This window comes from Arabidopsis lyrata (genome assembly GCF_000004255.2).
Source record: "Arabidopsis lyrata subsp. lyrata unplaced genomic scaffold ARALYscaffold_7, whole genome shotgun sequence".
Lineage (NCBI taxonomy): Eukaryota > Viridiplantae > Streptophyta > Magnoliopsida > Brassicales > Brassicaceae > Arabidopsis > Arabidopsis lyrata.
The window spans coordinates 21,543,123-22,085,493 of NW_003302549.1; the positions used below are offsets into that span (position 1 = coordinate 21,543,123).

Below are 542,371 nucleotides of genomic sequence, written 5' to 3' on the forward strand. Positions count from 1 at the left end.
CTGCTCGGATTGAAATTCCACAAGAACATAGAAAAGCAGACGATACACGCGAGTCTAGAACACGCCTGAAGCGTGGTAGACCAGTTGGTTCTAAGGATAAAAATCCTAGAAAGCGAAAGGAAGCTGAAAAGATCGATATTCCCAAAATAGCAGAAAGCATTTTGGAAGAAACGAATCATGAGTCTAATGACAATGATGAGCATCATGAGCCTGAAGGAAATCATGAGATTTCTATCAACTATATCCATAATGGAAAGATCTGGGATCGAAATAAAATGGATGAAGTCGATGACGTTTTCTCATACCTCGTAGCAAAAGAAATAAATGAGGAAAACGAAGATCCAGAACCACAGTCTGTATATGAATGTCAAAAGAGACACGACTGGATAAAATGGAAGGATGCCATCCAAGTCAAACTTGATTCACTTAATAAGCGAAATGTATTCGGACCTATTATACTCACACCTGAAGATGTGAGACCGGTTGGATACAAGTGGGTTTTCGTTAGAAAACGAAATGAGAAAAATGAAATTACGAGATACAAGGCTCGTCTCGTAGCTCAAGGATTTTCTCAAAGACCCGGGATTGATTATGAGGAAACATATTCCCCCATTATGGATGTAATAACGTTTAGATTCTTGATGAGTCTAGCGGCTGATAAAAATTTAGAAATGCGTCTCATGGATGTTGTTACAGCATATTTGTATGGATCATTAGATACAGATATCTATATGAGAGTTCCCGACGGGTTTAAGATGCCAGAAGCATTGAAATCTAAACCCAAAGAGTTATGTGCAATAAAGTTACAAAGATCATTATATGGGTTAAAGCAATCTGGGCGAATGTGGTATAATCGTCTCAGTGAACATTTAACGAAAGAAGGATACGTAAACGATCCTATATGCCCATGTGTTTTCATCCAGAAAACAAAATCCGGATTTTTGATAATCGCGGTATATGTTGATGATCTAAATATAATTGGGACTCAAGATGAAATACAGAAAGCAACAAACTATTTAAAAGGGGAATTCGAGATGAAAGATCTCGGACAAACAAAGTTTTGTCTTGGCCTACAAATTGAACATTCCCAAAATGGTATATTTGTGCACCAATCCACGTATACTAAAAGAGTGCTAAAACGATTCAACATGGATAAGGCAACTCCTCTGAGTACTCCTATGGTCGTTAGATCACTTAACGTTGAGAGTGATCCATTTCGACCGCATGAGGAGAATGAAGAGATACTCGGTCCTGAAGTACCGTATCTAAGTGCAATTGGAGCCCTTATGTATCTTGCAAATTGCACTCGACCTGATATATCATTTTCAGTCAATCTTTTGGCTAGATTTAGTTCATCTCCTACACGAAGACATTGGAACGGAATTAAACATGTCTTTCGTTATCTTCAAGGGACTATTGATTTAGGGTTATTTTATCCTAAAAATATAAATGGTCAAATGATTGGTTTTGCAGATGCAGGATATTTATCAGATCCACACAAAGCTCGATCCCAAACAGGATACGTATTCACGATTGGAGGTACTGCTATATCATGGCGTTCTCAAAAGCAGACACTTGTAGCTACTTCTTCAAATCATGCTGAGATCATCGCACTCCATGAAGCGAGTAGAGAATGCGTGTGGCTAAGATCAATAAGTCGACATATTCAAACCAGTAGTGGAATTAGTCTGAATACAGAGCCAACTATCTTGTATGAAGACAATGCTGCATGTGTTGCTCAGACAAAGGAAGGATATATCAAAAGCGATAGAACCAAACATATCCCTCCAAAGTTCTTTTCATACACCCAAGAACTCGTGAAGAATAAAGACATTGAAGTAAAATATGTCCGATCATCCGAGAATTCTGCGGATCTCTTCACGAAATCATTACCCACCTCTATATTCAGGAAACATGTTCATAACATTGGAATGCGTCGTCAACAAGACTGTAAGTTATGATCCTGATCATTCGAGGGGGAGCTTGCGCGGTTGCACTCTTTTTACCTACTATGGTTTTTCCACCGGGTTTTCCTAGAAAGGTTTTTAACGAGGTAACATAAAATATTACGCAAGAGACATAGTGACACTGGTCTCCAAGGGGGAGTGTTGTAAAAGTCAAGGAAAGCTGCAACATCAAATACACATGCGTAAACGATCGTAAAATAATATTTTGTGTGGAGCCCACCGTCACTATGCATGCATAGTAACTTACTTTTTCCTGCCTATATAAACGAACGAATTCGTTCGTTGTAAATCACATTTCATACTTCAACAATAAGAAGTTATAAGAACTCTCTCTCCTCCTCTCATCTCTTTATTTTTAATATCCCGATCTTTCTGCGGATATAATTGTTTCTCCATTATTTATATTTATATACACCATATAATAAAGTAATTATTATAACAGTTACTAATTAATTATGTAAGCATGTAATAACATATATATATCACTGACCCACGTGTATATATATCCCACTCTTCTCTACCTTTTTTCTCTCCTTACCAATTCTAAACGCCTCTCTGTCTATTTCTTAAGCTTTCTCTCTCTAACGGCGGAGCCATGGGTTATCCGGTGGGCTACACTGAGCTCCTCCTCCCAAGAATCTTCCTTCACTTACTCTCTCTCTTAGGCTTAATCCGAACACTCATAGACACTGGTTTTCGAATATTGGGTCTACCCGACTTCCTCGAATCCGACCCAGTTTCATCGTCATCATCATGGCCGGAACCACCGTCTATGTCCACGGCGGCACATCATCACCAAGAAAGCTCATTTCTCTTTCCAGTAGCGGCGAGGCTAGCAGGAGAAATCTTACCCGTTATCAGATTCTCGGAGCTAAACCGACCCGGATTCGGATCCGGATCAGATTGCTGCGCGGTGTGCCTCCACGAGTTCGAGAACGAAGACGAGATCCGACGGCTGACGAATTGCCAACACATATTTCATCGGAGCTGTTTGGACCGTTGGATGATGGGTTATAATCAGATGACGTGTCCACTTTGTAGAATGCCGTTTATTCCTGATGAGTTACAAGTTGCTTTTAACCAACGAGTTTGGTCTGAATCTGACATTCTCGCAGAATCAACTTAGATTCTTCTTTCTTCTTTTTTCTTTTTTAGTGGAATTAGTTTCTGCAAATGGGAAAATAATTTCTTTCTTATTTTTTGTGTTTTTTTTTTGTTTAATCTTTAGTTGAGTGGTTGTTATATGTAAATATAGCATTATAGGTGGTGGTTCTTGGTAAATTAGAAGAAGGAAATTTGTATTATCCGTTGAGGAAAAAGAAAAGGAAATGAAATGGAAATCTTAATCCATTTTACTACTTATAGGCTTTTTTTTTTTACTCCAACTTGGAGGGGAGTGAAATAAGAATTTATTACAAATTGACAAGATAGTCATACTTTTAGTCTGACCATTCTTGGAACCTTAGTCGACCTGATATTAATATTTTACTTGAACCCCTTACTTACCAAAAATGGTTCTTGCAGTTTATTGATAAAAAGATCAATTCACTGAACGACCAAAGTATGTGGAAAGCACGGTCTAACGGACTAACAAATTGGTAATAATAACTATTTCAATTTCTTAAACATGAATTAGGCTAAAACTAAAAAGCCTTAAAATCATGTTAAAGTTCTTCAACTTTCATATTTTACGTTTTACATAAAGTAACAAATTATCTAATTAAACAATTTAAATAACGCAGCTGCTAAAAAAACAATATAAACAACTCTCTGTATTAAATGCCCTAATAAAATCTGAATTTTAAAATATATTTCTTTTATTAAACTCCATTATACTATCCTCAAATACGACAAGTTATGAAAAATATCAAATATTGTAACTAAGTTTACTAATTTTAAACAAATAACTTTTGCAAATAATGTCTTCCAAGAGAGGAAGGCTGACCAAATTCACATATGAGGATTTTCTTTTCGTTGAGGTCTGTGCGTTTGACCGTTGAAGTTACTCGTAGATCGATACAAATTTATTTTTACTTCATATCGTAGTTTCCTAATTATGATCCAAATTAGGTATGATTAGATATGATTTGAAGATCATCATATTATTTAAATTTTCAAGACCACATAGTCTTCAACGATTTAGAATTGTTGTAGGAAAAAGAAATTAGAAATGGAGAGTTCACGGTCCACCACAGAGAGAGCACAGAGAGGTCCAAACGTTAAGCAAAGAAGACTTCTCCTTAAGTGGAATATGCTCAGCTGTTGCCACGTGGCCTTCGTAGGATTGTCTGCGTTTGTGCCTATTTTTCTAACCCCCCAATTAGGAAAAGCCCCACACGCTTCTAATCATATTAAGCTTTCGGTTACCATTACACCATCAAAGTAACAAAGACCCTTTTTCCAAAAAAATATTATAATTGCTTCTATTGATAAATGATACTAGCTAGTAATATTGTAGAGTTATAGATTAGAATACTAGAGTTATAAAAATTGAAAGGACAAAAAAAGTTGAAACCAAACGGTGAATTATATTATGCAAACCAAAAAATAGTTACTAGTTTTACAACTAAGTAATGTAATGACGACTTTTTGTTTGTTTTCTTCTTCATAAAGTAACACTAACTAATACAATTTTATTAATATATAATAAAACGTTCTTTAGATATATCATATATGTAAAAATCTTATACCGAAACATACTAATTTTTGAAGCTTTTAGAAAGTCGGCCGGGTATGGTAAACCATGAATTTATTATATATTCACATCACATGGAACATAATTTTAGTTGTATGAAGATGATTACCACAAGTAAGCATGGACAAAAAAGCCAGACCCAATATCCGAACCGATACCTGGATCGAAAAAATCGGGTTGGGGCGGGTTAGGGTATTAGGAAATTATCTTATTGGGTAGAGTTTTGGTCTACCCGTGAGTATCGGTTCGGATCGGAGAATACCCGTTACCTATTTTGGGTACCCATAAACCCGAGGCTTTTAAACATGTGTTTATATATGTACTAGATTAGGACCCGTCCGATGTGCGGGTTTTAAATTTTTAAAATAAAATAAAATTTAACAAAAAAACATGTTCAACTTTTTATTGTGAATAGAAACTATTTTAAGAGATAAGAAGATAAAATTTTAACTAGATAGAAGATTTGTTTATATATTCATCTTTTGCCTTAATACACTTATTTGCATTTCTATATTTTATAATTGTTGGTACATTTATTATAATAGTAAAGTAAATTTAAATTACCATTCACCAAAATTTTTCCCAAGATATTCATCACTATTATTTAAGTTAAATCTAAAAAGATGTTGTTTGAAGTTTCGCCTAGAATATGATTCTAAAACTTTTTTTGAAAATATAAACCACTGGTCAAACTGTCATCTTATTTACATCTATTTACAATTTAATAGTTTTAACTCAATTTTTTTTTTACACTCAATCATATTATATTGTTGAAATCTGCTATTTACTACCACTGTAAAATATCTCTATGACCATATAAGGCAAAGTATATGTTTTTTTCTCGTGTTTCTTTACATTCACTTTTAAATAGTTTTTTTAACAATTAAAATTGATTAACAAAAATATAATATTTTGAATGAAAAAAATATAGGAGAATCCAAAAAAAAATAACACACTTAAGTTTTGGTTTTCCAAAACTATCATTATTAGTTTAATATTCCAAACTCCACTTAATTTCTGGTTTTTCCAAAATTAAACCAAAACTAAAATTAATCTTTGAACATTCATAACTAAACCCTAAATACTAAACCCTTCCTCTTAAAAATATACATTTGATCTAAAATAATTAACCCAAACATTTAATTTTTAAACCTTTGAAAATCAATTTTTAGTAGCTTTAAATTAGGATTAGTAAATGATTTTTTTAATTTCTATTTTTATTTAATAAGATACATATAGTTTCCTTAAAATTTTTACTTTTTAAAAAAAAATTTATATAAGATATATACGTATAGTTACCTTATAATTATTTTCTTAGATTTCTATTTTTAATTAATAAGACACATCTAGTTTCTTATAATTATATTCTTTAGATTTTTAGAATTGTTTTATATAAGATATATACGTATAGTTTTCTTTTAATTTTTTTCTAAATAAATAAAATTTGAGATCGATAAATTTAACATGTATGTATAGTTTCTTATTTTTAAAAATAAATAAAAGGAATTTTGTTTAATACATGTCAAAATCTGAGATCGATAAATTTGACACGTGGCACGATCGTATGAGTTATTAACTTTGAAAACCATACTTTATATAATAAGATATAGATATATAGTTATATAATCATATAGCCCTAGCTTTTGAGTTTTGACGATTGAGTTTCCTAATTTCCTTCTAGAATCCATATTCCTTCAATATTCTCTGCTTAAAATCTCTTTTTGAGTCTCATTATCGAAACTGGAAACTCTCGTCGTGACACTCTCGACGACTTTACCGTCACCGAACAATCCGATGTCATGTGATTTTGGATTGGATTTACTCTTAACACTTAAGACTTAAGTAGTTATTTGTGATTTTGGATTGGATTTAGTCTTTAGATGTCATGTTTGATGTTCAGTTCTCTTTATTTGATCATTTGAGCATGTACAGTGATTTGTCATGTTTGATGTTAAGTTCTCTTTATTTGATCATTTGAGCATGTCCAGTGATTTAAAACTTCGGGTATTGGAGTCATATTTCGGGTTTGTGGGTAATTTTAACCATTTAGACCCGAACTCAATGAGGATCCAAAATTTTCAGGTTTTTTCGGTTCTCATGCTTATTACCCAAACCGATCCGAACCTGACGATACTCGAACCGGACCAGAACTGAATATTTAGAAATACCCGAATGGACCATAAATTCATTACCCATTCAACCCGAATCCGAACGGGTTACCCATATGCCCAGACCTAACCACAAGTAGTGTTTTGAAGAAATTGTAGAAAAAAGAGTAGTGTTTGGTAGATATGTTACTATTTAGACAGTCTAATAAGAATATTATTTAACTTTGAAGATTAATTTACAATAACTTGAGTCTTTAACATTGGCAAAAAGAATGTATTTTCAAACAAAAATGGGAAATCTCTCTTTTAAGTAATTACTATCCGGCAAAATTAACTAATATATGGTGGGATTTGACCCTCTTTGACTAGAAAGGCTAAAGGCAAAAAAAAGGATGCTCGAATTATTAGCACTAACTATATATTTTAGTGTTACGAATTGTCATTATTTATTTTGATTACTCAAGAGCTCATCCTCCAATGGATCGGATCCACGGTGGAACGTACCATTGTTCATTTGTTTGCACAAGTTGACAATCGGTAATACCTTAACCGGTTCGGTAGACCGACAAATCTTTGGAATTAGAGAAAAATATTACTGGAACGTATAAATTTAAACATATAGATATCATAAACCAAGTCCACAACTAATATATATGGTTTTCTAGAGTTAATGGTTCAATAGATCTAAGAGAAAGAAAAAAAAAACAGAAAATCGATGAGACAACAAATCGGATAATATACTTGCAAAGTAATCACAACTTTGATCGGAAGATTGAGATATCGGTTAAAGTTCTTACTTTGAGTGATATCCAGGTGCTGGTGGGTATCCCGGAGCTGGCGGATATCCCGGTGCAGGAGGGTAACCGTAACCGGGAGGTGGATAGCCTGGAGCAGGAGGGTAACCATGGCCAGTCTGTGGATAGTAATGCTGGGGATAGCCAGTAGCTGGAGGGTAACCGGCATAGGGAGGGACTGGTTGATCAATGCGAGACATTTGCTGAGCCGGTGGCACTGACATTGGCTGAGGACTAATCACACCATCTCTTTTGTCCATCTCAATCTTGTGTTGTGTCTGCAAGCAAAGAGAGGAGATTGGTTTTTGGTCATACCAAAAATAGAAGATGTTTAAAAATTAGATTTGCATACCTGCATACACGCACAAACCCTGAAAATCAAGACCAGAGTACAGAATCAGCAATAATAAACATTTGGTATGAGCCATTTGGCTATATTTAATGTAGCGAAAGCATGTCAGCGACATATAAATCGAGGAAGGGATTATACATACGTGCAATAGACCATATCCGCCAAACAAGAAAGAAGCTGAGAAGCTTCAGAGAGTTCATCACTTCCTACAATGCAAGCGACAAGAGAGAAAATGCAAGCGATTTGGTTGAGGCAGAACATAAATCCCTGCAAAACAACGAAAGAAGATGGGAAAGATGTTAACACACACAAACATGTATTCGTCGGAAAGTGAGAACAAAGAGGGAAAACTAGGAAGTACAATTATGCAATTGTCGCATTTTGTTGTATGGATGTTGAATTCATCTTGCAGCATAAAACGAGTAGATGCCACAGAATTCCCGAAACAGAGACACACCTAAAGAAATGTCAAAAATCACAAGATCATAAAAGGAGTGAAATCTTAACAAAATCAAATAAAGTTTTTAGGAGAAAGATTCTATCACAAGACATTAAAGATTGTATCACAAGTCATCTCATTTTGTTCACCAAAATGTATATCAAAGGCTTCATTTTGTACCTCAGTGGCAAGACAAAATTGCGGGCATTTGCTTTCTCCACACTTACCACTACAAGGCATGTAACCACCACAACAAGTGTACCTTCACAAAACAAAAACAACACAATAACATTATTTATGAGAAACAAATCTCATTGTTCAACTCTACAGATAGTAGAATTCAATACCTTGACATGTCATTGTAAAGTGCTCTTTTCCGAAGTAAGTATGAAACGCAAGGTCCACTACAATCATCATGAATAGCAGATTTAGATGTGAACCAAAATCATTCAGTGACAAAAACATGTTCATCATTTGGTTCAATATATAACTCCAATATGATAACAAAAGTTGTTAAAATGCAAAGAGAAATTAGATATTGAATAGCATCGGATTTAACTGTTATATAGAAATCATTAAAAGTTGAAAACAAGATTTTGACAAAATTTTAAAATCAATGATCCTATAATAACACAAGATTTTGATTAGATTTGTTAAAACTCTATTTCTTGATCTATAATCAACAAGATAACATAACAAAAGTTTTATTGAAATCGATAGTGATGAACAGAAACCACTTACCACAAACACGAGAAGAAACAATCTGCAGAAACCAAATTAAGAAGAAAAATAACCAAGAATTATTCGATCGATTCTCTAACCAAATAAATATAAACGTTCAAATACATATAGCCAGAGATAATTACAAGGAGTATCGGCCGAGACGGTGCTCATGAGATCGGAGTGCCATAAATTCCGGTAACTTTGCCGGAGTTGCATCTTATCAAGCTTATCCTGCGAACCCGCCATAATTTTGATAATTTACCACGATCAAAAACACAAATCTCTTCACCAGAAATTAGCTAAATACCCCCACAAAACAAACTATGAAATTTATTCCCCAATAAAAATCGAAATTGGTAACAAATCAACTAAACATTCAATGTTTTTTCTTTGCTTAATTTGGTAACAAACGAACTTTAGAAACTTATTTTTCTCTCTTTCTCTTTCTTTCCTTTTTTTTTTTTGGGGTATTTCCCTTTTATGTTTTTTTTTCTAAATTTAACTACTTGACTTAAATTTCGCTCTTCTCGAGTTTTCATTGGTTGAATGAAAAGTCTTTGTTTGACCCATTGGAATGCCGAAATTTCAGAATAATAAATATTCATTTGACAATTTAACCCTTTTTAAATTTGAAATTCCATTTAATACTACTTTTAAGAAAAATAGTGAACAAGAAAAAGAAAAGGACCAAATTGAGAGTGTGTTGCCGTTAATTATGCTTAAGGGGTTTGTCTGACTTTTTTATGATCACTTTCAGGTTGCAGCTAGTCTCATGAATCTAGGCTCTTTTGGCATTTAAGATAGGGTGCGTGTCTGGTCCTGCTCATGCTAACTCATACAATATGTACAGGCACTTAACCGATCAGAACTTTTTTTCCTGGCCTAAGGTGGATGCTTAGATGCTGACGAAATATGAGCTATCAAAACGTAAAGCGTGATGTCCGTATCGAATATAAAGAATAACCAGAGTTTGATGAACGCATGATGGCAGCGGGATTTGGTATTTTTTTTTTTATAAGTTGATGGTATATTTCTGATGATTGAACCTATAATACATTGTATGTTGGTGGTTCAGTTTAAAGTCACTTTTCATTGTGTAGCATGGTGTACCCCAAACATCATATAAAGGAATTGTAGTGTTACGAATCCAGACTAGAACACATGTGTGATCCTAGTTGGACCAAATTCTGTAATGCAGCTTCGAATTTGAAATTCCTGATGCAAAACTAAACAAAGATTCTTTTCGATTGTAGGCAGCCTAGTTGTCTCATAGGTTTTAAAGCTTTGAAGGGTCAGGGTTTAATTAAACACATTTTAGCTTCTATATTGCTAATGTACCATCTACATATACTAATGATCTATATTACCGCAAAATTCTCATATTCGACGATGGAGAGAATATTGACCTTTGTGACCAAATTAATGAAAAGAGGATGCTTTTGTGAGCATCTTTGTTGTGCAACAGTCTAATTCGAAATACACAACTTCTTCTTCTTTCTCGTGAAAGACTCTTAATAAGGCGAAGGGTCCATGTGTAGGATTAAATATATCATTTATTTTCTAAATAGTAGCTGCAAATAAACAAAATGTTGATTGAAAAATGAAATTCTCTCGAATATTTTCAACAACAATTTATTTATATACTCTAAAAGTACATTTTCAAAAACAATGCAAATGGCGGAATTGATTCTAAAACGTAAAATTTTAATAGTAATATAACAACAACCAAAAAGGAGCTTTTGCTCACATCATACATCAAAAAGACAGAGAGACCAAGTAGATTCTAAATTAAACTATTTGGACGTGAGCATTTTGGGTTAAAAATGTAAGAATGCAAAACATAATAAATAAATCCATAAAATGAACAAAGTATAAGGACATATTAATAAAATTCAAAACTTTCCGCCGTTATAAATACACATCGCCCACCAGACAAAAGAAACTTCACCTGTCATGTCTTGGTTCTGAAACAGAGAAACTCTCACAAACCAAAGAAGAAAAAATCTTTTTTTGGAACATTTTCGAAAGTTATACTTTTTGCCATTTTTGGTAAAACAAAAACACATCACTAGAACATAAACCGGGAATTTTTATTTTTTTTTACTTGTTTGTGTTTGTTAATCACTTCAAAAAAAATGGCTTCTGCTTCAGATCTTTATATCTTTGATGGTTCTTCTTCATCTTCTTCTTCAATATTCCGAAATTCTAGTCCAGAAATGTTTTCTTCAGACACAACAACAACTACTGATTTGTTCTGTAACAATGAACTTTACTCTGTTGATGAATCACTCAACATTTTTGACCATTTTACCCCTCAAAACATTCTCTCTTCATCTCCTCCAAGTGATCTTCTTGGAACCCTAACTCTCTCTCAGCATATTCCCACCGGATTGTATCCAAATTTCTCAGATTTCCAAATCTCCGACGCCGTCAAAACAGAGAAGTTCTTCGACGGTCATAATCAGACGGCATCAATGGCACGAAGCTACAGTGCCATAGAGAATGCTGGGAGATATATGCAGAGAAGCTTTAGCAGCAATTCGGTCCAGGGGAAACCAAACCAGGTTCCGTTCAACATTCCGATGATGGATTCTTCAAATCTTAATTACAATAACTTGAGCTCGCCGGAAAATGCTTTCTTGTCCGGTCAGATGCGACGCGTCTACAGCACCGGAGATTTGCAGGTCTCTCTGTTTTATGTTTTGCTCTGTTTTTCTTTTACTCTGCACTGTAAATTGTTTTTTTGACTGCACTGTAATTTTACTAAAAGTTTTGATTTTTATTTTGGTTTTCAGAACAATTTCCAAATGCAGCGATCGTCGGAGAACTCAACGGTGCCGTTTTCCGAGGAACAAAACTTCAAGGTTGGACGTTACAGTGCAGAAGAACGTAAAGAGAAAATCTCAAAGTACAGAGCTAAACGAAACCAGAGAAACTTTACTAAAACTATCAAGGTAAAAATATTTCAACAAAAAAAAAACTATAAAGGTAACAATGTTTACTACGTTGTCGCTGTTGAATCTAGCGACAAGCAAACGAACATGGCTTATATTTTCAAAATTTGGAACGCTTTGATTATAAACTCTTTTTTTTGTTGTTGTATGGAAATAAAGTATGCATGCCGGAAAACATTGGCCGACAGTAGACCTCGAATACGCGGTAGATTCGCACGCAATGATGAAGTTGTAGAAATCCCCAACATTGAAGATGACGACTCCGAGCTTTGGGTAAATCATATTCAAAAGACTAGGTTTCTTCTACAATATTTTTTAATCAAACTTCCTAACGTAAAGGAAAAGGATGAACTTGTATCGTCGTATCATAACTCGGGTTTAAATTTGATAATGTGTGTAAATTGTAGACGATATAAAATTTCATACGATTGCTAAAACTTCGGAGTTCAATATCAAACAAAATCACGTAGAGCTTCACTAATTAACGGCTAAAGAAAAAGTATTTTCATAAAAATCTAATGTCATAAATAAATTTGATTGCAATGAAAAACACTACTAGTATATTATAGTGGTCAAATATGTTGTCGCTAATAAAAATTAATCTCTTATGTATTAAAATATTGGTGGCAGAAATTGGATGAGCTGCATGAGAAAGAGGAAGCTTTTGTGAGCAGCTTTGTGGTGCAACAGCCTCTTTTGCAATACTCAACAACTTCTTCTTCCTTTTTCTGGTGAAGGAAGGACTCTTACGACGAAGGGTTCTATAGTTTTAATTTTCTTTAAAAGAAATTATAATTCTAGTTGATCATTAATTGTATTGTATATTGCATCAAAACAATAACAATAAAAGTATAAAACAGATATATTTTAGAAGAATGTAAATTTTAATAAATTACTGTATTTATTTTTGGTTATTTGTTCTGTATTGAAAATGACTTGTCAGTTGTCTTTACCTGTTTTATGTGAGTGTTCAAATTTAATAATTTAATTTCAAATGCTTGACCTGGATAGAAGATTCTTTTATATGATGTCAATTTTATAGGAATTTTAATTATAATTAGTGGACTGAAAATTCGATTTTTGATGCACTTTATCATGAAAATATATTATTATTTAATTCTCCCAACCATAGAGGATCGAGATCCTCTTTGGTCATGTTAGTGTACGAAAAGCTGAGGGAATTATTACATTTTACCTAAAGTCAAATGACCCACTGAATATACAACTCGACATCAAATTTCTTCTGGAGAAAAAAGTTTGCACAAACCCTAGCTGATTTATTTTTTCATGAAAAATATATATCTAGTTCTTGAAACAGTTTGATCGTCTGCCATAGGTAGTTTAGAAAACCATTTTTGTTTTTTTTTCCTTTCGTTTTAAGCAAAAACATACTGTATTAGTTTTATTAAGAATATGCACTTTTATTAAGTATCTATAACGTAAGAATAAAAAAACGGATAAACGAGTTTGACTTATGATAATATAAGGATGAGCGACATATTGATAAATGATTAGTGATTACGTTCATAAATGATGCCAAAAAAAAAACTCATTGTTATTATTTGCATGCATAGTGTTTCCAAAGCTTAGTTTTCTCAAAGTATAGTACCCTCAAATACCACCAAATATGAGGAATACCCTCGAATACCATAAAAACACTATGTTTTTCCAAGTCAAGATTTAATAATTAAGCCACTGCTGAGGATCTCACACCTAGGTGATAATTCAGTCCCATGTGTTGGTATTCGATGTGCTCGAATTCGACTTTCATCTCTGTGAAAATGGAGAAAAATTAATGACCGGTAAACTTTGTTGACAAAACTTAATATAAATGTAATACATCCCTTTAATTTCTCCAATCACAATTCAGTACTTTCCCCCGGAATTTGAATAATACTATTCTAGTGATACAACTCTTATCAGTAATTAAGAACACTTCAGGAAATACGCCTTTAACATAATTAGTAATTTGACTGAATAAAACTCTCTAATCGGAAAAGAGAAAGAAAACAAAAGAAGGAACGGAGAAGCTCACATGTGTTTTTCTTGTTTTTAAAATTGTTTCTTTTTCCATTGTGGAGGAAAAAATTCAAAAAGGACTGAAAACATAGCACTTCCAAGGAAGATTCATTTACTCATAATGTAATTTTGGTAACAAGAAAGGTATTGTAAAGTGATGTCAAATCCAACCGACATTAGTAGCTCATGATAATAAATTATAAAAACAACAATAATACATATAAATAAATTTTACTAATCATGACTTACCACACAAAGCAACTTCAAGTTTCAAAAAGATTCAAGTATTGGGCACCATGTTCCCCCTAAATCTATGCCAATAGCTTAGTACTAATAATCAATTTGTTATATCATTCCTACTTATAAAAAGTATTTGAGTTAAAATAAATCAAGTTGCTTCTTTGTAAAAACCCAGTGGTTTTTTTTTGTCAAACAAGACTTGTATTCATTTTTTGTAAAAACCCAGTGGTTTGGCTCGATTAATTGAGATAAAAATTGAATTTAGTTGAAGTACACGTTTAGCTGTCACATTATTCATATGAAAAATGTAAAATTTTGAATTAGTCTACAGTAGTCTTTTTTTGTTGGTTAAAGGTCTTGAGCTAGCTTCTCCATATAGTTTTTTTTTTCTTTTTCTTTCTAATGTATTAATGTTGGATCTTCATTTTTAAGTTATTGCTTTTTCTCCGAAAGCTATAAAATAAAAGACTTATACACTTGCTGTCAAAAAAAAAAAAAAAAAGACTTATACACTTATACTAATTATTTCTGTTTTTTTTTTTTTCCTTAAGATAAGGGAAATTATTCCCAGTACCCTTTCTTGTCTTCTATATTCGTTTGATGCTTCGAAAAGGCAGTTTTCTCGATAATTCCAGTCAGATATATTTCTACAAATCATGTTGTGGAAGATCGAGGAAACAAGATAAAACAAAGGTTTAAAGCTTACAAGAATATTTGAGATGTCATGATAAGAGGAAATTACACTTGTACAATCCATCTCATATTCTCATCAATCGAAGCAATATACAGAAAACTGAGTAAAAAGAAACTGAAGAATATGAAGCATTAATTATTCTTCGAATATTGTAACATTTTAATATACATAAATCCATTACATTATGGGATTCGTGTCATTTATATACATTTCTGGATCTTAAATCTGACAAACTTTAATACAATCAATAAATATTTTCAAATAAATGCTCCCAACCTTTTTTTTTTTTTTTTTTGCTAAAATTTCTATTTCTGTTACAAGGAAAAAGATTAAAGGCGCCTTAAGCGACAACGACTAGAAGGGATGAACAAGTCCGATACAAAAACCGATTTTAACTAAATGCTCTATCCAAGTGTGGTTCGGAGGCTCTCCCATTCCATTTTGATTTATAGTATACATCGCTTAAAGAAATTATTAAGAGCCTAAGAGGGATTAATATAAACAACGAAAAAGTCGAACGGATGTGTGTTCCATACCTCTTTGGCTATTAGCTATGCTTTCTTTCTTCGAATGCCCTATAGTGTTATTATCAGACATTTTATCATTACCATGTGCTTTCCCAAAACCATCGGTTTACACAAATTTTGTTTTATTTGAAAACAACCTGATGATATAGATTCAGATGTGGAGGCATGCCTAATTCGTTTACGTGGGTTTCTTGATTTTTATGGTTTAGATTGGATCCCACCACATATATTAACCCTATATTAAAACATGCAAAGAGTAAGGTTGTAACATGGACGTAGTCCCAAGAAAGCTCAACCATCCCTTTTTTTCTTAATCGTCATTGGTTTAAGAAACGGCTTGCCTAATGACAAGGTTTTTAACTTTTTATGGAAATGCAAATAATGATAAAGTTAGTAATGGTTTAGATCTTTAACAAAAAAGGTAACGGTTTAGATCATCAGATCCCATTAAGTAAATTAAACATGCAAGAAACGACTTGCCTAATAGATAAATAGATTGTTCATGGAAGAACGATGGTAAAACATACCTAAGATGATCGTTTAAAAGTGTTTGGCAAAAATGATAGTAATTAAATAAAAAAAATAAAAGACTATAATTGTGAACTTGACACATAAACACCAATGACTCTCTTTTAATGTATAGAAGATGCAGACTACTTTTTTTTTTTTTTGATAAACCTTATCGGCTGATCCGGTCATCCCCGGTAGAAACGCACCGAAGTGTTTCAGAGTGAACTTTTCCCAGAAGGGCCACCACAATGTCTGTCCCGAGTTTGTAATGCTTTCCGACGAAACATCTGTGGTCTAGTGGCAGAGGAAGCTTTGGTGAAGGGTGAAACTCCCAGATCTGAGTTCGATTCTCCCTGGAAACAAAAAATACATTTGTTTGGGAAGTATGTCAGTTAAGCTTTGGCCTAATTGGTTTACATGTTAATCAGAAATGTAGGGGGCATGACTACCCCTGACATTAGTCAGAAAGATGCAGACTACTTGATATGTAGTGATAAAGCTTGATCTTATGTTTTTCTTTTTTGGTAAGTTTTGTTTTCCGGGTTGAGTTAAACAAACCATATATATGTTGAAATGTTAAATTGATTTTTAAAAAAGTAAAATAATTACAAACTATGAGATGGTAAGATAGAAACAAACTATGAGATGGTAAGACCAGAGCTCGTCAATACGGAGCAAAGCCACTGTTAACAAACCATACATTAATATGAAGCAGGTTGAAAAAAAGAAAAGAAAAAGGAAAATAATTAAATTTTACTTAAATTGGTGGTATAAGGGAATTTAATGTTGATTCTTCTTCGTGTACCAAATAGTTAATGGGGAAAAATAGTAATACTTTTATATATTGGGTAATGATATAATATAATCAACTAACCAAAGCATTATTCCAAAGTTTTATCTTTTTGACCAACCGCATTATATTTCATTAATTATTTTTTCTCCTGTCTAACCGTACGTGCTAATAGATAAAAAATATTACATGTAATTTAAAAAATTATTTAGCGTGATCAATTACATTTCGTAACAGAGTAGATTTGAACGATCAAAGGTTTTCGGTGAACGTTTGTTATTTTTACGAACGTGAACATTACGAAACCCATAAAATTTTGTATGTCTTTTTCTTATTCAATCTAGAAGTTCCCTACTTTGGGCCTTAATCTCTTTAGATTTGAAACCTTCAGTTCATAATATTTGTGGAAGGTCTACGTACAAATTACTAATAATCGCTCTTTAAAATGTATTCGGAATTTGTTTGCATGTCATATGTTGTTGTTGACAAAAAGGGAATGCCTCATGTGTGATGTGTCAAAACATAACTTTCTGTGAATTGTGTGATCTTAAAGGAAGCAATGATGATTTGAGCTCAAATCTGGTCCTTCTTTACGGAAAATTGTTATTTCTTATTCTCTTTGTTATGCTCCACTTGACAAGAGATATAATTAGGAAACACAAACAAACAAATTGAAAATTACATCCACTCTTTTTAAATCAGAGAAATTCTTAAAATTTCCTAACTCTATATACTATTATATTATATAGACCTTTTTCTATTTTAGATGCAACGTTTATTTATAATTTCATTTACAACACATTTGAAAAATATTCAACATATACATGCATATGATGATTCACATTTATTACAATCTTAATATTAGTTTTGGATTTAAAATATTTTGAATCTCTAATATTTATTATTTTTATAGAAAATAGTTTTAGCATTATATATATACCAAAATATAAACCGCATATCCGTATATTTGGTTAAGAAAAATTATTATTCCGTGCACAACAAAAAATAGTACTATTTAGTTAATTAAATTTTAAGATGCTTCAATTAGTAATTTAGAGTATTTTATAATTGCAACCAATGGGAGTTGGCATTTGAAGATTTGTGATCATGAAGCTTGTCAAAGAAATAGATAAAGAATATCAAACAATTAGGACTTAATGTAGACACAAATTTAATAAATGTAATTGAAAAAGTGGTCAAAATGCTACCTACACAGAACTTTATAGGTCTAGATTATAAAAATACAAAAGGTCTACATATATAAATGGAAAAAATGAATTATTAACAAATAATATTAGATCATAAAAATGCAAAAGGTATACATATAGAAATGAAAAAAAAATGAATTATTAACAAATAATATTCCTCTTACGTGTGACGAACCTTGATATTCATTTTATCTCATTTATCTTTATACATTTTTGTTGTTGTGCATGTTTGTGGGGGTATTCTCCTACCAATTTCCTCCACAATTGCAAACTAGCCCCGAAATAGAAATATACACTTACATATTTAAACAATGTCAACGTACAGCTTAAATACTTCCAACAAAAACTGTGGGAAAATGTTGATATTTTATGAAGTCTCACTTTTCAAACAAATTTGAAGTTACAACAAAACAAATTGCCGTAATGAGTGAAATAAACTCTTGAAAGCTTCTCTCGTCTCACACGTAACGTTTTTTGAAGAGATTGTGTCGTTTGGTTGGGTCTTTAGGTTTCTTGAATTGTTGACCGGATTTGTGACGGCCTGAGTTGTATTCCATGTAGACCATTCCTTTTGCACCAGACATTAAGCTCATCGAACCCATGCTTCGTCTCGCCTTTTGCAGAGCCATTCCGTCTGTATCTTCTTCGAGTTGCTCTAAACCGACCAAATCGTCTCCAGCATTCAACACCTTTCCGAGAAGAGATAATTGTTCTTCTTGACTGTGGTAGCTCAAGCTTGAACCCGCGTCAGGAGGTGGGAGGCTTGTTATAACCTTAAAGCTGTAACCTTGGTCGATCAAAAACTGCTGTCTTTTCGTTGAATAATACATTTCCTGCATTTTCAACATTAACAATCCTTAAATCAGCCATTCACTGGAGATACGAGTATGGGTGTTTGTTTTATCAGTTCAAGTTTCATGTTTCGGGTTCTGGAAAACGAGTCCTGGCAAGAACTGTATTATATTTTGGTTCTGATTCGGGTTCGGTCTAATGAATTTCAGTTTTATGTCTACTTCACTCAATTTAGTGATTTACCTGTGTATCTGTCGAAACAAGTGAGTAGAAGAATGCATTGTACTCTTCTTTTCCACCGGCCATTCTGTCTTCAAGTTTACCCTGTTTTTTGATCATATGGAGAAATATAAACAAATTTGATCCAACCAACAAGAGAAACTAGGAGAGACACTTAAATGATGAGTGATGATATTAAAATTCAAACCTTAGCCCTAAGAATACGACCCAAACGCTGAGCCTCTTGACGTCTAGAACCAGCATGTGACGAAATCTGGATAATCACATTCGCTTCAGGGATATCTATAGAGTTATCACCAACCTGTAAGTCATAGAAACCAAACCGAAATTAAGTTCCCTAACAAACATGGAATGGACAAATTTCTAAAATGAAGGAAACAATGTAATACCTTTGACAGGAAGACAGTGTTCACGTCTTTACTGGTTTTAAATGCCTCGAGAATTTTGGTTCGTTCGATATGGCTACATATTGAACAAAGAGAATTATCAGATTGGAAACTAAGTGAAACACAAACTGTGCTCTCAATAGGTGTTCTTTAACGAACCTGGTTGCACCATAAATCATCGGTTTCCGGAGTTTCATTGCATACTCTGTAAGTGCAAAAAGATTGTCTGCAAAGACAATGATTTTATCCCCACGTTGTTGTTCATGGAAACGAATCAGAAACTCACAGGCTCTGAACTTGTTAGGGTTCATGACATAAAGTGCCTGCAGATACCAGAAGACTCTCATGTCAGAACAACTGTCGAGGTTTACTAGCTCCAATTCCATAGATAATTCCCAGGTGATTCTATTAGAGCATTTCCAAATTAGATAAACACACTAAAAGAATCTATATTGATGCTTACTTTATTTCAAGGTTCCAGACTACATAAAATTCATGGACTCTAGTGCATCAGATGAACCTAACATAAAGATCCAATATCTAACAATCTCAGATATTCTTTTCAGAAAATTGCTGAGAACAATGGAAACAAGCTTATTCATGAACCTGTTTTTTCTTGGAGTTTTCTTTCTTCAGATATTCTGCAAAAAACTCTTTAGTCATAGGACACCATACTTCAGCACACTGAACATTTGCAATAAAGCCTCCTTTAACTAAATCTAGCCAATTGGCTTCATATAGTTTCGGGCCAATGAGGAAGTTCAAATCTGTAATCCTTTCGTCTTCTCTCACAAGGGTGGCTGAACAAAAGACCAAAAAGGAAACTTAGCTTCTGCAACAGAGGTATACATAAAAAGGTATGTGAAAATGAACCCTTACCTGTAAGTCCTAGCTTGCAGTGAGATTTTGTGATACTGATAACTTTCCTAAACATATGGGCCGGAACCACATGCACCTAAAACAAAACATAAATCTTGAAAAGTCACACATAGAATGGAAACTTGTTGTTTGTAGATTGCATTCATGGGCTTAACACTGGATACACCTTCTCAACGAACAACATATGACTTTTCCGCAAAATAACTACCAGCAAACACTAACTTCAATTTAAGGACACACATCACATTAAAACTATTTGATTACCTCGTCCATGAGCAGCAACCCCCACTCTCTGTTTCTCATTTCTTCTATAATCTTCTCTGATTCCTCAGATCGTTTACCACTAAAGGCAACCATATTATAGGTCGTCACAACAACACCAGCATTTCCACGGAATCGTTCTTTGCTATCAGAAGTGAAACGACATATTTGGTCATCTCTTATAGTAGACCACAACTTGAACTGGAAGGCCCACTGATCCACCGAGACAGCATTCGTCGCCAAACAAAGACAACTCTTCTTTATACGAGCCGCTGCCGAAACACCAACTAGAGATTTACCAGCACCACAAGGCAACACTATAATCCCAGATCTTGCTCGTCCTGCAGATTCAACATTCGAGATCAGTCACAATATTTCTCAAGAAATTACAAAGATAATTATCTATTAGGAGTTCACTAAGCTAGATCAGTCACGGCTTCACGGGGAAGTACAAGTATATATATCTAAGAGAAGTTCACCATCAATTTAAGCAGTTTCCGTAAAACAAATTTACTAAGGAAAAAAAATGTGGATGCAGAGAGCTATACCGTTCCCAAACATTTTGCTCAAACTTTTTTCCTGGTATGGCCTCGGTTGTGCATGGGGCTTCAGTTCCATGTCAAGATCAGGATTAACCTGACAGACACCATCAAGTTATTAACAATCACAAACCTGCAGTACATATCATCTGGTAAGCAAGATTGACCTGAAGTGTAATATTTGTTACTCACATTGTCGTTCCTGAAGTCATATTCCTCTAACATAGGGTAATTCAAGGCATTTGGTAAGCAACGCTGCTTCACATTCTCCACCTACACACCAAGAGCAAAAGAACATGATACTGCGAGTTAAGTAAAGATCATACAACATTACCAGACTCATCATTTCGATTACTTTTAATAACCATTTGGAGAAACTTACCTGTGCAGGGTCTATCTCAAATGAGTGAGTTTCTTTCTCTTCTGCTGCTGCTGCCAATTCTGCTTCATTCAACAGCTCCCCGGGTCCTGCTTCAAGTTCACCGCTTGTTTTGCCGATCGTGAATCCATCACCGCCATAATATGGCTACCAAAAAAGTTAATCTAAGTTGGTTCGACATACTGACACTGTGGAGAATACAATGGTATATGATTAAAGAATTCCACATTCAATGAATCAATGAGTTTAAGAAGAAGGATTAGAGATTATCTACCAACTGAAACCAAGAACCTGAGAGAACCAGGATATATATATATATATATCTCTGCCACATTAGTGACAAAAGATGCAAAAACCCGTTGAGAACAACCAATCATGGTATTGATTTCCATCCAGGATAAAATCTTGAAAGTAAACATAAAGCACTAAATGGAGGAGTTCAACATACCTCAGAAGAAAATCTAGCTCGGTTAATAACATCGTCACTGAGAAGCCTTTTCAAAACCTGAGATTGTTTTGTGTCTACAACTGAGCAAAAGCAATGGAAAAACGAAAACCAATATCCAAATACACAAGAGCAGAGACAGAGGATAAGCATATTTGGCGAAATTACCTCTGGGAATGGGGACTCAATAAAATACCGATTCTTCTTCAAAACGAGCTTCACTTTCCCATAATTAGCAGTAGAAGCATGGATGAACTCAATCATCTCCTTTGGTAGCTTAGTCTTAGACAGTTTATTCAAAACAGAAATGATAGTTTCTGTCTCAAGACCAACGGAAACAGCAGCATACAACGAGTGTGGGGTTAAATTATACTCGTGCATTGACTCAGGCCTGCAAACGGGTTCAGCAATGGCGATAAGAAAATCATAAGCTTGTTTATAGAGAGGAGAAAAAGTCTCCAAGAAAATCCTTCCATCAGCACAAGCCCACAAAGGCCTGTTTACATGATCTGGCTTCAACTCCAGCTTAGTAAAATCCCTCTTCTTCTCTTCTCCTTCACCTTCAAAAACCATTACAATTTCTAATCCAATTTAGTTCCAATTTTGATATATTATGCTAACCATACAGCGAGAGAGTAAGTTCACCATCACGAGAATCTTCATCATCTTCGTCATAGTAATCTTCAGCGTTTTGAATGTTCTTCATCTTTTGATCATCCTGAGATTTTTACACACTAACTAGGCATTGAAGAGCCCTAATTGATAAAAAAAAAAAAATCATCTGAAGAAGAATCAACACGAACCTTGTCACCATACTTGATCTTCTTGTTGGGTCTTCCTCTTTCACCTAAACAACAAAATTTCCCCGCAGTGTTTTTTTTTTTGGCCGGATAATTCGATAAACTAAGCAAAAAAAAATCAGTAAGATCGAGCTTAATACCGTTTCCCATTTTGATCTTCTTTTTTTTTCCAATTGATGTTATCAATTCGCGATTTCTCAGAAGACCAAAGAGGGAAGACAACCGGCGCCGTGAAAATTTACCGTTGAAAGCTATTTGGCGAAGCCGGCGGGTTTTGAATCGGGTTCGGTGTCGGGTTCGGGTATGGCTGAGTCTGTTACTGGTTTAACGTCAATGAAGAGAATGTAAAGCAGAAGATGCAAAAACTATGGGCTTTCTTATTCTCAAAATGAGCCATATCCAAAAAACAAAAAAACACATCACTCTTTGCTAAGCATGGCAAAGTAACTATCATAACAATTGGGCCATAACGGATGACTAATTGATCCAGGTCTTCTTCATCAGTACGGCACTTAAAAATAAACACACAAACAGTCATTCGCTGATCAAACAAAGAATAGCGAAAGCGAAGTAGAACAAGGTTGCTGATCGCCAGTATGCATGAGGAAAAATAGACGTACCGCCTCCACATCAACGCGAGAGTCATGATCATTTTTTGGCTTGTAGTATTTAGAATTTCTATAAGTGCCCTGCAAGGAAACAAGAAGATTTGGCAACAATGTACTTTCTTGTACAAGAAGAAACATGTGTAGCTAATTGAGGCCAGCGTAGATACCTCGGTTTTGAAGTTAAGAAGAGTAAAGTCCAAGCGAGAAGTCATCTTCCGATCGAGCGTAACAGCAATCATTGTTCAAAACCACGGCGTAATTTACTCCATAAAACTAGTTGAAATTCAATCATCGAAATGGACTATAAACCAATCATTATAGCACGACTGAACGAGATCGAAAACCCTAAGATAATCACCTCTCAATCCTCCTAGACTTTGTGCCGATAATAAGGAACTATATCAAACTGGTTAGGCTTGTAGCCCACGTATCTGGCCACAGATTTACAATACGCATTTGACTAATTTTTTTTTTTTTGCTAAACTGTAACATATTGAAAAAAACCTAAAACACTTTTGATCCTTGGCGAAAAAGATAAAAACAAGGATTCAAAGAAAATTGTGGGATCAAAGAAAATTAAGGTCAGCTTTAATTGAATTATATACCTTGTGTGATGATGCTATAACAAAGAGTGAAACTGGAAGTTTGGTTGATGCACTTGAAATGGTTATTTGGCATGACATTTTGTTTGCTATTAACTTGGTGAGTAAGAACTTACAAGCTAAATCTATGTGTATTGATAATGCAATGAAGCAAGTAGAAGGTGTGATGTCTTTTTTTGAGAATTATAGAAATAATGGATTTAGTTCAAGTATGAATATAGCTAAAAATCTTCCAACTAAGCGTCGAAGGTTTAGGAAAAAACAGTTTGATAAAAACAGTCATGATGAAGTCATTCAAACACCTCAGGATACTTTTAATTTTTTTTAATTTTTTGGTTGTTGTGGATATGACAATTGCTTCTTTGAGAAGTAGATTTGAGCAAATGAGAACATTTGAGATTGTTTTTGGATTCTTCTACAATCCGGTGAAGCTAAAGTCACTTGATGCTATTGAATTAAGAGAAAGTTGCACTACTTTTCATATTACATTTTCTCATAGTGGTTCATTGGATATTGATTTGGATGAGTTTTTTTTTCTGAGTTAAGAATATTGCAGGTGACTTTACCCGATGAAGCGATGACACCTATCGAGGGTTTAGAGTTTGTAAAAACCATTAATTGTTATTCAAATACTACAATTGCTTATCGAATTTTTCTATCCACTCCAGTGAGAGTAGCATTAGCGAAAGGAGTTTCTCTAAGCTAAAATTGCTGAAAAATTATTTGAAATCATCAATGTCTCAAGAAAGATTTAACGGTTTAACAATTTTATGCATTGAAAAAGACGTTTTGGAGAGTATGGATTTGGAAACAATTATCAATGATTTTGCATCAACAAAAGGTAGAGTGAAACGTTTCGTATGATCAAACCCTTATAACACTACAAGAATATTGGCTTTTAATAGCACAATACTATAGCATTTTGTTCACAAATGCTATTATAAGTTATAGGACGAGTTTAAGATAGCGTTTGTAGTTTTGGAAACGCTATTAATACTCTTAACAGATAAAAATATAAACATGTGCCTAATAATTTGGGTTTCTAAGTATTTATAGCATAGTTTTTAATAGCAGAATTATCAGGAAACGCTATTAGAAGTGAACCGGGAAAACCTAAAAATAATTGGCCTTGAACCGAAACTAAATTTCCTTTTCCCTCTGAAAGTCTCGATATTTTCTTAAGTATAGCATAGAGAACTCAAAACAAGCTCTCTTACATTGTCTCGCTCGATTCACTCTCTCACTCTCTCACTCTCTCACTCGATTCAATCTCTCACTCGATTCAAGCTCTCTTACAATCTCTCATATCATTCGATTCAAGCTCTTTGTGTTTACGGGATCTACTCGATTGGTGTTGCATCTCTCTAACTATAAACGGTACTTGTGTGAAATTTCGTCTCGATTTAGGGTTTTTAAAAGTTGTAATTGATTCTAGTCGATTATTACCTTTGTTTGCAGGAAGATTTCGGCTTATTTTGTCACGGTCAAAGGTATGTTAGATTGTTAGGGTTTCAATTTGGGTTTCAAATTAGGATTTCGATTTGGGGATAATCGATCTGGGGATAATTGGGGTTTTCAATTTGGTTCTTATTCTGTTCCTTTCTATTTGCAGAGAGCTTACTATACAATCTCCTGTTTTCAGGACTCTCATCGATGAAGTTCTTCTCCGATCAAAACCTCTCTTACGCTGATATTCTTCTCCCTCACGAAGTAAGTTTCGCTCCCAATTTTCTTCACTGATCTTCTTCACCGTCTAATCTCGTAGTTCTGACTAAAATCGCTGATCTTCTTCACCGTCTAATCTCGTAGTTCTGACTGAAATCGAAGCTCGTTGTTTCAGGCTCGTGCTAGAATCGAAGTCTCTGTTCTCAATCTCCTTAGAATTTTAAATTCCCCTGATCCAGCTATCTCTGATCTCTCCCTGGTACTACTTAATCTCATACCTAATTCGAGATGTGCTGGGTTTTTGAAAATTTGGGGAATAAAATTGAAAATTCTCGTTTGAACAGATCAATAGGAAGAGAAGCAATAGCTGTATAAACCAAGGGATACTCACAGATGTTTCATATATCTTCCTCTCTACTTCATTTACTAAGAGTTTCTGAAAATTCTTGAAGGTAGTTTCTGCTCCATTTCTTACTCATATGATTGTTATATTAATCTGAGAAGTTGAGAATGTCCTGTATTCTAACCATTATATTTTTCTCTTAAATGTGTCTGCCTAGATCCCTGCAGGAAAGTTTCAGGTGAGATATTGGCGAAATTATACAACTTTCTTTAACCGAGATACTGTTTTGCATGTTTTTAACAGTATGCTCTCCAACAGGTTGAGGAGATTTACAACTTTTCGCAAGATGACCTCTTAACTGAGGATATATATATATATATACTAGACACCCATGCTGAAGTTTTTGTCTGGGTTGGTCAATGTTTGGATCCCAAGGAAAAGCAAACTGTATTTGAGATTGGCCGAGTAACTATTTCCTTATCAACTTTGCTTCTCGTTTTGATTCTCTCTCATTATTGTACAGTTTGTTCATCAAGACAGTTTATGGGCAGGAATACATAGATCTTGCTGGATCCTTGGAAGGCTTGTCTCCTAATGTTCCACTCTACAAAATGAATGAAGGGAACGAGCCATGCTTCTTCACCACTTACTTTTGTTGGGATCCCACTAAAGCAATCGTAAGTTTTCTTGTCCTTGATATATGTTTTGTTTCTCCTTCTTCGGTGAGTGCCATGAAAATGTGTCTGCTTTCCATGAAGGTGCTAGTCATGGACTTAGTGTTGAAGAGGGATTTAGATAGTATAACTCTCTGCGTGTACCTCGCGGATTTTCCTTTGCATTTACCTTTCTTCAATGTTTTAAAACTGTGATATAGGCACAAGGAAACTCATTCCAGAAAAAGGCAGCGTTGTTATTTGGCACTCACCACGTTGTGGAAGTACTACACCTCTGCATTTTCAGTTTTGTTAATTAGGACAATGGAACAAACCCCCTTATTACTTTCCGGCTACTTTGGTTCATGATACTTGTCCTTTCGCTGCTGCAGGATAAGTCTAACGGTGGAAACCAAGGACCAAGGCAAAGGGCTTCAACAACTTACCACGTGCGAAAGAGTGGAAACCAAGTTCAGAAATTCAGACCATTGATGATGCATTAGGTAGTCTTGTGGCTTGGCCTAGTGATAAACTTCTTTTTATGTGATGATGTTTGAAAAAACTTGTTGTGGTAGTAGAGAACCTTAGTGTGTGGATGTTGCCTTAGTAGAGAAACTTGTTGTGTTGACTTTTATGTTATGTTTGGATTAATGTTATGTTTGGATTTTATGGAGTATTCATATTCTAAAATGGGGTATTCAAAAACAGGTTATCAAATTGTGTACCAATAATAACGAAAAATCGTTTATATCTAACGCTATTATTATTGAAAACAATAACATTTATAAAACGCTGTCATTACATATATTAACAGCGTAAATAAAACGCTATGAAAGAGTAATTCATAACTTTTCAGAAACGCTATTAAAGATAATACAATAATAGCAGGACATAAAACCGCTATAAAAAGTGGCGGAACTATTATAGCGTGCGATGATATAGCGTTTGGTAAAACGCTATGGTATCTATCAATAGCGTTTTTCGGCCGCTACAAAAAGCCAATATTCTTGTAGACTTTTGAATTCAATTTTGGTTCAGCTGACATTGACGATAACAAAATGATTTTCAAAAATTAAAGACCTTTCTAAGATCAATTAGTCAATTCACATAATAATACAAATATCAAATGTTAACGGTCTTTTAAGATCGGGTGTCTTCGTTTAGGTTTCTTCATTTGCTGAAACAAATTTGCACAAAAGTTAGAACTCAAAACAAATAGCCGAAAATGAGTTAAAAAAAAACTCTTGAAAGCTTCTCTTGTCTCACCCATAACGTTTTCTGAACATTTGGTGTCGTTGGGTTGGGTCTTTAGGTTTCTTTACCTGTTGACCGGATTTGTGACGGCCTGAGTTGTATTCCATGTAGACCCTTCCCTTTGCACCGGACATTGCACTCATCGATCCCATGCTTCGTCGCGCCTTTTGTAGAGCCATTCCGTCTGTGTCTTCTTCGAGTTGCTCTAAACCAACCAAATCGTCTCCAGCATTCAACACCTTTCCGAGAAGAGACAACTGTTCTTCTTGACTGTGGTAGCCCAAGCTTGACCCCGCGTCCGGAGGTGGGAGGCTTGTTATTACCTTGAAGCTATAACCTTGGTCGATCAAAAACTGCTGTCTTTTCGTTGAATAATACATTTCCTGCATTTTCAAAATTCACAATCCTTACATCAGCCATTCGCCACGAGCATGGCCGTTCGATTTAAAGCAGATTTTTTTGTGTTTTGGAAACGAGTCCGGACTAGAACTGAATTACATAATTTGGTTCTGATTGGGTCTGATGAATATTCGTTTTTATGGCTACTTCACCCAATTTAGTGATTTACCTGTGTATCAGTAGAAACAAGTGAGTAGAAGAATGCATTGTACTCTTCTTTTCCACCGGCCATTCTGTCTTCAAGTTTACCCTGTTTTTGATCACGGAGAAATATAACACATATTGGAGCTAACTAACAAGAGGAACTAGGAGAGACACAAAATGTGATGAGTTATTATAACGAAAATCATACCTTAGCCCTAAGGATACGACCCAAACGTTGAGCCTCTTGACGTCTAGAACCAGCATGTGACGAAATCTGGATAATCACATTCGCTTCAGGGATATCTATAGAGTTATCACCAACCTGTAGTCATAGAAACCAAACCGAAATTAAGTTCCCTAACAAACATGGAATGGACAAATTTCTAAAATGAAGGAAACAATGTAATACCTTTGACAAGAAGACAGTGTTCACGTCTTTACTGGTTTTAAATGCCTCGAGAATTTTGGTTCGTTCGATATGGCTACATATTGCGCAGAGAGGATTATCAGATTGGATATTGAGTGAAAAATGAAAAAAAAAGAAGTGTGTTTATAATAGAACTTCTTTAACGAACCTGGTTGCACCATAAATCATCGGTTTCCGGAGTTTCATTGCATACTCTGTAAGTGCAAAAAGATTGTCTGCAAAGACGATGATTTTATCCCCACGTTGTTGTTCATGGAAACGTATCAAAAATTCACAGGCTCTGAACTTGTTAGGGTTCATGACATAAAGCGCCTGCAGATACCAGAAGACAAGATATGTAAATGTCAGAACAATTGAAGAGGTTTCCTAGTTCCTATTACAGGGTGATCTATTAGAGCATTTGCCAAATTACTAGACACACACAAAGAACCTATTATATTGATGTTTACCATACTTTAAGGTTCTAGACTAATTCATGGACTCTAGTGTATCAAAAGAAACAAACATAAAATCAGATAGTAAATTCTCTTAAGATTTTTTTTCCAGCAAATTGCCGAGGAAAACAAGAACAATGCTAAAAAAGCTTATATTCATGAACCTGTTTTTTCTTGGAGTTCTCTTTCTTCAGATATTCTGCAAAAAACTCTTTGGTCATAGGACACCATACTTCAGCACACTGAACATTTGCAATAAAGCCTCCTTTAACTAAATCTAGCCAATTGGCTTCATATAGTTTCGGGCCAATGAGGAAGTTCAAATCTGTAATCTTTTCGTCTTCTCTCACAAGGGTGGCTGAACAAAAGACCAAAAAGGAGACTTAGCTACTGCAACTAAAATATAACACATAAAAAGGTATGTGAAAATGAACTTTTCAATTACCTGTAAGTCCCAGCTTGCAGTGAGATTTTGTGATACTGATAACTTTCCTAAACATATGAGCTGGAACCACATGCACCTATGAAAAACATAACTCTTAAAATGTCACACATTGAGTGGAAACTTCTTATTTGTATATCGCATTAACACTGGATACACCTTCTAAATGAACCACAATGTAATCTACCACCACACACTAACTTCAATTCAAAGGCACATCACACTAAGAACAATGTGATTACCTCGTCCATAAGCAGCAACCCCCACTCTCTGTTTCTCATTTCTTCTATAATCTTCTCTGCTTCTTCAGATCGTTTACCACCAAAGGCAATCATATTATAGGTTGTCACAACAACACCAGCATTTCCACGGAATCGTTCTTTACTATCAGAAGTGAAACGGCATATTTGGTCATCTCTTATAGTAGACCACAACTTAAATTGGTAGGCCCATTGATCCACCGAGACAGCATTCGTTGCCAAACAAAGACAACTCTTCTTTATACGAGCCGCTGCAGAAACACCAACTAGAGATTTACCAGCACCACAAGGCAACACTATAATCCCAGATCTTGCTCGTCCTGCAGAATCAATATTCTAGATCAGTCACAATCTTTGAGGAGAAATTAAAAAAGATACTTATCTATTAGGAGTTCACAATGAAGCTAGATCAGAACACTGTATGAAAGTACAAATCTAAATATCTAAGAGAAGTTCACTATCAATTTAGCAGTCGATGTAAACAAATAACTAAGGTAAAAAAATGTGGGCGTAGACATTTATATCATATTACCGTTTCCAAACATTTTGCTCAAACTTTTTTCCTGGTATGGCCTTGGTTGTGCATGGGGCTTCAGTTCCATGTCAAGATCAGGATTAACCTGACAGAAACCATCAAGTTATTAACAATCACAAACCTGCAGTGCATATCATCTGGTAAGCAAAAATTGGCCTGAAGTGTAATATTTGTTACTCACATTGTCGTTCCTGAAGTCATATTCCTCTAACATAGGGTAATTCAAGGCATTTGGTAAGCAACGCTGCTTCACATTCTCCACCTACACACCAAGAGCAAAGAACATGACACCGCAAGTTAAGTAAAGATCATACAACGTTACCAAACTCAGCAATACGATTACTTTTAAGAATCATTCCGAGAAACTTACCTGTGCAGGGTCTACCTCAAATGAATGAGTTTCTTTCTCTTCCGAAGCTGCTGCCAATTCTGCTTCATTCAACAGCTCCCCAGGTCCTGCTTCAAGTTCACCACTTGTTTTGCCGATCGTAAATCCATCACCACCATAATATGGCTAGCAAAAAAAATTAATAAGTTGGTTCAACATACTGTGGAGAATACAATGGTATAAGTCTATAAGAGATATGAATTCTACATTCAATGAATCAAGGAGTTTAAGGAGAAGAATAATTAATGACTTCATCTATCTATTAAATAGTTCAAGAGAGCTTAATAATTTAAACAGGAAACCAAAAGCTTTGAAGAATCAGGATATATATCTCTGCCACATTGTCAACAAAAGATGCAAAAACCGTTGAGAACAACAGATCATGGAATGTATTTCCATCCAAGAATAGCAAATATAATGCAATAAATGGCAAAGTTCAACATACCTCAGAAGAAAGTCTAGCTCGATTTATAGTATCATCACTGAGAAGCCTTTTCAACACCTAAGATTGTTTATCCTTAACGAGTGAGCAAAGCCAACAGAGAAACTTAACAAATATCCAATACACAGCCTGGTGAACTTACCTCCGTGAATGGGGATTCAATAAAATACCGATTCTTCTTCAATACCAGCTTCACTTTCCCATAATTAGCAGTAGAAGCATGGATAAAATCAATGATCTCATTGGGTAGCTTAGTCTTAGACAGCTTATTTAAAACAGAGATGATAGTTTCTGTCTCAAGACCAACGGAAACAGCAGCATACAACGAGTGTGGGGTTAAACTATACTCGTGCATTGACTCAGGCCTGAAATAGTAACCAATGAATGAAAATCAATCCAAAATCATAACTTGTACATTGACATCCCTACACAAAATCGAAATCTCTTAAAAAAGTGAAAGATGAGCACCTGCAAACGGGTTCAGCAATGGCGATAAGAAAATCATAAGCTTGTTTATAGAGAGGAGAAAACGTCTCCAAGAAAATCCTTCCATCAGCACAAGCCCACAAGGGCCTATTTCCATGATCTGGCTTCAACTCCAATTCAGTAAAATCTCTCTTCTTCTCCTCTCCTTCACCTTTAAAAACCATTATACTTTCAATTCAATTTTTTTATCTATGTAATTATGCGAGATTAATCAATATACCATCACGAGAATCCTCATCAGCTTCGTCATAGTAATCTTCAACGTTTTGGATGTTCTTCATCTTTTGATGATCCTGAGATTTTTACAGTACAATTACACACTAACTAGGTATTGAAGAGCCCTAATAAAAAAAACTAATCTGGAGAAGAATCAACACGAACCTTCCCACCGTACTTCATCTTCTTCGTCGCTCGTCCTCTTTCACCTAAACATCAAAAATTTCCCAGGTATTGGCATACTCTTTTCGCCGTATAATTCGATAAACTAATAAAAACTTAGTAAGATCTAGATTCGAGACCATTACCGTTTCCCATATTGATCTTCTTCTTTTTCGCTCCTCTTAATCGAATCGATTTTAGAGATTGTCTCTTGTATTTTCAATTCTTGACTACGCAGATGACCTAAATTGTACGACGGAGGGAAGACAACCGGCGTCGTGAAAATTACCCGTTGTAAGATATTCGCTGCGTCTCCGGCGAATTCGGATTTCTGTATCGAGTCGGTGACTCGTTTAAAGCGGAGGAAGAAGATTATTAAGCAGAAATATACGAACACAATTCATATATAAAGGCTGCAGTCACAGACAAATATGGGCTTTTTAATAGGCTTCTTTAAAATGGGCTTTCTTATTCTTAAGTTAAGCCCATTCCTTTTTTCTAAAACATCAAGAAAATTATTTGCCTGAAAAAAAAACAGTAATATAAATATGTTTGTTTTTACGAAAAATGGTAGTTTCCAATTCATAATCTTTTGGTCCACATCAAACTATGTTTCAGTCGATTTCAGTTACGTAATTTCGTTTTTCAATAATTTTTTTTTTTGGTGATTAGATAGTTAAATTTGTTATTTTTCTAGACGCATATACGATATTTTTCACGGTGTTTGTGGATTCAAATGACTAAAACGACATTGTTTCGTTAAACTAAAATGACAAATCAAAACTGTTGATTAAATCTTTTTAATTCAATGTAGCTTTACGCTCAAATCGAATAGTTTAAATAGTTTATTTGAATTATTTTAGCGTTGAAATTGAAAAAACATTGTATCTTTATTGATGTATAAAAATGCACATTACGATTTATTCATGTTGAAATACACTATTTTCTCATGATATTTTGGAATGAAATATTTCCATCAATATAACGGGTTTAGTTAGTAATTTTTTACAGGAGCGGTAAAAAGTATTACCGTTTTTATTCTTACAGAAAAGTTAAGTAATTTAGTCAGCTACTTAATAATAAGAAATATCTGAAAGTTTCCAAAAATAACATTAGCTAATATACTATTAAGTTTTCTTTCCTAAAAATACTAGCACTAGTTTTTTTTTTTTTCGTCTAGATTTATTATTTATTGCAAATTATGAGAACTGTTACATAGACGATTCTATAACGGACAATTCCTTCCGACTCTTATTAGATCCACGACAGACGACACTTCCTTCTCCATGTTCTTGACGGACACCTTCAATGATCCACGACCTGACGACACTTCTCTCTTTGCGTAGAATCCTGGCGAACGGCTATAATTGTACTTCGCTGGAGATCTCCTGTACACTTGCCTCCTTTAATCTGCAAATTTATTAATAAATCGTAATCTCTGGGACTCGAACCCCAGACCTCTTGGTGTAGAAGCATTAATTAACCCTTGATCAACCAATGGGCCAAGGGGGCTTCCACAACACTAGTTTATTTTCTCAATAATATCACAAATATATAAAAATATTTATTTAACCTAAATAAATAGAAATAAAATTAAAATTTATATTTAGATTCTCTATTTCCAAATTAAAATATATATTTATACCATTTAAAGGTAATTTTAGAGAGTTGCCAGTAATTGTAATAATAATGAATTTATAAATCAGGTAAGTAAATATAATATATCAGCAAAAAGAGTCTTCTAATTTCTAAGGAAAGTCATTTTGATAGAGCGCACGATAAACAGCACCGCAAAAGCACACAAGCAGAGAAGGACGAAGACAAAACAAAAACAAAAAGCTTCTCCGGAGAAAAAAAGAAAGTAAAATTCTCTCTTTGATTTTGAGATTTTTCAATTCCTCTTCTCTGATTCAATCTCGAGAAGATGATCGGTTCTTGTTTGGTGTTTGTTTGATCTTGCTAGTGATCGTTTTCTTTAGGTTTTTTTTTTTTTTTGCTTTATGAGCTTGATTTTGTGTGAAATTCTGTGGGGTTTTTTTTTTTTACTGTTTTGATCCGTTTTTCTGCTATGTGTTTATGCTAGATTCTGAGAATTCTGATGTTGATAAGTTTCGGTTTAGGGTTTTACGGATTAGCTTGCTCTTAATGGAGTTTCTGTTGGAGTTGAATTCTGAGTAGAATTGTTTAAGTTTTTGGGGTTTAGTGTAAAATTGATTTGAATTCACTGCAAGTGTGTCTAGATGATAATTGTAGGAGATTCACATAGGCTTTTAGTCTCAATACTCTTGTCCCGATTTTAATCGGCTTTGAGAAGAGGTTTTTGGTGTGTGTCAATTGATGTTTGTTGTATCTTGATTAGTGAGAGTAGATTTGGACTGTTTGTAGCTGAAATTTTGGACTGTTATTGTTGGTAGCATATGATGAATCTGATCAGACTTTTGTAGACAGCTGAAACTGTTATCGAGAAAACGACAAAGCTTGTTTGAGTTTCTTGCATTATATGTGATGAATATTCACATACCGATATCGAAATGTAATTTGTTTCTTGTTTCTTTGCATTTCTTGTAGGTTAGCATAGATGAAGAGTCTTCGGTTTTTGTAGTTGTTGTGATAAAAACAGAAAAAAAAAAAGAAGAGATGGGAGGTTGCTGTTGTTGTTCTTCTTCACGAAGAGCTGATGTAGATAACGGACCTGCGTACTACTACGTTAGTGTGATACTTCTCCCATTTCCTGGCTTTTTTTTTGTGTGTGTGTGTGTTCTTGCTTAGATAGGCTGCAAATAACTCAATCTTGATGTGCTTCAGGACAAAAAATGAGTTAAAAGCCATAACGGGCTTTCGAGATTCATATGGGAATGAGTTTTCCATTGTAAGATCAAATTTGTTAAACCTTGTTTTCTGACTTGTATTTTGCAGTACCCAAGGGCAACAGAAGAACGTGTGCCTTTGTCTTCCGCTCATAACAGGACTTCCTCTGCAATCTCTACTGGTGTTGTAGTAGTAGACACAAATTTAGAGACATCATCTCCTGATGCTTATATACCACCGCCACTGCCTATCCCTTTCGATGTGGCTATAGGGGTTCCTCAAACACCAGCCAGTGCTGAAGAGGCTACTTGTGTTGATATTAGAGAGGTTTCAGTGGACTCTGCTAATACCGAGTCTGCTCAAGAAACAGTTGATGGTATTACTATCGGGGTTCCAACTACATGCTCACATAAAGAGACAGATTGCAAAATCCAAACAGAGATTGATCTTGAATCTACTGAAGAAATAGACCCAAAGCTATCAAAAGCCGTCTTTATACCAATAGAGGAAGAGGAGGATTGCCCCATATGTTTGGAAGGTAAAAGTTTTTTTGCCTTACCCACACCTCAAGACATAAACAAAACCGTACCTTATATGACTGCGAGAATGGGTTATGTATTATGTTGTCTTTGCTTTTGATTCAGAATATGATATCGAGAACCCAAAACTTGTAGCCAAATGTGATCACCATTTTCACCTTGCATGCATTCTAGAATGGATGGAGAGAAGTGAAACCTGCCCCGTCTGCAACAAGGTACATTCTTTTTATCCAGTTCTCTTTGGCGTATGTCGACAGCTCTAAGTAAACCGTAATGAGTAGTTCCAGTTCAGCTTGTTTACATATTACGTTGTACTTCCCGGGATATGTCTGAGAGAATCCGTTTGTTCTGCAGGAAATGGTATTTGACTCTCCTCTCGACTAGCAACCCGCAGGTACTGCATCGTAGAAGGCTCCATTCTCTCTGTATCCGAACAAAGAAATTAGAGAGAAGGAGAAGAAACTTAAAAGAAAAAGAAAATGGTAAGAATACACTAATAGCTGATTCACAAAGCTGAATTTACGAAACATATCAGTGTTGATATACATATGTTTGTGTACAGACGTTTCAAGTCGTCTACAAAAAATGGAGTTTAAGAATTAGAGTTTGTGCTTTAGATTCACTTCTGTGAATAAAAAAAAAAAAAAAAAGACAATTGAAATTTTTTTCTTCTAGATGTTTTATTTTGGTTTTGTTAATTCTTGTTTATAGGTTCTTTTAGGAGTGTTTTTAAGCTGGGGTTTCAATTTGGGTTTGATTCAGTTTTTTCTTGGGTTTAAGAAAAATGGTAATCAAACCGAAATTGAGTTTATTATGTATGCATTGGGTTTATTACGGTTCGGATTTAGTTTTGTTTAGTGTTTATTTATTTTCTTTTTATTGTTATGTGATGTAATATGAAAATTGTTTCTAGTGTGTATGTTTTAGATTTCTTATTTTCTTAACATTTTCGAAAGCTTGTTTGTTTTATTGTCTCATTTAGGCCTAGGCGTTCGGTTATCGGTTCTGATTCGGTTCGGTTTTTTCGGAATTCGTTTTTTTTTTATATAGATTCTAATATCCATACGGATAATTATAGAATTCGGATCGGTTTCGGTTTGGATATTTCGGATTTCGGATCGGTATGGATATGATATTCAATATCCGATTTAGCTATATTGCTAGGGAGAGAAATCGAGATAAGGAAAATGGATCCCGTAATGCAAGGGACGACTTAGGTTCTAGAACTTCTAGAGGAGAGTTCGGATACCCATCAGATATCGGATCGGAACGGGTATTATCCGATATCCATGGATATAGAAATCAATAACCGATCAGTTAATCTGTCGGATTTGGTTCGGATTTTAATCCTATTTTTTCGGTTTGGTTCCGGTTCGGATATGTAATGTCGTACATCTTATTTACATGAGTAAGTCAAATTAAATGAGACTTATTTAGTAAATGAATAAATGATACCGACATACCGTTATCTGTAGATACACAATAATAGTCTTTTTTTTCTTTCTATCAACTAGACATTAATTAAAAGAAAAAAAAAACACTTTATGAAGAAAAGAGTTTACAAATTCTATTATTTTGTTTAATAAAAATATTTTGTAATAAATATTGTCACAGTGACAGATCAATAGTTGCTGATTTTACAGATCCACGCTTTTAATCGGTTTTTTTTTTTGTTTTTGTTTTGTTACCCTACTAGAAAGATATTTGTTGTGAATCTCTTCTCTCTCTCTCTTCTCTCTCTAAACTTTTGAGAGAGAGAGAGATTTCGATTGTTCTCTTCGCTGTTCGGTATGTGTTACCTGTTTATGGATCCGGACGTGATCCGGTTTTGCTGTCCCACCTTGCCGTCCTATCTCGCCGTCCGGTGTAACCGGCTTTAGTCCGACAGCCTCCGACTACTATAGCGGCGGTTGGTTGGCTTTTCTTTGGCGATGTTGGCTCTCTTAGCAACGTCGGCCACTTATCTCCGGCATAGGTTGGAACAAGTATCTCAACATGTCCAAAAAAGGGTCTATTTTAAGTTAAGTTGTGTCACCGTTTTAATGTAATTATTACTGTTAGATAATAATGAACATAATTCTTACAAATAATAATTAAACAAAATTTTGATTTAACTTCGGGAAAAAAAATTAATTTTGAAAAGCCAAAAAAACTTTCACAAAAATTACTGAGAGACAATTACTGTTTAAAAACAATATACATCAAAAATTCGGTATTCACTTTGATCCATCATGGATGTACGTGCAAAACAGAAATTTCTCTCCAACATATTTTTCATCTCCACTAGAATCCAAAAAAAAATAACCAAATTAATTACTTTTGAGGAAAAAAATTAAATATAAATATCATGTTCTGTTATGAATCTCGTGTATTCTCTTATTAATGAATGAGGTTACAACTTATATATATACACAATAAGGGAGACAAATCCCAATTGGATTAGGAAACCCTAAAGCCCAAAGCCCAATAAGACTAACATAAACCGTCATTGGGCGAATCTTCTAGAAGATAGACATGGGCCTTCTAGAACATGGACATGGGCCTTCTAGAACATGGACATGGGCCACGGTTATGGAGTCCATCCGTAATGTGGTTTACAACACTCCCCCTTGGATGACATAACCGTGTAGATGCCAAAGGATCTTTGTAATGCGCTTGGGGATGCTGCCTCATTAAAACCTTACCAGGAAAACCCATTGGGACAAAACCACGGTGAAGGAAAAAGAGTACTGCACGCATTACTCCCCCTGTTTTGGTCATCCCTGCAAGTCCTTAAGTCTCCGCATTCCAATTTGATGCGTGAGCTTCCTTAATTGTTGTTGTCGGTAGTGCTTTAGTGAAGAGATCGGCTGAGTTGTTGCTTGAACGAACTTGCACCACTTGAACTTCACCATCCTTTTGTAGGTCATGTGTGAAGAAGAACTTAGGTAGAATGTGCTTTGTCCGATCTCCCTTGATGTAGCCGTCCTTGAGCTGAGCGATACATGGCTACGTTGTCTTCACATATGATGGTCTTTGATGTTGTAGTAGCTGCGCCTTGAAGAAGGCTGCCTACGTACCCTTGGAAGGGATCAAACCACACGTAGTTCCTATTTATTGACCATGCCATAATCCGATCTTACCTGCATCAGCAAAACAAACTAAACCAAGGCAAACTAGACCTTCTTTGGTTAGATCAGTATAGAATAAACCCAAATAAAAAAAGTAGGAAGAATAAACTTTAAAATTTAACCAAACCTTCCTTCAAACCTTTCCAGTGCCTTTGGGTTGATCATGAACTAAATTTATACAAAGGAGGTTCATGGCAAAACATATGTCTGGTCTAGTGTGGCTAGCCAAGTACATTAACGTTCCTATGGCACTGAGGTATGGCAGTTCAGGACCGAGAACTTCTTCCTCGTCCTTCTTTGGACCAAATGGATCACTATCCAATCCAAGGCTTCTCACCACCATTGGGCCTGGTCAATGGGCGGGCCTGGTCCTTATTAAATATCCTTGAGTACTTTTCAGTATATGCCTTTTGATGCACAAGGATTCCATTATTCATGTACTCAGGTTGTAATCTCAAACAGAACTTAATTATTGCCTAGGTCTTTCTTTTAGATATACTCAACTGTTTGGTCGATTATCCAGAGGTTTAAATTATTCATATTCACTGCTATGATTACAAATCCTTTGTTTGCAAACCTCTTTATGAAAATATATGGACTAATGGGATTATTTATAACATTTCATACCCCCATTTGGTCTAAGTCCATGAAAGGATTTGTCCAGCCTTATGCAGTGATATTCTCGAGAATCTTTCTTATCTTTGAGCTCAATACCTTCTGGTAATCTCATATATATTATCCAGTGGACTTATATAAATATGCAGGCATTACATCCATTAGCCGCAAATCAAATCTTTTCCTTTATATAGCCAGACTTAGCATCCACCATAGGGGAGTATGTTTCTTCATAATCTATCCCCGGTCTTTGTGAGAATCCTTGTGCTATAAGCCGTGCCTTATATCTCACGATTTCATTATTCTCATTTCTCTTCTGTCCTACTGGTTTTTACATCGAATGGTGTCCTTAAGGTCGGATCAAACTCATTCCTTTTCTTAATGATGCTTAGCTCCACGTTTTATGGTCTTGTACCATTTAATCAATCAAGTCTTTGAGTGCACTCTAGTATAGACGTGGGCTCCTAATCCTCATTTATATTCATAAATTCAAGTGCTACCTTGCATGCAAAATCATCTTATGTCGACATTTCTTATATGTTCCATTATGTTCCAGACATGATATAATCGATTTGAGATTTATTATGGCCAGGACCTTTAATACTTTGCAGCTTGGCGTCCCAAGCTACATTATATGGTACCTGTACCTTAGAGCCGGCCGGCCTTATCTCCATGTCTGGGATGGTTTCCTTAGTAACCTCGGATTCCTATTGCACCTTTCTTTAATTTTCGAGGGTTTTTATCATTTGGAACTTATTGGTCTACCACGTTTCTTACGCTGTCTAGACTCTGTAGCAACTTGATTGTGTTCCTTGTGAACATCAATACGTACTGGTGCATTACAAGCTGGTATGTACGTTTTTATAACTCTCTTTGGGTCATCAAAGAAATCTGGCAATTCATTAGCTAGCTTTTGCAAATTTATTATCTTATGGACCTCTGAATCACACATCAGAGTCCGGGGATCTTGCCAATTTAAGGATGTTTGATTCCATGATATTTCTTTGACCAACTTGTTCGTCTCTCCACCTATAGTAGGAAATTCGGATTCATTAAAATGACAATCTGCGTATTTATCCTTAAATAGATCACCCATGGTTGGCTTTAGATACTTAATAATGGTGGGAGAATCAAATCCAACATATATTCCCATCCTCCGTTTAGGTCCCATCTTTGTTCTATGTGGTGGAGCAATCGGTACATATACGGCACACCCGAATGTCTTTAGATGGGATATGTCTGGCTCATGACCCGTTAATAATTGGGATGGCGAATATTTATGTTCACTGGATGGCCTTATGCGTATAAGCTCTGATGCATGTAAAACAGCGTGTCCCCAAGCGGCTACTGGAAGCTTCGACCTCATGAGTAATTGTCGAACTATCAATTGAATTCGTTTAATGAAGGATTCCGCTAATCCATTATGTGTATGTACATGTGACACGGGATGTTCCACACTTACCCCCATGGACATACAGTAGTCATTAAACGCTTGGGACATGAATTCACCGGCATTATCTAGACGTATAGTCTTAAGCGGAAAATCTGGAAAATGGGCTCTCAGTCTTATGATATGGGCCAACAACCTAGCAAACGCTTAGTTTCTAGAGGATAATAAACAAACATGCGACCATCTTGTCGATGCATCAATGAGGACCATGTAATATCTAAATGTCCCGCATGGTGGGTGTATTGGTCCACATATATCCCCTTGTATCCTTTCCAGAAAGTTTAAGGTTTCTGTTGGGATTGGATTCCACCCGCATTAAGTCCGAGCTAAGACACGGCACCTCGTGACCCATGACCGAGGTGGCTCGGGGAACGCTGACTTAATCAGCTAGGGATCACCGAACCGGTGCGGGTTCGATCACCAACCAGCTCGGGATCGATCATCAAACCAGCTCGGGATCACCGAACCGGCTCGAGATCAATCACCAGATCGGCTCGGCAAAATCATGGCTGAACCGGCTCGGGACATCTTGTATCGCCTCGGGAGCGGGACCCGATACACCACCTTACCCGAGCTGAACTCTCCCTTCGTCCCGAGCTGACTTCACAAGACACCCCAGCCAAAGAACCAATGCACCCGAGGCGAAAGGAACGTTGTTCCTGAGCATGAATGCAGAAGACGTCCCGAGGCAAGGACTTAGTAAATATTCGCCTTCAGAGTATCATTTCTAAGCAAGGCATCATTTCCGATATACCCGGAAATGATAAGGGAGAATATTGAAGGATCAACTCAAATCAGGAAATCTTCCAAGAAACCCCGAAGAATAAGGAAACTATCCTAAACCCGCGATATTCTAGGCCGACTTCAAGATAAATGGAAATCTTCCGAGAATATCGCTGGAGAGGCGGCTTACCATCCCTATATAAGAAGACTCAAGGTTCTCACAGAAGGGCAGGCAATATCGCTCTAGAATTTACACTACGCAAAGCTCTCACAGCACAAACATCTTTTTTTTTACGATCAAACTCTTGTACGATCAAAGACATCTTTTCCTTAATAATATCAAGAACACCATCTTTGGTATCAATCGATTCTGTCGTTCTTTGAGAATTCTCGCAAATCGTATCCCTAAATTAAAACCCTAGACAAATCTCGATTGTGTTAGTTTTGACTTCCACAGTTTGGCGCCGTCTGTGGGGATACTTTAGAATTCTCTTACCCTAAGACGCAGAACTCGATTACCGAAAAGGACGATGAACGAAGACGGTCGTCAGACACCACCAGCCGGAGGAGGGAACCCTAACCCTCCGAACCCTCAGAATCCTCAAGCCGATCCGACGATCATAGCGACTCTAGCCGAACTGAAAGATCTGATGGTTAAATTCCAGAAGAAAGCTGACGACCAAGAGAAAGCTAACAAAACCTTGGCGCAGCGAGTCGACGAAATCGCAACACGTGGGCAACAAAAAACCACACGTTTCCAGACTCGGCCGCCACGAGCTCGGAGGGACTTTCCTGGCATCAACCCAACAAGACTCACGTTCGCGACGCCAACCAACAACACCAGAGTCGCAACCCGAGCCGACCCTGCCAGACGCGAGAACCAAGATGATCCCACCGAGCCAGACGCAGTGGACTTGACGGACGAGCCAGATGATCTGCAAGATGAGCGTACCCGAGCCGGAGCTAACTCCGCCGAGCGAACAGATCTCACTGACGATGAAGAAACTGAGGAGAATATAAGCTGGGCCGAAGAATCCGAGAGGGAGGACGAGCTCAGCAAGATCCGAGCCTCCCTAGCCAAGGCGGAAGCTGATATGAAGCTCGTCAAAACCCAGATACATAGCGTTTCATCCTCTGCACCAAACATCGACCGAAATTTAGAAGAATCTCGGAATACGCACTTCACCAAAAGAATTTCCGAAACAGCGATGTCCAATCTGGGGAAGTTCAAAATCGACTCCTACAACGGATCAACCGACCCGAAGTGTCACATTAAATCTTTCGTGATATCCGTAGCCCGAGCCAGGTTCAAGCCCGGGGAGAAGGATGCAGGTCTATGCTTGTTGTTCGTGGAACACCTCAAAGGACCCGCATTAGAGTGGTTTTCTAAATTGGAACGAAACTCGATTGACAGTTTCAACGAGCTGTCGACACTATTCCTCAAACAATACTCCGTCCTCATCGACCCCGCAACCTCCGACGCGGACCTGTGGTCCCTATCTCAACAGCCCACCGAACCGTTGAGAGATTTCCTCACAACCTTCAAATCGACGCTAGCCAAGGTCGAAGGAATTACAGATGTAGCCGCTCTTTCGGCTTTGAAGAAAGCTCTTTGGTATAAGTCATAATTCAGGAAAGAGTTGAATCTGTCTAAACCGACAACAATTCGCGACGCGCTGCATCGAGCCTCGGATTTCGTCGCCCACGAAGAAGAGATGGCGCTTCTAGCAAAGAGGCATGAGCCAACGAAACAGGCGCCCCGAGCCGAGAAAACCGAGAAAGCCCAAGCGACACCTCCGGTCCAGAAGAAGACGCGTGAGAGCGGTACGTATACGCACCACGAAGGGCGCAATTTCTCAGGATATCATAACTACCAGATTGACACGCCCCAAGGCCATGGCCGCGGTAGAGGCCGAGGCCGTGGGCGAGGAAGAGAGTCCTTCACCTGGACAAGGGATCAGCCACCGAGCAATGATCAAGAATATTGCGAACACCACAAAATTTTCGGCCACCATACCTCGAGATGCCGAAGCCTCAGAGTCAAGTTAGCAACCAAATTCCTAGTTGGAGAGCTCGGGACGAACGTCACTCTTAAGGATCTCGAGCCAGAGCCAGAGCCCGAGCAGACCAACCCGGGAAGAGACCCCGAACCAAGGAACCAGGAGTCTCAGAAAAGAACCCGGGGGTCGGAAGACGAAGACCGAGATGGTAAGCGGCAGAAGGTTCTTACCATAATGGGTGGATCGCCATACTGTCCTGACACCGTAGCGGCAATCAAAGCTTATCAACGCCGAGCCGAGACGCCTAGCAACTGGACAAGACGCTTCGATCGACCTAATGACGTGATCACATTTGAAGAAAGCGAGACAAACGGGCTCGACATGCCTCATAACGATCCAATTGTCGTCACATTAGCGATAGGAGACCATGATATCTACCGAGTATTAATTGACATCGGCAACACCATCGACGTGATCTTTCGCGAAACGCTCCGACAAATGAACATTGATATGTCACAGGTAACTCCGACCCCGAGGCCTGTCCTCGGATTTTCAGGAGAAACTTTAATGACGCTTGGAACCATCTAATTACCAGTCCGAGCCGGCGGGGTGACAAAGATAGTCAACTTCTCTGTCACCGATCAACCGACCATCTACAACGTCATAATGGGAACGCCGTGGCTAAACCTAATGCGAGCTGTCGCCTCAACATATCACCTCTGTGTCAAATTCCCGACCCCCAATGGCGTGAAAACGATTTGGGGAAGTCAGAAAAATTCACGGATGTGCTTCATGGCAGCACACAAGCTCCGAAACCCGGTCGTTGAAGCTAAGGCCGAAGCTGACCACAAAAAATCAAAACTCGGCCGGAGCGAAGAGAAGGCTATATCTAAACAGTTATAGCAATTACAGATCGAGGAGGCAAGCGAGGAGAAGAAGCCTACCTCGGAGCCTGTAATCTCCATTAGCCTCGACGAGGAACGGCCTGAACGGTGAGTGGAAATCGGCAGCGACTTAATCGAGGCGATCAAAACCGAACTCATCAACATGAACGGCAAAGCGGTACCTAGATCCTGGAACGCAATGCATCTAAGGAAATATTACCGCTAAAAACCTAAGGTACGCATGTACTTGAACTACGGGGTGGCTTGATCCCTGAAAAGGGTACGTAGGCAGCTCGTCCTCGGACGAGTTCAGCTACCCCCCCTAATTAAAAAGGGGGGAGTGGGTCCGTATACATATATACTCCCACTAAATTTTTCAAATTTTCTAAGTTTTTACCCTTCGGATTATCAATTTTATCCACCTCGACATCTATCCTAAAAATCACCTCGGAAACTTTTACGGTCATCTTATCGACCTATAAAGCTAAAAGTTCGTTCGGACGATGGCCACGTCCTCGGACAGAAAAAGCTCATTTCACCGCTTCGGTTACAGCGCGCTATATAAGTATACGAGACAATTCGGTCGGAGATATCTGGCCACAAAGACTGTCTTCAGAAAACCCAGTTGACTGAACACTGGTACCCCAGTTCGCTTCTAAGCACTGGAAATCGACTATATCAGCTCGGGTCGCAACCGATAAAGATTAGTCCCACGTGACCAAAACCCAGTTATCTTAACACTGGTGAACGATCCATTTTCACTTTCAGCTCGGAAGATGAAACAGTTCAGGAGAATTAACTTAACGCCACATTTGCAAAAACCCAGTTACCTTAACACTGGTACTCTATTCTTCGTCACGGTTCGGAAAGATTAACTTCTCAATAAATAATCCGGATTTGGTTCAGAAACATCTCAATACAAACAACAAGTCAAACCTTTAAAAAGAACATTCAAGCGGATAAAGCCATCCAGGCATAAGTTTTTACAAGAGGAAACTTGAAACAAAAAACATGAGAGAATGCCTCGGGCTCATTCGTCTCTCTCCTCATCTGAAACTTGTGCGGCCTCGGAGTTCAAATTTGTGCCCGCCTGATCGATCACTCCAACATCGACCGCATCGCTATCTATCGACCTATTCCCCAGGCTATCATGAGCAGAGTCAGGAGATACTAGAGGAACCTTCAGGCTTCCAAGGAGCTCGGCCCCCAGTCTGGCGTACTCAGCCTCGGCCTCCCCATACTCCTCCTTCCATTTGGCGACCTCGAGCTTTTCATCTTCAATCCTTCCCCCGGATTCAAGCGTTTCAATCAGCTCGGCGTTGGCTTTCGCTTGAGAGAAGTATATGTATCGCTCGGAGACTTTGTCGAATTCAGCCAATTTCGCCTCGGTCATCTTGACCTTCTCGACGAACTCCCCGGCGATCTTTCGCTCACCAGCCTTCTTCGCCCGGGCCACCTCGGTCTCGCGAAGAGCCAAGTAGGCGCCTGAGCCTCTCAATTTCCGCCTCGGCCTTTCGACGGACACGAACACTCTCTTCGGCCTCTTTTCGCCTTGCCTCCTGTTCGGCAACAATCAACGCCTCGGCGGTCCGTGTCGCTTCAACCGCCTCGACAATCTTCCTCTCGGCTTCAGTCCGAGCAGCCTCAAATCGCTCCTGAGCCGCAGCATGCTCACGATCTGCGGAATCGTAGGAATGAACCATAGTGTTCATCAAGGAGAAGGCCTGGAAAGCAAAGTGATAAAGACGTTAAAACATGAAAAAAGGCTACCTTATACTAAAAAGGGACTCGAACGCGTACCTTCAAAAAATTGGCCGCGGCCTCACCGTACTGCTCCGCCTCGACCAAGCCCTCTGGAGCGGGAAGCAGCGGCCAGGCGCAGGAAGCGATAAGGTTGGCAGATGCAACCTTGTCTTGGTATATTGGCCGAGAGGAGCTGTGAGCCTGTTTCGACCTTTTACGCTTATCTCCGGAGTGTTCTCCTCGGGGATGCTTTCTCTTGGACCTGGTCTGCCCACCAGCAGGCAAACCAACCACCAATGTGTTTCCCGCCTCGGAAACCTGGCTAGCAACATCCCCAATCGGGATACCATCCGGCACCCCGGACAGAGCCATGGTGACAGCTAATTCAGCACCCGATTCTACGGGATCAACAATTACCTCGGGGACGGTAGTTGCCTCGGTCCCCGCTATAGCCTCGGGCGGAGCCACCGGTCCGAAAGCCGCCTCTATCGTTCTCTGCTCTTCGCGCGCCTTCTTCTCGATGGCCTTCTTTTCCCTTAAAGACATCTTCACCCCTTGCATCTCCGTCAAAAAACTTAGCCTTTGGTCTGAAGAAGATGAGGAAGTGGAACAGGACGCGCCGTGAAGAATCCTTAACGCCTTTTTAACCCTTCCTTGGGAAAGATGCTTAATCCAGTGACACTTCCGAGCAGCCAATTTCTCACGAACGCTGAACAGGTCCTCGGGAATACGATCCAGGAAGCTCGGGCCTCGATCTGCAAAAGAAAATCGAAACATCAATTAAAGCCAAGTTATAACAGGAAACAAACAAGAATCACGGATGAACTACCAATCTTTCTCCATTTTCCAATCATCTTTTCAAGGCAGCCCTCGGGGACACAATCTTCGTCAAGGGCGACGAAGAAAAAATGATCGGTGTACTTCTCATCTTTGCTTGGGAAGCCGCCAATAACTCGTCGCCTCGGACGAGGAGAAATATAATACCTTTGCATCTCGCAGCTCGGCACACGACGAATCTCCAGCAAATTCCTCAGATGATCGAGACCAATGTTATTATACGTCTCGAACCCACGTACTAAGATCCCAAACAGATGTCGAAGGCCTCGGGTCGTGATCTGGGCCAGAGCAAGCTTGTAAGACCATAAGTACTCAATGATCGGCCTCGGGATTGGAAACCAGAGGAAGCAGAAATAAAAGAATCCTTCATACAAAGTAAAAAACCCCTCGGGAGGAGCATCGGCTCTCTCATTGGGGGTCGGCAACCGTAAAACTACCGCCTCGCTGAAGTTAAAACGTGCCTTTAAATCCCGAAGTGAGTCTAAGGTCGACAGAGTAGAACCGGGAGGATCAGGTTTTCGAACTTTTCTGGCTCGGGTTTTCTTCTTCTGAGCCATGGCACCTTGAATCGCCAGCTGAAGTAGCCTGGCTCCCTCCTCGGGATCGTAGGTAACCATCTCACCCTTCACCTCGGGCAAAACCGGCAGCTCGGGTTCGTCCTGCCAATGAGAAACCCCAGCCTCATCTAAAGCCGGAGGACGTGTCCTCCTCCTGTTCAAAATCGCTTCGGGATCATCGGGTAGATCCTCGTCCTGAGCCATGTCAGCAATTGTATCTTCCCGAGCCACAAATTGGCTCGGAACCCCTTTACTTCCAGACGATGATTCTGCATCACCACTTGACTCAGATCGATCTGACAAACTAGCCTCGGGCCCATCCGAGCTACTCCAAACCATTTTTCGTTTATGGATAGGAATATCTTTGCCTCGGGAAGAATCGCTCGAATCAAAAAGGGACACCATCTTTGCTCGGGTAAATCGAAAAAATAACCGGAGAAACAGAATTCAGGACGCCGGCAAAATCAACCTAACTCTAGCAACGGCGGCACAACGACGGAAATAAATCGGAAAAGAAGAAATGTAACGGAAATCAAGATCAGAGCAAAAGAAACAAACCTTTAGATTTTTGCTCAAGAATTGCAGAACTGGAGAAATGAGTCGCGAGAGGAGTATTTATAAAACGCTTCGGCGCGTCGGGCGCGCGTGGACTCTGAGATAGTTTCACGTCCGCCGAAATTCTCGGGAATAAGCGAAAACTTTTCCACTTCTCGAGAGGGAAATTCAACCGTCACACGCTAGAAGAAGATGAAGTGTCAAAGGGATTCGAATCGTCAGGAGATTTCAGACCACCAAAGGATTCAAACTCTCTGATAGCCTCGGCGTACAAGGATAAGCTCGGGACAATGTTTAACTGCTCGAACTAATAATCGTGAAGCTCGTCACTTTCTCCTCAAGACAACGAGCTGGGGGGCTAACTGTTGGGGTCGGATTCCACCCGCATTAAGTCCGAGCTAAGACACGGCACCTCGGGACCCATGACCGAGGTGGCTCGAGGAACGCTGACTTAATCAGCTAGGGATCACCGAACCGGTGCGGGTTCGATCACCAACCAGCTTGGGATCGATCATCAAACCAGCTCGGGATCACCGAGCCGGCTCGAGATCAATCACCAGATCGGCTCGGCAAAATCATGGCTGAACCGGCTCGGGACATCTTGTATCGCCTCGGGAGCGGGACCCGATACACCACCTTACCCGAGCTGAACTCTCCCTTCGTCCCGAGCCGACTTCACAAGACACCCCAGCCAAAGAACCAATGCACCCGAGGCGAAAGGAACGTTGTTCCTGAGCATGAATGCAGAAGACGTCCCGAGGCAAGGACTTAGTAAATATTCGCCTTCAGAGTATCATTTCTAAGCAAGGCATCATTTCCGATATACCCGGAAATGATAAGGGAGAATATTGAAGGATCAACTCAAATCAGGAAATCTTCCAAGAAACCCCGAAGAATAAGGAAACTATCCTAAACCCGCGATATTCTAGGCCGACTTCAAGATAAATGGAAATCTTCCGAGAATATCGCTGGAGAGGCGGCTTACCATCCCTATATAAGAAGACTCAAGGTTCTCACAGAAGGGCAGGCAATATCGCTCTAGAATTTACACTACGCAAAGCTCTCACAGCACAAACATCTTTTTCTTTACGATCAAACTCTTGTACGATCAAAGTCATCTTTTCCTTAATAATATCAAGAACACCATCTTTGGTATCAATCGATTCTGTCGTTCTTTGAGAATTCTCGCAAATCATATCCCTAAATTAAAACCCTAGACAAATCTCGATTGTGTTAGTTTCGACTTCCACAGTTTCTATATTTACCTTAGCCGGTGATGGCCTTATAATGAGTTTCCCTTGTGAACATGCTTCACACGTGAGATTCTTAGGGATAACTCTTTTCTCTTTTAGGGTGTGCCCCTTTGAATTAGTTATTAGTTTACGCATCATACTATGACCCGGATGGCCAAGCCGGTCATGCCATAAAGTGAATTTCTCGATGAACTCTTTGTTCATTGCCATATTAGCTTCGATCATATCGATTTTAGCATAGTAGAGACCAGTGGATAATGCGGGTATAGTCTCTAGGACTTTCTTATGTCCTTTGGTGATCTCAATTATATTTAGGAATTCTTTGTTCCCTTCACCCTTTGTTTCAATATGGAAACCATTCAATCTTATTTCTTTGAAACTGGGTGAATATAAGGCATCGCTTAGTTCAAGATGCGTGCCATTTGGTAATAGAATATGGGCTTGGCCGTAGCCCTCAATAAGATTTGCTATACCCGCTATAGTGCTAATATTGGCATTTTTTCATTATGAGATTTAGGAAAATATCTCTTATCTTTTGTGTGGCTCCACTATCCACCACAAATATGTTCTTGTCCTCGGCCATTTCTTATATGGACAAGAATCATGTTTTAAACATAAAATAATATAAAATAAATTCAAGGAAATAACAATCAATGAAAACATAAAATGCAAAGAAAACATAGAGGTTTTGATGTCGAACTCAGATTTATCAACTTGATTCTTTTAGGCAATCAGAAGTCTCATACTCTATTAGATCATCTTGATCATGTTCACCATTTTTATATACCAAATGGGCTTTAGGATTCTTCCTTTTCACACTCTCTTGATAGAGGTCACAACGATGTTTGGAAGTCCTACATATCTTAGCCCAATGGTTCCCCATTCCACATCTATGGCATACTCATTTGGTCGAGTGTTGTGGTTTGGAAATACCACATCGTCCTCGCCCTCGACCACGGCCGGAATTGGGTCTACATCCACGGTTATAGTGGTTCCCACGGCCGGATGAGTTATAGTGGCCACAACCACGTCCTTTCCATCTACTACGGCTACAGCCGTGTGGTCTATTACTTTAGACGTGGTTAGATTCTTTGGATTCTTTCTTATCCTCTGCGGCCTTATTGGCATCAGGTAATGGGGTTAATCTATGAGGTCGTAATTCACTGTTTTTATCAGTAAGTCATTATTTTGCTCATCTAGCAATAGACTCATCCACGGACTTATAGTCCTGGATTATGAGACTCTCAATAAGATGGTGGCTAATATTGCCTTGTATCTATCTTTCTCTCTTGGCATTATTGCCTTATTAGATACATTCACCAAGTCCTTTTGACTTTAGGATAATCTTAGTATCCATTGCCCATTTTAAATAATTATCTCCTAAGAGATTTAGGGCAGTAAAATACAAGTTGTAATTCAACATCTACAAGGAAAAGTTTTGAGTCAAAATCATGTAATCGTTAGTGTCATGCGGTATTTGAGACCGAACCATGAATCGATTTACTTAGGGATTTGACTTTCCTCTTTTGCTTAAATTTAGATTTCCTCTTTTACTTAGGATTAGATTTCCTCTTTTAATTAGGGTTAACTATTCCTTTTCCTTTTAGGATTTACTTTCCTCTTTACTCTAGGATTAATTTTCCTATTTCACTTATGATTTTAGATTTTTAAGATTTCCTATTTTATTTAGGATTTGGAAATTTTCTATTTCTTAAGGTTTTTCTATCTTGAATAGGATTTATGAATTTCCTAATTTAATTAGGGTTTAGAGATTTTCTATTTTGAATAGAATTAAGGATTTTCCTATTTACAATAGGATTTTAGGGTTTTTAAGATTTCCTATTTTAATTAGGATTTTAGGGTTTTTAAGATTTCCTATTTTAATTAGGATTTTTGGGTTTTTAGGGTTTTGCTTATTTACAATAGGATTATATTTTCTAAGGTTTCTAGGGTTCATGCGATTTTAGTTTTAGGATTTCTAACAACTTATGCATGTAATCAATCAAAGAAACAATCAATCTAACAACCTAAACAACCTCAATCAATCGATTATATTTTAGGGTTTTAGGTTTCCAATTCGATTTAGGGTTTTAAGGTTTCAGCCATGGCTAAGTGTTTTCGAGTTTGAGAGTTAGGTTTAAGCAATAACTTTCTAACAACTTAAACGAGTCAAGCAATCGAATCATACAAGCAAAAGCAATCACTTAATCAATCATTATCCGTTTTTAAGATTTCGCTTTGCATTAGGTTCAAGTTCGATTTTTGGTCTTTAAGTTTTTAAGGTTTCGTTTTTACCTTTCACCAATTGGGGTTGAACGGATTGAACCGGGAGCTTAAGACCTCGGTAACTCACGCTAGGACGAACAGTACCGATGAACAGTGTCGATGAACAGTGTCGGCGTGAACAGTGTTTTGCGATTTTTAGGGTTAGGGTTGTTAAGAGCAAACTCGTGCTGATAACGTGTTATGAATCTCGTGTATTCTCTTATTAATGAATGAGGTTACAACTTATATATATACACAATAAGGGAGACAAATCCCAATTGGACTAGGAAACCCTAAAGCCCAATAAGACTAACATAAACCGTCATTAGGCGAATCTTCTAGAAGATAGACATGGGCCTTCTAGAACATGGACATGGGCCTTCTAGAACATGTACATGGGCCACGGTTATAGAGTCCATCCGTAATGTGGTTTACAACATGTTCCTCTTTGTTTATCGACATTTTTTTTTACTATTTTCTACAATTTTTAAACTAATAGATCCTACACTTTTTCTCTCCATTCCTAAAAGAAAAATGATTGAATAAAATTGTAGAAGAACAAAGAGGAGCAAAAATGTTTTTTCCTGATAATATTTACATTTCTATATAAAATAATTTTTGTATCTTTATTATATATTTATATAAAAAACTTTCACTTAAAAAGAATGTACCATGACTTTATTTTAAATTGGTATTGTTGATTAAATAAATAAATAATGCTTTCAAATGAAATTTATATTATGTTAAATAACATATTCAAATTTATAGTATACTTTTATTTTAAATTAAATTAATAATTCTAAATGAAATTTAAAAACTCTATCCAATAAATCAAAATTTTAAATTAATCTTAATTTAAATATATTTTTTAATATTTATTCAACTTTTTGGTTATCATTTACTTTAACCGTTTGTTCAATTCTACATATGTTTCTATTTGTTTCTCATTTTGACCATTTTCTTTTTATTTTGTTTCTTTTCACTTTCTTTTAATTTCTATTATTCTTTATATGGTTAGAGCCTAAAAAAGCACAAGTAATCAAAAAGAAACATATAGTGCGGATTAGAGAGATTGTTATTATATTAGAGATATTGTAATATTATATCTATATATAATAATATTTGAGAAGTGTTTTTGCTGACGTGTCGGACTCTCGGCTCTTGTTGAGTCATTGATTTTACGTAATTACTTAATTACCCTTAATGAAATCTAATTAATTTTGGAAAAATTAAATTGAATTTCGGAATTAACCAGGAAAAATAATTTTGGAAACAATAAACATGATAATTAACCAAAAAAAAAAAGGAACAACGAAGTACCAGTTAGGAAGCTTTAATTGAATTCATCGTGTTCTTCGTCGTGTGAATATAATTCTTCTAAACGAAGGCAAAACTTGAAATCCTAACATAAAGCATATATTCATAGCAATAACAGAGATCTAATAATTTAGTGATAGAATTTCACCTGTTGATCTGTCGAAGCAGAATAGTCAAGCTTCTCATAGTATCTTGCCCATGTTATGTCTTTAAGACGTCAATACTATCCTGCACCCTATAATTCTAACCAATGAAAAGAACAAATATTTATTACCTTGGATACAGAGTTGACGAAGAAACCTTGGATAAAAACTCGACGAAGAAACTTGTAAGTGTTAATGTATGATGAAGCTTCCATGAACGTGAATTCGTGATCATAATGAAGAAACGTGTGAATGGAGACGGTTGATGGTTTTTTTTTTTTTTTTTTTTTTTCTTTTTTACCTTTTGTGTAAACAGATCTGTTTCATAATTTATCGGAAAAGGAATTATACCAAAAAAAAAAATCGGAAAAGGAAAATATTTATTATAATATTGATATATTTAAGATGATAATGTCAAATATCCGAAAATTATTAATCGGAGCATTAATATAAACATAAAAGAATACTATTCTAACCTTACTCAAATTAATAAGATTTAGATAACCGAAATTAATCGTAAACGGTAATTAATTGTTAAACTAATTAAAATAAAGATCAAACGTACCGGAATAGATGAAATTTTTGGTATGATCGTCGTGTTCGTCGTCAAAAAAAATAATATGTAGATCAATGAAAGAGAACCCACCAATTTAGAAACGGTTATCACGCCATCGTATTGTTCGTCGGATGATTATAAGTCTCTAATCTGGAGATTGACTTGAACCCTGACAAAAACATATATTCATAGCATAAAATCGTAAATAGAAGGTAGAAGACCACCTATTAATCGGTTGTAATCTTGTGCAAACTCGATTTAATTTTGACGAATGAAATGTTGGTGTGGTATCAAAACTTTCTTGGGGAGACTCGAAGATGAGAGAGCTGAAGTCAGAGATAGGCAGAGAGGTTTACATGTGAATTAGGTATGGAGTGCTAACGTGAACATGAACGTGAACGGCGGTGATTTTTGCACATAATAGCAATTAGATCGAGTTTTGGAAAAAAATATGGATCAGCGTGACATGACGCATATGGATACCATGCATGTCTATCTATTGTAAATCAAAAATTATATTATTGTTTCGCCTTATTTTTGAAACAGAAAGGAATTTTCCCTTAAATTTTAATATATTTTATAAGATAGTATCAGATATAGTAGTAAATCTAAAATAGTTGTTATTATTTCATATTTTTACCGAAAAAAGTAAATATTATTTTAAATAAACATGGATAACAATGAATAAATGGCAGTTTTACAAATATTTATTATTATGATAGTGATTTGCTTATTAAAATATGTAAATTTTCTTTTCTTTTTTTGTATTTATCGTCGAAAAATTTAGAAACTCTAAATCATGCACCGCCTCCTATTCAATATAAATACCTTGCTCATGGTATTCAATTTCAGATCATAACTAACCCTTTTTTTGTTCTTTTTTTTTCAAACTTTTTTTTGCTTCTACCTAATTTTTCTTTTTCTTTTTATTGTAGGGTGGATGTATGGAGGGGACGATGTGAACTGGTGTATGGAAAATTTGGACCTAATTCAATGAATAAACAGGTGATCTTATAATTTATATGTACAAATTTGATTTTTTTTTTTTTTGTATTTATGGTTTCACTATTTTCACCACTAATCAATTTTTATAATCAAAAAGTTTGGTTTCAACTTTTGAGAAGGTAATCATCGATGGTTTGGTATGTTTCTTTTTGTTGTAAAAAGATGAGGTACCTCCCGATTTTGTTGAGGTACATGTTCTTATTATTTTCAAATATGTCTTTTCTCAGAAGAAACACTCAACTTTTGATAACACAGTTGCCACAAAGTCAGAAAGATGACTTATTTCAGGGATGAATCTTCAGAGGAGGCTAATTTTTGTCGTTAATACAATTTAAGTATTCCTCTCTTTAGATTAGGGATAACAAACTTGGCTGTTAAATTCAGGAATTACTCTTCGTTGCCAATCTCTCTCCCCAAACTAAAATATTACATATATGGAAGTAGTAACTTAAAGTTTTTGGTATCGAGGTCATTCTAAGGCACTGAGATTCGGACTTTGGTATGTATAGGATTTGTTTTCCATGCACTAAGATTTAATTATTGTTTAATTTATTGGTTTTTAGGTTTCTTTCCATGCTCTGATGCGTTTTCGGGTGTGCCAATGGAAGCTTGCATCACTCTTTACTCCAAGCGTAAGTATGCTCTGCATTAGCTTCTTCTGTTCCATTGGTTATTATGGGTTTTGACTTTTGAGAAATATACAACAATTTAAAACCAGGTTTTGTTGTTGATTAGTTCGGTTTGTATACCATATTTTGCTAAATACATATGACCATAAATAAGACCAAAGGAGCTGGGTTAGCTCCTTTGCCAGCTATATATATCCCAGAATTTTTTTTTGTTTGTTAATAGAGAGAACCCACCAATTTTGTAGCGTTGATTGTGACATCGAATTGTTTGTCGGATGAATATAAGTCTCTAATCCGGAGACTGAAGTTGAACCCTAACAAAAACATATATTCATAGCATAAAATTCATAAATAAAAGGTAGAACATCACATAGCTTTTTCTTCAAAGCTAACACATCTCTCTTTGTAGCCGAATTACTCTCCAGTTTGGTATATACTCAAATTTTCCAATGACTTCCTTCTCGAACCTGGAGCGTTTTTGCTTTGCCGGATATTTTTAGGATATGGCTCTTATGTATCTCTTGTGAGTCACTTGATATGTTGTTTAGGTAAAACTTTTGGTTTGAAAGAGAATGATCTACGACAAGCATAATCGGTTATTTGTTATATATGTGGCCATGTTCATATTGCTTTCTCCACAAGCAATTTTCCAGTTTTGTAGCATTCGATATTTAAATTTAAAAGCTTCAATACGTTGTATACATGTGTATGTATGTACATATATGAATTATTCTCAGTTGCACATAGTGGTTTCTAAGGGATAGATACTTGCTCTCTGTAATCCTCTCATTTTTAGTACCTATCTTCAGTGTTTACTTTGCTAAGAGCTTCTTGATAGGCATACATCTTTGCAATCTCAGATCAATATACTACAAATACATATACGATACAGTTAAGAAAATGATATTTCTCTTACAACTTTTTATATGGGTTTTATAAACAAGAGATCAACTGAAGGGTTACGCAGCGACCAATGGCGAAGGTAGAGACAAAGATACTACAATAGGGACGATAAATATGACACGATATATACAAAAGAGATGCCTGTTTCTATACCATTGAAATTTTACGTACATAACTACTTCAAAGAGCAAGATGACTTACTTGATAGGTAAGAGATATGGTAAGAGATTATATTTTTCAATTATTTGTTTCCAACTACGAAAAACTCCAGTGACATACAATCTAAAAGCATGAATATGTCATAAAATCAAGAATACAACAAAAACCAGGAAGATGGGCCCAAATTAAAGTCCGAAACTGGACGTGGGGAACCCACAAACAGTGGCGGTCGGAGCGTTACAAATATGAAAGAAACGAGGAAGCGTGAATATGTCATAAAACCAAGAGTACTACAAAACCAAGAAGATGTGCTCAAAGAACGAAACTGGACGTGGGAACCCACAGACAGTGGCGGTCGTGGCATTACAAATATGAAACAAACGAGTAAGCATGAATATGTCATAAAATCAAGAGTACGACAAAACAAAGAAGATGGGCCTAAAGACCGAAACTGGACGTGGGGAGCCCGCGGACAGTGGCGGTCGGGGCGTTGCTAATATGAAAGAAACGAGTAAGCATGAATATGTCATAAAATCAAGAGTACGACAAAACAAAGAAGATGGGCCTAAAGACCGAGACTGGACGTGGGAACCCATGGACAGTGGCGGTCGGGGCGTTGCTAATATATTGTTGGTTTAAATATATAGATTTTTTATATTTAATTCTATTATATATATCAAGATATAAACACTAATAATTGTTTGTGATTCAAAAACACTATTAATTGTTGATTACTAATAATATATATCAAAAGTTATAGCGTTTTACCATAATTCTATATTAATGTCGTTATAAAAATTAGACTCTTGACAAAATTAATTCAATAAATATCCCTAACTTGATAACCCTAAATATTAATTATTAATTCTGGTCTTAATCAACATACAACTCCGCGCTGGGCGCGGGGACCTCCCCTAGTTATTTATTAAACAAAGAAGATGGTATGTTCTGCACTTTATACATTTAATTATTTTACATTTTCTTGCAAGTATAGATTGATCGTATTGTATATATGTAATTAAGAAATGTGGATGTTCTTCTCCTTCAACCTCACGCCTCCATGTGACCAAAAGGATTCTTACATCCTAGGCATCTGCAGCGCGAGGAGCATCCATAGCCCACCTCATAAAAATCATTGTAACATCCCTTGGTTAAGAAAAGTAACATACATTATTCTTTTTATTTTGTTTCTTTTCACTTTCTTTTTATTTCTATATATAATTTTAATATGGTTAGATCCTAAAAACATAAGTAATCAACGAATAAAATGTACAAAAAGGGTACGTATATCGATTAATATTCTTAGGACTATAAAGAGTAATTACTTAAAGACTAATTAACATATTCTTAAGAACTATAAACACTACTACTTACTTATTAGGCCCTGTGAGGTGGGGTGCGTCATTAGTTCTCGTTTAAGCCCAAATTACTTAGCATTCTCTCCTTGTATTTAGTATCTCTCTCTCTCTCGTTGAAAAATTATCGAAAAGATCATCAAACAATGAATTATTCTATGTCTTCGTCTTCTTTTTTTCTTCTCTTCTCATCTCTATTTTTTCACCTAAATCTCTAATTTCTTTTGATTCTCATCTTATTTATGTTACTTTCTTGATAGACCAATTGATGGTTCTATCATGCTATTATGTTGTTTGGATTTACAAGCTACAACCCATGTATTAAAGAACCGTTTTCTTTTCCCTTTTCTTTGTCCGCAAAAAAGAATTACCGTCGCTTCACAAATAATATGCAGAAGCTTATAGAGGATGATGAGAGGGAATATGGTATTCTAGTAGTGTGGGATCTTGATAACGACCAGCTACCACACATTTTCTTAAAATATCTACATGAAAATGTAACAAGAGCTATGAATAAATTGCGGCTAGATTTCTAAATCAGAAAGTTTTTCGGATACGACAATGAAAACCTTTTCTCGGCTTCTGAAAGATTTCTACTTCATAAATCTAAGATCGAAATCACGAGACTCTCTTACAAATCTCTTTTGAATTGTAAGTCTGTAATTACCTTAATTTTTTAATTCCTTATTTATTTATTTACTAGATGTTGAACTTGTTGAAATGTAATTACCTTAATTCTCCTTTTTATTCTTTATTTATTTTTTTATTTTTACTGGATGTTGAACTTGTTGAAAACTTTTCAAAACAACAATTAGTAAACATAGTGTTGCATCTAAGGAATCTCCTCTCGAGTTTTCGGGGTCTCTCTATGATCCATACTACTTCCTCGATGAGCATGTGAAGCGGCATTTTCGAATGTATGCTCCGACTCACAAAGTGATTTGTTGGAGTTTTTGGTACAAAATATCGTAGAGGTAAACAATTAACCACTTTAATAAAAACATTTTTTAAAATATAATTATTAACATAAAAAAATATTCTTAAAAACATTTTACAAACAAAAATGTTTTTAACTTTGGGAAAAAGTAATTAAAAAAAAAAACTTAGGGAGAAAGTAATTTGAAAAGCAAAAAAGAAAATCACAAAAAATTTATTATTAGAGAAGTGAGAGAGATTCTTATTTCCAAATTCCAACAACGATATATATGTAGAGATACGGTATTCGGTTCACTCCATCATCGGTGTACGTGAAGAAATAAAATATCAAAAAAAAAAAAACTTTCTTTTCTTTTCTTTTTTTCTCTCACACATTTTTCTTCATCTCTCTACTCGAATCCGGAAGAAGAAGAAAAAAAAAAAAACCCAGAAATTAAGAAACATCAGAGAAACACAAGCGAACCCAGGCAGAGAAAAAAAAAATGTCTTCGCCAAGCAAACGCAGAGAAATGGATATGATGAAGCTGTAATTAAAAAAAAAAACTTTCTAATTTTTCTGTCGGTTTCATCCTAATTTTGTTACTATTGATTTGAGTTTTTTTTTGTTTGTTTGGTTTATTTGATTTGATTTGATCTTATTTTTTCAGGATGATGAGCGATTATAAAGTGGAAACGATCAACGATGGCATGCAAGAATTCTATGTTGAATTCAATGGACCCAAAGACAGTAAGATTGAATTTTGATTTACTCTTGTCTGAGATTAATCACCAGTTTCGTTGATTCTTGTCTTAATCAGTCACTAGTTTGTGCTTTTGAATCTCTTACTTATGAAAATGATGATAAGGGTTTTTGCAATTATTGATGGTTTTCTTAGATTTTTTGTTCATATTTCTGCATAACTATGAATCCATTATTTGTGGTGGCACGGTGGATTCGGATCTACGGCGGTTCGATTCCACCGTGTTTTACACACTGTGTGTGGTTTACTTACTTGGTCACTTTTGGCTATGGTATGAGTACTTTACTTGTGGTGGGCTTGCGAGTTTGCTCACCCCGGGATTCGTTAGGCACTTCGGCAAAGTTCGGTTCGGATACTCGGTGTTAGTTGTGAAGAAATGTTGCAAAACTATTATTTTTTATTTGTGGGTTTAATGTTGTGTTGGTGATAGGTCTCTATCAAGGAGGTGTGTGGAAGATAAGAGTTGAGCTTCCAGATGCTTATCCTTACAAATCTCCATCTGTTGGTTTCATTACTAAAATTTATCATCCTAATGTTGATGAACTGTGAGTTTTTAAATTCAATCACTAGATGTTTTGGATCAATTTATTGGAATCTTCTTGATCTTAACCTTTGGTCTCTTTTGTTTACGCAGGTCGGGTTCTGTTTGTTTAGATGTGATTAACCAAACTTGGAGTCCTATGTTCGGTAAGGGCCAAATCAAATGTGTTTGATTTTGAAAATTTGGGATCAAATGATTGTTCTTGTGTTGAAGATTTGATTTAATATGTTTTTTTTTTTCAGACCTTGTGAATGTGTTTGAGACATTTCTTCCTCAGCTTCTTCTGTATCCAAACCCATCAGATCCATTGAATGGAGAAGCTGCTGCGTTAATGATGCGTGATCGTCCTGCCTATGAGCAACGAGTTAAAGGTAAGTCGAATCAGATTCTCATGTTAAGAGATATGTCAAGATTCTGAAAAATCTGTTAGTTGCTTGAAGTTTTCTTTTCATTTGCTTCTGAGGTATAGAGATTTTAGAATAATGAGAATAGTTTGTGTCTTGAATCTGTTCTTAACGTATGCGTTCTTGAAATTACCATTCTTAACGTAGAATGTTCCTCTCACTCTTTTGTGTTTTTTTTTGGTTCTAATGAATTCTAGCTTTTGTTTGGTTTATGTGTGAACTGGATTTTCGTAAATCTTGGAACTAATGTAATGATCTGCAAGTGATTGTACGTTATAAAGTTGATTTACTCATTAGAATCTCATGATGAAGATAAAGTTTCTGATCATTTTAAAGTTTAGAAACATTTAACAAAAGAGGTGGATAACGATATCATTGTAAAGACTTAACCATAGGTTTAGCCGTTAGGCGTTTACAGGGTCTTGATAATGTTGTGATTAGGGGTTTTTGGGGACATTTTGAGGAAGTTTGATGGTTATTTTGCTCGTCTTTGTTGGGTTTGCGGTTTCAGAATACTGTGAGAAGTATGCAAAGCCAGGGGAAGGTTCAGAAGATAAGTCTAGCGATGAAGAACTAAGTGAAGAAGAATACGGCTCAGATGATGAAGATGATGATGATGATGATGATGATGTTGCAATTGCAGGCAAACCAGATCCTTGAACCAGCTTTGGTAGGGGACTTGTTTTATGTATATGATCATGAATGAATTATTTATGCTTATAACTGAACTGTGAAATCTATTTCTCCCTTTGTGCTCTGTTCACCTGTTTGATTTATCGGACCGGACGTTTGTGTACATTATTAGACCGAACCGAATTGGTAGTCTTTTCGATTTCAAATAAGTGGGTCTTACCGGTTTAAACCGGTTATTGATTCGGTAATTTCAAAATTTTCAAAATTATTTGATTTATGGTTCATGTTTACATTTACGAAACTCCTCTTTGCAATATGGCTTTTGTTTTTAATTCTCAAAGATAACCTTGAACATTCACCCTAAAACGATAATATACCAAAATCATGTTTCATTGGATATAGTTTTTGGCAAAGTTATATATTTGTCCAATCTTTCTAAAAGTTTTACCCAAAAAAAAAAAAAAAAAATCTTCGGTAAGATTTGAAAGCATCCAAATAAATCAAGATCATAGTTCCCTATATTGCTGAAATTAAATTCGGAAACTAAAACAGTTGTGAAACAAATAGAACTAATGGGATTAAATCATATAAAAATAAACCCTACTCAAAAACATCGACAATTCGGGCAGGTTCGTTTCTGTTTCAGCCAAGAAACAATACAAAAACGATGAAAAACATGTCTACACTTGTTTATACGGACAATGGCATGGCCATCTTCAAACTCTTCAAGACAAATTGAACAACAAATCTCATCACCAAATCCTTCTTCTTTGATGATATCTTTAAACTCCATTTCCTCGATCCGACTCATATATCCGGTTTTGATGTCTTGTTGAGACTGAGGTGGCGTTAGATGTCCAGACTCAATGTCTTGTTGAGGCAGAGAAGGAAGTGGGTTTTGGTGAGTATCAAGAGCTGATTCCGTAGGAGGTTGAATACACTTGAATAAATCGTTGCAGATTTGTATGATGAAACTTAAGATGAAGGCGAGTACAAAAATGACCAATGGAAAGGCCCCTACATACTCTTCCGGCCAGGACGGATTCACCATCGTCTAAATTAATAATACTCCAGAAAGATCAAAATTTGGAGTTAATAGGTAAGGTGAAGCAATTTGCTTCATATATATCCATAACAGAATTAATCATTATCAATTTTCATTTATATTTTCTTCTCCTTTTTTTTCGTTGTCCAAAAAAAATAAAAAAAATTAGATTTATATTTCATCATTAAATATCTACATATACATTTTTACAGTACTTTTTTGCTTTAATTCTTTTGGATCCGGGTTTGACCCGATTTTAGTCTATTCGGATCTTGGATAAGCAATTTTAGGGATGTTGTCTTAATTTCAAACTAATAAATGAAGCCTTTATTAATTTCAAACTGAAAAAATGTATGGCAATATTAAAACGAAATTAATTCCTTTATTAATTCATATTTGTTAATTTCCTTAACTTCTCCCCACACCTAATTATTAATTTTCTTTAAGAGAATATGCGTATAACAAAACAAATAAGTTACCTATTTTAATGGTAAATAATCTTATTTGTTATATATATATATGATATCTCTAAACTAACCATATTTGTTATTTACCTTAACTACTTCTAACCATAATTATCTAACTACTTATTTTTATATAGAAAGAATATGTGATTAAAATAAATATTTTGTAAATATTAATTTGGGGACAAATTTCTTACGAAAATAATTTGTTTGGTTATAAATTTAATGGTTGTTATTTTTCTAAATTATTTTTGAAACTAAATTACACGAATACTAATAATAATTTGTCTACACCATAAAATGAAAATAGTTATTTATTTTAAATTTTTATATAATATTACGTAATTTGTTTTAGTTATATTTTCTGATATAGATGAACAAATTATTTTCGTATTTATGAAAATTATAAAATCTAAATTAGTTTAAAATTTGAAATAACTATAATCCTAAATTTTAATCTTTATGGGTAGGTTTTTTTTTGTGACCAAAAATATTCAATTGGATCTTTCTTTAAATTTTGGCAATATCCAAAACGAAATTAATTTATAAACTCTAAAAATATCTATATTTTTAACTATTTCTATATCTAAACTCTTTATTTATGACATATATTCTTCACGATTTTTACAGAAAAATATATAAAATATGATGAGTTAATGCTAATTAACAAATTTGAGCTAATTTTTTACAATCTCTCGACCTAATTTAAACAGAATTATATAATTCTCATTTCACTTTTATTTGATGTTATATTTATATTATTTTGAATTATTATAAAATAAATGTAGTTAATAAATTGGGTATTTTTGATAGAAATAATGATAATCGGATATATGAGTATTTTTGACAGCAAAAATAAGAAACCTTACCGGACTTGTATGGTAACTTCTATGTAAATTATTCAATTTAAAATCGAATATTAAATCAACAAATACAATTCCGAAGTATATGGTAACTTCTTCGTTATTTAGGGAAAAAATTTCGCTAAAATATATAGAATCTTCTAATTATCAGATTAACCATCAAATATTCTCTACGATCTTGAACTATGGAAAGTCATAAAGTTGGTTTACTGCAAAATTATAAAAATCGCGAAAGCGCAAATCAAATATGTTAAGATCTTTAACGATAGAAACTAAAATTAATTTCGTTTAGATATTCTGATGCGATTAACTATAGCATATCTACGCTAATTACTTATAGAATATTTTGCAGAATATGCTTTTCTTAAAACCCTAATAAAGCAACCTAATTCTAAACATTATAAATATAGGCTCTGCTATTCGGCAAATCATTTTTCATTCATCCACACAAACTTCTCTCAGCATCTATGCTTCAGTTTTTGAGCAATCTAATTTTTATTTTTCATTGTGTATTCTCTATTTTCTATTAATGATGTTATGTTTCTACGATTTTAATTCTTTTTTTTTGTTTTGATATCTCAACATCTATGCTTCAGTTTTTGAGCAATCTAATTTTTATTTTCATTGTGTATTCTCTATTTTCTATTAATGATGTAATGTTTCTACGATTTTAATTCTTTTTTTTTGTTTTGATATCTGTTTAATACAAACGCGTGCGGCGTGTCTAAGTATATGTTTTCCTAAAAACATAGTATTTTCCTTACCCCTAAAACATTCATTACCAAGATTTCAAAATTCCATTTTACCGCTAAATCATAATTAATATGACAGATTTTTATTGTAAACAATTTATCATTTTTTCATACACTACACAATTTTCTCTACTAAAAATATACAATATTAAAATCAATGTCACAACATGTAAAATTAATATTTCCAGCGGTATACCGCGGACTCTCAACCTGAAAAAGAAAAATTAATTTTATTATTTAGTAAAATTATAGGCCCGCGGTGTACCGCGGGTTAATTTCTAGTTCTTATATAAATATATATATATATATATATATATTGATAAGTTTATATAATTATTAATTTATGATATTGTTAGGACCATATGTTTACATAAGATTTGCAGAAACAAATATTATTTTATTATTTTATCTAATTGTGTCATATTTTTCAGTGGTCAAATTTGGGACCGAAGAATTTATTATTTTAAAGAGATTATTAATTTATCTGACTATTAATATATAGAAGTTTTACTGTATTTTTACTTTTTCATATTGTACTTATAATTGTAATTTTTCTATAAAAATAAATTTCAGTTTCAAGGGTCCTAAAATTTTGAAATGAGAGTAGAGAAAATGCTTGCGGTAGTATGAAAGTATTAAATTCGATTTTGAGTTTTAAGAGCTGTTAGGTGGGCACAAGGCGAGTACTTACTCTTCTAGGGATACTTGTTACTTGGCTTAGTTTGTTGAAAACTAGTACTTGTAATTTCAAATACTTGCTAAAAATTAAGTGACTTGCGAGTTACTTGTCTTGCCTTATTATTTCTACTTGCGAGTTACTTGCAAGTATTTACGAATTATTTGCAAGTTATTTACAAGTTACTTGCAAGTAACACTTTCAAAATTTTTACATGTTTAAATTAACTTTACTTTTGACGTAACATTTAAATATATTCTTAAAACTAATATAATATAAAATACATATATATATATATATATATAATGGTAAAAGAATAACGAGTAACGGGTCAAACAAGCCGAGTATTAGTTTTTTTTAACTACTTGTTACTTGATTTGTACTTGCAAGTATCTAAATTATTTTACTTGGTACTTGTCTTGACAACAACGGGTACTTATTTTTTCAAGGCGTGTACAAAGCAAGTAACGAGTACGCAACGAGTAATCATGCCCAGCCGTACTATTTATAATGAGAATCCCTAAGCAAGTACCATTACGGCATTACCTAAGTCATTATGATAAGTATGAAAGAGTATCAGGCTAATTAATAAGATTCTCTTCACTCCTTATGTAAGCTAGCATTTGGAATAGCTCTATCCATGGATCCTTTAAGAGTGGTTTTGGCTTATTAGGAGTAGATAACAATCTAGTAAAAGATGAAAGCTATGAGGTTGAGCATGACGGTAAACTCATTATTGTCTTCTATGTATCAAATTACTGTGATCAGGTGGGTAATAAAGGAGCTTTCATTTGATTTAAAGCTCGAGATATGCAGTCTAAGATTCATTTGATTCCAAGTTTATGTTGTAGTCCATACACCAAACTTTTGTGTGATTTTAGTTTTAGAAATTCATATTTCAAAGCAAAAGCTCACGTGGCACCAAATATCCTACCAAGGGAGAGAGCTAACGGTTAAAATATTATTATCTTGGTCGTATTAAAATCTTCTCTGAAGTTTCTCTGTTTTTTCATCTTCAAAAAAAAAAAAAAAAATACAAAGCGAAGAAGGTCTTCTGATTTGCTCGTATGAATTTTCCGACGATCCCTCATGAATCGAACGTTGTTTCCATCAACGTCGGAGGCCGAATCTTTCAAACAACGAAACAAACCTTAACCCTAGCCGGAACCGATTCTCTTCTATCTCGGCTCGTCGTCACTGAGTCAACTCGTTTCGTCGATCGAGATCCCGATTTGTTCTCCGTTCTTCTCTATATCCTCCGCACCGGAAACTTACCTGCGAGATCACGCGCCTTCGATGTTCGAGATCTGATCGATGAATCTAGATACTACGGAATCGAGTCTTTCTTAATCGATTCTCTCTCGAATTCGTCGCAGTTCGAGCCGTTCGATCTCCGTAGATCTAGGATTCTTCAATTAAACGGTCGAGATTCTCCGTCGACTATCTCACCGACGTTAATCGGCGGAGGTCTCCACGTGGCGCACGGTAGCAAAATCACTTCGTTTGATTGGTCGTTGAGGCAAAAATCGACTGTGTTGACGAATTTCTCCGCCGTGGATTCTCTTCTAGAGATCTCTCCGGGAGTTTTAGCTGCCGGAGCTACCGATTTCCCAGGTTTGCAAATCATTGATATCGAAAACGGCGGATTCGTTCGTACGACTCTGAATTGGGAAAAAGTAGTTAGGTCTAGTTCAACGGTACAAGCTATAGGTTCTTCTCCTGAGTTTCTATTCGCTAGCTTTGAATCTAGTAGAAGGAACTCGAATTCGATTATGGTGTATGATCTATCTAGCTTGTTACCTGTGTCTGAGATTGATCATTGTGAGATCTATGGTGCTAATATTGATTCTGCGATTCCATCGACTAAGTTGAGATGGATTCAGAGTTGTAATTTGCTGATGGTTTCTGGTTCTCATACTAGTCCTTCTGGTGTCAATGGTCACATAAGGTTTTGGGATGTTAGGTCAAGGAATATGGTTTGGGAGATTAAGGAGACACAAGATTGTTTCTCTGATGTTACTGTCTCAGATAATCTCTCGGCGGTGTTTAAGGTCGGTGTGACTTCGGGGGAAGTTTCCTATGCCGATTTGAGGAGATTAGGAACTAAGGATCCATGGGTTTGTCTTGGGGAAGAGAAGAAGAGAAGCTTGAATGAGAGAAGAGGAGTTGGGTGTAAGATAGAGAGCTATGGGAATCATGTGTTTTGCAGTAGTAAAGGAAGTGGGATAGAGCTTTGGTCTGAAGTGATCACGGGTTTGCTAGGAAACGCAAGCCGGGATGTATCGGAAGAGAGGGTTTTTAGGAAGAATTCGTTCGGCAAATTAGCGGATTCAGGAGAAAACAAGATAACCGGTTTGGCGTTTGGAGGAAATAGAATGTTTGTGACCCGAAAGGATCAGCAGTCTTTTGAGGTTTGGCAAAGTCCTAGTCGTGGAATATCGATCTAATGAGCAAGTAGTAAACGTTGGTTCGAGGTGATCACGAGTTGGGTAAAATTGAATCCAACTAAACTAGTTAGCGACTTACATTGTCTTATAGAAAAATGAATGAATGAATCTTTATCCCATTACTTGATGAAGCTGCCCCAACCATGAATTTCTTATTTCTGATAATCTTATAAAAAGGACTTACATGGGTCGTTACACAGAGGCTGTGTAGGATATTTGCATTCTAGCGACATGACCTTATACAGTAACCTGCAGAGAGAAGCAAATGACCATGCTTGGGGAAATGTCAAATTGCAGAAACACCTTTTGGATTCAAACGGTGAGTTACAAAAGACACATCTATGATTCCACTAAAATTAGCGAGGATAAAGACATTTGTATTTTATTGGAAGAAAAATCCGGTCAAATATTTCGATTTCACTGTTGCTGTTGTCTCTGGAACAGGCCTTTATCTACCAGAGCTAGTTCTGTAATCGGAGAGGCCGTTATTACAGTTGCTGACTTCAACTTCGGGAAATCTGTTACCAGAAAATCTTATGGCTCCACCTGCCATCATCAGACCTCCGAACATATTGTTGTCGTCTCTCTGCTGTGAAGAAGTTGCAGAATTCAGTTGTGCTGGAAAATTATAACCACCTGCCATCAGATTAGGCTGAAAAGCTGCCGAAAAACCAGAAAAGTAACCATTGTTGTGAAACATAGAATTCTCAAATCCTTGTCCTCCTGTGACTCCTGTCTGAAATTCAGAAAGATCAGGAGTCTGAGCTACTGGTTGTCTCATTTGAAAGTTGGTGTTACTTGCTAATGGAGTAATCACTTGGCTTGAAGAAGCAAACAACGAAGGAGGTTCCGGAAAACTCTGCAACAGCGATGGTGAAGACATTTTTGGAAACAACGAAGAAGGTACCGGAAAACTCTGCAACGATGATGATGAAGACAGTTGTGACGCAAAGGGTGTCACAAAATTATGATCTTTCTGCATTTCAGGTCCTGCTCTCTCCACCATTGATGATCTGTTCTTGTTGGTATTAGCTTCGCTTGTCTTCTTTAGTTTCTTACTCACATTTGGAGCTTGAATGGCCAAAACAATACTTTTCTGGCTCTTCACAGTCTCGTTCTTCGAATAATCCATCTCAGTTTGCGCAACAAGCGCTCCTTGACCCTCCTGCTGTTGCTGAAAGTAGTTTCTGCCTAAACCACCTTGACCGCTCTGAAGAAACCTATCCAACGGTCTACCATTACAATCAAAACCTCCACCGCTTTGTGCAATCTCTGGACTTTTCTCTTTAGGTGTATTCATCTCTTGACCGCTCTCTAGAAACCTATCCAACGGTCCAGCAGTACAATCAAGATCTCGACCGTTGTGAGCAATCTCTGAACTTTTCTCTTCAGGTATATACATCTCTAGACCACTCTCACCTGGTTTGCTCTGTTTTTCACTCTCCTTCTTCTCCTCTTCTTCCTTCTTCTTCATCTTCTCAACCTCTTCCTTCTTCTTCTTTGTCATCCTCTTCTTCACTGATTTCGGCGTTGCTACCGCAGCAACCCCTCTCTTCTTCAGAGGTGGACGAGACGCAACATTTTCATCGGGTGCTCCACACAGTTCAGTCTTCATCCAATCCATTAAACGCTCTCTAGAAGCCGTAAGATCATCAAGCAACGTCTCCATAAACATTCCAACACCGTCCATCCCCATTACCGTTTTTTCCTCTTTCTTCTTATTGTCCTCTACACAAACAGTTTTCGGTTTCCTTCTCCTTACTTGCTTAACTTTCTCAGGCTTAATCTCATCTTTCTTGCTCCTCCTCTTCCGTGTTTTTGCAGGTTGTTCTCTAGTCACAGTTTTTGTTCCCGTATCCATCTGTTTCGGCTCAAGATTTGGGTTATGAATGATAGGATCCTGGGTCGAGTTTGAATCTGGATCATCGCTTGAAGAATCTTCAAAGTCGTTCTCTTTCCTTCTGAAATCCCATTTCTCACTGAATCTTGGCTCATCTCCCATTCTTAAAAAGATTCACTTTTTTTTTTTTCACTCTGTTCTTACAGATTGCAGCTTTCTTTCAAAGATTTTTCAGACAGCTGCAATAAAACACAACAGGGATAATTATAAACAACACAAGTCTGTTGTGATGGACCGAAATAGATTACGGATCATATTTATTAAGCTTTAGAGACCTGATTAAAACGAAGAAAGACACTTAATCCACATAATGAAAAGCTATAAACACATCATCTATATTTTAAACATTCATCTTTGTAACACAGGTAAATAGAGAATGCATCTAGTAAAACCCGACTAGTATTGCGATTAGATCGACTTAATTCAAAAGAGATACTATTGTAAACTACATTTTCAGGAACTAAGAAGTGTAGACATTGATGGGAAAACATCCGACTATTTTCCATAGGGTCGGCTTGAGATTTTCAGATTATCCAAGAGAAAAATATAGATATAGATCTATGAGTAAGATGTCAAAAAATGTATATATAAAAACATGTAAATGCAAGTCTTACCGGAGAGAAGATTTTTCAGGCCATCTTCACTATTCTCTATCTCTCTCCCTCTCTCTTGAGTCTTGTCTGATCTCACACTTTTTGTATCATTGTATGTATACTCTACACAGACATATATCTTTCAAATTTATGTTTTCGGTTTTGCAGTTAAAAAGGAAAGAAGTTATGTTTTTGTCTGAAAAAATATTTTCCATATGATGTATATTTATTCAATGAAAAAATATTTTTAGTCATTAATTTTGGTTCTACCTTCTAAATAATAATATTTTAACTTTCCAATTGGAGTTTTTTTTCTTGATAATCAAGTTTACCCATTTTTCTAAATTTAATATTATTACACAAATTATAAAGTAAAATAGATTAGAATTCACCTTAGAATTTAAGGGAATAAGATTCAAGTTTTTATATACTATGGTTTTAATATTTTTGTTAATAAAAATATTTTAAATGCTAAGAGTGCTCGGATTTTCTATTAATTTATGAAGATTATTTTGAGGTTGGGTTTGAAATATCCTTGATATACAACAAAAAGAATAACATGAGCTGGTAACTAAAACATAATAAGATCATGACTAGATAGGTAAAATTAAATAAAACAAATTAGAAAGTAATTTGGTCAACACCTCTAAATTTGTAAAAATAAGATATTACAGCATTTATTTTTGTTGATTTTCACCATGTTATTCAATGAAATCATTTATGAGCCAGTTAGGAAATTAATCTGGATTTCTTATCATAAATTTTCTTGAAAATTTTAAAATGTAGAATCTTCTTCGTGTGAAGCCTTTTGACCACTATTTTCATTTTCACATTCATGTTTTTTTTCTTCATAATTTCACATTCATGTTTTTTTTCTTCATAATTTCACATTAATCTTTTTTTTTTGTTAAAAATTTCACATTAATCTTGTGCTTAAAAAAAACAAAAGAATATTAAAAAAATGATTAGAAGCACAAAATCATCTAAATTAGCTATTGCTATTACCCTTAAAATAATCTACCTCAAACAAAATACTCGTAGTTTTTGTTCCTCTTCACCTACGTTAACCAACTAAAAAACCAAGACACAAAAATATAAGGTTTTGATTTTACATGAATACCTAAAACCCGGTTAGAAGAATACCAAAGAATAGGAACCAAACCGGGATTTTTTTTCCTTTCCTGTCAATTTTAACTAAGTGGTCTTCAACAGATCCATGCAACCCTTTGAAGTGCCTCTTTGATCATTCCTGGTGTCGCTATCTTTGACCCCTTGTGCTGAAACCAACACATTTCATGTCAATCCAGGTTAACCAAATCCCGGTTAAGCAAAAATTAGGTTAGAGAGTATACCTTGCAATTGACGGTTAAGCAGAGCAAACCGTCTCCGGTAGAGGATTGAACCGAATGAGAATCCAAGTTGAGATCACTAATCACATCCATTATCTCAAGCAATACTCCTTCTCTCCAAGCACATCTAAGCTCAATAACCACCTCATTACCAAACGAACCGATCCTTAAATTATCGGTTAAACCGGTAAAACCGGTATCTGCTGGCTCGGCTTCACCAACATTGTTAACCGAAACTTTCTTCCCATTTCCGGTTTCATTGTTTGTGCAATTAGCTGATGTTCTTTCTCCTGCATCGCATGGTTTCTTCCTCTTCATCGTCATCGTTCCACGGGTTTCTGTATCGGTTGATTCTCTGCAAGATTCCAGTTCTTGAACTCGTCTCTCGAGTTCTTGAAGATACTCTATCGTATCGTCAAGAATCGATACTTTGTCGATCTATTGAAAATGTTAAACCTAAGATTAGTTTCCTCGCAATATATATGGATTTCAAATTTTGAAGATTCGATTATATATACCTTGTTGATTGACGGAATGATTGATCTCAAGATCATGAACCGTTCGTTCAATTTCTCCCGCCGTTTCTTCTCTAAAACTGCGTGGTTCCCGGTTTCATCTCTGGCCTCTGGTGAGTCCAACATTAACTTCTCTTTCTGGTGCACTCGCGGAACCTCGAAAATAATTTTCTTTAACATTCCTTGTGATGGTGCAGAGACCGTGGCGGTTCCTGATGATGATGGAGATGATTTCTTCCACCTCGTGAAGCTTGACTGCTTATCGCAGTTTCGAAACTGCGGTCCGAGAATTAACTGATGGTTGGTCTTAAAAATCGTGGAGATCACACTTTGGTAATGAACGTCGTCGTTTTTTGGATCAAATGAAAACGTCTTCACATTTCTTTGCTGCTCTCGAATTTGCCCTAGTCTTTGAACCCTACTCTTTCTTGCACCGTAAGAAACTCGTCCAGCCGCCCCTTCAACAAACGTTTGAGAGACGCAATCGCTGGAATTAAGCGACTGGTGAACGCAGTTACTAAGCTCGTCGTCCATGAACTGCCAGCTTTGCACCTGAGAAGCTCCTCCAGTGATTCTTTCGGTCATGAACGAATCGTGATCTTCTGCTACTTGTTCATGTTCCGGATCAAAACCGTTGGTAGTCCTGCTCGGAGAAGCTGTTGGAAAAGGCTCCGAACTGAACATAGGCGCGTAAATCTCGTCGCCTAGAATCTGTTGAGGATCGAGAACGTTGTCCATGTGATAGTCGGATCTTGTTGGTAATATTGTAGCGTAAGGATCAGGGGCTTCGAGGAATGATGTCTTCACGCATTGTATTACGTTCATGTCTTCTGTAATCTACGAGATGAAACACACCAAAACAAGCCTTAATATATAATTCAGTTTAATAAAACTACATCGTGGTAATTTAAACATTCGAGGCAGAAAACATAAATATTGGCTTACATGTTCGGTGGTACCAATCTCAACGACTCCTCCAAGAAACGGGAAGCAAACCACTGTCTTAACCGAAGCACTCTAAACCACCACAAAACGCAAATGATTTTAGCGTTTCCAATTGCAAAAAAAAATGTTGAATATATAGCAACTACATTAATATATACTCCAACTTACTTTTGCCAGAAGAGAACGGCTAAAGACTTTACTATCCGCCGTATGAGCGTTGCACAACCATATCGGTTCACCGTTCGCAAACGTCCGTCCAGGCATTCTGCCAAAAAAATAGGTTAATTTAGAAAGCACCAATGCATTCTAAGCTTTTCCCACATTTTTCTGCCTAACATTTCATAATTGTCGAAAGTTATGTGTGTGCATAAAAACCTAAATGAAACCAAGTTTATATTATTAATCCAGACAGGAACAAACTTTTTGTATGATGATAAACCTAACTAAACTCGAATAAAACACAAATTTCTGCAACCAAACCGAATAAATAAAAAATTTACTAGATGTAGAATAGAGTTAAACATACACATTAATGAAACTATATATATACACATTAATATCTTAAACTAAATGACGTTTTAATTTTTTCTATTTAATCGGAAACCGACCAAATCCGAACATTAAATTTTAAAACCAAACTGAAACTAAAAAATTGGTTCTAGCTCACCCTTTTTTTTCTGCCAAACCCTGAAATCTAACAAACCTAAACTGAACCATAAAAGTCGAAATCCTTGGACCTACTAGAATTAAAAGTATATTTTGTCATTTTGTTTAAAACTGGCAAAGATCAATACGATCAGACACATAATAAATGTCAATGCTGAAATAGGAAAAGACGAATTTACCCTTCACCAATGTTGAAGACGAAAGACATACAAACCAAGTAGTACCACTCGGTGTCGGCTAGATCTTCCGGTGAAAGTGCGGCGGCGGAAGCTCGTCTTGTTACTTGAGATCCGGCGGCTGCGCCGGAGGAAGAAGATTCAGCGACGGAGAGAGACTCGTAAAGCTCGCTAAGTTGCTCGCTCCTCCGTAGACCAAGCTGATCAGCTTTGATCTCCGAAGCTTGAATCGTCTTCCTCGTTTTGATATCTCCATTATAATATCCATCTCCCCATTCTAATACTCTTTTAATTTTTTAACAAAAACAAAAATCAAATCGGATCAAGAAAACAAACAGAACATTTTCTTGAACTAATCAAGAACTTCAAGAAGAAGAGAATTTTTTTTTTTTAACTTTTAAAGAAGACCAAGAAACCTTGTATGATGAGTTTAAGTCCGCTCAAAAGAAAAAAATCAATCGAATCAAGAAAAACCTAGAGAACCTTGTCTTGAGGTGAAGAACTTCACTAGTGGAACTTAGAAGAAGAAGAAGAAGAAGAAAGAAAAAAAATATAGTTTTGAAGTGAACCCATAAGTTATATCTGAATTTCCAATTAAAATCAATAATTTATTTCATCAATATAACTTTCAAAATCTTCAACATCTAGTTTCCAAGGAGTATGATTATGAAACTTACCCAGACTGAGAAGCAGAGATAGACCAAAAGATACCATAACTCCATTGAATGTTTCGAACTGAAACTGCGAGGTGTTTCTTCAGATTCTCTGGCAAAGTTGTTCTGTTTTGTCCGGTAGCCATTGTTTCTTCATCCCTAGATCCCATGAAACCACACACAAAAGGGGAAAAAAAAATCAGACTTTTTTGTCCTGATTTAGAAAGAAATAAGATACTATGTTAAATTTATAGCCCAAAAAAGAAAAAATGTGAAACCTGTAACTCTTTACATTTTTTTTTTGAAGTATCAGAGAGGAAACAAATTAGATGTTAAGGTTTTGTGTGTTCGTCATTTGATGAAACGGTTTTCGTTTTCGCCGGAACAAACAGAGAAATGTTGAGGTTTTTTTTTTTTACTTTGGTCACTCCATACTTTTTTTTTTTTATTAATGTTGTTTGGAATAATAATTTTGTTGTCGTTTGAGCTTGAACTCGAAAGACAAGAAGAACTGTCTACGAATCGTTTTTTTTTCTTTTAATATCGGTATGACGATATCATCTTAGTTGTGTACAGAACAAAACACAAGACATTTATGACGAATATAAAATGTAGTATAATTTTTTAATGATTTAAGAGAAAAAAAAAACAAGAAACAAAAGTAGAGGAAAAAAGCAAAACGGTGAGTATCTGAAGTTGATTGATTGTTCCTCTTTTTATCTTCAAGTTGATTGATTAGTTCCTCATTTGTGTTTGTGAAGAACAACTTTTTATTAAGACATTAAACTACAATATCCATTGTTGGGGTTTTTTTTATAGCTTTCGAGTAAACTACAATGTCCAATGTTGTGGACTTGTTGTGGTGATGTCTTCAATAGTGTCATTACTCATTATCCAAGTCCAATTCTAACCAGCATCGTATGATTTATTTCTTCCCGTATATTCTAGTCAGTTTTTTTTACTATATGAGTGATCGAAATATACTCTTTTTTTTTTTTTTTTTTTTTTTTTTTTTCTTAGTTACTAAATGCATATGTAGTTTGTTATTGTCGGTGAGTAACATCGTGTTATGAATTTTCCAAGAGTAGAAAAAACGACCGCAAGTATCATGTCTCAAATCTGAGCATATGATTAGCAAATAAAACAATACTAGTCAAATCAACAGCTTTTCACTCGGTGTCAAAAACAAAAGCTAATTGCTAGTACGAATCTACATTTTAGTCACAATGATAGAAAATTTGAGGAGGAAAATTAAAATAAAAGGACAGTCTTTACTAAAATTGGGAAACACAAAGAAAGACACGAAATTAATGTTTGGCCTCGAGGAGTTCCCCCGATACGTGTAGACAAACAATCTTAATTTTTTAATCACATCTTTATAATAATAAAGAAATGTAAGGACATTTTCGACGTTGATTCTCCCTAAGTCCTATACTTTTTTTTAAAACTTCTCTTATATTAAAACCAAAATTTACGAAATATTTATGCAACTATTTTAAATAAAACCCTGCTAAATGGACCATTAGTACTTATTAGTTTCTTTTTCTGAAATCTAGAAAAGAGAGAGACGTTGACGTCAAAAAACATTAAAAATAATACGTACACGTTGGTCCCCTACAAGATCAAAGTCTTTAAACATTCGTAGTTTGGTGTTGATCGGAGGTTTAGGTAAATTAATCGGATGTGATGATGTTTGAGGGTAATTTTTAGGAATATATGCTTCAGTTCATAATTATATATATAAAAGATAGTTCCGCTAAAGTCAATGGAAGTCAACAATGTAAATAAAGGGTTTTTTGATTTGATTCAAAGATCATGGTGGACATTAAGAGGTAGAGAATCACATGAATTTGGATGGGAATTCAAAAAAAAAATATTACTTAATTATAATCTATATTAACTTAATGAGACAATTAATAAAGAAGAACCAAGAGTCATTATTGTCACTGGCTATGTTAATTAAGCCATCAACTATATAAAATTTTTTTTTATCATTTCCCAAAATTGTCATTATTGCTTGTTGCGTCTCCATGAGAATCATAATGAACATTAGACCTTGTTTATTTAATTATAGTATCAGTAAGCCCGTATCCTCTTTTGTTTTATCCTGCTTTTTATATCATTATTTTACTTAGACTCTTAAGTATTAAACTAAATTTTAGATACCTATTTTTATCTACCATTTGAACCTATTTAAATATTACATTGTAAGTTTATACAACCTTCGTATAAGGATCTTCTCTCTGTATCATTTTTTTTTCTTAGCAATCATGTAAGATCATCTTTTTAAATATAGGCAACATATGGGGGAAAATTGATCCGCGCCATTTTTGGCAGATAATACTTCAGCTCTACTTTTCTTTTTTTTTTTTTTTTCAGATAACAAATTTCTATATGCATTGAATTCGTTTTTTATTAACTGTATTATTGCAGATAAAACCTTGTGAACATTATTAGTTAACCATATATATATATATATATATATATATATATATATATATATATATATATATATATATATGCTGCTACAATTCAAAACAAACAAATCAGTGGTTAATTAACTGAACATCTTAAACGTTCTGATTATTTTTTTTGGCCAATTTTGGCTTGTGCTATGTAACTTTCCCTTGAAGCTCTTTGAATCAATTCAGTTTTTGACAAAAAGAAAAAAATTAAATTAAATAATTTTTTAGTTTGTGTGGAAAAATATTAGAGAAATTCCTAAAAATGGCCCTAAAACAAGTTTTATTGACAATAATAGCACACACTCCATAAACTTCCAAAAATAGCACTAGTTAACTTATTATTAGTGTTTTTGTTCTAAAAATTTTATCACTAGCTTTTTTTTTTCAATAATACCACAACTTTTATATAAAAGCTATTCAACAAAATAAATTAGAAATAAATTTAAAATATTATTTTTGGGTTCTCTATTTCCAATTTAGGGTATATATTTCTACCATTTAAAAGAGATTTTGATTCATTTTAATATTAGTTTATGGTATTATATTTGGGTTCCCTATTTCCAACTTAGGGTATATATTTTCACCATTTAAAAGAGATTTTTATTTTAATATTAGTTTGTGGTATTATATTTGGGTTCCCTATTTCCAAATTAGGATATATATTTCCACTATTTAAAAACAATTTTGATTCAACTTAATATTAGATTAGTGTTTGCTCTCTTTTTTATTTTCTATCTTATATTTTCATTAAGTTTAATTGAAGTTTATAGTGCTATTTGTGGAACTTTACAAATGAGGTGCTATTTTTGGAAAAAATAACTTTTTGGGGCTATTTGTGTCAATCTCCCATATTATTAAACATGTTTTATTTTGATACAAATTAAAGAAGCTATAGTTATAAACAATCTGAACCTAACAAATAACCATTTGTCATTTTTCTATTTTTCTAAGAGAAGGGTAAGTTGGACCCAAAAGAAACTCTATGTTCCTCAAAATTTTAGTACGCAATGACATGCATTTGTCTAAATTTCATGGTTTCTATTGCTATCAAACCAATTAACTCAATTTGATATGATAGAGAAGTATAAAAAGGGACTAATATCGAGAGCTGAACATATTAACTAGACTCTTACTCATAGAGACTCGCCAATCAATAAATTGAATGGAACAGTCCACTGTTTTCATGGTCCACTAATTTAATTAGCATTAACAACTGTGTCAGGTCGAGCAAATCTCAATTATTTTGTTCATCAAATAGCATTAGTTATTACAATAAAAACGTACATTCGATGTATAAAGTGTAAACCTATAAAGAAATGCAAAAACATAATGTCCTTACAAGGTTAGATTAAACATAACTCTATTCTTTTTAGTTTCTTTTTGGCATATGTTTTATTTTCATCGAAAAATTAAAATGTTTATATTAATGAGAAGAAATATCCTTGTATAATTGTTGATTCAACCATATTAGAAGATTGGAAACAGTAGAATAATAATCTGAGTTACAACCATTTTTGCTAAAAGATGTGCAACCATATTATTCTGACGTCTAGTAAAAACAAAATATACGTCTCGAAACCGGGCAGTCTATGAGAGTATATATCTTTGCAAATTCCTTCGATTGAAACATCAAAAGATTGTCCATTGATGATATGTACAAGTACTTCGTGTATAAGGTGCTGTATGTGGAAAATGTTTAAAAAATTTGTATCATGATTTTATTATGGATAATAGTGGTACGAATCAGATAAAGATATTTAGAATATTAAAAATTACTAGATTTTAACCCGCGGTACACTGCAGAACGATTTATTAACTAAAAATAGTAATTTAAAATTTATAGATTTTGTATCATATATAAAAATTTGCAAATACTATCATTTTATAAGAAATTTATATTTTTATAGTTTACAATTATTATTAAATAGTGGTATACCATGAGATAATTTTTGCTTTATACAATCTATTTAAATCAGGCTGATTCGATATATCTAATAATCATGGTGTTAAAAATAATAAAATAAGAGTTTAATCCATATTGAAACGGCGAGTTAGTGATATTTAAAATTTTTATTAATGTTAATTCAAATTCGTCTCGCCATATTACCCGTCCCGCAATATAATCCGTCCCATGCTATTTTTCAAATATGTTCAAATGTTCATAATATTATAATATTTTTATTTTAATCTATCCCGTATTGAAGCGGCAAATTAATGATATTTTTAATTTTTATTAATGTTGATTCCAAACCCGTCCCGCCAAGCCATTATAAAACTTCGTCCCACAATATAATCCATCTCGTGTTACATCTTATTTTTATATATTCAAATGTTCATAATATTGTTAACTTTCTATTGCTTTCAAATATATCAAATATAATATTTTCGGTAAAATGAAACAGTTTAACTTAAAACCGAATTAACCCGTATACAAACTTTTAAATTTGAATGCTTGTTAAGTTAAGGTTTCGCTCATTCGGATTTGGATTCATTTTGATCTTATTTATAACACTAGATTTTAACCCGCGGTACACCGCGGGGCTATATTTTCTTAAAAAAATCAAAATGTAATTTGTTTGATAGATTATTTTGATTGTTAATTTTAGGATTTCACCTGTGGTATACGATCTTTTATAAATATCAACCCAAACCCGTCCCATCATATTACCCGTCCCGTGAAATTAAACATTATTTAGTTATTTTTCTTTTTAATAATACTTTTATTTAAAAGCTATATAATTCAAGTCAATTTAAAAATTTATTTTAAATGGTTCCCATAAGATATATATACATATATATTAAATTTGTATAGAGTTGAAATAATATTAATATTACAAATTTTTTATATAATTTAAATATTATAAATATTTTTAAAAATATGTAATATATATTTTTTGTTATTGAATAAGAGGATATTATGTGTAAGAAATGTAGAAAATAAGAGTTTAATATTTTTATTATGGAGTCGCAAAAAAAATCTTTTATTTCTATACATGTTATTCATTTATTAATAATAAAAGAAAACAAATCCTTTAAATTAGATATTAACTAAAATAAACGCACCATAATTACTTATTAAGTAACAACCAATAAATTTCACCAAAAAATAGGTAACAACCAATAAATTCTAAACGCAGTAATTAAAGAATGAGATATTAAAAAAAAAATATCAAATAAGATATAAGAATCTTAAAATAATTGAACATCTAAATAATTTAATTGTTAGTGTCGATTTTAATGCCTTCATTAATGTGGATTTTTTTTTTTACAGAGAAATATTTCCTAAAGATTATCACATTAATGACTCAGAAAATTAAGGAAGATATGAATTTATGATTCTCGAAATCGTATTGGTAATATCTTTAAGTAATATTTTTCAAATTTAAATAATTAATGCCAATGGCATTCATCCGTAAATAAGGTCCAACTCCAGGATTTATTTGCTAAAAGTCATTCAAAAATGTATATATAGATAATTCCGAATCTTTGTTCATATATTTTGGCCGATGTGGGACGTTGAACACACACTTTTCATTAATTGGGTAATATATGTCTGTTGTTTAAATTTTTAGTTACAATATATGCAGAAAAAAGTGAGATTTTTTTTTAAACTTTATGTATTATATGATGATTCAAAACTGTTAAAAAAATAATTAAATAAAGATGAAAGGGGAATCATAAATTTAAATTAGAACCAATTCTTTTAAATATCTTTATTATTAAATATAGAAACATAATTAGTGGACACGATCCAATTTTGGTAATATTTGTATCAGATTTTTAGGAAAATGTCCGGTGGAAGAGTTGGGTTACATATAATCCGATCCAAACAAATTTTTATGAAGTAAATTTTGTATCAGGTCGGGTACCAAAAATCTCGGATAAATTTTTAATCCATCCGATACAAAATATACTTAAAAATACTAGTATAGATTTGTGATATGTAACTATAAATAATGGGTAAGATAATATGGATATGGTACAGATAATTTGGATATATAAAATCACTACATGAATGGATAAAGACCATGTTCGTGTTTGGGTATTTCATGTAACTATGAACAATTTTGGACAATTATAGAAATTCTTATTTAAAAATATTTCAATAATTTAGGTAATTTTATTCTTCAAAAACATATGTCAAATTAGTGTTCAGATATTTGAATAATTTGTCAAATATAATAACTTTAAATGGGGAAAAAAAATATTAACTTTATATTTCATTAAAATTCACCCTTGATTTCTTACAAGTTATAATTTTGACGGAAACTTTTTTTGGCAGGAAAATATTAACAGTTTTTTTTGGCGATGAATTTGTGTATTTTTGTATTTTCTTCATTATTAATTTTAAAATTTTAAAATAAGGCTTTAAAGTTGCTATATGTGGAAGTTTGAGTTTTGGATGCTATTTGTGTCTATAAAACTTGATTAGGGGTTATTAGAATTTTCGTTATATTCATTTAAACTTTATTTCTATAACTCTAAATTAATTGTCTCTTTTAATGGAAAAAATAGTTGTTTCTTGTAACCTCGTGTGGTTATCAAAAAACACAAAACCTCGTGCATTATGTATATACGTATTTCACACGTATATATGTGTGCATGGAGATAATTGCATGTCATTGTCTCATTTAATTTGCCTTGTCCCTCATGTATACGTACTCGAGCACTCTTAGAGCACCCACAGTGGTGCATGTGGGTGGGTGTGTATTAGTGGAAATTTAATAATAAAATAATGTAAGAAGTTATGTTTAGAACCTGTTTCTAAAGTAGTTGATTATTGGTAGAACCTGTTTCTAAGTAATATTATAATAATATAATGAAGTAATTGAAAAAATATTTAAAAAATTAAAAACTATATTTAAATTGAAAACATAAAAAAAATTAAACTAAATTTTATTTAAAAATACAAAGACACCCAAAATACAATTAGAAATTAAACAAGACATTAAAGATAGGAATGAAAAACAAAACAAAGAAACATATTTCTTTAAACACACAAACATTTTATTTAATTAATACAAAGTTTAAAATGTTTAATCATCATTTGGAAGATGTCCAAATTTAGCCCATATATGCTCAATCAAATCTTCTTTTAATTTGTGATGTGCTTGTCGATCACGAATTCTTGTGTGACCATCACCTAAACCGTCGAGATTGGTAGGCATATTGACTGAACCTTTAAAAACGGGGATGGTTTCCGTTTCTTCTCCTTCTTCACGTAATTCTTCTTCGAGAGTGTATGAATTTCGTTCATTTTCGACAATCATATTATGGAGTATGAGACATGCTCTCATAATGTATGCTAACTTACCTTTCTTCCATAAAAGAGCTGGATATTTAATCATAGCGAATCTAGCTTGCAGGACTCCAAATGCACGTTCAACATCTTTCCGTGCACCTTCTTGACGTTTTGCAAACAACCTATGTTTCAGGTGTTGTGGTCCTGGGATGGATTTAACAAATGTCGCCCACTCCGGATAAATCCCATCCGTAAGATAATAAGCTAAATTATAGTCCCTTCCGTTGACATAGTAGCTTACTTCAGGAGCTCAACCGTGAATAATGTCATTAAATACTGGAGATTGATCAAGAACATTTAAATCGTTACAAGTACCTGGCGCTCCAAAAAATGCGTGCCATATCCAGAGATCTTGTGAAGCTACCGCCTCCAAAACAATTGTTGGTTTTCCGGTTCCTCTTGAATACATTCCTTTCAAAGCGGTTGGGCAATTCTTCCACCTCCAATGCATACAGTCGATGCTTCCAACCATCCCTGGAAACCCTCGGTACTCCAACAAAGAGTAGTCTCTGAAGATCCTCTTGTGTGGGTCGTCGTAGGTATTCCGTGCCAAACAAGTCAACAATTCCCACAACAAAATGTAACAAACATTCTCGAGCGGTCGTTTCACCAAGACGCACATATTCGTCAATCGCGTCCGCCCCATACCCATATGCTAATAGTCGAATTGCTGCAGTACATTTTTGTAGCGGTGATAGCCCATCCCGGAATGTACAATCTTTTTGTGGTTTAAAATATGGAACTTCTTCAGTGAGACGATTCACAATACGCAAAAACAAAGGTTTGTTCATTCGAAAGCGTCTGCGAAACATCTTATCCGTGTACGTCAGATTTTCAGAGAAATAATCGGCCATCAACCCTTTGTGCCCTTCTTCCCGATTTCTATCGATATAGGTACGTGTCTTCCTTTCGACCAACAGAAACTCTTCAGTAGCATCGCATAGATTATCGAATTGCTCTTGAACATATTGGTCAAATTCATCATTATTGGAGTCATAATGATAGTGAAAAGTATTGGAAGAAGACGATGCCATAAAACCCGAAAAAAATACAAGGTAGAACAATGTGTTTATAAGAGAAGGTTGAATTTTTTGAAGAGAAACCAAAACCTTTGTGTGTTTTGGAAGTGTTTTATGAAAGAATGGATGTGTTTTCTGAGAGAATTATATGTGTGTTTAGATAGGAAAGAAGAAGCGAATATTGTGGTTTTAGTTTGATAGGCAAAACGTTGGCATATATATAGGACTTGGTGAAGCATGGTGAACCCGTGACTCCTCATATTTCTGGTCCAAAAAAGAGACAAGTGACTTCTTTACTTGTGGTCCAAAAAAGAGACAAGTGACTTCTTTACTTGTGGTTCCAACTTTGGATCATTGTCTTCTTGTGTACAAAATAACCCGTGACTGCATCAAATTATTGAGATAGTGACTTCTTGTGTACAAAATAAGTAAAGTGAACCTGTCACGTTCATCCACTAAACTTCAAAGAGAAAGTCTCAGTTGAATCCAAAGGGCTGTTGATTCCATAGTCGTAGCTATCAACAAGTCCCATGTCTTCTTCTTCAGAACTGTAGTCCAAAGGGCTGTTGATTCCATAGTCGTAGCTATCACCAAGTCCCATGTCTTCTTCAACCTACAACCAAAAACAAGAACACATGGTCTGCAAATTATATGACCAGAAAATAAAAACCAAGAACACAAGGGAAAACAAGGTACATGCTTCTCAAGCAAACATTAAACCAACACATAGAAATTAAATCATACATCATAAAAACAGGAGATAGTTCTTCATCAATAACTCACTAATCATAACAAAAGCAACAACTCTTCGGATTCAACAACCAAAAACGAGTTCTAACACAAAGATTATGACGATTTACCTACTGTATCTCGCCGGAGACAGAGGATGCGATGAGACCCAGAGGAGATGAGACCCAGAGAAGACAGACGAGGCGATTTTGGAACGGATTCTAACTAATTGAAAGCAGATAATGATTAAATGGTCGAGATGAGATCGATTTTCGGGTTGTTTGGTCGGAAAACGGCTTCAAATCGGAGAGAAATCGGAAGTCGAACTCTCGGACCAAGCTTCGTGTCGAGAGAGATAAGGAAAGAAACCGTAGATTCCCAAATTTTTTTCTCCCCCAAATGATTTTAATTTTCCAATTACAAAAAATAAAAGACCAACCAGACGCTGCCACGTCAATCCCACATCCGGATGTAACCTTACATCCGACTTCCGACTCCAATCTCACTTTTCTCTTATTTTCAATTATTTTAATGCTCACACCCGAGGAGAAAATGTACCACTGCGTGTGCTCTTACGCGTAGATCAAATTGCGTCTATATACACATGTGTGAGTTAGGTGATCATGAGTCTCGTGACTCGCCTTTCAGTTTATTTTTCTCATTAGAAATAAATTAAAATCCATGGTACAAATATTTTTGGTTATTCTTTCTTGTAGTTGAATACATTTTTAATTCTTATGATATAATTTATCACACATTTTAATTATGTTATATCTCACTGACAGTTGATAATAAATTTTAAACTTTGATTTCTTATTCTATTTTATTTTCTGGTAAATTATTGTTAAATTTTGTTATGTAAATTTACATAACCATAGGAGATATGTATGTAGTCAAGTGGTTAAATCTATTTAACTCTATATTTTTCACTTGAGGTCGATTCTATTAAGTGACGTTACCATGTGTAGTCAGGGCCGGCTCAAAAATTTATTGGGCCGTATGCTATGTTACAATTTTTTGTTACATAATGGTCTAAATTAGCATTTAAAAAATTAGACTCTATTTTATAATTATTTGAATATTTTGGATCCTAAAATACAAAGAAACAAAAATTGGGACTCTGTACTCTTGCACAGTCAGCACACTCCAAAAACCGGAGCTGTGTTGTAAGGATTGAATATGGATTGAGCCTTGTCGTAAAGATGTAAAAAAAAAAACATAACGATGAGATGTAGCCCTAATATATTAACGTTTAAGGAATAAAGATACTGCTCTAACTCCTGTTTGAAAAATCGCTAGGCGCTAGTCGGACGCTCGGTATGGGCCTAGCGATTAATCGAAAAATCGGATTAAAATCAGAGATTAATCGGAGATTAGTTTTAGGGTTATTTTAATATTTTTAAAACATATTAGTCCAATATTGTTTTTAAAATTATAGTAAACACATAAAACTATATTTTTGAGATAAATTTTTATGATTTTATTACAAATTTATGATTTTTTATTAAAATTTGAACATAAGTCATTGTAAAACATCACAAAATCCTAATTTAAATGATTGAATAACAAAAATAAAAAAAAATTTATACTTGTAATCTGAAAATAATCGGGATATGTAAGATTAGGCGGGAAGTAATCTCATTAGACGGAAAATAATCGGTAACTGATTTCTTTAAAGACTTAGTCATTAATCGTGGTGGATAGGGTGTGTCTAACGATATAGCGGAGAGTAATTGGGGTAGGCGATAATTTTTAGAACAGGGGCTCTAACTCGTAATTATCAGTGATTACCTTCTTTAGTTTGAGGGATTATCTTCCATAAAAATACCATCAGTTTAGTTCAGATGAATAAGACAACTTTTTGTTTTTGACAAATTGATCATTTGTCTTTTACCAAAAAAAAAAAAAATTGATCATTTGCGTTACAGTATACGCCACGTGCTTGGTAATAAAAGAATTCTGAATTATGTCTTCTTATTATAAAATGTAATTAATGCGAAAGCACATTCTCTTACTTTTTCATCATTTAATATTAATCATATTTATACAACTATTTTACTCCACCACTCTTTTCCACGATCTATGGATGATCTGCAAGGCGCCACGCATGAACAAACAAAACTAATTAAAAATAAATAAATCTTTACATATTAATAATATCTCTGAATTTAGATCAAATATTAAATGACATCACTGTAATACCAACAGTTTCTGAACGTAATATGTAAACATTTTATTTCTGTTTACCTACATGATAAAAGTTAAATATTCTTTAGCTATTCAGTCAATAACCAAGGAATAATTAACGTAAATTTTTTTAAAGCTGTTGGTTGTGTCATAATGATAATACAATTGCAGTTTTCTATATAAACTTAATCTTGATTTGAATCAACTACACTGGGTGGTATCCACTGCAAATAGATTCCAGATTCCAGGTTCTGCTCAATATAACAATTCTTGTTTTTGTTGTGTGTATAAAGTGCTGATAATTCATTTTGTTGATAAAAGATTATATTGAAAATGATATTTTACATATTTTCAAGTATTGCCAAAAAGTCATTATCTAAGAAAAAAAGTTAGTCCATTAATTAACTTTTATTTTTCGTCTGAATAATTCAATATAAAAGTATCAATTGTGTTACAAAAAATACAAAAGAGATCAAACAGAATCACTAACAGAGAGAAAAATAGTACTCCTTCTGTTTTAATATATAAGATGTTTTAGAGTTTTTATTTTGTTTCAAAATATAAGATGTTTTGTAACTTTCTATGTAACTTTAAATATATTTGATATTTTATGATTGTTTGTATTCTATAGTCTATTTTCTAATTGGTTGAATTTTTTTAAATCAACTCTGAAATAATAGTTTTAAAAGAGGAAATAAATTTTCTTAAAATATATGTTTTTACCCCAAACATCGTATATTTTGAAACAGAGGGAGTATTACCGAACCGTAATAAAACTCTGGAAAGCCGGTCTATAACTCTTGGAAGACAGAAGCCAATTAGTCAAAATAGAAAAAAAGAAGTCAATGGAACTTGGGCCTTTAGCCCGTAAACTTGTGTATTTTATTTGCCGTCCAATAATATTTTGGCCCATTTATTCTACATGATACTCCTTTCGTTTTTACTTTTTTTGCTTCAATTATTTTTATTAACGACACTCGAATCAAATGCCACAAAAACATAGCGGGAATGTCTTTGTAGAATTTGCGTAAATTTCCATATATTTTTTTAGTTCCCAGTAAACTTTTGTTTTTACTAAATATAAAAAAATAAAAAAAAAGGATCCTAAAACTTTCCCCGTAATTAGCCATATTTTTCATCTCCTTTTTCTTGTATTTTTTGTGGACAACCAATAGAGAGGAAAAAAAAAAACTGGAAATTTTGATTCCTTTTCCGGCTAAGGATCAACCGTCGTAATTTGTCTGTTGAATTTCTGCGAGACCATTCAACATCCTTGGCCTTTCAAGAAATCTCTCTCGAGGTTTCTCATCGCGTTTCATACAAAATTTCGGTATCATATTTGTGAATTTGAGCTGATTTTTTCCTGTTGATTTGTTCAGCAGTATTTTATATGTTACCTGTAAATTAGATTCATTTTAAAACTTATTGCTTCCGTTTTCACCAAAATAAACAATGTTTTAGGCTTTGCTTTCTTATTTAAATTGATGTTTTTGGATTTCTAGGCAAGTTTCTTTATATTTTCAAACAAACCTGTATAAAATAATGATCCTTTCGTTAGTGTAATTTTCAAAAATAAATAAATGAATTTAAAATATATCATGTGAATGAATGAGCTTAACAAAAAAAACAAAACAAAAAAAATCATGTGAATGAATGAATGAATGATCCCTCGATAAGAATAAGAAAACTTACTTCGGTGCGAAATATATATAGAATCTGTAAATTCATAATTCTTCAATTATATATTTCCACTTAACATTGACAAATGTCAAGTTCGTAAATAATAAAAAAATGAATCTAAAAAACTTTTGGTCATTTTGGATGTTTTTAATATGTATAAAAAACTCTAAAACCCAATAATATTATCTATAGCGTTTGGGTTTTTCCCCAGCAAGGTTTATAAATTTAACATTTGAATCGAAACAGTTAGCTTATAACAGCTCAATTTGGTATGGTTTTCGTCATGCAGCAACTATTTTTGAAAATTTATCGTAGGAAAGTTGATAACTAATGCTCATGAAAATGAGTACGTACTTGCTTTTACATGCCCAGAAATGAAAAATCGAATCAAAGAAGGATCCAGCATGATTGGTGTTTATGGAAGATCAGATGGATCAAGCAGCATTCTGAGTTTTAATGGATCCGAAAGTCGTGAAAGTATAGATGACACTAAGCAAGGTAAATGTTCTTTTACTGTCTTCTTTGATGTTCTATCTTTTCTTTTGCAACATAATGAGATATATGTTTTATTCATCTTCTCTTTGTTCTTAACCATTACTTGGCTTCCAGGTCATCAAAGTTTAGTAGAATGGTTAAATGAGACACTTCCTTATTTGAATTTACCATGGGAGGCTTCAGAGGAAGAATTGAGAGCATGTTTGCTGGATGGAACTGTCTTGTGCAATCTCTTGAATCAGCTTAGTCCCGGTTCGATGCGAATGGTACTTGATTTTGTGTAAACCTTTTGGTTTTTCTTTACGTAATTTTTTTTTCTTTTGTTTTCTATATATATGTGAATCTTCTAGTTCTGTGATTTTTACTTTGATTTACTCTCTTTGGACTAAACATGTAGGGAGGTAGCTTTGAGCCTGGTTGCGTAAATAATGAGCGGTTTTTGGCAGCTATGGATGAAATGGCATTGCCGAGATTTGAGGTTTCAGAGTTAGAACAGGTTTGTCTATTTATTAATATATATTTTTTCTCTGTTTAAAAATATAATGTATCAAAAGAAAATAATTGCTAGAGTGGTTTTGGATTGCCACATTTAATTTAGTTTGATTGAATTCAATCTCATGGATAAGTTCAATATAGTTTAGCATTATAGTAAAATCTTCTATACATTAATAAACACTATACTAATCCAAATTCGGATATCGATGCAGGGGGATATGATTCCAGTTATACAGTCTCTTAAGGCACTTAAAGCTAGTTTCTCTGATGATGGATATGATAAGAATACACTTTGTGCAAGAAGAAGATGGAGTTTTCCTGAGAACCATTGAAAGGTAGTTGATAGCAACTTTAATGATGGAGGATCACAGTTTAAGGAAGCATCTGAGATCAATACGTCTCATGCTCAAATTTTGGACTTACTAAAATCAAATAGTTTACAAGTAAAACTTTCTAACATCATCTTAGTCAATTTGTTTCAACTTTGATGATTGTGGTTTGATATTCTTAAACCATAAACCTTTAACTTCTAATTCAAAAACTTGTTTTCCTTTCTTGATTGGTAGAATACTTCTACACGATCGTTATTTGACATGCTCGATAGGCTTCTTGATGAGAGCCCACAGAAGATGAATGTGTCCCATGTAAGGAAAGGATTTTGCAATGTTAGTTCATGAAAATTATTTCTCATGTCTTCATTTTTCTTTCCTTGCTCTTTTATTCAGGTTTTTGTATCTATCTTAAGAGGCATTGCGCAAGTTGTGGAGCAACGGATCTCAAATCAAGCTGAGAACCTAAAAAACGTATGATTTACTCAAAAAAATTTCTATTTTTCCATGGACAAATCATACTTCTTTAGAAAACAAAAAAATATATTAAATAACAAATATGATTTTGTGCAGCAAAATATACTCTTTAGGGTTCGTGAAGAAAAATATAGATCAAGAATAAATGTATTAGAAACTTTGGCATCTGGAACAACAGATGAGAATGAGGTACTAATTCTCAATTTATGTCTCTAATTGCAGATGTCTTTTCATTTAGTTACCACTTTTGTTTCAATTTTTTTACTATATATGTTGTGCTCTGTAGCTAAGGTCAAAAGAAAAAGATGTCCTCCAAATAGAAAAGGAAAAAGAGCGTAGTGATGCTGAACTTTCTAAGTTGAAGCAAGAACTTGAAATTGTGAAAGAGACACATGAAAAACAGTTTTTGGAACTAGAATCAAATGCTCAAAAAGCTAAAGTTGAGTTGGAGAAGCAATTAAAGGAATCAGAGTTACGTGTGGTAGAAGCAAAAGAACTTGAGAAGTTATGTGAAACAAAAACTAAAAGATGGGAGAAGAAAGAGCAAACATATAAGAGCTTTATAAACCACCAGACAGAGGCTTTGCAGGTTATTTGACTTTATTGATAGTTTTGTAAATATGATCATAAGCTATGGTAATTCTTTAACTATCATCGAGTTGTGTGAATTCTGCAGGAGTTGAAAGCTACTTCTATGTCTTTAAAACATGAAGTCCTAAAGACAGGAGAGAACTACTTCAAGGATCTAAATTACTATGGTAAGATTGATTGTTGTAAACCCTTTTTTTTTGGCTTTATGCTTTTGTATATTACTATTTGTCAATTGAATTTTGCTTTCATGTTTTTGATTTGTAATTTTAATTCACCTCTTAGGTATAAGGCTCAGAGGAGTGGCTCATGCAGCAAAAAATTATCAGATAATCATTGAAGAGAATCGAAGACTTTACAATGAAGTGCAAGAATTAAAAGGTATAAATTGTGAAATGTGTTTTGGCGCCAGGATATCGAAATAAAGTTTTGGTGCCAAGATATCGAAACTTGGATTGGCGCAAAAATTGTTGAATCTTAAAATCACAACTTCCTCACGTTGAAAATATATTAGCAAACAAAACCAGTTTAAAATACAGCCCTAACTCTACTTCGTTTGTTTGAGCCTTTTTGGATGGGAAGGTTTGCTTCTTGCCATTTTTAACTTTTGTATGTTCTGTTGCTTGTAAAAAGGAAATATTAGAGTGTATTGCCGGATAAGACCATTCCTTCAAGGACAAAACAAGAAACAAACATCAATAGAGTACACAGGTGAGAATGGTGAACTGGTGGTTGCAAATCCCTTAAAGCAAGGCAAAGATACGTATCGGTTATTCAAATTCAACAAAGTCTTTGGCCCTGCATCAACTCAAGGTTTAAGCCTCTTCCATTTATTTGACATTTTTGTGATATCATTTAGGACCATTCTTTATTAGATTAGAGAAGGATATCACAAAAATGTCAAATACTTCATATATAAAAAAGTATAGTTTAGGACTTGTCTGAATTTGTCTTATATGCAGAGGAAGTTTTCTTAGATACTAGACCGTTGATTCGATCCATTCTTGATGGCTACAATGTATGTATATTTGCTTACGGCCAGACAGGTTCTGGAAAGACTTATACAATGGTAAGCAACATGTCTAGTTTCGTTCTTTATATGTTTTTTTTTTTTGGTAAAAACGTTCTTTATATGTTTATACATCATGATTTTCCAATTTCAATTCTAACCATTTTATCAACCAACTATCTAGGTTGAAAGTTTTTCAGCAAAGGTTTTGACCATTTTTGTTGGTCAAAACATTGTTAGAAATTTGACATGGATAAGTTGACAATTAGTGAATTGATTCATATCTATTTTATACTACTTTAGGTCACATCTTATTTAAGATGTGGAATTCCTAATATTTGATATGAAATATTATAGTATTTTCAATTTGTTAACACAGAGTGGACCAAGCATAACTTCAGAAGAAGATTGGGGTGTTAACTATCGAGCTTTGAATGACTTGTTCCACTTAACTCAAAGTAGACAAAACTCAGTTATATATGAAGTTGATGTTCAAATGGTTGAGATTTACAATGAGCAAGTTCGTGATCTACTATCTGAGGATGGTCCTAATAAAAGATATCCTTCTTTAATCTAATAAAATTTGAAAATTTTGTGATATTATTTATTTTCTGTTACAAATATTAAATTTCCTTAACTTGCATACACTTGGGATTTGGAATACTGCTTTACCAAATGGCCTCGCAGTTCCTGATGCAAGCATGCATTCTGTAAAATCAACTGAAGATGTTCTCGAATTGATGAATATTGGGTTGATGAATAGAACTGTTGGTGCCACAACCCTTAATGAAAAGAGCAGTAGATCACACAGGTCTGAATAAAGTTGTTGCGGTTTAACATGTTTCTTCTAAATTGAGCTATAAGACATTTGCTTTGTCCTTTTCTTTTTTTGCAGTGTTCTTTCTGTTCATGTACGCGGTGTTGATGTCAAAACCGAATCCGTCTTGCGTGGTAGTTTGCATTTGGTTGATCTTGCTGGAAGTGAGAGAGTTGGTCGCTCTGAAGTAACCGGAGAGAGACTCAAAGAAGCTCAATATATAAAAAAATCATTGTCTGCTCTCGGAGATGTTATATTCGCTCTCGCACATAAGAATCCTCATGTACCGTATAGAAACAGCAAGCTAACACAAGTCCTCCAGAATTCTTTAGGTACTATATATATGTGATACACTTTCATAAATGTTTTATTATTTGACATTGTTGTTTGCTTCAATTCTCTGATGATTTAATTTTTTAGGAGGACAAGCAAAAACTCTTATGTTTGTTCAAATTAATCCTGATGAAGATTCATATGCTGAGACTGTAAGTACTTTGAAATTAGCGGAAAGAGTTTCTGGTGTCGAGTTAGGTGCAGCTAGAAGCTATAAGGAAGGACGAGATGTTAGACAACTCATGGAACAGGTGCTTACATTATTCTTCATGTCAAAGTTTTATAACTTATGGATATGTACTTGTATTTTGATAATCCTTGAAAATCTTGATATTGCATGCAGGTATCGAACTTGAGAGATATGATTGCCAAGAAAGATGAAGAACTTCAAAAGTTTCAGAACGTAAACGTTATCCAAAAACGTGGATTAAGCAAACTAAGAATTGTCTCTCCTACTAGAAGACATTCTTTAGGAGGAGCTTTAACAAATTCTCCAAGAAGAAGACAAGGGTCTGGTTTACTTGGAAGAACAACTTCAGATTCAGCAGATGAACGTCGCAATCAAAATGAATCTCGATCATCGTCTAAGTTTTCTGGTGGGGCTAAAGACAATGATATATTTGAGGATATTGAACTTTTAGGCCTTGAAGATTCAGATAATGAGGAAAGATTGAGTGATATCTCTGATAGTTGTCTTTCAATGGGAACAGAAACTGATGGCTCGATTAGTAGCGGTGCGATGGGGTTGACACTCTTCCCTGAAACCTCAAATCCTCCTGAAATGTTTGAACAAAATGATAAGTGAGTATAGTTCCTAATTACTTTCATTTTTAAATCCTATTTTGAAAGAAGAGTTACATTGTGTTTAGAGTTCATTGTTTATCTACTAATTGCAGAGCTAATCAGTGGCGGAGGTAGAAATTTATGTTATGGGGGTCAAAATTTTTTTTTTTAATATAAGATAATACACTAAAAACTTTAATATTTTTTTTGGTGTTTTGTAAAAACTGAAATAATATTAGGTGAGTATTTCTTTTATTTAAAGTTAATTATGGGTCTAAAATTTTAGTGAAAATCAAACTTTCAAATATTTAAACTATAAGTTGCAATATTAATTTTGTATTGGGGTCAAAATTTATTATAAGTTGGGGTCGTTAGAATTATTGCTAATGACATATAATGGATTTTTAAAAATTCATGGGGGTCAACTGACCCCCCTATCAAACCTCTGCCTCCGCCACTGGAGCTAATGTTGGAACATCAAAGCCAGTGAAGCATACACCAAGAGCAGACAAAACCAGACCTTCTCGTCTGTCGATTTCTAACACTTCAGCTAAGGCTTTAACAAGTAACCCCACTTTCATCAACTCTTTGAGTATTTTTCCTTAAAACCAAAGCTTCTTGTCTATTTGTAAAGTAAACATAGATTAGATAGAATTTTGTCAAATATTATTAGGAGCTTGATTCTTACAAGATCATAATGTGTTTCTCTGTTGATCTCAGGTTCTAAAAGACCAATCACTGGATTTTCATCTTCAGTAAAACCTCTTAACATTAAGAGATAAAAAATATTTTTTTCCGATAACGTTATTCATTGTAGATTAAAATCGATGCACAAAAGCTTTTTTCTTCTACACATTAACTAACCTTGTTTTGTTTACGCGAAAATGGAAAGTAAGTAAGTCCAGTTTGATCAATTTATCATTGGAAAATGCTTATGATCAATTCTGGACCAGATATCCCATTGTGTATGTTCCCAGAAGCTTTTGACTTTTTATTTTATTAGGGCATTTTCTTATAAATAGATTATATGAAGAGTACTAAATTATGTAAATAATTGAAATTGTTCAATACGAACTATTTATAGATTCCAATGATATTATTATCTAATGCAATTAACGGTCTTATCCTGTTTATCTAATGAATTTTTATTTTGCCCTTAAACCCGCAGTCTTATCATAGACCTAAAATGTAAACACCAAAGCTGCCAGAGTCATTCCCCAAAATATTTCATTATTTCCTGAAAAATAAAATAATCCAAATATTACACAACAGATATAATACTGATAATAAATAAAAAATAACGCATAGAACAATTGTTACACAAAAAAGTAGATATGCTCACCTCTGATGGAGAAAGAACCGCTATGGTGATACGGTGATGGAAGCGGCGGCAGTGGTGGAGTTGTGATATAATAATTCACAAAACAGTTAGGAGTGAAGATCATAGCCCAAAATTTGTCACTACAACAGTCGATAATTTCTTGCAACGCATATTCCAGACATATGGTACAGTTTTCAGGATTCAAATGTGGACTACACTGAACAAGAGAGTCGAGATCGTAGGAGCCATCAAATCGAGTCACATCCAAGTAATAATACGGCGTGAGAGCTGAAGACAACATAGATGATCTTACGATAACCTCTCCCATTTTCTTCAACAATCTCTTTCTGAATGGACCTAGTGTTTTCGGTATTGGATCATCGGCGCTCCAAATGCTATAAGGCTTGGTCTCTAAAGTCGATAGGAAGAACTTATCTGAGTAATGAACCATACAATCCAAGTAGTAAATGATTGCTTCTCAATGGTTAGTACAGTTTTTGACAATCTCGATTGTTGCGTTCTTGACGCAGGCGTTGCAAGTTGTTATGTTGACGTCTCCTGTGCATAAAAACATTCCATAGACTGTGTCGGAAGCTAGACCAGTTGTGAGATTGTAATAGTTAACGATGGATGATTTGTTGCGAAAAGTAGAGAGCATGGTGTTGAGGTTTGTGTTGTAAGTTGTGTTGTGAGTGATGTTTCTGGATGATTTGATGCAGAAAGTGTCCATGTGGTCGGATTCGGACATGGTCTGGTTATTGGTGAAGTAGAGACAGAAGAGAGAAGCGAAGCAAAAGAGAGCAGAGAGTTTCTTTGTTGTTTCCATGTTTTTTTTTTCTGAGATTATATGAGATAAAAGAGGAGACTAATCTCAATTCCTCCTTAGAGTCAAAGAATTAATCTATATACTCTCCTCTAATCTACATACTCTCCTCCTTTTAATGAAAGGAGAAAACTACCCCTTTACTAGGTATACGTGGTACAATTGGTATCCTAGTTGTACCCTCCTAGTTGTACCAGACCTTAGTTGTACCAGACCTTAGTTGTACCCGAATATTCCCGAATATTCCCTAGTTGTACCAGTTACAACCCGAATAAAAGGATTCGAACCCTGGGGGCGCGCGCGTGCGCATGGAGCTCGCAACCACTGAGCTATTGTGTTTTTCGTTGAACATTTACCGATTTAATTGTATTTAACCTTTATCACCCGAAATCAACCCTCATTAAGGGTAATTTTGTCTTTCTACCATTGAGGAGTATTTGAGACAAAATTTGGAGCTTGAGGAGCCCCTGAGAATTTGTTCCGATAAAAGAGAAGAAGAAGGTCGTTGATTTAAACAGTTCATTGGTCTTTATTATTTTTCCAGATTGGTCTTTATTTTTTTGTTTTTCGGTTTGGTAATGCAGCGAGATATGTATTTATATTATCTTTTAATTTATTAATTATAATTATTCTAGAATATTCTATGTTTTAGGGTTTTTATGTTTTATTATAAATAGCCTTCTTAGGTCTCCTATTGTATTCAGTTATTGATGAATTAATTAATCGAAAGATTTAAAGAGGTTTTGGATAAACCACTGTGAAAAGTATTCACAACCCCAAGAGCTTTTGCGAGAGCCCTAAGAGAAGCCCTAGTTTCCGGGTATTCTCAGAATCAACGGATCTAGTTCTATCCCTAAAAGCTTCCGCTTCATCATTTGGTCTTTGTTTTTTACTTGGATTCTCCCAAAAAGAGTTGACAAAGGGTGAATATATATTTCAAGTGGGAGTTAATCAAAGGGATAAATTAATCAATTAATGCGAAGAGAAGGAGAAGAGAGCAGAGAGCTTCATTGATGTTAACATGTCTAAATTTCTTGTATGGTTTATGAGATAAGGTCGTTGATTTAGCAAGTTCGTAAATTGGTCTTTGTTAAGTTTTAGTTTTTGATATTTCTCTAAGATATATATTTCTTCTTTTCCTTGGATTCTCCCAAAATGACTTGACTAATGGTGTGATAATATATATTTCAAGTGGGGATTAATTAAGGGTACAAATTAACTATGAGATGTGAAACCGATAGTGAAAAATAATGTATGAAATGTAACTAGTGACACTTTTTGGATTTTTAAACTAGTGAGATCAATCATTTTTTTTTTTACTTTATTTGGGAATTTTTTACAACCTCTATTTGACGTATAAATTAAAAGAGTTATACATGGTCATTGATATACAAGTAATTACAAATAAATAGATATTAAAGAACGATAAAACGAAAGAATTGTAATAAATAAAAACGAAACAATCGGAAAAAGTTAATTTCTTGGTTACAATTCCGTGTATTTGATCTTAAATTGAGGATATCTTCATACTAAGCTATTATCAACTTGATAAAACTCTAATATTTTTGTCACTTTAATTTTTGTTTATGCATGTGAAATCAGGATCACCCTTGGTTATTAAAAAAAAGAGATGAAGTCAATTTTTCTGTACAATCAGTTGCATGTTCAGTTGTTGTTCCTAATAGGAATTTCACAATATTTTTCATCCCCACATGTATATATGTATCAAAATCAAATGAATTAAAAACACAAAATCATTATAAAAAGAGGATCCTTACAACAACTGAATTGTATCACCACATCAAAAGAGGAAAATAAATTGAAGCATAATTAACGGAAACAATGTTTTTTTGTTTTGCTCTTAGCAAAAAATTCCAAATCGAAACTCAAACAAACGTTTTTTCTAATATATGTATCGATCATAAACCCAAAAATGCAAACACCCAAACGGCCACAGCAAGAGCCATTCCCCCAAGTATTTTGTTATTTCCTGTGAAACAAAACAAAAAAATCCAAACATTACAAGATTGATGACCATAATGCTAAAAGAAAAATACAAGAGAGAATTAATGTTGCAGTAATTTTGTTTTTTTTGTTTTTTTTTATATACCCGATCGGCTGATTTGGTCAGCTTCGGGGATAACACACCGAAGTGCTACCATGTGGATTTGTCGCCAATACCTAGATGTCAGACTACTAGAGGTATCCAGATAGCCTAATCCCGAATACCATGTGAATTGTTTGGGGTAAAGCCCAAACCCAGACTTCCCACACAAATGTAATTTTTGTTTCTAGTAGGGGTGTCAAAATGGGTAACCCGACCCGACCCGACCCAAACCCATATGGGTTCGAGTGTTTAATGGACGGGTTTGATCCGACCCATATATTTATATGGGTTGAATTTACATACCCAAACTCATTATTGTAGAAATCCATTGGCTTAATGGGTTATATGGGTACCAATATATATGTATAATAAAATATATAAATAATAAAAATCCAAAAAAAATAACATAAAATTGTAAACCAATAAAAGTTTTTAAATAATAAATTTAAAAAATCTAGTTATTTTACTTTTTACTTTTATTTTACATATATTTTACATATATTTACTTTTTACTTTTAATAATAAATAAATTAAAATAATATTATACATATATTTTACTTTTTACTTTTATTTTTAGGTAAAATGTAAACTTTAATAGTTATTTTAGATATTTTACATATATAGTTGTAAAGAAAAGAAGATATTTTACATATATTTATATAAATTTTACATAATATATCAATATAAATATATATAAATTTTACTTTTTAGTTTTGGTTATGAAACTCATGGGTAACCCATGACCCTAATGGGTTTTACCCATTAAACCCATAACCCTAATAAGGTAATCCATTAAAACCCATTTATATATATGGGTAAAAAAATTCTACCCAAACCCACTAAAATCATGGGCGGGTTTGGGTAACCCATGGGTATTAACCCATTTTGACACCCCTAGTTTCTAGGATGGATCGAACCTGGGTTAGTTCTTTCCAACCTTTCGCCAATTCTCCCTTACCATTACACCACGGCCGTGTGGGCAGTAGTTTTGTTCTTTATTGTCTTAAATGGAATACATCGAAACATGTTTTATATAATCGAAAATTTACTATAATAGTCTAATAGGTTTTAAATTTTTTAAGTATACATAACTTGTCAAATGTACGAACCATCTACTCTGTATAAATAAAAGTATATATAACAACCCATCATTATTTCATATGTATGCTTACCTCTAATGGAGAAGGAACCGCTGCGACTTGGCGGTGGAAGCGGTGGCAATGATGAAGTTGAGGTATCAAAACTCACTAAACATTTGGGAGTGAAGATGAAAGCCCAAACCTGATCACCACAGCAGTCAGTGAGTTCTTGCAACGCAAGTTTCAGGCATGTGGTGCAGTTTGTTGGATCCAAATGAGGACTACACTGAACAATAGACTCAAGATCATACAAGTTATCGAATCTAGTTGTATCCATAAGATAATATGGCGAAAACGATGAAGACAACAAAGATGATCTAACGATAACTTCTCCCATTTTCTCAGACAGTCTCTGTCCAAATTTACCATATGATTTGGGTACTAAATCGTGAGATGACCACCAAATGCTAGGCTTGGTCTCTAGGGTCGTGAGGAAGAACTTATCTGAGTATCGAACCATACAATCAAAGTAGTAAATGATTGCTTCTCGATGGTTAGTGCAGTTTTTGGTAATCTCGATTGTTGCCTTCTTGACGCAGGCGTTGCATGTTGTTCTGTTGACGTCTCCTGTGCATAAGAACATTCCATGGACTGTGTCTGAAGCTAGACCGGTCGTGAGATTATAGTAGTTAGCGAATGATGATTGGTTGCTAAGAGTAGAGAGAAGAGTGTTGAGATTTTTGTTGTAAGTTGTGTTGCTAGTGAAGTTTCCGGATGATTCGTTGCAGAAAGTCGCCATGTGCTCGGATTCAGAGATAGCTTGGTTAATGGTGAGAAAGAGGCAGAGGAGAACAAAGAGTTTCTTTGTTGCTTCCATGTTATTTTAGTCTTTTTAGAGGTTATGAAATAAAAGAGAAGAAGAAGAAGAAAAGATTATATATAGAGAGATTAGAGAGAGGTCGTTGATTTAACATGGGTCTTTGTTATCTTTTAGATTGGTCTTTGTTTTTTACTTGGATTGTCCCAAAAAGAGTTGACTAATGGTAATGGATGAGAATATATATTTCAAGTGGGGATTAATATAGGGGACAAATTAATTAAGAGATGTGAAACCGATAACAATGTGAAAAAATGTAAGATAATGTTATCAGTGAAACCTATGAATCTATAAATGTCACCATATATTAATTGGAACGAGGTGACTTGGTTGTGCCGACATGTGAAAATTTAGAATTTTAAATTTTTTAATAATATGATTTGTTGATTATTTTGAAAATTATTGCGCACGATGAACACTTGTGTTAGATGATTTTTGAAATTGTTGAGCATTAGATTATAGATTAAATTTAAATAATATTCATGTAACTTTCTTATGAGTTTTCAGTTTAAGATTTACTATGTACATATGCTATACATAATACATCATACAGTACAACAAATACTAATTTAATATGTATTGGAAATATATATAATAATTGGCAATATATGATTTATGTTACATGATATATCAAAAAATATTTAGGATTTAGGAGTGATAGACAAGTTTAGGTTGCAAAAGAAGAGAGTGGTAGAGGCTTTGCTCAAAAATCATCCAATGCCACATAATTTAGGAGTTAGGATTGATAAACAAGCCTTTTTAATTTTTCCTCGATCATTCTCTTCTTTCGTCCATATGGGTCTCCTCTTGTGGAGTGAAGTCAAGAGTTCCTTGAAACAAAGCAAGCTCATCCTCGTGGCTGAGTATCCTCGGACACAATGTTGGCTTCTTAACCTTTTCCTCTGTTGCCTTCATACGAGCCGTTGAATCGGGTTACATCCATAGAGTGTCTGAAGCTAGACCAGTTACGGGGATTGTAATAGTTAACAATGGATGATTGGTAGAGAGCATGGTTTGACATTTGTGTTGTAAGTTGTGTTGCAACTGAACTTATCAGAGTACCAAACCATACAACCGAAGTAGTAAACGATTGCTTCTCGACGGCAGTTTTTGATGATCTCTTTTGTGTTGCCATCTCAATCCAAGCGTTACAGTTTGTTTATATAGGATAATGTCATGGACTGTTATTCAAAGCTACACCAGTAGCAACTCGTGATATTGCATTAGTTAACCATGGAAGATCAGTTGGAAACTATGACTTTTCATTTCTCAGAGATCATCAAAACATCTCAAAAGTTAAAAAGGAACAAGAATATCAAGAAGCATCATTGTACTAAAACTTCAACAAAGAGATATATGTACTCTGCTTTTCACCCAAAACTACTTGAGATTACAAGAGAAAAGGTATCTTTAAGGTATCTTCATACTTGTCCATGATTTTCTCTTCCTCTTATTTGATCCACCAACTGTTTTCTCAGGAACACTGCTTCCGGGATCGATCGGTTTCTTACTTTTGGGTTTCCGTATTCTCCTATGCCTCTCCAAAGTAAGCATCATTGGCTTTGGTGTATCCCCAACACTATTCTCCTCCACCTGATCTTTCACACTTCTCTCCGGTGAAGAAAGCATGCTACTTTGGATTTCTTGAGGCACCGTCATCTCTTTCTTGATCTTAGGACGCAAAGAACGAGCAGTCTTCGGCTTGAACGGGTAAATCTCTTTCATCTGACCTTTCGCAGTACCTCTCTTCAAGTTCCGGTGAGAACAGAAATTACAATGGTAAACTACATTGTTCTGAGGCAAACAGATGTTAGAATTCTTGCACCTGTTGCGTTTCTTCTTATTAGCAGAAACCTTCTCGATTCTAACATTGCAATTGAATCCAGGCTTAAGAATTGTCTCACACCTACAGATTAAACTTTGACTCATTACATAATCCTATTTATTTAAGATAAACCCTAACAACATTAGGAATGAAAACACAGAGCAAGATTCAAAATCCCAATCATAATCAGAAACCCTAAAAATAAGTGTAGGAAGAGGCAAAATACCTCTGACAAGAGACGTGATCGGGATCAGTAGCGATTCCCGTGGTTTCAGTGTCGGCAGCGAGACGTCGACCGAATAATGAAGCAAGAGACGGTATCGGAGTATCTCCGGTGGAAGACCATAGAGCGAGATTCTTCAAGTGCTCATGTCTTAGTACAGACTTGAGATTAGGTCCTCCTTGAGTGTTTGTAAGCTTCTTAGGCCCTCGTTTCCCCATCTCTTTGAGGAAATCTTCTGACCGGGAAGATTCAACGTTGCGGCGGCGGAGATAGGAAGAGCAGTGTGATTATTTTTTAAGAAGTCGGTGACGGAGAGACACAATAACCAATCAGGTTTTATATTATTATATATATAATATAAATATTAAAGAATTGTCAATTGGGCCCATAGCTCAGTGGTAGAGCATTCGACTGCAGATCGAGAGGTCACCGGTTCGAACCCGGTTGAGCCCTTTTTTTATCTTTTTTTTGTTGAATGATTTATATGTTTCTCTTAAAATTTAACATCTTTAAGCGTTTCAACATTTGCAAGATCCAATAAAAAAAAAAAGGAGGGGAATGGAATAACATAGAGGTTTCTACTTCCTTCTATACAAAACATTTGAATTACATTAAAGCAAATAATACACAATCACACATTTTGAAGTTTTGTTATCTCATATATCTCCATGGACACTTCTTTTCTTCTCTATGATACCAAACACGTCTGTACCATTCAACCAAAACAACAACAACAACAACAACAACAGAATAAACACAGTCCACTCGCTGTAATCGAAGAATCGCAGTGGCTTGAAACGAGGATCTTGCAAAACGGGCACTAAACTGAAATAAAAACCAGACTAACCAGTGATGTGATGATCAAGGCTTTGGAAAGGAACAATTGATGTAGATTTGTAATGCTTTGATCTTAAATCTGCAGGCATTTCATACATACAAGGTTGAGACAGTGGTTCTTCGGGTGTATGGGTTAGCGTAAAGGATTATGTTTATCTCCTACTCCAGTTTCTCCTCTTCGTTTTACTTATAATCACAAAGTGTTTCTTTTGCTTTCAAGCATTGCACCGTCTTTTAGAGCAGCGTGTGCTTCGTTCTCTTGTCCTAGAGCTGACAAAGCTACAGCTTGGAGATAGGATGCGATATGCCACGCAGGAGATATGACTTGGGCTTGCATTGCATCATATAGTGCTTCTTTAGGCATCTCATTCATTAGGTAACATAGACTACGTCTTGCATAAACAGTTGGGGAAACCATTGTACCTACCTCGATGAACTGCAAACAAATCTTTCGGTCAGAAGCATAAAGTGAATATGAGAGGCTAATTGAAAATCTTGATCACTACCCTTTACGTGAAAACCACCAGCACTCAACTATAGATTGTTGTCAGGAACTAAAACTTACTACAGCATAAAAGGTTTAACCTGAGAAAAGCATTCGATGGCCTTTGCAATGTCTTTATGTCGGAATGCAGAATCCCCCTTTTTCTTGAAGACCAATGTGTCCTGCATCTGGTCGGTCCACATCTGGAAAGAAAGCTGTCGCAAAAACGAAGAAACAGGCAAAAATGTATTAGATGTGAATATAATCAACAAGATAGCCAGAGTCAAAGATACCACAGATGCACTATTGCCAAGGAATTACAAATATCAAAATTAGAATCAAACATTAGAAGACCACAATAGTAGAATGGCTAGGTTGAAACTACGAAAATAACCTCTGTGGTTGCACCCTCGTCATCCTTGTATCCAAGCTTTTCAATGATCTCATGTATAGCAGTTAGATCTGGTCTTAGGCATGCTTCGCCAAGTGGTGAAAGAGCGGTGGTTGTGGCACTGTTAGGTATGCCCAACAATTGATGAGAAGCAATCTACATGATTAACAATTGATGAGAAGCAATCTACATGATTAACAATTGATGAGAAGCAATCTAATTAATACTAAAAGCTTGCTAAGTATAAGCAACTCGGAACTAGTTAATGATAGTGAAAAGCACCTCAAGATCTTTCTGAAGAGGAATCATTGCAGAGACTAAAGATTTTGGGTTAGGCCGCTCTCGGGGTTCATATTGCAAGCATCTTGAAGCTAACCTTATTAATTCAGTCCCATCGTCACTTGAAAATTGACCCTCCAAACCTGAATCCATCAGCATCTGAATGTTCCTGTCCCGTATGAGGTCCAACGCCTAGAATACACACCATACAAGGTACTGGATTAGCAAAAAACTATTATTCAAGGATACTAAGTTATAACATGCTTCTCTCAAGCTCAGGGAGAATCCTTCCTAGTCAGATTCAGTAACAGACACTAAGAAACATCACCAATTCAAAAGGATATTTGGAAACCTTACATGGCTTGGAGGTATGTGCTTTCCACTCAGAAGGTCAAGTAATAGAGTTCCAAAGCTGTATATCACACTTTCGGGTGTTACGCGACCTGTAGAAATAAACACAAAACCCGATAAAAAAAAGCAGCCACAATCCAAATAAAGCATTCATGATTTCCTGAAACCTTAGCAGTCAGCTGGAAAAATATAAACTGCCAGAAAATTTTGAGAATCCCAGGAAACAATTTAGGTAGTGTCAGACTCAATGAGGTATTTGCAGTGTTTTGTCAAAAATATACCGGTCCTCAGATACTCGGGAGGAGTGAATGCCAGGTTAGTGCTGTAACTCTTTCCATCTCTACTGTTTTTCATCAAACCAAAGCATGAAAGTCTTGGATTTGCATCCTAAGAAACAAAAACATAAATTATTTTCATATGCACTAGACGGGAACCAAAGGTAAACAAAAATTGTATCAAACTTACATCATCAAAGAGAACTCTATAAGCATTTAGGTCATGGTAAAGTGCACGTCCTTTGCTGGTACAATACTCTAGCGCCTGAGCAATATGTAAAGCTACTCTCAGTCGCATCGCCCACTTCATTGGTTGTGACTCCCCTGAAACACATAAATAATCATTTTTTTTTGTTAAGCCTCCACTCAAACTTTCAAGAACTACTTGTTAGAAGCATAACCAAATAGGAGAAAATACTGTCTCGAGTATCAATATATATGAAGAAACATTATGTTAGGAACTTACAGTGGAAAAGATGTTTTGCCAAAGTTTCATTAGGCATAAACTCTGCAATAAGTAGTCTCTCTTCACCTTCATAGCAACATCCAAGTAAATTTGCCATCCTATGATTCCGTAATTGACCAACAGCTTTGGCTTCTTCCTAATCTCACAGATTAAAAACAATTGTTTAGCTTTGGGCAAACACAAATAGGCATGAAAGAAAATAAAATAATCCCGAATATAATCTACTCGCATCTAGATAACAACCTATGAACAAGAAAAAAAATATAGAAAAAAAAAAGAAAATATATAGGAGGGAGAATCATACTAGTTAAACCTTTTTCACTACTTAGACTTGAATATAGTCTAAAAACTACAATGTCCCATTATTACTAGCTAAAAAGTCAGTAGCAATGAGCATAACCCCTTATCCAACACACTAGACCAACACAGAAGCTAGAGTATCAGGCCAAATGGAAAGCACAGAATTAGCTCTAACTATGGAACCAAAAGAGAAATAATGGGTTACCAAGAATTGACGAGAATCAGGCCAAGATTTCCTGTTAAACCTTTTGACAGCAATACGTCTTTGATTCTCAAGCTTCCCTTTATAAACAACATTAGGAGCTCTCTCACCATGCTCTGAAACTATATTCTCTGCTGCAAATCCTGAAGTAGCGTTCCTTATAGTCTCTATAGAGAATTCACGAAACTGAGGCAAATCATTCGATTCACCTCTCCCTTCTTCATCTGAATAAACCCAACAACATAAGAATCTCAATCATCAAAAACCCTAAAATCATCAATGGCTATTACTCACCTAAGCCTGTAACATCAGGATTCGATCTTCCAGATTCTGAAACGCAACAAAGTGCAGATAGCTTTGAAACCTCACAACCCATTCCAGATAAAAAAAAATTCAATTACAAACCATAAACCCTAAACAACTATCTTCTTAATCGAAACTTCAACAGATCAAATCCTTAAAAAAACTTCATCAGTATTCCAGAAGTAAAAGATTGGAATCGATCTTTAAACACTAAACAAAACACAAATCGAGATCGAATCGAGAAATGAATCGTCAAAAGAGGAAACGAAAATTGACAAACACAAAGGTTAAACGAGGAATCGAGTGTTCGTGTGTGTGAGCTTTGAGCTAAAAGAGAAAAGAGAATTCTGAAACTTTCTGCTTCTCTGCTTCTCTGCTTCAACTTTCTCGGAAACTAAAGCAGAAGAAGAAAAAAAAAAAACTTTGCCAGATAATTCTTTTTTTTTTGTTCCTAAAAAAAATTAAAAGTATGATTTTTAATATCCAAAATGAAAACAGCAAAGCAGAGTATCCAAGTCAACTCAACAGTGTGTCAAAAATTTCTAAAGAAACAACTCATACTCTCTCCGTTTTCGAATAGTTGTCGTTTTAGAGCTTTTTTTGTTTTAAATTAGTTATCGTTTTAAGGTAATAATGTAATTTATGCCAATAACTACCCAAATTACCCTCATTTTATTGAACACAAATTATTTGTAAATGTTGTGAAACTTATTGTTGTTTTATTCCATTCCATGAATAACGATACATATATATAGGCATATAAACCTAGGGTTTTAGAGTACGTAATGAATAACCCTGATGGGCTTATTGGGCCCGGTTATAAGTCCAATATGATGTATTATAACACTCCCCCTTAGACGGAGTAACCGGACCTGATGGTCAATCGGGATCTCGATAATACGCTGGGGAATGTTGCCTCATTAAAACCTTACCAGGAAAACCCAGTGGGAAAAACCATGGTGAAGGAAAAAGAGTACAACACGCATTACTCCCCTTGATTAGAGCATCACCGTAGATCTCTAAGTCTACGCATTCCTATTTGTTGGATGAGCTTCCGGAGTGTTGAAGCGGGCAATGATTTGGTGAAAAGGTCGGCGGAGTTATCGCATGATCGGACCTGTTGAACGCTGATCGTACCATCCTTCTGCCAATCCGAGGTTGAGAAGAATTTCGGTAGGATGTGCTTCGTCCGATCTCCTTTGATATAACCTTCCTTGAGTTGAGCAATGCAAGCCGCGTTGTCTTCAAACATAACCGTGGGCTCCTTATCTTCTTTCATACCACAATCTGATCTGATGTGCTGAGTCATGGATCGTAGCCAAACACATTCTCTGCTGGCTTCGTGAATGGCCAAAAGTTCTGCATGGTTTGATGAAGTGGTAGTGATTATCTGCTTTATCGATCTCCAAGAGATAGTTGTTCCTCCATGCGTGAACACATAACCAGTTTGAGACTTGGCATTGTGCGGATCTGATTGATAACCTGCATCAGCAAAACCAACATTCCAGTGCCTCTGAGTTGGACATGAGCTGAAGCGAGCTAGGAGGTTCACGGCAAAACAAATGTCTGGTCTAGTGTGACTAGCCAAGTACATTAACGCTCCTACAGCACTGAGGTATGGCTTTTCTGGACCGAGAATTTCTTCATCGTCCTTCTTGGGACCAAATGGATCACTGTCCAATCCTAGGCTCCGGACAACCATTGGGCTGTTCAATGGGTGGGCCTGGTCCATATTGAATCGATTGAGTACTTTTTCAATGTAAGCCGCTTGATGCACAAGGATTCCTCCTTTAACGTACTCAAGTTGTAAACCCAAACAGAATTTAGTTTTACCTAGGTCTTTCATTTCGAATTCTGCTTTCAAGCAGTCGACTGTTTGGGAGATTTCACCAGATGTTCCGAGGATGTTTAGATCATCCACGTAAACTGCTATGATTACAAATCCTTTGTTTGAGTATTTCTTGATGAAAATGCATGGACTGATGGGATCGTTTTTGTAGCCTTCTCTGATGAGATATTCGCTTAACCGGTTATACCACATACGTCCACTTTGTTTCAGTCCATACAAGGATTTGTTCAGCCTGATGCAGTATTGATCTCAAGATGCATGCTTATCTTTAAGCTCTATGCCATCTGGTAATCTCATGTATATTTCATTGTCGAGGGGCCCATAGAGATATGCGGTGACAACATCCATTAACCGCAAATCTAGATTTTCTCTTATGGCCAGACTTATGAGGAATCGAAAAGTAGTTGCATCCACCACCGGAGAATAAGTCTCCTCATAATCGATTCCGGGTCTCTGTGAGAATCCTTGTGCTACAAGCCGTGCTTTATAACGAACGACTTCACCGAGTTCGTTTCTTTTACGCACAAAGACCCATTTATGGCCCACTGGTTTGACATTGAATGGTGTCCGGATGATCGGACCAAACACATTCCTGAGTTTGAGACTCTTTAACTCCACGTTTATGGCTTCTTTCCATTTTAGCCAGTCTGTTCTATGAGTGCACTCTGTGATAGACGTGGGTTCTAGATCCTCTTGCGTGTTCGCAATATCAAGTGCTACTTTGTATGCAAAGAGTGCATTTAAGTCGACTTCTTTTCTGTTCCATTGGGTTCCAGACATGTTGTAATTGATAGAGATCTCATCGTTATCGATCTCGTCAGAACCTAGAGATTCGGCGTCCCGAACCTCTTCTGGTGGTTCATTAGAGTGAGTCTCAGCGCGCGCTATGTCTGTTATATTGGGAATCCCGGTTTCAACTATTGCACCTTTCTTTGATTTCCGTGGATTCTTGTCTTTGGAACCTAGAGGTCTGCCACGTTTATTTCGTGATGCAGACTCTGTAGCAACTTGAACTTGTCCCGTTGGAACAGTGATTCGTACTGGTGCATTACAAGCTGGTATGTATGATTTGGTTACTTTGTTCGGGTCAGCAAAGGAATCTGGCAATTGATTAGCTAGCTTTTGATAGTGTATAATCTTTTGGATCTCCGAATCACATTCTAGAGTCCGAGGATCTTGCCAATTTAAGGATGTTTGATTCCATGATAGCTCTTTGACCAGCTTGTGTTTCTCTCCACCCAATGTTGGATATACCGATTCATCAAATTGGCAATCCGCATATCTGGCCTTAAATAGGTCTCCAGTGGTCGGCTCGAGATATTTGATGATGGTGGGAGAATCAAAACCAACATATATTCCCATCCTCCTTTGAGGTCCCATTTTGGTTCTATGTGGTGGAGCAATGGGTACATAGACTGAGCACCCAAATGTTTTGAGATGGGAGATGTCTGGCTCATGACCCTGTAATAATTGGGATGGGGAATATCTATGCTCACTAGATGGTCGGATGCGTATTAGTTCAGCAGCATGTAATACTGCATGTCCCCAAGCTGAGACCGGGAGTTTCGACCTCATGAGTAATGGTCGAGCAATCCATTGGATTCGTTTAATGAATGATTCAGCAAGTCCATTCTGAGTATGGACATGTGCCACATGATGTTCAACGGTCACCCCCATGGCCATACAGTAATCATTAAACGCTTGGGAAGTGAATTCACTAGCATTATCAAGACGTATAGTCTTTAGTGGGAAGTCTGGAAAGTGGGCTCGTAATCTGATGATTTGAGCCAACAACCTAGCAAAAGCTTGGTTCCGAGAAGACAACAGGCATACATACGACCAATGGGTCGAAGCATCTATTAGTACCATGAAGTACCGGAATGTCCCAGAAGGTGGGTGAATGGGACCACAGATGTCTCCTTGGATTCTTTCCAGAAAATGTAATGTCTCTTTGGACACTTTTACTGGTGAAGGCCGAGTGATCAACTTCCCTTGGGAACAAGCTATGCACATGAGGTACTGAGGGAAGACTCGGTTTTCTCGAAGGGTGTGTCCTTGAGAATTTTGGATTAATTTACGCATCATGGTCGTACCGGGATGACCAAGCCGGTCGTGCCAAATAGTGTAGTCTTGGAATCAGGCTTTGAGAGCATTATTAGCCTCAATCATACTGACCTTAGCATAGTAAAGGCCAGTAGATAATGCGGGTATAGTCTCGAGGACTTGTTTATGGCCAAGTGTGAACTTAGTGATCAGTAGGGATTCTTTGTTCCCTTCACCCTGGGTTTCTATGTGTTCAGATGATAGAATCAATCGAGGAGATCTGAGATCTCGTAGTCCATGGGATCGGTCGGCTCGGTGGTGGTGTCGTCAGCATCAACTTGCTGGGCCATGTTAGCTTCAGCAGGTGCTTTCCCATGTTTCTGATACAAATCACAATGAAACTTGGGAGTACGACAGTTCTTTGTCCAGTGATTGAACATTCCGCATCTGGTGCAGGCAGACTGATTGGTTGGGTGGGCAGGGCGGTTTGGTTTAGAGATACCACGGCCCTTACCGGAACCATAACTGATGTTATGTCGGTTGCCACGTCCGTTTCCGCGTCCACGCTTTCCACGTCCATTCCCACGTCCATTCCCATGTCCATGGCCACGATCTGAGGATCTGTCTCGCTGGACATTGTAGGATTCTTTGCGGGAATCTGGTACTGGAGCCGATCCCGGGGGCCTCTGGGCACTGTTCCTCATTAATAACTTGTTGTTTTTCTCGGCCAAGAGCAAACAAGATAACAAATCTTTGTACAATGTATGTCTCATTGCACGATATTACTGCTGAAGCATACTGTTTTGGGTATGGAAGGTGGATAATGTTTTCTCGAGGAGATCATTATCAGACACCTCTTCACCACATAGTTTCATGATTGAAACTATCCGAAAGAGTTCGGAGTTGTAGTCATCCACAGATTTGTAATCTTGGAACCGGAGTTCCTTCCAGTCAAACTTGGCTTGTGGCAAGAGCACCGTTTTCTGGTGATCATACCATTTTTTCAGGACCACCCAAAGTTCGAGTGGTTCTCAAGAGTGAGATACTGTTTGAGGCTCGCGGCCAAATGATGGCGGATATGAAATATCGCCTGGGACCGGTCTTTATCAGATGCGGTGTTATCCGCTTTGATACACTCACCCAGTCCCTTTGAATTGAGGAAAATCCGGGTGTCCAGGGTCCATTCGAGATAGTTTCCACCGGAGACCTTGAGGGCCTCGAACTCGACTTTCTGAATGTTTGACATCTAAAAACATGAAATTGATTTCATTAGGGGTTTGTTTAGGCAAGTTTCTATTTGAGGAAACTTTATATTTGAGGAAAATTTCTAATTTGGGAAACTTTCTAAATGAGGAAAGTTTTCATTCCGAGTCATTTGCTATTTGAGGAAAGTTTCTATTTTAGGAAACCTTCTAAATGAGGAAAGTTTCTATTTTAAGAAACCTTCTAAATGAGGAAAGTTTCTATTTGAGGAAAACTTTCTAAATGAGGAAAGTTTCTATTTGAGGAAACCTTCTAAATGAGGAAAGTTTCTAATTTGGGAAACTTTCTAAATGAGGAAAGTTTTCATTCCGGGTCATTTGCTATTTGAGGAAAGTTTCTATTTTAGGAAACTTTCTCGGGAATCGTAAATTTTAAGGATACGGAACATAAGTTCGGTTTAATGGTTTAAAGTTGGACCGGAATATTAGATTCCGGTTTGGGCCGAATTGATTTCCGGTTTAGAATAACCAGTTTGAACCGGTTTACCCAGATTGAGATCCGGTTATTATTTTTGGAACCGGTTTGATAATCGGTTTAACCGATGAACCGAATTGATTTAGGTTTTAAGATTTCGGCCATGGCTTAGTGTTTTCGATTTTGAGTGTTAGGTTTAAGTAATACAAGGTTTTTGATCTTTAAGCTTTTAAGGTTTTGTTTTTACCTTTCACCAATTGGAGTTGAACGGATTGAACCGGGAGCTTAAGACCTCGGTAACTCACGCTGTCGATGAACAGTACCGATGAACAGTGTCGATGAACAGTATCGATGAACAGTATCGGCGTGAACAGTATCGATGAACAGTATCGGCGTGAACAGTATCGGCGAACAGTGTCGATGAACAGTATCGATGAACAGTGTCGGCGTGAACAGTGTTTTGCGATTTTTAGGGTTAGGGTTGTTAAGAGCAAACTCGTGCTGATAACGTGTTGTGAAACTTATTGTTGTTTTACTCCATTCCATGAATAACGATACATATATATAGGCATATAAACCTAGGGTTTTAGAGTACGTAATGAATAACCCTGATGGGCTTATTGGGCCCGGTTATAAGTCCAATATGATGTATTATAACAGTAAATAATTACTTATCATTTTTATGAGGTTAATATAGTCATTGTATACCTTTTCTTAATTTGTCCAAATACAGTTAAAACGACAACTTTTAAAAAACAGAGGGAGTATTTGCTAATAGCAAATTAATTATTTTTGGAATTACCCACAATTATATAAATTTTAATATGAATACCTGATAAGATATTTATTTTAAGTAGCACATTAGTTATGTGAATTTCGAAAAATGTAGCTAGACTAAAAGTATATATATTTATGGGCATACATATCATAAATATCATTGTATTTTGCGTTTTAAAAGTATAGCCCCTTAGTTTTTGTACAATATATTTATATGTTTAAAAGTACAATACGTATTAACAAAAAAATGGCCAGTTTTAACATAATTTTAATATATAAGTTTGAAAATAAAGCATGTGTTAGAGGAAAAAAATTTTAAAATTCATATAGAGTTGTGGGTTGTAAATAATTAATCATTGATATATTTTTAGTATAAATTCCGAGTTTGAAAATTTTTTATAATATTTTTTGGTTATTATTTTTTATCATATTTTTTATTATTAATTTTTCTTATCGCTATATTGCAAAAATTATGACGAGAAACTTATAGTCTTGAGAAGAATGAAGATGCAGATTCTGACAACAACGACCTGATGGATATCAGGGAGCTGTTGGACAACAGGAAGCTGCATCAAATCTACATCAAACGTCTGAGTTGCTGACATGGACGCGTAAGCTGACGTGGCGGAGCTAGAGTGGTTGATGTGACGTGTCAAGGAGCTTTGGTGACTTGGCGTGGTGATCAAGACGAAAGTCTGTTGAGAAGATTTGGTGAATATTCTTCTCAACGAATAAGGAAAGGGATAGGCTTGTTGATCAAGGAAGATCCCGCTCATTGATTCTCGGAGATCCTAGGGTTTAGGGTTCTGGAGAATAGTATCTACATATACATTTTTACAGGGGATTTTTGCAAAAAGTCTTTTGGATCCGGGTTTTACCCGGTTTAATCATATTCGGATCTAGGATAAGAGATTTAAGGAATGTTGTCTTAAAACCACATTGAAATATTCACTCTAATTACTTCTATAATTCCATATTTAATCTACCAATCCGCACTTCACATATTCCTAAACTATTTCGCTAATCAAATATCTCCGGAATCTAATCATACCTAATTTATTCCACTCATATTTACACAATCAAAACAAATTACTTCTCACATACCTTATCATCTCTTTTGTTCCTCCATTTTCGTCAATGCAATCTTTAACAAATCTTGCTTCTGCTACTATCAATTTAAATGACTTCGAAATATATTTTCCCTCTACTAATTGAATTTATTTTCCCGCCTACGCTCAGTTCTTATCATTTAAGAGAATCTTATAGTTATCCTCTCCTTCCCACAGATTTCCGGAAACCTCAACCAATTCATTGATAACCATTAATCTATATTCCATAATCTTAACAATGCATATATTTTATGCCGATTTGGAAGAGATTGCGATACCAATATGCTTTGTCATCAAGTTTTCTTTAACCTATTCTATCACCCTATATATAGTTCCATATCAAAACCTCTCATCATCATCAGCACTCACCCCCTCTAATCATATTATTTTCTCTAAACATAATCGAGCATATAATGGCTGCTGCAACATTTGCTTACCTCAAAGATGTCAGGCCATACACCACACAGTGGAGAGTCCAAGTGAAGGTACTTCACTCCTGGCGTCAGTACACATCCAACATTGGTGAAACTCTAGAGTTGGTGTTATCTAACATTGAGGTAAATCTGTTACATAATAATTGTTAATTAGTTTGCATTAAACCATTTTAAAGCTACTATTTTTATCTGACTCCACTGTTTCTATAAACTATAACAGGGCAAAAAGATTCATGCTACTGTGAAGAAGGAACTGGTGAGCAGATATGTCTCAAGCTTACCTGTTGGTCATTGGGTGTTCATTGAGATCTTTGCTCTCAATTATGCCAGTGGCCAATTTCGTCCAACCTCTCATCTATATAAGATGACTTTCACAAATGGAACTCATGTCTTTCCATGTGATCCTGTCTCTGACTCAAGTTACCTGTCACTAGCCAGTTTCAAAAGAATTCAAAATGGAGATCTTAATCCATACATATTGGTTGGTAAGTATCTTTTTTATTTAAAGATATTAAATAAATCAATCTACACTTTAGAAACAGAACATGATATATTTTTATCTCTATTTTTATTTTATAGATGTAATTGGCCAGATTGTTATGATTGGAGAGTTGTTAACTCTTGAAGCCAATAACAAACCAACTAGCAAGATTGAGTTTGAAATGAGAAATGAAACGTAAGAATTTTCAATTTTTTGGTTAGTATCTTTACTTATCCTACTGAACATGTTCTGTTTTGAACATAAAAGTGATGAAAGGATCGGTGTTACCTTGTGGGGATCATTTGCTGAGACTGTTTACAGAGGAAGCCAGGATGCTGGTGGACGTCCTGTTGTCTGTTTGTTGAGGTTTGTGAAGATCAAATCCTTCAAAGGTACATAAAACATAATCTTAGCAACCATATCAATATACTGGGACCGTTTATATAGAAGTTATGCCTCATAAATCTTATTTGTAATCTACAGGTGTAAAGACTATGTCTAACTCATTTGATGCTTCACAAGTTTTTGTTAATCCAGCAATCCCTGAAATTGCTGTGTTTGTTCAAAGGTACATTTTGTATGTGATTTAATAGTTTATCCAATTGTGCTTACTTCTGTACTATGGAACTAACATATATATACATGTTTTTGACATATAGTCTCCCAAGTGATGGTGCAATGTGTATCTTCCGTGAGAGAGTCCCGAAGTTTGAGATTGTTGTTGCCAATCAGGATGATACTTCTTTAGATCATCCCAGGAAAACCATTGTGGATCTCCTCAACTCTGTCGAGGTAATTAGTTATGTTTACTATCATTAGAAAACGTTTTAATGTCTATAAATATCCATATTAAAATCTACTTTTTTTCTAGATTGGCAAGGCAAGGTTGATGTGTACAATCTATGCAATTGATACCGACTGGGCTTGGTATTACATTAGCTGTCGTGCTTGCAATAAGAAAGTCACACATATCCACCATGGAGTGAATGGTGTGAATAACAAAGGGAAAAAGCCAAGGTTCTGGTGTGACACTTGCAAATCTGTGGTCACTAATGTCGTGGCTAGGTAAAAAATTCTGAAATAGCTATGTTATTAGTCTATAGACGAAAATTATATCTACATATACATTATTGTTTACATTTTATACAGGTTTATGCTCTATGCTAAGGTGATGGACAACACTGGTGAAGCTAAATTGTTGCTGTTTGATTCAGTTTGCTCTGAAATCATTGGAGAGTCTGCTACATCTGTGCTTAATGGTTCCGTTGATGAGGTTTGATGCACTACTATATATGTTAATATCTTTTTTACATTGTTCTAGACACACAAATTCCTGAATAGTTTTTAATTTCAGATTGATGATCCGGAGAACATACCAGATGCAGTTAAAAATCTATTTGGAAGGACATTTCTTTTCCTGGTGTCTATTGATAAAGAGAATATTTGGGATGGGAAGGAGATATACAAGGTATCTAAAGTGTTGCAGAAAGATGGCCTTCTGCTTGAGGAACAATTGCTGGAGGATTCTCATGAGTTGGTCAATCCTGCATCTATTGTATCTGGTGATCAGGTGATTGTTTTGTCAGAACATATTTAGCATAGAACAATTGTTAGTACATGGATCTTAAAACAAGCTAAGTTATAGTATTAATTTCATCGTTTGTTTTATTACAGGTGCCACTAATGCTGGAGATGAGTCAAGAGACTTCTGACTCTGTCACTCCATCATCAAAACGTGTTTATGCTGACAATCCCGGTTCTTCTGATCATTCTTCTTCTTCTAAGAAGTTGTGCATTGAACCTATTGACTTTGGTGATGAAGATTCTATTACTAAGGATCAAGAGGCAAATGTGAAGGACATAGCTGCCAAGGTTGCTGTGGTGATTAATGATGATGCTTACAAATCTGAGCCTAAGACTAACAATGTTGTATCCAATGGTGGAGTGGGTACACATGAGGTGAAGAAGGAGGGGAAATGTGTTAAAGGTGTTGTGAAGGTCAAGGTTGAAAAGAAGTGAAGAATGGTTGCTATGATTTGATTTATTACCTGCTTTGTTTTCTTATTGCTTTCAGATTTCTAAGACTTTGATTTCTATTATTGCTTGCTATTTTGTTTGGTGATTTCTTTCTATTGTTAGTCTTCGTTGGATGCTATTTTATTTCAATTTATCATTTCTTAAAATTATAGTCTTAATCTATATTAATTAACCTTGCAAATATAGTCTTTCGTGCTTACCCTATAATTCATCTATAAACCTAATTAATTAGAGAGCATAATATAGATACATCTACATATATGTGAAGTGCTAAGATTCCGTATAACTTGATATATTTAGGATATTAAAATTCTTAGATGTATATATAGTGTCTATATATACTGTATACTCAATCTTTCATATTTGACATGCAATCTTCAAAAGTAATCATTTTGGTAACTGACAACTTTTCAATCATTATCAATGATTCCCTATAATCTAAAAAATATAGAGTATATTAATAAAACAATTAATAACGTTTCGATTTCCCTTATTTTCTTTAACAATTTATTATGCCTCTTCATCAATATCTCTATATAACCAAGTAGACCTATCGTTTAGAATTGAAAAAGAAACACTGTTACTTCCCTTCTCAAAGCAGAGCAGAATCGTTAAAAAACATGGTTGATATGCATCTTTTTTCCCAAATTCGTGTTAACTCTACAGAGTGGAGGGTTTATGTTAAGATAATGCGTATCTGGCATCACAATCCACCATTGAATGGTGATGTAACCACCATGATTCTCGCAGATGAAAAGGTTTGTTTGTAATTCTTATCTTCTGTTTTAAAACATAGTGAAGATCATCCACTTACTTTCTTCTCTTACTTAATATCTCTTGACTTTTTTGTTTTTGTTTGTATAGGGTAATTTCTGCGATGCAACAATTGCTAGAAACAACTACATTTTTAACTTTCAACCTGGACTCAAAGAAGGTTTGTGGTATTACATGTCTGACTTCCAACCAGTCGTACCCTCAGAATACCAAGCCAGATTTGCACCATTTCCACTTCAGATTAGGTGTATCAGACAAACAACAATGTGGCCTGTTAGATCTAGGGGTTATAGCAATTTCTTTGACTTTATGACTCATGATTCTATCAGCAACCCTCATCCAGATGATGGAACCTATGTGACTGGTAATAAAAGAGCCTAGGTTCAAGTTATATAGTTACCTATTTATATGTCTTTCCAACCATTTTGTGTTTTGTTTTTTTAGATGCTATGGGTGTGATCTCTGCTGTGTCCACCATTGGAAGGTTTCCCTTTGTTTGTCGTCCTGGTGAGACAGATTATGAAGCTCGCTATGTCTGTTTCAAGATTGCTAACAATGTGTAAGTTTACTATATTTCTGTCTAATTTTGTACAAGATTCAAAATTTTGTTATCATGTTATATCTGTTAAAAACAATATGCTTTGATGGCTACATGAAATCTAGGGGTGAGACTATCAAATGCGTTGCTATTGGTAAGTGGTGTGAGTTCTTTATCAACGCTTGGTCCAGAAGAATTAGCTCTGTAGATTACAACTATGATAAGATAGTTGCATTCTTGCGTTTCTGGAGGATCTCATCGTACTGTGGTAGGTTTTAATGAGATTTTGCTATTGCTGAACTTATTTTTGCAGTGTTATATTGACTGTGTTTATTATTGTACTATAGGAAAAAATGTCTTAATGAGTGAATCTTGCTGTTCACGTCTCTACATTGATCCCATTTTCTATGAGCTAGACTTACCAAGCTACCTGTAAGTATCGTTTATATTTTACACTTCTTTTATGTTTTTCATTTTTCAGTGTTAACATAAATGCAACTATATTTCTGTTAGGCGCTCTTTCGAAGATACTTCAAGTGATGAGGAAGATGTCATGATGGAGATGGTTGAGGAGAACTAATTATTGTGAGGGATATCTGTGCATGTTCTACGGTGGCTAGCTCTTTTGAAGAACTCTGAATGTTTTGGTGTTATGTTTTAAGTTTATGTTTTGAACTCTTAATGTTTTTAATTTTCTTTTTGTTTATTATCAACTACTACGGCAACTCTGCACAAGAGTTTGCAAACTTTCTTTCTATTTAATATTTTATCTGTATTGAATCTGTTTGACAATTTATGTGGTTTTTTGGTATTTTGATGTCTACAAGTTTAAGATAGGTCTGTTAAAAGAAAAAAGGTTATAAATTAATTATGAATTTAATTCTAACTAAATCTCAAACAGTAACTATTTAGGTTAATTCGTTTACTTTAGTAAATTAAATGATTTGGTTTAAGAAAATGTTTAGAAAACATACCTAGATATTAAAGGTATTGGTTAGCTTTAGACAAGCATCAATCAAGATAAGCATCTATCAAGATCCTCATTGCTTGCTGTATTTCCTTAATCTGTGTAATTATAAACATATCAGTTAGTATATGAATCACTAACGATAATATTGGACAGATTTTCTAAATATTATCATTGAACCATCTAACTTGATCTCAATGCCTAGAATATAGTAACTGTCTATATTTTATCAACAGATCAATATTACTTGATCAATGGCGTATCTGCCATTTAATTTTTAAAAGGCTATTTCAGTATGAAGTTCATTGTTTATCAGAAGAACCATTTTGCTTAAACTCGCTGTTTTTCTTTTGTTTGCAAATATGAAAAAAAAGCCAGACTACCCTCTTTTAGACTTGAACTCTTCACCTACACCAGCTAAAAGATCCCGTGTTACTCAAACTCCAACATCGCAGAGCCAAATTACTCAAACTACTAGCTCTAAGCCTAACTACCCTCTTATAGATTTGAATTTCTCACCTAAAACAGCTAAAACAGTCCAGTTTGGTCAAACTCCAACATCGCAGAACCAAATTACTCAAGCTACTGGCTCTAAGCAATACTATCCTCTTATAGACTTGAACTCTTCTCCTAAACCAGCTAAAAGATCACGTGTTATTCAGACTCCAACACCGCAGAGCCAAATTACTCAAGCTACTGTCTTTAACACAAATGGTGTTGTCCCTCTAAAATCAGCCTTTAGCAGAGTGTTTAGAGATATTACCAATCTTCCTTGCAGAAATGATGAAACAAGTAAGACCCCAAGGAGTCCGCAGCAATCATTATCTTCAAAACATACACAACAACCACTTGGTCCTGCTCTTCCTACTTCATGCTTAGGCAAACCGTCAGACTGTACACCTGTTCCACAAGAAAATAACTGCCATATCAGAAATTTACAAGACGCCTTTGCTAATGCATCATTTTCTCCTTCAGACAAAGGTAACAGACATTTCTTAAGTTACTGTCTTAGTTTTCAGAGTTTTACCAATCTACTATCTAAATACATTACTTAATTATATATGTTTTTGTACTATCTAGGGAAAGGAAAAGAACCAGTACTGCCAACCTTAACAGATTGTAGCACTGATGATGAAAGTATGGAGCATATTAATTATATTGGAATGAATGACAGTGAATCTGATGGAACACAAGACTACTCTGTTAGCAGCACAGAAGATGAAGTTGAAGAAGGTTACTCGGCTCCTGTTCAGGAACCTTCTACTGAACATATATTTAATTCTCCACAACAAGTTATTGACTTGAGTAGTTCAGCGGATGAATCAAGAGAAGAATTAACTACTCCTACTGTAAGTGTTACTAGGAAAAGTGTAGAAAGGAAAGCAGTGACTCAAAATAAAAATCTACCTAAGAAAATAGGTAGGCCAAGATTGGCTTTCCCCTCGAAAAGGGCAGCAGCAAAAGCAAAAAAAACAGGTTAGAACTTAAGAATATAATACATAATAGACATTTATTTGCAAACCTCAACATATAGCATCCTTTGTTGCGTACATATTACTAACACTCTATTTTTCCTTTAGGATATCTTGATCATGGTGATCCTACATACACGTGTAAGTATTGTGGTGCTTTGATGTGGTTTGATGAGCGCATAAACAAAAGAAACAGTAGTAAGGATCCAACATTTACTCTATGTTGTGGGCAAGGCAGTGTGAAATTGCCATTTCTCAAGGAATCACCAGAGCTTATTAAAAAGCTTTTTAAAGGAAAAGATGCAATTAGTAGAAATTTCAGAGAGAATTTAAGGATTTATAATATGCTCTTCGCAATGACCTCCCTTGGTGGGAAGGTAGATAAATCTATGCCTAAAGGTAAAGGACCTGCAATGTTTCGATTGCAAGGTGGAAACTATCATCAAATTGGGGGATTAAAACCTGCTGCTGGTGATTATGCTAAGTATTCACAACTTTATATAGTTGATACTGAATCTGAAGTTGATCAGAGAGCTACTGTCATCGGGTAAGAGTTATAATAGTATTCAAAAACATTGCAGATTTACTGTTATATTAACTTCGACACTATATTCAGCTGTAGTTATCTAACTCTGTGTCTTCTTATGGTCATTACAGGAAGGGTAAAAATCTAAAGTCTACCTCTTGGAAAAAAAAACTGAACAAGGAACTGATTGAAGCAATAATAAAAATGCTGAATGAATCAAACCCTTATGTCAAGAAATTCAGGTCTGCAAGAGAGTGGTTTCAATCTAATGATGATGAACCATTTCATATGCGGATTGTTGCTGATCGTCAAGGTGTTGATGGGAGGCAATACAGTATGCCTACAGCTGGAGAGGTTGCAGCTTTGATCCCTAGTGATTTCATTCCTGACATGCCAGTTCGTGATATAATTCTAGAAAAATCCTCAAATGGACGCCTAAAGAGGATAAGCCAGATTCATATTTCCTATTTGGCTCTACAATACCCTCTAATATTTTGCTATGGTGAAGATGGTTACAGGCCTGGTATTGAGAAGTGTTACAAATCAAGCAACAACAAGAAGAAAAAGTGTATAAGTATGAGACAGTGGTTTGCTTTCCGCATTCAAGAGAGGGAAAATGAGTGTCATACTCTGCTTGAATCAAAGAGGTTGTTCCAACAGTTTCTGTGTGATGCATATACAACTATTGAATCAAACCGCCTTTCTTATATCAAGTTTAATCAGTCTAAGCTACGATGTGAGAATTTCAACTCCATTAAAGCAGCTGCTAACTCTGGAACCAAAGATATGGCTGAAGAAGGAAATCAGATTCTTATTCCAGGATCTTTCACTGGTGGACCTAGATATATGATCCAAAGCTATTACGATGCTATGGCTATCTGTAAGCGTTATGGTTTCCCAGATCTTTTCATCACCTTTACATGTAATCCTAAGTGGCCTGAGATTACAAGATATTGTGAAGCAAGAGGGTTAACTGCTGATGATAGACCGGACATCGTGGCGAGGATATTCAAAATGAAATTGGATTCTCTGATGAAAGACTTAACAGAAAGAAAAATGCTTGGAAAGACAGCTGCATGTAAGTTTTTCATTTTACAGTGTCGGTTTTATAGTTTAAGAATACAGAAAATGCTATTTGTTTTTCCTAACTATTGCTTTTTTTTCCTCTTCCAGCTATGTACACTGTTGAATTCCAGAAAAGAGGATTGCCTCATGCTCACATCCTCTTATTTATGGATGTTAATAGTAAACTGCCAACAGCTGACGACATTGACAAGATCATATCTGCAGAAATTCCAGACAAAGAAAAAGAACCAGAGCTATATGAAGTTATCAAAAACTCTATGATTCATGGACCATGTGGCTCAGCGAATCCAAATTCTCCGTGTATGGTTGATGGCCAGTGTTCTAAGCTATACCCAAAAAAACATCAAGAGATCACTAAGGTTGGTAGTGATGGTTATCCTGTCTATAGGAGGAGGCTCACAGAAGCTTATATTGAGAAAGGTGATATTAAATGTGACAATAGGTACGTTGTCCCTTATAATAAGAAGCTCTCTCTTCGATATAATGCTCATATCAACGTGGAATGGTGCAATCAAAATGGTTCTATCAAATACTTATTTAAGTATATAAACAAAGGACCAGATATGGTTACAGTGATCGTTGAGCCTATAAATCAGCCAACAACAGGTGAAACAGCAACTGGTTCTACAGCAACTGGTGATACAACAACTACAGCTCAAGAACCAGATTCAAATGAGAAAAAGAAGGATGAAATAAAAGATTGGTTTGACTGCAGGTATGTTATTAACTTAGTATTATGTAAATTAGAAAGTTTTTATCCTGTTACAATTTTCTGGAATTCAGTTTTTGTATGTCTATAGATATGTATCAGCTTCAGAGGCGGTTTGGAGAATTTTCAAATTTCCTATTCAACACAGATCAACCCCAGTCTTGAAATTATCTTTTCATGTGGAAGGAAAGCAACCAATATATTTCGATCCAAAGTCACAAATAGCAGATGTTCTAGATCGTGTATCCAATGAAGATTCTCAGTTTATGGCTTGGTTGACATTGAATAGAAAAAATGCAGTCGGAAAGAATGGAAAGCGTGCAAGAGAGTGTCTATATGCGGAAATACCAGCCTATTTTACTTGGGATGGAAAGAATAAGCAGTATAAGAAGAGATCTAGAGGCTGGGCTTTGGGTCGTATTAATTATGTCCCTAGGAAAATGGAAGATGAATACTATCTTCGAGTACTGCTCAACATAGTCAGAGGTCCACGATGACATAAAAACATATCAAGGTGTGGTTTATCCAACTTACAAGGAAGCATGTTTCGCACGTGGCATATTAGATGATGATCAAGTCTACATTGATGGTCTGATTGAATTAGGTCAGCATAGTTTTGCTCCTGTTTTGAGGAATTTTTTTTCAATGATGCTTCTATCTATGTCTCTAGCAAGACCAGAACATGTTTGGTCAGAAACATGGGATCTATTAGCTGAAGATATCCTGGCTAAGAAGAAATTAGAGTACAAGAATCCAGGTTTTAGAATACGCTTCTCTAATTTTTAAATGTTGTTTTCAGTACAATTTTTAAATCGCCTGTTTTAACTTCCACACTACTATTTGCAGAACTTACACTCACAGAAGCTCAAATAAAGAACTACACGCTTCAGGAGATAGAGAAAATTATGTTGTTCAATGGAGGAACTCTAGAAGATTTTGAACATTTCCCTAAGCCTACAAGAGAGGGAATTGATAATTCAAACCGTCTTATTGTTGATGAGTTGAGATATAACATTGAATCCAACTTGGAAGAACAGCATGCAGAGTGGAGAGATAAGCTAACTCCTGAACAGAGAGGTGTATACAATGAGATAACCGGGGCAGTTTTCAATGGTTTAGGTGGAGTTTTCTTTGTTTACGGCTCTGGAGGAACAGGGAAAACATTTATTTGGAAGACACTAGCTGCGGCTATTAGGTCTAAAGGTCTAATATGTCTTAATGTCGCCTCAAGTGGCATTGCTTCTTTGTTGTTGGAAGGAGGAAGAACAGCACATTCAAGGTTTTCTATTCCATTGAATCCTGATGAGTTTTCTGTTTGCAAGATCAAAGCTAAATCAGATTTAGCAGATTTGATTAAAGAAACATCTCTCATAATCTGGGATGAAGCGCCAATGATGAGCAAGTTTTGTTTCGAAGCTTTAGATAAAAGCTTCTGTGATATTATCAAACACGCAGAGAACAAGGTATTTGGTGGAAAGGTTGTTGTATTTGGAGGTGATTTTAGATAAGTACTTCCAGTTATTACTAATGCTGGTAGAGCAGAAATTGTTATGTCATCTCTAAATTCTTCATACCTTTGGGATCACTGCAAAGTTTTAAAGTTGACCAAGAACATGCGACTTCTAAACAACAGTTTAAGTGCTCAGGAAGCTAAAGAAATATAAGAATTCTCAGATTGGTTGTTGGCTGTTGGTGATGGTAGGATCAATGAGCCTAATGATGGTGAGGTTGTGATAGATATTCCTGAAGATTTGCTGATTACAGAAGCAGACAATCCAATAGAAGCAATTACTAGGGAAATTTATGGAGATCCAACTAAGCTTCATGAAATCCGTGATCCTAAATTCTTTCAAATGAGAGCTATTTTAGCACTAAAGAATGATGATGTCAACACAATCAATCAGTATATGCTTGAGCATTTGGATAGTGAGTATACTTTAACTCTTACCTATTTACTTTCTTATTATATAGCTTTGTTGCTAAGTTGCTACTGTTGTAACTAATCATATCCCATTTATTCTACAGGTCCAGAAAGAATTTATCTATCTGCTGATAGTATAGATCCTTCAGATTCTGATGCTCTTAACAATCCTGTTATTACTCCAGATTTCTTAAACAGTATCAAGGTTTCAGGTTTGCCTAATCATGCTTTGCGTTTAAAGATTGGTGCTCCTGTTATGTTGTTTAGGAATATAGATCCTAAAGGAGGCCTTTGCAACGGGACTAGACTTCAGATTACGCAGCTATTAAATCAGATTGTGGAAGCAAGAGTTATAACAGGAGACAGGATTGGTGATATCGTTTTTATTCCTCTCATAAACATTACACCTTCAGACACCAAACTGCCATTCAAGATGCGTAGAAGACAGTTTCCACTCTCTGTTGCATTTGCTATGACTATCAATAAGAGTCAGGGGCAATCTCTTGAGCGAGTTGGACTTTACTTGCCTAAACCAGTTTTCTCTCATGGCCAACTATATGTTGCGTTGTCTAGAGTGACTTCTAAGAAAGGTTTGAGAATACTAATACTCAACAAAGAAGGGAAGATTGAGAAGAAAACAACGAATGTTGTTTTCAAGGAAGTTTTCCAAAACATTAACTGAACAATGTTATCTACAGGGAAATTCTGCAATGAGGTAAGTTTAATTACCTTTTACTTTTTATGATTTCAGTAAGTTTAGTTACCATTTCCTTTTTAAGATTTCAGTTATGGTATGAAAAACCACCACACACCATTTTAATGCATCAGTCTTTGTTTTCCTATTGTAGGAACGTGATTTCTAATAAACAAGACAGTTTCAAACTCAAAGATGCAAGGAGATCGGCAATCAAATGTCTATCTTCATACTGAACTAATCTGAAGTCATTTTCATACTCTTAAGTTCTGCAATTTCCGTTTAAAATAAAACACTGAAACTAAGAAACTATTCTTCATACATGATTGGTTTCTGGAGACTAACCTTGCTTTCTTATGGAGTTGATGCATTCTTCTCTTTCTATTTTTTTTACTTCTCTGTCCATCTTCGTCAGACTTTGTGCTGGAGTTAGGCTTAGTAAACTAGCATATTTCAAAGTGAATTTAAGATCAATAGTTGAACAAGCGTTTATGCTTCTCTTAGAATTTCAGTTAACACTATAATATATTCGTTTACCTGAGTTATAGTAGATTGATTCATTTCTATAAACTACTACCAATTCTACCTATTATTCACCAGCAATTACTACATTTTTAACATACCTTAACAAACAATTGTAGTTTCAATCATCGAGTTGAACAATCACTAACCTTTAGAATGATCCGATTATGAAATGAACAATTGATTGATTTGTCTTCTGTACTCCATTGCTTGATTACGCACTCGGTTTATAGCACCAACCTTTACATGCATATACTGAAGTAGCCAGATTAGATTCAATGCTTCATGGAGATTTGAATCGCCGGAGGTTTTGATCTGCTACAATCCCATCCGAATTTGAGAGAACTTATTTGCAATCCGAAACATTAATCGAAATCTTGATAGTATGAGAAGCTTAATTCAGAGCTTGAAGATTGCAGAGGATCGTGAATTGAAGATCTAAGCCTGTCGGAATTGAAAATTCCGTTAAGGCACCGACCGGTTTGGTATCATCTAACCAAGCCATTTCTTCGGTTTTGCTTTTTGTTTTTGGTTTTGGTTTGTTTTTTTTTTTTTTCTGACCAAATACAGTAATATTAATTTAAGTATTCTATACAAACTTTTTTATCTAACTAACTATTACTAATGACATAAATTAAATCCAAAACACTTTATCTTCTAAATTTACACACTTTTAAAACTGTTATATCTTTTCCACCAAAAATATGTTCATATATACCATAAATTTTATTTTTATTAAACTCAATAGATTCAAATGAAATCAAATACAATATCTTATTTCTCTAACTTTATAAAATTGGAAATGGCATAATTTGAATACAAGTAACTGATCTATTGGAAATTTTTAAAATCTATTTTAGTAAAATGAAATTGATATATACAACTATATTGAGTTTTATACATTTAAATATATACAAGTATATTGAGTTTTATACATCTAAATTAATAAAAAATTGTATTATGTCAAATAAAATATTACAATTAATAATTAATAAAATAATCAAATAATATTTATGCCCGCGGTGTACCGCGGGTTAACATCTAGTAAATATTCTAGGAGTAGGCATTGAGCAGCCTAAGCACTCTAGAATATTGTCATATGTGTGTTGTCTTCGAAGCCTAGCAAAAGCTTAGAAGGTGAGTGTTTGTGATTCTCTTTGTCTTCACTAGCGAGTGATAAGAAACATAAGAGAGAATTGAGCTTAGATTTGTTCTTAGTCGGGGTTGATTATTCGGGTAGAATATATTAGGATAATACATTGGAAATGACAAGGGATCTTGACTAATATATAAGATATATGGGCCTCTCCACTCATTGCCAATTGGTTTTGAGTTGGAAGCCCATATTCTAATATGGTATCAGAGCCCGATCCACACATGTCCAACCCGATCCGACCCAAAGATGGTCCAATCATCGACAAGGCCCAAAATTGATGCCGTCGATCTAAGCCCGAACATTTCGAGATTAATGGCCAAAGAGCCATCATCTCGAGGGGGCGTATTAGGGATAATATTATCCCACATTGGAAATGACAAGGGATCTTGACTAATATATAAGATATATGGGCCTCTCCACTCATTGCCAATTGATTTTGAGTTGGAAGCCCATATTCTAATAGAATAGATCAAGTAATTAATTGCCGAGATAATAGAATTCTTGTAAAAGATTTATTATCAATAAGAATAAATAGAAAAGCGTTTGCTTGGCGCGTTCCAAGCGAAATCACTGTGTTGTGTACCCTCTACACCTCTACAAAGAAGTTATGTACATAAACAAGAAATGTATGTAACCATATATGTGTTCTTGATGGAAAATGAGCTTATCAGATGTTGATGTCTTGGTCGAGAACTTTGTAGTCATATATTTGATATACAAATATATATATATAGGGCATGGTATTGTTATTGCTGATATATACAAAATAAAAAGATTTATTATTCCAAATCAAAGAAACAAAGAGACCAACAGTTTGAAAAAAAAAATAGACAAACACAATTATAAAATAATAATAAAAAGAACGATTTTAAAGCTCCATAAACAAACAAATAAACAGTTTAAAAATAAATGCATACCGAACTTAGAACATAAACCAAATCAAGAATTTAGAAAATATGATTATTAAAATCCAGCCAAACCATGTTGGTATTAAACGTCAGTGCATCAACATTATTTTCTCCAGCAGTTGTTTCATTAGGAGCTATTTCTTGGCGAAGACCTTCATTAGTCATTGTAGTATTGTTGCTCCTGTAAAATTGTGAGTTGTTAGTGTTGTCTTCCTCTTGTTTATTTCTAACTCATGACTCATGGAATCAAAAGGATATTGCCTTGGTTGATTCATAGCCATCATTGGATTAGTAATCATGTTATGATGTTGTAATGGTCGAGAGACTGGCTCAACCAAACCATGGGAAGTCATCATTTGGAAACGAATTGAATCCATTTCCAAATGAGGATTTCTGTTGCTATTGATTCTTTGGTATAGACAATAGCTTCTATGGTTTGGATTTTCGTTCCCCATTTGTTGGTGTATTTCAGGTTTAGACGGTTTGGGTGGAAAAACCCAATGATCAAATAAATAATAACTTTTACTCACCTTGAAAATATCCACGTTGATTCTTCTTGTTACTTCATCTGTCCTTCCAGCTCTCTCATTATCTTGACCAACAAAAATATCATTTGTGTTGGTCTTAAACTCTTTGATTTGTCTTTCAAATGGAAACACTGGTGGATCGCGAAGAGGAGGAAACTGCATGAAATCTAATTTCTTCCTACAAAGTAGGATAGTATCCCTTGAGAAAGATAACAAGTCATAGATCTCACTTAAGTTAAGATCAGCAAGTCTACGATTGTTTTGTAGTTGCATCATCAGCTCATCAATGATATAATCCTTTTTCTTCTTATTACTCTTCATCAATTGTTCATGAATATTCTCTGTCTTCTCCTTTAGGTAAGATTCGACACTTGACTCTTTTTTCTTCTGCACCAACTTTGGTAAAGCAAAAAATTTGCCTAGGAGACCATGAGTTGTCTCAACAGATGGCCAAACCATTGGTTCAGCCTTATTTGGGCTGAAAATGATTGCAAGAGCCCTTACATCACACAATATGGTTAGTTCTTTCACCTTTTTAAGTAATCCTACCCTCATTTTTTGCAAACTTGTTGCTCTTGACTTGGCGTTCTTAACCCATGCAAGTTTTACTTTTTTTCTTGTCATGGTCACACTTTGATTTTAGTTTTTTTCTTTTAAAATTTTAAATGTTGTTGAGTATATGAAGAAAGATTAATGCGCAAATTCATTTAAATAGAATTGAAATAAAGAGATAAGATTTTAGACATTGATACTAGTCAAAAGAAAGAGATAAGATAGATGATTTGTAAAGATGTAAAATTAATTACTAGTTACTAAAAAGTATTGAATGTATATTAGATGTAAAATTAATTACTACTTACTAAAGATGTATAATTTTCTTAAGAACTGAATTCAAAGCTAAATTAAAATTCTACCAAAGTATATTAGATTTGGTTTGGTTTTACATTGATTATTCTTTTTAAACCTTACTAGTAAACCAAAACTAAAATCCGAGTTAAACCATTAAAATGTTAAAATCTTTATGTGGCTGTGTTATTACAAGAATTGAACTTATTGAATTTCTGTCCAAATTTATAGTCCTAGTCAATATATTAAATTAATGATTTAATTAATTGTTCTGTCCTTTTTAATGCTAATAATTATATTGGCTACATTATTTTCATTATTGTGCAGCATATTAATTAATAGTTTTTGACAATTATGTTGGAAACTAAATGTTGACTATACATTTTCTTCAATAGAAGTATCATTTTAATCTTTACATACAAATTAGATATATATATATATATATATATATATTACCATATATATATACATAAAAGTTGACTCTTGAATTCTTTATTTATTATTTTCTATTATTTTAAATGTTTTCTTATTAAATGTTACATTACGATTCTAAATTGATAATTCTTTATTTTGTTAAAATCTGAAAGAAAAATAATTTTAAAATAAAAAGAGCATAATATATTTTTAAATAATGGACATCTCGTATCTTTTTTTTTTGGTTTAACGATCCTTTTTTTCCTTGTTGTTGTGTTGTTGTGTGTATTAATTCTCTTTGTTTCTTGATTTTGTTTTTTTGGATTCGGTTTGGTTTACATTCTACTTCTACCAGATTTCAATAATACTACTATATTGAAAAAAATAAAATAAACCTAAGCTTTATTCCTTACTAGATTAAGACATGCCCGATGTGTGGGTTTTGAAGTTTTTAAATTAAATTAAATTTAACAAAAAATAATTTAAAATTATGTTATAAGTAGAAACAATCTTTATGAATAATTAGGGTTAGATAACTTTTTAGTTAGAGAAAATAGTTTATTTATATACTCGTTTTTGTCTTAATACACTAATTTGAATTTCCATATTTTAAATTTATTGTAAGATTTATTACAATAATCTAGTAAAGTTAAATTATCAATCACCAAGACTTTTGTCAAATATTCATTAATTATTATTGTTATTATTGTCAAATTTCAAAAAAAGTAGTTTCGCAATCTTGCCTAAATTATGATTCCACAATCTTTTCAAAACACATTTTATATGAAAATCATTGGTCATGCCGTCATCTAATTTACATCGATTTATAAATCTATTATTTACTTTAGAACTAAAAATGTGTTTTTGGGTTTCTATGAATACATTAAGCCGACTATATGTTTTTCTTTACGTCCAACTATATTTCTCTTTACTTTCATTTTTGTATAGTTTCTTTTACCACTAAAATTATTGACTCAAAACAAATATTTCAAATAAAAAATATATCACATAGCAATAATTTATGGTGTATATATAAGAAAACTAAAGAAATAAAAAACTAATTGATTGAAATGAGTCTATGACCAATTGAGAGATTAAAAGAAAATTAATTTGACATAACTAAAGAAAAAATAAAAAAATATAAACACAATGATATATGAGTTTTAGATAATTCAAAGATGGAAATAAAAGTTAAAATAACCGATCTAAAAATATTATCATTAAATTAAAAATATTAGAAGAAAAAAAGAAGAAGCACATATTGATCTTACATAATTCTAATTGAAAAATAAAATTCAAAAATAATATAATTTTAAGTCATCACATTTTCTAATTACAAAATGAATATATAATAGAAAATTTTAAATGAAATCCTGAAACATGTCGCAATCTAAAGCTATTTGCAAGATGATAAATCTTATATAACTTTGAACTGAAGTAGAAATTAAAATAAATAAGGGAAATGCCCCTTTTTCTATGGATTTTTTCGAAAATACCTCTTTATGTTGTCCATTTTCAAAAATACATTTTTTATATACAAAATGACTAAATTATCCTTATTTTCGTGAGAGCAGATAATGAGAAAATGAAAATTTCCTGCAATTCCTTATAAACCCTTTGTAAATCTTTTAAAACTCTTGTAAATCATTTTAAAACCTTTTATATAATTAATTGTAATATTTTCACTTATAGGATTTGTAATTTATTGTATAATTTTGTTTTTTACATGTTTCAAATATGATCGATAGATTTGACACGTGTCGCGGTCGTATGAGTTACTAACTATAAAAACCAAACTTTTATTTAATATATTTGTTGCTGATATATTTTATTAGTTGAAGATATAAGAATGATTTGAGGCTAATTGTTCTTCTTAAATTATCTGTAATACGTTCTTGATGAAAGACTGATTGCTAAAAACCGGTATACGAGACTAGTTGGAGTGAAAAGATATATGTATTCTTCTTTATGTTTTTGTTCATAAATTCATAGGCTTATCTATTATGCATACATTTTGTCCAAAAAAAAAAAAAATCTATTATGCATACATATAAGAGCCTAAAGGAACATGAGTTTGGGCATTACGAAAATGATTAGGAAAAAAGTTAAAGGGTTAAATGTTAGCTGTTATACCAAAAAGAAAAAAAAATAGGTGAATTAACCATAAAACCAATTATGAGAACAACAATCTAACCATATAATAAATATGATTATATACATAATATGGTAATTACCATATTATGTATATAAACTACAATATGTTCTTTATGTGAGATGTTGAGCTAAAAACAAAAACAGAAAAACTTCAACTAATTATGCTTTGACTATATATAATCGAAATAGATTGGTTCGTATTAGATTGGATCACTCCAAATCCTTAAATGAAATTCAGATTCAGGGCTCTTAACATATGACTATTTTCCCAAAGTAGTTCATTATCTAGATGTATCATCTACGTAAGTATGATGTTACAGATCGACTTACATGCATTGAACAAAACAAAATTGTGATGTTTGAACAAATCGACTACACAAATAAATAGTAATGTTGTAAAATAATACGGGTTGTCTATATATATAAACAAGACATTCATAATTTTATGATTACTGTTTAATCTTAATTACCCATGATTTACTTATGTACAATAATAATACGAGCAGTTAATTAGAGTACGAACCAACTATCAATTAAGAACCAAACATAAATTGTATTTTGGTTATTTTAATTTGTATGAGCTTAAGCCAAAACAATTCTAGTAAAAGCTAAGTCTAAAATCAAATTTAATAACGAATTTTATGACTCAAAAGCAAACTGAAATTGTTTTAGACATCTTACGATTAATTCTCTAACTAAGTTCCAAGAGAATGATCAAGTGCTACAACCTACAAGTGATATAGAAATGACCTGAAGCCTAACGTTAGTGATTAGTTATTATTTTTTCCATTTTCATTCTAACTCTTCTGATTAGACCACATAAATTATATTCATCATTTAACATAAAGAGTAAATGATAGGAAAAGTTATTTTACAAAAAAATAAAATAAAAATTAAAAACAGTAATTTTGTCCCTTATTAAAAGAATAATAAAATTATATAGATAATAATATATTTTCAGCTACTTTCTTAGAAAATTTAATGTTAAAAATTATCTATTCATTAATTTTCTATGCTATGTTTAGTATAAAGTGTTATTTTTTGGTTAAAATAAACTAATATAAATCCCATATACGAACCCAAAAGGAAATATCCCAAAGTCAGAAAAATGGTCTCAAAGAGAAAGTTAAGAACTTCAAAGTTAGATTCTTGTATCCATCTATGTTCTGTTTTCTTCAGATCCTTTTTCTATACTCTTTCTGCATTTCTCTTCTTCTTTCTTCTTTACCTTTGGTTATCTTTCAACAGCGTAATTTCCCACAACAACTTCCACATATGTATCTTCTCTCGGAAGTTCAACGATCCTTATTGTAACACGGCTGGTTCTAAACCCGGTTTTCAAATAAGCTCTGAAGAAAATGAAACTTTCACCGGAGAGACCGCAGGAGATAGAGTTTCCGGTGATCCCACGAAGATTTTTCGCAATGAAGATAAAAAAGGGTATGACGATGTTCTAAAACAAGTAGACAAACACAAGAATCTTGATTCCGTTCTTGGTGATAAAGACGGGTTTCTAAAGAATGATACTTTCACCGGAGAGACCGCCAGAGATAGAGTTTCTAAGGATCCCAACAAGATTCTACGAAGTGAAGAAAAAATGGAGTATGATGTTCTTGAACAAGAAGAGAAACCCAAGAATCTTGATTCAGTTCCTGATCAAGAACACAAACCCAAGAACAAGGTGGATCTCAGTTCACTCATTGACCTAAAAGCCGAGGAAGAATACAGAAAATACATCAAACCGAAGAGTGAAGAAGAGGGATATGCGCTAAGGGCAGTCATCAAGTATCTTTACCTACAGAGATCATGGCTATCTCCGGGAGATGAAAACCTTGATAAACCGCGATCGTGTGAAGGTAAAGGGGTTTATGTTTATGATTTACCGTCAAAATTCAACAGAGATTTGTTGGTTGGATGCAACGATATACTTCCAGGGGTTGACTTGTGTAGTTACTTCAAGAATGAAGGCTTTGGAGAAGCTATTAAGAATCTTGGTAAAGGTTGGTTTGCAACACACATGTATTCTCTTGAGCCTATCTTACACTCTAGGGTTTTGAAGCATCCTTGTAGGGTTTACAACGAAAGCCAAGCTAAGCTTTTCTATGTCCCATACTATGGCGGTTATGATGTTTTGAGATGGCACTATAGGAATGTTTCTGAAGATGTGAAGGACCGGTTGGGGATAGAGGTTTTAAAATGGCTTGAATCAAAGGAATCATGGAGGAGAAATGCCGGGAAAGATCATGTGTTTGTTCTAGGAAAAATTACTTGGGATTTCAGGAGAGATAAGGTCCCTTGGGGCTCAAGGTTCCTTGAGCTACAAGAAATGCAAAACCCTACCAAGCTACTCATTGAAAGACAGCCGTGGCAGGTCAACGATATCGCCATTCCTCACCCAACTTATTTCCATCCGAGAACAGATGACGATATCACCAGCTGGCAGATCAAGATCATGAGTAAACCTCGCCCGCATCTAGTAAGCTTCGCCGGGGGTGCAAGACCCGAGAACCCTGATAACATCCGATCAACGCTAATCGAGCAATGCGTATCTTCATCTTCCAACCAATGTCGGTTCTTGGATTGTACAAACGGAGGCTGCAAGAATCCAAAGAATGTTCTTGATTTGTTTCAAGATTCGGAGTTTTGTCTGCAGCCGCCTGGAGATAGTGCAACAAGGAGATCGGTATTCGATTCACTAATCTCCGGTTGTATTCCTGTGATCTTTACTCCGTACACGGCTTATTACCAGTACGCGTGGCATCTTCCTGAGGATCATCGGAGGTACTCAGTGTATATAAGCGAACAAGATGTGAAGGAAAAGAGAGTAAATGTGGTGGAGATATTGAAGGCAAAGACTCTAAGGGAGAAAAAGGATATGAGAAGTTACATCATTCATCAGTTGTTGCCTGGTTTGGTCTATGGAGACTCTAATGCTAAGTTTGAGAAGTTTCGAGATGCTTTTGATATTACTTTTGATAGTTTGCTTGAGAAAATTAACAAATCGGAATGAAATATGGATGAGCGATCTTGAATTGTAATCTATAATATATAGTTTCATCATATGGATGAGCGATCTTAAATTATAATCTATCTTACACATTTTCCATATATACTTTTCATCAATAAATTAAATTATAACTTTTTTTGGTCAACCTAGCTAGTTATTGATGTTTACAACTTCTTTTTATTGATGTTTTTTTGTCACACTTTTTTTCAATGTTTGCTTTTATTTCTTTTTTTTTTTTTTTTTTAGAGTCTCAATTTTTGAGAAAGATACCTGGATTTTATTGTATCAAAATATATTAATACTACTTACATAAATTTCCCCTAAAGGAAAAAAATCTAAAGGTAAAAGGAAAAACATATTCCCAAACCACAAAATCAAAGAATAAATATCAACTATTCGTCTATTCCTAAGTATTTTCAATAAATATCAAAAACTAGGATATGACCCGTGGTATACCGCGGGTTAATTATTTGATTTTTTAAATCATTTTGTAAACTGATGAATTTGTTGTTTATAATATTATTTGTTGTATACCGCGGATCACATGCGTTGTAACTAAAAAATAAAAATTTTAAGTTGTATTTGTTTAGTTTAGTGTTTAAGATTGTATAATTGTATTTTGATTTGTTAATTATAGGATTTTACCCGTAGTATATTGTCCGTATTAATATCGATCCAAACCCGTCTCACTATATATTCCCGTTTTGTGAAATTAAACATCATTTTGTTATTTTTTTAATAACACTTTTATTTAAAAGACATATAATTCGAGTCAATTTAAAAGTTTGTTTTCAAATGGTTTCCATGATATATATATATTTTTAAATTAGTGTGTGTTTTTGGACCAACCCGTAAAAACAATTTATAATTTTATCTTAAAATACTAAATAATTGTATTTTGATTTGTTAATTTTAGGATTTCACCCGTAGTATACGGTCCCGCTTTGGATAATTGTAGAAATTAAGGAAAGATCTAAATGATTCAATTCCGGGTCAGAAAAAAAAAACGACCTAATTAAATGCGCAAATTTGTTCTTCAAAAATGTTAATATATATTACACACATACTTTTTTTTCTTCATTGATTAAGTAATATATGTCCGTTTCAAAAAATTTGAATCATAGCATATGCAGAAAAAAATCTAAGGTTTTATTAACTACATATATTCTATAATAATTCAAATAATATAAATATAAGATCAAATAAAAGTGAAATGAGAATCATATATTTATGTATAAATTAGGTAGAGAGGTTTTAGGAAATTACCTCAAATTTGTTATATTAGCATTAAATCATCATATTTGATTTCCTTATCCATAAAAATCGTAAATAATATACCATAAATAAAGAGTTTAGATATAGTAATTAATTAAGAAAATATTTTATATATTTTAGATTTTATTAATTAATTCCGTTTTTAAATTTTGCCAAAAATTAAGGAAAGATCCGATTGAGATTTCCGGGTCAAAATTGAATCAAAATCTGACCCGATTAGGATCCCTTAAAAGTGTTGCAAAAATGTATAGTAGATATTTAAGTATTTGTCCATATATGAATTCTATGAACAAATATCAACTATTCCTAAACTACCCCTTGCATAAGATTGAACCAATTGTTTCAAAAATAATTAAGAAAAATATGTATTAAAATGATAAAGAAGACATGAAGATATATAAAATGTCAAAAATATATTATTTTGTTTTCGTTTTAGATGGATAAAATTTGATCTATAAAGTTTAGAATATGTCTTCTGAAATTAGAATGTATATTCTATACACTCTACATGTTCTACAAAATTTAGATTATGTATTCTACACACTCTACATGTTATACAAAATTTAGAAGTCATTTATGTTCTACGATATTTAGAATACTAGTTTCTACGACTTTTAGAATACATATTTTTTACTTTGTTCTTTGTTCTACAAAAATTAGAATATGTTTTCTAACATTTACTCATGTTATAAGAATGTTAGAAAACATATTCTTAAGATTTTTTTTTATTCTATAAAAATTAGAAAGTACATTCTATCTAATTTAGATTTTTTTAAAAAAAATCTTAAAATATGCAAATTGAATATAGTGAATTTGATTACATCTGCAAATTACAGAAGTTGAATTCTGAATACTTTAAAATTCTTTATACCTAAGTGAATAAATTATAACACAAATTAGAATTTTTCTTTATACTTCACACTTTTTCCTATAGATTACGCTTAATTTCTTGTTTCAAAACCCGGAAAATTATAGTTGCGCTCCATAAAGAAATTGAAATCAAAGGAGTGAGATAGAGAGAGAGATTGAAGAAGAAGAAGAAAAAAAAAGTTATTTAATATGGCGTTATTAGAGAGGAGAGAACAATTACGAAAACTTAATTTTGATGAGCAAGAGAATCAAAGAAGAAGAAGATATGAAATTATCTACGGCAAAACAAATAATGGAATGTAAATAAATATTGATTTTGTCCTATATTTTTTCCAAATTGTTTTTAGAAAGAAATCAATTTAATTTTAAATTTTTTTAATAGTTTAGTAAGATTTTAAAAGACTGGGGGCATATTGAGATTTTAATTATATGAAATCATATATGACCAATATTAAAGTATATATGACCAATCATGAATATAGAATGCATAGATGGACAATAGTTTAATTATTTGTCCTTTATTTCCAATTTTTCCTTAACTATATTTATTCTTTACAAAACGATCTGAACTTTTTTTTTTCGGTCCAAATATCTACACCTCCAATCGAAATAGATAATTCCGATTCTAAACCCGATTAAACCATTAAATCGCGATTAATTATTGTTTCGTATTTAACTAGATCCAACTGTTTTTTCTTTGACCCGATAAACCTAGCTTAGAAAACGAAGTCGTTTGCTAAATATGAAAATCACTCAAAATCTGTTTCCCCAAATTTCCCAGAATCCTAGCACCCAAATTTACTCGTCTATCGATTTTTCTCTAAACATGAAGAACCGTAGATACAATTTAATTCTGTTTCCACAACACACGACTTCGTTTTTTAAAATGTGATATCAACTGGTTCTGGTTAAGGACCGATTTTTATTATTTGCTATTGTATTGGTTATTTGGTTTGATGGTGAAGAAGAAGCAATTAGCCAAACCAACCGGTTAAGACTTAAGAGAAGTCTTTGGTTCTTTGGTTAGAACGGAGAGACAAAAACGGCAGGGTGTTTTACTCTCTACTGTAGAAACAGCAAGCTATTATAGAGGCACTTGTCTTCTTCTCCAGATTATCACCGGTCAGTGTACGGATCCACAAAATCAGAAGAAGAAGATGATGAAGCTCAAAGTGTATGCAGATCGGATGTCACAGCCGTCTCGTGCTGTTATCATATTCTGCAAGTAATTTCGTTGAACTTCCTTCGTTAATTCCGGATTCAGCCATTTTTTTTTCTCATATACATGAGAATTTATTTTTAGGGTTAATGGAATCCAATTCGAGGAGGTTTTGATCTCCTTGGGGAAGAGTCAGCAATTATCACCTGAATTCAAAGGTTCGTAAAATAATCAACGAAAAGGTTTCGTTTTTTTTTTTTTTTGAATTTGGTGTTTAGAGTGAGATTTGTGATCTTAAAGTGTGTCTTCATTGTTTCTCAGAAATTAACCCAATGGGGAAAGTTCCAGCTATTGTTGATGGCAAACTTAAGCTCTTTGAGAGGTTTTTATTTGGATTCTTGCTTCCTTTGTATCGAAACCATTGTTTATGAACCCTAATTTTAACCCTTTGTTTGTTCTTTTGCGCAGTCACGCTATCTTGATATATCTTTCCTCAGCATTCCCAAGTGTAGTTGATCATTGGTAAGTTTCTACTTCGTTTGAGATGTTCTTGATGCAAAGAGTGTAATCATTTTACTTTCAGGTACCCGAATGATCTTTCCAAAAGAGCCAAGATTCACTCAGTCTTGGATTGGCATCACACCAATTTACGCCCTGGTGCAGGTATTCATAACAATATCGATGTTGTATATTCAGATAAGGAATGATCAGCTTCGTGTTTCTGATTACGGTTATTTTACTATCTCAGCTGGATATGTTCTGAATAGCGTTCTAGCTCCAGCTCTTGGTCTTCCTCTGAATCCGAAAGCAGCTGCTGAAGCTGAGAATATACTAACAAAGTCTCTATCCACTCTAGAGAGTTTTTGGCTTAAGGGAAATGCCAAGTTCTTGCTCGGAAGCAACCAACCATCTATAGCTGATTTGAGCCTTGTATGTGAACTGACACAACTGCAGGTACACAAAAAGCATGTTCTTTTATGAACTTTTAGTTGTTTTCTGAGTTTTTTAAGTCATCGAAATACCAATGTAACTAACCATATCAAACATTGTGGAGCAAAAACGTTGCTTCCTTAATCGGTTATGGCTTTTGATTGTAAAATTTGTGCAATTTTATAGGTTTTGGATGACAAAGATCGTCTTAGATTGCTCAGCCCTCATAAGAAAGTTGAACAATGGATTGAGAATACGAGAGAGGCGACAATGCCTCACTTTGATGAGGTCCATGAGGTCCTTTTCAGAGCCAAAGATAGATTTCAGAAGCATCGAGAGATGGAAACCGCATCTAAATCGGGTCCTCAATCTAAGATGTAAGAACAAAAAACTTGAGCACTTTCATCGGGTCTCTATATGAGAGACTCCTCCTAAAAATTATATTGTGATTTTTTTATTTTTTGTGTGAAGAGCTTGGTTATTTTCTTATAATATGAATTCTAACACTCCGTTTAATTTCTCATCCAATTTCATGGATTCCATAATAGTATCCAATTTAGTAGTATTGGTGGGAAGAGTGATGATCCAAACCTCGTTCAAAACACAACCGATCGTAGAAAAACAAGACGCAAATGGAGACCACCTGAAGATGTCATTCTCATTAGTGCTTGGTTAAATACTGATAAGGGTCCAACTGTCGTTGATGATCAAAAAGGATGTGCTTTTTGGAAGAGAATTGGTGCATATTTTTCAAATAGCGCTTCACTTGCAAATCTACCAAAGCGAGAGGGGAGTCACTGCAAGCAAAGATGGGCTAAAATTAACGACCGCGTCTGCCAATTTGTTGTATGTTATGATCAAGCTTTGAATCAAAGAACTAGTGGTCAATCTGAAGATGAAGTTTTCAAAGTTGCATACCAAATCTACTACAACAATTACAAGAGTAATTTCACACTTGAGCATGCATGGAGGGAGCTGCGACACAATAAAAAATGGATTAGTTCAAACACCTCTGAAAATCCTAAGGGTGGTGGAAGCTCAAAGAGAACAAAGTTGAATGGAGGTGGTGTATATTCTTCAAGCTCTAATCCGGAGAGTCAGCCTATAGCTCTAGATGGAGAGGAGGAAGTTATGGATCGTCCTCTTGGTGTGAAGTCATCAAAGCAAAAAGGGAAGAAAGTTGCAACTAAAACAACGATTGAAGAAGAAAGGGAGGCCAATTCTCGATCAAGACTTGAGAACTTGTGGGCACTGAAGGAGAAAGACGTAGAAGAGCAAAAGAAACTAACAAGGATGGAAGTCCTTAAAAGTCTTCTTGGAAGAACAACAGATCAACTTTCTGAAAAAGAAGAAACTTTGAAGAACAGGCTCATTGATGAGATGCTCTAATCTCTATGTTCTCCTTGTGTTTATCTCTGTATTTTGTCTATGTTATTAGTATCAAGAGTCTGTCTGTTTCTTATCAAAGATAAAAGTAAAATTCTAGGGTTATGCTTTTATTAAAACAGAAAATTTCAAGTAATCAAAATCACGAAAATCATGAATTTTGATTTTTGGTCAAGACTTTGGCTCTCGCCTCTCGGACAATTGAATCTCTCTGTTTCTGTATATCAACTAGTCATTCTAGTTAAGGACCGGTTTTTATTTGCTATTGGATTGGTATGATGGTGAAGAAGAAGCAATTAGCCTAATCAATCGGTTTAGAGAGTCTTTGGTCAAAACAGAGAGACAACAAACGGCACGGTGTTTTATTCTCTACTGTAGAAACAGCAAGCTACTGTAGAGACACTTCTCTTCTTCTTTAGATTATCACAGTTCCGTGATCCACAAAATCAGAAGAAGACGAAGAAGAAGATGATGAAGCTCAAAGTGTATGCAGATCGGATGTCACAGCCATCTCGTGCTGTTATCATATTCTGCAAGTAATTTCGTTGAACTTACTTTTGTTAATTCCAGATTCAGGCTTTTTTTTTTTCTCTTATACATGAGAATTTGTTTTTTTGGACTTTATCTTTTGAAGGGTTAATGGAATCCAATTCGATGAGGTTTTGATTTCCTTGGCGAAGCGTCAACAATTATCTCCTGAATTCAAAGGTTCGTAAAATAATCAACAAAGTTTATTAGTTTTTTTGAAATCTGAGTATTGGTAGATTTATGTTTAGTAGATCTGATTTTTATGTATGTGAGATAATTGGTGTAGAATAAGGCTATATACTTAGTAAAAAGCTCGAAAAAATCTTCGAAAAATGGTGAATCAATCTGTTTTCTGTTCTTGACAATAACCAATGTTGAAGGTGAAGTTAGGGAAGAAGCTTCATTTTTAATCCACAAGAACTGAAGAATTTTCTCTTTTTGAAACTGTATCGAAAATGGAAATAATGATAAGAAATGTGTCTTGTTTCTCAGATATTAACCCAATGGGGAAAGTTCCAGCTATAGTTGATGGCAGACTTAAGCTCTTCGAGAGGTTACACAAAAGTTCTTTCTCTTTTGGGTTCTTGCTTTGGTTTATTGACCATTGTTTATGAATCTTAACCGTTAATTCTTTTCGCAGTCACGCTATCTTGATATATCTTTCCTCTGCATTCCCAAGTGTAGCTGATCATTGGTAAGTTTCTACTTCGTTTGACACAAAGTGTAGTCATTTTACTTCAATGTTCATTCGTTTACTTTTAGGTACCCGAATGATCTTTCCAAAAGAGCCAAGATCCACTCAGTTATGGATTGGCATCACACTAATTTACGTCCTGGTGCAGGTATTACACATTATATTCATCAATATTGACAAGTTATATAGTCAAATAGAATGATCAGCTTCCTTTTTCTGATCACGGTTATTTTACTGTTGCAGCTGGATATGTTCTGAATAGTGTACTAGCTCCAGCTCTCGGTCTTCCTCTGAATCCAAAAGCAGCTGTTGAAGCTGAGAAGTTACTAACAAAGTCTCTGTCCACTCTAGAGACTTTTTGGCTTAAGGGAAATGCCAAGTTCTTGCTCGGTAGCAACCAACCATCTATAGCTGATCTGAGCCTTGTATGCGAACTTATGCAGCTCCAGGTACACACTAAATTTCACTGTTTTGTGAGTTTCAATTCATCGAAATACCAATCCCAACTAATCATATCAAACATTTGGAGCGAAAGCAGGCGTTCTTTGCTATCTTTTGGCATTTGATTGTAAAATTTATGCAATTTTGTAGGTTTTGGATGACAAAGATCGTCTTAGATTGCTCAGCCCTCATAAGAAAGTAGAACAATGGATTGAGAATACGAGAAAGGCAACAATGCCACACTTTGATGAGACCCATGAGATCCTTTTCAAAGCCAAACAAGGATTCCAGAAGCAGCGAGAGATGGGAACCGTATCTAAACCGGGTCTTCAATCTAAGATGTAACAACTTAGAACAAAACCGGTTTCAGGGGTCACCGGTTCGTTGAATAAACTCGGTTATCTCCATTGTAAGAAAAATAAGGACTGTAATATTAACTTTTTTGAACTAAATGTAATAATCACTTTATCACCAAAAACCGAGCATTTATAGTTGAGATATCATGATATATTGGGCCTAGAGAGGCCCATTTTTGGTTAATATTTTTTCCGCTAGTCTTCAAATTCTAGCTATAATCAAAAACTAGATCTACCCAATATTTGGGCTTAATGAGGCCCATTTAAATTAATTGAAGAAAAACGACGTCGTCTCGGATCTGACCTAGGTTTTTGTTTCCTCTCTTCGTCTCCCTTGTGTATCTCAGTCTCTCGCTAAAACCCCCATTGAAGCGGCAAATAACGATAACTCCAACGCGAGAACCATGGATCCGAAACCAACCTCAATGTGGAGTTCTATTGTGAAGAAAGATCCACCTTCAAAGCCTCCGGTTAACGACGGAGCTCCGGCAGCGATTCTCGGTATGGTCGGAAACTGCAAATCCACAAAGGGAATATCTATGGCTGTTGTTGATGCCAACGCCGTCATCGAAGGAGGCCAGAGCTTAACAAACTTCGCCGACAGATTCGTAACCGTCCCTGAAGTACTCTCTGAGATTCGTGACCCTGCTTCTCGCCGTCGTCTCTCTTTCATCCCTTTCACTATTGATACCATGGAACCTTCTCCTGAATCTCTCAGTAAAGGTACGTAGAGGAGATTTCAGTTCTGGTAACTGAGGTTTTTGAGCTCAATATTGTTGAATTCGATTGTGAAATGTTTTTCTGTATTGTATTGTAACTCTGACGTTGATTGATTTTTTCTGCAGTTATCAAATTTGCAAGAGCTACTGGTGATTTGCAAACTCTGTCTGATGTTGATCTCAAATTGATTGCTTTGTCATACACGCTTGAGGCTCAGGTTCATGGCACCAAAAATCTTAGAGATGTTCCTCCACCGATTCAAACTGTTAGAGTAAAGAGGTTACCTGAGAAGGATTTACCTGGTTGGGGCTCCAATGTGTCTAACTTGGACGAGTGGGAGGCACTTGAAAACGAGACTGAGGAACAATCCAACGCTAACTCCAAAATCCTTCCGTTGAAAGACCTTAACATGAATATTATCGCTTCGGACAATGTTTCTGAGATTGGTTCTGTTGTCTCTCATACTGAGAATCATGAAGTGGATGAGCAGGAAGGTGAGAAGAAGCATAGGCGATACCCGCCCAAGAAAACAGAGATTAAGCTTGAGGGTAAGATGGTAGTGAAGGGAATAGATGCATCCCAGGGGCAATATGATGATGATGATGATGATGCCAGTGATTGGAGACCCGCAGTTAGTAGAAGTACTCACAGAAGGTTTCTTAGAAGGAAGGCGACGTGGGAACATCACAATGCCTTGGCTGAACAAGAAATTCAGCAAGATCAAGAAGCTGACAAAGCTCGACACATGATCGAGGACACAGCTGATCTGCATCAGCAGTCAAATCAGATGTCTAAAGACCCCAATGAAAACCATGCAAAGGATAGCGGAAAGGGTGGTGAGGATCTATCGTCCATCCTAAAAGATATGAGGTTGGAGGAAGATTCATTAAGGGCTCTCCACGAAGGGACCGAAGAGACGAATGCTGAAGCAACTTTGATCAATGGTGAGGATGATATTGAAGTCGAAGCTGAGGGTATCGATGGTACAAATCAAGCGCTAGAGAACTCGGAGATTGCTAGTGAGGCTGGGGATACCTTTGAGGCATCATCGATTGCAGATGATGGTAGCAGCGAGCAGAGTTGGTCGTTGAGAGCCTTATCTGAGTCCAGTGTAGCTTGTATAACTGGTGACTATGCAATGCAGAATGTTATTCTTCAAATGGGTTTGCGTTTGCTTGCACCCGGCGGAATGCAAATTCGCCAATTGCACAGGTACACTTTATGGAGGAGATCTTCCTTCTCTTTGGTTCAAATATTGAAACTTTTCTTTATTAAGGATAATTAGCTGAGAAAGATACAAGTCTTACACTTTATTGCATCTGCATCTTCAGGTGGATCTTGAAATGCCATGCTTGCTACACAGTAACTCCTGAAATTGGAAGAATTTTCTGTCCCAAGTGCGGTAATGGTGGCACTCTACGCAAGGTAGCGGTTACAATAGGCGAGAATGGCGCCATCATAGCTGCATGTAAACCACGAATTATACTTCGAGGGACCCAAGTAAGTACTCTTATAAGCAGAAGCTAACCAAAACACCAAAAATTCCTTGTATTAGTAAAGAATCTTTTCTTCTTTATTTGAATTAGCATTTGAACAGAACCACCTTTGCGGCATCTATATGATCAATTCGTTATATTTAGGTCATTTGTTACTGCTTTTAAACAGAAACCCTTGTTTCCTTTAAAATCTGTAACCCTAATACACAGATAAAAACTTCTCCTGATACACAGATAATCCGAAACCCTTGTTTTTTTTTACTGTCCAGTATTCGATACCAATGCCTAAAGGAGGAAGAGAGGCAATCACCAAGAATTTGATTCTACGGGAAGATCAACTCCCTCAAAAGTTTCTCCACCCTAGGACCAAGAAGAAAGCAAGCAAACCGGTTAGTCTCTTTCGTGTCTTCTATCTCAAACTTAAACCTTTAACTTTGATTGAAAGAATTCTTAAGGTAATTTATGATGTTGTTTCCAGGGTGATGAGTACTTTGTATCAGACGATGTGTTCTTGAACCATCATAGTGATAGAAAGGCACCATTGCAGCCTCCGGTGAGAAAAGCTATGTCGGTTTTCAGCCAGAAAAGAAACCCTAATGACAACCATTACTCTCGTTCTATGCACTGATCTTTGTTTCTCCAACACAACAATCATCTCCTTTACTTTAAGAAGATGCCAATGATTTTGTCTCTTCTTTTTACTTTTTCTTTTTGATTGTTGTCTTAAAGTCCAAAACTTTTTTGAAAAGGTGAGAGAGTTTATAACTTTTATTCGGTTCATAGATATATCCCTCTAATTTTGAGCTACCTGTCATTTTTTTTTGGCTCAACACAATTTCATTTCTTCAAGAACTTGGTATACAAGATTACACCTCCAGTTTATTGGTCTTAACAATAGACCGACCGTATACCTGATAACTTATCCAAGGCAAGGTCGGTACTATCAAAACCGAAGGCAAAATTGAAGCAAAATGTTGGAACAAGTTAATGTCAATGTCATAACTACATTGCCAATTTATTTAGTCCTTTCATCTTCGTCTTCATTAGAAGGCGAGGCCAGCGCGAGCTCGGCCCATGCCAGAGAAGACGAATTGAGTTCTGCAGAAATGGACACCGTGATTCTACTCTCTAGTGTCTCACAAAGCGCTTGAATCGAACAAGAAAGCTTATTCTTGTCTTTTTCATTCTGGTCCAAGTCCAGACATTGGCTTGCCACTTCACATACTGCCTCAAGTTCTTTTTGGTTGAAATGCTTGAGCTCAGGATCCACCAAGCTAGCCATCACATCTGGTGCACCAAGGTTTTTCTCCCTTACCTACAAAATTTAGGAGTTAGAATCAGATCTGAGCATCCACAAGTATTCTCATTTGTGTTTACGGATTAAAGGTCAACACTTTGCAACACGGAACCAATACTTCACCATCGTCGACCACCACCTTGTACCCATTTGGTTTGAAGAGTATAATTTTCGCCGGTTTTGAAAATGGGGTCGAAAAGGTAATGCAAGTATAAGAGAAGGGTTCTTGGCTTCCAAACGCATGAAAACGCATAAACCGCTAAGAGAGAGAGACTTATTATAACTACTCAGCTTTAAGCTTATAGAGAGTAGCTATTCTTACCCATTCAACCAAGCAACCTCTGTCTTGGCAATAAGAAGATCTTCCGCTTACAATTTCCAGCAAAAGTATGCCAAATGAGTAGATATTCCCTTGTAAGTCTAGATCTCGGTGTTCCATTGCATTGGGAAGTACACATATAGCTCCTTCATTACAGATATTCTTCAGGTTCTTCTCTGATCTCACCTGAATCGTCTTCCAGCATTCGAAATCAACCAGCTGCATAGAAAAAAGAGGATCAAAATAAGAGTATAAAGATAGTAGCAAAGCTTAGCTAACCGCATAGAAAAAAAGAGGATCAAATTTACTTTGGGAGTAAAATCTTCAGTGAGATACACTGCAGTTGAGCTCAGCTCGGAGACTGTAAATGGAGGATTGAGTTCAGTATGAAGGTACTTGAGACCACGTCCGATGCCTAAAACGATTTTCATGCGTTTTGCCCACGATGCTAAACTCCCGTCCCCATCTGCATCAAATTTTTATTATCATTTGGTATCAGTTATCTTTACTCTTGTGAAAGCTACCAAAGACAGAGCTCTAAAGAAGTTTGATTATATATTACAGTGGAGATGATCGTATAGAGTCCCGTTTGATGCATACTCAAACACAAGCATTCTTGTGAACGGTGTACTCTCTTTACAGTATCCCAGTAATTTCCCCGCATTCTCATGGTTTAATCTAGCCAAATCCGCAACCTGAAACAATGAAGGGTTCAAAAAAAGTCAGGCTTAGTACTGATGTTTTCTTTCAAGTGACTTGGTGATAAACAAACATCAGAAGAACCTCTCTCTGAAAATTAAGCTCGAGATATCCGGTCCAATCTTCTTCTTTAACGCAGAGAGAGATCACCGCGATCTCAGTCCCACCTTTGATCGTTCCTTTGTAAATCTGACTATCTGCACAAGAATCAATGATGTTGCTGAAGTCTTCACACGCCACTTCTAGCTCTTGTCTTGTATATCTTGAAACATCCTTCAGCATTTCAGAATCTGTAAAAAAAAAACAGTTCTCAGTAATTTTTTCATCTCTGGAAGCTCTTTCAATTTTTTGTATTGAAATCTTAGAACTTCCAAAAGTTTCTAACCAACGTAGACCGTGAACTTCTCCTTTTCATTTGCAGATTTCTTCCAGGGAACGATGAGAGAGCGCTTTATGTTGCACAAGCTACATGCAGAGAAAATTATAACTAGAAAGAGCAAACCAACTGATGATCCCGTGACTATCTCAAAATTCCGAAGCCATATAGGTGATGCGCGATGCTTCTTCTTGGCCACAGTTGCATCTAAGTGAGCTAACCAATTGAAATAATTCAAAAATGAAAAATAAGTTAAAGAAACGATTATCAGCATCAAGAAAGTGAAACTCATATTCTACAAACCACATTCTGAAAGAGGTCTCTGCTTAACATCCTCAGTTTTCATGCAGTTTCCTTGAAAGCTCGTTCTACAATGGTTTTCAATGACACAGAGAGATATTATCAAATGAGAAAGATAAAGGAAAGTTAGAAAAAGGGTCTTATAAGAAATACCTTGGAAGGTAATCCAAGCAATGCGGAACTCTTCCCTCGAAAAAGTTGTAAGAGAAATCTGCCACTTTCAATAGAGAAGACTTGCACAAACCACTGATGTTTGCACTTAGATTTGAAGCATACCTGATGATTCAGACAACCCAAAAAGAAGATAGATTAGCATTGACTGTCCATCTTATGCCACCTTGGACTATTGGCTAAACTCACTTTTTTGATGTTTTCGCGGCAATAGGAATACTTCCTCGAAGCCTATTCCTGTCAATAAGAAGTTCTTTAAGGTGCTTCAAGTTTCCAATCTCTGGTGGTAACTTTCCTATTAAACCATTGGACTGAAGGTTTCTGTGGTGTAAAAAAATGGTTAGTTTCAGCACATTATCGGATAAATGACATTGCAAGCGTCAATGGATCGCGAAAAAAATCTTAAAGATTTTCTCACATTGTCCTAATGCTTGACAATTTCCCGATCTCAGCAGGAATCGGTCCTGTCAAATGATTGTTTCCCAGGTCTAAGATCTTGAGTTTCTCTAATTTTCCTATCTCCTTTGGTATTGTCCCCATTAGCAAGTTCCCACGCAAGATCCTAAAGAAGCATTCAACACAAAAGAAAAAGTCATCTAAACATTTCCAAAAAGTACCCATCATCAAACTTATATTTCAGGTATTGTCAATAGGAATAAAAACCATACAGTTCTTGCAAGTAGGTTATCTGACCAATTTCTGCCACAAGAAACCCTCTCATCGATGTCGCCGATATATTTCTGCAAGTGATCCACATCATGAAACAGATATCAAATCATCATAATACTAGAGTCTTTATATCCATGATAGAAAGAGATCAAAGTTTCTTACATCTTGATAACATGATCCTTAGATGGAGAACATTTAATGCCATTCCAATCACAAGGACTTAAATTGGGGACATTCCAATTAGACATAACTAGCAATGGGTCCTTATAGATAGCTTCCTTGAATCTACTAAGTGCTTCAACTGAATACAAGAAGAACAAAACATCAAAATACTTCTTATGATCAGTCACAAAACTAAAGTTTCTAACTTCCTAGATTAACTCAATGAGCAAGTGAGGCTTAAAAAACTAAACTTTCTCAGCATCCAAAAATTGGCGATAGAAACACATTACATCGAAGAAAATGGAGAAATCAACATACCTTCTTTAGAGGCAAAAGCGTCACAGGAAACAAAGAGGAACCCTAAAACAAGACTCACAAGAGTAAGCTGCATAGCTGAAGATAAGTAAAGTCTCATTCTTTTTTCTCCTAGCTCAAAGATTTCTACAAATTCTAGCTCAGCAAAGGAAGCAAAACCCAGAATTTCTCACTGAGTAGTCATCACAAAGACCAAATAATTTCCAGGAGAAAAAAAAAAAATCTGGAGAGGACAATTAAGAACAATGACAAGAGCTTAAAGAGCAAAGCAAGATTTAGCAGATAAGGAAAATGCTTTAATTAATATTCCGGGCATTGAGCAAAAACCCATTAAAGAAAAAAGAAGTTTCTTAGTAAGTAACAGAGATGGTGACAAAAGAGAGAGACTTGGATTCAAAGACAGTTCTTTTTTTTTTTTGTTCTTTTCTAAAATGGAGAGGAGAAGAAATTTTGCTTTTCAACTTTTTCTTTAGAAAATAAGGATATTACTTTTACTTAAATATTTGTCCCTATAACTTTGACTAAAATCAAGCTTATTATACATTTAATTAGTAATAGATCCCAATTTTATGTAATGAAATTGTTTTATATTTCTTTCCCGTCTAATGCATGTTCTTAGTAATATATGTATTTTGTGTACATGGACAAATGTATGAACATGCATTATCTCTTTGTAACATTTAAAGTCAATATATTACCTGCTTAAAATTTGAAAAGAAGACAAAAATATTACATGAAAACTGATATATGTTTCCAATTAAATTTATAAGTGTTAGGGAATTTTTTTATATGTTAGTGGTAACTATTAGGCTTGTTGCTATGTCGTAATTTAGATTTCAATTTTATTTGTGTTCAAAAAATAAAAAGGATTTCAATTCTATTTACGTCTATATTATGAATTATAGACGACATAAATAATAATTAAAATGTCATTTTAGATCATTAAACTTTTTTTAAAAGTTTCTATATCACATTAACTCAACTGATAAAAGATTTAACGTTTTGTTTCATTTTTTTGTCGGCGATCTCGAACTTTATTTAATAAAAATATAACTCACCATTATAGGAGAAAAAAAGATTTTCAAAAATGGTTAATTTCCTCATAGCCTCTCTTTTTTTCAAAATCAATTAGCATTTACAATAATTGTTGGCAAACAAAAATAAGAAAGGTTCACACGAATTACAAGCAGTATATCATTACCAAAAAAAAAAATTACAAGCAGTATATTTTCTTCTAATTTTCTTCTTTATTTCCTTTTTTATCATTTAATTACTATTTTGGCACCTTTTCTTAAACTTTATCATTTAGTGTTATAAAGTAAATTAGGATCAGAATATAAAAAGGCCCTACTATAACTACTCTAGATTTCTTTCTTATTTTTAAATATCACTATCTATTAAAAATATATTGTTATTTTTGATAACATGTAATATGCGTTTGAACCCAAATTATGATACAACGATAATACTAACACAAATCAATCGACTATATGTTACCGATTTGTCACAAAATATAGTTGTTACTTTTTACTGTTTTAGATTTACGTAGTAATTATGGAAAGTTGGAAACCATTTAATTTAGTGGTTGATCAAATGTTTAATGTTTTTACATCGAGACTGGGATTCAATATTTTTATTTTTAAGTATGTATTATTACTATTTATAAGTGCTGTATACAATTATATTTATTCGTAATGATTGATAACATCATTTATATAGAAAAAATTAAAGTGTTAACATACATTTTAAAAAAAAAAAAACTAACTGTAAATTTGGTGAAAGTCATGTAAATATATGACTGCAAATCAATTTCCTAACAGAGAATTACAAATTCATATTTTGGATAGTGCAGCAGCTCTTGAGAATGATGACTGTATAATGGGAAAAATCCAAAAATAGATTTTATAAACAATTGGGCTTTTTTGAGGGAAAAAAAAAACAATTGGGCTTTTTAACCATTAGATCCGACTCACAGAATGGTTTTTTTACCCATTTGATCCATTTACGTGAAGTCAACGATCTTACAAAAAGTCAAAACAGTACACGTGTACAAATATTAGCCTTCTTCTTCCTCCGCCGTTTCTTTTCTCAAATCTCAAATGTCCTCTTCTTCGTATCTTCCAAGTAAACGAAAATTAGGGTTCATATACACAAAGACCTTCGATCTTATCCACACTGTTTTTTTTTATCTTTCGAAATAAATCGATTAAAGGCATATTCAATTTCGTCTGGGATTGCGTTAATGGCGATGAGATTTCTTCATCTTCACCGAGATCTTGTAAAAGGTAATTCTGGGAAAGCTCTCTCCTTTAGCCGCCTTTTAGGTCTTAGTTTCTGGGTTCGAGCTTTTTGTAATTACCGAGAGATTTTGAGAAATGGACTTCACTCTCTTCAGTTTAATGAAGCTCTTGATTTGTTCAGTCACATGGTTGAGTCTCGTCCTCTTCCTTCAATTATCGATTTCACTAGATTATTGAATGTTATTGCCAAAATGAAGAAGTTTGATGTTGTGATCAATCTGTGCAAGCATTTGCAAATAATGGGAGTTTCGAATGATCTCTATACTTGTAATCTTTTGATGAATTGTTTCTGCCAATCTTCTCAGCCTTGTCTTGCTTCTTCTTTTCTTGGGAAGCTGATGAAACTTGGTTTTGAGCCTGATATTTTCACGTTTACTTCTCTGATCAATGGGTTCTGTCTCGGGAATAGAATCGAGGAGGCCATGTCTATGGTGAATCAGATGGTGGAGATGGGGATTAAACCCGATGTTGTAATCTATACAACAATCATTGATAGTCTTTGTAAAAACGGACATGTAGATAACGCATTGAGCCTTTTCAATCAAATGGAAAACTATGGGATTAGACCGGATGTTGTTATGTACACCTCTCTCGTCAACGGTCTTTGTAACTCTGGTAGATGGAGAGATGCTGATCTATTGCTCAGGGGAATGATGAAGAGGAAAATCAAACCTGATGTAATCACTTTCAATGCATTGATCGATGCGTTTGTGAAAGAAGGAAAGCTTTTGGATGCTAAAGAATTGTACAATGAGATGATTCAAATGTCTATAGCTCCTAATATTTTCACTTATACTTCATTGATCAATGGGCTTTGCATGGAGGGTCGCTTAGATGAGGCTAGACAAATGTTTTATTTGATGGAAACCAAGGGTTGTTTTCCAGACGTAGTGGCTTATACCTCTCTCATAAATGGGTTTTGCAAGTGTAAGAAGGTAGAGGATGCGATGAAAATCTTCTACGAGATGTCCCAAAAAGGATTGACTGGGAACACAATCACTTACACTACTCTTATCCAAGGTTTTGGTCTAGTGGGCAAACCTAATGTCGCCCAAGAAGTTTTTGGTCATATGGTTTCTCGTGGCGTGCCTCCTAATATTAGGACCTACAATGTTTTGTTACATTGTCTATGTTATAACGGGAAGGTAAACAAAGCGTTGATGATATTTGAGGATATGCAAAAGAGAGAAATAGATGGTGTGCCTCCCAATATTAGGACTTACAACGTTTTGTTACACGGTCTCTGTTATAATGGGAAGCTAGAGAAAGCGTTGATGGTATTCGGGGATATGCAAAAGAGAGATATGGATATTGGTATTATTACATATACAATCATCATTCAAGGGATGTGCAAGGCCGGTAAAGTGAAAGATGCTCTTAATTTATTTTGTAGCCTCCCTTCCAAAGGAGTGAAGCCAAATGTTGTAACATACACTACAATGATATCAGGATTGTTTAGGGAAGGGTTAATGCTTGAAGCTCATGTGTTGTTTAGGAAAATGAAAGAAGATGGGGTTTCATAATTAGGTGACACTATAGCATAACTGATCATAATGTTGAGGGTTCTTTGATGATGCTTCTTCAACTTACAGAAAATGATGGTGCAGTAGCAGTTTACACGGTCTTTGTGAAGCGAGGATTATTTGATGAAGCTGTGAGGTTGTTTCGTTTGTGGAAATGAAGGATGACTAGTGTTTATTTCAGACATTGTATTGATCAAAAGTTCTTTGTAAAGAATGTGCAGAAAGCAAATGTGACTTGTTAATGAGTTGGTAGACCACAATTTGTAAGTTACAGATTCATAAATTCAAACAGTATAGGGTCCCTTTGGATAGTGCACATGAATTGAGTTAATTTAATTGAAAATCAAAGTCAATAATGCTACAAGATGCTTAAGTATTCGTTATAAATCAAGGTTACCTAAATATCACAAGTTTTAAAACATCAAAAAGCTTCATCTTCTTCTATCAGTCGTCGTAAGAGAAGGTAATCTTCTTACCGCAGAATCTGCTCATCATAGTAGGTGCCTTCTGTTTCTTCTTATTCGGTTTGGTCTCCAAATTATCTTCTATTAGAAGGTATTGTCGTCGAAGGTACTCTTCGAACCTGGAATAACAAAAATCTTAGTGATCTTTTTCATGTATACCAAAAATTTCACCAAATGTGCTATTGTTAAAAAAAAAAAAAAAAAATACTCAAAAGGCAAATAGTTAAATCCCTTACCAAAGCTTCTCTACAAGGTTGTACCTAATTAACAAAAATACTAACGTTAATCTTCTGTAATGACATTAAAACTATAGATATAAGTTAGAGAAGCAAGTCTCCATATTGAAAATCAATTTACTTGGGTCGGATTGGGTATGGAGCTAACTTAACCACGTCAAGAAAAATAAAACGACCAAGGAAATTTTCACCATTCTTCATTTGCAGCGCCTAGAGTATAAAAGATTTAATCAGCAATTTTACTTTCATAAGTATACTTTCAAATTAGTTTTATACTTTTTTCATCATTACTGTAAATTACCCTCACCTTCTTTGCTTCATTAGCAGAAGAAAACTCAACAAAGCCACAGCACACATGCTCACCCCTATGGTTTACAATAAGTCGAACACCAACAACTTCTCCAACATCTTTGAAGAAATTGATGCTGTGAAAATGGAAGATAAACTATGTCATGAAAAACATGCTCCCAGAACGAAAGAGGAAATTAAAGGTGCTACTTACATATTTGATATTCTAATTCTGTAAAAGAGATTTGCAAAAAAGAGCGTCTTTTTTCTTACCGCAACTTCCTGAAACAGCCATGTGTTAGCAGACTCTAAGGAGAAAAAGACATAAATAAATTGCATAACAGAAAAGTAGATTCATCCCTAGAATAGATCATCTTTCGACTTTGTGGCAACAATTCTGTTAGTAAACGCTAAGTGTTTCTTCTGAGCCTGACATATTTTGAAGATAATAAGAACATGTACCTCAACAAAATCAGGAGTTTCATCATGTCCTTCCACTGCCTCATCTTCTTCTATCAGAAGGCTTTCTCGTCGAATGTAGTCTTCATACCTGGAATATCAAATAACCTTTGTGATCTTTCCATGTATACCAAAAAATTCACCCAATGTGCTTTTGATAACAAAACTTAAAAGGGTTAATAGTTAAATCCCTTACCACACCTTGTGATCTATGCAATACCTATGATTAACAAAAATAATAGCATTAGTCTTTTGTAATGACATCAAAACTCTAGTAATAAGTAACAACCAGTGGTACGTAAACAAATCTCCATAACATGGAAAGTCAATTTACTTGGGTCGTGGAGGGTATGGAGCTGTCTTAGCCACATCAAGTAAAATCTTGCGATCGTGCAAATATTCACCGTTCTTCTTTTCCAACGCCTACAGTAATCGTACTTTCAAATAATTACTTGTATAACTTTTCATCGTAAGTACACACTAATTTTCATGATTACTATAAACTAGTCTCACCTTCTCTGCTTCGTTAGCAGAAGCAAACTCAACAAAGCCATCGCCCAAATGCTTGCCCGCATAGTCTACAATAAGTCTAACATGAACAACTTCTCCAACATCTTTGAAGAAACTGATGCTGTAAAAATGGAGGATAAAATATCAGTCATGAAAAACTTCTCCAAGAACAAAAGAGGAAATTAAAGGTGCTACTTACATATGTGATATTTCAGTTTGGTGAGAGAGATGGGCAACAAAGAGCGTCTTTTTTCTTACAGCAACTGCCTGAATTTAACATCCAAGTGTGTTAGCACCATTCTAAGGAGAAAAGGACTTAAATTGCATAACAGCAAAAAGTAGCCTCATCTAAAGATTCATCCCTAGAATAAGTCATCTTTCAACTTTGTGGCAACAGTTTTCTTCCGAGCCTGACAAATTTTGAAGATTATAAGAACTCGTACCTCAACAAAATCGGGAGTTTCATCAAGTCCTTTCATCAACAAAATCTTATGATCGTGTAAATATTCACCATTCTTCTTTTCCAGCGCCTACAGTATAAAAGATTTAATCAGCTATCATACTTTCAAATAACTACTTGTATATTTTTCATCATAACTTTGTATACACTACTTTTCAAATTACTTTAATACTTTTTTCATCATTACTACAAAACTACTCTCACCTTCTTCGCTGCGTTAGCAGAAGCAAACTCAACAAAGCCATAGCCAACATGCTTACACTCGTGGTTTACAATAAGTCGAACACTAACAACTTCTCCAACATCTTTGCAGAAATCTTTGCTGTAAAAGTGGAGGATAAAATATCAGTGATGGAAAACTTGTTCCGGGAAGAAAAGTGGAAATTTAAGGGGCTACTTAGCTTACATATCTGATATTTTAGTTTGGGGAGAGAGATTGGCAACAAAGAGTACTTTCTGAATTTAAGAGCCAAGTGTGTTAGCACGAATGTAAAGAGAAAATGACTTAAATTGCATAACAACAAAAAGTAGCCTCATCTGAAAATTCATCCCCAAAATAAGTCGTCTTTTGAATTTGTGGCTACAGTTCTGTTATTAAGAACTATGTGTTTTTTCTGAGTTTGACATATTTTGAAGAAACTAAGAACAGGTACCTCAACAAAACCAGGAGGTGTCTCATCTTCTTCTATCGGAAGGCTTTCTCGTCGAAGGTAATCTTCGTAACTGGAATATCAAAAACCCTAATGATCTCTCCATGTATACCAAAAACTTAACCCAAGGTTCTCTAGATAACAAACTCAAGAGGCAAATAATTAAATCCCTTACCAAACCTTGTGATCTATGCAATACCTAATAACAAAAAAAATAAAAGCGTTAGTCTTCTGTAATGGCATCAAAACTCTAGTAGTAAAATACAACCAATGTTAGAGAACCAAATCTCCATAACATAAATCAATTTACTTGGGTGGAAGGTATTTAGCTCCCTTATTAGCCACATCAAGAACAATCTTATGACCGCACAAATATTCACCGTTCTTCTTTTGCAGCGCCTACGGTATAAGAGATTTAATCAGCAATCGTACTTTCAAATAACTAGTTGTATATTTTTCATACTTTTCAAATGACTACTTCAATACTTTTTTCATCATTACTATAAACAACTCTCACCTCCTCTGCTTCGTTAGAGGAAGCAAACTCAACAAAGCCACAGCCCACAAGCGTACCCTTGAGGTTTAGAATAAGTCGAACACGAACAACTTCTCCAACCTTTTTGAAGAAATCGATGCTGTAAAAGTAGAGGATAAAATATGAGTCATGAAAAACTTGCTCGAAAGTAGAAATTAAAGGTGATACTTACATATTTGGTATTTCAGTATCGTAAGGGAGAGTTTCAATAAAGAGCGTCTTTTTTCTTACGGCAGCTTCCTAAATTTTTAACAGCCAAGTGTGTTAGCAAGACTCTAATGAGAAGAGGACTTAAATTGCAAAACAACAACAACAACAAAAAAGTAGTTTAATTGAACATAAAACTTAGGCCTGGGCATAAAACCCGAAATCCGAAAACCGATCCGAAACCGATCCGAAAAATCCGGAACCGAACCCGAACCGAATAGTCACAAAATCCGAACGGATAATGAATTCTCCTATCCGAATTACCCGAACCGAATCCGATCCGAACCGAAAACCGAAAGGATATCCGAAAACCGGAAATAAAAATTATATATCCAAAAATATTAGTTCTATTTAGTTGTAATTTTATAGCAAATAACAAAAATATACTAAATATCCTAGATTTCGAAAAAATTTTAGTTATATTTGTTAAAATTATACATATTTTTGCAAAATTTAATTAAATTTTAGTGAGATTAAACCAATTTTTATTAACATTGAACTATTTTTAAGTTTTTTTTTCCCAAAAACCGATCCGAATCCGACACCTATCCGAACCGAAACCGAACCGATGACTCATAAAATCCGAACGGATAATAAATTCTCCTACCCAAATTATCCGAATCCGAATATATCCGAACCGAAACCGAACCGAAAATTCATAAAATCCGAACGGATAATAAACTCTCATACCCGAATTATCCGAATCCGAATATATCCGATCCGAATCCGATTTGAAATCCGAATGCCCATGCCTAATAAAACTAGTACAATATTCAAAAATTAAACCTTCACTGAGATTAAATTAGGCTGATCAGATTTTGTCTCCAACAACTCGACCTGGTGGAGACTATCAGCAAATCCTTCGGTTATCTCCTGTTACATACATGAGTAGGCATTAGAAGACAGAGTAAAGAAAATTGATCTCAAAGAAGAAGAGGAATCCGCAGAATCTTAGGTTACCTTCTCCTTCTCGGATATTTCCTTATGTTTCTTGAGAATGGGTTTGGTTTCCAAATCATCTTCCGGTTTTCGCTTAGCTAAAAGAAGAGAAGCAAACAAAAAAACTCTTGAGCCAAGTAAGTGGGGGTATAAAACATTAGATAAACGAGCTCAGAGCCAACCAAAAACAAACCCAATAAATTGCTAGAACTGGCCATGGAGAAGATGAAAACAGACGGTTTATGTATTTGTTCAGGGAAGAGTCCGTTGAGAGCAAGCAATAACCCTAAACTACATATATTTATAGAAACAATAAGGAAATTATCTGGTTTGGGCTGCGCTTTTATTGGTACCTTGATAAAGAAGCATATCGTGATCCTCCTCCTTTCTCTCTTCATCTTCTTCTTCCTCCAAATCATCCCACTGTTTGCTCTTGCCAAAGCTCGCTCCAACTGGAATTGGACGATTACATGTTCATTAGCCATTGTGGAACTTGGAAGAATTAGTAAGATACATGTAATCGGGGTTAGAATCTGTGTATCTGATTATTCATGAATTCTGATTAAAACCAAGAGACAGGATTCGATCTCTCATGGTCAAAATAAGGGGCAATTTGGGGATTTTGAAGAAAGACAAGAACTAACCGTGACGGAGGAAGATGAGAGACTCTTTCGATTACTGCCCTCATTGCTCTCATCTGAGAATTCCGATCGACGCCAAATTTAGAGAATTTTGTAGAAAAGGTGAGAGCTTGTTGACGAGTGGAGTGGTGTGAGAAGAAGAAGCAAGAGAACACTTTTTTTTTTCTATTGTCAATTTTTTTTAAAATGGAATCAATCTATAAACCGAACTATACCGAACTTAACCGAGCCAAATTGGGATTAATAGTGGAAATTATTTCTAACTGAATAAAAACGACACCGTATGGAACTTTGAACGTTTTTTTTTTTGACGCAAACAAGCTTTTTTATCGTCGTCATTAGTCAGTTTCTCCGATTTGCGCCGTGTTCTTCAATGGCGCTAAAATTTCACCAACAGATCATATCAGACCTTCTCGAGGACTCTAATGGCGGATTAGTAATCCTCTCCTCCGGTCTCTCCCTCGCTAAATTAATCGCTTCTCTCCTCATCCTTCACTCTCCGTCCCAAGGAACTCTACTTCTCCTCCTCTCCCCCGCCGCTCAATCTCTCAAATCCAGAATCATCCATTGCATCTCCTCTCTTGATTCTCCTACTCCGACGGAAATCACCGCAGATCTTCCGGCGAATCAGCGTTACTCGCTTTACACCTCCGGTTCTCCTTTCTTCATCACGCCGCGGATTCTCATCGTCGATCTATTGACTCAACGGATTCCAGTTTCTTCACTCGCCGGAATCTTCATCCTCAATGCTCATTCACTTTCCGAAACCTCCACTGAAGCATTCATTGTACGAATCGTTAAATCCCTAAATGGCTCCGCCTATATACGCGCCTTTTCCGATAGACCGCAAGCTATGGTCTCCGGTTTCGCCAAGACTGAACGCACCATGCGTGCTCTCTTCCTCCGTAGGCTCCATCTTTGGCCAAGGTTTCAGTTGGATGTGTCTCAGGAATTGGAGCGAGAACCACCTGAGGTTGTGGATATTAGGGTTTCGATGTCGAATTACATGGTGGGGATACAGAAAGCCATAATTGAAGTTATGGACGCTTGTCTCAAGGAGATGAAGAAGACCAACAAGGTTGATGTTGATGATTTGACTGTAGAGAGTGGCTTGTTTAAGTCCTTTGATGAGATTGTGAGGAGGCAGCTTGACCCTATTTGGCATACTCTCGGGAAGAGAACCAAACAGCTTGTTTCTGATTTGAAGACTTTAAGGAAGCTGCTTGACTATCTTGTTAGGTAATAGCTCTCTCTCTCGTCTCTACTACATCAGTATTGTTCTTATGCAAAGCCTTCAAGTTGAGTGGTTCTTCAGTTTCTAACAGCAATTTGTTGTTATATTTATGGATTTTGTGGATAGGTATGATGCTGTGAGTTTTCTGAAGTTCTTGGATACACTAAGGGTATCAGAGAGCTATCGGTCTGTTTGGTTATTTGCAGAGTCCAGTTATAAAATATTTGATTTTGCAAAGAAACGAGTGTATCGTCTCGTGAAGGCAAGTGATGTCAAGTCAAAGGAACTTGTTAAGAATAAGAGTGGTAAAAAGAGAAAGTCGAAGGGCGAAAATGACTCTGTAGAAGCAGGTAACAAAGTGTTGCTCTACATGGTTGTATCTTGCATCTAGTGACTTGCGTGTTATAGATGTTTTAATTTTTTTCCTGATAATTGGACCTGAATCAGTTGGTGGTGAAACGGAAACGAATGTGGTTACTGGCGTTGTTATTGAAGAAGTTCTCGAAGAGGCACCAAAATGGAAAGTCTTACGTGTGAGTGACTGAGTGAGTTTCAGTTTCAATGCCGTTTCCCTGTTACTGTTGATTTAATGGTGGAAGTTGGTTCAGCTAATGACCACATTTGTTCTTTGTTTTTTGACCTCTTTGATTTGGCCGCCACACTCTATGATTGACAAACACGTTTTCCTGGATTTGCCGTATGAAATCGCTTTTATACCTAATGGTGTGCGCGTGATTAATACAGGAGATTTTAGAAGAGACACAAGAAGAAAGACAAAATCAGACTCTTTCTGAGGAAGAAAGCAGTGACAACAATGGAATAGTTCTTGTGGCTTGCAAAGATGAGCGGTCCTGCATGCAGCTTGAGGATTGCATCACAAACAATCCACAGAAGGTCCAGTTAGATAACTATGTTTTGCAAGATTTTACGTCATGCATTAACAACAGACAAGAACCATTCTCTTAAAAGCCAACAACCAATTCCATAATTTGTCTGGCCCACACAAATCATCTCATTTTACCTACACTTGTGCAGGTCATGCGGGAAGAATGGGAAATGTACCTGCTGAGCAAAATTGAGCTCCGTAGTGTGCAGACACCACAAAAGAAGAAACAAAAGACTCCCAAGGGTTTTGGGATTCTTGATGGAGTAGTTCCGGTTACTACGATACAGAACTCGGAGGGTAGCAGTGTTGGTAGACAAGAGCATGAGGCTCTTATGGCTGCTGCATCTTCTATTCGCAAGCTAGAAAAGACAATAGATATGGCATCTGGGAATAACAACCCAGAGCCTCATGTTGATAAGGCTTCATGTACCAAAGGAAAAGCTAAAAAGGATTCACCAAGTCTTCGGAGATCCATAAGAAGTTGCAATAAGAAAACGGCAAACAGTAAAGCTGAAATCATAAAAGACCCAGAGAATGAAGAAAGAGCTAGTGAAGCTAGTACATCAGCCCCCCGAGAAGCCAATGCTGTTCACTCCAGCGGTGCTAGAAAGCTACCGCCTGTGCATTTTTATGCCTTAGAAAGCGATCAACCTATACTAGATATCTTGAAACCCTCTGTGATCATTGTCTACCATCCTGACATGGGTTTTGTCAGGGAAATTGAGGTGTACAAGGCAGAGAACCCTCTGAAAAAGCTGAAAGTTTATTTTCTTTTCTATGATGAGTCTACAGAAGTGCAGAAGTTTGAAGCAAGCATACGTCGAGAAAATGGAGCGTTTGAATCATTGATCAGGCAGAAGTCTTCAATGATGATTCCCGTTGATCAGGTTTGAAACTCAAATCCCTACATTTTGAAACAAAGCCTGTGTGAGTTTCTTTTCGTGCTTCAAAATTTACAATTTGACATGAACGTACATTAGAACAACTCTGATTAATGGAAAGGTTGCTCAAACAAGTTTATAATAATTTGGATCAGACCAAGTGGATGAAACTTTCAACTGAAATTTTACGTTATCCTCTTGTTTTTCCACCCTGGATTCCAGTTTTTTCCCCTGCTTTCATCTCATCCATCCTGTGCTATAAACTTGGAATTAGGATGGGCTCTGCATGGGGTCAAATTCATCTACAGAGTTTCCAGCTTCAAGTACTCAAAACTCAATAACCCGAAAAGCAGGCGGAAGAAAGGAAATGGAGAAAGAGACACAGGTTCGTATCTCAGTACTGATCTGATCTCCAAGATTAACTCGATTTGGGAAAGCTTTTACTTGAAAACTTCAATGGTTTTCTCACCAGGTAATAGTTGACATGAGGGAATTCATGAGCAGCCTACCAAATGTTCTTCACCAGAAAGGCATGAAGATAATACCAGTTACACTAGAGGTCGGTGACTATATCCTATCTCCTTCAATATGCGTGGAGAGAAAGAGCATTCAAGATCTTTTCCAGAGCTTCACATCAGGTCGTTTATTCCACCAAGTTGAAATGATGTCCCGTTATTACAGAATACCCGTTCTTCTCATCGAGTTCTCTCAAGACAAAAGTTTCTCCTTTCAGGTGCCCTCTCAAATTTCAAGCTTCACAGTCAAAATATTTTCATGTTCTTCATTGAGTTTGGATCAGTTATTTTTTTCTTTTGCAGTCTGCGAGTGATATATCAGATGATGTGACTCCATATAACATCATATCAAAACTATCATTGCTCGTTCTGCACTTTCCTCGGTTAAGGATATTATGGTCTCGAAGTCTACATGCAACCGCAGAAATCTTCACTACCTTAAAATCCAACCAAGATGAGCCCGATGAGACCCGAGCAGTGAGAGTTGGTGTGCCTTCAGAAGAAGGTATCATAGAAAATGACATCAGGTAAAAGAAAACTCTCTTTCTTAAACTGCAAAATCAGTTTTGTTTATTTGCGTTGGTAAAATATCGAAATTGACTCATTATGTGAAACAGAGCCGAGAACTATAACACATCAGCAGTAGAGTTTCTGAGAAGGCTTCCTGGAGTTTCAGACGCAAACTATAGAACGATAATGGAGAAATGTAAGAGTTTGGCTGAGCTCGCGTCTTTGCCTGTGGAGACATTAGCAGAACTCATGGGTGGTCACAAAGTTGCTAAAAGTCTCAGAGAGTTTCTTGACGCTAAGTATCCGACTTTGCTATAAAGAGAGAGGTAACACTTATTTAATTTAGAAGCTCAATCACAAAGCTGCTTAGTTATTTCTTGTTCATCTGTGACATTTGATATAGATTAGTTTTAATATTCTCCATTTCTCCATTTGATCATTTATGAGTTGATTGATCTGTTTTAACAGTTATACTAGTGAGCATACTTTGATTGTATTTAAATCTTCGTTTTCAATGAGTAGAGTGCCCTCCTTGGTAGTGTGGTAAAAACAGTAAAAGTATTGAATTGGTGATTTCAGATAGAATCTATTTTTGGTCAAGATTTGGATATTATCTAAATGATGATAATATGCAAACTAACATAAATAATTATATATCCATGATATATATTACAAATAATAAATACACCCAAAAAGAAAGGCCAAAACTCAAAACTCACTTTTTCTCTCAGAAAAAAATATATATAAAAGGGAGAAACTATATATATGTAAAACAATAATTGAAAAAAAAACTATATATTGAACATAAGAGAAATTTGTACAATACTGCACCATTTGATTCTTCTGAGAATATCGGTTTTACCTCTTCTTGGCATTTTTAAGATAACGTACAGTCATAACAAGTTGTTGTCTCTCACCTTCAACTTCTGCAAATCTTAGACTTATCTCTGAATATCTCTCTTGCATCTCCTTCAATTCCATCTCCATCAATCCATTTTGCTCTCTTAGTGACGCTACTTCTTTTACCAAATCTTGAAGATCATTACTGTATAAACAAAACAAACAATGAGAAATCATTGTATTTTCTTCAGTTTATGTTGGTTCATGAACATACATACCTCTTATTCAATGGCAAGGCTTCTCTGGACCTTCACCAGCCTGTTCATAAAACCAGAGTTATGTTGTAATGTTTGAGGTCGTAGGAATTTAGATGATTTGATTATCTAAACTACAAAAAAGGTTAATTCTTTTTACCTCTTGGCTATTTTGACTTCGCTCGTAGAGTTTAATCTGCAATTCTTCGATTCTGTCCTTCAATTCCTTTTCCTTTTCGATGAACATCTTCGAAGAGGCTTCCAAAGCATTTTCCTTTAGTTTGATTTGTTCCTAGATTACAAAAGTTTGGCATCAACATCAAAATAATTAGCCAAATAGTGAATGTTCTAGTGTTAGACTGCTTCTTTATCATCTTTGATTCGGTGTAACTCTTTCGCCAAAGATGCCTTAGTCTCCATACTTGATTTGCTCATCTCTTCCAACTCAAGTCTCAAGATTTCAATCTCATCCTTCAGCCTTTTGATCTGCTGTGTTAGATCTGCATTAATATCTTCTTCTTACTTCTTTTGATTCTCTAGATCCTTGGATTTTTCCACAAGATCCACTAACTTTCTCTCCATCTCTTTCGTCTTAAGATCCGTCTTTCCCGAGAGCTCGTTGAGCTTTGCTTCATACTCTACCCTATTTGCTCCGAGTTCATCGTTAACGCTTATGAGAAGTTCTTCTAGCTGACGCTTCTGCATGCGCAGTTCGCGGGTTTCGGTCATTGCTTTCATAGTCACCTTCTCTTTTGCTGCTAACGTAGAAGACATCTGCTCAGAGATTCTCTTGAACTCGTCCTGTATTTTGCCTGCTACACTAGCATTTTTCCACCTCGTCTTCCTCAGGGCTTCTTCGGCTTCGATAGCTTTGTGCTCTTGCTCCACTTTAGCACGTGTGACAGCTTCAAGATCTGCATCAAATATCTGAGCCTGTTTCTCTAATTCTTCTTCCATGCCCTCGATCTGCGTTTCAAGTTCTTTAATGCGGCATAAGGACTCAGAGAAATCCTCGGACTGCTTCTTGAGCTTAGCTTCTAGGCTCTCGACATGATCCTTCGCTCCAGTACGTGTGCTTCTTTTGCATCCATGTGTCCCTTCACAAGCTCATCCAGTGCCTTTTGATCCTCATCGTCATCTGTCTCACTTGTGCAGGGCCTTCTCCTTGATTCTTCGGTGTTCCTCTCGCAGGTTCTTGGTCTGGGAAGACCAACTGTTTTCTTACTTCTTTGCCCCACCATAGCTTCTAGATCTTGCACAGCAAGGATCAACTCGGTGTTTGACTCTTGTGTCTTTTGAAGCTGTAATCGTAGATTAGAATTCAGATCCTTCTCATAATCCAGTTCTTCTCGGGTTTCTTCTAAAAGAACGTGTGGATCCCTTCCTTCAAGCTGCAACTTGTTCCTAATTTTTGCCTCTTCCTTTCGCTTGTCAGATGCTTTAATACTCTCATAATCTACCTTCAGCGAATCCCTCTCCTGTTTCAGGCTAGTGACCTCTCTCAGGAGATCCTGACTTCTTTTGGTCTCTTTAACAATTTGTTTCCGCAGGCTCTGTAGCTCTAGTTCTGAAAGATCTGCTCGCCTTGCCAAAGCTACGAGCTCGGCTTTAAGCTTGTCTACCTCGTCCTATGATGCACGGGGACGTTAATTTTCAGCCGTCTCACGTCCCAGTTTCGTTTCGGGGACGGGTACTTGATGGGGACAGCCTAAAAACGTTTCCCCCACGTTTCAGAGTAGTTAGGGACGTCAAGCAAAAAATGGAAACGTGAGGGAACATATACGGGGACGTTTCCAATGAGTTTTTGGAAATAAATTAAGTGTCCTCCTTTTAGAATAGGCAACTTAACTATTTTTCCTACAAAAAACTCAAACGTAAAAGGAATTAAAAGGCATGTTCTAGGGGTTTAACATAAGATTCCATGGAAGATATGAGGTTCTTTGAGTTTTCCAACCTTTAGATGATCCAGATCTTTGAAAATCAATTCCTCAATATTAAGCTTTTTTATGTTATTTAGAATATTAAATCAAAAAAAAAAATAATGTTGAGACTTATATTTATATTTAAGGGTATTATATATATATATATATATGTATATGTTTTATTGAAGTACCCATGCCGTACCCGTATCTATGAATTTTTATTTTGCCGTTTTCCGTCCCCGTTTCCGTACCCGTTTCTAGTTCCCGTACCCGTTTTGGTGCTACTTAGACCTCGTCATCCGAAGAACTTTTTGTTGTGTCTCTCAGGCTGGCATCGTTTGAACTATTCATGGAGTCATCAGTACTGATTCCCTGCTCAGAACTTCCTGACCACTCGGATTCTGATATATGAGGCTCTTCATATACATACATTTGTAACCGAATGGTGATGCATAGTTGAGTGATTTTGCTGAATGTTATCTCCTCTGTTTTCAACTTCTCCCAGTGTATCCAGTTCAGAGACACTGTCAAAGCTTGACAACGTACTATCAGATTCAATCGATGCTCGACGCCTCAATTCAGCAATCCGGGAAGCTTTACCAAATGGACCTTCCTATAAGAACATACACAAATAGAATTTTGAACTTCTGGATACACCAATTGCTTCAATAATCAAGAATATGGAAAGAAAAAAAGTCATTATAGAACATAATTACTGTACCTCTTGTGAATCACTTTTATGACTTTGATCTGTTTCAATACTTAAATGGGATTTCAAATCTTGACCCCATGACCTTTTCACCAAGCTATCGTTTTCTTTCACCACTCTGTAGAGCACACAGACAAAACAAACAAAGACTCCCATTAATAAATCCTAAATGAATAAAGAGATTTGCAAGAAAGAAAGAAACTTCTTGTCACCTTTGCGGATCCGCATTTTCTAGCTGCCTTTGTATTGATACCTGATAATGAACCAGTTCGAAGCTCAGTACAGAAAGAAAAAAATATCATTCAAAAGACAAAGAAGGAAGAATCATGTGAGCTTTTTCCTTAGGATGCAAACACTGTAATGTCTCATGACAAACATTAATGCAAAGAAAGAAAGAGAGAAAGAGAGCTAACGTGCAACATTGCATTTGAATTTGAATTCTGGAGAGGAAGAGAAACATTGCAAGTTTTAATTGCATCACAATATTCAGCAAAATCAATCGAAGTCTCTCCCACAACACCAGATTTTGCAAAAAAAAAAAAAAAAAAAAAAAAAGGCTAAGAACATCTTTTGGAGGAGTATATATCTGCAGTATATTAATGAATGATGAAGAGTCTCTGCAAATGTCTCCGTCGTCGATGCAGATGACCACAATCAGTACCTTGGACAAAAGCTCACACAAGATTCTTATATATGTTGCTTGACAGACCAAGTAATGGTTACTGCTGCTCATTCATATGTTCAAATCATTTGCGCAGAGGATGTTATCTGCAAGCTTACAGGTACGAGAGATATATATCGTATGGTTTTTCTACTTTCTTGTATCGGAGGCTAAATATGCTCACATATACTTGCAAAACCAGACAAAATCTTCAGCAAGAAGCCTTTCTTCTGGAAAACCGAAAAGTATTTGCTCATATGTTCAAATCATTCATATGATATTCAGTCATATAATCAGTCATTCATATGTTCAAATCATTTGCGCAGAGGATGTTATCTGCAAGCTTACAGGTTAGGATATGTTTATAATGCTTGCTTTTTTTCGCTTCCAGCCTGCCTTTGCACAACAAGAGAGACGTCAGGTATTTGTGCACCCAGTTGCTCAGCAAGAAGCCTTTCTTCTGGAAAACCGAAAAGTATTTGCTCGTAAATCTTTACTATTGGTGGCTTTTTGGTTCTGGCACTTTGTATTTGTGGCACATGTTACTTTTCATCAGAAAGCCAGAAAATTACACAACATGTCTCTTTGAGCACCTTGCTGGATTATATCCTTTTCATTTCAGATGAGGTTATCAGAAGTTGTATTTCTATTTTCAATCTTCTCTGCACCTGCTACTAAAGCATTTCTGAATTCGTGGACAGTGCAATGTAGCCTGAGTCGATCGGATATTAAGATTCTATAAGATGAATACAAACCTTTCTTGTCAGATGAGGCAGCGTATATACATTCACTGCAGGGTCAGGCGGAGTATCTGTAGTGACGTTGATTTGTGCTTAACCACCTCCGCATGCTTGCTGCAGGGAATTTCTTATATTGCTAGATGCCATTGTGGAGTGTTGGTCTAGCTTCTATATACGATGCTCTTTTTGATGAGATATCTTATGTTGAACCATTTTTGTTGTGTGTATGTTAGAACTGTCACAAGGAAAAACTTTGGGAATTGGCTCGGGGGAGAAGCAAGTCCTGCTTCCTTGCTTCAGTTGTATGTTCTGACTATGGAAGTCTAACAGAGGCCGCTATTGGAGTACATGACATCATCGGTGAGTTAATGTCAGCTGTAGAGACTCATTGTTGGATTATAAGCATCTTTGCAATAGGTCACCTTTTTTTGCTCCATATTAATTAGAATGGAATCATTCGTTTTATCAGTGAGTTACGTTGGGATCTATAAAGAGATTCATGTTGGATTTTAAGCTTCTTCATATAGAGGTTAAAACAGCAACCAGCAGAGGAATTGAAGAGGAGAAAGGTGCTAATATGTGTGAATATATCAGTAGGTCGGTCTTTACAAGTTATCTTTGTAATTTTCCAGAGACTTGTTCCTTGATGTGCTGTTTACAGTACTGGGTCAACTTTCATCCTCCCTTGCTTTGAAACGGTAATTCAAAGAACATCTAGCGGTAATTGAAATATACGGTCACCTTACAGTCTTTACTGGTGTCAAACTTATTGTTTCTAACTGCAGTTCCTATTATAATAAAGATGGCACCAAACTAGAGGAGCAAAAGGTGTGTAACCTGCATCCTCTTCATGTGATCTCTCATTGGCATTTACCAACACAGTTATCTTTCCATTTGTTCTATCTTGTTTCTTTCCCATATGAACAGTGAAACTGGTCAAGAAGGACAGTCTTCTTGATTCTCAACTTGTCAACAAATCTTCTGATGATAGAGCAAAAGATGTGGGTTTGTTTTTGAGGAATGAATCTACCACGTCATCTTGTTTTGATCAATCCTCTGTTTCATCATCATCTGAGGACAGAGATGATCAGACCTCGTTGGCCAGGAATGACTCCTGTAGTTGCACTAGTACTATATGCTATTTAGTCCCCAGATGTAAGTGTTCTTTGAAATTTTTACGGAATCTACTATGTCATCTTGCAAAGTTGTAAATGTTGTTAAGGCATTATATTGCAAAGACGAGGTCATCTGGTAGGGTAAATATTTCATAGTCTTTTTGTAACCAAACTTGAAAGAGACATAAGACTCGTGAGAAAAAACCAAAAAACACAAAACAAAGAAGTCAAGTAAAGAGAACAACCGAGAAAAGCAAGATGGACTTGAACTCTTAAAATTCATTTCTTCTTCTTGCCTTGCTTAAGCTTCTTCTTCTTCTCTTGCTCAAGCTTTTCCTTGTCTTGCTCAAGCTTTTTCTTGTCTTGCTCAAGCTTCTTCTCAGCCTTTTTAATCTCATTCTTGAAATTAAAGATTAAGTTCTCTATCTCCAACCTCCCGTTCTTCACCAAATCCACGTGTTTCTTCATAGCTTCTTCGTATTTAGAAGACACCAAACCTCTTTCATAATCGGCCACATCAAGCGACCGTTCCATCAACTTGAACCGAGAACTTCCAGCAGCTACAAGCCCTAAACTGATGAGACGAGTCCATAAAAACTCAAACTCTTCTTTTCTGCGTCCGTAAGCAGACAACTCCTTCTCAAGTTGCTGCTTCACATTGAGCTCACGTACTTCAACAGGTCTAAATTCTGTAGAGAGAATCAAAGCTCATTACAGTAGTTCTAAAACGTAATTCCCTGAAACATAAAAGAGACAGTTGAATCACCTCTCTTTGTTCCAGCTGTTGAAGCTCCAACGTCAAAACAACCTCTCTTAGCCTCTACAGATGTTTCAACAGGTCCAACTTCAGGTTTACACGATGAAACAGAGGACGCGAAATCTCCTGAAACAATAATTTTTAGAGCTTTTGAGGTCCAAGATCCCATCATATATAGGTAATCGCTAAAGCTTATATACCTTCACTCTTCTCATCAGACAGATCTTGTAATTGGATCCCAGAAACAACAGCTTGGTACGGGTCCATCGATCTCCTTCAAAGCAAGATGAGATTATGATGTGAATTGTGAACTAGAAGAGTTAAAGTGGTTAATAAAGACGAAAGGGAAAGAAAAAAAAAACCCTAATTCTGGTGTAGGGAAGAAGAAATCTTATCTTATTATATAAAGTTGGATTTTCGAAGTTAGCAACTCACGAGATCTTGACACATGTCATATTCATTGATTCGAGATTTTGACACATGTCAAAAAAATTTGTTTTTAAAATTTTTAAATATATAGAAAGATAATTATGAGAAAATACTAAAATTTAAATAAATTTAAAAATGTAAAAAGATAATGTTAAGAAACTTAAATAATTTTAAATATAAAAAGATAATGTTAATAAAAATTAAATTTAAATATTTTAAAAAGTGTAAAAACATAACTATGATATAGACACGTGTCATATTTATCGATTCGAGATTTTGACACGTGTCAAAAATATTTGTTTTTAAAAAATTTTAAATATATAAAAAGATAATTATGAGAAAATACTAAAATTTAAAAATATAATATTAAGAAAATTATAACTTAAATTATTTTAAAATATAAAAAGATAATGTTAAGAAAAATTTAAATTTAAATATTTTAAATAATGTAAAAAGATAAATATAATTACTTATTATAGTTTTAAGTTATGATCGCATAGAGATGAATTTTTATATTTTCTAATAAGATAGCTTAATAGGATTTCGTATCAGCTCATATAGGTTTATTGCGTTTTATAATTGTTACTATAATTTAATATAATTTTTTTATCTCTACAATAATTATTTGAGAAGTAGAAACGCACTATATTCAAAGTTAGGGCATTGGAGGCCTGTGGTTAAAAGTTGGAATGATTTGTCCTAAACACCCTTAATGAATTGTTCTTCTCGAAATTTCTTCTTCTTCGTAATTAGGGGTATATAAGTCTAATCGTGTGTTGATCTCTATACTAATGTCCTAAACACCCTCGATACGAAATTTTTTGTTCTTAATTATTAGGGGTATATAAGTCTAATCGTGTTTTGAGATGATTAGTCTTAATCACCCTTAATGAATACACTATCAAATCCAGTTTTCTATTTTTTGGTGAGGGTAAAACAATAAAATCGTGTGAATTTTATTAAAATATGGAATATTCCGTTTTTTAATATTAAAATATAGAATATTTCGTTTTTAAATATTAAAATATAGAATATTTCGTTTTTTAATTTTTATAAAAATTTAAGATAGATACTAAAATATATTACGAATATTTTTATCAAGAAATTTTCCAATTTTAAAAAATAAATTTTTAGAGATAATTATGACGGTGTGCCCTAGATATTAAACTATAAATATAGAGCCGCAACCACACCATTAGAACTCAGATTCGTTAGCCTAAACATATCGTTTTGATATTATAGCTTTTTTTTTTGTTGCTTTGGTTCTTTTATGGATCGATTTATTTTGCGTTATTATTTTTTACCTTTTCTTGAGGTTATATTTGTATTGTTATTATCTTGGTCTATGAATTATCAAGATTGTTATTGTTTTGCTGATTTGTATCGTGTGAATTATGTTTTAGGTAACCGCTCATGGGAGTTTCTATCAAGAGATTGAATGAACGAGTTGATGAAGACATGCCTCTTCATTAAATTCATTAACAAACTTTTTACATCAATCGTGAGTCCTCTTTAATTTTAGTTAGCGCTTCTCTTATGTCTCTTTGTAAATTACTTACAATTTTATAATTTGTGTTGGTTTAATTATTGATAGTTGTCTCTCATCGGATCTGATGTAAAATAATTTTTTACCATGCACTACATAACGAAATAATTTTTTTTTTGTCAATGTTACTCATAATTTTTGTGTTTTTGAAGGCGGAGCATTGCGCTGATGCGAAAGTGATTTACAAGTTTTTGGAGGTCAATGAGATTGATAAGACACATGCTGTCTACTACATAGCTTATGCTTTGCACATGGGAGTTTAAGAATAAGGTGAAAACTGCTAAGGAGATCTTCAATCTCGGAATCTCTAGGTAATATTTATTACGAATGAATAGACATGTAATCATATATACTTTCATGTTTCTGCTCCTTACATTATAGACCCTTATAAATTTACTGATTTTCTTTGCTTCCATCTACACAGCTTACCAGAGAGACTCATAATTTTCTCAGATTTTGTTTTGCTTCTTCTTTCTCTAATTAGCATATTTCTCTCGATCGATATTTTATGACGGAAGATGATTTGAAGCAATAATCTTCCAATTCTCTTGATTTCTAGGGTTTTTAGATTTCACTATTATAAGTTTTTTCTTTGTTTCGCATATTTCTCTCGATTGTAATCATTCAAGATTGAGGAAGATTTGTAGCGATTATTACTGTAAGAATTCTTCAAATCCTCTTGATTTCTAGGATTTCTAAATTTCACTATTATAATGTTTTCGTTTTTTCTTTTGGTTTTTTTTTTTTTCGTTTTGAAGAGGCTTTTGATATTTGCACAACCGAAAAATTCGTGTTTCAAAGTTTTTTTTCTTCTGTGAATTACAAGTTCTTTCTTCTTCTTTTTTTTTTTGGTTTTAATTGATTTTGTTTTTGGTTCGTGTTTTTTTTTTTTTCTGTAGCGCTTTGCATAATTTGATAAGCATGAAATTGTTGCGATCAGTTGTGGTTTATTGCTTGTGTTTTTCTGTTTTGTTTGATTTCTTTCTTATTTTGTTTTTCATTCGAACCCAAGAGAGATCATAGGCAGACACTCAATTATTAGTGTTTTGTTAGAATCTTTCTTTGGCACATTGTCCCGTCGAGTTTGGACCCATGGCTTATGGGAAATTTTGACCTGAGACTGAAAACCGATCCTTTATCCACGGCTTATTATTTCGACATATATACTTGGGATTGGTTTCAGTTTACTGGTCAAAGATCAAGTTACCCACGGCTTAAAACATCATCAGTCTTTAGACAGAGACTGAGATTCGGAAAACGAATTATTTAGACAAAATATTGGATTGGGTTATGTTTGGTGGAAGGAAAATGGTACCCACGGCTTCAAACATTAGTCTTTAGACTGAGGCTGATTCGACCATTGATCCTTCATGGTACCCACGGCTTGAAAATCTCTAGACATGGATCATGTTCGTTTTGTTCTTTCAGTTTTTAGACAAAGAGACAGTACCCATGGCTTAAACATCATCAGTCTTTAGACCAGAGACTGAGATTGGCTTATGTTTGGTAGAAGGAAAATGGTACCCACGGCTTAGAACATTAGTCTTTAGACAAAGACTGAGATTGGCTTATGTTTGGTAGAAGGAAAATGGTACCCACAGCTTAAAACATTAGTCTTTAGACAGAGAATGAGATTTACTTATGTTTGGTGGAAGGAAAATGGTACCCACGGCTCAAAACATTAGTCTTTAGACAGAGACTGAGATAGACTTATGTTTGGTGGAAGGAAAATGGTACCTACGGCTTCAAACATTAGTCTTTAAACTGAGACTGATTCGAACATTGATCCCTTATGTTACCCACGACTTGAAAATCTCTAGACATGGATCATGTTCGATTTGGTCTTTCAGTTTTTAGACAAAGAAACAGTTACCCACGGCTTTTAACACCATAAGTCTTTAGACAAAGACTTGAGATTCGAAAAAACAATCCTTAAGACAAAAGATTGGATTGGCTTATGTTTTGGTGGAAGGAAAACGGCTTAAAACATCATAAGTCTTTAGATAGAGACTTGAGATTCCATTTTTTATATTTGATGAGATTTTGTTTGTTGTTCTACGGATTTTCTATCAATATTGTTTTACTAAATTTGGGTTGCTTGGTTGGTGTTTTAGGTTTACGGATCATGTAATCCTCAATCAAAACCATGTTCGGACGGACGAGTTGATGAAGAAACAAAAAAAAACTGTTAAGGTATTATTAGTTGTTGTGTTTAGTTTTTTTTGGGTTTGTTCTTAGTTTTGTAATTTAATGATCAGTTGATTACGTTTCAAGATAGCATGCTGGTTTCATAGCAAAATAAGTAATAGTTTTCTTATAGAAATAATTAATGGTTTTACGTTCAGTGGATTTGAGATGTCAAGTCCGAGAAGACAAGCAAAGGTCTCAAATTTGAGATGTTTAGTGAAGATATTCCTTCCATACTCGACGGTGATTCCTTGATTCTGGGGGAGCTTTATTACTTAACTAAGGACAAAACAGATTATGCTTGGTATACCACAAGGTAACTAACTTCCTTCACAAGCAACATTTCCTTTTTTGGTCTTTTAAGCTTTATAGAGAGACTTAATTTTTGAGTTGATTCCATGGCTACAGCATAAAGATTGAAGATGATGACATACCAGACCAGAAAGGTCAGAAGACGATACTGAGAGTAGCGGGTCTTGGTCACGCATTAATCGTTTACGTTAATGGAGAATACGCAAGTACTTAAACAGTCATTTAAGGGGATATAAGACACACAGAGAGAGTTTTATGTAACTTTCTGTTTGCTATATTTTTGTTGTAGGTAATGCGCATGGAAGCCATGAAATGAAAGTTTCGTGTTTGCAAATCCAGTTAACTTAAGAACCAGAGATAATTGTATTTCAATTTTGGGTGTACTAACCGGATTACCAGTGAGTTAGAAACAGTCAAGATCGAGATTATATATGTCACACCAAACAAAGTATAAATTAGTTCTAATCTTTCAGGACAGTGGATCATACATGGAACACACGTATGCCGATCCACGTGGTGTTTCAATCATCGGTTTAAAGTCAGGAACACGAGATTTGATAGAGAACAATGAATGGGGACATTTGGTATTTATGTGCATCTGACCAATATAATAGACCAATTTTATTCTTGGTTTGGGATATAATGAAGATTAATCCGGTTAATGCAGGCCGGTTTGGAAGGTAAAAAGAAATAGGTGTACACAGAGGAAGGATCTAAGAAGGTGAAATGGGAGAAATATGGTGAACATAAGCCTCTTACGTGGTACAAGGTAAACATATAACTCAATAAAACGTTTCTTGTGATGTTTACAGATTTGTCGTAATAAATGGATTCGCAGACCTACTTTGAGACACCAGAAGGAGAGAACGCGGTCGCCATTAGGATGAAAGGAATGGGAAAGGGATTGATTTGGGTTAATGGAATTGGCGTAGGGAGATACTGGATGTCATTCGTTTCTCCACTCGGAGAGCCAATTCAAACGGAGTAGGTTTTTAGAAATATGACTTGCAGGACAAGAAACTGATTTGAGACTAAACCCATCTATATATGGTGGACAGGTACCATATACCAAGATCTTTCATGAAGGAGGAGAAGAAGAAGAGCATGTTGGTGATTCTCGAGGAAGAGCCAGTTGCTAAAATGGTGCCTACAAGCTCTCCCACCAAGATGATCAACGACCTGCTGAATTAGAAGGACGGGATGGTTGCTCTCAGAGAGACGCAAAAGCCTTGAAATGATCAAGGCAGATATAGAGTAAACGTCCTTGAAGAATAGATGAACGCCTTGCGTAAGGAGAATGAGGAGGCGAGGAAGAAGAACAGTAACAAGGGACAATGCTCTTAAAGGGACAGAAAAAGCATAATTATTTCTCACGAGACTGACTTAATCCTGTGATTGTGAGCTATGTGGTTGGATTGGGAACGATGTGAAATTCTCTCTATTGTACAACTAGGATTAAATACAATTAGGCTATGAGACATTTGTAGTTCTCTTTCCTTTGGCCTATGTTGTACGGTTTGTATTCTATCATATGGTAACAAATTAAAAAAAAATTGCCAAGATAGATATGTATATTTGATGCTTTGTAGATTTACATTATTATGATTTGTTCCACTGTTGTGTAGCAAATATACTTTGATATATTGTATTTTTTGATTTGTTAAGTACACGATTACAAGAAGATATTGTATTACTTTGATTTGTTAGGTTTTATATCTAAAACAATAATATTGAGTGTTGCCATCTCTACGATAATTATTTGACAAGTAATTTTACACCATATTCAAAGTGATTAAACGTCGGAATGATTTGTCCTAAACACCCTTAATGAATTGTTCTTCTCGAAATTTCTTCTTCTTCGTAATTAGGGGTATATAAGTCTAATCGTATGTTGATCTCTATAATAATGTCCTAAACACCCTCGATGTCGAGATTTTTTGTTCTTAATTGTTAGGGGTATATAAGTCTAATCGTGTTTTGAGATGATTAGTCTTAATTACCCTTAATTTTTTTTTAATATAGTGTAATCGTTTGGGATACGAATGTCATAATGTCTCGACTTTAAGTATTATGGAATATTAGCTTAAATTTATTTGTTAATTTTTTGGATAATTCTATATCTTAGTAGTTAATATTAGTTTTTGTTAGTTTTCTGATTTAGTTTCTAATTAAAAAGTTAAATTTCTTAAGATAATGATTGATGTTTGCCCTAATCTTAAAGCTATATATATTGTTGATCGGCCAGAGAATTATGTATTATTTTTTCTGTGTCCATTAGATAGTTTTCACCGTTATGGTTTTGTTATACAACTACGATTCTGATGAATCAAATTGTTTGTCATGCAAATATTGTTTTCATTTACCTTTAGAGGTCTTGTGCATATTGTTTGTGTTGTTTGTTTTATTTTTTGCATTAGTTCGTTGATTTATTGTTTTGCTGATATGATTCTTTTGGTATGTGTTTCAGTTTTGTAGAACGTGAGAGGTTCCATCGACAAAGCTTTCGGACGAAGGTGGTGTTGACGAGAAGAAAACGAGGTTTGGAAAGGTACTTCTATAGTTTTGGTTTGTATATTTTAGTTTTCCTTGCGATGGTCCGGGACGAGGTGGTACTTGTGATATTTCGGTTTGGGACACATTTTATTTGGCAGTTTTCTGGATGTTTGTTTTCGTAATTTTTTTTTTTGGTCGTTTAGGTTTCTCTAAATCAAAATTTTTATCATGTTGTTATGATTTTTGCTTTCCTTGATAATTTAAACCGTTTTATAGCAATATTAATATTTTTTACCTGTGTAATTATCGCAGATTGGGTATGTGGAAGCAAGTGAATCTATAGATGCAAAGTTCAGATCCGTGTGCAACCGATTGACAGGTGATCTTCTATCTTTCATGCACTAACAATCTCTTTCTTTTTTTTTAATTATGAATTTATAATTCATATTAGGGTTACAATATTTTCGTTACAAATCAGATGCTAGCTGGAACACCAACTTGGATGTCATCTTTAAGCAGGTATTGTAGATACTTATATATCTTCATGAACAAAACAGGTTAGCCTCTCTCTCTTTTTAGTCGAACATATTTGTTTAATGAATAAAAGTTTTTTAGAAAATATTGTGGTTTGTTTCATCCTATATAAAAGTATTCTCTAATCTAACTATATTTTGTATTTGGTAATTTTTTCGTTTGCATATTTTGTTTACTGTCCTGTAACTCAATTATATTGTCTCCTAAATCTTTAGTATAATTTTTTTTATTAAATTAATTATATTTTTGTTTGGTGCAGTGTTTAGAGATCCCTTTAATACCATATTATAAAGGAGGAATCATCGTGTAGAACGCTGGAGACTATTCGGAAACCCAAAAGTCAATTTCAGAGTAATTTGAAACCGTAATTTAGTTATTGCACGAGAGAGGAAACAAGTTTACGACATTGTCTCATAGAAGACTTATTTGAAAAAAATGGTATTGCTTTTTTTTTTTAATCTTCGACAAGAGAAGGCCAGAGAAGCAAAACAAAAGTCAAATTTCATAAATAAAAACAAGAGATTTGCTTCTTTTTTATTTGCATGTATCAGGAAGACCAAACCCTCGAGAATAATTCCACTACGGAAATATCACTCCAACAAAATTGATTGTTTTCTCGACTCAGCTCTTTGATTAATGGAGCACAAAGGTATGTGGTCAATGGAGTCTTTTATTTGACATGTTCGAATATCAGTCCAACCACTCGATCTCATATTATCTCCTGTCATTTGATTCCTCGAATGAACACCATTAACAACAGTTCCCACCTGCCAAAGTTGGTTGGCCGTGCTCAAATTCAATGGCAACTCAAGAGTTGCGTAGATGGTAGCTTCGACATTGATCAGAGTCTCGGAGACGCGATTCACAAGGAAGCTAAGATTACCACATGAGTTGCGTGTCGTAGCAACTCACGGAAGATGTATAGGCCTGGCATTGGCCACTTGAGTTGGTGAATACGACGAGCTCTTGCATCCCAACCATATGAGTACTACTTGGGTTAAGTCCACTAGCAATCCAAGAAGAAGAAGGGGTTCCATGGTGGCGAAGGGAGATGGAAACGATACTGTTTGATTTGTTGTATGTCCAGTGTTTAGAATTTCATAAGCCTGGTCACTTTTATAGTACTCTATGTTTGTTTTGTTTTACGTTATTGTGCTTTATAATATATATATATATATATATTTTTATATATGTATATATGTATATTGTTGACTTATAATATATATGTTGTTCTTGTGGATGTATAATTTATATTGGTGTTGCAATGTTTTCGTAACATACCACGAACTATAAGCGCCATATACGATTTAATTTCATCGTCTAAGACGGTAAGCTCGCAACAAACTATATTGTGTTTCAAATGGTTTGGTAGCTTTCTTGCATAGTTATCAATTCTGTTGTTCCAAAATCAGTAATTAAAAAATTGAGAGTTTTTATCAAAAAAAAACCTAGAGAGTCAGATTCAACAAACTAATATTTATATTAAAATATTTGTTGTTGTAAAGGATGAAGGCATGTCCGATCTTATTTGTATAAGTAATCTCCCTTTAGTTCTATTTTTTTAAAAAAATGTTTAATGATATGTTATTAACAAAATTGGGTCTCCATTTATGTTCTCAACTTGGAGAACCGTATTGAAAGATGTTGGGATACAGATTTTGTTGGTACCAGTCACCATTCAGAAGATGGAGTCCATCGGCACAAATACATTCGTTACATGGATAGGTTCTTTACTTCTTTATTATGTATAACTGTATTTTGTTTAAGAGATTTATTGGTATTTTTGTTTAATGTTTTAAGATGTACTAATAATAACGTATAATATCTTGTGATAATATATGCTACTTTTCTTTTCGTCCTTCTCCATATTCAAGAAATTATCACATCTTTTTAAAAAATTTAACATCAATCTCAATCTAATTCTTAATTGTTTTTGTAACATAAGATATGTTAAACAAGGTGTAGTGATTATCAATTCCTTTTTTTAATATTTTATCTATTTTATAAATAAAAATAAAATTATATTATTTTTTATAGGGAATATGATAGTCCTAAATATAATTTTTCGTCTGTCTAAAAAAAACATATAAAGTTATTTCGATTTTATTTTTATTATTAAAAATGTGGTTTAAATTGGAAAAGAAATAACAAGGTGTAAATATTGATTGTTTTTTAGGTTATTCCTTCGAGAACAAAAAAAATTTATATGGCTAGATTCATATTTATATTATTTATTTATTAAAAAGATAATGGTTTAACTTGCCTTTATGATATTAAAATATGGAAATATCACATGTTTTGTGAAAAAATGCCGAGTTTGTGTAGTAAAAGTATAGTTTAAATTAAATGAATACATATGATATAAAAGTACCCGGATTGGTATCTATCTCGATCGAAAGTACTCGGATTGATATGTGTCTCAATCGGATATTTTGAGATAAGTAAGTTTTTTTTGTTATGATTATTTACTCGTGTTTAGTTGTATCTAAAATAATAAGATTAATATAAAAAAATTTATTGTTGAAAAGGAGATCGAATAATTTCAAAATTTATAATTGTTTTTTATATGTATCCATCCACATTTGACCTCTTAAATCTTTTTGGTATGTGAGATTTATCTTTATTTGTAACAAAAAGAGTTTTGAGTTTTATATTTTATCGCAACTAAAGCCAATTCATATTTTTATAGTGATTTTGGCAAAACAAAATTTAAGTAAGGAATCAAACAAAATGTTAAACTTTACCACTATGATCTTCATCAGCTCTTGAAGCTTACAGAGGATGAATCAACCTAAAAACTCATCTAAAAGATGATAAAATATTTTTATCTAATAGTCTCATTTTAAATATGAACAGAAAAATGATGTTTTTATTTCTTATAGAAAATACGAAATTTTTTGGTTATCTTATTATAACATCGTCTAACATGAAGCATACTTTTTACATATCATATACTAGATTTTTTAAAACCATATCCTAAGTGTATATCTAAGTCAAAATTATATGTTAAAGTGTTTTTAATGACTTCATCAACCATCTCACCAAAAAAAAAATGGCTTCACTAACCTAAACAAATTTCGGTATAAAAGAATAACATAGTCGCATATAGTTCATACTTTTTTTCTCGGTCATCGTTATCCATAATTTTTCAAGATTTTTAGTATAATTTAGTAGATATATATTTGACAAGTAAAAACGCACAATATTCAAAGTTGGGGCAAGGAGGCAATAATTTGTCTTAATCACCCATAATAAATTACTCTTAAAAATCTAATTCGATTTTTGTATAGTGTAATCGTTAGGGATATATAAGTCAATATTGTGTCGATCTCTATATATTGTACAAGTAGAAACGCACCATATTCAAATTTGGGGCAAAGGATAATGTGATTAAAAGTTGAGATAAACGTATAAATTATTTGCTCATTAATGAGTTTGGCTATAACAATAATAACTGAACAACATAGACAAAATGGACGGTTTTTTGTAGTCCGATGAAAGAGATCTTGATTAACATAGAAATTATTTGCTGATTGATGAGTTGGGCTATAACAATGATAACGAAAAGAATGAGCAAGATTGATGGTTTTCTGTAGGCTCACGAAAAAGCTCTTGATAAACGTAGAAATCTTTTGCTGATGATGAGTTTGGCTATAACCATGATAAATACAAAGAAGGAGCAAAATTGACGGCTTTCTATAGTCTTATGAAAGAGATCTTGATAAACGTAAAAATCAGTAATTAGCTGATTGGAGAGTTTTGCAATAACCATTATAACGGAAAATGAGCAAAATTGAAGGTTTTCTGCAGCCTGATGAAAGAGCTCTTGATTAACTTAGAAATTATTTGCTGATTGATGAGTTTGGTTATAACAATGATAAAAAAAAATAGGAGCAAAATTGACAGTTTTCTACTGTCTAATGAAAGAGCTCTTGATAAACGTATAAATCATTTGCTGATTGATGAGTTTGGCTATAATAATGATAACAATAAAAGAGAGCAAAATAGACACTTTTCTACAGCCTGATGAAAGAGCTCTTGATAATTGTAGAAATCATTTGCCGATTGATGAGTTGGCTATAACCTTGATTACAAAAAAAAGGAGCAAAATTGACGGTTTCTTTTAGCCTCGAGAAAAAAATATTGATAAACGTAGAAATTATTTTCTGATTTATGCGTTTGGCTATAACCATGATAAAAAAAAAAACAAGAGGAGCAAAGTTGACTGTTTTCTGCAACTTCATGAAAAAACTCTTGATAAATGTAGAAATCATTCGCTGATTGATGAGTTTGGCTATAACCATGGTAAGACAACAAGAGAGACAAAATTGATGGCTTTCTGTAATTCGATGAAAGAGACCTTGATAAACGTAGATATCATTTGCTGATTGATGAGTTTAGCTATAACAATGATAAAAAAAAAAAAGAGCAAAATCGGAAGTTTTCTAGAGGTTCATGAAAAATCTTCTGATAAAAGTAGAAATTTTTTGCAGATGATGTAATACCATGATAACAAAAAAAACGAACAAAATTGACGGTTTTTTACAGTCTGATGAAAGAGCTCTCGATAAACGTAAAAATCATTTGTTGATTGAAGATTTTTGTTATAACCTTTATAACGGAAAAAGAGCAAAATTGAAGATTTTTTGCAGCCTAATGAAAGAGCTCTTTATTAATATAGAAATCATTTGATGATTGATGAGTTTGGTAATAGCCATGATAACAAAAAAAGAAGAGTAAAATTGACAGTTTTCTGCTGTGTAATAAAATAGCTCTTGATAAACGAATAAATCATTTGCTGATTGATGAGTTTGGTAAAAACATTGATAAAAAAAAAAAGAGAGCAAAATAGACAATTTTCTGCAGCCTGATGAAAGAGGTTTTGAGAAACGTAGAAATCATTTGCTGATTGATGAGTTGGTTATAAACAATGATAACCGTAAATATCATTTGCTGATTGATGAGTTTGGTTATAACCATGATAAAAATAAATATGTTTATGGGTTTCTTTAACGTAATGAAAGAGCCCTTGATAAACGTAAATATTATCTGCTCACTGATGAGTGTGGCTATAACCATGATAACAAAACAAGAGAGAAAACAATTGACGGCTTTCTGCAATCCGATGAAAGAGAATTTGATAAACTTAGAAATCATTTGCAGATTGATGAGTTTGACTATAACTATAATAACGAAAACAATGAACAAAATTGACGATTTTCTGCAAGTTCATAAAAAAGAACTTGATAAACGTAGAAATTATTTGCTCATTGATGTGTTTGACTATAAACATGATAACAAAACAAGAGAACCAGAATTGACGGCTTTCTATTGTCTAATGAAAGAGATCTGGATAAACCTAGAAATCGTTTGCTGATTGAGCAGTTTGGCTATATCAATGATAACGAAAAAGGAGCAAAATTGACAGTTTTCTGCAGGCTCACGAAAAAACTATTGACAAATGTAGAAATCATTTACTGATGATGAGTTTAGCTATAACCATGATAACAAAAAAAGAGGAGAAGATTTGACGGTTTTCTGTAGTCTCATGCAAGAGCTCTTGATAAACGTAGAAATCGTTTGCTGATTGAAAAGTTTTGCTATAACCATTATAACGGGAAATGAGCAAAATTGATAAGTTTTTACAGAATGATGTAAGAGCTCTTGATAAACGTAGAAATCATTTGCTGCTTGATGAGATAGGCTATAACCATGATAACAAAAAAATGAGCGAAACTAACGGTTTTTTAACAGCCTAATGAACACCTATTGATAAACGTAGAAATTATTTTCTGATTTGTGAGTTTATATCCATCATAAAAAAATAAGAAGAACAAAGATAAAGGTTTTATGCAGCCTCATGAAAAAGCTCTTGATAAACGTAGAAAACATTTGTTGATGGTGAGTTTGGCTACAACTAGGATAACAAAAAACAAGAAAGAAAAATTCACGGTTTTCTCCTATTGATGAGAGCTCTTGATAAATGTATAAATTATTTGCTAATTGAAGAGTTTTGCTATAACAATTATAACGGAAATTTTGTAGAATTGACTGTTTTCTTCAACTTCATAAAAATGTCCTTGATAACCATAAATATCATTTGCTGATTGATGAGTTTGGCTATAACCATGATTAAAAAAAAAAGTTGATGGGTTTCTGCAACGTAATGAAAGAGCCCTTGATAAACGTAAAAATTATTTGCTCATTGATGAGTGTGGCTATAACAATGATAACAAAACAAGAGAGACAAAATTGACGGCATTCTGTAATCCGATGAAAGAGAACTTGATAAACATAGAAATCATTTGAAGATTGATGAGTTTGACTATAACTATAATAACTAAAAATATTGAATAAAATTGATGGTTTTCTGCAAGCTCATGAAAAGAACTTGATAAACGTAGAAATTATTTGCTCATTGATGTGTTTGGATATAACCACGATAACAAAACAAGAGAATCAGAATTGACGGCTTTCTATAGTCTAATGAAAGTGATCTTTATAAACCTAGAAATCGTTCGATGATTGATGAGTTTGGCTATAACAATGATAACGAAAAAGGAGCAAAATGGACGGTTTTCTACAGGCTCACGAAAAAACTATTGACAAACGTAGAAATCATTTACTGATGATGAGTTTGGCTATAACCATGATAACAAAAAAAGAGGAGAAGATTTGACGGTTTTATGTAGTCTCATGAAAGAGCTCTTTATAAACGTAGAAATCGTTTGCTGATTGAAAAGTTTTGCTATAACCATTATAACGGAAAATGAGCAAAATTGATAAGTTTTTACAGAATGATGTAAGAGCTCTTGATAAACGTAGAAATCATTTGCTGCTTGATAAGATAGGCTATAACCATGATAACAAAAAAATGAGCGAAACTAACGGTTTTTTTACAGCCTAATGAACACCTATTGATAAACGTAGAAATTATTTTATGATTTGTGAGTTTATAACCATGATAAAAAAATAAGAAGAACAAAGATAAAGGTTTTATGCAGCCTCATGAAAAAGCTCTTGATAAACGTAGAAAACATTTGTTGATGGTGAGTTTGGCTATAACTAGGATAACAAAAAACAAGAAAGAAAAATTCACGGTTTTCTCCTATTGATGAGAGCTCTTGATTAATGTATAAATCATTTGCTAATTGAAGAGTTTTGCTATAACAATTATAACGGAAATTTTGTAGAATTGACAGTTTTCTTCAACTTCATAAAAATGTCCTTGATAACCATAAATATCATTTGCTGATTGATGAGTTTGGCTATAACCATGATTAAAAAAAAAAGTTGATGGGTTTCCGCAACGTAATGAAAGAGCCCTTGATAAACGTAAAAATTATATGCTCATTGATGAGTGTGGCTATAACAATGATAACAAAACAAGAGAGACAAAATTGACGGCTTTCTGTAATCCGATGAAAGAGAACTTGATAAACATAGAAATCATTTGAAGATTGATGAGTTTGACTATAACTATAAGAACTAAAAATATTGAATAAAATTGATGGTTTTCTGCAAGCTCATGAAAAGAACTTGATAAACGTATAAATTATTTGCTCATTGATGTGTTTGGATATAACCATGATAACAAAACAAGAGAATCAGAATTGACGGCTTTCTAAAGTCTAATGAAAGTGATCTTTATAAACCTAGAAATCGTTCGATGATTGATGAGTTTGGCTATAACAATGATAACGAAAAAGGAGCAAAATGGACGGTTTTCTACAGGCTCACGAAAAAACTATTGACAAACGTAGAAATCATTTACTGATGATGAGTTTGGCTATAACCATGATAACAAAAAAAGAGGAGAAGATTTGACGGTTTTATGTAGTCTCATGATATAGCTCTTTATAAACGTAGAAATCGTTTGCTAATTGAAAAGTTTTGCTATAACCATTATAACGGAAAATGAGCAAAATTAATAAGTTTTTACAGTATGATGAAAGAGCTCTTGATAAACATAGAAATCATTTGCTGCTTGATGAGATAGGCTATAACCATGATAACAAAAAAATGAGCGAAACTAACGGTTTTTTTACAGCCTAATGAAGCACCTATTGATAAACGTAGAAATTATTTTCTGATTTATGAGTTCATAACCATGATAAAAAAAATAAGAAGAGCAAAAATGAAGGTTTTATGCAGCCTCATGAAAAAGCTCTTGATAAACGTAGATATCATTTGTTGATGGTGAGTTTGGCTATAACCTGGATAACAAAAAACAAGAGAGCAAAATTGACGGTTTTCTCCTATTTGATGAAAGAGCTCTTGATAAATGTATAAATTTTTTGCTAATTGAAGAGTTTTGCTATAACCATTATAACGGAAAATGGTTAAAATTGACAGTTTTCTGCAACTTTATAAAAATGCCCTTGATAACCGTAAATATCATTTGCTGATTGATGAGTTTGGCTATAACCATGATAAAAAAAAAGTTTATGGGTTTCTTTAACGTAATGAAAGAGCCCTTGATAAACGTAAATATTATTTGCTCATTGATGAATGTGGCTATAACTATGATAACAAAACAAGAGAGGCAAAATTGACGGCTTTCCGTAATCTGATGAAAGAGAACTTGATAAACATAGAAATCATTTGCAGATTGATGAGTTTTACTATAACTATAATAACGAAAAACAATGACCAAAATTGACGGTTTTCTGCAAGCTCATGAAAAAGAACTTGATAAACGTAGAAATTATTTGCTCATTGATGTGTTTGGCTATAACCATGATAACAAAACAAGAGAACCAGAATTGACGGCTTTCTATAGTCTAATGGAAGAGATCTTGATAAACCTAGAAATCGTTTGCTGATTGATGAGTTTGGCTATAACAACTATAACGAAAAAGGAGCAAAATTGACGGTTTTCTACAGGATCACGAAAAAACTATTGACAAACGTATAAATCATTTACTGATGATGAGTTTGGCTATAACCATGATAACAAAAAAATGAGCGAAACTAACGGTTTTTTTACAATATAATGAAATAACTATTGTTAAACGTATAAATTATTTTCTGATTTATGAGTTTATAACCATGATAAAAAAAAACAAGAAGAGCAAAAATGATGGTTTTATGCAGCCTCATGAAAAGCTCTTGATAAACGTCGAAATTGTTTGTTGATGATGAGTTTGGCTATAACCAGGATACCAAAAAAAAGAGAGCAAAATTGACGGTTTTCTCCTATTTGATGAAAGAGCTCTTGATAAATGTATAAATCATTTGCTACTTGAAGAGTTTTGCTATAACAATTATAACGGAAAATGGGTAAAATTGACAGTTTCCTGCAACTTTATAAAAATGCCCTTGATAACCATATATATCATATGCTGATTGATGAGTTTGGCTATAACCATGATTAAAAAAAAAAAGTTGATGGGTTTCTGCACTGTAATGAAAGAGCCCTTGATAAACGTAAATATTATTTGCTCATTGATGAGTGTGGCTATAACCATGAAATCCGATGAAAGTGACGGTTTTCTCCTATTTGATGAAAGAGCTCTTGATAAATGTATAAATCATTTGCTACTTGAAGAGTTTTGCTATAACAATTATAACGAAAAATGGGTAAAGCCGTCAATTTTCTTCAACTTTATAATAATGCCCTTGATAACCATAAATATCATTTGCTGATTGATGAGTTTGGCTATAACCATGATTAAAAAAAAAAAGGGTGATGGGTTTCTGCAACGTAATGAAAGAGCCCTTAATAAACGTAAAAATTTTTGCTCATTGATGAGTGTGGCTATAACCATGATAACAAAACAAGAGAGACAAAATTGACCGCTTTCTTCAATCCGATGAAAGAGAACTTGACTATAATAGAAATCATTTGCAGTTTGATGAGTTTGACTATAAATATAATAACGAAAACAATGAACAAAATTGACGGTTTTCTACAAGTTCAAAAAAAGAACTTGATAAACGTAGAAATTATTTGCTCATTGATGTGTTTGGCTATAACCATGATAACAAAACAAGAGAACCAGAATTGACGGCTTTCTATAGTCTAATGAAAAAGACCTTTATAAATCTAGAAATCGTTTGATGATTGATGATTTTGGCTATAACAATGATAACGAAAAAGGAGCAAAATTGACGGTTTTCTACAGGCTCACGAAAAAACTATTGACAATCGTAGAAATCATTTACTGATGATGAGTTTGGCTATAACCATGATAAAAAAAATGGTTGATGGGTTTCTTCAACGTAATGAAAGAACCCTTGATAAACGTAAAAATTATTTGTTCATTGATGAGTGCTGCTATAACCATGATAACAAAACAAAAGAGACAAAATTGATGGCTTTCTGCAATCCGATGAAAGAGAACTTGATAAACATAGAAATCATTTGCAGATTGATGAGTTTGACTATAATTATAATAACGAAAAATAATGAACAAAATTGACGGTTTTCTACAAGCTCATGAAAAAGAACTTGATAAACGTAGAAATTATTTGCTCATTGATGTGGTTGACTATAACCATGATAACAAAACAAGAGAACCAGAATTGACTGCTTTCTATAGTCTAATGAAAGAGATCTTGATAAACCTATAAATCGTTTGCTGATTAATGAGTTTGGCTATAACAATGATAACGAAAAAGGAGCAAAATTGACGGTTTTCTGCAGGCTCAGGAAAAAACTATTGACAAACGTAGAAATCATTTACTGATGATGAGTTTGGCTATAACCATGATAACAAAAAGAGAGGAGAAGATTTGACGGTTTTATGTAGTCTCATGAAAGAGCTCTTGATAAACGTAGAAATTAGTTGCTGATTGAAAAGTTTTGCTATAACCATTATAACGGAAAATGAGCAAAATTGATAAGTTTTTACAGAATGATGAAAGAGCTCTTGATAAACGTAGAAATCATTTGCTGCTTGATGAGATAGGCTATCACCATGATAACAAAAAAAAGAGTGAAACTAACGGTTTTTTTACAACCTAATGAAGCACCTTTTGATAAACGTAGAAATTATTTTCTGATTTATGAGTTTATAACCATGATAAAAAAACAAGGAGCAAAAATGAAAGTTTTAAGCAGCCTCATGAAAAAGCTCTTGATAAACGTAGAAATCATTTGTTGATGGTGAGTTTGGCTATAACCTGGATAACAGAAAAAAAAGAGAGCAAAATTGAGGGTTTTCTCCTATTTGATGAAAGAGCTCTTGATAAATGTATAAATTATTTGCTAATTGAAAAGTTTTGCTATAACCATTATAACGGAAAATAGGTAAAATTGACAGTTTTCTGCAACTTTGTAAAAATGCCCTTGATAACCATAAATATCATTTGCTGATTGATGAGTTTGGCTATAACCATGATTAAAAAATAAAAAGTTGATGGGTTTCTGCAACTTAATGAAAGAGCCCTTGATAAACGTAAAAATTATTTGCTCATTGATGATGGTGGCTATAACCATGATAACAAAACAAGAGATACAAAATTGACGGCTTTCTGCAATCCAATGAAAGAGAACTTGATAAACATAGAAATCATTTGCAGATTGATGAGTTTGACTATAACTATAATAACGAAAAATAATGAACAAAATTGACGGTTTTCTGCAAGCTCATGAAAAAGAACTTGATAAACGTAGAAATTATTTGCTCATTGATGTGTTTGGCTATAATCATGAAAACAAAACAAGAGAACCAAAATTGACGGCTTTCTACAGTCTAATGAAAGAGATCTTTATAAACCTAGAAATCGTTTGATGATTGATGAGCTTGGCTATAACAATGATAACGAAAAAGGAGTAAAATTGACGGTTATCTACAAGCTCACGAAAAAACTATTGACAAACGTAGAAATCTTTTTATATGCGTTCTGCAATGATACCTTTTACCTCTGATCCATGTGATGGTGGTTATTTTCGTATTGCGTCTCTTAACCCTAACATGGGTGAGTGGTCTGTCTCGGTGAAGATTTTGAATTGTTGGTCTGTTTCGCGTGGCACGGGTAGAGAGCTCAATATGATTTTGGGTGACGAGCATGTTAGTTTTTTGATAACTTACCTTCTATACATGTTTTCGATATTAAATTGAATTGGTTTTGTCTTTAACGTTTTATTTGCAGTTCACCCAAATCCAAGCCGTTGTTCGTGATGAATTAATTGATAATTATCTTTCAAGATTGATAATCGATGAGTGGGTGAGCATTAAAATTTTTGATGTATCACGGGTTAACAGCATATTGAGACCAGTACCGCATAGATTCAAGATTGTGTTTCGTTCGGACACTTTAGTGCAAAGTATTAATATGTGCTCCAGTAGAACCTATTTCAATCTAACTGAGTTTGTGAGTATATTGAGTGGTACTGTTAATCCGAATATTTGCGTTGGTAAGCCTAATTTGTAAATTTATTTGTGCTTTTGGAGTTTATTTGCGGTTCATGTTCTGACTGTATTATTCATATGTGTGTTTCATAGATGTTGTTGGCAAAATTGTCAACGTGAGAGAGTTGGTTTTTGTTCCTTCCGTGGAACATTCTCAAGGAGGATATTTTGAGCTGTACTTTGATTTACGTGATACTGAGTAAGTCACTATTCTTTTAAAGATTTAAACCAGAATATAAAGTCTTATGACTTCTTCAAATCTTAAAATTAGGTGTATCCATCTAGAGTGTCGTTTAACGGGTGACCTTGCAGTCGAGTTCTATGACTTATGGAAGCATCGTTCACGTAACACAGTGATATGTATTATCAAGTTTGTGAAATTAGAGCTATCACAGGAACATTGGTGGAGATGTACCAATGTTACCGGAAGTACGAGGATTATGTTGAATCCGGATCTCAGTATTACCGACGAGATGCTTTGTTGGTAAGTATTTTTTTTTTCCGTTTACAATCAAAACTCTAAAGTTGGCGACTGGACATTCACTGTTTATGGTGTTCTAAATCGGATGTCAGGAATCCTGAAAATGACCAAGTACCGATCATCACACGGAAGGAGAATGCCATGGAGTGATGATGTTCGTTGATTTCTTATTTTGTTGGTGAATGATTTTAAAAGATGATTTATTATAATTTTTTTAGCATTTATAATATTATTGAATTTTTTAAATTTCATCATTTTCCATAATTTTACCACACTAAATCCTAAACAATTTACCATATTTTTCTTACACTACCAAGTAACACCTAAACAATCCCTTATTTCACATGATTTTACCATTCATACAACATTCTTCCCGCGCATGTGCGCGGGCAATCACCTAGTTTTATTTTATTATGGTGGTAGATTTTGAGGATGTGGAACAAACCATATGTATCAATGCATGAAGCTAGCTATCATCGTATGATAAGGTAAGTTTTGATCAAAACATAATTCTTTTGGTATTGATTTATATGTTTTAATAATTAGTTTTGAACTATTTTCTTAATTTTTAGTAGGTTGATACCCTATGATTTATTCATTAGATGAAGAAGTGAATTTTTTTGAACATATAATATGTTTAACTTTTGATATGATTATTTAGGGTTAGTGTATTAATGTTTTTGTGGATGCGAAGATTTAGAGACGTTTGATATGATATGACTATTGTGTGATAATAGAAATGTGACATTTCATATGGTTCTACACGTTTTGATAAGGTACAAATTCTTTTGTCAATGTTCAGGAGGTTGCTGCATAAAGATTGATTTCACCGGATGAATATATAAAATCTTGAAACATGATTGACTATAAAAAACTATATATTAAAAAATATATGAAAATAATTACTAAATAAATAGAAAACTTAAATGAAGTAATTTATAAATATTTACAGAATATCTTATTTTGTTTTTTTTACACGGGTTATTAAAGTTTTAGTTATAAAGCCGCATATACGCGGATCCTAAGTTTATTCTCTTACACGGGTTATAATTTATATGAAAATAATTACAATTTTAATACTTAAAATTTTTTTAAATTAAATTGGTTAATTTATAAAAAAAAAAATTACAAAACATTAGATTTTAATTTTATACGAATTATAAAATTTTTAATTTTAAACCCGCGTATACGCGGGTCCTAATCTAGTTATAATAAAAAAAAAGAAAATCTTATTGGGCTAGCAGTGAAACCTGACTCTCTTCAGGCACTACTATATCGTTGTTATCTCTGCTAGATGAGTTTAAATTATAAAGAGTAGACTGAATTTATAAAAAAAAATTATAAAAAAAAATTGTACGAATTTACAAAATGGTTAATTTATAAACCATTACAAAATCGTACGAACTTACAAAAATTGTACGAATTTAAAAAAAATTTATAAAAAAATGGTTAATTTATAAAAAAAATTTACAAAACATTAGATTTTAATTTTATACGAATTATAAAATTTTTAATTTTAAACCCGCGTACACGCGGGTCCTAATCTAATTATAATAAAAAAAAAAAAATCTTATTGGGCTAGCTGTATACAATTTTCCAGCCCATCACCATGAAGGACGCAAAAGCTGCAGTGAAACCTGACTCTCTTCAGGCACTACTAGATCGTTGTTATCTCTGCTAGATGAGTTTAAATTATAAAGAGTAGACTGAATTCCCTCATAAGCAATGAAGTATGATTTTTTTAACCGGGCCTTGTGGCCTAGTGGTAAAGGGGTCACAACTGTGACTTCCGCCACCAGGGTTCGAGGCACGGCCACTGGCAGGTTTACATAGGGGAATTGCCAGCCTCGTGGGATTAGTCCTTGGGCCTAGGAAGCCTTTGAGAGACCCGCGGTTATTCAAAAAAAAAAAAAGAAGTATGTTTTGCTTTTATGAATTCTTGTTAAGATAATTACTTTCATAGATCGATAGATGGTATATTTAGTATGTGGTTTGGTGTGTGCGTTGATAAATACATACCGAAAGACTTTGGTTTTATTTTGACATGCACATATGAAATCTGTTTCCTGCAAGTCAAACTAACTAGGCTGGAAGTGTTGGTTTAAAGGGATATGCAACGTTAATGCTTAGTTAGAGAAAATCCTATCCTAATTTGATACTAGCTAGGTTATGGAGAGACATATATAGTTAGGACATACATGCAGTATATAGTTAGGAGAGGTGGAACAGATGAGGCATTAATGTTTGAATGGGCCACTTAATTGGCACCCCGCCCCAAGTGTACAAACACAGAAATTGAGAGGTGATTCATTGAAAGCACAGGGAAGTTGTTGGCCCTTCAAAGAGACATTGCCCAACAAACAATCATGATCAAACTACAACAAACGTTAATTAGTTTCATCGAAGATGTGCGTCTTTTCTTTGAGAGAAGAGAGAGTTCAGATGAAGCTTATGGATGCAAGGCTTTTCTTGGAGGAGAAGCTATCTGAATTAGAGGAAGCTAATAGACAAGGAGAGACGGAGAGGAATAGGATGATGAAACCAAAGATACTGGAGAGACCGGGGAGGAGGATCGGAGCTCGGAGGGTTCAAAGCTGGAGTGCCAATTAAAAGGTTCAGCTCAAAATTCTGCTTAGACAAATTAAAGACCACCCCAAGATGTACCCCTCTTCTTGATACTGTAAGCTTTTCTTTTCTTTGTCCCTCTCGCTCAATCTCAATAATTCACATCTCAGAATACTAATAAGATTCTCTTTGTTTGTCCGTTAGATAATATTTTCTTAAATTTGATTTCGCATCTGACCAAATATATCGATCAAATGCCAAAAGGTCCCGTTGGCGTAAAATATTAGCCAAAGAACCCACGTCGAATTTATGTCACAGACAGAAATATATGGGACTTTCCAAGATATTTTAAAATGATTTGATTTTACATTAACACATTTGAAATTGTTAATTTCGAAACAATTCATCACGTACGCCTTCTTGAGATAATGTGCTTCTAGTTATATATTTTGATAGAATTGAAGCTTCCTTTAGATCAATTAGTTAGGGTGATCAGACTATTTTTGGACTAAAAATTAGTGGGGTAAAGTGTGTTCAAACTAATTATAAATGCGTAAAAATTTATTAAATAAAAAATATATTAACATTTTCATTAAGTAATAATTTTTTTTTTTAATTCTGTAACTAATTATTTTCTTCAATTGTTTTGTATTTTTACTTATGAATAAAGGACTGTACAGTACTACAATACAATGATAAATATAACTTTTAATCTAATTAAATTAATGTTAAATAGTTTATAATGTTATTTTAAAAGTTAACACTCATTGTTGATTGGTTAATATCCCTATTAAGTGAATAAAAAGATTTGATATACGTCAAAATCTAATTGACTAATAATTAAGTAATAACATACATATACATTGTTTCTTCTGTTTGTGTCAATAACAATATATATATTAATTGGATGACTCGGAAAGCCAAACCGAGGAATAGAGTTTAGATACAAAAATGGAGACTTGACTGAGGTGCATATTTGTAATTATGAAACAGAAAACGCACTAAGTTGCTGCCATTCACACAAATAAGTTAGAGCGGGACGTATTGTATGTAAAAACGCACTTGCCAAAAACAAAAACATTTTTTTTTTTTGTTCATCATTTCTTAAAAACGCACTTGGTACAATAACTCACTCTCCACGTAGCGGTCCACCAAATCCGCAGTGATAAAATAAAGACAAATCCGAATGGTAACCGCGGTTTTTATTGTGCGGGAAAAGCGTTATTATAGTGCGGTACGGTTCAACTGCGGTACGTGCGGGAGAAATATATTTGCGGGACAAGTGCGGTTTGTACAAAATAAGCGGTACAGAATAATGTTTGATTGGTGAAAAAAACTACTTACGGTACGGATTATAGATTATATATATATATTAATAATTAATTAATTTTTTGTGTTAATAAAGAAATAATAACAGATATTTATAAACCATTTATACAAAAATCGATCAAAATATAAATTTAATTTTGTAACATATATATTGTTACATGCGTTGACTAAGTTTATCATAAAAAATATTATCTATTACTTTGATTTTCCCATAACATATTTGCAATATTATCTCGTATTTGCGTCATATGTTCTCCATCTGTTATCTTTATTGATTTTATGTCATCTAAATCATGATCAAAATCTCTGTTGTTTATATTTGTCTCTGTCATTACATCTGCAAAATCTGTATCTGAGAAGTTTGAAATTCTGATGAAATTATGTAATCCCATTGTAGCCATTATCATTCTTTTATTTAACATGAACATTATATCTCAGAAAATCAGAAAGAATCCTCCATTTTTTTTTCCAAACTCAAAAGTTCTCTCGACAACAGAATTTAAAAGAAAGTATGATGATGTCGAAAAGAGAGATTAAAAAAAACAGGTTATAATAAAGTGAAAGAAAAGTTTAGATATGTTTATTTGGGGTAAAAAATATCATATATATTAATATATAAATACTTTTAATAATTAAAATATAAATAAAAAACATATATGTAAAACCCATTGCGGAATTTGTTGGACCGCATGGCTTTTGGGAGTTTGCTGTTTCAAAAGCGGTCTACAAGCTTTTACTCTGTTTTGAAAAACGTGAATTGTATTTTGGTAGAAAAGTAAAAAACGTAAATATGTATTAAATAATGTTGATTGGTAACGAAAGTGTGGTTTTCAAAATGAGTTGTTGAAATCCGCAATTTTTATGTCGTCAATCACGGCCAAATGTTTTTTGGGAAAATTGGAAATAAAGGATAAATATTTAAGTATTTGTCCATATATGAATTCTATGAACAAATATCAACTATTCCTAAACTACCTTTTGCATAAGATTGAACCAATTATTTCAAAAATAATTAAGAAAAATATGTATTAAAATGATAAAGAAGACATGAAGATATATAAAATGTCAAAAATATATTGTTTTGTTTTCGTTTTAGATAGATAAAATTTGATCTATAAAGTTTAGCATATGTCTTCTGAAATTAGAATGTATATTCTATACACTCTACATGTTCTACAAAATTTAGATTATGTATTCTACACACTCTACATGTTCTACAAAATTTAGAAGTCATTTCTTTTCTACGGTATTTAGAATACTAGTTTCTACGACTTTTAGAATACATATTCTATACTTTGTTCTTTGTTCTACAAAAATTAGAATATGTTTTCTAATATTTACTCATGTTCTAAGAATGTTAGAAAACATATTCTTAAGATTTTTTTTTATTCTATAAAAATTAGAAAGTACATTCTATCTAATTTAGATTTTTTTAAAAAAATTCTTAAAATATGGAAATTGAATATAGTGAATTTGATTACATCTGTAAATTACAAAAGTTGAATTCTGAATACTTTAAAATTCTTTATACCTAAGTGAATAAATTATAACACAAATTAGAATTTTTCTTTATACTTCACACTTTTTCCTATAGATTACGCTTAATTTTTTGTCTCAAAACCCGGAAAATTAGTTGAATTTTGAATACTTTAAAATTCTTTATACCTAAGTGAATAAATTATAACACAAATTAGAATTTTTCTTTATACTTAACACTTTTTCCTATAGATTACGTTTAATTTCTTGTTTCAAAACTCGGAAATTTATAATTGCGCTCCATAAAGAAATTGAAATCAAGGGAGTGAGATAGAGAGAGAGATTGAAGAAGAAGAAAAAAAAAATTATTTAGTATGGCGTTATTAGAGAGGAGAGAACAATTACGAAATCTTAACTTTGATGAGCAAGAGAATCAAAGAAGAAGAAGATATGAAATTATCTACGGCAAAATAAATAATGGAATGTAATTAAATGTTGATTTTGTCCTATATTTTTTCCAAATTGTTTTTAGAAAGAAATCAATTTAATTTTGAATTTTTTTAATAGTTTAGTAAAATTTTAAAAGACTGGGGGCATATTAGGATTTTAATTATATGAAATCATATATGACCAATATTAAAGTATATATAACCAATCATAAATATAGAATGCATAGATGGACAATAGTTTAATTATTTGTCCTTTATTTCCAATTTTCCCATGTTTTTTTTAGAACTAAATATAGATAAATGTTGTTATTAATGTTTATACTTGTGCATTATTTTTCGTTTAGAACAGAATATACTTTTGAAGTTTCGAACCACATTCAGAAGTCTTTACTTACTTTTACGTTATATATATTTAAACTGAACTATACCGAACTATACCGAAGTTAACCGAGCCAAATTGGGATTAATAGTGGAAATTATTTGCAACTGAATTTAAACGACACCGTTTTGGACTTTGAACGTTTTGTTTTTTGACGCAAACAAGCTTTTTTATCGTCGTCATTAGTCAGTTTCTCCGATTTGCGCCGTGTTCTTCAATGGCGCTAAAATTTCACCAACAGATCATATCAGACCTTCTCGAGGACTCTAATGGCGGATTAGTAATCCTCTCCTCCGGTCTCTCCCTCGCTAAATTAATCGCTTCTCTCCTCATCCTTCACTCTCCGTCCCAAGGAACTCTACTTCTCCTCCTCTCCCCCGCCGCTCAATCTCTCAAATCCAGAATCATCCATTGCATCTCCTCTCTTGATTCTCCTACTCCGACGGAAATCACCGCAGATCTTCCGGCGAATCAGCGTTACTCGCTTTACACCTCCGGTTCTCCTTTCTTCATCACGCCGCGGATTCTCATCGTCGATCTATTGACTCAACGGATTCCAGTTTCTTCACTCGCCGGAATCTTCATCCTCAATGCTCATTCACTTTCCGAAACCTCCACTGAAGCATTCATTGTACGAATCGTTAAATCCCTAAATGGCTCCGCCTATATACGCGCCTTTTCCGATAGACCGCAAGCTATGGTCTCCGGTTTCGCCAAGACTGAACGCACCATGCGTGCTCTCTTCCTCCGTAGGCTCCATCTTTGGCCAAGGTTTCAGTTGGATGTGTCTCAGGAATTGGAGCGAGAACCACCTGAGGTTGTGGATATTAGGGTTTCGATGTCGAATTACATGGTGGGGATACAGAAAGCCATAATTGAAGTTATGGACGCTTGTCTCAAGGAGATGAAGAAGACCAACAAGGTTGATGTTGATGATTTGACTGTAGAGAGTGGCTTGTTTAAGTCCTTTGATGAGATTGTGAGGAGGCAGCTTGACCCTATTTGGCATACTCTCGGGAAGAGAACCAAACAGCTTGTTTCTGATTTGAAGACTTTAAGGAAGCTGCTTGACTATCTTGTTAGGTAATAGCTCTCTCTCTCGTCTCTACTACATCAGTATTGTTCTTATGCAAAGCCTTCAAGTTGAGTGGTTCTTCAGTTTCTAACAGCAATTTGTTGTTATATTTATGGATTTTGTGGATAGGTATGATGCTGTGAGTTTTCTGAAGTTCTTGGATACACTAAGGGTATCAGAGAGCTATCGGTCTGTTTGGTTATTTGCAGAGTCCAGCTATAAAATATTTGATTTTGCAAAGAAACGAGTGTATCGTCTCGTGAAGGCAAAAGAACATGTTACAAATAAAAGTGGTAAAAAGAGAAAGTCCAAGAGCGAAAGTGACTCTGTAGAAGCAGGTAACAAAGTCTTGATCTACATTGGTTGTATCTTGCATCTAGTGACCCGTGTGTTATAAGCATTTCGAAAAAATTTCCTGATAATTGGACATGAATCAGTTGGTGGGGAAACGGCGACAAATGTGGCTACTGGCGTTGTTGTTGAAGAGGTTCTTGAAGAGGCGCCAAAATGGAAAGTCTTACGTGTGAGTGACTGAGTGAGTTTCAGTTTCAATGCCGTTTTTATGTTATTGTTGATTTAATGATGGAAGTTGGTTAAGCTAGTGACCGTATCTGTTCTTTATTTTTTGACCTCTTTGATTTGGCCGCCACATTCTATGATTGACAGACATGTTTTCTTGGATTCGCCGTACGAAAGCGCATTAAATCTAGTGGTATGCCTGTGATTAATACAGGAGATTTTAGAAGAGACACAAGAAGAAAGAAAAAAGCAGGCTTTTTCTGAGGAAGACAACAGTGACAACAATGGAATAGTTCTTGTGGCTTGCAAAGATGAACGGTCCTGCATGCAGCTTGAAGATTGCATCACAAACAATCCACAGAAGGTCCAGTCAGATAACTACTTTTTACTAGATTTTACATTATTCATTAACAACCAATATGAACCCTGTCACTACTTACCATAATTTTAGAAATCAACATCCAAGGTCTCATTTTGTCTACACTTGTGCAGGTAATGCGGGAAGAATGGGAAATGTACCTGCTGAGCAAAACCGAACTCCGCAGTATGCAGACACCGCAAAAGAAGAAACAAAAAACTCCCAAGGGTTTTGGGATTCTTGATGGAGTTGTTCCAGTAACTACAATACAGAACTCGGAAGGTAGCAGTGTTGGCAGACAAGAGCATGAGGCTCTTATGGCTGCTGCGTCTTCTATTCACAAGCTTGGAAAGACAACGGATATGGCTCTTGGAAATAACAACCCAGAGCCTCATGTTGAAAAGGCTTCATGTACCAAAGGAAAAGCTAAAAAGGATTCAACAAGTCTCCGGAGATCCATAAGAAGTTGCAATAAGAAAAAGGAAAACAGTAAACCTGAAATCTTAGCAGGCCCAGAGAATGAAGAAAAAGCCAGTGAAGCTAGCACATCAGGCCCCCGGGAAGCTAATGTCGTTCACTCCAGTAGTGCTAAAAAGCTACCGCATGTGCATTTTTATGCCTTAGAAAGTGATCAACCTATACTAGATATCTTGAAACCCTCTGTGATCATTGTCTACCATCCTGACATGGGTTTTGTTAGAGAAATTGAGGTGTACAAAGCAGAGAACCCTTTGAGAAAGCTGAAAGTGTATTTTCTTTTCTATGATGAGTCCACAGAAGTGCAGAAGTTTGAAGCAAGCATACGTCGAGAAAATGAAGCGTTTGAATCATTGATCAGGCAGAAGTCTTCGATGATGATTCCCGTTGATCAGGTTTGAAACTCAAATCCTAACATTTCAATTGAAACGAAGCCTGTGTGAGTTTTTTTTTCCTGCTTCAAAGTTTACAATTTGATTTGAAAGTACATTAGAACAACTCAATTAATGTTCGCGTTGCTAAAAGAAGTTTACATTATTAAATTGAATCAGACCAAGTAGATGAATTTCTCTATCGGAAATTTACGTTATCTTCTTGTTTGTCCGCACTGGATTCCAGTTTTTTTTTCCTGCTTTCTTCTCATCCATGTGCTATAAACTTGGAATTAGGATGGGCTCTGCATGGGGTCCAATTCTTCTACAGAGTTTCCAGCTTCAAGTACTCAAAACTCATTAACCCGAAAAGCAGGTGGGAGAAAGGAAATGGAGAAAGAGACACAGGTTCATATCTCAATACTGATATTTTCTCCAAGATTAACTAGATTTGGGAAAGACTTTACTTTATAAAATGTGTTTCTCACCAGGTTATAGTTGACATGAGGGAGTTCATGAGCAGCCTACCAAATGTTCTTCACCAGAAAGGCATGAAGATAATACCAGTTACACTAGAGGTCGGCGACTATATCCTATCTCCTTCAATATGCGTGGAGAGAAAGAGCATTCAAGATCTTTTCCAGAGCTTCACATCAGGTCGTTTATTTCACCAAGTCGAAATGATGTCCCGTTATTACAGAATACCCGTTCTTCTCATCGAGTTCTCTCAAGACAAAAGCTTCTCCTTTCAGGTACCCGCCAACATTCCAAGCTTCACAGTCAAAATAATTTTCGTTTTCTCTTATCTTTATCATATTTTGATCTGTTCTTCATTGAGTTTGGATCGGTTCTTTTTTTCTTTTGCAGTCTGCGAGTGATATATCAGATGATGTGACTCCATATAACATCATATCAAAACTATCATTGCTAGTTCTGCATTTTCCTCGGTTAAGGATATTATGGTCTCGAAGTCTACATGCAACCGCAGAAATCTTCACTACCTTAAAATCCAACCAAGATGAGCCCGATGAGACCCGAGCAGTGAGAGTTGGTGTGCCTTCAGAAGAAGGTATCATAGAAAATGACATCAGGTAAAAGAAAACTCTCTTTCTTAAACTGCAAAATCAGTTTTGTTTATTTGCGTTGGTAAAATATCGAAATTGACTCATTATGTGAAACAGAGCCGAGAACTATAACACATCAGCAGTAGAGTTTCTGAGAAGGCTTCCTGGAGTTTCAGACGCAAACTATAGAACGATAATGGAGAAATGTAAGAGTTTGGCTGAGCTCGCGTCTTTGCCTGTGGAGACATTAGCAGAACTCATGGGTGGTCACAAAGTTGCTAAAAGTCTCAGAGAGTTTCTTGACGCTAAGTATCCGACTTTGCTATAAAGAGAGAGGTAACACTTATTTAATTTAGAAGCTCAATCACAAAGCTGCTTAGTTATTTCTTGTTCATCTGTGACATTTGATATAGATTAGATTTAATATTCTCCATTTCTCCATTTGATCATTTATGAGTTGATTGATCTGTTGTAACAGTTATACTAGTGAGCATACTTTGATTGTATTTAAATCTTCGTTTTCAATGAGTAGAGTGCCCTCTTTGGTAGTGTGGTAAAAACAGTAAAAGTATTGAATTGGTGAATTCAGATAGAATCTATTTTTGGTCAAGATTTGGATATTATCTAAATCTAAATGATGATAATATGCAAACTAACATAAATAACTATATATCCATGATATATATTACAAATAGTAAATACACCCAAAAAAAAAAGGCCAAAACTCAAAACTCACTTTTTCTCTCAGAAAAAAATATATATAAAAGGGAGAAACTATATATATGTAAAAAAATAATTGAAAAAAAACTATATATTGAACATAAGAGAACTTTGTACAATATTGCACCATTTGGTTCTTGTGAGAAGATGATCGGTTTTACCTCTTCTTGGCATTTTTAAGATAACGTACAGTCATAACAAGTTGTTGTCTCTCACCTTCAACTTCTGCAAATCTTAGACTTATCTCCGAATACCTCTCTTGCATCTCCTTCAATTCCATCTCCATCAATCCATTTTGCTCTCTTAGCAACGCTACTTCATTTATTAAATCTCGAAGATTGTCACTGTAAAAGCAGAAAACTATCAGATATCATCGGTGTTTTCTTTGTTTACATTGCTTCATGAACATATATATACCTCTTGTTCAATGGCAATACTTCTCTGTTATGCATAGCAATCGCAACTGGACCTTGCAGAGTTTCACCAGTCTGTTCATAAAACCAGAGTTATGTTCTAATGTCTGAGGTTGTAGGAAAGTATATCGAAATTGTAAAAGGTTAATTCTTTTACCTCTTGGCTATTTTGACTTAGTTCATTGAGTTTAGTCTGCAACTCTTCGATTCTGTTCTTCAAATCCTTTTCCTTTTCGATGAACATCTTTAAAGAGGCTTCCAAAGCATTTTCCTTTAGTTTGATTTGTTCCTGGATTACCAAAATTTGGCATCAACATCAAAACAATTAGCCAAATAGTGAGTGTTATAGTGTTAGACGCACTACCTCAAGCTGTTTTATTCTATCTTCGTTGCTTCTTTGCTCGGTTTTTGTTATGTTGTCAGCTGCCGCTTCTCTGTTCGTTAGCTTTGTCATCTCTTCTTCTTTCTTCTTCAGCTCGCTTCTCACTTGTACAACTTGTTTTATGTGATTCTCGATCTCTGATTCATTGTTGGATAAAGAATGCTTTAGATTATCACATTGCGCTATTGCGGTCTCTAGTTGTGATTTTAAAATGGTAATGACTGCTTCTTTTTCATCTTTGATTCGCCGCATCTCCTCTGACAAAGATGCCTCGGTTTCCATACTTGATTTTCTCGTCTTTTCCAATTCAAGTCTCAAGATCTCAATCTCATCCTTCAGCGTTGTGATCTCCTGTGTTAAATCTGCATTAACATCTTCTTTATGCCTCTTTTGATTCTCTAGATCCGCTAACATTCTCTCCATCTCTTTCGTTTTAAGATCTGTCTTTGCCGAGAGCTCGTTGAGCTTTGCTTCGTACTCTACCCTATTTGCTCGGAGTTCATCGTTAGCGTTCATGAGAAGTTCTTCTAGCTGACGCTTCTGCATGCGCAGTTCGCGGGTTTCGGTAATTGCTTTCATAGTGACCTTCTCATTTGCTGCTAATGTAGAAGACATCTGCTCAGAGATTCTCTTGAACTCGTCCTGTATTTTGCTGGCTACACTCGCATTTTTCCACCTCGTCTTCCTCAGGGCTTCTTCGGCTTCGATAGCTCTCTGCTCTTGCTCCACTTTAGCACGTGTGACAGCTTCAATATATCCCTCAAAGATCTGAGCTTGTTTATCTAATTCTTCTTCCAGTTCCTCGATCTGTGTTTCAAGTTCTTTAATGCGGTACAGAGACTTAGAGAACTCCTCGTACTGCTTTTTGAGCTTAGCTTCTAGGTTCTCTACATGATTTTCAAGCTCATTCACGTTTACAAGAGAAGATGAACATTCATATTGCATCTTCAACTGTTCTTGGACTTGGCTTTGCTCTAGCTTATATGAGATATCGTGATTTTCCTGCTTAAGTATCTCATAATCCAGAGAAAGCTGCTCCACCTGTATCTCAAGATCCTCTTTGTCACGTTTATAGATCTCTATCTCATTGTAGAGGTCAGTGATCCTTCGCTCCAGGACATGTGCTTCTTTTGCATCCATGTGTCCCTTCACAAGCTCATCTAGTGCCTTTTGATCCTCATCATCATCTGTCTCACTTGGGCAAGACATTCTCCTTGATTCTTCGATGTTCCTCTCGCAAGTTCTTGGTCTAGGAAGATCAACTGTTTTCTTACTTCTTTGCCCCACCATTGCTTCTAGATCTTGCACAGCAAGGATCAACTCAGTGTTTGATTCTTGTGTCTTTTGAAGCTGTATCCGTAGATTAGAGTTCAGATTCTTCTCATAATCCAGTTCTTCTCGGGTTTCTTCTAAAAGAACGTGTGGATCTCTTCCTTCAAGCTGCAACTTGTTCCTAATTTTTGCCTCTTCCTTTCGCTTGTCAGATGCTTTAAGACTCTCATTATCTGCTTTCAGCAAATCCCTCTCCTGCTTCAGGCTAGTTACTTCCCTCAGGAGATCCTGACTTCTTTTGGTCTCTTTAACAATTTGTTTCCGCAGGCTTTGTAGCTCTAGTTCTGAAAGATCTGTTCGCCTTGCCAAAGCAACGAGCTCGGCTTTAAGCGTATCTACCTCGTCACCCGAGGAAGTCTTCGTTGTGTCTCTCGGGATGGTATCATTTGAACTATTCATGGAGTCATCAGTGCTGATTCCTTGATCAGAACTTCCTGACCACTCGGATTCTGATATATGAGGCTCTTCATATACATTTGTAACCGAATGGTGATGCATAGTTGAGTGGTTTTGCTGAATGTGATCTCCTCTGCTTCCAACTTCTCCCAGTGTATCCAATTCAGAAACACTGTCAAAACTTGACAATGTACTATCAGATTCAATCGATGCTCGACGCCTCAATTCAGCAATTCGGGAAACTTTACCAAATGGACCTTCCTATAAGAACAGACACAAATAAATTTTCTAACTTCTAAACACACCAATGGCTTCAGAAATCAAGAATCTGGAAGAAAAGCAATTATAGAACATAAGTGGTACCTCTTGTGAATCACTTTTATGGCTTTCATCAGCTTCAATACTCAAATGGGATTTCAAATCTTGACCCCGTGACCTTTTCACCAAGCTATCACTTTCTTTCACCACTCTGTAGAGCACACAGACAAAACAGAGACTCCCAATAAGAACACTAAAAGAATAAAGACGTACAAGAGCTTGACAATAAGAAAACTCATAAAAGAAGAGTCCAGTTTCCTATACCTTAGTGGATCTGCATTTTCTAACTGCCTTTGTATTGATACCTGATAATGATAAAACCACAGTTCAAATCTCAGTATCACAGTTCAAAAAGACCAAGAAGCAAGAATCATGTGAGCTTTGCTTTGGATGCAAACACTGTAATGTCTCATGACAAACATTAATGCAAAGAAAGAGAAAGAGAGAGAGAGAGCTAACGTGCAACATTGCTTTTGAATTTGAATTCTGGAGAGGAAGAGAAACATTGCAAGTCTTAATTGCATCAACATAATCAGCAAAATCAATCGAAGCCTCTCCCAGAACACCAGATTTTGCAGATCCCTGTAAAACAAAACTAAGAACATCTGAAAAGTAATCTCAAAATTCTCTTCAAAACTCTTCAAAAGTTTGATTTTCCTCACCGTAGTTGACATAATCAGATGATAAATTCTCTGATTAACTTTCCCTGTTTTCACATCTTGAAGAAACTTCACCGTCTCGTACACCGGAGATTCCCACCGACAATGTCCGTCGAGCACCATAGCCTTCTCTGCCTTCCCCGTCGATTTCCCAACATCTCCGGGAACTACAGAGATCGTTAATCCCTCCGCCTTCAACTGTGTCACCTGACAAACAAAAAAAAAAAAAAAATCAATCACATAATGATGAACTTGATCTCACATATTCAAGATCTAAAAATTCTTAAATCCGAATTTTGTAAACTAAAATCAAAATCGAAAATGAAAGTTACTGTTTATACTGGTCATATCAGATGTCAGATTTGAGTAATATTTTCCCCAATTTCTGGAAAATTCAAAATCTAAGCAACATTTTTCCAGAGAAAATCGCCAGAAAATAATTCGCCGGGAATCGGGAAAATCTCCGAGAGTGAAATTACCTGAGTCGCATGAAACTGCAACTTGAAAACGATTTTGATTTTGTTGCTCTTCTCGCTCCGCCATCTCGATGACTTAAACATCTTCACCGTCGAGTGTGCTTGATCGCGGTAGAAACAGAATTACTCACCGGAGCTCCGGGCATTGTCGCTGAGAACCAGTCATTTATCAAAACTACCTTCTTCTTCAGTCCAATGTAGAGCAATTGATCATCACAAACAGCTAGAACAACACATCACCAGTAGCAAACTACTACTACTACTACTACTACTCCGAGTCGGCTCAGTGAATCGGAACGAGTTCAATTCCCGATTACGTCAAGAGGAAGAAGACGCGAGCGTTAGCTCCCACCAGTTGATTTTTTTTATAAATGGGACAAAAAACGAAAAGTAGATCTAAAGAGAGAGCGAGAGACGATACGTTTTTTTTTTTTTGTTAATACTTCTTTATGACATTAATAATTAAACGAAAATCATAAGTATATATATAGTAATGTTGTATCACCAAACCGAAGAAATATTAATTAGTTGATCAAATAACATCACTAAATTGGTTTATCAATTCAAGGAAAACAAAATAATTTAGGTTATCAATTTATTAATTTTGTGATTTATTGAAACATAGACTCCTAGTTGGTGGTACCCGAATCTGTTTTTTCTAGTGCAAGCAATAGCATAGGTTTTAGGTTTTTAATGTAAAAGAGTCAAAAAGTCAAAACTAGTATTTATTTTGTAGAATATTGCTTATTTAAATTTTAACATGTTTTCAAGTATGTGACCATTTTATTGTGTTCTAAATTCAGCCATTTTCATTTTACAAGATCATATTTTTCTATTCGTTGAACTTAGTTTTTGTTTTTGCAATAAAACACACAAAACTAATGAAATTTTAGCTATAAAAGGAAATATGTATAACAAAATTGTACCGACAGATTTGGAAACAAGATCTTTTATATAATTGATTAAAATAATAAAGTTACGCTCTACTGAAACGGTACGCACCACAATTTTTTTTCATATAGTGGAAAAATAGCTTTATTTATGTATTTTAAATTTTTAATACTATGATTTTTTATTGAAAAAGATACATGTTTTGGGTGGAAGGGACAGTGACCAATCAGCATTGTAATGTCGGTTTTGCCCTCCAACTGCTGTGAAAGTATCATATTCGTAATTCGCGCTAGTAGGGGTAATTTGGTCAGTTACATAAATGTGTGCATGGTCGTTGGTCTCGATAATGGTACAATAAAATAGGCAACGGTCATTAATTTTCTTATAAGGAAATAGTCAACTTGAAGTCTTGAACGTTAATTTCAATGTAATTATTAGTATGTTTTACTTTAACAACTTTTGGATTAATCATCATCATTATTTATAAATTTACCAGAGAAATTTATGTTTAACCACGATTATAAATTTGATCATTGCGAAAATTATGTGGCATATTTTTGCCAGTCCGATTTTTACTTTACAAAAGCAATTAAATTTTAAAGTTATCATTGGTTGGATCGGACATGGAACATGCGAATTTTCATAAGATGTGTGACATCAAAACCTTATAGTTATTATTTTGTCTCTTCGTTATAAATTCCAAATACTTGTGGGGTATATAAGCAGCTCTATTTTTCTTGGTAGCTTCTACAACAAAATTAACTAAAATAACAACAAATAATTCAGAGACAGGCCTTTTAATTATTTTATTTTATGAAAATTAATTTGTCTGTTTGTTTGATTTTTTGAGGGCAGGTTTAAGTGTTTGTTAAATCGATTATAATTTTTTTAATGTCTTTTTTATTTGTTATGTTCTTTTTGTATTTATCCTTTTTTTGCTTCTATTTACAGAGATATCATTTGGAATTTACAAAAATAAAGAAATGAAAGCAAAAGTGAAAAATAGTTTTGAGTGTACATACACGTAGTAGACAAAAGGGAGATCAATCAAATCATATTAGAGAATGAGTATAGAGGAGTATTAGATGGAACAAAAACCATGCCAAAAGATAAAAATCATCATTTTGTGTTGGAGATGCCCAAGTAGAAGAGGGAGAGCTATCCAAGTTTGCTAGTTGCTACAGATTGTTTGATATACTGTATTTGACATATCTATTAGGCCATTGGTATAGAAATTGCTTAGTTCAATCTTAATTTGTTTTCTTTCATATATTCGTTTTCTATCCAGTTTTTTTCTCCAATTAGTGCATAAAATTCATGACTTCTGTGTAGAAAAACCAAAAGGATTCAACAGTATTATATCTTTAATTAGAATTATGTCACTACAAGAAAACATGGATTTAGTGACTACAAGAAACGTAACTAAAGAGTCGCTAAACACATAATAACCACTAATTAGCGACTAATAAACGTTGTCGCCGAACACTGCGTCGCTAAAATAAATTGTAGCCTAATAGTCGCTAAATAGCGACTATTCTGCGACAACTATTTGAAGTCGCCTGTACGTCGCGTACGAGTCGCTAATTGGCAACTGTTATGCTACTAATTAATATGTCACTATTTGGCGACTGGTTTGGCGACTAATAGGTGACTGCGGAATCGACAAAAAGACACTACAAGGCGACTGTTTTATGAATGTTTTAGTGACTGAATTGTTATCGTTTTGCGACTTATTGGAGGTTTATTTATCGATTTTGCCTGCTTATTTTGATTCCAATTACGTTTGCATTTACTAATTAAAACCAAACATACAAAACATACAAGTTCTTAATAAACATAAAAACATACAAGTTCACAAGACCAAAAGTACAAGTCCAAAATATCAAGTTCACAAGACATAAATACAAATATACTTGTACCATAAGTACAAGACCAAAAGATCAAGTTCAAGTTTTTGAGTTAAAAGGAGAGAAAGCTAAGTAGCAGGAGTAGTACCATCAGCATTAGCAGCAGGAGTTGGATTTGGTTGGACCTCTGAATGATCATCCGCAGCAGGAGTTGATTGGGAATTGAGGAAGGCCAGGAAATTAGGGTCAGTTTCACTCAGGTACTTCTTCACCATCGACAAATGCTTGATCTCAGCTGCTTGTGATGCTGCGACCCGCAATGCCTCTGCTTCACGTGCTGCTTGTAGAGCTGCTTGTTCCTCTATCTTGCGGTTAGCATCTTCAAGCTGTGACTGCAGGGTTGTGAAAGAAGAGCTGCTTCCTGCGTACTTGCGCTTCCCGTTGATGTAAACCCCTAAGCTGCCAATTCCAAAGTAATCCCCTCTATTATTTGTGACAGTAGACTGCAAAACAAAGTAAAAACATTAGTGCTTAACAGATAAACGTAGACTACAGAGCAAAAGACAAGACTACTACCTGAAGAAATATCTCATCATCCTCCTCATGAGACAGCTCAGACTGACGCGAATTACCATCAGACTGTTCATCATTCTCTTGCAGGGCAGCCAACTTAGCTGCCTTGTTCTTGAGATATGCCTGATGGATTTCCTGCGCCTTCCTATGCACAAATGTCCCATCCTTCTTGGTATGAGTTCTGATGAACACTTCTCCAATAGTAGGAGGTCTTCCCAATTCAACTTCCTGAAATATAGTAACAGAGATGTCAGCAAGTAATAAACAAAACAAGTATTTAAAACAGACATGTAACTTACCATAACTTACCATCTCTTGCTCCACTTGTAAAAAGGACTTTGGACCAGAAACATGCTTGTGAGGACCACGACCATTACGGTTAGACATCCTAGCTGCTGATGTGGTTGAACTCTTGGCTTGGGCTTCTTCAGTATCCCAATACTTACACATCTCTCTCCACAGAGTTCTCTCAATCCAATACGGCCTCACTCTTGGGCTTTTTGACCCTGCCTTACTAACCATGTCTTTCATACGCAGTGCAATGATCTTATAGAACTTGGCTTCAACCACACATGTCACTGAGGGATGCCAGGTGTGTGTTTTCTACCAAAACAAGAGGACAGTGAAGCAGATGTTAGTTATCAAAATACAATATGAAAATACAGTAGTAGAAGAGGGATAAAAGCTTACAGCGAATTCAAGAAAGTATCTTTCTCTTCTTCCAGTTGGCACACAGCTCCAATTGTAGTATGGTCCATCAAACTTGTTAGTAAAACACTTGGTGACCTTCCGGGTCAGCTTACCCTTATCCTTACCAAACCTACAATCATATAAACAAAACAAAACAGTTAGCTATACACAAGAATACAAACAGAAGAATACAACACAAGAATACAAACTATACCTAAACAAACTTACAATCTATACACAAGAATACAAACAGACCTAAACCTCTTCACAAACTATACCTAAACAGAACCATACCTAAACCCTAAACAAGAACCAGAACCATACCTAAACCCTAAATTCAGAACTAGAACCATACCTAAACCCTAAACAAGAACCAGAACCTATACACAAACAGACCTAAACCATACCTAAACCTATACACAAACCATACCTTAACACAAACAGACCTAAACCATACCTAATCCTATACACAATTCTAGATAATCCTATACACAATTCTATACAAACAATCCTATAAACATTTAGAATCCATACCATGTCGTCCCAGGCTCTAAAGTCGGAGAGATGAGAGTAGTATAGAGCTCACGGCCTGGGATGAGAAGCGTATCATGTAAAGTCGCGAGGACATCTTCTGGGAGTGTTGAATCCCTCAAACCTTCATCCTCCGATGCAGTTTCATCATCAGCTTCTTCATCCGATGCAGCTTCTTCTTCTTCAACGTTCTGAGCTTGAGAACTGTGACCAGACAGAGAGGCTCTTAGTGGTCGTTGTTGATTAACCACTGGAGAAGGAACCGGCGCTGGAGGCTGAACTGGAGCTGGAGACTGAGAGGCACAGGGAGATCCAGATGCTAAACGATGAACAGAGGAGACAGATGCTCGAAACGGAGTCGTTCCAGAGCCCCGAGGAGATCCACCAGCTGCATGCTGAGATCCTTCGCCCAACTGGAAAAGCTGCAGCGGAGGTGGATAGTCTCTTAGACTCAGTTGCGGTGAAGGCTGGCGATTCGGCGGATGCTCAATCCCATGATTTGGATCTTCAGGGTTCGCCGGCGTGAACTCATACTGCGACGGAAGGCTCCTTGGTCTTCGACTCGACACACCGGAAGATGTGGGTCGAGTAGGGACGACAGTGGGTCGCTTCACCGGAGACTTCGGTCCCCTCTTCCCTCTTCCTCTTCCTCTTCCACCGCGAACACGAGGAGCCATCGATTAGACCTAAAAGAAGTAGATTTGTAGAGAATCGGAAAGAAATTGCAGGGTTAGGGTTAGGGTTCGTCGAGAGAGAGAGAATTAGGGATCTAGGGTTAGAGAAATGCGGAATTAGGGTTTCCTCTGTTAGAAATAGAGAATTTATACTATGGGCCAACGCAGTAAATCTAATGGACCGAGACCAATTAAAAGGCCCAATTAGAAATTATAGTCGCTATAAAGTGGCTAATTAGTAGCCCAGTTTAGAGACTAAACATTCAGAAGCTACTTAGTCGCCTAATTTGACGACTATACAACGACTATTCTTATCCGTCGCCAAATGCAGACGGATTAGCACTACAAGAAAACGGTGGTATTGCAATATTGGAAATTGTTGCTATAGGCCAATATAACGTTACAAATTAAGATTTGCAATAAAAACGCGACCAAACTTATATCGTTGCTGATTGAGCGTTGCAAATTCGTATTTGTAGCATAAACATTGTAAAATTTGCAATAAATCGATTTCTCACTATAGATGTTGTATAAATGCAACAATATTTTTACAGCAAATTTGTCGTATAATTACGACGTATATTTGCAACACTAAATTTGTCGTAAATCATTGCTACATAAAACATATAGCGAATACCATTGCAAAACTGTGATAACTATTTTGCAAAATACCTTTGTAGCAAAATCTTTGTTACAATGACAAAAGCGTAATTTGTTGCAAGTATTGTCGTAACTAATATTTTGCATTGTTATAAAAATATATATAATCAAGATTCTATTTTTAATCGTTTGGTCGATATATAGTTTTTGTTGAAATATTATTTTGCTATATTTAAAATCCGATCCATGGGTTGTTAGAAAATTATAATGACTAATCAGTATTAAATTTTATAATTAAAATGTATAGTAACAAAATTCCAAGATTGAAATCAACAAGGATAAACATCCAACAAAATAAATATCAAAATATTTAAAAACATCAAATGATAAATAAAAACCACATAAAATAAGAAAAACTTATAATAGTCGATTTAAAAGAAATAATATTTTCTCCAATGCCTTAGCTTCATGGTTGTTCCTTGATTTTTGTAATTTTGTTAAGATCTGCTTTAACAAATCGGTCCTTAATGATTCATCTGAAAAAACTTCAAAAAGAAAACGTTAGTTAATACTAAAATAAATCATACAATAAAAATAAACAAAACAAAAAATTAAATCAAATGATTAAGTTAAAATGAATAAAAAAGATTTTTTTAAAAAAACTTAAAAGGTAGGTATTGGCTTTGCTACCTTCGTCCGAATGAAGAGCTACACAATTATGGACTTAGGATGAAGTAAGAAAAATTTAGATAAAGATGCTAACGCTGTGTGAGATAGTAGAAAATTTAGGACCATTTTTGAGGAATCTTCCTCTTGCGATCAAGATCGATGACGAATTCGGAAAACTTCGGAATGAAATTACAATCGCTCATTGTGATGTTGTACCTAACATAAACTCGGTTCTTCTACCTAAAAAGTCTGCAATATATACCGAAGAAAAGGAAACGAAATCACGGATCAAGTCTCAAAAGAAAGCATAATTTTCTTAAATCTTACTTTTTATGTTTTGTTGATAACGTGATGTTGGGATTGGTCATATAGAAAACTCAAGCTTTTAATCTAGTGTCGATGTGGTTGAGAAAGTTGTTCAGATACCATTTACTATTTATAAGATTATAAGATATATTTGTTGGTTCTAGTATTTTAAACAAAAAAACAACAAAAAGAAAATAAAATAATGGAATATATAATATTGTTGAGAGGATCATATCCCAAAATCTAGAACTATCCAAAGATTTGGAGTCAATTAAGAGAAAATCGGGAAAAGGAGGAAATGCTAAATAGCACAATTTGTCATTTTACGTGTACGTATAATTATTTGTTTGTTTGACGAATTTTGTTTTACCTTTGTTTGTTTAAACTTAAGTACACGATAGTAGCGTCAAAAACAAAAAATTAACATGTCAAAAAGCATGCACGATAGTAGTTTGGTTGAGTTGCCTAGAATTCGGGCTTGGTTTAAGTTCAATTTGGATTCAGTTTAGTTTGGTTTTTTATGATTCAGTATAAAATTTTACAGGACTTTTAAATTATAGTAAAATTTGACTAGTATTCATCAATATGGGTCTTTTTATTTTGGTTTTTATGCTTAGAACAAAAAATCACAATCCAAACTCTCACTAAATTATGATATGATAATATATGGGATCATGTCTCTATCGAATAACCCAAACAGTTCCACAAAATTTTATGCAATCAAACTAAATATACCAGACTTGTCAAAATGTTACTAAAAATGTTGCATATATAGCTACATAGGTGCTATGTATTTTTAATATAATTTTCTTGAGAAAAAATAACGACTTACTAACGTTGAATTTTTTCTTGCAAAATTTGCTTGAAATTTAACATGTCGTAAGAAAGTTGCAAATTAGTAACGAAAATTTACAACAAAAGCTTTTGTTGGAATATTGCAATGAATTTGTAATAAAATTGCGATGTGTATTTATTATTGCAAAAATATTGCAAAATGTATTGCAAGATTTCAACAAAAACGATCGTTGCAATAATTATGTTGCAATATCTCTATTTTCTTGTAGTGTAGCGACTAATGTTGTTTAGGCAACATTCAGTCGTCTAAATATCGCAATTCAGTCCTCAAATTCAGCGACTAATTTATCAGTCGATGAATAACGTCGCTAATGACGTGTTTTCTTGTAGTGTGTTCTAATATCTATTTGTCAATTTGTTTGTGTTTTAGAAAAACAATTTATGATATATTCTTATATAAGTTTTATATTTGGGTTTATAGTCCATAGTTCATAATCTAAATTTATATATAGTAAGAATTTTAAAGTTACCGTCATCATTTTAATATTTTTTTTGGTCATCCGCAAAGATTTATAGCGAAACCAGTATATCTCCAAAGTAAATATAGTCTCTTCTTTAAGGTATCAGACTATTCTAAAAATCGACTGTAATTCGATGTCATAGATCAGAGTTCAACAAACAAATCATAAATGAAGTCACGGAAGCTGCCCAAACGTCAGATACCTAACTGCTTCGTAAAGATTTATCTGTAATCTATTTGCTTTAATCTGACAGCTACCAACATAAGTTTACTTGACATGACACACCAACTGTTGCCATAAATGTTAAATTTGTCTTAAGATTCTATAAGCATTAATCCAAACAATCAAACACAGTATACCAAATTTGTGAAACACACAATCTGTCATACACTCTTAACATTTTTTTGGTGGGTTTCCGTATACTCCCTCTGTTTTTTTAAAGTTGTCGTTTCAACTGTATTTGAATAAATTAAAAAAATATATACAATGACTATATTAACCTCATAAAAATGACAAGTAATTATTTACAAATAATTTGTGTTCAATAAAATGAGGGTAATTTGGGTAGTTATTGGCATAAATTACATTATTACCTTAAAACGACAACTAATTTAAAACAAAAAAAAAGCTCTAAAACGACAACTATTCGAAAACAGAGGGAGTATTAGTTTTTAAACATTTTAATATATCAAAAGTACTGTAACATTTTCGGAAAATTAATGTAATTAGGATGTGCATGTTTGAGAATGTATAATCAGAAATGCAAGAACAACAAAAATTGGTCTTTAGCAGCTAAAAAGTTAGTAAGAATTAATTAGGTTACTAGAATCATTTAACATATTGATTGCACCATTCAAACCTAATAATCGAATTAATCATATTTATATTGATTGCATTGATCACACCAACCATAATTCTATATCTAAATACGCATCGACCACCACACCAACCATAATTCTATATCTAAATAAATATGTGTCACTCTAAATAGGTTGCATCTTAAAATTCTTAACATGATAGTACACCAATCCAATTTTTGGACTCATTAGTCTACATATATATATTTCACGATTTCGAATCTCTGTGCCAGAAGAAGCCAATGGAGTGGCTAAGAGGTCATCAGCATTGAACCACCAATATGAGATTTGATATTACTAGTCTTTATTTCTTATTAATTATTGGTTGATGGCTTGAGAAATAAGATACGTACAATTCAACAAAAAATTCTTTCTCAGTCATTTCTCACTTTCAGCATGTGACAATAAAAGTGATATTTTCCTTTGCTCTGTAAAGCTTTAATTAATCCTCTCATGTGAATATGTGATAATAAAATGAATAGATTTTTTTTTCATTCGTGTAAAACATATAATAACACGAATGTGTTACGTCATATAAATGTCACTCATCTACTCTATCGTGACATGCAGAATGTGACTGGTAAATAATTCACCAAGCACATTATAAAACAATATTTCATAGTTTTACAAAGTCACCGATCAAAACTTTCAATAGGTACAGAAGATTAGTTGGAAATGATTTTACTTCTTTTCCTTTTTTTTGTTAAAATTTTATTTCTTTTCCTTATTATAACAACGTAATCTTCTTTATCTTTTTTTTTTCCTGCAATTTCTCAAAACAGTAGTGACTTTTATTACTATGGAATTTACCACTTTAATATATATATAATCATCAATAACATAAATAATACTATATATATCGCTTAGAACACAAAATTTTAAAAACTAGTTTTTTTTTTTGTTTTTATGATTTTACATAAAGAACATAACTTTGTATTAAGTTAAAGATAATATGGGAAATCATAAAATTTACTTCACAATATATCACAAAATTTTATAAATTTAATTTTTGCATAAAATTTGATTATTTCCGCCAAAAATATTTATTCTATAAAACAAAATAAAATGTCTAAAAATACATCCTATAATATGAAACAGATGGAATAGCAAAAAGCGGTACTAGAAAAATATCTCATGTTCTTTACGTAATTTATGGTAGTATGTTTAAAATTGACTTAATTGCAATCACATATATATAAGATAAAAATAACAAAAAAAATATTTCATAAAAAATATATTCTCAACTAAAATATAAAATAAAATAAAAACTTATTAAATTTGATAATATTTCAATTCTACATCTATTTTTTGTAACATTTCAATTATTGTATTAATTTTAAAACAAATTTACGAAAATTTACACATAACTACTGGCATACAACACATTTGTTAGACATAGAATACAAAAAAAAAAATTAAAAAAAAAACGAAGAAGTTAATATTGGTGATTTTTTTTTCTTTAAAGAGAGTTTTTTAGTCGCTAATATGCTATTTTCATTATGTGCAATAATTTTTCTCTCGATGAGATTCTAAAATGGCAAGTATAAATAAACCAAACTGTTGTATTAGTGTCTCTGATGAAGAATCTAATGTATAATTCCTTTTGTCAAATGCTTTTTTACCAAGAAATCTAATGATGTAGTGAGAAAATAAATAAGAAAAAGGATGTGTAATGATTACGAGCATATCAAGTAGTGCTCACATGAGCGACAACCCAATGTGCCCACGTGAAGCACCTTTACCCCAATTTTTGAACGGTTCGGTTTTATTTTAACCGGTCGGTTCAAACACAAGGTTCAATCGCTGCGATTTTTCTTTAGAGAATAAATAAACCTCAGAAGTACAAACGGCCTCGTGAGCTATTACTACTACTGGGCCTATGAAATGGGCTAATATTAAACCCGTTTATAAATTGTAGGACTGGAATGATACGTAAAGTAATGGTAATATGTTAAACCATCCGACTAAATCAATTTCAATATCAAAACTCTAGTTTATTGTGAGTTTATTATGTGCCAAACTTATGATTACAAACTAATACAGTTCCAAAATTCTGAAGAAAGTTAATTATTTGGGTAATTATGTATGGTCGGGGATGTATAATTATGTCTATATTGTGCTATTGTTGTAACAGTTTAAGGTATCTTGGACGACATTAAAGGTGCCAAAAAAATAGATCAATGGGTTCTGCGGTGATCTGTCTTAACTACTCCAATTTTTATACATTCGTTTTTTTTTATATAATTATTATCAATCACACATTAATTAAACGATGACTCCATGATTGGTAACCTAAGATTTGCCTGTTAATTACTATATGTTTTTTAAGTTTTTTTTTTTTCCAACTAGAACCATTCATTAATATATAAAGTGGATCATCATTCAAATACATTACTTAAAAAAAACATCATTACTTAAGAATTTAATCTTGCCTTACAAGCAAAACAGTTTTGAGGCCTCATTAGATTCTCAAACTCTCTTTCGAATAGAATTTTGAGGAGAATGTATTTTAGGTTTAGTGACTCTATTCATATAGGTAAATCTAACCACTTCTCTTTAATTTGGATGGAGAAACATTATTATTTGTTTTAAACTAACAATCTACGAAATTGGGACGGTGAAATCATATATGGGTAATTAAGTCTAACCTCCGGTACATGATAGTTCTGTACATCATCAAATGGAGAACCGCCAACCATGGGAGCTGCCAACCTCCGTAGAAGTCTATCTCCCTTACATACAGAAGCCGACGCCCTTCTCTGGGCGATGAAGTGCATGATTGGTGCAGATAATCAAGAGGTAGCCTTCTTTACAGACTGTTCTGACCTGGTGAAGATGGTGTCTTCTCCAACCGAATGGCCGGCGTTTTCAGTGTATTTGGAGGAATTTCAGAGTGACAAGGAAGAATTCTCTACTTTTTCTTTATCTTTAATTTCTCGTAGCGCTAATGTAAAAGCGGATAATCTGGCACAAAAAGTTCGTACAGAACCGCAACATATCACATATATAAACAACATTCCTCAGGAATGGCTCTTTTAAATTTTAATTAATTTCGGATGACAAAAAAAAAAAAAAAGTCTAACCTCCTCAATTTTATTCAACGATATTAAAATTGTATTGTTTTTACTTTGATATGTTTCTACCGGACTGATCCATAAATTAAAAAAAAAAAACTTGTATAATGAAATTTTATTAATTTTTTTTTTTTCGCCTTTTTTTTTTTTTTTGACAGCTGAAATTTTATTATTTGAGTGGCATATGTTTTAAACTTTTACTCTCAATAATTACAATTTTCACGGAAAAACGGTCTATTTCTCCACGAAAAGTATCGCATCATAACAGATAGAGCCCATTCTTTGACCTCGGTCCATATCTCCATGAAATCAAAGTTGTATTCCTATTTCTCCCCGAATCGAAAGTTCTATAGCTAAATGTCCCCGAGTCAAAAGTTCGAGATCTAAAACCCCACATAGCTGGGTTTAATCGGTTTATTATATACAAAACTGATAAACAAACCAAGTAAACCTAATTATAACCGGAATAAACCCGATTTTACCCGGTTCGGTTCATAGAGCTGGTAAAAAAAAAAATTTAGCTTCATAGTGCCGAAACCCCAATGGTAAACCACAAACAGAGCCACATCATAGACACAAATTTGTCCGTAATTAACAAATCAAATCAACACAAAGGTGGATCTTGATGATTCAAATCAAAATGTAAAGCAAATTCACTACTTTTTAAAACAATCAAGACCACATTCAATCAAATTAAAAAAATGAGAGCATATCCCATCAACACCATCTCGACCTGTAATCAAATTCGATTCTTTTAGAATCATTGCTAAACTCATTTTTCTTTCCCGTGGCATAAGTTTCTCCAACGATCTGATCTTGTTTGAGATAATCTTACGTTTGTTGAGACCGCCGTCGTTTGTGTGGGAAGAAGACGCCGTCGGAGATCCGGAGGTTGTTTGTTGGAATTGTATCCTTGATTGAACCTACAAAAGAGAAAAGAAGAATCCATGAGAAAAAGAAGATGAAGAACAGAGGAAGAAGCATCGAAGGAAGAAGAAGAAGTTGTTAAACAAAACAACAAAATGGAAAAAGTAAAGTCAACAAAGGAAAGTGTTATGTTGTATTAGTCTAAGGTGTCGTGTAAGAGTGAATTAAGGAGTTGGAATTCAAACATAATAGAGTGGTTGTCATAAGTCTTAAAGTATGGTCTAGTGGAGAAAAACCACTCCACTATATGTATGTGTGTGTGTTTTGTAAGAAGAGTATCCAAGTTTAGTAAAATGTAGACCATTAAAGAAAATCTCTCTTTTTTCTTAAAGATCAAATCGTTTATGTATGTGAAGAGAAACAAAACAAGAACAAGAAATATAAAGAGAGAAAAGGGAGAGATCTAACCTTGATGGTTAGAGATGAGTGGATGTGAGAATGTCAACATTGTTGAAGAAGAAAACGAGTGAAGAAGCTGGAGATTGTGCTGTCACGGCGGAGATGCTAATTGAGGTTTTCTCAGTTTTACCGAATCTAGAGGAGCTGGTTCTTGACATAGTGAAGGATGTGATGTGAAGCATAGTGGTGTAGCTTTAGAGGCATAGAATTCTAAATGCAAGAAGCTAAGAACATTGACACTAGGACAGAATGGAGGTTCGACGGCGTAGCTTTATGTGGAGGATTGCAGTCGTTGTCGATTACGAATTCCGGCGATTTAACTGATATGATGTGGCTATAGGGAGAGGTGTTGTAAGTTTATTACCATCGAATTTGATTATTGGTTAATTACAATGAATTTCTCCAATGAGCTTTTGTAATTTTGATATCAAATTTTTCAAGATTGTTTTTGTTGTTTGAAGAATCCGGTGAAGAAGAAGATGATATCGGAGCATTTACGGCTGGGTCATGTTTAAATTCAGTTGAGAATCAAATATTAGTGGTTTGGTATACGGTTTACTTTGGGTTTAAAGCACAAACCGATATAACCCAGATTCAGGGACATTTAGCTATAGAACTTTCGATTCGGGGAGAAATAGGAATACAACTTTGATTTCATGGAGATATAGACCGAGGTCAAAGAATGGGCTCTATCTGTTATGATGCGATACTTCTCGTGGGGAAATAGACCGTTTTTCCCAATTTTCACATGTCTTTGGTTAAACTTTCAAGACTCTTCAATCATAAGTCATAAATAACACATACTGTATATTGGTTTGAACCAAACCGACCATCTGAATTGAATTAGATAAGTTTCTGCTAAACCGAGAAAAATCCAATTGATTTTGGTAAATTTTGAGTCTAAACCACAATTCAAACAGAAATGCGGACCTCGATAAAAGAATGGCGGAGCACTCATCGCTGTTTTCTCGTGTGCACGAGCTTCTTGTGTTCGTTCCACCTCTTGAAGATGAAGAAGTTGGACTACGAAATCGTTCTTCTCTCGATCTCGGATTTTTCTGATCGATGGCGGTTCCCACACTCTGTATCGCCGATGGAATCTACCCCAATGATTTTTTCTACCGGAATTCAATCCGACGACTGGCCTCCGTCGCGCATGATCGGTTTACGATCCCGAAATTCGGAATCGATGGACGTCTACGGAACGGAGGGAAGGTGACGGCGACGGTGAATCCGTATACGTACACGGAGGCGGCGCAGCCAGAAGAGCGGAAGAGTTTGACGGATTTTTTTGTGGAAGCTAGAGATTTCTTTAGATCCGACGGCGGAGATGGTGGTCCGCCTCGGTGGTTCTCTCCTTTGGAATGTGGTGCACGTGCTCCAGAATCTCCTCTTCTTCTCTACTTACCTGGTCTGTTCCTTTCAATTTAGGGCTGAAATCGATAGTTCTTTTGATTGATTTCGTTAATCTGATTGGGACAATGGAATTCTACAGAATTGTGGAAATGAAGTTAACAAAACTATGAATTCAAAATTTTAGGGATCGATGGTACTGGATTAGGGCTCATTCGTCAGCATAAAAAGCTTGGAGAGTAAGTCTTGTTTGATTCAAACTTCATTCAATCTTCTGTATTGCCTTAGAGCTTGAGATAAGCTCTTCATTGTGCACAGCTCCTGTTTCAATGTTTAAAAAACTTTGACTTATCGATAGGTAGTACAAAATGACTTCAAAAGAAGAAGTAGAAGTCTAGTGAATACTTTTTGTTTATGATCTCATTATCTTTTTGATTATAGGATATTTGACATATGGTGCCTTCATTTTCCAGTCACTGATCGTACCCCTGCTCGAGGTGCTTCTTTGTCAGCATTCTCTGTAGTTTCATTACGGTTCCAAACCAAATGGATTAATGTTATGTGGATGAAACTCTTACTGTTGTGTTCAGATCTTGTGAAGCTCATTGAGAGAACAGTTAGGTCAGAGTACTTCCGTTTACCAAATAGACCCATTTATATAGTTGGAGAATCTATTGGAGCTTCTCTTGCTCTAGATGTTGCAGCCAGTAACCCTGACATCGATCTTGTCTTGATTCTGGCTAATCCAGGTAAAAAGAGATTACTCGCTCTTATCTGGATCATTAGAATTTTTTATTGTCGTTCTCTATGTTTTTTAGGCTAAAGTTATGGAAGAACGTTGTTGTAAGCTCAGATATATGTCATGAGAATACTTTATGATTTAAGCGTTTGTCGGTAAAGCATAGCTCTCATGGATGATCTTGTGCTATAATAGACTTTGTTTGTTGCAGTCACACGTTTCAACAACTTCATGTTGCAACCTTTATCGGGTCTACTGGAAATTTTGCCAGACAGAGTTCCCAGCTTCCTTGAGGAAAATTTTCGGTTTGAACAAGGTGAAGTTTCAACTCCTCCTTGTATATCTCCCAATCGAAGACATATTAGATGCAAATTCTAGATCTGAATAGGTTATCTCAAAGATGGGTTTCAGTGTCAGGATTTGGTTCAAAATCAGGGCTAACTGTGTTTTCATTATATAGGTTATCCGTTTGCAGCAATGTTCGAGACTATGCTGAATGAAACTGATGCCGCACAGATGGGTGGAGGGCTATTCGGAGACATCTTTGCAACTTCAGTTAACCTGCCGGTAAGACTTTGTTTTAGGAAAGCAAATGATAGATGCATGTTGTTTTGTCTTGCTGATCATAATGTTTAACTAGTAATGTGCTCTTGTTTGATCTTGATTTTGTTGTTTTAAGTGTGATTAACTCACGTAAACAAATTTCTTACAGACTCTGGCTAGGATCTTTCCAAAGGACACACTGCTATGGAAGCTTCAACTGCTTAAGTCTGCTTCAGCATCTGCTAAGTCTCACATGTACACAGTCAAAGCCCAAACACTAATACTTTTGAGGTTCATAAACTTGTAAACTTCCCTGCTTCATTATTAATTATAAGTAGAAGTTCAGCGATCTTTTTGTTCGTAAAAAAATGTCTTAGCTGGCCGCCGAGTTGTAGCTTTAATAAGACTATGACTCTTGCAGTGGACGTGATCAATGGTTACTGAACAAGGAAGACATTGAAAGACTCCATAGTACATTGCCGAATTGTGAAGTCCGTAAGTTCGAGAATTACGGACAGCTTCTATTTTTGGTAAGGTGCTCTTTGTCCTGATGTAAGAGAGTTTTCCTTGTATCAGTTTATAACCAGTTGAAAAGCTCTTGCATAAAATTTGGCTTAGCAAACTTTCAGATTGATAATTTTATGTCATGTTAGGAGGATGGGATAGATCTGGTGACTATCATCAAGTGTACTTATTATTATCGCCGTGGAAAGTCGCTTGATTACGTGTCTGATTTCATTCTGCCTACCCCATTTGAGCTCAAAGAGTATGAAGAATCACAAAGGTGAAATGAATATCCGCTGTGTCAGAGATGTATCACGTCTCTGATTGCTCTGTAATACACTTTCTTGACTTAGATGTAGTGAAAATATTTTGTATATTACTACTTAGCTAGAATTGAATATTTGCTTCTGCTACTGTAAGCAAATACTGAAGTACTGTTATTATTTCTCTGGTCCAGATTGCTAACTGCTATTACCTCCCCAGTCTTTCTCTCAACTCTAGACAACGGTACAGTAGTAAGATCACTTGCGGGAATACCTTCAGAGGGACCGGTTCTCTATGTTGGCAATCACATGTTGCTTGGTACCGAATTGCGTCCAGCAGCAATTCATTTCTTGAAAGAGAGGAACATTCTTTTGCGAGGACTGGCACATCCAGTGATGTTTGCCAAAAAATTTGGCTCAAAACTCCCTGATATGCATATGTTCGACTCAGTTAGGATGATAGGCGCAGTTCCGGTCTCAAATATCAATTTCTATAAACTACTACGTTCAAAGGCTCATGTGGTTTTGTATCCTGGAGGTGTTCGTGAAGCTTTGCACAGAAAGGTAATAATTTGTATATCTCATATTTAGCCTTCGTATTAATTTTGAAGCTTTACATTGAAAGACACATTTATGCAGGGTGAAGTATACAAGTTGTTTTGGCCAGAACATTCAGAGTTTGTAAGGACCGCATCTAAATTTGGAGCAAAAATCATTCCTTTTGGTGTTGTTGGTGAAGATGATCTCTGTGAAGTAAGCAAAATCTCTTCTTCTTCGTTTTAGTTTCAGTATCTGCGATTCTTAAAAGCTCTTTTGCACAATAAAATGATTCTCAGGTGGTCTTCGATTACAATGATCAAATGAAGATCCCTTTCCTGAAGAATCTTATAAAAGAGTTAACACAAGACTCTACTTACTTGAGGTGTTTAGTTTTTTTTTGTTTGTTCTGTTTTCGACTCTCTGTTAGTGATAATCATCTGAAATGTTATATAACATTTGCTTGATGATAATATATGGTTAGGAACGGTGAAGAAGGAGAAGTAGGCAACCAAGCTTTGCATATGCCTGGAATAATTCCCAAGATCCCGGGACGGTTTTACGTATACTTTGGTAGACCAATAGAAACAGAAGGTAGAGAGAAAGAGCTAAATGATAAAGAGAAAGCTCATGAGGTTTACTTGCAGGTCAAGTCTGAGGTTGAAAGATGTATGAATTATTTGAAGATCAAAAGAGAAGGTGATCCTTATAGAAACATTTTAGCGAGGTCCCTCTATCACCTCTCACATGGTTTGTCTTCGCAAGTCCCAACGTTTGACCTCCGAAATCAATAATTTTTTTTTTTTTTTTTTGTTTTTAAAATCAATAAATTTAGATACTAAATTTGTGACTTAATTAACTTTGTGGAATTTGGATATGTTATTGTAACTTCTAAAAGTATATGGCTGTTAATATAGAAGTTGAGTAAGTTCGGGGTGTTATGTTAAAAATTCATGCAAGTTTATGGTCTTACAACACATTAAGAACGTTTACCTTTGAAGATATGTGTCTTTCTTTTATAGAAATTGAGTTACTTTGGGCGAATATTGCAATACCAAGAAACTGGTGTAATAATCTTTGAGGTTAATAAGATAGACATAGAGACACCCAGAGCCGGACCAATGAAATCCGGGCCCCATTTTTGTTCTGGTGATAGACATAGAGACACCCAGAGCAATACCAAGAAACTGGTGTAATAATCTTTGTGTCTTTCTTTTATAGAAATTGAGTCAGACACCATTTTCGTTCTGTTGTAAGAAATGTTACAAAAACTCAACGCATCTTAGTTAACCAATCAAGACCGGAACAACAACTTTTGACAACTTTTCCAGAATTATCCTCGGTGCATTTTGAAACCCAAATGTAATAGAAGGGTATTTTGGTCATTTACAGTATTGGACTCTTGACTCTTGAGATTCCAACGTCAATGCATTGTCTAGTCCAACAACACACTTTTCTTAGTTCTACTTATTACACTGTGTTTTCTAAAGAAAGTCTCCTCATTTCTCAATTTGGGAAAAAACTAGGGTTTTTCAAATCTCCCAAATTTCTTTACACATTTGCCCCAAGTTTGATCTTTTTCATCAATGAAGCGATCTCTTCATGAAAGTGATGATTTCAGCAACTACTCAAACGAGAAACATTGCTTTGAAATCTGACCCCGAGTCCCGACCAATGCTTTCGTCTCCTCTCAAAAGGAAGCATGACGATGATTACGAAATCTCCGGTCTCAGGAGGAGAAAGCTACCGAAGACGAGGGGAACATTTGTACCATCTTCTTCTGCTTCTTTGAAGATGACCTGGTCTAAAGAAGACGAGATCTCTATCCTCTCGGTTAGTTATTTCTCTGCTTATTATTGACTATCTTCTTTACTCTTCGTTTTCTTATAAAGTTTTTACCTTTTTTGTTGTTCTTGTGGAAAAGGGGATTTTGGACTACCAAGAGGAATCACAATCTAGCTACAATCAGAAATATGATGCTTTTTATGATTATATGAGAGAGTACATGGAATCAGATTTCTCTAAGAAACAGCTGATGGATAAGGTTAAGAAGTTGAAGAAGAGGTTTAGAGAGAATCAAGCGAGATCTAGAAGAGGTTTAGAGAGAATCAAGCGAGATCTAATGAGGGAAAAGAACTTTCTTTTTCTAATTCCCAAGAAGAAGAAGTGTTCAAATTGTCAAAGATCATATGGGCTAAAAAAGAAACAGAACATGCTTATGAGGAGAATAAGGACCAAACAAAGGTGAGTGTGTTTTTTCTACCAATCTCTGTCTCTAAACATTATGTGAAGTTTATAGTTACTGATATTTAGTGATCATTATAGTGTCTTGTGTTGAAGGAGGATGTGCCTTGTGCGGAGCGTGAACGGGCGAGTAATGCGAATACGGAGATTAATAATGGTGAGAAAAAGAAGATTGAGGAAGATGGTGTGGATGATTTGTGTGTTCTGCTTGGTGCACTTGAGGCGTCAACATCGTTTCAAAGTTTAAATGAAAATCTACAAAAGTTTCTGCTTCAAAACATGAAAAATGTTGGAGCTAATCAAAGAAAAGAGTTGACTGATGAATGGAAGACATTGCTTGCCGAGGACATGGAATTGGATGTCAAGAAACTAACTTTCTCTGCAAAGCTTGTAAATGTGGGATTTTCTGCTTAGTTCAAGAAAGGGATAAAAAGTTCTGCTTTTGGAATGTTTAGATGTTTTCGGTTGTTTCCTATCAATGTTTTTGTTGTGTAACTTGTGTTTAAGCCATTTTTTGAACATTTACTATTATCCTGGCTTCTTTTTGTTAAGTGTAATCGGTATTTTTTGGTTGTCTTGTGCACTCTGATATTTCTGAGGTTCATAAACTTGTAAACTTCTCTGCTTCATTATTATTTATAAGTAGAGTTTCAGCGATCTTTGTTAGTAAAGAATTGTTTTAGCTATATATGGCATTTTGCAGTGCACGTGATCAATGATTCCTGAACAAGTCACTGAAAGACTCCATTGTGCATCGCCGAGAGGTGAAGTCCGTAAGCTTCAGAATAATGGACAGTTACTCTGCTTGGTAAGGTGCTCTTTCTCAAGATGCAAATTTTTTCCTTGTATTAGTGAGTCACATTAGCTTTAAATTTTTAGATTCACAATATCTTCTGCATTGATAAGAAAATGTCTACAAGTTCATAGACACACATTTTTACTTTTGAGGCTTTACATTTAAAGTTAAGGACACACATTTCTACAGGGTGACTATTTAGATTTCAGAGTTTGTAAGGACTACATCTGCATGTAAATTTGGAGCCAAAATCATTCTTTGTTTTAGTTTCAGTATCCGCAATTCTTAAAACTCTTTTAATTTCAATCGGTTTTCGATTAACTCGTTTTAGAAATGGAATGATTGGTCTCTTTGATTACAATGATCAAATGAAGATCCCTTTCTTGAAGAATCTTATAAAAGAGATAACGCATGACGCTATTTACTCGAGGTATTCAGTATTTATTTTTGTAATCGACTCTCCATTAGAGACCATCACATGAAATGTTGTTATTTAAAATTTGATTGATGATGATGATAGTGTATGGTTAGAAACGATGAAGAAGAAGATCAAGATTTCATTTCCATATGCCTGGAATAAATCCCAAGATTCCAGGACGGTTATACGAATACTTTGGGAAACCGATAGAAAACACAAAGTTATGGGAGAAAGAGCTCATGAGGTTTACTTGCAGGTCAAGTCAGAGGTAGAAATATTTGAAGACCAAAAGAGAAAATGATTCTTAAACAGAAACATTTTGCCGATGTTGCTCTATTATTAAAACTCTCACAGGGTTTCTCTTCCTAAATCCCAATCTTTGCTCTCCCAAAAGTCACTAAATTTTTCCTTGTTGCATTTTGAACCCAAAATATGAGGAAAGGGTATTTTAGTCATTTTAGCGAAATTCCAACGTCAGTCCAAGTCCACAGTCTTCAACTTTCAACGCTTTGCTCTTTTCTTACTCTCTGGGTTTTTGGAAGGAAGGAAAAACTCTGTTTCTCTCTCGATCTAGGGTTTTTCAAAATGTCCCCAAATCTCTAAAAGTTTTGATCTTTGATCACTCACTGATGAAGCGACCTCTTCAAGGACGTGATTCCAGCGACGACGACATCTCCGGTACGGAAGCGATGCTCAGAACGAGGGAGCAACGGAAGAAGACATGGTTGGTATCTTCTTCTCCTTCTGCTGCGTCGAAGATAAACTGGACTAAAACCCAAGAGCTCCTCATTCTCCAGGTTTCTAGTTTCTAAGCTAAATTCGTTCTCTATTTTTTTAAAAAAGTTCTTCTTTTTAAAAAGTTTTCACCTTTTTTCATTGTTGTTGTTGTTGTGGATAAGGGTATTGTGAACTTTCAAAAAGAAACGAAGTTGAGCTACACATCTCATTGGGATGCCGTTTACGATCGTATCAGAGATTCCATGGAATTTGATTTCTCTAAGACATAGCTGATGAGTAAGGTTGACAGGTTGAAGAATAGAAGATTTAGAGCTAATCAGGCGAGAGCTACCGATGGAAATATACCTTATTTTACTAATACTCATGATGAACAAGTGTTCAAATTGTCAAAGATCTTATGGGGTACTGAAAAAGAAACAAATTTTGCTTATGAGGAGGATCAAATAAAGGTGTGAGTTTGTCTTCTTCTCCTACCCATCTCCTAAATTTTAATATTACTAGTAATACGTAATGATCTTTTGTGTCTCGTTTTGAAGGAGGATGTGTCTTGTGCGGTGCAGGAGGAAAGTTTGAAGATTGATGATGGTGAGAAAGACAAGTGTGAGGAAGATGGTATGGATGATTTGCGTCTTCTGCAGGAGGCACTTGTGTTGGCTGCATCATTTCAGAGTTTAGGTAACAATCAACGCAAGTCGCTGCTTCAAAATTTGAGAAACGTTGGAGCTACACAAAGGAAAGAGCTTAAGGACGATTGGAAGGCATTGCTTGCTGAGGAGATGCAATTGGATATCAAGAAACAAAGTTTCTATGCAAAGCTTGTAAATGCCGGATTTTCTGCCTAGTTCAACAAGTTCTGCTTTTGGAATGTTTTAGGCTATTTCCTATTAATGTTTTTCTTGTGTTTAAGCCGTCTTATTGAACAGTTGATTAGAAGGGCTTATGGCTTCTTTTTGTTAAGTGTAATGGTGTGAGTAAGTCTCATGGAAAATATGCATCTTTGTCTTGTGTTCATAATATACTCTGTTTGATGCAGTCTCACATTTCAACATGTTCCATTCTTTATCTGGTCTATTGATAATATTGCCTGGAGGAGAATTTTGGGTTAAAATAAAACAACACTTATCTTTCTATGATGGTGAAGATGTATCACATTTGGTTCAGTTGATATTCGATGAGCATCCCTTTGAACACAATAGCTGGAGTGCTTCCGCTGTTCTAGATGCATCGTACGAGTAGGCAACATGCAGAAGAAGATGCTGAGCAAAAGCTGCATGAGAAAACTAATGATGTTAGCAACAGTAGCATGACGAAGCTTATCAAGGAGCGTAATCAGGTATATGTAGGTCTGATGAAGTTGGATATATATCTTTATGTCAAGGCTCTGATAAGAGGGCTTCAGGAGGGTTACACATTGAGCATGAAGGATTACTTTGGCAAAACTTAAGAATGAGCTGGCTTTAAAGATAAGTGAAGGGAAGCATACATGGTGGATGGGCTCACAAGGAGGAGATTTTGAAGACGCGGTCAGGATTCTGCAAAGGATCATGGAACACAAACATAGTACAGCAATTCAAAATACAAGTGGCAAAGATCAACCTGTCAAGTGTTGGAGACAATGCTTAATGCAACTGATGATGCTGCTTAGACTTGTTTGCAACTTGAGTTAATCTGCCTGTAAAACTTTATTTTAGGAAAACAAATGATAGATTGTTTTGTCTAGCAGATCATCGTGCTTAACTAGTAATGTGATCTCTTTTGTTATTCATTTTGTTGTTTTGGTTATACTTTATCTTTTCATTCACTAAACTCATGAAATCAAATTATTTACAGACTCTGATTAGAACATCACAAGGACTACAATGATTAAGGTGAACTAGGATCCTTAGATTTCCGGACTGTTTTACGTATACTTTGGGAAACCAGTAGAAACAGAAGGTAGAGAGAAAGAGCTGAATGGTAAAGAGAGATCTCGTGAGGTTTACTTGCAGGTCAAGTCTGAGGTTGAAAGATGTATGACCACTTATATGAAGATCAAAAGAGAAACTGATCCTTGCAGAAACATATCACCGAGGTCGCTCTGTAACCTCTCTCATGGTTTCTCTTCCCAAATCCCAACCTTTGATCTCCAAAATCACTAAATTTCGTTAGCAACGAGTTGGATTCAAGTAATTTGAAGGAAACTAAAACTTGGATTTGTTATTGTAACTTCAAAAAGTATATAGGTGTTAATGTAGAAGTTGAGTAAGTTTAGGGTGTTATATAAGAAGACCTCAGACTTTTTCGTTGGTGCATTTTGAGCCCAAAATGTGAGAGAATGGGAGAAGGGTATTTTAGTCAATTACGGTTTTTTAGGACTTGAAATATTCCAACGTCAGTCAGTCCTGTCAAGTCCACTCCAAAGGCTTGCTGCTCTTACTCTTCTCAATCTGGGAGAGGAGAAACTAGGGTTTTAACAAAATTCCCCAAATTTGTAAAAAGTTTGATCTTTTATCACTCACCGATGAAGAGACAGCTTCAGGGAAGTGATTCCAGCGACTACTCAAACTCAGATTGCTTTAAAATCCGTTACACGAGGAAGCATGAAGATGACGACATCTCCGGGTCGGAGGCGATGCTCAGAAGCAGAAAGAAACTAACGACGACGACATTGTTGGAACCTTCTTCTTCTGGTCCTTGTAAGAACTGGACTAAAACCGAAGAGCTCCTCATTCTCGAGGTTTGCAATTTCTAAGCTTTTATTTATTCTCTCTGTTTTTTTTTCTTAATAAAGTTTTCACCTTTTTTCATTGTTGTTGTTGTTGTGAACAAGGGTCTTGTGGACTATCAAAATGAAACGAAGTTGAGCTACACATCTGACTGGAATGCGGTTTACGATCGTATCAGAGATTCAATGGGATCAGATTTCTCTAAGAAACAGCTGGCTAATAAGATTCTCAAGTTGAAGTTGAGATTTGGAGATAATCTGGCGAAATCTATTGCTGGTAAAAGACTTTCTTTTACTAACACCGATGATGAACAAGTCTTCAAATTGTCAAAGATCATATGGGGTAAAAACATAACCACCAACTCTGCTTCTAATGAGATTATGGACCAAACAAAGGTGAGTGTGCCGTGTGCGTGTTCTTCTATCAATCTCCTTAATATCTAGCATCTCAGTTTGATATTGTTTTGAAGGAACGGGTGAGTGATGATGGTGAGAAAGAAAAGTGTGAGGATTTGAATGTTCTGCAAGAGGCACTTGAGGTGGCAGCATCATTTCTGAGGTTAGGTAACTATCAACAGAAGTGGCTGCTTCGAAATTTGAAAAACCTTGGGGCTACACAAAGGAAAGAGCTAACCGATGAGTGGAATGCATTGGTTGCTGAGGACATGCAATTGTGTATCAAGAAACAAAGTTTCTATGCGAAGCTTGTTAAAGAAGGATTTTCTGTTTAACTTTACGAGGAAAATAGTTCTGCTTTTGGAATGTTACCATGATGTTTTAGGTTAATTTCTATGTTGTGTTTAAAGCCATCTTTTTGAACAGTTAATTAAATGGACTTATGGCTTCTTTTTGGTAAGTGTAATGGTGTTGGCTTTTGTACACATTATATTCCTTTTTGGGGGGATTTGTGCGAGTAAATCTCATGGAATATAGGCATCTTTTGTCTAGTGCTTATAATAGACTCTGTTTGATGCAGACACACATTTCAACAACTTCATGTTGCAACCTTTACTGGTCTACTGATAATATTGCCTGACAGAATTCCCAGGTTGCTAGAGGACTGATCAACTTCATGTCATGTTAGGAGGATGGGGTGAATCTGGTGACTATCATCAAGTGTACTTATTATTATGGTCGACGTCGTGGGAAGTCGATTGATTACGTTTCTGACTACATTCTGCCTACTCCATTTGAGCTCAAAGAATTTGAAGAATATCAAGGTAAAATGACTCGCTTATAACTTATCATATCAGCCATCAAGTTGTTTTGGCCAGAGTTTTTGAGAATCGCTTCTAAATTTGGAGCAAAAATTTCTTTCCTTTTGGCGTTGTTGGAGAAGATGACTTCTGTGAAGTAAGCAAAGATCTCTTTTCTGTTCTATAGTTTCAACACCTGCATTCTTAAGACTCTTTTTGTTTCAATCGTTTTTGAGTAACTCCTTTGAGCAATGGAATGATTCACAGATGGTCATGGATTACAAAATTTAGATTAATCCCGGGACGGTTTTATGTGTACTTTAGGAAACCGATAGAAATACATAGGAGGTAAGGAGCAAGCTCATGAGGTTTACTTGCAGGTCAAGTCTGAGGTAGGAAGACGTCCGCGACCTATTTGAAGATCAAAAGAGAAGCTGATCCTTACCGAAATATATTACCTCTCTCATGAATTCTCTTCACAGATTTCAACCTTTGATCTCCGAAACCACTTAACTTAGTTACTAGATTTGTGTGGGTTGGTTTTGTAACTTTTAAAAGTGTGGCTTTTTAAATGTGGAAGTTGGGTAAGTTCGAGGAGTATTTTATAACATTGGCAGAATCATGAACTTGCATATTTTTTTTAGTTTGGGGTGTTAAGTGAATATTCATGCAAGTTTGGGAAATATTTCCTGTTGGGTGAAATATTGCAATAACAAGAAAGAGACTGTGTGCTTGATTTGTAAATAAGAAAGACCTCAGACTTTTTCCTTGGTCATTTGGAGCCCAAAAATTGAGAAAAGGGTATTTTGGTCATTTAAAGTTTTTTTGGACTCTAGATATTCCAACGTTATCACTCATCAGCTAGGTTGCATGGAATCAGAAGCGGGTACGTGGAAGCGAAGCGTTTGGAAACGTGAAAACGATTTTTATAGAAATTATAGAAAGTGGATACGTGTTGGAAGCGTATATAAAAATTAAACATTAAACATTATATCATATAAAAAATTATAATTAACATACAAATCTAATACATAAATTCTAAATATCTCTCTATATTTAAAAATCAAATTGTGTACGTTTACAATAGAGAAAAGTCAAATAGTTCAAAGTCAAAAATTTAAGATCATTCTTCATTCTCATTTTACTAATTCCATCAAATAAAATTGTTTAAAATTTTTTTTACCAATAAAAACATCTTCAAACTCAAATTTCTCGAAATTAATTTAATTCAATTAATCATTTCAACATCTCCCTAATAAATGATCCATGCTGCTATTATTTTTGTAACTATGATATTTTAAAAAAAAAAAATACAAAATTAGTATGCAAAATTAGTTTTGGTTTCTCTTTTGTTGTATAAAAAACTATCAAAAATAATTTCTTATTTCTTATTTATTTTGTGACATCAAATTTTTTAAATGGAATCGCAACCTTCCAAAATAGAATCGTAAGCTTCCAAAATGAATTTTTTAGAAGCGTTATGGAAGCGAGATTCCGAACACTTCCGAGAGCTTCCAATTCCGATTAAAATTCCGAAGCGGGAAACGGACGTCCGACGAAGCTTCCGTGCTTCTTAGCTCATCAGTGCCATTGCCCTGTCACCTGTCAAGTCCACTCTAACGCTTGCTGGAGAGAAACTAGGGTTCTAACAAAATTCCCCAAATTTCTAAAAAATTTGATCTTTTATCACTCACCGATGAAGCGACAGCTTCAGAGAAGTGATTCCAGCGACTACTCAAACTCTGATTGCTTTGAAATCCGAAAACATGAAGATGACGACATCTCCGTTTCGGAGATGATGCTCAGAAAGAGAAAGAAACTGAAGACGGCAACGACATTGTTGGAACCTTCTTCTTCATCAGGTGCTTGGAAGAGGAACTGGACTAAAACCGAAGAGCTTCTCATTCTCGAGGTCTGCAATTTCTAAGCTTTATTCTCTCTGTTTTCTCTGTTCTTTTTCCTAATAAAGTTTTCACCTTTTTCCATTGTTGTTGTTGTTGTTGTTGTGGATTAAGGGTATTGAGAACTATGAAAAAGAAAACAAGTCTAGCTACACATCTGACTGGAATGCGATTTACGATCGAATCAGAGATTCAATGGGATCAGATTTCTCTAAGAAACAGCTAGTAGATAAGGTTTACAAGTTGAAGCTGAGATTTGGTGAGAATCAGGCCAGATCTAATGCTGGAAAAAGACTTTCTTTTACTAGTGCTCATGATAAACAAGTCTTCAAATTGTCTACGGTCATATGGGGTAATAACAAAACCAAATATGAGATTATGGACCAAACAAAAGTGAGAGTTTGTGTATGTGTGTGTGTTCTTCTACCAATCTTCTTTTTATCTACCATCTCAGTTTAATATATACTAATCTTGTTTTGAAGGAACGAGTGACTAATGCGATTGATGATGGTGAGAAAGACAAGTGTGAGGATTTGAATGTTCTGCAAGATGCACTTGAGGTGGCGGCTGCATTTCCGAGTTTAGGTATCTATCAACAGAAGTCTCTGCTTCGAAATTTGAAAAACCTTGGAGCTACACAAAGGAAAAAGCTAACCGATGAATGGAAGGCATTGCTTGGTGAGGACATGCAATTGGGTATCAAGAAACAAAGTTTCTATGCAAAGCTTGTTAAAGAAGGATTTTCTGCTTAACTCTACAAGGAAAATACTTCTGCTTTTGGAATGTTATCACTTATCATGATGTTTTAGGTTAAGCTATCTTTTTGAACAGTTTAATTTTAAGGGCTTATGGCTTCTTTTTGGTAAGTGTAATGGTGTGAGTAAATCTCATGGAATATATGCATCTTTTGTCTTGTGCTCATAATAGACTCTGTTTGATGCAGTCTCACATTTCAACAAATTCATGTTGCAACCTTTATCTAGTCTACTGATAATATTGCTTGCTAGAGGAGATTTTGAGTTAAAGCAAGTTTGAAGTTTCAATTTCTTAAGAAATCACATAGTTGGGGTATTACGCGGTTCATACATAGTTTAATTAACATATACTAAAACCAACCCGGTTTGAACCAAACCGAACCAGCTTAATTGAATTTAAGCAAGTTTCCATCTAAACCGAGCCAAAATTTGAAATTTTGAAAATATTCAAACTGAAAAAATCAACGTGGCATATTTTTATAATCGTTTTTCTCGTGTACACGAGCTTGTCGTGTTCGACCTATTAGAAGATGAAGAAGCTAAACAACAAGAACCTTCTTCCAACTTTTTCTGATCATCAATGGCGATTACTATCACTGATGGAATCTCTCCTACCTTCTCCTCAGCTTCGACAAGAGCTTCTAATCTCCATTGTTGCTTCTGGAATTCAACCCAACGACTGACCTCCGTCGCGTTTGATCGGCTTACGAGCCGGAAATTTGGAATCGATGTGAAGTTGAAGGCGACGGTGAATCCGTATTCTTATACGGATGAAGTACGGCCTGAGGAACGGAAGAGTTTGACGGATTTTTTAGTGGAAGCTGGAGATTTCGTCAGATCAGACGGCGGAGATAGTGGTCCGCCACGGTGGTTCTCACCGTTGGAATGTGGCGCACGTGCTCCTGGATCTCCTCTTCTTCTATACTTACCTGGTTTGTTTCTTTCAATCTAGGACTGAAATCGATAGTTCCTTTGATTGATTTCGTTATTCTGATTTGGTTGAAATCGAATTGTGAAAACTAGTTTTTCAAAATTGCAGGGATTGATGGTACTGGATTAGGGCTCATTCGTCAACATAAGAGGCTTGGAGAGTAAGTCTTGTTTGATTCAATCTTCTTTATTGCCTTAGAGCTTGAAGAGAAGTAGAGATCTAGTGAATACTCTTTGTTTCTGATCTCATTATCTTTGTGATCATAGGATATTTGACATATGGTGCCTTCACTTTCCAGTGAAAGATCGTACTCCTGCTCGAGGTGCTTCTTTGTCTGCATTATCTGAAGTCGCATATAGCGTTTCATAATCTTATGTGAGTGAAACTCTTACTGTTGTTTTCAGATCTTGTGAAGCTCATTGAGAAGACAGTTAGGTCAGAGCACTACCATTTCCCAAATAGACCAATATATATAGTTGGAGAATCTATTGGAGCTTCTCTTGCTCTAGATGTTGCAGCCAGTAACCCTGATATTGATCTTGTCTTGATTCTGGCTAATCCAGGTAAAACAAGACTACTCATTTTTTTCTGGATCATTGAGAATTGAGATCCTTTATTGTGTTCTTTTTCTTTGTTTCCTAAGATTTTTTCGGCCATTTATGAAACCACAATGTTGCAAGCTCAGAAAAAGTGTCATGAGCTAAGCACCCATTTTATGATATAAGCGTTGTTGGTAAAGCATTGTTCTAATCATGCAAAAAGTGTTTTATTTTTCGTTGGCTTGTGCACACATAATACTCTTTTATTTGCGCGGATTTGTGTAGGTAGATCTCATGGAGTGTATACATCTTATCTTGTGGTCATAATAGACTCTGTTTGATGCAGTCACACGTTTCAACAACTTCATGTTGCAACCTTTATTGGGCCTACTGGAAATTTTGCCTGACGAAGTTCCCAGCTTGATAACAGAGAATTTCGTGTTTAACCAAGGTGAAGTTTCAACCCTTTGTATATCTTCCACGTCTATCGATGTAAAGCAAAAACAAATTATATGCAAAGAATTCGGTCTCAAATATGGGTTTCAGTGTCAGTTCTTGCCTCAAAGTCAGGGCTAACTGTTTTATTACATAGCTTCTCCATTGACAGAGATGTTCGAGACTATGCTCAATGAAACTGATGCCGTGAAGATGGGTAGAGGGCTATTAGGAGACTTCTTTGCAACTTCATCTAATCTGCCTGTAAGACTCTCTTTTAGGAAAACAAATGATTGATGCATGTTGTTTGTCTTGCAGTTCATATTGTTCGTCATTTTATTGTTTCGATTTTACTTTCTCTAGTCATTCTATATATGTCATAAGATAAACTCACGAAAACAAATTATTTACAGACTCTGATTAGAATCTTTCCCAAGGACACACTTCTATGGAAGCTTCAATTGCTTAAGTCTGCTTCAGCGTCTGTTAATTCTCAGATGGACACAGTCAACGCCCAAACACTGATACTTCTGAGGTTCATACACTAGTAAACTTCTTTGTTTCGTTACTGAATATAAGTGGAAGTTCAGAGATCTATTTGTTTGTAATGAATTTAGTTAATTGGAAGCTGAGTTGTAGCTTTAATACGCCTGTGTTATTGCAGTGGACGTGATCAATGGTTAATGAACAAGGAAGACATTGAAAGACTCCGTGGTGCATTGCCAAGATGTGAAGTTCGTGAGCTTGAGAATAATGGACAGTTCCTCTTCTTGGTAAGGAGCTCTATGCAAGAAGTTTTCCTTGTGTCAGTGACTCCTATTTAATTGATTCACAAGGAAATCTAGTTTCTACGACTTATAGCCAATAGAAAACTTCTTGCATCAGAGTTGGCACAGAAAAATTTCAGATTATGTTTGGTTTAATAACATTCAGCTCGATTGATCTATTTGTGTCATGTCAGGAGGATGGAGTAGATCTGGTGACTATCATCAAGCGTGCCTATTATTATCGCCGTGGGAAGTCACTTGATTACATTTCGGATTACATTCTGCCTACCCCATTTGAGTTCAAAGAGTATGAAGAATCACAAAGGTAAAATGACTCACTTTTCACATCAATATCTGTGTGTCACAAAATGTTATCACTTCTCTAATTGCTGTGTCAAACAACTTCTTGACTTAGATCTAGTGAAAATATTCTGTATAGTACTACTTAGCTAGAATAGAAGATTTGCTTCTGCTACCATAAGCACATACTGAAGTAGTAATCTTTTTTAATTTCTCTGGTCCAGATTGCTAACTGCTGTTACCTCCCCAGTCTTTCTCTCAACTCTAAACAATGGTGCAGTAGTAAGATCGCTTGCAGGAATACCTTCAGAGGGACCGGTTCTGTATGTTGGCAATCACATGTTGCTTGGTATGGAGTTGCATGCAATAGCACTTCATTTCTTGAAAGAAAGGAACATTCTGTTGCGAGGACTGGCACATCCATTGATGTTTACCAAAAAATTTGGCTCAAAACTCCCTGATATGCAGTTGTACGACTTATTTAGGATAATAGGCGCAGTTCCTGTCTCGGGAATGAATTTTTACAAACTACTTCGTTCAAAGGCTCACGTGGCTTTGTACCCTGGAGGTGTTCGTGAAGCTTTGCACAGAAAGGTGATTATGTATTTTCCATATTTGCCTTCATTTTAATTTTTGAGGTTTTACATCTAAAGACACATTTTATTATAGGGTGAAGAATACAAGTTGTTTTGGCCAGAACACTCGGAGTTTGTAAGGATCGCATCTAAATTTGGAGCAAAAATCATTCCTTATGGAGCTGTTGGTGAAGATGATCTTTGTGAAGTAAGCAAAAAACCTCCTTTCCGTTCTAGTTTCAACATCTGCATTCTTAAAACTCTTTTTATTTTCATAGGTTTTTGAGTAACTCCTTTGAACAATGTAAGATTGATGGTCATGGACTACAATGATCAAATGCATTCTTAAAAATAGTTTAAGAATGCACAAACTCTTTTCCGTTCTAGTTTAATATATTCTTAAAACTCTTTTTTTTTTTGTTTCAATCGGGTTTCGGCTAACTCCTCTGTACAATGGAATGATTCTCAGATGGTTTTAGATTACAATGATCAAATGAAGATCCCTTTGTTGAAGAATCTTATTGAAGAGATAACACAAGACTCCGTTAACTTGAGGTATGTCTTTTATCGACTCTGTTAGAAATAATCACATGAACCTGATATAACATTTGATTCTGAATATAGTGATGAAAATATATGGTTAGGAACGATGAAGAAGGCGAATTGGGAAAACAAGATTTGCATGTGCCTGGAATAGTTCCCAAGATTCCGGGACGGTTTTACGTATACTTTGGGAAACCAATAGAAACAGAAGGTAGAGAGAAAGAGCTAAATAATAAAGAGAAAGCTCATGAGGTTTACTTGGAGGTCAAGTCTGAGGTTGAAAGATGTATGACCTATTTAAAGATGAAAAGAGAAACTGATCCTTACAGAAACATTTTGCCGAGGTCGCTCTATTACCTCTCTCACGGTTTCTCTTCCCAAATCCCAACCTTTGATCTCCGAAATCATTAAATTTAGTTACTAGATTTTGTGCTCCATTTACCGGATAATACCTTATTCTACTTACAGGATACCTTATTTAACTGTGTGATTAAACACGTAAATTTGGGTATGTTATTGTAAACAATCGTTGGTATATATAATATTTAACTTAAGGTTTCATATACTATGTATGTCTCTTACTCCTTCCAGCAGCATAAACTTCTCAGCATGGCATCTCTCTTCTTCACCCATTGTGGTTTGCTATAATATGTAAAGGCTTCTTTTGGAAACCTAAATCCGGTCAAATTGGTATGTAATCAGTATGAGTTTAGTTTATTTTCTTTGCTTGATTCTTCTGTAGTTTTAGGTGATTATTGGTTGCGTTAGACTGAATATCCAAATCAGGATAAATAAAGTTGGGATGCTAACAAACTGCCAAGTTCTGGTATAGTTTACTACATTTTCCTGGTCGTTACTGTGTTGATCTCTGTTTTGACTGTTGAGGTAAAACCCTACAAGGCACAGACATAAATTGTATGACATAACCAGACGATATAATAATTAACCAAATAATAAGGCACAAGTTTTGTTCAAAAACAAGTTCCAAATACAAATAAAAAACCTAATTGTTCTTCGATAACAAAACAAATACGAAACCCATAATACGACGATTCTTAGATCATTTTCAAGTTTCAATTGTGGAACATAAAATCATACGTGCACGACTGATGTAGATTTCAAGCAACGAGCATGTTTGAAGATAAAACTCAAGAAATCCCTGTCTTCTGCTTCCCCACTGTTGTACCCTTCAAACTTGAAAGTCTCAAGACTATTCAAGAAACATTTAGGAACTGAGCTCTGATTATTCACCTAACCGGTTCATAATTCGTATAATCTCCAATGAACTGAAAAAAAAGAAGAGTTAAAATTACACCAATACACCATGCTGACCTTTACCGCAAAGTAGTTGACGAAGAAACACTTACAGGATAATCGAGCAAGAGATTGAGGATTTGCAGGTTAGGAGAATGTTTGAGCAAGTGGACAAGTAACTTAGACCAATTGTCGCTGCGTATATATAGCTTCAAATCTTCAAGCTGACTGAAGACAATACCATCACGATGCACAGTCTGCAGACATATAACAAAGGATTCAAACTCAAGATTTTTAGTGTTCGAAGTGAGAAATTGTGGACAGATGGAAACATATTACCTCATTTCCACCGTTGAATGACATTTTTAATGATAGACGTTTGACAGTTGTGATTGATTTGAAAAGCATTTCAATATCTTTCGCAATATCCTCCATTAGACTGATATCTGCCTCTTCGAGCTCTGGCATATGCATGTGCTCAATAGAGCTTTCATTTCTGTTATCCACAAGTCTGAAATACTTCAAAGAAGGGGTAACTATCACATACCCATCAGCAGAACATCCTTGTTCTATAGTTAAAGTTAAACGCTGCAAGGACGGGACAACAACAACTAACGCTTTCACATTGTCATTACAGCCTCGTTCAATACTAAGATCTTCCAGAACAGCGCAACAGGATAGAAGCAGTCCAAGAGATTCTTCATTCAAATATATCACACATAGAAGTTGCAAGGTTTTCAAGGAAGGGAGACAAACCGTTGGAGGAACATCAACAAGAATCTCGCCATGGAGTTTCAAAGTCACGAGCGATTTCCATGAATACAAACTACATGACACATTTTGAGGAATATTAACTAACTTGAAGTAGTCTTGGTCAATAAACAGATCATCGAGAACAGGGCAACATGATAGAAGCAGACGAAGAGACTCGTCTTTTGAGTATGTCACACTATCAAGCCGCAAAGTTTTCAAGGAAGGGAGACAAACCGTTGGAGGAACGTCCACAAGAATCTTCTTGCCTATAAGTTTCAAAGTCACAAGCGATTTGCATCTATACAAACTACACGGCAATAATGCAACAGATCGGTCATAAGAGGAATAGTTAATACTTAGCTCACGCACGTAGCGAGAAACTGCAATTCCAACCCACGATTTCAAATCCTCAGGTTGAAGTAATCCACAAAAAGAGCTAAGGCACAGGCTTTCTATGATCGGAGCTTTGTGTAATGGCAGATTCTTGTCAATAAAATCCCTCAGGCATGCATACCTTGAACGAACTCTAAAGCCGAACTCGAGTTTAGGCAACCACATCCAAATAAACATCCATTGTTTCGACAAAACGCTAGTGGATACGGCAACTTGTGTTGGAAGAAACGACAATATTTTCACCAGCAATTCATCTGACAAGTCACTGATTTTCGCCATATCACTTTAACAAACCCCCAAAGATACTATTTCAGTCTACCAAACTTGGTAGGTTTTCTGACCCTGAAAACAAAAGTCACAAGAAAACACCATAAGACGAGAAGATTCGTCGGAAGCCAACCAAACAAATTAGTCCATTTTCAAAAAAAAAAAAAAAAAAAAAAAAAAATGATTGAGTTAGTGGAGGCGCCCGAAGAACTGTGTAGCCATTTCAACTCTGAAAGGAAAGAATGGAGAAAGGGTAAGGATCTATAAGATGAATCGACAAAGAGAGGAAAAAGGAAGAAGGAGATGGTTTGTTTATGAGACTGTTTGGCTTCCCTTTAGCACAATGGTTTAATACAAAACCTTTAACGACAAAAATATCTGATGGGCCTGTTACTCTGGGCCAGTCTTTTTGTGAAACTCTTTCTTTTCACTGAGTGTATTTGTTTGTATATTTAAAGAAGAACGAGAACCCGGAAAAGGCTTGTTTTCAAGTCATTTGGAAACCTAAATCCGGTCAAATTGGTTTGCTTGAGTACTCTTCTGTGGTTTCAGGTGATTCTTGGTTGCGTTTGTCGGAATCTTTTGTGTATGTAGGAACAAAGAATCTCAATTTTTCTTGATTTGAATGTTTTTTTGTAGTTTTTCTTTGGCTTTGTTGTGTGTAGGTTTGTAGTTGATGATGGTTCAGTATCCTCCCTTTATGATCACTAGATGAATACCCACGCTACGCGTGGATTTGTTTTGAAAATTGTGAAGAAAAAATTATTGATGTTCTTGCTAATTTATGTTTATTTTTTATTTGTTATTATGTAGTTAATAAAACTACTATCTTATGTAGTTACAATTTTTAAGATTAGATCTATTTTCTGATTTGAAATATAACTCAAAAAAAGACTTACTTGTCAGTTGAGACCTCTTGCTTGTTCCCGTAATATCCTTCATCGTCCTCATGGCTCTGCTAGTTGGTCAGAAGGTACTTTATCAGCTTTATCAATATCTATTATAGGTACATAGTTTTTTTATCCTTTTTGAATGGGATTCATTGAACTCTCTCATTTATATTTTCAAGGGATACAAAATTTCTAGCTGCAGAATACAGACCTAAAGCAGGAACAAAGAAGAACGAAAATGCTGAGAAGGCTTGTTTTGAAGTCATATGGAAGCCTTAAGCCGGATAGATTGGTAATCGTAAATGCGTTTCGTTGTTCAGAAGAAGGCTTGTTTTGTTGCTTGAGTATGTCGTACAGGTGATTCTTGTTTTTAGATCTGAATTACTTTTGCTTTGAATATTGATAGGAAAAGTTGAAAGGGAGTATAAAACGATACTCAAAAGGACGTTACAGAGTATTTGTGTTTTGAAAGTTGTTCCAAATAGCACCACCTCAGTGATAATTCAGGTGAGTAGCTATTCAATGTTGTGTATATCGATATTGTCAACTTGAGTTGTATCTGATGTTTTCATTTTGTAATTCCCGTGTAGGTTGTACATGATGGTGGTTCTGTATCGTTTTTATGTTCCTTGCACCTTGGTAAATATTTATTGATGCTGTCTGAAACACATATAATCCGGTATAAACAATGTCTGTTTGAGTATTTATAGAGTTTATAGTAGTGAAAGTTTGTAATCCCGTAAGCTGAGAGTGTGAATATGTTTTTGTGTAACTTCTATCGTGGCCTCCATTCTGACAGTTAGAAGGTAGAAAACGTTTGTTCTAAAGAAATATGATGTACAGAAAGGGAGACTATGAAGAATGGAATTTACGAAGTCGAGAAATTTGCCTTGAGATTCTTCTTCTTTCATATTGAACGATCGAGCAGAGAGTGAGAGAGATTTATTTTGTTAAAATCTTGTGGGGAATTAGAATATTTGTTGGGTTTAAAAGCATTAAGCCATCACTGAAATGGGCTCGACCCATTAATATTCCACTCTAATAGATTCTAAAACACATATGGCCCATCCGTCATGAGCTATTTGTTTACTCCATTTGACACTTATAATTAGAAGCTGATGTGTATTAATGAAATGTTTTTATTGGACGAATAAAAAGCTGATGTGTCATCTTCAGAAGAGCCAAAAATGCTGACGTGGCTGAAAGATGGAGAGAGATAGCCTCCTTTCATATATATGATTTTAGTAATTTTTGTCTCAATCTTCGTATTGGCAACACTGATCAATGTCTTCGTTGATTCAATTTTTTTGTGTAAGATTTTAACCATATTAACATAAAACTTCTCAGCATTGTGGTTTGCTATAATATGTAAGAGGCATAGACCTACGATCGGAAGTTGTGGGGCAAATTTCTATATACTAAAAGATCTTGGGCTGTTGTATAACTCATTCTGCAGCCCATTACAAAAACACTCAAGCCCAACATTGTTGACTTGTGCAGTTGTGCTTCTACTCTTGTGTCGTTGACTCTTCCACACGACAACATCTTCTTCTCTTCAATCACGAGCCGTTTGCTTCTTCTTTTGCTATGTTCTTCTTCTTCTTCTTCTTCTTCTTGTTCTCATTGAAGCATTCTATTTTGTAGATTTAATCAAAGGTTCAAATCCAACATGGGCAAACTGATAATTACCGAACGTTGTGGGGCAATTTCCCTATTACCGAAACGCTCTTTTATCTTATGTACAAAACATTCTTTTATTTTCTTCTAACAATAACTAAAACAGAAAAACGATTTAGGAAGCAGAGATTCCTCCATTGGTTACACGTCGAAGTATCTTGGATTTTCTGGGTAATGATACTCCACATTCAACTGCAATTTCAAAAGCAACATCAGCGTTTTGCGTTTGCGTTCAAGTAGCTCTATACCCCAAATGAATTTGAATAAAGTTTTCTAACATACCTTTCCTTCATCAGAATCTGTGTGGCGTTGCGGAAACACAACTCTCAAGTCATTATATAAATAGAATCTCCTCTCTCCATCATCTCCTGCATCCAAGCTTTTCTTCTGACCTAATTTTGAGGCTTTCTTGCGTAAAGGGCAAATAAATTTAAGATGAAGTGCGTAGCGTAAGACTCCAGACTTTGAACATCGTTGTCCTGTTTCTCTGTACGTCTCACGACAATTCTTGTTCTTACACTCATTCGGCGAATGCAATTCATCCACTGATTCAGATCCTTCACTACTTTTATTTGCAACACTTTTGTCTATTGTATCTACAGATTTTTTGGCTTTGGTCCGAACAGAGGAGGCCAGAGTAACCTTTTGGCGCAGGAAGGTCTGATCATGACACAAGAATTCGATCAAACATTGAATCATTACATCTTAAATAAAATTGATTTTGTTAACTGCAAAGGTAAGTTTTGGAAATCAAGTTAGCTCTAACAGTTGATTTGAAAAAATATACACTAAATGCTAATGTAAAAGCAACATAAACACAAACGCAAGCAACAATCGACACAATGGGAGGAAGGTTTGAAGTTACCTTTGTACCGTGTGGCATATCAGTTAAGTCATAGTTACAGAGGAAAGTGTGGAGAGGTGTCTTTTCAGGGTTACTCAGAACCTGCAAAACAGAGAAGCTCCTATCATAAATTTGTTATCCAGTGACCTTAATTTATTACATTATGAAGAGAATTTTGTTAAGAAAAAAGGCAATTGAGACAAGAGGGTACCAGTTGGATCCGACCCTTCATAGGAATCCGGAGACGTTTATTAATGATGGTCTGAGCATCAGACTTGTTTTGGTTGGTTTTCAGTTTCTGACCCCATAATTTGTTTGGCAATGATCCTTTAGAGAGATCTATGGAGGCATAGTATAGTAATAAGCAATCATCACCAACACTTGTTACTGAGAATGGAAGCTTCTGTGATTTTGGAGAGATGTTTCCGCCAGCAATACTAAGAATGGCAAGAAAACCGTCGATCTTCTGCAAAGAAGGAAACAAAAATAGAGTAAGTGAGTCAAATGTTAAATGTCTTTATGTTTTTGGATTTTTGAAAACAAAGAGTTTTGGCTTCGAGGTTATGTGAGTGTCATGGGTTTGGGTGTGAGTGAGACCTGATTAGCTTGCCCATAGGATAATCTTCCTGAAAAGAGGGATTCTTCAAACGAACCAACCAATGACCTTTGAATGGGACGTCCACTCAAGCTTCTACTAAATCTTTTACATGGAGATGTAGGAACTGATTCAATAGCTCTATCCATTGAAAAGGCTCTCTGAATACCATTAGTATCATCAAACAATCTATGACCAGTCCTGAGTTCTGCTTCTTCACCAGTATTCTTTAAACAAACGCCATCTTCGAAGATATTCCCATTTAGGCCCCCTTGAAGAGCTTTCATTCTCTCGGGGAATCTTGGCCCAAGAGGTGACAGAGAAAGTGGCGGAGAGACAGATATGTTTCTATGACATGGTGATGGCTTAGCAGGTACTTGAAATGTTTCATGTAATGGTAAGTATAAGCAATGTACATCTTTTGTGGGCTGCAGATCATTGGAGTCAAGCAATGGACCATCCGTGAAAACAGTAGATGAAAGTTTACCCGTGTGTGACGAGTCATTCCCCCATTCAGAGCAGGTAGAAGTGGTAAAGAGGCGTAATCTCCCAGAGATATTGGCCTTTTTATGATCTTGTGCAACAGGAATGTGAAATCCATTAGGAATACCAGCAGAAGTCAACTGTTGGTTGCTACGGCTGATATCAAGCAAGTCGCCTCTAAATTTCTCAGGGAAAAGCTTATTCAGAGGAGAGCTTACCCGTTTCCTGACTAACGATCCACCGATAATATTTACCTCATTAGATCCACCAGTGCGATTAACAGTGATACTCGTGTATTCATTACTCGGTGAGCTAGATTCATTTGATTCGAAACCAACTATCCTTCTAACTTCAGTTCGACTCAAATTTACCTTATCCATTGCATAAGGCGGTTCGTGAGCAGATAACGAGGTAACAGCCCGAGTGTCATGGAATCTCCATAAGTCATCTCTAAACTCCAAAGATTCCAATGCTGTTTGCCTATCAGATTCTCCAATAGAGAAGCAGAAACTTCCTTCATTCCCTCTGTTAATACCATCTGAATCACAAGAAGTGGCATTTACAGGCAGACTTTGAGAAAGACTGCAACTTGGAGCAGACAAAGCTTCATGGTCTTGCTCATTTGAAGCAGTGTGTGGCAGACCCATGCCAATGCTCAAAGGACCTTATCACTTACTGGATTATATAGCTGCCTGTGAGCTCTTGAAAGACCTTCTCTATCGACACTAATCCGAGATTCACTACTCCAGCCAATTACCTACCAAATCGTTGCAATTTGATCTAGATAATATAGAACTAAGCAAAAGTCACAGGCATCCACAAGTCATCCATTGGTGTCCACATTAAAGAGATGAGACATAAAATTTATGTGACAGATTTCTGGAGCAACATATATATGTTGAGGATAGAGAAGAAAGAGCTGATAGTCTCCTGAAATAAACAAAAAAAAGGAGAAGAAGAATCAACAACATATCCACCACAAATACGAATTTAATCCAATCAAACTTAGCTAGCAGATTCTTGGGCTGCATCACTACAACAAAATTTGTAGAAGTAAGAAAAATGATGATCATATAAACTAGAACCATTCTTAAGCTAAAGAATCAGTGAAGAACATAGTAGATAAATTTCAATAATGCACAAATGAACAAACAGATGATTGTGATTCAATAGAAGTAAAGAGACATATAAAAACCAAAATGATTCTCAGTGTATAAGAGATTCAAGCAAACATCACTAAGCACACAGTGAATTAAGTTTTTAAATCGTTTTAGAAATCATCGAACACAAAACTACCAATTCCGCCGACAATTGAAGATCAACCAAAAAGTTTCGAGCTGATCGCACAGGCAGGAGAACATTTGTGTGATCATATCAAGAGATTATCTCATCATCAAAGCAACACCAAAATCAAAGAAAAACAAAACGATTGGAGCAATAAATTACATAATCTGTGGATGAAACGTTTCATACGCAATCCAAAATTATTCACAGAAACCCCCAAATATCTGAATTCGTACGAATTGGAGAAGAAGATATATGAAGAAGAAGAAGAAAAGATTCGAAAGAGGAAATGAAAAAAGGAAGAATGTAGATGATCGAGAGACCTCTTCTTCTTCTTCGTCTCTTGGCTTATAAACAAATCCCAACATCGCATCACCATTTCTATAGCTCTCCTTTTTTTCTTTTTTTCTTTTTTTACCTTTAATTTTCTGGAAACTGTAGTGTTAGAAACATTTGGCATAATTATCGTTTTTTCCCCAACGGCATAATAAATTAAAAAATTTGTTACAAAAAAAAAAACAAATAATTCTTTTTGTTATTTACGTCTCTCTTTTAAAAAAAAAACCAACCCTTAATTCTTTACGGTTTTGTATGTATGTGGTCGACTATTATCATTTCAGAATTTTTTTCAGTTTCACGCCACTCACAAATCACGATCTCAAAACTTAAAATTACTAGTATATTTGATGCAAATTATACACAATCAAATAGAATAATGCTCTTTAAATACGAAAATTCAAATCAAATCAAATCAATCAAACGAAGCGAGAAGTTAGGTACTTATCCTCTAAGTGGGCCTACTAAACTAGGCCCATTTGCTAATCACGTGATATCCAGTTTGGGTCTGTCACGTGAGAGGGCAAACGTACATTTGTCTTCCTTCCCCACCCAAATTTTTGGTCATGTTACTGTCATTTTCACTTCCCTTGCATAAAGCAAAATACTATAATTAGAAGGAAAATATCCATCTACAATTTTCTTGACTTTAAAGTTATAATTATCATTTCCTTTAAATTCTCATTTTAAATGGTAGTTCTCAGAGATAAGTAAGAAAATAATCTGTCAAAGTTAAAGGATTTAAAAGAGCATAAAAATATCGGAGGCTTAAGAACAAATCAGGAGATTCATTCAACAACAAAGGAATTACAAAATACCAACTTCTATATTTACTTATGGGTCTATTTCTACAACTAACGTTTTGATCAAACGCGACCGTTACAAGGTCAGTGTTCAGTCAGTTTTACTCCTGCGTTAATATAAACAAACCATGTCTTAAAATCATTGATGATTAAGATAAGTTACAAAAACAGTAAGTTAGTTTTGTTTCCGTTACCTCTAATTACTCCGCTCTGAGCTACTTCCCCGACTTGAGACCGAGAAAGAGATCTGAGATTCATCAGAGACGCTGGAGTTAGCGGCAGAGGTGGTGGAGAGGCTACTCTGTTTTGGTTCCTCTCAGGCAAGGGTTGTTGAGCCATGGCTCTCTGATTTCTAGAAGGTATAGAGTAGCTTCTCGGTACAACAAGCGGTGGAACCGGAAGTGGTGATGCTACAATGTTTGTTGACACAACTACATTGCTTCTTTCTTGATTCCAAGCCGTTAATGGAGCCGAATGACCAACCAAACCAGGAGATTTCGAGCGTCGTGGCGGTGCAGATTGACCCGGTGGTCTTGGAAGCTCATGGAGTTCGTTGATCCGTGGAGAAGAAGCAAGCGGAGGTGAAGCGGTAGGAGAGATTCTTGGAGAAGATGACTGAGCCTGAACTGCAACTGGTACTGGAAGACGGGTTGAGGATGGCTTGAGTGGTCCAGAGAATGCGTGTTCTGAAGGACGGGGAAGACGGGAATATTGGTTACTTTCCACATCTTTATGAGCAGTTTTTATCGGTTCTAGTGGAGATGAATGCCATAAGTTTGCACTATGGTTTGTTTGGGTGACAGGTTTTGTGAAGATTGGTGAGGACTTTGAATCGACGGGAGTTGGTAATATGTAAGCATTTGCAGATGGAGTCATTTGCCTCATCAATCTATCTGCTAAATCAGATTTCTTATCCGGAAACAGAGGTGCTGAATGGCTGCTCGTTCTGCGATCACGGTTTGAAACTGGGTGCTCTTCTCTAGGATCTGCATTTACCTGCATCAGAGAATATAACTTCAACACATAATCACCAATGCAGTTCTCATACAGTTGACTAATTGAGAATCTCAAGTACATAAAATGTTATATCTGATATGAAAATCAAGACAAGAACATACTGTTGCTAATCCTGCAGGTGAAGGGCGTTGAAATGAGAGATCTGTATCATCCATCTATAGGGAAATGGCAGTACATGAGCTTACCTTTTAACGAATAAAGTTTTTCTTCACCAATTCAGGTTCATTTTGAAATTTATATTACCTTCATCAATCCATGTGGTGTAGATATAACTTCTACTCTCTGCTCACTTGTTATGTAGTCAAAACTGAGTTCTCCATCTCTGTTAACAAGTCGGTCATCATCATCATTATCCTCACTACAATCCATTTCGTTCCCATGATCAGAGAGCTCACAGTCGATGTGTTGTCTGCCTGCAGCAATTTTGACGTGTTGCTCTACTGCCTCAAGCGATTTCAGACCAGCAAAGAACATATGCATCTATGCAAATATAAGAAAGTATAAGCGACACTGATTGAGAAATTGCGGGAAGGTTTCTTACATAGAATAGTAATATTATTCAGAAGGTACCTGAGCAGTGTGGTGGCGGGCTGCTTGTGTGAGGAGACTTCGAGCTTGTCCTTCCTTGAGAGATTTCAATCTGAAAATGCACAAAGTAGCCTCATCTTGTAGCTCATCACGAGCAGTCTCTAACTGACGGCGAATAAGTCTCTCCCCTTTACTGCCTTTAACTTGTACCTTGTCTTTCACATGCTCCATTATCATGTGCTTAACAACGTCTCTGTAAGTAAGACTCTGAGCTTAAGGCAAGATTTTATCAAACCACAACCAAGAGAATAAAAAACTAGGTCGCAGAAAATCACTGACCTCTTTTCTTCACATTGTTGCTTCATATCCTGAGAGGGAAAGAAAGAAAATATGAGAAAATCAGGGTCTTTATTAAGGTTGTGCGTTAACTCTTGCTAGAACCGTGAATTTTTCTGGCTTTTACATAATCTCTGACCGTAAAAGACCAAAGCTAGGGCATACCTCAACAGTTCTAAGGTCACTGAGAAGTGACTCTGAAGGTCGTGTAATGGTCTTGAATATTTGAGAACGCTGAAGGAAAAAAAAAGTGAAACAAGAACTTCCTCAGTTTTGTTCATAATTATACATATTGCTTCATGAAAGGTACAAGGTTGCAACATACAACTTACATAAGTGTCGACGAGTTTCTTAAGCTCAAACTGAACTTTACCTAACATTAGAAGAATTCCACCTGCAGAAGAAACAATGTTACATCATGGAAACAGGGACAAACAAACTCCCATCCCATGATAGCTGAATCTTCAAAAGCTTACCACTTTCTTGATCATTATGAGGCGCGATTTGCTCCAAGCATGAACCCATTTCCCCCAATGATTCAGAGAACTCTGATAATACCGAACAAAAGAAATAAAAAAGATGAAGTCTGACAATATACTGATGTTCTTAAATGAAACAGATTGAACACAAAATTTAAAAGAACCCTAAACCATCAACAAAGTAACTCAACCCACTAAAGCTCACGGGTATAACAAAGTGCATCATATGAAGCAACCGTACACATCAATGTTTGACAACATCAAGCATCCAAATTTATGCAAGAAACTATAAAAATGGGAGATTCATAAAGGTTGAATGCTTATTTACCGTATGCGCTATTAGCCATCGCAGCAGCTACTTCGAGTAATCGATCATAACCCTCTCTCATGTCTTGCATATCCTGAAAAATTGAGTAATAACTTAGGGAAAGCTATCATTATCACCAAAAATCACTAAATTCATATCAAATTTCTTCCAGTTCTAGTTCAACCAATCAACTAGCATCAGTTACAATATCAATTTGTTACCATAACTGATATAAATGTCAATTCCAAATTTCTTCATAAAGAAAGTCTATAAAAGTAGAAATTAATGAACAAACTTCTATAAATGTAAAAGTCCTCAAATTTCCAATTCGAGTGATTTTTGATCGGAATATTTTGATCCAAGTTACAATCTAGAGATCAAAAATACCAAAATTCCTCAAAAACCTAAATCTCCGAAAACAAAATTTGTGAGGATCCAGAATTTAGAGTGAAAAGAGGTAATTTTACCTTGGCGGCTCGAGCAAGACCTTCAATTTGTGCAGTGGGAAAAAGCTCTCCTATATCAATCGCATCGGATTTGGGTAATGCGAATCTTCTTAACCTTCCAAACGAAGCTTTCATCATATTTCCGTAGAACAAAACAAAACCCTAATCACAACAAATTCCTCTAAGATAAGCGAGGCTTCGATGGTTTGCGAGTCGAAACAGAGAGACGAAAGAGTGAGAGATTTTGTTAAGTATCGTGGGATGTGTTCAACGACATTCAATGAAGAAGAAGAAGAAGCTAAAAAGTTTTTTTTTTTTTTCTCTGGTCAAAGAAACAGATCGAAGAAACATCAGAAAGACGGAGGAAGGAGAAAATGAGATAAATCTCACGCGTGTAAGATGAACGGTTCAGATTACAGGTTTGACACGTGGCGAGATCTTAAAAAGAGATGTTGAGAGGGAAAAGTCAAAAAGTCAAAGATTTATGACAAAGGCGGAAAAAAAGGTTTTGGTGTTTGACCGGAAGTTTTAAGCTGGTCAAACATCTCTTTATCTTTTTCATTAAGGATTTGGATATTTCAATATTTGGACAAATCATATTATAGAAATATCTTCCATCAATCCATATATATGACCTCCTAACAATTATTGAAATAGAGATCAACAATAGTTCGTAAGAGCGCAAGTTAGCAAGGTAGGCGGGAGATTGCTAACATGAGCCGTTTAGTGGAGGAAGGATTCTATGCACACTTATGTGTGTGTATCAGCGAGCAAGTGTTGTCTCTCTTTGAACCGAAATTGAAATGAAATAATCATCTTAAACAAAACTCTGCTTAGAGGTAATAAAGATTTGGACTTTGATAAATGATAGGTATTGAGAGAAATAGAGAATCAAATACTCTGTTGTTGATGATACCAAGACCTAGCTATTATTATCTCATAGATTTTGTCTGCATTCATTCTGATTCTAAAACTCTTTATATATTTTTTTCACTTTTTTAATTATTCGACATATAAAACCAAAACTCTGTCCTTAATTATTGAATCATCACATTAGTGTTTTCACATGAAGTAAAAAAGCCATGGGGAAAGATCATAAAACTCTAACAACAACGCTAAAACACAATTTCAAGAAGAAGCTAAGGTGAAGCAGGAGGTGGAGGAAGAACAGTTTCATCTTCTTCTTCATCTTCTACTTCGGATGGATCGGATTCGGATTCAGATTCGATTATAGCAGGCAGCAAATTAACACATTCAGGTTTAACCTTCTCGTTAAAGATATGACACAAAACCCAATCAGTATCTAGAACTGTCAATGGGAGGCTAATTTCATCCAAGAACCAATTGTATTGTGGAGGTTTTTCTTCTTCATCAGACAAACCGTTGTTATTATTATCGGATTCTTGTTCTTCTTCTTCTTCGTTCTCAATGAAAGCAAATGACCGTTTGATACCGACTAATTCGCCATTCTTTTTTGGATCTAACACATCAGTTTCTTCTCCTGTTGGTATCCAGAGATGATAAGATTTGGTAGTAGTAACTTGATTCTTGGTTTTTTGGCAATAGAAGTACCAATGCTCTTCGCTTCCATAGCCTGAAAGAACAAGAAAATCAGAAACAGATCAACAAATTCAATTAGCATATATATTCACAAAACAAAGCTTGTTACTCAAGAAAGAAGTATCCAACGTTAAATCAAGAAACACAAACATCAAAAGATTTGTTACAATTCAGAAACAAAACCCTAGACTGATTTGACATAAACATTATCTATTATATATAGGAGAAAGTAGTCTCTCACCAGGCAAGTCTCGAGGATGTATTGAGAAGATATCATGACACTCTTCAGGTATAGTACGAGCTTTTATGGTAAGTCCTAAAGCTTTGTTTCTCAAAAAATAAACAGCCATCTCCAAATCTGAAGGACGAAACCTCATACCTATTGGCAATGGCATATCTCTGTATGTTGGGCCCATTATTCTCACAGCAAAGAAATCAAAAAAGAAAAAAGAGAATTTTGTGATTGAGATAACACGGTTTTGTGAGAGAATATCTGAGACTGTTTTGAGGATCTGCCTTTTTTTGATCAACCAAAACGACGAAGCTGCCAAAATATTAAGTTGTTACGAAGAAGTAGGGATAAATTCAAGTCTTTATATATACTTTCGAAAGTAAGTAAACTCTGATTCCTAATCGAACTAGGAAAACCTTACAAGTTTATCAAAAAAAAAAAAAACATTTTTAAAAATTGAATAGATAATACCACGCCACGCATGCATGAGCTTTTAGTTTTGTAAATAAGGGACAGTTACATTTTAATGTTTTGATATTTGACATTTTTACATCAAAAATGGAATATTTATTTCATAACGTGATTTGTTTTTGATAGAATTAACATTACAATGATACTGACAATATGGAATATAACATCTAAAAAATATTTAAAGTTCAACAAATTTGTCAAAAACGATAAGTAATTTTGATATAATAGAAACTTCTAGACCATAATCTAATTTTTTTTGCAATTATCCTAAATTATTCCTAAATTTTTTGTATATCTATATTTATTTTGTTTTGTTAATTAAAAGCTTCCATATTAAAAATAAACTTAATTTTGTGGTTATAATTTTGAATTTCTATTCAAATTTGATTGTACTAGCAATCAATAGTTGATATAGATCGTTCTATAACTAAAACTAGATTCGGATTTTAGAGATGTAAATATAATTGAAGTAGAAAACGTTTAAATCAAGCATGTATAGTAACAAATCTGACCATATAAGAACATTTACTTGAATTAATCCGCTTTAGTTGATCATAAATTTTTATTTAGAGACGTGAATCTGTTTTTATTTTAGATTGTTATATTAAAGAGACTTTCTATTGTGGATATTGGAATTGGATTCTTGAATTTGATACTGAAGAGAAACAATAAAAACGAATGTCTTTTGTTTTCTTCATAGTTAAGGCAGAAGAGGGATCGGAGAGCATGAGTTGTAGTTTGATTGGAACTTCAAGCATCCTTTTAAAGGTTGGAACAAAGACAAATACTTCAAATTCTAATTGGGATATAATTGAGAATAATTTTGACTTAGAAATATTACAGCAAAACATGTGTTAAGGGTAATTCTTTAGTCGCTAATCAATCTGCCGCATCCACCTTCCAGTGTTCTTCGACCCCTTTTGATAAAATTATTATCACCCAGATTAGACTTCATATTTCTCGAGTCTTGACAAGTCCTAAAACTAAGCTTTCTCTCTCCAGCTAAGCATTATGCTGAGTGTCGAACATATTTAAAAACAAAACACTTTTGTCCTCATGGTATCCATCAAAACCATTTTTGTTGCCCTAAAATGATATTTTCAAGTTAGCTTTTTCAGGATATATGTTTTCTGAAATATCTGAATAATAAATCATTAGTTAATCCTTGTAAAAAGAAAGAACATTATATAATTATTTACAGTTCCAACTATTGGGTAATACACCCAGAATAATAAAAAAATCAACAAGAAAATTAAAAATTAAAAAGAAAATGAAACTCTAAAACGAAACTTGGGATAAAAGGAAAAGAAAACAGAGATGGTCATCATCAATGTTGTATCAACTGAGAGAGAAGTTTGAGAAGAAAAGATATCTCCTTCTGTGAAAACTCAGGTCTTGTAATGGCAACATCATCATACTTTGAAGGTGATGGTAATGGTGATGATGATGGTGGTGGTGGTCTTATCATCATGAGTGTCGTGGACTGTATAATTTCCTCAACAAAATCAACAATCACTCCATCAATCCCCATCACATATTGCATGTACACTGCCTCTCCGACATTGCTGCAACACATTTTAAATAAGAATCAGTGATCGGATCCAACAGCAATAAGGAAACAGACTTAAGGTCCTTAAACTTTGTTAAGAAAAGTGAAGAAGCTTTACTTTAGTTTGCCGTATGTGAGAAGAGAGAGGTTCGATTCTTTGATCATGCTAATGGCTGCTGGGTTTCTGAACACTCCTTTTACCTCTGAGACAATGCCTTGAAGACCTCCTTCCAAGCAAACTTGAATGGCTTCTTCGAGCGAGTTTCTTCTCTCGTCATTGTGAACCTCATTCCCCGCATCAGTCAGAAAGAAAACCTGGGTTCAGTTCAGAACATATTGTTAAATTAGGTCAACATTCCTTCTAGGCTAAGATCTTAGGTGATTTATCAATGAATAAGTTAAAAGTTTTGTCATTTATCAAAGAAAATAGCGAAAATGGAACATACAGGGTAAGTGCTCTGCAGTTCCCTAACAAGTTTTGCTGCATCTGGTTGGAAACTTGAGAAGATCACTGGTCTGTCTTTAGCATAATTAGAGACCACCTGTAGTTTTGTCACAGAATGGGAAAAAATAAACAGAATAAGCTTAAGAGCTTTACAAATACCAAACAAAGCGACTTCACTGTAATTATAACAGATCAACACAAAAAGAATTACTAAATTTTCTATAAGGATTATGATGTCCTAAAATGATAAGTTAACAGTTCTCAATCCATCCAGATCCAAAAAGGGATATGGACAAAACCCAATTTGGTGACACATTATCAAAAAGTGAGCATTTTTAACAAATGGTACTAGTGGACCCTAATAAATGTTCATACTCCAACAAGAAAAAGTAGGAAGAGTAAGGAACTAGTATTGGGCATACCTGCAAAACTGATCTCAGGACATGAACAAGAAACTCTCGTTCATAAACCGTCTGATCATCGAATTTCAACTCGATATTGAACCCCAGAGTTTGTTCAACTTGTTCAAAAGCTTCTTGCAACGTGCAAAGAGAATCATCCAAATCAACGTCCCATTTCAAAACCTTTCCTTCTTTAGATTTCCTCATCAGGGTCTTCCCTATTTTCTCAGTTTCCTTCTGAGGTCCATAAAGGAGAAACTCAGACAGACTCAGATCCGTCACTCTACTCTCATTAACAATACCCTAAACCATATAATACACAAAAACCAGATCAATCAAAGCCAAGATCCAGAGAAATAAATCCAAGATCTAAGAAAAAGCAATGTAGACTCACATTTTCTTCAGAGTAGATAAAATCATCATGGAAAATAACAGGGTAATCATCTTTTGTCACCTACAAAAGAAAAACCACACAAAAGCTCGTCGTTTCACTTTTCCTTGTGAATGCTTCATCTCTCTTTTCTTCAAATCTTCTTGTTCTTATTTTCATTTCAATTTCTAAGAATCTATAAATAGATATCTAAATCAGAATCTTCTTCCACAAAAAAAAAAAAAAAACATAAACCCCAGTCGAACAAAACAAAATCCCCTGTCTCATCAAATCCTAAAGTTGATTATAGATCGGAGTACCAACCTGAACATCGAACTCAATGAAATCAATCGGATACTTGGCGGCGGAATTGAATGAAAGAATTGAGTTTTCCTTAACACCTCTCGTTCTCCGATCAGACGATTGCAACACATTCATACCGATTCCTCTGTGTCCAATAACCGAAAAACCCGGTAACCTAAACGATGTCGGTTTGCTCAACTCTAAACCTGTCCGGAACAAGAACCAAACACAAAAGTATGAGAACAACGACGACATAGTTAAACCGCCGGCGAAGGCGAACAGAGAGAGAGAAACATACCTTCGGATAATCCGTAAACAGACTCCGGGAGGCTAGGGACGTCGGAGACGAGCACAGTTCTAAGAGCCATTTTCAAGAGTAGATTAGGGATTTCGAAAATGTTTTTGTGTGAGGATTTGTGGGTTTTTTTGGAGAGTATTTATATAAGAAAAAAAGGATTTGAGCAACAAAAAAAAAAAAAGGAGCTGGATCTGCGTGTTCGAATATTCGATTCCACGTCAGCAAGGTGCGTTTCTTGATGGTTTCTTCCCGCCTTTTATGGGATCTGGTACGACACAAAAGAGTACCGTTCTCATCTTACACGTGGCATTGAGTCATTGGACGGCTAAGTCATTGTCCCGTTTAATTATGAAATTTTGGTTTTTTTCCAAACTTAGTGAAAATATTCTTGGTTTTATTTAAAAGATTCCTGCCTAAATATAAAAAAATACAAAATTCAGACCGGAACAACAGAAAAATACGAGAAAAAAAAAATTAAAATATTGTGGAACGAAAATTTGTGAAAAATAGACGTATAGACGAGTATATTTTATGTAATTATTCATTAAATATCTTGAAAAGTTCGTTTGACATAAGGAAAAAATACAGTTACAATCTGAATACGTAAATACCATTTAAATCTATATATGTTTTACACGTTTTATTAATGGTTTGAAATAATGTAATGCAACACAACTGTATAATTGGTCAAATTTGAAGCAATTAGACTAGTAGCTTTTTTAATTAAAATAAGATATACCGAGTACTCATCCACGAAATCTGACGTGTGTAATTACGCAATATAGGAAGATAAATAATTTATTTATTCGATTCTCCAATATTTTTATGAACCGTGATTTGCAAGTCAAAAGATTTAAAACAAAATATTTGATTATGGTAAGTAACGATATTAAAGGTGGTTTTCAAGATCAATGTATAGCTGTTAATTTAATAAATTCCGAGTAAAAGAGATTATAATTTAATATCATTATCTTACTATTGTTATACAAGATTTGTTAAGCTTGGTTTGCAAGTTAAGAATACGTAAATAAATTGTTAACCATTTTTGGAAATAGTGGTTTCTGAAAAACCCCATTTTTGGAAATCAAATAAATATGGATTACATTTTAAAAATATGGTATCCACGAAAATCTGATGTATTAATAATGCAAGATATATCTGTCAAGATAATGAGAAAGTAGATTTATGGTAGGTCTAGGTTCGTGGATCAGATTCAGATCAGATCCAAAAACATGTTATTAGCTTTCTTTCTTGCTACTCGGATCCACGTCATAAATTGTCAAACGTATTAAGTTATTTTTTAAAACTGGAAATATATATAATTTTAAAAAAATTCCAAGTGGCTGGTTAACTCCTGTCCGGTTGGTAATATGGTTTAGGTAGGTCATTAGTTTTATGTCCCACGAGAAAGTTAGATGGCCCCAAATTAATGGACCGGCCCAAATGATTGAGACGCAATTCTCGTGGTCATATATTTCATCGAAGTCAAAATTACCAATTTGAATTTCTGAGCGAATTTCTAACAACATAAATTATACTACGGATCTAAATCAGATAATGATACAAACGTCATTCTCACAAACCATAATGTTTATATGGTTCAAAATCTTTTCTTTTCACTCAAACAAAGGGAAAATTCCCAAAAAAAACCCCAAGTAATTTTTATTTGGAAGTTTAATGCCCAATTCTTTTGCGTTGGTCTAAAAATACCTTAGTTAATTAATTGTTGTCAATTAAATCGTAAACTTATTACTGATGGTCGTTTAAGTCATTCGACTTAACAGACGTTTAATCGGCTGACGGAATCCCTAAACCCGGTTTACTGGTTAAGAAAACGTGGTTTATTAGCCTAATTAAAAGACTATAATGCCCTCGTTACTTTCCCCCAAATCGAAATCGACGAACCCTAAAAATCAGAAACCCTAATTCTCTAACTCTCTCGATTCTCTCCTTCGTTTCATCTCCTAAGAAATTCAGTGAGGCGATGATTTGAAGCGTTTGATCGGTTGCATATGTGTTGAGTCAGTGGATTGTATATCGAAGAGATGAGGTATGTTGATTCGCGTTTTTTCTCTGTCGATTAGAATTTCTAGGGTTATCCGATTTCAAAAAATTTCTGGGTTTGGGTTGGATCGATATTGTTTTACTTTGTTTACAACGATTAACAACTGAATTTCTTATTTTGTAGTGATTTCGAGTGTTTGAAACTCAACATTCACTACCGAGGAGATGTATCAATCAAGGAGCAGTCGTTCGATTACATTGGAGGGTTCGAGGATAAAGACATGTTGATGGATCCTGATCTGATGACATGGTCAATCTTCAAGGATTTTTGCAAAGAAAAGGGAGTGAGTGGTGAAGTCGAAGCGATTTGGTACAAGCTTCCGCATGAGGACATAAGTTCAGCAAGGGTTATCAAGACAGACAAAGATGGTGGAATTAGGGAGTTGTGTCGTGAGGCTGTGGTTGGTGGTGAAGTCGACATATACATTGACTCCGGCGTCTGTGAACCTATATTTCATCTTGATGTAGAAGATGAGGAAGAAATAGCAGGTGATGATGGTGCATATTCTGTAGACGGGAATGAAGAATGTGTTGACGAGGCTGCACAAGAAACAAATGCAGAGCCACAAGGTGTACCAGATGAAGGGGAAGATCCAGTAGAAGAACGTGTGCACGATGATCCTAGGTTTGAAGCTTTCTTTGCAGAAGTTCACAATGGTACAGAAGCAGCTGCTGAAGCTGGTGGTGAAGAGACTCACAAAGATCAAGAAAAAACAGTGGGTGAACAGTTAGAGGATGAAGAAGAATTTGAGAGACAGTGTTTTGATGCAGACCGTCCGGATCCTGCCATGGACACAGATGAAGAATGGGATGCGTATGACCAAGCAGAAAGAAGATCATCAAGAAAGAACTACTCCAAGGATAAACCTCCTTACCTCTGGATAGCTCAGAAATTCAACAGTGGGGAAGAGTTCAAGGATCAGCTCTTGAGGTATGTATTGAAGACTAATTATGATGTGAAGCTTTGTAGATGGGGTGCAACAAAACTGGCAGCTATATGTAGTCGTGAGAATTGCAATTGGAAGATCTATTGCTCTGCACATAAGCGTCCAGCAAAATGGGTAGTCATGACTTATGTTGATGAACACCACCATTCTATTAGCGGGAAAGCAAGGATGTTGAAGCAGGGAGTCATTGCTAGAATGTTCAGAGATGAAGCAAGAAGAAGGCCTGAATTGAGGTGGACTGACATCAAAGATGAGATAATGATGAGGTATACACTCTCTGTTTCTAAGTGGATATGCCAGAAAGCAAGACGAATGGCATTTGATTTGGTGATAGAAACACAAAGGCAACAATTTGCAAAGCTATGGGATTATGAGGCTGAACTTCAAAGGTCTAATAAGGATACCAAGACAGAGATTGTGACCATTCCTCAAGCGTCTGGTAAGCAACAATAAGGACAACATAGCACCTGTGAATGGAGAGATGTTGTGGAAGAGAACAAAAAAAGGACCAATAGAAGTGCCTGATAAAAGAAAGAAGAGAGGGCGTCCTAAGAAGTTTGCTAGGATACTGGAACCAGGTGAATCAGCAACTAATCCTACAAAGTCTACAAGAGAAGGAGGCACTGTGAGTTGTTCAAACTGTAAGCAGTCATGGCATAATAAAGGAACATGCAAAAATGCTAGTGTACAAGCAGCAGCTCCACGCAAAAGAGGCAGACCAAGGAAATGTTTTGTAAGAGTAATCTGACATTTTGAGTATTGCCTCTTTTGAGTTATGTCTTATTCAGATTTGATCAAAGTATGTCTTATTCATAGGATAATGATGATCCATGGAGCATTAACAATGCTCCAAAGAGGTGGCAACAAGCTCAAAGCCAGTCCACACCATCTGGTTCTCAAAGTCAGTCTACACAAGTACCTCAGCATTCAAGTGCTCCAGCAGCTAATCCAAGTGGTAGGGGACGTGCTCGTGGACGCCCTCTAGGAACTAAGAATGGTGAAGGCAAGGGTCGTGGCAAAGGTGCTGGCAAGGGTCGTGGCAAAGGTGCTGGCAAAAATGAAGCTCCTAGACCGCCTGTTTTCTTTATGTCCCCATGGACTGACAAAGTGTTTGATGTTTGGCAGCCTGGCAAGAAATAGGCTGATCTTATTGATGTCTTTTAGGATCTTTCTGATGTAGGATTAGGATTATGTAGGATGATATGATATGTAGGATGCTGCTTAAGTTGGATGATGATTGTTTTGGTGGGATCCTTGTATGTTTTTGGTGGGATCCTTATGACTAAACAGCTCTTTTTGGCTCTTATGTTGGATTAACTTTTTATGAAACTCCCATTAGTTCAAACAAGACTTACAAACTTGTCATACCACAACAACAACAAAACAGAAAACAACAACAACAACACAGAAAACAACAACAACAACAACAACAACAAACAAAACGAAAACTACTTCCCCATTGCAAGTATCATGGCAATAACAACAATGAAGCACCCCCAAGACAACACAATGAACTGCCGAAGCATTTTCTCCCTCTCATTAGCACCCATAACTTCACTTTCAAGCTTTGCCTTCTCTTGTTCGTATCTAATCCCTAAACCACTTTCCAAATTCGTCGAAGCACTGATACCTTGATCATTCTTCGTCTTCACAGTTTCTTTAAGCATCTTTATTTCCTCTTTAAGCTGACGAATCTCATCTCTTGCTTCTAATAAGCTCACCTTCTGCCAACCATATGGCTTCTCTTGATCAGCCCAATCGAAGAACCCATGAACACCACATCTGAAGAATCTTCTTCCCGGATTCTCGTTTGTCCATGCTTTAACAATCGTTGTCGCCCTACCACAGTTGCAAAGAGGACCCCAACTTCTGCTCACCGAATTGGCATCAGACCCAGAACATTGACTCAACATCTCTCTAATTGTTGTGAAAATGGAAGTTTTGATCTAGGGTTCTTGGTCTCATACTCATATATCGATTTGGGGGAAAGTAACGAGGGCATTATAGTCTTTTAATTAGGCTAATAAACCACGTTTTCTTAACCAGTAAACCGGGTTTAGGGATTCCGTCAGCCGATTAAACGTCTGTTAAGTCGAATGACTTAAACGACCATCAGTAATAAATTTACGATTTAATTGACAACAATTAATTAACTAAAATAATTTTAGACCAACGCAAAAGAATTGGGTATTAAACTTTCAATTAAAAATTACTTGGAGTTTTTTATAGGAATTTTCCCCTCAAACAAAATGTAACTTGTGGATGTGTGTAATTTATAATTCCGAATTATTAACTTTTTTTTATTTATTATTGGAACCGACGTTACAGAACAAAACCATTAATGATGAAGAGTGGGAAGCAGAACAGAGCATTCGGCGCATTAATGGAGGAAGACAAAACAAAACCCATTTATTGTTTTCTTGCAAACTCCCATTTCTCTTCTTCTTCTTCCTAATTTAATGCTATCTCTTTGTTTTCGTTCTCTGTGCAATTCGCAAGCATTCAAAGTTCATGTCGGACTTAGAAAATTCAAAAACTTCAAAACAACAAGAACACAATCAAGAAACGGAAACTTAACCTGGTCTATTATGATCTTCTATATGACAACACTTAACAAGGATTTAATTTGAGATTAACCCTTTTACCAAATTTAGCTAACTAATCATGGGTTTGATTCGAAATTCTCGATTCTAAACCAAGTTTGATTATTTCGCAGCTTTGACTCTTCTTCTTTTGGCCTCCCAATCCCGTCGTATTCAGAACAGAACATGAGTTTTTGGATGTGGTGGATTCATTGACTGACGATGATAATGATGATGGGTTAGGGTTAGGGTTTGGTTTCGATGGTGGAGCTGCGAAAACTGGAATCACTGATCTGATTTGAACTGCTGGAGCCAGACTTAAAGGGTTTACGCTACATCCTCCGACGAAGTTGTATCTGCCATTGTCGGAAAAGGGCATTTGCTTACTGAATCTGTTTGATGTTTCATTGACTTTGGCTTTGCTGCTGATCATCTCTGTCGGTGTCTCTGTCTTAGCTTCTTGTGATGATATGTCTTTGTATTGCTGGATAAATGGCAAAATTTTGGAGGATTTAGGTGGTGGTGGTGGGGGAATTAGAGGGATGAAACTTGTTTGTTTGTGTTGATTCTGTGTTGATGATGATGATGATGATGATGAAGAAGCTTGATTGGTCAATAGGTTGATCCATCTCAATCTCTCAATTAACAAATCCTTGTTTGAATCTTGTTGACTTGTTCTTCTTCTCCATTGGTTTGTTGTCTCTCTTCTTCTTACTTCTTTGGGTTTAAATCTTGAGAGTACTCTTGCTACTGCTTCTTGTTCCTTCTCTTCATCTTGAGAATCCAAGCTTGACACTGCACAGTAGAGAAAAGGATGGATTCAATTAGAAAAGTGAGAAGCTTTTTTGGGGTTTATGGAACAACTTGGAAGAGAGAGTTTTATGTACTTCTCTTCAAAGAGGACCAAGCTGCAATGGCTGCGTTTTTCTCAGCTTGTTTCTTTGTCTTTGCTGATTCTCCTGTAAAACTCATCCCAGCAAGTTCCACAGTACAAGAGAAACCTGGGAAGTGACAAGATCCTGATCTTACACTTGTGTACATTGGTAGATCAAGACCAGCTCTATGTGCTGTCTCTTGAAGCAGGTTCTTGTAAATCCCTGTCTCATCCTTAAATATAGAGTGAGATGTTACACTTTCTACAGTTTTTGTGTATGATCAAAACCAAGAAGAAAAGACAGAGAACTTACAAGAATCTTAGCAGTTAAGGATTTTGAAGGGACTCTAGAGGAAAGGACATTAAGAGAAACTTCTGCAGCTGCATGCTCAGCTTGTCTGAGAGTGGAACAGTAAGTGGGACTTTCAAATATCTCACCATTGAAGTTAACAGAAGCTTTGAATCTTGGAGCATGATCTGGTCCTTCTCTTATGCAAGTATATGATGGTAAATTGAAACAGCTTCTCTGTGCAAGCTCTTGAAGCTGATTCTTATACATTTTTTTTCCCTGTAAATACACCAAAATCAAACCCAAAGTCAACTCCAGAAACCACAAATCTCTTTTGGTAAGTCTAAGAGAATACAAAAGAGAAAAGCCTACCTTTAGAAATTTGGTATCTAAGGTTTTGGCTGTTTAATGTTTGAAAGTAAGTTTAAAGAGGAGAGAGATAAAAAAAAGATAGTTTTTGCAGAGGTTTTTGAACTCTTCACTCACATGGTAAGGTACTAAAGGTTCTAAATAAAGAGTAGAAGAGGATGCTAAAACAGTAATAGTGACATCTCAATTGAAGTATGGTTAGTCTTTTTATATAATTTATAACATGTGCATACAAATAACAATTATGAACAATGTTATTGACTCTCTTTGTTGTCTTTTGGTGTTTGACTGGTCAGTTACCTTCTTCCTCAGTTAAAAACATTTAACTTTTCATAAATGTTTGTGAAAATGATTTAGACTGCTACTGTAAGGCTATTAATGTTTTCTTTGACCAATTTGTTGATTCTGTTGTCTTTGTTCAATTTCAAAAAACCTTTATATATTGCTAATCTTCAAATTTCTTAAACCAAAAATGTTGGCTTGTAATGTAAATCCCTAACCTTTCTCTTATCAAACATTACAAGCCAATGATTTTGGTTGAAGATTTTTACAATGGTCCTTACTTCTTATCAAATCAAAAACCAGTGAAGAAATTAATTAAGAACTCAGAAGAAGCCTTTAGAGCTCTTTTGCATTTATTGCAGAGCCGTGCTTCAATGAACACTATAATAAGAGTTGTCTGGTCTTCTGGTCCACTTGTCTGAAAATTCAGTTTCTGCAATTTTATCATATGCCAAGTACATTATGAAAATCTTCTGTGTTCATTTTGTTTTCTCATTCTGTGAAAGATAACTACTGTTTAAGTCATAGATTACACTAACACACAATGATTAAAGATTTAACTGTCTGAATTATATCACAACTAAAAATACTCATAACATCTGAAAAATCACACCAATTCACAATTGCTTACCGTGTAAACACACAATACATCAATAAATCAAACATTTGAAAACACCTCTCAATTTTCTCTTAACTTGTTTCTAAGCTCTTCTTGCTGATAAGGCCATAACTTCTGGTGACATTTCCCAGTTTGCGTTCCTCGGGTGATTGCTTGGCCTATCGATTTGTTCATCACCATCAACTATGGTCCTCATGTCTGGTGATAACTCGTTTAACTCATTGTCGTTAACATGAAACCGTTCATTGTTATTGCCATTTTTGCCATCACCATGCTCAGCCATTGCCCAAACGCCCTTCCTCCCCATTTCAATATCATCATTGGCTTTTCCCATGTTTGGACTCATAAAACCGCCAACAACTGATCTCGGCGGCATTGGATTTTCCCTTGGTACCATAGCCCTGAAGTTGTTCTTTGAAGGAGGTATTGGAGAGAAAAAGATTTCTTTAAAGTTATCAACCACTCCTTTGTTATGTGGGTTGCTAAGCCTGTCATAACTGTATCTGAAATTCTCATATGTAGTCTACAGAATAAAGGATGATCAAACGATTAAACACGCATATCGAATGAGAGAGGTTTTTCAGAAAGAGGCAACGGATTAGGTACCTGATTTGTGCTGATGAGATAGAGATGAAAACATGTTAAGCCCCCAACGAAAAACGTCGATATGAATGTGTAGAGTATCAGAGCAATGGAAGCTGGAGTTTTAAGCATTGCTTTCAAGATGGTTATATCTTCAGATTCTTTGATCTTCCTTATATAGACACAACAAAAGGCGAACACATATATGCAGAGAAGAGTCGTGGAGAAGACAAACATGAAGAAAAATCGATAGTTCCTCTGCAAAACCCCAAGAAACATGAGATGAATTATAAACTGATGTCAGAAACTAAAGGACAGGAAAACGAAAAACTGAGTAACTTACTTGGGCAATACATTGACCAACCCAAGGACAGTGATGGTCAAACCTTTCTACACAGTTGTTGCAAATCGAACAATGTGAGCAGCGAGGCGGTCTATAGAGCATGCAGGTATCACAGTACTTGACCTTAAATATTTTGCCATTAACTTCTACTTCTTTAACGCGATGCAATCTTGGAGTTTGGCTTGTCCCCGAGCCCGTGATGCCATCAAGAACTTCAGGCTCTGGAGGATGAGAATTTCTTGGGATAATCCCTGGATCTCTTCCGGATGTAAGCATCAGCAGAATTAAATCCTGAGGGAAGCATTAATTGTTATGAATGAGGCACTCACAGAACGTTTTACAATGCAAAGTTAAAACTTTTGCACTCACATAAATGGTGAAGACAACAGCAACAAAGACTATTGATACTCCCCAACTATCAGAGAAGTCCTCCATTAGTTTGCTACCAACGAAGATGCAGAAAATCGTAACAGGAACCACGATAAGACTTATGGTCAGACCAAGTGATCTTACATCCGGCCCGAAAATAAACCTTCCTTGAAGACAAAATATCTGCAGAAATTGGGCAAAATTGGAAGATATGAGTAATAACTTCTAAATGTTTCATTCCACCAGGTTACTACTAATTACTAAACTAAATTTATCTTTATTTCGAATTTTCGACATTGAAAGCAAAGCAATAAACATACCGTATCAACTATATAACCTTTGTAACAAGAAGCATTTCTATAAATGCAACAGCATCTTCAGATAATGCCCCACGTTTTTGATTAAAAAGATTTCTTCATGAAACAAAAAGCTTCTTGATTTTTGCCAACAACTACAACAAAAGCTTGGACTGTAGACAAATTACCCTTACAGCAACATTTCTAACACAAACCCAGGTCCCCATTTCTGAGCTAGACAAGTCCCAAATCCTATGAATGTAGCAAGCATATTGAGATAATGTCCAAAGTTCTTGATTAAAGGTAAAGATTTCATGACCTGGAACTGAAACCTTCTTAATTTTTTGCCAACAACTACAACAAAAGCTTGGACCGTAGACAACTACCCAGAAAGCTACACTTCTAACACAAAACCAAGTCCCAAGTTTGAGCTAAGACAAGATTGGAAACAGACTAATCTAAGCCCATGGACAATAATAGGAACAATAAAAAACCTCAACCATAAACACAGAAGCAAGAAATTCGAAAACCTAAAGCTTTCAGATAAAACTCACATTGCTTCCTTTCCATGTTTGATAAACCCGTAAATCACAGTCGGATCCAAAACCGGATCTTTGAGGAGGCGTCACTACATACATCTCTTTCTCTTTCTCACTGTCTCTCTCTCTCTCTCTCTCTCTCTCTCTCTCTCTCTCTCTCTCTCTCTCTCTCTCTCTATCGCTTGCTCTCGATTTCTTCAAATGTAAGCAAAGGGGAAAACACTAAAACGAAGATAACGAAAGAAAAAAAGAGAAAGCTTTTCAGTCTCCGTTGAAGAAATTCTTTAAATTCCGGCAAGTCTCCGACATGAAAGTGAGAGTAGTCAGAGAATTAGATTTGCTCTTGGCTTCTACTACTTCTTCTTCTTCCTTCACTTTTTTTTTTATTTTTTTGGTTGCTTCTCTGTTTTTTTTTTGCAATAAATAAAATATATAAAAATCGACTGTTACCAGGTACTGTCAGTCTGTCACCGTCGTTTTAGTTCAGCCAAAACACTTTTTTTTTTTCTAGATTTATTATTAATTACATGATAACTGTTACATTGACGATTCTACAACTAACATTGGAGATTTCCTGCACACTTGCTTCAACTAATCTGCAAATTTTATAATAAATCGTATATCTAGGATTCGAACCCCAGACCTCTTAGTATAGAAATAGTAATCAATCTTTGGTCAACCAATGGTTTCCACATCTAAACACTTTTTAGTAGCTTAAAAGTGAAGAACCGAATTAGCTGACATGGCATTTTTTTAGTGGTCTGTTTCCTACCTTGACTACTTGACCTTGTCATTCATAAACGAAATTCGATAACGGAAAAGAATTTTAAACGTTTGTTTTACAGCGATTTTACATCTTAAAAAATTTGTTCACAATTTTTTTTTCTCAACTATAAAAATCGATTTATATGTACTGGCAAAAAATAAAACTACTGTATAATTTCGTATGTTGGAAAAATAATATTGAACTTAAAATAATTGATGAAAGGTAAACTAATGTTATTTTTTTTTCTTTTCTCTAGAGAAATAAAGTTGAAAGTAGAAATGATTGACAAACAACAGATGGTATCCATAAAGTAGGTGGAGTCACTTAGAAGCATTACAAGAGTTTTTTTAAAAGAAAAAAAAAAAAAAAAACAGAAAATCAAAGTAAAATCTACAATCCTTGAAGAACCAAAGGAGAACAACTTTATACTTAATGGGCCTTCTTTAAGCTCAAGCCCATATATTGTTTCCAACTGATAAACTTGTAATGTGAGCTTATCTTCTATAGTTAAACCTGAAATTGTTATGCAAAGTCTTATGCAGCTGTTCTATAATGTGAAGAACAAAAGTCTATAATGTGAGCTTATCTTGTATGGTTAAACCTGAGATTCTCTACCAGAATCCAGCCAAAACCGAGACTTAACCGGGAAAATATCATAGTTTTGGCTTCTTGTATTGATATCTAAAGAGCCATATCCTCTGACCACTTTCTTGGTGTTTATGCTGATGAATTGATGATGTTTACACTTCACTTTCAGTGGTCCATACATATATACACACTAGTGGTTTACCTTCTCCCCTCTATTATCCAGTTTTAGCTATTTTTTTTAGGGGGAGTCATACACAAAAGCCCTTAAAATAGAGTGCATGAGAGCTCAATAAATGTAAAACCCAACCTCTCAGTTTCTCTACTTTTCCTTTAATTGGCCTCATCTCTTTTTGCCTCTCTTTGCTCATCTCTTTCTCCACAAGAGTCTTGATTTTTATAAAAAAAGACAAGCTTGGAGCTTTGTTTGAATGAAGTTACTGTTTGATCTTTGTTTGTTCTTTTGTCTTTAACCTCTTGGCCCATTCTTTGTCTGTTTCTTTCATCAACCACATAAACAAAAAGGAAACCTCATCTGTAAACAAGTGTTTATTTATCCAAAGATAAAAAAGTTCTGAAGCTTGTGGACATGGAAAAGAAACTGATAATGTTTCTGTTCCTTCTGCAACTTCTGTCCTTAAACACTCTGTCTCTGAAACATTCTTCAGCTAAACCAAATGCAAAGATCACTGTAATGGGTCTTGTTTACTGCGACATCTGCTCCAACAACAGTTTCTCCAAACACAGCTACTTCATTCCCGGTAAAGAATCTTATCAACATTTTTTGAAATTGTTAGATCAAAGTTAAAATGTCTCTCACTTTTGTTTGACTGAACAAAAAAAAAAGCAGGTGTGGAAGTGAGAATAATCTGCAGATTCAATTCAGCTTCGTCGAGAACTAGAGAGATGATAACGTTCTCTGCAAATCGAACCACAAATGAGCTTGGACTCTACAAGCTAGACATAACATCTTTGGAAGGCGTTGCTTGCGCCGCAGCAGCAAAGAAAGATTCTCTAATGGCTTCTTGTCAGGCAAGCTTGATTGGTAGCTCCAAAGATTCTTGCAGCGTTCCTGGCTTTAAAACTACAACGGATCAGGTTGTGTTTAAGTCCAAGAGGTCGAATCTCTGTGTCTATGGGTTTACAGCTTTAAATTTTAGACCCTTACAGAAGAATCTTCACTTGTGTGGCAAGTAACAGAGAACAAACTGCAATAATCTTAGTCTTTGTTTGTTTCTACTCTAACAGGAACAAGATCACTCTGTTCTGTCTTCTTGTTTTATGTATCTTTATCTTTAGACTTTGTTTATTTTATTTATATATAAGTTTTAGTTTGTTAAAAAACATCAAGATTTCTGAAACAATTTAAGTAATAATATAAAAATATTATTACAATATAGTTGAAATAATATAAAATTTATGGTTGAAACTTGATGCAAGATACAGACAAGTTTAAGATGAAGATAATAATAATTCAGCAGAAAAAAGGAAGCAAGAGAAACAGAGTAAAACGAATAGGTTTTGACAATAATAGCCTGATATTTTTGTTTTTTGGTCCATTTTTGTTCAGATTTATATCTGTAAAAACTGTTCTTGAAACACATCCATGGCTGAAACAGGAAGTCCAAGAAGCACATTTATGCTTCTTCTCTGTTCTCCATGAGACAAAAACAGAGTCACTTCTTTCTCAGGCAAAGCTACTGGACCGGACAAAATCGGTTCTCCCCAACCGAAATCTGTGGTGTGGAAACCCAATCTTGACCATGTAGTGATCAGAAGAGTCGAGGAAAGAGAAGGTCTTGCTCTCGTGACTTCGAAGTAATCAATCGCAGATCTCATGTATCCATCAGTGACCATCTTAATTGCTTCTCTGACTAATCCCACCGCGAAACTCAACGGTTTCTCGATAAGCTCTCCAGTTTCACAGATGGAGTTTGTAAGAACAATTCCATTTCCGAAGTAACCTTTTGGCAATTGAGGCTCAAACTTGGCTCTACCATCAACGGCGAAGAGAAGCTTCGTTTTCTGATCACTCAACATCTTCAACGACTTGGTTCTTGCTCTCCACACAAAAGCAGATAAAGCCTCAAAACTTGTGCAGGAGTTACCGAGGAGAGACTCACTGTTCTCTGTTGCTTGGTGCTTAAGTTTCTTGATTTTCTCTGGGTCAAAGCAGAAGGATCTGTAGAGAGTTGGCTCTTTGGTATAGAGAGAGTTGATGTTGGATTTATCTTCGATCTCTTCGAATTCTTGGTGGAGATTCTCGATCTTTGGAGGGTTTCGAGCACTGAGAATGGTTCGGTCTGAAAATGGAGGAGTTGTTAATGGTAAGCCTCTAGCGACTTGACCCCATGAGTTAACAAACTCCATAGCTCCAATTCCATCAAACATACAGTGATTCATACAGAGTCCGAGAACAAACCCTCCACATTTGAATTTAGTCACCTGTTAACTCAAATCAATTTAAAACCCTAACAAATCAGACTTCAACTTCAAAAAACTTACAACCCTAAGAAAAAAAAAGATTGCTTGAGGAGGAAGAAAAGTTGACCTGAGCGGTAACAGGAGGGATCTCAAGAATATTCTTGGCGTCTACAACATCGTACACAAGTTTCCCTAGAGTTTCGGGATCGGGTTTGGTAATGTCACCAATCTCATCCATTTTACAGTTTGCTTCTGCTTCCACAAACACAACTCCTTCTTCAGTACAGTCAACTGTGAGTTTACCTGAATTCACACCATCAAAGACATTAAATGTTGTTGTTGTCTGACTATAAATAAGACAGAGACCAAACCCGAACTAATCATTAATCGATTTCAATCAGTTACCTTCAGGACTGATGGTGAGGCGTCCAGCAAGAGGGTAGTAATGAACAAGAACTTGACTCAGAGCTTTCTTGATCACTTGGACTGCTTCCTCGTTCCCTCTCTCCTCAGATTTGAAACAGTAGATTGTACGAACAATCACGGCGATGTTCTGATCAAGATTCGACAAGAAGTAAAGACCCTTTCGTGTCTCGGATTCAGGTTTGACCAAAGCTGGTTCCTTTTGATGAACCTCAAGATGAAAGTTAGTTCCTTTCATGTTGTTGTCCATTGATGCAGAGAGTGTACCTTCTTTGTTGTTGTTGTTCTCAGCAACCTGAAAAACAAAAGAAGAGTGAGCTTAATAAAACAGAATTTTGAACACTTTGTGAAACAAAAACAAGAACAATAACACAAACCATTTTGATCCAAATGGAGAAAACAGCACAATGGCTTTGTGGTGAAAAAGAATGGAACTTTTGGGATGAATGTTATGAAGTCGAGTTGGATTCTCATGTGATATATATGGAGAAATCAATGAGGATTGTTGTGGGAGCCACAAGCTCATAAAAATCTCGTCTTGTTTATTTAGTGTAAAACGTAAGAGTTATGTGAAAGGAGAATACTTGGACGGTCTTGATTGAAAGATGGATTTTTTTAACATTGAAACAAAAACAAGTTATATTGACTAACAGAGTAACAGTAGTCAGTATTTCTTTCTTTATTTTTATGTTGTTTAAAAAAAAAAATTATATTGACTAATATTATTTCTTTATTTTATAGATATGAATTTTAACGTATTTCATTTAGTTAGGGTTAGGTGACTGAATAAATGACCTAACACAACAAACACTTATGTGTTTTTTTGGTAGTTGAGAGTAGGCCTCCCAATTTTGGATGACTTCTTAGATTTCTTTCTCTTTGTCATTTATATTACTCTTTACGATTTTCTCCTGTTATGTTTTTATTTTCTCAAATTCAAATAGATGATATCATGCATATTCTCTTTCTCTAGGAAAATTTCAGTCGCAACACAAAATTACACATTTTTCAAAAATAGATTATGATTGGTTAAGAAACTTTTCAATTTTTAATATATTAAGTTATGCCAAATAACGGTTCTTACATAATAATTTGTACACTTTACGAATGCACTATATCTTGATTTGCCTAGACCACGAAACTAAATTACTCAGAAAAACTTTGGACCATAGAAAACCCAAACATCTAAACCATACAGTATTGACATTTTTTGTCTTCCTCTTGTACTTTTTCTAATTAGTATGCCATTACTTAAATTCAAAAAAGCATGCAAAATATATATAGAAGGTTCCACTTCCACATGTATTATCTTAGAGTTATTTTGAGGACTTTTTCTTTTTTTCGGTCATAAGAGAGAGAAGAGGAAAATAGATTTTCCATTTTTAATAGACAAATAGTTCAAATTATGTACGTAGGTAGGTTAATTTCTTCCTTGTTTGTGTCCTCTTGGATGGAGAAGGTTTAGGTTACCGAATCAAACGAGAAAGAGGGACCAAGAGAATCACATATCTCCCACCGCCAATTTAACACGCATCTCTATCTCTTCTCTTCTATGTTCATATTTATTGAAGTCAACGTATTACTAAATTTTTTTTTGTTATCCAGAAATTCTAAATTTTTGCATTTGTTATCTATCTTTTGTTTGTTTTGTTTTAATACGGATATTGGCTTTTAGGCCCTAACCAAATGTTAGTCATTTGGAAAGTTAAGTCTCGATGGCATCCGTAATTCTTTCCGCTTATACTGTCATTGACTCATTGCGGCCCATTTCATTGATTATGGGCTGTTGACACAATACAATAAGAACATCATACTGTTTCACTGTTCTCAGTGGAATGATGCGGATTGTTTTTCACCCAAAGAAACGTAGCGCGCGTAGTCCAAATTCTATCAACAAAGACAGCAAGCAAAGCCAAAATGTATGGCATTAGCCATCATCAGAGACCAAAAGAGATTAACTTTGCAGACTCTTTAGCTTCTGGGCAAAATCTTTGAAACAAGATGAATCTTTAACCAAACAAAAAAAAAACATTCCTTTGTACAACAAAACTCAATCATCAGAGTGCTTAATGATGCATAAAAGCCTTATTTCAGTGCAGTTTACAGAGCATAACATAAAAGCCTTATTTCAGTGAAGTTTACATAGCATAACTTACTTAGTAACTATATAGCCTAATTACATCAAAGCCATTGATCAAAGAGAGTTTGAGCAAAAGAAACTATGAATGAGCACATTAAGATTTCAGCAAAACCATATTTTATTCTCTCACTATATATCTGCACAATCTAAGTAAAAGCCATTAAAGGTTTGACCTTTGAGAACCAATGTTCTCTTGCTGATCTAAGTAAAATAAGCAATGAATAAGCACATTGTGCCACAAAACGCATTTCCTTAAAAGCTATCAACTTTGAGATTTCAGCAATCACATTCTCACTAAATATCTATATGCAAAATATAAGTAAAAGCCATTAAAGGTTTGAGCTTTAAGAACCATTTTTCTCTGCACTCTGTTGCTGATCTTCATAAGAATGATGATGATGAAGAACCCTAGACTGTTCTTGACCCATTTGTTGATAAACCTGTGGATTCAAAACCGCAACTTGAGACAACCCTAATTCAAGTCCAGGCGTTTGATTATTTCCAAAACCAATCTCTGAAACACCATTGAAACCAAACCCAATTCCGTAATTCAAATCAAACCCTCCAGTGGTTTGCTCTGTTTCATTTGCCGCCATTTGAGTCCTTGAAGCTCCTTCAAAGTTATGCCTAACCATCAAATCCGCCGTGAGAGAAGGTTGAGAAACAGAATCAGTGGTGGTGGTTCCAATGGGTTTGATTCCATTTCCAGTAGCAGAGATTATAGATGGCTCAGCTTGTTGAAGTAACCATTCAAGAGTCTCACCATCTGATTTGTGACCTAATTCTTTAGTCAATTGATAAATCCTCGCTGCACAAAGTGGAGGTAACCTAACTCTTCGACCTCTTCCTTCGACTTTACGGTGTCGATCTCTGTTTGGTTTCTTCTTCTTCTCATCAAGAAGCTGAATCTGTTCTTCCTCTTCTTTCTCCCTGACCACAATGTCGAAACCTTTAACCTCTGTTTGTTTCCTCTTCTTGTCGTTGTCCAGATTTTGTGGTGATGGGTTTAAGAAACTTGGTAGAGTTGGATTCTTCTTGGGATCCATGACCATGTCAAGGTGTGGGGAGTGGGGACTTTCAGGTCGGAAGTAAAAGTTACCAAACTTTTTTCTCTGACTTTACTCTCTCTCAGATTCAAGGTGGGGTGAGTGACCTTTTGACCTAAGTAGTAACAAGATTTTATTAATTTCAAAAAAAAAAAATATCTTAAACCGTCGAATCCAATCCAAAAGCTCAATCAAAAAAAAAAAAAAAATTTATTTCCTTTTAGATAATTTAGAATTTATATAATCACTAAATATTCTTAAATCAGATGAATTCCGATCAATCAAAATATTCTTAAACTCGGTTGTTAGGAGTCTTTCGCAGTTCGGCTTCTACCTCCTTGCAGTTGCCCTTCATTTTCGACAACAAATTCAGGAAGAACAACCGAAATCATCATCACTTCATCTAACTCTCATACTTTCACCGTTTTGGTCGAGTAGATTGACCGAATTCTAATTATAAATTATGTTTATATGTTTTTTTTTGTCATATGACCATTTTTGTAAGTCTATAATTATCGGTTGTAAACCTAAACCGTTTTCATTTAGATTGAGACGTCTAGTTTCTCGATAATGAAGCCATTTTCCCAAGCTAAGATGTCATCTGCATCTTCTACATGTAGGTCCTTCAATCTTTTTTTTTATTGTTAATCAAAAAGTTTCGAGCCGAACTTCATAAATAATCTCTTCGGACAGAAGACTAGAGAATACTAGAAATGTACTCTTTGTTACCTGTGTGACCAATGTTTGAATTTGGAACTTTGGATAGCTAGAACTTGACCGGTTGAGCTCTCTCATACGGATCCTTCAATTGATCAATCCCTTGCATGAAAACTAGCTTATCCCAAATGATCATGTAAGATCCAAACTCCACCACACATGACATTGAAGTTTAATCCAAGAAAATTTGATGCTACATTTTCATTACTTTTTCGAGGTTCTCTTCCATACCTTCTCATATAATTAATCGTAATTATTTGAGATCTAAAATGCTTAAAGAAAGAGAGCTTGTTGGGCCTGGTGATACTTGGGCCCTAAAAATAGAGAGTGGGTCAAATGTAAAATAGAATTGTTTTTTATAAGAAAAAATAGTTAAATTAATACCCTAATCTGAAATCTCTCTTCATGATTCATGAAGCCGCCATATCAAAAAGGCCCTTTCACAAACAAAATCAGCATCGCCAAAGTCTGAAAATTTCAGTTTAAAATCAATCAATCGAATTTGCGCGAACGTAGGGGCGATTTTTCTGATTAGGGTTTCGTAACCTAGATCTGAGATGGCTGAAGAGAAGAAGAAGAAAAAGAGTGACACTAGGGTCGATTCTGGGGAAATCGTTGAAGAAATCGTTTCCAAGCACACTTCTATGAAGAAGAAGGAGAAGAAGAAGAAAAACCGAGAGAGTAAGGATGGTTTTGCTGGAGAAGATGAGGAGATTGCTGGGCGTGGAAGTGAGAAATTGGGTGAGGATGTTGTTAAGAAGAAATCCAAGGACCAAATGGTTGTTTCTGAAGCTGATGATGCTCTGAAGAAGAAAATTAAGGAGACAAAGGTTGATTCTGAAGCTGAGGATGGTGTGAAAAAGAAGAAGAAGAAGAAGAAGAGCAAGAAAGAATCTGGGAGTGATGTGATAGGGAATAGTGAAAGCTCCAAAGTTTGTGAGACACCATTCGTGCATATTGATGATGCTGATAAGAGAAAGGGAAAGAGAAAGCGGGATGATTGTGATTTGGGAGCTGAAGAAAACACAGACAAGGAGGTTAAGAGAAAGAAGAGCAAGAAGAAGAAACAAAGTGTGGATTCAGAGTTTGAAGATAACAACTTGAACTCTACAGAGGATGGAGTTCAAGTTGAGGATTCAGAGGTTGAGGAAAACAACAAGGACTCTGTGAAAGAGGCAGAGAATAAACAAAGTGTGGATTCAGAGGCTGAGGAAATCGACTTGAGCTCTACAAAAGATGCAAAGAAGAAAAGGAAGAAGAAGCAAGAGTCTGTTCAGAGTGATAAAGATGTGACCACCCCATCAAGTAAAAGCACAAAAAGGGTGAAATTTTCTGCCGAAGTGGAATTTTTTCCTAGTGAAGATGAAGAAACGGAAGATGATGAAGAAGAAGTTACGGTGGTGAGGGGTAAACGGTATACAAAAGAAGAAGATGAGTTGGTAAAGAATGCTGTATTAGAATACATTGATAACCATGCTTTAGGAGAGGAGGGGATAAAGATGGTTATGGATTGCAAGTCACACCCACAACTTAAAGGCTGTTGGAAAGAAATTGCATCTGCTTTACCTTGGAGGGCAAATAATAGTGTGTATAATCGTGCACATACTATATTTGAAGCAGGATCCAAGGGGACGTGGGCGAAAGAGGATATTGAACTCGTTATGGAGTTTCAAAAGAAACACGGGAATGATTGGAGAACACTTGCAGATGCAATGGGTAAACATAGGAAGCATGTGAAAGACGCTTGGAGGAGAGGAAGATTGGCAGAGAAGAAGAAAGGACATTGGATGAGGGAGGAGTATCAAAAACTCTTTGACCTTGTTAACAAAGACCTTAGAATGAAAGCATTCCAAGAGAAGCACTCAAAACATGGTATGCTCAAAGATAACATCCCTTGGATGGCGATAAGCGACGTACTTGGAACACGGGACCACGTCACTTGCTGCAGTAAATGGTATGAGCAGTTGATGTCACCAATGGTAGCAAAGGGAATGTGGGCTAACGTAGATGACTATAGACTCTTGGAAGAGCTTTTGAAACTGGATGCTGCTTGTATCGACGATGTGGATTGGGATAATCTTTTGGAAAATCGAGATGGAGAAGCTTGTAGAAAACGGTGGAACCAGATGATCATTCATATCGGCGTACCGAAATCCAAAACATTTGCAGAACAAGTTGAGATTTTGTCTGAAAGATATTGCCCTGACATAGCTGAGGACAGAGAGGATTTTGACAACAGACCCTATGATCCTGAAGATTAAGTTTGGAACCATACATTAGATGTTTTCTGTTACTTTTTTTTTGTTTGTTAAAATGTATTGGTACTTTCTATGTTCGCAGATAGAAACTCTGAGAATGTATTTGATTTCAGTATGGTCATCAGAGAAACAACTTATTGATATGATAACCCAGACTATTACTTCAATGCTGTAGATGAGACGGGATCGATGTCGGTAAAGAAAGGTAGTTGGTTTTTGTTTGGAGCTTTTGTTAAATGCCAATAGCATTTGGTATTCGAGATAAATGTTTCACGAGATTGAAAACTCATAGCTTGTATTTGATGAATGCTAATAGTATTTGCCACGAGTACTCTCTTATTTCAACTCTTCTACTTGTAGCCATAGCACTTATCAAAGGTTTCATTAGATATTAACACTAATTCATTCATCTGTTTGCTTTTAGCGAAGCATTTTGTCAGTAACATTGTGGTGGTTTCTCTTCATGTCACTCTCTTTGATTTCTTCCTAACACTTAGAAAATTTGTAGCAAACAAGATTGATACACTACCTTTTCCACCACCAGAAGCAGAGAACACTAAAGAACAAAGGTAGCAACACAACTTAGAGATGTTTAGCCTGTCGAAATGGAGAATGAGGATGAGTAATTTAGAGGAGATTATAGCAATCAAGGATTCTAGCAATGTGAATTTAGTTATTCCAAGTGATTACAGAGTCACACTGGGATCAAATCCCCAAATCAAATCGAACTGGCAATTTAGCAAAAAGCATGTCGATATACATCCCCAACAGTGCCAAAACGTCTCAACCCATCTTAACAGACTATGAAACATCTTCAGGATTAACAACCACTACGGTTCTCAGCGAGCTTCGTATTGAACAACTGCAAGAGAATAAACGACCATATAAATTAGCCGGAAACAAGTTAACAACATCTACATTTGTACAATAAAACCAACAGATTAACAATCCAAACACAAAAAGGGGTACACCGGAACGTAGTTACAAAGGTGCAAAACTCAAGATAAATTCGAAAATCTAATCCTAATAACATTTGCTTTTATGAGACACATTTAAGAACAAGACCAAAAAAAAGATGAATCAAAGAAGCTATTACAAAACAAAAGGAGAATTAAGAATTATTCACCTCTACGGGTACGCTTCTTGTAGAGAATACGGTACCCACACTCTCTGCATTGGATCACATCCCCAGGCTTCAAAGTGTTCTCTTGTCCACAATCTGACACATAGAAGAAATTAAGCAAACCCATAAAACAAAGATAACCTTTTTACTTACAAAAACATCAGAAATCTTCCTACGAATTTTGATTTAAAGTGTATATGTCTGAGGCTGCTTGGGAGAAGATTGATTCTAAGCAGAAGCAAAGCTTCTCCTCAAAAAGACCTCAAGTCAAATAGATTAAAACAATACAGACAAGTATTGATGATCAAGATTGATTTACGCCTCCTAACTAAGCCTGATTATGAAATTTCCTAATAGATTAGGATTCATAAGGCTACTCAAAAGAGGCAAATTTAGCATTCAACATCACAAAGCTACAATCTTTTACAGAGACTAAGAGTAAAATTAGATGTTCGATGAAATCTTTCGAATCGAGCTTACCTCCGCAGACGTAAGTAACGGGTTCGGGCTGTGCTGGTTCCATGATTCAACAAAGAAAGAGTTCACAGAAACTGAATTTGCGTCTAAAAATTTAGACAAAATTTTCTCAATTGGGATTTAGGGTTTCTGAGGAATTAGAGGAATCATATATATATATATATATATATATATGATTTGATTGTGGTGGAAAAGACGAGGAAGGAGATTCGTATGGGCTTCTTAACAAAAGTATATGGGCTTACACAAGAAGCCCATTTAAAGTTTCGTAAGTCAATATGACTGTTTTACTTTATGCCACATACAGTACATGAAGATGTTTATTGGTGGTACATTTCTGTGTTCTACTTAAAAGATGGAAAAACTCTATTTTTTGGCTATAATGCAACAAACTTTTAATATGATAACAATGTCTAGGATGGTCCAAAGTACATACAGATGGGTGGATTGATTCTTAATATTGAAAGAACTGCGGATGGGATGGTCCAGATTCCATCGCCGCAGATCAGTCCTGAAGCTACTGCACCCGAGTAATCATCTGCGTCTTTCTTATTCATCCGTTCCCATACGAACATAATCACGGTTCCTATGAACATGTCGATGGTGAAGTATGCTCCTATGTAGAATGGACCAGCCATAGCCATTGGAAGTGGTATCAACTTAGAGATCTTTGGTGGTGTGATTTCTCTAATTAGATTTACAATCAGAGAAGCGATGAAGAATCCGCAACATAGAGCCAAACAGTGCTTGGGCAATTTTGTAAAGCCCTCGATCCCGAGGATAGCCATTTCGCGGTAGATAACTGCGTAAGGTGCTTTGTATAGACCATCAGGATCTCCAATGTCAAAAGCAGTCCAAAACAGCCAGAACGTGAGAGGAGCGATTATGCAACCCATTGCTGTACCCAAAAGCTGAGTTACAAACATGGATTTTGCAGATGATAGTGTGAGGTAACCTGTTTTAAAGTCCTGCATGAGATCTGCTGCAGTTGAGACGATTGACATCATAATGCCACAGGCTGCTAAACCGGCAATGACTCCACCGTTATTTCCTACAATTGAAGCAACGATGAAAAGACCAGTCTTTCCGTAGGTTGAAGGCATGCTCATATCCGTGAGCCCGGCTCCATAAGAATTGCAAAAAGCAAGACCCGGGGCAACTAAGTATGTACAGAGGACAAAGTACCATTTCAATGGTGGGAATATCAATGGGATTATAGCAGTTGAAATGGCTGCAAGACCCACATAACCAGAAACCGCAAACTCGAGGGGTATACGGTCCTTGAGAAATATGTCATCTCTTTTCTTCTTCTCCCGCATTAATTCTGAGGTCTTGCTTTTATCTGAATTAAGAATGCAGAAAGAAACTCTTAAGAATATATTTGGGACAGACGTTTTCAGTATGGTCATGATTCATGAGAGACACCTTATTAATAACTCTGACTATAACTAACAAATAATGCGATGGATGAAACAGAATCATATATATTTTTCGCACCTAAAATGTCGGTAAAGACAGGTAGGTGTTGTTGTTTGGAGCTTTTGTTGCAGATTTCCTTCACAGTGACAATAATGATCTTAATGAGGTTGTAAAGACCGTCACCAAGGATGATAGCAATGGCGATAAAGACCTATAGGTAATGATATGAAAAGGATCAGTAACCACTGCAAATAGAGGACCTATGAAACTAATCTGTGTTCTCCCCTTTTGATGTGAAGATAAGAACTTTCATTAAATTCGTTCTACTTGATATGTTTATTTTACCTTATATCCATAGAGACCTTTGAAATCATTGGCCTCAAGGTCAGCTGGATACCAATCCCCAGCATGCTGTGATATGGATGGCCAGAGGAAACCCCAAGAAATGATAGCACCGAGAAGAACCGAACAGTTCACCAAATGGGGACATATCATACCACATCCAATAAAAGTAGGACTGAAATCAAAGTAAAACCTGCGCAGCAGAAAACCATGACTCGTTACCACTTAGATCCACATGCTAAACCATTCTCATTTACAATAGATTATTGTTAAATTGTACTAAATTGTTTAATAGAGAAACTTACGTGTTCTTGAACAGCGTCAAACCAAGTGTGGGAAAGTGATCAAAGCCACATGCATCTCCAATACCACTGAAGAACCACTTGAAGCAACTCCAAAATAAGCTAAGGCTCAGGTATTTCCCAAGACATTTAACTTGGTTTCTGAAGTGAATAATATTGGAGATAAATATTTAATGAAACTCAGCTCAAGCTATCGTTTGCAGGGAGGTGAGATTGAAAAGATGAATCTCTGACAATTACCCTGCAAGCTCAGCTCCAGTGTTGTTGTGGAAACTGTTAATCAACATCGCTGTAGCGGTTCCACTGGGATATGTAAGCTTGTAGTCCAAAATCATCACCTGAAACACACTATTGAATAAGGGATCAAGAGATCAAACAATAGTGTTCTCTTGGATTATTGGTTTCTTAGACAGTTTTTGATTACAGTAGTGAGATGCTACCTTACGAAGTGGAACGAGACTGAAGAGACCGAGGAAGCTAACTACAAATAAAAACCCAGTCATCCACCACAATCCAGGATTTATAACATCTTCAGGATTGTTTCCAGGATAATCAGAACCAATGAGCTTATATGTCCTATCATCCATAGCTATCAAATATGAACCAAATCCTCCTGAAAAAAACAAGAATTCAAGAAACTATATCAGAAATCAAAATTACTATTCACTCATTTCTAAGCAAGTAACGATTCTAGAATCTGAGTCTTTAAATATGCAAATCATAGTTAGATTAGTGATTACAACATTGTAAAAACTATATGTGAATTTGACAGGCAATGGTGAGTGATGCTCAGCTAACACTAAGGTGCATGGCCAATGGAAAGTTGCGGATATTTCCTTTAACCAATATCTCACAAGCTAGGACACAAGACCTCTGCACACTCGTCTGCACTTAGGCATGACCAAGGTTTCAACTCCTTTATACATCTCTAATATACTTACCATAAACGCCGCTAACTATCAACAGAGTGACAATGACTCATAATGAATATAGAAACAGCTTCAAAATCAAACCCATTGTTCATCATCAAAACACAGGAAACTAAACGTAATCAAATCAAGAAGATTAGTATTTGCAAGCAAGTAACGATTCTTACCGCTATAAGCAAGGCCGTAACAGGAGACAACACAAGTCTGAATAACAGTGTTCTCTTGCTTAGTAAAGGGTTTAGATGAAAACCCTAATTTAGACAAGAACCCAGTCCACGACTTGATGAAGAAGAAGCCGAGAAGACCAGCAGCTACGTTTAGCGAAGGAATGATTCCGATTGTTAGATTGAGCTTATGGGTAATGATACAGAACAAAATCCCTAACAAGGCGCTAGAGATTAAGCCTCGGATCGTGATCTGGTCCTTCCACTCGGGTACATCTTCATCGGGATCGAGATTTGTCGCAGGTAACAACAATGTCTCTGATATCTCCGTTGACCTTGGAATCTCTGTCTCCATAACAACAAAAAGCTACTTCTTTTCCAAAAAATTGAGAATTCCCGGCAGATTTCACCGGAAAATTAACATCAGTTTTTATGGGAAATGGTCAGTCTGGTTTTTTCCAGTGAGAGAAGAACACTGTTGGCCAAGGAAATGGTAGTTGACGGGCGATTTGCGGTTAGAAACTTTGTCATCGATTAAGACGTATAATTGGTTTAACCAAACCAATGTTAAACCAAACGGTTTTAGTTTTGATGGACACGGTTTAATGTGAACCAAAAGAATCAATTTGGAAATTGGTTTTTGGTTTAATTGAAGAAGAAACACTCTTCAAAGTTCAAACGGTCGGTCAAAAACTCGAAATTGAAACGAGTGATATAACTCAGCGTAAGCCTTGGAGACCAAGAGTCTTTTAAATTCACAAAAGTATCAGTTTTGGACTTTGAATTCTGACCGTTGGGATCTCAGACGCTCTACCAAATTTTAACATCTCCATCTCTGGCGAAGTAATTGAGAAGCAGTAGAAAAGCGTTGAAGCAGAAAAGTTAGATCGTCGGCCACCGTTGTTGCCGATCTCGGCGAAAGGGAAAGAAACGAAGTCGTTGGAGAAAGATCTAGTGGAGTAGGAGGCGATGTTGAAGAAGATGAAGAACGAGAAGGAGAAGACGGAGGATTTTCTTAAGGAGAAAAGACGAGATCTTGCGGAAGAAGAGTCACGATCGTGTTCGCCAGAGAAACTTGGATCAACGGTAACAATACTCGTTATACCTTCAGGATTCTTCTCTATATATTCGGAGGCTAATTCCCCATCGTTACTGAGAATTGAGTTTTAGGTCAACTCAGGATTCAAAATCATCATCTTCAGAGGATGATAAGAGCTCTGCCTTTGGTGGTTAAGCCATTATGCAGAGAGTTACTCAGTTGAAACACTGAACCAAGTGACCAAGGATAATAGGTAACAAAACTAACAAAAAGTTAAAATTGGATCTCTTATTTGCCACAAAGCTTGATAATGATTATTTGTGTCTAGTTAATGCAAAACATGCAGTTTATGATTTTTTTCCATTCTTCAGCACCTGATTAGCGTATCTCACAGTAGTGAGAAAGATCCAAGTGTTTGAGTTTCCATGTTATGGTACCTTAAACGCAAACTCAAAGGATCAATCAGCCATGCCTAGTTTCAGGTGCGCTTTTTCTCTGTGTTTTACTGGCTGCATCCCGTATTGAATACCTTACCTTAAATTGGTATCAACTAGTTAGGTCCAATTTTATACAGTGGATGCAAAAATAGTTTCCCTTTTCAGTAGCTGATGATATGCCTAGCAATTGTTCGAAGCTAATCAGTTTGTTCTTCTTGAGTAAATTTCTATATTTCGGGTATTAATGTTATGAAATCATTGTATTACTTTGGAAGGTACCGTGAACGAGCTCACCGTGTTGATGAAGCACTCGGTTTCATGCACGTTGCTGGACTAATGCTGGATCATCCCATTATCCAACAACAAATTTCTGGAATTCCTTATGAGTGTTTGTCTTACAAACAATCATTAACACGGCTAGACTCGACCTCTGGTCTCTACAACGATTGTTCTTCTCATATGATTTGGGTTGGTAAGTGAACCATGCAGCTTGATGGTGCCCACGTCGAGTTCTTAAGGTTTGTTTTTCTCTCATCAGGTTTTAGTTTCTACTAGTCAGACGGACTGAGATCTTTGTGGGCATGTGGAGGTATAGGTTAGTCATAAGATTGATTGATGATGTTGAATGTTTGTGCTTAAGATATACATATGTGGATGATATAGACTTTATCTTGTTACATTTATGGATAAGATAGACTTTTCTTGTTAGATTTAATGGATGTGATAGAGTTTTCCTTGTTAGATTTAATCGATTTTGTCTCTGTATGTAACATTCTTTGCAGAGGGAGTTGGCCATACTGGAAAGTGAGTTGAGAAGTGCTGGTTAGGCTTTGGTCATTTCTGGCACAACTGGAAGGACCTCAAGGTTGTTAGGTAGCTCGATATAATCCAATCACCATGTTAAGATCTTAGGAAATAGGTTGTACCATGAACTCACTATTATGACCATCATCTTCTTTGGTACTGCAGTTACACATAATTTCTCCCTGCATTTTTTTGTCTTGTTCACAATCTAATTGATCTATTGTTTTTTGGAGGTTTGAGTTATGATCTATCTCATTTCTTACAGCTAAAGAAAGAGGTACTCCAACTACACGACAAGTAGAGCAAGCTCGCACCGAGATTGAGAATCTTTGGCGAATGGTTGGAGAAGAAAACAACCAGAAAAAGAGACACTATCAACATTCGCATAGAGTTCAATGTCTGTTATATTCACTTGTTAGTTATACATAAAGCGTAGATGTTATGTGACTACCAAATATTAGTATGTCTTTGTCCAGGTTCCGATGGAACATCAATACCTCAAGATGAGGGTGTGCCGTACAGGGGACTCTGAGAATACAACAAAAACTAAGTTCACTGCTCTAGTATATCTCCACTAAGACCTACATTAGAATGTGATATTTTTTTTTTTTTTGTCCAAAAGAATGTGAGACTATGCTAGGTTTTTAATTATTCTATCCAATTTCAAACTTTTTAATTATTCTATCCAATTTCAAACTACAAGATCATGTTTTAATCTGCCTCTTTCTTTTACATTTTAGGTGATTGATGATTTTTTGAAATATTTGAGACGGAAAGCTCTTTCCACATTTGGAACATGCTATAACGCGAGTTAACACTCCTTCTCTGAAATTTAGAGGAGATTTTACATATTTTCTTTTCACCTTTTTGTCTCTCTTTTCTACTCTTCTGGATCTTGTCCAGGTTCTAGATGCTACCAGCAATGAGTCCTGGGGTCCGAATGGATCACTTCTTGTGGACATTGCGTATGCTTGGAGATATCAGTAATTACAAATACCTTTACCATGTTCCTTTTCTATAATAGTTATCTTATGGGTGAATTATATGTTTTTCCTCATGCAGCCACGAATACGAGCTGACCATGGAAACGTCTTAGTTACACTGGAAAAAATTGGTGGCCTGTATATAAGGTAAAAGAAATATAAAGGCCTATAGCTTTTTTTTGGTATGCTATAAACTGTGGAGGTGAATGAAATCAATATCTTTTGGGTTATTATCTCTTCTCTACTCTCCAAGCATTGACAGTTTTTTTAAGTACATGATAAGGTCATGGATCAGAACGTGTGATTGACGAGACTGAAGAATGTCAATCATGGATCAGAACGTGTCATAGTAGTAATATATATTTTAGATGGATTCAACACAAGATTTTTATTTGATCTCATATATATGTTGATTTTCTTACAGATGGAGTTTATCCTTTTTCCATGTGTCAAACATTATCTGGTTTTCAGTATATTGATTCCTTATTGAAGGGATGGTGGAGGTTTGAGTTATGATCTTAGAGCTAAAGAAAGAGATCGTTCAACTAGTACGTCAATTAGAGCAAGCTCGTACCGAGATTGGGGATCTTTAAAAAATGGTTGGAGGAGAAAAACAACCAGATAAAGAGACGCCATCAACATAATCAGTAGAGTTCAATGTCTGTTATATTAATTCACTCATTAGTTTTATAGAAAGCATCGATATCCTGTCACTACCAATTATTAGTTCGTCTTTGTCCATGTTTTGCTAGAACATCAATACCCTAAGCTACGAGTGCCCATTACATGGGACTCTGATAATACAACACCACTAATCAGCTCACTGCTCTAGTATATCTCCAAAATCCACTGAATACAATTATGAAGAGAAATGCCTCCCTGCTTTCAGATTTCAGTATAGAATTTGCATCAAGTAGGATTGCTATGCAGGCCAGAGCATAGATGCCTTCATGGTATACTGCAATTGTCGCTGGAGCACTCTATGTAAGACCCTCATTCTTAGATATCTATTTGTCTTGAAAAGTTTCCTATCCTGTGACGAGATATTCTATTTCCTTAAAGAGCATCCATGACCAGTGTTTCTGTGGTTTTGGATTACCTTATATCTTGAGAAGGGGAAAATTCCTCCAAAGGTACTCTAATACCATCGCTCTCTTTTGTATTTCTCATATTGATCTTATAGCTTTACTTTTTCTCTCACTTATATTGCAGCATATATCTCTTGTGCGTTCTCAAGTGTCAAAGCACTAGAGATATAGGTGCACACTCTACGTGATGAAGGTTTGTTGATGCATGAAAGTTCTCTGCTTTTGTTCCATACTACAAAACCAAAAGATACATGTGTGTCACCAAAGTTAGGTGGTTTCAGAAGATCTTACCTCCTTGGTTGGTTTTTACTGTAATTTCAGTTGGATGGTAAATGTCATGCGATATATGCGGAGGACAGAGCGGCAGGAACCTTTCGTCTCTTTGACGGAAGAACTTGGTTACTATACATACAACAGCAGTGTTGATGAAGATGTGCATACCTCTTCTTTCACCTGCGTCAAGATTTATCCATTTAAAAACTTCTGAAGGACAAGCCATGCAGGTGACATCGCTCTGTTGCTAATTAAAATTGGTTTCCATGTAGAGATTGATTAACCCATCATTTCTTGACAGGCTGGTGAACTTAAGCCAAGCTTGATCTCGATGATCCTTCTGCTGTAAGAAAGGGAGCTTCCAAAGATAATTGCCGGCAATATTTGTTTTTCTAATTTTGATCAAACTTTTCGATTACAAAATTTGACTTTGAGACATATCTTCTAGGTTGTTTAAGACAGATTGTGTCGCCTTGATAGCCCTAAACTCCCATTGTTCAATGGCAAGAGTACTTTACAGTCCCGGCGACACGACTACCTAAAGATCTCAGGAACATGGCAAACACTCGTATATTGTTCATAATCCGTTTTCCTTTCTTGCGTTCTTTGTTTCGAGTTTCAAGTTTTTTAAAGCGGTTTTATAAAGTTCTTTATTAGCTATAATCAAAGTATATTGAATTTGAGATTATATCCAAAAACTCTCAGACCGGTGAGTTCTTGAGGCGACTACCTATCTTTCAAATTTCTTCTCTTCGGACCACCCTTGGCGACAGGCTCATTGATTTTCTTGCCATGAGAAAAGAGAACCTTGTGACATTTTATGTAGGTGGTAGAGAAAGTTCAAAGTTCTGCCCCTCTTTGAAGTATGTATTAGAAGTACTAAGGATGATGGTAGAGGAAGCTCATGAGCCAGACGAAAGCAGAAGAGGATCTTAAAACAATTTATTTGTGGATCTGACCAAGAAAGAGACTTTGCTCATTTTTCTTACAAGGTAACATACGATTCCTTGTGAAAGAAGTAGTATGCGCACACCATAATATATATGGTTTCGTTATCCAAGGAAAACATAATATATATATGAGCAAGAGTAACTTGATGATCAATTAAGATTCCAATAAAAATGAATGATTTTTTGTCTTTTCTAGATTCTTCAGTAAGGAGACAGAAAGGAGTATGACTTTGTGAAGTCAAGTCTTTCAGCAGAAGGCTCCAACGTTGTTTATGATATCAAAGGTAACAAATAGTCTCTTTACTCTGTCTTTTACCTTTGACATCTTCTCTTATTTTTTTCTCAAGGAGAAAGGCGGAAGAAGTTGAGACCATAACTTTTACAGAACATCTACTTAGGCCTAGCTTGTACATTTAGTTGATAGCTCTCATGAAACAGTCAAAATTGTAATCTTTCGTTAATGTTATAGGTACATCTACTGTATTTCAGCTGGTGTTTATCTGCAATCTGAAATCATGCCACACTGTGAGGTATGTAATACTTATTCTTATTCTTATTACTGGAAACTTTGAGATTGTAGAGACGTGAATGCAGTTCTAGTTAATGCCAAAGTCATACAAAAAAAGAAGCGGAAGCGATAAAAGTTTTTGAAATGATCGAAAGCAGAAAACTACATAATTAATATATCCACAACAAATTAAAGCTGAGTAATTAATATATTTCTAACCAATTAAAGGCAAAGATGACTACATTTTTTAATCAACAACTAATTTATAGGAATGTATTATGGGTTCAAGAAAACAGACTGCATTCACGTTTTGTAGTCAATTCAAGATCGTCTGAAGCCGGAACCTCTCATTTTTGCCTACCTGATATATGCCAAGGTTATTTCTCTCTCTCTATTTTTATTTTTTTACCATTCCCTTGGAGAAACTGAGAATATATATTTACGAATAACTAATTCTTATTGATCCTAGAAATCAAATATAAAACTTAAGATACGAATAACTAATTTTTATAAATTACCAAAGAGTAAATAAAACTATAAAAAATCTTGTGACAATTTCTAGGAACAATTACCAAAGAGTAATTTTTGTCTTTGTAAAACTATAAATACAAATAACTTCCCCTCACTTGACAAGGAAAATATTTAAGAAAACTGCAAGATTCTTGTGACAATTTAAATACACACAAAAGAATGAAAACCAGGCAAGATGAAACGAGATATATATTGAGCTTTAGTTAAGTTCAAACAGCGCTTTGAGATTATAGGGTCCAGTGATGTTGGTCGGTCCGCTCCAAATCAGCTCAGCGATCTGTTGATTAGCTTTTTCCGTCAAATGAAAAGGATCATAGAACAAATAGTCTGTAACGTTTTCACATAACTCGTAATTTTGCGACAGTCCCATTCGGCCTCCACACGTATTGATTCCTCTCAATGGTCCGCTTCCACAACATGCCTTCTTCCCCTCCTTGAACCCTTCAAAACGATCTAAAAGTTTATACTAAAGAATATGTTATATATATATTGCAATTATTAAAGGAATTTTGTTACCGTATTTTGAAGGATTATTCATTCTTTCCGAGAGGGAAGTGTGATAGTCGTGGAGGGCGTATTTGAATCCGGATAGTTCATGATTTAGCCGCCTCAAACCATTCAGAAGCTTCTTGTTGTGCAGATTGATCAGCTTAGTGACCGGCTGAAAACAAGATCCTATCTTTGTTTGGTCTATAACCAATGAGGCTGGTGCACAATCGTATGGTCCCGTGTTCAAGAATCCAAACTTCCTTCCTCAAGATTATACACTTCCTACGAACACAACATCATATCTCATATTTCAGACAATAGAATTAGAAACCCTACAAAAACCTTCAATTTCGATCTAAATTTACCTTGAAAACGTCTGTCATGTTACCAACAACATAATCGACGTATTTCTCGTTGGAAATGGATTGAAAAATGGAAGACTTTGTAGTGAACGGATACTGATAATCGTTGAGTCCAATATGAAATAGATAAACAGCTCTTGAGATAACCCTCTTCCCCTCAGCATCTCCTAACTTAGACCTCAACATTTTTTCAACCTTCTTGAAGTTGTTTAATTGTGTTCTCAAATTTATCACCTTGAGTGGTGAAAATGTTTTTTGAAAAAAAAAAAAAAGTAGACAAGACAAACAATTACCATCGATTCAACAAAAAAAAAATCAAACAAATGTTAAGTAAATAACTAATGAATACCAATCCGGAAAAGGTTCCGACCAAAGCTCCGGCGCCACCTGAAGCAAAATTTACCCCATAGGTAAATTGGTTGTTACCGTTGAATGGTTGTAAATTTGGCGGGATCAACGGTAACCATGCGTACTCCGCTGCCACGTTAGCGATCAGTTAAAAAAAAACTTACCGGGAAATAAAATAACGAAAGAGTAGTTTTGGTACCGATGAAATCAGGAATCAAACGTCCGTCGGAGACTCTTCCAGTAGGGGATTTGAATGTTGTTTGACCATACGGCCAGTAATTAGACCGGACACTAGAGAAAGTATCGATGTAGTTGTTGTTTCCAGCATCGAACACAGAATCTCCAAACACGAACAAAGCGGATTGGTTTGTTACCAGATTGTTGTTGTCTATGCAGTTGATGGAGCCGACTGATATGATTATTGTGTAAGCTAAGAAAGTGATCGAAACTAATTGAGAGTTTTCCATGTCTAATGTTTAATGATTTGTTTTCTAATATAGAGCTTTGGGTTAATATATATATATATATATATATATATATACACACACGTTTTTATATTAACAGTTTTTGTTTTTTTAGAAAAAATCTTCTTGTCAAGTTTGTTTTTTCTAATGCATAATTTTCCAACGTACGACTTTGAATCGAAATCATGGGATTATTTCTTGTTGATAAAAGTATGAAATTGACAAAGACAGCTTTAATACTTCTAAAGGAGCTATATAAAATTCAGAAGTAAATAATTAGGTTTGATCATCAATATAAAATGAGTACTTTAATTTATGTAAAATAAAATTTGAATACTAAGATAATAGAAGACCAAAAATTTATTAGTTGATGGTAAAATAATGGTCACTCTAACATACAAGAAATTGATAAAAGATAAGAATATTTATTAAATAACATATTAAACTAAATTTTATATAGGCAAAGTATGAATATATATTTTAGTTTACTATTGATTAGTAGTTTTAACAGTATTTTAGTACTCATGTTAAGTTATATTTTAATGCGCATAAGGTGAATCAAATTCTATTTCTAGTAGTAAAATGTAACTATAGCTACTAGATCAATTAGACCAATAAAATGGTATACTATATACTTTTTCTGCGTTATATACCCTTGGTACTTGGTTCTTCGAGTTTTAGAGTAAACTTCAATAAATAGTATATGCCTATATGATATCAAAGGATTCATCAATTTGTATTTCAAATCAATAACCAAGTGTTCTTCATAATTTAGCACAAGACAAATAATTAATGGTTAGTTTATAGTTTGGTGATAGTTTGTTTTTAATATAAGCCATGAAATTTATGAGAAATTTTGGTTGGCTAGTCAAAACTTCAAAACACAATACTTTTCAATTCGAAGCATGTAAGTCACTTTTGAGTCTCTTGTGGTGTGCTGGGTGCTAGTGCACCGGGTCCCACTTTTTTTTTGTTTTTTTGTATTTTAAGATCCAAATTTTTCAAATAATTGCAATTAAGGGTCTAGTTTTTAAAATGTTAAATATTTAGACAATTACATAAAAAAAATTGCAGCATAGCACATGGTCCAATAATTTGTTGAGCTAGCCCAGCTTTTGACTGAGACAGTAAATTTCATAGGTGTGGAAAATTAGCTTGGTCACCTCAATTGAATCTTCTTTGCTAAATCTATTTGTAAAAATTGACAAATACACTTATTTACAAACTGGGCCTAAATATATACTGCTTATTTTACGAACTGGGCCTAAATTGCAAATTTGGCCCATTTTTATCCTCTGCTCTTCCTCTTTAACACGAATCGTCCCAATATGAAAAACATTAGTTTCTTCAACCAGTGTATAATGTTTATCATCTAATGCACCACAACAATGATGACCAATTTCTGTAGTCACTGCTGTTGTCAAACCCGACGAGTAAAGGAAAACCAAAGATCAATGAAGTTGAAGTAACCTTGAATCTTGCGAACAAAAACCGAGACAACAAGGTCTCGTTATCTGACGCCGACCATGGAAATAGAGAAGTTAATCAAGATTCACACTGATGCAGAGCGTTTAAGTCAAGAAACCACTACCACTACAGAACATGAACACATCACATTTGAACTATACGGTCCCTCTCTGGTTCTTGATTTTCAACACCAGCAAGTAAAACGAGGAAAAAGAAATAAACTTTGGATAGGGCTAGAGAGTTGAAACATAGATCCAAACACACAAACTTATAATAAAGAAGAAAGTGAAGTGATGATCATCTTTTATTTGCATTCCCTCTCTTTAGCTATGCATTACAACAAAGTGTTCAGTGTTCATAATACCTATACACAAAATTTAATACCAAATTACCGAATTCAGTCCCGATCAGTTTGTTTACATCAGAAGAAAACAGAACACCGACTTTCACGTGTCCAACAGTTTACGCGAAACTGACCAAGAAAAGGCTAAATCCAAACCTATGAAGAAAACTATCAAAGTAGACCCTAACAAAGAAACAACAACTGGTAATATCATCTTTTTCCACAGTCGTCTACTTTTAAGCAATTCTTTAACAAAAGCAGAAAACACATACCGATAACGATCTGTAAAGCAGTTGTAGAAAATAGAAAACAGAAACTTTAAAGAAGCAATTGATTGAAGAATTAAGAATAAAGAAAGTTTATAGACCAAAAAAAAAGCAAATCCCACTTCAAGAATATAATACCTTTCTTTTGTAGTCTTCACAAAGCTTAGCATCTAAACCAATTCCTCTCCTTAGCCACCAAGAAACCCATAACTCTACATAAAACACTAACAAACTTCTCCATTCTCACTTTTATCTTTCATTTTCATCTGCAAAGGAAAAAACAAGAACCTGTTACACACAAACAAAAACACATTTCAGATTACAGATTTTGTTGAGATATGAGTGCAGATTGGGGACCCGTGATTGTAGCAGTGGCTCTGTTCATCCTACTCTCACCAGGATTGCTCTTTCAGCTACCGGCAAGGACAAGAGTGATGGAGTTTGGGAACATGAGCACAAGCGGGATTTCGATTTTGGTCCACGCCATTATTTACTTCTGTATACTCACTATCTTGATCATTGCCATACAAATTCACATCCATTTCTGATCTTGTAGTGTAACAAAGGCAGCTTCTTTTGATTCAAAGTTCGCCATAATCTATTTTTTCTTTTCTTTGTGTTGCTAATCTCTGATTCTGGGCTCATAGGGTCTCAAGCAGGGGTGATTAAAAAAGGTTGTATACAAATAAATAATCGGTAATTTTGTTTTCAACAATTCAATTTCTAAAAACTCTCTAAGTAGCTCCAAAGAGATAACAATATCCTGATCTCTCTCGTGGCTTCAACATGTAACAATGCATCATAAAGCATCTTCTTTTTGCTACAAATTTCTCTCTTTTTCACAATTTTTCACAAATCTCTGATTCTTTGCTAATATGGTTTAAAGGTAAGTATTGTATAGACAAATAAAAATCTGTAATTTTGTATTCCACAATTCAATAGCAGAGATGGAAGCAAACATCAAATTTTGCATTATAACTTAATCACAACAATACAAGCTTAATAATTATTACATTTTCAGTAAAAACTCAATGCACAACACAAACTAGAGAACAGAGTAAAGTATACAAATCCCTAAAAACAGAGTTCCAGATCTCAGAAGATTCCTGAAGAACTCAGCAGATTCAGCAAAAGGGTTACCTTTACTTCGCCCCATAAATTAGCCGGTTGTGATGTGGAGATTGACAGCGAGGATCAAGATCGTGTAAGCAGCGAAGAAGATGAGTGTGTGAACGGCGATAGCTTTGCCGTTGGTTTTCATGCCGCCGAATTGGAGAGTGTGGTGATGTCCGGGCAACGAGAAAAGGAGACCTGGAGAAAGGAGAACGAATAATACAACTCCGACGAGAACTGGAGCCCAATCCGCCATTGCTGTGAAGTAGAAAACGTAAAAAGCAGACGCCTTTTATTCGACAAAGCGGTGGCCATAGGCCTTGGCAAAATATTCCTTAGATCCGCTTCGACTCGGTATTCGTTTTGATTCGATTCAAAAAATCCGAATATCCATAATATTTTGGAGCACATCAAATAGGAAAATGTAGTATTCGTAAAAACCGAAGCAAATAACAAATATTGTTTTTTTAAAAGTCGGATATCCGCTTCGATCCGTATTTTTCTATATATATTAGAAATATATATATATGTATATCGTAATATATTTTTGGCTTGTATTTGTAAATTCAGTTTTTTATCCTTCGTATTTGTGACACAATTTAATAGTTTTATTAGTGAAGTGGAATTTATTATTAAAAAAATCAATATCCCTTAAAAATATGAAGTTGGAATCCTGTGATGACTTCTTTTTCCAAATTTTACATTTTTCTTCGTAGTTTTACACGAGAGCGCTTAGCTTTTTAGGGTTTTAATAAGTGCAGAAGTATCGAAGTGGATATCCGCAAATATCACAAAAAAATCCAGATATTTGATATTCTGAATATCCGGAAATTTTCGGATCAAAGCAAATCACAAAATCAAGTATTCGGTTAAATCGAATCGAATAACGAATATCCTAAATTTTCCGGATATCCGCTTCGTGCCCAAGCCTAGCGATGGGTGTTGTGAGAGAGAGTAAAAGAGTCAAAAACAGAGTTTCAAACAAAGAAGAAAAGCTGAGGTAAGGCCAATTATTTTTATTTTTCGTTTATTATTTTTATCTTTATTTTTTGGTCAAACAATTATCATTTCGTCTTTTTTTTTAGTTAATTATTTATAATTTTTGAAAAAATAACCATTTGTTAAGAAATTTTGAAATAATTTTTATATATGCCAAGTAGAAAGTTTATTTGTCAAACAAATTTATAATCATCTTGATTTTATAAGATTTATAATCGTCTTGTTAAGTATATTGTTTTCTTGTAGTTAGTTTGGCCGTAGCATATTAAAAACATGTATAATAGAAGTCTCTCACTCAAGTCTTTTATGTAAAAAAGAAATAATAAAATAATAAAAAGTATTATTTAATGATGAAGTCTCTAAAAAAGAGTGGTGAGAGTCTCTCACTTGAGAGACTTTCTCTACTTTCTTGAGAAATTCTTACAATTAAATATTATTTTTTATTATTTTATTATTTCTTTTTTATATGAGAAATTTTATTAAGAAATTCTCATTACACATGCTCTAACATATGTTTCTTAAAAAAATTCAGGTGAACGATTTGCGAGTCATAGCCAAAAACGGGTATGTTTTTGTCTTTCAGTTTCAATTGTTGTAAGTAAGTTTTGTGTATGTGCACTTGGTATAAGATCGTGGTCGTAGCAAGGTATTAACATACTGTATTAATTTATTTTTGGGAGTAGTCTCTTGTGGTAAATCTTTTCTTTATTTTTGTATGCGATCAATCAAATAATTATTTTGTTGAGTTGTCCACTCATAGAAAATAAACTTAAAGTTCATAGACAATTGTACATTTGCAACTCATTTTATGCTACGTACGAAAATTAAAACTCATGCCCCCATGTCTCACGACATTTCAGCCAACAACCTCAATATTACTATCCTCGCATACAACTTTTTTTTTTTTTTTGCTAAACTCTATCGGTTGATCCGATCAATCCCGGTAGAAATGCATCGAGGTGCTAGAGAGTGGACTACTCTCGTGGTTTAACGGTATAATTTTTCTTATTTTTCTTTTACTAAATATTTTAAAGGTATTTTAGTCATTCAACAACAATCTTTACCACTCAATTGTGGTAGAAACGGAAAGGGATTGACGAAAATGGTACTTACAAAAAGATTTTTCCGATAAGTGATAGTTTAAACAAAAATCCCTTAATTAATATACGAAACAATCCATTTTGCTCCACTTGCGGAGTTCAGGGGTTTATCGGTACAACTAAAAACCTATGTTGCATGGAAACCGGTGTACCGCGGGTTATTTTGGGTCCGATCCTAACACAGTTGCTAATATTGCCTCGGACAAATTTGTTTATTCGAGTAAATCAAAACCATCAAAAAAGTGGTAAAAACAAAAATTGTACCAAAATGTGATAGTTCCACAACAAAATGGCATACATAAAAAAACTCTATCGGTTGATCCGATCAATCCCGGTAGAAATGCATCGAGGTGCTAGAGAGTGGACTACTCTCGTGGTTTAACGGTATAATTTTTCTTATTTTTCTTTTACTAAATATTTTAAAGGTATTTTAGTCATTCAACAACAATCTTTACCACTCAATTGTGGTAGAAACGGAAAGGGATTGACGAAAATGGTACTTACAAAAAGATTTTTCCGATAAGTGATAGTTTAAACAAAAATCCCTTAATTAATATACGAAACAATCCATTTTGCTCCACTTGCGGAGTTCAGGGGTTTATCGGTACAACTAAAAACCTATGTTGCATGGAAACCGGTGTACCGCGGGTTATTTTGGGTCCGATCCTAACACAGTTGCTAATATTGCCTCGGACAAATTTGTTTATTCGAGTAAATCAAAACCATCAAAAAAGTGGTAAAAACAAAAATTGTACCAAAATGTGATAGTTCCACAACAAAATGGCATACATAACAAAACTCTAAGGTCCTTGTAGACCTTCTCCACTCGAATGCAGAAGTAATGAGTTGGTGGAGTTTCTTCATGACATTAGATCCCTCTGCTCCTCTTTCTCTGCAATTTCTTTTCAATTTATCCCTAGGACAAGCAAATGTTTCGGCTGTTTTTTACCCAAAAAAAAAAAAAAATGTTTCGGCTGATTCGTGGCTAAAATTGCACTATATGCGTTTGTCATTTCTTCCTCTTCTAGTGGAGTTGTGAACGTTTAAACTTGAATGGAAATTTAAAAGTTTGATTAAAAAAAAAACTCCCTATAAAATTTTACACGTCTCTTCTTATGCCAAAGGAATAATTTTAAATTGAATACACAAAAAGTTTGATTATTACCATATTAAAAAGAATATTTGTGTCAAATCGAAAAAGTAGACAAATATTGTTCTCTTTTTTACGGAATTTATTGATCGCTTAGCAAGTGGTGGACCCATTACTTGTAATCCAATTTAGTCTTCTCAAGTCAAATAAATTTCACTAACCAAAATTCCTCCAAACATATTTCGAAATCTGGCGTTTACATTTATTGGTCACCGAAAGATATGTCGCTATTCATGTGAATCACATAGGACTTTGAATGTGACATAGAACCGTTTCTCTACATTGTTTACAGGTGTTTTCTTGTCTTTTTACACTGCTAAATGGTCACAACTTTTTCTTTTACTAATGTGGATCTTTAGCTTATAAATATTATTAGTCCGTGGATGCTACAACTGCCATGTAAATTATACAATATTAAAAAAACGATCTCTAGCTCTCTACCAGAAAACTGGTTGTTTACAATGGTCATAATCATCGCAAAACTGGTTGTTTACAATGGTTATAATCGTCGCAATCCCATTATTGGTGGATTCGCGACGAAATTTATAACTTACCACATAAATAGGTTAAACCGCTCAAACCGCATAAATATACAGCTGCAACCGCTCAAACCTTCTATATTTATACTACTGAAAATTTGTTATGCTTAAGCTCTAATCGTTTCAACCGCCACCTTAGCTAAAGCAAAATTCCACAAACTCTCTCTCTTCCTTTAATTGTAAAGAACTAACTTTATCAGATTCTCATTCTCACAATTCCATCATCACTTTCTTCACCCATCCATATTTCCCACTCTCTTCTTTCTTTCTCCATTTCTCTTTCTTTTCCTTTTTGTTCTTGTTCTTGTTCTTATTCTTGTTCTTGTTCTTGTTCTTTTCCTTGTTCTTCTTCTTCTTGTTCTTGTTCTTGTTCTTGTTCTTGTTCTTGTAAGAAGATATGCATGATTGGGCTGCACCGTTGATAGCTTCGGCTTTGTTTGCGTTTCTGTCGCCAGGATTGATACTGCAGTTTCCGGGGAAAGAATCACCGGTGGGTTTCATGAACATGAAGACGACGGTAGCTTCTATTTTCGTTCACACTGTTCTCTATGGTCTCTTTCTTATCCTCTTCCTCGTCGTTCTCAACATCCATGTCTATGTATAGCTCATTTATTACACTCGTGTATGTGCCTCTGTTTGTGCCAGGGGATGTTTTAGTAGTCATGAGGCTTTGTTTTAGGACTTATCTCTGTTCTTCTTAATTAATCCTTCTCAATAACCGTTTTTGCTCTAGTGTTATATATATATATATATATAGCAATCTTACATATGTGTATGTATTTGTGAGGAAATTCCGGGAAAATTGATCTCAAGCTTGGGTAACAAAAAGGATTGTTATATACATATATGGTAAACGTTAGAGAAATCAGTGGATTAAAGATGAACAAGATATAGCTAAATACTTAAATGAAATTAAAAAAGCATAGAATAATATAATTTCATTCCACTATTTCTGCAATGATAGATGAAAATGAACATTTTTCAATTTCTTAATTTGACAAAAGAGAGGCTTGGATTTAGACACATACACCAACTCTTATACCTCTGAAACAAAGCTTTTCTTGTAAAGTTAGCAAAAGGATCATTTTCATGAACAAGACTAAACATAAAAGAGACAAGGAAAACTTCACATTCGATCTTCTAGCACTCCGGATTGGTTTCAGCATCATCGATTGATGCAGATGCAAGAACAAGTTCAGGTGTAGGAACTGTGTAAGTGTAATTCTCGCGTCTCGCCTTCTTCTTCTCCCTTTGCAATCTAAAATTCTCTCTCTTTCTTGCTCTGTAGCTGTTGGGATTCTCTGGCACAATTTCTCTTGGATACACACTTATCTGCAAAGAAGTATCGCATTTTCTTTAAAATCCAAGAAGATTAAGAAAGCTTAATCAGTATGATGGCAGATTTTACCTGCTTCCTGTCAGGGCCAAACTTCTCAAACTTGACTAATCCATCGATTAAAGAGAAGATGGTATGATCTTTACCAATCCCAACATTTTTCCCAGCATGGAACTACATAAAACATCATTCATGAATCATTCTTCTCAAACAATATAGTTTCTTCCTAGACACAAACATAACCTAACAGAGAATGTAATCTGTAATAAGAGCTTCTCAATTTCGACAATGAGAGTTTCGTGTTTCAAAACATCATTCATGAATCAATCTTCTCAAAACAAAACAGTTTCATCCTAAACACAAGCAAAACCATTAATTCCCAGAATTGAGCTAAAACTAGAAGAGACTGAAATTGAAACAAGAGGTTCTTAAATTCAACAGTTTAGTGTTCTTAAGTGTTACCTTAGTGCCACGTTGACGAACAATGATGGCGCCAGGTTTAGCGACTTGGTCACCGTAAATCTTGACGCCGAGTCGTTGCCCAGGAGAATCACGACCGTTCTTAGTGCTACCAGCTCCTTTCTTATGGGCAGACTCAATCGTCAACGGAATCGGAGCTTGAAGATTTTCCAAAGGAAGAGTAACAGTGAAAGTTGTTTTCGGGCTAAAATTCAAATCGCCTCTGAGAAAAGACGAGGTTGAAGAGAGAGACAAGCCTTTGAATGCCCCAACTAGATTCAAAGTCATCGATGTTGCCATCGCCATTGCTACAATCAACAAAAATCAGCAGAGAATTCGTTTGAATTTGGAAATGGAGAAATTAGGGTTTTTGTGAGGTTGAAGAAGAGGAAGAAGTTCTCTTTACCTTACCTCCTTATCGTTTCGTCTCACTCGATTAGTGACCATTAAAATTACACGTCATCATATTATAACGTAGGTCCCACCATGTTTAAAACTAGACGATAAGTACACGTCAGCAAGTGGAAAAAAAAAAGAGAATGTTGACAGTGGGATTTGAACCCACGCCCTTTCGGACCAGAACCTTAATCTGGCGCCTTAGACCAACTCGGCCATATCAACTTATTGTTTAAGTTAGTACATATTATTTATGTAACCAAAACAACAAAGGTATGTTCAGAATGATTGTGAGATCCGGTGAAAGTGATTTTTGTAGAAAAGTGTAAGAAGAAAACGATATTAAATATTCATATTCGTTTTATAATCACTGAATCAAACTGAAAAAAAAAACAAATTTTCACTGATTTGCAATGAGTATCGATTCGATCATTCGAATACAAGTGATGGAAATGAATGAAAAATGGATTTTTAGTAATGTCGTTCAAAGAGAATTCAAATGAATTGCGATACACAGATTTTTCATTTTTCTCCATGTAACGCTCTAGTGCGATGGACATCACGAGCAATGGCAACCATTGAGCTTTTCACTTTAATTGAGCTCCCCTTTACTCATTGTTTAAAGCGATAATGGAGTTTTCTAACGAAACTTAAGTGTAAAATCCAACACCTACACATTCATTTCAATATAAAAGAGAGATATTTTCTTCATTTTTTATTTGAAAAAAGGTAACACATTTCATTAAATTAAAAGATGATATCAGTACACTGAAAATTACGATACTAAACAACTCAATTACGCGAAATCTAAAAATCCTCGTCAAGCTTGAAGACATGATCATCATTAAACGCAGCGTTTCCATGAACACTAGACATAACAGAAGCTTTCTGATACTCACCAACTCTCTTCTCAAAAAAGTTAGTTTTACCTTGAAGCGAAATCAATTCCATCCAATCAAAAGGATTACTCACACCATACACCTTACCACACCCAAGCGCAGTCAATAACCTATCAGCAACAAACTCAATGTACTGACTCATCAACTCACGATTCATACCAACCAAGGCACAAGGAAGCGCATCGCAAACAAACTCTCTCTCAATCTCAACCGCATCACAAACTATCGATTTCAAACGTTCTTCATCAAGCTTAGTTCTAAGAAGACTATAGATCAAACAAGCGAAATCACAGTGAAGACCTTCGTCTCTCGAAATCAATTCGTTAGAGAATGTGAGTCCAGGCATTAAACCTCGTTTCTTCAACCAGAATATCGAACAAAAGCTACCAGAGAAGAATATACCTTCAACGCAAGCAAAAGCTACGATTCTCTCAGCGAAGCTTTGAGATCCGTTGATCCATTTCATAGCCCATTCTGCTTTTTTCGTCACACAAGGAATGGTTTCGATTGCGCGAAAGAGATGATCTCTCTCTTTGTTGTCTTTGATGTAAGTGTCGAGAAGGAGACTATACATCTCAGAATGAATATTCTCGATCGCGATTTGGAATCCGTAGAAGGCACGAGCTTCTGAGATCTGAACATCGGACATGAATCGGGTCGAGAGATTCTCCAGAACGATTCCGTCTGATGCGGCAAAGAAGGCGAGGACGTGTTTGATGAAGTGACGTTCGTCGTTGGATAGTGAGTTTTCCCAGTCGCGATTGTCTTGAGAGAGATCGACTTCTTCGGCGGTCCAGAAGGACGCTTCGGCTTTCTTGTACATCTCCCAGATCTGTGGGTATTGGATTGGGAACATACAGAATCGATCTGGTGTTGGTGTTAGGATTGGTTCCTCTGGCATCGAAGGCATTTTTTTCTATGAAGAAGATTTATGAGTTTTTTTTTTGTGTGAATTATTATGGATCTGTGATTGAGATATTTATCTTGAAAATTTGGGGATATAGGAGGGAAATGTGAAAATATTTTCCCGCTCCTAGAGAGGGAAATAAAAAGAAACAGGAGGGAAAATGTGAATACTTAAAAAGAAAAGACATATGGGCCTGTGGGCCTATGAATAAAAAGCCCAGTAAATATTTTCCCGCTCTTAAATAGGACGGACTAAACGCTGTAACTTCCCCTGCAACGGCTTTTCTCAACGGGAAACCAAAAGAAAACAGAAAAAAAAAAAGCTCGAAGAACGCATCAATGGCGTCGAAGATTCTAACGACCTTCTTCTTCCTATTTTTCGTTCTCGATCTCGTCGCACCTTCTCTGACATCTGTTTCATCCGCCGTAGAAGTGCTCTCCGATTCTGGCTACTTATCCATGGGACTCACTCTACAGCTCGCGAATCAAGATCTAAACCTCGAAGATTGGCAAGAACTCACCATCTTCGCACCTTCTGATCAAGATTTCTCCAGATTTGGTCAACCTTCGCTTCTTGATATCAAATACCAGCTCTCTCCGACGAGACTTCCCGGAGAAACCCTAAGAAACCTCCCAAATGGCGCCAAAATCCCTACTCTCAGATCTGATTCCTCTCTAACCGTCACGAATTCTTCGCGATTCGGACGTATAATTTCGATCAACAACGTCGTAGTCCAAGATTCTCCTGTTTTTGACGACGGCTACATCGTGATTTACGGATCCGGCGAGTTTTTCACATCCCCGACGAAGATCTCCGACGATTCATCATCGTCTTCTTCAATCCCAAACACTACCTCATCTACTGGTTCAATCCCTATCCCTAGTTCAGCGACTCACACACCTCCAAGTCCTAAATTCGCTTCCGATTCCACTCGAAATCTTCCAAATGGATCAAAACCAGTGAATTGCTTCAACAACTTTGAATCGGCATCAAGATTGTTAATGTCAAGAGGTTTCGTGATCATAGCTACGTTTCTCGCTCTGCAATTAGAAGATACTTCAGGAAACGACACGAAGATCACAGTCTTTGCTCCAATCGACGAAGCAATTCCAAATCCAAGTACCAAATTCTCCGATTACGTTACTATTTTCAGAGGACATGTAATCAATCGACTTCTTTTATGGAAAGATCTTCAGAAATTGGCTAAGGAAGGAGCGATTCTGCAAAGTGTTCTTAAAGGGTATGAAATTGAGGTTTCTTGGTCTGGTGATATACTTCTTCTTAATGGATTTCCACTCATATATCCAGATTTGTTTGTCAACGATTGGATTGCTGTTCATGGCTTTAATCAGATGATTGTTCCGAAAGAGAAACAGGTTAATTTGGGAGAGTCTATCACAGTGCTAAACAATGGAGAAGAAGAAGAAGAAGAAGGTGTTCATGAAGAGTACTCTTCTGAGTTGGGTGACTATGGTCTTCATTGATCTTTAGAAGACAATTTGATTCAACAGTAATGTAGAGAGATACTCATAATAGTTCTTCATACACATTTTCTGATTCTCTTATTTCATAATCTTGAATCTGTTCACAGAGTTGTTTACAATGAGAAACTCTTTAGTTTGAAAATGAATAAGAAGTTCTGATTTTAGACTCTCTTTTGGTGAGTGTTACTGCTTCGATACCGGTATCTGAGATTTGGCAAAACCGATCAACGTAATCCATTTGTTGTGGGGTTGATGATAGTACTTGGAATCAGTGTTCTTTCTTTTTCTTCATAGCTTTGTGAGGTTGTTGATAGTTGTGGACGTAAAAACCATGTTTGTGAACCTCTGTATGTAGTACTGGAGCCTGCCCTTTAGCACAAAGAGAAGAAGAATTGGTCTAAAGAACAGAAACCAAAGATTCATAACCATTGCTTCACTATATAATGTGTGTTTTTTTAACTCAAAACTTCATCTATAGGCGAAAGGACCATGATTCAGATGAACTATTCTCCTTCTATGAGTCGATAAATTCGAACCACCTAGCAGTTACTATCGCTAGGACAAGATGAACTGTTAATCTTCAAAGCTAGAACCTGACCATGGACAAAGGTAGTAGAAGGAAAAGCAAAAGTCACCTCATTGTTTTCCAGATTGGAGAACCGGTCCTACTACTCGCGGAACCGTACATGAACAGTAAAGAAAACTGATATTTTTGTTAACCAAATGATCGTACCCAAAGAGAAACATGTTACATTTGGAGTCTTTGTCAGAGCTAAATGATAGGGAAGAAGAAGGTGATCATGAAGAGTACTCTTCTGAGTTAGGTATAATGTCTTCACTGATTTGTATGTTAATTTCCAAAGGATAATATGAGTTCTTATACATTTTCTGAGTCTCTGATACATAACTTCAAATCTGTTCTAGGAGTTGTTACAATGATAAAACTCTTTTGATTCAAAATGCATAAGAAAAAGTCCTGGTCTTTAGACGCTCTTGGTGAGTGTTATTGCCTTGACTCCGGCATCTGAGATTTGGCAAAACTGATCCACGCAACAACGTAACCGGCTAAGATGACCCATCCGAACACATCATACTTGAACTCACTGTTCTTTTTCTGCTTCATAGTCTGTGAGAAAGAACAAACATGTTAGATTTTCATCAAAACCAATTTGTAGTTTTGGATAAAAGAAACAACCTTTGCACTGGTAGATGATGGTCCAGCGGTGCCGCCTAATGGTTGTGGGCCTAAACCGTGTCTGTGAACCTCTGTATGTAGTTCTGGACCCTGCAGTTTCGCAGAGAGAGAAGGAGAATTGGTCAAACAAACAAAAACCAAAGATTCATAACTGTTGCTTCACTGTACAATTGTGTTTTTTCTAAAACTTCATATCTAGGCATAAAAATATGATTCAGATACATTATTCTCCTTCTATGAGTCACTATATATCAAACCAAACCACCTCACAGTTCCTATTGCTAAGACAACTAGCTAAGCCTCGACAACAAGTAGATCTCAATTTCTTAAATCAGGAACTTTTAACAATAAAGATGTACCTTGGAAGCCAATTCCACTGATTTCCGATAGAGTTCGTTCTCCGGTTGCTGCAAAAACACATCTCAAATTACAAAACACCACACAGAAAAACATAAAACAATCACATTGATTAGGTCAGGATTACGAAAGAAAGAGACTTTACCTCCTCCACAGCTAGTTGAAAGAACTGAGAAGCTTTCTCAAAGTTCTCTCTAGCTTCTGTCTGATCAGGAGTCAAAAACCCAAATGAAATATGAGCATTCCCAATCAACCAAAGAGCATCATGCTTCTTTGGATCGATTAACAACGCCTCTCCCAGCCTCGAAATGGCATCTACGCAAAATTCCATCTTCTAAGTATTAAATTACGGATTTCAATAACAACATGTACATTTTAAGATACATAAAGACTCATCTAAGTCCATAAATGTTCAATTTCTAAGCAGATTCAATCAAAAGCTAATCTGAAGTCGATACAATACTAAAAAGAGAAGAAATAACAAAAGAACCTTGAATCATCTGCTTTGACTCTGAGGGTTTCTGAAACTGTGATAGTTCCAGTAAAGCTCCTGCCCATCTCGTCAAATTCTACAAAAAAATATCAAAGAAACCCAATTCGATTTCCGCCATGAGATCAAAAATTCTTCATCGAATTTCGCATAAATTCTTCAAAAAACGATAAATCAAAAGATATGAATGAACCCAGGAAAGAAAAAAAAGACTAACATCGACATCTAAAGGGTTTTTGACATAGGTTGCTTCTGATACTTGACGAGCATGTTCGAAGACCATCAATCTCTCGTTTTTATTCTGCATATCCATTGATTCTCAAGCCTCGCGATTGATTTTTTTATTCTTCCGTCACAAAACGAAAATTTAAGGAAGACGAGCTTAATCCTAATATAAGTCGGTTCACTCTTCTCGTCCGATTAGTACTAAGTGGGCTTAATAGGCCTTATGGGCTTCCGCTGAAGTCAGCCCAATGAACATTACAAAGAACACAACTCTTTTTTTGTTTCACATACACAACCACTTTTTTTTTTTCTACAAATGTTAATCTTATTATATAAAGTATGATTTTCAAAGTTAGTAACTCATAGGATCGTGACACGTGATAAATCTATCGATCTTAGATTTTGACATGTGTAAAATAAAAATTTCCTTTTTAAAATAAAAAAAAAAAGATAATTGAAAGTAATTATAAATTTAAATAATTTTAAAAATGTAAAAGATATTATAAGGATAATTGTAAATAACTAATATTTCTATAAACAATTTAAAAATTTTCAAAAGATAATAATAAAGAAATTATACGTTTTTTATAATTAAAAATATATATTTCAATTAAACAAGAAAAAAATCAGGCATATTTATTAAAAAGAAAACATATGTTATTATATAATTAATATGATATATTTTTGTTTCCCGAAGTTAGTAATTAATAGTACCATGAATCGTTATCAGCTATGTTGCATGGAAACTCTCCTCGAGGTCCGTTTTCCGTTTCCGAAACGTTTCGGAAACGGAAACTCTTCGAAAACACGAAAACGTCACGGAAACGCGTTTCCTAAAAATCTATGTTTGGAAACACGATGGAAACTCACGTTTCCAAAATAAAAACGCGACAAATCTTTTTTATTGACTTTGGAAACTTGATAAATAAAAATTGAAAATATTAAGATTTAAAATACATATAACTAATTTGAGAAGACTCTGAGTTTTAAGATCTTTCTATCACAAACTAGATTTGGAGGCACCTTTATATGATCTATGATGAAACTAATGAAAATGATGATAAAAATGTTGGTCAAAATTAAATATTTGAACTTGAACCTCTTCATTTTTATCTTTTATCTCAATTTTCTTTCCAATTTTTATTATTATTCTCAATTTTCTTTCCAATTAGAAATACGTGATGAATTTATCAATTTTTATTGATTGATTATAAATTCATTGCAATCAAGTATACATGAATCGAACCCGCAACGTTAGCTTGGAAGCGTAAGGGATTTAGTCGATTTATAATCTTTATATATTTAACGTGTCTAATTAAACACCACTTTGGTTTCATTCACAACTTTATGATGAATATTTTTAATTTTTGTTCTTCATATAAGTATACCATTAGTTATTGCTATGTGATATATCTTTCATTTGAAATAATTTTGAATTAATAATCCTACACTATTATTTGGGGAGTACAATTTATAATTACCCTTTAATAACCCTCTCATTTGTAAGTTATTACATTAGAATGTCATTAGAGATAAAAATATAAAGAGTAAATTAATTCATCTCATTAAGGATAAACAAGTCAAATACTAATTTATGAAATTTAATTAATTTAATTATTAAAAACGAAAATATATTATTAACTTCAAAAAAAGATTGACCAATCAAAATGAACATATAAGCTTTGATATCTAACTTACCATATTAATTTGTTATTAATCATTATACTTCACCTTTCATCTTTATATGATTCTATTTTTATGAAACAAACAAATCATCATATCATCCATATAACAAAAAAAGTAAATTTTTTCTGCATATGCCAAGATTTGAATTTTTAAAAACGAATATAAATTGTTAAATCTATGAAGAAAACAATTTAACGGGTCAAAAATTCACATTTGAGTAATATATTTCTTTTAACCAAAAATAAGTTCAACAAAAATTTTGACTGAGTAACGGGTCAGAATTTGAATATTTATATTCAATTTCATACATTTATTTTTTGAAATGTATTATTTTATATACTACAATAAGATTTTTAAATATTTTAATTTGCAACATATAAAATTAGTTTTACTTGATATTTTTCAAGAATATCATCAATATTTAAAGAATATCATCAATAAATACTCTAATTTGATTTTTTTAAACAAATATTTATAATAGGCAGTGGGTTAAATATAATATATTAACAAATGAGTTATGATCCTTACAACTGTTTTAATATTTCTATTTAATTTCATATAATTCTTTTTTGAAATTCATAATTTTATATACTACAAGAAATATTTTTAAAGATTTTAATTTGGAACATTTAAAAATAGTTTAATTTAATATTTTAATGAATATCATAAATATTTAATAGATTAAAAAGATAAAAAAAAATTATAAATTCTTTAATTTGATTTTCTAAAAAGATATATTTAAAATAGTTATAGTAGGCGAAGGGTTAAATGTAATATATTATATGATATAAAATTATGATCCTTATAATAGACGACATGTTAAGATTATATGATCAGATAGATTAAATAAGGTTGACACCACAAAATATTTGAAAATTTGATTGTGCAAGCAATTTTGGAAATAACGAATAATTAAATTGTGCACGCAATATTTTCATTAGGATTCTAAAATAAAAATATAGACTCCATGCACAGTTTGAATTTGGTATATTATATACTAAATATATGTTCATAACATATTCGATTACTCGAATAATTGGTAAATTCCGTAGTTACCTCAAACAAATCTCTATTTCAACAACCAAAGAATTAGAAATTGAAAAAGAATTTCCTAAATTAATTCAAAATAATAGCTAACTTTCTTAATTAATTAAAGATAATCTACGTTTTAGAAGCGATTCATTTATAATATTTTCATTTTTGATCTAATTGAATTATATGCAATCTCATTTTGTGGTTGTTAATATAAATTAACTCATTGTTCAGACCATATTAATTTATTAAAATAATTTTATTTTCCGTTTTCATATCTTAAAAAAATATATCCATAATTGAGTATAATTAAAAAAAGAAAATATATTCATTCTAACAAAAATCTGATTATATTTTTTCAATTACTATTATAATATATCACAACTTTATTCTAAAATATATAATATATATATCTTGTAATAAATAAAATTTAACTCATACTACAGTACGGGTGATGATCTAGTTTTAGTGGTTAAAGAAACAATGCAACAGTGAAAAAATAAATATTGTTTTTACTTTTGAAAGAAAATTTCTACTTAAAACATTTTTAATTAATATTTTATTAAATTTGATTTAAATTTTTAAAAAATTAAACCCGTCTGAAAAAATTAAACCCGTTCATCTGACGGATCTTTATCTAGTATTCAATGAAAGTTGAGGTGTTACAGAAAACTCTTTTTTTTTTTTTTCACACAATCAAACACTTTTATTAGTAACAACAAACTAACACCAAACAAACAGATACAACAAATTACGTCTAAACACAACAAGATGTGTGATGCATCAGGTCATTGCATTTGAAGAAACAAGCAATGGAAAATCAACAAAACAGAGAACACAAGGGAAACAATACATAGCAAACGCGAAAGATCTGTGGTGTTTTCTTCTTTAGAGAGTTGAACAGTTTCAGGGTGATGATACCTCATCAAGATTCCCTGTGTATCATCACTGGATCCTGAGACTGGTGTCAAACTAAGCTCTGTCTTATTCCTCTTCATCTTCTTCTTCCCTAGAAGAAGCTTCCTAAGCCAACTCCAGTCACCTGTATGTTTACTGTTTTTTATGTTATTTACTTGAGATACCTTCAAAGCTTTTGCTTCTCCATCTATGCGGTGGTTTCTGTTGCCTTCAGTTTCAGAGTAGCCAACTTCGATGCCACTACTACTCTGCCCATCTTCTGCCAAGATCTTTACACCACATGCCATAACATTGTCATCACTGGAGCTGAATTCAAACTGAATCTCGTTTGGAGTCACGTCCATAAGGCATCCGTTTTCTTCAGGAAATAAGTCGCCACAAAACATTAGCAGATGTTCTGATAGAGATCTTCCACACACAAATGTATATATGGATTGTGTAGTGCAGTTAATTTTGACACCTTCTCTGCTTCTTAGAATACAATTTATCTTATTAAATGCGAAATTCTTGATTGGCGAAAGCAGAAGGCAAGCCTTAAATCTTGAGAACACAGAAAAAACCTCCTTACCACCTGGAGCCAGAGAGATGGTTATCGAGTTCCCTCTAGTTTGGTGAGTGAATTCTGCAGGGATTTCTTTACCTGGCAAGCATATAGACTTGTACCCGGATAGTTGTACGATTCCTCTTTTTGATGCATTATCCAGTTTCAGACAGTTGTGGAACATCAAATTCGAGATTGGTCTATGGAAAGAGCAGCATACACTCTTGAGTGATATACAGTGCTCTGCAGATAGAGAGGCCAGCGAAGGAAAATGACCCTGAATCGACACGAGTTTTCTGCAGTTGTCAACGTTTAGATATCCTAGATGCGGGAGACCTATGACGTAATCTGGAATCATCTTTATATCACTGTTGCTTAGGTCTAAAGATTTTACACTCTGTGGGACATGTGTTAATCTCTTGAGGCTTCTGCTGCCTATCTGTAGAATGTCAAGACGAGACCAGTATCCAACAATGGACGCAGGAAATTCTTTAATCTTTGTGCCTGCTACAGAGAGATACTCGATGTTTCTAGAAATATCTGGAAAACTTCTCAGTCGTGAGCAATTATCCATTTTGACCTCCTCAAGAGATGCTAAGTCGATATTGGTGGGAATAACTTGTAGCTTAGAGCACCCTGACGCATCCAGCATTTCCAGTTTGTGTAGATTTCTAATAGACGAGGGAAGCACCACCAAACTCTCACAACCGATAAGTTTCAATGTCTCGAGATTAGTGGCTTTCGAAAGATTTGGGATTTCTTTCAAATTAAAGGAGTATCCCAAGTCTATTTTCTTGAGATTTGCAAGGGGCTGCATGTCAAACAAAAAACGATTAGGAATATCATACTTAGGTTAAATCAATCTTTAGTAACAAATTCACAAGTATCAAGTACCAACCTGGATTCCTCCCCATAGCATCTCCAACTTGCTGTATCGCATATGGAGTTCAACGAGACATTCTGGCTGAAATGTCAAAGGAAGACTTTTTCTCGGGTATGAATCCCAATGAAGTAACCTTAGACGAGGTAGATATTTCATGTCCTCTAACAAACTAACATTTCCATTGTAGAATTTTAAGAACTTGAGATTACACATTCTTTCAAAGGCTCGCTTACTTATAGAGAACTCGCCTATCTTAGACATATCAAATGATATACCTATGACAGACCCAGTACCCTAGTAACAATCATTCAAAAGAAGAAAGATGAATATTGCCATCATTCAAGATTTATTGAACGATATATCAAGATAATATATAAAGGTAAGAACTTACTGTTTTATTTGCTAGTACATCACGAATCTCTTTGGCCTCTACTAAAAACTGACGTTTCCCCTGCTCGCCAGACTGTTGAACAACTACGTGTCTACCCAATTGTTGTAGTAGACAATGCATCCTTATACGACCATGAGTAGATATATGCACAAGAGACTTAGCAGCTAAGTTCTTCAACCCATTTTCGACATCCAAAGTACTGTCAGCGAGCATGGTTGACACATAATCAACACTTTCATGGTTGAAAAAGCATGCAATATGAAGAAACAGAGATTGATGTTTCTCCAACAACTTGTCATACCCCACTCTCAAGACATCCTCAACTTTTCTATCAAGATTAATTTCTATCCCATATAACTGAAGCCTCCACTCATCCTCGCTCTCCCCATAAAATGAAGAACCCACAACACAAAGGGCCAATGGAAGGTTACCGCAAAGCTCTACTACTTTTCTTGCGAACTCTTCGAAACCATCTTGTGGAGAACTTTGTTTGAAAGCAGAAAGACAAAATATCTCAAGAGCTTCTTTTTTGGATGGATAATCCACATGGTAGATATCGTTGATCCCATGTGCCTTCAAAATTTTTTTATCTTTCAAGGTAACGATGATCCGACTTCGAGGACCGAACCAAAAACTTTCTTTAGCCAACACCTCTAGTTGCTCTAGATCATCCACATCATCAAGAACTATAAGCACTCTCTGATTATGTAGCCATTCTTTAATTGCACCTAAATGATGTATCTTCATATCCTTTTGGTTCAAAATCTTGGAAAGAAGCATGTTATGCAAACGCAGCTTTGAATCATAGTTATTAACATCAATGTTCCCCATAAAACAGCTATGCCGAAAACCGGTAGAGAGTTGGTTAAATAAAGCTCTAGCAATGGTAGTCTTACCAATTCCCGCTGGACCCCAAATGCCAATCATCTTCACATCATTACACTCGAGGCATAACAAAGAGTCCAGTTTAGTCAGGTGAGCTTCAAGTCCCACCATCCCCTCGAAATCCCTGGACGGAGTGACATTAAGTTTGTTTGAAACATCTGTAGCAATCTTTTGGATCATCTCTGCTTCATTAGCCCTAACAAAAGCAAATAAAAATATTGGTGGGTCTTAAATGATAGAAGCTCCTCCGCTAAAGCATTCAAATATATTGAGCCCAAAAGAAACAACAAACCAGTTTAGAGAGTGTTCTCCAGCTATGGTTGCAACATCAGTCAAAGCTTTGATCCATCTCTGCTTCACTTCCTCTGTTTTCCCTTCACAAGTTTTCTTGAAAGTATTTCCGAAATCTCCCCGCTGTTTCCGTACATCAGACGGATCAACTTTGTAAAAGATAGTCAACACAGCCTGCCCCGAAGCCTCTTTGCACTTCAAGATTTCCACCAACTCATCTAAGCACCAGCCGGAAGAAGCGTACTTCTCCGAGAGCACCACAATCGAGACTCTAGATTCTCTAATCGCTTGCACGAGCTCAGGTCCGATCGTATGGCCTCTCTCGATCTCCTGATCGTTGAACGTAGTGATCCCTTTGCTTTCGAAGTGATTGTGTAAATGACTGAGAAATCCATTACGGACGTCTGGGCCGTGAAAACTCGAAAAGACATGGTATCTTTTGAAGTCAAGCGATGAAGAAGAAGAAGGAGCCATGAGAGATAGAGTAAAAGTGAGATTGAAGGGAAAAATGAAGGAACACGCGTAAAGATATGAGAAATTACAAAGAAAATTTAGAAAAACCAAACATGTGTACCCAAAGTCATCGAGGACCCCATAAGAGTGAATATGTTTCCCACTTTCACTATAGTATAGTGGTCGAGGACGAATGACTTTTACGATTTTGTATTTCATTTTGTAAAGCTTGCATTTGCATATAACAAGAATAAGTTATATATTCCTCTCTGTTATTAAAATCTACAGATTAAGATAAAGACCAATTATCATAAGATTAAATAGACGTTCATTGTCCAATTATTTGACACCAGTGGGCAAAGAATGCAAAGCTAATTACCAACATTTGGTCTAACGAACAAAAGCCAAAGATTCATAACCATTGCTTCACTGTACTTCATCTCTAGGCATGAAGATATGATTCAGCTACATCATTCTCCTTCAATGAGTCACTATATATCAAACCAAACCACCTCGCAGTTCCTATTGCTAAGACAACTAGCTAAGCCTCGACAACAAGTAGATCTCAGTTTCTTATCTTAAATCAGAACCAAAAGATGAAACATGACCAATTTGAGGAAACTTTAACAATAAAGATGTACCTTGGAAGCCAAAAAAATATATCTCAAATTACAAAACACCACGCACATCTTAAGATACATAATTAAAGACTACTCTTAAGTCCATAAGAGTTCACATCTCCAGCTAATTCGATTTTGATGCAAACTAAAAAAAACAGAAGAAATAGTAAAAAAAGGAAGGCACCTAGAATCATTTGTTTTGACTCTGTGATTTTCTGAAAATGTGATATTTCCAGTAAAGCTCCTCCCCATCTCTGTCATATTCTACAAATAACCCAATTCGAATTACGCCATGAAATCACAAATTCAGCATCAAATTTTTTCCACAAAAAGATCTGTCTGTGATGCAGGTCATTGCAATTGAAGAAACAAGCAATAAAAAAGCAACAAAACAGAGACCACAAGGGGTTGCCCAAAATAAACAGAAAAGAAAACACAGACCGCAAGGGAACCAATACATAGCAAACGGAAAAGATCTGTGATGCTTTCATCTTTAGTGAGCTCAACAGCTTCATGCTCAAGATACCTCATGGAGATTCCCCGAGTATCATCACTGGATCCTGAGACTGCTCTCGAACTAAGCTCTGTCTTATTATTCTTCCCCAGACGAAGCTTCCTAAGCCAACTCCAGTGGCCTGTATGTTTACTGTTTTCAACTTGAGCCACCTTAAACGCTTCTGCTTCTCCATCTATGTGGTGGTTTCTGTTGCCTCCAGTTTCAGAGTAGCCCACTTCGATGCCACTACTCAAAAAGATCTTTACACCACATTCCATAATCTCGACATCACTGGAGCTGAAATCAAACAGAATCTCGTTCGGAGTCACGTCCATGAGGCCTCTGTTTTCTTCAGGAAATAAGTCGCCACAAAAGATAAACAGATGTTCTGATAGAGATCCACCAGACACAAATGGATATATGGACTCTGTAGTGCAGTTAATTTTGACACCTTCTCTGCTTCTTAGAATACAATTTATCTTATTAAATGCGAAATCCTTGATTGGCGAAAGCAGAAGGCAAGCCTTAAATCTTGAGAACGCAGAAAAAGCCTCCTCACAACCTGGAGCCAGAGAGATGGTTATCAAGTTCCCTGAAGTTTGGTGAGTGAACTCTGCAGGGATTTCTTTACCTGGCAAGCATATAGACTTGTTACCCGATTGTTGTATGATTCCTCTTTTTGATTCCTTATCCAGTTTCAGACAGTTGTAGAACATCGATTTCGAGATTGGTCCGTGGAAAGAGCAGCATACGCTCTGGAGTGATATACAGTGGTCTGCAAATAGGGTCACCAGCGAAGGGGAATGACCCTGAATTGACACCAGTTTTGTGCAGTTTTCGACGAGAAGAGATACTAGATGCGAGAGACCTATGATGCAATCTGGAATCATCTTTATATCACTGTTGCGTAGGTCTAGATGTGTTACACTCTCTGGGACATGTGTTAATCTCTTGAAGCTTCTGCTGCCTATCTGAAGAAAATCAAGACGACACCATTGTCCAACAATGGACGCAGGAAATTCTTTAATCATTGTGCCTGCTACATAGAGACGCTTGATGTTACTAGACATATCTGGAAAACTTCTCAGACGTGAGCAATTACTCATGTTGACTTCCTCAAGAGATGCTAAGTTGATGTTGGTGGGAATAACTTGTAGCTTAGAGCACCCTGACGCATACAGCATTTCCAGTTTCTGTAGATTCAAAATAGAGGATGGAATCTCCACCAAACTCTCACAACCGGTAAGTGTCAACGTCTTGAGGTTAGTGGCTTTCGAAAGATTTGGGATTTCTTTCAAATTAGAGGAATATCCCAAATTTATTTTCTTTAGATTTGTAAGGGGCTGCATGTCAAACACACAAAAAATGAGGAATATCATACTAAGGTTAAATCATTAGTAAACAAACGTATTCACAATCACAAGTATCAAATACCAACCTGGATTCCTCCCCATAGCTTCTCCAACTTGCTGGATCCCATATAGAGTTCGACGAGACATTCTGGCTTAAATGCCAGAGGAAGACTTTTTCTCGGGTATGAACCCCAATGAAGTAACCTTAGACGAGGTAGATATTCCATGTCCTCTAACAAGCTAATATTTCCATTATAGAAATTTAAGAATTTGAGATTACGCATTCTATTAAAGGCTCGCTTGCTTATAGATAACGCCTCGATCTTCGAAATATCAAATGATATACCTATGACGGATTCAGTACCCTACCAAATATTGCAAAAGAAGACTGGTGAAACTGTTATCACAAACAAAATTAGGCAATATCCTGGGTATATATATAGATAAGTACTACTTACTGTTTCATTTGCCAAGACATCGCGAATCTCTTTGGCCTCTACTAAAAACTGACGTTTCCCCGGGTCGCCCTGTTGAAGAACAACTTGTCTACCCAATTGTTGTAGTAGACAGTGCATCGTTATCCACCCATTAGTAGACACAAGAGATTTAGCGGCTAAGGTGTTCAACCCATTTTCGACATCCAAAACACTGTCAGCGAGCATGGTTGTCACATAATCAACACTTTTATGGTTGAAAAAGCATGCAATATGAAGAAACAAAGATTGATGTCGTTCTGACAATTTGTCATATCCCACTCTCAAGACATTCTCAATTTTTCTATCAAGATTAGTTTCAATCCCATATAATTGAATCCTCCATTCATCCTCGCTCTCCCCATAAAAAGAAGAACCCACAACACGAAGGGCCAATGGAAGATTACCGCAAAGCTCTACTACTTTTCTTGCAAGCTCTTCAAAACCATCTTGTGGAGAACTTTGTTTGAAAGCAGAAAGACAAAATATCTCAAAAGCTTCTTTTTCGGAAGGATAATCCACATGGTAGATATCGTTGATCCCATGTGCCTTCAAAATCTTTTTATCTTTCAAGGTAACGATGATCCGACTTCCAGGACCGAACCAAGAAGTTTCTTTAGCCAATACCTCTAGTTGCTCTAGATCATCCACATCATCAAGAACTATAAGCACTCTTTGGTCATGAAGCCATTCTTTTATTGCACCTAAATGATGTACCCTCATATCCTTTTGGTTCAAAATTTTGGACAGAAGCTTGTTTTGCAAACACAACTTCGAATCATAGTCATTAACATCAATGGTCCCCATAAAACAACTACGCCGAAAACGGGTAGAGAGTTGGTTAAATAAAGCTCTAGCAAGGGTAGTCTTACCAATTCCAGCAGGACCCCAAATGCCAATCATCTTCACATCATCACTCTCAAGGCATAAAAAAGAGTCTAGCTTTGTCAGGTGAGCTTCAAGTCCCACCATCCCCTCGAAATCCCTGGACGGAGTGACATTAAGTTTGTTTGAAACATCTGTAGCAATCTTTTGGATCATCTCTGCTTCATTAGCCCTAATAAAAGCAAACAAAATCAAAGTTGGTGGGTCTTATAAGACTTAGGAAACATAAAAGCATTCTAATATATTGAGCTCAAAAGAAACAACAAACCAGTTTAGAGAGTTTTCTCCAGCTATGGTTGCTGCATCATTCAAAGCTTTGATCCATCTCTGCTTCACTTCCTCTGTTTTCCCTTCACAAGTTTTCTTGAAAGTATATCCGAAATCTCCCCGCTGTTTCCGTACATCAGACGGATCAACTTTGTAAAAGATAGTCATCACAGCTTGCCCCGAAGCTTCTTTGCACTTCAAGATTTCCACCAACTCATCTAAGCACCAGCCCGAAGAAGCATACTTCTCCGAGAGCACCACAATCGAGACTCTAGATTCTCTAATCGCTTGCACGAGCTCAGGTCCGATCGTATGGCCTCTCTCGATCTCCTGATCGTTGAACGTAGTGATCCCTTTGCTTTCGAAGTGATTGTGTAAATGACTGAGAAATCCACTACGGACGTCTGGGCCGTGGAAACTCGAGAAGACATGGTATCTCTTGAAGTCAGACGGTGAAGAAGATGAAGAAGAAGCCATGAGAGATAGAGTAAAAGTAAGATTTGAAGAAGAAGGTATCACAATGGGCTATACATATATTAAGGGGAAAATGATAAGATAAGAGAAAAAAAACAAACATGTGCCCCCAAAGTCATCGAGGACCACCTAACACTGTGTTTCCCACTTTCACTATAGTAAGAAACACCAAAGAAATTTCTACAGAAAAATACAAAGTTACAAACATGTGTCCCCACAGTCGTTGAAGACCACTGACTTTTATGATTTTGTAATCAATTGTATAAAGCTTGCATACATAGGCATCAGCTTCCTTGTGCTAACAAGAATAAGTTATAAATTCCTCTGATTATGAAACTAATAAAAGATAGATAAAAGACAAGATTTTCAGAACATTCGTGAGACTGTTGAATAGCATTCTCACGTGGTTATTAGTGGCAAAGAATGCAAAGCTAATTACCAACATTTGTTACCTCAAAACACATCCCTCTTACTAAAACTGCAAAACGTGAACCTTGAGTGCAGTTTGAAGCAAGGTCAAAAGTGACTATATACATAAAAACTACCATAGGAGTTCACATTTCCATGTAGAATCAATGACAGTTATGTTCTTAAATTGAATTTGAAAATTGAAAATTATTTTTTCTACACTGTACAATATGTTTTTCTACACTAAAGATATGATATGATTCAGATACATTACTTTCCTTCTAAGAGTCACTATATATCCATTGATCCAAACGACCTCGCAGTTCCTATTGCTAAGACCGTATATTTCAATTCCTTGAAAGAGGACCAATTAGAGGAACCTTTTACAATAAAGAAGTACCTTGGAAGCCAATTCCAATGATCTCCGATAGACTTCGTTCTCCGGTTTCTGCAAGAAAACATCTCCCTCTGGAATTTACTGTATTCATCAACAACAAATCTCCCTCGGGAATTCAAGGCACATCTTCACAAAACTGAAAAGAATCTCATTTAGTAATGCCACTATGATGAGAAATGTCAAAGAATCAAAAGCTTTGAGGATTGAGTTGACATTTCTATTACCAATTAATAGTCTTCTTCCCAAGCAAAATCCAACAACCTGTGATGATTTCATCTTTAGAAAGCTGAACAGCTTCAGGCTCATAATACCTCATGAAGATTCTCAGGTATCATCACTGGATCTTGAGACTTGTCTCGAACTCAGCTCTGTCTTATTAATCTTCATCTTCTTCTTCCCCAGACGAAGCTTCCTAAGCCAACTCCAGTGACCTGCATGTTTACTGTTTTTGATGTTTTCATCTTGAGGGAACTTAAAAGCTTCTGCTTCTTCGTCTATGTGGTGGTTTCTGTTGCCTCCAGTTTCAGATTTGCCCACTTCGATTCCACTACTACTCTGTCCTTCTTCTGCCAAGATCATTACACCAGTGGGCAAAGAACGCAAAGCTAATTACCAACATTTGTTACCTCAAAACACATCCTTCTTACTAAAACTGCAAAACATGAATAAGTAGCACTACTACTGAATCTTGAGTGCCAGTTTGAAGCAAGGTCAAAAGTGATACTATATATATAAACACTATACTCTTTTTGTGTCAAGAGAATATTGAAATTCTACCATAAGAGTTCACATTTACGGGCAGAATCAATGCTAGTTATGTTCTTAAATTGAATTTGAAAAGTATCATCAAAGCTAACTAAAAAAAAACAGAAGAAAAAGCACCTAGAATCATTTGTTTTGACTTCAGAGACTTTCTGAAACTGTGAAATTTCCACTAGTGCTCCTTCCCATCTCGTCAACGAGGCATTGATATATCATAACGACACGTGGCTGTAGATGAGTGGAAACAATAGCTGTGAGACGTGGCAAGAGATGAGTGGTTGATGGCATTGTTAGAGGAAGAATCGAGAAGCAGAGATATATAGCAAATGATCTTCATTTGCAGGAAAATAACCAGAAATTTGTGTAATCTTCTTCTTCTTCTTCAATTCTCTCTGTAAACTCTTTAAGGTTTTGATATTTCATTGTTGCTAGAGCTGTTTCTACTTCTAAGCTCTACCACATGAGATTTGAATTCTCGTTTTATGAACGACGATTCAGTTTGGTGTTTGTGATTTGGATTCAATTGAGAAATTGTAGTTTATCTACATCAGGAACATCAATCTCCCGATTTCACTCTGCAAATCCATGGATTCTCAAGCTTCGCGATTTTTTTTTTCTTTTTAATCTTCTCTTCCGTAACGTATCAGGAAAATTTATGTCAGAATCATAATCATATTCATATCCTACAGAATAGCTTAATGGGCCGTATTGGCTTTTTGCTAAAGACAGCCCAATGAACAATAAAATTTTTATAAAGAAACACTAAAAATCTGAGTTTTAAAATTTTTAAATATATATTTTGATATTGTCAAAATAATATATTATAGAAAAAAATATAACTAGTTAATGAAATGAATATTTTTAAAATATAATTCGATATTAATTAAAAAAATATATAATTAAACACTTTTATGGTTGAAAAAGCATGAATTATGAAGAAACAGAGATTGATGTTCCTCCAACAATTTAGATTAATTTTGATTCCGGTATCTTATAACTGATGATTTATTATGGTTTTATGTAAGGACGTAGTGTATAAAGTATGGTTTTATTATGGAAATTTTTTAAAATAAAAAATAAATGATGGTTTTTTATTATTCAATCATATTACCTTGCCAAATAATATAAGTTTTTTTTTCAAATTAAATAAGTTAACATAAAACCCAATTTGAATTACGCTATGAAATCACAAATTCTACATCGAATTTCACATAAATCCTCCAGAAAAAACGATAATCAAAACAAACATGAATGAACTTAGAAAGAAAAAAAGAAGACTAACGTCAGCATGCATCTAAATAAAGGGTTTTTGACTTCGGGTAGCTTCTGATACTTTGCGAGCATGTTCGAAGAACACCAATCTCTCTCTTTCACTCTGCATATCCATGGATTCTCAAGCCTCAGTCGATTAAATTTTTATTTGTTAAATATGTTAAAATGTTTATAACGGATAAAATCCTCAGCATTGGCTTGGAATTATCCACTGCATTTTTACCCATCTAAATTGACTGCAAAAATACTAGTATAGATATGTTAAAATGTTTATAACGGATAAAATCCTCCGCATTGGCTTGGAATTGTCTATTGCGGGTTCATATTTTTCCGGTCTTGGAGAAGTAGCTTTAGGTAATGCACCTTACTCTTTGTATCATTACAACAACTTGCATGGACTGTAGTTATCTTGCTTTGATCTTGTGGATTTGGTTGACAAAACCTCCCAAAGTTAGCATCATCCAAATAGGTTACTTTCATATCAAGGGCGTTGATTACATCTTTGCGCTTGACAATGTCACACAAGGATTGATTTCCAGTTGCAGGATACAAAACCCTCTCCACGTTCAAGATCTTAAAAAAGTCTATGGTTATATCATTGGACTTGGCATAGAAGAAACCTCCTGTGTTTTCTGTTGTTAAATGATCATGTTGATGATCACTCGATGAGAGCCCGCAAGCCACTGAGATTGGATTTTGTGGGTGGCAGTGCATTAGAGGATTTCTTAGCCACATCACATCTGCTTCCTGCATCCAAATTCAGACAGATTGATATAAATCAGTGTTTGAAAAAACATTAAATTTCTTGAATACTAAGTCATACTTGTTCAATAAAAACTGGTTGTAGAAAGGGAAACTTTTGCATTAAGAGAACTTACGGTGAACATTATGTGGTAACCGAGTTCTAAAATTTCTTTAACCAAAGACTTCTTGCTCCAACCGGTAACAAGACCATCGGGTATTAAAGATTCTGACTTTTTTCTCGGACCTCTATGAAGATAACAATGCGGGTGGGCACGACGACAATATCGAAAAGCTTGATCATCTAAAGCCACAACGATCAAATGGTTTAGCAAGTGTTTGGTTCTTTCTCCAATACGTAAACTCTCCAGGAATAGATCAAGAATAGAGTCAGGTTTTGCCCATTCTCGATCCACCATGGTAATAATCACTATCCTGTCTTCTGTGGCTGCTTCTTTTAGTAGACTCGATAAGCCTGAAGATTCCTATGACCAGAGATACCAAATCTATCAATAATGTTATTGAATAAAAAGCATCATAAATCTTGATCTTACAGGTTGAAGATGCGAGAATTGTGTTCCTCTGATAGTATTCATGTATGGAGCACAATAGTGATGATGATTATGATGATGATGAGACAATAACCAGAGAATGATCAAGAGAAGGCAACATATGACAAGGTAAGGTGACTTCACTATCCTTACAATCTTCATTTTTGTTCTACTGAGTTTTGATTGCAAAATCTTAGAATATAAAAATCTTGAAAGTCCAAAATATATGTTTTGTTATATTCGCATTAATGGTGATTACTATGAATACATTGAATAGATAAGAAAGGGTTCATGCAGAATCTGGTTATAATCATTTCCTTTTACTTCCAAATCCATATTTGTTAAGTAAATAATGGTTAGATTATATATTAATTGTTGGGATTCTCTCTTTTACTGACAAATAACTGCATTTTGCACCTTTCAGAATTTATTACCCAAATAACTTTTGTTTTTGAATCAATTAGAGATTATTTTTTATTTTTTTTGGTAGAAACTCAATTAGAGATTGTTGTTATGAGAGATCGTTTCTCCAAGTTTACTTCCATTTTAATATTTGTTTTCTGATTTCAAATTTTTTTTCATAATCTCTAATTGCTTTTATTAGGTAATGCATTAAAAAAAAACAATCAGTCATATAAATAAAATGGAGAATTAGAGGTTGTATAGAATGATTCATATAAATCCCTAAACATTATACTAAAAGTGTAAATATTCATAGGTATTTATGTGATTATGTCTAAGAAAATTAACTCAAATTTATTATGATTATTCATATTAAACTGGTTAGTTTAGCCTTCATTGTTGAAATAAAAACAAAAAGAATATAATGGACACAGAGATATCTGACTTATTGTATATTAAATACTTATTTACCAATTAGGCCGGCAAGAGTAAAGTAAGTAATCTCAATTATACTCACCCTTTAGAATGTCTCTCTTATGTTTTTATAAATTACATCTTGTAATATAAAAAAGAGAAAGTGACTTATAGCAATCCACGTATAGTCAATAAGGGAATCAAAACCAATCATTTGTATACTTACACCGGAATATTTAAACCGGTGATGATGTCTTGATTACTAGATCATGACCCGTAATTGTAGCAAATGTTTTGATTACTTGTAATTAGTTGTAGACTTGTAGCAAATGTTTTGATTACTAGATCATGACCCGTGCTATACAGCACGGGATTAAATATTTTGTATGAATCAAATTATATAATTTGTTTGAAGATATAATATGATAAAATAGTATAATAATATAGTTTGCAAGTGATGCCAGATAATAGTATACGATTTTTATTACTATTTGGATATAATGTTGTATTAGATTGATTTGGTGTGGAAGCTCCATTGATCCATTGGTTTAATATCACCTGTATTATATCGTCTCATATTAATATCAACCCAAACACGTCCTACCATCTAACTCCGTCTCGTGAAGTTAAACATTATTTTGTTGTTTTTTGTTTTAATAATACTTTTATTTAAAAGACAATAATACTTTTATTTAAAAGAGAAATTCAAATCAATTTAAAAGTTTGCTTTCAAATAGTTTCTGTTGGTGTCGGATCCCGCACCAGAAGTACGAGACCAACCAAAGATTGCCACGTAATCAGGATAATGGCCCATAAAGGATGAAGCCCATTGGACCCGTGAGCCGAAGGGATGGTCGAAGTGGTTGTCACCATTTCGAGAATCTGAAGTGACTGCACTGTGACACGAGTTCGGTGTAGAAGACACGGGTAAGTCGGTTCAAGGACACTTGGGCCAAAAGAGGCGAGGCCCATGAAGATCAGAGTCAACTCAAATTCAAACGTTGAGCATTAAAGCCGAAGAATCAAAACGGACACATTTAAGAAGAAATAATTGTACTTAATTACTCATTTTAATGTCGTTTATCTATGTATAAATATAGAGGCCAATGGCCATGTAAAGGGGATCTTCCTCTCGAGAAAGAAATACTATAGCAATTTTCGTAACAATTCATAAGTTTTTTATACATTCATTTTTGTCCCTCAAGAATAATCTTTCCCACTTAATAAAATACTTGAGTGTGTGAATCCGACTTCCACATTTTGGCGCCGTCTGTGAGGAGGTTAGGTTCTTGAGTGGTCAGATTTTTTCTTTATCACACTTCCAAGATAAGCAACAATGTCCGGAGGAGACGCTGCTGAGACATCATTGGCCGAAACCCTCAAAGCTATGCAGCAAACCATGTCGGACATATCACAAAAGTTCTCGGATGTGGAAAAGGCCGTCGATACGTTGCAAACATCCCAGGTATCTCTTAGTCAAAACGTCAATAATATACAAACTCGTGTTCGCTCTTTAAGTGCAGGAAACCCGGTGGGAATCCGAAGAGGGATATTCAACTCGCCAAGTTCCGCTGCACGAAATGAAACCAGCGGACAAACAACTCCCGGTGCTACTAATAATGTAGCTCAGACGTCGGAAGAAGAGACGCAGCTCGGGGATGAAGAACAACTCGCAGCTCAGTACGAGCAGGAGAACCTCGACCAGTTCGAGACCATGAGGAAAGTTAGCCAGGAATTAAAAGAAATGAAATCAAAATTTCATCAAGCTACAAGTTCAGAGCCAGACATCAATCGAGTCATCGAAGAAGCTAGGCGAACACCTTTCGTCCCGCGAATCGCGAGTTTAAGGATCAAAGATTCCCGGAAACTCAAATTGGACCCTTACAGCGGATTGGAGGATCCAAAAAGCTATCTCGCAGCCTTTCTGATCGCTGCAGGAAGAGTCGAATTGGATGAGGCTGATGAGGATGCAGGCTATTGCAAGCTGTTTTCGGAGAATCTATGTGGCCAAGCTCTAATGTGGTTCACCCAACTAGAGCCGGGTTCGATCAGCAATTTCGACAAACTATCAGCCGTGTTCTTAAAACAATACTCTATCCTTATGGATAAAAGCGTTTCGGATGCCGATCTTTGGAACTTAACGCAAGGATCTAATGAGTCACTTCGAGTTTTCATCACCAAATTCAAAGGAGTGCTGTCAAAGCTCCCAAGAATCTCACAGCAATCAGCTTTATCTGCCCTACGAAAAGGATTGCCACATGATTCAAGGTTTAAAGAAGACTTAATACTTCATAAACCAGACACAATTCAGGATGCACTCTTCCGCGCAAACAACTGGATGGAGGTAGAAGACGAAAAAGAAAGTTTTGCCAAACGGAATAAACAAGAAAAGCCGGCAATCACCGTCCCTACCAAGAAGTTCGAGCCTAGGGAGAGCAAAGGACCAAGGAAGTTTGGGTCGCAACCCTTCAACAATACCGTCGGAAAGCAATTCCAAGGGAAAGGAAGATCAAACACTTGGATCCGTGATGAAAGTCTATATTGCGACATTCATAAAGTAACCGGACATTTAACCAAGGATTGCAGCGTTCTTAAAAAGCACCTCGCAGAGCTTTGGGCTAGTGGCGATCTTCCTAAATTCAATATAAAAGAGTTTGTGAAGGAATACCACGAAGCAAAGGAAAACTCCAAAGATCAAGATTCCAAAAGACCGAGGTTATCCAACGAGGAAGAACCAAGGAGTTCGAAGGGTAAGATCAATGTGATTCTAGGAGGCTCCAGATTTTGCGGAGACTCAATAAGTTCCATCAAAAAACATAGACGAAATGTCTTACTCAAAGCAAGCTTGAGCGAAGAAATTGATTTTCAAGGTGCTTCAATATCATTTAACGAAGAAGAAACGCGGCATCTCGAAAGACCGCATGACGATGCTCTAGTCATTACTCTTGATGTCGCAAACTTCGAAGTATCAAGGATCCTTATAGATACAGGCAGTTCGGTCGACTTGATCTTTTTAAGTACTCTAGAAAAAATGGGAATCAGCCGAGGAGACATAGTAGGACCTCCGTCTCCATTAGTTACATTCACAAGCGAATCAGCCATGTCTCTCGGGACAATCAAACTACCGGTCCTTGCCAAAAAAGTATCGAAGATTGTGGACTTCGTTGTCTTCGATAAGCCCGCAGCTTACAACATCATCCTTGGGACTCCCTGGATTTATCGAATGAAAGCAGTTCCCTCTACATACCATCAATGTATCAAATTTCCAACATCAAATGGGGTGGAAACAATTCGGGGAGATCAAGAAGCTTCGCGGACGTGCTACCTAGCTAGCCACCGTATGAAGATTCAATAGCAACTAACGAAGCCCGTAAAAGAAGGACTAAGAACAAAATTTCCTAGCGGGCAGAAGAAAGATGATGTAGTAATCGAAGTGGTATTGGAAGAAGACAAGCCGGACCAGAAAATTCGAATTGGAGCAACTTTGACTGGCCAAATAAAAGAAGCTTTGATCGAACTCTTAAGGAAAAACAAAGCATCATTTGCATGGTCAGCAGCGGACATGCCTGGTATAAATCCGAGTATAATTTGTCATGAACTAAACGTGGATCCAAGCTTCAAACCGGTGAAACAAAAAAGAAGAAAGCTTGGAGTGGAGCGGGCAAAAATAGTAAATGATGAAGTGGATAAACTTTTGAAAATAGGGTCCATACGAGAAGTGCAATATCCGGAATGGGTGGCAAACACTGTCGTTGTCAAGAAAAAGAATGGGAAAGATAGGGTTTGCATCGATTTTACAGACCTGAATAAAGCATGTCCCAAAGATAGTTTCCCGCTGCCGCATATAGATCGACTCGTGGAGTCCACCGCTGGAAATGAGCTGTTAACGTTCATGGATGCCTTCTCGGGTTATAATCAGATAATGATGAACCCCGAAGATCAAGAAAAGACGTCATTTATCACAGATAGAGGTATCTACTGTTACAAGGTAATGCCTTTTGGTTTGAAAAATGCAGGAGCAACTTACCAACGATTGGTGAACAAAATGTTTCACAATCACCTCGGGAAGACTATGGAAGTCTACATAGATGATATGTTGGTTAAATCATTGAAGAAAGAAGATCATGTTAAACATTTGGAGGAATGTTTTGGTATTCTCAATAAATATCAAATGAAGCTGAACCCGGCGAAGTGCACATTTGGAGTCCCATCCGGAGAATTTCTTGGCTATATCGTGACAGAAAGAGGGATTGAAGCTAATCCAAATCAAATTAACGCCTTTCTAAACATGCCATCTCCAAGAAACTTCAAAGAAGTACAACGGTTGACTGGGCGGATTGCGGCTTTGAATTGTTTTATCTCGAGGTCAACAGATAAGTCGTTGCCTTTCTACCAAATTCTAAAAGGGAACAAAGGATTCCTTTGGGATGAGAAGTGTGAAGAAGCTTTTGGGCAGCTTAAGACATACTTAACCACTCCGCCTATACTGTCCAAACCGGAAGTAGACGAAAAACTTTATTTGTACGTATCAGTTTCAAACCACGCGGTTAGTGGAGTCTTGGTTCGGGAAGATCGTGGAGAGCAGAAGCCAATTTACTACGTGAGCAAGTCAATGACGGATCCGGAAACCAGGTACACAATGATGGAAAAACTCGCACTCGCAGTGGTAACTTCGGCTCGGAAGCTGCGTCCATATTTTCAATCCCATCCGGTTGAAGTATTAACTAACCAACCACTCCGAACAATACTTCATAGTTTAAGTCAGTCCGGACGTTTGGCGAAATGGGCGGTGGAATTAAGCGAGTACGACATAGAGTTCAAAAGCCGGATCAGTATGAAGGCTCAGGTCTTAGCAGACTTCCTGACCGAACTACCAATACCTGGAACGATAGAGCAACCGGAGAACCAAACTTGGAAATTACACGTAGACGGGTCTTCAACAAAACAAGGATCCGGAGTGGGAATCAAGTTGGAATCTCCAACATCAGAAATTCTAGAACAATCATTCCGATTATTATTCGATGCTTCCAACAACGAGGCAGAGTACGAAGCCCTTATTGCCGGACTTCGACTAGCAAAAGGAGTTGGAGCTAAAGAAATATTGGCTTATTGCGATTCGCAATTAGTAGTTAACCAATTTAATGGAGATTATGAAGCCAAAGATTCAAGAATGGAAGCATACCTCGAAGTGGTAAAGGATTTATCTAAGAATTTTTCGAAATTTGAATTAATCCGCATACCTCGGGGAGAGAATACAACTGCGGATGCACTTGCCGCATTGGCGTCAACATCAGATCCCGGGTTAAAGAGAGTTATTCCAGTAGAATGCATTTCGGAGCGAAGCATTCAAGACAACAAAGAAACTCTCGTCATTACAAGATCTCGAGCAGCGGCACGCGACCGCGGCGAACCAGATATCGAACCGCCTTCCAACAAACGGAGGAAGTCAAGGGGATCAAATACATCTAATAAGGAACCCGTTGCCTCAGTTGAAGATGTAATTCCAGAAACAATATTAGAAACCGAACCGTTAATCGAGGAGGATGTTCTTGAACCAAACGAATATCCCGAGCCAGAGCCACGAGTATTTCACAAGGTTGACCAAATTCCGGCTAAAGACTGGGGGGCTGACTGGAGGGAGCCAATAAAGCACTACATCATGACAGGAGAGCTCCCAAAGAATAAATGGCAGGCCAGGAAAATGAAAGTCGTTAGCGCGAAATTTTGTCTGTCGAAGGATACGTTATATAGACGAGGTGTCAGTGACCCTTACCTATTATGCATTTTTGGGCCCGAAGTCGAAATCGTCATGAGCGAGGTGCATGAAGGATTATGCGGGAGTCATTCATCAGGAAGAGCTATGGCTTTTAAAGTTAAAAGAATGGGGTATTTTTGGCCCACTATGATCACAGATTGTGTTAAGTTCGCCCGAAGATGCAAGCGATGTCAACTCCATGCACCATTGATCCACCAACCGTCGGAATTATTCTCCTCCATTTTCGCCCCATACCCGTTTATGAGGTGGTCAATGGACATCATTGGACCATTGCACAAATCAACTCGAGGTGTACAGTACCTTTTAGTCCTTACGGACTACTTCTCGAAATGGATTGAAGCTGAGGCGTATGTTGGTATCAAGGATTCGGCGGTGAAGACTTTTATTTGGAAAAACATTATATGTCGACATGGAGTTCCGTACGAAATAGTCACTGATAATGGACTACAATTCATTTCACACGAGTTTGATGCCTTTTGCGCGGACTGGGGAATCAAAGTTAGTTATTCTACTCCACGATATCCGCAAGGAAACGGTCAAGCTGAAGCTGCGAACAAGATAATATTAAGCAATCTCAAGAAACGCTTAAGTCATCTAAAGGGAGGATGGTATGAAGAACTCCAACCCGTCCTGTGGGCCTATCGTACAACCCCTAGGCGACCTACAGGAGAAACTCCATTCTCTTTGGTTTATGGCATGGAGGCGGTAGTACCAGCTGAACTCAATGTGCCCGGACTTCGTCGAACAGAAGCACCGTTAAATGAGGAAGAAAATTCAGCAATGCTTAACGATTCACTAGATACCATAAATGAAAGGCGTGATCAAGCTCTAATTCGGATCCAGAATTACCAACAGGCAGCAGCCCGGTATTACAATTCAAAGGTTAAAAGTAGGCCGTTCTTCGTGGGAGATTACGTATTAAGGCGCGTCTTTGACAACAAAAAAGAAGAAGGTGCCGGAAAACTCGGTATTAATTGGGAAGGACCTTACATTATTACCGAAGTGGTTCGAAACGGTGTTTATAGGTTGAAAGACCTAGAAGACAATCCAGTGAAGCGACCTTGGAATGTGATCAACTTAAAGAAGTTTTATGTTTAAAGCTATATGCATTATTTTTGTACATGAACTACGGTGTGGCTTGATCCCGAGATGGGTACGTAGGCAGCTCGGAAATGAGTTCAGCTATTAATAAAAATTTGTTTTATTTCTTTATTAAAGGAAAAAGGTTCGATTGTGCGAACAAGTGAAGCAAATAAAGGTTCGGCTATGCGAACATACAAAAGATTGGAAATAGAGCATTATCTAAAAGACGGAATGTCCTTCATCGTACACTTCGGATTATGGAAATCTTGTTGATGAGCAGAACACTTCAACTCCTTGACCAGCAAGATCGAGGATCGGCATCATGCAGTCCGGAATTCGAGCAAAGTCAGAAATCCCAAGCTCAATCCACTCTCCGGGGTGAGATTCAAGGATGTGAAGACTTCTTGACACTGTAGTAAGCCTGCGTTGCATCCGGTTAATCCTCTTCCGAAGTCTCCTTTTTTCCGACGTAAGCTTCCGGTGTTGAAGCTCGAGCGCCTCTATGAACGCCGTCGCCGTTCCTTGATCTCTGATTGGGAGATCCCTGATCAATGCACAGGGGGCTCGGATCTGAGATCTCAAGAAGCTGCGAAGTGGTGGAAGCTGCCTGTTTGGCTCATTTGGAACATCTTCATTCATCATTCCGATTCTGGAGAAGTCGGGCATAGACTCCGAACAGCGAAGATTGAACTCCATACCTGCTAAAATGAAAAGAAGGGTGAGAAGTAAAGGGAAATTAAACCTATAATTTATAGGAATCCCATATCCTTAGCAAGCTGCGGATTCTATCCAAAGAAAGAAGTGATTCGCGGAGAGATTCATGCCCTCAAACAGATCCTGCATTAAAAGGCGCATCTCCGAGAATATTTTAAAAGAGAGGAAAGTTGCAAATATTTCCATAAATAAAATGGGCCGAAGCCCATTACGAGTTTTTTAAAAAAAAAAGAGAGAAGTGAGGAAGTTAAAGAACATTTATGGGAGAGGCTCAGGAACAGGCTCCTTCATCGCCGGTTTAGTTTCCGAAGTGGACGCCTTGTTCGTGGCATCCACTTCGGAACGATCCCGAACGCGTTTCCGGCAGTTGCTGGCCTCCTCCTCCAAGTCCTCTTCCTCTTCACTGTCGGACGGAACGGCGCAGACAGGGGTGTTCACGGGACCCGGGACTCCTCTAGCGCGGAGATACATCCGAAGCATCTTCGGGATCTCAGCAACGGAGTCGAAGTTCCGCCACTCCCATTGAAAGGGATCGCTCTCCAGGGCCCGTATCTTCCTTTCCACCCGGGCGATGCGAGCCTCGAGCGTCTGCCTTTTGAGTCCCAGCCGCTGCCTCTCTTCACACAAGCGACGATGCTTGTCGGCAACCTAACATAAAAATGAGTGAATAAGATGAAGCAAAAAGTTTTTAAGTCAAAAACTTTAAATATTTACCTTGTCGATGAAGTCGCAGGCCTCTTTCTTCTCCTTTGAAGGGAAGTGAAAGACGGCGTGAGGAAAGAGAACGCCGGCCGGTTCAAATCCGTCGCCGGACAAGAAAAGTGGGCTGCCGGGATCAACGGGGGCTACTGTTTCGTTTTCCATTCTTAAAATATTTCTCAAGCAAGATTCTAGAGTCATGTTTAAATAGAGCTTAAGAGGTAGGTGAGCCTTTATTTATAATGATTTAGGGTTTGTCTTGGAACCATAAATTCATTAATGGTAGCGTGCCCAAGTGGTGTAAACCATTTTTGGAAAATCGAGAAAAGGCAATTATTGCATTAAAAGACGAGCCGTTTTCCTTGAGAAGGGAAAGGGCAACCGTCGCATTAACTACAAAAGTTTCTAAGGCTCAAGCCCAACAAGTTTACCGAGTTGACTAAACCCGAAGTGGGGAACTCGCTTTAAGCCGAGCTCAGTTCTCGCATTCTAAAGAGAAAGGTCTGATCAGCCTAAAAATCTCGAAAGCATTGCCACAAGGCCACAAAAGGTTAAAAGCGGACTTTGCAAACCCGCATATAATTTTAACCAAACCCCCTTGGGCCACAACCTAGAAAGGTTTAAAAGCCTCCTCAGGCAAATATCTTGTTCAAAAGAAAATAATAAAGCCTCCTTAGGCAAAGATAAGTTTGAAATTAAGTCTTAAAAATAAAGGGACAATCCCCAATTTAAAGTGGACACAGCCACTACGGAGCAGCAGCCACCTCGGAATCCGGCTCAACAGTCGAAGCTTCATTCGCGTCCTTGGCAGCTGCTTGATCAGATGAAGCTCCTTGACCACCCTCCGCGGTACAACCAACCTCCGGAGTGACCTCCGATACCATAGGAGCTACGGGCGGGACAACGTCCTCCGCCTCACTTGAGCCTAGGAATAATAATTCCAGTCAATCAAAGGTGCAAGAAAAGGAAAGGTAATAAATATCAGGAGCCAAGCATTACATGCCCAGTCTAGACCTGATTCGCTTATAGGAGGCGATTCGGTGAAGAATTCCTCGAAGTCCTGAGGGTTGAAGGTCGAAGTAGGAAGAGCTGCCAAGCGACTCCGCTTTTCAGAAAGATTAGCCGATAGTTCGGTTCTCTCTTGATCCTCGGAGAAATCCGCATCGTGGATTTGATCCAGCTGGATCAGGTTGCTCTCGTGCTCCTTGATGTCTGATTCCAAGTCAGACCTAGCCTTCTCGGTCTGCATGAATCGGATGGCCACTTGGATCAACTCCATACCGCGTCCCTTGACCTCTTTTCTGGCTTTTGACGCCGACCTCGCCAACTCGGAGTCACGCAATTTGGCGATCGCCTTGTACTTCGCGTTGAGCTCGATGAGTTGGTTGTTCAGGGAATCAGCGTTTGATTCGGACTCTTGAAGCCTACCTTGAATACCAGAAAACTCTTCCTGGAGTTTGAAGTTCTGGTCGTACTGACCCTGCAGCTCCCCCTTTATCTGCGCGAGCTCGGATGTTAAATTGTCGACTTTGTCCTCCAGATCGTGCTTGGAGCCAGCAGAGGAATTGAGTTCAGTCTCAAGAGCTGAGAATTTCTTCTTCCACATATCAATCTCCTTCTCCCGTCCAATGACCAACCCTTCGTAATGTTCGATCATGTCGTTAAGTTCGCTATGAGCCTGGCATCATACATGAACCCGGGATGGCGAGTCAGTTCGCAGAATGGCAATACAATAAAAACAAAAAAAAAGGGGGAAGAAAACGGAACTAACCCGAGATGAATGATAAGCGTGAAGCAAATAGCGTTCACGAATTGCAAGGCGCCATTTGTTGAAATCTAACAAGATCGAACCCGAACGGGTCTTGAAGCATCGGAAGACGCTGCCTTCTGTCTCCATAGCTGCGAAGAAGGAAGAATTGTAAAAATTGGAATTTTAATAAAGACAAAAAGTTTAAGTGTGTGTAAATCACCAAACCTGAAAGCGATTTGACTTGAGGTACAAGAGCAGGCTTCAGCCTCGAGGGAGCATCTCGAGATTCAGAATCTCCCTTTTTCGGAGACGCGCTCCGGGCGGTCTTTCCACTATCAGGCTGGGAAGAGGAGGACATGTCAACCGGTCGTGGAGGACCCATTGGTTCAGAAGGAGGGGATGACCGAGGTGAGCGGTCAGTCCGGGCCCTTGACTTTTCCCTCTGCGGGGAAGGATCACTGCGAGAGGACTTGTCTCTCTTTCGGCGAACCAAGTTCTTAATTGGCTCGTTACTAAAATCATCTCGGGGAGGACGAGGTGAATCACGGCGAGGAGATTGATCTCTCCGAGGAGAACGTGAGTCGCGGCGGTCGCGACGAGGAGTTAGTCTGAAGGAAGCAACAGATCGGGCTCCCTCGGTACTGCCATCATCAACCAGCAAGGTCCTACTATAGTCCTTCTTGTCTATAGAAGTCGCGAGAAACTTTTTCTTCTCCTCGCAAGCCTCAGCCATCGGCTTGGAAAGCAACTTACGCTTGGCCGCAAGGGCCCGAGATGACATTCCCTGAGTTGAGGGAGGGGGAGGAATTTGGTGAAGATGACCAGGCGGACTCATCCTGAGTCTGTGGTTAGCCTCTAGGAATCGTTCAAGAGTGAAGGAATTCCAAAGGGTTTCCCCTTCAAGAATTATTTTGAAGAATTCGATGAACTCTTCAGATGGGAGATTGGAAGCGATAAAAGCTGCGAAATGAAACAACGGTGTTAGTCAATAAAGATAAAGAAACAACCAGGAAAGATACGGGCAACCTAATCACTACCGGGTTTCGCAGACCACTTCGAAGGGAGAAAATCTGCGAGATTTCCAATCGAAGCGGGAGTTTTCTTAATTAGAAACCAAGGATGATGCCAATTTTCATCCTTGTTCGGAAGATGTGAAATGATGTTCCTGTTGGCATTAGGATATGCTGAGAAGTACCCCGCTTTCTTCGATGAACTTCTCACACTCAGAAGCTCATTTAGTTCAGCAACTCCGATAACGTAACCGGCCTCCGCCGCGATTGTTATAATGCCAAGAATAGAACGAAGAAGATTGGGGGTTAATTGAGGAAGAGCGATTTCAAGAGCCGCTAGGTATAAAACTAGGGCTTCGGGAAGAGGAAAGGTCAGCCCGCAACCCTTGAAATAAATCTCATACACACAGAAGTAACCATCGCGATGGTTCTCTGGAGATTCTGTGGGGGAAGCTATTTGTGCTTCCGCCATAATTTCCGGCGGAATCCGGCAAAGCTCTCTCAATCGCTCGAGGGATTGAAGAGTACAAGTGGACCTATAGTGCGGACCGGCAATGTCACCAGGGCGGGTGCACTCGTCGTTACTAGAACGCCTCTCGTCGAAAGACGGAGACTCGGGTCTATCGGAATCAGAAGTCATTGGGAAGAAAGAAAAATTCAAGATCCGGCGAAGAAGGGTTTTGGTGAAGGAACGAAGAGAGAGGTTTTGATTAAAGTACAAAAGTAAAAGAAGAGAGTAATGGTGAAAAGAAGTTACCTCAAGCTAATGATGAAACCGCCTCGGAAGTCGTGTGGGAAGTGGGAAGGTTTTTCCCGTTTTAATAGTAATTAATCAATATACGGTCATAATGATGACAGATGTCACTCGGTTAAAAATGGCTAGTGCCGAAATTAAAGGAGTGATGAGATTTTCGGCGGGAAATCAGAAAGATTCTCGAGCGCAATCTTTGGCCACTTGAGCATTTAAAGTCCTCCGAATTGGAATAGCACTTCGAAGAACTTGGGGGGCTAATTGTTGGTGTCGGATCCCGCACCAGAAGTACGAGACCAACCAAAGATTGCCACGTAATCAGGATAATGGCCCATAAAGGATGAAGCCCATTGGACCCGTGAGCCGAAGGGACGGTCGAAGTGGTTGTCACCATTTCGAGAATCCGAAGTGACTGCACTGTGACACGAGTTCGGTGTAGAAGACACGGGTAAGTCGGTTCAAGGACACTTGGGCCAAAAGAGGCGAGGCCCATGAAGATCAGAGTCAACTCAAATTCAAACGTTGAGCATTAAAGCCGAATAATCAAAACGGACACATTTAAGAAGAAATAATTGTACTTAATTACTCATTTTAATGTCGTTTATCTATGTATAAATATAGAGGCCAATGGCCATGTAAAGGGGATCTTCCTCTCGAGAAAGAAATACTATAGCAATTTTCGTAACAATTCATAAGTTTTTTATACATTCATTTTTGTCCCTCAAGAATAATCTTTCCCACTTAATAAAATACTTGAGTGTGTGAATCCGACTTCCACAGTTTCCATAATATATATATTCTTAATTATTATAAAATTATAAATATTTTTAACGTTTTATAAACTTTAAAAAATTATAGTATTTACCTTACAAAAAATTACAAACATTTATAATAATTGATTTTTAATTTTTTAAAATATTTCTTATATTTTGAAACTTTTTAAAAGTAAGAAATATATATTATTATATAATAAATAACAATAACAAATAACCCGTCACCACTAAAACCATCCACTTTGCCGCATGTATGGTTGCACCACCATAACCTTTCGAAGTTGTGATAAAATAATTAAGCCATGAAATCGATCAAATGTTTTTTCGTAACGCTAATTATTCAACAGTAGATTAAAATGACTCATCTAATATAGTTTGAATATTCGAGATAATCAATACCTTAATTTCTTAGAATAATAATTTCAAAAAAAATTAAAAAAATGCTCAACGACGACAAAAAGTCGATTACATGTTACACACCTTAGGTTTGAAGGGAGAGCAACGCATCACCACCACCAGTGCACCATGGCTACTCCGCCGCTTTAAAAGCTGTACACAAACATTATTCACATTAGTAATCATCGATATTAATATAGATTATGTAAACAATGAACAATGCAATAATGAAACTACTTTGATAGCAATCGAGCTTTTATTTATAGAGAAAAATATGGTGTTACACAATTTAGGTTTAGACGCAAAAAAATCTAAACAAATAAATGATATCACGGTGAGAATATTCACAAATAATTATTTTATTTATCTCATTACGATTTTGGTATTATTTATTTAAGTATATCAATTTATATTTTTTTAATCTATGGTTGTTTTTCTTATCTACCTATAGTCTATAATATATATATGGCTGTTTCTTTAATTACGTTTTGGTAGATTAAATATTTACCAAGAAAATCTAAATCTTAATTGCATATTTAATTTATGATGATGAAATATTAGAAAATATTAAATTTATTATAATCTTAACAATTTTTTATTTATTCAATAAAAATAGTTTCACGCATTATCACAATTACGATAATTATAGTAGCGCAAATCTAATTAATATTTGTTTCCAAAACAAAAAAATGTTTATTAGTTTACACTCATTAATAAAAAGTGCAAAGCTTGAATTTGTCCTATAAATACAAAATTTAATGTATTACTTTTCTATATTAGTAATTTTTGAATATCTTACTCATTTGCACCGGAAATATTAAATCGGATCTTCACCTAACTTTTCATTTTATATATTCCATATTGCTATGTAAATCTTGTTTGGTAAGATACTTCTGCAAAAAAAAATGGACATTAAAACTTAAATGCTAACAATAATTGTAATATCATAATCAAATCTTCGATTAATACATATGGTAATATGCAATCTTTTAAGTAGTAGATAACATAGATTGTGAAGAATAATTCTCACACAAGTTACGGTAATTAGTTTAAAGAGTCCTGATTCATGTAGGATCTGATTTTCTTTTGCCAACATATGAAATTTGAATTTTAAATCCTAGAAAAAATCATTTAAATACGGTAACATTTTTTCAATGATATAACATTTTAAATTTTGAATTTTACATTTTGAATAACATTTTCATTTTCAAATAATGGATTAGTATATAATATTTTCAATAACATTTTCGAACTATATGAGTATTATAATTCAAAATAGCATTTTTTATAAAGTCAATTGATATAAAATATTTCAATGATATATCATTTTCATTAACATTTTCAATAACATTTTTGTGTCACATTTTCGAATTATATATTAGTATACAACATTTTTACTAATTGTGTTACATTTTCGAATTTATTAGTATATAACAATTTCGAATTATATTAATTGTGTAATATAGTTATTATCGAAAAATATATGAATTATATAAACAAAATCTTTTAATATCTTTAAACCCGTTGACCCGTTAATATATATTAGTGACATGGAATAAAATTTTATGATTAAAATTCTCTAATGGCATATATTGTAATTTCTTACAAAATCAAGTTATGATCCTTAGGATGTACTTCCCAAATATTAGTATAAGATTGGATATTGGTTTGCTAGATAATAAGCAATGTAAAAGAAGTTGATAAGATTTGACACGTCAGACCTCAAAATATATCCATGTAGGGGATAACAATATATAAACTCGAACGTATTCATTTTCTTTTAAAATGTTTTGAGAAATGTATTGATGTTTGATGTTCGACCTTTTGTTTCTTTATATCCAACTTGAGTTTTGATAGCTTAGACACTCACATACATGGCAGCTCTTTGAAGGTTTGGATCACTAAATGGCTGGATGATGCTGAAAGGGGAATTATGAGGGCTCCTTTCATGAAGAACATTCTCATTGATTTGGAAAAGAATGTTGCTGAGCTCATTGATCTTCCCAATAAGATGTGGAATAGAGATGTATTGGAGGATTTGTTCTTCCCAGGTGATATTGAGATCATTGAGAAAACAAAACCAGTGACTGCAGATAAGGACTTCATGTGCTGGAAGCATAATAAAAGTGGGGAGTATTCAGTTAGGTCTGGTTATTGGCTGGCTGCTCAGTTACATAAGGCGGATGACATTCTCTTTGCCACAGCAAGACCTTCCATGAATGCTATTAAAGATGATATTTGGGCTGTTCTGGCTCCAACAAAGCTGAAGGTTTTTTTGTGGAAAGTGGTGAGTGGAGCCATCCCTGTGGCCTTAAGATTGAAAACACGAGGTGTGAATATTGACCCTAGGTGTCAAATCTGTGGTGAGGAGGGTGAATCAATTGAGCATATCTTATTTTTGTGCCCTTTGGCTAGACAAGTGTGGGCATTATCTAACCTTCCCTCTCCGGTGGATGGTTTCTTCTCTCATTCTCTATATCATAACATTCACTATGTTTTATCTCTGAAAAAAAATCTGAGTATCCCTCTTGAGACTAGGAGAATGGTTCCTTGGATCTTATGGCTTCTTTGGAAAAACCGCAACAACCTTCTTTTTGAAGGAATGATTTATCTGGTGAAGGATATGTTGGATAAGATCAAAGCCAGTTCTGATGAGTGGTTTCATGCTCAGGAAATTGAAATAGGGGAAGAGAAGAAGGAACAAGATGTTCTTGATGGCATCAAGAGACTATGGAGACCGCCACCTAAACCTTGGTTGAAGTGTAATGTGGCTTTCTCATGGGATAAGGAGAAAAAGATAGGAGGGTCGGCTTGGGTCCTTAGGAACTCGGAGGGCATTGTTCTACTTCATAGCCGCAGAGCCTTTGGGGCTATTTTTACCAGGCATGAAGCTGAAATGGTCTCTTACTGTTGGGCTGTGGAAAGCATGAGCAGTCTCAAAATCCCAAGAGTGATCTTTGCGATAGATGGTAAAGATTTAGTAAGTGCGGTGTCCAGACCAAGAGCTTGGCCTTCTTTCAAAGGTCAGGTACATCAAATTCTTTTGGCTCTCAGCTTGGTTTTGAACTGGAGATTAGAGCATGAAGAAAGGAAGGCAAACTTAGGTGCTTTCCTTATTGCTCGGAGTGTGACTTTGGAGGATCGTAGTCAATCATACGTAGTACAAGGCTACCCCTTTTGGTTAAAAGATGTGTTCACTAAGGAGAGTTGTATTACTTAATTGTAATGCCCTTTTGTCTTTTTTAGTGATTGCCCTTGATCCTTTTGAAAGGAATGTATCTTAACTTTTATCAAAAGTCTAATGAAATTTTACAGATGAAAAAAAAAAAAGACACTCACATACATAGACGTTAAGAATATATACCTTTTTTTTTTCTTTACCAATGAGTTTTATTATAATTCGCCATTTTATCCAACATGAGTTTTGTTTCTTTACCTGTTAAAACTTAAATTATCTCTTCCAATTAGAAATTCGAATTTCGGAACGAATATTCAAGAATATTTAATTTCTTGTTTCATTGCATATATTAATCACGTCATTTAAAAAAAAAAGAAGTTAGTTTATTAATATAAATTAGTTATTTCTATTCCAAATTCCAACATACTTTAAAAATGACCGTATATGTGGGATGATTATTTGAAAAAATGAAAAGGTGGCAAAATCATGATTAAGTGGAGTGTATGATAGATATGTTTCAAACAAATTATGTGAAAATTGTGTATGCTTTAAACAAATAGCAGGCTATTTTACAAGATGTCATGTATACAAATCATCCGTAAAGTCACATTTAAGTTATTTATAATTTTGCCACCATATTATTTTACAAATAAACCTCCACCATTTTCTTATTTAGCAAATTCACCAAAGACTTTTTTTATGTTACATTTTGATTGATTATATATATTTATAATACTGTCACCGCCACTAATATTTTAACATCCTTATTATTAATTAATAATCATAGTATTAAAATTAAAATTGAACATTTGAAAAATAAAATATTGGGTATGATCCGAAGACTAAAAACCTGTCACTCTCTTGTAGATTCTGATCAACTAAAACTACCTAATTGCCTAATGTTTTTCTAATTAATCTTATTGTTGAAAATTATTATTAATTTGTTTTAAATCTTTTGGTCACTATCATCTCATCCCCAAAGTCGAGGAATTACATAACAAACATGTAAAGAGTGTACGTATCTGGTCGGCCATAGGCGGTGAGTCGACGCCGTGTTCAACATTACCATCTTTTTTTTTTGTTAAAGTTTTTTGTATTTTTTTTCCCAAAATTAAAATAATATCTTCGTCAATAACTTTGCCTAACTTCATACTCAAAGGAAATATGCAAATCTCGATGTCTAATTATTTAATACCGCATTAATAAAATTCATCATGAAAAGATTTATTATTTGTTAATTGTTCATAAATCTAATATAAGTATTGTAAACTCATGAATTTGGTAAGTTGTTACACTTTCAGCATTGATTAACTTATAAAAAAATTATCACGTTAACTAACAATCCAACTTATAACAACATTTTTAAATCCTGAATCCTAAAAAAATGAATTATCGTTTTTGGACCAGAAACTTTCATGTAATAAACACATGCATATTGGTTTTTTTTTTTTTCCTCTCACATGCATATTGGTTAAATCGGCGGGTTGTTCCAATAACAAATTTATTGCACATGATAATGTTTTTTTTAGTTGCCGGTAACACGAAAGATACTCTTGCGAAAGCTTTTACCATTAACCCTTTTCTTAAAAAAAAATGCATTTACTATGTTCCTATTTCTACGTATTGTTGTTTGGTTTGTAGATACCTTATACTCCCTCCGTATTTTAATAAGTGTCGTTTTAAGATTTTCTTTTTTAAAAAATTAGCTGTCGTTTTCAAATTTCTATGCAAAATTTTTTACTTTTTAATGTTTTATGATATCATAAAACATTAAAAAGTAATAAATTTTGTATAGAAATTTGAAAACAACATCCAATTCAAAAAAATAAAAATTCTAAAACGACACTTATTAAAATACGGAGGGAGTAAACAACATTCATCTCCAACAATCTTTACATATAAAAAAATGGTGGTCCGAACAATTTTACAAACAAGAAAGCCTAATATTTTGTTTATATTTGTATATAACTTCTGTTTTCACTTATCATTGTGTCTATTTTTCGGTTAGTAACTTTTTCTTTCATCATCTCAAATTCTCAATCATGAGGGAAAGAAACCAAAAATTAAATAAAAAGCAAAAAAAAACCAAAGTCACATGAACGATGACGAGATACGTGGCTCATTCATGAGACTAGCCAATTGGATTTAGATCTGATCACAAGATCGTCGTCAAATAGGAACTCTACATATGGATCACATGGTTTTCGCAGATGCCAAGTGGAGCTACTTCTGTATTGGCCCCATTCCTGACCAAACTTATGTACAACACATTATTCGGTTGGTTGGATTATTTATTAATTTAATAAAAAAATTGTAAACCAAGAACTTTCTGAATAATTTCTCATATCAGAGATCATAATTAAACAAGTTTACTAGTTTTATACCTGCCGCCAATATTCGAGTTTGTAATCTTTAATTCTCTTTTTTTATGTATACAAGTTGTTAGACTACTTTTTTTACATTAGAGTATATATTTCATTTCTTCTTGTTTGGTTGTATATTTTTATTGATTTTGCCATTCCTACTTTTAAATATTGTATCGTATATTTTTCTTATTTAGTTTTTTTTTTTTTTCATCATATTTTTCTTATTTAGTTATGAGATATTAAGTCTCATCCATTTCATATTGATTTCCAAGTATATATAACTAGATAATACTTATTTGACAACGATGTATTAAACAAAAACATCGTATAATCTTAACGTTAATTTAAATGGGTGCGTTTCATTTTCAAAAAAAAAAAAAAAAATTATATATACGTTAATTTGGTCAAATATTTATCTCCAATTGGAGGCTTTTGAGGGCCGAAAAAATATAAATCACGTGTTTGGAGAATAAATGATTAGAGTTAAAATATTCGTACAAGAGAAATTAATTAAAAAAATGGCTGTTCGATTACCTCAAGGGTCGGAAACTCGGAATTCTTCTGATCGTTGGATCTTGGAATGATCGAACGTATGATTACACGTGTTTAAATATTATTGGTCACAAAGGTTTCTGCTGATCTGTCAGATGTAATGGCTGAGTTTAACAGGGGAGATATGGTCACTTGGTCAGTACGCAACCAAATCCAAATGGCTGATTAATGGAGAATTAAGTTTATGAAATTAGAAGAACAAATATATTACGAAATCTTATCATAAAGTGGATATTGATTATTATTTTGTTCATAATTTTAAAAGTGAAGTACAATGTTTTAATCGATATTTATATTAAAACGGAGGAAATGATTAAGAAACAAAAATAAAGGGTACATGGGACACAAAAAAAAAGAGAAGCTACTACTTATTCAGGTAATGTGTGGTATATAATGAAAAATGAAGGAATTATAAGAAGATTTATTTTTTTGATCAACCATGTTTACACAAGCAACCGAAACAAATTTTGTTTATGTCCCCTAATGCAAATTGTAGAGTATTCTATGATTTTTATGGACAATGTTTGAATATCATTAATTTTATACATGAAAACAGAAAAGATTTGTCAATGCCTTAGAGATCCACATGCAACCGTCTTTGTCGATCCAAAACGGAAAAGTATGGAGAGCGTTGGTCGACTGTGCAAGAAGTTCATGAAAATATTGTAAATGTCTATTTTAAAATAATTATGTATTTGTACTTCTTCTTCCAAGAGCATTTTTGCTTAAGGAGTGAATTGATTTTTGGATTCAAGAATGTGTAGGCTTTCATATTTTTAAAACTTTTTTGGCATGGGACCATAATATGGTTATGCTATTTGTGTAACCTTAATTATCATTGTGAAATGAATATTTACAATCTTAGCAAAAAAAAAATTATGTATTTGATAAATTAATAAATAACTAATTATGATATTAATAGTTAGGGATTATTACATAGAGAAATTTGGGTAAATAGTATTTTTGGACTTCTACAAATGCAATTTTGACACTTTTCAAGAAACCCTATTATTATGAAACCAAATTATACCAGTTATGCGCCCAAAGATTTTGGAACTATCGGCGTAAAACATTTTATGTCTGCCACAAAAACTCTTAAAGTTTAACCTTAGTGTGTATATAAATCATTGTTCTTTCTCTCTTCAACTTTACGTCAAAATCACATATTGAGTACAAATTAATTAGCTATAGATAATAGTCGATTTCTCGTTTCATCAAAAAATAGTCGATTTCTACACACACAAAAAGGGTTATATCCTTAGTGGATAAGATTTAATTTAATATCAAATTTTCGTACGTCGTTGTTCAACTATGTCAAAATCACTAGCTAAATTGAAATTTAGTTTGGGTATGATATACATTAAAACGAGTAAAACTAAAGTATGTATATATTTAAAGACAAAGTAGATTTGTACACACAACAAAATAGAATAAAATATTGATAAGAATAATTGATTTCAAAATTATTTACTGTGTTCAGAACTTCAGATTAAAACATAGCTAGAGAATAGTAGCTTCCTAACACACACACATATCATGCCGTAATTTGCTTTTCTTTTTGGGTTATATTATTTGAGTAGGCAATATAATATAGACCAATGATTGTCTTATCTTTAGTGAGAATAGCATATGGTACCCATCCACCCACTGTGACTCCTCACAACAAATAAAATTCAAATTAAATGTTATGTGTATTAGTGTATATACATATAAATGGTGTATATTAATGATGCATGCATGTATCATATGTGATTATATGTAGAGAGATCTATAAAGCTTCAAAAGAGTGTTTCCTCTAGAAAAAACGACAAAATTCACAGAGAAATCCAAACCAAAAGTAGTTTTGTAACAGAGAGATATATAGAAAGCTCTTGAAGATCTAACCAAAATCTACTTTTGTTGTTCTTCTTTTTTTCCTATATTTTCTGAGTGGTCCTCTATATTGTCACTTGGATCATTAGAGAGGGAGTTACCGATGGATGAAGATGGAAACTTGCAGATTAGTAATAGTAATTACAATGGAGAAGAAGAAGAAGAAGGAGATCCAGAGAACAACACTTTGAACCAACCTCTCCTTAAGAGACATAGAACTCTTTCTTCAACTCCTCTTGCTTTGGTCGGTGCCAAGGTTTCACACATAGAGAGTTTAGATTATGAGTATGTCTTCTTTATCTTCCAGATCTTGATTTTTAGCTCTGTGTCTTAATCTCTTTTATTAAATCTTTGAATCTTTACTCTGTTTTCAGCTAATTTTTTCACAATATTTTTAAAAAATTGTATATTCGGGTCTTAATCTTTGTATAATGTTTTGATCTTTACTCTGTTTTCAGATAAAAAAAAATTCTTAAGAAAAAAATATTTTTGGATGGATTCTTGGTCTTAATCTTTTTTTTTTATTAAGAGTGACAAAAAAAGAAAAAAAAATATTATTCTATAAAGTTTTGAGGTCTACTCTGTTTCCAGATAAAATTTTCACTTTCTAAAAGTATTTGGATGGATTATTGATTTTCATTATCTTTTTTATAAAGTTCCAATCTTACTATGTTTTCAGCTAATTTTCATTTTATAAAACAAATAAAATTGAATGAATTTTGGTTCTCAATCTCTTTCTATAAAGTTTAAAGCTTTATTCGAATTTTCAAAACAAATTTTTGAATGAAAATATTAGTGATGGAGACATATGAACTGTTGTGATACTTCAATTATTTCTCACATTTTCAGTTTGCCGCAAGCAATCATAAACCAATTCTTGAACAAGATCAAGAAAATTGGGTTACCTTTTGTTTATTAGTTGTATGATAAGTCTTGGTCTCAAATCTCTTTCTATAAAGTTTATTTATCTTTACTCAGTTTTCAGATAATCTTCATTTTTATTTAGAAAAAAACTTGTGGAAAATATTCAGTGATGGAGACATATGTGATAATTTTGTATAGATTTTTAAACTGAGATTTTGGATTTCTGCAGAATAAATGAGAATGATCTGTTCAAGCATGACTGGAGAAGCAGATCAAAAACACAAGTGTTTCAATACATATTTCTAAAATGGACATTAGCTTGTCTTGTTGGTCTCTTCACTGGTCTTATAGCTACTCTCATCAACCTTGCTGTCGAAAACATCGCCGGTTACAAACTTCTGGCCGTAGGCTACTACATCGGTCAAGATAGGTATTGACTCATCAGCCAAATCTTGAAAAAAACACAATCAAGATCAAGAAATTGAGTTACCTTGTATGATAAGTCTATGTTTGAAATAGGTTTTGGACAGGTCTGATGATCTTTACGGGGGCGAATTTGGGTCTGACTTTGGTGGCGACAGTACTTGTTGTTTACTTTGCTCCTACGGCGGCTGGTCCCGGGATTCCTGAGATTAAAGCTTATCTTAATGGCATTGACACTCCCAATATGTTTGGTTTTACCACCATGATGGTTAAGGTTTGTTTCTTAAGCTTTCACAGTTCATGAGCTGTAATTGAAAATGAAAGAAAGATTAAAAGTTTGAACCTTCCCGCAAAGTTAATGTGAGATGTTTGTTTGACTGATGGATTCTGCGGTTTTTCGAGTAGATTGTTGGAAGTATTGGAGCGGTTGCAGCTGGACTTGATCTTGGTAAAGAAGGGCCTTTGGTTCATATTGGAAGCTGCATAGCTTCATTGCTTGGTCAAGGTGGTCCAGATAATCATAGAATCAAGTGGAGATGGCTTCGTTACTTCAACAACGATAGAGATCGGAGAGATCTTATAACCTGTGGATCTGCCTCTGGAGTATGTGCAGCTTTCAGGTCACCAGTAGGAGGAGTGCTTTTCGCACTTGAGGAAGTCGCTACGTGGTGGAGAAGCGCTCTCTTGTGGAGGACATTCTTCAGTACAGCCGTTGTGGTGGTTGTACTGAGAGCGTTCATTGAGATTTGTAATTCTGGGAAATGCGGGCTTTTCGGCTCAGGAGGACTCATTATGTTTGATGTAAGTCATGTAGAGGTTAGGTACCACGCAGCGGATATATTCCCGGTCACACTGATTGGAGTCTTTGGTGGCATTCTTGGAAGCTTGTACAATCATCTTTTGCATAAAGTTCTCCGGCTTTACAATCTCATCAACCAGTAAGTGTTTATGATCGGTGAGAATATTCAAGAGTTTTAAAGATTTGTTTTTTACTTAACATTGTTTGGTCAACTTTTGTGTAGGAAGGGTAAGATTCACAAGGTGCTTCTAAGTCTTGGTGTATCTCTATTCACCTCGGTTTGCTTGTACGGTCTTCCTTTCTTGGCGGAATGCAAGCCTTGTAATCCTTCGATAGACGAGATGTGTCCAACAAACGGCAGATCAGGAAACTTCAAGCAATTCAACTGTCCAAATGGTTATTACAACGATCTAGCTACTCTGCTTCTCACAACCAATGATGATGCAGTCAGAAACATTTTCTCTTCAAACACTCCTAATGAGTTTGGTATGGTTTCTCTCTGGATATTCTTTGGCCTCTACTGCATTTTGGGTCTTATCACATTCGGTATAGCGACACCATCGGGTCTCTTCCTACCGATTATCCTCATGGGTTCTGCATATGGTCGGATGTTAGGCACAGCAATGGGGTCTTACACAAACATAGATCAAGGGCTTTACGCGGTTCTTGGTGCAGCTTCACTCATGGCTGGTTCAATGAGAATGACAGTTTCACTCTGTGTTATATTCCTTGAACTCACCAACAACCTTCTTTTGTTACCCATTACAATGTTTGTGCTTCTGATAGCTAAAACAGTTGGAGACAGCTTCAATCTAAGTATCTACGAGATCATTCTCCATCTAAAGGGCTTACCGTTCTTGGAAGCAAATCCAGAGCCATGGATGAGGAATCTCACTGTAGGTGAGCTTAACGACGCTAAGCCTCCGGTTGTAACACTTAACGGAGTAGAGAAAGTCGCGAATATAGTCGATGTACTAAGGAACACAACGCATAACGCATTCCCAGTCTTGGATGGAACAGATCAAACCACTGGTACAGAGCTCCATGGTCTGATCCTAAGAGCTCACCTTGTGAAAGTTCTGAAAAAGAGATGGTTCTTGAATGAGAAAAGGAGAACAGAAGAATGGGAAGTTAGAGAAAAGTTCACACCGGTTGAATTAGCTGAGAGAGAAGATAATTTCGACGATGTTGCAATCACAAGCTCAGAGATGCAATTGTATGTTGATCTTCATCCTTTGACCAACACTACACCTTACACAGTGGTGCAGAGTATGTCAGTGGCTAAAGCTTTGGTGCTGTTCCGGTCAGTGGGTCTCAGACATTTGCTGGTTGTTCCCAAGATTCAAGCTTCAGGGGTAAGTTTGCTTTTGTTAGTCTCTTGTTTACACTACTAATTGTTTCTTAGTTTGATCAAAATGTTTGTTGTGTTGTTGCAGATGTCACCTGTGATAGGGATCTTAACAAGGCAAGATCTAAGGGCTTATAACATTCTACAAGCATTTCCTCACTTGGATAAACACAAAAGTGGAAAACTTCGATGAATAAGCCAAAACTGCAAAGAAGGTTCGCTATTACTTGGTTTGTGTGATTTGTGTTTTCTTTCCACATTCTTAGTTTATATATATTCTGTCCAGTTTTGCTTGCATTCTTTCTTCAAGACCAAAAAAACAAATTATACTATTTGGTAGATTTGTGTGTTTCTACTTGTAAATCTCTATTTTTTTCCCCACATTACGAGTTCAAAAGAAGAATAAAAACAATTTGCATACAGAACAAAACTTTGAAGGTTCCATGGTGTTTCCATGGTTACTTTATTCTCTGATCAACATTTGAAGATAATACTTTATTCTCTGACAGCATTTGAAGAAACTGATGCAAGGATTTTGAAATTAAATTTAGTAAAATTAATCTCCAAGTCATCATTACAAAAGAAAACTCTCTTAACTCATCATATCGACCACAAATGTATGTACAAATTAAATCAAAATTCTTTAGTCGAAAATTGTTAAACGACTAAACTTTGTTGCCAGCAGCTAAGCTCCATACACGCAAGCTCCCACTCTTATCTCCACTGAATAACAATCCTTCAGGACCAATTGTGAGTGTGCCGATCGTGTGCCTCGAGAACATTTTTCCTCTTTCTTCAAAACTGTGTAATACCCCAACAATTACAAAAGAATTAGTGAATAGATAGTTGATTAAAGATTAGAGTAAACTATAAGTAGAGATTAAGCTTCACTTACGATGGTAGATCGAAAATGCCAACTGTTGCATTTTGGTAAGAGCAGAATATGATCGGTTTGGCCTTTGCATCATGCATCCCACAAAGAGCATGAACACTCTGTTCTTGTTTGCGAGTTTGAACAACTTTCAAGCTTCCATTTTCAGAACAAGCCCAAACTTTTATGGTCCCATCCAAGGAAGATGATATCAGACACTTGTCCCAACATAAGAGTGATGTGACAGTGCCGGTATGTTGCTTCAGGGTCATTACACATTGCAGGGTGTTGAGATCCCACACCTTAAACCACAGAAAACAGAATTGATTAGAATGCATTCGAAACAAGATTAAAGATAAAATCAGTTAGTAGCAGTTCGTTCTTACCTTTATTGTTTTATCGACAGAACCAGAGTATAGCAGTTGACCACCAACAACAAAACAAGTGACGTCACCACTATGATGTCCCTCAAGAGATGTCAAGTACTTGAATGGATCAGACTCAGAGTCTGTAGCTTTCCAGACTAATATACTACCAGACTGCAATTCCAAAAAGACCAAAAGGAACTTATTAATTTAGATCCAACAAAGTAGCAGAGAACTAAAACATGTATAGAAAGACAAAGAGAGTAAGTTAAAAATACTTACACTTGTTCCAGCAAAAAGCATTCCGTTTGCAACAGTCATTGCATGCACCTGACCAACCACCCCTTCAAGATGCAAATCTTTACTGGTTTGAACGTTAAAAGCCTGCAGAATTGATAAACAAAAACTTTAACACCAGAACCAACTGAGTTTAACAAAAATAATTAAGCTAATAGAAAGTATATTTGAGTTAAGATGCATTAAACTAACCTTTACAGCGTTTGGCAAGCCAAGGAAAACCCATGGGCCTTCACTGATTAGAGACCCAGCTTCTGCCTGGAGGTTGATGGAATGTACACACTGACCAGAATTGCAGTCCCAAATTCGCAATGTACCATCACTACTGACTGAAAAGAGTTTATCAGAACCCTGAGGGAGGGCGATCCCCTTTAGATCCTTCTTGTGTCCTTCAAGAGCAGCTACCATGGCCAATCCAGGGAAACAAGACCAAGAGTGTAAGAACTGGCACTGCTCACCCCTTTTGCAGTTTCCAGCTTTCCAATACTTACATACACTTCTTTTAGGACTGCTGGTATCTCTCGACCCCCAACCTCTGGTGTCTGAAATAGAAGAGCTCCTTGGCCCATATGCAGCACTCTTCCTCGGCTGGTTTGACACGCAGTTTCCTGTGCCTAAAACTGGTGGTTTTGTTGACCCATTGGCTGCAATCTTCCGTGGCCTGTCGCCCTCTGGTGCCTTGTACTCTTTTGACGTCCAAACCAGATTCCTTGACAAATTATTTCGACCTTTCTTCATTCCACTGTCATACGGGACATAAGGTCTTCTCGTAACTATATCTGCTGCGAAATCTTGCTGTCTGGCAACTCCGAAATTCCTTCCGTGTGAGTATCTCCTTGGCGCCTTGTAATCCATACTAAACATTGAGAAAATACTAACTTTAGAAGACTGAACCACAGAGTCGATAACTGTTGCTTCATCCATGATGATCCATACATAAATTTTCAGAAGGGTAACAAGTCCAGAAGTAAGTAGTTTCTGAATTCCCCCAATCGCTAGAAGTACGAAGAGAATCAAAACCAACAATCCTCTGTCTGTAACCCTAAATTCAATCCAGGTATCGTAGAGCATCACGTCCACACAAAAACCAAATAAATCTCTAATTTCACAATCACCATTCAGTATCCTAACCTAAATGCCACTAAACACCGAAAGAGTTCTTCAATTCCAAACAAACCATAGTCGACGATCAATCATCCGAGTTTCAAAGTATCAAAACCCTAAATATAACAATAACAACAAAATCTAAAAACCCCAAGAAGAGAAGATCTAGCTCCGACGAATGTACATAGAAGAGAAACTCGAATCCATCATCCTTATCGGTGAACCCTATATTTCCTTCCATTAACCGGTGGAAACCCTAGATTTCTGGGTATCGATGCGAATAGGAGGATCGAGAATCGAGGAGATGAAGAAACCCAACCCAAAGTGAAAGCAGGAAGAAGACATCATCATAATCGTAGTCGAAGAAGAAGCAAACCTGAGAGATCAAACGTATGTAGAATCTAGATCTTCGATTAGGGAACGATTTCGAACGAAGATCGTAGAGAGCCAAAAAGGAAATTTTGAGACGGAGGAAAAAAAAAGGGTAAAGAGTCGAATGAATTAATACTCTCTGGGCTTGTGGGGAATGTGTGTATTTATAGAATTCTTGTAGATGAGCGTGGCGGTTACGCTACAATAATTTTATATTGGGCTTAACTTAGGCCCATCATTCCAATTAATGTTAAAATCTATAACTAGGTTAGGTCATAAACCCTAAGATCTTCTAAAAAAAATGTTAAATATATTAATCAACATGTGAAATATGGAAATTAGTGAAGAGAAGAAATGGAAATTTTCATACGATTTCCAAAATCATGTATAAAAGGATTGGTTATGTCTTTTCTCCGCCGGTTTAGAAAACTAGCATTCCCTATTTCTTATCCCAATCACTTTTTTAAACCAAAACAGAAAATTAGTAATTTCTAAATTAATCAGAAAATTAACTTAAGTTTTCAAAAGTAATTCGAGTAAGCAATAAAAGCTTCATAAATCATAAGAGAATGGTTCTTTAGTACAAAGACATACACGTGCCTCTAGTGTCGCTCTAGTCATAGAATTTAGGCTGTTTCAATGCATCTGTTTTTGCTCGAAACCGGTCACAGTGTTGAGTGGTGACTACTGGTCTTCCTCGTCGGTGCCAAAATAACGATCGCCAAACTCACCTAAGCCCGGTATAACTCGGAACTCTTGGTTCAGACACTGGTCTATTTCAGACGTCACTATCTTCAATGCTGGAAAACGTTTGCAGACACAGTGGATTCCCTCCGGCGCCTGTCAGAAAGCAAGGCCATCATGAGAGAGGGGGTGAGAGAGAGAGAGAGAGAGAGAGAGAGATCTTTAGCTTTTCTATTCACGGAGAGATAAAGATCGATCTTTAGCTTTTTACACTCACCGAGATAAGGTTGAGGAATATAATGTGAGATTCAGGAACTCCTTTCTGTATGAGTAATTCAATGGCTTGATTTGCAGAGTTACCTTTAAGAACAAGCAATATCACGAGATATGGATTCAGCAAAACAAAAATCCATCAGTAACACTATAATAAGTATATGCAACGTAAAGAGACTTGGTACCGGTGGCTAAGACAGGATCTAGAAGCAGGACATGCCGTTCAGAGATGTCGTGAGGAAGCTTCTCATAAATAAGCTGATTTAAAGGACAAGAGAAACTTTAAAATTCTTGTTTATAAAAACAGAGCAGAATATTAATTAGCAGACCTGTTTTCCATTGTCGCCATCACGGTGGATGAGAATCTTCCCTATTTTAATTCCTTTGCAGCAAGCGCGTAATGCATTTTCCATGCTTTCACCACTAGGAAAAACATACAAAACAGAAAACTCTTAGGATAGATAAGTTAACCGCAAACAAGTAATGTATGCCTTCCATGATGTAAAACATTTGGAAGAACAAGCATCTTATCATATCAAACTTAACCAAATACAATACCTTTCAAAGGCTCACCTTCTAATAATTGAGACCCCACAAAGTTTCTTGCAGAAATCAACACCGGTATATACAGCTCCTGGTGTGGAAAAGATAAGAAGTTTAAACCAGTTGAATAAGCTAACTCTAGCTAGATCAACGTGAAGGAGACGGACATCTGATGACTTAGTTATATAAGAAAGTGTAAACAGTATTGTTACAGCTCATGCATTCTCTTCACATACCTGTTGGAGTAACTACTTGTTTCTCAGTGAATGGCAAATGACCAAGACCATGCTCCACGACCTGAAATTAAACCGATATTAGTTAAAATAAGAAAGCCTGAAAAGTGAGTGACGTTGAAAGAGAATACATAAGGCAGAGAAATACCAGACGAATGAGTCGATCTGAATAAAACACAAAGTCATGCTTTGATATGTCCTTCTCCCGAATAAGTGTATGCATGCCTCTTATCTGCAATCATGATCCTATAGTGAGACCATTGATAACACTTACCATCTAAATCAAGTATCAAAGAGAGCAAGAGAGAGAAAATACCTGAAATGTTGACTGGATGACGTAAACATTTGGGTAGATTTTGCAGAGATCATGCTGCCCAAGTTTTGTGTGGATATGTTGCGTAATCAAATCGACTGCAACGTGATTATCACCTCCTCGAGGAATGATCACGTCAGCATATTTCTTTGAGGGGAGCACAAAGTCATCAAATGCCGGCTTCACAAACTTTGCATACTGTAAATGAACGTAACATCCTCAGACAACAAAATTTAAGCACATGAGAAGCTCAGAAGATAAAATAGATGTTTTACAGAGGAGCATCTCAAAGCATGGAATAAGAACACAGAGTTATCTAGTAAATAACAACAGTAGGAAGCAGAAAGGAAGAAGAAACCAGAGAAGAGACACAATGAGATGTTCCCTAAAGCAGAATTTCCATGTATTATTACCCATGTCTCGTAGTCACACACATAATAAAGCCACCTAAGTAGGATAGATGAACCTATGCTTACAAATCCTACAGCATAAATCGAAAAGAGGACTGACCTGTTCAAGCACAGAATTGACATCCCTACCCCTTTCAACTGTGTCACGCCTGATTCTGCGAGCAAGCCTTACATCAGCATCTGAAACCATTTAATAGCTTATGATAAGGACTAGAGAGATGTGAAATAGATTCCAAGGAGATGGAAAATTTTGATTACAAAATATCATTTCCAGGTATACAAAACTAATAAGGTTATCCAAAGAGTGAAAGACGATGAGTAGCGCAAGTCATATGCATGCTTTGGGGAAACGAAAAGGCATAGCAGTTGATAATACTGAAGGCAAGGTTGGTCATTACCTGTATCAACAAATATCTTCATATTCATCAGATTCCGAACTCGTGAGTCATGGAAAACTAGAATCCCTTCCAATATTATAACATCAGAAGCATTGACCTGACAGAGGCTCCCAACAGATATTAAATTAATAAATAAATAATTATCATCCACTGCAAGACAGGAATAAACTCATTCTTTTTAATGAAGAGACCTGATCGCAGCTTTGAATATGAAACTAAATGGGAATGAATATATGCTAATAAGCCCATTAAGTTAAAATAGGAACACATAAATAAGAGATTCAAATCACATGAGCACAATAACCACAATAATGGGGTCTTGGACAGAAGAGTAGTAAGCACCTGGCGGAAAGTATCAGATCTACGTTGATGGGTCTTAAAGTCGTAGATTGGAACTTGATAGGGTTGCCCGCTCTTGAGAGTCACAGCACAATGCAAAAGCTGCTCGGTGTCAAAAGCATCTGTAAAAGAATACCAAATGCTGATGTGAGCTGAATCGCCGTGTACTTAAACCAAATTACAAGAAGTGAGAAAAATTCAAGATAGTTTACCGGGATGATCAAAGTTGTACTCTTGCACACGCTGCAACTCCTCAGATGTCAAACCACGATAAAAGGAATCCTAACCAACAAAAAAAATCAAACAATATATGATGTGAATCTCAGCTAATCAATACAGAAGAAAGTGGAACATTGAGAACAAGATTGAAGCAAATAGAATCAAACCTGATTAACTAGAACAACACGATGGTCATGAAGTTGCTGGATTATCATATCGCAGACCGTGGTTTTACCGGAAGCCGTACCACCGGAAACCCCTGTCAAAAGACAAAACGTCAAAAAAAAAAAAAAAACTGAAATTTATGCGAAAATCGATAATCTTATACAATTGAAACCAGATTAGTTCTGTTAAATCTCAGGAGCACAAAATGCTACCATAGTCAGAGGTTCTATCATCAAAACCCTAGATTTAAACGAAATTAGTGCAGAAAAAAATCTCAAAATCAAGAGAGACAGAGCCCAATTTCCCAAATTTGATAAAACCTAATCAACGCTAGAACGAAACGGGGATGTAGAAATCACCGATAATGAAGGGCTGTTTGGGAGCGTCGGGATCGGAAGAAGCCGGAGAAGAAGAAGAAACAGCTGATCGGAGGTGAGAAAGTGAAGAGACGACGGAGGAATTGGGTGGAGAAGAAGAGAGAAGGCCGTCGAAGCGAAGACCGGAGAAGTGAGGCCCCGATGCCTTCTCCATCGCGTAGTCTATTGAAGTAGAATCCTCCGGCATTGGATTCCGATGAATCGGTGGTTGCAGAATTTGAAATTTGTGATTTTTCCGGCGAATCGAAAAAAAACAGCTCCGTAGTGAAGACTGACAAGTGACAACGATTCTGTTCAACGCAAAAATATCAAACCTTTGTTTTGTTATTTTATTTAGGATTTAGATAAATAGTACTCCTTCTATTCCTAGTTATTTGATGTTCTACAGTTTTAGTTTGTTCCACAAAGTTTGATTTTTTAAATTTTTGTTTTATTTTTAATTGATTAAAATTAATATATCGTAAACTTTAAGACGTAATGATTAACTGTTTTCATTTGATTTTAGCCACTTTTAGCTAGGTAGAGCTGTCAAGCGGGTCAAATCCGCTCCGCGAGACCCGCTCCGCAGCGGGTTTCAAAACTTTTGACACTTCAAAAATCCTCCCCGCAAAATTCGCGGGAGAAAATATTAGACCCGCATCCGCCCCGCTTAATTTCACGGGAGCCGCGGGTAACCCGCGGGCTTTTAAAAACTTACTTTTTAAATATTTTTAAATTATATTTAAAACAAAAATCTAATTAATAATAATTTTAAATATAAATACACATATTTTTTAAGAAAAATTTAATTTTTTAATTATTTTATATATATTACAAATTATTTTAATATTTTACAACTATATATTAGATAAATTTATATATAATTATATATTTTATTTTTTTTGAAAAGCCGGCGAGACCCGCGGGATTATCCGCAAAAACCCGCAATTTATAAAACCAACCCGTACCCATCTCGCTTTTTGCATTTTGAAATTTTTAGATCCGCACCCACCCCGCAGAGGGGCGGTCGGGGCGAGGCCCACGGGCTTTGCTTCAAATTGACAGGCCTACTTTTAGGCCTATAAATTTAAATTTTTTGATAATTTGATTCGTATTCCACCACATTTTGGTGATGATAATTAAATAAGAAAACAAATAAATAGATTTACATTTTGTAGAAACTACAAAATGTAAATCTATTTATTTGTTTTTTTTATTTAATTATCATCACCAAAATGTGGTGGAATAAGAATAAGGAATATCCTACTACTTTTTTACTTCCATTTTATACTAATCAACTAAGCTCCACTTGTTATCAGAAAATGTACAAGAGACCAAAAAGGTCCAAAAGTTGATAAGTTTTTTCTTGTCTAAGATAATTGCTTTATTATATTTTTAAAATTATAATTATCTTAAAAATTAACTTTAGTTTTAAAAGCTACATTTTTAAGAAAATTAAAATTATAGTTATTTTATGGCAAAATATATTTAGGGATTTTATGATTTAGGGGTTGATGGGTTGCGATAGTTTGCAATTGTACGTATGTAATTCATAGCGTTTTTAAAAACGATATAAATCAAAACATATATCTTCGAGCGTTTGTAGTAACTAAAGATGTTTGGATTTCTTAGTTTTCAGTAATTTTCATGAATATTATTATAAAATTGCAAAAAATAAGTTTCTTAAAGTCTACAAATTACTTTAATAAAACAAGAAAAAAGAGTATGCATTTTGATTAGAATTGACCGGTGATATTAATTTAAACAACTAGCCTTTTGACCATTACTAATATACCAACTTAGAAACATGTTTCAAATTTCATCAGAAATGATCCAAAAACTAACTTTTAAAAAATCGTAAAAACGCTTCTCTTCGTCTAAATCATTGTTTATGGTTTTCATCACATCATCAAGCAAATAACCTGTAAAATTACTATAGCTGAAAGTTTTCAGATTTTCATAATAAAACATCCAAACTTTCAATCTCATTTCACATGAATTTTCTTCTTCTTCTTCCTTCTCTTCTCCATTAAACTTCCTTTAAAAGACGAGAATCTCGGAAGACAACGATGGTGATAGTTCAAAGATTTAAGATTCTTCTTCTCTTCTACAGAATCTTCAATGACTTTGAGCTCACCAAAGTTATCACCTGATGATTTTTTACTCTTTTCACTTTGGTTTTCTGATGGCTCTTCCAAATTTTCCTCTCGTTCTTCTCTTATACTATCTCTAAATAGTTCGCCTAGTTTCTTCCTCCGCGGTGCAGGAGAATGCGAGAACGATACTCGAGGCTTCTCTCCTTCGAATAAAGGGTTGTGAAAACGAGGAAGCTTCTCTGAGAAACTACACTTTGGAGTGTTTCCAAGTGATGGAGTGAAATCTACATGAACAAGATCTCAAATCTTGAGTTTACAATATCAAAGTTATTAACCTAAGTTATATTAGGGTGTAATAAAATGTAACAAACCGCCATGAACGCTGTAGAAATCGTCTTCAGAATCGGATTGTAGCCACTGATGTGAATCAAAAAAGGTTTCATCTTTACTACTTCCTGTCACATTGGAACAACATAAACATTTCAAGACTTCATAAAAATAAATGAACACAATTCATGTGTAAGAAACCACTCTCTAAAGCTCTAACCTCGGAACACAAATCTTACTTCACTATGAATTCTCCAATTCACCGGGCAATAAAATTCAAATTTTCTAGAACCCATCAAATGAAAACCCGAAATAATCACTGCTTTTGGGAATTTAAATCACTATTTAAGCATCCATGATCCATTAGTGGAATAATTCTAATTAGGAAAGCTCAATCTCTCTATTTTGTCGGGAAGAAAAGCCAATGATTAGATCAATCCAATTAAGAAGATGATATGATTATGATTTTCATATAAACAAAATTCGTTATTCTAATCTATTAATGGAAACAAAATCAATTAAATTAACGTTAAGAATTCAAGATAATATCTTACTACAAAGAGCTCAATTATAATATTTTAGTACCATTAACCATATTAATCCAAAGAGGTAAGTAATAAACTTATAACAAGTTGTTATATATAGATTAATTAAGCTAAAAGGAAAAAGAAAAAAAAAAAAAAAAAAGAGATTATGAAAGCAAGTATACCAAAGCTTCTCTTAGAAGAAGAAAACGACCATCGAGATTTCACTTGAGCACTTAAACCATTAGCCACCGTCAACGGAGTAGCCGCCGGAGCTAAATTCTCCTTTTCCGGCGATTCTGAGGGTACAGTATGAATCAACTCATATATACGTACGTATTTATACGAAATTGTGTATATATAACACAATTTATTACCAGAGATTTCTCAGACAAAGAAAATTAATACCAGACTTGTTCCCAAAAAAAAAAAAATTAATACCAGATAATTTCTCAGACGAAAAAAATGGTTTTTCCGTAACACCAACATTCTCCTCCGCCGTCACCGGCGAATTATTCACCGGCAATGAGTCATTGCTTATCATAGTGGGCAGTTTCACGAGCTTAAACTCACGGACGCGTCACGTTCCCAAATCTAAGGTATCGATTATAGACGCAAAACTTTTTAAAGATTTTGATTTCGTGAATTGACGTTGACACGTATTGCCTCGCACGCAGTTGAAGATATTTGGCCGGCCGATGATTCTTGTAACTTAGTCGGAGAAGCGTTGTGGATCCCACGAAGATATTATGGAGCCCACTCAGCTTTCCACGTGTCTCACTCGAGAGAAATGCACGATGTCGTTTTGTTTCGCTTCACGTTGATCTCGTGCGGTTTTTGCCTTTTTGGAATGACGTGGCAGCTATATTCATCAAGTCTATAACGTTGACTATTAGTATAATAGTAGTATCTTCCTTTGAAACTTCAACTGTTTGGTAAGACATTTCCTAATTACTTTTTTTTTTTTTGTACTTTGTTTGAATGTGAAAATGATAAAAGAAATGCAGTGTAAGTTATTTACAAGCATTTGCTGGAAAGATGAAATTTGTTTATCTTAGACTAAATCTAATTTTTATATTTTGACTAGAGAAATCTATGAAATTCGTTTTTTCTTCCAAACTCATTGATTAAATAACACACAATTTTAACATGTCCCAAAATTAGTAAAATCATTGAATGAAAATATCAAATTAAATTTAAGAGTCTAACATTGCTTTCGATTCTGAAATTTTCAATTTGATTTGAGGGATTAAAAGGATTGCGTATTTGCATATACTATAGGTTATTGTTTGCTTCTAGATCAAAGGGTAAAGCTAGAGTTGGGTAGAGATTATGCTAAGCCTCTTCTCAAATTTCGTATTTTGCTAAGGAAATTTGTTAGATCCATAAGTAAGTAAAAATCTCTGGACTTAACATTGTTTCTTGTGTCAAACGTTATATAAAACCACACTATTGTTTTTGATTCGTATTTACTAGTTCTACGTCCAACAACGAGATGATGGAACTAGATTGTAGTAGAGAGGAGTATGTAAGATCAAACATAGGAATCTCCAAAGATAAACAGAATCCAATAAACTAACCCTCATGGGTTAAAAGAGAACGGCTACAGAATTTGGAGAGAAAAAGCCAATTATATATCAGGAGATAGATGGAACTGATGCATTTTGATTTAAAAGTACTTGGTCACCTGTGAAAGATGCACTAGTTAAAGCCCATTAACCTTTCGGTTTGGTGTTGATAGGATAGGATCAACGTCTGAAATCATGCCAAACCCAGAACTACTTCCATTTCCAAAACCACTAGATCAGCTCAAGTCATTGAAATTACTTTCAAGTAGAGATCCCATATTGAACTCATGCCAAACGCATAACCATTTCCAAAACCACTGGATCTGCTCAAGTCATCAAAACCATTTCCTCTGCATCCATTTCACAATACTGCTTCACCTCAACAAGTGTCACACTTTTATTGTGCCCAAGAGATATGACTTCATCAAATGCAAATATCAACTCAAAAGCAGCCCTGCCAAATCCCTTGTTCATCTAAAGACATGGAAGACTCATGCACCTAGACACATGATTTCAAACGAAGATAAAGTGCTAACAACATGCAATAGACACACTCACTTTTCAAAAGAAGAAAGACGCATACAAGTTTGGAGAGCATCATGGCTCGTGAGTGTGTGATACGATTTAAGGAAGAAGAAGAAGAAGAAGAGAAAGTCATCACAAGTGTTGACTAAGTTGACTTGGCAAATGAGGGCAAAGACTCTTTCACTATCAGAGGCTTTGCCGTTGAAACTCTTCTTCTTTAAATAGAGACTTGATTGCTACAGAGAGATTATGCTTTTGATGTTGAGAGTTCTCGTGAGAGACTTTGGCCTAGCGATGTGCTAGAAGAGAGATCAATGTTGATCTCTGTGTAATCGTTGCTTAGATCTATGTTGATTTGAGTATAACGATTCTTATCTTCTCTTTGTGGTTACGTAATCGATTCTATAATATCTATCAAGAGTTTACAGAGTTCAAGGTATTGAAACCTTAACAATGGTGCGGTGAAACTGGTTCGAATCTCACGCAATGTTGAGTTTGGGGGATTTGAAACGAAAGCTTGATTCGATGGAGACGACTCGATCGAAGGTGCAATCCATGGACGATACGTTGCAGACGATGGTTTCTGACTTGGAGGGATTGGAATCACGATCGTTTTCCGGTGGCACAAAGCAGATGGAGATTCATCGTTCATCGCGAAAAGGACAACATGACCAACCAGAGTTCGAATCTAAAACTATGAAGAAATTGGGTGAATCGGCGTCGTAAATTTCAAAAAACAGTGGATCCATGAACGCAACGATGAGTTGTGTTGAGGTTCCGGTGTTTACTGGTGATGATTTGCGGCCATGGATTGATTGGATGGAGCAATACTTTGCTCGCTATGATGATTTCACAGATTTGCAGAAACAGGCAATGGCTTATGGATTCATCGAAGGAGAAGCTTTATCTTGGTATCATCAGAGACAGAAGGTGATGGTGTTCCAATCCTGGGATGAGTTGAAGCAGAATATGTTGTTGAAGTTTGGACGCATTGACGATCCGGAGAGGATCAAAGTAAGCACAGAGAACGACAAGGAATTGCAGAGATTCTTAGCGATTCTTCGAAACGATCGTCTATGGAAGGAACAACGAGAATCTCCAAAGATTCAGGTGGTAGCATCGTTTTGTGCACAAGAACAGATTGCAACAAACACTTCGATTCAAGAAGCAGAAGCGATTAGTGCACAAGAATCAGTAGGTGGAAATTCTTCGATTTCAGAGCTTGAATCAGAGGCAAAGGAATCAAATATGGAGATTGATGGTGTTTCACAACTGAAGGTATCGATATCACTATTGGAACCTAGCTTTAAATTTAGCAATGATTCATTGGATGTCATGGATGCTTTCTCATCTGTGTTCTTTGAGCAATCACAAGTTGTCGATGCTTTAGAAATGGTTGAGATTTCAGAGATGTCTACAAGTGTTAAGACCACACAGTGTGCACTCCAACTGTTCGATAAAATGCTTATGGGAGACGGAAGAAGGAAGCAACATTGTAAGCTGCGACAATATCCTAAGGCTTGGCGATTTAAGTTCAAAACAAAGTCAAGAATTCAACAGCTCAAGGATTATTGTTCGTTTGCTCAAGTTAGATTGGTAAGGAAGAATAAAACATTTCAGAGCTTGAGACTAAAGAAGCACGCTCATATGTCAAGGGTTCTATGTAAATTGAGGATGTTGCATGATCCAGGAGGCATGAAACAGCTTATACATGGTGATATGAAACCTAAGTTCTTATGTAAAGTAGAATCGGGGGATGACACTGGTATTGCACAAGAAGTATCAAAAAACAGATACATCCAAGGACACAAACAGATTGTTGGGACTAACAAAAAGCATCCCATTTTGTGTAGGATAGCAATCCAAGCACATCCGTTTACTCTTTCCAAGCTTGAGGGCAAGCTTGTTTTCAACGGTGGAAGTAATGGGGAGGCTGCCACAGGTTTAGGAAATGAGATGTTTATGTTTCTTCAGAGTTTTCCACTGTGTTTTTGGACAAGATCGGGACTGGAAATTCATGGTGATATGAAGCTCATGTTCCTTTCTGCATGCGAATCAAGAGAAAGTTTCCGAGATAGTTTTGTTACACCTATACTACAAGTTGGTCTTGAAGAGATAGAGCTTCAACGACTCCAAGATAGTTATGTTGTGTATGTGTTGAGCAATATTGAATCATCACTTAGGAGGCTGAAGGAAAGAAGTTCAAACTCTTGGAAATTTACATACAAACATGAGTCAGAAGGAATACAACAACATCAAAATCAGTTTGGACCGAGAGAGCGTGATGAGGATATGAAACTCTACATGAAGCACAAATGGCGATCTAAGAGACTACATTCATTTACAAGGGATTCATGGAACAATGATTACTGTGCAACCAAGGCCATACATATTCAGAAGAGGATGACGCAGACACATATGTCACTGTTGCTGTCTAAATGGAGGTTTCGACAAGATTCCAGGGACCTGACACATCTTGGGATTGCAAGACTCCAAGTTTGGTACCGTTGCAAGAACAAAGCTGGGAAGTTACAACCATTTTCAGAACTAATGATGTGGGGTTTTGTCCATTCTCGGTCCGGCGAAGGGATCGGCTTCTTGGGATTAGTTAATGCATTTTTAGTTGCAGCTAATGGAGCCTTTATTATTGATGCAGCAGCAATATCACTCTCTTCACAGTCTATTGGAGTACAACAATATAGGACAGTGATGTTCTTGTGTATGGGTATCCAACATTTGCACATGAGACTACTTACTTGGATGACTCTAAAGGATGGGATGATGGGGCTGTGTTCCAGTGGGTGTGCTAGATGTGTTTTTGAGAGGTGTCACAGGCTTACGCACAGAACAAGGGAGGACCAGTCGACAAGTGCCTTGCACAATTTCAAGAAACAGAAGTTTCGCAAGGCATGGAAATTCAAGTTTAAACAGAAGGCATACAAGAGAGACTGGGCTGCATATCAGAAACCTGTGGCAATACAAATGATTCAGAAGCTGGTCGTTTATTTCTTTCTTTTACAAAGCTTGAGGACAAGCTTGTTTTCAAAGGGGGAAGTATTGATACGATTTAAGGAAGAAGAAGAAGAAGAAGAGAAAGTCATCACAAGTGTTGACTAAGTTGACTTGGCAAATGAGGGCAAAGACTCTTTCACTATCAGAGGCTTTGCCGTTGAAACTCTTCTTCTTTAAATAGAGACTTGATTGCTACAGAGAGATTATGCTTTTGATGTTGAGAGCTCTCGTGAGAGACTTTGGCCTAGCGATGTGCTAGAAGAGAGATCAATGTTGATCTCTGTGTAATCGTTGCTTAGATCTATGTTGATTTGAGTATAACGATTCTTATCTTCTCTTTGTGGTTACGTAATCGATTCTATAATATCTATCAAGAGTTTACAGAGTTCAAGGTATTGAAACCTTAACAGTGTGTCAAGATCTTCAAGAATGTACCCTACTTAGTTGTAACAAGAAGCAGGAACAGAGATATATATCGCACATTCTCTGTCTCAATATAGTTGGAATCAAATTTTGTGTATATCATTTAGTTAATTCATTCTTAATGTATATATGGAATTTCGAGTATATTAATTGAGTGTATAATACATTTTCTTTGTTAAATATACTTTTTGATGGTTAAGATTTTATAGTTTTGTTTGTTTATTTAAAAAGAATTAAACAAATTCAATAAAATAATTTTATGTCAACAAATTTTAATTTTGAAAAGTTTTAACAGAAAAAGTTAAGCTTGATTCTAACTAAATTATTTACATACTTGATATTAACAAACAAAACTTGATATTAACAACAAAAAAAATTAATTTTGAATAATACTCTCCTTTTTTTTTCAAACGTGAGAATGTGTGATCATGTTTCTAGGAAAAGATGTATTTGTAATTCAAACGCTTTTATTTTTCTCTAAACGCTCCATTATTGATGTAGCCGTTATTGGCGTTTGCGTTTAACGTTCGCAATGCGCGACACACTTATATAAGCACCATATCAAAAGTTCTAGAAGGTTTCCATTATTCTCTAAAACTCTTTCGTCGGCGAATTTTGAAAATTTTCTCTGTAAGTTTCTTCTTAATCGATTCTTCACTTTCTTCTGATTTCGTTTAGGGTTTCGCTTATGATTTGATTTTGTGAAATCGATGATTTATCTCTCTCTTCTGTTAGTAATTCTCTTAGTCGATGTTTAGGGATTCAAAGTTTCAAAGTTCTTTCTCTTGTTTTACTCGATTTCAGTAAAATTAGTCGAAGATTTAAGTTTTTCTCTTTGGTAGATTTCATCGGATTAACTATTTAGGGTTTCAGAATCTCCATAGCCGTTTTTCTTTCTCTCGTTTCTTTTTTGGTTAACTCGATTTCACTAAAATTGATTGAAGATTTATGTTTGTTGCTTCGAATTAACTTCTTAGGGTTTCTTTTCTGTAATCGTTTTTGGTTACCAAGTTCCTTCTCTGGTTTCTGTTTTAATTTACATGATTTATGAGTACAATTTAATTAATCAGAGATTTCTGGGTTTTTTTCTTTCTTTATAGGTCGTATTCTTCTTCACAGAGAGTTTCTGGAGGATTCTTTGACACCAATCTACTTAATCTCTTCAGGTAGAATCTCTAATTTGTGGTTTCCAGTTTCATAATCTCTTTGGTGATCTAAAACAATTGAAATTGAAATTGGTATCAAATCTTTGTTTAACAATATTTTTTTGTTGCAGTTCGTATAAGAAGAATCCTTCCTCTGTGATTACAGAGAGTTTCTCAAGGATCCATAAAGTTGCAGTTTTCAGGTCAACATAATATCTTCAGGTAAAATCTCTAACTTGTGTTATTGTGTTTCAACCCCAAAAGATTAGACATACGGCATTATTTGTTGCCTCTTGTCTTAATCTAACTTGGGAAGATTTGTCCCTCTTTGGTGATCTAAACTTTGTCCTGAAATTGAAAAGATAGTACACACGGCTTGGAAAGATTTTAATAAAAACCAACGGCTTAAACACAGTCACATTGTGTCTGTAATACCCACGGCTTAAATAGAGAGACAATAGTCCTGAAATTGGAAAGATAGTACCCACGGCTTAGACCCTTTTCTCGGTTCAAAATCAAAGGGGGTATGGGAATTGCAAAATCCCCTAAAGCTTATCACACAACCTGGAATGTGTGAGCTCTATCATTAGAGCTGTCCCATCGGAGCTGGTATCATTCGAAAACAAAGGGGTATGGGAATTGCAAAATGCTCCCTGAAAGCTTAAGATTGTGAGCTTTAAAGTTAAAACAGTCCCTAAAGAGGAAATGAGAATAGCAAAAGCCCCTAAATGGGGAATAGCAAAAACTCCCTATCTCGTCTGATTTTTGGGAGCTCTTTAACTAGAACACAGCCACATTGTGTCTGTAAAAAACCCACGGCTTAGTTCCTTATTCGGTTCGAAAACTCCCTAACTCGTCTGATTTTTGGGAGCTCTTTGACTAGAACACAGCCACATTGTGTCTGTAAAAAACCCACGGCTTAGTCCCTTATTCGGTTCGAAAAACTCCCTAACTCGTCTGATTTTTGGGAGCTCTATGACTAGAACACAGCCACATTGTGTCTGTAAAAAACCCACGGCTTAGTCCCTTATTCGGTTAAAAAAAACTCCCTAACTCGTCTGATTTTTGGGAGCTCTATGACTAGAACACAGCCACATTGTGTCTGTAAAAAACCCACGGCTTAGTCCCTTATTCGGTTAAAAAAACTCCCTAACTCGTCTGATTTTTGGGAGCTCTATGACTAGAACACAGCCACATTGTGTCTGTAAAAAACCCACGGCTTAGTCCCTTATTCGGTTAAAAAAACTCCCTAACTCGTCTGATTTTTGGGAGCTCTATGACTAGAACACAGCCACATCGTGTCTGTAAAAAAACCCACGGCTTAGTCTCTTATTCGGTTCGAAAAACTCCCTAACTCGTCTGATTTTTGGGAGCTCTATGACTAGAACACAGCCACATTGTGTCTGTAAAAAACCCACGGCTTAGTCCCTTATTCGGTTAAAAAAAACTCCCTAACTCGTCTGATTTTTGGGAGCTCTATGACTAGAACACAGCCACATTGTGTCTTTAAAAAACCCACGGCTTAGTCCCTTATTCGGTTAAAAAAACTCCCTAACTCGTCTGATTTTTGGGAGCTCTATGACTAGAACACAGCCACATTGTGTCTGTAAAAAACCCACAGCTTAGTCCCTTATTCGGTTCGAAAAACACAAACCAGCAGGAGCTGATTCTTTGGTTTAAAATTTTTAACAGAGTATGTGCATGAAAGGCATCAACCCATATTTTACAAATGTACTAACGCAGCCTTTCTTTTTCTTCCAGATATTTTTGGAGACTCATGAAAGATTTCAAAGTGTCTGTGGACTTCAAGATAGGTATGTGTTTCTCCTAAACTTGCATTTAATTAGCTTATATTGTTAAAAACTTAAATAATGGCAGAAAGTGAAGATTTTGGCAGATATTAAAAACATCTACAACAAGATAATTTATCGTAGTCAGGTAATCAATTTAGATATAAACGTAATCATTTATTTGACAATCTTTCTTTTTATTAATTTGATCTGTGAAGTTGTAGGTGAGACATGTGAGTGATGTTTTGAACTAAATCACAACTCAAGTAAAAAAGCACGTAGCTGCTTGAAAGAGTGTCCAAATTCTTGGAGAGTAAGAAGATTTCAAGCATAGAAATTTCTCAGGTAAGTAAACCTTTTAGTTCTAACTTTTTTATAATCGTTGAAATAGATATTCATTACTTGATTAGTATTGTTAGGAACAATTAGATGTGAGAGTATTGGTGAGGCCTATTGATTTTATTGGTTGCTTTATGGTCTATTTCATGGGCCATGATTTATGCTTTTAAGTCATGGCTTGATTCTTCTGGAGAGTAAGAAGATTTCAAGCATAAAAATTTCTCAGGTAAGTAAACCTTTTAGTTCTAACTTTTTTATAATCGTTGAAATAGATATTCATTACTTGATTAGTATTGTTAGGAACAATTAGATGTGAGAGTATTGGTGAGGCCTATTGATTTTATTGGTTGCTTTATGGTCTATTTCATGGGCCATGATTTATGCTTTTAAGTCATGGCTTGATTCTTCTGGTAGTTGCATCAGCTTATGTGCCTTGATTTAATTTTTTTCCTTGAATTATTGTTTGGAGACTTTAATATACTCGGTGATGCATAGTCTATGATTCGAACCCATGACTTGAATTATTTTCGTTGTTGCATGATATATGCTTTGAATCTGAAGCTTTGGCTTTGATTTGTTAGTTGTTACATCATACATGATTTTTATCTACTTGGATCTGTGTAATGTTAACTGTGTGGTCTAATGCTAACTTGAATATATTGGTTACTTGGGTGGTATATTCTTTGTAGCTATGACTTGATTTGGTCGGTTTGTTGTGTAGTCTTAGCATACTTGAATCTGTTGATTATTACGTTTCCTTACCTGATTGTGTGATGTTTGGAGACTTGAATATACTCATTGCTGCATTGTCTATGATTAGAACCCATGACTTGGATTCTTTTCGTTGTTGCATGATCTATGCTTTGAATCTGGTCTATGCTTTAAAGCTGTGGCTTTAATTTGTGAATTGTGACATGATTTTTATTTGTAGTCTTAGCATACTTGAATCTGTTGATTATTACGTTTCCTTACCTGATTGTGTGATGTTTGGAGACTTGAATATACTCATTGCTGCATTGTCTATGATTAGAACCCATGACTTGGATTCTTTTCGTTGTTGCATGATCTATGCTTTGAATCTGGTCTATGCTTTAAAGCTGTGGCTTTAATTTGTGAATTGTGACATGATTTTTATTTACTTGAATCTGTATATTGTGTGGTCTAATGCTAAATTGAATATATTAGTTGCTTGTGTGGTCTATGCTTTGAAACTATGACTTGGCTTGGTTGTTTTGTTGTGTAATCTTTGCATACTTAAATCTGTTTGGTTATTACGTGCTTACCTGATTGTGTGATGTGTGATTTAATACTAACTCGAATATATTGGTTGTTTGCGTGGTCTATGCTTTGATTCAAAAACCATGCCATTACTAACTAACCCACGGCTTGAAATTTATGTTGACTCGAAAAGAGATTGTTATTGGTTTTTCTACAGAGATTCTCTTACTTACTTAGTGCTGCTTAGTAGTGGTTTGATGTGTAATCGTTCTTTTGTAGGAGTCTCTGATAGGTGGAGAGAACAAATCCTTGTTCCTCAATTACAGTTCTTCGTTGATCATTTTTTTTTATTTTGTCATCTCATAACCAAATACGAACAAAAACAAATACAAAAAATTAACCAAACAAGACTCAAACGAAGCCCAATAAAATAAACTTCCTTGGAATTCAAATCAACAAGTTCCCAAGTAGGACTGCAAGAAAGATCTTCATCTTCGATTCACAACCATCTTCTTATCAAAATAGACAAGCCTCCGACGGAAACCTAAGCTCCATTGACGCAGATGAGATAAACAATCGTCAGCTCCAATTTCTTCAAACTCAGACGAAAGGCACCAAGAGATATATCAATCCGAAAGCGCAATTCGTTCTTTAAAATTGAAAATCTGGTAAGCATGAAGAACGAATCCAGCCCCTTAAACAAGGTAGGATCGAAGAGTTACAAACTCAGATCGAAGGAACGAGATGAAGCAATCCGAAGCCAAATGAAGCCGAAACAAATTCAAAGTTGAAAGAGATGAAAAAGAAAAGGCAAAGCCGGACCAACACCGGAGCAAAAGCCGATTATGGCCGTGACAAAGCGGCGGGTGAAGTGGTTATCACCAACAATAAGAAAAGCAACGTGACCAAAACAAATTCAAGGCCCGAGTAATAATGTTGATCAAGTGGTTATCACCTTCGATGTAGTCCTCACTCCTCACTCGTAACCATTAATCACAACAAGAAGAATCATTGTTTCTTCTTGTGTTTTCCAACATTATGTATTAGCTCTTTGTACGATTCATGCCCATTTTTCAACATTACAACTTGATAGGAGAGGATTGTATTGTCAATCTTTCATGACACATAACCAAAAGACCAATTAATGGCAAGTAAAATAAAGTTGTAATTTTTCCCCTAAGTACCAATTAATGGCAAGTAAAATAAAGTTGAATTTTTGACTATTAAGATTTTTTTTAAAGTCATCTTGCAGTGGGAAAATTTAGTCACAATGGCACTGATTGAAACTTATTTATTACATTAACAATGCCATTGGCATTGTCCAAAAAGAATTGAAGGACAGGGACATGATAAGGAAATATAAGCTTTCCTTTTTGTTTATTACATCTCTCAAGTCTCAACCTTCATAGCTCCATAGCTCCTAAAACTTCACTGTAATGTCGATGGAAGCCACTGACCCGTAAAATAAGAGTGAAATATCTACCGGGTCTCTACAAGGCAGGAGGATTCTTTCGTGCAATGTGGCCATAAAGGCGAGAGCTCGACGACTTTCCCTATGATGATGAGTGTTGGTGACACCAATCCAGCTGACTGAATCTCAGTTGCAAAATCTTTAAGCTCAGCAAAAACCTGCACAAAATCCCAAAAGCCTTATAAACTCAAGTAACAGACGCTCTGGAAATCCCAGAGAAGAGAGTATGGTTTGGTTGCTTACTGTACGCTGTAGAGGAGTGGTTCCACGTTCGACCGCAACAGCTGGTGTATCACAAGGGAGACCATGGTCCATTAGTTTTTGTGCAAGAGAAGGTAAGGTTCCCAAACCCATATATACGACCAGTGTTGTGTCCGGATCAGCTGCATTCTCTGCTACAAACAGAGGGTCGGTCCCTCCTTTCCTTGAATGACCAGTGAGAAACCTTACACTAGTTGCAACACCGCGATGTGTTAGTGGAATCCCCAACTCTGCTGCTATCCCCGATGCCGCAGTAATCCCTGCAATCATAATCGCAAATAACTGGTAAGATAAGATAAAGTTTCACATAATAAGATCAACAGCTTTAAAGAGGTTTCTGAAGAACCTCAATGACCAATTCGGTCGCCACAATCATATGCATTCCCGAAGAATGAAATATCCACATTGATCAGATAACAAGAATGTACAGAACTCAAGCAAACAATGATGTTGCTTAGAGAATTATCATTTGATATGGTAAACAAACAAATATTACCAGGGATAACTTGAACTTGAATCCCTTGTTGTTGTAGAAAGTCCATTTCTTCCCCGCCCCGTCCAAAGACCTGACATATCCAAATAGAAGTTGCAAACACATTTAAAAAGGAGCCATACAAGAAATTAGGGAGAGTATGAGACGCAGATATAAGCTTACCAGAGGATCTCCACCTTTAAGCCTGACAACGGTGGCACCAGCTTCAGCAAAACTTAGGAGTAGTTCATGAATCTCCTCCTGCAACAAACATCAAAAGGCTTATTGCTCCGGCTAAGCAACCAATTCATTCATAAACAATGATCTTATCTGTGACAATATGATCCGGCTAAGCAATCAAAACAAGGACATAGGCGTTACCTGAGTTCTGCTATGATACCCAGCAGTTTTGCCGACATAAAGAAGTCTAGCATCAGGAGCAACCAACTCCAAGACATCATTAGAGACAAGCCTGTCGTAAAGCAAAAGATCGGCACTTTGAATAACTCTGACAGCTTTAAGAGTCAAAAGCTCAGGATCTCCTGGTCCTGTCCCAACCAGATACACATCTCCCGGTCCGCAATCACCGCCTTTGCAGCCTTTAACTCTCTTCTCTCTCAGCACAGCCAAGAGCTTCTTAAGCTCAGGCAGCTGCGATGCAATGTCGTTTTCCCTAACAAAGACCTCATCTTCGAATGGCGATGGAGATGGAGTCGATGGTGGTGTGGGTTCAACCGCCTTGTACAGCCATTGATCCCTCTGGTATCTCTCCACAGAGTGCTTCTCTGTAAAGGGTGAAGAAGAAGATGCAGTATTGTAATGTAAACAGCAAATAGGACTCGAATTGGTCCTAGCTTGTTGCCAATTTCGAACACTAGAGGAGGAAATGGGAATCCTCTGGACAAGAGCCATTCAATAACCAACAACACACACCTGCACAAGATTCATATCCATCATTAGCCTCATCATTCATGACAGCAACACCATCAAATCATCCACACCATCAAAACATCAACATCATCATAACATATAGCTAGGCAATAAGGAAATCATATGATTGGTGATAGAGAAGGATTCATCAAGGAGAACCTAGGACACCAAAAGAGCAACAAGTAGGACCAAACCCCAGATGTAATTTGACAAAAATTATTCGCTAATTTCTTCAATTGGCACAAAGCCCAGATGTAATTGACAGACCCTAACTGTGATCTGGGTCCTTAATTCTGACAAAGAGTTCAATATCAGATTCAGAAAAAGCGCTAAAACAGAGGTCGAAATAAAACGCAACTCAAAACCGAACTCAGAGAGAGAAAAGGAACAGACTTTATAGTGTCGAAGCAGAGCAGAACATAGATTACAAACTCACCACGGAACAAGAAGCCGGAGATTTGTGGTTCCGAGCAGAAACTATAAAAATGGAGATGAGAGAATTGCGGCGTCGAAGAGAGATCGGAAGAGTTTTGAAGCTGCTGAGGGTTTTGTAATATGGAGAACAAATGGCGGCTAGGAGGAGTTATGTCGGAATTTGGACGAGGAAATGGGAAGATTCAACAATGAACACACGCCTGTCTGCACAAAAGTGGAGCGTTGACACCAACTTGTGTGCTTTTGCAAATATGCACATGTTAGAGACATTTTAATTTGTAGGATTTTTGCTACTTTTTTCTGAGGACGAAAGGGCACTCTCTACAAAAAGGTTACTAACCCTTTGATGCTTTCAAGGGGAATCATCACTCTCTAGCCTCAAGTGGAGGCCAAAATCGTAATTTGCATCTAATACTTAAAATGCATTTTGAAAGTGCAGATCTTGCTGGAACAAGAAACGGTCTGTTGGAACAAGTTTGGGATTGCTTGGTTGGTGCTGACGTGGCTCGTGGAGTTGAAGATAAATATCAGAAAGATATTTAGAGAGATCAAATCAGAAGAAACGTGCAATTGAAGATATTCTTGGAGAAGAATATTATTGAAGATTTGTTTCTTTTATTTAGAAGAGGATATTTTCCTTTTGTATCGGGATAAAATCTAGGGTGACATATCTCATAGGTATATGGGTATATATACTAGGGAGATGTGTGCTGCTAGGGCTAGCCGAAAAGAGAGAGAGAAAAACGAATTGCTCTGTTTCGGTGCTTTTGTAGGCAAGTCGAGCTGCTTGCTGGAACACGGGTTTAGTTGTTCTAATACTGGGTGTAACTAGATATTGTTTGGTGTCGAACTAAGAGGTTCTTAGTGTCGTGTAATTCCAGTTAGGCAAGGTCTTGTTGTAAAGATTGTCTAAGTGAATCTAGTTATTGTTTTGAGGACGTAGGCACGTTGCCGAACCTCGTTAATTCTCGTGTGCCTTATCTATCTCTGCTTTTTCAATTGGTATCAGAGCGGGCATCTGTAAAGAGTCTGACTCCACAAACGGGTGAGGATCCTGAGGAAAGAGATGGATGATATATTTCGAGAATGGTTGGCAGTTAAAAGTCTTGCGTTAGATGCTGAAAACTATGGATATTGGAAGGTGAATATGAAGGCAATCATACAAGGTATTGATGAGGATGCTTGGACGGCTGTGGAAGATGGCTATGAAGTCCCAAAAATTGAAGAAAGAGACGGTTCTATTGTCACTAAACCAAAGGCTAAATGGACAAAGAATGAGAAGACTATGTCAAGGTATAATGCAAAAGCTTTATCTACTATTTTTACCTCGGTTAACAAGAATCAATTCAAGTTGATTCAAGGGTGTGAATCAGCCAAAGAAGCGTGGGATAAGCTAGAAAAAGTTTTTGAAGGAACAAAAAGTGTGAAGATATCAAGAATTGACAGGCTAGCTTCTCAATTTGAGAATCTACGAATGGATGAGCACGAAAATGTTACAGATTTTAGTGCTAAGCTGTGTGCGATTGCTAATGAAGCACATGTGATTGGGAAGACGTACAAAGACAAGAAGCTTGTCAAGAAGTTGATGCGATGTTTGCCTAAGAGATTCGAGGCACAAAAGGTGGCTATGGAAACTGCTTTTAACACAGATGAGACCCCATTTGATGAAATAGTTGGGAGACTACAAGCGTATGAGATGGACCAACAGGATGTCATTTCAAATAGTGTCAATAGACCAACTCTATATGAGAATGATGACAAGTTGAGAATACAAAATTTAGAAGAACCTATGAGCTCACTTGTGAAGATGTTTGGGAAACTTCTTAAAGACGTTGGAAAAAGGGGTAAGAACTCTTTGGAAAATGATCATGGCACATACAAAAATGTGGGAGAAGGAAGACGTGGTATACAGTGCCATGAATGTAGAGGATTTGGACACATCAAGTCTGCATGTCCGAGTATCAAGAAGAAGAAAAAGGTTTGTTTCTTAGGATGTAACGGTTATGGACATACAAAATCTGAGTGTGTCGACGGTGTGAAGATAAAAAGAAATATCTATGAAGACTCTAGTGAGAGTGAAACAGATGATGAAGAGGAGTTAGCCAACTTCGTGGCATTACCTTCATTCGTGGAGCACAAAGAAGGAAGCAAAATATCTGATTCTATATCAACTGCTGAAACAAGTAGCGAATACTCCAACACAAGCAGCGATTTAGAAAGCGATCAAGAGGTGGATCTTCAAGCTGAATTCAAAAGTCTTTATGAGAGTTGGGTTAAGAAAAGTAAAGACTACATGGTACTAATCGATGAGAAGATGTTGATGGAAAGTAAGATGAAGAATATCGAGAAAGAGCTAACTCTTGAGAAAGAAGAATCAGAGAAATTGAAAATCAAGCTTGCTGAAAATCAAAAGTGTTCTTGTGCTTTGAAGAATGAAGATCATGAAGTTGTTCATATGCTAAACGTGAAGGAGGAACTTGCAGCAGAAAAAGAAAAATCCAAACGGTTGGAGGATGAACTCATGCAGAATGAAAAGTACTTGAGGATGTTGAATAATGGAACAAAGAACCTAGATCAAATACTAAGCATGGGAAGAACAGAGAAAACAAGATTTGGTCTTGGTTATCAAGGAGGTACATCTGATTCAAAGACTATTTTTGTTCAAGAGAATCTGTTGAAATCTGCTGGAACAAGGGAAAACTTGTTGGAGACGACCGCAAAAAGTCTCATCATAACTCCGATGGATGAGCATAATGTACAAGTCAAAAGTACCAGTCCATGTATTTCTGATGAGAAGAAGATGAGTTATGTTCGTGGATGCAACAAAAGTTCATCAAATTTAAAAACATGTGTTGTTAGCTGGAACAAGCTGAATTCTGTTGGAACTGAAACCCAGAAGAGTCACCAAAAAGTGTTTTGTACTTCAGGATGCTTTTATTGTGGAAAGAAAGGGCATATCAAGGCCTACTGCTATAAGTTCCTTGACAAGATTAGATGTGCATTAAAGCAAAAGAAGTTTGTTCAAGATTCAAGGAGATTTCAAAAGGTTTGGATTAAGAAGATGGATTTGTATGGTGATGTGTCTCATAAGTCATCAACCAATACTCCAAGGAAGATGATGTGCTGCACATGTAGGTGTTTGAAGCACATGTCAAATGATCAAGCAAAGTTTGCGAAGAAAAAGTTCAGATTTAGAAATGAGAGTTATTGGAGAGATCCAAGTGGAAGACGATTCTGATCGAGGAGAATATTCCAGCAAGTATTTTTTTAACAAAGTTTTATCACTCAAGCAGGGGGAGAATGTAGAAGATCCATGGAGAGTTAATTATCACAGTGATATATGATTAAGGGGGAGTTTGTATATCATGATGTCTTGCTGGGGATGCGTGATAATTATGGTGAGCTTGAGTTGTAAAACTCAGTTAAAAAGGGGGAGAATGAAAGTGCAGATCTTGCTGGAACAAGAAACGGTCTGTTGGAACAAGTTTGGGATTGCTTGGTTGGTGCTGACGTGGCTCGTGGAGTTGAAGATAAATATCAGAAAGATATTTAGAGAGATCAAATCAGAAGAAACGTGCAATTGAAGATATTCTTGGAGAAGAATATTATTGAAGATTTGTTTCTTTTATTTAGAAGAGGATATTTTCCTTTTGTATCGGGATAAAATCTAGGGTGACATATCTCATAGGTATATGGGTATATATACTAGGGAGATGTGTGCTGCTAGGGCTAGCCGAAAAGAGAGAGAGAAAAACGAATTGCTCTGTTTCGGTGCTTTTGTAGGCAAGTCGAGCTGCTTGCTGGAACACGGGTTTAGTTGTTCTAATACTGGGTGTAACTAGATATTGTTTGGTGTCGAACTAAGAGGTTCTTAGTGTCGTGTAATTCCAGTTAGGCAAGGTCTTGTTGTAAAGATTGTCTAAGTGAATCTAGTTATTGTTTTGAGGACGTAGGCACGTTGCCGAACCTCGTTAATTCTCGTGTGCCTTATCTATCTCTGCTTTTTCACATTTTGTGATAGCATCTTCCTCACCTACCTCAAAACGCAAGAGTCATAAAAACCAAATCCAAACCTTGCATCTTATGCAAATTTTCTGTCTTCCGTATGCATATTAAGCCCAAGTCATTAAAAAAAAAGAGACTATTGAGGGTCTTGGTGTCTTTGTTGTGTATTCTAAGGGAGATGTTGTGTTATCAAAGTTTGCATATGGAGATGCAGATGATCTTCCTATAAATTTCGTTCCTGAAACCTAAAAACACTCAAAAGACATGAACCTCTAGAGACAATATGATGAATGAATGTCTGATTGATACTAGGGTTTGGTTGGGAGCATCTCATTAACCAAGCTTCTCATTTTGTGGATTGAAGAAGAGGAGTTTAACAGATTCTGTTTTTAACACCACTGACTATAGATTTGATGATTTGCATCGAGACCACATTGCAAGTGTCTTGTTGTGCTGAAACTTAACAAATTTTCCAATGTAATTAAACAACCAGGTTTTGAGGACATATATGCTCACCAACTGAAACTTGACAAAACAAAGCACATGTGACATCTACACAACAAGCAAGTTATGGGGAAAGCTGTTGCAGGGTACAGGTTCATGTTTCCTTCCCAATGGCCAAAATTGATCACCTGCATTGTGAGGTATATATATATATGGATGAAGAAAATAACAAAGCTCAATCAGGTACATTACCAATATCAGGCAAATTACGCAAAGATAATATAATAAACATAGCTTTAAGGTTTGATGGTTTACAAACAAATAGATATGTCACATTATAGTCTCTAATGAAGAGAGTAATTTCAACTCAAACAACAAATTATTATTATTATAGTTGACATACATATATATAGTTCAAACCAAAAAAAAACAAAAGGAATAATCAGGGGAAGGTTGTGGATCCCCTTATTTTCAGAATTTCCATCACAAACATTTGTGTTTTAGTCTGAAACATATGAGAAGATGAATATATGTCATTTTTAAGCAAATGGTCAAAAGAGAGCTTATATAAATTAATTACCCATCTCTTTACCTTCTCAGCTTTCGGATCACTCTCTGAGTCTGCTGTTACATAAGCTGAACAAGGAGAAAAAGAAAAAATCCGATCATGACTCCGATTAACAAATCTGTAAAACGAAAAAAAAAAACAGACAAAAACATAATCATCATATACCGAGAACGCCTCCTCCGACAGCGGATAGTGTAGCTTTAAGACAGAAGTCACAAAATCCTACAAAACTGTCACCTAGAAAATTGATTGAACACAAAAAAAAAAAAAAACAGATTATGATCGATCAGGTTCTGTAATGTATTTGAGAGAAGCAGTAACAGACCTATCCGCTGCGATCTCGACCTCTGTAGAAACTGCAAAAAACAAATTTGTTCCTTTTTAATTTCATTGTGATGTTAAAATCACAAAATCACAGAAAAAGATGTTGTTGTTGAGTTTTACCTGAGGATTCATGCTTCGCATCATCATCTTCCTCGTACATTTCTTGGGAACTAGGGTGGGGTCTAGACATGTCAATTAGGGCCGAAGCCCGCGGGCTGGCTCGGCCCACCCCTTAAAAATATCGGGCCAACTTAAAAATATGTCCAGAAAAAAATCGGACTTTTCGGACTAAGTCCATTGGGCTAAAAGGTTTTTAGGGCTTAGCCGGCCGGGCTCGGACCGACCCAAAAAACCCTTAAAAAGAGATTTTAACTTTTTTTTTTTGTAATATTATTGTTTAATTAAGAGATTTGTTTAAAGATTTTTTTCAATAGAATTAAAAACCCTAAACCTAGTTTTCTAATTGTGTCTTACTATAAGTGTTATGATTTTATATTTTATATAGTGTGGGTTTAAACAATTTATTTGGATTATTTATTTGATTTTAAACTTTTTTAAAACTAGATTCACTTTAGTGAGTTATTTAAGTTTCGTTTGACTCGTTTTATAAAAAAAAAAAAAATTCAAGAGATATTATAAATTAGAAGGGTTTATTTTTCTAGAAAGAAAAGCCCAAAAAAGCCCGTAAAAGTCCTGTAGCCCTGTTAGGATCGGGCCGGGCTTCAAAATCTAGGCTCGGAATTTTTACGGGCCGGGCCGGGCGGGGCTAGCCCGATTGACATGCCTAGTGGGGTCTGATATATTTAGTCGATGGATCGTATTGGGCCTATTTGGGCTCGTTAAAATATTAATGCCATTCATCTTTGATATTCGTTTCTTGTGACCCAATTAACAAAGGAAAACCCATATACTAAGCTAATTTCTCTGCTCTTCTTTTTATCAGAGTTTCGAAAGAGAAAAGTTTGTACTACTGGTTTGGGTCAGAAGAAAGGAATATCAAAAGACAGACAATTACTTTTATAAGAATGGATCAAACTGGGCCTGTAGGGCCCATTGAATTAAAAATGCCATTACTTCCAGAAAGAATCGGAATCCCTAAGAGAGAGATTTGGGTTTTCAGGACCCGAGTGACTAATTGGGCCTTTATTGGACTTTTAAGGGTTTAATCGAGATATTTTTGAGACCTTTATTGGACATAATTTATTAAGGCCCATTTTCAACGGCAATGCCACGTCGGATAAATGGTCTTTGATACGTCGGTGTCAATTCAATGCCACGTAGACTTTTAACCAGACACGTGTTACACGAAGTGACTGTGCGCGGTAATAAACGTTAAAACGCTCTTTACGATGCGATGGGTGAAGGAGTGACACAGCTCACATTTCCATCAAACTAGTCGTTATCTTCTACTGTGCTATTATGTTATTTATTGGGAAAAATGTCGTTTTATCTCCCAACTTTCAAAAAGTGGCCAATCAATACGTCAACTTCATATGTGGCCATTTAAAACATGAAATAAACGTTGACTAACGTATGAGACATGGAACTTCGTTGACCAGGCCAAAATAGACATGCCGTTATCAGTCGTTAACGGAACTTCTAACGCCCGTTATCACCCGTAACGACTCTGTTAATCAACTTTCAAATTGTGGCCATTTTAAACATCAACTTCATATGTGGCCATTCAAAACATGAACTAATCGTTGACTAACATTTGAAACATTAGAATTCGTTGACCAGGCCAAAGTAGACATGTCGTCATCATTCGTTAACTGAACCTATAACATCCGTTATCACCCGTTAACGACACTGTTAGTAGACATGTCGTCATCATTCGTTAACTGAACCTATATTCGGGTGTTTTAGCTACTTTGGGTTAGATTCGGGTTAAAATATTTGGGTTTTATAGATTTTTTGATTATTTTTCAATACTTTGCATAGGTCGGATACAAAATTTCTAATATTTGGATACTTTGGGTAAACCTGAATCCGAACCCGAAATACCCGATCCGAACCCGACCCAAACCCGAAGTTTTAAAATACCCGAATGGATCTTAGTTTTCTAAACCCGAAAAACCCAAACCCAAAAAACCCAACCCGAACCCGACCCGAATATCCGAACGCCCATGCCTATTTTAATCCTATGATGGGTCTACAAGTTTGCTTCCATGATTCCTTTTTAGATTTAAAACAAATATATAAACAATGTTTGCTTCCAATTACTGGCTCTACGATTGTCTATATATCAAACCATGTCCTTGGATTATGCTTTAAACAAAAAATTTGTCCTGATTTTCTCTTGATTATTTTCAAAACGACGTCGTTTTGGATATACTAACAGAGTCGTTAACGGGTGATAACGGATGTTATAGGTTTTTTTAACGAATGATGACGACATGTCTATTTTGGCCTGGTCAACGAATTCTCATGTTTCAAATGTTAGTCAACGATTAGTTCATGTTTTAAATGGCCACATATAAAGTTGATGTTTAAAATGGCCATAATTTGAAAGTTGATTAACAGAGTCGTTACGGGTGATAACGGGCGTTAGAGGTTCCGTTAACGACTGATAACGGCATGTCTATTTTGGCCTGGTCAACGAATTTCCATGTCTCAAACGTTAGTCAACGTTTATTTTATGTTTTAAATGGCCACATATGAAGTTGACGTATTGATTGGCCACTTTTTGAAAGTTGGGAGATAAAACGACATTTTTCCCGTTATTTATTTACTTCTTTTTCTGTAGGATTTAGAAAAGGTAAAATATAATAAGACTTTTACTGTATTTATATTTTCCATATCACACAATCTTCTTTTTTTCAACTACCATTAGCCTATTTCAATTGTTAGCTTTGTTGATCAATTTTAACAGCAATGCCTTTTCTCATATCTACAAAATTCTAGCTTGTATATATATATATATATTTGTTAAATCCAAATATATTGACCAAAATTTATTTTTATATTCTTATGAATAATTTAGAGAAATTACTCAATAAAGAGGAAAACTAAGTACCTATATAAAAAAAAATGCATAATTAAAAGAGAAATTGTTAAAAATGCCCCTTTTTCAATACTCCTTTTCAAAAATGCTCCTTTTGAGAGTCCATTTTTAAGTTTGCCCTTTTTTAATTTTTAATGACCATTTTACCCTTATTTAAAACAAAATTAGGTCCACAAAATACAAAATATTTTTTAGCGGGAAAAGTGATCCCGCAATTTTCCCGCCAAAACACTTGTAAAAACCTTTAAAATACCTTGTAAAATTTTCCCGTAAAAATTTTTCCCGTCAAAAAATTTTCCCGCCAAAAATTTTTTTTTGCGGGAAAAGTGATTCCGCAATTTTTTTTCCGAAATTTTTTTGGCGGGAAAATTTTTGGCGGAAAAAATTTACAAGGTATTTTAAAGGTTTTACGGAGTATTTACAAGTGTTTTGTAAGGTTTTACAATGTATTTTAAAAGGTTTTACAAGGTACTTATAAGGTTTTATAAGGTATTTATAACTTGTAAAACCTTATAAAAAATTTGTAAAACCTTATAACTTGTAAAACCTTATAAAATAGCTTGAAAAATCTTATAATATCTTATAAATACTTTATAAATACGTTGTAAAACCTTTTAAAATACATTGTAAAACCTTATAAATACCCTGTAAAAACCCTTTAAAATACCTTGTAAATTTTTCCCGCCAAAAATTTAACGCCAAAAAATTTGCGGAATCACTTTTCCCGCAAAAAAAATTTTTTGGCGGGAAAAAATTTTACGGGAAAATTTTACAAGGTATTTTAAAGGTTTTACAAATTTTTACAAGTGTTTTGGCGGGAAAAATTGGGGGATCACTTTTCCTGCTAAAAAATATTTTGTATTTTGTGGACCTAATTTTGTTATATTTCCTTATATATTTATGATATCTTTTATTAAAAGAAGGGTAATTTAGTCATTTTGTACATAAAAAGAGTATTTTTAAAAATGGACATCCAAAGGAAACATTTTTGAAAAGGGGTATTGAAAAAGGGGCATTTTTGTGAGTCTCCCTTAATTAAAAAGGTGTGATTTTCTGGTCACCGTCTAATTAGGAAGATTTAAATTTATGATTTAAATTTATGACTTATCATAAATTTATCAGCAATTAAATTTTTTTTTTTTTTAAAAGAGTTTTATCGGTTTATTAAGAAGCTTGTTCCGTACACCGCTTGACCGTTTTCCTTCTCCTCGATTTCTTCTCTCCCTCGCTTCAGTATTTACGAAGCTTTTACTCTCTCTGCTCTCAAAAAAAAAACTAACCTTTGTCTAAAACCCAGAATCTGGGAAACCTTAAGACAAAAAATGTTTTACTCGCAATGTCTCGTATCGAGAAAAGGACCTTTAGGAGCTATTTGGGTCGCTGCCTATTTCTTCAAAAAGCTTAAGAAAGCTCAAGTCAAAGCTACTCATATTCCTTCTTCCGTTGGTTTGTCTCCTCCTTCACATTGTTCTTCTTCTTCCTCTATCTGTTCTAGTAATAGATTTCTCTCCGGCGATTTTAAGGTTTAGACTTGGAAAAGTGATTGATTGGGTGAAAGTTTGCAGCTTTTACCTGGAATCGGAATTTAGGGTTTCGTTTGTGTCCATTGGAATCGTCAATTAGAGATTTTTTGGGGTTTTTTCAATGTTAATTGTTTATGTTCATCAGTTGTTTGATAAAATGCCTCAATGAACCTCAGAGATTAAGTTCAGTGATTTTAAGTCTGAATAGTATTGAATCCTTTGTATCAATCTGCATACCCTCATATAAACTTAACTCCAAACATTTCATCTTACTCACATAGTATCAGAAAGCTGCTGAATTTTTGGTCAACACTTAGTTTGCTTGATCTCTAAAGTCCTTGCAGCCTCGACAAAGATGGATTTTTTCTATAACATTTGACATTTTCTGAACTTTTTTACTTGGTGGCCGTTTATGGTATATAATTCTTCTGGGTTTCTTTTGGATGCACAGATCAGATCTTGCAAAAAGAGTTAGATGCGTTGACATACAGAGTTTTAGCGTATCTTCTTCTGGGTGTTGTAAGGATATATTCCAAGAAGGTGGACTTTTTGTTTGATGATTGCAACAAAGCGTTGATCGGTGTTAAGGAGTTTGTGGCTAAGGAGAAGAACAGAGAAAAGACAGGTGTTTCATTGCCTGCATCTATCGAGTGTTTTTCCATTGCTTTGCCTGAGAGATTTGAACTAGATGCTTTTGATCTTGGGATTCTGGAGGATTTTCATGGGTATGCTTGTTATTCATTTACAGAATGTATTTCGCAGAGATTCTTTCATAGTCTCACCTTTTGTTTCTTCTTTCTCAGGGGAAATGTTAAGCCGCATGAAGATATTACACTTAAAGGTATTTTATTGCAAAAGTCGTTTAAGTGAATCTCATCACTGTTCATGTACTTAATACCTCTACACTGCGATGAAACAGATGGAAGTCAGGAACCAGAGAGCATGGACATGTATTCAATGGAAAGGGTATGTCTCACCTTATAGACTACTGAGTGTGTAACTGTTAGGTTCTACTACAGAGTATATTGACATTGTTTCTTGATTCAATTTCTTTTCATTCCGGTAATTTCGTGAATATATATGTAATAAAGTTAATACTTTGTGGAGTTGCAGTTTGACATGGAAGAGGACCTTCTGTTTACGTTTCATGAGACTTTCTCTGCCAATCATAATGAAAATAAACAGTAAGTATGATATTTTTTGGTTCCATACATGTAATCGACAAACACAATCCCAACTTTCTGTGTTTATAATTGTTGTTGCAGTGAGAGTTTTGCTCATGATATGGACATGGATGCAGAAAATGTCAGAGATACTACTGAAGAAGCATCGGTCAGAGTCGTTGAAGCGGAACCACTGGATTCTACTGAATCGTCCAGAGATCATCAAAATGCATCTAGGCATAGAGAGCATCCAGAATCAGATGACATTCTTGTGGAACCGCAAATGTCCGAAGATATCAGAAGAGCTCAAGAAGAAGACACATTTAGAGAAACCATATCTACTATTGTGCAGAGACTAGTGGATCCTCATGAATCCTCAGGCGATAATCTACGCAGAGATGGTTACATAGAGAATTTAGAATCGGAGAAAACAAGTTGCGAAGAAATGCAGCATGAAGGGTCCCTCCCATCTGAATGCGTAAGACCTGAAGCGATTCACAGGATTGAGGATCAACTTTGTGGTGCCACAAGAATTAATGGGGAGAAGGAGATCCCGGAGATGAGTACTCTAGAAGAACCAGAACCAGTATCTGTGACTGGTTCCAGAGACTCGCCAGAATGCGTAGAGAAATGTCGAGACCATAATGAAGCGGAAATGGGAAACTTTGAGTTGCTTCATGGGTCTCATAAAGAGCAGTCTGATACTTCTGAAGTGAATCTCCATGGTTCCGAGAAAGGTTTTCTCTCTGACATGACTGTTTCAAAAGACCCTAGTAGAGGGTTTAATGCAGCAAATACTCCAGTTGCTGTCACTCCCAAAACACCTTCGCGGGTGAAAATCTCTGAAGGTGCACACCTTATAGAAATATGAGCTTAATATACTCAGTTATGTTTTATAGTGTTAATCTATAGTTTGAATTACAGGGGGAACAAGTCCTCAGTTCTCGATCATCCCTACACCGGCTGCGAAGGAGTCTTCTCGAGTTTCACGGAAAAGAAAATGTCTGATAGATGATGAAGTGCTAATTCCAAACAAGTAAGAGAACTATTTGTAACCTGGATTATATTCGTCTGCAGAGTTCCGTACAAGTGTGTAATATTTGGTTCTTCTGTTGTTGTAGAGTTATGAAGGAAATGATAGAGGACTCAAGTAAATTGCTTGCAAAACGGAGAAACGTACCTCATACTGACTGTCCTGAGAGGAGAACCAAACGCTTTGCCAATCCTTTTCGAAGTTTCTTGGAACCTTTGATTCAGTGTAAGTAAAACCTCATAATCCGCTGTATATCGAATTGTATTGTTGTGTTTACTGATTGTTGTAATCCTGCAGATGGTTCTTCGGACCTCCAGTCGCTTTTTTGTCAACCCATCAAGCTTAAAAACTGGGCAACCACAGGAACTCCTAGAGATGCTAAAATCGCTAGACGTAAGGAAAATTCTTCTCTTGACACCGTCAGAACTCCTGGGGTTATTTTATCTTCAGATCAGACTGAGAATACTCAAGAAATTATGGAGACTCCTCAGGCTGCTGCTCTTGCTGGGCTGAAAGTGACAGCCGGAAATAGTAACATGGTTTCGGTTGAGATGGGAGCAAGTTCTATAACTTCTGGAACTGCTCATCAAACAGAAAATGCCGCAGAGACACCTTTGAAGCCTTCAGTTATTGCTCCAGAAACACCCGTGAGGACATCAGAGCAAACAGAGATTGCTCCAGAAACACCAGTGGTCTCCGAGCAAGTAGAGATTGCACCTGAAACGCCAGTGAGGGAATCAATGTCGAAAAGATTTTTCAAGGACCCTGAGACCTGTTATAAAAAATCGAGACCTGCAAGTCCCTTCACTTCCTTTGAGGAGCATCCATCTGTGTATTATGTGGAAAATAGAGATCTTGATATGATTTTAATGAACGACGAGGTACTGCTGTGTTGCATCATTCTGACAGTAGCAAAAAAAAGCTTTTATAGTTCTTTTAGCCTATCCTATTTAATTACAAGACTGAGCATTTATTTTTTGTGTTTCTGCTTCAGCAGGTGAATGCAGATGAAACACACGACTTGCAACAAGGTAACACGCATTCTGAATTCTGATCTTGTCCACAATTCAGAATTGATCTCATGTAGTACTCGGTCTTTTATTGATTTAATAGAAAAGAATCTATTAAGATTTTCTGAAATTATATGTAGCTTTAAGATAGAAATGTTTTTTTATTGCATATCGATCATCGTGTTGCCTCCTTACCATGTATGTTTTGATTTGCAGAGACATGGTCAGCAAGAACAAGGTTAATGACTTACACTTTCAGTATCAACAACTTCGATTCGCTTACATTCAGATAATTATCCTGTTTTCTGACGCTGGATTGTACAGGAATGTGGCGAAATTTTTGGAAAAGACGTTTGTGGAACAGAGGGAAAGAGAAGAAGAAGAAAAGGTGAGTTTGTTGCAGCTCTGTAGAGGAAGAACTCAGAAGGAAAGCGCAAGCCTCTTCTACGAGACTTTGGTATGTCCCAATATTTTCACAATTTCATATCTTCACCTTTTTTACTGTCTCCATGAAAGATTTTAAGATGGAGAAACTCTCTGAATTTGATTTTGCAGGTGTTGAAGACCAAAGGATACTTGGAAGTGAAGCAAAATCGTCCATATAGTGATGTTCTTCTCACGCCATTCGCTAGACAACAAAAAGCTTGTTGAAAAATGGCTTTTTTTTTTTACTTAGATTCCTCAGATTTCTTCGGTTAGGTTTCAGATTAGTGCTGTTAAATTTTAGTATCTTCTAACAAAATAGCAATTTTGAGTTTTTCTTTTAAGTTAATTTTTAGTAAAGAATAATTGACGATCTTTTAGATGTCTTATCAAGTTTTTAAGTATTTTAGAGCATCTCCAATGGTTATCTTCAAATATATCTTCAAAATTGAAATTTTTTCAAAATTGAAGGAAAAAATGAAGCAAAGTTTTTTCAATGGTTTCTTTCATTTTCTACTTCAAAAAGAATATTCTAAGTATATTCTATCGTTCTTTCATTATAAATTACTCCTTCTGTTTTTGAAAAGTTGTCGTTTTAACTCTATTTTGACAAATTAAGAAAAGATATACAATGACTATATTAACCTCATAAAAATGACAAGTAAATTATTTACAAATAATTTGTGTTCAATAAAATGAGGGTAATTTGGGTAGTTATTGGCATAATTACATTATTACCTTAAAACGACAATTAATTTAAAACAAAAAAGCTCTAAAACGACAACTATTCGAAAACGGAGGGAGTATTAACAATGCCCTTTACTTTCTAAATTTATAAATTTTGCCCCATTTATTTATGGTTAACCAATAGTTCAACAAATTTTATCTACAGTAAACATTTGAGCAATATTTTAAGTATCTTAATAGATCTGGAAGCGCATTACCAAATTATTAAGTTGTTACTCTATGCTATGTTATGTTTATTTTATCATTAATATCGGTATTAATTATGTATTTTAAGTTTTATATTGAATATTTTGTTGTTTTTCTATTTAATAGAAGTTATCATTGCATTTTAATTTGATTGGATAAAATAAAAAAATGAAATTTATAAATTAATTGGATAAAATATAAATAAATAATTTGTTTGGTATAAAATAAAAACTTCTTATAATTTAAAGGATCATTTTGTAAATAAAAAGTTCATCTTCAAAATATGAAGATATAAATAGTATACCTTCAAATATGAAGATACACTATTCACTTCTTCATTTTGAAGGTAAAAATGAAGCACCATTGGAGAAGATTTATTCATTTTTATCTTTAAAATGAAGGAAAATGTGAAATTTGAAGCACCATTGGAGATGGTCTTAGAGGCAATGTAGCTTTTGAATCATGAAAGGCTCAATCTCACCTGTAAACTACTTTTTTTATGTTTGAGTAACTCTTTTTTTGTCGTCTGAATAATGCATTAAAAAGGGATCGGTTTTGTTAGAATCACCACAAAAAAAGAGATCAAAGATAATCTTTAATCACCATCTGATACCTATATCCAGAGCCGGCCCTACGAGTTATGGGGCCACAAACAATTACGGTTTGGGGGTCTCATAATCTATATATAAATTTTGTTTTTACTGTTTGGGGGCCCCAAAATCTATACATATTACTCGTTAAAAATTTGGGGGCCCAACACGAATGTTTCACCTGGCTGTGCTCAGTTACGGCCCTGCCTATATCCAACATATGCTACTGAGATTATAGTAAACAATTGCACGACTAATTGTACAATGAGCAGTTCTCCGCAACATTTAGATGGATAGTCTTATCTTTAATACTCGAGACTACAACGGACTATTCAGTCTACAATTTTCGGAATCGAACCTCAAATTTGATGATTAAAACTTAATAATATCATCAATATTATTAAATTTAAGAATATATATTGAAATTTAAGTTTTTTATACGAAAATCTACAGTAAAAATATTATAAAAGGGGTTCCATTCAATTATTTCTTTACGCATTTCAATGTCTTAAAGCTTATATTGTTTTCATGATTTTCCTTATCCACTATCCATCACCAAGATTGAAAGCAAGACAGTTCTACAACTAAGCAATAATAACATAATACACACTTTTTTCAAACACTACAAAATGTAAACATTACAAAACAAACAGATTTTTATATTAGAAATTATCAAATGTTATAACCTTTTTGATAAGTGTTGGATCATAAAAATAAGTTCAAACAATGAAACAATGGATTGATGGTTTTTTGGTAGGAAATATATGCAGTTTCTTAAAAATAATACCAATCCATACAAACTTCTCATAATGAAAAGAACAATAATTGGGTTCACCCTTAGGGTGAATCTTTTTATTCACCCTCTTTTATTTTAACAAATCAAAATTCGCCACATAATAAAAAAAATTAAACTTATTTAATTATTAAATCTAAAACCTAACTACTCTTTTGTAAACTCAAACCGATATATAATATCGTTTAATTACAATCTAAACCCTTGACCTTTCTAACGCATATTCAGTCGTACCGGCATGGCCCCTCTCCTTTGTAAATCCAAACCGCTATTTAGACTCGTTTAATCGTAAAAAAATCTAAACTCTAATCATACTTTCTAAACCCAAACTGACATTTAACCTCATTTAATTGTAAAATCTAAATCCGTTTATAAATCCAAACTGATAGTTAACCTCGTTTAATCATAAAATCTAAACCCTAATCGTACTTTCTAAACCCAAACTGACATTTAACCTCGTTTAGTTGTAAAATATGAATCCGTTTATAAACCCAAACCGATATTTAACCTCGTTTAATCATAAAATCTAAAACATAACCCTTTCTAATAAATCTAAACCGATAGATAATTTCGTTTTAGTGGCAAATTAGATTTTATAATTATATGATTTTTTTTTAATTATTAGATGGCATATTTTGATTGGCTGAATAAAAAGAGTGAAGGGGTGAACCCAAGTATTTTTCTAAAGGAATAACATTGTTTGGGTTTTGATAGTTGCTCTAAAAAACTGTGTTTTGATAATTAAAACTTTTCACTAAAATCAATATATACTTTTAAATAATTATATAAATTAGAGCTTCTATGTCTTTAAAGAAAATAATATCTACATGATATTATTATCATTACACAAAAGCTAGTGTTTTTCACAAGAATTTCTTTACATATAAACCATAAGATCATTGATGCAACAATTATTTAGCACTCCTCCTCAACAGTTGTGAGATGTATCAAAATAAAATTCAATTCACAAAACTTGTTATCACACCACCTTAAATTTTTTACGGTTATGCGTTGTGGTAAAACTTTCACCACCAATTCGATCCATTTTTCATCATCGGTCTCTTCAAATCTTTTCAAAATCAAAATAAATATCTCTAATTATGTGTGTCATCTCTATCGTATAATATACTATGATTTCTCAAATCAAAATTTATATACAATTTTGAAAAAGCAAATGTTCAACTTATGTACATTATAATCATTATGAGCATATATTATATCAACTTTATATTGTTGTGATACTACTTTAAGTAAAACATCTATTTAACAAATTAAAATAAAGTTTTTTTGTCATATAATATAATAAAAAAATTGTTTGAAATTTCTTCTGCTACGAGCAGACCCACGTTGGTGGAGAGGGATGCAACTGCACCGGATAAAATATAAAAGTTTTGATTCAAACAATTGAAATTATTGATACAAGTGGTCTTGTGGTTATGATTGCACCACATTAACTAAGAGGTAGAGGGTTTAATTCCACACTAAAACATTTATTCGGCTTTTTTACACCGAGTGAAAACTTTGGCTGGGTCTACCATAGTTTTCAGCGATAAGCAAAATATATCATCTAAAATTTTTTTACCGTAAACAATACATTATCTTTGAGGTGATATCGTGCGTTTGTAAGACCTTACCACTATTCCACTCTCTGAAGCGTTTGTAGCAATTATACCATAAAATTTTATATTGTATTAGATTTCAAATATCTTAATTAGTGTATCATGTAAAGTGTTTGGGATTTTATGATTAAGATATAAAGAAAGAAAAAAAAAAACCAAAATCTAAGAAATCTTTATAAAAATACCAAATATGTTGAATATTACATCAAATATCATTTTATATATATATATATAGATTTATTTATTTATTTATTTTGACGTCAAAGCATTTTTTGACAAAAAAAATTAAATACAATTTTAATTATATATAAATATATTTAGAGGAAATAATCTCAAATCATTTTTCATGGTACACTAAGAAAAACAATTGTAATTTCATCGTCTGATCTTAATGTATAAAATAACTTACTTTAATATTGAAAAGTTATCAAAATGTTGTTGCATATCAGTATTGATCAGTTTGATTAATCTACAAAACTTTATGTAGAAGACAATGTAATGTACTAATGTGGACTGATTATTTTTTAAGAAAAAAAAACAATATGTATCTTGATCACAAAGCCCATTATTTTACCCAAAAAAAGCCCATTTATAAATTTGAATGGGGAAATAATCTAATATAATAAATTACGTTGTATATGTTTGTCGGCGATCTTCAGTCGTCGTCACTCAGTAGCTTTTCACTTTCGTCTGAATCAGAGAGTAAGTCTCTGGATCTCTCGTAAGTCTCTCTTCTTTCTTTGTTTTTCGAAACTATTAATCTCATATTGCTTGTGATATTCATCGTGATTTCTCTTTTTTAATTTGGTAAGTTCTGATGATAATCGTTACTAAATCCCAGAAATTGACATCTTCTTATGATTGTTTCGTTCATCGATTATTGAATTTTGGAAACATGTACTGATTCCTTAAGGTTTGGTTTCCTGATCTGTTTCTGAAAATAACTGTCAAATGGGTTTTTGTTTGAATTTCTCTGAACCTAATGTTGTTCTTTGGTTTCATGTAATCACCATTTTGTTTGTGAATTTCTACTTTGGTATTGAAGAACTTATCTTAACATCATACAATTTGTATTTTCAGATCCAATAATAAGTTCAACAATATGACACAATTGTGAATTGATGCAGTATAAGCTACATTGAAGTATGGGATCCGTATCGCTAAAGATTGGCGATGGAAGCGCAAGATTCAAGCGATCAACGCTTTTTTCTTCCGCCATCAACCTCCTTATGCTTTTCTCTATAGTCACTACAAATCTCTTTGCATTATACGCCTTCTCGTCTCGGTCCCAATCCCACACGCCACATCCTCTTCATTCCAACAATGTCTCTTTGGTTTCTCAACATCTATCACTCATCCTCAGAGAAATCGATTCGTCCCACCGTACACTCTCTCTAATGGAGAAACAAATGATTGGTTTTGAATCTCTCGATCTTTCGCATCAAGAAGTTCCACAAGAGCTTAAACTTTTCCTCCAACAACATCAGCTTCCTCTTGGTAAAGATTCTCGTACTGGTATCACACATATGGTTGCATCTGTTGGACATTCCTGTGAAATGTCTCTAGATTTGTTATCTCAGTATATGTCGTACAATGTGTTTGAAAAGTGTCCGGATGATTGGAGCCTAGCACAGAAGTTGATTCTCCGTGCTTGTGAACCGTTGCCACGCCGTCGTTGTTTGGCTAAAACAGTACAGAAGACGGGTCTCGCTTGGTTTCCTGATTCTTTGTGGAGACCAGTTAGTAACAGTAGTGTTAACTGGAGCGGTCTTGGCTGCAAAAGTTTCGAATGCTTGAAAGCTAAGAAACTGAGCCGGGATTGTGTTGGTTGCTTTGATCTAGCTACTAGTCATGAGAAAGACAGGTTTGTTAAGGTTAAAGGGAAGACTGATTTCTTGATAGATGATGTTTTGGGTTTAAGCGATGGGAAAATCCGAATCGGGTTTGATATTAGCAGTGGATCAGGTACATTTGCTGCTAGAATGGCTGAAAAGAATGTGAATATAATCAGTAACACATTGAATATAGATGCTCCTTTCAGTGAATTCATAGCTGCGAGAGGGGTTTTTCCGTTGTTCATGAGTTTGGATCAGAGATTACCGTTCTACGACAATGTTTTCGATCTCATTCACGCTTCTAACGGATTGGATTTAGCGGCTAGTAATAAACCCGAGAAGCTGGAGTTCTTGATGTTTGATCTTGATCGGATCTTGAAACCCGGTGGATTGTTCTGGTTAGACAATTTCTATTGCGGTAATGATGAGAAGAAGAGAGTTCTTACGCGTTTGATAGAGCGGTTTGGGTATAAGAAGTTGAAATGGGTTGTTGGAGAGAAAACTGATGTAGAGGTTTATCTCTCGGCTGTTCTGCAGAAGCCTGCCAGGATTTGATTGATTTTTTTGCTTTTAAATCAAGATTTTGATATTTTCTTAGGTTATAAAATTTAGAGTAAGTGTGAATTTGTATTTTGGGGTTTTGTCTGATCATGTATGATAGACAGTTGTGCTGTATGTTTGTGCCAACATCATTTAAACCTGATTGATTCTCAAGCGATCTCTTAACGTGAACTGCTGCTAAACAAAACTTAGAGATATCAACAACTATATATATGCCTAACGAAAGATTTACATATAATTTACATGGTTAATGATAAGTATATGCCTAAAGAAAGATATAATATAGTACAAATATTATTAATTGATATAGATTAATTTTTATTTTATTTCAAAAGAATTGGGAGGGACTGGAGCGAGCGTAGTAGCTTGGGCGATTGTGAAATGGCGAAGGAGAGTAATCTGTCGAGCTTGGTTCACGAACTCCGTGAACGGGTGGCCGCATCCGCCTCCACTCCGGCTAACAACCTCCGTCACTCTTCCGGAGACGAAGAAGATGCTCTAGAGATTCGATTTCGGGATGTCTTCCCTAATCTTTTGAATACCTACGTTGTTCCTTCTCTCGGTAATTACTGTCTCTCTTGTTGGATTGTGCTGGAATTGAACCTAGGGTGGATTGGTTTTTCGATTTTCTCTCCAATTTTGTCAGGCAACGGGAGGGAAGTTACAGCTGTTCTGAAGCTTGTTGGTCACACGGCAAGGAACATTCCAGGAGTCTTCTATCACGGAAACCCTTGCGCTATCCTCCCTGTCATTGCTCGTATTATTCCCTTCTTTGCACAACCTGAATTTGTGTAAGTGTTGCACAACCAGATTAGTAGGTGTCACTCTTCAACAGTTTTTGCTCTAATGCTGCTTTCTTTTGTAAATCATTTCACGCAGTCATGGGCATGGAGTATTACTTGAAACTGTTGCCTCTCTCTTAATGTTGCTCCGTTCCAACTCACGGAAGGCATACCGGATGTTCTTCCATGACGCTTTGCAGGCCATTCAAGGTTTGCTTCAAAAACTGCCTCCCTGAATATTAATTATGGTTCCAAAATTCTTCAACTTATACTGAGGTTTAAAACAGAGGTTCTAGGAGACTAAAAAAGTGATCTTTTTTTTTAAATTGTACTTTTAACGGCTCTTCTTTAATTATAAAATAGTCTAGAATGTTGACAAAAAAATAATAAAATTACCCAAAAAAAAGATTTAAATGTAACACAAACAAAAAAAAAAAATCCAACAATTTGGTTTTTGCCCAAGAGCTCTAATATATGTTGGGTCGGGACAGTCACCACTCCCATGCTAAAATCTGATTTGAATTAGCAATAAAATATGTTATTATCTTGTTAGAATCGATATTTCAAGTACAGTTGATTTGTTTATGTAAAAAAAAAAAAAACACACACACACACACACAATTTAGGCATATGTAAAGAGAAGATGAATGAAAAATGAAATCAAAATCGACTAATTATTTAAGTGAACATGGAAAAAAATCACAAAAGTATGTATCTTATTATATAAAGGAGTTAGGCGAGAGAAGCAAAAAACATATAGTCAATGGTGCACATAATAAACCCACTAACCAATAAAAGCCCAGCCTAGCCCAAACAAGATTATTGTTTTATGAATACCTTCTTTCTACCTCTAGGGTTATTATTTGTATAACTTTAGTCATTGCTGCTCTCAACTCTTGCCGGAAAACAAAATCGGCGCTGTTTTCACCATCTCCATCTCCATGGCCAGTTCTAGCAAGGAAGTTAATTTATTTGGTTTGTTTTCTGTGGCTCTGAGCTCCTATCTAATGTTTTTTATACTTGGCTGTTGATTTTAATATATTTTTTTCTTTTGCTGCTCTTCTTTTAGGTAAGAGAAATCCGGACGATGATGATTTGGAGACCAAACCGGTTCTCAAGAAACATAAGGAGGAGAAGGTAACCTTAAGATGGTCGGATCACTCTTCTTCTTTGAGAAGAATCTTCTTTACACTTGTCTTTTTAATGCCTACTACTCGTGTATGTATGTAACAGGAGAAGACAACGGAAGGACTTGCTGATAGTCTCCAGCACAAGTCTGATCAAGCTAATTTAATCTCACTGAAGGTTTAATATTGTACAAGTTTTTTATTATGTTCAATTAAGCATCTTGTTCTCCAAAATGTGTTCCAATGGCTACTCGCTTAACAGGAGGAGGAAACAGTGGAAGGACTTGATGACACTCCCGATTTTGTTGAGGTACCTACAACCTCTTCTTATGCAATTTTTTAAGCCCTTTTCTTCATGCTAACACAAACTACTACTTGGCTGTTAAATTCAGGAAGCTGCCGTAATAAAAAATACGCTCTTTATGGCCCATATCCCTCACAAAGCTAAAATATCAGATATCGTCTCTTTCTTCAAAGATGTTGGAGAAGTTGTTAATGTTCGACTTGCTATAAAACGAGATGGTGGGCGTACTGGCTCTGGCTTTGTTGAATTTGCTTCTGCCAATGAAACAAAAAAGGTGAGACTAGTTTTTTTTTTTTTTTTGGCTAATGATGACACTAGTTATCATTTGAAAAGTTGTGTATATATAGTTATATGTGTATACGTATCCAAGAGTACTATTGCTGATTAAATCTTCTTTACTCTAGGCACTGGAAAAGAAGAATGGTGAATATTTGCTCCATCGCAAGATAATTCTCAATGTTGCTAAGATAGCTTCTTCATTGCCTCTTCCTAAGTAAAATGATTTTCCATGTTTGGTAACTTATTGCTAGAGTTTTTGATACAATATCACAGAAGACTAACGCTTTTATTTTTGATTAATTAGGCATTGCATAGATCACAAGGTTTGGTAAGGGATTTTAACTATTTCCCCTCTCCATTTTTGTTATCCAGACCACCTCGGGGTGAAGTTTCACTAGGGTTTTCCATTTTACAGGTACGAAGACTGCCTTCGACGAGGAGAAGATGAGACACCTCCCGATTTCGCTGAGGTACCTACTGCCCTCATTATCTTCAAAATATGAAGAAACGCTCATCTTTTAATGATCAAAAGATTACTTATACTCTGGGGCTGAATCTTTTGCCACTTTTTCTTCTTTATGCAATTTCAGTCATTTTCTCTCCTTAATAGTCATGCTAACACACTTGGCTGTTAAATGCAGGAAGTTCTCTTTGTTGCCAATCTCTCTCCCCAAACTAAGATATTAGATATGTAAGTAGCACCTTTTTTAACTCCCACTTTTCTTCTCTGAGCAAGTTTTCCATATCACTGATATTTTATCCTCCACTTTTACAGCTTCGATTTCTGCAAAGATGTTGGAGAAGTTGTCAGTGCTCGACTTATTGCAAACCATGAGGGCAAGCATGTGGGCTGTGCCTTTGTTGAGTTTCTTTCTGCTAACGAAGCAAATAAGGTGAGACTGGTTTTGTAGTCATGATGAAAAAAAAAAATGTATTTTACTTGAAAAGTAGCGTATACAAACTTATGATGAAGAACGTACAACTAGTTATTTGAAAGTAGGATAGCTGATTAAATCTTTTTAATACTGTAGGTGCTGGAAAAGAAGAATGGTGAATATTTGCACAATCATAAGATCTTTTTGATGAAAGGACATGGTGAAACTCCCGATTTTGCTGAGGTACCTCTTCTTATTATCCTCACAATATGTCAGGCTCAGAAGAAACGCTTAATAGCAGAATTCTTATGTTGGGGGTGAATCTTTAGATGAGGCTACTTTTTGTTTTTTTTTTTATGCAACTTTAAGTCCTTCTCTTCTTTGCGTCTTGCTAACTCACTTGGCTTTTAAACTCAGGCTGTTGCCACAAGAAAAACAAAGACGCTCTTTGTTGCCCATCTTGCTCCCCAAACTATAATATCAGATATGTAAGTAGCACCTTAAGATTTCCTCTTTCGTTCTTGGAGCAAGTTTCTCATGACTAATATTTTATCCTCCATTTTTTTATAGCATCAATTTCTTCAAAGATGTTGGACAAGTTGTTCATGTTCGACTTATTGTCAACCACAATGGCAAGCATGTGGGCTGGGGATTTGTTGAGTTTGCTTCTAATGACGAAGCAGAGAAGGTGAGAGTAGTTTTTATAGTAATGACGTAGAGTATTTTAAGCCGTCATTTGAAAAGTAATGTATGAAAAATATACAAGTCGCAGTTATTTGATTAAATCTTTTATACTGTAGGCGCTGGAGAAGAAGAACGGTGAATATTTGCAGGATGGCAAGATTTTTCTTGAAGCGGCTAAGATAGCTCCATTCCCTCCACCCAAGTAAATTAATTTTCCATGTTATGGAGATTTGTTTCTGTCAACTTATTGCCAGAGTTTTCATACCATCACAGGACACTAACACTATTATATTTGTTTAACTAGGTGGTGCATAGATCACAAGGTTTGGTAAGGAATTTTAACTATTTGCATCTTGAGTTTTGTTATCAAGAGCACATTGGGTGAAGTTTTTGGTATACATGTAGAGATCACAAGGGTTGTTTAATGTTCCAGGTACGAAGACTACCTTCGACAAGAAAGCCTTCAGATAGATGAAGATGGGGCAGTGGAAGGACTTGCTGAAACTCCCTATTTCGTTGAGGTACGTGTTCATATTATCTTCAAAATATGTCAGGCTCAGAGGAAATGCTCAAGTGTTTGATAACAAAACTGTTTCCACAAAGCCAAAAGATAACTTAATTCTGGGGACGAATCTACTTTTTGTTGTTATGCAATTTAAGTCCTTTCCTCCTTAAAGCCATGCTAACACACTTGGCTGCTAAATTCAGGAAGCAAGAAAAAAGACGCTCTTTGTTGCCAATCTCCCTCCTCAAACTAATATACCAAAGATGTAAGAAGCACCTTTAGTTTCCTCTTTCGTTCTTGGAGCAAGTTTTTCATTGACTGATATTTTATCCTCTCCATGTTTACAGCATGTATTTCTTCAAAGATGTTGGAGAAGTTGTTCGTGTTCGACTTATTGTTGACCATAGGGGTAAGCATGTGGGCTGTGGCTATTTTGAGTTTGCTTCTGCTAATGAAGCAGAGAAGGTGGGTAGTTTTTATGGCAATGATGAAAAATAGTGTATTATTCTTATATGATGAAACTTTTTGATGAAATCTTTTTATACTGTAGGCTCTGGAACAGAAGAATGGTAAAAGTTTGCGCTATCATCATATCTTTCTTGACGTGGCTGAGATAGCTCCATACCCTCTCCAACCCAAGTAAAATGATTTTCCATGTTATGGGGATTTGTTTCTCTCTATCTTATTGCTGTAGTTTTGATGTCATAACAGAAGAGTAACTTCATCATTTTTTGTTAATTAGGTACAACCTTGTAGAGAAGCTTTGGTAAGGGATTTTTAACTACTGTTTTGCCTTTAGAGTTTTGTTATCAAAAGCAAATTGGGTGAAGTTTTTCGTATAAATGGAGAGATCACAAGGGTTTTTTGATATATTCCAGGTACGAAGACAACCTTCTACGAGAACCGAATCTGAAGCAACAGAAGGAAAAATCCGACGGATTCTGCGGTAAGAAGACTACCTTCTCTTCCGGGGACGACTGCTAGAAGATGAAGCTCTTTGGTGTTTTTAACTTGTGATGCAATGTAACTTGTTTATATTACTGGGGTTTTTCTTATGTTTTAGTCTGAACGTACATTAAAATATGCTTAATTTTGAATGGTTTGGTGTCGAATCACTTCTCTCTGCCACTATTACCTAAGTAAGAGAGCCGTATACCATTTGAACTGATTTGGTTTACAAAATTGAATGTTCCTTTACGTTCAATCATGGAGTGTTTATTACCATCAAATTCCTTCTTTGTGGAGTTCTCACCGTCTTTTGGTTCTAAGCATTGTGAAGACTCTCTGCCTCAGATCAGGGTCTTGTCTCCGATTTCAAGATTTCTCCGATCTAGGTTTTCTTTGGGAAGCAAAGCAAAGCAAAGTTATCCAACCTATCTTAGATCAAGGCACAGCATGCAAGGATCAATTGTTAATAAGAAGACTAGGCTGGTGGTGTCACATGGCAGTTTCAGACTCTTATCTTCCAACCTTTCAATGTGATGTGTAGACATTTCCCAACGGCTATGGCAGCCACAGCTTGGGCAGTTAGAGTAGCTCTCCTCCACGCGATGGAGAAAACGAAATGGGCATTTAGAGTATCTCTCCTCCACGCGATGGAGAAAACGAAACTAGACCTCCTTCCTCGAGATGATTCTTGAACAGCGGTCTTTCTACGGAATTCCAATGGCTTGGCTCGATCAATGTGCTCCATTGTGTTCTCAGTGTTATACAGCTTAGATAGATTCCATTTCGTCATTCGCGGGTTTCATTATTATCATGGTTTGTTGTAACTTGGAGTTAAGTTTTCATCTCCTTTGATTCAAGCTAATGAAACTATCGGTTTGAACAAACAAAACAAAAAGGCAATGACATCTGCAATAACACTGAGGTTGTGTGTCAGAGGTCTTAAAAGGTAAGCAAGAACACGAGCGAGAGCTATAACACGATGACTATGTGTAGAATCGCAAGAGGTATCATTCGGTTGGGGTTATGTTGAACCCGATGATACCCGGAATGTAGCAAAAATAACTGAATCCGACAGCAAACTTAAACATCAAATTCACTAAACTTGACATCCAAAGTACTTGAAACTGTCACAATAAACAAGTTCAAAGGAGAGAGAAGACAAATGCAAGTTCCATAAAAGTGTCATCAAACAGCAAGGGTCAAAGTTCAAACATAGATAGAAGGAAAGCATAGGAAACAGTTTGGTTTTGATACTTGGAGTCTCGGATGATGGCTTAGGTATTATACTTGGATCTCTCATAACTTTGAATACCTTGCAAGTTGAATTCAGGTTCAAAGTCTACAAGAAAAATGAAAGAGTATAATGTTAAGAAAAAGAAAGAAAAAAATGATAAAGCATAATGTAAAAGAGAGTTCAGAGGAAAGAAATAACCTCTCACTAAGCAGGTAAACCGAGGTATCTTCTGTTATATGCCTGACGAAGACGGTCCAACCTAGTCTGAAGGTGGAGATCTCTGTATTGGAGTCCCATAGCGTTATCTTGGCCAGCACCAAAAACATCAATCCTAATGGCAAGAGCACATTTAGCAGCTAATGTTCGCGAGAACTTTCTCTTGTAAGGCTCAGGTGCTAGATCAACCAGAGGTGAGCGGTAGATAAGACCATCCCTGGGTGTGGCTTCGTTGGCTCCGAGTGTCTCAAGTGTGCTCGCAGGCATCTTGGAGAGTTTCGATAAACCACCTCCAAGATAAATCAGGCGAGGAGCAATTGGCACTCCAACTAGAGCAGTCAGATTGGGAGCAAAAGCTTGCATATGGTCATTGAGGCTATCCAAAAGAGCAGTTGTGGTGGTATGAAGAGGTAGAACCACATCTCGACAGAAGTTCTGGATCAGCAGCATCTCGAGTTGACTGAAAGGTGGTGCATGTGAATGCACAGCTGCTGCCTTCAGGCTCAGCTCATCATCAAGCGATAGGAACTACAGAGAAAGGAGTAGTATATAAGATCAAAAATCAGGGCGTTTTTTGTTAACGGAAGTCTCTACACAGTTGAAAATATGAAAGTTACCTCGGAGAAGTCTAGATTTGCAGCGTTAAGCTTGTCTCCCATCAACAGAACAGATTTGACATATGGGATTTGGGGTTGTACGATACTAGAGAGCTCGGGAAAATGAGGTCCATACCATTCTCTAAGCCTCATCGTATAGGTATTCAGTTCTTTGACAAGAGCATCGTAAAGACCAACAGTTGTGCGAATAAAGGCATCCATCTGACAAAAACTAGATAGTTAGGAGATGCAAGAGAAGCAACTACAAAAAAAACACAAACACAGGATGAGTTAAATGCTAAAGATACCATGTCAGGTTCAAGACCAATCCCCATTGCTTGTCTAGCCAGCCTGTGAGACAAGGCCCTGTCCCTAGCCATACGAGGAGGGTCACCCACGAGTGCTGAGGACTGACTTCTAACACCTCTAAGCAGCTCATGTACAGCTATGTTGTGAAGACAAGGAATAGGCTGGAGGTGACAAATTTCATATGAGAGACAAACACTACCCAATACAACAGACACGACAGGGATTAAATGTTGGAAGTGAATAAGAAACAAACCAGATCAGAGCTGATCCTGTCTCCAAGGTCAGGGTCACCCACGCCTAGGGTTTCACCAACAACTTGACAGTGAGCAAGTAAGAACCCACGAAGTGCAGGGCTCATAAGACTCATTTTGATGGATTCGAGCTCTACGAAAGCATGAATTTGGCTGGGAAACTCATAAAAAGCCACTAGAACCACTGCTTCGTTTGCTGCTTCCGCGGACTGAAAATGGGTAGCCAAAGCATGTACATTATCAACCAAAATCGCGTCGTCAACCACCCTCAGAAGGGCATAACCCCAGAACGTTTCGTACAGCAAAAGCATCGCAAACCCAGAGAGAGAGAGCGAAGAGAAAAAAAGAGATGAATCGAGGAAGAAGACGAGAGAAAGGGGTTTTGCCAGAGAAAGGGGTTTAACATTTGATGAAACCGGTTATAACCGGGTTTTAGAGAAATTGGAGATTGCAAATAAAGAAGATCGGTTCTGTGATATTCTGGTCCGGTTCGGATTTTTCAGGTTTAGAAAACTAGGATCCGTTCGGATATTTTAAAACTTTGAGTTCGGATCGGGTATTTTGGGTTTACTCAAAATATCCAAATATTAGAAATTTTGTATCCGATTCTATGCAAAGTATTGAAAAATACTCAAAAAATCTATTAAACCCAAGTATTTTATACCCGAATCTAGCCAAAAATAGCTAAAACACCCGAAAATATCTTAACATCCGAATCATTTAGGCACTTAGGTTATTACAAGTATAATATATTATAACTACTAGATTTTAACCCGCGAGATGATTTATTTTTTAAGTTAGTATATATTAAAGTTTAAAAATTGTATCTACTTATAAAATATTTATATTTTTATAGTTTATAATTGTTATTAAGAAACGGTATACCATGAGTCTACGGGACAATTGTTAAGAAACTGATGATTTAACCCGTATTAAAGCGGCATTTTAACGATATTAAATCCGTTCCGAAATATAACATGTCCGTAATTTCTTAACCCGTCCCGTGATTTGTTTTCTAAAAGTAGTGATTTTAAAATTTAATGATTATTTATTATATATAAATGTTTACAAATTGTATCATTCTCTAAGATATTTATATTTTATTAAACTAAGGATTTAATCTGTATTAAAGCAGCATGTTAATGATATTTTAAAATTTTATAAATATTTATTCAAACTTGTCCGCCATATAACCCCGTTCCGAAATATAACCCGTCATGTAATTTCTTAACCCGTCTCATGATTTGTTTTCTAAAAGTAGTAATTTTCAAAATTTAATAATTATTTATTATATATAAAAGTTTGAAAATTGCATCATTCTCTAAGATATTTATATTTTATAGTTTACAATTGCTATTAAGTAACATTATACCACGAGACAATTTTTGGTTTTATACAATCTTTTCTAAATGAGAGTGATTTGATATGTCTAATATTGGTGGTATTAAAAAAAGGGAAATTGTTAAAAATACTCCTTTTGGTGTGCCCCTTTTCAAAAATGCCCCTTTTAGATGTTCATTTTCAAAAATGCCCCTTTTTAAATCTGAAATTTTATAAAATTTTATTAGGTTTATAAGGTACTTATGGATTGTAACTACTACTTGAAAACTCGATCCAAGTATTTATAAGGTGTTTTTAAAGGTTTTACAAGTTATTTTAAAGGATTTTTAAGGTTTTACAAGATATTTTAAAGGTTTTTAAAGGTATTTAAAATGCATTTATAAGGTATTTATAAAATATTTATAAGATTTTAGATACATAGAAATGTAGTTTGTGTATGTTTTAATAATATTACATACATATTTGGGTAAATCTTATATTTTTAAGAACATTTTTTATAAGGTTTTAAAAAAGGGGTATTTTGAAAAGTGGCATTGAAAAAGTGGCATTGAAAAAAATTAAGGATTTAATCCGTATTGAAGCGTCGGATTAATGATATTTTAATTTTTTTTATTATTGTTGATTCAAAAACTTGTCCGGCTAAATCCGTCCCGCAAAAAAAAAATCATTTATTTTATTTATGTTGATCTTATTTATTATATGATTCTGAATCATCCTTTAAATATTTTAGTCGATGTGGAATGTTGAACACATATTTTTCGTCAGTTGGATAATATATATCCGTTTTTATAAATTTTGAATCACAATATATGCAGGAATCACAGTTTATGTAAATTTCGAATCACAGTTTATGTATTATATGATGATTCAAAACAGTTAAAAACAAATCAAACAAAAATGATAGGAGAATCATAATTCTAAATCTTAATCAAATTTTCTAAATATCTAAATTATTAAATATAGAATATCCGGTGTATGAGTTGAGTTAAATATAACCCGACTCAACAGATTTTTTATGACCAAAATTTGTAAACGGGTCGGATACCCATTGTATCCAAATGCATTTTGCCCACCCACTAAAAATGTACTTCAAAAAGTACTAGTATAGATGTATTTATATTTCGCGTATGTTCGGGTTCGGATTCGGCTTGTGAAGTTTTGAAGTATTTTAAAATTTTGGGTTCGGGTTCGGGTGTTATGTCCAAGCTCCGAAACAAAACCGGTTTAGAGAAATTGGAGATTGAAGATCCAGAATCGGTTCTGTGACAATCCCGAGTATCTCAATTTTTTTTTTTACTCTTCATTCCTTACTGCTCCAGGGTTGTCCTTGAAGGTAACAAATTTCAGTTTACTTTGATCAAACTTTCTTGTTTCAGACTTGAATTCGATGTCCGGATAACATTTTCTATCGATTTTGTCATTCGATGATGTTGACACGAGATTGGCTTTGCTTGATTTTTGGTGTATGGCTCCATTAGGATTGTTTCATTTATTCATCAAACTGCTTCCGAAGTTAGTGAATTTAGCATTTCTAATCAATTTAGGGCTCTTCAATTCCATAAAGTTGCCTTTTTTTTTGCACCTAATCCATTTAACTTTGTTATGTTTTAGAGATTATGCTCACTAGTTTTGTGGGAATGAAACGTTTTAAAACATTGTGTTTAGAGCTGAAGGAAGGTGCTAAGGACTCATTGTGTTTCTTCTGCTTTGAGATTTGCTTGAGAATTTTGTTGGCTTAGCTCTTTGTTCACTGAAATGGATTAGAGTTTTCCTGAATAAAGGTGCTAAGGGATCTTTTGTGCTTCTTCACCTGTCTCTGTTGAAAACCGCAACTTCTACTGTCTGATTGTATCTGTGTCATCGTGTAAGGATATCTAGGTTGTCTTGCTCCTTTAGTTTTAGTGTCGCTTAGCCTACCTTGTTCAACTGAAATGGAGGAGAGATCTCTGAGGGAAGATAAGCTTGATGATGATAGAACCTTGCGAATGAGGCTGAGGGCTCTTTGTGCTTCTTCATCTGTCTTTTGTACGGAACCTCAAATTCAATGGTCTGATTGTATCTGTTTCATTATGTATGGTCGTTTAGGTTATCTTGCTCCTTTAGTTTTATGTGTAGTTTAGCTCTATACTGAAATGAACTTAAGACCTCTAGAGGAAGGTGCTTAGGGCTTTTTGTGCTTCTTCAGGTGTCTATGTAGAACACGCAAGTTCAACTATCTGATTATGTCCGTGTCATCGTGTAATGATATTTAGGTTGATGAAGGGTTTCTGTTTGAATTTCAGTGCTAAACAGTTAGGACCGCTCTTGAATGTGTTTATGCGTTCCTCTTGGCGCCATTCTCTGGATTGTGGTTGGTATCGTGGGAAGTCTAATCCGCTTTTCCACTGCTTTTATGTAAGTTTTTCTCCATTTCTCGTTCTTTATGTTATTGCAGATTATATCATTTAACCACATTACTCAATCGTTTAGGATGGAACATGGAGCACTGTTCAAGGCAGTTTCACCGCTGTCTGCGATTTTAAAGATGTCCTAGTTTTCTCTTACTCGAACATCTAGTGCGGATCGTCACTATTATGAACTAAGGTCTGCAGTAAAATTCAGTAAATTGTGTTTGCCGATTATACAACAGTGCTTTCTTACCGTTTGCACTTATATTTTGCAGGTTACTTCAAATCCCAGGCGGTGTGATTGTTGCGGTTCTCGGAATTCTTGTTGATTTCCCAGGTATTGTTCAAAGGGTGGCACCCGTTTGTTTCATGTCCTTTCTTGGAAACAGTGTGTGTCCCAATCGATGGCCTTTAGCTGTTGCCGGAGCAGTTCTAGCATCCGTGGTCGGTGCTTATGGCGGTGTAGTGCTCATATCAGGTTCTTAAACAATGACCCTTTTTTTTTATTTTTTTGATTAGGAGGAAAATGTGAATCCTGCCTGATGATACTGAATCGGTTTCTCTTGTCGCAACACAGGAGTCATCGTTCTTCTTAGGTCTCTGCTATGTTGTTGCTTCTGTTTCAATTTATGATGAACGATTTTCTTGACATGCCAGCAGAAGGTTCTTGCTTTCCCAGGTTTGTCTCCAAATGGCTTATCTAGCAATCTCTGATCTCTTTCTCTTTTTTTCTTAATCCTAAAACCGGGGGTTTTTGTTTTATTCAAATCTAATTCCACCGGTTTATTACTCGGTATGTTTCTAACCGCACAATCTAGTACCCATTTGAAACAAAACCGTTTCTTTAAGCATAATTTGATATAGGCCCATTAAGATAGTTAGCCCATTAGGATAGTTAAGCAAATGAAAATTGTCCCACATCGACAAGTTGGTTCCAATTATCTGTGTTTATATATTAGAAAGCTTTAGGAACAATCAAAATCGGCAGATGATGTGTCCCGTTCCTCTTCCCGAGGGTTGAACAATCCGTTGATTGGGACCACGCTTGTGTAGCGTGGGAACAAGCTGCAAACAAAACCGGACCTGATGCCCCTACTTTTTTCGTTTTTTTTTTTTTTTTTTTTTTCTCAATCAAAGTTTCTTCTTGTTTCAGACTTGAATTCGATGATGTTGACACGAGATTGGCTTGCCATCATTTGGATTGATTCAATACTTGCATCAAACTAATTCTAAACTCCATGAGTGTTTTTTTGTTCTTTTACTAGTCTTGTTCACTAGTTTTGTGGGAATGAATCGTTTTTAAAACGTTTCTTTACTTCTTCCTTGTTTGCTTACGCATCGTTTTCTGCCCGCTTATATGCCTTATTGTGGTGGCTATTGGAAACTCTGCTATCATCGTTTGTGAGAGCTTACTTTCTAAGTCAAGCACATGACTTTTCTCAGTTTCAATGTCAATGTTTCTTGCTTCTAAATCTCTCCGTGCGGTTTCAAGCTCGGCACAAAACATATCAGCAAGCAAAATTGCAGACAGGTTCTTCTCAACCTCACCATTTGGTTTCATCAAGCTCTGCAACATATCGCTACTCGTTGTCCTCCCTAGTGAGACCACTTGGTGCTTAAGAGATGAGTAAGAAGAGGTCCCTGACTCCAAATCTAACTCCTGAGAAGGAGAAATATCAGACTTAAAGGAGCCCAATGTTTCCATTGGAGTAACAAGGGAAGAGGCATTTTTGTGGTCCGAACTTGACAGTTTAAAACCAAATTTGAGAAGGCCATTGAGGAGCTGTCGTATAGCCTCTCTTTTTTTCATCCTCTCTTTCTGTTATCATATTTCTCTGCAACTCCACTTCTTTCTCCAGCACTTTAACTCTAGCTCTAAGCTCTTCTATAACAATCTTTTCGGTTCTTGATTCAGACATTATATCAGTGCTGTTAAGACTAACCTGGTTCAAATACTCTTCCATTTGTTCAATTTGGTTTTTGCCCAAGAGCTCTAATATATGTTGGGTCGGGACAGTCACCACTCCCATGCTCGGACCATAAAATCTGATTTGAATTAACAAGAAAATTTGTTATTATCTTGTTAGAGTCGTTATTTCAAGTAGCCTTGGGCAAAAAAACCGACAACCGAATTTTTTTTCCTTTCCAAATATGCTTTAAATGTCTATATTCCAACTAGATCATCATCCGTTCTACAGTACGGGTTGAATTTTATTTATTACAAAATTTATATATTATATATATTTTTTTTTGTCATCCGAAATTAATTAGAGCTCAAAAGAGTCATTCCTGAGGAATGTTGTTTACATAAGTGATATGAAGCGGTTCTGTACGAACTTTTCGTGCCAGATTATCCGCCTTAACATTAGCCCTACGAGAAATTAAAGATAAAGAAAAAGAGGAAAACTCCTTCTTGTCGCTCTGAAATTCCTCCAAATACACTGAAAACGCTGGCCATTCGGTTGGAGAAGACACCATCTTCACCAGGTCTGAACAGTCTGTAAAGAACGCTACCTCTTGATTATCTGCACCAATCATACACTTCATCGCCCAGAGAAGGGCCTCGACTTCGGCATGTAGTGGAGATAGACTTCTACGGAGGTTCGCAGCTCCCATGGTTGGCGGCTCTCCATTTGACGATGTACAGAACCAACCCGTACCAGAGAACTTATCACTTTCTTTCCATGATCCATCTACAAAACAACGGTATCCCGAATACTCCGTCTCAAGTGAAACATCCCTCACTCGAATTCGATTTACCAAGTGTACAGAACCATGATTTTCATTATGGAGCTCAATTTTAGCGGACTGCCACAATTGTGCCTCTTTTTCCGCTAATCGTAATACTTCTAATGGGTCTGTATCCATGTTTTCAAAGATCTTTTCGTTCCTTGATTTCCAAATATACCAAATTATCCATGGGAAGGCTGATGAATCAACTTCCATAGGTATTCTCCAAAATAAGTGATCCAAATTCGTAAAATTAGATTCTGTGGGGAAAACCCCCATAGCCGTAGGAATCTGTGATAGCGCCCAAATCTGACGTGCCGGGTGGCACTGAAAGAGTGTATGATTGATCGTTTCCTCTGCTGCGCCACATCTGGCACAACTCGTGTCACAATCAATTCCCCTTTTCCGCAACTTTTCCATTTATATTCGTTTTAAAAAAATTCAAATCTTGGTATATGCGGAAAAAAAATTATTATTTTTTTATTATATAGATGATATAATGATTTTTTTTTCTAGAAATAGAATCATATAAAGATGAGAGGTGAAGTATAATGATTAATAACAAATTAATATCGTAAGTTAGATATCAAATCTTATATGTTCATTTTGATTGGTCATTCTTTTAAAAAAAAATAATTATAGATTTTTGTTTTTATAATTAAATTAAATTAATTAAATTAAATTAATTAAATTGCATAAAATAGTGACTTGTTTAGAATGACCAATCAAAATGAACATATAATTAATTGCAAATACTAATTTATGCAATTTAATTAATTTAATTATTAAAAACGAAAATCTATAATTAATTTTTTTTAAAAGAATGACCAATCAAAATGAACATATAAGATTTGATATCTAACTTACCATATTAATTTTTTATTAATCATTATACTTCACCTCTCATCTTTATATGATTCTATTTTTATGAAACAAATAAATCATCATGTCATCCATATAACAAAAAAAAGTAAATTTTTTCTGCATATGCCAAGATTTGAATTTTTAAAAACGAATATAAATTGTTAAATCTATGAAGAAAAACATTTAACGGGTCAAAAATTCACATTTGAGTAATATACTAGGATATGACCCGCGGTATACCGCGGGTTTAATATTATATTAATTGACTTTTTTTATTAAATTAAGTTTTGTTGGTGTCTAATTTTTTATGTTTTTGTGTTGTTAGATAATTTATTAGAACGTTTGTGATGATTTCTTGTCAGTTGTAAGTTTATTATATTAATAGGTATAATAACCTCATGGCGTACATAAGTTAACATCTTTTATATAAACAGTATAATTCGGTCAACCGTCAGTAATGAATATTTTTAGTTGATACAGTATAAACAAAGAATATGTAATTAAATATGGTTATTTCTGTTAAAAGTATTAGGACACATTAAAATTATTTACTTAATATAATTTCGAAATATTAGATTTATATAAATTTATTGTTTTGTGTTTTATAGATTGGAAATATAGACATATATATATATATGTATGAAAATATACCAATTTTGTTTTATATAAGATCATATAAATAAGTTTATATCATCTAATTTTAATAGTAAAACCATAATTAAAATATTAAATACACAAATTAACTATATAATAAAAAGCAAAATCTCAAATACATTAGAAGCCCAACAATTTTAACTGAAGCCCATATACTGAAAATAGAGTGCAGCCCAATATATTCCAGGGAAGGAAAAAAAAACAATTGGATGGAAAAAAAAAATGACAATTGCGTGTCGTTGAGCATCTTCTCCACCGACTGATTGAGCTTCTTCAATCACCATTTCCTAACCAATTTCAGAAATTAAAAACCAATTCATCATTCAAGTTGACATTTAATTTGTAGCTGCATCGGATGATCGAGTTCTACAAGACAATTTCCTTTCGAAAAATAAACATGTAAGTTAATCTAATTCCAGAATTATAACATATATCATCGATTTCTTCATTTTCGATCAACAAAAGTTGTTAGTTTTTCGATATTTTGTAAATTGGAACATGTGTGCGTAGACAGCAAATTATATATTTGAAGATCTAATCTGATGTTTGCGATTCAAATGTTTGTCATGCCATGTTTTCTACCATATCTGAATCTGTAAACGTTGAATAAGACTTCAATGAATTTGTCTGATTTCAATGAATTTGGTTGAATTCTCCGCGGGCTCAGAAAACCTTCACACTTCCGCCGCTACGTCGTGGATGTCATCTTATTACTCCAAAGGTTTCATCTTTCGTGTAGATGCTTTTGTTTAAATTCGAAGCGATTTCTGAATTGACTCAATTTATGAGCTTTTTTCAGCTGTTTATTTGATTGGTTTGTGAATTCAATTTGGGTTTCTGAGGTTTTGTTTTGTTTTGAATTCTGGTCGTAAGGAAATTGGGCAAGACTTGTCAGATTTCAATTGTGGTCTTGCTCATGTCTTCTGTGAGTTTTCTTTCTTACTCTGTTTCTTCTCTTTTTTTTTTTTTTTGGAATTTTTGATTAAGTAAATGTTTTTTTTTTGGTTTCAGTGCAACACACGAGTGCTTCTTTGACAATCAATGAGAATTATGATCCAGATGTTCAGGCTGATACTGAGACTTTCTTGAACAGGATTGTTCCTGAGGTATCTATGTTCTTCTTACTTGCTTCATTAGTATTGGCACTTTGTTGGTGTCAACTGATCACGTTTTTTGGTTGAATCTGTAAACGTTGAATAAGACTTCAATGAATTTGTCTGATTTCTAACAGTGTGAATATTTTATATGAAGATATGGGATCATTGCTCAAGAGAAGCTGCGATATGTTCTAACAATATATTGAGGTTAGTTTTTAGTATGATGTAATTGGTAGTTAACTTAGTTCCGTTTTGGATATAGAAGTTTATGAAATGTTAAGTAGATTGAAGAGGAAATTCTATAATTGTTACTTAATGGTTGTTTGTTGATGCATGTTAATTAGATATATATAACTGTTGACACTGAACAACACAAAATCTGAGAGTTTAAGGAAGTAAAACAAATCGTAACAATTAGCTCCTACTTTCTTAATCATAGACTTAAAACCTTTATTCTCTCAATTTGATGATAATCAATATGTTAGAAAATGGTAAATAGATTGCAAGTGAAATATAAGTCCAAATAAGTGTGGGTTTTGCTAACCATAAAGCAAACATATTGATCCCAAGGTAAAGTAAACATACCTTTTATGATAATCCTGTTTGAAATTTCATTGCCGCAGAATTATCAATCGATATTCTGGAAAACCTCTTTGAAAACAACGTTTGTTGTTTGCTTTTGAATCTTACCTTCTTTGTCCAGGATAAGAATTTTCAAACCTTTTTTAGAAGTAACCCTAGATAAAGCGACATAGAGTTGGCCATGAGAAAACACTGGCTTAGGCAAATAGAGTCCAACTCTTTCTAGAGATTGACCCTGACTCTTGTTAATGGTCATAGCAAAAGCCAGTGATACTGGGAACTGTCTTCTACGCATCCGGAAAGGTAGTTTTGTATCTGACGGTGTAATGACGATTAATGGAATCAAAACGATATCACCAATTCTGTCTCCTGTTATGACTTTTGCTTGAAGAACACGCGGGTTCATCTGAGTAACTTGAAGCCTAGTACCATTGCATAGACCTCCTTTAGGATCAATATTCCGAAGCAGCATGATTGGAGCACCAATCTTTAAACTTAACGCATGGTGAGGCAAACCTGATAACCTGATACTGTTTAAAAAATCTGGTGTGATGACAGGATTTCTAAGTGAATCGGAGTCTTCAGGATCTATACTATCAGCACTGAGAAATAACATTGCATCGCCTGTAGGAAAGAACAGAGATACTTAATAAATTAGATCTGCGATTTACTTAAAAGGAGATAAGTTAGATATATCAGAAGTATTTACTTACCATCCAACTTCTCCAACAAATACTGGTTGATTGTGTTGACATCTTCATTTGTTGGTGCTAGAATGGCTCTCTTTTGGAAGAACTTAGCATCCTTTTCTTTTAGCTTTGCTGGATCTCCATAAATCTCTAGAGTAATGGATTCAATGGGATTATCTGCTTCAGTAATTAGCAGTTCTTCAGGTATATCAATTAGAGCCTCACCGTCATTTGGCTCTGAAATTCTACCATCACCAACAGCTAAAAGCCAATCTGAGAATTCTTTAATGTCTTTAGCTTCTTCTACACTCAAATCGTTTTTTAGTAGCCGCATGTTCTTAGTGAGCTTTAGTACCTTACAGTGATCCCAAAGATAAGAAGCATTTAGGGCTGCCATGACAATTTCAGCTCTGCCAGCACCAGTGATTACAGGAAGAACTTGTCTAAAATCACCTCCAAAAACAACAACCTTTCCACCAAACACTTTGCTATCTATATTACCAATTATATCACAGAAACTTTTGTCTAGAGATTCAAAACACCACTTGCTCATCATAGGTGCTTCATCCCATATAATAAGTTTAGCTTTCCTTATTAGATCTGCAAGGTCAGACTTCTTAGGTATTTTGCACACTGAATACTCATCGGGGGTAAGTGGTATGGCAAACCTTGAATGCGCAGTTCTACCACCTTCCAACAGCAATGAAGCGATTCCACTGGAAGCCACGTTAAGAACTATATCTCCTCTAGATCTAATAGCAGCTGAAAGTGTTTTCCAAATAAACGTTTTTCCTGTACCTCCAAATCCATAAACAAAAAAAACTCCACCTAGTTCATTGAAAACAGCACCAGTAATTTCATCATAAACACCTCTCTGCTCTGGTGTTAACATCTCTATCCATTCCGCATGTTTTTCAGTCAAATCCTGACGGTCATATCGCATCTCATCAACGATCAAACGATTAGAATTATCAATACCTTCTCTAGTTGGGCGGGGAAAGTTTTGTATATCTGTAAGAGTACCTCCATTAAACAACAAAATTTTCTCCAGTTCTTGAAGAGTGTAGTTTTTGATTTCTGCTTCTGTAAGATTCAGCTCTGCATATATTGCAAAAAGATTGATTTAACATCAACGGATTTCCATATAAATAGAACTAATCAAAAAGGTAATTAAATCTAGGCACAGGAATTAATATCTGAATTAACCTTGATTGTTGAACTCGTCCCTCTTCTTCTGTTGCATATCTTCAGCTAACAAAGGCCATACCTGTTCCCAAACATATTCTGGTCTAGAAAGAGAAGTAGACAGTAGCAACATAGCGAAAAAATTCCTCAACCAATCACCAAAACAAAACTGACTGGCATCCACCAAACTGTCTATGTATACCTGGTCATCATCTAGGATTCCACGAGCAAAACATGCTTCTTTGTAAGTTGCATAGACAACACCCTTGTATGTTTTTATATCAGCAAAACATGTTGGACCCCTGACTATGTTAAGGAGGACTCTTAGAAAGTATTCATCTTCTAGCTTCCTTGGAACATAATTAATACGACCCAAGGAGAACCCTCTAGACCTCTTGTTCCACTGCTTATTATTCCCATCCCAAGTAAAATATGCAGGGATTTCTGCATATAAGAGCTCTTGAGCACGCTTTCCATTCTTTCCAATAGCATTAAGCCTATTCAATGTCAGCCAGGCCATGAACATGGAATCCTGATTGATAATTCTTTCTAATACTTCTGTTATATCCTCCTTCCCTTTAAAATAAGCTGGTTGCTTCCCTTCAACATGGAAAGACAGCTTCTGAACAGGTGTTGATTTATGCTGGATTGGAAACTTATATATCCTCCAAATAGCCTCTGATGCAGAAACATATCTGCAGTTTTTACACGGTATCATTAATCTTAAGATGTTAAGTATATGACTATAGAATAAAAATAAGTAAAACAGAAGTCACATTACTCAATTTACCTGCAATCGAAATAATCTTTTATTTCATTCTTTTTTTTCTCCTCTGGTAATGATTCATGAGTAACGGAGCTTCCATCTATATTTGAACCTTGTTCTGTCGTTGGCGGTTTATCAGGCTCAACAACAAATGCCATTTTATCTGGACCTTTATTAATATACTTGAATAAGTATTTAATAGAGCCGGTTTGATTACACCATTCAACATTGATGTGAGCACCATATCTAACAGATAGCTTCTTATTGTAAGGGACAACATACCTATTGTCACATTGAATACCACATTTCTCAACATAGTTATCAGAGCGTCTTCTCCTATACACAGGAAAACCATCAGCCCAACCTTTGTGATTTCCTCATAGTTCTTAGGATACTGTTTTGAACACTGTCCATCGACCATACACGGAGAATTCATATTTGCTGCACCACATGGACCATGAATCATTGAATTTTTAATAACCTCATACAGCTCTGGTTCTGTCTCCTTATCTGGAATCTCAGCAGAAATCATCTTGTCAATATCAGCAGCTGTTGGAAGTTTACTTTTAGCATCCATGAATAAAAGAATGTGAGCATGGGGAAGGCCTCTTTTCTGAAATTCGACTGTATACATAGCTGAAAAAAAAAAATACACACATCATTTTCAATATGTTATCTTTCACCTAATCCACTGAATTATCAAAATGAAGAAAACTTACAGGCAACAGTCTTCCCAAGCATTTTCTTTTCTGTTAGATCATTCATTAGGGAATCCAACTTCATTTTGAAAATCCTAGCAACAATGTCTGGCCGATCTTCAGCTGTTAACCCTCTCTCTGTAACGTATCTGGTAATCTCAGGCCACTTAGGGTTGCATGTAAATGTGATGAATAAATCTGGGAAACCGTAATGTTTACATATGGCCATAGCATCATAGTAACTTTGCACCATATACCTAGGTCCACCAGTGAATGAGGCTGGAATCAAGATTTGATTGCCTTCATCTTCCATATTTTTTACACCAGAGTCAGCAGCTTCTTTGATGGAGCTGTAGTTCTCACATCTAAGCTTAGACTGATTGAACCTTATGTAGCATAGCCGATTAGATTCAATAGTTGTGTAAGCGTCACAAAGAAACTGCTGAAACAACCTCTTAGATAGTAGCAGAGTATGGCACTCACCAGGCCTCTCTTGAATGCGAAAAGCAAACCACTGACGCATACTAATACACTTTTTCTTCTTATTGTTAGTGACATTCCCTTTATAACACTTCTCGATACCAGGCCTATATCCATCTTCACCATAGCAGAAAATCAGAGGATATTGTAGAGCTAGATAAGAAATGTGAATCTGGTTAATCCTTTTGAGGTGACCTGTAGTTCTTTCTTCAATAACTATATCACGATTTGGCATATCATCTGTAAAATCTCCTGGTATTAAAGCTGCAACCTCTGATGTAGTAGGCATGCTGTAAGTCCTTCCATCTACACCCTTACGACCAGAGCATATCCTCATATGAAATGGCTGGCAGTTAATATCTTTAAATCTTTCCTTCGCAATTCGGAAATTCTTGACATAAGGATTGCAGAGATTGAGCATCTTCATAATGGCTTCGATTGTTTCCTTGTTCAGATTCTGTTTACCTCCACCTTGGTTGGATTCCTTGCCCTTTCTAGAAAACAGGAAGTAATGAAAGAGTTTTAAGTGAAAAGATAACAGAACAACAGAAGCAGTAAATCCAAAAAAGTTAAAAGTCTTAGAAATTAATACCCGATAACAGTTGCTCTGTTTTCTACTTCATTTTCAGTGTCAACAATATATAACTGTGAATACTTAGCATAGTCACCAACTGCAGGCTTTAAACTGCCAATCAAATGATAGTTACCTCCTTGCATTCGAAACATGCTAGGTCCGTGACCTTTCGGTATAGATTTATCAACTTTTCCACCAAGTGAGGTCATTGCAAAGACCATATTAAAGATCCTGGCATGCTTTCTGTAATTTCTACTCTGTGCATCATTACCAGTAAGAAGTTTCTTGATTAAATCTGGTGACTCTTTAAGAAAAGGTAATTTAACAGAACCCTGACCACAACAGAGTGTAAAAGTAGGATCCTTTTGATTACGTCTTTTGTTTATACGCTCAGCATACCACATTAAAGCACCACAATACTTACACTGGTAAGTAGGATCTCCATGATCAAGATAAGCTGAAAACAAAAGAGATAATATATGGTTAGCAGATATCAGATAACCATATTATTTCTCAAAGTACAATAATAAACTCAGACATACTTAATTTCATGTTCTTTCTAGCCTTGACACGTGTTTTTTTTTTTGTTTGATTATCTGTTTGTTGTGTTTGATGCTGATTGGGATCATTTCTTGATTCTACAGTGTGAATAGGTTCTGATGAAACATCAATGTTTGCATCTGCGTCCATTGTCTGAATATGTATAACTGAACTTTCATCCTCACTGCTACTATGGTCATAATTTTGCACCACTGCTTCATCTTCACTCAAATCAACAGAGTAATTTGCATCATACATCTCCTCATCACTGCTATTCTCCATGAAGTCTGTATCATTAGTTTCTGTAGCAGAGTGTCCTATAGGAGATATAATTGTAAAAAAGTTCATTATTCAGTTAATGAATGTAGAATATCGGTCGAAAACTAAGGGTACAAATATTACCTTTATGATAAGAAGATGATCCTGCATCTGTAAAGTCTGAATGAAGATTTTTTCTGGGCAAGTTTGTTGTCTGAGAAATTAATCTCGATGGTTGCTTGGTAGTTATACATGAAGAACTACCAAAACATTGGTTCCCTGAAAGAAAATAGATTGTAAAAATGATAGCAAGTAAATAACAAACTATCCTTATCTAAAAAAATCAAATAATTAACCTAGTCTTGGTCTTGTTTCAGAGGGTGGTGGCATAAGAGGAGTTTGACCAGTACCTAGGGTCATATCCCTAAGTCCTAATGGAGTGGATACTGAAGTAGATAAAATGCTTATGGGAGAGACAGAAGTTAAGTGGCTTCCATGGGGTGTACCTGTATCAATTACAGAAAATTGGTACTACTTTACTCTATCAAGTCAATGATTGCACTTTATACAGTTATGTAAAAAAACTTGTGAATGACATAAAATGTTTAATGCCTACCTCTTACTATTGTCTTCTTTAGTGCAGACCTAACCGTTGGTGGATCCTCAGACATAACAGTTGGTATAACAGGAGTTGATGAAAGGTTAGTAATATCTTGCAAAACAGTATTGAATGCAGAACGTAGAGGGACAGAACCATTAGAGACAGGTGTATTAGAACGTGGAATACTTCTGCTAGTATTGATTGCCTCATTCCTCCGCCATCTTTTAGGTGGGGTGGAATAGAACTCTATGTTTTCATTGTTAGGTGCTGTTTTTTTACTCATTATTCCTGTTTGGAACAATTGCTAGAACTCTCTAAGCAAAAATAAATCTGGTGTTAGGATTTAAATGGTCATGGTCATATATATTATTAATTCTCTATCACAAATGATATTCACATTTCCTTTAGAGTCGGTTGGAGTATATATAGGAACAGGATATATTATCTTTAATGGTTATCTAATTTTGATCACATATATTTGAATTGATAGTATTATACTGATTGAATAACAAATTTCCGCATATATAGTGTTATCGAGATAACTAAGGAAATTGTATATTGTTTGTACCAACAGGAGATTGGAAAAAGATATGCCATGGATTCTTCAAATTCAGCATTAACTACATAGCGTTAAAGGTAAAATACTATCCTCCAAAGTAGATTTCTGGATAGTACAATTAGACCAAACTAATGATAAAATGTCTAAGTTATATCATATAAAGAAAACGATTTACCACTGAGCAATACTTCCTTTTATGATAAGTAGAGTTGATCATATATTGTATATTTCTTGATATAGAACAAACAGAATTGAACAATAAATAGTAGATTAACCATACATTTAGTTATCAACACAACATCTACTAAACACAACAGAAACTAACAGTTAACTGTTTGTTGGAATATAAAAAGTCGATAACCATTAACTTAATGAAAAATAAGTAGTTTTGAGTCAATTGAACATGAAGTAAAAAGAAACTAAACACAAAAGGAAGTTTACATAATAAAACCATAGATAAAATTAAAAGTAGCTTCCACAACACTAAGATAAACAAAAAACATTCTTCAAACCAAATTGCCATTTAGTTCAATTGATCCAACTCCATTGCCACATCCTTCTTATCAGTTTGTCCATCTGTCCAGCAACGGCTGAAAAAATTTAAGAATCACAATAATGAATTCATACTTCAATATATTCAATTCCTTAGTTGATTCCAGATGAATATACTTACATGTATCTCGGGATGTCAACATCTAGGAAAGTTGGATCAAGAAAAATCCTTGAACTACCATACTCACTCATTAGACAGTTCTTGCCTAAACAAAAACATTTTGATTATAATCAGTCTAATTATGTATGGTTTTTAATAAGAACAATAATATAGCACATTACTGTGGGTGAAACTCACCTTCGAAATCTGAAACCCTCCAGAAACGCAACACAATGACTACTGGGTCATAATTGTAAGTGACAGAAGTTATGTGCCTAAACCATTTAGTCACAAGCAACTGACAGGACCTACCCACAGCAACACAGTTTGTAACCCTGCCCCTAAATGATTAAATTTGGAAAGAATTAAATAGATGATTATTACAACTGTTCTTGATTTGATATATAGAGGTGAAGTAAACTTACATGTCATCTTTGATTTCGAAAAGAACATATCTGGATTCATAGTCTGTCTCGCCTTCACGACAAACAAATGGGAATCTTTGAATAGCAGAGACTTTAGAGATCACACCAATAGCATCTGATAGGGAAGACATAACAGTTATTGAATTAAATCTGAAGCAATGTTACAGTTATTCTGAAAGAGAATTCTGTATTACAGCATAACCTGTAACATATTCTTTATCTTGAGCACCAGCATACTCAACTTCATCAGAATGAATGAAGTTGAAGAAATTGCTATTTGATCTAGGACTAACAGGCCACATAGTTGTAGGCCATATACACTGTAGTGCAAAACGATTCCAAGCGTATTTAACAGGGTTAGCAGATGGTACAACATGGAAGTCAGCCATGTAGTACCACTGACCCTCCTTGAGACCTTGACGAAAATTGTATAAGTAATTTCCAGGAGGAATAAATGCATCAATCATATTGGCCTAGACATATAAGAAGAAATACAAAATTAGTTATCCACAGAATACTGCAAAAGAATAACTCTGAAAATAATATACCTTTTCATCGGCGAGTATCATTTTTGTTGGTTCTGCAAAAGCGTCGATGCCTTGATTCCAGATAGACAAAATCTTCACGTACAAAGTCCATCTAGGCCTCTGAAGGTTTAGATCAGAAATGTAGTCAATAGTACCCATTGGATTTTTGCAGAGTTAACTTTGGAGAGGTTTTAAGATAGAAAGATGATGCACTGTGGGAAACCTAGAGGTTATGTCATGATATATAAAGAATATAGAAGGGATTTCGTGTATAGATCTAGAAGGCACGAAAAAAATGGAAAAATATATTGAAAATCAAATAACCGACTTAATATATGTTAAGTAAGTTATAATAAAGAGAGGAAATTGAATCGTTAGAGATAAGGAAATCAAATAATAATCATAAAAGTATAGCAATGATTGTAATTATTCATTTATGGATAGTTACTTGTTTCGATGCATATTTGATAAATGGTAAAGAGATTCAAAGTCAGATTTAACTGCTCACGTCTCATATCAGATGTGCAGCTCTATGTAATGATTACTTTAATTTGGATTATAAATAATATTATCTATAGTTTATATATATGTTTTTTAGTAGATTATCATATACAGGTATAAATACTGTACATCTATATTTCACTCTATGTTTGCAGGCAGTAAGATCCTTTACTTAACAATATATACTATGGAGCATTTACTTCTGTTAAAGAGTCAGCATTTAAACAGGTACATACACATTAACATGTATATAGAGTTTCCAAATTAGATAGACACATATAATAAAAAATGAAAAGTTTACTTATTATTGAATGGAAATAACGAAAATACTAAGTTCATTGGGAAACTTAAATAACTAAAGGGAAACAACTGTTTAAAGTAAATGAAAATAGAAAGATCAAAGGGGAAAACAATAAGAAAACATGACTAAAACCGACACTCCCATTTCACTGATCATGAGATCACTTCTTTTCCTTCTTGATCTCCCTCTTGATCTTGACACTCATCAACTTTTCCACCGGCTTGACCTCCACCTTCTGTCCATTGACAGATACACCATCATCAATCTTAACACCTTCACCTTTGATCACACCATCCTTAACATCTCCAGCACCATGTTCATCATCCTTCTTTCCAGAATCAACCTCAAATCTAAACTCTGGTGAGGACTTAACCAAGTCCACAGGCTGAATACAAACCTTCTTAGAACTTGAGGCTTGATCAGTTTCAGAACTGTTTAGGGCATAAACACGTTTAGACGATGGAGTAACTGAGTCTTCTGTATCCTGACTCATTGTCAACAACAGTGGCTGCATTTCATAGTAAGTTGGTTAGTAATGAGTGGAAATATAATGATGCATACTTTAGTAGGGAATAAAAGAAAATATTACCTGGTCTCCAGAAACAATTGATGCAGGATTGACCAACTGATCTGAATCTTCTGGGGCCTCATCTCCTAAGAGACCGTGTTTAGACAGCACCCTGGAAACTTTGTAACAATCTTTCCCATCCCAAATGTTTTCTTTCTCAACACAGAGAAGAAAAAGGAAAGTCTTCCCTTTCAAATTCTGAACCACATCTGGCAGGTCTTCTGGATCCTCAATCTAGAAGTGTTAAATAGAATATTTTTAAAACATTAGAAACAGGTGGTGTTCAAGCCTAATCTCATGTCAACAGATTCAAATAGTTACCTCATCAAACGATCCACCTAACACAGTTGCTGCAGATTCACCAACAATGTCTGCACATATACTATCAAACAGAAGGCATTTTGTTTCACCTGTGTTGTCCATCACTTTAGCATAAAGCATGTACCTGCATGGTATAATAGATAATTAGGAAACTATCAAACTGTACAGATTGTACAATTCAGACAGTTGGGAAACACAGAATTTACATACTTTGCAACAACATTTGTGACAGCATTCTTGCAGACATCACACCAGAATCTAGGTTTTGGCTTCTTCAATGAACCGGAATTAATACCAGAATGTATGTGTGTTACCTTTTTGTTGCAATTACGGCAACTAAAGTAATACCATGCCCAGTCAGTGTCAATTCCATAGATTGTACAAACAACCCTAACTTTACCAATCTGCAAAGACAACATACACCAGTTAATATCAGGAATAATTCTAAATTTAAGATATAAATCAGATAAAGTAATATAACCTCCATAGAACTCAATAGCTCTGAAATTGTCTTCCTCTCATACTGCAGATAGGAATCATCCTTTGCCACTGTAACCATTTGAAACTTGGGCACACTCTCACGGAATGTAAGGGCAAGGCCGTCAGCAGGTAAACTGTAAAACATAGTTAGTTGAATCAGAACAGAACGGTTTTTTGTTCAGTAACTTAAGTACACTAATCTGTTGAAAACTCTTACGCTGTTAGAAAAGCTGCAACCTCTGGGATAGGTGGATTGATGAGAACTTGAGTAGCATCAAAAGAGTTAGATATACTTCTCACTCCTGAAAAGAAAGGTTTAGAACAAAGTTCCTTTGTAGAGTAGATATCTGATTGTAGATATAGGAGAGGTTCATAGATAATAAGTGAATAAGATTAAAGGTAAAAACCTTTGTATGCCTTAATCTTGGCAAATCTGATAAGACAGATGACTCTGGCTCCATCAGCAGCATCGCAGGCATTAAACACTTGCTGAGCGAATGATCCCCACAGGGTACAGGACAGTCGCTCATCACTAACACAAATCATTTATCAGTTATACTAAAGTAATAATAAAAACATAATAACATTAGTATCTACTGCCATTTACTTTTATTATGAAGACTTACTTTTCATCACGCAATTCAAAGTCCAACTTAGTAGTTGGCTTGTTATTAGCTTCCAGAGTTTCCAACTCACCGATGTTAACAACCTGTCCCATAACATCTAAATAGAACAAACAATCTAGTTAGTAATATTCACTAAATAGTAATAGCAACTTTAATTAAAATATTTAAATGTCTTACCAATCAACATGTAAGGATTTAAGTCCCCATTCAGAATGTTTGGGAAAGTAGCCAAGGACAGGTAGCTGGAGTCAGAGACTGGATCACATCGCAGGACAGTTGTCCCAGTGACAAAGGACATCTTATAGAGATGACCAGTTGGTCGGAATTGACCAGATGCATGATTAAGAGCAAAGGTCTCAATAAACCTCCACTCATTAACAGGCAGATGGTTCACATACTTGCTAACCAAGTCCTTCTTGATAGATGCATGAATCTTCATACCCTGTTAACAAAAGAAAAGACATATGATTAACTATCAATGTATTTAAGTAAGTATCAATATGATAGTTTTAGGAGTTTTATATATGTAGACATATAGTTACCTGTGCATCAGCCACTACTAACTCTAGTGTTTCTCCTGTGAGGTTAGTATACTGGCGCCATGAGTGAAGCACCTTAACTTGCACACGCCAGGAGGTCTTGTAAGGCCTGATGTCTCTCAAGAAAGCAAAAGAGGCAGCCATTTCAATTATCTGGTATGTATTTAGCTGTGTTAGTGTTTCTATTGTGAAGCGTGAAGAATATCATAGAAATGTTTCAATATATATAGTGAATTGGTAGGGAATTAAGGATTTGTGATAGAATCCACGCATATCTTGATTACCACGGTTTGAATATCAGAAAAAATATTCTGATTGGCATATACTGTGAGCAAATAAGGATCATATCTTTTTGGTTAGGGACAGTTGACATATACTTGAGATACCAAATCGTCTGAGTAATAACTGATAGTGTAATCGAAATGAATGAGAGATATTATGTGGATTTTTTGTTTTGGGAAGTTGGAGTTATAGCATATACTGTGAGAAAATAAGGATCATATCTTTTTTATTAGAGGCAGTTGACATCTACTTGATAGTGTAATCGAAATGAATGAGAGATTTTATGTGGATTTTTTTTTTGGTAAGTTGTATTAGTAGGATATACTCCGAAATCTATGCTAATGGTTAAGGTAAGTATCATAACTATATGGCTAACGATTATTGCGGGGCAGTTATAAGAGAATATTTAGTCGAAATAGTTGATTTTTTTTTGGAAATTCGAATTTAAAAGGATCGGAGAGTTTTGATTGGAGGATGAGTCGGGTCAAAAAATCTAATCGGGTCAAAATCTTAAAAAAAACCCGACCCGATTGGCTTTGAGCAAAAATGTACTTCAAAAATGTTAAGTAGATTTCTTTTAACCAAAAATAAGTTCAACAAAAATTTCAACTGAGTAACGGGTCAGAATTTGAATATTTATATTCAATTTCATACATTTATTTTTGAAATGTATTATTTTATATACTACAATAAGATTTTTAAATATTTTAATTTGCAACATATAAAATTAGTTTTACTTGATATTTTTCAAGAATATCATCAATATTTAAAGAATATCATCAATAAATACTCTAATTTGATTTTTTTATAACAAATATTTATAATAGGCAGTGGGCTAAATATAATATATTATATTAACAAATTTGTTATGATCCTTATAACTGTTTGAATATTTCTATTTAATTTCATATAATTCTTTTTTGAAATTCATAATTTTATATACTACAAGAAATATTTTTAAAGATTTTAATTTGGAACATTTAAAAATAGTTTAATTTAATATTTTAATGAATATCATAAATATTTAATAGATTAAAAAGATATAAAAAAATTATAAATAATTTAATTTGATTTTTTTAAAAGATATATTTAAAATAGTTATAGTAGACGGAGGGTTAAATGTAATATATTATATGATATAAAATTATCCTTATAATAGACGGCATGTTAAGATTATATGATAAGATAGATTAAATAAGGTTTAAACACAAAATATTTGAAAATTTGATTGTGCAAGCAATTTTGGAAATAACGAATAATAGATTGTGCACGCAATATTTTCATTAGGATTCTAAAATAAAAATATAGACTTCACGCACGGGTTGAATTTGATATATTATATACTAAATAGAGAGACTCACAAAAATGACCCTTTTTCAATACCCCTTTTCAAAAATGCCCCCTTTAGCTGTCCATTTTTAAAAATACCCCTTTTTATGTACAAAATGACTAAATTACCCTTCTTTTAATAAAAAATATCACAAATATATAAGGAAATATAACAAAATTAGGTCCACAAAATACAAAATATTTTTTGGCGGGAAAAGTGATCCCTCAATTTTTCCCGCCAAAACACTTGTAAAAACTTGTAAAACCTTTAAAATACCTTGTAAAATTTTCCCGTAAAATTTTTTTCCGCCAAAAAATTTTCCCGCCAAAAAATTTTTTTTGCGGGAAAAGTGATTCCGTAATTTTTTTGGCGTTAAATTTTTGGCGGGAAAAATTTACAAGGTATTTTAAAGGTTTTTTACAGGGTATTTATAAGGTTTTACAATGTATTTTAAAAGGTTTTACAACGTATTTATAAGGTATTTATAAGATATTATAAGATTTTACAAGCTATTTTATAAGGTTTTACAAGTTATAAGATTTTACAAGTTTTTTATAAGGTTTTACAAGTTTTTTACAAGTTATAAATTCCTTATAAAACTTTATAAGTACCTTGTAAAACCTTTTAAAATACATTGTAAACCCTTACAAAACACTTGTAAAAACTCAGTAAAATCTTTAAAATACCTTGTAAATTTTCCCCGCCAAAAAAATTTTGCCAAAAAAATTGCGGAATCACTTTTCCCGAAAAAAAAATTTTGGCGGGAAATTTGCGGGATCACGTTTCCCGCCAAAAATTTGTGGGATCACTTTTCCCGCCAAAAAATATTTTGTATTTTGTGGACCTAATTTTGTTTCAAATAAGGGTAAAATGGTCATTAAAAATTAAAAGAGGACAAACTTAAAAATGGACACTCAAAGGGGGTATTTTTGAAAAGGGGTATTGAAAAAGGGGCAAATTTAAAAATTTCTCTACTAAATATATGTTCATATCATATTCGATTACGCGAATAATTGGTAAATTCTGTAGTTACCTCAAACAAATCTCTATTTCAACAACCAAAGAATTAGAAATTGAAAAAAGAATTTCCTAAATTAATTCAAAATAATAGCTAACTTTCTAAATTAATTAAAAATAATAAAGTTTTAGAAGCGATTCATTTATAATATTTTGATTTTTGATCTAACTGAATTATATGCAATCTCATTTTGTGGTTGTTAATACATTGTTAAGACCATATTAATTTATTAAAATAATTTTATTTTCCGTTTTCATATCTTAAAAAAATATATCCATAATTGAATATAATTAAAAAAAGAAAATATATTCATTCTAATATTATATAGAGGGACTGAAAAAAATCTAATTATATTTTTTCAATTATTATTATAATATATCACAACTTTATTCTAAAATATATAATATATATATTTTTTGTAATAAATAAAATTTAACTCGTACTGTAGTACGGGTGATGATCTAATTTATTAATAAATTAGCAGATTAAAAGGAGGCAAGTGTGCAGGAAATCTCCAGCGATGTATAATTATAGCCGTTCGTTAGGATTCTACGCAAAGTATCGTGTGTCGTGGATCTAATAAGGGTTATAGCCGTTCGCCAGGATTATACGCAAAGTATCGTCTGTCGTAGATCTAATAAGGGTCGGAAGGAATTGTCTATTGTAGAATCGTCTATGTAACAGTTCTCATAATTTGCAATAAATAGTAAATCTAGACGTCAAAAAAAAAAATATAATCAAGTTTTTTGTTTGAAATCTTTTCAGCGACAAGCAAAATATATCATCGAAGAAAATTTTACCCTAAACAATCCATTAGCAATTTTGCATAGTATCAGATTTCTGATATCTCAGTGTATCATGTAAGTGTGTAAAATGTTTGAGATTTTATGATTAAAATATAAAGAAAAGAAGAAAACAAAACCTAGAATCTAAGAAATCTTATATTAATAGAAAAATACTAAATATGTTGAATATTAAATCAAATATCATTGTTTTTAACTTTTAAGAACATGAATATGTTTCTATCATTAAGGGTAAAAATGTCTATACGATTAGATATACCAAACAAAATCTACAATATATTTCTTTTTATACATATTTTATATATTTATTTATTTATTTATTTTGACAAAAAATAAATACAATTTTTAAAATTAAATATATAAAGTTTGTTAGAGCAAATAATCTCAAATAATTTTACATGGTGCACTAAGAAAAACAATTGCTTATTTTCTAGTCTGATCTTAATGTATAAATAAAATAACTTACTCGGTTTACAAAAAAATAAATAAATAAATAAATAAAATAAAATAACTTACTCTGACTTATCAAAATGTTGTTGCATATCAGTATTGATCAGTACCTTGTTGATTAATCTACAAAATTCTATGTAGAAGTACAATGTAATGGGGACGAAATTCCGACGCATCTTTCTCTCTCTAGAAGATTTGCTCCTCCGCTCAGCTCCTTCTCTTCTTTCCCTCCCCCGACGTCAGCCTCACGCCGGTGGTCGGAAATTGCTTCCTTATGCCGAAGAAGAAGAAAAAGAAAAAGCCACTTCGTGGGGTGGTTCTGGCTTCGTCTAAGTTTGCGGTGCTTTATGCTCGTGCTCCTGCTTCTTCCTCCGGTGGTGGTCAAACTGGTGGTTCCGGTGTTCCAATCAAGTGTGCGGCTACAGTTCCGGCAGTTTCCGATTTGGTTTCTTCAGATCTTGGTTCTGTGAGTTCAGATCTGTCGTTGGTTATGGCCTCGGGGGCTGTGCCAAACCCTGAGCCGTCCCTTGTTGCGTCCTCTCTTGTCTCCGCTGTTGATGGCTCTGCCTCCGGTGTTGAGACGTCTGTCTTGTCGGAGGCTAGCCGGGCTATCCCCTCCCTTGCGCAATCGACAGTCTCTGAGACAGACTTGGGCATCGCTCCTCGGGCTGAGAGGGTTTCTGAAATTGTTTCAATGGCGGTCCTGACTGACCCTGTGAGGGTTGTGGAGTCCTTTTCTTCTGGAAAAATCATTGTTGAGCCTGGTGTTGCGTTGGTTCAGAAAGGAACCGATGATTCGTGGGTGGATTTTGTTAGAGGTTCTTCGAAGACTCTCTCTAAGAAAGGCTCGGGTTTCTCCTTGCCTTCAGGGAAATTGTGCGTCAAAATCCCAAATGGGGTGATTGAGAGAAACAAGAGATCATGGGAATTTTTTTTTTATCCTGGGTCAATTTTACTATGATCCTCCTTCTCAGAGAACGATCCATAGCATAGAAATGGTATATGGAACAGGCAATACAGAGATATTTCTGTCTCAAAAATGGAATGAAATGCTTTCTTGTTCAGGATCCCAAACTCGTTCACACGTAGGAGGGTCTTGAACCAGCGTCTTTGGGTTAATATTTATATTTGTTTTTTATTATTTTATGTTTAGGTTGGCTGATTTTATAGCCATAAACTAGTTGCATTCTCAGCTTTTCCCCCTGAAAATTCCACCATAAACTTAGATAATTCTCACAATTGCAACATATACTTTCGGATTCATTCTTAAAACTACGCCTCCAATTGAACCGGCCAATAAACCGGTATCACATAACCTGGTTTGATTTAATTCAAATTTAAACCCGAATTTTCTTCTTCTTCACCCGATTTTGACCCAATTTATTTTTTCTTCTTCTTCCTCTTCATTCCCAGTTCGTACATACGTACCAAAATCATGAAAAAACAGCAAAAAAATAAAATGTATAAACATTTAACTTAAAAAAGGAAAGAGAAGTGAGAGAGAGGTGTTGTTGCAGCTTTAGCCCAAATATCTCTCCTTTTTGCAGAGCTTCTTCTTCTTCTCATCATCGTCTTTCTCCAAAATCCCAACTTCCTCTTTCACAGTTTCTTCGTCTCCAGCATTTTCGCGTGTTGTAACCTAATCCAATCTTACCCATCGATGGAATAACATCACCACGCGTCAGAATCTGTGTCCTAGGACCGAGCGATCTCCATCTCCTGTCCAGATTCGATTCCCACCAATCCCAAATTCGTGAAATTCTCTAGGGTTTTAGTTTGAATCTCATCAGATCAAGTCGACCCATGAAGAAGAAAGCGATGAAGATGGCGACGAATGGCCGGTTTTTCATAATCGGGTTCAAGTACCCGATCTTTCTCACCATGTGTCACATGACGGCTTGTTCGTTACTCAGCTACGTCGCCATTGCTTGGTTAAAGATGGTTCCGATGCAGACGATTCGATCCCGAGTTCAGTTCTTTAAGATCTCAGCTCTAAGTCTCGTTTTTTGTGTGTCGGTGGTCTTTGGTAACATCTCTCTTCGATTTCTTCCTGTTTCGTTTAACCAAGCCATTGGTGCTACGACGCCGTTTTTCACCGCTATGTTTGCTTTTCTGATGACGCTTAAGAAAGAGGCTTGGTTGACTTACTTCACTCTCGTCCCTGTCGTCACCGGAGTTGTTATTGCCAGTGGGGTAATTTCAGTGGAAGAAAGAAAAATCAATCGGGTCAAAATCGGGTGAAGAAGAAGAAAATTCGGGTCAAAATCGGGTTTAAATTTGGTTAAATTTGAATTAAATCAAACCGGGTTATGTAGTACCGGTTTATTGGCCGGTTCAATTGGAGGCGTAGTTTTAAAGATGAATCCGAAAGTATATGTTGCAATTGTGAGAATTATCTAAGTTTATGGTGGAATTTTCAGAGACAAAAAGGTTAGGGGAAAAGCTGAGAATGCAACTAGTTTAGGGCTATAAAATCAGCCAACCCTTTATGTTTTTGTATATGTTTAACTTTTTATAAATGTTAGATTTATTTTTATATTGTGATATATGTAAATATGTTTCAGTGAATATTATACTCCAAAAACTTTAGATTATTTCTGTTTAAATTATTTGTGGTACACAAGCACAATTAGAATCATAGTTTATTCATAAGAGTTTACGATTGCTAAATTGGTTTAAGTTTTTTTTTTTTTTCCAATTCAAAAAATTCACAGCAGTAAAGAACATTACACTCTTAAGATTGTAATCTCACACTTGTTCTATTATCCCGTCTTGTTACTTCAAGATGTATAGTCAAACTTGAATCTCTATGTTCCTATTATACATGTATCTTGTTTTACTTGATCATCTGCATATAAAGTGCAAAGCTTTGTTAGGTTCTGTTCAAAAATGAAATCCCTGAAGGGAAAAATAGTCAACTTATTCTATGTTCTAACCATAGAAATGTGTAGCCAAGTGAAGTTTGCATTTGAAATTTGACTTATTTTGGATTTATGCTCTTTTGTTGTTTGTAAATTTTGGCTGAAATATCGCAAATGTTATTGATTATAATGCTAAGAACCATAGGATCGTCATTCTGTAACTGTTTATCTTTGAACATTCTAATTTTAAGTCATGAACCAAGTTATATTAACCAATGTTTATGAATTGTTTATCTTATTCATTTAAAAAACCCATAACAAAGTCTGGTCCATCTTTTTCGATTTCTATATTTTCATGGAATTTTCGTAACTTGTGTTTAATTAACTTTGTCTAATAATTTTCTCAAGAGAGATTGATGTCTCTTGTGGTCGACAGACTAATTGATTCCAATAATAAATACTCACTCTGTTTCATAATATAAGGCGTTTTGAATAAAGTTTTTTTGTTTCACAATACAAGTTGTTTTCGAGTTTCAATGCAAATTATATATTACTTTAATATTTATGATTATTTATATTATGCCGTCTCTTTTATGATTGGTTGAATTTTTAAAAAGTAGATCTTCTTAATCGGCGTGCTTTTATCTAAAACGAATTATATTATGAAACGGAGGGAGTAATATTGTTTTGGTTTTGATTGTTTAAATAAAACAAATTTCAAAAAAATACCCACAGCGTAGCGCGGGTTTCGACCTAGTTTTGTTAATTATGCTTAGCGTAGTTAATTGGATCCTCGGTTATACGTTAAGTCGTATGATCGGGTTATTGTTAAATCTTGCTTGTGTTGCTTGATTTATTTTGGTTGTATATAAGCCATATGAGGTTAAAACCCCTTGGTTTATATATGATTGATAGTATAAAGTCGTGGTCGTATAACCGTTATGCCGGTTGGTTGTTAGTATTAACATTATGTTGTCCGACTGTTATACTTTGTTTGTTAGTTAGATAACTAGTACTAGCCGGATCATGTTATCCCACCCGTATGTTGTGCGTCGCGTGTAACTCCGTTGCGTTATGGCATACGAAGGCTCGAGACTGGTTCGCTACCGAACGGACGCTACATGACGATGTAGTATAAAGGAGTGCTAAGTCTCTTATAGACTTTGTGTCTAGGAGTGCGGGGCATTGCCTTGGGAGATCATGGATTCGTAGAAGGCCTTACTTAAGTTGTTAGAAGCATGCTTATTATTAGTAGTAGTTCCGCGTGCAGTAGTAGTTGCTTGTTGCATTGCATAATGTTTGCCTGTTTGCTTGCTGTTTGGGGTTGGGTTGGGTTATTATTTTTAGAGATCCCGGACTTACTGAGTAATCTTAGATTACTCAAGATGCTACTTTTGTTTTACAGGCAACCATTAGTGGTGAGACCTTTAGGGGAGCGAAGGACGTTAGGCGAACCAGTGTAGATTTCTTTGCCTTTGTAAGATATAGTTTTTATGTATAGTATGTACGACTCGATTTTATTAATAAAACTCTGATTTTTTAAACCCCGTGTCTCCCATGATATTATTAGTCTTGTCCGGACTAACACAACTCGTGTTCGCGGTACGGTTTGCAAAGCCTTAGTTTCGTGATCGTGAGGAACGACGCCTACGGTTGGATGACTTGGGCGAACGAATTCGTTTCGGGAACCTAGGTTGGCTGACTGCGGGCGTCTACCGTGACGCTCCTATTCCGTCCTTGGCCTAGAACGGGGTAGGGGCGTTACAAGAGTGGTGAACCATGCTCATAAGGGACACGTGTTTTCAAATGTTTTATCGAGTTAAAAGAGTCGCAAATGTAATTAGGAAACTGGTACGTCCTTAGGCAATTAGGTAGATGAGATAGGATTTACCCTTGGATGTTGGATGCAGGTGTCTTGCCAAAAGATGGAGAGGTGATAACCATGAGGACAAATCTATTTCTAAATAGATCCTTTCCCCATTGGTTCGTTCAAGAAGAAGGCAAATGGCAAGACATAAGGTAAAGGCGAATCAAGAAGATAAACCCTAGGATTAGATTACCCTAAACCCACAGGTTCCGAAAGGTAAGTATGGGTTCTATCTTCCTCTGTTTTTCTGTGTTTTTGCGTGTTGATTGTTTCTTTTATTTTTAGTTGTTTAGTTTTGTCCAAGTGAGTTGAGCGTTAGGATTAGAATCTTTGACTAACCCTGACAAGTTTGAGTAAACCATATTTATTTAGGAAACCACCCTTAAACCCTTTTTCGGTGGTAAGTTGAGGCGTGTGGTGTGACTAAAGGCAAATCCGAACGTTAGGTTATTAAGCAACCCTAACTGTTATGTGAAAGGAAATCACATATACGGATGAAAGAATAATGAAATTTGATCGAAGCGGAGGAGAGTTGTACGACGAGTCAAAGGGGAGGAGAGTAGTACAACAAGCTAATAAGGGGAGGAGCAATACCAAGACGAGTAATACCGAGAAGAACGGCGAGCCATAATTAAAGAATGAAGACCATTGATCAAGATTCAAGGGGAGGAGAATGTAATACCCCTCACCAAGACTAGGACTTGGCCGAGGAGTGGCTATCGAGGAAAAATGAACCAAGATCGAAGAGAATGGATTTTTGGAGCTGAGCCAAGGTATTCAAGGACAAATACCAAGGTTTTGATCGAAGAAAAATTGAAGAATGTCGAAGAAAAATAAAGGATGGTCGGAGAAAAACAGTTTTGGTGCAACGGTATAGCAGACGGTCGAACGGAGCGATTATTGGCAATTCACGGATCGGATAACAACATTTCCCGCGAACGAATGAGAGGATAAGAACGTTCAAGTCTATTTGTTGTGGATAAACACGTTCAAGCACATCTCTTCCGTACGGATAAGATCGTCTGTTCCTATCTGCGGTTTGGATAGAGTTCCGGATAAGCACGATCAAGCCAATCCACTCCCACCACCGACCTTACCAACCGACCTAGTTCCACTATAAATAGCTTCCATTCGTTTCATCTCTTCTCCACATCAAAACCGAGAGAAAACCCGAGAGTTCCCGAGCGAGCGTCGAGTCTAGGCGTCGGGTAGTCGAGGTAAGTTTCGGTCGTGTGAAGTAGCACATGATTAGGTGGCTAGTTTAATTAATTATTTATTTAATTAATTAGTTTAGATTAGAGGTTTATTTAATTATGCTTAATACTAGATTTTAACCCGTGGTACACCGCGGGGCTATAATACTAAAAAAAAAGTTTGACAATTAATTTTTTTGAAGATTATCTATAGATATAATCTATAGTTTTGTTTGACTAAATGCATTTATATATGTATATCCTATACTATTTATATCCGGCGGTACAACTCTGATCGATTTTTTTATAACTAATTTTTTTTAATTTGAAGTTGTATTTGTTTTGTTAATATTGTATGTTTTATTTAGTGTTTAAGATTATATAATTGTATTTGATTGTTAATTCTAGGATTTCATCCATAGTATACCGTCCCGATTAATATCGATCCAAACCCGTTCCACCATATAACTCCGTCCCGTGAAATTAAACATCATTTTGTTATATTTCTTTTGAATTAATATTTTTATTTTAAAAACATATAATTCGAATCAATTTAAAAGTTTGCTTTAAAAACATAAATTTGTAATGTTTTTATTATGATAAAGTAATAATATACAGATGTTGTTTACTATGTAGTTATAATTAAAACCAACTAAAATCTAAGTTTAGTGTAGATTATGAATTATATTTATGAATTATAGTTATGAATTATGGGTAAATATTTTTTACTAATGAAATACATGTTATTAAGTTACTATCCCAAAGGCAAAAAGTTTTTTTTAATAATCAAGGCAAATATTAGAATTTTATTTGAACAACTAATTTGTCAAAGCAAAACGAAATACAACAAAACTAAAATTAAATATATAAAAAAATATTAAAAAATTTAGAAAGACAAAGTGGTCGTATATTTGGTAATTAAAGGTCATAGATTATCTTCATTCTTCTTTGGAAAAAATAAACAGAGACAAAATCATCTTCAATCTCCCATATCTTAACATTTTCTTCTCCTAGAGTTTTCGATTATGAGATTACACCATATAATTGAAAAATTGTGGTGACGATCAAGTAAATAAGCAGAGAGAAAGAGAGATCGAGATCGTCAGCAAAAGCCGCCGCCATATTTTGACCCTTAACCGTCGCCGCCTCCTGCCTAACCGTCCGCCAGGTATTGCAGCACCGGAGATGTCGTCGATCAATCAGACTGATGAAATAGAGGACATTATGGCTTGCGTAACGGCTTTGGAAGCTGCTCTGTTGCCATGTTTACCCGCTGGAGAGCTTCAAGTCATCGACGGCTCTTGTCATCCTTTATAGAGATCTGATGATTTGTGGATTGGTAAACGCAAATTGCGTATACTCTGATGATTTTTCTACATTCATTGACAGGCTATATATAGAGATACTTGATGTCAAGGTTAGGTGTGATTGCGAATCTAGAGAAAATTGGTAAGCAAACATAAAATCTCCGAAATATCAACTATATTAAGTAATACAAATGATTTAGTATTTAGATAAGGAATATGCTACTAATAAGGAGTGTTAGTGTAGTAATTATTTATTATATCCTTTATTTTCTCGATCTCTATAGCTAGCAAATGGAGAAAATCTTGATTGAATTTAGATTACATGTATTTTGATTAGAATTAAAATAAAACATTTAGTATTTAGATAAGGAATATGCTACTAAGAAAGAATGTTAGTGTACTTATTAGTTTCTATGCCCAATATTTTCAAGATCACGTTCGCTATTAGGAATATTTTTGAGGGAGTTCAGTTGGGATTCACAACTAATAATCGAGATTTACAAACTAATTAATGTCGATTTTGATTTAATGTTGTAAGAGGAAATTTCGGAAATATCCGAAATTGAAACCGGGTCACTCGTTTTAAAAAAAAAACCCACCCAACCAATGGCATTCTTTGTAAATACATTCCAACTCCAGAATTTATTTGCTAAAAGTCATCCAAAAATGTATATATAGATTAATTATTTTGTTAATTATGCTTAGTGTAGTTAATTGGATCCTCGGTTATACGTTAAGTCGTATGATCGGGTTATTATTAAATCTTGCTTGTGTTGCTTGATTTATTGTGGTTGTATATAAGCCATGTGAGGTTAAAACCCCTTGGTTTATATTTGCTTGATAGTATAAAGTCGTGGTCGTATAACCGTTATGTCGGCTGGTTGTTGGTATTAACGTTATGATGTTCGACTGTTATACTTTGTTTGTTAGTTAGATAACTAGCACAAGCCGGATCATGTTATCCCACCCATATGATGTGCGTCGCGTGTAACTCCGTTGCGTTATGGCATACGAAGGCTCGGGACTGGTTCGCTACCGACTGGACGCTACATGACGATGTAGTATAAAGGAGTGCTATGTCTCTTATAGACTTTGTGTCTAGGAGTGCGGAGCATTGCCTTGGGAGATCATGGATTCGTAGAAGGCCTTACTTAAGTTGTTAGAAGCATGCTTATTATTAAAAATAGTTCCGCTGCATATAGTTGCTTGTTGCATTGCATAATGTTTGCATGTTTGCTTGCTGTTTGGGGTTGGATTGTGTTATTATTTTTAGAGATCTCGGACTTATTGAGTAATCTTAGATTACTCAAGATGCTACTTTTTTTTTACAAGCAACCATTAGTGGAGAGACCTTTAGGGGAGCGAAGGACGTTAGGCCAACCGGTGTAGTTTTCTTTGCTTTTGTAAGATATAGTTTTTATGTATAGTATGTACGACTCGATTTTATTAATAAAGCTCTGATTTTATTAAACCCGTGTCTCCCATGATATTATTAGTCTTGTTCGGACTAACACAACTCGCATTCGCGGTACGGGTTGCAAAGCCTTAGTGTCGTGATCATGAGGAACGACACCTACGGTTGGACGACTTGGGCGAACGAATTCGTTTCGGGAACCTAGGTTGGCTGACTGCGGGCGTCTACCGTGACGCTCCTTTTTCGTCCTTGGCCTTGAATGGGGTAGGGGTGTTACAGCCATCGTACCGGTTTTAAAAAATTGTATAGGTCTTATAAGCCTATTTTTGGAGGCATCATCGAGACACATGTTAAACAACCGAAGGAGCAGTAGTTTATTAGTGCTCTTCATTCCGGTTGGTCTTTTGAAGAACATTACGCCTTTTCGGAGCTTGGTAAGATTTGGGTAGTGTGGGATCCAAGTGTTCAGGTCGTTATTCTTGCCAAATCCCTGCAGATGCTCACTTGTGAAGTTTTGTTATCGGGTCTGCCTACTTGGGTGGTTATCTCAGTGGTCTACGCGGTAAATGAGGAGGATAAAAGAAAGGAGTTGTGGAAAGAGATTGTGGATTTGGGAGTTTCTTAGAACTTATCGAATAGGCCATGGCTAATGCTAGGAGACTTTAATCATGTTTTGTTTCCTTAAGAGCATTCTCAGCCTCCTTCCTTGAATGTGGATAGGAGAATGCGGGATTTTAGAAGTTGTTTTCTTGATGCTGAGCTTTCAGATTTAGTATACAAGGGTAATACTTTCACTTGGTGGAACAAGAGTAAAACCAGGCCGGTTGCCAAAAAGATAGATCGCATTTTAACAAATGAAAATTGGTGTTATCTTTTCCCTTCTTCTTATGGTGTTTTTGGTCATCCGGATTTCTCTGACCACGCGTCTTGTGGGGTTGTTCTTGACGAACCTGTTACCAGAGTGAAGAGATATTTTAAGTTTTACAATATCCTTCTCTAAAATCAGGAGTTCTTGGATCTGGTTAAGGAAAATTGTTACACAGTTAATGTTGTGGGTTTAGCTATGTTCCAGGTCTCAAAGAAGCTTAAGGCTTTGAAGAAACCGTTAAAAGATTTTAGCAAGCTTATTAACTATTCAGATCTGGAAAATCGTACCAAGGAGGCTCATGAACTTCTGTTGAGGTGTCAGGATCTCACCCTAGGTAATCCTTCTTGTTTCAATGTTGCTCATGAATTGGAAGCTCAACGCAAATGGCATATTCTCTCTTTTGCTGAAGAGAGTTTCTTCCTGCAGAAATCCAGATTGTCTTAGGGGATATTATTGGTTCATAATTTACAAAGAATCTTGATGACGATATCATGTCAGATGAAGATATCAAGGCTGCTTTCAACTCCCTCTCCCAAGAAACAAAACGAGTGGGCTTGACAAGTTTCCGGCTGTATTTTTCAGTGGTTCGTGGAGTGTAATTGGCTCTGATGTTATAGCGGCAATTAGAGAGTTTTTTGTTTCAGGCAGATTGTTGAAGCAGTGGAACGCTACTACTCTTGTGCTTATCCCTAAGACAGTTAATGCTTCACGCACTTCTGACTTAAGGCCCATCTCTTGTTTGAATACGCTTTACAAAATCATTTCTAAGCTTCTCACCATCAGATTACAGGTCTTGCTCTCAGATGTTATTGCCTCCTCGCAGTCTGCGTTCCTCCCTGGCAGGTCTCTGGCCGAAAACGTCTTATTAGCCACTGAAATGGTTCATGGTTACAATAGGAGAAATGTTTCCCCAAGAGGAATGCTCAAGGTCGACTTAAGAAAAGCATTCGATTCGGTGAAATGGGACTTTGTTATTGCAGCTTTGAGGGCTCTAGCAATTCATGAACGCTTCATCAATTGGATTCACCAATGTATCTCAACGCCAACTTTCACCGTCTCGGTAAATGGGTGTAATGGAGGGTTTTTCAAAAGTACTAAAGGCTTAAGACAAGGTGATCCTCTTTCACCTTATCTTTTCGTGCTTGCTATGGAGGTGTTTTCTAAGCTCCTTCACTCTAGATATGTTGCTGGCTATATTCACTATCACCCGAAAGCGTTAGATCTTTCTATTTCTCATTTAATGTTTGCGGACGATGTAATGATCTTCTTCGACGGGGGTAGCTCTTCATTGCACGGTATTTGTGAAATGCTTGATGATTTTTCCTTTTGGTCAGGTTTGTAGGTTAATAAAGACAAGAGCCAGTTATTCCATGCGGGTCTGGACTTGGATGAGAGTAACGTAACTACTGCTTTTGGTTTTCCTTTAGGCGCCCTACCAATTCGGTATTTGGGCCTATCTCTAATGAGTAGGAAGTTGCGTATCGCTGAATATGAGCCTCTCTTTGGAGAAAATTTCAGCGAGATTTAGATCATGGGTAACCAAGTGTTTATCTTTCGCGGGTAGAGTTCAGCTTATCTCCTCTGTCATCTTCGGCTCAATAAATTTCTGGATGTCTACTTTCATTCTTCCAAAGGGATGCAGAAAGAAGATTGAAGGATTATGCTCTAAGTTTCTTTGGTCCGGAAACATTGATGAGGAAAAGGGAGCAAAGGTCTCGTGGGCTGCGTTATGCCTTCCCAAAAGCGAAGGAGGGCTTGGTTTAAGAAGACTTGCATAGTGGAATAAGAATCTAAACCTGAGACTTATCTGGTTGCTTTTTGACCGTAAAGCTTCCCTCTGGGCTGACTGGCATCGCCACCATCATCTCAGGAACATCTCTTTCTGGAACGCAGTTGCCACCCCCAGTGATCCATGGACCTGGAAGATACTTTTGTACTTGAGGCCTATCGCTGAGCAGTTTGTCAAAACCAGAGTGAGAAATGGTGTTAGTGCTTCATTTTGGTTTGACAGTTGGACTACTCTGGATCCGCTGATCAAGTGCATGGGGGACTTTGGTTCTAGGCCTCTAAGAATTCCTTTAACCGCAAGAGTAGCTGATGCTTATAATGAGAATGGTTGGCGACTCCCATTATCAAGATCAGAACCGGCTTTGGCCATTTAGGATTATCTTTGTACCTTACAAGGCCCGAGCCCTATCTTGGCTGAGGATGCGTATTTGTGGTGTGTTAATGGGGTTGTTTGTCAAGGTTATTCTGCAGCCAAGATTTGGGAAGCTCTTAGACCAAGAAGCACTGAGCAACAGTGGACTACTTCGGTTTGGTTCAAAGATGCAGTCCCCAAACATGCGTTTAACATGTGGATATGTCTACTTGAATCGCTTGCCCACCCGGGTGAGGTTGGTTTCTTGGGGCCATATTCACACAGATGAGTGTCTCCTTTGTTCTTTTGCTTCAGAATCACGGGACCATCTCCTCCTCTTTTGCGAGTTTTCTTCCCAGGTTTGGCGCTTGGTTTTCAACAGGTTATGTTCGCGGCAGAGACTGTTTTCTTCTTGGACAGAGCTTCTCTCTTGGTCCCGACGATCTTCTTCCTCTGCTCCTTCTCTCCTTTGAAAAGTGGTAGCTCAAGCAGTGGTTTATAACATGTGGCGGCAGCGAATTAATGTCCTACACAACGCTCAGCGGCTTGCTCCTTCTGTTGTTTTCAAGCTGGTGGATCGTGATCTGCGCAACATCATCTCTTCGAGAAGACATAGGCGGCGTTGGCGTGCGTTGATGCTGCTTTGGATTCGTTAGCATTTACCATCATCTCTTTCCTAATTGTTATTGTACTCATGTTTTTATCTTTTTTTGCCATGCTCTTGTTTAAGTTTGCCCTTTTGTAATGTCTCAAATTTTATTTTTAATGATTTTTACATCTTTAGCAAAACAAAAAAAAAAAGTACAATGTAATGTACTAATGTAATGTGGACTGATTATTTTTTTAAAAGAAAAAAAACTATATGTGTCTTGATCAAAAAAGCCCATTAGTTTACCCAAAAAACCCCATTTATAAATTTGAATGGGAAAATAATCAAATATAATCAATTACTTTCGTCTGAATCAGAGTAGGTCTCTGGATCTGAATTACTAATTTTAAATTTCCATTACTCTGAACCCGCTTTCTCTCTCTAAAATCTTTCAGAGAAAGAGAAAGCTGATGAAACTCTTTGCCGTCCGGATTTCTTCCGGCTTCTGTTGCCCGATTAGTCGGGTTTTATCGTCTGGCATCGACCGAATTCCATATCGGTGATGGCCGGCTTTAGTCCGGCATCGACCGAGTTCCATGGCGGTGATGGCCGGCTTCCTTTTTTCTTCTCCGGCGTAGTCCGGTTTTGTTATTCGGTGTTGGTGTTATCGTTTTAAGCGATTTTTCGTTTAAAGATGGCTCTTCTCCGACTCGTTTCGGTTTAGACATGCGGTTTACAGCAAATTTCAAGGATAGTTGCGATTAAAGTTGAAGAAAAGAAGAATTTTCCTTCGCGTATTTTAATTTCCTTTTAGCCGTAATCTCAAATTTCGGAGCTTTGATTCATCATACAAGAAGTTTGATCGGTGAGAAACAAAGGAATCAATAGTCGAATTTCAGTTTTCGATGATGATTTAGCGGAAGTTGTTGTCGGGAAAGCTTTAGATTTTTCATCCAATACGTGTGTTTGTTGTTACCACTTGTTGACACGTGTATTTGTGTGAGAACAATGATAACTTTCTTCATCCTTAAGTTATGTAACTGTATGGACTTTTATGGGCTGTAATGTAACCAAGCATGTTATGAATAAAGTTTACACTTACGAGAAAAAAAAAAAAAAAAAAGGTCTCTGGATCTCTCGTAACTCTCTCTTCTTTCTTTGTTTTTCGAAACTATTGATTCCTTAAGGTTTGGTTTCCTGATCTGGATCTAATCTGTTTCAGAAATTAACTGTCAAATGGGTTTTTGTTTGAATTTTCTGTGAACCTAATGTTCTTTGGTTTCATAGTGTGAAAATTGCAAAGTTTCTTAGAATAGTTCATCTCTTTTGTCAATGTTTCAGAAACCTATTTCATGTTCTTTGGTTTCATGTAATCACCATTTTGTTTGTGAATTTCTACTTTGGTATTGAAGAACTTGATCTTAACATCATAACATTTGTATTTTCAGATCCAATAATAAGTTCAACAATATGACACAATTGTGAATTGATGCAGTATAAGCTACATTGAAGTATGGGATCCGTATCGCTAAAGATTGGCGATGGAAGCGCAAGATTCAAGCGATCAACGCTTTTTTCTTCCGCCATCAACCTCCTTATGCTTTTCTCTATAGTCACTACAAATCTCTTTGCATTATACGCCTTCTCGTCTCGGTCCCAATCCCACACGCCACATCCTCTTCATTCCAACAATGTCTCTTTGGTTTCTCAACATCTATCACTCATCCTCAGAGAAATCGATTCGTCCCACCGTACACTCTCTCTAATGGAGAAACAAATGATTGGTTTTGAATCTCTCGATCTTTCACATCAAGAAGTTCCACAAGAGCTTAAACTTTTCCTCCAACAACATCAGCTTCCTCTTGGTAAAGATTCTCGTACTGGTATCACACATATGGTTGCATCTGTTGGACATTCCTGTGAAATGTCTCTAGATTTGTTATCTCAGTATATGTCGTACAATGTGTTTGAAAAGTGTCCGGATGATTGGAGCCTAGCACAGAAGTTGATTCTCCGTGCTTGTGAACCGTTGCCACGCCGTCGTTGTTTGGCTAAAACAGTACAGAAGACGGGTCTCGCTTGGTTTCCTGATTCTTTGTGGAGACCAGTTAGTAACAGTAGTGTTAACTGGAGCGGTCTTGGCTGCAAAAGTTTCGAATGCTTGAAAGCTAAGAAACTGAGCCGGAATTGTGTTGGTTGCTTTGATCTAGCTACTAGTCATGAGAAAGACAGGTTTGTTAAGGTTAAAGGGAAGACTGATTTCTTGATAGATGATGTTTTGGGTTTAAGCGATGGGAAAATCCGAATCGGGTTTGATATTAGCAGTGGATCAGGTACATTTGCTGCTAGAATGGCTGAAAAGAATGTGAATATAATCAGTAACACATTGAATATAGATGCTCCTTTCAGTGAATTCATAGCTGCGCGAGGGGTTTTTCCGTTGTTCATTAGTTTGGATCAGAGATTACCGTTCTACGACAATGTTTTCGATCTCATTCACGGTTCCAACGGATTGGATTTAGCGGCTAGTAATAAACCCGAGAAGCTGGAGTTCTTGATGTTTGATCTTGATCGGATCTTGAAACCCGGTGGATTGTTCTGGTTAGACAATTTCCATTGCGGTAATGATGAGAAGAAGAGAGTTCTTACACGTTTGATAGAGCGGTTTGGGTATAAGAAGTTAAAATGGGTTGTTGGAGAGAAAACTGATGTAGAGGTTTATCTCTCGGCTGTTCTGCAGAAGCCTGCCAGGATTTGATTGATTTTTGTTGCTTTTAAATCAAGATTTTGATATTTTCTTACGTTATAAATTTTTTTATAAGTGTGAATTTGTATTTTGGGGTTTTGTCTGATCATGTATGATAGACAGTTGTGCTGTATGTTTGTGCCAACATCATTTAAACCTGATTCTCAAGCGATCTCTTATATTTGAAATTTTGCTTTCTGTGTGAATGCAGACTTTGTAAAGTATGGTCGACACCTTTGACAACATCAGGGAATGATCTCCCATAAGCTGCAATTACATAAATGTGCTTGAAACAAATTAGCCAAACGGTACAATCCTACAATATGAGACAATCAAATTATCAATCCTACAACATGAGGATCTTTCTTTTCTACTACCTTAAGACGAGGAGAGATCGGGTTCTTGAAGAACGACTGCGACAACCATACCGATAACTAATGGAAACGGGACTAAAGCAAGTTTCCTCTCATGAGCACAATATAGGAACGAACAAGAACTTAACGAAACTGCTAAACAAAACTTCTACTATACATTTTTGCAACACTTTTTGGGGTCCCTAATCGGGTCGGGTAATTTATGATTTTTGACCCGGAATTTTGTTGATTTTGACCCGGAATTAAGTCTCTCGGATCATACCTTATTTGTGATTTTGACCCAAATTTTCTCAGTCGTAACTTCCTTAATTGACACTCCTTACATTCAAGGTAAAAAGCATTTAGTTTCTCCTAATTAATACTCCCTATATTCAAGGTAAGATTTTTCGTGATGAGGAGAGTAATAATGACGATTAAATGCTAACAATAAACCATAAAATCAAAATCAAATATTCATTTTATATATAAGTTAAAAAGAAAATCGAGATAATATATCATATAGAAACTAATTATACACCTATACTTGGCATATTCCTTACCTAAACTCTAATTCCTTTACATTTTTCCGTAATTGTGATATTTTTTTTAAGATTGTATACTTGCTCAACAAGATTTTTACTACTACCTCACACATATCCCTATTATCTTCTTAAATCACTATAAATACCTTTCATTCACAGCAACTAAAAGCACCAAATCCGAAAAAGAAACTATAGTATTTTTATTAGAAATCAGAGAAGGAGTTTATTTTGTTTTGTGTGCCGGATTTCAAAAAAAGTATTGAAAATTCTTATTGTCAACAAAGAAAACAAGATTGAAAGATAAAGAATTGATGTGGTGTTCAAAAAGGTTTCAGAATTTGGATGAACTGAGAGAATTATTGAACACAACTTATTCTTTAAAGGTACATTTACTTTAGCTTTGTTTCTTGCCTTTTGAAATTATGTACATATCGTACTTAAAACATGTTTCATTTTTCCTATGTAGGTAAGTCATCACAAAGGCAATGTTGAGAAAGAAACTGATTTTGAGTTTAGTATACCTACCCAAGTATCATCTTTATGTCTATTATTGAATCTATGTTATTCTATGGATTTTCAAATTCATTATTAAAAATTTTGATTTACGATGTAATTTCATAAGGAGAGTAAAATAGCTTGGGGAGTCCTTACCTCTCCAAAAAAGGAATGAGGCTTGGTAGTGAGAATCTACTGGATTGGAATCAAACATGTTCCCTCAAGCTTTTGCTGATGTTTCTGTTCAAAACAGAGCCAGTTTGGTCAGCTTGGATTCATCAAAATTTAATCAAAGACAAAAACTTTTGGAATATTAAGTCATCTCAGAGTCAAACGTGGACATTCAAAAACCTAATAAAGTTGTTGGAGACTATATCAAAATGGTTTATAATCATACATGACAATAGTCATTCTATTCGATTCTGGAAAGATCCTTGGACTCCTTTTGGCCTTTTGGGCCTATGTGGGATGAGATAAATTAGTCTGGATCAAAAGAACAATACCTAAGCATTGAACTCTAACGTGGCTATTTGTTCTCAATCGATGCTCGACTAGGGATCATCTTCTCTCTTGGAGATTACCTGTAGACCCTTCGTGTCTTCTCTGCAATCAATGTCCGTAATCCAGAAACCATATCTTCTTTGCTTGCAACTCTCAATCTATCTTGGGGACCTCTTTCCTCAGCAATTTTGCGTCAACCGAACTACTTTCTCTTGGAATAATCTACTCTTAATTTATCTTTTCTAAAGAGAAAAAAACAATAAATACCATCATAATATTCATTCCTCATCGGACTCGGTCATTCACATCAATTTGGTAACAGTGAAGAATAAGATCTCAGCTTTTCATCAACAGAATCAGACATTAGCAAGTTCGATAACGCAACTTTGGTTTTCTCGCCAATGACGTTCTCCATCATTTCATCATGGGCTTTTATTACTAATATGGGCTTCTTACATTGGTTGGATTTTATTCTAAGATACGTTTTGGGCCCAAAAAAACAATTGTAATACTATGCAAAGTTTCGAGGTCTCTAAAGCGTGAGATGTTGTGATCCGTGGAACCCATTATAAAACACAATAAATACAAAATAAAAAAATCTGTTTGTTTAAGGCAAATCATCATTTCTCTACTTAATCTTATTTCCAAAATTATGTAGTAGTCACTAGCCAGAGTTTTCAGATTTTATATTTCTAACTTTATACATTTAATTAGACATAATAACAAATAATGTACTTATACATCCAACAAACTATAATATTCTTTATTAAAAATATTCCAAATATATTTAACTGCGACAATCTTAATAAATATCAAAGAAACTCAATCCATATCCTATAATATATACAAAACCATAAATATTAAAATAACATAATTAATAAAAAAATAATCCCACGGTGTATAGCGGGTTAAATCCTAGAGGTGATGTTTATACCATCTGAAAGCAAACTTTTTAATTGACTCGAATTATATGTCTTTTAAATAAAAGTATTATTAAAAATAAAAATAACAAAATGATGTAATTTCACGAGATAGGATTATATGGTGGAACGGATTTGGATCGAATATTAATATAGAACAGTATACCACGAGTGAAATCCTAGAATTAAAAAATTAAAATACAATTATACAATCTTATACACTAATCAAAGCAAATACAACTTAAAATTTCCATTTTTTAGTTACAACACATATGACTCGCGGTGTACAACAAAAAATATTATACACAACAATATCATCAGTTTATAAAAAAAGAAAAAAAAAATAAATATATCAAATAATTAACCCGCGGTGTACCGCGGGTCATATACTAGTAAAGGTACAAAATCTTTATTATTCTTAGAGTAGCTTAACGTGAACTGCTAAACAAACCGAACCGTACCTAACCGAAATAAATGGTTTGGTTTGGTTATGGTTTTGTATAAAAACCCATTTGGTTGTAATTTTTATTTAAGTTTCGGTTTAGGTTTGGTTTGGTTAAAAACCGTAAAACCGAACGGTTTTTTTGGTTTTTTTATTAAAGTTAAAAATAATTGTATATATATATATATAATGTCCATTTGATAATATCATATCTATCGAACTATCGAAAAACAAAACCCTAACCCTAACCTAAACTAAAATTCTATATAAATCACATGCCGTCATTGACTCTTTGTTCTTAAATTCTATATAAATCACATGTCCCAATATTAGCAGAATTGGCCAGGGATGTGCTTGCATTTCCTGTTTCGAATGTTTCATCGAAATCTGTTTTTAGCACCGGAGATCGCATCTTAGACCCATATAGGAGTTCATTCACTAACTCCTTTTATTGCAGAATTGGCTTAAAACATCATCTTATTATTCTGATGCATGTGTTGACATTGGGAAAATGCTAGAAGAACCTGAATATATGGAGTCTTTACACGAAGGTATGTATTCAATATTCATGATTCTCTTATGGGTTTAAACTTTCAACTACATTGAAAAATATTTTACATCTTATATATAAATATATATATATATATATATATCACTGGATCTCATGTTCTTTTATTTTGTTTTGTCTATCAGAGATTAATAGGCAGCTTGAAGAGGCCAATCGTGGCTAATGAGTGATATCACTGAGTGATGACGATGATACAAATTATTTCTGAATTTTGTTTTCTATAGCTTATTAGCTTTCTAATTTTTACAAGTTTGAATTTAAATTTAGGATTTGGGTTTACAAACTAGATTTTGATTTTATTTATGCATCAAACTTATATTTTTTTTGGTAAAAACATGAAAAAACCGGAACCAAACCGGAACCGATCCGAACCAAAATACATATGGTTTTTAAATGGTTTTAATTTTTCTAAAATCAAAAAACTGTAAAACCGTTAAAACCGAACCGTAAGAAAACCGAATTTCATATGGTTTTTATATGGTTTCACTTTTTTTAAAACCGAAAAACCGTAATACCGAAAAAACCGAACCGAAACCAAACCGAAAAACCGAACGCCTAGCCCTAAACAAAACTTAGAGAAATCAACAATTAACGAAAGATTTTTAATTTACATGGTTAATGATAAGTATATATGCCTAAACTATATTAATTGATACTCCCTCCGTTTCATAATATAAGTCGTTTTAGGTCAAAGCACGTTGATTAAGAAGATCTACTTTTAAAAAGTTCAACCAATCATAAAAGATACTGTATAATATAAATAATCATAATATATTAAAATAATATATAATTTGCATCGAAACTCGAAAACGACTTATATTGTGAAACAAAAAAACTTTTTCCAAAACGCCTTATATTATGAAACGGAGGGAGTATTAGATTAATTTTCCTTACACATATATGTTTTTAACATTTTTTATTTTCTTTAAAAAAATTGGGAGGGAGGGACTGGAGCGACTAGCGAGCGTAGTAGCTTGGGCGATTGTGCAATGGCCAAGGACAATAATCTGTTGAGCTTGGTTCACGAACTCCGTGAACGGGTGGCCGCATCCGCCTCCACTCCGGCTAACAACCTCCGTCACTCTTCCGGAGACGAAGAAGATGCTCTAGAGATTCGATTTCGGGATGTCATCCCTAATCTTTTGAATACCTTCGTTGTACCTTCTCTCGGTAATTACTGTCTCTCTTGTTGGATTTTGCTGGAATTGAACCTAGGGTTGATTGGTTTTTCGATTTTCTCTCCAATTTTGTCAGGCAACGGGAGGGAAGTTACAGCTGTTCTGAAGCTTGTTGGTCACACAGCAAGGAACATTCCAGGAGTCTTCTATCACGGAAACCCTAGTGCTATCCTCCCTGTCATTGCTCGTATTATTCCCTTCTTTGCACAACCAGAATTTGTGTAAGTGTTGCAGAACCAGATTAGGTAGGTGTCACTCTTCAACAGTTTTTGCTCTAATGCTGCTTTCTTTTGTAAATCATTTCACGCAGTCCTGGGCATGGAGTATTACTTGAAACTGTTGCCTCTCTCTTAATGTTGCTCCGTTCCAACTCACGGAAGGCATACCGGATGTTCTTCCATGACGCTTTGCAGGCCATTCAAGGTTGTTTCAAAAACTGGCTCCCTGAATGTTAATTATGGTTCCAAAATTCTTCAACTTATACTGAACTTTCTATGTGTCCAGATTTGCAACGTATTGCATCACTTCACTCAAATGAACCGGAAATTGCTGAATCTCACACTCTATTTAGGTGTTTCTGTATGTCCTTTTCTGGAATCTGGGGTGATTCTTGTCATCTCTGTGATCTGCCAGATGCTAATAAGCCCAGAGATGGGGATGGTCTTGTGTTGAACTTATTGGGAGCCAACCGATGGCAACCTTTTGCTACTTGTATCCTTAAACTCATCTGTAATTGCTTAACTGATGGGACACTCTACGTCCAGGGTCTCATCCATACATCATTTGTTCAGGCGGCTTGTTCTCTAGTATGCTGTGGTGGCGCAGATGTGCAGATGGTGAGTTACTTTTTATTCAACAGCTTCTGATTTTGGTTTATCTGATCGGTTAGTACTGTCACTGCTGCATTTAATTTTCTTTGAAGATGTGATGAATTTTGGGACATTGATCTGACATCTGATTTTTATATGGAAGGCATGCTTTGAATTTGCTACTCTTGTCGGATCAATCCTTACTTTCAACATCCTCCCGCATGTGGGCCTAATACAGTCAATCATCCTCCTTTTAAGTGCAGATGAAGAAGGACTTCCTGTGTACAGGTGTGTTCCCACATGTCAAAGCACAGCTCTTTTGTTTTATTTTGACATGATTGTGAATATTATTAATTAAGTTTTACTGGGTCTTTCTCTGTTTACCTTCCCCACATTAAGTGTGGAAAAAAATATGTGTTAAGTTGCTATTTTTTCCACTGGTTAGTGAATCTTCTCATATGAAGGTATCAGAATATAGATCTACCTTCACTTTGAACTTAATTTCTGGGTTTGTTCAACAGGAATACGATTTATGATTCTACCATTGGACGTTTCCTTACCGCGGTATATTCCAGCTGTTCTGATGTCGCTGTCAAACTAACTGCAGAAAGTTTAGTGTTGGTTTTCTCTCGTGCTTTACAGAGAACAAAAAGTGAAGAGCTTAAGGTATATTTGGATCTGTTTCTACTCATACAAATGTTACACTCCAATGAATGTCTGATCAGTTCTTTTTATTTCCTTTCCGCTGCTGCTCTTTCAACAACATTATGGGAAATCATATCGGGAATTTATGTATGTAGGCTTCCTTGTGCAGTGCGTATGTGCGGATTGTGAAATCTTGTCCTCCTTGTATGTGGAAGTTACACTGTCTTCTAGAGTTGCTTCATCTTTCAGAACCTTGTTTTCAATTGATAGAATGTTTTAAAGCAGTTCTTATGGTTCTTGGACCTGGGTATGTTCGAGGTGAGACAACCAAATGTGGTAGTTATACATCAGCAGCAAGTGATAGACCTGTCCAGGGAATTAACGCTGGAAAAAAAAGGCATATTAAGGATGAAAGTACTTACAAAAGGAAGCGCCAGAAGGTTGGTGATGATATTCCACGAGGAGTTTACTTTGCTCCTGAATTTGCCGATGAGACTGATGAAAAAGATGCTGCTAGTCTGCGTGAGATGCTTATTTCAACTGTAGAATCTTTAAAGCCTCCACCTGCTGGACCTAGTCTACGGACTGAAATTTCAATAGTGGCACTTAGCATGCTCACCAATGCATTTTGTTTCTGTCCCTGGACTGACATGACTCATCGATTGTTTCACCAGATGTATGCCTGGATTCCCTGGATAGCTAAGCAGGTAACCAGAAACTCCCCAGTCCCAATTCTTTTACTAGCGTTTTCATTTCCAGTTTTGTTTTTGAAAGATTCGTATGTAGGTTGAGGAAAAAAATCATATCATGTTCGATATGTCTATTTACTTGGAAGGAATTCACAATCTGCTGCTCGTTGGTAACTCTCCTTGTCCATGAAGTCTTGACATGTTTTTCAATGCCAAATAATGTGTTGGATCTCTTGCTTTATAACAGTTTTGGATTTATCATCTGTTAATGTATTCCCCTTTAATCAGATTTGGATCCACAGTATGAATATACAAGTAAAGGGAATGATCTGGTTGCCATACAATTCCTGCTGAAGCTTCCTTGGACGCACTTCATGCTGTTTAAGAAGCCTAGCTCTCTAGTAAAGTCTAAGTGTTTATCTGTGGGGATATGGACAAAGCTTGGTTTACAAGACGGGAGTGATTTTGATATCTTCAGTTGGTCTCTTTCTGATGATTTTGAACAAGTGCAAGCTGTCGCTGCTATCTACATGCCACTCAAAGTTCTTTTCTCTGGTCTTCGTGCCCTTCTTCATATGTTCCCAAAGCTGGAGTAAGTTGATGTAAAAAAAATGACATATAATCTAAGTTCATTTCGCTGTTTCTGCTCAAAAATCCTTTTAAAGGTTCTCCTAAAGACATAGTTTGACTGTTTTTTTGTCCTACATTCATAGGCATTTGTTGGAAGAAAAGCAATTGATGGTTAAGAAGACCATTCCTCAGTCACTTGGCTTCTTATCTTGTCTTTATGGATCAAGTACTACTGGCTCAGAGAAAACTGCATGCCATTTATTCCTACATGAAGATTTAAAGAAAGATGAGACTCTGAATTCTCTACTTCAAGGGTTCCGATGTTCAAAGTGTGATAAATTTATCGAAAGCGAAGATGAAAAGCATTTCAGAATCATAGAGACTCCAGAAATGGTGAGATTGGAAATGGATCATCATCGTGATTACTTTAACCTTCAATCCTTATATTTTAATCTTCTCTATGACGAGTCTTCTGAAGAGACTCAGCTAGCCTGCGTAGAAGTAATAAGGAGAATTCTTGGCCACACAGCCCCAGATATTCTGGTAAGAACAAGGTCTCAATGGATAAGATGCCTTGAATACCTGTTAGTTCATGTAAATACAGGTGTAAGGGAAGCATTCTGTGCTCAGGTTGGTATCTTCGTACAGCATCCTATTGTGAGCTGTTTGTTTCTTGGTGAAGATGCTACGGAGAAAAGTTGCGAAAGAAATTTTTTTAATTTGATTGAGCATTCTCTAGCAACAGCTAAGGATCTTCTTGTCATCCAGACTCTATTGGAAACGATAGCTGAAGTTATGGTAGCTGTTGATGTTACCAGTGAGCTTTTCTTGTTTTGTCTTTTCCTGCTGATTGATCAGCTTGATCATCCAAACTTGATCGTCCGAATAAATGCGTCAAGGTTAATAAATCGGTCATGCTACATCCACGTGAAAGGGGGATTTGCAACTCTACTTTCCAGAGCTGGTCATATTAAAAATGAGTTGTTTGATAATCTATCTGTCAGGCTGACCAACCGTCCTAATGTGGTAAGAGAATTTGCAGAAGCTGTTTTGGGTGTTGAAACTGAAGAACTTGTGAGGAAAATGGTCCCTGTTGTTCTTCCTAAGCTCTTGGTGTATTGGCAGGAAAATGCTCAAGCAGCCAATACCTTGAACGAACTGGCTAAGTTATTAGACACAGATGTGGTACCTCTAATAGTAAATTGGCTACCCAGAGTTCTTGCATTTGCTTTGAATCAAAAAGAGGACAAGAATATGCTCTCAGTTTTGCAATTGTATCACTCACAGATTGGTTCTGACAACAAAGAAATTTTTGCTGCTGCATTACCTGCACTCTTAGATGAGCTTATATGCTTTGTGGACATTGCTGATACACCTGAGACAGATAGACGGTATGTACTCGCATAACTTCGTACTTTTTGAGCAGAAATTTGTAGTTGGAAATAGCATGAAAGTTTTCTAAATTTTTCTTTTGTTAAAATTCTTTTGTATGCGTGTTTATTTTTCTTTCTTGTGCTCATTCATATTTACATGTCAACAGAAATTGCTAGAGGTCGTTTTGTTTTTTAAAGCTGCAAGAGGAAAATGCATTCATCAGTTTAAACAAATAACTGAACGTCCTGGTGCTTGTTTGTTTTTTATGACGTTTGATTTCACTATTTTGCTTATGCAGGCTACAGAGACTGCCTGATGCAATAAAGAAGATCTCAAAAGTCTTAACAAATGCCGAAGATCTTCCTGGATTCTTACAAAACCATTTTGTTGGACTCCTAAACAGTATTGACAGAAAAATGCTTCATGCAGATGATATTTTTCTTCAAAAACAAGCACTGAAGCGTATTAAGCTGCTCATTGAGATGATGGGCCATTATCTCAGCACATATGTTCCTAAGCTTATGGTTCTCCTTATGCATGCCATTGACAAAGATGCACTTCAGAGCGAGGGTCTCTTGGTCTTGCATTTTTTTACAAGAAAGTTGGCTGATGTATCGCCATCTAGCATAAAGTATGTGATTTCTCAGGTTTTTGCGGCACTCATCCCCTTCTTAGAGAGAGAGAAGGATGGTCCCCATGTATATTTAGATGAAGTGGTGAAAATTCTTGAAGAACTTGTTTTGAAGAATAGAGATATAGTAAAGCAGCATATTTGTGAGTTTCCCCTCTTACCTAGCATACCATCTTTAGGAAAATTAAACAATGCTATTCAAGAAGCACGTGGATTAATGAGCCTGAAGGATCAATTGCGGGATATTGTAAATGGTATGAAACACGAGAACCTGAATGTTAGATACATGGTGGCATGTGAGCTAAGCAAATTGTTGTATCACAGAAATGAAGATGTTGCTGCACTGATTGCCGGTGAACTTGTCTCAGACATGGAGATCTTGAGCTCTTTAATCACATATTTACTACAGGGGTGTGCAGAAGAATCTCGAACTACAGTGGGTCAGAGGTTGAAGTTAGTCTGTGCAGATTGTCTTGGAGCAATAGGTGCTATTGACCCTGCCAAAGTGAGAGTTGCTTCATGCAGTCGTTTTAAAATCCAATGCTCAGATGATGATCTTATCTTTGAGCTCATTCACAAACACTTGGCAAGAGCTTTTAGAGCTGCACAGGATACAATCATACAAGACTCAGCTGCTCTGGCCATACAGGAATTACTAAAGATTGCTGGTTGTGAGCCATCATTAGCTGGGAATGTTGTTGTGTTGACCCCCCAGGAGCATGTACAAGTCAATGTATCTGGTTCTAGAAGATGTGGAGGTAACAATGAAGTGAAGGATAGGGGACAAAAACTATGGGATCGGTTCTCAAACTATGTTAAAGAACTAATAGCTCCCTGCTTGACTTCAAGGTTTCAGCTTCCAAATGTGTCTGACCCTGGATCAGCTGGACCAATTTATCGGCCTTGTATGTCATTCAGAAGGTGGCTATCCTACTGGATAAGGAAATTGACAGCACTTGCAACTGGATCCCGTGTAAGCATATTTGCTGCTTGCCGAGGCATAGTGCGTCACGATATGCAGACAGCTACTTATCTCTTACCATATTTAGTTCTGGATGTTGTTTGCCATGGGACTGAGGCAGCACGGCTTAGCATTTCTGAAGAGATCCTTTCTGTTCTTGATGCTGCTGCATCAGAAAATAGTGGAGTGACAATAAATAGCTTTGGTGTTGGTCAGAGTGAAGTTTGTGTTCAAGCTGTTTTCACGCTTCTTGATAACCTTGGGCAATGGGTTGACGATGTGAAGCAGGGAGTAGCACTCTCATCGTCTATGCAGTCATCAGGTGGTAGGCAAGTAGCACCCAAATCGAAAGACCAGGTTTCAACCGCAACAACAGAACAGGATCATCTTCTTGTACAATGTAAATATGTGTTGGAGCTTTTGCTTGCTGTTCCCAAAGTGACCCTTGCTAGGGCATCTTTCAGGTGTCAAGCTTATGCCAGGTCATTGATGTACCTTGAATCCCATGTACGTGGAAAGTCAGGCTCCTTAAATCCCGCAGCTGAGAAGACAGGCATCTTTGAAAGTGCTGATGTTTCTTCTCTGATGGGAATATACAGCTGCCTTGACGAGCCTGATGGTCTTTCGGGCTTTGCAAGTTTAAGCAAATCATTAAATTTGCAAGACCAATTGTTGATAGATAAGAAATCTGGTAACTGGGCAGAAGTTTTTACCGCATGTGAACAAGCCCTTCAGATGGAACCAACATCAGTTCAAAGACATTCAGATGTTCTTAATTGCTTACTTAACATGTGCCACCATCAGACAATGGTCACTCATGTTGACGGACTAATTTCCAGAGTACCTGAGTACAAGAAAACGTGGTGCACACAAGGTGTACAAGCTGCATGGAGACTCGGAAAGTGGGACTTGATGGATGAGTATCTTGATGGAGCTGATGAAGAAGGTTTACTATTCAGTAGCTCAGACAGCAATGCCTCATTCGATAGAGATGTAGCAAAGATTCTTCAAGCAATGATGAAGAAGGATCAATACTCTGTAGCTGAGAGAATAGCTATTTCCAAACAAGCTCTCATTGCTCCTCTAGCTGCTGCAGGCATGGACTCGTATACACGAGCTTATCCTTTTGTTGTCAAACTTCACTTGCTAAGAGAGCTAGAGGACTTCCAGGCGGTTCTTAATGGGGATTCATATTTGGAGAAATCATTTAGTACAAGTGATCAGGTGTTTTCGAAAGCAGTAGATAACTGGGAGAACCGGCTCAGATTTACTCAATCATCATTATGGACAAGGGAACCTCTCTTAGCTTTCCGAAGACTCGTCTTTGGTGCCTCTGGGCTTGGTGCTCAAGTTGGGAACTGTTGGCTTCAATATGCAAAGCTTTGCCGTTTGGCTGGTCACTATGAGACAGCTCACAGGGCAATTTTGGAAGCTCAGGCTTCTGGTGCACCTAATGTTCACATGGAAAAGGCGAAACTTCTTTGGATCACTAAGCGTTCAGACAGTGCAATCATAGAGCTACAACAATCTCTCCTGAATATGCCTGAGGGTGTTGTTGACTCCACTGTAATTTCTTCGATCAATAGCTTACTGATGGCTCCCCCAAATCCAGAGCCAACAGTTCGTAACACACAATCTTTCAAAGAAAAAAAAGATGTCGCAAAGACTCTTCTTTTGTATTCCAAATGGATCCATCACAGTGGGCAGAAACAAAAGAAAGATGTTTTAAATCTTTATACCCAAGTCAAGGAATTGCTGCCCTGGGAGAAGGGATATTTCCATTTGGCTAAGTATTATGATGAACTATATGTTGATGCAAGAAAGTGTGAACAAGAGAGCTCTGTATTGAGCTCTGCAGGCAGTAAAAAAGGATCTGTCTCGTCGAACTTAAGCACTGAGAAAGCAGGGTGGGATTATCTATTTAAGGGAATGTACTTCTATGCTAAGGCACTTCACAGTGGGCACAAGAATCTTTTTCAAGCACTTCCGAGGTTGTTAACACTATGGTTTGACTTTGGTACTATCTATAAAACAAGTGGCTCAGTAGGAAATAAGGAATTGAAAAGTACTCATATGAAGGTGGTGATTATGGACTGTTTCTCATAGCTGTTTTTCTATTTAATACTTCTCGTATTTCGTATATAATTTTTTCTTTTCTTTTGGCAGATAATGAGTTTAATGAGGGGCTGCTTAAAGGATCTGCCAACTTATCAATGGTTAACTGTATTGCCTCAGTTGGTTTCTCGAATCTGTCACCAGAATGGGGATACGGTACTAATGGTTAAGAATATCATCACTTCTGTTCTACATCAATTTCCTCAGCAAGGCCTCTGGATTATGGCAGCTGTTTCAAAATCTACTGTTCCTGCTAGAAGGGAAGCAGCTGCAGAAATCATACAAGGTGCACGAAAAGGTTTTAACCAAAGTGACAGAGGCCACAATTTGTTCATTCAGTTTGCTAGTGTGACTGATCATTTCATTAAACTATGCTTCCATGGAGGACAACCAAGATCCAAGGTTATCAATATAGCGACTGAATTCAGTGCCTTGAAAAGAATGATGCCGCTGGATATCATCATGCCAATTCAACAATCTCTTACCATTAGCCTACCAGCATTCGATATGAACAACAATGAAGGACACTCTGCCAGTGTCTTTTCCGGTTCAGATCTACCAACTATTTCTGGTATAGCCGATGAAGCCGAGATACTTTCTTCCCTTCAGCGGCCAAAGAAGGTATGCTTTTCATTTTTCATTGATTGAAAGCGTCAACCTAATTCCATATGATTTTCTGCTCTGTTCTCTGCTTATATCTCCTTTTATATGTCTCCCAATATGCATTATACCATGGCATAAAATCATTTTATCTTCGAGAACCAGTCCTGCAATATGCATGTCTAATAGATTATATTTTTTATATTTAGATCATTCTGCTGGGAAATGATGGTATTGAGTATCCATTCCTCTGCAAGCCCAAGGATGATCTCAGGAAAGATGCTCGGATGATGGAATTTACTGCGATGATAAACCGCTTACTATCCAAATATCCCGAAAGCAGACGAAGGAAGCTATATATCCGCACCTTCGCAGTAGCTCCTCTGACTGAGGACTGTGGTCTGGTCGAGTGGGTTCCACATACACGTGGACTCCGCCATATTCTACAAGATATATACATTTCATGTGGGAGGTTTGATCGGCAGAAAACAAATCCTCAAATTAAAAGAATATATGATCAATGTGCTGTTAAAAAGGAGTATGAGATGCTGAAGACCAAAATCCTCCCTATGTTCCCTCCGGTTTTCCATAAATGGTTCTTGACAACGTTTTCTGAACCAGCTGCTTGGTTTAGGTCACGTGTAGCTTATGCTCACACCACAGCAGTTTGGTCCATGGTTGGGCACATTGTTGGACTTGGTGACCGTCATGGAGAAAATATTCTCTTTGATTCTACTTCAGGTGATTGTGTTCATGTAGACTTCAGTTGCTTATTTGACAAAGGCTTACAACTGGAGAAGCCTGAGTTGGTGCCATTCAGATTGACCCAGGCAAGAAACTGCAAGATCGTTTGTGTGTGTTCTGTTGGTATTTTGTTTTCATTTGTCATAATAATGAATTGTTATTTTCCAAACCACAGAACATGATTGATGGTTTGGGCATCACTGGATATGAGGGCATCTTCATGAGGGTATGTGAAATCACTCTCACAGTGTTGAGGACACATAGGGAGACGTTGATGAGCATCCTGGAGACATTCATCCATGATCCTCTTGTGGAGTGGACAAAATCACACAAATCAAGCGGAGTAGAAGTTCAAAACCCACATGCTCAGGTTTGCATAATCATCTAATGATTCTCTTTCATGCCAGTTCATTTACCCTTTTTTTGCTAATTGCTTGAGACAACCACATGATTTGGCAATCACAGCGGGCCATAAGCAGCATTGAAGCCCGGCTGCAGGGCGTGGTTGTTGGTGTTCCGCTACCGGTAGAAGGTCAGGCTCGCCGGTTGATTGCCGATGCAGTCTCACTTGAAAATCTTGGGAAGATGTACATCTGGTGGATGCCCTGGTTCTGATGAAAATCTCTGAACACCCGCTGTTGTTGAGTTCACACTACACCAGTTTTCATGATGCCACTTTATGTTAATACAGTAAGTTGACTTGCAGATAACACTATCCTATGAAAACATGGATGGCTACAAATCTTTTTGACATGCAGATGTTACGTGTATCATTGGCTCCTTGTGCCACAAAATTCCTTTCGAATTTGAAGCTAAAACAGTAGATAAGCCAGGTCTCGCACTGTTTCCTGATTCTTTGTGGAGACCAGTTAGTAACAATAGTGTTAACTGTAACGGTCTTGGCTGCAAAAGTTTTGAATGCTTGAAAGGTAAGAAACTAAGCCGGGATTGTGTTGGTTGCTTTGATCTAGCTGCTACTCATGAGAAAGATAGGTTTGTTAAGGTTAAAGGTGAAGACTGATTTCTTGATAGGCCATGGGAAAATCCGAATCAGGTTCGATATTAGCAGTGGATCAGGTATATTTGCTGCTAGAATGGCTGAAAAGAATGTGAATATAATCAGTAATACATTGAATAAAGATGCTTCTTTCAGCGAATTCGTAGCTGCGCGAGGGATTTTTCCGTTGTTCTTGAGTTTGGATCAGAGATTACCGTTCTATGACAATGTTTTTGATCTCATACATGCTAATGCTTCTAATGGATTGGATATAGGGGCTAGAATAAACCCGAGAAGCTGGAGTTCTTGAAGTTTGATCTTGATCGGATCTTGAAACCCGGTGGATTGTTCTGGTTAGACAATTTCTATTGCGGTAATGATGAGAAGAAGAGAGTTCTTATGCGTTTGATAGAGTGGTTTGGGTATAAGAAGCTGAAATGGGTTGTTGGAGAGAACTGATGCAGAGGTTTATCTCTCGGCTGTTCTGCAGAAGCCTATCATCATTTGATAAAAAAAAATTCTTTTTTGTATCAACATTTTGATCTTTTCATAGGTTATAAAATTTTGAGCTCATTACATTTTTAAAAATATTGATTCCAAAGGACAATTAAAAGTGTGAATTTGTATTTTGAGGTTTTGTCTGATCCTGTATGATAGTTCTCGCTGTATGTTTGTTTCATTGTTTGTAGGATTGTGTGTAATTTGCTTGGTCTTGTCTTAACCGATCTGGTTTTACATCAACCGGTCTAAATTCTGCCTGCATTTGTCAAAGTTTTACAAACTCGAGTTCGCAACAGAAGTAAATTGGTCGATCTGTGGAGTTTTGAACTATCAGAATTTGACCATAGGTTTTAACTTTCAACTTTAATTGTTACAATATCATGTTTTGATATACAAAGGAGAGATTGTAAAACCACATATTTTTATTAAGACAAACCGAGACCGGTTTAGGAGACAAACAACCAAAAAAGGAAATAATATAATCTCAAAATGTGACATGAGGTTAAAAAGCTTTACTTCATTGCCTCATTAGACTTTCTAACAATAAACAAAGAAACATGTCTTTGGAGACAAAAAGTGGGATTCACCATTTATCCCTTTCAAGATTAATGCTTATTACCCAGAGAAAAGCTGATCTTCACGGGATTAGTTGACAACGTCGAGAACAAGCTTACGGGATTTGAGTACTGACCATTTCAGTCTCCTGTAATACGCAGCTTGAAGCAGAGCCAAAGACAGTAAGAATATCCATTTGAAACCCATCTGCACACACATACAACCAACGTTAACAGAAATCTAAGCGGAGATAGTTGGATAACCGAATTTAGCGACATTACAGTTTTGAATACAGAGAAACAATACGGTCTAGGTCATTTATGTCAAGTTCATGTCTCTAATATCTAGAATGTTTTAGTGTTGGTCTGGGATTAGCAGCCTAAAGACAAGTGGTGTTGTGGTCAACACAAACATGTAACTATGGGAGTTCAATCCGCTAAACCGAACCAAAGAATCTGAACATAGAAAATGGTAAGACTTTTTCTATATCGAACCAAATATCGTACCAAGCAAACCCATACTATGCGGTTTTAGTTTGGTAACAATTTTCTAAAACTGAATCTGAAAAACCAAATAACCTGAACCCAGATAGACACACACCCCTATTGCAATCTTCTATATATAGTAACGACAAAAAAATGGAATCATATCAAACAAAGAAACTTACCAATTTTCTCTCTTCCATTTCTGGTTCAGCTGCCCAGGACAAGAATGATACAACATCCTTACCCATCTGCATCATATTTTTTAGAAAAGACAAATTAAAGACTATCATTAACTCGAAGAAAGGTACAATCTGATAAAGCTCAATGGTCTGTAATTATTTTCTTAAGCAGCAGAAAACTAACCTGTGCTTCTGTTGCTGGAGTTCCATCTTCATATTCCACAGCTTCATCATTGAGCATCTTTGGCATAGCGATTGCTCCACCAGGGAAATAAGGATTGTAGTGTAACCCCTCTCTGATCTGTACCGTTAGTCCCAGGATCTTTTTTAACATCCAACAATTTGAAGTTGTAATTACAAGTCTGGTGCGAAAATAGGCGAGAAATTTACCGAAATTCCAGCTGGAGGATCACGGTAACCAGTCAACAGAGCAAAGACATAATTTTGGCCATTGTGACGTGCCTTGAAGAAAATAGCCAAGTTATTTAGATCAAAGTAGATTCATTTTCTACAAGTATACAAACTTAGAGAAAGGGCACCAAACCTTAGTAACAAGACTTAAATCAGGTGGATACGCTCCTCCATTGGCGAACCTTGCAGCTGATTCATTTGAGTATGGTTCAGGAAGCCGATCACTGAGTTTACCAGGTCTGGTGAACATCTCACCCTCATCATTTGGTCCATCAACAACCTCAATTTCAGCTGCCATTGCCTTAGCCTCTTCCTCTGTGTAGGCAACACCAACCAAGTCTCGATATGAGATCAGAGACATCGAATGGCAAGATGCACAGACTTGCTGATAAACTTGGTGACCACGACGGATCCTGCTCATAACAAATCAACAGTCAATAAGGCAGTCTCAAATTTTGTCAATTTTCAACTTTAGTGTTGCAATTTAACAATGCTGATTAAAATGTAGTTTAAACACTCACGAAGCATGGTCATATGAGCTGAGAATGCCCTCATGTGGCCAAGGGTAGTTAGGACACTCCAAACCATGTTCGGCCTCATCAGCGGATGCAACAGTAGAAAAACTCAATAATCCAGTAATACCCGCACCCATGAGAGCAAATGCTCTTAAACCAGCAGACCCAGCATCTTCATTAGCTTTCTTCGAAGACAACCATGACAATACAGGAGTTGCCTGTGATTGATTGATGATAACACAGAACAACAGTAAGAAAACAAAAAAAATGGCCAGGAAACAAGTAGGGGTAAGCTTAACGAATCAAAAGTCACTCTATAAGGAAAAATCAAAATGTCTAAGTTGTTATATTCCAAAATATCCAAAGCCACAACAATTCCATATACAATTCTTCAATGAGAAGCTCTCGGAGCAATGGATCGTATACACAGAACCAAAACAAATCCTAAGATTCTCTCTTCAAACAGATCCTAAGCTAAAATCTCAGGTAAAGAAACAGAAATTCAAAAAATATGATAAGAGGGAAAATTCTCACGACTGATTGGGAATGAAGTTTCCTTCTAAGAAGCTGCCGGATAACACCTCCTCCGACCATTTGATAAACACTTGTAACCAATCAATCTCACTGAAACAAACAGAGACGAATCTCAACCATTTGATGCCATTACATATATCAAAAAAAATGCGTAAGCCCTAGAAAAATCGATTCTCTATACAGATCCGAAGATCCAGCAAACAAAAAAATTGAAAGAAGAAATGGCAGATTCGGGTATGAGATGTGTAGAATCGAGAAAAATACTCACAGGAAAATGAAGCAACGAGATCGGCGATTGACGAACACAAGGAGGAGGAAGAAGAAGTAAACAGATACCAGAGAAAATGGATGTCTCCAGATGACGCGACTGTCACACACTACACAACACCTTTCAGATTTTTTAACTCTCATGGGCCTAATTTTGATCCATTAATAGCCCATTAAGGGCCTATCCATACACACTCAACAAAAAAGAATATCTGGAATATCTCTCATTGGAATAATTGGACCAAAATCTGAAATTTTGTGAAAATGATTGATGATATGTTGTACTTTTTAAAAATGAAGAATACATTGAGATAACTTTAGTTAATATGTTTGCGTCTCCGTGCTGGATATATATTGACATCTTTGGATCGACAAGACCCGATCTATAGTCAAGCCCTACTATATGGGATAACGCGATTTAATGGAGTCGAACTCCGGTGGGGAAGGCGGAGTCAAATAGATTTAACCACTTGACTAAAGACACATCTCCGCTGGATATATATATATATAGAATAGCTTATTTCTAAAAACTGAATTTTTATCCAGAGAAATTCTCATGTGACTCAAGCAGCCTCATTAGGTTTCCTACATATAATCATAAGTTGATTGATTATACTTGTGACTCCTTTAGTGCATAAAAGATAACTAGAAGTACGGAAATTGGATCTCAATGTTGAATGCCTCAAGGTGGCAGTAGCTTTTCATTTATAAGAGCTGAATATGAGTCGGTTTGAATGCTATGCATTTCCTTTCGTGTCTTAGAGAAACCAATTTATTCTTCTCATTACTTTATCTACAGGGACCATTCAACTTTATCAAAATTAAAAGCTATGCTAGCTAAAATCTAGTCTAAGAGCTAATAGTGATGCTTTTTATTGTTGGTATGTAGAAAAAGCATAATTATATGAGTAATTAAGTAGAATAATATAGTGATTGTTTCTACCTAAAATGAATGTTAATTGAGTTCATGGGATGAGGGGTTCCATTTTTGAGACGTTTTCCCACATATCACGAATTGTTTATCAATGCCTAATGGAGATAAGTTACCTTTAAAAATTTGAAGTTATATTAATTTTATGATTAAATATATTTTTGTATAAAGACCAACCACACCTATTTGCTTGTAATGAAAAAAAAAGATACTAGATATTTTAACCAACCTAAAATGATTTCGGTTAGAGTTTAGTTTAAAGTTTTACTAAAACAAAACGAATTTAATTAAATCCAAAAAAACAAATGTGACTTCTATTGTGTTTTATGAAAATGAACGAATACTACATATGCTTATGTGATGTTTTATGTAGGGGATTATTACGGATTTTGCCCTTTTTTATAATGGCATTTATGGATTTTGCCCTTTTTGAATTGTTTATGGATTTTGTCCTTTTTTAACACTTAAAAATGTACGTATTTATTATTTTTTTTTGCAAAAATACGTACATTATACCAAATACTAAACCCTAAGAACAAATGGAACCGACTAAATCCAAACATAACGAATGAAACGCATGTTAAATCATATTTCTGAAGTCTAAATAAGAGCAAAATCCATAAACAATTCAAAAAAGGGCAAAATCCATAAATGCCATTATAAAAAATGGCAAAATCCGTAATTAATTCTTTTATGTAGAGGTAATGAAAGATACGTATGATATATTGATAGGTTTATAATTCCATGACATGCATGTTCTTAATATATATATATATATGATATACCAAATGCAAATGAGAAGAAAAAAAAAATCCTTAATAATATCTCTAGTTTTGGATTTTTAAATTTAAAACATCTTGATGGCAAAGGAAGCCAAAAAAATAGAAGGGGAAACAAAATCGTGAACCAAATAAAAAGTATGAGACACAGTACCATACTCTTGACAAAATCTAATTACACTCTGACTGAATCGAATTGAACTCTAACCGAACCTAAATGATTCTCTCAAAGTAACACACAAAACCGCACCAATATGAAATGACTTTAGCTATAGCCTAAAGAATGAGAGCACACCCCTAGAACCGGGGCTACATAAGTAGTACATAGGTCCGACCACAGAACAATAAGAAGACCTTACACTTCCATAAATAATAGAGACACAAAATAACACATGCATATTTTTAATAGATATACACATGTATTATGTATATATTTCCAAATGTGCCCTGACATGCCAGCTTTTTCAATTTTGAAATGGTAGACACTTCATGCAATTTTATTGGTTGGGAGGACAAAGAAGGACCATATAATAGGAGTCTTGAAATGAGGTAAAAACACCAGATGCTGTTTTAGCCTGATCATGGGACCCATTCACCTAATTTTATCATATACTTATAAATCTCATATTAATAAAAGAGCAACAAGCCAATCAAATCACACATCGCAGTTCCCAGAACTATTTGGGTGGTTTGGATAACCATCCAATTAAATTATCATATGGACCTATGTGGAGAGAGATATCTGTTATAAAGTCACATTGCTTATGGTATAATTTAATGTTTGTGTGTGCCTGCTTTTTAATCCGTTTCAACCATACATATTTGTTTATTTCCTTAATACGGAGAGCTGAGTTGATATATCCCAAATCTCAATGCCCGTTTAAAGGATTCGAGCCCGAGATATTTCAGAAGATTTAGTCATATTTTATACAAATATTTGCTGCTAATTAAAGTAGTCTACCATGCCATTTATAGCTGGAAAATATCATGTAAAATCGAGCCATCTTCTATCCGTACAGTTTCTATATTGCATAAAATTGAAAAAAGAAAAAAATTAGAACCACGTACAACCGAATAATAAAAAGTCGATTCAATACCATCTTGTACAATTTTTGTTTATAAATGTAATTTAGATATAAGGTGTGTTTAATTTAATGTACCACATAAAAACGAATAATGTTACACTTATAATAAGATAATTATGAGGTTAGTCAAGTGATTAACAGTTCATTTTTGCTATTTTTCCATGGAGTTCAACTCCACTAAAAGTCGTGTTACCTCCTAAGTAGAAATTGGCTATGGATCAGATTTATCGATACATAAATGTTAAACAAAAAAATTATGAGAAATAAATAAAGTTTTTATTGAATAGTTATTTTAAAATGATACAGTCAACTATATTTTATACTTTAATTAGTTAAAATGAACATCTATAAAATTTATAAAAGTAAAACAAAACTTATACAATAGTGTATAGATCGTTTCGAATTTTTCTGGCTTCTTTACCGGATATGATCGATCACTCACGCATGTATGAACTTAATTAAGCAACGCACATAAATAAACATATACTCCTTTTTTTGGGCAAAACATATACTCCCTCTGTCATTCTAGCATTTTTCACACAAATTAAGAAAAGTAAACAAATTTCATTTTTACCCCTTATTAATATACTAAATAATACCCTCTCTCTAATTAATAAACTGAAATAGTAAGGATAAAAATGAAAATTAGTCTTTAAAATTGCATTGAAAACACAAAACGACACTCTTTGTGAAACGAGATTAAAACCTTAAAACGACACTCTTTGTGAAACGGAGGGAGTATTAATACATCTAGACATATGAAAAACTGATATATTTGTAATTAAATTAGTCCACGTCATGCTTTGATGTTTAACAAAAAAAAAAAAAGGAGAAGATCTCAACCATTGAATTTAATTTATCAACGGTGGATAATAAACCAAAGTTCAATCCTAGTTATTATGGACTAGCCAATGAGAAATCTTTACTATTGTTTTTTTTCTTACATTACCTTCTTCTCTAAAAAATTAAATGTTTATTAAATTTATTTTAACATCAATTTTTACTGATGTAAATTTTTGTATCATTTTCAGAAGTGATCTCATCAAAAATTAATAAATACATCAGTTATCTAAATGATATAAATTTATATTTTATATCATTTTTAAAAATGATACAAACCAATAGAAATCAAATCAATTTTATATTTAATTGATGTAAAATAAATTAGGGAGACTCACAAAAATGCTCCTTTTTCAATACTCCTTTTCAAAAATGCTCCCTTTGGATGTCCATTTTTAAAAATACCCCTTTTATGTACAAAATAACTAAATTACCCTTCTTTTAATAAAAGATATCATAAATATATAAGGAAATATAACAAAATTAGGTCCACAAAATACAAAATATTTTTTGGCGGGAAAAGTGATCCCCCAATTTTTCCCGCCAAAACACTTGTAAAAATTTGTAAAACCTTTAAAATACCTTGTAAAATTTTCCCGTAAAATTTTTTCCCGCCAAAAAATTTTCCCGCTAAAAAAATTTTTTTGCGGGAAAAGTGATTCCGCAAATTTTTTGGCGTTAAATTTTTGGCGGGAAAATTTTTGGCGGGAAAAATTTACAAGGTATTTTAAAGGGTTTTTACAGGGTATTTATAAGGTTTTACAATGTATTTTAAAAGGTTTTACAACGTATTTATAAAGTATTTATAAGATATTATAAGATTTTACAAGCTATTTTATAAGGTTTTACAAGTTATAAGGTTTTACAAGTTTTTTATAAGGTTTTACAAGTTATAAATACTTTATAAAACCTTATAAGTACCTTGTAAAACCTTTTAAAATACATTGTAAAACTTTACAAAACACTTGTAAATACTCCGTAAAACCTTTAAAATACCTTGTAAATTTTTCCCGCCAAAAAAATTTCGGAAAAAAAATTGCGGAATCACTTTTCCCGCAAAAAAAAATTTTTGGCGGGAAAAATTTTTACAGGAAAATCTTACAAGGTATCTTAAAGGTTTTTACAAGTGTTTCGGCGGGAAAATTGCGGGATCACTTTTTCCGCCAAAAAATATTTTGTATTTTGTGGACCTAATTTTGTTTCAAATAAGGGTAAAATGGTCATTAAAAATTAAAAGAGGGCAAACTTAAAAATGGACTTTCAAAAGGGGCATTTTTGAAAAGGGGTATTGAAAAAGGGGCATTTTTAACAATTTCTCAATAAATTATTATAACATCAGTTAATATAATTGATGATAAACCATATATATTTGCTTCATTTATATATAAGTAATATAAAATAACATCATTTAGTTTTGTGATTCAATTTAAGTGATACAATACACTTAGGTGGTGTTATTCAATGATGGATTTTAATAGAATTGAAATCCAACACTAATCTACTGTTATTCAATTAATGATTCTAAATCTAACTTTAAAATCTGGTGTTATTGGATCTTATACTTCATTAAATTTTAAAAGTTTGGTGTTATTCAACTAAGATTTAAAATACTTCATTAAAATCCAGTGTTATTCAAAACTAAAAGACTTGTAAAATCTTTGTATATTAAATCATTTGAAATGAAACCTCTTTGGAGTTTCATGAATAAATTATTAGAATCAAAATCCAAGATATCCTGTAGAGATTTTGAAATCCACATAAACACATTCTTAAAAACAATATCAGAAAGCAAATCTAAACTTTAAAGAATTGACTTTAACTCCATGATTGAATAACACCCCCTTATTTTTTTGTAATGAGCTCGGAGATTACAAAATTTAAGCCTTAATCGAGTCTAATCTAATTTACAGCTTGACACTAATTAGTACTTCTAAAAATATATATTTTGATATGAAATATTTTTCTCTTCAATAAATTAACACAAAGTTTTTCTTCAATTTATATATATACACACGCATGTAGTATGTAAGCCGATATATATTGCACACAGTGACACAAATATTTATATTTGTCAAAGTTATGACTTATGACCCAGCGTGTAATTAATCAGTTTACAAGATGTCTACTTCAGTATAAGGACTAAGAAATTTAATTCCAATCCACCCATTAATCAGACGAACTACTATGACCAGTAGGTCTATCCTGTATCAACACCTACTCTAATTAACATTATTTTACTGGTAAATGACGTTTTATTCTGATTAAATGGACGAAAAACAGAAAGGTTCAAACAAAACAAAGAAGCAAAGTGACTCCTTTTATCGGATAATAAAAGTTCAAACAAAACAAAGAAGCAAATTAAGAGATATAAAATTAATGTAACGATGACATAAATGAGACGGACACATAACTATCCACTGATTCAAGTGTCTCGTATATGTTTTGCCCTAGACACGTGGCGTTCTCCTACTCCCAAATGTTAATCTCTTCGGCCACCGGAGAGACACAGAAAGAATATAGAGAAAATAGAAAAGAGAGAGAGTGAAGAGAGAGAGATGGATCAAGATCATGAGTTATGGCGGACGCTAAGATGCGCCGGTAAAGCGCAAGATAAGACCTCTGTTGATACACTCATGCTTAAGTACCGTCCGATCGCTCCAAAGCCGACGACTACTAGTCAACCATTGGTCGGAGATACGAGTAGCACGAGAAGGACGAAGAGAAAGTACGTTAGGGTTTCCAAGAATAATAGAGCCACGTGTCGATCAAAGACGAACAGCTTCAGATCTAGCTCAACAGATCCGGAGAATGGTCGGGAAGATATCGTCACGTTACAGCTCTTACCGGAGAGATCTACGCCTTTGAGTTTGGATCATAATAATCTCGATCCAACGGTGGAAACGATAACCAGAGATGAAACCGACATGTGGCTCAAGTTTAACGGCGTTGATGACGTGTTGCAACAAGTTCCGGTAGAGACGTGGGTGACGGTGGAGTCCGTTAATGGTGGCTCGGTTTCCCATGCGGTAGGGTTCACGGACGAAGAGATCACGGATGCTTTAGATAAAGACACGTGTCCTGGTTTCATATCGGATGGTAGGAACCGTGTGTTGATGGTTAACGAGGCTTACCGGAGGATAGTAACCGGAGACGGCGGATTCGGAAGAGAAGTGATTGTGTGGTTGGTGGTTGACCAGACGGCGACGTTTTATGACTACCGAAGTTTTACTTGTAAGGTGAGACTGGAATACACGTGGCGAGAGACGAAGTACACTAAAGCGGTGCCGTGTGATGTGTGGAAGATGGAGTTTGGTGGATTTGCATGGAGGTTGGATACTACCGCAGCTTTAACTCTTTGGCTTTGAGGTTTAGAGGGTAAGATTAATTAAGACCAAGATGTGGTTAAGGTTTATAATCTCATACCTTAATTAATCACTTTTTCGCACTTTGCATATTGGGAAGTTAATAAGCAATACAAAAGAGAAACGAATTTGATTAAGGCTAATATATGTGGGGAAAGTCTTGAGAATCAAGTCTTTCAGAATAAATTTGTGTGAGAACCTTATATATATATATATATATATATATATATATATATATATATAGATTGGAAATTGCCATAATGTCAAATATTGATTGGCAAAGATCAATAAAAAGATGTCATTGCTTTGCCTCTGTATGATTTTTTATCTATATGTCTCATTTCAGTATAACGTATATCTAAATTTGCATGTTCATAAGATATCACCGATAAATTCACAGTAATCACAACAAAATGTAACTAAAAAACAAACTCAGTTTTGAGCATTTCAAGATCATCAGAGCTAGTGATCATCTAAACCTATCGACGTTCTATGAATATAAATATAATTTACAAAAAAAAATATATATATATATATATAATTTACATATATGGTTGAGACTTGAGAGATACATGAACTGTATTGGGACACTATTATGCATTCATGCACCAACAATCCAACATACACATATATATTTGTGTGTAAATTTGGTGAAAATATACATAAACTGTATGACACAATATTCTTACACTTAGTAATAACATATGGATGTTGTATTCAAGTAACCTACAAATATTCATATGTACCAATATAAGTTAGTGACACAAATGTTTATCGAGAGAAGAATCCAATGTGTGTCTTTTTTAGCACAACTGCGCAAGATCCTCAAAATTTCATTACCGACATGTATACTAGCCTCTAAACTATATTGGCCAATCTCATCTTATAGTTTGAAGTTATATATGCTGCAAGAAAAAGAGCTTTGGGTCATATATACTTATTATTTGAAGCTTTTGAACGTACTATGCATAAAATTGGTGTTATTATAAGAAGTTGTCGATATGTTATATGCGCATGATAGATAGACCCATTCTGCGTAGCCAATAATGATGATTACATCACATCTAAAAATCTTCGCGGGCTTTTGAATCCCAACATATGGAGAACTCTCATTGGCTGAGCAAAAAGTTCGAAAGAAAAACAAAATAGTATAAAATTCCAAAAAGATCTATCGAAGGGAGGGAATAAATAAAGTGGTTATGGAACACTCAATCACGCATAAGGAAAAAAAATATTACACGTGGCATCTCGACAGAGAAAGACATCAACCAATCAGCTTTCAGTTATTTTTTGTTTTTTCCCTTCTGTTTAAGTGTCTTGTTTCGTCGAATTAGTGACGTCATGCCATACCTGAGAGAAGTTTTTTTTGTTGGGTCTCACTTTTATCGATCGTGGCCGTTCATGTGTTACTGTGAGATGAATCTAAACGTACGTTCAAGTCACGTTCTTGTGATGCGGCTTGTGGAATTTTTATAACAGTGATAGAATTTTGGGTTGACGAGAAAAAGAATAGGAGCCTATCACGTGTATGTTTTTCTCGAAACATCTTCAAGAAAATTATTGACCCTAAAAGAATTACGTACAATAACCTAAAGTATTTTATAAAGCGAATAGTTATCCTGATAAGTGAAATTCGTATATATTTTAATGCTATTGATGTACTTGCATGTCTGCATTCTCCGTATGTAGCTAATTTGGATTCATATTGACGACGAGCAACTCAAGTTTATCAAATATTCTACTTCATATATATAGATAAAGAGACTACACAAATTAAGTGTGTGTCAGTTTTTCATACTAAAAAAAAAATTAAGTGTCAGATTCTACAAATTACAAAACCTATAGGCTATAGGCAAATTAAAATTTAACATTAGCTTTCCAAAATAGGCGAAACTAAGATATGAGTTTGACAATTGCTGATCAATGCTAATCTCCAAATTATGAAAATTTCAAGGACAGATATAAACTACTTATTGGCGATTTATTGTCATACTAAAAATAAAAATCAGCCAAACTTATCTTACTATTTTGTTACATATATTTCATTGAAGAATAAATTGAATCTTAATATATAAAACATGATATTATAATGAAATTTAACTTCTGACCTAGTGTAGTGAGTCTCCTCAAAATGAGCTTTACCACTTTTGTCGTTGGATACTTATAATATGCAACATCTGAAACTTTCAACTATTTAAACTGTATGCATCTAAGAATTAAAACCAATAATCTCACTATCTCTTTTTCTCTTTTCTGATTTGATAGCATCTCTCTATCTTATTTTTTCTTTCTTTCTCAACCCGAGATGGCATCTCTATCTAGACACCTTGTTTAAAAAATCGCTAGGCGCTAGTCGGACGTTCAGTATGGACCTAACAATTAATCGAAAAATCGGATTAAAATCGGAGATTAATCGGAAACTATTTGTAGAATTATTTTAATATTTTAAAAATATATTAATCTAATATTATTTTCAAAATTGCAGTAAACACACAAAAATATATTTAGAGGCAAATTTTTATATTTTTTGTTAAAAAATTATGAGTTTTATTAAAATTTGAACATAAATTATTGTAAAATATCACAAACTTCCAATTCAAATGTTTGAATAACAAAAAAAAAAGTTGTTTTATACTTGCAATAAAAAAATAATCGGGATACGTAAGAATAGGCGAAAAATAATCGGATTAGACGGGAATTAATCGGATAAAACGGAGAGTAATCGGGTGACTAATTTTTTTAAGGGATTAGTCATTAATCGAGGCGGAGAGGGTGGACCTATCGATTAAACGGAGAGTAATCGGGATAGGCGGAGATTTTTAAAACATGCACACTAGACCTATAAGAAATGGGAAAATTCCCAAAAAAAAAACCCCAACTATTTAATATTTGTCAGAAAAAATACCTGAATTATTTTTTGTTGCTAGAAAAATACACATATCAACATTTTCCTCATATTCTTTTATTTTATTAACAATGTAAGGTATTTAGAACTCATAACTTTATGTGTTCTCTTCAACCTCATACAAGTTCTTGCTACTATTAGATTAATCGGTTTTTCAATTTTCTAATTAGAACAAAAATCACAATTACATTTGTTGATTCCCCAATTTTCTAACTAGAACCAAACAACACAATTAGATTAGTCGTTTTTTTAGCGTTGAGTTGGTTTGATTAAGCTAGCTTTAGCTTCAATTTTGGTGGATTTTGCTTGATTTGAGTTTTTTTTATTCGATTTATGTAGAGAATTTTTGAAGATCTACTAAGGTTTTTGGGGTTCTTATGAAATTTAGAGTTCCATTGTTGATGATGTCCCACAATTTGTAAAGTCTAAATAGATCCAAAAACAAATCTTATTGAGAAATTTGAAAATCGACTAATCTAATTGTATATTTTTGTTATTAAATTTAATTGTCCTAAACAATAGTGAAAACTGAAAACTTGTATGAAGTTCAAGAGAACACATAAAGTTATTAGCTTTCACCACCTTACATTATTCATGGAAGACAAAAAGAAAAGAAAAATGTTGATCTATGTATTTTTCTGGCAACGAACAAATAATTCTGGTAGTTTTCTGGCAAAATTAAATAACTTAAGTTTTTTCCAAGAACTTTTCTAAAAAATAGTAACGGCGTCAACGACGGAGTTAACGCCCGTGACGGAAACGAGAGGAAATTGGAAAAAAAAATAGTTCATATTTGTTTTGTCAGCGGTAAATTAGTCTGGTTTTTTTTTGCAACGAAAAAAATTCAATTTTTTTTTGAGAAATATTAAATAGTTGAGGTTTTTTTTGGAAATTTTCCCTATAAAAAATGGTCCTATAAAATAAAATTTATTTTACGATATACAATGTGTGATGATGAAAAATGAAGAGTGACGCTATTGGTGAGGAGAAAGTCCACGTGGATTATAACTTTCTGTAGTGGTGGAATAGATGGTTGCGACTGATTGGTCCAGCACTCTGATTTGGGCCAAAAATCTCAAAATCCCCCATCACGATAGATACGCTTATATCTATATCTTGTCGTGCCTTTTTGAATTTCAAAAAAAAAAAACTCAACAATATTATTTCTATTGGTTGCTTTTTTTTTATTTTTTTTTTGTCGTCTAGATTTATTATTAATTACAAATTATGAGAATTGTTACATAGAAGATTCTACAACTGACAATTCCTTCCGACCCTTACTAGATCCACGACAGACTACACTTCCTTCTTCGTAATCTTGATGAATACCTTCAATGATCCACGATCTGGCGACACTTCCTTATCTACGTAGAATCCTGGCGAACGGCTATAATTGTACATCGCTGGAGATCTCTTGCACACTTGCCTCCATTAATCTGCAAATTTGTTAATAAATCGCAATATCTGGGACTCGAACCCCAGACCTCTTGGTGTAGAAGCATTAATCAACCCTTGATCAACCAATGGACCAAGGGGACTTCCACACTTTTCTTTTATTCTAAATTAGTTTTTATGACTTGATTGGCTCGATATAGTCTTGAACACGTGTGTATATACGTATTGCACATCGAGGATCATGGATGCTCATATATACATAGATATTTGGTTTATACATATATTCAGGTACTTTGGTATAACTTTACGATTTAGCTATATATAATCCATATTTCTTTTAATCAAATTTTGAAGATATAGACCATTTTTATTGGGAGGTGTTTAACTTGATTCTTAGCTCAAAATAAATTAAAATTAAAAGTTAAATTGATGATTTTGCTAAAGAATGACTCTTAGCTAAGAGTCAAAAATTAGGATAAGAACCAAAAAAATTACTAAGAACCAAAACTAAACACCTCCCAATAATGTTGCTCTTAAGGTCAAAAACCTAACTTTTTCTCTTCGATATGGTAATAACGAGCAATTTCAGAAAGAAGAAAGACGAGTAATATGATTTTTAACCAGTATTATATCTAAAAATAATGTAACTAAAATAAATAGTCCCTTTTTTAACTGTATATATAGATAGAGTCCTTTATACCAACCACCTTCGAGGTTAGCTAGTTCCCTAAACCCTTCCATTTATAATAACAACTTATAAGGATGATTAAATTGCAGACTATTAAGTACTTACTACTTACTTAATTATTCTTATAAATTCCAATCAGAAATCGGGAAAAAAATTCTCTTTTAGTGAGATTAAACCATAATTCTCAATAAAAATTAAAATTTATATCCATTTCATTATACAAGAATAACCTTAATAGACAAAAAAGCGCGATAATTAACTCCTTAATTCTTAGAATCCAACCCATAAAATACAAGAAACACACGTTGAAGTACTTGATATATCTTTGAACTTGAACTCATCTATTAATTATACAAATATTTGATTACATGTATAAGTATTTAAACGCATGATCATATCAAATTCGGTTTATAGAAACCACTACTGTTAATCTACATTAGATGGATTACTTAGCATTTTAAATATCGAGAGTATATACATGATAAATAAATCAGCTCAAAGTAAATTTAACATTTTGATGATAGTACTCGATCCATATTCTTTCAAAATTTAATATGACTGTTTAATTTCATTTAATTATGTCTTTGTTATATGACATTAACATTTATGAAGATTTTGTTTCAACAATTCGTATATACATTAGTACGACAAAAACATGTACTCCCTCTATCCCTTTTTAATATATTTTCTAGGATTTTCACACACATTAAAAATATATATTAAAAATTGACTATAAATATATTACTTTTTGCGATTTACAATTTTATATCTCTAAAATTAATAGTATTCAGTTATTTTCCTTGAAATTTACAATTCATCAATAATAACTAATAATTATTGCATAGAAAACTTAAATACCTAATCTATTTAAAATTAAAAAAAAATCTTAGAAAATACTACAATAATACTCCTTCCGTTCTTTTATAAGTGATGTTTTAGGAAAATGCACGTAGATTAAGAAATCATTTAATTTTTGTTTATTTCTAAACTAAAACATTATTTATTATCTAATTAACTAATAAAATAATAATTTACAGAATATAAATCGTCAAAAACAATAAAAAAATAATTAATTTTGCATTAAATATTTAAAACATCATCTATTTAAAAACAAAATTAAAAGTTTAAAATAACATTTATTAAAGAACGGAGGTTGTATTAAATTTTTGTGCCAACATAAATATGTTGAAATGGGACCCATTCTATAAATATGGAACCAATCATCAAATAATTTATTCTAATATGCTAAACGCTTGCCCTAGCCACGTGTTTATGTACTATAACTTTCCTCTTGGTATCTCTCATACTCTCTCAACTCTCAACTTTTTTTTTTTTGCTTATCTTTTCAACAATATTGGGCATTTTCTTATAACAACAGTACAACACCTACACAATTTAACACAGCCGGAGAGATAGTGAGATCGAGGCAGACTTAAGTCATGAATGATAACGGAAAGCAGCGGCAAGCTTCTGTTTGCGACGGTGCTACAGATCAAGACAAGACTGTTATAAGCAAGATAATGCAACGGTTCCGTCCGATCGCGCCAAAACCAGCTGTCGGTGAATCTTCCGACGATGCAAAGAGTAGCAGATTCCTTGGAAGAAACAGAAGATCGAAACGAAAGTATGTTAGGGTTCGGGATAAAAAAACTAGTAGTGTTAGTAATAATAAGAATAAGATCACCGGTAAAAAGAATGGTTGCGATAGAGGGAACTTAAAGAATCCCAATCTCGATAAAGAGATAGACGGTGATGATAGAAGCGATATCGTCACGCTTGAGTTGCTCCCGGAGAAGGATAGAGATCTAGGAAACAATGGAGACCAAGCTGGTGAGTTTTGTTCGGATCTGAGTGATATGAATCCAAAGAATAGTTTGTATGGTTCGATCATAGGGCTATCGTCATCTTTAGATCAGACGGTGGTGGAGTCGTGGTTGACGGTGGAGTGTGTGAGTGACACGTGTGCTGACTTGGGAGGGTATCACATCCTGGAGCAGCTAGGCCGTATGGATCAGGGAGAAGAGAGAGTGATGAGGATGTTAGAGGTTGACACGTGTCCATGGTTAGTGTCGGATGGGTCAAACCGGGTCTGTTGGGTAAACCGGGCGTACCGGAGGATGATGGGAGCTCCGGACGTGGAGGTTATCAGGGTATGGCTGGTGGTGGCCATGGACCTTATGGAGGAGATAGCATGCATGGTGGAGTTATACGGTGCGGTGACGTGCAGGGTTAGGGTTAGGTACGAGCCGTCCACGTGGAGGAAGATGAAGGTGCCGTGTGATGTATGGAGGATTAGATCAGGTGGGTTTGCTTGGAGATTGGATGTTGAATCAGCTCTAAGGCTTGGCATGTGATTGAAACCGGAAAGACAAAAAGAAATGGGAATAATATTAACGATGGTAAGTGACATTACATTTTGAAAGCATCATATATATATAATCTATATTAACATATATAAGCGTTTGGAGTACTATAGTTAAAGCTAACTTAGACTTGTGATAAATATGCATTAGAGTTTTCTTCGTCTCCGGTTTAGTACTCTTTGTCTGAGAACATATTTCTTTTGGAATGAGGATTTATATGATATTACCATGGGTTTTTCTTATGTTCTGTTCCAAATACAAAGGATGTACTACTTTTACGCAAATTTTATTTCATATTTACTTAATTTAGTGTATAGAAGAATGTGTAAGAGAAAATAAAATGTGGTGTACAGTATATGTGAATGTGATTTACATTTGTTTATGAGAAATATTCTGAAATACTACATAACTTGTGTACAATAACAGTATGGTTTTAGTTGATTAATGACATTTGCATATTATAGACTTATAGTTATAAGTTATAACTTAACACAATAATACGTATATATACATTATACAATGAAATCACGTTTGAAACCTTAATTAAAGAATGTTCTAAATAGTAAAAGTTATATACAGCAGAATTATGTTCAAACTGAAAAAATGATTTACCTTTCATGTTTTTATACATTTTCTACATATATGAATCTCATGTAAAAAAAAAAGAAAGATAATGAGAAAGTGAATGTATATAAATAGTTAGTTTCCAAAAGCTGCTAGAAGACGTTAAGCGGTCATTAACCTAGAATCTATACAGACCCACCTATGTAATTAAAAACCGCTACTATAGCTCAAATTTATTTGGTTACCTACACATGAATATTTTCTCCAACAAATCAGTAGTATATTTTCGTGTATGAATCATTTTCTAAGTGAAAGGTCCAGATTTCAATTTGCTTTCCTGTTTATTGTTTATATGCGTACGTACAACATAAATACAATAAAACAAATAGAAGAGACTAGTTAAGAAATCATAAGTGAACAGATGGCATTTTTAGTTGGAGGAGAGGTCATAGAAAGGGCTGTCTTGGTTGGTCCTTTGTCTATAAATAAGGTTCTTTCTTTCTCTTCTTTTAACGACAAAACCCATGATTTATGGACTAACCTTACAGCTCACACATGCATATATCATACATATCACTGGATGTCATACTATAAGTCTATAACTATATTATTTATTATGCATATATGTTTTAGTAGCTTCGTTTTTATTAGATGCAACATTGTATAGTCGATGGTGGAATCATAACTCTCTTATTGGCTCGACGGTCAAAATCAAAATATCCTATACTAGGTATACTCCATAGTCGATAAATATTATACATCATAAATATAATGCCATCACATCGTTACCAGCCCCGGCTTAGAGGGGTGGGCGGAGGTGCGACGGTCCGGAACTTTTTTTTAAAAGAAAATTTACATATAAAAAAGACCCAAATATTTTTTAAAAATATTATTAATATGAAAATTATATTTCAAGAGACCTAATTCTTTATATGAAAATGTATTAAAAGGCCCAAAAATTTTCAAATAACAATTTTAACTATAAAATCGGCAAATTTTTTAAAATTTAAGTAAATTTTCTCTTTATATATAATAGTAGGCAAAAAAAAAAATTTTGTCCTAAGGCTCCCAAATATATTGGGCCGGGGCTGATCGTTACAGATTCTATTAATATTCTTTTTTGGTTTATTTATCAAATTTTAAATCCAAATAATAAAACAATAGCCACACTAATATAAATAATTTGGAACGAAAAAATAATCCAACCAAAATCACTTTCCACTCCACATGTCTGTGTCTGTTGCCAAAACCTCAGACAACGGAGAGCAAATTACTCTAGTAAAATATTCTCTTAGTTTAGAGTTTAGACGAAACTTTTAAGCTCTAAATGGGATGATTTCAGGAGTATGTGGACATCAATTTTTGCAAGTGAGCTAGCTTAAAAGACAGCCTTAATGATGAGAATGATATTGGCGTCCCGGTCAGCCCATTTTCTCCTTTTATAAATGGGCTCAGCAAAGGTCCAATGCCATATTAAGAGGATCTTTGTTTTATTTATTTCTTCAGTTCACAAAAATATATATAAAGCCCGTTCGTTTCGTCGTTGCAGCTACCTGCGGCAGCGGCAGACGCATATATTAATGTTCGTTTGGTTGACGTAATTAGCTGCAGCAAACGCTGCGTTCTGCGGCTAAAAAATTTTGGACGCTATTTTTATTCAGCGTTAATGATTAAATAGTGGCGGCAGCGGCAGCGTAATAAACAACAACATGAGGTAGTGTTTGCCGCCGTCGACACCGCCAGCAGCGATGAAACGAACATATCCTAATACTATTTTTCAGTGAGAGTTCTAGACATATGCGTATGGTATATATGTTGATGTCATGATGTGTGTGAGCATAGCAAATATGATATATAATCCATAACCAAGAAAACAAATGTGAACACAAACATGGCCGAAGCATAAATGCGAACGTGACAAAGTTGCTAAATGCATTTAAACGTCAATTGGAATTTGAAGCACATATATATGAACCACGAGTGTATTTATTATTTTATTAAAAAATTTAAGGTAAATGTACATATATTTAAATATTTTTTTTTATAAAATATATTATTTATATTTAGTTAAGAAAAATTTAACCAGTCATAAAAAAAGACTGCAAAATATAAATTATCACAAATTGTCAAATGCATTTAAATTTACATAGAAACTTGTGAAACATCATATAATATGAAACAAAATAAATTCCCTAAAACATCTTATATAATAAAATAGAAAAAGTATATAATAAGATGAAATCAAAAAAAATTTAAAACTTATTTGTCAACACAAAAATATTGTTCTTGTCCATTTGAACAAATCCAAATTTAAAAATCCAACTACAAAGAAAATGAAATTTAACGACGATGATTAGTACGATTTTGAATTAAGTGTACTTGAGAATATATTTGACATGTGCAAATTTGGCTGGCAAAGACTGTCATCGAATCTTCGAGTAAGATAATCAAAGTTTTTGATTGGGTTTTCCCCATCTGACTAATCAAATTCTAGATTCTTAGAGCAACCACAATGGTGGTCCTAAGAAGGTTTCTTAAGATTATAATATTAAAAAAAAATACAAAAAGAAGAGAGAGAACTAGAGATGTTTCTTATTTAAGGTACATTGTTAGTTATTTTATAAACTCTTCTTCCATTTGTCCATCTTTTAGTGGTTCATTTTTTTTAATATCAAAAAATTAATATTTAATTTATAAGAAACTCAATAATTTGTTTCAACCATTGTGGTTGCTCTTAATGCATATATAAGAAACAGTGGAACATTGAACCCTGCAAAGATCATACATATGTTTCTTTATATATCTTGGTTTGTGATGTATCAAGAATCTAACTGATTTTTCTTCGTTGATTTAGTTGTGAGTCTTCTGACTTTTGTCGTTATATGCACGATATGAAATCTCAATTATCTAATTTTAATAAATTCGTTTACTAATCCATGGATTTTATGGCTTATTATACTGTAACTTAGTGGTGAGAAAGATATCTATCATTATTCTTGAGAACACAAAGAATCAATCTCCTCATAAAACCAAACATTTTGAAAACAGAAAAGAACAAAATATATTGTTTTATATAATAACGCACGAAAGTACAAACCCTAAATGCTACATTTAGATTCAGACCAGACCATTGATTCTTCTATGTCTCGTGTTGATCTCTTAAAAACTTCTTCACACATATATTAATATAGAAATATGTTTCGAAATTAGTGATATTACATTGCATTTACGAGTAAAACTTGTATCCTTTTGCTTGAATAACGATTGTCCTTAGACCTCCAATCGGTGATAGAACCATTAAGAAAAGACCGAACACGATACATACCTGAAATAAACAACAAACAAAAAATTGTTTATATAAGAAAACAAGTTCACAAAACGCAACCGCCGACATCGTAAACGCTAGAAAAGTTAATATAATTTTACTTACCCAGTTGGCCCACCAAGACAAGCCGAATTTTTTGGGTTTGTAGATGGCTAACCAAATGATGCAAGGGAGCTGAAAACATTATAAATAACTAATTTAGTCTAATTTCTATTAATCAAAATTTGAAAAAGTGCACCTGTTTTTTTTAATAAATAATAATTCATTCAAGCTGTAGAAAAACATTTAGAAATGGCAATCTTACGAAGTATGTGGTTGGAGCAAATGCGAATCCACCAAAGAACGCCAAAAGCCCTCCGAAGAACGGAAAGGTCATACCAACAAACATAGTTGCAGCTACAAAACCATAATTTAGATGACAAAAAAAAAACACATAATCAGACTTATTGAACAACTGACACCATAATTTTATAGTTTTAAAAATGTAAATATATAATACTCCATGAATAATAAACGTGAATTTCAATTAATTTTCTTACCAACGTAGAAATTACGGACAAAGAACCGAAGAGTTGTAGTTGGTCTGAAATTTAGCTTCTTGACCAATAAAGTCTCCATCATATCAAATACCGGCATTGCATATATCTGCAACAAAACCAAGATTTGGTTTTTTTAATAACGGTTGTCTTTTGAGCATTTAAAGGTTCTTGTTTAGAAAAACCGACCTGGTAACTACCGATGACATGGATCACGACGAAGATGTTCGCTGTAGCGATTAACCACGCCGGTTTCTTAAGTGACATGAGAATATTATCTTCGACTCCGTTCCCGAAAATATAATATCCGACTAGAGCCACGGGGAAATAACAGAGCGCGACGACGATGTAAGCGACGATGACTCCTCTCCACATGGGACCTTTTGAGGGTTTCTCAGGCGTTGAAGGGATAGTTGCTTGGATCTCAAGGACCACATTATGACCCGCGTAAGCGAACGCTACATCACCTAAACCGCTGAAGAAATTGAAAACTGTACCGGCTGTTGTTTTCGCTTTGTAACCGTATTGAACGTCTTCTTGAACGCCTTTGCTTGCTGATGATGCCCATGCGATTGTTGAGTAGCTAGAAACAAAAAGGAAATTGATTTAGAACCGGATAATAAGTTAGAGAAAACCAATTTGTTGAATAAACCGGACTAAAACCAAACCAAACCAATTTCTCAAATTCTAACGATATTCAAACTAACATATATAACCAAGACAACAATTTAAATTACCGAACCAGTTTGAATGATTTACCTGAGAGACATAACGGCAGCAGCAAGAGAAACGCCAGAGATGGAATTGAAATTGGGAAGATGAGAGAGGACGAAGTGAACAGAAGCAAAGATCATGATGAAGTAAGTAAGTTTGATTGGTTTACAATCTTCACAAACAAGCTCATGAAATTTCTTTAACGATTTGCCTCCAGTGACCATATAAACGATGCAAACACCGATTTCAACGATCAATTGTTGCGGCACAACGATATAGAGACCGAGCTTCTCTCCAAACGCGTGTTGTCCAAGCTCATGGTAACGATCAAAACGCTTTCCAGGAACCATTTCATGCATTTCCACCATTTGCCATAATGTGTATAGTGTTATCACCCATGATAGAACCAACACTGCAATTCCTGGTCCCCTGAAATATTTGATAAATCCGGTTAATATTTGATAAATCCGGTTTAGGTAAATTAACCGGTTTTGGTTAGGGGAATTTACCATCCGAGCTGAGACATGGCGTAAGGGAGTCCAAGAACTCCGGCACCGACCATGGCGGTGACATTGTGAAAAGCAGAGTACCACCACTTAGCATTTCTTGATGAAGTAATTGGTAACCATTCATCGATCTCTTTTTGTCTTGCTGCTAATTTCTCATCATCCTGCTTTATTTTCACAAAAATTTCAATTGCAAGAAAAGTCAATGATTTAATTATTTTCGGGCTAAAAAGTTAAATTAAAAACTTCCATGGTAAAAAGAAAATAAAATAAAAGTGTAAGGGTGGATTTTGGAAGATCTAGTGGTCTAAAATGGTTTAGGTTGTCCTTAAAGTTTGGAAAAGTCAGAAACTGACTTATGCTATAAAGTTGAATCTACAACTACGTGCAAAAGGTAAAGGACGAAGAGAACAAGTTGATTCTGTCTATTCCACAACAAAATCGATGAGAGAAAAGTCAACTATTATGTGGATTGGTAAATTCATGAATTTTGGACACGAAAAGTTTGATATTAATAACATATGGGGCAAAAAGAAAAATAAGGTTTGAAATTTTGGAAGATCTCTTGATGTAAACATGGTTTAGTTTGGTAGACCAACCTTACAAAAAAAAGATCTAAACTAAAGAACAAATTGATTTTGTTCATTCTACAAAAATCAGTGGAAGAAAAGTCAGCAATTATATGCCAGTGGGCTAAAAATGTAGATATAATAACTTCTGTGGTAAATGGAAAATAAAGTAAAAGTATAAGGTTGGATTTTGGAAGATCTCTTGGTCTTTTCTGACGATGGTTTAGGTTGGTAGATGTTCCCTAAACTTTGGAAAAGTTGGAACCTGACCATGTACGGTACTTTAAAGTTAAGATCTGAATTTACGAACAAAAAGTAGATCCTTTTCTCTCCTTTTTTTGTAATAATTCAAAGATAAAAAAAAAATGGAATTTAAGGAGTTCAAATTAAACCTCGGAAATTGAAGATAAAATCGTAAGCTTTTAATGAGTCAGAAGTTTATAAGTCAACATGTCAATAACTTACAATAAATTACTTCTGTCTTTAAGTTCTTAAATTCTCTCAACATCTATCTCTAAGCACCACAATTTATTTATCTTCTGAATATTTTCTATAAAAAATTTAAAACACTGAAAAGAAATTGTATCTTTGCGAAAGCAAGCAGCAAAAGAATCTTTGAAAGAAGAAACAATATTATAAGAAATTCAGTGGGTGAGGCTAAAAACAAGAGAAGTATTATTGTTTATCATTTGATAATTAGACTTAATTTTCATCTTTCCTGAGAAGTATTTTTTCCTGAGAAAATAACTCAAAAGTCCAATTTTTTGTATATAACAAAAACGAGAACGATTATGGAAAAAACAAAACAAAAATGAAGATCTGAATCACAATGATAAGGCAATAACATCGTGAGAGAAGGAGAGAGATAGAGGAGAAAGACTAACATGATCATCATGAGGAGCTTGAGCTACCATGGTGAGAGATTGTGAGAGAGAGAGAGAGATATAAAGAAGAAGAGCTTAACAAGTTTTCACACTTCTGAGAGATATTATGCTAAATATATAAAGCTCTTCATGAAGATTATATACACTGATACATCGTATATATATATGCACTTAATTAGTTGAATATTATGAGAGAGAAAAGAAAGAAGAGAAACTTTAAAAGTGGAAGTTTTTGTTTGACTTCACAAACCACTTGTGGAGATGGGCACAAGATTTGTGAGCTGGACTCTGGTAATATTATTCAACCTAACATAGAATCTTATAAAATAATAGTAATTAAATATCACTCACAATTTATTCATCCACTAAATGTTTGATTATGAATTTAATTTTCATATATACTATCCCTAGTTTCGTAACTTACATAGGGTTGGCTAACAAGAGAAGACCGTTGATCACCAAAAAAAAAAAAAAAACAAGAGAAGAGCGTTTGTTTAATTTATAATTTAAATCTTTTCGTTTATTTTGTCTAGATCAGTTGTCTAGTAATTAGATTAGATGCTATACTTAAATAAGTGAAGCTCCCTAAATATATTTTACTATTCGAATTTCGTATGTTTTGCAAACTTGGATATTTTATATGTACCAATTAATCTAGTCAATGAATATTTTGTTTTAATATCATTTCAGATACATGAATGTCGATGTAATGACTCTTCAAAGTATAAGCTATGTTTTGCTTTATAAGTAATCTTTTATTGACTAACAATAAAGAGGGAGAAGAAAGCCGTTCTCTTTGTTCACACCTAGATTATCTCGTCTTAATTGGTGACGTCTATGGAGGACCAAAAAAAAAGATACTACTATCATACTACTAGACAATAGAGTTATAGAGTCGATCCAAGGATATACAATTTATTACTTTAATCTTAAACTATTAGTTGTTATTATAGATAGAGACAATAATAGCTAATTTTAGGGCTTGTAAAAATTGTAAAATATCAATTTCTATAGGTTATTTGCTTTGTTACTATCCAAAATTTGTTGGATAACATTAAGTTAATAGAGTAAATCAAATACTAAGCTCAATATGTAAAAAACGAAACAAATCACAAATTTTAAAAATAAAAATCTTTGATTTTATATGCTTTGAAAATATAAAATATATATATACATATATATATAGGTGTGTCTTTATATATATAGATTGTGTTTCTTAATCTTGTGAAGATTCAATGATTTTATAACTAATTTGATAAATATCATGTATCTATAAAATATTATATTGATCAAATTAGTTATAAAATCATTGAATTTTTATAAAATTAAGAAACAAAATCTATAAATAAAGACACACATATATACATTTATGTATCTTTTTCAAAGCATATAAATATATATCAAATACTTTTATTGTAATATTTGTGATTTGTTTCATTTTTTACATATTGAATTTTGTTTTATTTTAAAATATCTGATTTTGTTTGTTAATTTGTGATTGGTTTCGTTTTTGTATATTTTAATATTTTTGAATTTTATTTATTTTTAAGGTTTTGTATAATTGTGATCGTATCTGACCCGAATTAGTCGGATATTTAGTGTTCACATATCCATTAACTTCAAATATTCGATCAAATATCCAATTCCAACTGGTAAATATTATTAGCAAACTATAATCAAAGGTTTAAAACCTTATATTGAAAACAAAATAACTAAGAATGTTTGACAAAAAAAAAAAAAAACTAAGAATAAAAAAGAAATCAACTTTCATACTACGTAACAGGAACGCTGAAAAGTGCGTTTCATAAAGTGTAGCGTTGACCGCCGCAGCCAAATAGTCGAGTACTGATATTTTGCGCATTCTCAAAACGTTATATTTTGGTACAAACTTCTGAGTTTTCAGAGTAAACCATTTTTTATTGCTTTTGAAAAATTTATTTGATGAGTGATCTAAAGAGAAACACATCATCTCTCGTGACTTGTCTATGGATGTCTCTACAAGTCTACAAAATTATACTATTGAAAGATACATATATGATACAAATTTACTCTTCCATGTATATATATATATATATATTAATATAGCCCTATTTAATATCACAAACATAAATTTTATATACATTAGTTAAACTTATACTATAAGTATTTCATTGAGGAAAAAAAAAAAACACTATAAGTATTTCATCTTGAAGTGAATAGTTTTATTCTACGATATCTACTTTTATGATTTTTTTCGTTATTTAAATAATCTTCTTACAATACAATAAACTTTGAACTACTTTAAAAATAAAAAATAAATCTAGACATATGTTAAATGTTGGTTAAAAGTTAATTTGTATTGAATTCGACATCATTATATATAGAGAGTACATTTATTTTGTTACTTATATAAATGAACGAAATCATACATTTTATATCACAAATTTTTGACTTATCAATCTTGCAATAATTGTGAATGCAAGAGCTATAGAATTTTGAATTAGTTCACGATGTAACTTATGATTTCTCAAAAACTCTTTCGATTAATATAAAATATGTTTACAAGGTTTCTCCTTAACACTATTTTCTATTCTCTTAAAGTCTTGTTCCTTAATCACATATCGATTAAGAACAATAACTCTCTCTAAAACCCTTAGCTCTCTTTAAGTCTTTAGCTCTCTATTTCTCTTAAACTAAAACTTAATCGCCAGGAATTCTCTCTCGTGATTGTGCTGAGCTTTCTTCAAACCTCATCCTCCTATTTATACTAAATAGGTTGAGACCATACAACATGTCAATTTCCAATCCTAACACTAATTGAAATGAACAATTTCCTTTTTCTTTATGGAATAGGAAATTGTCCTTAGTCTTCATGTTTGCCATTTCTTCTTGTGAAAAGGAAACTCTTCGGTCTTCTAGAATCTTCGCTAAGCTTCTAGTCTTCACTTTAAACTGCCAACATAATTTTGCTAATTTAAAAAAAATTTTTTTTGCTAATTTCCATAATCTTGATTTATGTTGCTCTGTTTTCTTGGAGTACTACTTCTTGAAGTACCTTGACTTTGTTCAGAAACTCATTCGGAAGTTGCATCTTCAATAATACGTAGAAAAGCTTTTTCACAAATGCTCCATAAGGCAGACGAAACAAATTTTAGTCTTCCGAAAGAAAAATATCCAGTTAACCTCCACGATTGGATCATCATAATAATACATGTATACCCCTAGAACTGTGTTTTCGAGTCACTTCTCACTTTTCTAGCGGGCATAGCATTATCCAACCATTAAAAACCAAACATATAGTTAATGCAAGACATTCACTTTGCCAACGTACAAAACACTCTTCAATTCTAACAAAGAAATCAAATTAAAGTCAAACGGATTACAAAAACCGTACCAATCTAATTTTTATCATCGCTAAAAGCACACAACACTCGACATTCTATCATATACGCCTAAGATTGCCCGAGTCACATACACACAACCAATCCCTTGACCATCTCAAGTAAGATCATTACAGATAACCCTTCATCATAAGTGAAGCGGAGATCCATGGATGAGGAGACACGAAAACGATGGATAGAGAATGATAGAATTTGGAAGGAACCTCAATCTTGATCATGAAATTCTCCAAAACATACACATAAAACTAAGCTTTTTCTTAGTTTTTTTTTAGTTTGTATTTTTAAATAAGTTTTCAAAGTGTTTTTCTTTGATTTGTTAATAATATTTAACGAACCGATCGACAACATTTGAAACGAATATGTGACCACCAAATGTGTGGCTAAATTGGATCATATACAAATAAAAATCATGCAAAACCGTAAAAATAAATAGATGACAAATATATAAAAAGAGGATGTTTTTTGAGAATTGCTTTCAAACGTAACAAAAATGCTGAAAAGTGCGTTTAGTAAAGTGTTTAGCGTTGACCGCCGCCAACTTATAGCCAAACAGTCCATTATTGCTATTTTGTGCATTCTCAAAACATAAATCTCAACACATGAAAATATTATACGGAGTATTTCTGTTCTGACTAAACAGTCTCATTCACATATACTATTGATAAAATAGTAAATACAGTATTCCATACTTAAGTATATATTTTAAAAATCACGATAAACAAATTTATATACGTTAGTTAAATTATGGTGGTTTTTTTTTTTTTTAACAATTGTCTTAAAATATGATAATTTGCTACAAACAAAAAAACTAGTCATCAGAGGCCAGATAAAACAAACAAAAAAAACTATTGTCTCGGAGACGACCAGAAATATGCCTCTGTGTGCGCAACCTTTATTTTTTTTTTATTTTTTTTTGCAACCTTTAATTTAAAATCAATAAGTTTCTACATGAATCTGAGTCGATAGTTTTGTTTGTAGCAAATGATCCTTTTAGTTGCATATATCATAACAGTCCTTATTCAATTTCCACTATTAATGTTCCGCTTTTAGTTTGTCTATAAAATTAAATTCATTGTTGCTAGGGTTTAAAATGTGAAGGAGGAAAGTTCGTAGAAATGTACCAAAGGAAGACTTTTGAGAAAACGATAAGAGTCAATGAAAAGAAGAGATAATGAAGTGTATGGTTCACTTTTAACAATCTTTATTTTCTTAAATTATTTATTTTGTCATTTTCTATCTTGTCATGTTCCTGCTTTTCGGTCAAGTGGCTTTCTTCCATTGACTTATATTTTGTTATTGTTATTTAGTTAGTTGGTACAATGTTTTACGGCGATGTCCATATTAATTCTTGAATTAAAACACTATAGAAACTAAGAAAATGTGTAAAATAAAGATTTATCTACGGGTTCATCAACATGCATGGTTGAAAAAATTAAGGTATCATCATCAGATTAATTAGTTGAAAATTTCAAGTAAATATGTATTGTGATGAATGTTGTTTGTATGATCAGTCATTCTAACTAAATTCATCATCATCCGATTCCGAGCAAGTCCAATATACACAATGAATATTTTTACTCTCGATTTATCTCGTGGTTATGCATGTGAGCATTTATGTGATAACATGTTATGGTTTATAATAATAATAACAATGATTAGAAAATGTTATTGAAATGTTTAAAAGTCAAAACAGTTTTAAATTTAGGTTTTTGTGTGTGGAATTTATTGGGATTGAAGAAAACAATGAGTAAAGTAAAACTCTGTTGTGGGAAAATTATTGAATGAGAGTCCATCTGATGAAGTTCAAATCTTTTCCAAATAAGAGAAAAATACACGAAAATTTTGGCTTATGCATCGCTTAACTCTGCTATACCATATACATAGATTAAAAGCAAGATGAATTCTATCTCATAAAACTTTATTAAATCATAGTAGACAAAATAAAAGATAGAGACATTTTTCAAAGAAGCGACTCACTAATTAAATTACCTATATATGAATTACTGGTTTAAATAACCTAATTACATGGGTTTATATCGAGGTTAACCAATGTGATAGTTAAACTCATAATATTAGACTTGTTATGTTTGCTTCAATAGAATCATCTCGACTAAACCGCATTTGGCAACTCGAGTGTTCGACGGCATGTTTGTATATGCATTTAGTGATTGTGCAAACAAAAATCAAATGATCAAAGTGTTAATGCCTCCAGTTGAAGCATCTCGGAAGCTGTACACGAGAGGAAGTTTTCTTCAGAGAAATACCTAAATCAGTTGACTCGGATTGTTACGTGTCCCCTTGTGTTGTAGGCAGAGCCGGACTTAGCTTGATCCCATTATTGTGATGCATTGCAATGGGGCCCCTATTTTTTAGGGATCCCACATATTTTTTTTTGTTATATATTAGTATATTAATTATTGTATTTAGATCTTAAAAAATTGTATGCCAAAAACATTCTAATTATTATATACAATTCAATGAAAAAAATAAATAAATAAGTTATTTTTTCTATAAGCCATGAGATTTCTTTAATCGAATAAGAGAAAAATTTTATTTAAATAAATTCTAAAATAATTAAAAGTTTTACTTAGAGCTTGATTGGTTCTCCCGCTAGCACCCTCCTAGCGGTTGCTAGCGGTCGGTTGCGGTTGTTAGCGGTTGGTACCAATCATAGAAACCGCTCCGTACCGCTTCAAACCGCTCGAAATCGCTGAATTTCAAAAGCTCCTTCCCGCAAGCGTTTGCGGTTGCGGGCGGTAGCGGTTGGATTTAAAAAAAAAAAAAAAAAAAAAAAAATCAAACGTTTACTTATAATTATTATAAAATATATTAATCTTATATATATCTTTCATCTTTGTATCACGTTCTCATCAGAAACCCTAATCAATATTCTAAAACCTTATTTTCTCAATGTCTTCCACCCAAACTGATGAAAATCAATTTGAATATTTTTTTCTTTCATTATATATTGCTTTTCTTTTTGATTGAATATATGTTTCGATTTGTTTTCTCGAATAGAAAATTACTTGCTTTTTGATTGAATTCAACGTTATTTACAGTTTGTCCCATTACTTGATACAATTTTTGGTGTTAACGACCCAGCATAAAGTACTATCTTATTATAAATTTTTTTTATTTTTGAATAATTATTTAGTACTTTATTTATGGTTTTAATTATTAAGCATGTTCAATTTTTCTAATATTATCATAATAATATATTGGTGTTTTTATTTCTTTTTTTTTAATATTTTTTATTTTTTTAGTCATTTTTTATTTAACTGCTACTGCACCCGCTGGTTTATCAGTCATAAAACTTCCGCAAACGCATCCATTTTCAAACGTTAAACCAGTCGTTCAAAACGCTTGGTAACGCTTGAAACTACAACCGCCCGCTTCCGCAAACTCCCGCAATCGCAACCGCAACCGCTGCGTTTAAACCAGTCAGACCTTTAGTTAATTTTACTTTGATTTTTTAATTCTATAAAAACTTTGATATTGTTTTTTTTTTAAGTCGTATGGACCCCCAATTTTGTTGGTCCGGAAAGAAGATTATCTCCAAAACATAGCTGATTTATTTTTCTTTATTCAATCTATTTCATCTTCGTTAGAATGGTCAACGAAAATGTTAGATTAAAATAAATATATACAATAGTTATTAAATTATGAATCATTTCAACACCACCTAGAGTTTCGATCTGCACTTCGACACGTAGTATATTTTATAATTTAGTGTATCAATGTGAACATCTTTGTGATAATTAATTTACATATCTTATAGTTTGTAAACAAATAGCGACCATTATTGGTGGAGGAAAATTACGTGCACTAAATAACAAATGAGCATCCATTATAGCTTAGACTTAAGAATATTTGCATTATATGTAGTGAAAGTCTCATATTTAAGTAAATGACAATTCTAAATTTTGTCTCTAGATAAAAACACATTTTTGATATTTTTATTGACAATACTTTTTATTGTCAAATAAATTTATTGATCTGTCGTTGATGGTCAAGTTCGACTCAATGTTTAGCGTAAACACGATTTTCTTAACCAATTAAAAACCAAGTGAACGATTTTGTTTTGGTTATCTATTCCAAGATTAGTCGGACCTTGATCCCAATTTCTTGATTAGCAAACACAAGAAACTTATTATTTTGTTATTTACCATATTAATTTTTTTGGCAAAAGAACTTAGTATGTAGTAGTATATATATGTAATATTAGTTTTGGTTTGTTTCTTTTACAGTTATATTTATCACTCTAATTTTCTCACTCGGGATTTTGTTATTTTTTTGCTTTTCAAAGAAATTTGTTTTTTTTTTTCAAATATCAGAAGATTTTGAGCCAAAACCCATAATCCCTTCATGCCTAAAACTACAATATGTAATATTAGTTTTATCTAAAACAAAATTGCAACAACCAAATTTCATCTTTCTTTCATTTGGGTTGTTTCTTTTACCTCTTTGGATAATATTGATGACATATATATCCGGTTTGAGTCAAAATGTTGAAAGAATCGAATATCGAATTAAGCTCAATCTCTGAAGTTGACCTTTTGTTTTTGAAATTAAAGATTTTTTTTTGGAATATTTTAATTGAAAATCAAAATTGAAGGACTTTTCTGTAATATAAAAATAATTTTAAAGGTTATTTTCAAACCTGTATAAGATTCGACACCGAAACATTTGACATTTTCGATAACGTGGTGAGGTCACTGTGTGACCTTCCAAGTAAAACTCCATCATTTTCATAGTATGCGAGGCGACTTAATTGGAGTCATATTAATTAAGTGTTACACAATATATATATAGTATATATTAATTGGTCGAAGATATATAATAGTTTTGAGGATAAAAATATTTGGAGATTTATATGCTTACAGATTCAGTTTAAATACTCGTGTACATCTGTTTTCAAATCCCACTAAATCGAATATAAAAATATTCGCCTATACTGTTTGTTGGTCAAAATAGTCCCAAAAAGTTTTTCAAAAATAGATATTATTGTTTCACAACTTTTATTTTAAGGAAAGAAACACTTTTATACTGGAAAAGAACACAACAACAACGTCCCCTGCCGTTATATTTGAAAAGTATTAATTATGCTCACATGTATATAATTTTCTTAGACGAAAAAGTAAAATTCGTGTTAAATTTGTCAAATTCGTATTTGAAAAGTATTAATTCGGCTTGTACAAATTTAATACTTTTATAGTAGGCCCAATGGCTTGCCCATACATACACTACAAAAGATACAAATATTCGTTTTTCTCTTAATGGGCTTTATATAATAATATTGGGCTAAATTACTTGGCCCATTAAATCATTTCCCGTTCCAGAATCATATCATAAACCCTAGCAAAAACTCTTTCCTCTCTCGTCGTCTCAAATCTCTCTTCCTTCCTTCTTCTCTCTCGATTCAAGCTAATCGACACACGCAAAAATGGGAAGCCAACAAGCGGCGGTTTCGTTCCTTTCCAATTTGGCAAAGGCGGCTTTCGGTCTCGGAACGGCGGTGACGGTGTTGAATACATCGCTTTTCACCGTTGACGGCGGAGAAAGAGCTGTTATCTTCGATCGATTCAGAGGAGTGATGGATCAGACTGTTGGTGAAGGAACTCATTTCTTGATCCCGATTCTTCAGAGACCTCACATCTTCGATATCCGCACGAAGCCTCACACGTTCTCTTCAATCTCTGGTACTAAGGATCTCCAGATGGTTAATCTCACTCTTCGTGTTCTCTCTCGCCCTGAGGTATAACGCATAACGCTTCTTTACTTTTGAACTAGACTCGTTTGATTCCTCCGAATTGAGGTTTTTCAGATTCATTTGGGAATTAGATTTAGGGTTTAGGGTTTTGATGATCTCTGAAATTCAAAATTTGATTGATTACAAGTCTTTAACCAATGTTTTTGAGGACTAAGTATTGTAGAATCGTTGTTAATTTGGTGAAATGGTAGTGTAATTGGTGTGTTTGTGTGATGTTAATTGTTGTGAAGGTGTCGCGTCTCCCGTACATTTTCCAAACCCTGGGTCTAGAGTATGACGAGAAGGTTCTGCCTTCAATCGGAAATGAGGTTTTGAAAGCTGTGGTTGCACAGTTCAACGCTGACCAGCTTCTCACAGAGCGTCCTCACGTCTCAGCACTTGTTCGAGAGTCGCTAATCACCCGTGCCAAGGACTTCAACATTGTGCTTGACGATGTAGCTATCACGCATTTGTCCTACGGTGTGGAGTTTTCAAGGGCTGTTGAGCAGAAACAAGTTGCTCAACAGGAGGCAGAGAGGTCTAAGTTTGTGGTCATGAAGGCTGATCAAGAGAGGAGAGCTGCTGTTATAAGAGCTGAAGGTGAGAGTGAAGCTGCTCAGTTGATTTCTGATGCTACGGCTAAAGCTGGAATGGGACTTATCGAGCTTAGGAGGATTGAGGCTTCAAGGGAGATTGCGTCTACACTTGCTAGGTCTCCTAATGTGGCGTACTTACCCGGTGGCCAGAGCATGCTCTTTGCTCTGAACCGTTGATCTTGATCAGATTTGATGGTATGTAAAAACCTTAATCTGAATCCATAGAATTAAGTTGTTTTGGTGATTTGTCTGAAGACTTTCTATTGTCGTATATGCAGGTTGTGGGGAGCAATGGCGATATTAATGATCAAGTTGTGAATCTGATTGAATCTAAAACGGTAAAATGCTCTTTTGTTTTCTGATGAACTCTGAAGAAAGAAAAAAGAAACTAGTTGTTTGAGTTGTCATTATTGTGTTCTGAATCTTGGCAAAATTTACTCTACTTAAAATCCTTTTCTTCATCATGTTTGAGTATCTCATTCTCAACAAATAAATGAGGTTATGATTTTGGTGTTTCTATACCCCAGAAACGGGTTATGATTTAACTGTAAGTTATTTGTTTGTTACACACTATAAGCATTATCTAGATAGTACCTAGGAGTGTTCAATGCAGATAAACTGTGCTACATTTCGGTCCGTATGGAAACGAAATCGATTTTGCATAAACAGAGCAAGTTCAGAAACAAAGCAATAAAAGAAGAGAAATCATTCAAACTAAGGATGGATATACTGCCTTTCTATCGATATCCATTTTATCCATCGGTTTTAGTATTTTTTTTGGGTCATCTAATGATGATGTAATACTTCAGTAAACTTTAAAAATCGAATTACCTTGAACCGAAACCTAGATTCAACTTATGTTTGTTTCAACTAACTCTAGGTGGAACTTATGTGTGTTTCAACTAACTCTAGAAGGAACTTATGTGTGTCAACAAACTCTACATTTTTTGGCAATTTTTTTCATTTTTTTTTCTATCCCATCATCAATTTCTTTATTTAACGAGCACAACAAAAGTTAAATTTATTCATGGTATTGCTAAGATTTTTATTTTATTTCTACAACACCACTTCGCAATCACAAGACAGAAGGAATGGTCAAAGTGAAAAGCTGAAGTACTAAGTCAGTAAGTCTCACGTACAAACACCAAACTCAAGGAAGGACTATTCAGCATAATTTATACATATACATGTAGATACATGTATTGTGTATATATATATATATATATATGTAGGGTTTTATAGTGTAGGAGGGATCCAGATATAGCCATGAGTTTGAAGGTAACCAGCTTTCTCTAGTAGCTGATCAGCTTCTTTTGGTCCTCGGCTTCCTGGTTTGTATGGGATTGACTTCACTTCTCCTTTGTCGATCCTGTGAAGTAGCGGCGTGAAGATCTCCCATGCAACCTATAATAATCATCAAAATGGATACCAGATTAGCTCCTGAATTGTATGATGCAAAAGTTTATGCCTGGATTGTGTCTGTAGATTTGGGATGAAGCAAATCTGACACTTGTAGTGTAACCAAATAAAGATCTCAGATATTGCTTTGGTTTAAGGGTTGCGAAAGAAAATGTTTCTACCTTTAATTCGTCTCTACGAACGAAATGTTGTTGATCGCCTTTGATTCTGCACAGAGATGGGAAGAAAATAGGTTGAAGATAACAACAGAAGGAGCCAATTGGATATATAAAGACTATTGTGGTAGTATATAATATAGACAAATTCTTTCTTACGTGTCAAGAATTAAGCGCTCGTATGCCTCAGGGATCGCGACACCTTGATACCGTTGCCCATACGACAAGTCCAGTTCACTTTGCACAGTATTCATCTCTAGACCTGGTTGCTTAACCTGTGTAGCAAAAGCATTGCCAAAAGCGTTATGGTTCACTGTAATGGTTCAAGGTCAGAGAAATTAGTAAATTATGTTTGTTCTTCATCATATACTTACAGTTAGTTTCATGTACATTGCCTCTGAAGGTTGCAAGCGTATCACAAACTCGTTCCTTCCTTGCTTCTGACCTGTTTCAAGAGAGTCTTAGTACATAAATTTCAATTCGAAAAGCTAATAGAAGCACTAAAGACACAGTGAAAAGAAGGTGTTAGGGTAAGACAATACATTTGAATATATCGCCTGGAACATCCTTGAACTGAATTCTAATTTCTGCCTTCCTTGAATTCAACGCCTTTCCGGCCTTTAGAATAAATGGAACACCTGGAAGATATATATCAATCAGCGTGTCAATTAAAATGGACTTTTATATAGAGTAAATATACCTGAAGAGAATAATCATTCAGTCATGGATAATCAGAATATGAACTAAACTAATGTCTTTTGTTTTTAAGGTGTTAAAATGTGTTTCTAGGTTTGAAGGAGTTGCCTTTGAGCATGAACAGTGGATTACAGACACATATATGATCATGAGAACATCTGAAGCCTACAATTTTTCTAATCTTCGTGCTGATTAATATGCATTCAACAAAAAGATGTACAGTCATGTTTATGAAAAAGTTATGATTCAAAAGAGTTGCAAGGTGCATGCAAACATGTCGGATTTGGGTTTATGTGTCCATTCAAACATAGAATTTTGGTTCAAAGTGCTTCGACCAAAAGATTGACGCTATATTTGGTCATATTGACCCATCAAACCTCTTTCCCCCCCCCTCACATTTATGTCAATTTCCAACTGGTTTTCCAGGGTTGACTGATAAATGAAAAGATTAAGAGTGAAGTGGGACATGGTACCTTCCCATCTTTCATTGTGTATGCGAAGAATCGTTGTGGCAAATGTTGGAGTGTTTGAGTCGTTTGGAACAGTAGAATCATCCCTATATCCTTCATATTGTCCAAGAACTACCTCGTCATCGCTTATAGGAACCACCGATTGAAGCACCTGAAGTTCACTAAAATAATCAGTAACGTGAAACTAATTGGCTGAAAATGCAAATTGAAAATAGGGAAAATATCAACCAATCCATGGAAACTCGCTGAGGAGATTTTTAAAGGAAAATGTAACAAGATCAAACAGTGATGTTCCCAATCATTGAATTCAGAGAAAAGAGGCAACAAAAGCCCGATAGAATGGCTAAAAGTGGTCAAGAAAAATGTTGATCACCTTCACTTTCTCATCCCGGATGTGCTCAGGTTTAAGAGATATTGGTTTCTCCATGGCAACAAGACAAAGAACCTACAGTATTATGAACTCAGTTAGTTGATGCATGAAAGCATTTTCACTTACAGAGAAACTCTGAAAAAACAATCACATAGATTTACAATTAAGTATACTTGCCTGTAGCAGATGGTTTTGAATAATATCACGGATTATTCTGTGAAGCAAGAAGTGAAGATGTCATCAGAAACGCACTGGTGTCATCTCATTAACACCCTATATGAAGAACATGAAGACACTAAAAAAGAAAGTATTACCCATATTCATCAAAATATCCGCCACGCCCTTCAGTTCCAAAATCTTCCCTGAAAACAATCTGCAAGAAAAACATTTGAAATTTCTGTGCATTCGACTCTAAAAAACAGTCTGACTATTTCTGTCTTAGCTACGCAGCTCTCACCTGCACGTTCTCGATATTGTCACGGTTCCAAAGTGGCAAGAAAAAGCGATTGGCAAATCGGAGGACCAACTGCAAGTGATGCAAAGGATAAAGTAATCACTGACTGTCTAAGGAAATAGCTTGATGATTTAGACTTTAATATCCAAGCATATCACCATGTTTTGAACCAATTCTTTCCCAAGATAATGATCTATACGATAGATCTGTGATTCATCAAACAACTCTCCAATCTGAGAACTCAGTTGCTCTGCAGATTCCAGGTCCTTGCCAAATGGCTTCTCAACAACAATCCGTGTCCATCCACCAAGATCAGCTGAACATTATGAGACAATATAGTTACATGAACTGAAAAGCGACTAAAACTTGTATTTGTCCAAGCTGACTACTGAAATAAAGACCAACTCATAGATGAAATGCGGGTCCTAGGTTCAGTCTAGGAAATTCCACAGCTGAAAGGAACTCACATTTGTTCATGCAGCACGTCTTGATCATCTTGCATACAGAAGGATAAACAGACGGTGGAAGTGCAAGGTAAAACAGTCTCCTGGAGGACCCTTCAGTACTATTTTTGGAGATTTCGTGCTCCGAAATTGCATTGTCTAATCTCTGGAACCCCTCCTCAGAATCATAAGGGCCACTCACATACTTAATCTACATAGATTAAAACCAGAAACTCTTTTCTTCAGTACCGCTAAACAATGACTCTATTCGTGAAATCAAACATCCCAAAAGAAATGGACTAACCAGCTGTAGAAACTTTGACAAAGCTTCAGCTTGCTCAGCATTCTTCTCATCAACAAGATATCTGCATAAAAACTATCCAATATGAACTTTGAACTCACAAGCTAATAATCAAAATACTAAAACTAAAACCAAAAAGGCTATATGATGAACTCACCCACGAATCCGATCTCTCAGTTCTTCATCAGAAATCTTAGTCCGCGCATACCCGAAAATATGAACTTCATCTGGATTGAGAAACCCCTGCTCATCATACAAACCAAAAAAAAAAAAGATAACTAACAAATTAAACAAGAGAGATACTACAAATGCACTATCTGATTGATATGGAACAAACCTGACGGTATAGGTTAAAAAGAGCAGGAAAAGTCTTCTTCTTGGCAAGATCACCAGAAGCACCAAGAACTATGATTGAAAGACAACCAGTTTCTGGAACTGTACCATATTCTCTTACAAAAGAATCATTCCTAAAAGTAGACCTTTTCTCAACGTGCCATTGACCAGATCCCATCTTCTATAAAACCTTAATTTCCACATACACCCAAAAAAGAGTCAAGTCTCATAGTCAAAGAGGAACAACAACAACACTTAAACTAAATTGCACCAGTGAACAAAATTATGAGCTAAAGTTTTATTATAAGAAATTGAATACTTATTATATGATCAAAATCATGAACCAAAAAAAAAAATGTCACAGCCTCGGTTTCATCACAGAGATCGAATCTCATCAATTAAAAAAAAAATAAAGAAACAGAGAGATCGAACAACAATTTCATTAGCATGAATCGAGAGCAAAGAGAAGAAGAAATCAAAGGAGATCGTAGAACAATCTGTCAGCTCAATTTTTACTTTCAGAATTACGATCATGGAAAAAACAAGAAGGAGATCTGAATTGAGAAATCAACCTGAGAGAAGAAGTAGGATTCTTCTCTTCGGCGAGAGAGAGAGAGAGGATATGAAAACAAGGATTAGGTGAAGAAGAAGAAGGAAGCTTCAACTACTACAGAATGGAGGAGGAGGAGGAAGGGGTTGGTGTGGTTTTAGCTTCCGTCATTTTCTCCAACTTTTTTATTTTTGTTGACATTTTTCAGATTTTTGTTAAAATACGTACGGATGCACTTAGTAGAAAGCAAATTTGTTGTTTTCTTTGTTTTTCTAATTTCCAAGAAAAAAAGAGACAAACAAAAAAAAAGTTACAAAATCAAATCTAAACCAAAAAACATCCGTAACCGATTAAGCTTGTTTAGAAATTCGGTAGACACAAAGTTTGTCGATCTTCCTACTTTTTGGTTCTCTAGTCGAATTTAAAAAGTTAGGTTTTATGTCCTTTAAAATTTCAATAAAGTCACACTCGATATACAAACGGTATTTTTGATGATTAAATATAAAAAAACAATCATCAAAACTAGAAATAAAACTAGATATATATGAGCCTTGATATAAATTATTAGTGAGGAGGCATCAAACTCCAGTTGAGGTTAGTTGCTTCTAAATGGAGTCTACCAAGGCTCAAACTCCAATTGAGTGGAGAAGAGAAGCTGAGATGATGTTGAAATCCTATACATGGATTTTAACTCTTTCATTGTCTTCTTTTTATTGCAAGTTGATTTCAAAGAGTTTCAACTCTCCTTAAACACTTGGAGTTTGCTAGGATGTATCTTAATACTTGGTTCTCTTCGCTCGTTCCTCTATATTCTTTCCACTCTAAGATCTCGAGTTTCGTTGACAAGCATAGAGGAGGTATATCATTCGGTTGCTTGAACGAAAGTGGAAAAACTTCACTCTTAAGATGTCCCTGTGAAGCAACAACATCAAGAAATGTAATTAACACGTACGTTTGCTAATTTTGAAGTTTTACTTTTATTAATGCATGCGCAGGCACGAACCTCCTCGTCGATGAGAAGAACTTTCAGTTCAGGAGAATTTTGAAGCAAAGACACTAATGGCTCAAACCAATCTAAAGTACCGTTTCATTGCCTAGAAATATCTCGAGGTATCTGACTGAGGAAAGAGATTTCATAAATTTGTCATCTGGGTACCTATAATAGTAGATAACTGCTTTACCAAGGCGAGGGCTTGTTCTCAATCGAGCAAGAGTTTGTCGATGTATCTGCGATGGCGAATTCCTTTAAATTTTCTGAATCTATGACCAAAGATCCTCCAATATCCTCTACATCTTCTCCGCCGACTACTTTTGGTTTCACATTACAATACGTTAAGGTCTCTAAAGATGGCACTTTTACACTAAACTTGGTCACATTGTCTTGGTTATGTCGACGCACCACATACAATTCTTCGAGAATAGGACAACTCGATAAGAGCCTAACAACAGAATCTTCATCTTTGTATACCACAAAGACAAGGTGAAGACGTTTGAGGGATGGGAGGCATACCGGAGAAGAAACATCTAACAAAACCTTGTTGGAAAGACGGAGATACACAAGCGTATCCAGTGCCGGCCCTGTGAAATGTGAGGCCCCATACAAAACAAATTTTTTTTGATGGGTTTTATAGAAAAAAACTAAAACTTGAGACCAAATCGTAAAATTTTAGGAAAATGGGGCCTCGTTTTGCAATAACAAATAGATAAAATTTAAAAGTTAAAACTAAATCTGAAAATTTCAGAAAAAATGAGGTCTATTATTTGCAATAACTAATAATTTTGAGGCCTAAGTTTGACACTAAAAATTTTAAAAATTCTGGAGGCCCAATACATTTGTTTCTTAAAAATCTGTGGCGGGCCGGGCCTGAGCGTATCGCATGTATAAAGGCTTTTGGGCAACCTAATAGGTCCTGCAGACCACATGAGGTGGAACCCTAGTTCACGAACCCTGCGATCAACCGCATTTGTAATCCACTTTCCCACGTTAGCATCAACAGGACAATGTGGATCGACCGAGTTCTATATCCAATCTTTCTAATATTGGTGCCTTGTGGAGTAGCAATGACTCGTTAAGAAACCACCAAATAGACCGTGGTCGCTTACGTTTACCAAATAAACGGCCAAGTAAACCGCCAAGAAATTTTGTTTTGTGGGTAACATCTTTGATCTCTCTGTACTCAAGTAGTGGCACCATCGTCCATATAGACCGCCATCGTTTCGATAAAATCATGGTAGCCACTACATCCTTTGTTGGAACCAGTGACAAGATCCTCACGACCAAATCGTTCTGGCAATATAATGCACTGATCCTATCTTCAACTCTATTTCTCCGACAGCTTATGGTTCTTTGCTTCACAAATTGTTGGGCACTGTCTATTAAGTTTCGTAGCATCTTTTTCTCGATGAAACTACACACCAATACTTGAGGGGTTCTTTTTCCATTTCTTTTCTTATATAGTTTATATATATACATATTAGACGGTTAGTGTGATCTTCTTATGATTCTCTTCCTCTGTTTCATTCTATATTTACCTGTGCTTCCATTTTTTTTTCCAAATTTTCCATCTAGTACAGTATTTTGCTACCGATTTTAAATTTACCATTTTCTATATATGGAACTTGTATATATTGATGATGGTTTGACTAAAGTCTGCAAATGTGAGAATAAGATTGGCTAAACAAGAGGTGTTGGAACCTTGTGTAATAGGTTACATTATAGTGGATTCTTCTTTATCAAATACACATTTGTAAACCATATAGATTAATAGATACAGTTTTGGTACATGAAGTGGTACACTTTATTCTCCTAATAATCGGTACATGAAAAGATACACATTATTCTCCTGATAAACATGATCCGGTGATCCAATTAAAAAGAACCCATAGTAAGCTAATGCGAAGAACACATATTAGTAAAAAACAAAGACCAAAATATTTACCAAAACTTAGCTTTTTGTTAATATACGAAACAATATATGAATTTATATATGATCTTGGAGTTCAGATAACTTGAAAAACAAGAAAAACGTTAAAATAATAGCTTGACTAGCTAATAGCAGATATGATCTTTGATATAGAGTAATTAGTTACTTCTTATCAACTTTGGCCTCAAACTCCAATTGAGTGGAGAAGAGAAGCTGAGATGATGTTGAAATCCTATAAATGGATTTTAACTCCTTCATTATCTTTTTTTTATTCCATTTCCAGGTTGATTTCAAAGAGATTCCAGCTCTCTTTAAACATTTGGAGTTGGCAAGAATGTAACTTAATACATGTTTCTCTTCGCTTGTTCCTCCATATTCGTTCCACTCAAAGATCTTGAGTTTGGTTGACAAGCATAGTGGAACATCATTCGGTTGCTTGAAAGAAAGTGGAGAAGCCTTGGTCTCAAATGTCTGTGAAGCAACATCAAGGAATATAGTTAATATGTTTGCTAATTTTGAAGTTTTACTTTTGTTAATGCATGCCAGGCACGAACCTGGTCGATGAGAAGAACTTTCAGTTCAGGAGAATTTTGAAGCAAAGACACTAATGGCTCAAACCAATCTAAATTATAAGGACGTATATTACACTCTATATAAGCTGTGAGAAGTTAATGGCGTGACAACACGGAACCTGGAACGAACACAACAACACATAGTTAGTAAACGCTAGAAATGTGATCATAACAATAAATAAATAAAAGTGAGGTTAAAAGTACCGTTGTAACGCGTAGATATATCTCGAGATATCAGACTGAGGAAAGAGATCTCATAAATTTGTCATTAGGGTAACTATAAACGTAGATAACTGCTTTATCAAGGCTCAATCGAGCACGAGTTTGGCGAAGTATCTATGATCGCGAATTCCTTTAAAATCTTAGAATCTATGGCCAAAGATCCTCCAATATCTTGTACATCTTCTTCGCCGACTACTTTTGGTTTCACATTACAATACGTTAAGGTCTCTAAAGATGGCACTTTTACACTAAAATTGGTCACGTTGTCTTGGTCATGCCGCAACACATACAAATATTTGAGAATAGGACAACTCGATAAGAGCCTAACAACAGAATCTTCATCTTTGTACACCACAGAGACAAGGTGAAGACGTTTGAGGGATGGGAGGCATACCGGAGAAGAAACATCTACAAAAACCTTGTTGGAAAGACGGAGATACACAAGCGTATCACATGTATAAAGGCTTTTGGGCAAGCTAGTAGGTCCTGCGGACCACATGAGCTGGAACCCTAGTTCACGAACCCTACGATCAACCGCATTTGCTATCCACTTTCCCACGTTAGCATCAACAGGACAATGTGGACCGAGTTCTATATCCAAACTTTCTAATATAGGTGCCTTGTGGAGTCGCAATGACTCGTTAAGAAACCACCAAATAGACTGTGGTTCTCGCTCACTTGCGCCAAATAAACGGCCAAGAAATCTTTTTTTTTGTGAGTACTATCTATGTACTCGAGTCGTGGTACCATCGTCCAAATAGACAGCCATCGTTTTGACAAAATCATAGTAGCCACTGCATCCTTTGTTGGAACCAATAACAAAATCCTCACGAGCAAATCGTCTGGCAATGCACTGATCATATCTTCACCTCCTCCATCTCTCCGAGAGCTTATGGCTCTTTTCTTCACAAATTGTCGGGCACTAGATATTGATTTTTGTCCCAACGATATCGAGCCGAGTATAATCAAAAGCCGTCCTAACATCTTTGTCTCAATGAAAACTACACCAATACTCTAGGGTTTTATTATGTTTTGCTTGTATTAGACGGCATGGTAAACTAGGTCTGATTCGCTTTCCCTTTTTCGTTTTATTTACCTTTCTTGTTTGTTTGTTTTTTCATTTATTTTGCTATCGATGCGTTGTTATTAATCCTTGTTGAGGAGATTAATCGTACAAATATTATTTGGGCTTTCTCAAGTTAAACATTTGCCCTCTAGATCTCTCTTCTTGGTCCATCTTCCTAAACCCACATTACTCAATATATAGTCTTTCCAAAATCTGTTATAATTTTTCTTGTGTGAAAAAGAGTTTGTAGAATCTGATCCATTTAAGTAGGCGAGATACGTGAGAAGGACTGAAGGAGGAACCTATCTGATCCATTTAAGTAGGCGAGATACGTGAGAAGGAGGAACCTGATGATTTACAAATAAGAATTGATTTTATATAGAAAGGTATATGGTTGAAACTGTTGCTAGAGATTTAGAGCATGCACATAGTTGGTACTCATAGAGTATCATTAACAATTTTCTAATATTAATTTTAATGTTTGTTTATTGTTTAAGATTTTGTATGATACTGGTAATAAATCTGTTTCCATTGGTGAGAGCGGTTTAAGTATCATAAATAATAAAAAAAAAAAATTGCAAAATCGAAAAATAAATATATAAAAACATAGGATTACAAAAGGTAATATTACAATAAAAAAAAACGTAGAATATACTTAAGCAAAAAAAAATATTAGACCGGTGTTTCGATTAAGTGAAGGAAAAAATGGAAGAAGAAAAACTAGTTACCTCGGTTGTCCTTAGGCAATGGTCCTTGGTTTGCTTCTAAGTTACACTGTGGAGTATTATTAATCTACCAATCAACTATAGTACTTCTATATATACATTTTTGGATCACAATTAGCAAATAAATCCTGAAGTTGAGAAGTATTTACAATGACATGCCACTAGCATTAATTATTTAGATTTGTTTTATTTAAGTAAAGATTTTTAATTGAAATTCATTTCTCATATATTTAGCAAAAGTCTCTACAAAATCTTTCCTTATCTATTTACGTAAAGATTCTGAAATCAAATATGTTCTCAACAATTTACCAAAAATCTCTACACAATCTTTTTAAAAATCTCGACTTAGTTAACTTCTGATTTTTATCTGCAAAAAAAAAAATTAATTGTAACAGTTCTCAGAATTTGCAATAAATAATAAATCCAGATGACAAAAAAAAAAAAAGTGATGTAAAAATCGGGAATGTTGATACTACAATTTCTTCTACTTCTTTTTTTCATATAATGAAAAATTATTTTTTAGGGATATTTTTAGGCCTGGGCAAAATACCCGGAACCGAATACCCGAACCGAAAAACCCGAACAATACCCGAACCGAACCCGAACCCGATTTTTAAAAATACCCGAATGGGTCCTAACCTCCTACCCGAAAAAAACCCGAACCGAATCCAATACCCGAATGTACCCGAATGTACCCGAATACAAATATACACCTAAAAATATTAGTTATTTTTATTTTTATAATACCCAAAATACCTAAAATTACAATCATAAAACCGAATATATTAGGTATTTTAGATATTTTTGGTTATATTTGGGTAAAGAGTAACCAATGTATTTTCGAGAAATCGGGTATTTCGGTTAGATTTGGGTATATATGAGTTAAAAACCCAAACCCGATCCGAACCCGAAAATATTCCGGGTATTTTTGGTTATTTTCGGGTATTTTGCTTTTTTTATTAAAATACCCGAACCGACCCGAACCCGAACCGAATTTTTAGAATACCCGAATGGGTCTTGACCCCTACCCGAATAGACCCGATACCAGAAAAAAAAGAACCGAACCCGAATGGGTACCCGAATGCCCAGGCCTAGATATTTTCTTAAAACCTCTAAACAAAACAAAGGGTTTCAAAAGATAGCTTCTCTTTTGGCGGGTCGATCCGCAAATCCGCAACTCTCTACGGGCTTATCCGCATGAACCTGCAACCCGTAGTGGATAAAAATATTATTCAAAAAAAATAACAAATGATGTTTAATAAAAATAACAAATATTATCCTAGAGTTAAAAATCAAAATTTAATTATAAAATCAGAAACACTAAACAAAATAAACAATATTAACAAAACAAATACAACTTAAAATTTTGCAAAATAATTTTTTAGTTATAAAAAAATTGACCCGCGGTGTACCGCGGGGTAAAATCTAGATTTGGAAGTTTAAGGAGAAATTTTTTTTAAAAAAATAATAGCTCCGCGGTGTACCGCAAGAAAAATCTTTCTCCTAAACTAAGGCAAGAAGAAGAAGAAAGCCAAATGTCGTTTAAGTGTATATATAGATATACCATTTAAACCTAAAACACAATTAATATACTCAAAATTATTAATATAGATATATGGATGGTACATTTATAAAATAGGTCGAAATATTTTATTATACTCTCTATTAATAAACAAAACTAATTATATTTAGATTTTTAAAAAAAAATTATAGCCCCGCGGTGTACCGCGGGTTCAAATCTAGTAAAATACATAAAAGAAAACCTGTGAGAACTGAGAATGCCAAGTTCTTTGTCTTATAAGTTATAACCTATATATACACAAAGAAGATATCAAGGGATAGATACATGGTCGGTTTATATATTTATAAATATATGAAAAATATTAATGGTAAAACAAAAACTTGCATTATAGTAAAAAAACACTTGCATTATAATAATTCAACAATACTCTGAAAAAAATAGCAATGTCAAATTATATACATGACTGGTGTATTTTTGTTATATATAATCAAAACCTGAGATTTTGAATATACCAGCTAAGAAACAATATTTAAAAAAGAATCTATGATTTCAAAATGACTTATATTTTCTAAAAGACCTAAAAATATTAAATAGAATTTTCAGAACTTTTAATACGTCATTTTTGTTAATCTAGTATAAAACCTATAACTATGTTTGGCATGTATAAATAGAATAAGATGCACGATAATTTAAATTTAAGCAATCGTCCTACTTATGTGTTTGCTTTGGTTCAAATTCAAGGATAATAGATAGATTAACATATAAAATACTACACAAAATCATAAAAGCCGACCGTTGGACCGATAATGCAAATTTAATAACAACAAAACGCGTACAGTGTCTATTTTAAATCCACCAGGTTCCGTTGTACCAATACAAAATTATATCTCCATATTACAATTGGCAGTATTAGTAAATCCAATAGCATCTCACATGAATAATAAATTTGCTCCAAAATCAAAATCTTTTAAATAACCCAAATATTAAGTTTGCTGCAATATAACAAAGTATACATTTTATTGGTCCTTTTACGAATTTACAAAACTGTTAACAATGTTTGAAGTCATATATCCGGTTTAATTTCTATTATTATTATCCAACCATTGAGATTTTTACTTTAAAAACAATAAAACCAGATATGGTAAACATTTGTGACGTGGCTTGTTGTGATTTGTTGACAATGCCGTAGGCGCACATTAGCTTTAGCCTCGCATTTTCATTTGAAAATGCCTAATGGTTAATTGACGTGTTGTCGGGATAAAGTCCAAAGTATTTTACAAAGTTAGTGCTCTAGTCTTTAAAACTCACGTTTCACCCCTATTACTTCTGTTTATAGTAATACGATCCATATCGTTGCAATGTCTTATAAATTTCTTTTCTCGGGTGGTTTTGTGTTGTTGGGAATCCAAAAATCTCACTGATCTTTAAATCTATTATCTTATATCTTAAATGTTGTGTCAAAAATATGTTTAGTTTGTAAATAAGAGTAAAGTACAATGTAGTTTTTTGTTTATTGCGAAATATAACACAATTCTTATGTAAATTATAATGATTATATTTTAGTATCACTATTTTAAATTATAGTATAAATTTTTGAAAATTTGGTTTTTAACAAAAAATGCTATTTGTTCCTGTTGTTGTATATGTTCACACTGTTTACATCCAACCACCACAAATATAATATTATTCAAATGAGTACATATTACTATCTTTAATTATAAAATATCCTTAATTACTATCTTTAATTATAAAATATATAATATTATTACTATCTTTAATTATAAAATATATAAAAACTACGTTTAAACTTTTTTTAAAAAGTGTTAAAACAAACTATCATATATCATTGATTCTTATAATTTATTACTATTCAAGTTTTGCATCGTTCATTTTTCTTTTCACTTGTCGTATTTGTTTTGTCTGATTCCGCATATAAATTTTGATGTCAAAGTTGGGATCTTCAATAAAACTTAAGGGTAATTTCTATAAATTATTAATGTTGAGGGATTAAAATTTAAAAAGTCGCCGGAAACAACACATTTCGATCGAGATTCAATTAAAAGGGGAAAAAAAATCGAAAAGGAAAAAAAAAAACGAGAAGAAGATCGGAGACGACGACGGTGATGACGATGGACAGAGAGAAGGAGAGAGAACTTGAGCTCGAGAGTGCAATGTACACAAACTGTTTGCTTTTAGGTTTGGATCCGAACGTGATCGGTCTCGGAGCCTCCAATGGCACGCCTCGGGTCGGGTTATTTCGCCATTCCAATCCAAAGCTCGGTGAACAGCTTCTATACTTCATCCTCTCTTCTCTTCGTGGCCCTGCTCAATCTTCAAAGGTACGATTCTCTCTTCACTGTCTCTCTCTCTCTCGCCTCACTCGTCACGAAATTGATTTTGAAATTCTGGGTTTTGGAATCAGTTGTTTGATTTTGGTTTGGCTTGATCTCTCAGGATTTTGATAAGGTTTGGCCAATTTTCGATTCGGCTCAATCTCGCGATTTTCGTAAGGTAAAGAGGGCTTGAGAAATCAAGTTTCTTTAGTGTTTGTGAGCAATTTGTTTTCTTATTGAATTCGTAGTTTACTTAACACTAGAATTTTTCATCTGAAAGGTTGTTCAAGCGATTATAAGCGAGCTTGAATCACAAGGGGCATTACCAAGGAGTAATTCGAGGGTTTCATCACTAGCCACTTGCTGTGGTCCAAGGTTGGTTGATGCTACGCTGTGATGTGATTCTTGTGTTTATGTTCATTTTGGTTTCTTTCTAGTTCTTAATAATGAGCAACTAGTTAGTCATTTCTGTTTCGTATTCGTTGGGCATTTTAGGCTTTATATTAAGCTCTTGGGGTTTATCTGATGGTCCAGGTAATTGAGCAGCATTAGGTGATCTGATATGTATATGTGGTACCTCCTGTTTTGTTTGCAGATTTGTGGAGCTCTTATGGCAACTTTCATTGCATGCATTAAGAGAAGTTCATAGGCGGACATTTCCTGCTGATGTAGCTTCCAATCCTCTACCTTCTTCTCTAACTGACGTATCTTTCTCGCATGCAGCTACTTTGCTTCCTGTAACCAAGGTAGTACCAAAAGCATTACCTTAAAGATTTTGTGTTATACTTCCACTGGTCTATGTGAACCTTGTTGGCTAGTGCACGGGATAACATAGAAATGGATTTTCAGGCCCGGATAGTGCTTGAGCGTCGTCGGTTTCTTAAAAATGCAGAGACTGCGGTACAAAGACAGGCCATGTGGTCTAATTTAGCACATGAGATGACTGCAGAGTTCCGTGGTCTCTGTGCTGAAGAGGTAAGGTGTTATTTTTTGGTGCGAAGTACTCAATAATCTTGTCTGGTTACTATGGCTTTTATTGATGCATTTCAATTTCTTTTTGTTTGGCATCAGGCTTACCTGCAACAGGAACTAGAAAAACTTAACGATTTGAGAAACAAAGTGAAGCAGGAAGGAGAAGTCTGGGATGACCTTGTGTCTAGCTCCAGTCAGAATTCTCATCTAGTTTCAAAGGCAACTAGGTTATGGGATTCTATAATGGCTCGTAAAGGTAAGGTTTTTTGCTGTTCTATTTGTCATTACGAGTTAATACAGAGATAAGTACTCAAAATATGGAATTATGCAGGAGTCATATAGTTTATAGTTTTGTTTTTTGTCACTATCTTCAGGCCAGCATGAAGTACTTGCGTCAGGTCCCATTGAGGATTTGATAGCTCACAGGGAGCATAGGTAACTGGCTTCTTGTATGTCGCATGGCCTGAACTCCACTTACCCATTTACTGATGTCTGGTTTTCTTTGATTTGTAGATATCGAATTTCAGGATCGGCCCTACTTGCAGCGATGGATCAGAGTTCTCAAGTTCCTTGTGCAGAATTACTCTCTGCCCATTCAGATGATTCAGCTTCACTTGCGGATGACAAAGAACTAAGTGATGGATCGTACACAAACATGCATGACCACTCTTTAGGAGACAGTTTTGAAACAGCCAGCTCACAAGCAAGTGATGAAACACTTTCTCGAGTAGATGATAGAGGTGGAAAGATCAACCAGACAGTCGATGTAGCGGAAGTCATAAGGCGCTGGACACATGCATTACAGCGTATTCATAAGCAGTCTCTTCTTCTGGTATGTCTTCTCATGTCTTGTTGTGGGTTTTCACTGAGAGTACGTTTTATCATTTTCGCAAATTATACAATGTCCCTCACTGCTTAATCGTCCACACACTGTTTTCTATGAGGAATCCAGGATTACTTATTTTCCATCTGTACATGTTTCTAGGCTAAAGCAAATGATGGGGATGGTCCAGATATTTTGCGAACTGCGAGTGATGGTGGTACAAGTGGGCATGTTGAATCATTGGCTGCAACTTTGACTGAACATCAACAACATTTAGCTAGCTTTCAGGTAAATATGGTAGCTTGTTCGTTCCCTTATTTAGAAATATCTTTTGGCCAACTATGGAAGTCAAATGCACAATGTATAAACATATATACAGTATAAGAAAGCTGCTTTTCTTTAAAGGCATTGATGAAAAATGTCAAGGAAACAAAGCTTATTGAGAGTATCCGCATCATGTCACAAAAAAAAAAAAAACTAAAAATTCTTCTTTTCTAGCAATTCTGTTTTATTGGAGATTCCTGAAGTTCCATAATGATGGTGGATATTCTTATTCAGCTTGTCTTGAGAGAGTATCAAAAAGTTGTGAGATCTTTTATATCACCACGCTGTTTGTAGGATCTCTTGGAGCATGCTCCGAAAACCTTTCTTATGCATCGAGCTCATATGTACTGGCTCAATCTCTACTATGTTCTTACTGATGGCACACTATATGCAGGTTCTTATCAACCAGTTAAAGGAAGTTTCTCCAGCCCTACAAAAATCCATATCGGAATGTACTGAGATGGTTAATAGTCTTCCCCCGACCTTGCCTCCAGTTACGAGAAGTAATGGGCAAGCATCTTCACTTCTACAATCTCAGGGCAGTGGGAGAATTATGGTAGCAGTGGAAGGCTTAATTTTTATTCTATTTCGACGCATAATTTATTGAGAATTGAGACGCTCATGTACATTTTTTCCTTGTGATACAGGATGGTGTATCCAATGATGTTGCTGAGTTGACCTCAACAATGTCTAATGTTCAGCTCGAGAAGGTCTCAGCTAGTCCTACATTAAAGCTTCCACAGTTATTTAGCTCTACTCCTACTTCTTCTGGTAAAGGAGGAAATGGACAAAAGCGACAGACAATGGCTTCTCAGGTCAATAAAATGGAAAGCTTGTCAGAGAAGAACTCTACAGACCAAGCACTATCAAATGCTCGACCAGACAACTTACCGACTGGTTTGTTACATGATTACCTTCTTTATTAGAACGAAACATATGTAGTTGTATATCAAAAGAAGATTCTGCTGATGTGAATTTTTCAAGCTTTTAGTTTTGGTACCAATCATCCATTCTAGGCCTATTACAGTTCTAACTAATCTAATGAGTAGCTCATTTTCTCCATATCCGTTTGTAAGAGAATCTAGTTTATTTACTTCATGTGTTATCTCCTAATTCAAATTTACGCTCTAATTTTGGTTTCAGATACAAGCAGCTCTTTTGTCCAGAACCTAAAGAAATCTGTGAGGGAAGCGGCTTTATTGATTCCTTCTTCAGCAGGATCATCACGGGACAGTCAATCCGATGAGGGCTCCGAGCATTATTTTGTACCTCTTTCAGCAACTGGCTTTTCCCGTTTTCCATCAGAAACCAAAGCCCTGCCTCCCAGAGGGTCGAGGGCACTTACCTCTATGAGCGAGCCTTCGTTTCTTGAACCCAATGTTCCTGATAGCTTTGCGCCAAGCAAGTACAGCGATATACCTGACACGTTTGATGATCTAGATTCATTCAAAGATTACGATAACGGAAATGGGTTTCTCTCGGTTGCTGGATCAAACAGTGTAGCTTCTGATGCACAACAATCGTTTTACGATGTTGATGATCAAGTATTTTCCCCACCTTTACTAATGGACTCGTCCCTATTATCAGATGCCTATGAAGACTTGTTAGGTACGTTGATCATCCTCATAGTCACATACGTTTAATGGTAGCCTAATCATCTAAATAGAAGAACGCAAGAAATGGCCGATAATATAGAAAAACCGGTGTGTAGATTTTTCTCTAAGTATATACGTAGATCGCAAAATCACAGCATCTAGGATCTGACATTGGTGTCATTCACAGAGTTGATGAAGTTTATTACACATTTCACTTTCCTTTTGCAGCTCCTCTGTCTGAAACCGAAGCCGCTTTAATGGAGCATTAGGAAGAACCGAAGAAGCCTTGTGTTTCTTCAACGATTGTTCTCGGTCTGTGATCGATCTCTCGGTCTGACACAGGTGTTTCAGTTATTTACCATTTAACAAGGCTTTCTTAATTTATCTTGGATTTGTTGGTAATGGGGACTGACTCTTGATGAATGAATCATGATGATATATCACTATTTGTTTGTGTGTAAAAAAAAAAAACTCTAGCTCAGGTAGAAAGCATTGCTCTCTAATATTTGGTTTTTCTAAAAATAACAGATTTGATTATTTTGCTTTAGTTTTTTTAGATGTAAAGAAAATAGAGAAGAAGAGTTTGATCTGCCATTCTTTTTTTCCCTAAATCACTTAAGAGTTTATCACAATATTTTGTTACTGACTTCTCCTCCGAATATTCAATTTCATGTACTATGTGTTTTGTGTAATTTACTCCTGTTTCTATCTAATGAGTAATATTTTTCATACCAAAAAAAAAAATCTAATGAGTAATATTTTGTTTATTCAATTTCAAGAAACCTTATTATGAATAATTGGCTGATTATAGATTGGTTTCGTAAAATTAAACATTGTTTTCACAAGAATTCAATTGTTTTTGAAGATCTCGTAGCTAAAGAATAACAAACGTTCAATAAACTTTTATTTTATTCAAGAAATCAGATCAACATGGAGAGAGTTATAAAACAAATGAGAAATTTTCAAAAAAATATTAAAAGTCAAGAGAACAATTCATAGAAACTGAAACAAAAAGACGAATGTAATAACCAACTTAATGGTTGGAACCAACGACGAGAGCCACGGCGGCAATAGCCAAGACGGTGAACATATTGGTGGCCGAAACAACGGCTGAGCTAGATGCGGGTCCTGGTGCTGGAGCCGGAGCATGGTGGTGGTGACCTTCATGAGCGGACACAACGGCGATCGTCGCCAATAGGCAAACCACAGCGATCTGAACAAACATCTTCTTCATCATCATCTTCGTCAAAAACGTTTGAGTTTTGTTTTGGTTTTTTTTTTGATGAATGAGAAAAAGATTTGTGTTGTTTGTTGTGTAAATAGGTTTGTGGGATTTGTTTATATATAGAGAAAAAGGTTTTGTTTATGATATATTGAAATTAATTACAATATCTTAAAATAAGATTTTTCAAAATTTGGGTCTAAAAATAAGATTTGTTTCTATTTTTTTGTTGAATTGGCCCTGGCTTTAGACCCAAATCAAGACAGCTGTTTAAGATTATATTTGATTTTCTGTCTATCATGTTCCTATAATTGGTTTTTCAAAAAAAAAAAATGTTCCTATAATTGGCCAATAATTTGGCTTTCAAAAAAAAAAAAGAAGCAAAAAAAAGATGTAAATATTTTGCAGAATCATAAAGTTTTTAAAAGTGAATAATTGAGTTTTATCTTGTCATAAAGTGATTTATTGTTTATGGCTTCTTATGGGTGGGCAATGAAGGGTAACAAATTAGCCTCATTAAAACAAAATAAACTTTAGTTATTGGACTCATAACATTTATTATTGCTAAATATTAAGATTATATGATTCTCTCTATCACGTTCCTATAATTGGTCAATAATTTGGATTTAAAACCAAAAAAAAAAAGAAGGAAAAATATGGTAAATATTTTGCAGAATCAGAAAGTTTTTAATAGTGAATTATCTTTGTCATAAAGTGAACTATTGTTTATGGCATCTTATGGGGTAGGCAATGAAGGTAAAAAATTAGATTCATAAAAACAAATTAACCTTTAAATTATCATAGCATTTATTATTCCTAAATAATATAATAAATTATGGATTAGACAGAATTAAGAATTAAAAACTCGATTGTGTTTTAAGGAAAAAAAAGACGTGGAGCCGAATTAGTTTTTGGTAAGGAAAATTCTAGAAGAAGATTCCATATATACGTGAACATGAATATGATTATAATAAGCACATATTTCGCTCTCGGGATTTTGGCTAATATAAATTTAATCATAATTACTCACTTTTTTTTTAATTAGATAAATCAGGGAAAAATGAGTATAATGACGTTATTCAATAAGATACGAGAAGATAAATTTACTATGCTTAACAAATTTTAGTCTAATCAAGAATTAATGAGATGTTAAAAATATAATAAAATAAAATCAAGAATTAATGCAAAAAATACAATTAGAACAGGTGGTTTCTTTTTGCAAGAAAATAAAACCTGGATTATAGCTAGCCATGTGGGAAACAAAACGCCGACTGATGACATTATAATAATGATTGGTGTAACAATATTATGACAATGATAAGTCGATAATCATAATCACCATCAAGTTTCTTCTTGATAAAACTAAAATTAAAATATAAATCTACATTGAGGGTTTTTTAATTAACTTATTAAGTAAAGAGTATAACATTTGTTTCGTCTTCTTTTTTTTTTTCCCCCGGGAAGCAATCAATATTTACAAATCGGACTAATCTCTACATTATTTTCACCGTGGAAAAAATTAGGAAACAAAAAAACGAAAAAAAAACAAAATCTATTGGGCTTTCAATTGTTTTTTCCTCTTCCGACCAACCCTTTTATCGGCCCATGAGCCCATTTGAACTATAACTTCATCTTCCACTCTCCTCGCTTCTCTCTCCCATACTAAACGCTGCGTTTTACGGTCCCTGAAATTATCCAACACCCAATCCCTAAGCCCAATATCTCTCACTTCACAAAACCTCTCAGCCCAATCAGACGGTTCAACGGGTCGGGTCCCTAAACCGGGTGCCCGATCTTTCGACCCGACATTCTCTTCGTTTTGCCAATCCGCCACGTAAGTCGCCACTCTCCTTTTAAACTTCTCTTTAAATATCTCCCAAACCTGATATTTATAGTGGTTAATTACCATCATACCCTTATCCACGTCAGCGAACGCGAATCCTTCTTTTAAGTGAAAATGATGCACGACGTTTATCAGCGTCGCGTTTAGCGACTCCGGTCTAATTATGCTCTTATGTCTCTCCGGTAACGCCATACGACACGTATACGCCGCCGTGACTCCACCGCCCGGTGGATCGCTAAGTCCCGACGGTCCGAAACTGTGACACGGCGTTCGAATTTCACCGATCTCCCCGGACGATGTTGTGTGATTTCTGATTACGTCGGTTAAGGTTTGACCAGAGGGGATGTAGAAGAACTCGTCGACGTCTATAAACGCGACCCAATCGCAATCGCTCTTTGCTCGAATCGCGCAACTGGCGAATCCTGCTTCTTGAGTTTTGATCCACGGCCAAAAATGTCTCGAGATGTTGTAACCGCGATTTTCTAGATTCTTGATCTCTGAAACAATGTCGTCGTCGCTGTTGTTGTCGTAGATGAACCACCGTTGAACGCCGATTCCGGCGTGGTATATTACCCATTCTCTCAAAACGTTTGCTGCGTTTCGCGTCATGGTGCAAACACACGTCTCAAACGTTTTCGTGTCTTTGACCCGACCCGGACGTTTAATTGGGTGGGCAACAGAAGGAAGCATCCCACTTCCTTTAATCCTCACCGAAACTTTCACCGGTTGAGATTGGGCCTTTCTTGGGCCGTCTAATACAGTTAGTGGCGTTTTGCATCGTACGATCTCTTGGGCCGCAGAGATAACTTGTGCTCTAAGCAAAAGTTTGGGCTTCGTGAAATCCCAACCGTACACGCACTCATACCTCGACACGTCAGCAACCTTTCCTGGCCGTAGATTAAGCCCCTTGACAAAAACCACCGTGGAATTGTCGTCGTCGATCACGGCGTCGTACACCAGCCAATCCCATCGGTGTGTGAGCCCTACTTGGAGATTACTATTATCAACCGTCCATCTCGAAACGGCGAGGGATACGGTATTGCCACGTGGAACGGCTGAACACCGTACGATGTGACGGCCATAGTCGTCGGTTTCCACCGCGTACGGAAGCTCTTTAAATAGTTTAGACGAATCGTTTACGTCGGAGAAAACGCAAAAGAGGTCCTCTTTTGTAAATAACCGAGAATATGGAGGGTATTTTAGGAAAATCAATGTTTGGTCGGGAAACTCAACTGCTTCATGGATCGTCACCACCTTAACCGCCGGTACAGAACCACGGAGAACTGCGTTGACCGATGACCGCACCACCGGTCGAATTTTCCCTGATTTATACAAATAGTAATTAGTATTAAGCATTAAGTAATAATAAATAAAATAAAAACGGTTGTCATTAATTGTTTGATTACCGAAGAAGATAAACAAAGCAGAGAAGAGAACGAAGGAGAAGACGAACAAAGAAACAAATCGGAAAAATCTTCTCCATGAAACAACGACGTCGCCACCGCTTAAACCACCGCGTTTCCTACGGTTCTTCATCTTTTACACCGCCGAAAACGGCGGCGATGGCTGAGAATTAAATCCAAAAAAAAAGTAATTAGATGAAGCAAAATATTTTAGTTCTTTCTTAGTCTCTCTCTTTGTCGCAGGCTACGAAGATTTTAGGTCGATAAAAATTTTCTGAAAGAATAGAATAATCTATTTTTTACCTTTTTAAAATTCTCTGATAAAGAAAAAAGACAGATAAATATGGGGTTTAGGTTTTGCCTTTTTTTTTGTGTGTGTGTTTCTTTGGGAATTTTCAACTTTCTTCTTCGGTGCTCAAAGACGTTTATGGAAATTTACGAACTTTGATGTTGAAGGTTTAAGATAAAGACCGCTTATTGTGCTAAACCAACCGGTTCGACCGGTTTATCTATCTGTCTTTCGGGCCGGCGCAGAGGGCAAGCCACCTATTAGGGCCTCAAAATTTGAGGGACTTTTTACCTAAAAATTTGTTAAGTTTTCTTATATACAATAATTTTTGTAGGGCCTTTTAAAAATATTGTTGGCTTTTAGAGACAACTACAACATTCTTTTTAATGGTAAAAATCTAATTTAAAAGAATTTTTTTTTTATGGCTTTACTTTTGCTTAGGGCACCCAAATTTACCGGGTCGGCAGAGGTCTTTCCTTTTAAAAAAAACCAATAAAATATCTAAAACTATTTGGTTTTATTGTCACAAATACTTTTTTTTTGTCACAAATCATTAGCACAATAATACAAGCTCAATAATACAATACATGTAATTATCCACGTTATACCGTATAGTGTCTGTCGTAGTAATATGCATTCGAAGAGTGAGTGTTTATAAATTTATAATATGTATAGACACATGTAAAGATTTGCCAAAAGAAGAAAAGAGCAAATAAAAAGTTACGATACCTTGCTTGTTATATTTTACCTCATTTTTATTTACCTACTTTTAGTGCTTTGAATTTATCCACTTTCTTTTATTTTTGTTTTGTTTTTTTGTTTATCGTTGAAGTTGAGCTTGAAAGAGACGAGGCTATGATTCGATTAGTGTCTTGACTTTTGAGTGATATTGGACTTATACTGGGAAAAAGTAGGATCCACTTATCTCCTTTTTTTTCTTCACGTCATCTCTAACGTATATCCCACGTTGTCGTTTTGGTTCTTCCAAAGATATCTGTTTTGTAATTTGGCCCAAAAGGCCTTTCATCAAACGGCCCAATTGATAAAATGGTTGATAACTCAAAAATATAAACCAAATAATTAAGAATGATACTAACAAGATATATGAAAATGAAAAATCATGAAACATTAAGGTGAACTTTTTAAGAGTGAAATGGTAAAGATGTTAATTGTAATTGTACCGCTCTAATTGCAGTAAACACTATTGAATTCCAAGTAATAATAATATTAGTACAAGTTGAAATATAAAGTATAAGGGATTTTGCAAAATGCACTAATCTGATCCTAATCATCTCTACCTAAGAAAAAAAATGTATTCTCTCTCAGATGATTAAGCCGCCATTATAGCTAAAGGTTGATATGCTTTAGAAGGGTTTCTTCTTCAGACCATTGCGTCTAATACGCTTCAGTTCTTGAGATCCCCTCTTTAATCCTCTGCAGATTAGTAAAACATAGAAACAATGAGTTCATGTGAAGCTTTTGCAGATTTATAATTTGTAGAAAACCGGAAATATTGTTTACCTTTGGAACAAATAGACAAAGCTGTAATAGAGAAGAAGCACTATCAAAGTGCTGATGGAGATGATAATGTATAACTTACCTCTCTTCTGCAAAACATATTACTGAGATTAAATGAGATTTGATATGATATAATATCATATTAAAAAAATTGTTTATTATGTTACCTTTGGTTTTTGAGAAAAGGGCCTTGATCCTCCTGAACATGTATGTGCATCACAGAACTGGCGCAAGAAGAAATCTGCAGTTTTAAAGTTAAAACCCCCAAAAAAGGTTGGTGCATCTTTAAGGATCCAGTAAGATAACTGTTGAAACAATAAAGGTTTCATCTGTTTGAATCCAGGAAGGTAAAGGTTATAGTACCGTGAAGACGGTTGGCTGATGGACCTTTATTTACCGGAAAACAACTATTAGCCAAACTCTGCAATGCAACCACACATACGAGATAAGCACGGGAACACAAGATACAGAACAAGGTCATAAGTGAGAAGAATCTTTCAGTGAAATGTTCTTTGCATACTTTATTGTTCTGTGACAGGTTTGGACTCTAATACTGCAGTTCAAACTTATCATACCACACAAGTTTGGACTCTAATACAAGCTACAAACAATCTGCAGTTCTTTGATGCACATACACAAGAAACATCTGTTTGAGTGTTCTAACTTCTGACCGTGTCATATGACAAACTGTGACAAGCTACACGGTTTCTTTGAGTATTAGAGTCCACTGTATTTGATTGCTTTAGTATAGACTATGCTGATTGAATAACCTTTTTACCTCACATAAGTGCCGGTTTCTAGCAGAAGCTGCAGGATTACACTTAGACTTAAGCTGAGCTGTATTTACAACAAGATCACAATGCAACGCTCCACAAAGATCCGCCAGACATTTACCATGACTCTGGATTCAAAACCACATAAGAAATGAATCGGTAATAGACCCCAAAGAGTATGAATTGTCGCAGAAATATGGATCATTTAACAATAATGCATAATATGTACCGCGTTAAGCAAATTGTAATGGCGTGAATCGAAATGCTTATCGAGGTACTTCTCTTCATAAAAAGCCTTTTTACAGAATCCACAACGCCACTCGTTTATATCTGAATGAACTTTATGCTCTTCTTGTTCTCTATAAATGTCGTTGTCTCGATGAACTCTACAACTACTCGGTAACTGATACCGCTCTTTTTCCACATATGGCATGAGATACTTCACAACAACAAAGATCAATGATAAATTTCTACAGATTTGCATAAAAAATAAAAACCAATTGCTTCAATTCATACCTCTTGGATGATTTTCCAAGCAACTCTGCTACGTTCTCTTGAACAATGAATCTCATGAAAACTGTCTTCTTTCGGTTTCAAAACCCTAAATTATATGATCTATTCAAGCATCAGAATTGTGCATTGGTTTATAAAGAAACCCTAAACGAGTTTTAACAATCACATGAGAAGAATTTGAATTCACAATACCTTCCATCTACAGGATCTTTAAATCCCTGTATAAACAAACACAATGGACAATCACAAAACTTTAAAATTTGATTCTTTTACACGAAATCTACACTTGAAAAGAGCTGAAAAACCCTAAAATTTACCTTGAGGTGCTGTTTAATTATCGAAGTGGGAAGTGAGAATCCCCAAAACTGAGAAGAAACCAAGAAGCAGAGGAGAATCCAATGACATGGACATTTCGATTTCACCATCTTCGTTCTCACAAAAACGACCAAATAAGAAGATTTCAAATTTTGTGTATTGATGAACAACGAAGTTGAAGGGGTTTCAAAAACAACAAAAAAAAGTTTAAGGTAGTGTTATTGAATTAATGGATTTGGATTTTTTTTTTTTTTTTTTTTTTTTTTTTTTTCAAGGTAAAAATCCAATGTTACTTAATTTCACTAAAAAATATGAAGAAACAATTTCTAAATTTTATGTTCTCATTTGGTTAGAATTCATTCAAATCTTTAAATGCTTTAAACTATTTTTCTCTTCAATTGATTCAATAATTATATTTTAACCATTGGCTATATCCTTTCCAAAACTTTAAAATATTTTGAAAGGCCACCAATTTGGGATTTTTAAATACTATTTAGGGCTTTACTCTGAATTTTTCACTATTAATTTATCAAAAAAGTGAATTATAGATTTTGATTTCATATATTTTTAATAATCAATAAAAAATTTGAATTTAAAAGGAAAATTTTTTATAACCATCCCAAACTTCAACATGGTTTTGGTTAATCTTCGACGAATCGTGATTAAATCTCATTTTTACAATTTATTCGTGTTATTTCAATATGTTCGATCTTTTTTTTCCTATCTTCACCACTTTCTTGATCTTTATGAATAGATATGGTATGAAAAAGAATCTTGTACTTTCAGTTTTTGATTAAAAAAAAATCAAAAAATGATGATATAAAATCCTTTGTTTTACCCAAAAAAAAAAGTAAAGTAAAACTATAAAGGAGTAATTTGTGTTTATTTTTCCTGGGAGAAGCAATCAATATTTTCATCTATATGATTAATTATTGTTGGATGCAAAGGAAGAAGGAAAAACTACAAAATCTACCACTTATTCTCAATTTCTTTCAAAATCTACCACATTCCTTCCCTTCTTTCAACTCATACCACATTTTGATGTAGAGTTACCATTTTGTCCTCCCTTTTTATCTTCCTTTTTATCTTTCCTCCCTAATTATTTCTCCTCCCTATTTATCTCTCCTCCCTATTTATCTTCCCTACAATATTAGCTTCTCTATTTATCTTTCTCTCCCTCGAAACACGTACACTTTAACCAAGAAACATTATATCTCCTGAGACTAAACAATTAACTTTCGTTTTTGTCTCCAGATCTTGTTCCCGATTGGAAATTCTCTGTTGCGTTTAGATCTTGTCCCCGATTTCATCATCTTGCTCTATTATCATGAATTCCACATCTTGTCCACCAATTGTTCTCATTTAAGGGTTTCGAATTTTATTTAGATTTTTCACCATCTATTTTGGTACAGAGATTAGTTGAGCATTATTGTCTTCACCTACCCTGATTATTGAATTTTTTTTCCTTCTATTGCAAAATAACAAAAAGATCCAGTTGTCCCCGAGTACTATTACTCATTCTATTACTCATTCGATATGAACTTGTCCCCGATCTAATTCTATTACTCATTCGATCTGAACTTGTCCCCGATCTAATTCTATTACTCATTCGATCTGAACTTGTTCCCGATCTAATTCTATTACCCATTCGGTCTGAACTTGTCCTCGATCTATATCTATTACCCATTCGATCTGAATTTGTCCCCGATCTAATTCTCTTACTCATTCGATCTGAACTTGTCCTCGATATAACATATTCGATCTGATTCTCTTACTCATTCGATCTGAACTTGTCTCTGATCTAATTCTATTACCTATTCCATCTGAATTCGATATGAACTTTTCCCCGATCTAATTCTATTACTCATTCGATATGAACTTGTCCCCGATCTAATTCTATTACCCATTCGATCTGAACTTGTCCTCGATCTAATTATATCACCCATTCGATCTGAATTTGTCCATGATCTAATTATATTACTCATTAGATCTGAATTTGTCCATAATATAACATATTATTTAAATAACCGTGCAACATTTATTGCATACCTGCTCCTTCTTTGGAAGCGCCAGACAAAACTATCTGTCTCTGACACAGACTCTGTCCCTAACACAGACTCTGTCCCAATCAGGGGTATTTTGGTCCAGCATTCCACATGTGCTATTGAAATATGGTAGATTTTGAAAGCTTTTTGAGATTGTGGTAGATTTTGAATGCCAGTTGTTAAAATGGGGTAGATTTTGCAATATTCCCAAGGAAGAAAAGTAGTTGCTTTTTTTATTTTTATGGTTGAAGTGTAATGTATTCTTTTTTTTTTTTTTTTTTTGTCTGCCAACTTCCATTAAATATTGTGGAAAGTACATAAAACCCAAAAAGACTTTTACACGTGATTACAAGCCTTATTAAAGCCCAAATTAAGGAAACTCATATACAAAATTAACACGTATTGAATACGTGTATGATGAAAAGCAAATCAAGAGGGCCCAGCATATTTCTTCTTGTTTCTTCTCGTCGCCGTCATAGATCTAAACTCAATCTCTGCTTCTTTCCGCCGGTGACGATAAAAACAACAGATGAATGCTTCAAATCACGGATTAGAACCATCTTTCTACTGATAAGACCACATCAATTAAACTGGATTCATCAAAAGACAAACTCAATCCAACCCCAAGTGGAAGCTCCACCTAAGTCCTATGTTAGGTAATCTTTCTAGAGTGTTCAACCTTAGTAACCAGATTTGATCTTAACAGGCCTTAGTTCTCATGTCCTCTATTTTGGTTTGCAGGTTTATGTTTGTTTAGCAAGAAAGAAAGAGACACAAAGATTTACGAGTTCCTAGGATCAATGTGATCCTAGTACGTCTCGGTGAACCTGAAACCGGCTCACAAGAAGTATCAGAGAAGCTTACAACTGAACAACGTTCACCCAAGCTCACGTCTCTCACCGTTACAGAGAAATAAACCCTAAAGATGATGAACAACAATGAAGATGATGACAAAGTCACACACCCCTCTCTGTACGTTTTCTCTCACCGCTCTCTTTAGTATTCTCTCACTACAATGACGCCAAAAGCTTCTCTACCTTGCTCCCTTAGCTCCTCACTTCTTTAATACCACTTTGTCGCCGCCTTGCAGGTGATACAAGACAAAACCGTATCTGACACACACAGAGTGTGTAACAACCAACACGACAGAGCTATTGTCGTTTGTCTCCTGGGCTAAGTCTGTAGCAGACCAGAATGGCCTAACGCAATTACCGGCCCAAACCTTTAGACTAGCCCACCTGTCTGAGCCCAATCGTCAAAACGACAACCTAGAAGAGAGGTCTTCAATCCTAAACGAAGAGGACATAGCGGTGAAGAAATTACTCCATCTATGAAGAAGTATCAAGTTGCTTGTTAATCCAACCAAAAGCAAACGGGATTTAAAATAAAGTTTTGTAGAAAGAGGGAAGAGGGAAAAACAACAAAATATAAATTCCTATTTAGTCGATAACACAAACAAGCTAAGAGAAAAACAACATCGACTAAGAGGAAATCAAAGATCCGAACAAAGTCGGAAAACAAAAAACAAAAAACACAGAAACTTCTGGTAAACCGGAAATCGCCAATCTCTCTCTCTGAAGGTTGAACAGTGTGATAAGAGAGAAGACTCTTTTTCTTGGTAAGTGTAATGTATTCTAACAACATCGCTTTTGTAACTCAAAGCTATTTTATTTGGAGTTACAAAAGTACACCCCACCCTTACATAAACCAATTAGTTCTCTCCTAATAAATCATATTACCTTCCTTATTTTTTAGCTATTTTTCTCCTAATCTTCTCACCCTAAATCAGATTTAATTTTAATGGATGTCAAAGAAAAAAAATCGGATATAATATAATATTAACCAAAAAATAAAATGAAAGCATATAATAATTAATATAAAAGTCTTTTTTATATAGAAAATCACATTCATTTTTTTAGTAAAAACAACTAAAATAGTTTTAAAACGCGTTGATATATCTAAAAATTAAGTTTTTTTTTATAAATATCAGAATTCAGTTTCGATTACAGAGTTTTTTTGGTTTTTCCTTTCCCAAAACACATTTCACATTTTAATATTTCATCACCAGAAAGTTGTCGTTTTCTCTTTTGGTTTCAATTCTCAGCCACTTCATATCAACAACTATAGCAGAAATAATTCATTTCTTGTTAGACTTCTTCCATACATAATTTATTCTCTCCTTCTCAAAAATTCCTATCAAATTTTCAAAAAAAAAACTCAAAAATCGAGTATCTTCTCTATTTTAAAAACAAAAATTCTGAGTTTTAACATATTTATCTGTTTCGTGGGACCCAGATCTCAACAAAAATTCTTCAGATCGTCTCCTAAAACATGTGTTTTTTTTTTTAAGTCTGACAAATAAAAACAAAATTGTTTTTTAAATTTCGAAAATTCTTTTATAGCCGTTTCGGTTTCGGTGAGAAAACCCATAAAAAGAGCTTCGATTTTTATTTATTTCATTTTGAGATTCCAACGAAGAAATTTTCGATTTTGAGGTTTAGTTGCAATGGGTGAATCTGCTGTTCTATTTCATTCCTATTCATTCGCTGCTCCTCCTTCTCGTAATGAATCTCATGAGGTTAGTTTCATTGTCTCTATGATTCATTTGATTCCTGGGAAAATTCGATGGTTTCTGGGCCATTTTGAATGTAAAGTTTTAAACTTTAGGGTTTAGCTTGATAGATATGAATCTTGATGTTGATTTACTCAAAGTATCTGAATTGGGTTTGAGTTTTTAGCTAATGATTTGATTGGAAATAGTTTGATTCACCAGAAAGTTTATAAATTTGGTTTTGAGTATTGTAAGATTCTGATTTTGGTTTGTTGGATTGCAGGATAATCCGATTCATGCGCTTAGTCAATCAGTTTCATTTGGTAGGTTCGTGACAGAGAATCTTGAATGGGGAAAATGGTCAAGTTTTTCGCATAAGAAGTATGTCGATGAAGCCGAGAAATTCTCTCAGCCTGGATCTGTTGCTCAGAAGAAAGCTTTCTTTGAAGCTCATTACAAGAAAATAGCTGAAGCCAAGAAAGCAAAAGCTTCAGATGAATCATCTGACACTAAGCAAGAAGAACAAGAACCAGAAAGTGTTGCGGTGTTGCTTAACACTTTGGAAACATTGACTAAGGATGAGGTTAAAGAAGAAGAGAGTGATGAAACTGAGTTAGTCATGAGTAGTGGTGAAGAGCCCGAAAGAAAAAGTGTTGCGGTTTTGGAGCAAGACGACGGTGAAGTGGATAACTCGTTCGTTAAACCCGTGGTTGCAGAGGGTTTGCAGGTTGTTCATGATGATAAAGAGAAAGAGAATCACTCAGAGGATGGAGAGTTGTTGAAGAAGAGCTGTTTCGTTGGAGAAAAAGAAGAAGAGAGAAAATCCGTAACCAACAACTCATCGGTGGTTAGATTGTCTATGGAGAAATCAGCAACTTCTGAAACTCGGGACAATGCAATGGAGCTTGTTTTCTCACTGAAAATAAGGTAAAAAGAGCAGCTTTGATTTTTTTGTCTACAATTTTTCCTCCATCTGATTGTTTTCTATTGTAATTTTGCAGTGGAAAAGCGATAACTCATAGTTCGTTGAAGAAAAACGAAAAACCAGTTCGTCCCAGATTCGGTTTCTTGAGGTAAGACTGATTTGTTATCTCTTCTTGTGTCAATGTGTATTTGAGCTGATGTTCCTATCCTAATTGTATACTGTTGTTGTGGCGTAGCTGTTTGATTGGAAACACTAAAACTCAAGATCAAAACCCGGCTATGAAGAAGGTAAGATTTCGACTTCAACAAATCATGAGAAGAAGCCTTTTGTCATTTCTATTAGTAATATGAAGACTGACACTAGCTTTGTTTATTCTTCAGAGAAAGACGAGTAAGAAACCATTTCTATGTCTTTGCTTCAAACCTGAGATGGCTGGGGAAACAGAAGCGGCAAGACAAAGGTAGAACACCGAAACACCGAAGAGGAATCTCTGAAAACACTTGCAAGTAGAAAGATTGATCCTTTGGCTCCAAAGCTTTTAGAAAGACCTGTCCTCAGATTCAAGCATGGTAACAACTAAAAAAGAGAATCTTTGAGTGCACAGTAGCAAGAAAAAATGAATAGCAGAAGAAGGTCTGTTTCTTTTTCTGGTATTGTAAACTTTGTGAACCTTTTTGTTGTATGTATGTATCTTCATCTTCTTCAATGAAAACACTTTCCTCTTCTTTCATAATCTTATACGCGATTCGGTTCGATTCGATATTGTTGTTTATTGAGATGTTGCAGTAAACTACTCTGTTTTGATTTGGAGAGGAATGAGTTGTTGAGAAAAGGTTTCAACTTTACATAAATTACAATTATAAATCATAGTTTTTGATTTAAGAATCAAATCACATTTACATAGATATAATCAATCATTCCCCCAAGTTATTAAAAATGATAAAATTTACAAAAGCAAAAGGAAAGACAATTATTGGGGGATAATCAGCCAGATCAATGATCAAAGAGATTAATTAAGTCATCATTTCTTCAACCAAATACCATCCTTCATCATATTCTTCCACATGATCCATCATCATCATCATCCCCACATCACAAAAACTCATCCTTCCATCATCATCAGTATCATCATCATCATCATCATCATCATGTGACCCATCTTCTTCTGTTTCACCATCATCATCACTACTCTGTATTTTCACAATTTCTTCTACAACACTTGCTCTGTTTTCTTCTTCTTCTTCATCTTCTTCATCATCTTCATAATCATGATCATAACCATAATCATCAGACATAAGATCAAGTATCCCGGTAGCCGAGAACCCGGAAAGCTTCAAACCGGGTCTAGGCCCTCCCGCAGCGACCTGCCAAGTCAGCATCTTGTAGGTAACATCATTTGATCTCACCTTAGAAGAGCCTTTAGTCTTGGCTTTGGATTTGGTGATCGGATGCATATGACAATCAAGGCACCTTGCTTGACCACATTTTCCGGTGAATTTCGAGTGATTGGTCGGCTTTGATGTCACTTTGGTAAACAATCCAGCGGTTGGCCGTGAAGTCAAAGGGTTGACCAACTTCGATTCCGGCCTTGGATTCAGAGACGGAGGCAGAATCCGGTAAGTCCTGACCATACCGTGTTGTTTGCCTTCTCGCTTCATCTTAGCCGTTGATCAATGAGACCTGAACTACACAAAAAAAAAAGGAAGAAGAAAGATGTGAAATGATAAAAAAAAAAAAAGGTTGCTTGAAGGATATAACAAGAAGAGGAATATACTTGCGGGACAAGGAATAGTCAAAAGTCAAGACAAATTCCTTAAAGTGAAGCTTGTGGACCAAACCAAATGAGTTGTGTAGATAACTTCCTCCCACTATTCAATTATTGGAAATTGTCTTCTTGTAGAAAAATAAAACAAAAAACAAAAGAAAAGAACCAAACTACACGCAAAATCCCACATATATGTATATCTTAAAATAAATTGATACAATTTCAACAAAATAATATTTAAATGTAAAATAATGTATATGGTTTCACTAATTATCATAAAAATAAGAACACAAGTCTATGATAAATATATGCAAAATAAGCTTCTAAAACATAAACGACATTATAATCTTTTGCATATAAACACAAAACTTTTAAATTAATAACACGACATATATTTATTTTTCTGAGATGATTTGCCGTCTAAAACCCAAGACGCAAATGCAAAACAGAGAAACAAACACACATAACAACAATTTAACTTATGTTTTGGCCTCATGATCGCCGCAACTTATTTGAAACATAAACACAAAAACGCAAACATAAAAACGAAAACATAAACACAATATGTTGCTCAGAAACCTTAAGCAAGCATCACACAACAGTTACGGATAAAATGGCTGAGTTTAACGCCATCGCAACGAGTCTCCTCCCAAATAATCTTTTCCACTTTTGGAGATGGGCGACATGTGTAAACTGACATTGTGTTGTTATCCCACGATTGAGTAGCTGAAGCTCCAATCACCAAAAGCCTATCTCCAACTGACTTAAATGCAACTCCCCAACCTAAAGCTGCATTTGCTTTCACAGGTACAACTCCAAGACTTTTCCATGCGTTTGCGTTTATATCATAAACCCAAAGCTCGTTCAACCATGTCTCCAGCAAGTAGAGGTTGTCCTTGACCACCGCGATGAGAGGCGGAGATTGGGGATTCATGAAAGTCATGCCTTTGAGCATGTTTGGTATCAACTTCCATGAATCTGTTAATTCATCGTAACTTTCTCCACAAGTAAGATATACATCATTCTCATCCCGACCACCAAGAGCGTAAAACTTACCACGCAAGAAACATCCCGAGCTGAATTTTCTTCGCTTGTGCATTGCTTTCATCGCTTTCCACGTTTTTGTATCGGAATTGTATCTTTCAGCAATGTTCACAACATTAGAAACTCCCTTTTCGCCTGTCTTAATTCCTCCAGCGAAAAATGCATCGGTCCCACGGCTTGCGGAAGCATACATGACCCGCGGTGTGATCATTTCATTATCTTTGATCCACTTATTTATCTCTAGCTCATATCGCCACACCACAATACGCTCTTTCTCTCTTCCGATGACTATCAAATGCGTACCCGCAGTAATCGTTTCCTTATCTCCAGAAAAGAAACAAAAGTCAGAAGGAATTTCTGGAAGTTGTCGGAAATTCTTGAAACCTTTATCAAACATTGCCCAACAAGTTTCACCGCTCCAAAACATAAGCACATATGGTTGCACAAGTCCGCGTTCTCGTCTCACTTTAAAAATCTCACGATTTCGTAGCAGTTGCGAGAACTGCTTGTTGAGAAAGTTAAGTTTCCAATATTGAAAACATGAAACACGGGCAAAGATCTCGACCTCAAGGTCGAACAAAAGCTTAGGAAGACCATAATGTGCAGCTTGTGGTGTAAGACTTGTGAGATTCTTAATTGTTTCTTCTTCTTCTTCCGAGTCGGAACAAAGTTTTGCATTCAGATCAGGGAGGGTGGGTTTAGTGCCAACAATCAGACGCTTTCTTGTGTCAAATTGGTTCAAGCTTGCTCTAGTTCCACGAGCTTGATTTTTTTGTAGCATCAACATTTCTCGGTTAATTTTACCTTCGTCTTTTGACATCTTATGCTGTAGATTTGAAACCACAAAAACTAATATTAATAAATCATCATTTAATAATATGAAAGTGAATGCATTTGTTGTATTTAAATATTATAATAATTCGCTTGTAGCAAAGTGTTGATGGTGAAGATAACTAGTGATTATGTAGAAAATGTATCACATAGTTATTACCTTGAAAGTTGAAAGTGAAGACTGCATTGTTCTCCCACTCGAATCCTGGTTTGATTTAGTTATTTAGAAAGATGAGCCAGAGCCAGTAATATAATTATTAGAAGAAAAGTTACTAAGATATATATAGTATATCTTGCTTTTAATTATCTACAATGGTAGTCAAATGTTCTTATTAACCATCTTCCATAAAATACTGTTCATAAATGCTCTAAAAACTTTGACTGTTTTGTTTAACTTTCTACCATAAAACACTAATGAATTTTACAGTTTTGACTGGTTTTTTTTGGTAAAATTTTAATGAAGAATTATTGAGTTGACAAAAAAAAAAAGTTTGACTATGTTTTCCATTTTATGTAAGTTACTTAATTTTAAGAACTTGACAAATAAAATAACTAAGTTGATACTTTTGAGAAAAACATGTTATTTCACTAAATCGGCAACTATGAAAGAAAAGGTGAAAGTCTTAACCACTCTAGTACAATAACTTTTCAAAAATGATGCCCCTAAATTATTTTATAGATATTTGCGGCTTAAAACCTTTGTTTCATGAGCTTTAGTCTTGGGCTGGATATGTCCAGTGTTATTTGGTCGTCTATTGGGTACACTACACTACAGCTCGTGATGCATGAAGTAGAAAACTGGAGACTAGTTAAGCAGTAAAGAGAAGCAGATGATGCACACGGAACCTTAGCGACACAAGAGCGTTATCTACCGATTCGCACTGCCAAGTGGATGGTTTGTGGCTCCTCTCGGAACCGTGTTTGGTTGGATCGTGCATAACTCTTCTATGCCAATATGCCATGCCTAGGACTAAAAAGCTTCAGTAGATGCCTCCCCTACATGTAGGCAGTAGACACTATTATGGGTGAGGATTTGTCTTCTACAAGAGTTAGATGAATTCTCTGTTTATTTATACACCTCTGTTGTAACAATATATGTGCGGATTGTCTCGCTAAAGGCATTAAGTCATGAAGTTCCTTTTCTTCTCATGTGAGCAACTCGGTGTCGGATTGGCTCGTCGTCAATATAGAGTTTTATTATGTCAAGAAGAGAATAACTGCGCCAAATTCATCCAAGTTTAACTTTCATCTTGTTTCTTAAAATATATGTTTACATTTGTTGTTTCTGTGATAATGATACATTAAACTGATATTAAGACAATAACATGGGATAATAATCTATGAGTCTGAAGAGTATTGTACCTTTTTGTGATTTAAACATATACAGTGGGAAGGCTGAAACTAATGACTTTGATATTCTCCAGAGAATCTGATCTTTAAACATGTTCATGAGAAGAATCAATGAGTGGTTCGTTCGATTCCTCACCAGTTTCCAGAGATTTTGAGGCTTTCTTCTCTGGGTATAACACATAGTGTTGAAACATGAAGAGGATGTCGAAAAATATTGATATCTGTTAAAAAATATGAGAAATTTATTAGAGACAGAGATAGAATTGAAAAAAGGAAAATTCATAAATCTTCTTACAAGTGATAGAAGAGTCTTTCCAATGTTCCCATAGAAATTCTTCCAAGAATCTGGAAGAGAAAAAAAGAAGAAAATAATTTTAGTTTTTTTCTTTCAAAATGTTATTGTTATTATCAAAGCAAACAAAAGCTATTGATGTGATGGAGAAGAGATTTTTACTTTGGTCAATAGATTGTATAACCATTTGCAGATAATTAGCAAGTCCTCCAGTAAAATCAAGAAGAATATTCCCGATGCTCCATCCGACTGTGCTCTTTCTAGTGAAGTTCATCTTTGCCTGTGAAGAAAAGAAAACACATGAATCTGAGTAATGCAGAGTCAATCAATTATGAAAAAAGATTAAGGTTTGGAACCGTTTCTGACCTGTGGAATGTACTTGACGCATGTCATGAAGACCTGAATTGAACTATAACAATGAACCATACAAAACAGTATCATCAAAAGTGTCAGATTACTATTAAAAGAATTGGGTTAAGGCTCTGCGCAAGCGCAACAACTTACTTGAAGATGGAGATGAGCCATAGCCAAGAGTGTGTAGGTAATGCTATGAAGAAACAGATAGCTGCAAATGCCCAAACAACAACCACAATACCTATAGCAAGTCTGGATACTTTTTGAGGTCCACGCTGCGCGAGTGAATCACTAGAAATCATCAGAAAGAAGAACACCATGTACGGGTAAAGAAACAAAACATAACAAACATTCCAGATAAAGGAAAAAAATTCATTACTCACTTCATAGATAAAGATCTGGAACAGTGTAAGAGCTGTCATTACAACTGCATGGATCGAGAATGCAACATCATTTGCAGCCACAGGTATCATCTGAAATAGACAAAATTATAAGAAAACGTCTCAAGCAATTGCTCAAATACTAAACCAGCTAAAGCAACCTACTGTTTGATAAAAATGTAGAAGCACACCGAAAAAAACAGTATGTTCTGTCACATAATTCGATATCGACCTTTCACAGTAACAAAAAACACCGTCTACATTTTCACACTACCAGAAACACACCCTCATATTGACAAGAAATATCCATACCCATTCATTCGAAAAGGAACGAACTTTTATTTTCATTTTGACTTTCATTAGCTAAGAATTGAAGGTAAACTTGTAACCATGAAGATAACTTTAGAATTAAGTTGAGGCAATCTGATCATATGGGCCACCAAGAACCATCTTAGAATCCAAAAAAAAACTCATTTCTAGATTCCACACTAATCTATACAAAAAGCAAGAACATGTTAAAACTTGGAAAAGGAACGAACTTTTATCTTCATTAGCTAGGAATTGAAGGTAAACTTGTAACCATGAAGATATAAATCTAAAATTAAGTTGACAGAATCCAAAACTCTGAAAGAAGAGACAATCTCAGAATCCAAACAAAAAAAACTAATTTCTAGATTCCACACTAATCTTTCAGCTAAGCAATATACATAAATAACACAGAGAAATAAGAAAGAGCACCTCTTTATCGCCATAAGTGTCAAAGTACTGCTTTTGAATAACAGGACTAAAGTAGAGGCAGACATTGTAGATCATATACGACGAGTGTTTTGTCAAATTCAACATCACGAAGTCGAAGTTCAATCCAACCACACTTTCCCAAACACAACAACAACAACAAAGATTTCATCAATCTCAATCACAGACCTTGAAAAAAAAAATCTCAAGAACAAAAGATACCTTTTCCTGCGGAAATTCAAAATCAATTGTGGGTAAAAGCTAATTGACCACGAAGCAAAAGCGATCCATCCAACGATTTCATACGAAATCTCTAGCGGAATCGAATTCCACGACGCCATTTTTATCGATCTCTTTTCGATTTCTCCAAGTTTTGTTTGTGACGTTGACGGAGATTTTATGAAGAGCCTTTGAAAAAAAGCTAAAAACAGAAATATCATTGGGAAATGAAATAAAACAGTTTCAAAAAATTATGGGTCTCAAGATGATGATGACGTGTCATGATCTGGAGAGTCTAGTGATATAAGATTCCACGATCTTAGCGTGATGGGTAAAGCAGGTGATTTTTAATGGGCCTTATCTATGAATCTGGCGGTCTTCATGGTTACGTTCTTTATTTTAAACCGGCGGCTCTACGACGACGTTTTATGTAGGTCTCAGCATTTATTCTAATTTTCGGATGAAAGAACACATATCACATAATTAATTGGTGTGTAACTGAGTGAATGTGTTTTGTAATTGAAAATTATTTGAAATTATCGAAAATGTTTAAATTATTTAAGTTTTTTAATAATTGTCTATAGTCCTTGTTTGAAAAATTTCTAGACGTTAGTCGACCGTTCAGTATAGACCTAGCGATTAATCAGAAAATCGAGTAAAAATCGAAGATTAATCGGAGAATAGTTTTAGGATTATTTTAATATTTTAAAAATATATTAATCCATTATTATTTTCAAAATTACATTAAACACATAAAAATATAGTTTTTAAACAAATTTTTATGATTTCTATTAAAAAATTTATGATTTTATTAAAATTTGAATATAAATTACGTAAAACATCATAAACACCCAATTCAAATGTTTGAATAAGAATAGTAAAAGTTGTTTTATACTTATAATCTAAAAATAATCGTTATATGTAAGATTAGGCGGAAAACAATCAGATTAGACAGAAAGTAATTGGGTAACTAATTTTTTTAAGAAATGAGTCATTAGTCAAGACGAATAAGATAGACCTAGCGATTAAACGGAAAATAATCGGAACTAAGAGGGGATTCTTAGAACGATGTCTATAACCAAATGATATTTGTACTTTGCTTGCTTTCTTGAATTAGTCAATAACTTCTTACGATGACATAATCACCCGAAAAATATCCTAGATCGAAGAAAATTGTATTTGTAATCACAATTTTTTTTTTTTTTGGTTTTAATTTGTAATCACAATTATCAAAACACCTTCAATGATTTTAGTAGAGGTTTGTTTATTATCACTTCGGGTACTGCGACGTCGTTTAGGCTTGGATCTGACGATCTGTGGATCTAAAACCCTAAGCAAGGAGGTGAGTGAGGTCCCATTTTCGTCACCGGAGAGGGAGGATTAATGGCGGCGATGTTAATCGGAAGAGCTTTTAAATCAGCTAGAAACTCTAACCTGGCCGTTCGTGCTCGATCCTTTTGTACGACATCTGCCGCTCGTCAACCCGATTCCGAGACTCAGCCATCGGAATCTTCGTCTTCGTCGTCTTCATTCACATTCGAGAAGGGAAATGAGAAACCTATCTTAGTGAAAGCTCCGAACACTCGCCGGAATAATGAATCGGATTCGGTGACGATGCCGACGTCTTTTATGACTGGTTCGATTGTTGGGAAGAGGTTCTACAAGAAAGTGACGACGAGAGAAGCTGATGATGGAAATGGATGGACTGTGATGCTCGATTATAGAACCCTTAAAACCCCTTCGAAAAGACCTCTCAAGCTTCGTTCTTTGGCTCTCGCTAAGGCCATTGCAGCTGAATGGGAGTATCAGGTTTGACTTCAATTCAAATTCGATTTGTTTTACTTCGAAAGTTTAATGCTTTAAGCCATTTAGCTACTGTTCTGAAGCTGATCAGTGATGGGTTTGATTGAATTTAGCTTATTCATTTAGAATACTTGTATTTGGGTCTGTTCGTTGCTTATTCAACTTAAAGCTGAGAATATGATGTTGTTAGTATCATGAACAGCTAATATACTGTTGTTTAGAGTTTATAATCATTAATGTTTGATTGGTTTCTGGCTTCGCAATCTGAGTTCTATGATTTGATCAATAGGTTGGAAATTGGATTAGTGGAATTGAGATGTAAAGCACTTGACTTGGTCTTCTTTACTCATTTTCTTATGTGATCTTTTTGCTCCTACTTATGTTTGTACGGTGTGACTGACTTGGTATTAATGTGCTGATCCTGTGGTAGCTAACAGAAGGGATTAGACCGTTCACAATGCCGCTCATGAGACTAGCATGTACTGCACTTGAAAGAGTTCCTCTTACGCGTTCAAAGATCATCGAACATCTATCGAGAAAGTTACATCAAGATCTCGTCTTTTTCAGAGCGCCTGAAGATAATGATCTAACTACTGACGTCCATGGTATAATACACTTTCTATTCAAAATTCCAACTACCTCCTAGGTTTTACACTTATTGAGTTGTGTCTTTTGCAGAAATTCAGGTAGAGAGGATTGATCCTCTACTTGAGTGGGTAGAATCAGAGTTTGGGATCAAACCAAATTTGTATTCTAGTATTTTCGGGGGTAAACAAGACGACAAGCTAGTGAAAGCAGTAGAAGATCTGCTCAAGAAAACAAATGATGGTGAACTCGCAAGCATTGATGCACTCCAAGCATCAGCTCACTCGATAGTAATCGCCCTCGGCATCTTCTGTGGGAAACTCCAGATCGATGATGCAATCAAATTGATTAGACTTGAAGAAGATTTACAGGTTTCATTTTGTCACTCACTTGCCAACATCTATTGCTTTGACATTCTATAAAATTAAAAACTAATCTTTGTCGCATGTTTCATGCAGGTGGACAAATGGGGGCTAGTCGAAGGTGGGCACGACATTGATATTGCTGATCTAAAAGTTCAGATATCTTCAGCTACAGTGTTTCTTGCTCTATCCCGTGAAAACTGATCATCAGTTTCTCTTTTGTGCTCAACACATTAAAAAAAAAACAACAAGCTTATCTGTTTGTAGAATAGCTGTTTCACACTCCAAGTTCCAAGAGGTGTAAGTGTAAACATTTTTCTCTCCTATTCACCAATAAAGCAAAACTCGAAAACCGAATGTTTATATTAAGGCAAAGCTGAATGAGTAAAAAAAAAGTGTAGATTTCAAATTCTTTGAGTTTATTGCTTGTTGTAGGCAATAAATTTCATCAAGATATACCACAAAATAATCTATTCTGATAGTTGTAACAGCAAATACAAGAATGAATCCAAAATTGGAGTTTCTTGCAAATTATTAGCATCAAAAATCCATTAGGTACTGCCTGATTGATTTGTTATTCAACCAGATTTCTGAAGCTGCTTGATGTGTGTGATCTGTTTCCCTGGGTTCAATCCCTTTGGACAGGCACGAGCACAGTTCAGAATTGTGTGGCATCGATACAGCTTGAACTCATCGTCAATGGCTTCAAGTCTTTCCTTAGTGTACTCATCTCGGCTATCGCTTATCCACCTGCATATGTGAAGAAACCTCTTGTTACAATACCTTGAGAGATCAAAACTTTTAACAATCAGATAGTATCCAGCCAGAGACATTTAATGAAACACAAAGAATCCTTAGCACCTTAGAGGTCTCTCATCCATTTCAATTGAACAAAGTAGGCTAAACTACACTACAACTAAAGGGGAAAAAACAACCTAAATATCCTTACATGATGACACAGATATAATCAGATAGTTGAACTTGCGGTTTTCTATATATAGAGATCTGAAGAAGCACAGAAAGTCCTTAGCACCTTCCTCTAGAGGTCTTTCCTCCATTTCAGTATAGAGCTAAACTACACTACAACTAAAGGAGCAAGAGAACCTAAACGCCCTACAAAATGACACAGTTACAATCAGACCGTTGAATTTACGGTTTTCTACAGAGACGGATGAAGAAGCACAAAGAGCCCTTATCACCTTCTTCAGCGACCTCTCCTCCATTTCAGTATAACAAAGTAGGCTAAACTCCACTAAAACTAAACAACAAGACAACCTAAATAACCATACATAATGACATGGATACAATCAGACTGTTGAACTTGCGGTTTTGTACAGACACAAGTGAAGAAACACAAAGATCCCTTAGCACCTTTCTTCAGAAATCTCTCCTCTGTTTCAGTGAACAAAGAGCTAAACCACAGTACCACACTACAACTAAAGGAGAAAAAACAACCCAAATGATCCAAGCCATACATAATTAATCTACCAAGTCTTATTGCTCAAACAACAAAATTCTCAAGCAAATCTCAAAGCATAAGAAACACAATGAGTCCTTAGCACCTTCCTTCAGCTCTAAACTACAACTAAAGAAACTAAACCAACCTAAGTGACCCCATATAACGTACTAATGTAAACTACCAACAAGCCATACAATATCTTCACAACAATGAATCCATTAGAAAAAAAAAAAAGATTTTCTTTACCTGTTGGCATGAAGCAAAGCAGCTGGGCCAAGATAAGACTCAGGGTTCCACCAATAGCTAGGACAAGACGTACTACAACAAGCACATAGAATACATTCATACATTCCATCAAGCTTAGCTCTATCCTTCTTACTCTGTAAAATCTCTTTACCAGGAACAGATGCTGGATTCTTCCTCTTCAACCATGGCTCAATACTCTTATACTGATTATAAAAATTCGTCATATCCACAACCAAATCCTTAATCACAAACATATGCGGCAACGGCGTAATTGTCGTCTCTTTAGATCCAGATTCAATCTTCGTTAAACAAGCAAGACCATTACATCCATCAATATTCATAGCACACGAACCACAAATACCTTCACGGCAAGAGCGACGGAAAGTGAGAGATGGATCCATCTCGTTTTTGATCTTAATCAAAGCATCTAGAACCATTGGACCACAATCCTTGAGATCGATTTGGTAATCTTGAAGCTCAGGCTTTCCAGGATTATCTGGATTCCACCGATAGATCTGAAACGTCTTCAGACTCGCTCCTCCGCCGCCGGTTGAAGCTTTCGATTGTGCTTCTGATCCTGTTGATGTCCATCGCGCCGGAATCAATCGCGCCGCCGTGTATAATCGTGACGATTTGGTTCCAACAACTCTTCCGATCAAACCAAACGTCATTTTTCTCGGAGAAGAGAGCAAATGAAATGAGAATGTTTTTTTAATAGTAGTGTATTAAAAATGATTAATTTGTTACTAACCTGTAATTATTAAATAAAGATTTTTTTAAAATGTATGTATACGTATTTGTAAATGTGAGGCTTAGCTTCGTCTACGTCATCGTGACCGTTTATTAAAAGCTAGGACAATCGTGACCGTTTATAAAAACCGGCTTATAGGTTTAATCACAGAATTAATGGGTAAGTTCTAAAACGCGCGTGTTGACCTCGAGAAGTGTGTAGACACAATCTAACACGTGGCGATTCTTGATTCGATGAAGTTCACTCGATAACAAAACCGGTATGAGAAAGCGTCCCGTTTTATAAAGATGACAAACAATTCGTGTCGTTTTTATGTGTTTTGTGTTTTCTAGTTTCAACAATAATTACAACGTAACCTATATTTAAACATTCAGAAAACGCTAATCTGTTATCAAATTATAATTCTTCAAACGTAATCAAATTGTTTTAAGAAAAAAAAAAAAAAAACTAAACTAAACGACGAACAATTTTTCTTGTTGTTTGAAGATCATCTCATGTTCTGTTCGCATCTTTTACACAATCTTTGAATGGCATCGGTAAGATCTTTCTCATGTCTTATTTCTTTCACAAATTTGATACAAAAAAATAGCGTTTTCAGGTGTGTTTTCGTTAGAATATAATAGAAATCAACATATTTTGTTTTGAAAAATTCAGAATAATCAACAACGTCAACAACAAGATCGACCATTACCAAAATTTGGAGAATGGGATGTGAACGATCCAGCATCAGCCGAAGGATTTACGGTTATATTCGCTAAAGCTCGAGACGACAAAAAGACAAACGCAAGTGGTCGTGCCACCTCTCAACGCCGTGACAATAACAATAAATCTCAAGATGAACCTACGGTAACATTTCTAATCTCAATTGTCAAAATTTTAAGACTAATTTGTAAGAAACAAAAACATCAGCCTTTGTATGTTTTAGAAAATATGAGGTCTAAGTGAAGGAAAAAACGTAACTAAAAAAGCTTGCTATTTCTATTGCAGAAGAAACGGTTCTGCTGTTTCTGAGGAACAACATCATCAAGCACAAGCTGAGTGAAAAACATTTGTTAGAACATCAAAACAGTTTCATATTCACTGAAATCTGTATTAAATTTATCATTACAGAGCTAAAAACACACGAAGTTTCGATCTAATTCTCGTCACATAACGTTTACTTACACAATATCAATGTCTCTTAACCCTCTGTTTGGTGAATCTTGATCTGACCCATTGCTACTTGTCTTTTTCTTGAACGATTTATGAGTGAAAATTAAAAAAAAAAAACCGTTTTCCCGGGACATGGAACTGATCTTGAACCGCCTTCAAAGCCGTTATGTTTCTTGTCTAGATCATTTGATAGTTTCTTGACTAGTTCCACAAAATGTCACTATACATTCATCAAACATCGCATAATCTAATTACAAGTCTGATCCAAGTATTTATAGACAATTTTTTTATAGTGTTGTGCTTTTTATGATTAAAATTTTTAGCAATAATTATGCCAAATTATTTTTTATTGATCATCAATATTTAAAGTTCACAAATATATGAAAATGTTTCTTTATTACCAAAAAAACACTAATAATATTAGTATATTTATTTCTAACATATTTATCTATAATCGGTAATGCGTACCGCTTGTTACTTTTTTTATCATTCAAACATTTTATTGTGTACCGCAAATAGTTTTTTCACCAATCAAACATTATTCCGTACCGCTTATTTTGTACAAACCGCACTTGTCCCGCAAATACTTTTCTCCCGCACGTACCGCAGTTGAACCGTACCGCACTATAATACCGCTTTCCCCGCACAGCAAAAAACGCTGTTACCATTCGGACCCTAATTACAAGTCTGATCCAAGTATTTATAGACAATTGCTTCTTGATCAATCTTCTTTCTTCTCTTCACTCACGTGATCTCCCTCATTTATCACGTGCTTCTTCCGGCTCACACATACTTGAGACAGCTTATCAGTTGGCCTTAGTGATTTAAATCTACGCATGCTTGGGCATCACCAGCTAAAAAATGCTGTTACTGCCACACGTGTGTCTCTTTGTCTTCAGGATCAAGGTATGATGCACTTTAAATCGTTTTAAACAACAAAAAAGAATTTTAAAAAAGTTTGCATATTTCTTTACTTTCTTGATGGAATAATCAGGTTGGTGGATAATGACAGATGAAGCCAATACGGACTGGTTTAGAGAATACTCGTTTACTTGGTAGAAGTCAGTTTTTTGACACCAAAAGAAGCCAATACTTTACAATTACCCGGAGCAACTGTGCTTCGTGATGGAGGTTGGTAATAAGCTTTGACTCTGTGTTTCATGGTGTCTATCAGTCATCGTCAGAGAAGATAATCTTCTTACTGCAGAATTCGCCCATCATAGGTACCTCCTGTTTCTTCAGATTCGGTTTGGTCTCCAATTCTTCTTCTTCTTCTTCTACTATCAAATAGCTTTCTACCTTCAACCTGGAATATCAAAAATCTAGTGATCTCTCCATGTATACCAAAAACGTCGCCCAATGTGCTCTTGATAACAAAACTCAAAAGGCAAATAGTTAAATCCCTTACCAAAGCTTCTCTGCAAAATTGTACCTAGTTACCAAAAATAATAGCGTTATCTTCTGTAATGATATAAGAACCTATCATAAGCTAGAGAAACAAATCTCCATCTGAAAAACCAATTTACTTGGGTCGGAGAGGGTATGGAGCTAGCTTCGCCTCGTCAAGAAAAATCTTAACACCATGCAAACGTGCACCATTCTTCTTCTTTTCCAGCGCCTACAGTATAAAAAGATTGAATCAGCAATCGCCGTACTTTCAAATTAATTCTTGTATATTTTTCAAATGACTACTCAAAGACATTTCACCATCGCTAAAAAACTAGTCTCACCTTTTCTACTTCGTTAGCAGAAGCAAACTCAACAAAGCCACAACGCACATGCTCACCCCTGTGGTCTACAATAAGTCGAAAACGAACAACTTGTCCAACATCTTTGAAGAACTTGATGCTGTAAAAATGGAGGATAAAATATCAGTCATAGAAAACTTGCTCTGAGAACGAAGGAGAAAAATAAAGGTGCGACTTACATATGTGATATTTTAGCTTTGAAAGGGATATTGTTAACAAATAGCGTCCTTTTTCTTGCGGCAACTTCCTGAATTTAAATTGCATAACAACAAAAAGTAGATTCATCCCAAGAATAAGTCATCTGTCGACTTTGTGGCAACAGTTCTATAATTAAACGCTAAGCATTTCTTCTGAGCCTGACATATTATGATGATAATAAGAACAGATACCTCAATAAAATCAAGAATACAATCAAGTCCGTCTACTGCCTCATCTTCTTTAACCAGAAGGCTTTCTCGTCGAAGGTAGTCTTCATACCTAGAATATCAAAAACCCTAGTGATCTCTCCATGTATACCAAAAACTTCACCCAAGATGCTCTAGATAACAAACTCAAGAGGGCAAAAAGTTTGAATCCCTTACCAAACCTTGTGATCTATGCAATACCTAATTAACAAAAATAAAAGCGTTAGTCTAATGTAATGGCATCAAAACTCTAGCAAAAAGTTACAACCAGTGTTACAAAAAATCAATTTACTCGGGTCGTAGAGGGTATGGAGCTTTTTCAGCCACATGAAGAAAGATCTTATGATCGTGCATATATTCACCATCCTTCTTTTCCAGTGCCTACAGCATAAAAGATTTAATCATACTTTCAAATGACAACTTAAATACATTTGCTCATTACTATAAAACTAATTCCACCTCCTCTGCTTCGTTAGCAGAAGCAAATTCAACAAAGCCATCGCCATCATGCTTGCCCATGTAGTCTACTATAAGTCGGACATGAACAACTTCTCCAACATCTTTGAAGAAATTGATGCTGTAAAAATAAAGGATAGAAATATTAATAATGAAAAACTTGCTCCAAGAACGAAAGAGGAGATTAAAGGTGGTACTTACATATCGAATATATCAGCTTCGCGAGAGAGACCGGAAACAAAGAGTGTCTTTTTTCTTACAGCATTTGCCTGAATTTAGCATCCAGTATGTTAGCACGACTCTAAGGAGAAAAGACTTAAATTGCATAACAAAAAGTTTATTCCCCAAGAATAAGTCATCTTTAGACTTTGTGGCAACAGTGTTGTTATTAAATGTCTGAAGCCTGACATATTTTGAAGATAATAAGGACAGGTACCTCAACAAAATCGGGAGTTTCATCAAGTCCTTCCACTGTCTCATCTTCCTCTATCACAATGTTTTGTCGACGAAGGTAATCTTCGTAACTATAATATCAAAAAACCTAGTTAACTCTCCATGTATACCAAATGTGCTCTTGATAACAAAGCTTCTCTGCAAGGTTGTACCTAGTTACCAAAAACAATAGCGTTAGTCTTTTGTAATAATGGTACCAAAAACTCTAGCAATAAGTTATAGAAACAAATCTCCATAACATGGAAAATCAATTTACTTGGGTCGTGGAGGGTCTGGAGCTGTCTTAGCCACTTCAAGAAAAATCTGATGACCGTGCAAATATTCACCATTCTTCTTCTCCAGCGCCTACAGTGTATAAAATATTGAATCAGCAACCGTACTTTCAGATAACTTCCTGTATATTTTTCATACTTTTCAAATGACTACTTGGATACATTTTTCATCAGTACTATAAAAATAGTCTTACCTTTTTTGCTTGGTAAGCAGAAGCAAAGTCAACAAAGGCATAGCCCACATGCTTACCCTCGTGGTTTACAATGAGCCAAACACTAACAACTTCTCCAACATCTTTGAAGAAGTACATGCTGTAAACATGGAGGGTAAAATAATTAGTAATGAAAAACTTGCTCCAAGAACGAAAGAGTAAGTTTAAGGTGGGGCTACTTACATATCTGAGAATATAGTTTGGGGAGAGAGATTGGCAACAAAGAGTACTTCCTGAAATTAAGAGCCAAGTATGTTAGCATGACTCTAAGGAGAAAAGGGATTAAATTGCATTAATAACAAAAAGTAGCCTCATCAAAATAAGTCATCTTTTAGACTTTGTGGCAACAGTTGTCTTATAAAAGACTGAGCGTTTTCTTCTGAGCTTGACATATTTTAAAGATAACAAGAAGAGGTACCTCAACAAAATCGGGAGGTGTCTCATTTTCTTCTATCGGAAGGGTTTCTCGTCGAAGGTAGTCTCTGCAGCTGAAAAATAAAAAAAAAACCTAGTGACCTCTTCATGTATACCAAAAACTTCACCCAATGTGCTCTTGATAACAAAACTCAGAAGGCAAACAGTTAAATCCCTTACCAAACCTTGTGATCTATGCAATACCTAATAATAAACAAAAATAAAAGCGTTAGTCTTCTATGGTATTGTATCAAAACTCTAGCAATAAGTCAGAGAAACAAATATCCATAAAATGGAAAAGAAATTTACTTGGGTTGTGGAGCTCTCGTAGTGACTTTAAGAAAAATCTTACGATCGTGCAAATATTCACCATTCTTCTTTTCCAGCGCCTAGAGTATAAAAGATTTAATCGGCAATCATACAGTCAAATGACTACTTAAATACTTTTCATCATTACTATAAAACTAGTCTAACCTTGTTTGTTTCGGTAGCAGAAGCAAACTCAACAAAGCCATAGCTCCTATGAATACCTCGGCGATGTACAGCAAGTTGAACATGAACAACTTGTACAGCATCTTTGAAGAAATCGATGCTGTAAAAGGGGAGGGTAAAATATATCAGTCATGCTCAGAGAAGGAAAGCGGAATTTAATGGTGATGCTACTTACATATCTGATATTATAGTTTGGGGAGCGAGATTGGCAATCAAGAGCGTATTTTTTAGTACAGCAGCTTCCTGAACCTGATCATGAGACTTGTGCTGGAGACTATCAGCAAATCCTCTGGTTGTCTCCTCCTCCGGTTACATACAAGAGTTAAAAGAAAAACGTTTTCAACGAACAAGAGGATTCCGACCATCTGAGTTTACCTTCTCCTCGGTTTGGTAAGAGGTTTCCTTATGTTTCTTCAGAATGGGTTTGGTCTCCAAATCATCTTCCGGATTTCGCTTACCTAAAAGAAGATAGAGCAGCAAAAAGCAAAAGTTAAAATCAACAACCTCTTCAGCTAAGCATAAAACATTGCATATGAGCTCAGAGCCACATAAAACAAACCAAATAAATTAACTTTGACCACCGATTTCTTGCTAGAACTGGCCATGGAGAAGGTTTAAACAGCGCCGATTTATTTCCCGGGAAGATTTGAGAGAGGCATATAACTGTTATATAAATAGCCCTAGAAATCCACCTGGAAAAAAGGTATTTGGGTCTGGGCATCTGGGTAACCCGTTCGGGTTTGGGTAAAATCCGATCGGCTTCGGATGATCTAGTGAGTATTGAATTTTATATTTGAAAAGGTAATTTTAAAATTTCGATTCGGTTTCGGATCGGTTCTTGTCGGATTCAGGCGAAAAATTGCAGACCTTATAAATACCAAAAAAAAATAGATATCCTTTTGGTTCATATATTTTGTACCTAAAATATCGGGTATCCGAAAAAAAAAACAACCTTAAAAAATTTGTAAAATTCAAATAAATTTAGTTATATTTGGATAAATATGGCTAAATTTTGACAAATATAACAAATAAATTTTGGATAGTTTAGTTGTTTTGGGTATTTAGATCTAAAACTAATTGTGATATAGTCGAAATTATAATTGTAATTTTGGGTAACATGGATCATATTAAGATTAACTATATTTAATATTCTGGATATTAATTATATGTTCATGTTCGGATATTCGGATACCCGTTTGGATATCTGGGTAATACCTAATACCCACATGTAAGACTAAACAGAACCTAGTATGGTAATATGGTAATACCCATACTCTACCCAACTCGGTCTTTCGGGTCATTCGGATATCCGAAAAAAAAAACCTTAAAAAATTTTGTAAAATTTAAATAAATTAAGTTATATTTGGATAAATTTGGCTAAATTTTGACAAATATAACAAATAATTTTGGATAGTTTGGTTGTTTTGAGTACAATTTAGACAAATATAACTAATCTTTTCCATAACTCTTTTAATCTCTTAGGAACAACACATCATCAAGAAATAGCCGAGTCAAAAATTAGATCATTGAAACAGTTTCATATTCACTGGAATCTGTATAAATTTATCATTACAGAGCTAAAAACAGACGCAGTTTCGATCTAATTCTGGTCACACAACATTTACTTACACAATATCAATGTATGTTAACCCTCTGTTTGGTGAGTCTTGATCTGACCCATTGCTGCTTGTTTTTTTCTTGAACGATTTCTGACTGAAGATCCGAGACACCGTTTTCCCGGGACGTGGAACTGATCTTGAACCGCCTTCAAAGCCGTTATGTTTATTGTCTAGATCATTTGACAGTTTATTGACTGGTTCCACAAAATGTCTTCTGAATGTTGGATTTCTTGAGCCGCCTTCAAAGCGGTTATGTGTCCCTCGGGAAATTATGGTTTTGTCAACCAAATCAGTTCAAATCGTATACAGTTCTTACTTAGGTAATAATGAATGCAGATAGTGATTCAACACCAAACCACTCAAAATCAAGTATAATTTTAACGTACGTTCAGACAAAAACTTAACTACTAGCTAGAACATAAGAAAAACCGAAGTAATATAATATAAACGAAGTGAAATTGTATGACAAGTTTAAAAACACCAAAGAGCTTCATCTTCTATCAGTCGTCGTTGGAAGAGAAGGTAATCTTCTTACCGCAGAATCCGTCGGATTTTTCCTGCTGTTGCTTCAGATTCGGTTCTCGTAAAAGGTTGTCTTCGTACCTGGAATATATCAAAACCCCTTGTGATCTTCCCATGTATACGAAAAACTTCACCCAATGTGCTCTTGATAACAAAACTCAATAGACAAAAGTAGTAGTTAAAAATCCCTTACCAAAGCTTCTTTGCAAGGTTGTACCTAATTAACAGAAATAACAACGTTAATCTTCATTCTGTTATGACATCAAAAACTATAGCAATAAGTTAGAGAAACAAATCTCCATATGGAAAATCAATTTACTTTGGTCGGAGAGGGTATGGAGCTATCTCAGCCAAGTCAAGATAAATCTTATGATACCGCAAACTTTTACCATTCTTCTCTTCCAGTGCCTACAGTATAAAAGATTTAGTCAAAAAAATCGAATATAATGACTACTTAAATACATTTCATCATTACTATAAAAACTACTAACCTTCTCTGCTTCATTAGCAGAAGCAAACTCAAAAAAGCCACAGCCCACATGCTTACCCTTGTGGTCTACAATAAGTCGAACACGGACAACTTCTCCAACATCTTTGAAGAAATACATGCTGTAAACATGGAGGATATAATATGAATCATGAAAAACTTGCTCCAAGAACGAAAGAGGAAATTAAAGGTGCTACTTACATCTTTGGTATATTAGTTTTAGAAGGGAGATTGGCAACAAAGAGCGTCTTTTTTCTTGCTTCCTGAATTTAGCCGACAAGTGTGTTAGCATGGCTTTAAGAAGGAAAGGACTTAAATTGCATAACAACAAAGTTATCTTTCGGCTTTGTGGCAGCAGTTTTGTTATTAAACACTAAGTGTTTCTTCTGAGCCTGACATATTTTGAAGATAATAAGAACATGTACCTCAACAAAATAGGGAGTTTCAACAAGTCCTTCCACTGCCTCATCTTCTTGTCGAAGGTAGTCTTCGTACCTGGAACATCAAAAACCCTTGTGATCTCTCCATGTATACCAAAAACTTCATCCAATGTGCTCTTGATAACAAACTCAAGATGCAAATAGTTAAATTCCTTACCAAATCTTGTGATCTATGCACCACCTAATTAACAAAAATAAGTGTTAGTCTTCTGTGATTGTATGAAAACTCTAGCAATAAGTTAAGAGAAACAAATCTCCATAACATGGAAAATTAATTTACTTGGGTGGAGGGAATGGAGCTATCTAGCCGCTTCAAGAAAAATCTTGCCATCCTGCAAAAAAAAAACCTTCTCCAAGAACGAAAGAGGAAGTTTAAGGTGTTGTACTTACATATCTGATATTAGAGTTTGGGGAGTAAGATGGGCAACAAAGAGTGTCTTTGTTTTTCTTATGGAAACTGCCTGAATTTAACAGCCAAGTGTGTTAGCACGACGCTAAGAATAAAAGAACTTAAGTTGCATAAAAACAAAAAGTAGCCTCATCTAAGGATTCATCCCCACAATAAGAACATGTACCTCAGCAACATCGGGAGTTTCGCCATGTCCTTTCATCAAAAAAATCTTATGATCGTGCAAATATTCACCATTCTTCTTTTTCAGCACCTACCGTATAAAAGATTTAGTCAGCTATCATACTTTCAAATAACTACTTGTATATCTTTCATCATAAGTTTGTATACACTACTTTTCAAATGACTACTTAAATACTTTTTTCATCATTACTATAAAACTACTCTCACTTTCTTTGCTTCGTTAGCAGAAAGAAACTCAACAAAGGCATAGCCCAAATGCTTGCCCTCATGGTTTGCAATAAGTCAACACTAACAACTTCTCCAACATCTTTGCAGAAATCGAAGCTGTAAAAGTGGAGGATAAAATAATATCAGTGATGGAAAACTTGCTCCGAGAAGAAAAGTGGTGCTACTTACATATCTAATATTTTAGTTTGGGGAGAGAGATTGGCAACAAAGAGTACTTCCTGCATTTAACAGCCAAGTGTGTTAGCATGACTCTAAGGAGAAAATGACTTAGGTTGCATTAACATGAAAAAGGTAGTAAGATTCATCCCCAAAATAAGTCACATCGATCTTTCGACTTTGTGGCAACAGTTCTGTTATTAAATGCTAAGTGTTTCTTCATACCTCAGCAAAATCGGGAGGTGTCTCATCTTCTTCTATCAGGCGGCTTTCTCGTCGAAGGCAGTCTTCATACCTGGAATATGAAAAACCCTAGTGATCTCTACATGTATACCAAAAACTTCACCCAATGTGTTCTAGATAACAAAACTCAAGAGGCAAATAGTTAAAATCCCTTACCAAACCTTATGATCTATGCAATGCCTAATTAATCAAAAATAAAAGTGTTAGTCTTGTGTAATGGTATCAAAACTCTAGCAATAAGTTACCAAACATGGAAAATCATCTTACTTAGGTAGAGGCAATGAAGAAGCTATCTTAGCCACATTAAGAATTATCTTGCGATGGAGCAAATATTCACCATTCTTCTTTTCCAGTGCCTAGAGTAAAAAAAATTTAATCACCAATACTACTTTCAGATAACAACCTTATATATGTTTAAACATATAACTATACACTACTTTTCAAATGATTACTTAAACACTTGTGTCATCATTAGCAAAAAAAAAAAGAAAACTAGTCTCACCTTTTTTGTTTCATTAGCAGAAGCAAACTCAACAAAGCCAGAGCCAGTACGCCCACCATCTCGTTTTATAGCAAGTCGAACATTAACAACTTCTCCAACATCTTTGAAGAAAGAGACGATATCTGATATTTTAGCTTTGTGAGGGATATGGGCCATAAAGAGCGTATTTTTTATTACGGCAGCTTCCTGAATTTAACAGCCAAGTAGTAGTTTGTGTTAGCATGAAGAAAAGGGCTTAAAAAATTGCATAAGAAGAGGTTGTAGGTACCTCAACAAAATCGGGAGTGTCATCAAGTCCTTCCACTGTTTCCTCCTCCTGTTAAGCGAGTAGCCATTGGAACACATTTTGGAGAACAAGATGCTTAATTGAACATAATAAAAAACTTGTACAATATTAAACCTTCAGTGAGATTAAATTAGCTTGATCAGACTTGTGCTGGAGACTATCAGCAAGTCCTTCCGTTGTCTTCTCCTGTTACATACATACACGAGTAGTAGGTATTAAAAAGACAAGTGTAAAGAAGATTCTTCTCAAAGAAGAAGAGTGATCCGACCATCTTAAGGTTACCTTCTCCTCCTTATGTTTCTTGAGAACCGGTTTGGTCTCCAAATCATCATCGTCCGGATTTCTCTTACCTAAAAGAAGAGCAGCAAAAGAAAAAAATATATTAAAATCAACAGCCAAGTATAAAAAACATTAGATAGGAGCTCAGAGCCACAGAAAACAAACCAAATAAATTAACTTCCTTGCTAGAACTGGCCATGGAGATGGAGATGGTGAAAACAGCGCCGATTTTGTTTTCCGGCAAGAGTTGAGAGCAGCAATGACTAAAGTTATACAAATAATAACCCTAGAGGTAGAAAGAAGGTATTCATAAAACAATAATCTTGTTTGGGCTAGGCTGGGCTTTTATTGGTTAGTGGGTTTATTATGTGCACCATTGACTATATGTTTTTTGCTTCTCTCGCCTAACTCCTTTATATAATAAGATACATACTTTTGTGATTTTTTTCCATGTTCACTTAAATAATTAGTCGATTTTGATTTCATTTTTCATTCATCTTCTCTTTACATATGCCTAAATTGTGTGTGTGTGTGTGTGTGTTTTTTTTTTTTTTACATAAACAAATCAACTGTACTTGAAATATCGATTCTAACAAGATAATAACATATTTTATTGCTAATTCAAATCAGATTTTAGCATGGGAGTGGTGACTGTCCCGACCCAACATATATTAGAGCTCTTGGGCAAAAACCAAATTGTTGGATTTTTTTTTTTTGTTTGTGTTACATTTAAATCTTTTTTTTGGGTAATTTTATTATTTTTTTGTCAACATTCTAGACTATTTTATAATTAAAGAAGAGCCGTTAAAAGTACAATTTAAAAAAAAAATCACTTTTTTAGTCTCCTAGAACCTCTGTTTTAAAAAATACTATAGGAGAATCCGGGCTACCTCCGGTTATATATATTTGACAAATGATATTATTTAAGTAAGTGCACTTCGTTTCAATTATTTTATATTCTTTTTAGTAGTACTAGGGGCTATCCCACGCTACTACCAACTTTAGTTTTAATTTGTGTACTACCAACTTTAGTTTTCTATATGAGATAGAGTTCATATTAAAGAGCTATTTTATATTCTTTTTAGTAGTATGCATACAAAAGATTCATTTGCCAACTTTGATTTTCGATTAGTGTTTCAATCTAGGAAATAATTAGATATTACATACATGATAGTGTATCATCTAGCAAATGGCGAAATTATATTTTCATGGTCGTAAGGAAGTTTACTTTGTTCATCATCCTATACTATTATTTGGGGAGTACATTTTAGAACTAACCTTACTTTTTGTAAGTAATTACATTGGAATGCCATTAGAAATAAAATTTTATAGAGTAAATTAATTCAACTTATTAAAGATAAACAAGTCAAATACTATTTTATGCAATTTAATTAATTTAATTTAATTATAAAAACAAAAAATCTATAATTAATTTTTTTTTAAAAAGAATGACCAATCAAAATGAACATATAAGATTTGATATCTAACTTACCATATTAATTTGTTATTAATCATTATACTTCACCTCTCATCTTTATATGATTCTATTTCTAGAAAAAAAATCATTATATCATCTATATAATAAAAAAAAAGTAATTTTTTTTCCGCATATACCAAGATTTGAATTTTTAAAAACGAATATAAATTATTCAATGTATGAAAGAACAAATTTAACGGGTCAAAAATTCATATTTGAGTAATATATTCCTTTTTGTTTAAAAAATATCATCAATACTTAATAGATCAAAAAGTTATGAAGTATAAATACTCTTATTTGATTTTTTGAAACAAATATTTATATAAAGAAATTGTTAAAAATGCCCCTTTTCAATACCCTTTTCAAAAATGCCCCCTTTGAGGGTCCATTTTTAAGTTTGCCCTCTTTTAATTTTTAATGACCATTTTACCCTTATTTGAAACAAAATTAGGTCCACAAAATACAAAATATTTTTTGGCGGGAAAAGTGATCCCGCAATTTTCCCGCCAAAACACTTGTAAAAACCTTTAAAATACCTTGTAAATTTTTTCCGTAAAAATTTTTCCCACCAAAAAATTTTTGCGGGAAAAGTGATTCCGCAAATTTTTTGGCGGGAAAATTTTTGGCGGGAAAAATTTACAAGGTATTTTAAAGGTTTTTACAGAGTATTTACAAGTGTTTTATAAAGTTTTACAATGTATTTTAAAAGGTTTTACAAGGTACTTATAAGGTTTTATAAGGTATTTATAACTTGTAAAACCTTATAAAAAACTTGTAAAACTTTATAACTTGTAAAACCTTATAAAATAGCTTGTAAAATCTTATAATATCTTATAAATACGTTGTAAAACCTTTTAAAATACATTGTAAAACCTTATAAATACCCTGTAAAAAACCTTTAAAATACTTGTAAATTTCCCCGCCAAAAATTTAACGCCAAAAAAATTGCAGAATCACTTTTCCCGCAAAAAATTTTTTTTGGCGGGAAACATTTTGGCGGGAAAATTTTACAAGGTATTTTAAAGGTTTTACAAGTTTTTACAAAATCAAATTTGTAATTTTGATGTGTGCACATTCTCATGTTTTCCTTATATATTTGTGATACTTTTTATTAAAAAAAGTAATTTAGTCATTTTGTACATAAAAAAGGGTATTTTTAAAAATGGACAGCCAAATGGGGCATTAATCCGACGCTTCAATACGGATTAAATCCTTAATTTTTTTCAATGCCACTTTTTCAATGCCACTTTTCAAAATACCCCTTTTTTAAAACCTTATAAAAAATGTTCTTAAAAATATAAGATTTACCCAAATATGTATGTAATATTATTAAAACATACACAAACTACATTTCTATGTATCTAAAATCTTATAAATATTTTATAAATACCTTATAAATGCATTTTAAATACCTTTAAAAACCTTTAAAATATCTTGTAAAACCTTAAAAATCCTTTAAAATAACTTGTAAAACCTTTAAAAACACCTTATAAAACCTTATAAATACTTGGATCGAGTTTTCAAGTAGTAGTTACAATCCATAAGTACCTTATAAACCTAATAAAATTTTATAAAATTTCAGATTTAAAAAGGGGCATTTTTGAAAATGAACATCTAAAAGGGGCATTTTTGAAAAGGGGCACACCAAAAGGGGTATTTTTAACAATTTCCCTTTTTTAATACCACCAATATTAGACATATCAAATCACTCTCATTTAGAAAAGATTGTATAAAACCAAAAATTGTCTCGTGGTATAATGTTACTTAATAGCAATTGTAAACTATAAAATATAAATATCTTAGAGAATGATGCAATTTTCAAACTTTTATATATAATAAATAATTATTAAATTTTGAAAATTACTACTTTTAGAAAACAAATCATGAGACGGGTTAAGAAATTACATGACGGGTTATATTTCGGAACGGGGTTATATGGCGGACAAGTTTGAATAAATATTTATAAAATTTTAAAATATCATTAACATGCTGCTTTAATACAGATTAAATCCTTAGTTTAATAAAATATAAATATCTTAGAGAATGATACAATTTGTAAACATTTATATATAATAAATAATCATTAAATTTTAAAATCACTACTTTTAGAAAACAAATCACGGGACGGGTTAAGAAATTACGGACATGTTATATTTCGGAACGGATTTAATATCGTTAAAATGCCGCTTTAATACGGGTTAAATCATCAGTTTCTTAACAATTGTCCCGTAGACTCATGGTATACCGTTTCTTAATAACAATTATAAACTATAAAAATATAAATATTTTATAAGTAGATACAATTTTTAAACTTTAATATATACTAACTTAAAAAAATAAATCATCTCGCGGGTTAAAATCTAGTAGTTATAATATATTATACTTGTAATAACCTAAGTGCCTAAATGATTCGGATGTTAAGATATTTTCGGGTGTTTTAGCTATTTTTGGCTAGATTCGGGTATAAAATACTTGGGTTTAATAGATTTTTTGAGTATTTTTCAATACTTTGCATAGAATCGGATACAAAATTTCTAATATATGGATATTTTGAGTA

The 542,371-nt window shown here is 35.2% G+C and overlaps 95 protein-coding genes, 12 long non-coding RNA genes, 2 other non-coding genes and 7 pseudogenes across 167 annotated transcripts; 55 read left to right on the forward strand and 61 right to left on the reverse strand.

The window, feature by feature from the left end:
* The first annotated feature begins 2,405 nt into the window (after positions 1-2,405).
* Positions 2,406-3,386, forward strand: LOC9306709 (E3 ubiquitin-protein ligase RHA1B). The gene has a single exon (XM_002868551.2). The coding sequence runs from the start codon at positions 2,563-2,565 to the stop codon at positions 3,091-3,093; it is 531 nt and encodes a 176-aa protein (XP_002868597.1). The 5' UTR covers positions 2,406-2,562; the 3' UTR covers positions 3,094-3,386.
* A 3,925-nt stretch (positions 3,387-7,311) lies between these two features.
* LOC9304671 lies at positions 7,312-9,543 on the reverse strand. Of its 2 annotated transcripts, none has more exons than XM_021016555.1 (8): positions 9,222-9,543; positions 9,097-9,118; positions 8,703-8,759; positions 8,536-8,617; positions 8,278-8,373; positions 8,059-8,183; positions 7,922-7,935; positions 7,312-7,847 (listed from the first exon to the last, which is right to left on the reverse strand). In XM_021016555.1, exons 1-8 carry the CDS (start codon positions 9,322-9,324, stop codon positions 7,564-7,566), a joined length of 783 nt encoding a protein of 260 aa, XP_020872214.1. In that variant the 5' UTR covers positions 9,325-9,543; the 3' UTR covers positions 7,312-7,563. The 2 variants fall into 2 exon arrangements, with proteins under 2 accessions (XP_020872214.1, XP_002870638.1); XM_002870592.2 differs by having other exon boundaries at positions 7,312-7,842; positions 7,917-7,935.
* A 103-nt stretch (positions 9,544-9,646) lies between these two features.
* Positions 9,647-13,461, forward strand: LOC9306710 (zinc finger protein CONSTANS). Of its 2 annotated transcripts, XM_021016663.1 has the most exons (4): positions 11,022-11,762; positions 11,874-12,032; positions 12,192-12,305; positions 12,663-13,461. In XM_021016663.1, the coding sequence occupies exons 1-4, from the start codon at positions 11,214-11,216 to the stop codon at positions 12,765-12,767; spliced, it is 927 nt and encodes a 308-aa protein (XP_020872322.1). In that variant the 5' UTR covers positions 11,022-11,213; the 3' UTR covers positions 12,768-13,461. The 2 variants fall into 2 exon arrangements, with proteins under 2 accessions (XP_020872321.1, XP_020872322.1); XM_021016662.1 differs by lacking the exon at positions 12,663-13,461 and having other exon boundaries at positions 9,647-11,762; positions 12,192-12,501.
* A 4,838-nt stretch (positions 13,462-18,299) lies between these two features.
* Positions 18,300-23,101, reverse strand: LOC9304672 (DNA repair helicase XPB1). The gene is made up of 16 exons (XM_021017118.1): positions 22,882-23,101; positions 22,745-22,788; positions 22,587-22,659; positions 22,110-22,501; positions 21,945-22,001; positions 21,500-21,643; positions 21,310-21,390; positions 21,127-21,214; positions 20,582-20,919; positions 20,318-20,393; positions 20,045-20,238; positions 19,598-19,761; positions 19,442-19,514; positions 19,240-19,353; positions 19,056-19,136; positions 18,300-18,853 (listed from the first exon to the last, which is right to left on the reverse strand). Exons 1-16 carry the CDS (start codon positions 22,889-22,891, stop codon positions 18,479-18,481), a joined length of 2,304 nt encoding a protein of 767 aa, XP_020872777.1. The 5' UTR covers positions 22,892-23,101; the 3' UTR covers positions 18,300-18,478.
* Positions 23,102-25,192: 2,091 nt separating this feature from the next.
* On the forward strand, positions 25,193-26,068 carry LOC9306711 (meiotic recombination protein SPO11-2). The gene is made up of 5 exons (XM_002868554.2): positions 25,193-25,328; positions 25,410-25,441; positions 25,564-25,661; positions 25,792-25,875; positions 25,961-26,068. Exons 3-5 carry the CDS (start codon positions 25,605-25,607, stop codon positions 26,054-26,056), a joined length of 237 nt encoding a protein of 78 aa, XP_002868600.1. The 5' UTR covers positions 25,193-25,328; positions 25,410-25,441; positions 25,564-25,604; the 3' UTR covers positions 26,057-26,068.
* Positions 26,069-26,144: 76 nt separating this feature from the next.
* LOC9304673 lies at positions 26,145-27,033 on the forward strand. 2 transcript variants are annotated; one of them, XR_002330320.1, is made up of 5 exons: positions 26,165-26,197; positions 26,278-26,424; positions 26,511-26,636; positions 26,834-26,896; positions 27,005-27,033. It is a non-coding gene; the product is annotated as an uncharacterized LOC9304673 (long non-coding RNA). The 2 variants fall into 2 exon arrangements; XR_002330319.1 differs by having other exon boundaries at positions 26,145-26,424.
* A 551-nt stretch (positions 27,034-27,584) lies between these two features.
* Positions 27,585-32,578, reverse strand: LOC9304674 (DNA repair helicase XPB1). 2 transcript variants are annotated; one of them, XM_002870594.2, is made up of 18 exons: positions 32,348-32,578; positions 32,205-32,248; positions 32,044-32,116; positions 31,806-31,974; positions 31,480-31,702; positions 31,341-31,397; positions 30,878-31,021; positions 30,689-30,769; positions 30,505-30,592; positions 29,955-30,292; positions 29,716-29,791; positions 29,435-29,628; positions 28,985-29,148; positions 28,819-28,891; positions 28,618-28,731; positions 28,435-28,515; positions 27,879-28,249; positions 27,585-27,789 (listed from the first exon to the last, which is right to left on the reverse strand). In XM_002870594.2, the coding sequence occupies exons 1-18, from the start codon at positions 32,355-32,357 to the stop codon at positions 27,783-27,785; spliced, it is 2,307 nt and encodes a 768-aa protein (XP_002870640.2). In that variant the 5' UTR covers positions 32,358-32,578; the 3' UTR covers positions 27,585-27,782. The 2 variants fall into 2 exon arrangements, with proteins under 2 accessions (XP_002870640.2, XP_020872776.1); XM_021017117.1 differs by having other exon boundaries at positions 27,615-27,789; positions 27,935-28,249.
* Positions 32,579-33,935: 1,357 nt separating this feature from the next.
* Positions 33,936-36,492, forward strand: LOC9306712 (probable E3 ubiquitin-protein ligase RHB1A). 2 transcript variants are annotated; one of them, XM_021019425.1, is made up of 5 exons: positions 33,936-34,062; positions 34,770-34,907; positions 35,118-35,547; positions 35,654-35,763; positions 35,903-36,492. In XM_021019425.1, the coding sequence occupies exons 2-5, from the start codon at positions 34,839-34,841 to the stop codon at positions 35,930-35,932; spliced, it is 639 nt and encodes a 212-aa protein (XP_020875084.1). In that variant the 5' UTR covers positions 33,936-34,062; positions 34,770-34,838; the 3' UTR covers positions 35,933-36,492. The 2 variants fall into 2 exon arrangements, with proteins under 2 accessions (XP_020875084.1, XP_020875085.1); XM_021019426.1 differs by lacking the exon at positions 33,936-34,062 and adding an exon at positions 34,094-34,180.
* Positions 36,493-58,777: 22,285 nt separating this feature from the next.
* Positions 58,778-61,109, forward strand: LOC9304675 (ubiquitin-conjugating enzyme E2 4). 2 transcript variants are annotated; one of them, XM_021019477.1, is made up of 6 exons: positions 58,778-59,069; positions 59,191-59,270; positions 59,714-59,828; positions 59,918-59,970; positions 60,067-60,195; positions 60,740-61,109. In XM_021019477.1, the coding sequence occupies exons 1-6, from the start codon at positions 59,026-59,028 to the stop codon at positions 60,886-60,888; spliced, it is 570 nt and encodes a 189-aa protein (XP_020875136.1). In that variant the 5' UTR covers positions 58,778-59,025; the 3' UTR covers positions 60,889-61,109. The 2 variants fall into 2 exon arrangements, with proteins under 2 accessions (XP_020875136.1, XP_020875137.1); XM_021019478.1 differs by having other exon boundaries at positions 58,903-59,101; positions 60,740-61,070.
* A 4,505-nt stretch (positions 61,110-65,614) lies between these two features.
* Positions 65,615-69,278, forward strand: LOC9306713 (BTB/POZ domain-containing protein At5g41330). Of its 7 annotated transcripts, none has more exons than XM_021018408.1 (4): positions 65,615-67,427; positions 67,553-68,095; positions 68,219-68,500; positions 68,651-69,278. In XM_021018408.1, the coding sequence occupies exon 1, from the start codon at positions 65,729-65,731 to the stop codon at positions 67,106-67,108; it is 1,380 nt and encodes a 459-aa protein (XP_020874067.1). In that variant the 5' UTR covers positions 65,615-65,728; the 3' UTR covers positions 67,109-67,427; positions 67,553-68,095; positions 68,219-68,500; positions 68,651-69,278. The 7 variants fall into 7 exon arrangements, with proteins under 7 accessions (XP_020874067.1, XP_020874068.1, XP_020874064.1 ...); XM_021018409.1 differs by having other exon boundaries at positions 68,246-68,500; XM_021018405.1 differs by having other exon boundaries at positions 67,553-68,500; positions 68,651-68,751; positions 68,933-69,272.
* LOC110226488 lies at positions 67,557-69,110 on the reverse strand. Its single transcript, XM_021018403.1, has one exon. It carries the CDS (start codon positions 69,108-69,110, stop codon positions 67,557-67,559), a length of 1,554 nt encoding a protein of 517 aa, XP_020874062.1.
* A 1,302-nt stretch (positions 69,279-70,580) lies between the features above and the next one.
* LOC9304677 (transcription factor GLABRA 3) lies at positions 70,581-74,446 on the reverse strand. 3 transcript variants are annotated; one of them, XM_021019873.1, is made up of 8 exons: positions 74,198-74,446; positions 73,930-74,064; positions 73,256-73,537; positions 72,579-72,675; positions 72,411-72,482; positions 71,469-72,302; positions 70,954-71,388; positions 70,581-70,878 (listed from the first exon to the last, which is right to left on the reverse strand). In XM_021019873.1, coding segments are annotated over exons 1-8 (1,929 nt in total). In that variant the 5' UTR covers positions 74,200-74,446; the 3' UTR covers positions 70,581-70,806. The 3 variants fall into 3 exon arrangements, with proteins under 3 accessions (XP_020875532.1, XP_020875533.1, XP_002870642.2); XM_021019874.1 differs by having other exon boundaries at positions 74,184-74,446; XM_002870596.2 differs by lacking the exon at positions 74,198-74,446 and having other exon boundaries at positions 73,930-74,075.
* A 13,146-nt stretch (positions 74,447-87,592) lies between these two features.
* LOC9306715 (kinesin-like protein KIN-14K) lies at positions 87,593-93,486 on the forward strand. Its single transcript, XM_021018503.1, is given in 19 exon segments — positions 87,593-88,048; positions 88,180-88,260; positions 88,514-88,720; positions 88,844-88,921; positions 89,003-89,080; positions 89,180-89,272; positions 89,375-89,410; positions 89,412-89,672; positions 89,760-89,841; positions 89,957-90,052; positions 90,305-90,484; positions 90,634-90,740; positions 91,060-91,225; positions 91,368-91,491; positions 91,576-91,829; positions 91,918-92,081; positions 92,174-92,631; positions 93,042-93,178; positions 93,334-93,486. Coding segments are annotated over 19 exon segments (3,051 nt in total). The 5' UTR covers positions 87,593-87,661; the 3' UTR covers positions 93,396-93,486.
* A 294-nt stretch (positions 93,487-93,780) lies between these two features.
* On the reverse strand, positions 93,781-94,761 carry LOC9304678 (cysteine-rich repeat secretory protein 59). Its single transcript, XM_021019958.1, is given in 1 exon segment — positions 93,781-94,761. A coding segment is annotated over 1 exon segment (831 nt). The 5' UTR covers position 94,761; the 3' UTR covers positions 93,781-93,929.
* Positions 94,762-96,493: 1,732 nt separating this feature from the next.
* LOC9306716 (cysteine-rich repeat secretory protein 57) lies at positions 96,494-98,954 on the reverse strand. Its single transcript, XM_021019310.1, has 2 exons — positions 98,037-98,954; positions 96,494-96,747 (listed from the first exon to the last, which is right to left on the reverse strand). Exons 1-2 carry the CDS (start codon positions 98,818-98,820, stop codon positions 96,677-96,679), a joined length of 855 nt encoding a protein of 284 aa, XP_020874969.1. The 5' UTR covers positions 98,821-98,954; the 3' UTR covers positions 96,494-96,676.
* A 1,109-nt stretch (positions 98,955-100,063) lies between these two features.
* LOC9306717 lies at positions 100,064-101,179 on the reverse strand. Its single transcript, XM_002870600.2, has 2 exons — positions 100,872-101,179; positions 100,064-100,726 (listed from the first exon to the last, which is right to left on the reverse strand). Exons 1-2 carry the CDS (start codon positions 101,084-101,086, stop codon positions 100,231-100,233), a joined length of 711 nt encoding a protein of 236 aa, XP_002870646.1. The 5' UTR covers positions 101,087-101,179; the 3' UTR covers positions 100,064-100,230.
* A 70-nt stretch (positions 101,180-101,249) lies between these two features.
* Positions 101,250-101,321, forward strand: TRNAC-GCA. The gene has a single exon. It is a non-coding gene; the product is annotated as a tRNA-Cys (tRNA).
* A 106-nt stretch (positions 101,322-101,427) lies between these two features.
* LOC9306718 (probable serine/threonine-protein kinase At5g41260) lies at positions 101,428-105,169 on the reverse strand. 2 transcript variants are annotated; one of them, XM_021018983.1, is made up of 10 exons: positions 104,748-105,167; positions 104,457-104,677; positions 103,952-104,087; positions 103,676-103,809; positions 103,492-103,597; positions 103,217-103,302; positions 102,863-103,051; positions 102,584-102,736; positions 102,291-102,404; positions 101,428-102,141 (listed from the first exon to the last, which is right to left on the reverse strand). In XM_021018983.1, the coding sequence occupies exons 1-10, from the start codon at positions 104,827-104,829 to the stop codon at positions 101,899-101,901; spliced, it is 1,464 nt and encodes a 487-aa protein (XP_020874642.1). In that variant the 5' UTR covers positions 104,830-105,167; the 3' UTR covers positions 101,428-101,898. The 2 variants fall into 2 exon arrangements, with proteins under 2 accessions (XP_020874642.1, XP_020874643.1); XM_021018984.1 differs by having other exon boundaries at positions 102,030-102,141; positions 102,271-102,404; positions 104,748-105,169.
* Positions 105,170-126,456: 21,287 nt separating this feature from the next.
* LOC110226022 lies at positions 126,457-127,587 on the reverse strand (annotated as a pseudogene).
* Positions 127,588-131,485: 3,898 nt separating this feature from the next.
* On the forward strand, positions 131,486-133,529 carry LOC9306719 (probable xyloglucan galactosyltransferase GT20). Its single transcript, XM_021019304.1, has one exon. The coding sequence runs from the start codon at positions 131,486-131,488 to the stop codon at positions 133,385-133,387; it is 1,902 nt and encodes a 633-aa protein (XP_020874963.1). The 3' UTR covers positions 133,388-133,529.
* A 3,062-nt stretch (positions 133,530-136,591) lies between these two features.
* On the forward strand, positions 136,592-139,164 carry LOC110226701 (glutathione S-transferase T1-like). Of its 2 annotated transcripts, XM_021019186.1 has the most exons (8): positions 136,592-136,754; positions 136,833-136,906; positions 137,010-137,070; positions 137,157-137,210; positions 137,272-137,351; positions 137,437-137,642; positions 137,805-137,995; positions 138,167-139,164. In XM_021019186.1, exons 1-8 carry the CDS (start codon positions 136,687-136,689, stop codon positions 139,005-139,007), a joined length of 1,575 nt encoding a protein of 524 aa, XP_020874845.1. In that variant the 5' UTR covers positions 136,592-136,686; the 3' UTR covers positions 139,008-139,164. The 2 variants fall into 2 exon arrangements, with proteins under 2 accessions (XP_020874845.1, XP_020874846.1); XM_021019187.1 differs by lacking the exon at positions 138,167-139,164 and having other exon boundaries at positions 136,593-136,754; positions 137,805-138,159.
* Positions 139,165-139,423: 259 nt separating this feature from the next.
* Positions 139,424-141,163, forward strand: LOC9304679 (glutathione S-transferase T1). The gene is made up of 7 exons (XM_002868561.2): positions 139,424-139,540; positions 139,639-139,712; positions 140,025-140,085; positions 140,173-140,226; positions 140,295-140,374; positions 140,470-140,675; positions 140,818-141,163. Exons 1-7 carry the CDS (start codon positions 139,473-139,475, stop codon positions 141,010-141,012), a joined length of 738 nt encoding a protein of 245 aa, XP_002868607.1. The 5' UTR covers positions 139,424-139,472; the 3' UTR covers positions 141,013-141,163.
* Positions 141,164-141,334: 171 nt separating this feature from the next.
* On the forward strand, positions 141,335-144,021 carry LOC9304680 (RNA-binding protein NOB1). Its single transcript, XM_021019182.1, has 5 exons — positions 141,335-141,746; positions 141,869-142,955; positions 143,075-143,243; positions 143,509-143,628; positions 143,718-144,021. Exons 1-5 carry the CDS (start codon positions 141,428-141,430, stop codon positions 143,865-143,867), a joined length of 1,845 nt encoding a protein of 614 aa, XP_020874841.1. The 5' UTR covers positions 141,335-141,427; the 3' UTR covers positions 143,868-144,021.
* Positions 144,022-144,079: 58 nt separating this feature from the next.
* On the reverse strand, positions 144,080-147,963 carry LOC9304681 (probable LRR receptor-like serine/threonine-protein kinase At1g63430). The gene is made up of 13 exons (XM_002870602.2): positions 147,551-147,963; positions 147,233-147,371; positions 147,070-147,141; positions 146,820-146,963; positions 146,591-146,722; positions 146,384-146,506; positions 146,234-146,298; positions 145,940-146,146; positions 145,639-145,844; positions 145,418-145,550; positions 145,164-145,321; positions 144,859-145,074; positions 144,080-144,554 (listed from the first exon to the last, which is right to left on the reverse strand). The coding sequence occupies exons 1-13, from the start codon at positions 147,645-147,647 to the stop codon at positions 144,255-144,257; spliced, it is 1,992 nt and encodes a 663-aa protein (XP_002870648.1). The 5' UTR covers positions 147,648-147,963; the 3' UTR covers positions 144,080-144,254.
* A 1,515-nt stretch (positions 147,964-149,478) lies between these two features.
* LOC9306720 (pentatricopeptide repeat-containing protein At5g41170, mitochondrial) lies at positions 149,479-151,686 on the forward strand. Its single transcript, XM_002868563.2, has one exon. It carries the CDS (start codon positions 149,790-149,792, stop codon positions 151,368-151,370), a length of 1,581 nt encoding a protein of 526 aa, XP_002868609.1. The 5' UTR covers positions 149,479-149,789; the 3' UTR covers positions 151,371-151,686.
* LOC9304682 (nucleolin 1) lies at positions 151,686-156,900 on the reverse strand. Of its 3 annotated transcripts, XM_021019183.1 has the most exons (22): positions 156,763-156,900; positions 156,472-156,570; positions 156,140-156,216; positions 155,966-156,052; positions 155,145-155,212; positions 154,955-155,072; positions 154,748-154,836; positions 154,613-154,636; positions 154,441-154,510; positions 154,194-154,243; positions 153,992-154,109; positions 153,771-153,857; positions 153,527-153,594; positions 153,331-153,448; positions 153,152-153,240; positions 153,014-153,037; positions 152,821-152,908; positions 152,573-152,640; positions 152,378-152,495; positions 152,192-152,280; positions 152,071-152,094; positions 151,686-151,953 (listed from the first exon to the last, which is right to left on the reverse strand). In XM_021019183.1, exons 2-22 carry the CDS (start codon positions 156,485-156,487, stop codon positions 151,815-151,817), a joined length of 1,629 nt encoding a protein of 542 aa, XP_020874842.1. In that variant the 5' UTR covers positions 156,488-156,570; positions 156,763-156,900; the 3' UTR covers positions 151,686-151,814. The 3 variants fall into 3 exon arrangements, with proteins under 3 accessions (XP_020874842.1, XP_002870649.2, XP_020874843.1); XM_002870603.2 differs by lacking the exons at positions 156,472-156,570; positions 156,763-156,900 and adding an exon at positions 156,312-156,425; XM_021019184.1 differs by lacking the exons at positions 152,071-152,094; positions 152,192-152,280; positions 156,472-156,570; positions 156,763-156,900 and adding an exon at positions 156,312-156,430 and having other exon boundaries at positions 151,816-151,953.
* A 168-nt stretch (positions 156,901-157,068) lies between these two features.
* On the forward strand, positions 157,069-164,223 carry LOC110226610 (DNA repair endonuclease UVH1-like). 2 transcript variants are annotated; one of them, XM_021018660.1, is made up of 10 exons: positions 157,069-157,998; positions 158,120-158,343; positions 158,441-158,526; positions 158,738-158,887; positions 159,029-159,766; positions 160,035-160,145; positions 160,233-160,493; positions 160,579-160,802; positions 160,893-161,111; positions 164,129-164,223. In XM_021018660.1, the coding sequence occupies exons 1-9, from the start codon at positions 157,133-157,135 to the stop codon at positions 161,101-161,103; spliced, it is 2,871 nt and encodes a 956-aa protein (XP_020874319.1). In that variant the 5' UTR covers positions 157,069-157,132; the 3' UTR covers positions 161,104-161,111; positions 164,129-164,223. The 2 variants fall into 2 exon arrangements, with proteins under 2 accessions (XP_020874319.1, XP_020874318.1); XM_021018659.1 differs by lacking the exon at positions 164,129-164,223 and having other exon boundaries at positions 160,893-161,318.
* On the reverse strand, positions 161,562-165,043 carry LOC110226560 (myosin-2-like; the record flags this gene model as incomplete). The annotated part of the gene is given in 9 exon segments (XM_021018504.1): positions 161,562-161,830; positions 161,904-161,943; positions 162,040-162,928; positions 162,931-163,501; positions 164,093-164,227; positions 164,229-164,414; positions 164,523-164,628; positions 164,723-164,763; positions 164,924-165,043. Coding segments are annotated over 7 exon segments (1,854 nt in total), but the record flags the coding sequence as incomplete, so codon positions are not given.
* Positions 165,044-165,484: 441 nt separating this feature from the next.
* On the forward strand, positions 165,485-167,193 carry LOC110226085. Its single transcript, XR_002330208.1, has 3 exons — positions 165,485-166,609; positions 166,697-166,739; positions 166,839-167,193. It is a non-coding gene; the product is annotated as an uncharacterized LOC110226085 (long non-coding RNA).
* LOC110226084 lies at positions 167,124-168,201 on the reverse strand. Its single transcript, XM_021016665.1, has 3 exons — positions 167,984-168,201; positions 167,793-167,909; positions 167,124-167,715 (listed from the first exon to the last, which is right to left on the reverse strand). Exons 1-3 carry the CDS (start codon positions 168,048-168,050, stop codon positions 167,306-167,308), a joined length of 594 nt encoding a protein of 197 aa, XP_020872324.1. The 5' UTR covers positions 168,051-168,201; the 3' UTR covers positions 167,124-167,305.
* A 1,084-nt stretch (positions 168,202-169,285) lies between these two features.
* LOC110226761 lies at positions 169,286-170,166 on the forward strand. Its single transcript, XR_002330682.1, has 2 exons — positions 169,286-169,713; positions 169,911-170,166. It is a non-coding gene; the product is annotated as an uncharacterized LOC110226761 (long non-coding RNA).
* A 24,168-nt stretch (positions 170,167-194,334) lies between these two features.
* LOC9306721 (DNA repair endonuclease UVH1) lies at positions 194,335-198,746 on the forward strand. Its single transcript, XM_021016976.1, has 9 exons — positions 194,335-195,405; positions 195,527-195,735; positions 195,835-195,920; positions 196,131-196,280; positions 196,409-197,146; positions 197,420-197,530; positions 197,614-197,874; positions 197,990-198,213; positions 198,304-198,746. Exons 1-9 carry the CDS (start codon positions 194,540-194,542, stop codon positions 198,512-198,514), a joined length of 2,856 nt encoding a protein of 951 aa, XP_020872635.1. The 5' UTR covers positions 194,335-194,539; the 3' UTR covers positions 198,515-198,746.
* An 86-nt stretch (positions 198,747-198,832) lies between these two features.
* LOC110226209 (interaptin) lies at positions 198,833-203,379 on the reverse strand. The gene is made up of 9 exons (XM_021016975.1): positions 202,886-203,379; positions 202,410-202,613; positions 202,207-202,329; positions 202,012-202,052; positions 201,793-201,898; positions 199,684-201,690; positions 199,477-199,608; positions 199,324-199,394; positions 198,833-199,250 (listed from the first exon to the last, which is right to left on the reverse strand). Exons 1-9 carry the CDS (start codon positions 202,964-202,966, stop codon positions 199,064-199,066), a joined length of 2,952 nt encoding a protein of 983 aa, XP_020872634.1. The 5' UTR covers positions 202,967-203,379; the 3' UTR covers positions 198,833-199,063.
* A 1,709-nt stretch (positions 203,380-205,088) lies between these two features.
* LOC9304683 (CASP-like protein 4U1) lies at positions 205,089-208,183 on the reverse strand. Its single transcript, XM_002870604.2, has 3 exons — positions 207,418-208,183; positions 206,887-207,013; positions 205,089-205,097 (listed from the first exon to the last, which is right to left on the reverse strand). The coding sequence occupies exons 1-3, from the start codon at positions 208,089-208,091 to the stop codon at positions 205,089-205,091; spliced, it is 810 nt and encodes a 269-aa protein (XP_002870650.2). The 5' UTR covers positions 208,092-208,183.
* Positions 208,184-215,414: 7,231 nt separating this feature from the next.
* LOC110226722 lies at positions 215,415-216,239 on the reverse strand. Its single transcript, XR_002330646.1, has 2 exons — positions 215,746-216,239; positions 215,415-215,643 (listed from the first exon to the last, which is right to left on the reverse strand). It is a non-coding gene; the product is annotated as an uncharacterized LOC110226722 (long non-coding RNA).
* Positions 216,240-217,140: 901 nt separating this feature from the next.
* On the forward strand, positions 217,141-221,103 carry LOC9306722 (acyltransferase-like protein At3g26840, chloroplastic). 2 transcript variants are annotated; one of them, XM_021017534.1, is made up of 14 exons: positions 217,141-217,647; positions 217,777-217,828; positions 218,031-218,086; positions 218,180-218,338; positions 218,540-218,644; positions 218,789-218,895; positions 219,041-219,162; positions 219,293-219,401; positions 219,525-219,655; positions 219,833-220,202; positions 220,278-220,391; positions 220,475-220,560; positions 220,660-220,961; positions 220,997-221,103. In XM_021017534.1, the coding sequence occupies exons 1-14, from the start codon at positions 217,302-217,304 to the stop codon at positions 221,002-221,004; spliced, it is 2,067 nt and encodes a 688-aa protein (XP_020873193.1). In that variant the 5' UTR covers positions 217,141-217,301; the 3' UTR covers positions 221,005-221,103. The 2 variants fall into 2 exon arrangements, with proteins under 2 accessions (XP_020873193.1, XP_020873194.1); XM_021017535.1 differs by having other exon boundaries at positions 220,660-221,103.
* Positions 221,104-221,660: 557 nt separating this feature from the next.
* Positions 221,661-223,046, forward strand: LOC9304684 (GLABROUS1 enhancer-binding protein-like 3). Of its 2 annotated transcripts, none has more exons than XM_021017538.1 (3): positions 221,661-222,008; positions 222,100-222,419; positions 222,501-223,046. In XM_021017538.1, exons 1-3 carry the CDS (start codon positions 221,778-221,780, stop codon positions 222,511-222,513), a joined length of 564 nt encoding a protein of 187 aa, XP_020873197.1. In that variant the 5' UTR covers positions 221,661-221,777; the 3' UTR covers positions 222,514-223,046. The 2 variants fall into 2 exon arrangements, with proteins under 2 accessions (XP_020873197.1, XP_020873196.1); XM_021017537.1 differs by having other exon boundaries at positions 222,516-223,046.
* Positions 223,047-224,125: 1,079 nt separating this feature from the next.
* Positions 224,126-225,433, forward strand: LOC9304685 (GLABROUS1 enhancer-binding protein-like 3). Of its 2 annotated transcripts, none has more exons than XM_021017540.1 (3): positions 224,126-224,430; positions 224,533-224,820; positions 224,932-225,433. In XM_021017540.1, the coding sequence occupies exons 2-3, from the start codon at positions 224,644-224,646 to the stop codon at positions 225,211-225,213; spliced, it is 459 nt and encodes a 152-aa protein (XP_020873199.1). In that variant the 5' UTR covers positions 224,126-224,430; positions 224,533-224,643; the 3' UTR covers positions 225,214-225,433. The 2 variants fall into 2 exon arrangements, with proteins under 2 accessions (XP_020873199.1, XP_020873198.1); XM_021017539.1 differs by having other exon boundaries at positions 224,128-224,430; positions 224,908-225,433.
* A 1,194-nt stretch (positions 225,434-226,627) lies between these two features.
* On the forward strand, positions 226,628-229,050 carry LOC9304686 (GLABROUS1 enhancer-binding protein-like 3). Its single transcript, XM_002868568.2, has 3 exons — positions 226,628-227,087; positions 227,181-227,471; positions 227,546-229,050. Exons 1-3 carry the CDS (start codon positions 226,872-226,874, stop codon positions 227,804-227,806), a joined length of 768 nt encoding a protein of 255 aa, XP_002868614.1. The 5' UTR covers positions 226,628-226,871; the 3' UTR covers positions 227,807-229,050.
* A 752-nt stretch (positions 229,051-229,802) lies between these two features.
* Positions 229,803-231,096, forward strand: LOC9304687 (GLABROUS1 enhancer-binding protein-like 3). 2 transcript variants are annotated; one of them, XM_021017536.1, is made up of 3 exons: positions 229,803-230,183; positions 230,287-230,577; positions 230,655-231,096. In XM_021017536.1, exons 1-3 carry the CDS (start codon positions 229,968-229,970, stop codon positions 230,922-230,924), a joined length of 777 nt encoding a protein of 258 aa, XP_020873195.1. In that variant the 5' UTR covers positions 229,803-229,967; the 3' UTR covers positions 230,925-231,096. The 2 variants fall into 2 exon arrangements, with proteins under 2 accessions (XP_020873195.1, XP_002868615.1); XM_002868569.2 differs by having other exon boundaries at positions 229,811-230,183; positions 230,287-230,565.
* Positions 231,097-231,455: 359 nt separating this feature from the next.
* LOC9304688 (acyltransferase-like protein At3g26840, chloroplastic) lies at positions 231,456-235,582 on the forward strand. Of its 3 annotated transcripts, none has more exons than XM_021017533.1 (13): positions 231,456-231,859; positions 231,967-232,018; positions 232,125-232,180; positions 232,263-232,421; positions 232,744-232,848; positions 232,990-233,096; positions 233,246-233,367; positions 233,497-233,605; positions 233,794-233,924; positions 234,124-234,493; positions 234,569-234,682; positions 234,944-235,029; positions 235,099-235,231. In XM_021017533.1, exons 1-13 carry the CDS (start codon positions 231,508-231,510, stop codon positions 235,169-235,171), a joined length of 1,836 nt encoding a protein of 611 aa, XP_020873192.1. In that variant the 5' UTR covers positions 231,456-231,507; the 3' UTR covers positions 235,172-235,231. The 3 variants fall into 3 exon arrangements, with proteins under 3 accessions (XP_020873192.1, XP_020873190.1, XP_020873191.1); XM_021017531.1 differs by having other exon boundaries at positions 231,457-231,859; positions 235,119-235,582; XM_021017532.1 differs by having other exon boundaries at positions 231,457-231,859; positions 233,005-233,096; positions 235,119-235,582.
* Positions 235,583-235,933: 351 nt separating this feature from the next.
* Positions 235,934-237,805, reverse strand: LOC110226114 (putative FBD-associated F-box protein At5g56700). 3 transcript variants are annotated; one of them, XM_021016743.1, is made up of 3 exons: positions 236,888-237,805; positions 236,611-236,767; positions 235,934-236,528 (listed from the first exon to the last, which is right to left on the reverse strand). In XM_021016743.1, the coding sequence occupies exons 1-3, from the start codon at positions 237,694-237,696 to the stop codon at positions 236,352-236,354; spliced, it is 1,143 nt and encodes a 380-aa protein (XP_020872402.1). In that variant the 5' UTR covers positions 237,697-237,805; the 3' UTR covers positions 235,934-236,351. The 3 variants fall into 3 exon arrangements, with proteins under 3 accessions (XP_020872402.1, XP_020872401.1, XP_020872403.1); XM_021016742.1 differs by having other exon boundaries at positions 236,611-237,801; XM_021016744.1 differs by lacking the exon at positions 235,934-236,528 and having other exon boundaries at positions 236,642-236,732; positions 236,819-237,799.
* A 121-nt stretch (positions 237,806-237,926) lies between these two features.
* Positions 237,927-239,357, forward strand: LOC9304689 (annotated as a pseudogene).
* Positions 239,358-240,227: 870 nt separating this feature from the next.
* LOC9304690 lies at positions 240,228-244,394 on the reverse strand. Of its 4 annotated transcripts, none has more exons than XM_021017417.1 (6): positions 243,781-244,394; positions 241,693-243,103; positions 241,307-241,561; positions 241,117-241,197; positions 240,534-240,911; positions 240,228-240,443 (listed from the first exon to the last, which is right to left on the reverse strand). In XM_021017417.1, the coding sequence occupies exons 2-6, from the start codon at positions 242,818-242,820 to the stop codon at positions 240,393-240,395; spliced, it is 1,893 nt and encodes a 630-aa protein (XP_020873076.1). In that variant the 5' UTR covers positions 242,821-243,103; positions 243,781-244,394; the 3' UTR covers positions 240,228-240,392. The 4 variants fall into 4 exon arrangements, with proteins under 4 accessions (XP_020873076.1, XP_020873075.1, XP_020873077.1 ...); XM_021017416.1 differs by lacking the exon at positions 243,781-244,394 and adding an exon at positions 243,620-243,773; XM_021017418.1 differs by lacking the exons at positions 240,534-240,911; positions 243,781-244,394 and adding an exon at positions 243,620-243,773 and having other exon boundaries at positions 240,228-240,424; positions 241,107-241,197.
* Positions 242,825-243,107, forward strand: LOC110226561. The gene is given in 3 exon segments (XM_021018505.1): positions 242,825-242,878; positions 242,880-242,940; positions 243,049-243,107. Coding segments are annotated over 3 exon segments (174 nt in total).
* Positions 244,395-244,517: 123 nt separating the features above from the next.
* LOC9306723 (uncharacterized protein At2g33490) lies at positions 244,518-248,083 on the reverse strand. Of its 3 annotated transcripts, XM_021017421.1 has the most exons (11): positions 247,731-248,083; positions 247,285-247,357; positions 246,954-247,025; positions 246,810-246,871; positions 246,643-246,711; positions 246,481-246,509; positions 246,184-246,394; positions 245,857-246,093; positions 245,715-245,768; positions 244,791-245,592; positions 244,518-244,703 (listed from the first exon to the last, which is right to left on the reverse strand). In XM_021017421.1, the coding sequence occupies exons 1-11, from the start codon at positions 247,845-247,847 to the stop codon at positions 244,681-244,683; spliced, it is 1,749 nt and encodes a 582-aa protein (XP_020873080.1). In that variant the 5' UTR covers positions 247,848-248,083; the 3' UTR covers positions 244,518-244,680. The 3 variants fall into 3 exon arrangements, with proteins under 3 accessions (XP_020873080.1, XP_002870652.1, XP_020873081.1); XM_002870606.2 differs by having other exon boundaries at positions 244,518-245,592; XM_021017422.1 differs by lacking the exon at positions 245,715-245,768 and having other exon boundaries at positions 244,518-245,592; positions 247,731-248,049.
* A 640-nt stretch (positions 248,084-248,723) lies between these two features.
* LOC9306724 (NAC domain-containing protein 41) lies at positions 248,724-249,921 on the reverse strand. The gene is made up of 2 exons (XM_002870607.2): positions 249,511-249,921; positions 248,724-249,303 (listed from the first exon to the last, which is right to left on the reverse strand). The coding sequence occupies exons 1-2, from the start codon at positions 249,683-249,685 to the stop codon at positions 248,849-248,851; spliced, it is 630 nt and encodes a 209-aa protein (XP_002870653.1). The 5' UTR covers positions 249,686-249,921; the 3' UTR covers positions 248,724-248,848.
* Positions 249,922-251,110: 1,189 nt separating this feature from the next.
* Positions 251,111-253,475, reverse strand: LOC9306725 (glycerophosphodiester phosphodiesterase GDPD2). The gene is made up of 7 exons (XM_021019765.1): positions 253,339-253,475; positions 253,062-253,246; positions 252,762-252,821; positions 252,389-252,670; positions 251,968-252,063; positions 251,640-251,836; positions 251,111-251,537 (listed from the first exon to the last, which is right to left on the reverse strand). Exons 1-7 carry the CDS (start codon positions 253,406-253,408, stop codon positions 251,300-251,302), a joined length of 1,128 nt encoding a protein of 375 aa, XP_020875424.1. The 5' UTR covers positions 253,409-253,475; the 3' UTR covers positions 251,111-251,299.
* A 5,151-nt stretch (positions 253,476-258,626) lies between these two features.
* On the reverse strand, positions 258,627-258,851 carry LOC110226897. Its single transcript, XM_021019805.1, is given in 1 exon segment — positions 258,627-258,851. A coding segment is annotated over 1 exon segment (180 nt). The 3' UTR covers positions 258,627-258,671.
* Positions 258,852-258,909: 58 nt separating this feature from the next.
* On the reverse strand, positions 258,910-260,743 carry LOC9306726 (double-stranded RNA-binding protein 5). The gene is made up of 4 exons (XM_021019804.1): positions 260,467-260,743; positions 260,119-260,373; positions 259,819-260,038; positions 258,910-259,726 (listed from the first exon to the last, which is right to left on the reverse strand). The coding sequence occupies exons 2-4, from the start codon at positions 260,362-260,364 to the stop codon at positions 259,008-259,010; spliced, it is 1,185 nt and encodes a 394-aa protein (XP_020875463.1). The 5' UTR covers positions 260,365-260,373; positions 260,467-260,743; the 3' UTR covers positions 258,910-259,007.
* A 531-nt stretch (positions 260,744-261,274) lies between these two features.
* On the reverse strand, positions 261,275-263,881 carry LOC9306727 (probable protein S-acyltransferase 6). Of its 3 annotated transcripts, none has more exons than XM_021019599.1 (6): positions 263,661-263,881; positions 263,509-263,610; positions 262,659-262,841; positions 262,290-262,580; positions 261,971-262,204; positions 261,275-261,887 (listed from the first exon to the last, which is right to left on the reverse strand). In XM_021019599.1, exons 2-6 carry the CDS (start codon positions 263,590-263,592, stop codon positions 261,447-261,449), a joined length of 1,233 nt encoding a protein of 410 aa, XP_020875258.1. In that variant the 5' UTR covers positions 263,593-263,610; positions 263,661-263,881; the 3' UTR covers positions 261,275-261,446. The 3 variants fall into 3 exon arrangements, with proteins under 3 accessions (XP_020875258.1, XP_020875257.1, XP_002870656.1); XM_021019598.1 differs by having other exon boundaries at positions 263,509-263,602; positions 263,645-263,881; XM_002870610.2 differs by having other exon boundaries at positions 263,509-263,881.
* A 1,182-nt stretch (positions 263,882-265,063) lies between these two features.
* Positions 265,064-266,169, forward strand: LOC9306728. The gene is made up of 2 exons (XM_002868572.2): positions 265,064-265,605; positions 265,695-266,169. The coding sequence occupies exons 1-2, from the start codon at positions 265,434-265,436 to the stop codon at positions 266,039-266,041; spliced, it is 519 nt and encodes a 172-aa protein (XP_002868618.1). The 5' UTR covers positions 265,064-265,433; the 3' UTR covers positions 266,042-266,169.
* Positions 266,170-266,241: 72 nt separating this feature from the next.
* Positions 266,242-268,244, reverse strand: LOC9304691 (omega-hydroxypalmitate O-feruloyl transferase). Its single transcript, XM_021019652.1, has 4 exons — positions 268,069-268,244; positions 267,674-267,986; positions 267,396-267,571; positions 266,242-267,289 (listed from the first exon to the last, which is right to left on the reverse strand). The coding sequence occupies exons 1-4, from the start codon at positions 268,069-268,071 to the stop codon at positions 266,417-266,419; spliced, it is 1,365 nt and encodes a 454-aa protein (XP_020875311.1). The 5' UTR covers positions 268,072-268,244; the 3' UTR covers positions 266,242-266,416.
* Positions 268,245-269,730: 1,486 nt separating this feature from the next.
* LOC9306729 (transcription factor TCP6) lies at positions 269,731-271,200 on the reverse strand. Its single transcript, XM_002870612.2, has one exon. The coding sequence runs from the start codon at positions 270,881-270,883 to the stop codon at positions 270,176-270,178; it is 708 nt and encodes a 235-aa protein (XP_002870658.2). The 5' UTR covers positions 270,884-271,200; the 3' UTR covers positions 269,731-270,175.
* Positions 271,201-272,005: 805 nt separating this feature from the next.
* LOC9306730 (RNA polymerase I termination factor) lies at positions 272,006-273,995 on the forward strand. Its single transcript, XM_002868573.2, has one exon. It carries the CDS (start codon positions 272,152-272,154, stop codon positions 273,853-273,855), a length of 1,704 nt encoding a protein of 567 aa, XP_002868619.1. The 5' UTR covers positions 272,006-272,151; the 3' UTR covers positions 273,856-273,995.
* A 474-nt stretch (positions 273,996-274,469) lies between these two features.
* LOC9304692 (DNA-directed RNA polymerases II, IV and V subunit 12) lies at positions 274,470-275,597 on the reverse strand. Its single transcript, XM_002870613.2, has 3 exons — positions 275,456-275,597; positions 274,979-275,071; positions 274,470-274,714 (listed from the first exon to the last, which is right to left on the reverse strand). Exons 1-3 carry the CDS (start codon positions 275,496-275,498, stop codon positions 274,692-274,694), a joined length of 159 nt encoding a protein of 52 aa, XP_002870659.1. The 5' UTR covers positions 275,499-275,597; the 3' UTR covers positions 274,470-274,691.
* A 138-nt stretch (positions 275,598-275,735) lies between these two features.
* Positions 275,736-279,102, reverse strand: LOC9306731 (probable metal-nicotianamine transporter YSL4). Of its 2 annotated transcripts, none has more exons than XM_002870614.2 (7): positions 278,612-279,102; positions 277,956-278,128; positions 277,756-277,853; positions 277,519-277,656; positions 277,217-277,406; positions 276,950-277,082; positions 275,736-276,794 (listed from the first exon to the last, which is right to left on the reverse strand). In XM_002870614.2, exons 1-7 carry the CDS (start codon positions 278,961-278,963, stop codon positions 275,866-275,868), a joined length of 2,013 nt encoding a protein of 670 aa, XP_002870660.1. In that variant the 5' UTR covers positions 278,964-279,102; the 3' UTR covers positions 275,736-275,865. The 2 variants fall into 2 exon arrangements, with proteins under 2 accessions (XP_002870660.1, XP_020875193.1); XM_021019534.1 differs by having other exon boundaries at positions 277,756-277,863; positions 278,612-279,096.
* Positions 279,103-279,286: 184 nt separating this feature from the next.
* On the forward strand, positions 279,287-285,122 carry LOC9306732. Of its 3 annotated transcripts, XR_002330722.1 has the most exons (12): positions 279,287-280,129; positions 280,360-280,679; positions 280,867-280,957; positions 281,154-281,481; positions 281,629-281,871; positions 281,951-283,004; positions 283,084-283,152; positions 283,281-283,462; positions 283,534-284,224; positions 284,379-284,466; positions 284,652-284,712; positions 284,960-285,122. It is a non-coding gene; the product is annotated as an uncharacterized LOC9306732 (long non-coding RNA). The 3 variants fall into 3 exon arrangements; XR_002330721.1 differs by having other exon boundaries at positions 280,360-280,602; positions 283,281-284,224; XR_002330723.1 differs by lacking the exons at positions 279,287-280,129; positions 280,360-280,679; positions 280,867-280,957 and adding an exon at positions 280,964-281,044 and having other exon boundaries at positions 283,281-284,224.
* Positions 285,123-285,296: 174 nt separating this feature from the next.
* LOC9304693 (GDSL esterase/lipase 1) lies at positions 285,297-286,917 on the reverse strand. The gene is given in 6 exon segments (XM_021016438.1): positions 285,297-285,662; positions 285,738-285,977; positions 285,980-285,992; positions 286,076-286,306; positions 286,422-286,549; positions 286,620-286,917. Coding segments are annotated over 6 exon segments (1,122 nt in total). The 5' UTR covers positions 286,888-286,917; the 3' UTR covers positions 285,297-285,420.
* A 1,358-nt stretch (positions 286,918-288,275) lies between these two features.
* LOC110226562 lies at positions 288,276-288,946 on the forward strand. Its single transcript, XM_021018506.1, has 2 exons — positions 288,276-288,317; positions 288,381-288,946. Exons 1-2 carry the CDS (start codon positions 288,276-288,278, stop codon positions 288,594-288,596), a joined length of 258 nt encoding a protein of 85 aa, XP_020874165.1. The 3' UTR covers positions 288,597-288,946.
* Positions 288,947-289,156: 210 nt separating this feature from the next.
* Positions 289,157-289,680, forward strand: LOC9306733. Its single transcript, XM_002868575.2, has one exon. It carries the CDS (start codon positions 289,299-289,301, stop codon positions 289,506-289,508), a length of 210 nt encoding a protein of 69 aa, XP_002868621.1. The 5' UTR covers positions 289,157-289,298; the 3' UTR covers positions 289,509-289,680.
* Positions 289,681-289,894: 214 nt separating this feature from the next.
* LOC9304694 lies at positions 289,895-294,135 on the reverse strand. The gene is made up of 2 exons (XM_002870616.2): positions 294,090-294,135; positions 289,895-290,407 (listed from the first exon to the last, which is right to left on the reverse strand). Exons 1-2 carry the CDS (start codon positions 294,133-294,135, stop codon positions 290,103-290,105), a joined length of 351 nt encoding a protein of 116 aa, XP_002870662.2. The 3' UTR covers positions 289,895-290,102.
* LOC9306734 lies at positions 293,772-294,593 on the forward strand. Its single transcript, XM_021019133.1, has one exon. It carries the CDS (start codon positions 294,259-294,261, stop codon positions 294,463-294,465), a length of 207 nt encoding a protein of 68 aa, XP_020874792.1. The 5' UTR covers positions 293,772-294,258; the 3' UTR covers positions 294,466-294,593.
* A 180-nt stretch (positions 294,594-294,773) lies between these two features.
* Positions 294,774-296,051, reverse strand: LOC9304695 (50S ribosomal protein L27, chloroplastic). The gene is made up of 3 exons (XM_021019132.1): positions 295,660-296,051; positions 295,270-295,371; positions 294,774-295,193 (listed from the first exon to the last, which is right to left on the reverse strand). Exons 1-3 carry the CDS (start codon positions 295,960-295,962, stop codon positions 295,002-295,004), a joined length of 597 nt encoding a protein of 198 aa, XP_020874791.1. The 5' UTR covers positions 295,963-296,051; the 3' UTR covers positions 294,774-295,001.
* Positions 296,052-296,196: 145 nt separating this feature from the next.
* On the reverse strand, positions 296,197-296,277 carry TRNAL-AAG. The gene has a single exon. It is a non-coding gene; the product is annotated as a tRNA-Leu (tRNA).
* A 477-nt stretch (positions 296,278-296,754) lies between these two features.
* On the reverse strand, positions 296,755-297,914 carry LOC9306735 (ribonucleoside-diphosphate reductase small chain B). Its single transcript, XM_002870618.2, has one exon. The coding sequence runs from the start codon at positions 297,859-297,861 to the stop codon at positions 296,860-296,862; it is 1,002 nt and encodes a 333-aa protein (XP_002870664.1). The 5' UTR covers positions 297,862-297,914; the 3' UTR covers positions 296,755-296,859.
* Positions 297,915-297,975: 61 nt separating this feature from the next.
* Positions 297,976-299,511, forward strand: LOC9306736 (putative fasciclin-like arabinogalactan protein 20). The gene is given in 3 exon segments (XM_021019741.1): positions 297,976-298,097; positions 298,100-298,147; positions 298,149-299,511. Coding segments are annotated over 3 exon segments (1,278 nt in total). The 5' UTR covers positions 297,976-298,061; the 3' UTR covers positions 299,343-299,511.
* A 651-nt stretch (positions 299,512-300,162) lies between these two features.
* Positions 300,163-301,754, reverse strand: LOC9304696 (mitochondrial import receptor subunit TOM20-4). The gene is made up of 6 exons (XM_002870619.2): positions 301,602-301,754; positions 301,385-301,463; positions 301,040-301,209; positions 300,897-300,944; positions 300,538-300,627; positions 300,163-300,468 (listed from the first exon to the last, which is right to left on the reverse strand). Exons 1-6 carry the CDS (start codon positions 301,695-301,697, stop codon positions 300,346-300,348), a joined length of 606 nt encoding a protein of 201 aa, XP_002870665.1. The 5' UTR covers positions 301,698-301,754; the 3' UTR covers positions 300,163-300,345.
* A 3,269-nt stretch (positions 301,755-305,023) lies between these two features.
* On the reverse strand, positions 305,024-315,289 carry LOC9306737 (disease resistance protein RML1A). Of its 3 annotated transcripts, none has more exons than XM_021017068.1 (7): positions 314,944-315,289; positions 314,286-314,627; positions 314,065-314,197; positions 308,238-308,672; positions 307,061-308,141; positions 306,685-306,963; positions 305,024-306,597 (listed from the first exon to the last, which is right to left on the reverse strand). In XM_021017068.1, exons 3-7 carry the CDS (start codon positions 314,124-314,126, stop codon positions 305,116-305,118), a joined length of 3,339 nt encoding a protein of 1,112 aa, XP_020872727.1. In that variant the 5' UTR covers positions 314,127-314,197; positions 314,286-314,627; positions 314,944-315,289; the 3' UTR covers positions 305,024-305,115. The 3 variants fall into 3 exon arrangements, with proteins under 3 accessions (XP_020872727.1, XP_020872728.1, XP_002870666.2); XM_021017069.1 differs by having other exon boundaries at positions 314,286-314,713; XM_002870620.2 differs by lacking the exons at positions 314,065-314,197; positions 314,286-314,627; positions 314,944-315,289 and having other exon boundaries at positions 308,238-308,918.
* Positions 309,539-314,151, reverse strand: LOC9306738 (disease resistance protein RML1A). 4 transcript variants are annotated; one of them, XM_021017071.1, is made up of 5 exons: positions 314,065-314,151; positions 312,784-313,220; positions 311,616-312,687; positions 311,244-311,522; positions 309,539-311,148 (listed from the first exon to the last, which is right to left on the reverse strand). In XM_021017071.1, the coding sequence occupies exons 2-5, from the start codon at positions 312,948-312,950 to the stop codon at positions 309,661-309,663; spliced, it is 3,006 nt and encodes a 1,001-aa protein (XP_020872730.1). In that variant the 5' UTR covers positions 312,951-313,220; positions 314,065-314,151; the 3' UTR covers positions 309,539-309,660. The 4 variants fall into 4 exon arrangements, with proteins under 4 accessions (XP_020872730.1, XP_020872729.1, XP_002870667.2 ...); XM_021017070.1 differs by lacking the exon at positions 314,065-314,151 and having other exon boundaries at positions 309,539-310,367; positions 310,437-311,148; positions 312,784-313,240; XM_002870621.2 differs by lacking the exon at positions 314,065-314,151 and having other exon boundaries at positions 312,784-313,240.
* A 922-nt stretch (positions 315,290-316,211) lies between the features above and the next one.
* LOC110226834 (uncharacterized protein At4g15970) lies at positions 316,212-317,620 on the reverse strand. Its single transcript, XM_021019610.1, has 3 exons — positions 317,391-317,620; positions 316,974-317,321; positions 316,212-316,842 (listed from the first exon to the last, which is right to left on the reverse strand). The coding sequence occupies exons 1-3, from the start codon at positions 317,547-317,549 to the stop codon at positions 316,405-316,407; spliced, it is 945 nt and encodes a 314-aa protein (XP_020875269.1). The 5' UTR covers positions 317,550-317,620; the 3' UTR covers positions 316,212-316,404.
* Positions 317,621-338,810: 21,190 nt separating this feature from the next.
* On the forward strand, positions 338,811-342,977 carry LOC9306739 (chloride channel protein CLC-a). The gene is made up of 6 exons (XM_021016478.1): positions 338,811-339,408; positions 340,217-340,417; positions 340,507-340,684; positions 340,816-341,348; positions 341,433-342,564; positions 342,646-342,977. The coding sequence occupies exons 1-6, from the start codon at positions 339,227-339,229 to the stop codon at positions 342,748-342,750; spliced, it is 2,331 nt and encodes a 776-aa protein (XP_020872137.1). The 5' UTR covers positions 338,811-339,226; the 3' UTR covers positions 342,751-342,977.
* Positions 342,978-343,079: 102 nt separating this feature from the next.
* LOC9304697 (zinc finger CCCH domain-containing protein 59) lies at positions 343,080-345,699 on the reverse strand. Of its 2 annotated transcripts, XM_021016480.1 has the most exons (6): positions 345,571-345,699; positions 344,283-344,946; positions 344,076-344,177; positions 343,815-343,967; positions 343,453-343,730; positions 343,080-343,358 (listed from the first exon to the last, which is right to left on the reverse strand). In XM_021016480.1, the coding sequence occupies exons 2-6, from the start codon at positions 344,943-344,945 to the stop codon at positions 343,223-343,225; spliced, it is 1,332 nt and encodes a 443-aa protein (XP_020872139.1). In that variant the 5' UTR covers position 344,946; positions 345,571-345,699; the 3' UTR covers positions 343,080-343,222. The 2 variants fall into 2 exon arrangements, with proteins under 2 accessions (XP_020872139.1, XP_020872138.1); XM_021016479.1 differs by having other exon boundaries at positions 344,283-345,699.
* Positions 345,700-346,045: 346 nt separating this feature from the next.
* On the reverse strand, positions 346,046-349,830 carry LOC9306740 (uridine kinase-like protein 1, chloroplastic). Its single transcript, XM_021016481.1, has 14 exons — positions 349,503-349,830; positions 349,146-349,237; positions 348,972-349,041; positions 348,763-348,881; positions 348,421-348,517; positions 348,123-348,202; positions 347,616-347,810; positions 347,448-347,531; positions 347,303-347,363; positions 347,097-347,157; positions 346,853-346,946; positions 346,709-346,781; positions 346,528-346,610; positions 346,046-346,406 (listed from the first exon to the last, which is right to left on the reverse strand). The coding sequence occupies exons 1-14, from the start codon at positions 349,705-349,707 to the stop codon at positions 346,251-346,253; spliced, it is 1,470 nt and encodes a 489-aa protein (XP_020872140.1). The 5' UTR covers positions 349,708-349,830; the 3' UTR covers positions 346,046-346,250.
* A 1,517-nt stretch (positions 349,831-351,347) lies between these two features.
* Positions 351,348-353,328, reverse strand: LOC9306741 (uncharacterized protein At3g27210). Its single transcript, XM_021016797.1, has 4 exons — positions 352,888-353,328; positions 352,632-352,745; positions 351,967-352,050; positions 351,348-351,879 (listed from the first exon to the last, which is right to left on the reverse strand). The coding sequence occupies exons 1-4, from the start codon at positions 352,988-352,990 to the stop codon at positions 351,485-351,487; spliced, it is 696 nt and encodes a 231-aa protein (XP_020872456.1). The 5' UTR covers positions 352,991-353,328; the 3' UTR covers positions 351,348-351,484.
* Positions 353,329-354,301: 973 nt separating this feature from the next.
* LOC9306742 lies at positions 354,302-354,612 on the forward strand. Its single transcript, XM_002868579.2, is given in 3 exon segments — positions 354,302-354,369; positions 354,371-354,474; positions 354,477-354,612. Coding segments are annotated over 3 exon segments (213 nt in total). The 3' UTR covers positions 354,518-354,612.
* A 23-nt stretch (positions 354,613-354,635) lies between these two features.
* On the forward strand, positions 354,636-357,942 carry LOC110226935. Its single transcript, XM_021019902.1, is given in 1 exon segment — positions 354,636-357,942. A coding segment is annotated over 1 exon segment (2,631 nt). The 5' UTR covers positions 354,636-355,025; the 3' UTR covers positions 357,657-357,942.
* A 582-nt stretch (positions 357,943-358,524) lies between these two features.
* LOC110226455 lies at positions 358,525-363,646 on the forward strand. 6 transcript variants are annotated; one of them, XR_002330498.1, is made up of 7 exons: positions 358,526-358,604; positions 359,075-359,140; positions 359,251-359,341; positions 360,881-360,933; positions 360,998-361,057; positions 361,134-362,175; positions 362,242-362,252. It is a non-coding gene; the product is annotated as an uncharacterized LOC110226455 (long non-coding RNA). The 6 variants fall into 6 exon arrangements; XR_002330495.1 differs by having other exon boundaries at positions 358,527-358,604; positions 361,007-361,057; XR_002330496.1 differs by lacking the exon at positions 362,242-362,252 and adding an exon at positions 362,746-363,646 and having other exon boundaries at positions 358,525-358,604; positions 360,881-361,057; positions 361,134-361,474.
* A 71-nt stretch (positions 363,647-363,717) lies between these two features.
* LOC9304698 (uroporphyrinogen-III C-methyltransferase) lies at positions 363,718-366,246 on the reverse strand. The gene is made up of 6 exons (XM_021018219.1): positions 366,037-366,246; positions 365,052-365,603; positions 364,854-364,931; positions 364,695-364,764; positions 364,181-364,458; positions 363,718-364,095 (listed from the first exon to the last, which is right to left on the reverse strand). The coding sequence occupies exons 2-6, from the start codon at positions 365,580-365,582 to the stop codon at positions 363,946-363,948; spliced, it is 1,107 nt and encodes a 368-aa protein (XP_020873878.1). The 5' UTR covers positions 365,583-365,603; positions 366,037-366,246; the 3' UTR covers positions 363,718-363,945.
* A 9,314-nt stretch (positions 366,247-375,560) lies between these two features.
* On the forward strand, positions 375,561-379,908 carry LOC9306744 (sister chromatid cohesion 1 protein 2). 4 transcript variants are annotated; one of them, XM_021019564.1, is made up of 13 exons: positions 375,561-375,826; positions 376,355-376,628; positions 376,707-376,744; positions 376,823-376,869; positions 377,017-377,087; positions 377,169-377,914; positions 377,991-378,102; positions 378,188-378,324; positions 378,397-378,980; positions 379,097-379,130; positions 379,326-379,347; positions 379,434-379,566; positions 379,665-379,908. In XM_021019564.1, the coding sequence occupies exons 1-13, from the start codon at positions 375,703-375,705 to the stop codon at positions 379,758-379,760; spliced, it is 2,418 nt and encodes an 805-aa protein (XP_020875223.1). In that variant the 5' UTR covers positions 375,561-375,702; the 3' UTR covers positions 379,761-379,908. The 4 variants fall into 4 exon arrangements, with proteins under 4 accessions (XP_020875223.1, XP_020875222.1, XP_020875225.1 ...); XM_021019563.1 differs by having other exon boundaries at positions 375,566-375,826; positions 379,094-379,130; XM_021019566.1 differs by having other exon boundaries at positions 375,584-375,826; positions 377,204-377,914.
* Positions 379,909-384,101: 4,193 nt separating this feature from the next.
* Positions 384,102-386,020, forward strand: LOC9304699. 4 transcript variants are annotated; one of them, XM_021019813.1, is made up of 2 exons: positions 384,102-384,188; positions 384,548-386,020. In XM_021019813.1, the coding sequence occupies exon 2, from the start codon at positions 384,613-384,615 to the stop codon at positions 385,855-385,857; it is 1,245 nt and encodes a 414-aa protein (XP_020875472.1). In that variant the 5' UTR covers positions 384,102-384,188; positions 384,548-384,612; the 3' UTR covers positions 385,858-386,020. The 4 variants fall into 4 exon arrangements, with proteins under 4 accessions (XP_020875472.1, XP_020875473.1, XP_020875474.1 ...); XM_021019814.1 differs by having other exon boundaries at positions 384,107-384,169; XM_021019815.1 differs by having other exon boundaries at positions 384,116-384,188; positions 384,595-386,020.
* Positions 386,021-386,193: 173 nt separating this feature from the next.
* LOC110226563 (serine/threonine-protein kinase ATR-like) lies at positions 386,194-386,881 on the forward strand. Its single transcript, XM_021018507.1, has 3 exons — positions 386,194-386,425; positions 386,510-386,654; positions 386,743-386,881. The coding sequence occupies exons 1-3, from the start codon at positions 386,245-386,247 to the stop codon at positions 386,879-386,881; spliced, it is 465 nt and encodes a 154-aa protein (XP_020874166.1). The 5' UTR covers positions 386,194-386,244.
* Positions 386,882-387,487: 606 nt separating this feature from the next.
* LOC9304700 (nucleolin) lies at positions 387,488-391,583 on the forward strand. The gene is made up of 21 exons (XM_021019859.1): positions 387,488-387,620; positions 387,715-387,782; positions 387,879-387,950; positions 388,035-388,082; positions 388,165-388,350; positions 388,481-388,569; positions 388,660-388,683; positions 388,771-388,825; positions 388,997-389,046; positions 389,131-389,248; positions 389,387-389,473; positions 389,648-389,718; positions 389,801-389,918; positions 390,031-390,116; positions 390,219-390,242; positions 390,348-390,435; positions 390,623-390,684; positions 390,767-390,884; positions 390,970-391,058; positions 391,162-391,185; positions 391,298-391,583. The coding sequence occupies exons 1-21, from the start codon at positions 387,587-387,589 to the stop codon at positions 391,401-391,403; spliced, it is 1,617 nt and encodes a 538-aa protein (XP_020875518.1). The 5' UTR covers positions 387,488-387,586; the 3' UTR covers positions 391,404-391,583.
* Positions 391,584-392,443: 860 nt separating this feature from the next.
* Positions 392,444-394,343, reverse strand: LOC9304701 (probable nucleolar protein 5-2). The gene is made up of 5 exons (XM_021016724.1): positions 393,976-394,343; positions 393,722-393,883; positions 393,435-393,635; positions 392,800-393,345; positions 392,444-392,706 (listed from the first exon to the last, which is right to left on the reverse strand). Exons 1-4 carry the CDS (start codon positions 394,282-394,284, stop codon positions 392,806-392,808), a joined length of 1,212 nt encoding a protein of 403 aa, XP_020872383.1. The 5' UTR covers positions 394,285-394,343; the 3' UTR covers positions 392,444-392,706; positions 392,800-392,805.
* Positions 394,344-396,677: 2,334 nt separating this feature from the next.
* Positions 396,678-398,802, forward strand: LOC9306745. The gene is made up of 5 exons (XR_002330652.1): positions 396,678-397,339; positions 397,597-397,708; positions 397,784-397,897; positions 397,977-398,179; positions 398,279-398,802. It is a non-coding gene; the product is annotated as an uncharacterized LOC9306745 (long non-coding RNA).
* A 10,401-nt stretch (positions 398,803-409,203) lies between these two features.
* On the forward strand, positions 409,204-410,140 carry LOC110226731. Its single transcript, XR_002330653.1, has 3 exons — positions 409,204-409,346; positions 409,457-409,519; positions 409,994-410,140. It is a non-coding gene; the product is annotated as an uncharacterized LOC110226731 (long non-coding RNA).
* A 2,281-nt stretch (positions 410,141-412,421) lies between these two features.
* On the reverse strand, positions 412,422-415,735 carry LOC110226730 (replication protein A 70 kDa DNA-binding subunit B-like). Its single transcript, XM_021019263.1, has 10 exons — positions 414,922-415,735; positions 414,557-414,821; positions 414,380-414,476; positions 414,161-414,285; positions 413,971-414,055; positions 413,755-413,887; positions 413,484-413,677; positions 413,274-413,397; positions 412,974-413,186; positions 412,422-412,892 (listed from the first exon to the last, which is right to left on the reverse strand). Exons 1-10 carry the CDS (start codon positions 415,060-415,062, stop codon positions 412,545-412,547), a joined length of 1,725 nt encoding a protein of 574 aa, XP_020874922.1. The 5' UTR covers positions 415,063-415,735; the 3' UTR covers positions 412,422-412,544.
* A 9,529-nt stretch (positions 415,736-425,264) lies between these two features.
* Positions 425,265-431,252, forward strand: LOC110226974 (annotated as a pseudogene).
* Positions 431,253-431,431: 179 nt separating this feature from the next.
* LOC9304705 lies at positions 431,432-433,982 on the forward strand. 4 transcript variants are annotated; one of them, XM_021019553.1, is made up of 2 exons: positions 431,432-432,227; positions 432,489-433,982. In XM_021019553.1, the coding sequence occupies exon 2, from the start codon at positions 432,554-432,556 to the stop codon at positions 433,796-433,798; it is 1,245 nt and encodes a 414-aa protein (XP_020875212.1). In that variant the 5' UTR covers positions 431,432-432,227; positions 432,489-432,553; the 3' UTR covers positions 433,799-433,982. The 4 variants fall into 4 exon arrangements, with proteins under 4 accessions (XP_020875212.1, XP_002868633.1, XP_020875213.1 ...); XM_002868587.2 differs by having other exon boundaries at positions 432,536-433,982; XM_021019554.1 differs by having other exon boundaries at positions 432,163-432,179.
* Positions 433,983-434,778: 796 nt separating this feature from the next.
* LOC110226812 lies at positions 434,779-435,294 on the forward strand. The gene is made up of 2 exons (XR_002330728.1): positions 434,779-435,064; positions 435,148-435,294. It is a non-coding gene; the product is annotated as an uncharacterized LOC110226812 (long non-coding RNA).
* Positions 435,055-436,069, reverse strand: LOC110226811. Its single transcript, XR_002330727.1, has 3 exons — positions 435,758-436,069; positions 435,574-435,635; positions 435,055-435,416 (listed from the first exon to the last, which is right to left on the reverse strand). It is a non-coding gene; the product is annotated as an uncharacterized LOC110226811 (long non-coding RNA).
* Positions 436,070-438,542: 2,473 nt separating this feature from the next.
* On the forward strand, positions 438,543-449,661 carry LOC9304706 (serine/threonine-protein kinase ATR). Its single transcript, XM_002868588.2, has 15 exons — positions 438,543-438,777; positions 438,862-439,006; positions 439,096-439,208; positions 439,290-439,621; positions 439,758-439,882; positions 440,116-440,260; positions 440,395-440,946; positions 441,026-441,098; positions 441,217-441,520; positions 441,642-442,889; positions 443,171-446,543; positions 446,631-447,200; positions 447,389-448,009; positions 448,099-448,293; positions 448,389-449,661. Exons 1-15 carry the CDS (start codon positions 438,597-438,599, stop codon positions 448,536-448,538), a joined length of 8,127 nt encoding a protein of 2,708 aa, XP_002868634.1. The 5' UTR covers positions 438,543-438,596; the 3' UTR covers positions 448,539-449,661.
* LOC9304707 lies at positions 448,675-449,657 on the forward strand (annotated as a pseudogene).
* An 88-nt stretch (positions 449,662-449,749) lies between the features above and the next one.
* On the reverse strand, positions 449,750-452,481 carry LOC9304708 (cytochrome c1 2, heme protein, mitochondrial). Its single transcript, XM_002870630.2, has 8 exons — positions 452,369-452,481; positions 452,101-452,190; positions 451,573-451,784; positions 451,185-451,464; positions 451,031-451,102; positions 450,825-450,941; positions 450,644-450,709; positions 449,750-450,183 (listed from the first exon to the last, which is right to left on the reverse strand). Exons 2-8 carry the CDS (start codon positions 452,158-452,160, stop codon positions 450,067-450,069), a joined length of 924 nt encoding a protein of 307 aa, XP_002870676.1. The 5' UTR covers positions 452,161-452,190; positions 452,369-452,481; the 3' UTR covers positions 449,750-450,066.
* Positions 452,482-458,390: 5,909 nt separating this feature from the next.
* LOC9306748 lies at positions 458,391-459,501 on the forward strand. The gene has a single exon (XM_002868590.2). The coding sequence runs from the start codon at positions 458,558-458,560 to the stop codon at positions 459,365-459,367; it is 810 nt and encodes a 269-aa protein (XP_002868636.1). The 5' UTR covers positions 458,391-458,557; the 3' UTR covers positions 459,368-459,501.
* Positions 459,502-465,524: 6,023 nt separating this feature from the next.
* Positions 465,525-467,380, forward strand: LOC9304709. The gene has a single exon (XM_002868591.2). The coding sequence runs from the start codon at positions 465,792-465,794 to the stop codon at positions 466,704-466,706; it is 915 nt and encodes a 304-aa protein (XP_002868637.1). The 5' UTR covers positions 465,525-465,791; the 3' UTR covers positions 466,707-467,380.
* Positions 467,381-470,297: 2,917 nt separating this feature from the next.
* LOC9304710 (lysine histidine transporter 1) lies at positions 470,298-474,092 on the reverse strand. Of its 2 annotated transcripts, none has more exons than XM_002870631.2 (8): positions 473,814-474,092; positions 472,364-472,527; positions 471,900-472,283; positions 471,330-471,723; positions 471,144-471,249; positions 470,909-471,000; positions 470,710-470,778; positions 470,298-470,604 (listed from the first exon to the last, which is right to left on the reverse strand). In XM_002870631.2, exons 1-8 carry the CDS (start codon positions 473,841-473,843, stop codon positions 470,506-470,508), a joined length of 1,338 nt encoding a protein of 445 aa, XP_002870677.1. In that variant the 5' UTR covers positions 473,844-474,092; the 3' UTR covers positions 470,298-470,505. The 2 variants fall into 2 exon arrangements, with proteins under 2 accessions (XP_002870677.1, XP_020874490.1); XM_021018831.1 differs by having other exon boundaries at positions 470,332-470,604; positions 472,364-472,524; positions 473,814-473,984.
* An 8,449-nt stretch (positions 474,093-482,541) lies between these two features.
* Positions 482,542-484,053, forward strand: LOC9306749 (prohibitin-3, mitochondrial). The gene is made up of 3 exons (XM_021019242.1): positions 482,542-482,948; positions 483,194-483,733; positions 483,817-484,053. Exons 1-2 carry the CDS (start codon positions 482,637-482,639, stop codon positions 483,713-483,715), a joined length of 834 nt encoding a protein of 277 aa, XP_020874901.1. The 5' UTR covers positions 482,542-482,636; the 3' UTR covers positions 483,716-483,733; positions 483,817-484,053.
* A 516-nt stretch (positions 484,054-484,569) lies between these two features.
* On the reverse strand, positions 484,570-489,008 carry LOC9304711 (glucose-6-phosphate 1-dehydrogenase, cytoplasmic). The gene is made up of 16 exons (XM_002870632.2): positions 488,752-489,008; positions 488,184-488,369; positions 488,004-488,089; positions 487,850-487,910; positions 487,570-487,756; positions 487,261-487,418; positions 487,106-487,174; positions 486,963-487,021; positions 486,826-486,862; positions 486,652-486,723; positions 486,282-486,429; positions 485,655-485,750; positions 485,487-485,557; positions 485,272-485,387; positions 485,119-485,164; positions 484,570-484,942 (listed from the first exon to the last, which is right to left on the reverse strand). Exons 2-16 carry the CDS (start codon positions 488,355-488,357, stop codon positions 484,775-484,777), a joined length of 1,548 nt encoding a protein of 515 aa, XP_002870678.1. The 5' UTR covers positions 488,358-488,369; positions 488,752-489,008; the 3' UTR covers positions 484,570-484,774.
* A 316-nt stretch (positions 489,009-489,324) lies between these two features.
* Positions 489,325-490,942, reverse strand: LOC9306751 (annotated as a pseudogene).
* Positions 490,943-491,815: 873 nt separating this feature from the next.
* On the reverse strand, positions 491,816-493,578 carry LOC9306752 (annotated as a pseudogene).
* A 4,203-nt stretch (positions 493,579-497,781) lies between these two features.
* Positions 497,782-502,296, forward strand: LOC9306753 (AUGMIN subunit 6). Its single transcript, XM_002868593.2, has 13 exons — positions 497,782-498,099; positions 498,215-498,271; positions 498,374-498,468; positions 498,689-498,839; positions 498,943-499,068; positions 499,165-499,321; positions 499,440-499,500; positions 499,579-499,897; positions 500,051-500,176; positions 500,607-500,768; positions 500,860-501,109; positions 501,356-501,820; positions 502,036-502,296. Exons 1-13 carry the CDS (start codon positions 497,884-497,886, stop codon positions 502,074-502,076), a joined length of 2,226 nt encoding a protein of 741 aa, XP_002868639.1. The 5' UTR covers positions 497,782-497,883; the 3' UTR covers positions 502,077-502,296.
* A 393-nt stretch (positions 502,297-502,689) lies between these two features.
* LOC9304712 (arabinogalactan peptide 24) lies at positions 502,690-503,132 on the reverse strand. Its single transcript, XM_021019004.1, has one exon. The coding sequence runs from the start codon at positions 503,045-503,047 to the stop codon at positions 502,841-502,843; it is 207 nt and encodes a 68-aa protein (XP_020874663.1). The 5' UTR covers positions 503,048-503,132; the 3' UTR covers positions 502,690-502,840.
* A 1,265-nt stretch (positions 503,133-504,397) lies between these two features.
* Positions 504,398-506,787, reverse strand: LOC9306754 (glycosyltransferase family 92 protein RCOM_0530710). The gene is made up of 3 exons (XM_021019267.1): positions 506,579-506,787; positions 506,279-506,438; positions 504,398-506,194 (listed from the first exon to the last, which is right to left on the reverse strand). Exons 2-3 carry the CDS (start codon positions 506,406-506,408, stop codon positions 504,582-504,584), a joined length of 1,743 nt encoding a protein of 580 aa, XP_020874926.1. The 5' UTR covers positions 506,409-506,438; positions 506,579-506,787; the 3' UTR covers positions 504,398-504,581.
* A 905-nt stretch (positions 506,788-507,692) lies between these two features.
* On the reverse strand, positions 507,693-509,862 carry LOC9306755. Its single transcript, XM_021019269.1, has 9 exons — positions 509,686-509,862; positions 509,561-509,586; positions 509,372-509,456; positions 509,085-509,294; positions 508,861-508,983; positions 508,446-508,503; positions 508,250-508,323; positions 508,086-508,171; positions 507,693-507,998 (listed from the first exon to the last, which is right to left on the reverse strand). The coding sequence occupies exons 1-9, from the start codon at positions 509,791-509,793 to the stop codon at positions 507,929-507,931; spliced, it is 840 nt and encodes a 279-aa protein (XP_020874928.1). The 5' UTR covers positions 509,794-509,862; the 3' UTR covers positions 507,693-507,928.
* Positions 509,863-512,311: 2,449 nt separating this feature from the next.
* On the reverse strand, positions 512,312-513,248 carry LOC110226777. Its single transcript, XR_002330696.1, has 2 exons — positions 512,997-513,248; positions 512,312-512,375 (listed from the first exon to the last, which is right to left on the reverse strand). It is a non-coding gene; the product is annotated as an uncharacterized LOC110226777 (long non-coding RNA).
* Positions 513,249-514,160: 912 nt separating this feature from the next.
* On the forward strand, positions 514,161-515,937 carry LOC9306756 (protein WVD2-like 7). The gene is made up of 5 exons (XM_021019888.1): positions 514,161-514,306; positions 514,563-515,206; positions 515,281-515,352; positions 515,440-515,491; positions 515,585-515,937. The coding sequence occupies exons 1-5, from the start codon at positions 514,235-514,237 to the stop codon at positions 515,666-515,668; spliced, it is 924 nt and encodes a 307-aa protein (XP_020875547.1). The 5' UTR covers positions 514,161-514,234; the 3' UTR covers positions 515,669-515,937.
* Positions 515,938-516,024: 87 nt separating this feature from the next.
* Positions 516,025-517,044, reverse strand: LOC9304713 (zinc-regulated protein 8). The gene is made up of 2 exons (XM_021019889.1): positions 516,979-517,044; positions 516,025-516,889 (listed from the first exon to the last, which is right to left on the reverse strand). Exon 2 carries the CDS (start codon positions 516,860-516,862, stop codon positions 516,218-516,220), a length of 645 nt encoding a protein of 214 aa, XP_020875548.1. The 5' UTR covers positions 516,863-516,889; positions 516,979-517,044; the 3' UTR covers positions 516,025-516,217.
* Positions 517,045-517,264: 220 nt separating this feature from the next.
* LOC9306757 (F-box/kelch-repeat protein At3g27150) lies at positions 517,265-519,045 on the reverse strand. The gene is made up of 2 exons (XM_002870640.2): positions 519,005-519,045; positions 517,265-518,839 (listed from the first exon to the last, which is right to left on the reverse strand). The coding sequence occupies exons 1-2, from the start codon at positions 519,029-519,031 to the stop codon at positions 517,550-517,552; spliced, it is 1,317 nt and encodes a 438-aa protein (XP_002870686.1). The 5' UTR covers positions 519,032-519,045; the 3' UTR covers positions 517,265-517,549.
* A 1,017-nt stretch (positions 519,046-520,062) lies between these two features.
* On the reverse strand, positions 520,063-522,545 carry LOC9306758 (cystinosin homolog). Its single transcript, XM_021019655.1, has 8 exons — positions 522,178-522,545; positions 521,959-522,091; positions 521,224-521,313; positions 520,991-521,115; positions 520,853-520,895; positions 520,649-520,766; positions 520,490-520,539; positions 520,063-520,415 (listed from the first exon to the last, which is right to left on the reverse strand). The coding sequence occupies exons 1-8, from the start codon at positions 522,393-522,395 to the stop codon at positions 520,281-520,283; spliced, it is 912 nt and encodes a 303-aa protein (XP_020875314.1). The 5' UTR covers positions 522,396-522,545; the 3' UTR covers positions 520,063-520,280.
* An 841-nt stretch (positions 522,546-523,386) lies between these two features.
* Positions 523,387-525,333, forward strand: LOC9306759 (ATP synthase mitochondrial F1 complex assembly factor 2). Its single transcript, XM_021018649.1, has 4 exons — positions 523,387-523,983; positions 524,408-524,582; positions 524,656-524,933; positions 525,021-525,333. Exons 1-4 carry the CDS (start codon positions 523,558-523,560, stop codon positions 525,126-525,128), a joined length of 987 nt encoding a protein of 328 aa, XP_020874308.1. The 5' UTR covers positions 523,387-523,557; the 3' UTR covers positions 525,129-525,333.
* Positions 525,272-527,372, reverse strand: LOC9304714 (succinate dehydrogenase [ubiquinone] iron-sulfur subunit 2, mitochondrial). The gene is made up of 2 exons (XM_002870642.2): positions 526,630-527,372; positions 525,272-525,674 (listed from the first exon to the last, which is right to left on the reverse strand). Exons 1-2 carry the CDS (start codon positions 527,298-527,300, stop codon positions 525,503-525,505), a joined length of 843 nt encoding a protein of 280 aa, XP_002870688.1. The 5' UTR covers positions 527,301-527,372; the 3' UTR covers positions 525,272-525,502.
* Positions 527,373-527,804: 432 nt separating this feature from the next.
* Positions 527,805-528,643, forward strand: LOC9306760 (RPM1-interacting protein 4). Its single transcript, XM_002868596.2, has 3 exons — positions 527,805-527,916; positions 528,035-528,226; positions 528,368-528,643. The coding sequence occupies exons 1-3, from the start codon at positions 527,908-527,910 to the stop codon at positions 528,389-528,391; spliced, it is 225 nt and encodes a 74-aa protein (XP_002868642.1). The 5' UTR covers positions 527,805-527,907; the 3' UTR covers positions 528,392-528,643.
* Positions 528,644-528,921: 278 nt separating this feature from the next.
* Positions 528,922-532,689, reverse strand: LOC110226308 (nucleolin 1-like). The gene is made up of 12 exons (XM_021017380.1): positions 532,672-532,689; positions 532,496-532,565; positions 532,261-532,310; positions 532,060-532,177; positions 531,850-531,938; positions 530,862-530,885; positions 530,670-530,757; positions 530,460-530,527; positions 530,263-530,380; positions 530,059-530,150; positions 529,941-529,964; positions 528,922-529,838 (listed from the first exon to the last, which is right to left on the reverse strand). The coding sequence occupies exons 4-12, from the start codon at positions 532,174-532,176 to the stop codon at positions 529,703-529,705; spliced, it is 756 nt and encodes a 251-aa protein (XP_020873039.1). The 5' UTR covers position 532,177; positions 532,261-532,310; positions 532,496-532,565; positions 532,672-532,689; the 3' UTR covers positions 528,922-529,702.
* Positions 532,690-532,739: 50 nt separating this feature from the next.
* Positions 532,740-533,284, reverse strand: LOC110226309. The gene is made up of 3 exons (XR_002330376.1): positions 533,159-533,284; positions 532,966-533,083; positions 532,740-532,880 (listed from the first exon to the last, which is right to left on the reverse strand). It is a non-coding gene; the product is annotated as an uncharacterized LOC110226309 (long non-coding RNA).
* A 1,607-nt stretch (positions 533,285-534,891) lies between these two features.
* LOC110226564 lies at positions 534,892-538,632 on the reverse strand (annotated as a pseudogene).
* Positions 538,633-542,371: the final 3,739 nt, after the last annotated feature.

Coding starts and splice junctions, on each gene's coding strand:
- LOC9306709 (XM_002868551.2), top strand. CDS start 2,563: ATGGGTTATCCGGTGGGCTACACTGAGCTCCTCCTCCCAAGAATCTTC.
- LOC9304671 (XM_021016555.1), bottom strand. CDS start 9,324: ATGGCGGGTTCGCAGGATAAGCTTGATAAGATGCAACTCCGGCAAAGT. Junction 9,119..9,221: donor CGTCTCGGCCGATACTCCTT/GTAATTATCTCT, acceptor TGGTTTCTGCAG/ATTGTTTCTTCTCGTGTTTG. Junction 8,184..8,277: donor AATGCGACAATTGCATAATT/GTACTTCCTAGT, acceptor GTTGTTTTGCAG/GGATTTATGTTCTGCCTCAA.
- LOC9306710 (XM_021016662.1), top strand. CDS start 11,214: ATGGCTTCTGCTTCAGATCTTTATATCTTTGATGGTTCTTCTTCATCT. Junction 11,763..11,873: donor ACAGCACCGGAGATTTGCAG/GTCTCTCTGTTT, acceptor TTTGGTTTTCAG/AACAATTTCCAAATGCAGCG. Junction 12,033..12,191: donor ACTTTACTAAAACTATCAAG/GTAAAAATATTT, acceptor ATGGAAATAAAG/TATGCATGCCGGAAAACATT.
- LOC9304672 (XM_021017118.1), bottom strand. Junction 21,391..21,499: donor TTGAGATAGACCCTGCACAG/GTAAGTTTCTCC, acceptor CTTGGTGTGTAG/GTGGAGAATGTGAAGCAGCG. Junction 20,394..20,581: donor GGTTGCTGCTCATGGACGAG/GTAATCAAATAG, acceptor GTTTTGTTTTAG/GTGCATGTGGTTCCGGCCCA.
- LOC9306711 (XM_002868554.2), top strand. CDS start 25,605: ATGAAGTTCTTCTCCGATCAAAACCTCTCTTACGCTGATATTCTTCTC. Junction 25,662..25,791: donor ATATTCTTCTCCCTCACGAA/GTAAGTTTCGCT, acceptor TCGTTGTTTCAG/GCTCGTGCTAGAATCGAAGT. Junction 25,876..25,960: donor CTATCTCTGATCTCTCCCTG/GTACTACTTAAT, acceptor TCGTTTGAACAG/ATCAATAGGAAGAGAAGCAA.
- LOC9304674 (XM_002870594.2), bottom strand. Junction 31,703..31,805: donor ATTGCTGAACCCGTTTGCAG/GTGCTCATCTTT, acceptor TTACTATTTCAG/GCCTGAGTCAATGCACGAGT. Junction 30,593..30,688: donor ATGACTTCAGGAACGACAAT/GTGAGTAACAAA, acceptor GGTTTCTGTCAG/GTTAATCCTGATCTTGACAT.
- LOC9306712 (XM_021019425.1), top strand. CDS start 34,839: ATGGGAGGTTGCTGTTGTTGTTCTTCTTCACGAAGAGCTGATGTAGAT. Junction 34,908..35,117: donor ACGGACCTGCGTACTACTAC/GTTAGTGTGATA, acceptor TGTATTTTGCAG/TACCCAAGGGCAACAGAAGA. Junction 35,548..35,653: donor TTGCCCCATATGTTTGGAAG/GTAAAAGTTTTT, acceptor CTTTTGATTCAG/AATATGATATCGAGAACCCA.
- LOC9304675 (XM_021019477.1), top strand. CDS start 59,026: ATGTCTTCGCCAAGCAAACGCAGAGAAATGGATATGATGAAGCT. Junction 59,070..59,190: donor GAAATGGATATGATGAAGCT/GTAATTAAAAAA, acceptor TTATTTTTTCAG/GATGATGAGCGATTATAAAG. Junction 59,971..60,066: donor AACTTGGAGTCCTATGTTCG/GTAAGGGCCAAA, acceptor TTTTTTTTTCAG/ACCTTGTGAATGTGTTTGAG.
- LOC9306713 (XM_021018408.1), top strand. CDS start 65,729: ATGAATTTTCCGACGATCCCTCATGAATCGAACGTTGTTTCCATCAAC.
- LOC110226488 (XM_021018403.1), bottom strand. CDS start 69,110: ATGGGAGATGAGCCAAGATTCAGTGAGAAATGGGATTTCAGAAGGAAA.
- LOC9304677 (XM_002870596.2), bottom strand. CDS start 74,075: ATGGGATCTAGGGATGAAGAAACAATGGCTACCGGACAAAACAGAACA. Junction 72,483..72,578: donor GCCGTTCTCTTCTGGCAAAA/GTAAGTTGGAGT, acceptor GTGGTGGTTTAG/AGTGCTTCGGTTAAGACAGT. Junction 70,879..70,953: donor GCTTAACCGTCAATTGCAAG/GTATACTCTCTA, acceptor TGTTGGTTTCAG/CACAAGGGGTCAAAGATAGC.
- LOC9306716 (XM_021019310.1), bottom strand. CDS start 98,820: ATGGAAGCAACAAAGAAACTCTTTGTTCTCCTCTGCCTCTTTCTCACC. Junction 96,748..98,036: donor CGGTTCCTTCTCCATTAGAG/GTAAGCATACAT, acceptor TTTGTTTCACAG/GAAATAACAAAATACTTGGG.
- LOC9306717 (XM_002870600.2), bottom strand. CDS start 101,086: ATGGGGAAACGAGGGCCTAAGAAGCTTACAAACACTCAAGGAGGACCT. Junction 100,727..100,871: donor GATCACGTCTCTTGTCAGAG/GTATTTTGCCTC, acceptor TTTAATCTGTAG/GTGTGAGACAATTCTTAAGC.
- LOC9306718 (XM_021018983.1), bottom strand. CDS start 104,829: ATGGGTTGTGAGGTTTCAAAGCTATCTGCACTTTGTTGCGTTTCAGAA. Junction 102,737..102,862: donor CTCTTCAGAAAGATCTTGAG/GTGCTTTTCACT, acceptor TTAATCATGTAG/ATTGCTTCTCATCAATTGTT. Junction 102,142..102,290: donor CCATCGAATGCTTTTCTCAG/GTTAAACCTTTT, acceptor ATTTGTTTGCAG/TTCATCGAGGTAGGTACAAT.
- LOC9306719 (XM_021019304.1), top strand. CDS start 131,486: ATGGTCTCAAAGAGAAAGTTAAGAACTTCAAAGTTAGATTCTTGTATC.
- LOC110226701 (XM_021019186.1), top strand. CDS start 136,687: ATGATGAAGCTCAAAGTGTATGCAGATCGGATGTCACAGCCGTCTCGT. Junction 136,907..137,009: donor ATTATCACCTGAATTCAAAG/GTTCGTAAAATA, acceptor ATTGTTTCTCAG/AAATTAACCCAATGGGGAAA. Junction 137,643..137,804: donor GTGAACTGACACAACTGCAG/GTACACAAAAAG, acceptor GCAATTTTATAG/GTTTTGGATGACAAAGATCG.
- LOC9304679 (XM_002868561.2), top strand. CDS start 139,473: ATGATGAAGCTCAAAGTGTATGCAGATCGGATGTCACAGCCATCTCGT. Junction 139,713..140,024: donor ATTATCTCCTGAATTCAAAG/GTTCGTAAAATA, acceptor CTTGTTTCTCAG/ATATTAACCCAATGGGGAAA. Junction 140,676..140,817: donor GCGAACTTATGCAGCTCCAG/GTACACACTAAA, acceptor GCAATTTTGTAG/GTTTTGGATGACAAAGATCG.
- LOC9304680 (XM_021019182.1), top strand. CDS start 141,428: ATGGATCCGAAACCAACCTCAATGTGGAGTTCTATTGTGAAGAAAGAT. Junction 142,956..143,074: donor CAAATTCGCCAATTGCACAG/GTACACTTTATG, acceptor CTGCATCTTCAG/GTGGATCTTGAAATGCCATG. Junction 143,629..143,717: donor AGAAGAAAGCAAGCAAACCG/GTTAGTCTCTTT, acceptor TGTTGTTTCCAG/GGTGATGAGTACTTTGTATC.
- LOC9304681 (XM_002870602.2), bottom strand. CDS start 147,647: ATGAGACTTTACTTATCTTCAGCTATGCAGCTTACTCTTGTGAGTCTT. Junction 145,845..145,939: donor GAAGTTCACGGTCTACGTTG/GTTAGAAACTTT, acceptor TTTTTTTTACAG/ATTCTGAAATGCTGAAGGAT. Junction 144,555..144,858: donor GAGGTTGCTTGGTTGAATGG/GTAAGAATAGCT, acceptor TAAATTTTGTAG/GTAAGGGAGAAAAACCTTGG.
- LOC9306720 (XM_002868563.2), top strand. CDS start 149,790: ATGGCGATGAGATTTCTTCATCTTCACCGAGATCTTGTAAAAGGTAAT.
- LOC9304682 (XM_002870603.2), bottom strand. CDS start 156,336: ATGGCCAGTTCTAGCAATTTATTGG. Junction 153,858..153,991: donor CTGCTAACGCAGCGAAGAAG/GTGAGAGTAGTT, acceptor TTTATACTGTAG/GCGCTGGAAAAGAAGAATGG. Junction 153,241..153,330: donor CTGCTAACGAAGCAGAGAAG/GTGAGACTAGTT, acceptor CGATTACTGTAG/GCGTTGGAAAAGAAGAACGG.
- LOC110226610 (XM_021018660.1), top strand. CDS start 157,133: ATGGCGCTAAAATTTCACCAACAGATCATATCAGACCTTCTCGAGGAC. Junction 158,344..158,440: donor AAATGACTCTGTAGAAGCAG/GTAACAAAGTGT, acceptor GACCTGAATCAG/TTGGTGGTGAAACGGAAACG. Junction 160,803..160,892: donor ATCATAGAAAATGACATCAG/GTAAAAGAAAAC, acceptor TATGTGAAACAG/AGCCGAGAACTATAACACAT.
- LOC110226084 (XM_021016665.1), bottom strand. CDS start 168,050: ATGGACCCGTACCAAGCTGTTGTTTCTGGGATCCAATTACAAGATCTG. Junction 167,910..167,983: donor GTCTGATGAGAAGAGTGAAG/GTATATAAGCTT, acceptor TTATTGTTTCAG/GAGATTTCGCGTCCTCTGTT. Junction 167,716..167,792: donor AACAGCTGGAACAAAGAGAG/GTGATTCAACTG, acceptor TTCTCTCTACAG/AATTTAGACCTGTTGAAGTA.
- LOC9306721 (XM_021016976.1), top strand. CDS start 194,540: ATGGCGCTAAAATTTCACCAACAGATCATATCAGACCTTCTCGAGGAC. Junction 196,281..196,408: donor TCACAAACAATCCACAGAAG/GTCCAGTCAGAT, acceptor ACACTTGTGCAG/GTAATGCGGGAAGAATGGGA. Junction 197,531..197,613: donor AAATGGAGAAAGAGACACAG/GTTCATATCTCA, acceptor GTTTCTCACCAG/GTTATAGTTGACATGAGGGA.
- LOC110226209 (XM_021016975.1), bottom strand. CDS start 202,966: ATGTTTAAGTCATCGAGATGGCGGAGCGAGAAGAGCAACAAAATCAAA. Junction 202,053..202,206: donor ATTCAAAAGCAATGTTGCAC/GTTAGCTCTCTC, acceptor TATCATTATCAG/GTATCAATACAAAGGCAGTT. Junction 201,691..201,792: donor ATAAAAGTGATTCACAAGAG/GTACCACTTATG, acceptor CTGTTCTTATAG/GAAGGTCCATTTGGTAAAGT.
- LOC9304683 (XM_002870604.2), bottom strand. CDS start 208,091: ATGGCTCCTCGTGTTCGCGGTGGAAGAGGAAGAGGAAGAGGGAAGAGG. Junction 207,014..207,417: donor TTAGAGCCTGGGACGACATG/GTATGGATTCTA, acceptor ATATGATTGTAG/GTTTGGTAAGGATAAGGGTA.
- LOC9306722 (XM_021017535.1), top strand. CDS start 217,302: ATGGCGGTTCCCACACTCTGTATCGCCGATGGAATCTACCCCAATGAT. Junction 217,648..217,776: donor TCTTCTTCTCTACTTACCTG/GTCTGTTCCTTT, acceptor TCAAAATTTTAG/GGATCGATGGTACTGGATTA. Junction 219,163..219,292: donor CAAACACTAATACTTTTGAG/GTTCATAAACTT, acceptor TGACTCTTGCAG/TGGACGTGATCAATGGTTAC.
- LOC9304684 (XM_021017537.1), top strand. CDS start 221,778: ATGAAAGTGATGATTTCAGCAACTACTCAAACGAGAAACATTGCTTTG. Junction 222,009..222,099: donor ACGAGATCTCTATCCTCTCG/GTTAGTTATTTC, acceptor CTTGTGGAAAAG/GGGATTTTGGACTACCAAGA. Junction 222,420..222,515: donor AGAATAAGGACCAAACAAAG/GTGAGTGTGTTT, acceptor CTTGTGTTGAAG/GAGGATGTGCCTTGTGCGGA.
- LOC9304685 (XM_021017539.1), top strand. CDS start 224,644: ATGAGTAAGGTTGACAGGTTGAAGAATAGAAGATTTAGAGCTAATCAG. Junction 224,821..224,907: donor ATGAGGAGGATCAAATAAAG/GTGTGAGTTTGT, acceptor CTCGTTTTGAAG/GAGGATGTGTCTTGTGCGGT.
- LOC9304686 (XM_002868568.2), top strand. CDS start 226,872: ATGAAGAGACAGCTTCAGGGAAGTGATTCCAGCGACTACTCAAACTCA. Junction 227,088..227,180: donor AAGAGCTCCTCATTCTCGAG/GTTTGCAATTTC, acceptor GTTGTGAACAAG/GGTCTTGTGGACTATCAAAA. Junction 227,472..227,545: donor AGATTATGGACCAAACAAAG/GTGAGTGTGCCG, acceptor ATTGTTTTGAAG/GAACGGGTGAGTGATGATGG.
- LOC9304687 (XM_021017536.1), top strand. CDS start 229,968: ATGAAGCGACAGCTTCAGAGAAGTGATTCCAGCGACTACTCAAACTCT. Junction 230,184..230,286: donor AAGAGCTTCTCATTCTCGAG/GTCTGCAATTTC, acceptor TTGTGGATTAAG/GGTATTGAGAACTATGAAAA. Junction 230,578..230,654: donor AAACAAAAGTGAGAGTTTGT/GTATGTGTGTGT, acceptor CTTGTTTTGAAG/GAACGAGTGACTAATGCGAT.
- LOC9304688 (XM_021017531.1), top strand. CDS start 231,508: ATGGCGATTACTATCACTGATGGAATCTCTCCTACCTTCTCCTCAGCT. Junction 231,860..231,966: donor TCTTCTTCTATACTTACCTG/GTTTGTTTCTTT, acceptor TCAAAATTGCAG/GGATTGATGGTACTGGATTA. Junction 232,019..232,124: donor CAACATAAGAGGCTTGGAGA/GTAAGTCTTGTT, acceptor TTGTGATCATAG/GATATTTGACATATGGTGCC.
- LOC110226114 (XM_021016742.1), bottom strand. CDS start 237,696: ATGGCGAAAATCAGTGACTTGTCAGATGAATTGCTGGTGAAAATATTG. Junction 236,529..236,610: donor CATTCAACGGTGGAAATGAG/GTAATATGTTTC, acceptor ATATGTCTGCAG/ACTGTGCATCGTGATGGTAT.
- LOC9304690 (XM_021017417.1), bottom strand. CDS start 242,820: ATGGGTCTGCCACACACTGCTTCAAATGAGCAAGACCATGAAGCTTTG. Junction 240,912..241,116: donor ATATGCCACACGGTACAAAG/GTAACTTCAAAC, acceptor TGTCATGATCAG/ACCTTCCTGCGCCAAAAGGT. Junction 240,444..240,533: donor CAGATTCTGATGAAGGAAAG/GTATGTTAGAAA, acceptor TTGAAATTGCAG/TTGAATGTGGAGTATCATTA.
- LOC9306723 (XM_002870606.2), bottom strand. CDS start 247,847: ATGATGAAAGCTTCGTTTGGAAGGTTAAGAAGATTCGCATTACCCAAA. Junction 247,026..247,284: donor GATGGCTAATAGCGCATACG/GTAAATAAGCAT, acceptor CGGTATTATCAG/AGTTCTCTGAATCATTGGGG. Junction 246,510..246,642: donor GTGACCTTAGAACTGTTGAG/GTATGCCCTAGC, acceptor TTTCCCTCTCAG/GATATGAAGCAACAATGTGA.
- LOC9306724 (XM_002870607.2), bottom strand. CDS start 249,685: ATGGGCCCAACATACAGAGATATGCCATTGCCAATAGGTATGAGGTTT. Junction 249,304..249,510: donor ACATCCTCGAGACTTGCCTG/GTGAGAGACTAC, acceptor TTGTTCTTTCAG/GCTATGGAAGCGAAGAGCAT.
- LOC9306725 (XM_021019765.1), bottom strand. CDS start 253,408: ATGGCTCTTAGAACTGTGCTCGTCTCCGACGTCCCTAGCCTCCCGGAG. Junction 253,247..253,338: donor TGTTTACGGATTATCCGAAG/GTATGTTTCTCT, acceptor TGTTCCGGACAG/GTTTAGAGTTGAGCAAACCG. Junction 251,538..251,639: donor CTCACATACGGCAAACTAAA/GTAAAGCTTCTT, acceptor AATGTGTTGCAG/CAATGTCGGAGAGGCAGTGT.
- LOC9306726 (XM_021019804.1), bottom strand. CDS start 260,364: ATGTATAAGAATCAGCTTCAAGAGCTTGCACAGAGAAGCTGTTTCAAT. Junction 260,039..260,118: donor CCTTAACTGCTAAGATTCTT/GTAAGTTCTCTG, acceptor TCTATATTTAAG/GATGAGACAGGGATTTACAA. Junction 259,727..259,818: donor TTGGTCCTCTTTGAAGAGAA/GTACATAAAACT, acceptor TCTACTGTGCAG/TGTCAAGCTTGGATTCTCAA.
- LOC9306727 (XM_021019599.1), bottom strand. CDS start 263,592: ATGTATGTAGTGACGCCTCCTCAAAGATCCGGTTTTGGATCCGACTGT. Junction 262,842..263,508: donor AAACATGGAAAGGAAGCAAT/GTGAGTTTTATC, acceptor CAATTTCTGCAG/ATATTTTGTCTTCAAGGAAG. Junction 261,888..261,970: donor ATCTCATCAGCACAAATCAG/GTACCTAATCCG, acceptor TTTATTCTGTAG/ACTACATATGAGAATTTCAG.
- LOC9306728 (XM_002868572.2), top strand. CDS start 265,434: ATGGAAAAGAAACTGATAATGTTTCTGTTCCTTCTGCAACTTCTGTCC. Junction 265,606..265,694: donor ACACAGCTACTTCATTCCCG/GTAAAGAATCTT, acceptor AAAAAAAAGCAG/GTGTGGAAGTGAGAATAATC.
- LOC9304691 (XM_021019652.1), bottom strand. Junction 267,572..267,673: donor CCTCACCATCAGTCCTGAAG/GTAACTGATTGA, acceptor GTGTGAATTCAG/GTAAACTCACAGTTGACTGT. Junction 267,290..267,395: donor TCCCTCCTGTTACCGCTCAG/GTCAACTTTTCT, acceptor TTGAGTTAACAG/GTGACTAAATTCAAATGTGG.
- LOC9306729 (XM_002870612.2), bottom strand. CDS start 270,883: ATGGTCATGGATCCCAAGAAGAATCCAACTCTACCAAGTTTCTTAAAC.
- LOC9306730 (XM_002868573.2), top strand. CDS start 272,152: ATGGCTGAAGAGAAGAAGAAGAAAAAGAGTGACACTAGGGTCGATTCT.
- LOC9304692 (XM_002870613.2), bottom strand. CDS start 275,498: ATGGAACCAGCACAGCCCGAACCCGTTACTTACGTCTGCGGAG. Junction 275,072..275,455: donor CGTTACTTACGTCTGCGGAG/GTAAGCTCGATT, acceptor TCTATGTGTCAG/ATTGTGGACAAGAGAACACT. Junction 274,715..274,978: donor CAAGAAGCGTACCCGTAGAG/GTGAATAATTCT, acceptor ATTCTCTTGCAG/TTGTTCAATACGAAGCTCGC.
- LOC9306731 (XM_002870614.2), bottom strand. CDS start 278,963: ATGGAGACAGAGATTCCAAGGTCAACGGAGATATCAGAGACATTGTTG. Junction 277,657..277,755: donor ACTGGAGCTGAGCTTGCAGG/GTAATTGTCAGA, acceptor TATTCACTTCAG/AAACCAAGTTAAATGTCTTG. Junction 276,795..276,949: donor TGTCTTTACCGACATTTTAG/GTGCGAAAAATA, acceptor TTCTTAATTCAG/ATAAAAGCAAGACCTCAGAA.
- LOC110226562 (XM_021018506.1), top strand. CDS start 288,276: ATGACCAATTTCTGTAGTCACTGCTGTTGTCAAACCCGACGA. Junction 288,318..288,380: donor GCTGTTGTCAAACCCGACGA/GTAAAGGAAAAC, acceptor ACAAAAACCGAG/ACAACAAGGTCTCGTTATCT.
- LOC9306733 (XM_002868575.2), top strand. CDS start 289,299: ATGAGTGCAGATTGGGGACCCGTGATTGTAGCAGTGGCTCTGTTCATC.
- LOC9304694 (XM_002870616.2), bottom strand. CDS start 294,135: ATGGAGAAAGAAAGAAGAGAGTGGGAAATATGGATGGGTGAAGAAA. Junction 290,408..294,089: donor AATATGGATGGGTGAAGAAA/GTGATGATGGAA, acceptor AGCGGATCTAAG/GAATATTTTGCCAAGGCCTA.
- LOC9306734 (XM_021019133.1), top strand. CDS start 294,259: ATGCATGATTGGGCTGCACCGTTGATAGCTTCGGCTTTGTTTGCGTTT.
- LOC9304695 (XM_021019132.1), bottom strand. CDS start 295,962: ATGGCGATGGCAACATCGATGACTTTGAATCTAGTTGGGGCATTCAAA. Junction 295,372..295,659: donor TTCGTCAACGTGGCACTAAG/GTAACACTTAAG, acceptor TGTTTTATGTAG/TTCCATGCTGGGAAAAATGT. Junction 295,194..295,269: donor TTGGCCCTGACAGGAAGCAG/GTAAAATCTGCC, acceptor ACTTCTTTGCAG/ATAAGTGTGTATCCAAGAGA.
- LOC9306735 (XM_002870618.2), bottom strand. CDS start 297,861: ATGCCTTCGATGCCAGAGGAACCAATCCTAACACCAACACCAGATCGA.
- LOC9304696 (XM_002870619.2), bottom strand. CDS start 301,697: ATGGATATGCAGAATAAAAACGAGAGATTGATGGTCTTCGAACATGCT. Junction 301,464..301,601: donor AAAACCCTTTAGATGTCGAT/GTTAGTCTTTTT, acceptor ATTTTTTTGTAG/AATTTGACGAGATGGGCAGG. Junction 301,210..301,384: donor GTCAAAGCAGATGATTCAAG/GTTCTTTTGTTA, acceptor AATTTTGCGTAG/ATGCCATTTCGAGGCTGGGA.
- LOC9306737 (XM_002870620.2), bottom strand. CDS start 308,908: ATGAAATACAAAATCGTAAAAGTCATTCGTCCTCGACCACTATACTAT. Junction 306,964..307,060: donor ATGTACTAGCAAATAAAACA/GTAAGTTCTTAC, acceptor GATTGTTACTAG/GGTACTGGGTCTGTCATAGG. Junction 306,598..306,684: donor TGCTATGGGGAGGAATCCAG/GTTGGTACTTGA, acceptor TTTGACATGCAG/CCCCTTGCAAATCTCAAGAA.
- LOC9306738 (XM_021017071.1), bottom strand. CDS start 312,950: ATGACTATCTTTTACAAAGTTGATCCGTCTGATGTACGGAAACAGCGG. Junction 311,523..311,615: donor ATGTCTTGGCAAATGAAACA/GTAAGTAGTACT, acceptor AATATTTGGTAG/GGTACTGAATCCGTCATAGG. Junction 311,149..311,243: donor AGCTATGGGGAGGAATCCAG/GTTGGTATTTGA, acceptor TTTGACATGCAG/CCCCTTACAAATCTAAAGAA.
- LOC110226834 (XM_021019610.1), bottom strand. CDS start 317,549: ATGAAGATTGTAAGGATAGTGAAGTCACCTTACCTTGTCATATGTTGC. Junction 317,322..317,390: donor AATTCTCGCATCTTCAACCT/GTAAGATCAAGA, acceptor CTCTGGTCATAG/GAATCTTCAGGCTTATCGAG. Junction 316,843..316,973: donor GTTACCACATAATGTTCACC/GTAAGTTCTCTT, acceptor ATTTGGATGCAG/GAAGCAGATGTGATGTGGCT.
- LOC9306739 (XM_021016478.1), top strand. CDS start 339,227: ATGGATGAAGATGGAAACTTGCAGATTAGTAATAGTAATTACAATGGA. Junction 340,418..340,506: donor TACTACATCGGTCAAGATAG/GTATTGACTCAT, acceptor TGTTTGAAATAG/GTTTTGGACAGGTCTGATGA. Junction 342,565..342,645: donor CCAAGATTCAAGCTTCAGGG/GTAAGTTTGCTT, acceptor GTGTTGTTGCAG/ATGTCACCTGTGATAGGGAT.
- LOC9304697 (XM_021016479.1), bottom strand. CDS start 345,161: ATGCTCTACGATACCTGGATTGAATTTAGGGTTACAGACAGAGGATTG. Junction 343,731..343,814: donor CTGTCGATAAAACAATAAAG/GTAAGAACGAAC, acceptor CTGTGGTTTAAG/GTGTGGGATCTCAACACCCT. Junction 343,359..343,452: donor GGCATTTTCGATCTACCATC/GTAAGTGAAGCT, acceptor GGTATTACACAG/TTTTGAAGAAAGAGGAAAAA.
- LOC9306740 (XM_021016481.1), bottom strand. CDS start 349,707: ATGCCGGAGGATTCTACTTCAATAGACTACGCGATGGAGAAGGCATCG. Junction 348,203..348,420: donor GAAGATATTTGTTGATACAG/GTAATGACCAAC, acceptor AAATGGTTTCAG/ATGCTGATGTAAGGCTTGCT. Junction 346,611..346,708: donor AGATCCTGTCTTAGCCACCG/GTACCAAGTCTC, acceptor TTGTTCTTAAAG/GTAACTCTGCAAATCAAGCC.
- LOC9306741 (XM_021016797.1), bottom strand. CDS start 352,990: ATGATAAGCAATGACTCATTGCCGGTGAATAATTCGCCGGTGACGGCG. Junction 352,746..352,887: donor TTCGTCTGAGAAATTATCTG/GTATTAATTTTT, acceptor CTGTACCCTCAG/AATCGCCGGAAAAGGAGAAT. Junction 352,051..352,631: donor TTCTTCTAAGAGAAGCTTTG/GTATACTTGCTT, acceptor CCAATGTGACAG/GAAGTAGTAAAGATGAAACC.
- LOC9304698 (XM_021018219.1), bottom strand. CDS start 365,582: ATGGCTCTTGTCCAGAGGATTCCCATTTCCTCCTCTAGTGTTCGAAAT. Junction 364,765..364,853: donor TTAAAGGTGGAGATCCTCTG/GTAAGCTTATAT, acceptor TGGATATGTCAG/GTCTTTGGACGGGGCGGGGA. Junction 364,459..364,694: donor TCAAGTTCAAGTTATCCCTG/GTAATATTTGTT, acceptor TTATGATTGCAG/GGATTACTGCGGCATCGGGG.
- LOC9306744 (XM_021019563.1), top strand. CDS start 375,703: ATGTTTTACTCGCAATGTCTCGTATCGAGAAAAGGACCTTTAGGAGCT. Junction 377,088..377,168: donor AATCATAATGAAAATAAACA/GTAAGTATGATA, acceptor TTGTTGTTGCAG/TGAGAGTTTTGCTCATGATA. Junction 378,103..378,187: donor GAAGTGCTAATTCCAAACAA/GTAAGAGAACTA, acceptor CTGTTGTTGTAG/AGTTATGAAGGAAATGATAG.
- LOC9304699 (XM_021019813.1), top strand. CDS start 384,613: ATGGGATCCGTATCGCTAAAGATTGGCGATGGAAGCGCAAGATTCAAG.
- LOC110226563 (XM_021018507.1), top strand. CDS start 386,245: ATGGCGAAGGAGAGTAATCTGTCGAGCTTGGTTCACGAACTCCGTGAA. Junction 386,426..386,509: donor CTACGTTGTTCCTTCTCTCG/GTAATTACTGTC, acceptor CAATTTTGTCAG/GCAACGGGAGGGAAGTTACA. Junction 386,655..386,742: donor TTTGCACAACCTGAATTTGT/GTAAGTGTTGCA, acceptor CATTTCACGCAG/TCATGGGCATGGAGTATTAC.
- LOC9304700 (XM_021019859.1), top strand. CDS start 387,587: ATGGCCAGTTCTAGCAAGGAAGTTAATTTATTTG. Junction 389,919..390,030: donor CTAATGACGAAGCAGAGAAG/GTGAGAGTAGTT, acceptor TTTATACTGTAG/GCGCTGGAGAAGAAGAACGG. Junction 391,059..391,161: donor CCATACCCTCTCCAACCCAA/GTAAAATGATTT, acceptor TTTGTTAATTAG/GTACAACCTTGTAGAGAAGC.
- LOC9304701 (XM_021016724.1), bottom strand. CDS start 394,284: ATGCTTTTGCTGTACGAAACGTTCTGGGGTTATGCCCTTCTGAGGGTG. Junction 393,884..393,975: donor ACAGGATCAGCTCTGATCTG/GTTTGTTTCTTA, acceptor TGTCACCTCCAG/CCTATTCCTTGTCTTCACAA. Junction 393,636..393,721: donor TTGGTCTTGAACCTGACATG/GTATCTTTAGCA, acceptor AGTTTTTGTCAG/ATGGATGCCTTTATTCGCAC.
- LOC110226730 (XM_021019263.1), bottom strand. CDS start 415,062: ATGGCTGCCTCTTTTGCTTTCTTGAGAGACATCAGGCCTTACAAGACC. Junction 414,286..414,379: donor TTTGAATTGCGTGATGAAAA/GTAAGTCTTCAT, acceptor GATTTGTGTTAG/TGATGAGCGACTGTCCTGTA. Junction 413,678..413,754: donor AGCTATTGAGTTCTATGGAG/GTTATATTACTT, acceptor TTGTCTTTGCAG/ATTGGTAAAGTTAGGGTTGT.
- LOC9304705 (XM_021019553.1), top strand. CDS start 432,554: ATGGGATCCGTATCGCTAAAGATTGGCGATGGAAGCGCAAGATTCAAG.
- LOC9304706 (XM_002868588.2), top strand. CDS start 438,597: ATGGCCAAGGACAATAATCTGTTGAGCTTGGTTCACGAACTCCGTGAA. Junction 440,947..441,025: donor TTCCCTGGATAGCTAAGCAG/GTAACCAGAAAC, acceptor ATTCGTATGTAG/GTTGAGGAAAAAAATCATAT. Junction 441,521..441,641: donor CATATGTTCCCAAAGCTGGA/GTAAGTTGATGT, acceptor CTACATTCATAG/GCATTTGTTGGAAGAAAAGC.
- LOC9304708 (XM_002870630.2), bottom strand. CDS start 452,160: ATGGTCGGAGGAGGTGTTATCCGGCAGCTTCTTAGAAGGAAACTTCAT. Junction 450,710..450,824: donor CTCCAGCAACAGAAGCACAG/GTTAGTTTTCTG, acceptor AATATGATGCAG/ATGGGTAAGGATGTTGTATC. Junction 450,184..450,643: donor AAATGGAAGAGAGAAAATTG/GTAAGTTTCTTT, acceptor ATGTGTGTGCAG/ATGGGTTTCAAATGGATATT.
- LOC9306748 (XM_002868590.2), top strand. CDS start 458,558: ATGGATCAAGATCATGAGTTATGGCGGACGCTAAGATGCGCCGGTAAA.
- LOC9304709 (XM_002868591.2), top strand. CDS start 465,792: ATGAATGATAACGGAAAGCAGCGGCAAGCTTCTGTTTGCGACGGTGCT.
- LOC9304710 (XM_002870631.2), bottom strand. CDS start 473,843: ATGGTAGCTCAAGCTCCTCATGATGATCAT. Junction 472,528..473,813: donor AAGCTCCTCATGATGATCAT/GTTAGTCTTTCT, acceptor GTGAAAATAAAG/CAGGATGATGAGAAATTAGC. Junction 471,001..471,143: donor TGTCCGTAATTTCTACGTTG/GTAAGAAAATTA, acceptor ATGGTTTTGTAG/CTGCAACTATGTTTGTTGGT.
- LOC9306749 (XM_021019242.1), top strand. CDS start 482,637: ATGGGAAGCCAACAAGCGGCGGTTTCGTTCCTTTCCAATTTGGCAAAG. Junction 482,949..483,193: donor GTGTTCTCTCTCGCCCTGAG/GTATAACGCATA, acceptor ATTGTTGTGAAG/GTGTCGCGTCTCCCGTACAT.
- LOC9304711 (XM_002870632.2), bottom strand. CDS start 488,357: ATGGGATCTGGTCAATGGCACGTTGAGAAAAGGTCTACTTTTAGGAAT. Junction 487,911..488,003: donor CTGAGAGATCGGATTCGTGG/GTGAGTTCATCA, acceptor GTTTTTATGCAG/ATATCTTGTTGATGAGAAGA. Junction 486,724..486,825: donor TTCAAAACCATCTGCTACAG/GCAAGTATACTT, acceptor ATAATACTGTAG/GTTCTTTGTCTTGTTGCCAT.
- LOC9306753 (XM_002868593.2), top strand. CDS start 497,884: ATGACGATGGACAGAGAGAAGGAGAGAGAACTTGAGCTCGAGAGTGCA. Junction 498,840..498,942: donor CTTTGCTTCCTGTAACCAAG/GTAGTACCAAAA, acceptor ATGGATTTTCAG/GCCCGGATAGTGCTTGAGCG. Junction 501,821..502,035: donor TGCCTATGAAGACTTGTTAG/GTACGTTGATCA, acceptor TTCCTTTTGCAG/CTCCTCTGTCTGAAACCGAA.
- LOC9304712 (XM_021019004.1), bottom strand. CDS start 503,047: ATGATGATGAAGAAGATGTTTGTTCAGATCGCTGTGGTTTGCCTATTG.
- LOC9306754 (XM_021019267.1), bottom strand. CDS start 506,408: ATGAAGAACCGTAGGAAACGCGGTGGTTTAAGCGGTGGCGACGTCGTT. Junction 506,195..506,278: donor TGCTTTGTTTATCTTCTTCG/GTAATCAAACAA, acceptor TGTATAAATCAG/GGAAAATTCGACCGGTGGTG.
- LOC9306755 (XM_021019269.1), bottom strand. CDS start 509,793: ATGGTGAAATCGAAATGTCCATGTCATTGGATTCTCCTCTGCTTCTTG. Junction 509,587..509,685: donor TAATTAAACAGCACCTCAAG/GTAAATTTTAGG, acceptor TTGTTTATACAG/GGATTTAAAGATCCTGTAGA. Junction 508,984..509,084: donor ATTACAATTTGCTTAACGCG/GTACATATTATG, acceptor TTTTGAATCCAG/AGTCATGGTAAATGTCTGGC.
- LOC9306756 (XM_021019888.1), top strand. CDS start 514,235: ATGGGTGAATCTGCTGTTCTATTTCATTCCTATTCATTCGCTGCTCCT. Junction 515,207..515,280: donor GTTTTCTCACTGAAAATAAG/GTAAAAAGAGCA, acceptor GTAATTTTGCAG/TGGAAAAGCGATAACTCATA. Junction 515,492..515,584: donor AAAACCCGGCTATGAAGAAG/GTAAGATTTCGA, acceptor TTTATTCTTCAG/AGAAAGACGAGTAAGAAACC.
- LOC9304713 (XM_021019889.1), bottom strand. CDS start 516,862: ATGAAGCGAGAAGGCAAACAACACGGTATGGTCAGGACTTACCGGATT.
- LOC9306757 (XM_002870640.2), bottom strand. CDS start 519,031: ATGCAGTCTTCACTTTCAACTTTCAAG. Junction 518,840..519,004: donor CTTCACTTTCAACTTTCAAG/GTAATAACTATG, acceptor TCAAATCTACAG/CATAAGATGTCAAAAGACGA.
- LOC9306758 (XM_021019655.1), bottom strand. CDS start 522,395: ATGATATTTCTGTTTTTAGCTTTTTTTCAAAGGCTCTTCATAAAATCT. Junction 522,092..522,177: donor TTGAATTTCCGCAGGAAAAG/GTATCTTTTGTT, acceptor TGTTTGGGAAAG/TGTGGTTGGATTGAACTTCG. Junction 520,416..520,489: donor GAAAGACTCTTCTATCACTT/GTAAGAAGATTT, acceptor ATTTTTTAACAG/ATATCAATATTTTTCGACAT.
- LOC9306759 (XM_021018649.1), top strand. CDS start 523,558: ATGGCGGCGATGTTAATCGGAAGAGCTTTTAAATCAGCTAGAAACTCT. Junction 523,984..524,407: donor CAGCTGAATGGGAGTATCAG/GTTTGACTTCAA, acceptor ATCCTGTGGTAG/CTAACAGAAGGGATTAGACC. Junction 524,583..524,655: donor TCTAACTACTGACGTCCATG/GTATAATACACT, acceptor TGTCTTTTGCAG/AAATTCAGGTAGAGAGGATT.
- LOC9304714 (XM_002870642.2), bottom strand. CDS start 527,300: ATGACGTTTGGTTTGATCGGAAGAGTTGTTGGAACCAAATCGTCACGA. Junction 525,675..526,629: donor GCTTTGCTTCATGCCAACAG/GTAAAGAAAATC, acceptor TCACATATGCAG/GTGGATAAGCGATAGCCGAG.
- LOC9306760 (XM_002868596.2), top strand. Junction 528,227..528,367: donor AATCTCAAGATGAACCTACG/GTAACATTTCTA, acceptor TTTCTATTGCAG/AAGAAACGGTTCTGCTGTTT.
- LOC110226308 (XM_021017380.1), bottom strand. CDS start 532,176: ATGTACTTCTTCAAAGATGTTGGAGAAGTTGTTAGTGTTTGGCTCATT. Junction 529,965..530,058: donor CCATACCCTCTCCGACCCAA/GTAAATTGGTTT, acceptor TTTGGTAACTAG/GTACAATTTTGCAGAGAAGC. Junction 529,839..529,940: donor AATTTTGCAGAGAAGCTTTG/GTAAGGGATTTA, acceptor TTGATATTCCAG/GTTGAAGGTAGAAAGCTATT.